The 463,958-nt window shown below is 37.9% G+C and overlaps 6 protein-coding genes, 1 non-coding gene and 2 pseudogenes across 44 annotated transcripts; 3 read left to right on the plus strand and 6 right to left on the minus strand.

Annotated features, from left to right (window-relative positions):
* Positions 1 to 21,721: 21,721 nt before the first annotated feature.
* LOC134473067 (ral guanine nucleotide dissociation stimulator-like) lies at positions 21,722 to 23,976 on the plus strand. The gene is made up of 4 exons (XM_063236441.1): positions 21,722 to 22,210; positions 22,379 to 22,572; positions 23,129 to 23,176; positions 23,670 to 23,976. Exons 1-4 carry the CDS (start codon positions 22,049 to 22,051, stop codon positions 23,839 to 23,841), a joined length of 576 nt encoding a protein of 191 aa, XP_063092511.1. The 5' UTR covers positions 21,722 to 22,048; the 3' UTR covers positions 23,842 to 23,976.
* A 24,289-nt stretch (positions 23,977 to 48,265) lies between these two features.
* LOC100722476 (sodium/glucose cotransporter 4) lies at positions 48,266 to 83,713 on the minus strand. Of its 4 annotated transcripts, XR_010043173.1 has the most exons (13): positions 82,439 to 83,713; positions 82,035 to 82,199; positions 81,511 to 81,616; positions 80,600 to 80,680; positions 80,096 to 80,301; positions 79,749 to 79,884; positions 79,173 to 79,280; positions 76,780 to 76,930; positions 74,997 to 75,165; positions 73,312 to 73,527; positions 70,520 to 70,697; positions 52,014 to 52,216; positions 48,266 to 48,540 (listed from the first exon to the last, which is right to left on the minus strand). XR_010043173.1 is itself a non-coding variant. In XM_013144298.3 (12 exons), the coding sequence occupies exons 1-12, from the start codon at positions 82,526 to 82,528 to the stop codon at positions 52,098 to 52,100; spliced, it is 1,725 nt and encodes a 574-aa protein (XP_012999752.2). In that variant the 5' UTR covers positions 82,529 to 83,713; the 3' UTR covers positions 51,297 to 52,097. The 4 variants fall into 4 exon arrangements, 3 of the variants coding, with proteins under 3 accessions (XP_012999752.2, XP_063092512.1, XP_004999224.1); XM_013144298.3 differs by lacking the exon at positions 48,266 to 48,540 and having other exon boundaries at positions 51,297 to 52,216; XM_063236442.1 differs by lacking the exons at positions 48,266 to 48,540; positions 52,014 to 52,216 and adding an exon at positions 63,676 to 64,416.
* Positions 83,714 to 105,353: 21,640 nt separating this feature from the next.
* LOC134472843 (ral guanine nucleotide dissociation stimulator-like) lies at positions 105,354 to 106,160 on the plus strand. The gene is made up of 2 exons (XM_063235219.1): positions 105,354 to 105,623; positions 105,815 to 106,160. Exons 1-2 carry the CDS (start codon positions 105,477 to 105,479, stop codon positions 106,133 to 106,135), a joined length of 468 nt encoding a protein of 155 aa, XP_063091289.1. The 5' UTR covers positions 105,354 to 105,476; the 3' UTR covers positions 106,136 to 106,160.
* Positions 106,161 to 139,341: 33,181 nt separating this feature from the next.
* On the plus strand, positions 139,342 to 379,317 carry LOC100722197 (sodium/glucose cotransporter 4). Of its 31 annotated transcripts, none has more exons than XR_010043175.1 (23): positions 139,343 to 139,817; positions 183,539 to 206,642; positions 207,644 to 207,731; positions 208,971 to 209,117; positions 210,675 to 210,772; positions 217,628 to 217,834; positions 219,686 to 219,757; positions 222,933 to 223,037; positions 223,301 to 223,465; positions 223,884 to 223,989; positions 224,832 to 224,912; positions 225,211 to 225,416; positions 225,628 to 225,763; positions 226,232 to 226,339; positions 228,584 to 228,734; positions 230,350 to 230,518; positions 232,003 to 232,218; positions 234,831 to 235,008; positions 253,276 to 253,478; positions 256,967 to 257,083; positions 343,985 to 344,122; positions 371,676 to 371,872; positions 379,184 to 379,317. XR_010043175.1 is itself a non-coding variant. In XM_063236449.1 (20 exons), exons 7-20 carry the CDS (start codon positions 217,718 to 217,720, stop codon positions 238,775 to 238,777), a joined length of 2,019 nt encoding a protein of 672 aa, XP_063092519.1. In that variant the 5' UTR covers positions 139,342 to 139,817; positions 183,539 to 206,642; positions 207,644 to 207,731; positions 208,971 to 209,117; positions 209,409 to 209,835; positions 210,672 to 210,772; positions 217,628 to 217,717; the 3' UTR covers positions 238,778 to 239,859. The 31 variants fall into 31 exon arrangements, 24 of the variants coding, with proteins under 24 accessions (XP_063092519.1, XP_063092518.1, XP_063092517.1 ...); XR_010043180.1 differs by having other exon boundaries at positions 253,276 to 253,466; XR_010043178.1 differs by lacking the exons at positions 371,676 to 371,872; positions 379,184 to 379,317 and adding exons at positions 351,804 to 352,097; positions 352,915 to 354,956.
* LOC134473069 (RNA transcription, translation and transport factor protein-like) lies at positions 169,105 to 169,830 on the minus strand (annotated as a pseudogene).
* On the minus strand, positions 281,066 to 283,438 carry LOC134473070 (ral guanine nucleotide dissociation stimulator-like). The gene is made up of 3 exons (XM_063236472.1): positions 282,935 to 283,438; positions 282,331 to 282,378; positions 281,066 to 281,837 (listed from the first exon to the last, which is right to left on the minus strand). Exons 1-3 carry the CDS (start codon positions 283,063 to 283,065, stop codon positions 281,666 to 281,668), a joined length of 351 nt encoding a protein of 116 aa, XP_063092542.1. The 5' UTR covers positions 283,066 to 283,438; the 3' UTR covers positions 281,066 to 281,665.
* On the minus strand, positions 286,602 to 436,316 carry Spata6 (spermatogenesis associated 6). 5 transcript variants are annotated; one of them, XM_063236471.1, is made up of 14 exons: positions 436,052 to 436,101; positions 403,814 to 403,951; positions 402,544 to 402,592; positions 400,597 to 400,621; positions 389,188 to 389,229; positions 387,917 to 388,041; positions 383,770 to 383,850; positions 379,135 to 379,428; positions 371,641 to 371,728; positions 364,809 to 364,849; positions 350,010 to 350,197; positions 345,502 to 345,601; positions 310,100 to 310,191; positions 286,602 to 298,032 (listed from the first exon to the last, which is right to left on the minus strand). In XM_063236471.1, exons 3-14 carry the CDS (start codon positions 402,562 to 402,564, stop codon positions 297,852 to 297,854), a joined length of 1,278 nt encoding a protein of 425 aa, XP_063092541.1. In that variant the 5' UTR covers positions 402,565 to 402,592; positions 403,814 to 403,951; positions 436,052 to 436,101; the 3' UTR covers positions 286,602 to 297,851. The 5 variants fall into 5 exon arrangements, with proteins under 5 accessions (XP_063092541.1, XP_063092540.1, XP_063092538.1 ...); XM_063236470.1 differs by lacking the exon at positions 400,597 to 400,621 and having other exon boundaries at positions 345,550 to 345,601; positions 350,010 to 350,194; positions 436,052 to 436,316; XM_063236468.1 differs by lacking the exon at positions 400,597 to 400,621 and having other exon boundaries at positions 350,010 to 350,194; positions 436,052 to 436,316.
* Positions 305,251 to 306,130, minus strand: LOC100722758 (heterogeneous nuclear ribonucleoprotein D-like; annotated as a pseudogene).
* LOC111754901 (U6 spliceosomal RNA) lies at positions 377,758 to 377,864 on the minus strand. Its single transcript, XR_002789571.1, has one exon. It is a non-coding gene; the product is annotated as a U6 spliceosomal RNA (small nuclear RNA).
* Positions 436,317 to 463,958: the final 27,642 nt, after the last annotated feature.

Raw genomic sequence — 463,958 nt, forward strand, 5'->3', positions numbered from 1 at the left:
TGTTAAACCCCAAATAAATGCTTCCTTATGTGATTGTTTTTCTGCATGAGGTACTACATAGCTCTGTCAAGATGTAATTTTAAACAAGCAATAATTAAGGTGCAGTTTATTTTGTAGGGAGTTTGGGTCTGTGGGGAGAAATCGGATTGATTGTCCTGTTCCCCATTTTCATGTGTGTGTACTGTGCTGTAAGGCTTCAGTTGTCTTAGCGCAGGCTTCGGCTACACCTTTGAATAATGTTTTTAACCCCAGATACTTTATTTCAAAATGTAAGTCATGGTGTTTTGATTAGGGAAAGCTTTCTAGTAGACCATGTGTCCTGGAGATGTAGGTCAGTAGCAGAGCACTTGGTTAACCAAGGCTTGGGGTTCTAGCCCCAGTACTTGCCCCAAAGAGCAAGAACTTGATAAGTTTTGTTCCTCTCCGTGGCAAGTGTTGTGTGATTTGCTAGTTATTGTGGCCTTGGAGTTATTTGGTGGTCTGTTAGAATAATAGACCATCATAATGAATCTTTGGTTCTAGTTTTGGCCCTGACCTCAGCCATGACCTCTAGGCCCCCAGTTCTGGTGCCTTTTCCTCCTTTTTGTTGCTCTGTTGCTGCCAATTTACCTCTTTGGCTTGTGCAACTCTGATTTCACACCTCCCAGAACCAGTGTGATGGTGTCTGCATTCTAACAATTTCTTAACTAGCTCTTCATCTGTGTATCTATAAAACAAAATCTCCTTTCATTTGTTTTTGTATCCCTGGGAAGTTCAGTAGTTTCAATCTCTCCAAAGCCCCAAAAATATGCTTCAATTTGTTCTTCAGAAATATCTGGCTCCCCAATACCTTTTTAGAGGGTTCTTTCCCAATCTTTGACCCTTTTGAGGTCTATCAATTTGCCATCCAGTTTGTGTTTAGTTCCAAAACCTTATCAGTGGGTAATCATAACACTATGACTTTATCCTCTTGATTTTAAGAGACTGAGGTACACTAAAACTGGTAAGATGTAGGGTTTAAGAGTAGTTAAAATGGATTTTTATCAGAAGTGTGACATTTTCAAAGTTCAGTCGGGAGACAAAGATTTGAGGTAGCGGCAGAATGATTGTCTTTATTGATGTGTCACAACCAACATCACTGAATAAAATGCTTTCTGTTTGGGCATTCTTAGGAAGCTGTTTTAGAATTGTGTGGCATGAGTTTAGAGAAGTCATGCTAATCGATCTTACTTTTAGTGTAGTGAGTGCATGAGCTGACTATGCATTTTCGTGTTCAGCCTTAGGAAGGGACAGTGAGGATGATGGTACTCACCTGTTAGGTTCGTTAATGTGACTTCAGTTGCCATTTCAGGGTACCTTTCTGATGCACTGAAAGCAAAGTTTTACATGTAGATTTTAAAAGACTTTCTGGAGTAAATAGAAAACAGTTTTTTATCCAACACAGTTGAATTTAGGGAAGTTTGTTTCCATGGTTCCATGTTAGCTGCCAGGGTCTGGCATACATGTTCACATTATAGTAGTTGACTTCACACTTAAACAGTACAAGTTTTTAGTACCAATACCTGCCCCCCCCCCTCCAATTTGATGCCTACAACTTTGTTCCAATGATATTTGTACTAATGGGGCTATCAGGTTCAGTGTGTTGGCTTTGTTTTGCTGTAGCGTGGTACTAGTATTGGCTGTTTCAACAGATTGTTTATTTTTGCAACATGGAATCCTAAGGACTGGAAGGGAGATTATTTCAAGTTGTCTTGTCAGTCAGTGTAGTGTCTAGAATAGTGAAATCTATAAGTTCAAATTTATGGTTAGGTTACAAGTTGACACTGAGATTGTACTTTTCCCTGAGTAAAATGAATAAAAGCTTTTTAAACAAAATACAAACTCAATTTTAAAAATTTAGTAAGAATTTTGGCTTTATGACATTCTGTTAGAATACAGTATGTACATATGGCCTTAATAAAATATTATTAGATGGCTGGACTACTGATCAGATAGTGATATGGAAGAAATCATTAGCAGCAATGCAAGTTAGTGTTGGAGCTACAGCAAGTATTCCACAAATCCACTGTGCTCAAGCTTGTAGTTATCTAAGCTTTACATAAGGAATAAAAATACAGTCATTGTTTAATTTAACTGGATTAAGGATGAGAATACTTGGAAGTATTTTTTTCTTAGCTGGAATGATGGAAGAGAATTCAAAAAAAGAAAAAAATGTTCTATAAAGGTTGTTCTATACAGACATGATAACAGTGCGTTTTCACTAGTAACACCAAAAGGATGACTTTTTAAATTTTTTTAAATTTTAAAACACAAAACAAAACAGAAAAGAACAATGAAAGCAACACAGGACTTCACAACAAGACAACAAGAAATCAACAGGGGCTACCATAGGATGGCTTAAAATATCCCTTGAATATTTTGATTATATGTTTAAAGATTACTTGTCCTCTATACTCAGATATACACTAAAAGCAGCATTTGAGATTAAAGAAATGTTAGAATAATTAATTCAGACTCTTTCTTTTCTAGTGGAAGCCTCTTCTGTATCCTCTTTTGTAGCCTCCTCACTGTCACCAGGATAAAATTCTCTGTTTGGCTCTTAATCTTACTCATTGTTACCTCTACAAATGTACTTGGTATTTTATGATATTTTAGACTGCTCTGTACCTTGATTTTGGTACAATGTGATCCCTGGAATAATTCATATCTTTAACTGGTGAAAATCTTCTCATTCTTTAGGACTAAGCTCATTATTTTTTCTGAGATACTTTGACCTCAATGCAGATTATTAAACATTTTCTCTGAGATATAGCTGTATAATTTAACTTGTAGTATTTGTCTCCCAGTTATAACTATTTCATTATCTATCTCATGCCTCGTATTAAGTATGAACTCCTCACAACCATAGATTTTATTTATTTTGGAATGCCCATCTAAGATCTCTGACATAATAGCAGTGGCACAAAAGGTGGCTGAATTTTAAAACTGGACTCCTTAAGGGTGATCAGTTGCATTACTAGGACCCTAGGACTTTTCTTAGGTAAATACTCTGTGACTGCAACATTTAACATTTCTAGGTAAGGAACCAACAGTCAACCTGGGAGGCAAGCACCTGCGCAAAATAAATGATGAAAGTTACTGGACCTTATTTGATGTCAGAAGCTCATTTCTCCACATTTTCACTCAGTAATGGAAAATAAGTAATCTATAAATAATGAAATTTCAGTGAATCCACATAAATAGATGTTATACTGTTTATAGTTCTAACTAGTAATAAAAAGAATTAACAGCTTGTATTTTTTCTATAAGCTTTTTTTATCTTTAAGAAGACTAAGTCTCTAAGTGTCTTCCAGAGTGTGATTCCTAGACCCGCAGCTTTAGCATCACCAAGATACTTATCTAATTCTTGAACCACACCCCAACACAGACTCAGACATACTAAATTAACAACTCTCAGAATTAAGCCTAACACTTTTAATTATTTTAAAAGATTCTTGTAATGCATGCTAAAGTTTTGGAACAAATGCTATAACATCAATACTCTTTACTGGTCTCTAATGACATTTTTATGGTATCTTTAACATACCTTTCATGTTTTATTGGACCATAATTATGGCTTCTCCTTTTCATCTATTCGGAACTCCAAGATTTTGAATATTTTCCTTCCAGCTATTCATCAGTCCATCCATTCATTCCATCCAGTATCTGTAGAGCATACACCATATGCTCAGTACTGTTCCACGTGCTTTGTCCAACAAGATTTTTCCGGGATAGAAACCATTATTCACTATTACAAGTTCATTTCTTGTTGTACAAAATGCCTTTGATTGTATTGACTTTTAACCAAAAGTTGAAAGTATAGAATATATGTGTGTGTGTGTGTGTGTGTGTGTGTATATATATATATATATATGTATTTATATATATATATATCATCAACTTTAAAGTGTATAAATAGCAAATGACCAATATTTTATTATTTTATGAACTTTTTATCCTTCTTACTGTTCAGACCTTTTCCCCATATATATCACCTTATATTTATTTCATCTGATAACTATTTATTGAAATCTGGGTTATTGTCTGTATATAGAATACTATTTGCTTGGTCTTTGTTTATCAAGTTCCTTGACAAATTTTGCCATCTCTAAGAATACTAACCAACATACTATGTATTTTTACCATTTGAGCTCTTTATAGACTCTTATCAGGGTGATGATTAGTCTTAAGCTGCTTTCTGAATTTTATTTATTGCAAGCCACTGAGGTGATACTTTATGACAGCTTTGAGACTTATATTTTGTACTGGAACCAAGGCAGTCGCAAATCTATGTCTGATAACAACATAGTACTTTATTACAGATAATTGAAAGCTTGGTTTATAAATTTAGAAATACACATCATGATGTTAAAACTTGGTATACCTCCTATTACTTACCTGTCAGAGAGTTGGGTAGCGATATGTGTTAAAGTTCAGACTTCATTTGTATAAGTTTATTGTCTTAGAATCATTCTGTAAACTAAACAAAATGTGTTTGGAGTATATTACTACCCAGTAGGCAGTAAAGTTGGTGGTAGTGAACAATGACAAAAGGACAGTTATGAGATTTGTGAAATAGTAATTAGCACATGATTTACTGAAAATCAAAAATAAGGTAAATAAATAAATCCAGCAAATAAACAAAATTCAACATATAGGAAATTAGTATGAAAGGACAGAAGCATCTGTAGGATTTAGACTGACAGATGTATTTGCAGATGCCTGAGCTACTTGCAGAATATTTCTGCTAACATGTTTATGTATGTGGTTCCTCTAAGATGTTAATGTCAAAAAAAAAGTGTTTAAAGTTAACAGCAGGAATTAGACTTGGAGAGAAATTTTATGAAAAATTAATTATGTTCAAATTGACTACATTTTTATGCAGATACATGCTGACTATATCAAAGCAGTAGCATTGAGATTTGACCAAGGCCGTATGAAAAATTTAAACATACTGGTATTATTATGAAATGTTTTAATTGCTACTTGTAAACTGAGTAAGTAAGATGTGGATAATGATAGTCATGTCTTTTTTTTCTTTTTTTCTTTTTCCTTTTTATCGGTACCGGGGATCGAACTCACGACTGCCTGCTTGCAAGGCAGGCGCTTATGCTGCTGAGCTAAATCCCCAGCCCCCGATAATCATGTCTTAAAACACTTTTAATAACCTAGAATGTATATCATTTCAAAATTACCCAGTGTTAAAAAAGTGATTTCAAATATAAAATTTGTCAAGATGTCATAAATATTGATAGAAAACACAAGGTAGAACCATTTTAGCAAAGTCATTAGGAAGCAGATCTTTGCTATGGTAAATAGAGGTACATTTTTCAAACTTTTCATTATAAACATATCAATACTAGCAGGAGGATTGTTTAAGGTTTGTATATCCTAAATGATAATAATAATAAAGTGAATACCTAACTACTTACTGTCATGCTTAAAAATAAAAAATATCCAACTCTTTTTAAGCCATATATACTGATTCTTATCTTTCCACTGATGCTACTGTGATTTTTCTGTTACCTTTTTAAATTTTTCTTTGTAGTTATACTGTACTTGTATCCATCCTTAGGCAATAGATTATGTAGTTGTCCTTCTTTTAAGCTTTATATACATGTAATTATAACTATGTAATGTTCACAAATTGCTTTTTCTACTCCATTGGCTTTTCAGATAAAACATGTAGCTCCATGTCATTAACTTTTCCTCCTGTAATGTACATGTATATTTACATTGTTTGCAATTCCTAGCTATTACAGTGTTATTTTATGAATAAGTCTGTATATACATGATGTTACACATGTGTAAGGATTTTGCTGGGAATGGGTCTAAATTTCATAGTCACCCTTACTGAGCACCAGACTGTCCAAAGTGATATATGCTACATCCTCACTGACATTGTCAGGCTCTGAGGATGTTCACATAGGCACTCTGTGGCTTTTTATGTAGCCATTTTTATTGTGTGCATGTATCAGATTCATATCAATCCAAGTAAATTATCTTCATAGATACATAGCTCTAAGAGTTCGTATTTTACAGCTGATAATAGAAGTAATGTCATAGGATTGATAAGCAGGGAAAATACATTACTTACATGAAGTAAGATTCTTCTAAGTATATGTCACACTTAGTCACAAGAATATAGACTTATGTGTCACAAATTTCTAGCAGACTTGAGAGATTTAATTTGTAACAAGGCTTCATTTACTGAAATAGGTATATATTTTAAAATGTAGTAAAAAAATATATGTATAGATTAGGGCCAGGGATTTAGCTAGTGGCTCAAGCACTTGCCTGGTAAGTACAAGGTCAGGAGTGCAGTTCCCTGGTACAAAACATACAGTTTTTTTATTTAAAAAAAAAGTTTTTATAAAAAATAAGTTCAATCTGTGAAGAAATGAACAATTTATCTCTAGAAAAATGATATATTAGGCCCAGAAATTAATGTTAATGATAGTAAAATTATAACTTGGATATGTTCAAAAATGTGTTATCAATCCTTCAGAAAGTGTTGCCTTTACTTTTTTTATTACCATTATACCTAGCCTAGTCCTGATCTATGTCATTAAATACATATTTGTTGTGCTTTATTTTATTTCTAAATTTTCAAATCTATAGTGGATCTCTATCCAAATTCCAGCTGTTCTATGTCATTTCATTTTTCCTAAATGGTACATATTCAGCCTCATTTTCTATCCCACAGTGCAGACAAAAAGAGCATAGTATAATAGAAAAGGCTTTAGGTCCACAGATAGATAAGATTCCCTTTCCCATTCTGTCACTAATTCAGTAGTCAAAAGTCATTTAACTTCACTGTGTCTTAATTTTCACATCTACCCACTTCAAAGGTTGGTTGACTAAATAAGTGTATTGATTAACTAAATAAATGTAAAGTGCCTAATTCAGTGCCTTATATTTAATAACCTATGTTTCAGATAAGTTCTGTACTATGCACTGTACACATTTTCTATTTAATTTTGAAAACAATCTTACAAGAATATAATTGAGGAAGCTGCAATTCCAGACAATTAAACATATTACCCAACATTCTGCGGCTGAAAAAGGGTTCAGTTCGAGGTATACTGAAGTTAGAGGCTATGTGTTCTCATGCTGGCCAGAGCAGACCATTTGTGCCCGTTTTCACCATGTTGTACATGTCTCTGTTCTCTGAATTTCATTTTAGCTCCAACTCAGAATTTCCATTTTATCATTCTATAATTGATTCACATCATAGTTCTACTTTCCCTAACAGAAGGCACAAACTGGTTATATTGTATTTCTCAGAGCTCTAACAGAGACTCGAAGACCCATAAAGTACTAAATAAATACGTGATTTAGGTAGTGCTACTTGTAATTTATTTTCACCATTGCTTTAAACTTTTCGTGTCCTTTTTTATAGCTCATATCAGCGGCCACATGGCAACCTCCATTTGGATGATGGTGAATACTGGTCCAACAGGGCGTCCTCCTATAAAGGAAAATCCCACCGACCCATCTTTGAGAACAGCATGGACAAGATGTATAGGAACTTATACAAAAAGGCCTGTGGCTCTGTTTCGCACACACAGGAAACCTTCTGAGACTATCCACGATAAACTATGAGTGTCCATGTCACCCTCTCAATGAAAATGTTTGATGTGATCAATGTCTGCACTCCTTTTTTAAAAATAAGTGGTTCTTTAAGTAGTAAGACTTGAATCATTTCTTACTGCAAAATGATAAATTATTATTATTATGTCTTTATTACAGAAGAATGTGCTGTGTTTCAAATATCAAAGCTCCACAGTACAATCACAACTTCTGATCTGTGACAAGGGTGTCCCCTCACATGTATCTCACACCGCCATCTACAAACTAAAGAACAGATTCTCTAGAAAAGCTCTCCTGTTTTAATTACTTTGTAATTATCTTTTCAACTGCTTGACTGATTATCTTATGTGGATAAGGTATAATTAATATTAATTCCCTTTTCTTGATAATAAGAAAAAAAATCTATTGAGAAATGAATTTCCTAGGAGTTTAAACCATTTTAATTGTGTTTTCTAGTTTTCTGTCCCTCAGAAAAGGCTATTTGTATTTCTTAGCTCATAATAAATAGCTTTCTTATTAAATGTTTCACTTTGAATATAATGCAGGCATTCACTCCTCTGGAAGAACTGCTTCAGTTACCTAAATACATAACTGTTAACTAGAAATAACTGTTAACTGTGAATCCAAAATGTGAATGCCTTTTTCTTTTTTTAGAATTCTTTGTATGATTTTCTTCTATGGCCATGCCTTTTTGTACTATACAATGAAAATATTTTTTGTTAGTAAGTGTATAGAAATTGCAAAAAGAAAAAAAAAGGGAATTACATTATAATTTAACCTTTTTGACATTATCATAGGTATCATAATGCCCAAGAAAGTCGAAACCTCACTTTGAATAACATAATACAGTGGAGTGCTTTTTAGTAGGCATTTCAAAATCTGTTGGTAGTTTGACAAAATTAGTTTTTTCTTCCTCTGAAGACAGTGATACTTAAGGTCTAAAGAAATCAGTTACCATGTTTACCAGAGGATGAGAAGAGAAAACCAGAAATAAATGTAGTTTGCTTTTAAGATTGAAGAGCTGACTACAAGATAGTATTTTATTGGTTGATTCTACAGTTATAAGTTAGAAAGAAAACAATTGACTTGCACTTCATTTAAATTGAAATTAAAATGTAAAATTGGTTACATTGTTGGGAAAAATATATTTGTTATCCAATGATAGACCATGTAAATATCGTATTAAGAATGTTTTTTGAGTTGTCGGTAGGATGACAGCAATGAAAAGGGATGCTACAAATGTGGGCAGCCAGGGAGAGTCTGGCGTGTTAGGGCGAAGTATAATACAGCACGTTAGAGGCTTTAAGAAATCATGGTGTCAACCTATGCTGGTATCCAATAAAGAGTCTGGCACATAATTGATAGCCACCACTCTTTGTTCTCCCAGCTGCCCGTTTCTTCAACTCAGAATGCCGTTCTCAGGTACATGTGGACACTGACTGTCAAAATGCAGGACCGTATGACCACTGAGTTATCCTCTGGCTGAGGTTATGATATTCTGCACAGTATGCTTGTAAAGGTTATTACTGAGCATAGTAAGCATATTCTCAATGAAAATTAATGTGTTTTTCTGTGGGAAAAAATTTTTAAAAGTCCTCCATTTAAAAGTTGCCACTGATGAAACAAGTGACTATGTTCATCCCAGAAAATATTCTATTACAAAAAGTCTCCTAAGTAATTAAGCACCGCAAAAATTACTTGTTGTATGTATATCTGCTATTACCTATGGAAACAGCCATGAAAAGTAAGACAGAGAGAGAGAGAGAGAGAGAGAGAGAGAGAGAGAGAGAGAGAGAGAGAGAGAGAGAGAGAGCGCTTTGTAAACTAATACTGTGAAAGACATCTTTTTCTATAAATTAAATTTCGCATCCTTGTGAAGGATGGGGCAGATTCCCAGGTATCTGGCATCTCTGCTGTGTGTGTGATCATCTTCCCTTTTTAGGGGAAGGATTGATCGTTATTGTTCAGTCACTTTGAATTCTTATGTTGTATCGTTTTGAAAGAGTAAACCTTTAAGTACTAATGATTGTATTTTCTCATCCATAGAAGCAATTGTTTATTCTCTTATATATTTTTTTCTATATTTGTCATAGGCCTGATAATAACCATTGGACTTTGTAAGAAAGATAGTTCTTTTTCATCTTTCAATATATTTTTCTTTATATAAACAAACAGAAATTTTAGTAAAGGAAAATGTTAAATTTAACAAAGAAATAAGGGTGTTATTCCTTATTTACATAAGGTTACATAAGGAAGATCAGTCCTTCTGTAACCTTATGTCCCTTATTCCTCTTGAAATTTACTTTTTTCACATAAAAGGAGATAAAGGGGATAATTTGAAATGATATTTTAACATTCCATCATTTTTACAATTGTGTAATTAATGCAGATGATCAAGCAATCTTGGGTAAATAATTGTGATCTGATTTCAGAGATTAAGTTCCTGATTAAGGATTAGGTGCATGGGCTGGGGATTTGGCTCAGTGGCACAAGCGCCTACCTTGCAAGTGCGCAGTCATGAGTTCAATCCCTGGTACCGATAAAAAAAAAAAAAAAAAGAATTAGGTGCAGATGGAGAATTTTCATCATTTATTTACTAACAATAGCTGTATTGAGATAGAATTAATTTTATTAAAGTATATAATTAACTGGTTTTTGCTGTATTCTGTGTTTTATAACCATAACCACTAAATAATTACAGAATATTTATCACCCTAAATAAATTCTGAACCTAATAGCAATCAGTTCCCATTTTCTATTCCCTCAGCTCCTGGAAAGTACTAAACTACTTTCTTCTCTATTCTGGACATTTCATGTAAATGGAATCATATGTGACCAGCCATGTCTGTCTGCTTTCATTTAGCATAATTGGTATTTCAGGATTTGTCTACCTTGTAATGTACTAAATGCCTTTTTTAAATTACTAAATAACCATTTTATGAACATACTACATCTTGTTTGTCCAATCAGTTTATAGACATTTGAGTTGTTTGTTTCTACTTTGGGGGCTTTATTAAATGTTGATAAGAAGTTTCATGTATTTTTGTGTAGAAATAACAGTTCTATTTCTTGTGAGCACTCACCTAGGAGTTGAATTGTTGTGTTATGTGAACACAAGTGCCACGGTCCATGGTGGCCTACTCTTCTGAGGACCATGTCAGTCTTTGCCACTGAGGACCTCAGAATCTCCAAGTTCTGTCATAGATCTCACATGAATTTTGCTATAGGTGGTCCCACCTTCATAGATCTGAGGTGCCTGACTGGAGCTACCTCAGCTAGTGCCACTGTGGCACCAGTTTCTAGTATAATTGGTAAAAGCATGCTTGACACAGACACTGACCCAGTGTCCATTTCCAGATTTAGCCATCTCCTGGCCTATAAAAATGTTTCATGGCTACATGCATGCATACAGCTGCTCAGGCAGCTGCTATAGTGTATGCGAGTACTGCTTTATTATTGAATGTGCGTGTGCACCACGCTCTTACACTGCACATAAGCCTATTGCTGACTGTTTGCATACTGCTATATGCACCTCTGCACACATGCTTGCTCCCTGCCACTTCTCATCATCACATGGGCCAATTGGCCTCGGCTGTTACCACTGCAAGTGCACTCACCATCCTCCATGCCTTGCGTATGTTCCCAGATACCTCTGCCTCCACTGTTGGCCACCACGTGAGCTCATGTCACCAGCCCTGCCCTTACCTACTCATAAGGACTCATCACTGGACCCAGAGGCCCCCCCCCCGCCCATGACCATCAATCCTCATAGATGTTACAGAACCTCCACATCATTGGCTGCCGAGGTCCACACAGTTACCAATGTTGTGGACTCCACATGCCTAAATTCTGCTGTGCAACTGCTCTTCTCTTTCTGATGTGGAGCTGTGGGATGCCCCCCTTCATTTGGCTAGCTAGATACAGTGCCACTTCATGCTTCTGCCTTTCCTGGCAGTGAAGATCTTTTTTTACCAGAGATAAGTCTGGTAAGTGTGCTTCACCAAATGTATAGATACCAGTGCAAGGATACAATGAATAAGAATATCAGGGAAACAGGGTATCATCAAAAAAAAAAAAAAAACCAGTAAAGTTGCAGTGATTTACTCCAAAGAAATGGAATGAACCATTTCTCAATTCAGAATACTACTATAAAGAAACTTTATATACTACAAGAAACTTAGTGAGATACAAGACTATACAAAGAATGTAACAAAATGAGTAAAATAAGTTCAACAAAGAATAAAAAATTCTTGAGCTGAAAAATAGGAACTGAAGAACAGCAGAGAGCTTCAGTATAATGAAAGAATCAGTGTACTCAAAGATGGGTCCTTTGAAATTTTCTAATTGTAGGGGGAAAGGAATAGAAAATATTGAAGCAGTTATACAGGATTTCTGGGAGTTGCAGAAAGAAGATACAGAGGAGCAGAATGCTTATTTAAACAAATAACTGAAAACTTTCCAAATTTGTGATGTATACATCTAAACCCAAGATACAATCCAAATCCAAGAGAAAATCCAAACCTGATTGAACATGAAGCCTACACTAAGACACATCATGACTGAACTGCCAAAAGTGAAAGACATCGCATTTTGACATCAGTGAGAAATGCAGCTTGTCACATACAGGGAAACCAGACCACCTGGATTTCTCAGCAGAAGCCTGGGAGCCCAGGAAGTGCAACCAAAGTACTAAAAGAATCGACAGCTCTTTTAATAATACACTATCTTACAAAGCTACTCTTTAAAATGGAGAGAAGAATAAGTGGTTTTCTGAAATAAAAGAGTTGTTCATATCAATACACTACCCTGTGTAAGGGAGTTCTTCAAATGTAATAACAAACATATAGTATAAGTAGTAACATAGCATGTGAAAGTGTATCTCACAGATGAAGGTACAGAGTCAAATTTAGTATAATTAATATTGCGGTGGTAGTTTGTAAGTTACCTGTAACACTAACATAAAAGTTAGACAAAAATGTTAGGGCTGTGCCCACAAAAACTCAATAATAGATTCCTATACAAAATAATACATTCTGACCCAGGAAAATGATGTACGGGCATGTACAAGGAGATAAGACTTTCAGGTTTTTGTATATAATTGAAATTTAATTATTAGTAAAAATAGATGGCTTTAACTACTAAAAAATTCAAACAAGCCTCATGGTAACCATAGGGGAATTTGAGGCAGACGGAAAGTTAAAGGGTCTCAGTGAGGTTTCTGGCAAATAAAGTGTTACACCTCTGGTAGAGAGGGTCACCTCAGGTAGAGCTGATAAAGCCTGGCTTATTTCATGCCAAAGTTCAGTACTCTCTTTCATCCACGTCCAGTTAAACACAAAAAGGAACAAAGCCGGGAGGGGACATTATTATAAAAGAACAGTAGGTAAAATATACACTAACACCTCGACACACACACACACACATATATATATATATATATATATATATAAATACATATTTTCTTACATTAAGACACTAAAACATATGAGTTTCTTTATTAACTTGGTTTTTGTTTGTGTGTGTGTGTGTGTTTTTGTACCTGGGGATCAAACTCCTGACCACACTTGCAAGGCAGGCACCTATTATTACTTTGTTCTTGAATGTCAGGCTTTGCTGTTAACCTACAACATAAGCCACTAGACAGGACAAAGGGGCCACATACATGTAGAAATGTACATAGTTTGTGCAGCATGGCTGCACAGAGGAGCTACATTGGGGTTACTCAGACAAAATCAACTAAAAATACAGGTAACTGGATGAAAGAGTGGGATATACACCCTGATGCCAAAATTAGTCTGAAACAAGAGATTTGCAGATCAAACAAAACATAGGCGTAGGCCTTTACAGTGAGGCAGCCCACAGTGCTGCCACAGGCAAGGCCCCTCGCCTCTTCTCCCTTCTGCCACAGGACATTGTGACATTGCAGCCTGGGAACAGCTGTCACCTGAATATTCAGGAGTGAGTGACCAGGAGTCTGCTCTTTCTCCAGTGGACTGATAGTTGCTTTTTGTTTTGTTTTCCTTAATTTGTTGTGCATCTTGGCAGCTAACTGGAATCTCTAGCAACAGTAAGGTCAGGGACCACAGTGGCTGCCGCAAAGGGAATGAGTAGAACAGCACGATCTTTCTTGCCCTGTTCCAGCAATGTGAGAGAGGGGGATGTGGGATTTAAACAACCTTAAGCCATGGCGGGCAATGAGTGGGAAGTCAGCACTCCCCCAACCCTGCTCCCTCCTATTTTGGGAGCAGTGAGTTGGCCAACAACACTCCCTATGCCCTGCTCCCAGCTGCATGACAAGAGAGACTTGGCAGCAAGATGGAGCAGGAGGACACAATTGTGTGACACTGGGAGCAACCTCAGCCTGTGTTTGAGCCCCAGCAGCTGAGAGAGAGCTTCAGAGATAAACAAGGAGAGCTGCAAAGCTGAGCTGCAGAGGGATGCACAGAAAGTTGCTTATTTTTTTTCTACATTTTCTTTAAAAAAAATTTATAATATAGCAACTTGCTTTTTGTTTGTTACTTGCTAATCAAGATTTAAAAGTCTCATGTGATTGGCCAACTCTTAAACCTTACTGCAAGGGATGATAAATACAGTGTTATTATTGCAATTGTTTGCCATTGTGCTGGGCACCTTATAGTCCAGTGGAATTGTAATCTCATCTATGATACATAAATTTCTTAGTTCCTAAGTGAGCCTTAAAAATTATTTTCTTGCTAGATGTTTTACCTTTTCTCATTCACTATGAGATGAACAATTATCTTCTGGCATTCAAATTATCCCACTCTTATCTAGAAGCTTGTTAATTTAAGTAATAATCACTATAAATTACTGTAGTATAAATTACATAGAGTATAAATTACATAGTATAAATTACTATGTGACTAAGCAAATTAGTGAAACAGTCTTTTATGAAAAAAACAAATCATGGTATGGTACAGTTCACTACATTTAAATTGGGCTAAATCATAAGTGAACTACATTAGAATGTTTTCTAATTTGTATGGTATTTGATTGTTTACAGGTTTGAGGAGAATGAAAATATATTTATTTTACTTCCTATCCCAACTTGTATAGTTCTAAAACTTTATGCACCAAGAGAATTAAATTAATCTTTACAAAGGGCTACTATCAGTATTTGGTGATTTACATACATTGATTTTCCCAGCATGTCTATGAGCTACAGTAGGTATATGTAGTGCGATTGAAAGATACTGTGAATGTTTACATTTTAAAAAATGTATTATGGTAAAAGACACCTTGTCTTTAATCCTCCTACCTGAACAAACATCCCAGCACCCTTGCCACTTTCTGAAATTGCTCTGAGAGTCCTTTTGTGTGACGGTTGTTAGTTGCCTTTTTTTTTTTTTTTTTTTTTCTTTTTCCTTTTTATCGGTACCAGGGATCAAACTCACAACTGCCTGCTTGCAAGGCAGGCCATTATGCCGCTGAGCTAAATCCCCAGCTCCTTAGTTGTCTATTGTAGCTGCCTCTAAACTGATTCAAAATGTTTACCTTTCATCATTTTGACAATATAGAAGAGCTGGAGGTTGAGCAGTGCTAGATCTAGTGAATAACATGGATGAGGACACACTGTGATGTTTTTAGAATCTACCTTGCTACTGAATGACAGTGTCTGCATTAACTGTATAGTATTTTTTAATCACATCTCATAAAGATAGGAGAGAAGACTTTCAGAACTGCTTCAGGAAACAGCAAGAAAGATGAAATTAGTGTATTTGAAATCAGGGATACAATTTTGAGGGGGGTTAGTGGAAATGTATCTCATACTAAGTTTAAATTTAAATATTCACAGTATATTTTGATCATTCTGGATAAGTAGTCTGGTTTTACTATTACTTTTTTTTTTTTTTTTTTCTTTTTTGGTACCAGGGACTGAACTCAAGACCTTGTACTTGCCAGGCAGGTATTTATGACGCTGAGCTAAACCTCCCCACCTCCTGCCCTTTTTAAATTATTAAAGAGAATAAAACCCAGGAAAATAAAACAATAAAAGCAATCAAAACAAACCAGTGTAAGTGATACAGGATTTCCAAACCTTACAAAATCAACAATAGTTACCATAATGCCTCTTCCTGTCTTCAAAACAGCTGCAGATACCTTCGGACATAGTAAAAATCAAACAGAACAGAATAGAAACAATAAAAACAAAATAATAAATGCAAAAAAAGGACTTCAAAACAATCAACATAATATATATTGCTATCCTTTAAATAGCTGCTCCTGCCATCAGATTTAACATAAAGAGAATAAGCCTAAAACAAACAGCAATGAAAATGATGTGGTTTCCAGGTAAGGGTCACTTCCTGGTGAAGCCTGGTTCTCTCTCTTTCTGCATTTTGCAAATGGCAGACTCGGGGAGAGAGACTTGGGTCTGGTTGTCCTGACTCTGGCAGTGGCCCATGCATGGCTCTGGTTTCCAGGCGGGGATCACCTCCTGGTGAGGCCTGGTTCTTGCTCCCCACAGTCCACAAATCAATAATCTATTTTATAGACTAGGACACTGATGACCAAACCACTGTGACTGGTCAGTGAAAAAACATCTAACTGGTAACGCTTGGAATTGATTCTAAACCCATCTGCCTCTCAACTAAATAAGTGGTTAAAAATCTCACTTTGTTACAACTTATGTATTCAAATGATGTAGCTAGTAGTACGTCTTCAGAAAAACCTCAGTGAATTAAAATGAAAAATGAACTAACATTAATTCATTAAAATTCAGAACAAATTTCCAACCCCTAAATATTAAAAATGAACAAAGCCAAGAATGGACAACTATATGAAATAAATGTCTTGAAGATTTATTGTAACTGACCCAAGATTTCATGGAAATAGTACCAAAAAAGGACAGTGTACTTCCCGATGCAGTAAAAATTTAAACAAATTTACCTTTTTGAGTTTATGATATAGTTCAGAAAGATGAAAGAAATCTTTAAGAAAAGACAATGTCCTGGAACATACGTAGTAAAATAGAATTGTTAGAGGCTTCATGAAACTAATTCCTCATTAATTTGTTGGAGCTTTTATTAAGTAGAATAGTGGTATATGGAAACAAAGGTTTTGAAAATGTTTGTGCTCCTGTTGTTTTTCACCTAGTACCTATGTGTACTTCTATTACCAGATAACCTAGTTTATTTTCTTATTGCTGAGACAAAATACATCACCCCCCAAGTTAAGGGAAGAGTATATAGAGGTTTCTGTTCCCACACGGTAGAGGGGCCAGAGTTCATGGCAGTGAAAGACAGCAAAAGCAAGCGGGGGACGAGGATGAGAGGGAGACAAGCCTCTTTCTGTCCCTTGTATTGTATACAAGCTACCTGCCTTATGACAGGTGTAGCACTCACGTAATCCCAGCTTTGGACTGTGAATCAATCACAAACTCTAGAAACCTGCCTCCATGACTGCATGAGGCTTTGGGAGCGGGGACATCTAGGCACAAACCATAACATCAGAGGTGAACTGCAATGTTGCATAGCAGAAAAACCACTTCCAACGTTTCTGACCTTCCCTTTTGTCTTCCTATGAAATAAGACAATAACATTAATCTGCCGTCTTCAGCAAAATATTATGATTAGATGGGAGAACATGTGGGTATTCTCCGACAAATACTAGACACTATCAGGATAACTTGCTTTCATGAGTGATCCAGGGAAAGGAAGTTGTAGTTTGTGAAGAGCTCCAATTGGCCTAAGAGCAATATGTTGTATACACTCCAGATTTCCTCCCCTGAGTTTGTCACCTCTGTGTTATCAACCTTTATAAATAGGTTTCTCCCTAATAAAATGGAAGATATTTTCATAAAGTTGTTGTGATTATTTAAAACCCATGGAGACAGTGTTATGATTAAATTAGTTAACAATTAAGTATTTAAAACAATACCCAAAACATGGTAAAAACTATAAATGATATTTATCATTGTTTTTGTATTTTGCTGACAATCTATTGAACTCATAAGATATTTACTTTCTGAAACAGTATAGCTTATTTTTCTCTTACTAATATAGTTTTTTAAAAGTTTATTAGTACATATTTGCAATTCATAGAGTTTAAAATCATCGTGAGGAGTGATTCCATATACATATTACAGCTTTTTTTCTCTTACGTTTATTAATTCTGTTTTTAATAAAAAGTGCTGTTGTAAGGTAATCTACTACTTAACAAAGACATGTTAAATATACTTTGAATTTTCCTAAAGGATAGAAAATTTTATGCTGTATTATTCCCTTTTATAGCTAAGCAGTGGTTGTCATATTGTTCCTAAACTGTGTTGTGCAATGAATGTGTTTTTGGCATAGAGGCTGCAAAATCTGGAGAAGTTTTTATTGATAATCCTAAGCAAAACAGTCAAAATTATTTCAGGTCCCCTGCAAGACAGAGGAAAATTGTTTTTTGGTGATTGCAACATTTTTTTCATATGCACGAAAAAAGGTAGACCGTTGTCACTGTGTGCACTCAAAAGCATTGTCATTACACTTTCATCTACTAGATGGAGAAATATTATCATTTGTTATTTCCATAAAACCGATGGGTTTTAAATAAATTTCTCCTACCTTGCATGAATTTATATAGATAAGCGTCACCATTTCTTATACATCAAAGTTTTATTTTTAAAAAGTTCTTATGAATTTAGAATGATTATTGTTTTTACAGCTATTTTTCTAGATAAATATTTCAATTTTAATTGGATTTTCAAATGTTATTTTCTGATTTTATAAAGCAATACTGCATAAAATATACAAGATTTAGAAAAGTAAATATATAAAAGTAAGAGTGCTGAGATACATAGTGATATATTTTTATGCTCTACTACAAAATTAGGTTTTATTTTATGAAGTATGTATCCTATGATTTAAATGTACATATCATTTCATTTTTCTAAAATAGAACATAAATGCACTTCCTGATTAGAATTGACTACATAAAGTCATCTAACCACTTCTCCATTGTTAAATATTTAGTTGGTTTCCTAACTGTGCATGCCTATGAAATATTTAAACTGGAGAAAAACATGTCTGCACCACTGGTAAGTTGCATCATCTAGTCTGCAATGTACACACAGAAAATAGACGACAAAAGAGTGGCTCTCCCTTCCCTGTTTGTTTGTCCCAGAGCCCTCCTTTGTTTATACGCAGTTCAGCCTTAATGCCATTTTCAGAAGCTTTATTTGCCTCACTTTTTTGGGTTTGAATAAAACTTAAATATAAAATCCATCTGTGAAGCATATTGTACATTCACATGGAAGGCTAAAAACTTATTTTTAATTAAAACTTTATTCGGCACTCATGGTTCACTTGGTCCTGCTTTTATTATGAAACACTTCAGTCATCATCCTAAACACATATGTCTTGAACATTTCAAGATGCTCCTTGTTGTTCGTGCAGAGCTAGTTTCTTCGGGCTGTCAGCTCACTCACGGCCATATGCTCCAACTGTTCATTTTGCTTTCCTTTCTGGCATTTATAGAACCGACATCTTGTATAGAATGCAAGTCAGTTTTATTTCTTCCCTTTTATGAAGCTTGTCAGGAGGTAGAATCTCAAACTGGGAACACTGAATACTACACTGGCAGGTTAGTCATGCATGATTATGAAGGATGTGCCATCCTTAAATTCTTAATGTGTGTAAAGTGTGACAATAAACATATAGGTGACAGCTGAATTCTTACTACAATGAAGATAATACTGGTGGTATTGGAAGCGACATGTATGTACAAATTGCAACCTTATAATATTGATTATTAAACCAAATGCAAATTCTAGGTGGGAGATGGGGAAAGGAAGCACAAAAACCAGATCTGCCCTTTATTTTCAACTGCGCAGCATCTTGTTCTTACCTGAAAGTCTTTTTTATCCATACCATGCAACTGAACGTTGAGACTGTCATATCTCAAGGTAGGTACAGTCAGAGATGAACCAGTTTATACACTGATGTTTATATTAATTCTGAATTGGCAAAAGGAACAATAGCTAATGGCATGAAAAGTTTATTTTGCCTTTAACGAAAATTACCAGTCAAAATAGAATATGTATCTACTATAATGTAAAGTTCCCAATATCTGAATTTTTCACAGTTCTAGTTATACTTTGTTCTTTTAATTGTATTGACTAGAATACCTTCTAAATTTGACATATATTTCCTAATTGCCTTGAACATACTGAGTTTATTTTGCTCTTCAGCTTTAGTAAATTACAATTAAAAATAAAAATTGTACATGTGTAAGGTATACAGTGTGATGTTTTAATACTTGTGTACCTGGGAGGATTCTGGCTTAATAATATAAAGATCAGTTATTGTATCATTGAGGCAATGGGAGAATTTAGGTCTGCAATCACTGCCGCCTCCATGCTAGTACGTGTTAGTTTGATTGTTTTATTGCATTTTGGCTTTTTCTGGCTGACAATTGGCACATATTACTTCAGAATTTCTTTTTCCTCTTCAAATTTTGTAGTTATGTCACATGGTACACATGTAGCAAATTACCAATCTGATACAATATGATTTATGTATTTTTCTATCTTACATCAGCATAGGAGGTACAGTGTGATACAGTAAAGCCATGGATTTGGTCAAATCCATCTTATTTGAGTTCGACATGAGTTAGCTATAAAGTGCTGAATTAGACTGTGACTCTGTTTTGTCATCTGCAAAGGAAAATATAATGCTTAACTCCAGGACAGCTGTGTTGCACCACTGTGGTCATATTGTATGCTGAGGCCGTTTCATGTGGATTGGGAGAAGTAAACCTATATGCACTGTGCATATGTAAAATACAAATAATCCACAATACACACACTCCCACACCATGTAGTCCAGTGGCTGGCACATAGTAAGTGCCCAGGGAATATTGGTTACTATTAATCAATTAGCTATAATTATAAAGATTGTATTTATTCAAAATTCACTTTAATTATAAAAGTTTAGGCACCTTTATCCTTGGTAAGCAATACATGCTTCTGAGATTATTTTGAATAGAACAGGATATAGTTTAATTTACATGGCTTCAAAATTTGTGTAGGAAGTTTATAAAAACACAACTAAAGAAGAATAAAACAATTTAAAATCACCTTAAGACAATACTAAATAAAAAACTACTAAATAAAATACTACTAAATAAAAAACTTTTCCCCAATCTTGGGTCTCTCCTGTTGTAAAGAATATCCAAATATATTTATTTTCATTAATAGAATCTCTTTTGTGACCATACAGTGATTCCACTAGACATATATTCCAGCAACTTTATGACCCTGACTCTAACTCTAAATCCTTACCCTTAACCCTAACCACACTCTAATCCTTATTCTATCCTTGATCCTCACCGTACTTCTGATGTTCATCCTAATCCCTAGACCTACCACTCACACTCATACTAAAACTAAACCCGAAACATATCTGCAAATCATAACACTATAATTTATTCATAATCCCAAAAACTTAACACCAAACTCATCACCAACACTGACTTAACTCACACATGAACCCCAAGTGCAACCTTAACCCTAACCCCTATCTTAACCCAAAAGCCTAACCTAAAATAACCCTAATATTCTAACCTAACCCTAACCACGAACAACAAAGGTAACCTAAACCTGAATCCTGAACACTATGATGCTCTTAAAGCCTAACACTAACCCTAACCTTAATCCTCATTCTAACTCTTGAACTAACTCTAAACCCAACACTCACTCTTACCCTATCCCAAAACTCACCTGAATCCTTAAAATAACCCTGCCACTTACATCCTCAGCATCTGTCCCTAAAAACCTAACATTACATTTTCTCACACTCCAATAAAATTTTCTACACAACGTGCTTAGTGATGAAAATAATATGTGACATGACCACTAACCAAAACACTAGCACTAAAATTAGCAGGGAACAAAACCTAATACATCTAGCCCCAAGACTCACACATGATAAAGGACCCTAACTCTGAACTTAACATAAAAAATGTCAACCTAACCAGGTGCTAGTTTCCTAAACCAACCTGATGTGATAACCATTCAATCCTAATTCAAGGACATGCCCTGATGCTCACTCTAAAGCTAACCAGAGCCCTAGAATTCACACTGGCCCTCAGCTGACTTCACCCAAAACGAATTTTAATCTATGGGCTGAGCCCCACAGCCGCTTCTTTAATACGAAGAAGGAGGGCCTGGTACTTCATGAGCTGTCTCTACCCAGGAGAAGATGGGGTCTACACAAAGACAATAGTGCAAGATACGTTGGGTTTGGGTGTTTCCCGTTTTGCAACTAGTAGGTTGGGAAGGGTCATCCATCAGTTGCAGGGGACATGGGAGAAGCAGGTAGGGGAGGGGAACACGAGGAAGTGACCTCACTTCCTTGACAACACGCCTAACAGAACCTAGAACTCTCGAGGCTGGTTCATTACAGTTACTGGTAGAGAGAGAACAGTCAGGACGATGTTTTCTTGCTGTTTCCCAAAACGCCTAGGCTCAGGCCACAAGAGTTGGTGGAAAGAGGGTCTTATTCGAAGGCTGAGAGGCTCAGGCAGTCGTCAGCCCCAGAGCCTGGAGCACACCGACCCCAGAACTCCCAAGATGATACAGGAGAGCACCCAACAGGTCAGAGTTAGCCGGGAGAGCCCAGAACCCTGCTTGCCCCTGTGGTGTGTGGGGCAGTGTGCGTGAGTGGGTGTGAAACCAGGGGACGCGTTTGGCAGCTGATCCACTTAGGGGCTGAGCTCTTTAGAGCGGCTAGTGTTTCCAAAGCCATTCTCGCTGCCACCTCAGGCCTCAAAGAAGTCCAGCCCAAAGCTGGAGGATGCTGGCAAGGTGGGGAGCATGGAGCCAGACATGCTGAAGAAGCTGGTGGACAACCTGGTGCCCGCCCATCTGCGCGGGTACCCATTCTTTGTGCCTGCCTTCCTGGCCATCTACAGGAGGTTCGCCACCCCGCGGCAGGTGCTGGATCTGCTGTTCCTCAGGTGTGCCGCACCTCCAAGTCAGGGGACCCTGGACCCTTGGGAGGCTCTTGGGGATGAACCCCCTGAACCGTTCTGTACCCTAATAATCACTGGGGAAAATAGTTTGTTCAGAGGACTTCCATTCACGTGTTGTATTCAGGACCAAATAGGCTGATGCCCCAGAATGCATGACCAAGGTCTGGCTCTGGTTAGGGGGTGGAGCCCAGGGCTGTGGGGCTTCCCCAATCTGCCCCTTGAAGGAACTGTCTAGCTGGAGCCTCATTTTTCTAGGTTTCTGCCTAGAGGAATCCAGATCAGAGACCCCTAGGGGAGTCATGGCAGTACTGTCTTGAGATGGGGGCACAGCTGGCTGGGCTCACCCACAGCACAGATGTCTACAAGCACCTACTGTGTGCAGAACCTTTCCTGAGGCTTCCCTGTCATTCAGGGAGCAATGCCTACCAAACTCTCAACTTTCCCAGCCTCTTTTGCCATCCCACAATCACATGGTCCCCTAGACGTCTTGGGAGGGAAGGACAATGAGTCCTCAAAGGTCACGTTCTCCTGGTTCTTCCAGGTACCCCTCCTTCCTTCCGAACTCTGAAGAGGACCAGCAGAACAAGAGGTAAAAGGCCATTGGGCTAAGAGGGAGGGAAGAATCCTCTCTCCAAAGTGGGATGCATCGGAGGAACTGGGCTGTGGGAAAAACCAGGGTCACTCACTGTCCATTGATTTCCACTAGAGGGCCTGGATCAGAGGCTGGGCCTTGAGGAGGAGGGAGACAGCTGTGCTTGGGCTCTTGTGCATGAGGGCCTCAGGGGTGGGCAAGGAGCAGGTTCCAGTGAGGATGCACCTGTACACAGTCTGTTCCTAGCAAGGAGAACCCATGCCATCCCTGAGCAGCGAAGGTCATGCTGGTGCCATGCTGGGTGGAGGCTGCCCAGGAGGTGCGGGACACAGATCACTCACACCTGGTCCCTACACCTCTGCCCTCTGTGCCCAGCTGCTGGCTGGCAGGGTGTGCTCTGCTGAGCAGGGCTCCCCTCAGGCTGCATGACAGAGAGCCTAGGGCAGTGGGAGAAGTCAGGCCTTTGACTCTCCTGCCCCCCTCCTCCTAGGGCTCTGAGCTCCATCCTGGAGACTTGGCTGCTCCACTACCCAGGAGACTTTTGCCAGTGCCCAGACACGGCCAACCTCAAGCAGCTCGTGGCCTATGCACTCCTGAATCTTACAGACTCGGACATCATCCAGCATTTGTGCACACTCTCGACCCAATTCAGAGTCCGCTAAGAGAGATCTCATCTCAGATGTGAGTAGGAGGCTGGGGTTAGTGACTGTGGGTGGTGGGAATGCAGGAAAGGTCATGCTGGTACCACTAGGAGGGGTTTCCAGAGGCTGCTGCTGGCCAGGAGCAAAGCAAGAGAATGGGACCACCAATGGAGCTGGACAAGATATGGGACGGCGTCTTGCTGTCTGGGTCAGTGCCTGGGGCTTCTCTGGCAGGAAATGGCCTATATGCCTTGGGAAAGGCACAAAGAAGAGCGATTCAGGAATTTTCTGTCCTGTCCCTCTCCTGCCACTGCTAGAGCCACAACTGTTTCCACAGCAGCGCCCACTGGAAGGGACCAGGATTGGAGCTAAGGGGGGATGGGGTGAACAGAGCTGGACAGGCAGAAACTGGCCAGCCTGACCTGAATCTCCCTCTCTCTCCTCTCTTATGGCTGATCATCGGTCTGCAGGACAATTCAGACCACCTCACCTTGCAGGACTCCAATTGCACATCTCCTTGCCTCACCTGGAAATGTTGCCTTTTGGATTTTTTCTGGTTTCATGTATCTGTAGTTATTTTCTGTAAACATTAATAAAATTTTATTGTAACATAAAATAGAACTGTCCCTCTATTTTAAATGCACATCTAGTAGAGCTAAGTCCTCACACTGTGCTGTGCTCCCAGAGGCTCTCTGCAGCAGCAGTCCCTGGCAGCTGAGCCCCGAGGTGAGGACTCACAGCACCTGCTGGAGGAAGGGACTGAGGAACTCCCGGGATTATGAGGACTCTTGAGTGCTGAAAGGGGCAAGAAGACAGGCAGGGCCCTGCCCACATGGCACAGGACTTGCTCTGCACTGGGCAAGCAGCACCCTGCCTCCCTGCAGAGCCCTCTCTCTTGAGTGTCATCTTCCTGGCCTGTGGGGGGGACAGCAGTGCCCTCCCTTGCTCCGATGATGACACAGCAAAGGCCCTGGCATGTGGCGCTCCCAGAGGCCCCGAGGCCCAGTTGGGCCCACTCCAAGTGTGCAGTGCACACAGACAGACTGGAGGGGTTTAAGAAAGACCATGTTCAGGAGGGATTTGATTCTACAGAAGAGGTGCAGAGCCTCGGCTGTGCTCTGAGATGACCACAGAGCCCATCCACCTGCAGAAGCTGGCTTGTACCTGGCAGAGGGGGTCTGAGGGAACTTCATTGAGAAGTCTGCAGGGAGGGCCCAGGAGAAATACCACAGAAGTGACCACTTACTCAACACCCTGCCGCCACCATGCCAGGGCTCAAAACTAAAACTTTGCCCAGTTACCTGAGGACCTGGGCAACATCCCACCTCACTGAGACAGCAGGGACCTAGGGTAGTGCCGCACCAGGTCACAGGACAGGTGTGACCACACCATTCCCTGGGTGCATTGAGCCACTGCCCTCGCTGTGCAGCAGCACCCTGTGTTTCCTGAGCCCGGCCAGGGGACCTCTGAGTCACAGGCACAGAAGCGGTGCAGGAAAAGAGACACTGTTTCCAAGGATAATCCAGAAGAAATACTGGACTTCATCAGCTCCTAGTACACCTAAAACTCCTGACCCCTAGCAGGGCAGTGCCTACGTGGCACCTCTTCATGGGGCGTTACGGGAGCAGCTGCCTGTTGACTGCTGATGCTGAGGTCGCTTTTGCTAAAAGCTCTGTCCTTTCCCTGTGCCTACTGGACCTTGATGGGTAACTGAAATGGATGGAATTCCTAGTCTTTCTTCTGATTGTGTTTTGCTTGCTCTCCACCCTCGGGTCAGTGCATGCTCATCTGCATCACTTACATGTTTAGTCCATCATGGAAAGTCAGGAGACCTGACCCCACTCTTTCCTGCTCTCTGTGCTGTGGTTGCATCCTCTGCCCACTCGCCTCCATTTGAATCCAGCTCAGGGCCAGCTGCCACTACCTCTGAGGGAGTCTGACTTTCTGCAAGATGCATTTGCAGGCAGGAAGCCAGAAGCTGTGTGGGAGAGGGGATCCAGCACCTCTAGGCACAGCCTCTTCTGTAAGCAAGGGCTCATCCTGAGCTCAGTGTGGGGCCTGAGATGTGCCTTCTTGTCTTTGTTACTGTAGCCTCTTCTCAGCTGCATGTCTTGCTTTGTACTGTTTTGCTGTTGTTGTTTTGGGGTGTTGGTTGTTGGTTTGTTTAGAATTCATTTTGTTTAACTCTACTCAAAAATAGAATTAAATGTCAAAATTCACTGTACAGTTGTTTTCATGAATTAGTCTCCAATTATACCAGGTAATTCTTCATCTCTTTCTCTTTTTTCCTAAGTAGGTATATTTCTTCTTTCAGTTTCAGATTTCACTGCAGTGCTTTGCAATAACTTTCTTAGTTTCTTGCTTTACTTTTTTGGCTGAGCTCTATTGGAGCTACAGTTGATTTTCATGTTACTCCCTAAGCTAGGAAAGCATAGCATTTGAATCCAGCAGCAAAGCGTGCTGCTCACATGAGCAATGCATTGGCGTGGGGCCTTTTTGGGGTCAGACTTCTGAGTTTGAGGACCAGTTTGCTTCCATTGTGATAGCACCTGAGCAAATCCTGTCACCTCTGGGTCCTTTTCTTCATTAGTATGGTATTTAACATCTTTGAGTGGTGTGGATAACCAAATGAGAAAACGGATGTGGAAATGCTCTTTCATAAAATAAATGTGAGGGTTTCTTAAAATTACCGATGTTATTAGTCTTCCTACACTTCTCATTCTAGTCAAATTCATGCTTCCTGACACAGCTTCCTGTTTTGTGATTTATTCCTTTAAGAAGGAAGTATTTCAGTAAACAGTGAGCTCATCATCTGGGGACAAATGATGGCTTTGAGGTATTTCAAGTTCTTTGGTTGGAAATGGTGGAAATGAACAAGTGTGGCCAACAAGAGACAAGAGTGCTCAGTGGTACCTGCAGTCCCTGTGGCCCAGGAGGTCATCAGCCCCCAGCTTGGGGGATGGGCAAGCATAGGGCTCATCATCCTGCTCTCCAGGGAGACCTAATCAGAGGGGCTCTGTAATGAACTGAGGAGGAACTGAGGCAATGCACTAGCATAGGCAGCTCTGGGATTCTCTTCATCATATACAAGTGACTCTAAAACCTATGCACAGCCAACACTGAGTGATGGTCCAAAGCTTTCATATTCTATTGGGAGACAATATACAAAAGTGTTAGGAGGAATTATTTTCCCCTTTAACTGAAAGTTATAGTTTTAATATAGGATCACAGTATAAAGTGTGACATTTCAACTTTTTGAGATTGGATTTTGAAATATGAAATTAAACTCTTCTGCAATTTAAGTCTCTATAATTTATATTTATATATAATCTTTCAGTTTTCCCCATTTTCATCCTGGAGAAAAAGAGAAATTACTGTCTTTTTACTTATGGCCTGAAGTCTAGAGAGACACTCATTCTAGGTTAATGGCAAACTGACCCTGCTCTGGCCTGTCCCCAGCAGCTCCCACTCCTCTGATGGATGTGAACTCTCACACCCAGAGGCAGAGCTGTAAGTCTCATGTGTTAAATTGAGTGCTTCTGTTCTCCAAGATGAACTGAAAATCACTTTAAAAAATATGTCTCTGTGGTATTTTTAAGAGCAGTATTTGTTTTTAAATACCATCCATTCACAGTCTAAAGCAGCTCCTTAATTTTATTATTGCTCATGGCAAATGACTTGAGTGAAGTGTACACTTTTAAGTAAGTGTACTCAAGGACACGAGAAAACTGAAATTGTTCTATGTACTTTTAAATGAAGTTTCCAATAATCCCTACGAGAATAATTATTGGGTGGGTTAGTAGATGTCCAACTCTAGTCATCATCAGTTGAATTAACCTTATAGAGAAGGTAGAGTCAGAATGTCAGAATCACCAGTTATTGGGTGAACTCCACTTGGAAAAATCTCAGGATGAGAATTTATTCCTCCAGACATCTCAAGTCACTAATCAAACATGTCAAGTAGGGCCAGAAATTTAGCTTATCAGCAAAGTACCTGCCTGGTAAGTGCAAGGTCCTGAGTTTAATTCCTGGTAAAAAAAAAACAAAAAACAAAAAACACCTTAGTTTACATTGAGGCCAGTGACAGTCTATGGGGGAACCTAATTTCCCACAGGTAACTTGAAAGACTTCCTTAACTTTGCCTGTGGCTGAGACACAATACGTCCAACATAAGGGGGGGGGAATTCAATTTGGTCATGTTTAAGGAGATTCAGTCCGGGGTCAGTTGGTTCCAGAGAGGAGCATCATGGCCACAGGCAAAATGGAGCAAAAAATTTGTTAGTTCATGGTAGTGAACCAGTAAAACAAGAAAACAGTGCCAGAGAGAGCAGGGAACATGGTGAATAGATAACAGCAGCTACAGTGGCTCTCTGAGATAGCCAGCTTACATTCCAGGAATGGTGTGGTGTGGGTAGTCCTAAGCAGGGGGAGATATACCCTGCTGATCCAGGAATGAACTAAGCTGAGAGAAACCAATTGGAAATGAAATCCCAGTGCTACAACTGGAACAGCTAAAGTCTCAATGATGCCACTGGAAATTTTTCCTCTGGAACCTGTGTTTTGAATTCCCTGCCCCTGCTGCATCTGAATAGGCAGAGCAGGGATAGAGATGCCAGAGCTCTGAGTACGGGAATTGGTGAACTGAATTGAGAGCAGATATGGTGGGGAGCCCTGCATCAACCTGCGGTGAGTGAGAGGACCCTTCCATAGACAAAGAGGCTCCAACATATGACATTCTGGGACCAGGCATACTAGCTGGAACAGGGCACTGCAGTGACTTCAGTCACATATTCCCCTCCCAAGTGGGATTGGTGGGGAGCGCTTGACCTGGGTGATGCATGGACTAAGACCCAGTAGGCTAGCCCAAACCTGGTTCCTGCAACTCGCAGTGCACCCTAATGGAGTGAAGCCTCCAGCAGTTTGACTGACCTGGAGAGGCAGGCCCAGCATAGGCTGCTCTGGTCTGTGTCTCACTAGTACACTGCAGTGGGCGCGAACACCTAGTCAGCATAATTCAAACAAACTGTAACTGACAAAGAAAGAAATTGGGCCTCCTATATACTCCTGTATGGAGGGAACAAAAATTATAAGAAGAGGAGGCAATAAGAAAGGGTCCTCGGTCCCCAATCCTGAGAACACTGATCCAGGAAAGGTAAAAGCAAAGGAGAATGAGGACAGAAAACATGCAATATCAAGCATGGCACCAATAGACATAAAGCAATATCTCTGGGATCTCATAGATGAGTTAAAAAGTGAAATATTTAACCAAGTAAAGCAAGACATAAGTAGAATAGTTAAAGAAATGCTAAGCACCTCCCAAGAAAAAGCAGAAGGTGGGATGGAAGAACAGAAAAAAAAAAGGGGAGAGTTGTATGATGGAGAAAATAGAGAAAACATAGAAGCATGAAGCAGGTTCAAAGAGATTACCAGGAAACTAAAAACTCTATTGAAACCTGGCATAACAGCTTGAAAGAAACTAAGGATAGATTATCTGAACTGGAGGACAGATTTGTAATGTGGGAGCATGAAAGGAAAAACTTCTTAAAAATAACAAGGAAGCAAGCAGTGACAATACAAAGGCTAGAAGATGATAAGAGGATCTACAACTTAAGGATTAAGAATGTAAAGGAAGAAGCAGGGATAGAAACAAATGAACTGCAAAGGCTATTCACAGAAATAAAGAGAACTTCCCAAATATAGGAAAAGGTAAAGATGCTCTGATGTGTGAGGCATACAGAACCTCAATACCTACAATCCAAACAGAGCTACACCCAGGCATATAATAATCAAAATTCCAGAAATCCAATATAAGAACAGAATATTAAAAGCTGTCAGAGACAAGAAACAGATCACTTACAAGGGAACACCCATCAGAATTACAGCAGACTTCTCGGCACAAATCATCAAATCACGAAGAGCATGGGGGAAAATAATTCAAGCTTTGAAAGACAATAATCTCCAGTCAATATTGATATATCCTGCACAACAGTCCCTATAAATTAATGGAGAACCAAAGTGCTTCCAGGATAAAGAGAAACTAGGGGAATTGGCAACCAGCAACTCAACTCTACAGAGAATACTGCAAGACATTCTAAAACAGATAAGTACCAAGATTCCAGAAACAGTGGCAGAGAGGCCATATTTAATGGAGCAGAAAGCAAAATGAAGAAGACAAACTGACAACTAATGACAGAAAAAGAACTCAACAGAAATGAGGCAGAGAAGGTTGGATATAATTTATAATATAGATAGCCTAGATACACTAAATTAGGGGAAAACAGAGAGAATTGCAGGCAGAGTGGATCAAGAGATAGGGTCCACCGAAGGCTCTTTATCGGAAGTACAATTAGCCTGAAGGTTATATGGACCAAAATAAAATATGAGAAAATGGAACTTGATGTAATAGGGAATCAGAGCATAATAGGGGTAACTAGACCAATAGGTATGGATAGGTTGAACAGACAGGTCTTAATAAATGAAGAAATATAACTAGAAATCCAGCCCAGGAGTGAGAAAGTTCAGAAACACTTAGGTAAATAGCAGGTTACCACCCCCCCCCCAGTACAAAACCATGAGTGTTGGGGATACCCAGAAATACATAGTTTATTTTGGGGGAGTAAAGGGGAAACATAGTCATCAAAAAAAAAAACCAAGAGAAGATATAGCTAATAGTGTATCAGAAATTAAAACCCCTATTACTTGCACCACTCTGCTTGGTTGGAACTTGTTTCATCCTAGTTTGTATACAAGCACTGGATCTGAGGGGCACAGACAGCTGTCCATAGCACAGTGGATATGTTTAATTCCTTATTAACTCAATCAGGTCCATGTATGACTTATACTGTTGTATCATGACTGAACTTAGTTAACTCTGACTTGTTTGATTGCTGCTTATTATTGACAGATTTTATTCAAAACTGTAAGGTTGATGGTAACAAGTTGAGGAATATAGACAACTACACTGAAAATGACAGTGATTCACTATGATACCCATTCTGATTTGATTAATACCTGTTTTTGTAGCTCTGCACTATCCACAAAGTTGTATTTCTGTTAATTGTGTTATGTAATGATGTTCAATTATACTTTATCTGATGATACAGCCAATTCTGTTCATGATAACAAGAAACAGCACAGTGACCATGGTAGAAATCCTTACACAGCAGATTTAAATGTCTTTTTAGTTTTATAGGTCTATAGGCAAAAGTTTAGCTCTGGCCTGCTTTGTTCTGTTTCTCCCTCTAATATAGAAAGGATAGAAATACATGTTAAGACTCATGCTTATGTAAAACCTATAAACAGTTTATGAGAACTGATCTGATGATACATGAGGAAATGAACAAATATTTGAAGGAAAGAAAGTAGCACTGCAGTACCCAGTGCTGATTCCAGAGTGTAATGATGGAAATCCAACAATATTATTAATCTTTGTTCAGAAGGATTTTAACCTAATAAGTTGTATTACGTCTCAACATAAATGAAGATATGGATAAATGCCTACATGTCTAAGAATATAGGATTGATAGCCATAATACTTAGTTTTTGTTGGATAGTTGAACAAGAACTGTTTGCAGTCTCCCTGGGTGAAATCCCATTTATATGTTCCACTTGTGTACCTTGAACAACTATTTAAAAGGGGACAATATGTATACATCAGTTAGTGATTTATTACTGTCTCTTTCTTTTCTGTGAAAGTATGTTCTATTTCTGTTGTCTATTTTGTTTGGTCATTCTTTAAATTAAAAAAAAAAAAGAAAACAGTGCCAGGGAGGAGGAGGTAAAGGATCCCATGGTTATGCCTCCCTGAAATACCCAGAAGTGTGCTCTAGCAGTATCCAGCATGAATGTTAAAGCCAATCACATTCACACCCCACCTTAACTGCTACATGCACTTTCAGGTGTTCCTTTTCTGCTGAAGTTTGTTTTATGGATAAATAACTCATCAGGAGAAATCATATGTGTAAGATATCCAGTTTGAGGACAAGAAAACTGTAGACCTTTTCATGGAACATTCCAATAAGTGAATAAAGATAATATAGAAGTTTATGGGGGAATTCTGGGAGTCACAGAAAGAAAAAGATGTAGCCCGACCACACCTGTCAGTCTAATCTTCTTAAAGACTATTTTGGTTTACTTTGAAAAGTCAGACAATGGCGCTGACACTGTAGCTAAGTGACAGACCACTTCTAAGTGTGCACAGTGCTGATTCACTGTCCAGCATGGCAGGAAAAAAAAAACAATTATTTGAAGCAAGGAAGCCCTACCCACACCAAGTGTTGACTGTAGTATCTATTAATTTAGACAAAATCTACTTGTCAGGGGATAAAGTTCCCTTAGATTTTCTTAAATCAATTAATGGCTTTGGTTTTTAATTATAAATTTGAATAGCTTTTCATTCCAAACTGTAGACCTAGTGGTCCTATGGGTCAAGGAAATCAAAAAGTTTCCTACACAGAAAGTGACTAAAGACATCAGAAACAGAAAGCAAAAGTGGATTGGTCATCAGTTAATTTTCTTCCTGTTGTGAAAGCAGAGGAGATTTCCATGTGCCAGTGTGGGCTGTTTGGAGACTTGGCTTTCTTTCTCTTCTGATTTCATGGAAAATCATATATACCATTTAGTGCTGCCTAGAAATATAGAGCTTTATCATGAGTGAGTGACTTTGATTTGTTCTGTGGGCCTGGAGTCCAACTAACTGGGCAGCAGACTCAGTCTACACCAATATCATTCTATAAATTTTATTTCATAGAACTCCGAACTCTACATTTAGTCTTCAAAACAAGGCCATAGCACTTAATATAGTTTAGAAGGTGTCCAGTTTGGGCCACCTCGCTATTTGGCAAGACCCTAACTGAACATATGAAAAAGCACTTAGGATCTTGCTCAATGTAAGGAACTGGGTGCAATCCTCAGTTCTTGGCTGGAATGGAGGGAAATTTAACTGTTTGCGTTTGTTATACTACATAAGTCTTGATAATAGCTGTACTGATTCCTTTCTGCAGGCTAGCTTTTATTATCATGTTAATATAATTGAAAATTCTCCTGTGCTGGTCATATGCTGCATAATCATAGACTATGTGACTGTTAAGGAAGCTGGTGCTCCTAGTTTCTGGGCTAGGGTTGGTCCCTACATCCAGGCATCTGGACTGCAGTATTGAGGCATGCCACAGAGGCCAGCACATTGGAGCCATTAGCAGACACGTCCTCTCTTGTTTTGTTCATAACATGCGACTTCACAGAGAAAGATGAATAGGAAAATGTCCAGGAGAGCAGTGAAAACTACAGAATAAGGTATAAAATCTACAGAATAAGGTATAAAATCATATAGAATGCCAAACAGTCATAACCAACATAAATCCATACCCAGATATATATTGATTAAGATCCCAGACATAGAGCATAAAAACAGTTACTAAAAACTTTTAGAGAAATGGCACAACTCACCTATCAAGGAAAGGCTATTCGAATTACAGCAGACTTCTCAGCACAAACCTTCAGGTTAAGATGAACTTGGAGTGAAGTATTTCTAGCCCTAAAACAAAACAACTTTCAACCCAAACTGATGTACCCAGAAAAACTATATTTCAAATTTAATAGAGAAACAAGATTCTTCCATAACAAAGAACAACTGAAGGAATGTATATCTACCAAACCAACCATAGAAAGAATATTGAAAGACATATAGAGATAAAATAAATAAGTAATAAAACAATACCTACAATGCAATGAAAATGAAGACACAATATACTTTAACATATGGGATGCAATGAAAGCGGTCCTAAAAGGAAGATATATAGCAATAAATAGTCACATCTAGAAAACGGAATGAGCAGAGATAATCTCCTAATGCTACATCTCAAGGTCCTAGAAAAGGAAGAGCAAGTCAAACCCAAAGCTCAGAGAAGAGAGGAAATTGTAAAGATTAGAGCAAAAATTAATGAAATTGAAAGCAAATATACAAAGAATGAATCAAAGAGCTGGTTTATTGAGATGATAAAATTGATTAACTCTAGCCAACCTTATAAAGAAAAAGAAAAAACTCAAATCCATGTAATAAAGAATGAATAGAGAAAAATTACTGTAGATCCACATGGAAGTTGAAAAGATCATGAACACCTACTTTGAAAATCTCTACTCACGTAGTGTGAAAAACACAATGGAAATGGACAGGTTTATAGAAACATATGAACTGCAAAGCTCAATCAAGAATGTATAACAATTTTCAATAACCCAATATCAGCTACTGAAATGTAAAACGTGATTGAAAACTTGCCAACAAAGAAAAGTCCAGGTCCTGATGGATTCAAGGCTGAATGCTATAAGAAATTTAGAGAAAATTTAATGTCAACACTCTTTAAACTCTTCAATGAAATTGAAAGAAAAGAAGTCCTCCCTGAATCATTCTAAGAGGCACATATTATCCTGATACCAAAGCCAGAGAAAGACCCAACCAAAGGAAGAAAGATAGACCAATCTAACTAATGAATACTGATGCAAAGATTCTCAATAATATACTGGCAAATTTAATGCAGCAAATCATCAAGAAGATAATACACCATGACCAAGGGATTTATTCCAGGAATACAGGGAAGGTTCAACATACACAAATCAATAAATGTAATACACCACATTAACACAGCCAAAAACAAAAATCACACGAACAGCTCAATAGATGCAGAAAAAGCTTTTGATAAAGCCCAACACTTGTTCATGATAGAAACCCTACATAAACTCAGAATAGATGGTATGTACCTCAATCTCATAAAGGCCATTTATGGCAATCAAACAGCTAACATTATACTAAATGGACAAAAACTGAAAGGCTTCACTCAAAAATCAGGAACAAGACAAGGATGTCCCCTATCACCACTCTTATTCAACATAGTTCTAGAAGTACAAGCCAGAACAGTCAGACAAGATGGAGAAATAAAAGGAATAAAAATAGGAAAAGGAGAAATTGAATTATCATTATTTGCAAATGACATGATACTCTACATAGGACACCCAAAAAACTCCATTAAAAGACTACTAGAGAAAATAAACAAATTCAGAAGAATAGGCAGATACAAAATCAACACTCAAAAATCAATAGCATCCTTGTACACAAACAAAAAACTCACTGAGAGAGAATTTATGGAAATATCTCTTTTCACAGTAGCATGTAAAGAAAATCCAATACTTAAGAATCAACGTAACCAAGAATGTAAAATATCTATATGCTGAAAATTACACTACTCTAAAAAAGGAGACTGAAGAGGATATTAGAAAATGAAAGGATGTTTCTTACTCTTAGCTAGAAAGAAACAACATTGTGAAAATGGCTATACTTCCAAAACTGTTATACAGATTCAATGCAACCCCAAGCAAAATGCCATCAATATACCTTGCAGATCTAGAAAAAATATTCTTAAAATTCATATGGGAAACTAGAATAGGAAAGACACAAGAAACCTAGAATAGCAAAGGCAATTCTGGGCAACAAAGGCAAGACAGGAGGCATATCAATTCCTGACTTGAAACTATACTACAAAGCCACAGTAATAAAATCAGCATGATACTAGCAAAGAAATAGACCTCAGGATCAATGGAACAGATTACAAGATGAAAACACTACTACGAAGACACTCAGCCACCTTACATGTGACAAACAGGCTAAACATATTCACAGGCTATTAAAGATAGTCTCTTTAATAAATGGTGTTGGAAAGACTGGCTTTCCACATGCCAAAGACTGAAAATAGACCCATGCCTATCACCATACACTAAAGAAAAGTCCAGATGGATCAAGGATCTTAATATTAAAGCAGAAACACTAACTCTACTGGAAGACAAGGTAGGTAAAAATCTTGGAGACATGTGGGTAGGGACAGAATTCATGAATAAAGCACAAATTGCACAGGAAATACTTCAAAGAATCAACAACTGGGATCTCATATTACTAAAAAGTTTTTGCACTTCAAAAGAAGTCACCAACCAAGTGAAAAGGAAGCCCACAAAATGGGAAAGTTTTTAGCCAGAACCCCTCAGATGAAGAGCTAATATCCAGAATATATAACAAACTGAAAATCATCAAGCCCCCAAGTTCAAAGGCCCTCTCCCAAATTGGGCATCTGAGATGAACACACATTTCTCAGATGAAGTTATACAAATGGCAAATGAATATCTTTAACAATGTTCACCATCACTGATCATTCAAGAAATGAAAATTAAACCAGCATTGAGATTTCATGTCATCCCAGAAACAATGGCTGCCATCAAGAAAACAGCTGATAACAAATGTTGGTGAAGAGGTGGGGTAAAAGGAACACTGCTCCACTGCTGACGGGAGTGCAGACTAGTGCAACCCTGTGAAAAGCAGTATGGAGATTCCTCAAAAAACTAGAAGTGGAAGTTCCATTCAATCCAATACTTCCTTACTGGGCATTTTCCCAGAAAAATTAAAATAGGTCCTATCACAGAGATATATGTGCACTTACACGTATACCAGCACAATTTGTGGTAGCTAAATCTTGGGAGCAACCAAAATGCCCATCAACTGCAGAGTAGATGAAAAAAACGTGGTATTGTTACACAGTGGAATACTATTTAGCTATAAATGGTGATCTTGAGGTCTTTATAGGTAAATGGAGGTAACTTGAAAATAATCTCAGTGAAATAAATAGAATCACATTAGTAAACATAACATTGTCTCTTTAATGTAAAAAGTAATAAAAACTGATAAAAATGGGATTCAAAAAGTATAATAGATGCCATGAGAGTGAAAGGGAAGAAAAGAGTTCTAAAGAGTTTAATGATATGTACACCATGTAAGACAGATGGCCGTATTACTGCATTTCTGTTGGAATACTGAACAAAATGATTTGCACTGTCAGTGTTTCAATGTCTAGCTAGTATTGGTGCATTTATTTTATGACTTTGGCAGCTATTTTTTAAGATGACAATGAATAATGTATCACCAACATTTCTATGATGTTAATCTTTTTGTATTTGGTGTTATTCAACCCTTCTTTTCTGTTTTTCTATTTTCTTTAATTTTCTTTTTTTCTTTGAAAAAAGAGAACAATATGCAATATAACAATCATTGTTAAATTTCTTTCATTCTGTTTTGAAAACCTATATTGGTATTGTTTTGAGTTTACTGTTGTTTATTCTTTTGCTTTTTGTTTTTCTTTTCTGACTTTCTTCTTTTCAACATAAAATAGAAATAAACATAAAATAAACATAAACATAAAATAGAAAAATAAAAGTATTACTCTAAGATTTAAAAAGTAGTATAATTCATAATAACTGTACCTTGGAGGTGGCCTGTATTTCCATCAACAAATATATGTGTAAAGACAATGTGGTATTTTCCGTAGTGGAGTACTACAGTGCCATAAAGATAGCCTGGCATCATCTGTTAGAAAATGGATGCTCTTCGAGATCATAGTGTTAAGTGAAATAAACCAGACATACAAGCTGAAATATTGCATTGTTTCTCTTATATGAGAAACCCAAATAATAAAAAGCAAAATAAAAACAGAAAACAGGAGGTAGGGATGTAGACTGCTCTGAAATGGGACGGGGTTGAAGAGATAAAGAAAGGGGAAAGGAAGAAAAAGGGTCATAAGACCAAATTAAGATGTGTTACTCACATGCAGCTCTCTACATAAGGAATGCAAACATTATTGCAAGCATGTAGTAATAAAATAACTTGTAAATGAAAAACAAAACAGCAAAATATGTGAGGCACTTTGTCATATATACGAAGCTGCCATTCCTCAAAATGCAAATGATCCTACTGTAGGAGGCTTCTCGTACCACTCCAATAATGACTTCACATAGACATAGAGCATAAAAACAGTTACTACAAACTTTTAGAGAAATGACACAACTTACCTATAAAGGAAAGGCTATTCGAATTACAGCAGATTTCTCAGCACAAACCTTCAGATTAAGATGAACTTGGAGTGAAGTATTTCTAGCCCTAAAAGAAAACAACTTTCAACCCAAACTGATGTACCAAAGAAAAACTATATTTCAAATTTAATAGAGAAACAAGATTCCTCCATAAAAAAGAACAACTGAAGAATTGCATGTCTACCAAACCAGTCCTAGAAAGAGTATTCAAAGACATTTAGAAAGAGATAAAAATGACTACAATCTCCAGAATAACAGAAGAAAAAAAACCACCAGGCTGGACAACAAAGTAAACAAGGTAGGAAAGTGGGAAACTAACAACAGGAACATAACATGGCAAAGTCAATCCAATACATATTACTTATATCCATAAATGTAAATGGGCTCCATTCAATTGTCAAAAGAAGCAGGCTGACGGAATGGATTAAGAAACAGGTCCCCACAATAAGATGTGGACAAGAAACACATCTGATCCAAAAAGAAGCTCGTAGACTAAAAGTCAAAGGATGGAAAACAGTATTCCATGCAACAGGAACCCAAAAAAGGCAGGGGTATCTATTCTGTTTGCATACAAAGTGAAATGCAGACCTCAAATTATTAAAAGAAATAAAATAGGCCACTACATACTTGTAAGTGGAAAACTAAAAGAGAAGAACTAACAATTATAAATATATATGCACCAAATACAGGAGCACCCAACTATATACGACAAACACTAATGGACATGCAAAAACAAACACTCAAGAACACAATTGCAATAGGAGACCTTAACACCCCACTGTCACAAAGAGATAGATCAACCAGACAAAAGTCAACAAAGAAATAACAGAACAGAACCACACCTGTGAATGAATGGACTTAGTGGTTGTTTACAAAGTGTTCCACACAATCACATCAGAATGAACATTCTTGTCAGCTGCACATGGGACATTCCCCAAAACAGACTATATTTTTAACTCATAAAACATTCCTAAGTAAATGCAAAGGGAATGACATTTTTCCATGCATAATATCTGATCATAGTGCACTAAAATGGGAAATCAATGACAAAAAACTGTAAAAACTGCCTAAATACATGGAAATGAAATAAGAACCTTCTGAGCAACCAGTGGTTTACAATAAAATTAAAGCAGAAATAAAAAAATACTTACAATAAAATAAAAATGCAGAGACAAAGTACTGTAACCTATGGGATGCAATGAAACGGTCCTATGAGGAAAATATACAGAAATAAACATTCACATCAAGAAAATGGAATGAGCACAGATAATCTCTTAATGCTACATCTCAAGTTCCTAGAAAAGGAAGATCAAGTCAAACCCAAAGCTCAGAGAAGAGAGGAAATTGTAAAGATTAGAGCAAAATTTAATGAAGTTGAAACTAAAAATATAAAGAATTAATGAATCAAAAAGCTGATTTATTGAGATGATAAACAAAATTGATTAACTCTAGCCAACCTTAGAAAGATAAAGAAAAACTCAAATCCATGTAATAAAGAATGAATAGAGGAAACTTACTACAGAGCCCATGGAAGTTGAAAAGATCATGAACACCTACTTTGAAAAATCTCTATTCACATAGTGTGAAAAACAAAGAGGAAATGGACAGATTTCTACAAACATATGAACTACCAAAGCTCAATCAAGAATATATAACAATTTTCAATAAAACAATATCAGATGCTCAAATCTAACACGTGATTGAAAACATGCCAACAAAGAAAAGCCCAGGTCCTGATGGATGCAAGGCTGAATCCTATAAGAAATTTAGAGAAAATTTAATGTCAACACTCCTTAAACTCTTCAATGAAATTGAAAGAAAAGCAGTCCTCTCTGAATCATTCTTGGATGCAAGTATTACCCTGAGAGCAAAGAAAAGAAAGATCCAACCAAAAAGGAGAGAGATACATCAGTCTCACTAATGAATACAGATACAAAGATTTTCAATAAAATACTGGCAAATTGAATGCAGCAAATCATGAAGAAAACAATACACCATGACCAAGGGATTTATTCCAGGAATGTAGGGAAGGTTCAATATACACAAATCAAAAAAATGTAATACACCACATTAGCAGAGCCAAAAACAAAAATCATGTAAACAGCTCAATAGATACAGAAAAAGCTTTTGATAAAGCCCAACACCTGTTCATGATAGAAACCCTACAGAAACTCAGAATAGATGGTATGTACTTCAATCTTATGAAAGTCATTTATAACAATCAAACAGCTAACATTATACGAAATGGACAAAAACTGAAAGCCTTCACTCGAAAATCAGGAACAAGACAAGGATGTCCACTATCACCACTGCTATTCAACATAGTTCTAGAAATACTAGCCAGAGCAATCAGACAAAAGGGAGAAATAAAAGCAATAAAAATAGGAAAAGGGGAAATTGAATTATTTTTATTTGCATATGACATGATACTCTACATAGGAGACCCAAAAAACTCCATTAAAAGACTACTAGAGAAAATAAACAAATTCAGCAGAATAGGCAGATACAAAATCAACACCCAAAAACCAATAGCATCCTTGTACACAAACAAAAATCTCACTGAGAGAGAATTTATGGAAATATCTCTTTTCACAGTAGCATGTAAAGAAAGTCGAATACTTAACAATCAACGTAACCAATAATGTAAAATATTTATATGCTGAAAATTACACTACTCTAAAAGAGGATATTAGAAAATGAAAGGATATGCCTTTCTCTTGGTTAGGAAGAACCAACATTGTGAACATGGCCATACCTCCAAAACTGTTATACAGATTCAATGCAACCCCAAGCAAAATGCCATCCATATACCTTGCAGATCTAGAAAAAAACATTCTAAAATTTCATACGGAAACCGAGAATAGGAAAGAAACAAGAAACTTAGAATAGCAAAGGCAATTTTTGGCAACAAAGGCAAGACAGGAGGCATATCAATTCCTGACTTGAAACTATACTACATAGCCAAAGTAATAAAATCAGCGTTGCACTGGCAAAGAAATAGACCTCAGGATCAATGGAACAGATGAGAAGATGCAAACACTACTACAAAGACGGTCAGCCACCTTATATGTGACAAACAGGCTAAACATATTCACTGGGAAATAGATAGCCTCTTTAATAAATGGTGTTGGAAAATTGGCTTTCCACATGCCAAAGACTGAAAATAGACCCATGCCTATCACCATACACTAAACAAAAGTCAAAATGGATCAAGGATCTTAATATTAAAGCAGAAACACTAACTCTACTGGAAGACAAAGGAGGTAAAAATCTTGGAGACATAAGGCTAGGGACACAATTCATGAGTATAGCACAAATTGCACAGGAAATTTCTCAAAAAATCAACAACTGGGATCTCATATTACTAAAAAGTTTTTGCACTTCAAAAGAAGTCACCAACAAAGTGAAAGGAAGCCCACAGAATGGGAAAGTTTTTATCCAGAACCCCTCATATGAAGAGCTAATATACAGAACATATAAAGAATTGAAAATCATCAAGCCCACAAATTCAAGCCCTCTCCCAAAATGGGCATCTGAGATGAACACACATTTCTCAGATGGAGTTATACAAATGGCAAATAAATATCTTAACAAATGTTCACTATCATTGGTCATTCAAGAAATGCAAATTAAATCAGAATTGAGATTTCGTGTCACCCCGGCAACAACGACTGCCATCAAGTAATCAGTTAATAACAAATGGTGTGAAGATGTGGGGTAAAAGGAACACTTCTCCACTGTTGCTGGGAGTGCAGACTAGTGGAACCCTGTGAAAATCAGTGTAGAGATTCCTCAAAAAACTAGAATTGGAAGTTCCCTTCAATCCAACTATTTCCCTACTGGGCATTTTCCCAGAAAAATTGAATATGTCCTATCACAGAGATATATGTGCACTTACATGTATAGCAGCATAATTGGTGATAGCTAAATCTTGGAAACAACCAAAATGCTCATCAACTGCAGAGCAGATGAAAAATGTGGTATTGTTACACAATGGAAAACTATTTAGCTATAAATGGTGATCTTGAGGTCTTTATAGGTAAGTGGAGGCAACTTGAAAATAATCTCAGTGAAATAAATAGAATCACATTAGTAAATGTAATATTGTCTCTTTAGTGTAAAAAATAATAAAAACTGATAAAAATGGGATTCAAAAAGTACAATAGATATTGTGAGAGTGAAAGGGAAGAAAAGTGTTCTAAAGAGTTTAACGATATTTCACCATGTAAGATAGATGACCGTATTACTGAATTTCTGTTGAAATACTGAACAGAATGATTTGCACTGTCAATGGTTGAATGTCTAGCTAATATTTATGCTTTGATTTTATGACTTTGGCAGCTATTTTTTAAAATGACACTGAATAATGTATCACCAACATTTCTATGATGTTAATTTTTTTAAATTTGGTGTTATTTAACCCTTCTTTTCTGTTTTTCTATTTTCTTTAAGTTTCTTTTCTTTCTTTGAAAAAAGAGAACAATATGCAATATAACAACCATTGTCAAATTTCTTTCATTCTAATTTGAAAACCTGTATTGCTATTGTTTTGAGTTTGCTGTTGTTATTTTGTCTTTTGCTTTTTTCCTTCTTTTCTGAATTTCTTCTTTTCAACATAAAAGAGAAATAAACATAAACATAAAATAAAAAAATAAAAGCATTATTTTAAGATTTAAACGTAGCGTAATTCATAATACCTGTATCTTGCAGGTGGCCTATATTTCCATCAACAAATGAATTGGTAAAGACAATGTGGTATTTTCCACAGTGGAGTACTACTGTGCCATAAAGATAACCTGGCATCATCTGTTAGAAAATGGATGCTCTTCGAGATCATAGTGTTAAGTGGAATAAACCAGACATACAAGCTGAAATATTGCATTGTTTCGCTTATATGAGGAACCCAAAAAATAAAAAGCAAAATAAACACAGAAAACTGGAAGTAGGCAGGCAAACTACTCTGAAATGGGACGGGGTTAAAGACATAAAGAAAGGGGAAAAAGGGTGATAAAACCACATTAAAATGTGTTACTCATACGCAGCTCTCTACATAAGAATGCAAATATTATGTACTGCGAGCATGTACTAATAAAATAGAAACTTGTAAATGAAAAATAAAACAGGGAAATCTCTGAGGCACTCTGTCTTATGTGAAGCTGCCATTCCTCAAAATACAGATGACCCTGCAGGAGGCTTCTCTTACCCTCCAGTAATGACTTCACAGCAGTCCTGTGGGCTTGCAAACCGGTTTTCACTCAGTGATCATGCTTTTTTCAATACCTAAAAAGAAAGCTCACATCTTCCTTGTGATGACAAATGTGTAAATAATCAGAGTTAGGGAAAACTAAGATGCACAACCAGAGATTAGAGCAGTTGAAAATACTTTGTTCTAGGTTTTTCCCCTAATGGAATGGGTTCTGACACACCCATTCTTAATGAAAGCAGAGGGGATAATTTTGTCCTGTTGTTTGTGGTACCAGAACTGAACTAAGGACTTCACAGTGAGCCATATCCTTGGCTTCTTGTATTATTTTTATTTTGGAATAGGGTATCCTTAAGGTGCCTAAACTGGATCAAATTTGTGGTTTTCCTCCTATATCTTCCCATATTATCAGTATTGCTGATATAACATGAGATATCATGCTCAGCTTGCCAGAGTACTTTTAAAATGAAGAAACATGTGGAGAATATTAATGGAGACAGCTCTTTCCTTACCAAATTTTGGCACATTATATTCTTAGACTTTTTCTAGGAAGTCAGGGGAAATTTCCACTGTCATCACTTGATTTTCAATGTAATTGTATGATAATAGAGACCACTAGAAAGTAGATCTGAGCATGATTGATGATCAATCAATTTACTTTCTATGTTTACTTGTGAGTCTGTCCCAGGCCTAAGCCCCTTGTCTGGAGGTGGACGGTGGATTCACAGGAAGCAAACCTCTGTGAGTCACTTGTCCCAGCTGAGGCTCCAATCCCAAATAACTGGACAGAGACTGTAGTTTCCAGCATCTCACCCCGCCCTGCCATGAATGCTAACCTGGAGTTAAGATAGTTCTCCTCATTAGCATATTTTACTATTTGGAGAAGTCTTTAAACTGACTCTGATGGTCCTGCTCAGCTGCCCGAACTTTCCTCAGTATTTCCTTCCTTTGTTGGAAAACCAAATAAATATGGAGCACCTCAATAAGTTCTTTGCCTCAATCCCCAGAGAATCTCAAATTTGGCTGGAAGGTTTTAATCGTCGCAGAACCCTAAAATCATACCACTGGTCTCTTTTAATTAATTCATCATCATTTTCTTTTGGAAGTTGTGGGCCTGATCTTCAATAGCAGAACAACTTGCATTGCCTAAAAGTAGAGCATGTGTTTACATGCTGACTCTAGTAATTTGAGATGTATGAAGCTAACAGTAGGCCAAGAAAGGATCTATAAGGAAATGCCACCTCATACTTTACGGATTAAAGCATAATATCTTTGAAACCAAATGTTTTCAACAAAGAACTTCATTTCATTAGAATTATACTATCTTTTAAATAACCCAACTATAGAAATCACTTACTCAAATAGTTTTAACTGATCTATAAAAAGGTAGAAGAAAAACTATATATAATGAAAACCCATAGCAAGAGTTTCTGGTTTGCATGAGCGACATAAGTACAAATTAAAACGATTTAGTCTCAACCGTAAGATAATACCATCCTTGACAACTGATATAGGAATTAAATGAAAGTCATTTCATCTACAGAAAAAAAATGTATACAATGCATTGCTATAGCGTTCTGGTGATACCCTGTGTCAACTTGAGAAGTTTCAAAGTATGAGACTTAGCAGGGAGCCAGGACCTTATTTTGTAAATATTCTCTTTTGGTGCAAGAGGAGGGCACAGAGATTTTGTGAGTGCTGCATCTGTGCTGGGGGCAGGGGTGGCCTGCATACAATATATGGGAGGAAAACAAGCTCATCTCCCCCTCTTTTGCTCTGGCTGCTTTTGTGGCAGCTCCCTTGAAGTGTGCCCTGTGCCATGCTATCTTACCCTGGAGCCAGCTGATTATGGACTGAAACCACCATAATGAGACAAATAAACCTCTTCTTCCTTCTTTTTGGGTGTCTGGTATTTTGTTCCAGCAATGAAACGAAAGTAACCAAGACATACAGGCAGTAATTTTCTAGAAATTATCCCAAATGCATAGGAAATGAAAGCAAAAATTGACAGAGGGGATTGCATCACACTAAAAGGCTTCTGTACAGTATGTAAAGTAGGGGCAAAAAGGTAAACTTCAGAATAAAAAATATTTTCTGACTTCTTTTGACAGAGAATTAATGTCCAGAATATATAAGCAATTAAAAAAGTAATAAAAATCAAAATAAACCCAATTAAAAATGATCAAATTACCTAAGTAGATGATTCTCAAAGGAAGATATACAAATGGCCAATAAACATACACAAACGCGTGATACGATTAGCCAGAAGGAAAACTGAAATAAAAATGAAAACTAAATATGATTTCACAATAGCTAGAATGGCTTTTGTTATTTTTAAAAAGTCAATGATGATAAATTTGTGGAGAAAATAGAACTCTTACATATTGTTACTTTGAAAATAATTCACACAGCTATTATGGTGCACAGGCTGGAGGTTCTTCAAAAAGACTAAAAGTAAACTTACTATATAAATTAGCTTTCCCATTATTTAGTATAAATTCAAAGGAAATAAAATCAGCGTACAAAAGTTATACCTGCACACCAGTGTTTATCATGACACTATTAACAATAGATAATATGTAGAACCTGTCTAGCGGCCTGTGGATAAATGGGCAGATAATGAAAATGTGGTATTTATCTAGAGTAGAATATTATTAATCCATTAAGATGAAATAGAACTAACTCATAGAATGATGAGGGAAATCAGCCAGACTCAGGAAACAACTACCACATGTAGTCCTTCGGAGATGAGAACTAAACTGTTTATTGGAATACACAGTGATTATTATGGGTTGGGAAGTATGTAAAATTAACTGCGGGAAGTGTGTGGAGAAACTGAAAGTCTTGTATGATGTTAGTGAGAATGTGAAAAGGGGTGGCTGCTATGGAAAATAATATAGCGACTCATTTTTAAAATATTTACTTATAATCAAGAAATTCCTCGGATGGATCTATAGTAAATTAACCGACTGGAGGGGCTCAATGAGATATGTGTAGACTCGTTCACAGCAACATTATTGATAGTTACAAAAACATGGAAAGAACCCTACATTCATTAATGAATGATTGAATGAATAAGCAAAATACCATCTACATATGATATAGTATTATTTAACACTTAGAAGAAAATTTTGTCAAATGCAACAACATAGATGAACATGAAGAATATTGTATTAAGTGAAATCAGTCAGTTACAGAAGAATGACATATGAAATACAGGAAATTAGCATAGTCAAATACACACAACAAGGATATAGAGTGGTGATTACCAGAGCCTAAAATGAAGGAGGAAGGGGGTCTTGTTTGCAACATGGGCAAAACATGATGCCATAGCATTCCAAGTAGTGCAAAATAACCAACTATTCCCAGTAGTATTTATGTCGTGTCTCTGCTATCATCACTGTCATTCATTCCACTTTTATACATTAAAAATGAAAAAGAATAAACACAGTAACACAGAATTTCAAAACAAAATAACAGAGAACACTGCCTAATATATTGTGTGTTGTTGTCTTCAAAATAGTTGTTCAGATTACAAAATATAGGCATGAAAAAATGATAAAACAATTGAACAATGAATCATTTCACTTTTAGGTAATCTACTATTGTGGAATGCGTTGTTTTTATTTTTTTAACAAACTGTTATCTATTATCAACTAAGAAAAAATGAAATTTTGTTTTACATGATTTTCTGAGTACTTATTTGTCTCTCCAATGATCTGATCTGTGTCCTTTACCCTCTCTAATGGACTTCTAACGATTTTGAGGATGAGTCTAATGAAATTATTACGCTTTTTTGTATAAACTGTCTTTATTTTTCTTTAACATCTGATGGACAGTTTTACAGAATTCCATTTCTTTGGTTCTTTTCTGTCAATACTTAATTGATTACTTTCTTCTTGCTTGTATGGGTCCTAAAAATTTGGATATACAGCAATTTTGTGTCTATACATCCATATAGATGAGCTGAGTTGCTTCCCTCTGGCTTCCAGAATTTTAAATTCAGAGCTGAAGATGCAGCTCTGTGCAGGGCACTTCCTAGCATGCTGGAGGTCTTGGGTTCAGCCCACAGTGCCATATACTAACAAGTGTCATCACTTGTAGGTTGCATACTTAGGTACAGTGCTTTTGTTTGTTCTGATCTGTTTCCTTTGGGAATTTATCCTGCTTAGTGTTTGCAGATCCTATGTGTGATGTTTGACATTAATTTAGGGAAAGTCATAGTTATTATTGCCTTGAGTGTCTTTCTTCTTCTTCTGATACACACATTGCCATTGTCTCAGTTCTTGGACTGTCTTTTCACAATTTTTGGTCTTTATTCCCTTTACTTTAGTTTCAGAATTTTCTATTGGTTAAAAGACCAAGGCTCAAGTATTTTTTCCTGAGCTAGGTCTATCTAGTCTACTAATGAAATTGTCAAAGGTTTTATGACACAGTACTTCTGATCTATAACATTTCTTTTCTATTTTTCTTAGAATTTCTGTCTTCTTACATCATCTGTTTTTACATATTATGCACTTTATGATATTCCTTAGCACATGAATTATTAGTTACTTTAAAATTCTTGATCTATAAGTTCAATATCTGAGTCTGCTATGTCTCTTCAATCTATGGTGTCTGTGCTTTAGCAAGTGTTGAAAGGTTTTGAAAGCCAAACATGACTACTGGGTAAAGGGAAATCTGAAAAGGAAGTGATGTGGTGATAAAATGTGTTGGAACGAGAAGCACCCTGTGATTTTCTCAGTAAGTTTTAGTATTTTAGGGAGCCTGTGCTCTTGGGTAGTGAAATTCATGAGTGCTTCTCAATGTTTTCCACCTTGTGGGTGGTTGCTGATGCGTAGCGAGGGGCAGGAAGATCTTTTCCTTCCCCAGGTGAGTTAACTTCAATAGGTAAGAGAAAATTGTAATTGATTAATTCTGGTAAACTTGTTTCCCTTGAAGTCAGGGCTTATTTTAAAAGACATATATCAAAATGGTTATTTTTCCTTCTCTTTACTGAAAGTACAAAGAAATTGTTCTCCAGTTATTAATTTTAAGAACCTGATAGAAATTATGGAAATGTATAAAAAAGAAAGCCCCTTTTGCTATGCTGGATTTCTCTGGAAACTTTAATGCAGGTTGGTGTACACTGAACTTCCAGTAATTCACTAACACACTAGTAAAAATTAAAGTAGTCAGAAAGTAAAATACAGGGAAGACTTTAGAACTTGTTTTATGAGACTTGGCTAATCTTAAGCTAAAACTACACAAATACATTGAAAGTAAATAAGAATCAGTCTGGTAACCCACATGAAGATAGATGGGAAAAGTATAAGCTAAATATTAATAAATTAAATCCAGCACAATATAGAATGATGCTATATTATGAATAAATGAATTTGATTAAATTCCACATTGGAAAATCAATACATGTAAATATTCTAACATAAAAACTGATTATAAGTTCAATTGATACAAAAAAAATTCAATAAATTCAATATTATTTCAGGATGAAGTCTCACCATGAACTAGTGTAGCCATTACACAGCTACGTTCGCGTAGGCAGGTTGCTCCTGCTGTTCCTCAGGGGAACCTTGGGGCGTCCCCCAAGACTAGAAACCGAAGGAATCCTCCTTAATCTAATAGAGACATTAAGAGAAAAAATTACTATGCATGCTTTTAAATTTAAGTTTATTGGTACAATTTAAATTAATGCAATGACAACATTCATTACAGCGAATGTTATCTGTATATGATGTATCTTGATTCTTCTTAAATTTTGAACTGGGACAAATTGAAAGCTTATTTCCTATGTTGGAATTCCAGCCTCCAGAAATAAATTTCTATTCTTTAGAAATTACCTAGTCTGTGGGATTTGTTGTAGTTGTACAAAATAGTCTTAGACACCAGAAAAGTTTAGCTCTCAAAAAAGTATACTAAAATTTACATATGAATTCATGACTATACTAGCCAGAACAAATCTAGAAAATCAGAAATCCTTATTATAAAGCTATGATTAGAAAGACTTATTATAAACCTGTAATAATCAAAATAACATGGAATTGGCAAAAGGTAGACAGATAGATATGTAAATGAACCAGAATGAATAGACAGAAGATGACCTCAGTATGACAATGTTTTGCCCAAGTGTAGTAAAAATATCCAAGTTAAAAATAATAGTCTTTTGAAAAGTAATACTAGAAAAATTAAATATTCATATACAAAAAGTAGAATACAAATTTTGTGATTTAAAAACTATCAAAATGAATAATTGTATGCAGATGTATATGTGTAAAATTTTTAAGAGAAAATATAAAAAGAAAACTTACTGATTAGGCAAAAAGGTCTTAGACATGACACTTAAAGAACAATCCATAAAATTTTTTAAAGTAACAAATTGGACTTTAATAAAAAGGAAACCTGTTATACAAAAGAGATCATGTAAAGAAAGAAAAGATTCAAATTCTAGAAAATGTTTATGTATTAATATTCCAAAAAAGGATTTTCAAAACTCCTTAAATCAAGAATAAAAAGAAATACAAGGAAAAAGAAGAAAGAAAAAAGAAACTCAAAATGTACTTTCACAGAATCATCATTAAAGAGGATATATGGGTGCCAAATAAGCATGTGAAAGATATCCAAAATTATTGTGGAAATTAAGATCTGTATTCATATGAAAAAACTGGGACACACGTCAACAAATTGGAGAACTTAAAGTAGGCAGGTGATTGGAAAAATGAAAACTACCAAAACAGACTCTATAGGAATCACACGAAAGCCTACATTAGTAGAAACTGCAGTAATAATCAGAAACTTGCCCTGAAAAATACACTGGCAATTTTCACTAAACATCTAAAGAAGGATTAACACCAGTTTGGTACACAATCTTTCCAAAATCGGAAAGAGAGGAAACATTTATAGCAGATTCCATGAGAGCAATAGTGCCCTTATGCCATCAGGACAAGGATGTCATGACAAAAGTACCAAACACAGATCAGTATCTCTTATGAAAACGCATCAAGATCAGTTATGAACACAGATATATTTTGGATGTAATTTGTCCCCATCAAAACTCATGTTGAAATTTGATTCCTACATAACAATATGGAAAGGTGGTGGGAATTTAAAGAAATGATTTGCCATGCAGTCTCTGTGCTCATGAGCAGGTAAATGTCTTTCCATTCACAATCTTTTTTAAATAATTTAGTAACAGATTTTGAAGAAGTGTTAGATCTCATGGAAATACATTATTTACCACAAGAGTGAGTTTTTCTGGGTAATGCAAGATTACTCTGAACATTTGGCTCTCTTCTGGCCACTTTTGAACACATTCCTACTATGTGATGCCATTTACCAAGAGGCCCTGACCATAGCTGAACAGGTATCAGTCACACACTCTTAGACTTCCAGAACCGTGAGTTAAGAGCTTTTCCTTTTTTGTTTCTTAAACTTCTGTATTTTGTTTTGCTTTTTTTCTTAATAGGGCACTCAGCCTCAGATTCTTTTTATATTTTAAAGAGATTAAGACAAAAGAGGACAGAACAAACAGATCAGAACAATGTAAGCAACACAGTAGTTCACGACAAGACAATCCAATATTAACAGTAGCTATCATAATGTCTCTTTGAAATAATTGAGCATACCTTCACATACAATAGTATCAAACATAAAAAACTAGTGTAAAACCACTAAAGATAATGAAAGTATTACAGGGCATTCAAAACCAAATAACAGAAATGAACAATGGCTAATATATTATCTCCTTTTCCATAAAAAATTTTGTTTATACTACTACAAATATTAAAATCCAATAAGAAGATATTTTGTTATATCAGCACAGAATAGACTTAAAAAAACACGAAAACTCTCAAAATGCTAGCAAGCAGATCTAATAACAAATAAAAATATAGTGAGTATTTAAGTTCCAAATAAGTAACAAAAATTGTAAAACTATTAGACCTATATTACAAATAACGTATTTACAGTAATACGGTATTCAAGCTGGGCCTGAAGACTTGTGCGTACAATGTCAGCTCCCTGGGAGGCTGAGGCAGAAGGTAAGAAGTTTGAACCCAGCTTGGGCAATTTAGTTACTTCTCCAGACCCTGCCTCAAAATTGAAGCAAAACAAAATCTGAAAAGGGCAGGAGATGTAGCTCAAAGAAAAAGCCTTAGGTTTAGTCCTTGGTAATTAAATAAAATTCATGATGTATTTGAAATTCAAGTTTAACTGAATATTCTAAATTTAACCTGATAACTCTACCACAATGTCAGAGACATGTATAAGTTGATGCACGGGGTCAATTCATCACCTAACAAAACCACAACAATACCACCATGTTCAGATGATGAGTATCTTAATAAAAGTACAAAAAATTTGCACCAGGATAGTCATAGTAACTTTATTTATAAAAGGCAATAATCAGAATAACCCAGGAACCAAAGAAGTCAATAAGCAAGTTGTGACTTTCTACAAAATATAATATACATAATAATAAAAACCAAATTTATACACAACCTGTATGAAGATAAAAGAATTATACTGAGTTAAAAGAGTCAGATAAAAATTATTCTTTCAATATGATTTCATGGATGTAAAATTCTAGAAAATGCAAATAATCTTTATGAAAGCAAATAAGTGGTTGCCTGGGCATAGGAGAAAGGAGAAGAAAGAACACTTGCAAATATACATGAAGATTCATTGTGGAGGCATTGGTACCTTTGTTAGGGACTGCTGTGATAATTTCATGGGTGTACGCATACATAAAAAACAAATTATTCCTCTTAAATATAATACAGTCAACTGTACATCAATAAATTATTTTAGAAATGCTACTTTTAAAAATACAATTTTAAAATATTGGTAACAATATTTTAATTAATAGTTATACTGACTACCTGTGTCATCAGGACTTCAAGTGTGGATAACTAGAAACACCTGCCATGGTGACCATCAAGATTAAAACACTGTTACTACTGTAATTTTCCTCTGATTTCTCTACTATTCTATGTGAAAACTTTACTAAGACATTATGGAGTCAAAGCCAAAGGAATCCTTAAATCAAGGTTTAAGGAGAAGGTAAAAGCCTTGCACTGAATTGTTATATACAGACCTGATCACTCACTTGCACTCTGGAATCCATAGAGACATTCCTTCAGGCCTTTCAAATGGTGGCCTCACTGCCGGCAAGCAGTGCTCACACAGCAGTGCACAGTAGCACCTCCCTGCAGTCAAGGAGGAGACACTCTGCTCCCCGGAACCTCCACCTGCTGCCTGTCAGTGGAGCTTCTTCTCTTGCTGATTCTAAACCACCATCTGTGCAGAAAGAAAACAGCAATTTTACACACTATGAATCTCATTTACTCAAGTATATTTGCAGCTTATAAAATCCAAGGAGACTCTGTTGCTGCTATGTTCCGTGCTGTGCAATGATATGGGAAATAAATAAATGACAAATCACCAGGCAGGCTTTCGTCAGGGTAGTTATTTATCACATATTTATTTTCCCCGTCTTTCTTTGACATCACGATGACTGTGGGAAAGACTTGGGGAGTTTGTTTTCTAACTGATAGCTATAGTCCTGAAAATTAGCCCTGTGAATATCATTAAGAGTTTTCTCCTTTTTTTTTTTCACAGAAATATTATTTAGTTTTCTTTTTTCACAGAATTACTGAATATCATCTTTTCTATATTCCTGATTAAATTCCACTTTCTTCTTCTTAAAGTTAAACTACATTCATTTTCAACGAGAGAAGAACATTTGGAAAATAATTTCCAAGTATTTAAATTAGATAAACAGTGAAATTTTAAAAAATGAGAACCTGTCAAGACTTAGGCAGTGTTGTAGTCAGAGGTTGGAAGGACAAAAATTACTTACAGGAAACACAATTTGTAGTATTATTCGTAATAGTCACACAAGTAGTCAAATAGAAAGTGCAAGAAAACTTTCCACATCTCTAAAGACTTAAAAAATCCAGCTGAGGACCTGGTCCCACAGCAATAACCTGCGTGAGTTCAGCTGAAGACCTAGAGCCCGAAAATGACTCATGCAAGTCTGTTTCACAGATCTGCACTGGGAAGGAAAAGGCCAGCAGTGGAAGCTTAGAAAGTCTATGGCAGCGGGCTGAAGGATCCCTGCCAGTAGGTGGAGCGTTCTGCAGTGGAGCCAAGAAGTGATGTTCACAGTAAGGACCAGGGCTCTCCCAAAAACTATGGCAGCCACCCCCCCATAGTGAAGATGGGGTCGGGAGCTCCTCTGACCATGAGAACAGCTGAGTACATATCAGGAAGCCAGCGTGACAGACTGCTCCTAAGATTAAGCAGCACACATCTTCCCCTCTGGGGCCAGGAAGCAATGTTCAAAGTAAGGCCCAGAGCTCCACCAACATGAACTGCAGCCATTCTCAGGGACAAGTCCAGACCTCCTCTGATGATGGTAGCCAAAGTCACGTCAGGGGAGCCATCATGACAAGCTTCTCCAGCAGGACTTATGGTTCTAAACAACAACAACAGCAACACTTTGGAAAACCCGTGGTGCTAATCTTTCTCTTCAGGTCTCGTTTTTGTGCTGACAACAGTCCTCAAGTGGGCCATCCACTCTTAGCACCTTCCTGATTCAGTTCAGCTGCTGTTTAAGCTGACCACTATTTACCAATCCACTACAGGCTGCTGCTGCTAAAAAGTTATGTGTCCCTACAAATCCTCTAATGATAGAATTCTAAAAATGGATATAAACCATGAGTAACAGAGAATACAGTTCTGAAGTGGAAGGTAAAATTTATCAGCTGAGAATTACTGGGACATGGACAAGCCCGACTCATGATATCCCTTTGCAAGCTGTACTTAGCAAGATGTGGCTCAACTGTGTCACGCTTGATGGGGACATGGCTTTCCCAGCACCCAAGCTGTTTTTCAACACCCAGATTGTTCCCAGCAAAACCACAACCTACCACCAATGCTACCATCAAATATCCAGGACAGAATGCTGTAAAGCAGAGATAAGGTAGAGCACACAATCTTTCCAGTGCCAGCACATCTGATAACATCCATATATTTGCATCAGAAACTCTGAGAAGATTCACCACTGATGCACAAGAGGCTTTAAGAATCTGACCACTGATAGTTGCTCAGACATCCTCATACCACATCCCTGTCCAGACACCCTTCAACAATAGCTAAACTTGTGTCCTTACCTACCCTACAAACCCTCCTCTTCTCTTTGTTCCCCAAAAATGGGCTTTCTGTGCTCTGTCTTTCTGTACCAAGATATATTGAATCTTGTGCCTTACTCCCTTCAAAGAGCCTGTTTCTGGGTTACAGTTTGGCCTGTTACTGTTTGTTACAGTTTGGTTCATTTTGGCCATTCATTGTATTCTATAGACAGAAGCCCAGTGCTTCTATAGTATTCTAGGTGTTTAGGGAATCAAAGGTCAGAAACATGTATGTAACTCTGTTTCAGAGTCACCATGTTAGTCTTAACCTGTTTTTCTAATGAACCAGTTCAGACTACAAAGGCCAATATCTCTCTGCAAAGCTACGTGAGGTCACTCTGATTTGTTTCTTAGAAAATACTGACACTTGAGGATCAGTGCATTTTTTTTCCCTTTTGTAAGTTACTTCTTAGCAGAAGAGTAAAAGATATTTGGGACAGTTCTTTATTTGCAGTAAGAAAAGAGAGTTATTTGCTCTAAAGTCTCAAGATGCTACCCACTCTCCAGGTAGGATTATTAAGGCCAGCTGACAGGGTCCTGGCATGTGGCACAATGCAATTAGTGGTCTAACTTAGCTTGGACTAGAGTAATTCATTTCACAGAGACCAAAGTTGCTATTCTTTTCTTTTTCAAAAAATGTATTATTTTAAAGAGAATATTAAAAAAGCAAACAGAACAGAGCAAATGAGAACAGAACAATGCAATCAACACAGAACTTCACAACAAGACAACTGGACATCAACAATAGCTAGCATAATGTCTCTTTTCTTGGAAATACTTGAGCATATCTTCACTCACATTAATACCAAACATAACAAAATAATATAAAACCATTTGAGAGAGTGAAAGCACAGAACTTCAAAGCCAAATAACAGAAAATTAACAATGGCTATATAACATCTTATTTTCTGTAAAAAATTGTCTATACCATCACATTTAATAAAATGAAATAAAACACAACAGGATAGAAGCAATCAAAACAAGAACAAAAGCACGGTAGGACTTCAAAACAAGATGATAGTAAATCATCAATGGCTATCATAATGTCTGTTTTCTTCAAATTAGCTGTTTATAACACCACACATAATAAAATAAAAAAGCAGAATAAAACCAATCAAACCAATGGATTAAAACACTATAAGACATCAAAGCAATATAATAGGAAACCATGATTCCATAATATATCCCATTACATTAAAAATTGCTGGTCCTACCATGTGACAGGATAAAATCTAACAAAACAAGACAGAACAAAGCCATGTTGAAAGTATATTGAAGGTCTTCTTGCCGGCAAATGCACAGATCTTCCAAAGCATGGAATTGGGACTGGTTAGTGATAGATTTTTTGTTTCAGATTCATACATCTACCATTACCAAAATTTGTGTGATGACGTCCCACAAAGGGACAGCAAATTAGGTTTAAAAAAAAGCTTCTCATGTGCAAGAGGTGATTGACTAAAAATGTTGTACTATGTCAAAATGAAAACTTAAGTGTATTACAAAGTGTCATCATGATTGTGATACTGCAAGATTATTTATGACTTTTGATTTTTAAATTTCTGTGTAAAATATGTGACTGCTATCTGTTAATATTCTGTAACAATTTAAATACTAGGGCATCCATAATTGATAGAAAACAGTAGTTCTATTTTGTATGATATTAACCTCACTGAACCTATTACAATGTTATATCACCATCTTCTCTTCTGCATGTTCAACAACTGAGGGTTGAAGGCCAAAACTTGAGAAGGATACATGGGCTAAGAAGATAGCCAATATTTTGGCTTGAGCCCTTGGATATCAGTGAGGTCCCTCTGCTGGGACATCTCAATGAGACTCTGGTCTTCAAGGAGTTTGAGGCCCCACAGGGGAAAGTGATCAATGGTGTATACTGTGCCTACGGAGAGACACCAGGAGAGAAGAATCTCCTAAGCTGTCATAGAAACAACTTGCTCAAGCAACGGACATGATTCCTCAGAAAACTGACACTTATAGAAGTACTAAGAGGTGCTGTACATGGTATTAAGGCAATTCTGGCCTTGACAAATAGCAAGAAAATAATTTTAATGAATACATATCTCACTTTGACTTGCTTTTAAACATCCCTTGGATAAGTGTCACCATAAAGAAAAAACAGTTCAGCAGAGTCCTCCAAACACAGTTCCTCCAACTTCTAGTGAACACATACTGACGGCAACTACAAAAGCAGAAAAGGGGAGATGTCAGGAGTAGCTGGGCTAGTGATAGTTCATACATGTGGAGCTGAGAGCACAAAGCACCCAAAGAATGCCCTGAAGACATGGAGTCTACCAGGCAAAAAGGTATTTCAGTCCCGAGAACATGGGGCATGAGAGGCAAGCTAGTTAAGCAAAGGGGTGCCTCAGGACAAATACATGCATAAACGCATCGCAATGGTTGAGCAGTTCCTTGTCTCCTATCCAAAGAGAGGGCTCCACCTGACTTTAGCTTTCTATACATTGTCTCTTATATTTATTTCTCCATCCTTTCACATCCTTGCCCCCAGAACATTGAGAGCTGTGCAGAATGTGACATTGGCATCATTTTTGATGGACAAATCATAATCATAAAAGCAGAGAAACGGGGAAGAAATGTGGAGAGGTTAAGCAGGATACTCAGGTCACCCTGCAAAATGGGAAGCTAGGACGCAGTTGAGGCACAGGGTCCTAAATACCACAATTATTATTCCCCTAGAATCTGAATTATCTCAGACAGCAAAGTCCTGGAGTCGAATCTGGCACACAGCAACCATTTAAAAGTCTTGGAGTCACATGGCCACATTCACTCATTTTGGTGCTGAGCACAGCAGCATAAGGAAAATGGAGAAAGGAGACAATGCCTAGCAGGGATCTGGCCTAGTTCCTCAAACTCCCAAAAAAGTCTACTGTGCAGGCTTAAATAAATGACATAAGTGGTATGATTTTAGGGCTCCAGGAGGAGCAAAGCCCTCTGCAGTGCTTGAGACTCTGCTGGCTAAGACAAGGAATGTCTCTGGACAGGCATATTTAATTAGTACCTAATGAAGGAGTTTAGAGTGAAAACCCAGGAAACTGAACAGAACTTGGGAGTGGTTTAAGGACGTTACCAAATAATAAATTTTGTTTAAATTAAGATAACTATTTTATGAGAAGCTCCCCATGTTGCATTTCAGTACAGGAGTGAAATGCCTGCAGCTACAGTCTTTAGTGAATTGGAGGTGGAGCCAGGTGTCCTCAGCTGTGACCTTATCTTACCCTTTGAAGCATCTCTTTGATCTCAGATTGGGCAGGCCATGTGGCAGCCCTGCATGCCTGTTCAATTTTCACTTTCAACTGCTCCCAAAACAAAATACCAACTCACCTTGGTGCCATGAAACAAAGGGACTTGGCACATATCTACAGTGTTTTACCCAAAAGTAGAATACACATTTTTCTCAGAAGCACAATGAACTTTCTGGTATAAACATCTATGACCATAAAACATAGTAAAATCAACACAAATAAATTGCAAAAACACCCTGAATGTTAATGGATCACACCTGAATAAAACCAGAAGTTAACAACAAAGTTAACCACAGATATGATGCAAGTATATGAAGATTAATCGATACACTCTTGAACAATCAAGCAGTCCAAGAAAATGCCAGGGAAAAACCTTTAAAATTCCCACAGTCAAATGACAATGGGAGCACAACTTTCCAAGCTTAAGGGACACAATGAAAACCACTGAAAGAGGGAATTTCATGACTGTTAAAGCTCACACTGAATAAATAAATCATCTGAAATAGATAACATAGGATTTACCGTCCTAAAAACACAAGCACCCTCCAAATTCAACACTAGTAGAAGAAGGAAATTACAAATCTTAAAATGAATATCAATAAAAATGAAACTAAATAAGGATTTTACCAGGAAATCATGTAAAAACCTAATGTAATCTCAATATCAAATATTGTAATCCTTTTCCAGTCTTCCTCTCAATCTAAAAAGTTATATTTGTAATCCTATTCAGACATTGGCATTTTGGCAAGTTAATTCAATCAACCACTTCCAATGCAACCCACAGCTAGAGTGATGACACCAACACATATGCAAAGATAAGGGCAGTCAAGGGGTCCTAAATCCAACTCAATGTGGATGTGCAAAGGCCTTGATGCAAGGCCTCTCCCAGAACTTATTATCTTGTGAAGAAGGGGTAGACAAAACAAATCTTTGCAATATGCAAGGTGATAAGCAGAAAGACCAGTCTGTATAACTTAATGGGGACAGCATATGAATGAATTCAGGAGGCTGGTGCTTCTGTTTCTGATAAATAAACATTTATACCCCGGAGACACATAATCTCTTACTTTGAGGCTCCCACCCAGTTGACATTCCTGGAACTGAGTGGCTCTGCCATCCTGCTGTGCTCAGATCTTTTACAGAGAGCACTATTTTAGAAAACAGGACACTGTCAAGCAGACTTCAAAGATTACTTATCAGTTCAGCTGTCCTTATTTGCACTGCTGAAAGGCAACTGAAGAGTGAAGGCAATACCATAGCCGGCTCTGTACATAACAGTATATGGAAATAAGACTTGATTTAACTAATATTGTTGTGATTGTTCGGTACGCAAGGTGGTGAATCCATGTAGTCTTCTACAAGAACCAGTGTCAAACTTTTTCCAGGTTTTTTTTTTTTGTCTTTTTTCCTTTTTTATCTGTACTGGGGATCGAACTCATGACTGTCTGCTTACAAGGCAGGCGCTTATTCCATGGAGCTAAATCCCCAGCCCCTCAAAGTTTTTTTTTTTTTAATTGTAAAGAAAGTACACTGCCAAATTCACTACTATATCTAGGATTACCTGATATGCTAATCGATATGCTAATCTTAATCCTTATACTAACCAATTAATATAATCTTAAACTTAAATTTAAAGGTAAAGTTTGACCTTGTCCCTCTAGCATAAAGCTAACCCTGATCATTATTCTAAACTTAACCTTAAACCTAAACATTGAAGCAGACTCAAAACACTAATTCTAACAAAACCCCAACTGTAATGTTAACTCTAAGCATATCTCAAAAGAAAAAGCTAATCATTAATCTAACCTTACAATTAACCCTGAATCTAACTCTAAATCCTTACCCTAAATCATAAATACAATCTAATCCTCATCCTAACCTTGATCCTCATCATAATCCTTATGCTCACTTTAATCCTTAGACCTGCCACACTCATGCAAAACCTAAACCCCAAACATATTTGCAAACTCTAACCCCCAAAATTTGCTCCTAATCCCAAAACTTAACACTAACCCCAATCTCAAAACCAACACTGACTGAAATTACACACAAATTCCAAGGACAGGCTCAAACCTAACACTTACCCTAACCTGAAGCCCAACCGAAAATAGACTCTAACTCTAATACTCTAACCTAACCTTAACCCTAACTACTAACAACAATGGTAACCTAAACCTGAATCCTGAACACTATGATGATGCTCTTAAAGCCTAACACTAACCCTAATCCTAATCATCATTCTAACTCTTGAACTAACTCTAAACCCAACACTCACTCTTACCCTATCACCAAAACTCACCTGAATCCTTAAAATAACCCTGCCACTTACATCCTCAGCACCTGTCCCTAAAAATCCTAACATTACATTTCCTCATACTCCAATAAAATTTTCTTCACAATGTGCTTGGTGATTAAAAAATATATGACATGGCCACTAACAAAAACACTAGCAGTAAAATTAGCAGGGAACAAAACCTAATATATCTAGCCCTATGAATCACACATGACACAGGATCCTAACTCTGAACTATACATAATAGATGTCAACCTAACCAGGTGCTAGTTTCCTACACCAACCTGATGTGATAGGTGTTCAACCCTACTTCAAGGACATGCCTTGATCCTCACTCTGCACCTTACCAGAGACCTAAACATCACACTGGCCTTTAGCTGAAACCTTCACCAGAAAAGAATTCTAATCAGTGGCCTGAGCACCACAGCCCCTTCTTCACTACAAAGAAGGAGGGCCTGGTTCTTTAAGAGCTGTCTCTACCCAAGAGAAGCCAGGGTCTACACAAGGATAATAGTGCAGGATGTGTTGAGTTTGAGTGTTTCCAGTTTGGCAACTAGCAGGTTGGGAAGGGTCATCCATCTTTTGTAGGGGACATGGGAGAAGCAGGTAGGGGAGGGGAACACTAGGAAGTGACCTCACTTCTTTGACAATGCGCCTAACAGAACCTAGAACTCTCAAGGCTGGATGCCTACAGTTACTGGTAGAGAGACTCAACAACCAGGAGGATGTTTTCTTGCTGTTTCCCAAAACGCGAAGGCTCAGGCCACAAGAGTTGGTGGAAACAGGGTCTTATTCGAAGGCTGAAAGGCTCAGGCAGTCGTCAGCCCCAGAGCCTGGAGCACCCCGACCCCAGAACCCCCAACATGACACAGGAGAGTCCCCAACAGGTCAGAGTCAGCTGGGTGAGCCCAGAACCCTGCCTGCCTCCTTGGTGTGTGGGGCAGTGTGCGTGAGTGGGTGTGAAACGCCTTTGGCAGCTGATCCACATGGGGGCTGAGCTCTTTAGAGCTGGCTAGTGTTTCCAAGCCTGAACACTCCATTCTCACTGTCACCTCAGGACTCAAAGAAGTCCAGCCCAAAGCTGGAGGATGCTGGCAAGGTGGGGAGCATGGAGCCAGACATGCTGAAGAAGCTGGTGAACAACTTGGTGCCCGCCCATCTGCGCGGGGACACCTTCTTCGTGCCTGCCTTCCTGGCCATCTACAGGAGATTCGCCACCCCGCAGCAGGTGCTAGATCTGCTGTTCCTCAGGTGTGCTCCACCTCCAAGTCATGGGGCCCTGGACCATTGGGAAGCTCTTGGGGATGGACCCCCTGAAACGTTTTGCACCCTAATATTCCCTGAGGATAATGCTTTACTCAGAGGACTCCTGTTCACATGGTTTATTCAACCAAATAGGTGGGGCCCCAGAACAGTAAACCTAGGTCCGGCTCTGGGTAAGAGATGGGGTCCTGGATCTGTAAGGTATCCCCAATCCGCCCCTTGAAGGAACTGTCTAGATGGAACTTGATTTTCCTAGGTTCCTGCCTAGAGGAACACAGAGCGGGGACCTTTAAGCGGGTCTCAGCACCCAGGTGCAGTCTTGAGATGTGGGCACAACTGGCTGGATCACCCACAGCACAGATGTCTACACAGCACCTACTGTGTACGGGTAGCTTTCCTGAGGTTTCTCTGTCATTCAGGGAGCAGCGCAGAGGGACCTCTCAGGCTTCCCAGCCTCTTTTGCCATCACACAGTCTCATACTCCCCTAGACCTCCTGGGAGGCCAGGACAGTGAGTGTTCAAAGGTCACACTCTGCTGTCTCTTCTAGGTACCCCTCCTTCCTCCCGGACTCTGAGGAGGACGAGCAGAATAAGAGGTGAGAGGCCATTGGGCTAAGAGGGATGGAAGAATCCTGTCCCCAAAGTGGGTTGCAGAGGAACTGGGGTGTGGGCGAGCTGAGAAAAACCAGGGTCCCTCAGTGTTCATTGATTCCCACTAGAGGGCTTGGATCTGAGGCTGGGCCTCCAGGTGCTGCAAAACAGACATCTGTGCTTAGGGTTCTGTGCATGAAGGAGGCCCTCAGGGTTGGTCTGGGGACAGAGTAGGTCTTTGTGAGGATGCATCTGTGTGCACAGCAGGTCCCTGTGAGGATACACCTTCATGCAGTCCATTCTCAACCCAGAGAAACCTCGGCATGCAGGATGGAGGCTGCCTAGGAGTTGTGGGACACAGAAGACTCACATGTGGTCCCTACACCTCTTCCCTCTATGCCCAGCTTCTGGCTGGCAGGGTGGGCTATGGCGAACAGTGCTCCCATCAGGCTCTATGACAGGGGCCTAGGACAGGGGAGAGGCCAGGCTCTTGACACTCCTGCCCACCTGCCCTAGGGCTCTGAGTTCCATCCTGGAGACCTGGCTTCTCCAGTACCCAGAAGACTTTTGCCAGTGCCCAGACATGGCCAGCCTCAAGCAGCTCATGGACTATGCCCTACTGAACCTTCCAGATTCAGACATCATCCTGCAAGTGGGCAGACTTAGGCCTAACTTAGAGTTTGCTAAGAGGGATCCCTTCCAGAGGTGAGTAGGAGGCTGGGGTTAGTGACTGTGGGTGGTGAGAGTGCAGCAAAGTCATGCTGGTTCCATCAGGAGGAGTTTCCAGAGGCTGCTACTGGCCAGGGGCAAAGGAAGAGGATGGGACCACCGATGGGGCTGGACAAGGGTTGGGACGGGGTCTTGCTTTGGGTCAGTGCCTGGGGCTTCTCTGGCAGGAAGTGGGCCGCTGTACCTTGGGAAAGGCACAAACAAGAGTGGTCTCCCAGGAATTTTCTGTCCTGTCGCTCTCCTGCCACTTCTAGGGCCACAACTGTTTCCACAGAGGCGCCCATTGGAAGGGACCGGGAGTGGAGCTATGGGGGATGGTGTGAGCAGAGCCGGACAGGCAGAAACTGGCCAGCCTGACCTGACTCTCCCTCTCTCTCCCCTCTAGTGGCTGATCCCAACCAGGGATCAGGACAATTGCAGGACAATTTAGACCACCTCACCTTGCAGGACTTCAATGGCAAGTCTCCCTCCCTCCCCTGGAAATGTTGCCTTTTGTTTTTTTTTTCCTGGTTTCATTTATCTGTAGTTATTTTCTGTTAAACATTAATAAAATTTTATTGTAACATAAAATAGAACTGTCCCTCTATTTTAAGTGAACATCTAGTGGAGCTAAGTCCTCACACTGTGCTGTGCTCCCAGAGGCTCTCTCCAGCAGCAGCCCAGAACCCCTGGCAGAGCCCCTGGTCCCGTGGGGAGGACTCTACATACCTGCTGGAGGAAGGGACTGAGGAAGTGCCCAGGTGATGGGGACTCTTGAGTGCTGACCGGCAGGGCCCTGTCCACCTGGCACAAGACTGGCTTTGCACTGGGAAGGCAGCACCCTGCATCCCTGCAGAGCCCCTCTCTCTTGAGGGCCGTTTTCCTGGCCTGTGACATAGTCAGCAGTGCCCTTCCTTGCCTGGATGATAACACAGCAAAGGTCCTGGCATGTGGAGCTCCTTAAGCCCTGAGGCCCAGCTGGGCCCACTCCCAGTGTGCAGTGCACACAGGCAAACTGGAGGAGGAAAGAAAGCACATGTTCAGGAGGGATTTGGTTCTACAGAAGAGGTGCAGAGCCTCAGCTGTGCTCTTAGATGACCACAGAGCCCTTCCACATGTGGAAGCTGGCTTGTAGCTGGAAGAGGGCGTCTGTGGAACTTCATTGAGAAGTGTGCAGTGAGGGTCCAGGAGGAAACCCACCGAAGTGTTTTACTGGACACCCTGCCATGACCATGGCAGGGCTCACCACTAAAACTTTGCCCAGTTACCTGTGGACCTGGGAAAGATCCCACCTCACTGAGACAGGGGGACCTAGGGAGGAGCAGCAGCAGGACCCAGGACAGGTGTGACCACACCATTCCCTGGGTGCATTGAGCCACTTCTCTCCCTGTGCAGCAGCACCCTGTGTTTCCCCAGCCTGGCCAGGGGACCTCTGAGTCACAGGCACAGAAGCAGTGCAGGAAATGAGACACTGTTTCCAAGGACAATCTAGAAGAACACTGGGCTTCACCAGCTCCTAGTACACCTAAAACTCCCGACCTCCAGCAGGGCAGTGCCTACGTGGCACCTCTTACTGGCCTATTACAGTAGCAAATGCCTGTGGACTCCTGTTGCTGTGGTCGCTTTTGCTAAGAGCTCTGTCCTTTCCCTGTGCCTCCTGGACCATGATGGGTGACTGAAATAGAAGGAATTCCTCCTGTTTCTTCTGATTGTGTTTTCCTTTCTCTCCACCCTCAGGTCAGTGTACCCTCATCTGCATCACTTACAGGTTTAGTCCATCTTGGAAAGTCTGGAGACCTGACCCCACTCTTTCCTGCTCTCTGTGCTGTGGTTGCATCCTCTGCCCACTCACCTCCATTTGAATCCAGCTCAGGGCCAGCTGCCACTACCTCTGAGGGAGTCTGACTGTTTGCAAGATGCATTTGCAGGCAGGAAGCCAGGAGCTGTGTGGGAGAAGGGATCCAGCACCTCTAGGCACAGCCTCTTCTGCAAGCATGGCCTCATCCTCAGCTCAGTGTGGGGCCTGAGATGTTCCTTCTGGTCCTTGTCACTGTCCCATGAGAGGCTTTCCCAGTGGCTTTTTCTCAGCTACATGTCTTGCTTTGTACTGTTTTGCTGTTGTTTTTCTGGGGTGTTGGTTGTTTGTTGGTTTAGAATTCATTTTGTTTAACTCTGTTCAAAAATAGAATAAATGTCAAAATTTAATGTGCACTTCTTTTTCATGAATTAGTCTCCAATTACACCAGGTAATTCTTCATCTCTTTCTCCTTTTTCCTTAAGTAGGTGTATTTCTTCCTTCAGTTTCAGTCTTCACTGCAATGCTTTGCAATCATTTCCTTAGTTTCTTGCTTTACTTTGTTGGCTGAGCTCTATTGGAGCTATCGTTGACTTTCATGTTACTCCCTAAGCTGGGAAAGCAAAGCATTTGAATCCAGCAGCAAAGCGTGCTGCTCACATGAGCAATGCAGTGGGGTGGGGCTGCATGGGGTCAGAGGTCTGAGTTTGAGGACCAGTTGGGCTCCAATGTGACAGCATCTGAGCAAATCCTTTCACCTCTGGGTTCTTTTCTTCATTAGTATGGTATTTAACATCTTTGAGTGGTGTGGAAAACCAAATGAGAAAACGGATGTGGAAATTCTCTTTCATAAGATAAATGTGAGGGTTTCTTAAAATTACCCATGATATTAGTCTTCCTACACTTCTCCGAGGCAAATTCATGTTTCCTGAGGCAGCTTCCTGTTTTGTGACTTATTCCTTTAAGAAGGAAACAGTTTAGTAAAGAGTGAGCTCATAATCTGGGGTCAAATGATTCCTTTGAGTTATTTTCAAGTTCCTTGGTTGGAAACGGTGGACATGGGCAAGTGTGGCCAATAAGAGGGAAGAGTGCTCAGTGGTGCCTGCAGTCCCTGTGGCCCAGTGGGGTGAGGCTGCATGGGGTCAGAGGTCTGAGCTTGGGCGATGGGGAAGCATAGGGCTCATCAGCCTGCTCCCCAGGGAGACCTCATCAGAGCGGCTCTGCAATGAACCAAGAGGAATGGAGGGAACGCACTAGCATAGGCGGCTCTGGGGTTCTCTTCATCAGATACATGTGACTTTAAAACATATGCGCAGCCCACACTGAGTGATGGTCCAAAGCTTTCATATTCTATTAGGAGAAAATGAACAAAAGGCTTATAGGAACCCCCCGCCCCACTGCCTGCGCCTTTAACTGAGCAAGCCCACTGAGCTCAAGGAATGGAGAACCATTTCCATCTGGGTCTGCCAGAGGGCCCGGGCTGTAGTGACAGCTTAGACACTTGACACTCAGATATTTCTTCTCCACCTTCCAGTGACTCCTGAGCAGGTCTAGGTCTGCCCTGCCAGCCACAGTGCAAAACACAAAAGGACACTGAACAATTTATTCATTCAACAAACATTTATTGGTATATATTATTTTGGGAAACATAGTCAAGTTGGACATAGTAGTTGGTGCCTGTTCCTTGGAGTACACCATCTAGGGGGAGAAAACACAGCTGCTGGTATGACCAGTACCTTGTAGAAGCTGTTCCATGGGGCTATGCGAACAAGAGTGGGACCCTAACCCAGTTTGGGGCACTGGACAGCTTCCTGGCTGGGCACCTTCCTGTCCAATACTTAGATGGGTTTCAGTGTATTCCAGGGTGGCAGAGGTTTGGGTGACAAAAGGAGTGGCAAAGCACCCCACGCTGTGGCTCTGAAGCTGTCCTTGTTGACCCTGCAGGGTTGACCTTCAAGGCTTTGAGTCCTCTTCCTTTCCACAGTTATGGCTCTCAACTGGACTGTTAGATTCCTCATGGAGACTTGACACAGGTTTGGGTTTGAAGGTAGGAAGAAGCAACGTTTAAATAGTGCCCATCAGAGTGCCTTGTCCAAGAGCTGCCTGCTCTAAATGCCACCTGCCATCACCCTGCAGTGCCACCCTTGACCCTCATTCTTTTTGGTCTAACAGCTCTGACAGAGCCACCGATGGAAATGTAAGTCTGTCCTTGGTAGATTCATGCTATAGATTACCTGGGGCTGAAAATTAGAGAAAGAGAGGTTAGGGGAGGTGGAGGAGAAAGGTGCACTTGGAGTTTCACAAATTTTTTTCCTGTTATCTTTCTTGTATCCTCCATTTTTCTAACCTCAAGTCACATGTACAGTAAAGATTCCTGAATAAACTCAGGAAGAGGGTTGAAGCTCTTTACGAGGTAAGAACGTAAGGCAGTGTAGTGGTATAGGATCCCGAGTTGGGAGGCCCAGAATGAGCGCTGCTCTGTGGCCTTGCGCAGACCCAGAATTCTCTCTGGGCCTTGTATTCTCCACTTGTGGAACATGTCAGATTAACGCTCCATGGATCTCTGCCATGCTCAGCCTCCATGGTCTCCAGTTCAGGGCAGGGTAGGAAGAGAGCCTGTCTCTGCACCCGACTGGGCTTGCGCTGTGTTTAGCTGGTTTTGGCTGAAGCTGAGTCTGTGGAGTCATGCAAAATAGCCCCAGAGAAAGATGTTGATGGCCAGCAGGAGGATGGCATTGATGTTGCAGATGCTTCTCCAGAGTGGTTCTTCCTTGATGCTGGTCAGCTTCTGTTCCAGAGATGCCTTTTCTGCTGGGCTCAGGACCTGTGCTGGGGTTCCAGAGAGCCCACAGAGCCAACCCCACAGCAGCTTTCCCCAGGACCTGCGGGAGACTGGGGATACAGAGCCAGAAACAAAAGAGGAGCAGGAGGGGAGAGGTGAGGAGAGAGTGAGGAAAGGGAAGAGGTGAGAGAGCGGGAAGGAAATGGTGAAAAAACCAAGGGGGGAGTGTGAAGGGCCTTTTGCACAAACCACAGGTCCAGCTGAGCTCTGGCCTTGGCCGCAGCATAGTAATGGTTACCACACAGGAGCATGTCATTGTGGCATGGAGCAGGGCAGGGTGTTGGGGAGAGAGGGTAGTGTAATTCACCACAATTCAGAGATTAAGTCCAGAATGACAATGGAGGGGAGGAGCATTGTCTCTTTCAGGAGGCAGGGGACCTTCAAGCCACACAGACCAGACCTTTGCCCTGCTGTGGGGCTGGGCACTGTGCCAGAGGTCAGAAACGTGGCTCCAGGGCCAGCTCTGACCTCAGCAGACTGTGTGCCCATCTGTAAGTCTCACCAGTCCTCTGAGCAACATGTTCTTTCTCCCTCAAATGCTTCAGTGACATATGCCTGTTCTCAGGGCTGTTCCGAGCACCAAAGGAGAGTGGAGATTTGATAGCATTTTACCAGCTTTCAGTGCGGGAGCAGAGAGGGAGGCACTGGTGAATGTAGTGTCACAGAGAGGAAAGCTCCCCAGTGTGCAGAGCGCCACCGCAAGGCTACAGGCAGCACTGCTCCTAACACTAAGTTTAAAAGAAGCAGTAAAGGAAGCAAGTCTTTTTAAGGACTTTAAAGTTAGACAGTGTATTAAGCATAAAATGAATGGAAAGTGCCTTCCATGGAGATGGAAAGCAATGGCCAAGAGTGAGGATTTGATCTGAATAGCATTGAAATATGGAACTTGGTGAGTTCAGTGCAGCCTCACAATTTCAGACACGCAGGAAGCCTGGGTACCCTCAGGCTGAACTTCGTCCTCTGCGAGGACTGTCCAGCACCAAGGTCCAGAATGGCTCACAAAAGAGGGGAGAGCTGTTTCAGGTGACTTGGCTGCAGAGCTCCCCTGAGATCTCTATCAAGTGATGTCTGCGCTGAGAACTATCATTTTAAAGCCAATCCAAACCTCCTCCCTAGATTCTCACAGTGGTCCTCTGAGGTGCAATGAGCCCACATCACCAAGTAGGTATAAATCAGCGTGCAACAACTCAATAAATGTGCACCTATCTAGGACCGAGGAGATATATATATATATATATATATATATATATATATATATATATCTTTCAGATCTATTTATTGTCCTTTAAATTTTTTAAGACTCGAAATTAGACTGCATGACCTATATCAACCTGCAGGCCTCCAGAGGAGTGGATATGGGTCTTCCAGGTTCTCGATGCTCACTTCGTTCCAGGGCGGGAAGGACTTCTCCCACAGCAGGTAGGCTTGCCCTCTGCAATGGGGATTGTGATAGAAGGACATGGAGCGTGGAATTCTTTCTTGAGGCTTTATGGTTGACTCAGTGCTAAAGGGTCAGCCTCCCCCCGGAGCATATTCATGCTTGGGTTGCAAGAAAAGAAACTTTTCAGAACTGTTCCAGCCTCAAAAGTCAACCCTACCCAGGAGGGTAGCTGATGATGACTCTGTCACATTCTGCTGCTCGCAACTGGGTCACCCGCAGAGATCCCTCCCAAGAACAACCCTTTAAAACCCTTTCCCCAAGCCAAACAGTGGCTGTCGTGGTCCACAAGGCAGCCCACTCCCACCCAGTAAAGCTTCTTTCTTGTGGCAGGATGTCTGGTCAGGCTTGGCATGGGTTCTGGTCCTCCAGGTGCCTCCTTTTCCTTCCCTGGGTGCCTCTACCCACAGGGAGCATTCATCCTTCCCTGCTCCTCTAGGAATGGCTCTGGCCTGCAGTGCGGGTAGCAGAGAAGAGGGCTGGTGCTCTGAGTCTTTGTGAGTCAGTCTAGCTCTGGCTTCCAGGGGGGCAGTACAGTTGCTACCTCTTCTTGGTCTCCAGGAGACATGTTGAAGTCATTCTTCCCTCTCCGGTTAGCTGCTTTCCTGTACTAAGTTCAGGCTCACAGGCTTCTTTTCCCATTCCACAAGCTTTGACGTGGCCAGAGCTGGGTCTTTGCAGTGATGGCAGGAAGTAGTTTTGAGCCCCCTCTACACACACACACCTGGCGCATGGGCCATGAAGCTTGTCAAAGAGACAAGGGCTACATTTTGCAGAGGAAAATAGGCCTTAACTACTTGGTGCCCTGTTAAGACTGGGAGCGGGGGTGAGCCAGTCACGGGTGTGCTTTCCGAAGTCAGTCCAAGTGTGTTTTGATCAGACAAATTTGTAAGAATTCACACTTGCTATCTACAGCTTTTTATAGTGGACTATGGACTTAACTGTTGCAGCGTGAGCAAGAAGCTTTGAGCTTTAGGTCCTGATGAGGTTTTGGAGTTTGGGACATCATTAATGCCAGGCTTATCGCTGTCTAGAGTAAGGGCCTCCAAGAATAGTGGTAACCCCTTAGGCCTTGGGGACAGCACAGGTCCCAGAAACTAGCAAAAGCACAAGGACAGAGTGGTAGAGTGTTGCCAACCATGCAAGTCCAGCAAAGATGCTTCCATAACTCTGTCTGTCCACCTAACCCACTGGAATTATGGGAAGTTTGGTGCTCCAAAGACTGGGAGAGAGAATAGACAGCTCACCCAGTATGATGGGAGAAAGTAGCTGTCCAGAGAACCCCAACTCCAACCAGACACTGGGACACTATCTAACTGAAGCAGGAAAGAAATGTAGAATTTAAATTTCCTTGAATTTCTAACTTATAAGGCCAAGATAAATTGATTTTGGACTTAAACCTGTAAACTCTATGTTACTTTTTGGATTTAAAAATTTTCCTTAGGAACACTATAATTGAAAAATCTCTATTATGCTCTCCTATCTTTAGAATGCCTTAATATTGTTATTTAATCTCCCTACAGGAAGATTACAACTGAGTAGTGTCCAAAAGACATCCAACAGTATAGTAATTTAGTTAATGTGCTATCTTAAGGCATTTCAGAATCTTTGGGAGACTATTTATACGGCCATCAGCATTTCAAGGAGACACACAGAGAAGTGGGGGTTGCACTGGGCAACTTCAGGAGGGCACACTTGGCTGTGCTCTTCCCATGGGGACAGCTATGCTCCTTGAGATGACAGGCAGGAATGTTAAGCCCAATGAGAAAGAAACAAGTCAGTAGGGGTGGGGACGAGGTTGTTTCTGTATCATGTTGACATTTTCTTCTGTGTGAAGGGAACTCCACAGGCACACGGCTTGTCTCAGCCCCACCCATCCTCACGGGAGGCTGGCTGTGTTCTTGTCAGATCTGTGGGTGACTAGATGGGCATCTCTGTCTAACATTAGTTGATGTGAAATGAACCTTCCCACTGACATGTTGTTATTGGTAGTGAGGGCAATATTTTGGCTCCCGTCTGCCATACTCAGCTGTCTTAATTTGCAAACATTTCAATAGTCGTGTGGAAAAATATTTGGGGGGCTGTCTCAGAGACCTCCATCTCCAATGACCCCTGAGAGGGACTGTGGGACACCCAGGACATGGTGACCACCCCTACTGTTCCTCTGTGGCACACTCTCCCCAGAAACCCCTCAGCCTACCTCCGGGCTGCTCTGGGCCCTGGCTGCAGTTCCCTGGGGCGACTCTTCCTGAGAGGCTCTCCTGGACCAGCCTCTCAGACCTCCCTGGCACACTCTCCCTCTCGCTCTGGCTCTCGCAGGCCTCCTTCTCCAGCTCAGAGGTGGGGCAGTTTCGTGTCCACCAGGTCAAGGGAGTGAGCTAGAGAGAGAGAGAAAATACCATCTGGAAGCAGTGCATTTGGAGAAAGTCCTGCTGTGGAGGAAGGCCCGATGCATGGGAGGCTTCAGAGCCACAGCAAAGTGTATGAAGAATCAGGCTGGGGTCAGAGGCCAGGAGTCATATCTTAGATGGTGGGTGTCCCTTTCTTCAAATAAGAGTGCTTCTCAAGTACCCACTCTCCACTGGCTGAATACAGACCTGGGCTCTGCTCTCATGAAGCTCATGGACAGAGAGGAACAAGGCGGGACAGGAAGGCAGGCACTGGACCACAACAGGCTTTGCAGGTCAGGTAGAGAACTGACACTTAGAGAACCCCACACTCCTTCCAGGTAGAGAAACCTCAGACCTTAGATCAATAGGAGGATTCGTAAAGTCTAGGTAAAGTTTTGAAGATCTCTCTAGGCAGAGGGTAGGGATCCAGGCTGGAGATTCTGGGAAAGGTGAAGTGAGGAAGATTGCATGAGGAAATGGGTGGGAGGAGCAGTCTTAAGGGATCCTAGGGAGGTAAAATCTGCAGCACGAGGTGATTGATTGAATGAGCTGGGGGTTGAGGGGAAGAGACCTCTCAGGCTGCTCTTGAGTTCCAGCCATGGATGACCAGAGGATAGCAGGGTCCCTCCCAGGGACAGAAGGCTCAGCATAGAAGAAGATTCTGGTGCTTATCAAAAAGGCTGAGAGAAGAGAAAGGGAACATCTACACACATAACTACAAGGTGACGATGAGGGGGTGTATCAGCTTCAAGTGGAGACATCCAGTGAAGAGAAACAAATCTGTGTCCCTCAGGTTGCCCTTTCCTCTCTTTATGTCTGCCCTGCAGACAAAGCACACAAATTCTCCAGCCGATGTGAGTGGCACTGGAGTCAGCCGTGAGCACCTGGGCCCTGAAACATCTCTCTTCCCCAGAGGCCAGGAGTGGGCTCTTCCCCTGGCTAGGCCTTTGTAACAATCATCTCCGCCCCGTCCCAACTTCCAACTTGCAATTGTGTCCAGAGAGGCCAGGGCCAGGCATGCCTCTCTGTGAGAGCCTGGGCAGCTTCTTTACTTGTGCACATCTCTCCATAAACCCTGCTTTCTTCTCACACTGTGAGTCAGTAGCATCACACAGACCTTGACTTCATGTCACTAAGAGACAGATGGATGTGGAGTTTGAATCTTGGGAGAGGGATTTGGGCTGGAGATAGAGAACTGAGTGTTGCTTTATACAGAAAGTTGTTGAATTGGCAGCCCCAGGGCATTGAGAGCGAGAAGGGTTATATGCAGATACGGGCTCCTAAGAAAAAATGACGTTTAAGGGGGCAGAAAGAAAAGCCTGCGAAGTCAGAAGAGTGATCAGAAGTGTAGGAAAAGGCAAACAGGAGGAAAATGCATCTTAGAAGTGACTAGAAGCGAGGTCTTCCGGTACAACAGGCAGTGGGGAAGGCAGAGGAAGAGACATGACCACTGATTTTTTACCAACCCAAAGTTGTAAGTGACCTCAATGAGGACAATTTCAGTGGCCTTCTGGGGACAACACCAGAGCACAGTGGGTTGCAAAGTAGACAAGTGGTGGGAATGGAGGCCGCACTTCACCGAGGTTACAGTTGATGGGAGAAGAAGGTGGCAGTCACCAGAGGACAGGATCAAGGAGAAACCTCAGTGTGCAGCATGACAAGGCAGACGTGGAGACCTTGAGGTCTCAGCAGCAGGAGATCACGTTTGAAGGCAGTGCCTGCAGGCGTGCAAACTTCAAGGTTTGGAAATTCACTTACTGAAGTCTTAGTCCCTAGTACCCCAGGACACAACCGCAGTCAGAGATAGAAACCCTATAAACATAATTAAGATAAATGGGGGGATATGGATGGACGCTAATCCGTCATCACTGGTGTCCTTAAAAAAGAGTTTAGGTCTCAGGCAGACACAGCAAAGATCATGTGAAGACACAAAAGGGACTCCTGGACACACCGGGCCTCCTGACGCTTTGGGCTCAGGTTTTCAGCCTCCAGAGTTCAGAGATGCTTAAGCCACAGTTTATGGTCCTCACTTGTGGATGCCCTAGGAAACTAACTCAAACTCTGGGTTGGGGGAAGGAACTTCCTAAGACTGGTTTCAACATTCTAAGATGGGTACATCTGTCAGCTCAAGGCAGGCAAGATAGAACTCTTGATCCAGCACACTCTGTTTCTCCTCTGTGTATTTGGTTCTTGACCATTAAATAAACCTCTACTTTTCCCTTTCATGGGCCCCAGGTGAAGACCACCTCTCTCCTGAGTTTGGCCCCTCCCCTTGAGCCTGGTACCCCTGCACCTTCCCTGTGCATATTAATGTTGGGTGCTGGAGTCTGTTCCTCCCTGCCCCAGGACAATTGCTGACAGGAACCATCTGTCTTTGTAAGCCTATCACAGTGCCTGGTACACAGTGTGTACCTCTGAGTAATTTTTAAATTGAATGAGTGTCTTTTCACTTGGAAATTCACATTCCAAAGAGCCCCAGCTCCCAAGGATGTCTATGTGGCAGCAGGAGACACCATCGTTCATGAGGGTAAAGGCCAGTGGTGGATTTGCAGACCCTGAGCGCGTAGGGTGGATGGGTGCTCATCATGAGAGCACCACTTGCCTTTTCCTCAGGGATGGGTGTCGTACAGAGGCTGATGATGACAATGACGATTGCAGTGAGCCCACAGAGAAGCAGGGCAAAGTACAGATAGTGGAAGTCCTTCAGCACGGCTGGCCTCCGGTCCACCTCACCACAAGCTGGGGCTGGGTAAGAGAACTCGAGGATCATGCGCAGAAGGCCCACTCCCAGGCCAAACATGAGGCCCCAAAAGGCTCCCTACGGAGAGAGGGTGACATGGGTAGGGGTGAGATTGGAGGGAGGGGACACCAGGAAGCTAAAACCTGCTCTCCCCAAAGCTCCCTCCACTGACTGATTACAGTGTTGGCCAAGTCCTTCTTGGTGAGTTTCCTGGCAATACTGAGGCTTTGTCTTAACTGAAAACACCAACAAAGCAGGGCGTTAAAAAGGCTATCAGCTTCAGAGGTGGCCTAGAACGTGAATCTGGCTCCTTTCTAAATGGCTCTGAGCCAATGGCTTGGCCTTACTAGGTCGGAAATTTCTTGCGTGCAAGCAAAAAGAAGTTCATCAGTACTACGTGATAGATGTACCATATTCAAATAGAATGGACTGTTTTTGTGATAAGAGTACCTGGATCCCCTTCAAAGCTGTTTGTTAAGTCAGAATTTGGATTTATCATAACAAAGAAAATCTCTGGCACTTCACATTTATTATAGTTGCATTTGTCTCTACACTACCCTTCCCTAATAGGTATAGATGACCTGTATTTTGAAAATGAGCTATTAATTCTGACTTCAACAGTCTAAAATGAGCAGAACCATGCAGGAGAAACTGGGCCCTGCAAACAGGAGACACCTCACATACTCAGATTAGATTCTGCAAACATGACACGTCACCTACCCAGGCTGTCCAGGGGGAATCTCTAAGATCCCCTCCGCAATGACCTTGACATCGGTCTTGCGAATTTTCACATCAGTCCAGAGACTACTTTGATGTCCCAAGGTACAGCCAGCAGATTGAGTTAGTCTATCCTGAGAAATAAGAAAGTCTCTGGTCTTCTAGCTTCCTCTAAGGCTTCTGTCAGTTTCAGGGCAGTTGTGTGAATGGTGCGTGTGGGGCCAACCCCTGTGAGAGTTCACACTTGGTCATCAGCATCCTCCTTCTGTTTTTTGGTTGTTGTTGTTGTTGTTGTTGTGTTTGGTGTGGGTATCGAACAACATTCTCACTCTATTATTTGATTTATATATAGACCACTACAGAGTCAGAGGCCTCTGGTCTGTCCTGCACTTTCACATGAATGCTCCTCTTGTGTGGAGCACTCTCCTCCTGCCATTAGCCCTGCAGGTCTCAGCTCAGATGCCATTTCCTCCAGGAAGCCTTCCCTGACCTCACTCCAGGAAACTCGTAAGTTAGAATTTGTGCATTTCAATCTCCCAGTAGCCGTTTTGCTTTATCATTATTGGTTACTTAATCATCTCTCGATTCTGAGGGCCCAGCCATGACAGACCTATGTGAATGTTGTAAACCACTGTACCCCCCGAGTGGCCATAATCCCATTGCTCAGTGTTTTCTGTGTGAGTGAATGAATCCAGGCCTGACTCTAGGGTCAGGAGGATGGAATCCTAGAGCGGGCTGTGGATTTGCTCCCACAGATGGAGACCAGGTGAGGGACAGAGCAGGACTCCAGAACCTTAGCTGGGGGCAAGAGATGGAAAGGCTTCACTCACAGGCTCTGTGACTCTCCTGCAGAAGATGGCCAGCAGGAAGAGGGCAGTGACGGGCGGTGCCAGGTAGCTAGTGACAGACTGGATGTAGTCGAAGAGCTGCCCGCTGCTGGAGCTCTGGATGATGGGGATCCAGAGGATGCTGACGACCACCAGGAACACCACAAACACCCTGCAGGAGAGCACAGGTGCCAGGGGGTTGTGGCGTGGCACACGGCACAGGGTGTCCTGAAGGTGATGCGTGGGAACCAGAAGGGACAAGAGAGGCCTCTGGGTCACAAGCAAGAAAGTCATAATCCCAAATACTATGGTGCAGGCGCAGAAGTTCCGACTGTCAACACTCCAGAAATCAGAATTTCTGAATGTGAGACAGTCAGAATTCTACAGACTTAGACTTGTTATGTGCGTACCGGACTCTTGGCGATCATGCCGTCCACCCTAACCCACAGCTTCACTGCACTCGACCTAGGAAAAGGCCTTCAGCCTTGCTTGGGGATGTATTTCCTCCTCTGACCTCCAGGCTGTTGAAGGACACAGTCCCTTTATGGTCCCAGTCCTGGGACTTCTCCCTTCCCCAGGCTCCTTCAGCTCAGACCTTTCCTACCTTCTCGCTCGATCCACTTAAACTGATCCTTACTCGGCCTTAAATCACCAAAGGGCGCTGGAGGTGTGAATTTGGAGACGCACAATTTGTTTTGAAACATTTTTTTTCTCGGACGTGCTGGATGCAATAATACATATTGCCAGGAGATGGCGCCCGAATCGCATTGATTGCTGATACACGTGCCTAAATCTCTGCACACTTGTCCTCACTTCTTTTCCCCTATTTTTCCTCTCTCAGGCTCCAAGAAAGCAGCAATTACCCATGTGTCTCAACTTCCTCTTGTCCTACTCTAAGATCTCAGGGGCTCGCTGCTCGTGGCTAGGGCTGGGCTGCAGAGATGAACAGGCAGCAGAAGGCACCAGATGATAGGAATGGCAAATGCAGAGGCAGGGAGACTCCAAGAGCAAACTGACTGAGCTCAGTTCCTACCCGTCAAAACAAGAGTGCATAGCCTTAGTTAGAGGCCTGAGTAGGGAGCCTTAAACTATGAGGCAGAGATCCTACAAAGACCTTTGTAGCTCTACACAGACTCTAAATTCCCAGCCTATGGAGAATAAGACAAATTAACTGCTCAGTTATGATTTTAAAAGAGTAACTAATACCTACAAGGTACAGTTCAAGTTTTATCATGCAACATTCAAGGCTCTGCATCATTTGGAGACAACTTCGCTGTGACCATCTCCCTTGAGGCAGGTGCCGTGCTAATGCTGTGTAACATGCCCATTTCTGTCCTGCTCATCAGGATATGAACCTCCCCCGGTTCTCCTGGTTCCTAGCACAAGGATGTGGCCCGAGGTGTGTATCTGGAGTGAGCCTGAGGGATTGGATTAAACACCGCCATTATCCTGGGGTGGCAGGAAGAGTTGACCCAAAAGGCCCCGGGGTGAGTTCCTTTCCTCCGACTCACACTCTTCACCTCTCACTTCTCAAGTGCTCTGTCATCTCTCAATCACCCCACTGATGCAGTGCAAGGGAGAGTGCAAAGCCGGGCAAGAGTGCCTTCTCCCTGTTATTCTGCAGGGGAGGAGTGTTCTGGAGGCAGAGCGCGGCTGAGGTCATGCAGTGCCCTGGGTGCTGCTTCAGGCCCAACCCCAGCCCCTCTCCTGGGCAACCCAGGGCGGGCAGAGGGGAAAGCAGAGGGGAGCCCCCGCCCCCGGGAGATGCAAGGCCTGGCGCACACACCTGCCCACCACCATCAGCTCCTGCTCTGTGGCCCTCCTGCGGAAACGCTGCCACACGTCGATGGCGAACAGGGTGCTGCTGCTGTTGAAGATGGAGGTGAGGGAGCTCATGAGGGCCGCCATGATCACTGCGATCATCAGGCCCCGCAGACCTGGCAAGAGACGACGTGTGTTATGGTTGATACGTTGTGCCAACTTGAGAAGCTTAGAAGGGTCTTTATTTTGTAAACATCCTCATCGTGTGCAAGAGGAGGACAAGGAAATTCTGTGACTCACAGTGCTACACCTGCCCTGGGTGGGGTGCCCTGCGTAGAACATGAGGAAGGAAAACAGTCTTTGTCTTCCTCCTGTCTTCTCTTGCTGCTTTGCTGTCTAGTGCCACCCTGAAGTGCTGCCCCTGTGCCTTGCCACCCTGCCTTGGGGCCAGCTGGTTACAGACTCTTAATATCCACCAGCTGTGAGCTAAATAAACTTTGCCTTCCCTAATTTTGGGTGTCAGGTATTTTGTCCCCGCAATGAGAGCAAAGTAAGCAACACAAGGTATGAGAGACAGCAGGTCTTAAAGACCAGCTCCGCCTGGGCGGGGCTGCTGCTGCAGAGCCAGGACTTTGGGCTGGGCTGGTGGGGAAACGGTTCCTTTCTAGTACAGACAAGGAATCAGGAGCCTGTAAAGCTCCTGGCCAGTTTCTGGCCGTGTTTTGCCTCTCCCTTGCCTTGTGGCCTTGGACAGCTCACAGCCCTGCCAGGCCTCAGTGTCCTCATCTGCACCATGAGTGTAGGATACTGAGTGATCTGTGAGGGTTCCTGCAGTTCTGAAAACGAAGTCTGTCTTCACAGCAAGTGACCATCAGCGGAGTCTTGGAGCTGAGGAGGGAGGCCATGCAAGTGCCTTTTAAAAATTTTTCTTCTTTTGTATTCTCTTTCTCCGCCCCACCCCCACTCCGATCTATCTCTCTCATACTGGGAATCAAACTCAGGACCTTGTGCTTGCCAGACAAGCGTGGTGCTACTGAATTATATCCCTGGCCCTTGTGTCTCTTTCTCATTTTTCAGGGTTTTGTTCCACCGCTTTGCAATGTCCGGCTAAAGTCCTACAAGGAAGCAGAAGCTTGGGGCTATTTCCTGGCTGTGCAATAACCCGCTAGGTGGATGATCTTTGGATGCATTTCATGCATGTTCTGGGCCTGCTTTTCACCTGGACAGATGCCTTCCTGCCCCGGTCCCGCTTCAGCCTCTTTACCCCAAAGTCCATGTATCTAACCACATCCTGAGTGTCACGCTGGAAGCCTCACAGCTATCTTGGACTCAGGTTCTAGACACAAGTGCTCACCTTCCTATGGCCTTCTGCCTCCCTCTCGGTTACTAAAGCCTCCCGGCTCCCAGCAGAACCCTGGACCCTAGGCCCCTTCCTTGGCTCTCCCCTCTCCCCATCCTTCTTCGGTCTCACTTCTGAGACTGGTCTGTCTAGCTTGGCCTCCCACCATCTCCACTGTATCTTTGATTTACTTCTCATTTTACCATAAGGAGGGAATGGGCCCACTCATCTGTTGCCTTTCATCTCCTGAATCTTAATAGTGTTGTAAACCTGCCTTCTAAGGTGGAGGCCCAGGAGCCTGCTTTGACTCGTCTGCCCCCTGAAATACAGTAAACCCAATCCTGCTAACAGCTTCACACACATCTTTAAATACCTTGTCTCCATCTCTAAGGTCAATCCCTTGGTGAAACCACCAGTGCCACGCCCCTGGCCACCTGCAGACATCTCCCTGATGCACCCCTGTCCTGCCAGAGCCTGTACCTTTGCTGAGTCCTCCATCAGAGTGGTTCTTCTGAAGCACAAATCCACCGTCTTGCTCTGGCCTCCACCCTCAGTGCCCTCTACTGTCCCCAGAGAGAAGAATCCATTGCAGAACAAGGCTGGGCATCTTCATTGCTCCTTGCCACTGCATTCACACTGGGCTCCTCTCATTCGGCTGTCACTCCTGGGTGTTGGCACTCACAACACCTCCTGCTTAGAACATGTTCTAGGCCCTCTGGCTCTGTGTGAAATGCTCTTTGGGCTTCTGCTCTGCTTTTTTCCTGTGCTGTGCCCTTACTTCCAAGTTACCTTTCACTGTAAGGTACCTTACTGAGCACAGGCACCTTAGACACTGCGTGAAGTCTGAGGGCTTGGATCTGCCTCTTCCCTCCACGTCTTCAACACCAGGCAAAAACAGACACCTTACAAAGGCTTGGGAAAGTGTGATTGTGTGTGTGTGTGTGTGTGTGTGTGTGTGTGTGTGTGTGTAACATGCAGGGTACAGAAACTCTTCCCTCTTCCCTTCCATCCGTAGCACAATTCCTCATCAGAGGGGTCCAGGTGGGAGTAGACAGTGGAGTGTGCAAGATGGGACTCACCTATGGGCATGAGAGCCATGACCAGCTTGGGATAGGCGATGTTGGAACATCCCACGCGGGCCCCACACACTCTTTGGCAGACATCAGGATCCACACAGCCCACCTCATCTGCAGAAGACAGCGCAGTAGTTGGAGCTGTGATCCTGCCCCTCTCAGGATGGCCCAATATTTGCTTTCTGACACTACAGGAAATTTTTCACCGGAAATGCTGACCTTGTCTAAAAGGTCAATGGGCAAGTAGTTTGGCTCTTTGGTGAATTTCTTGTCTGTGATGCATACTGCTCTGCAACATGGGATAGATTCTTTTGAGTTTTATGACATACATTGATAAAAGTAAATATTCTTGGAAGGGGTCAAGAATGCCTTGCTTTCTTTTAAGAGGAAGGAGGATTTTGAAATAACATTGAATTTACTCTGTTGAAATACTTATTTAATGGCCTTTAAGTTCTAAATGCTTGGAATGAGATCTTCATAGAAAAAGCTTGCTTCCCTGGTCCACCCTGCCCAGGAACACCTTCTCTGGAAACCCCTCCCAAGTCCTGACTCCCCAGGCCCAGACAGAAGGCTCAGTTTCACCTGGGTACAGGGCCCTGCTGATCATGCCAGGCATGACGATGAAGAACATGGGGAGGATTTTCAGGTAGCCCCCCAGCACTGAGCCTCCCTTGGCATGGGACAGATTCTTGGCAGACAGAGACCTCTGCACAATGACCTGGAATGGCAGAAGCAATGGAGTGATGTTGATCCAGGTCCAGGGAAGGAGCTCAGCTCAGCCACAGGTGAGCCCTGACCTTGGTCTCTGACTGTCCCCCTACTCCAGTCTCAAAATTAAGCTCACATTTTATGCATCCAAATGCCTACTTTGTCTGCAGGAAGCCACCCCACTTCCTGGTGGGCCAGGCCACGTCTGTTGGTCACCGTACCTGATCTGTGCACCAACACCAGGTAGCCAGTACTGTGAGCCCAAAAATGAGCCCTGGCCAGGGAATGTCCCCGCTCACGGGGTCACGAAGCATGTGGAAGGCATCTGGCCGTGGGAGGTGACAAGTGGTGTTGGGGACTGTGACATTAGGAAGGGCCTGGCTGTAGAGCTGCTGCAGGCCTGGGTACCAGCCTACCTGCTGAAAGCCTGTGGGAAGAGATGCAGTGAGAGAACATCCCTGGGACCCACCCAGCCTGTGTGCCCAGCCCCACGTGGGGCTCTAGGTTGGAGCCCACTTGAAGATTGGGGATAGGAAGGGAGATGGGGCTCAGGCTCAAGACTTTTGGTTTGAAGTAGGGAGAATTCTGCCTTTTGGGAGCCGTGACTTGGAGACAGGGCGTGACTCTATGATCAGGAAAGTTCCAGGTAAGCCATTGAGGTGCCAAAAATAAATCAGAGGAAGAATTTAAAGCTGATGGTGAGTGAATTTAGGTCTCTTTCTTACCTAGAAACATGAGGACTAGGGCTCCCCCTACCATGATCACTGTCTGCAGAGCATCTGTGTAGATCATGGCCGTGAGGCCCCCTAGTGATCCAAAGAGAGGGCACATCAGTCAGCACCAACATCGGTCCTGCTCTGTGTCTGGTTACACTGAGCAGGCCAGGGAAGACACAGTGGCTTCTTAGCAGTGGCTCTGGTCACCTGCATTTCTCTATATCTAGCACTTCCAAGCACCCCACTCAGAAGGACAGAGCCTGGCCACACTTCAGTGTGTTCATGTGGCTCTTCCTGTCTCTGGCAGTATCTTGCCACAGCCATCATGCCATGGCTTTTGGTTTCTGTCATCAGTGACCCAAATCCTGTCCTTTGCTTATGCTGTTAGCTCAACCAGGGATGCTTGATTCTTTCTCCTCCCAACTGGTGTCTATCCAAATGCCCCCAGCTTTCAAGGCTAACATAGTCCTAAGTAAGTCTGTTTGTCCCATGCTGGTGACCCAAGGTGCCCGTCCTGTGTGACACCTTTTGGAGGAAACAGTGTGGGCCTGTCTGCATTTGCTGGGGCAGCTCACCATAACTCTGGCCCAGACAACAGCTTCCTAATCTCTCCGTGGGGCAGGTGGTCTTTTCTAGTGCCTCTTCACATCTCTCCTGGTCTCAGTCTGGTATGGATTCCCCATTTCTGCCCCTTTCCTCTCCCTTTTCCTATACCACTGTGTCCCACAGTTTGTTCCCTGGTTTTTTGATTTCCTGTATCATTGCCTTGGCCCCAGTTGACTGTCTTTCTCTTCTCTATCTCTCTCTCAGGACAGATCTTCTCTGTCCCACTCAGGTTGTCCATCTTTCAATCTTTCTCTCTGTCTACCAGTCAGAAGCTTCCCTCTCTAGCTTTTTCTGATGTTCAGGTTCGGCCCTACCTGTGATGGTGTAGATAGCTGTCACCACGAGCAGGATCCCTGTGGAGAGGTAGAGGTTCCAGCCCAAAGCCATCTGGATGAAGAGGGCTCCAGAGAAGATGTCAGTCTGCAAGCAGACCGGACCCATTAAGCTCTTTTAACTAACACTGAGTGAATAGTTGCTGATGAAGAACCAACTAATATAAAGATAAATGAGCATGAACTCTAGATTGTGATCTTTGTTTTTTTAAGAAGAGCTGTCATGCACTTAAAACATTTATCGTTCTTCTCTGATTGTCCCAGTGCCAAAGGGAGCACACAATGAAAGTGAGTGGATGTAGCCTCCTCTTCTTTTATCCTTCCTTCTCTCTCCAGCCATCCATCTACCCCTCTTCCTCCCTTCCACCTTTCCTTTATCATCCTTTCCTCCCTCCCTTCCATCTTCCCATTCACCCATCCATCCAAACTGTGAATGTGAGCTGCCTGTCAGCCTCAAGCCCGTGGCAATACACAGAGACAAGCAGACCCCTTGGAGTGATACCCACCGATATCTTGGTGAAGATGTAGAGGATGAGAGACAGGACAGACATATACACCTGGATCCTTTCACCCCCAAATCGCTTCTTGAGGTACTGTGGCGTAGTGACCACACCAGCTGCAATGTACACAGGGACAAAGATCCAACCAAGGGCCACAAGCAGGAAGGTTGCCTGAGAAAATAAGAAGAAGGTAATGAGATTTCGGACAACGTCAGAGAGAAGCCTCCTACAGCTATTGAGTACTGTGCGAGATCCTTCAGTAGGAAAGGGAGGGACCCATCCACCTCCTCCAGCTCTTGTTTTCCTCATCTGTGTGATGAGTTCCCATTCACCAGGCAGCCTCCCAAATTCCTCTAAGGATTATCCCAACACTAAGGTTGGGGAGGGAGCAGCCATGAGAGTTTCCTTACATTCCACTCAAAGCCACCCACAGCGAGGCCCCCAGCAGCCCCTGTGCCAGCCAGGCCGATGAACAAGCCACTGCCCACATTGCTGGACATCAGAGATGCTCCAATCTGCAAGGCACAAGTAGGATCAAAGGTCAGAGGTCAAGGTTAATCTCAATTGATCTGGGGTCAGGACCACTAGCATGGGAGACGGCATGGAGTTGACATTTATTTGACACTGCACCGAGCACTTTATATGCCCTAATGCATTTAACCTCCACAAATGGCCAGAAGGAGGAGCCTTCCAAATTTATACAGGAAAGAACTGATGTTAGGACAAATGAAGCCACAGACTCCAGTCCACCGAGTGAAGAAGTGGCAAAGTGAGCACAGGGCCAGCAGGGGGAATCAACCTCAGACCCTCCAGGCAGAAGACCCTCCAGGCAGAAGAAGAAGAAGGAGGTGGGCAGGCAGCTTTCATAGGGCAGATTCCATGGCAAGACTGGGCAGAGGAGGGACCCAGAGGCTGAGCACATGTCAGGCCGGCCTCTGAGTTGCCTATTCTTCTTCAGAGGGGAGGCCAAGTCATGTAAGGTTAAAGAAGGGAAGATAATGGTAATTATGGTGACAAGGATCACAGCAGACAGCACTTACACAGCATTGCCAAGCACTGGACATACAAGCTCAGTTAATCCTCATAACAACCCGATAAAGGCAGGTACTGTCATTGCTGTGTTAGGTTGTGAGAAGCCACAGGTCATTGGAGGTGACCCTTGGAGAGAATCCTCTTTTCTTCTTACTCCCTAGCCATGGGATGAGGGGGAAGGTGGAAAGAAATATTCCTTTTTTCACAAGTTAATCATCTTAGGTATTTGTAGCCGTAGCAGAAAACTATCACAGTTTTCCACATATTACTTCTGAGCAAACCGAGGCCTTGATAAGAAACTTTTCCACGTGACCAAGTGAAGATTAAAGTCTTGGCTGTCTGGCTCCCATAACCACTGTGCAAAGCCCCTGCTAAGAAGTTACTCCATGTTGGTGCTTATTATTAGATGGAATCCAGCACTGAGAGGGAGGAGGGGGCAGAGGTGGGGCTCTGAGGCTGGGGAGGCTTTGGGGCAGGCCTGGGTGCTCAGCTTTGTACCGTGTGTCTCCTCGGTAGAATCATTTCCTCTCACACAGCCTCACCTTCAGCATCTAAGAACCTGGGTGCATTCTTTCCCAGTGTGCATTCTTCCAGGGTGTAGGGAGGGGCTGGCTGTAAGAAGTCTGAAGGCTGAGGCATTCAGACCAGAAGTGGCAGAGCATGCAAAGGTGTGGAAGCGAGGGACCCTACCTTGCTGAGTCCCTTGTGCTGCTCACACACACACACGTGCACACACATTCCTGAAGGCAGAATTGGGCAGACAGGTGCTCAGTAGCTCCCCAGAGGTAGCCTGGTTCAAAAAAGACCAACTGTGCTGTGAATTGGACCAGTTACTCCCTGCCCCAGGGAATTTCTCCTCTATGAAATGAGTTTCCCCTGGCCTCCAAGGGCATCAGAGGTAAGCCAGGAAAGTTCAAGCACTATGACTTCCTCTTAGGGAGGGAGGATGGGGTGGAGGCTCAGAGAGGGTTCCTGACCTGCCCAAGGCTCAGGAATCAGGGTCCAGTCTGCCCTGCAGCAGTCTGAAGGTGCTGGCAAGTCAGGAGAGCACAGGTGATGATAACAGCACTTATTGTCTGCCACCTCCATGCCATGACCTCTAGTACCACCTTGGCCCCCAGTTCCGGTGCCTTTTCCTCCTTTTTTGTTGCTCTGTTGCTGCCAATTTACCTCTTTGGCTTGTGCAACTCTGATTTCACACCTCCCAGAACCAGTGTGATGGTGTCTGCATTCTAACAATTTCTTAACTAGCTCTTCATCTGTGTATGTGATAAAACGAAATCTCCTTTCATTTGTTTTTGTATCCCTGGGAAGTTCAGTAGTTTCAATCTCTCCAAAGCCCCCAAAATATGCTTTAATTTGTTCTTCAGAAATATCTGGCTCCCCAATACCTTTTTAGAGGGTTCTTTCCCAATCTTTGACCCTTTTGAGGTCTATCAATTTGCCATCCAGTTTGTGTTTAGTTCCAAAACCTTGTCAGTGGTAGCAGCATCTTTGAAAACTATTAAATCCTCTTGATCTTCCACTGACTGGATCTGTTTTAATTGTGCAGCCTATAACTTCCCCAAATAGAGACAAATATTCAGTCAGATCTTTCTTGCTTGTATCTCTGCACAAGCCTCCAATAAACATTTTCCTGTCATTATGCTGGTTCGTGCTCACATTGATACTGGACCCCTCAGCAAACTCCTCTGTATTGCTACATCATTCATGTTCTCCATGGTGGCAGAGTCGTCGGCAGGGGCAGGTGGACACACGGTCCAGGTTGTGGAGATGCTGGCAGCAGCAGTGTTGTATGGAGCTCGATTTAAAATGGTGGCAGGAAAGCTAAAATTTATATTTACTGTTTTTCATGCCCTATTTAAAAAGTTAAATTAGTTTAAAAAGAATTGCTAGTCATGGAAGAACTCTGGTTGTTAACTAGTATTCTTTGAAGGGGGTTCAAGTTGGTATAGACATGTCCTGGTACTCTTCGGGTAACATGCATTCATATTAAGATTGTTCTAATCACTAAGATTGCGTTTTTATTTTAAAAGATGAATACTACCCTTTTCTAGTAATCAGAAACTTTCCTAGACTCCTAAACTAGAATGTTATAATACCATGAAAAGCTACTTAAGTATATAGCAACTCAAAGATTTATATCAAAAAAGTTTCTAGAAAAAAGTTTTAAAAAGAAATACTAAATATTAATATTAAATATTAATAAAAGTGTTTCTATGATATGTGAATTACCAGAGTTGAATGAATTCAAGTTAGAATTAAGCAATATTTTTTCACTTAAAAATTTACTAAAGAGATTTAAAGTTTACATATTAGCTTTTTTCATTCTATTGGTTAATAGTAAGGGCATCTTTTTGTCTATTTATTACATCTTGACAGATTCATCAAATTGATCATTTAGTGACTAATGGTGAGGAGATGGAAACTACAGTCAATTCTGTATTACTTAAAATGTGAAGCCAAAAGTTGTATTTTTCAGATGGAGATTTTTGTGATTTCAAAATCTGAACACTCTATTGGTATATTCCTATTACTCATATCCTGAAAAATACGCAAAGCAAATGGAAAACAGTTTTTGTCAGTAATTAGTTATACAAAATAAAGTTACTAAAATTTTAGCTTAATAGTTGTGAAAGATCAGACTGTAGTCTAAACACAAATTTTAAATTATTTTCATTCTTCTTTGTCTCTTTTTGTAGCCAGCTCTCAATTGTATGAAATTCCCCTTGTCTTTAAAATCAGGATTAATGCTCAAATAGGATACTGATGACAGAAATGTGTAACAATGTAGGGATTTTAAACATTCTCAAAACAAAAGAAATTTGAACTATATATAGAAAATACTAAAAAATTCCCAGGGTCACAGAAATTGGTAGAGTTGTCATAAAAAGTCTAAAATATTTTAGAAAACAACCAATTGAAAGTGACAAAGAAATCTATAGGAATAGTATATTTTTTCCACATGCCATCTCCTAACATCCAAAGTACTAAAGCTGAAAAGTCATGTAACTTGTTGATAAAATACTTCCTTCCATGAGTTTCATACACAAGGGTGATATAGGACACGAGGGAAGTTAACATGAATAGGATGATATTTAGAAGATGAAATAACAAATGCTGTATTTTCTTATTCTGCATTTTCTGCAGAAAGACATTTAAAATCTGCTATAATCAGTGGCAAATCAATATGGGGTATAGCAGCCTGTGAGATCACATTTAGCCCTAAGCATAATTTTTTTTTTGTCTTTTTCTTTTTTAGCGGTACCAGCGATTGAACTCACAACTGCCTGCTTGCAAGGCAGGCACTTATGCCACTGAGCTAAATCCCCAGCCCCGCCCTAAGCATAATTTTTTACTGAGAAAAATATAAGAGAAATAATTTATATTATCTATTTGATGAGTTTTTGCTATTATACTTTCCTTTATTACTTTGAAAATGGTTCCCTTTAATTCTCTAAACATAGCCCGTTGAAAGTCTGCTGAACCCAACACCTGGCCTTCCCTGAGATAGTTTCCAAAGATTTAGTTTTCATGTATATGAATCATTCTGTTGTATTTTTTAAATACCTCAATTTTTTTTGAAAATTAGATATTTTGGGTAAAACAAAGCATCTCTATTCTGATCTGCCTATCAGGTGTATCATTATTATTACTCTTAGTTTAAGTCTTGCCTGGCCTGATGCTGTGGACTATGGTTCCCTTACATTGTGCTATTGCTGGCATCCCTTGTTTCTTTTTTTATCTATCTATCTATCTATCTATCTATCTATCTATCCATCTATATTTATTTATTTATTTACTTTGAGGCAGGGTCTCTTTTTGCACTTCAGGCTAGAGCTTACTTTGTAGCCCAGGCTTACTTTGTCTCGAATTTGCAAGGAACTGCCTGCCTCAGCCTCCTGAGTGCTGGGATTACAGGCAAGCACCACCACGCTAAGCTTCCCTTGCTCTTTAAAAAAAAAAAAAACTTTCTAGTTTTAGGCCTGGTTTAGCATGGCTTAGTGGCCAGAAAATGACTAGTCAGAGTTAGCCAGGAAGGTTTCTATCTTCTGTCAATGGGTCTATGCATGGCTTAAGGAATCAAAGTTTATCCAGTTTATAAGTCTTCCTATATTTCATTGACTGCCTTCATAGAGCTTCACGTTGAGACATAAATTAGTGCTTGACAGGAATCTCTCTAGAAACATACACAGAGCCTTACACAAACACATAATCTTCTGGAAAGCCAGGGATAAGTGGAAGTTTATCAAGGCCAACTTTGGTTATTTTGTCCCTGGATCTTTATTACTTATAACATGACTTAGGAATAAAACTAAACTAACACTGCAATCACAATTGCTGTACTAGCTCTGGAACTAGTATGAAAAACATTCTTAGGAAACATTTGAAAGGACTGAACACTCCATCCAAGTGTTGATATAAGAGTGGCAAGAATTATAAAGTCATCTCAAAAACATACAAGCAGAACTTTTCTATTTCCTTAACTCCTTCAACTGAAAGTTCTGAGGGACTGATAGTTACTGACATCACTTGGTGATCTATAATAAGAATTAATATTGAGGTTTTGGCAGACTTTTAAGTCAAGATTAGTGTCTGTAAAAATGTGGTCCTTATATTACCTGTACTGAAATTATCCATAACATTTGCTAAAATGCATTTTTTCCAATTTCATCCATATATAGAAATCAGAACATATAGGCACAAGAGGTCAAAATATAAATTTTTAAGAAGCAGCTCAAAGAATTTGTATTTAAAAATTTGAAAATTGGACTCATTCCTGTATCAACCCTACCCTTACTTCTCTACAAATCAAAAGTAGTTATATGGACTGAGCACCTGAAATTGGGACAGTGATTCATATGACAAATTAAGGAACAGCATTTTAAGAATAACAAAGAATTAAAAAAGCTTCATTGAAGGTAACTTCTTTGAACTTGTATTTCCTCTGTGGATTCTTTCTCCTTCAAATTACTCTGTAATTCACAATTTACCTTAATCAAAGACCTAGTTTGTCTCTTCCTTGGGAGGCAGTAATTTTGGGAAAGGCAGTGACATTCATACTTATATTCTGAATATGGGGAAAAAGAAGATATCCTCATACATTCCCAGCTAATCCAACATAGCTTACCATGGTAAAGGCAGAGATTTGTATATAAAACCCAAGTTAGAAGTAAAATATATTACATTACTTGGAGTTCTTATATTTGTTCTGGAATCTCAGGAAGATAAAGGCCACACAGTAATCAGTAGTATAACGTTCAAAGATTCGGAGAAGTTTTGACTCCATATGCTCACAACTTACATTTTTTAACTCTACAATCTAGTGACACAGAGCATGCAAGTCTTCATGGAATTTGCTAGTGTAAACTTGCAAAAACATCACTACCAACATTTCTGAAATTTTAGGCTGGAAGAACAGAATTTGCTTTTATGTCATTTATAGAAAGGTTTACTCACTGTGTAAAATTATGAAAACCAATTTTAAATTAGAATAAATGCAAAGTGAAACATGGATTTGCAGGGTTACCAAATGAAATCTTAAACCAGATGAAAAGCACTGCTTCATAATGCAACCATTAAAAATTATTAAATATCTTTTTTGGTTCAAGATTTCCCACAAAATCAGCAGATTAATAGACAGGTTATTTGTATACAGCAGTTCTAAGAAAAAGCTCAATGTCCTGCATCAGCTAAGCTCATACCTGTACTCAGGGTCACTGTCATAGGCACAGTCTCTGTACAAAAGACTTCTTTTCAGCTCTAGTTCTTCGTCTTTCTCTGTGTCTCTCTCATCCTGAGAAATTTAAAAGATTTTCATTAGCTCATTTGTTCACAGTTTTCAACAATATAATGCTTATGTTTCTTTGGGAAATACTCTTCTTCTGCATTTTACAATATTAATCAAATGCTTATATATCTTTAAAGAAAAGAAACAAGAGAATTTCTTATCTTTTTGTCTAGAATGATATAGCTTTACCAAAGACTAGGCATACAGCCTATATTTTTTGAAATAACAAATGAATGGAAATGGATGTGTCAAGATATGTAAATTAACAACATCTTACAAGTTGTTACATGAACTCCTAAAAGACTGTACTTATTTGTGGGCATAAGTATACTTGCATCTACATAGAAAACTATATAGATCCAAATATAGATCTATGACTTATAAAGCCAAAATGCAACAACAAGCCAGAAAAGGCAAAAATAAAAGTTAACTGCATGCAAATTAATAGCTATTCCCTTTAAGGGACAACCTGTTCTTAATTTCTAACAGACACATAAAAGTCGTAACATTTTTTTAATTTTCTGAGATAGGGTCTCTTTATTTAGCCCAGGATGAACTTGAGTTAAGTGATCCTCCTGCCTCAGCCTCCTGAGTGCTGGGGCTACAGGTATGCACTCAGCCAGCTTAAACAGGACATAAGAAACAGGATTCTGAGACACACATTTGTAAGCTGTATCATTTACAGTAAGTTCATATGCATGGTAATTTTATATGATACAACAAAAAATATCTTTCCCAACTAGTCAATCAATACTTTTAGTTCCTTAGTCACACAAGAACAGAAATGAAGGGAACTAATAACAAAAGGAACTAGTAAAACCAAGTAAAGATTAGTACTAATAAGGAGCTCACTTATATAAAAACAGCTGAAAATAGATAATAAAGAAAAATGATTTTTAAAATGTGCTGATGACTTACTACTATGAAAAGGGAATTTACACTGCAAAACTATGAGCAATAAAAAGGACAAGTTTAAAAATCACAGAAAATGTCCGTACAAATTTAGAATTTTGACAGCTCTAAGTTTATTATAAAGTACTTCCCTTTATTTCTATTATTGCTTTTTTCTCTCTCCAGTTTTTGATCTATGATTAACATAAGTAAAGCAACTTTCTCTTATTTAGTACTTGAATGGTATTTATTTGTCTTTTTTATTTTTGAAACTTTCCTTTAGAATTTTATATTGCCTCGCATAAATTTGGAGCTGCATATTTTTATCCTAAGAAGTAAAAAAAAAGTGGAGTATTTTCTCTACTGATAGCACAGAAAATGTAGAGGGCTACAATGAAAGTGTGGTAAAGGAAAGAACTAAATGGAATAGTTTACTTAAGAGGGAACTAGAACACAGCCACTAAAACTACTCACAGAGAGCCTGATACCCATTCAAAATTAGGGATCTTAGGGAGGGAAATTCTTCCCCTCTCCCCTAATAAAAAGCTTCTTGTCATGCTCTCCCTGTTCACCAGCTGCCACTGGGGACACTTACTTTTGGCAGGCAGCCAGCATGGGCTGGGAGAAGCAGCAAGACATGCCTCTGCATACCCACGAGTATGGGGAAGTCGCAGCATAACCATGCAGGTCTGGAGAAGCCTGCCTCACACTACTGCCTCCCCGGGAACCTGGGTTCAGGGAAACCCAGGTGCCTGGCCCATTGCCCTGTACCATGAGGGGCAGCCAATGCTGGAAGCACCTGGGAACCTACAACTGGGTCATCCAGAGGAACCCAGGAAAATGTCAAGGCAAAGGAGCAAAATGCAGTCTCAGATCTCCAACGTACAGACCATGTCCAGGAGGCACAGAAGAAATTGGAAGTTGCATACCTGAGATTTCTGAAATGATACTGAACTCAAGAAATGACTTCATGAGGCTATAAAAGAAACTAGATCAGAAATACTATCTCAGGTAAAAGAAAAAACAACAATCATAATAAAATATTGTTGAGCATATGTAAAAAGGATACAGATTTAAAAAGGGCATAGAACAATGACAGAAACCTTGAATGAACAATATAGAAAAGAATCAGAATGCATGAAACAGATTCAAAGAGATATCCAGGAAACTAAAAACTCCATTGAAAACTGGCAAACTGCTTGAACAAAACTGAAGATAGACTTTCAGACCATGTAGACAGAATTGCAGCTAGCAATCATGAAAGGAAAGACTTCTTAAAAATAACAAGGAACCAGGAAATAGTAATTCAATAGTTGGAGAATGATGCAAAGAAAAATAATTTAACATTGATAGCTATCAGCAAAGAAGCAGTCAAGAGAAATGACATGAGAATATTTACAGAAATAATAGCAGAAAACTTTCCAGGTATGGGAAAAGTGAGGCATAGAGAACTCCAGCTAGCCATAAGCAAAATAAATCTACACCCACACATATAATAATCAAGATCCCAAAAATTCAGCTCAAGAACAGAACATCAGAAGTTGTTAGAGAAAAGAAACAGATCACCTAGAAAGAAAAACCCAACAGAATCATGGCAGACTTCTCAACAAAAACCATTAAGTCAAGAAGAGGCTGGAGTGAAATATTTCTTTCTTTCTTTCTTTCTTTTTTTTTTTTTTTTTTTTTTTTTTTTTGGTACCAGGGATTGAACTCAGGACCTTGTGCTTGCCAGGCAGGCACTTACACCACTGAACTAAATCCCTAGCTGGAGTAAAATATTTCAAGTCGTGAAAGAAAACAACTTGAAGATTGATATACCCTGAATAACTATCTTTCAAAATTAATGGAGAAGACACTTCCATGACAATGAACTGAAGGAATTAATAACCATAAACTAACTCTGCAAAGAATACTTAAGGATATTTTAGAGAGAGATAAAGATGATCACAGTTCCATGAACAGCAGCAGAGGGGAATCGCTGAGCAGGCCAGGCAATTGAATGCAGGGGAAAAGTAGGGGGGCCAATGACAGGAGAAGAGCATGGCAGAGATGAGCCGATGCATGCACAGCTAGAGAAAAGAAACAGATCACCTAGAAAGAAAAACCCAGGAGAATCATGGCAGACTTCTCAACAAAAACCATTAAGTCATAGTAATATAGATGGACTCAATTCACCAAAAAAAGAAATAACAGGCAGAGTGGATAAACAAAAAAGATACATCAATGTGCTTGCATACAAGAAACACATTTAACTTGAATATAGATGGACTCAATTCACCAAAAAAAGAAATACAGGCAGAGTGGATAAACAAAAAAGATACATCAATGTGCTTGCATACAAGAAACACATTTAACTTGAAAGGAAATTCATAGACTGAAAATAAGAGAGAAAACAATGCTCTATGTGACCAGGAACCAGAAAAAAGCTGGGGTAGCTTGCCCATCAACTGCAGAATGGATAAAAAAGATATGGTACAATAGAGAGCTACTGAGTTATAAAGAATAATAACCTCGGGGCTCCTGTAGGTAAACGGATGCAACTTGAGATCATGTACATGAATGAAATGGTTTGACTTACCGGGGTAAACATCATATTATCTCCCTGATATAAAAAATTGACCTAGAGGGATCCAAAATGTACACTAGATATTATGAAAGTGAAAGGAGAGAAAACAGCTAAAAAGGGCAGGGAGTAGCCATTGCTAATTTCCTATTATCTTGTTTTGGAGTCCTGTATTGTTTTCAGTGTTTTGTTTTGTTGTTTTATTCTGCTTTGTTTTGTTTGATTCTGTTACATCTGATGGTATGGACTACTATTTTGAAGATAAACAAGATATATTATGGTACTCGTTGTTGATTTCCTATTATCTTGTTTTGAAGTCCTATATTGTTTTCATTGTTTGGTTTTACTGTTTTATTTTGTTTGATTATATTATGTATGATGGTATGCGCAGCTATTTTAAAGATAACAAGATATATTATGGTAGCCATTGATGATTTCCTAGTATCTTAAAGGCCTGTATCACTTTTATTATTTGTTTTGATAGATTTTATTCTTTTTTATTTTGTTTGAATTTATTCTCTTAAAAGAAAAAAGTTGCTTGTGAGTCCTTGTCATAATTTTTTAAAAAGATCAAGTTGAATAATGGCAAACACGCAACAAATACACTTTTTTATAAGCTATTAACTGTATGCTGGTATCACTTTCTTGTTTCATTGCATGTCTCACAATTTTCTGTTGAAATCTGGAGATTTTATAGTATGACATGGTATATCTTGAAATCAGGTATTTTTTAAAAATGTTTTTTGATTCTTTAAAATTTTATTTATCAATTATTTTCATGGTGCCTATACTTCTTTTATTTTTTTAAATTTTATTTAAAGAAAGACTAAACAAAACAGAAAAAGAGTAGAAATAATACATACTTTCAAAGAAAAAATAAACAGTAAGAAATCACTAGGTGATGATTACATTTTGTCCTCTTACAAATAGTTGTACAAGTCACAAAAGTCAAGCATACAAAGTGGGGATTCAAACTGCGAGACTGCAAACAATGTTGTTCAACTATCCAACAAAAACTTAGTAATATAGTTATCAATCCTATACACTTAAACATACATGCAGTTATCCAAACCTTCATTTATGGTAAGATTAAATAAACTAAAGCAGACTAAAATTACTCTGAACAAAGAATAACAGTGTCGCTGGATTTCACATCATGACACTGCAGAATCAGCACTAGGTACTGTAATGTCTCTTTTTCTTCAAAGTAGTTTTTCATTGCAGCAAGAGTTGTAAGATCAGTTCTCGTAAACTGTTTATAGGTTCTACTTATGCATGAGTCTCAACATATATTTCTATCTTTTCTACATTAGAGGGAGAAACAAAACAAAGCAAGACAAAACAAAACATATTCCTATAAACACATGAAATGAAAGTCATATAAAACCACTGTTCAAGGAGTTCTACAATGGTTACTGTGCTGTCTCTTGTTATCTTCAATGGAATTGCCTATATCATCAGACATATAGTATAATTGAATATAGCAGTACATAACAATATTAATAAAAAAATTTTGGAGGTAGCGTAAAGCTTCAAAAACAGGTAATAATCAAACCAGAATGCATATTGTAGTGAATCTTGTCTTCTTCAGTGTAGTTGCCTATACTCTCAGACTTGATACTATCAATCATAATAGTTTTGAATAAAATATGTCGATACCAAACGGCAATCAAACAAACCAGATTTAACTAAGATCAGTCATGGTAAAACAGAATAAGTTATACAGGGCCTCAGATTAAGTTAAAAGGAAATTAAGGATGATTACTGCACTATACCCTGTTATTTTTGGGAAAGCTGTGCCGTCAGATCTAGTGCAAGTAGACAAACTGGGACAGAATAAATCTATCTAAGCAGAGAAGTGTAAGTAATGTGAGTTTTAAATCCTGGTATACTATTAACAATATCCTCTGCCTTCTTTTTTAAAGACGATAGCTCCCCCAGGGAATACTGTGCATTTTTGGGTCTCACTACCTCCCTTGGTTTTTAGATTGGGGGGGGGCAACCTGCTATTTCAGGTATTTTTGTTGTTGTTAATCTTGTTTTATCCATTGTTGAACATAGTGTATTAAAGTCTCCAATTATGTTTAATTGTCTACTTTTACCTCTCTTTTGCTCCTTATTTGGGGGCAAACTCTAAGTACATAAATATACATAATAGTTATATATTGCTCTTAGTATGACCCTTCTGTCATCATGTCCTTGTCTATAGTAATGAAAGTGTGTCTTGAAGTATCTTTTGTTGATAGTTGTTTATCCACTCTAGATTTCTTATGTTGTTTTACTAGTGTGTCTTTTTGTTTCATTTTACTTTCAATTTATCTGTGCTTGTGACTCTAAAGTTTATTTCTTGTAGACAATCTACAGTTTAATCATTTTAAAATTTATTCTCCCAAACTCTGAGGCAAGCACAACAGCAAAACTAAAGATGTAAAAGGATTTCTAGGAACGCTACAGAAAATGGCAAAAACAATGGGTATGTGAGTTCAAAGAAAGGGGTGTATTTTGAGGGAGATTAATGGCAATGTGTCTTTTACTGTAATCATGTTTTTAAAAAAATTAAATATTTGGATCATATCTCATAAATGAATTACTCTTTGGAGTCCCTTCACTTTCTTACAGTGTAGATATCCAACTGGTGGATTTTCTGATTTTGTCTATCTGAGAATGTTAACTTCTCTTCCATTTTTGAAAGACAGTTTTACTGGTTATTTGTGGTTAATGATGGGTTTTTTTTTTTGATACTTTGAATGTGTTATCCCAGTGTCTTCTGGATTTCATAGCTTCTAGAGAGAAATCAGTCTTAAATCTCTCTTTTTTTTTTTTTGGAACTGGGGTTGGAACTCATGACCTCATGCTTGTCAGGCAGGCGCTTATGCCACTGAGCTAAACTCCTGGCCCTTAGTCTTAAATCTTAATGAGGACATAAGAACCAGAATAAATGATAAGTCCCTTGTTTTAAAGATTTCTTTTTATCACTGGCTTTTGACTTATGATTTCCAGTATTTTCCTGGGTATGGGTTTTGGGTTTTTCCTACTTAAAGTTTGTGGAGTTGCATGATCAACTGAGTTTTTCAAATTTGGGAAGTTTGTGACTGGTATTGCTCTGAACATTCTGTCTTTATTTTGCTTCTCTCTTTCTTGAACTGTTACTATAGGTATGTTGGCATCTTAGTGGCAGTCCACAAATTCCTAAGTATCTGTTCTTTATGTGTATTATTATTTTTTCTTTCTATTCCTCATACTGGCTTATCTCAATTATTTGTCTCTGGTTCACTGATTTTATTTTCTGACTGTTCAAATGTGCTAATGGATCTTCTAATTTTCTACTTCTGGTGCTTTTCATTTCAGAAAACTTTAACTTCTGGATTTACAATTTTCAATTCTAGAATTTCTATTTTCTTCTCGTTTATAATTTCTATTTTTAATTCACATTTGTAATTGCTGAAGACAGTTTTTTGAATTTTTATTTTTATTAGTACGTTTGCAGTACATAATGATTACATTCTTTGTGGGTAGTTGGTACATGTACTAACACACCTGAGACATGACTCATACTTTACTTCTTTGGCCATGGTTTCCGTTAGCCCTTGAAATATATTTGATATACGACTTACAGTCTGTAGTGAGTCCAATATCTAGCTTCTATGGAGCCAAAGAGACAGTTTCTATCAATAACTTTTTAAAATCTCTATTGTTGTTGTTTATAGTTCTCTGTATAGTGATTTTAGGGTTAATTCTGCAAAGTCTGTATTCTTTTCTGTTTTCCAAGTGGTCAGGTAATAACTGGACACATATTCCCATAAACCCTTAGAATTGTTGAGCCCCCCAGTGCTTCCTAAATAGTCTGTGTATATGGTAGAATACACTTCCAATACTCAATCTGACCCCCTCCTGTTACTGTTCCCAATCCTGAGCTGACCCCCCCCCAGTGCTAACCCGCCCCCTGATGCAGTCCCCCCATGGTGCTGACCCCCCCCATTCTGTTCCCCCTCCTCGTGCTGACCACCCTCCTGCTTCTCAGCTTCCTGTTACTGCATTGTGCAGGGCCTTACGTTGGCCAGAAAGGAAAGTGCAGGATCTTCATGCACAAAACCCTGGGATATATGCACAGTTCTGTATCTATGTATGGTCTTCTAAAATCCCAGGAATAAATGAAGGAGCTTTTCAAAGCACCTATACAAACCACTGTCTATAATTATTTTCAACAAATGTCTCCATTTGTTGGAGACAACAAACATTTTGTACTGGGGAAGTTCTGACTCATCAAAAAAAGATAACAGTATGTGGGTTCTTCTAGGTAACCTCCAGACAGGTCAAATAATGGCAATTCTCTGACAATGATCTTTGAAGAAACTTCAACTTCACTCTGCCTTCTATAATAGGATGAAGTGACACAACATGGACAAGCCTTTAAAACACCATGCTATATATATAAAAATCTACTCACAAAGACCACGGATATGTTACATTTTTATGCCATGTTTGAACAAACATCTATAGAAATTACATTCGTGGTTGCCTAGGAAGATAAATGGGGTTGGGAGTAGAATGACACTTGATATTTCAGATGTCTTCTACAGTTATAAAAATGATTTGAAGTTAGATGTGCTGCTGATTAATTTAAGTATATTAATCACTGAAATGCATTAAATGAATAAATATCTCAATATGAATTTCTAAGGCTTTTGAATGGAATGGCTTTACTAGTTTTTATTATCTCAAGTGGATACACATTGTGCTTGGCTATGGCAATCTAGAATATTTCACAGATGAAGGGAAAGGTTTAAATAATACACTAAAATTTGAACAGTGTTTTCTATAAGTAGAGATAAGATCTAAATAATATAATTAATAAATGTTATATACTAGGATTTATACAAATGCTGTACCATATAATGACAGAAAATCTATTAATTATAAATATGTACAACAGAATTATTCAACATTATTTTCTGGGTGTTAAGAACATGTTAATAAATCTCAAATAATTTGAACTATTTGCAAAGACCTTTCAATTAGCTGAAAAAACCAGCTGAAAAAAGCTAGCTGTAAATAAACAAAAGATAAGAGAATACTCAATTAGATAGAAATTAAGTAATATATTTCTAAGTTACCAAGAAGGTCATGAAGACACCACAATGGAAATCAGAAAATATTTAAAAGTAAGTTGTAATAAATATATAACATAGAACTACGAGATATACCTAAGTTTAACAGTACTTATAGGGAAAATTATATTGTAAAATGTATGGATTACAATAAAAGGCTATTTTAAAAGCCTAGAGAAAAACAATGCAAATTTATCAGCGCAAGTTAATTTAATAGAAAAAGACTTACCCTAAGTAAATAAAAATATGTGGTAGTTTTCAGAGAAGATAGATAAAACTAACAAACTCTTAGCTAAAATATGGGATAAAGGAGGCAAAATTTAAGTTACCATGATCAGAATTTTAAACGTGCATATTTAATATTATATAGCTGTTTAAAGGAATATAAAGATCTTTTAAAACTCTGTCATTCAGTTTGATATTAACAAAACAGTAAAATTCAACTGAACAAAATGATGTAAGATTAAAAATCTAAATAGCAGATATTATAGAAATTAAATTCATTACTAAAAACTAACCTATAAGGATGGACTTGTTCGAAATCTAAGGAATAAGTAATCTCATACAGACCCCCTTCAAAACAGCTGAAATATTGCTCAATTCATTTTTATGAGGTCAACCAAACCCAAGCAGAATATTGCAAGAAGAAATCTGCAGACAAATCATTATCATAAATATACATTTAAAGAATCTGAGGCAAACTGTTAGTCTATTTAAGTCAACACCATATTTAATTTCAAGGGATTTTATTACTAGGATGCAAGCATGGGCTAACATTTAAAAATCAAGCAATTCACTTCTTTTTGAAAAGAGACAGATGATCATTTCAATATATGTAATACAGCAATACTCTACATGTATAGTAAAATAATAAAAAACTCTTAGTAACAAACACAAAGATCTTCTAGAATTTGACAAAGATAATCCAAAAATGTCTCTAGCTAGCACCATACTTAGTGATGAATTATAAAAAGCTTTGCTCCACTTCTCAGCTATAAAGGAGGCTCACACTGAGATATTTATAAATAAATGGGTGCAGGTTGAGACCATACTCATAAGTGAAATAAATCAAACTCACTTGAATAAATACCAAATAGTTTCCCTAGTACAAGAAATGATACAAATACATAAAAGTATGTGGTAATCATGATTCCCCATTTTATGGTTTTGAAGCCTTATAAAGTTTTCTCTCATTAATTGGAATGGTTTTATTCTGGGCTGTTTGATATTATTGTCTGTGATGATATGAACAGCTATTTTGAAGAAAACAAGACATCAAAATAGTGCTGATTTAATATCTTGTTTTGAAGTCCCATCAAACTATTCTTCTTCTGTTTCCATTACTTTTATCATGTTGTATCTTATTGGATTTTATTATATGTGATAGTACAAACAAAATTTTTTTATAGGCAAAGAGAGAATATAGAAACCATTGTTCATTTTCTGTTAGCTGGCTCTAAATACCTTGTAATATTTTCATTCTCTTGAATGGTTTCACACTGTCTTGATATGTTTGATGCGATAGGACATGAAGTTATACTCAAATATTTCAAGGAAAGAGACACTATGGCAACTTCTATTAAGTCAGGTTATCTTGTAAAACACTAAATTGTTCTGTTCTGACCTATATTGTTATGTTGTTATGTCTTCTTTTATCTCAATCTCTCCCTTTTTTAAAACTTTATTTATTTTATTATTATTATTTTTAATTAAGGGAAAAATTTTTAAAAAATTAGCAGGATATATTATAGTACTTTTTTGATTTCCTATTAACTCGATTTGAAGCCCACTATTGCTCTCACCATCTTGTTTTGACTAATTTTACTCTATTCTGTTCTGTTTGATATTATCAATTTTGAGGGTATAGGCAACTACTTTGAACGCAATTAGATTCACTATGATGCCCATTCTGGTTTGACTATTATCTTCTTTTGAAATGCAGTAATATCTTTAATGTTTAGGTTTTATTGGTTTTGTTTTGTACTGTTTTGTTCAATTTTATTATACCTAATGATACAGGCAATTCTTTTTAAGGTAGCAAGAGGCATTATGGTAACCATTGTTGATTATCTTGTATTCTGTTTTTACATCATGTACTATGTCCATCCTTTGTTTCGACTGATTGCTTTGTTTTGTCACATTTGGTTTTATTCTCTTCCAAAAAAAAGTAATAAGAACTTTGGAAGTAATAAAACCAAAATGTGTAAATGTTATTGTAAAAAAGAGAGAAAAAGAAAGTGCTTTAAAGGACACAACTGCAAGTGTGTTTAGGTGCGTAAGATAGATGACCATATTACTAAGGTCTCTGGGTGTGAGCCCTCACGTGGGATAGTAGGGTATCATCCTTTTGTTCTGTCTTTGTTTCCCACCAGTATTAGGTGATCAGCTCATTTGACCACATGCTCCCTTTCACTGAGTGCTGGCTCACCACAGGCCCAAGATCAAGGGCCAAGAAACCATGAGTTGAAAGTTCTACAACCTGTGAACAAAAATATGCCTTCCTCTTTTTAAGTGATTACTTCAGGTATTGGACCACAGTGATAGAAAGCAAAACCAACAAGTGACATAAGGTATACAGAGAACAAGTCGAATCAGTAGTCTGAAATCCCTGGAAAGACAGAAACAAATAAGTGTAAGAGGTAATAATTAAACCTTTTTTAAAACTGAAGATAAAACTAAAAATTTAAGAAACAGCAAAAATGGTAGACAGAAACAAAGAAAAGTTATAATTAAGTGTGCTAATTTAAACTGCTCAAAACGAAGGATGAAATCTTGCAGTGACTAGATAACCTTGCATTATCTGAGTGGGCCAATATAAATATATGGGCTCTCTCTCTCTCTCTCTTTTTTTTTTTTCGTCTTTTTTTTTTTTTAATCGGTACCGGGAATCGAACTCACGACCACACACTTGCAAGGCAAGCAGGTGCTTATGCCGCTGAGCTAAATCCCCAGCCCCTAATACATGGGCTCTTTAAAAGCAGAGAAATTTTCAGCCCAAGGATGACTGGACCATGAGTAAGGGAGATGCAGAGCTACTGCCTTCATAAATGGAAAAAGGGATAAGAAGATCACAACCCTACTGACAATGCTAATTTTGGCGCAGTGAGGCCTGTGCCAGACTGTAAATCTACAGAAACATAAGGTTACCAATCTGGGCTGATAAATTTATTATCATATATATAGCAGCAGTGGAAAACAAATATATAGAGGCTCAAATAAAAAATTATTTGGGGACTACATGGAATAATTCATGGCAGACCAATGCTTCTGCTGAAACTTAGAAAATTCTTAAAAATAAATTATACTTTTAGGTATATTATAAAGGTACAGAAACAATGAAGGTTAGAGATACTAAAATTTCAGAGGAGAGAATGTCTAAATTCAACACAGGCTCTCCCCTTCCCTTTTCCCTTAAAGCATGTGAAAATTCTGAGCAAGGGTCATTACTGAACAAGTGTTATTTTGGGGACACAGAGATACCAGTACAGCCTTTTGATGGTTCTAAGGGTAGAATAACAAAACTTAAATTTTGTGAGGCCTTAGACACAAAGCCAGTTCTGGAATCATTACATTTCTTCACTTATGAAGCTGCTTGGGACTGCATGACATAAATCCAACCCACAAACATATTAAAAGTGGAGGACATCTTCCTACCTCATAGTACTTAACATCTAACGTGTCTACTGGAGCACAATGCCTTTGAAAAGACAAGAAATAAAGCTCTACATAATGACACTCAATGTAGAGACACTTGACAATTTGAATTAGCCTGGCTAAAAAAACCACTTCTGTGCACAGAGGCAAGAACTGATTTCTTAAAATGGAGAAAGGTTTCTTCTGAATTATAAAAGGTTAGAGAGGTAAAAATGAAGACTGTAAGAGCCTCAAATATATACAAGTATCTTGTCAAAATATTTGTCAAGTCCTGAAGGGAGGCTAGGTCTAGGGCTAACAGACAAATTTAAAAACATGCCATACAATCATATGGCACTTAAAAGACCAACATTCATCACAAAGACTTTGGAACAACGCAAGTGAGCTGAAGGTCCTGAAGAGGAGTACTGGACTGACATTTAACCTTTTGCAAATAACAAACCTGCTGAGGATACATTTATCTCTCTATCCATGCATCCATCTATCTATACGTCTATCTATCTATCATCTATCTATTTATCTATTTTTGTATAAGGGATTGAACAGAGGGCCTTCACTCTGAGCTATATACTCAGTCATTTACTCATCTATCTATCTATCTACCTATTTTTGAGGCAAGATCTTGCTAAGTTGCTAGATTTCCCAGGACGGGTTCAGAACTGAGATCCTCTTGCCTCAGCTTCCCAGAGTGCTGGGATTACTGGCATTCACTACCACACACAGAGAGTAACTAAAACCTGATCTCTGTCATAGAAATTGTACTGGTGAACAAGGAACCTGCAGAAATTTGATTAATTATGCACAGCTAGTATTTAAAAAAAAGACTAGTGAGGACTCAAATATGATGAAATAGTGTGTTGCTTAATAATGGGATACAGTCAGAAATGTGGGATTTTGTTATAGTAGCACAAAATAGTCTAAGACAAAGAAAAGTTTAGCTCTCAAGAAAGTATTCTAAAATTTATATGTGAATGCAAGACTACACTAACAAGAACAAATTTAGAAAATCAGAAACATTCAGAGGATTCATAGAACTCAACTCAGTTTCAAGACTTATTGTAAAGGTATGAGAATCAAAATAATATGGAATTGGCAAAAGGTAGACAGATATGTAAATGGACCAGAATGAGTACACAGAAACTGACCTCCGTAAGTCGATGGCTTACCTTTGTGTATTAAAAACATCCAAGGTAAAAAGAATTGCCTTTTGAAAATGTAATACTGGAAAAATTTAACATTCATATACAAAAAGGAGAAGAATACAAACTTGGTGATATAAAAAGTATCAAAATGAATAATTAACTGTAAATGTATATCTGTAAAAATTTAACAAAGAAGTATAAAAGAAAACATGCACAAATAGTGGTTAGGTAAAAAGGTCTTAGACATGACACTTAAAGAACTATCCATAATTTTTTAAAAAAATAGTAAGTTGGACTTTAATAAAATTAAAAACCTGTTATATTGAAGAGACCATGAAAAGAAATAAAAAACTCAAATTTCTAGAAAATCTTTATGTATTAAAATTCCAAAAAAGGATTTTCAAAACTCCTTAATTCAAGAATAAAAAAAAAATACAAGAAAAAAATAGAAAGAAAAAAGAAAGTCAAAAAATACTTGAATAGAATCCTCATTAAAGAGGATATGTGGGTGCCAAATAAGCATGTGAAAGATATCCAAAATCATTGTGCAAATTAAGGCCTGTGTTCATATGAAAAAACTGGGGCATAAGTCAGCAGATTAGAGAATTTAAACAAAGTAGGCAGATTCTTGGAAAAATGCAAACTACCAAAACTCACTCAAGAAGAACCACAAAGTCTGAGTAGATCTACATTAATAGAAACTGCGTTAATAGTCAGAAACTTGTCCTGAAGAATGCACTGGAAATTTTCATTAAACATGTAAAGAAGGATTAAAATCAGTGTTTTACACAATCTCCCCAGAATAGGAAAGAGAGGAACCATTTCTTAGTGTATTCCATGAGAACAGTAGTACTCTTATGCTATTAGGACAGGAGTGTCATGACAAAGAAAACAAACACGGATCAATATCTCTTATGAACACAAATGTTTTTTGGATGTGATTTGTCGCCATCAAAACTCATGTTGAAATTTGATTCTTATACACCAATATGGAAAGGTGGTGGGAATTTAAAGAAATGATTTGCCATGCGATCTCTATGCTGAAGAACAGATTAATGTCTCTCCATTCATGATCTTTTCTAAATCCTTTCTAAATCTCAGATTGAGCAGGCCATGTGGCAGCCCTGCAGGTGTGTTCAGTTTTCAGTTTCAATAGCTCCCAACAAAATGCCAACTCACCCTGGTGCCGTGAAACACAAGGACTTAACACATATCTACAGTGTTTTACCAAAAGGTATAATACACATTTTTCTCAGAAGTGCATGAAAGTTTCTGGTATAAACATCTTTGACCATAAAACACAGTGAAATCAACACAAATAAACTGAAAAAAACACCCTGCATGTTAATGGATCACACTTGTATAAAAGCAGAATTTAACAACACAGTTAACCACAAATATGAAGCAATATATGAAGATTAAATGATGCACTCTTGAATAATCAAGTAGTCCAAGAAAATGTCAAGGAAAAAACTTGAAAATTCCCACAATCAAATGACAATGGGAACACAACATTCCAAGCTTAAGGGACACAAGGAATACCACTGAAAAAGAGAATTTCATAACTGTTAAGGTTCACACTGAATAAACAGATAAACCAAATAGATAACATACAATTTAAGGCCCTGAACACAAGCACCCTCCTAATTCAACACTAGTAAAAGAAGGAAATTAGAAATCTTAAAATGAATATCAATAAAAATGAGATTAAATAAGGATTTTACCAGTAAATCATGTAAGAACCTAATGTAATCCCAATATCAAATATTGTAATCCAAGTATTGTAATCCTTTTCCCAGGCTTCCTCTCAATCTAAAAAGTTATATTTGTAATCCTATTCAGACACTGGCATCCTGGCAAGTTAGTTCAATCAACCACTTCCAATGCAAACCACAGCAAGAGTGATGACACCAACACATATGCAAAGATAAGGGCAGTCAAAGGGTCCTAAATCCAACTCAAGTGAGGATTTGGAAAGGCCTTGATTCAAGGCCTCTCCCAGAATGTATTATCTTATGAGGAATGGTAGATTAAAAAAACACCTTTGCAATATGCAAGATGATAGGCAGAAAGATCAGTCTGAATAACTTAATGGGGATAGCATATGAATGAATTAAGGAGGCTGGTGGTTCAGTTTCTGATACATAAACATTTATACCCCCGGGACCCATAGTCTCTTACTTTGAGGCTAGCACCCAATTGACATTCCTGGAACTGAGTGGCTCTGCCATCCTGTAGTGCTCAGATCTTTTATAGAGAGCACTATGTGAGAGAGCAGGACACTGTGAGACAGACTTCAAAGATTACACATCAGTTCAGCTGTCCTTATTTGCACTGCTGAAAGGCAATTGAAGAACGAAGGCAATACCATTGCCAGCTCTGTACATAGCTGTATGTGGAAATAAGACTTGATTTAACTAATGTTGTGACTGTTCGGTGCTCAAGGTGGTGCATCCATGTAGACTTCTACAAGATCCAATGTCAAACTTTTTCCAAGTTATTTTTTAATTGGAAAGACAGGACACTGTCAAATTCACTATGATAGCTAGAATTACCTGATATGCTAATCTTGACACTTATACTGACCAATAAATCTAATCCTAAACTTAAATCTAAAGCTAAAGTTTGACTTTGTCCCTAAAGCATAAAGCTAAACCTCATCATTATTCTTAACTTAACCTGAAACCTAAACTAACACTAACTCTAACAAACCCAACTGTAATATTAACTCTAAGCATATGGGGAAAGAAAACCACTAAACTAATTATTAAACTAACCTTACAATTAACCCTGAATCTAACTCTAAATCCTTACCCTAAATCCGAAATACAATCTAAACCTCATCCTAACCTTAGTCCTCATCATAACCCTTATGCTCCCTTTAATCCCTAGACCTACCACTCACACTCATGCTAAACCTAAACCTCAAACACATTTGCAATCTCTTACCCTAAAATTTACTCCTAATCCCAACACTTAACACTAACCCCAATCTCAACACCAACACTGATTGAAATTATACACAAATCCCAAGGACAACCTCAACCCTAAATCTTGCCCTAACCTGAAGCCGGATCTAAAATAGACTCAAACCCTAGCAGGTTGGGAAGGGTCATCCAGCATTTGAGGGGACATGGGAGAGGCAGGTAGGGGAGGGGAACATGAGGAAGTGACCTCACTTCCTTGACAACGCTTGCCTAACAGAACCTAGAACTCTCAAGGCTGGTTGGCTACATTTACTGGTAGAGAGACTCAACAACCAGGAGGATGTTTTCTTGCTGTTTCCCAAAACGCGAAGGCTCAGGCCACAAGAGTTGGTGGAGAGAGGGTGTTATTCAAAGGCTGAGAGGCTCAGGCAGTCGTCAGGCCCAGAGCCTGGAGCACACTGACCCAAGAACCCCCAAGATGACACAGGTGAGCCCCCAACAGGTCAGAGTCAGCCGGGAGAGCCCAGAACCCTGCCTGCCCCTGTGGTGTGTGGGGCAGCATGCGAGAGTGAGTGTGAAACCAGGGGACGCGTTTGGCAGCTGATAGCCTGGGGGCTGAGCTCTTTAGAGCTGCTAGGGTATCCAAGCTTGAACTCTCCCTTCGCACTGCCACCTCAGGACCCAAGGAAGTCCAGCCCAAAGCTGGAGGATGCTGGCAAGGTGGGGAGCATGGAGCCAGACATGCTGAAGAAGCTGGTGTTCAACCTGGTGCTTGCCCATCAGCGCGGGGACCCCTTCTTCGTGCCTGCCTTCCTGGCCATCTACAGGAGGTTCGCCACCACGCGGCAGGTGCTGGATCTGCTGTTCCTCAGGTGTGCCCCACCTCCAAGTCAGGGGGCCCGGGGAACCTTGGGAGCTCTTGGGGATGAACCCCCTGAAACGTTTTGCACCCTAATATTCCTGAGAAAAATGCTTTACTCAGAGGACTCCTGTTCATAAGGCGCATCCAAGACCAAATAGGCAGGACCCCAGAACAGTAAACCTAGGTCGGGCTCTGGGTAGGAGATGGGGTCCTGGAGCTGTAGGGTTTCCCCAATCCACCCCTTGAAGGAACTGTTTAGATGGAACTTCCATTTTCCTTTGTTCCTGCCTAGAGGAACACAGAGCGGGGACCTTTAAGGGAGTCCCAGGACCCAGGTGCCCTCTTGATATGTGGGCACAACTGGCTAGGCTCACCCACAGCACAGATGTCTACACAGCACCTACTGTGTATGGGCACCTTTCCTGAGGCTTCTCTGTCGTTCGGGGAGCAGCACAGAGGGACCTCTCTGGCTTCCCAGCCTCTTTTGCCATCACACAGTCTTATGCTCCCCTAGACCTCCTGGGAGGCCAGGACAATGAGTGCTCAAAGGTCACACCCTCCTGGCTCTTCTAGGTACAACTTCTTCCTCCCAGGCTCTGAGCAGGACCAGCAGAACAAGAGGTGAGAGGCCATTGGCCTAAGAGGGATGGAAGAATCCTGTCTCCAAAGTGGGGTGCAGAGGAACTGGGGTGTGGGCGGGCTGAGAAAAACCGGGGTCCCTCAATGTTCACTGATTCCCATCAGAGGGCTTGGATCTGAGGCTGGGCCTCCAGGTGGAGAAAAACAGACAGTTATGCTTAGGGTTTTGTGCATGAAGGAGGCCCCCGTGTTTGGTCTGGGCACAGAGCAGGTCTTCATGAGGATGCATCTGTGTGCAGAGCAGGTCCCTGTGAGGATACACCTTCATGCAGCCCATTCTCAACCCAGAGAACCCTCGGCATGCAGGATGGAGGCTGCCCAGGAGGTGTGGGGCACAGAAGACTCACACATGTTCTCTACACCTCTGCCCTCTATGCCCAGCTTCTGGCTGGCAGGGTGGGCTCTGGCGAGCAGTGCTCCCATCAGGCTCCATGACAGGGGCCTAGGGCAGGAGAGAGACCAGTCCCCTGACTCTCCTGCCCTCCTACTCCTAGTGCTCTGAGGTCCATCCTGGAGACCTGGCTTCTCCAGTACCCAGAAGACTTTTGCCAGCACCCAGACATGGACAACCTCAAGCAGCTCGTGGACTATGCACTCCTGAACCTTCCAGACTCAGACATCATCCTGCAAGTGTGCAGACTTTAGACCCAATTTAGAGTCCACTAAGAGGGATCCCTTTCCAGAGGTGAGTAGGAGGCTGGGGTTAGTGACTGTGGGTGGTGGTGGGAGTGCAGCAAAAGTCATGGTGGTGCCACCAGGAGGAATTTCCAGAGGCTGCTGCTGGCCAGGAGCAAAGGAAGAGGATGGGACCACCGATGGGGCTGGACAAGGGTTGGGACGGGGTCTTGCTGTGGGGTCAGTGCCTGGGCCTTCTCTGGCAGGAAGTGGGCTGCTGTGCCTTGGGAAAGGCACCAAGAAGGGCGGTCTCCCAGGAATTTTCTTTCCTGTTGCTCTCCTGCCACCTCTAGGGCCACAACTGTTTCCACAGCAGCAACCATTGAAAGGAGCAGGAGTGGAGCTCTGGGTGGATGGGTGAACAGAGCTGGACAGGCAGAAACTGGCCAGCCTGACCTGACTCTCCCTCTCTCTCCCCTCTAGTGGCTGATCATCGGACTGCAGGACAATTTAGACAACCTCACCTTGCAGGACTTCAACTGCACGTCTGCCTCCCTCCCTTGGAAATGTTGCCTTTTTTTTTTTTTCCTGGTTTCATTTATCTGTAGTTGTCCGGCGCCGCTTCCATCCCGCGGAATATAGCACACGAACACTTAGCCTCTGCAAGCACCTTTATTGACTGGGCAACAACCTCAATACACGTCCGTCCGTGACGGCTTCTTCCATGTTGTGCCTTTATTGACTGGGCAGCAACCTCAATACATGTCCGTCCTCGACGGCTTCTTCCGTGTTGTGCATCGGGCACTTCCTATACTTGGGCTTATATAGCTAATGTTATCCAATCATGGGATTACACGTGGGGACAGGCGATTGGGCGGCAACAAGGAAGCAATCAATCATTACCATATATGGCGGGGACAGTAAGGCGAGCAAGAACCAGGAAGCAGGATGTGTGTGCCATCTTGGGCACACGATGGGCGGGGGAGCAGCGAGGCGGTAGGCGGGTGCCATCTTATGAATATGCTCTCATGAATAACATGGCTGGCTCCCAACATCTCCCCCTTTCTTATTTACAAGGAAGGACAGCGAGACTTTCCATGTGACTACAGAGGTCTGTACCCCGCTGTGCATGGCTCTGAGGTCATCCCCCGGCACAGGTTGGCCACCCCCGCGTCGGAAGGGACCTCCAAGCCTCATCCTTTTGCGCAGAGCTAGGGTAATTCGGATGAAACCTAGATGCATACAGACATATAGCCTGACATCTCTCTTCAAAAACCCCAAGAGTAGAATGTCATGCAGTACCATTTGGTCTCGCACCTTGGTACCTCTCGCTGTCTTAATGGAACGGGGCCTGTCTTAGGTTGAGCAAGGTGGGGTACCTTGATCTTACCCGTCTTCGGCTCGCCCATTCAGCATCCTTATAACTGATGCTCTGCAACATGAAGGAGATATGTAGCCGCCCGACCACTAGATGGGCCAGCCTCCGCCTGCTGCATAGCCGCCATGGCTGTAAATCTGACTTGTTGTTGAGTCTGCATCAAACGATCAAGCAAGCATTTAACAACCACTAATCCAACCAGGATAGCAACAGCAATAAAAATCCAGGTAGTCAAATTGGGCCAGGAGAACCAAGAGGTGACATGATTCCACAAACCCAAGAGGACATCCCCTAGGGTGGACAGGTCAAATCTGACCGGGTGCAATTGAATTTTGTCCATCTCATCCAGTCCTTGGTTAACAATTAGGGACAGGTTGTGAAATTTTGGCAAATAAGTGTCCTGCAGCCATTTAGTCATGGTCTTTGTAGTTTCAGTCAGGTTGGTGCGAACAGGGGTGACGCAGACCCAGAAAGGCAGCCACCTCTGATCACAGAGTTGAGTGGCGACCTGCCACAACGCATCAATCTCCTGTCCGATGAGCTGGATCTCTTCTTGTAGCCTAAGTATAGCCTGGCTGTTAAGCTCAATCTGTTGCCTTTGAGCCTTGATGGTCTCTCGTGTGGCGTTGCTCAGCCGATTGACTGCATCCATGGTCAGCGCGAGCTGCTCGGAGGTCCATGCCTGCAAAACAGCCTGTCCCACTGCAGGGACAAACAAAGAAGAGACCACCCCCGCTGCCTGCCACAACCAATCTTTTGTCCCTCTTTTAGTTCTGGTTGGTAAGGAAGAGAGCGAGATCTGCTGTGAGACCGATCCAACCCAGCCCTGGGCTTGCACGGGAATCCAAAGATCTTTTCTATTGGTAGGGGCCACTGCGTCACCCAAACCGGGGTATCCGATTTCCATGTCAGTTTTACAGGGGTGGGCGCGAGAGGCATTACAGCGGCCCCTAAGAAAAACCCAGTCCTTTCCTGTGCCTTTTAGTGACGGCGGGCACAGGAGAGGTATTTCCTTGCAATTTGATGCCCAAGCCTTTGCCAGGGGTATAGCCCATCCATTTCATCATGTTTTGAGACACCTCAGAACATCCCGTATGTAGGGTGATGTCCATTTGGACTAGAATATCTCTGCCCCAAAGGGTTACTGGGAGGTTAAGGACATAGGGTTGAAAAGACCCACCATGTCCCTCCTCATCCTGCCAGGGAAGGGACTGCGCACTCATACTGGGTGAATGCACAAATCCCAATCCCTGAAGGGTCTGTTCTGCCACATTGAGGGGCCAGGAGGCCGGCCAATCTTTATGAGAGATGATGGAACGGTCAGCGCCGGTATCTAATAACCCTTTAATTTTCTTACCATTGACCGAGAGGAGCAACATAGGCCGTTCCTGCAAGGTCATATGGAGGCCAATAAAATTTTTGCCCGTGGACCCGAAACCCTGGGCACCCCGAGACTGTTGCTTAGCTGGATATTGACCATGCAAGCTGGGCAGAATAAGTAACTGGGCTATCCTATCCCCTTTGTTTATAATCAGTGTTCCTTGTAATGACTGAGCCATAATCTTAACCTTGCCCATATAATCAGAATCGATGACACCTGGCACAACTGTAAGGCCACGAAGGGCCACTGAAGAGCGCCCTAAAAGCAGGCCAACAGTATTCGGTGGCAATGGCCCCTTAAATGAAGTTTCTATCAATTGGACTCCCATTTCAGGTGTTCCTGCTGACCCTGGGGTAGCCCTGACTAGCTGTTTACTCCCGGAAAGGGGCTGCTGGGGGAAAGGGGGCCCGCCTTGTAGGAGGGCCCCTCTGGCCATTTTTTTTGGCTGTGAGTCTTTACGGCCAGTCAGAGAATTGCCCTCCTTATCAAAAACGGCATATGAGGCAAGGCCCCTACGCAGGACGTACCACAAGCGACCATGAAATGAGCGGCGTCCGGAGGAGGGAAGTGTGGCAGGGAAGGGAGGGGGCGGCCCCCAGTCTCCAGGTGCGCTCATTTCCTGGGGTGGCTCCCAGGGAGGGGCAGACGGGGTTGGTCTCGTCCCGCTTGGGGTATGTACTTCCTGTATATCATTCTCCACTCTCTCGTGCTCTTCCTCTAAGCTCTCCATTCAGCCCTTTAAAACTGCAGCACCATTTGCTTATCTATCCTAATCCCTCGTGCCCCAAGCAACATCCGCAATGATAGGGCGAGGGGGCCACAATTAACATGGCCCATTTCAGCAAATATAGAAAGCCCCAAGGCGCTATAGCCAGCAGAGGCCTGCCCTTCTTTTTCGGACAATGTCGATCCCCTCAAGGGGTCGACCAGTAGGTCCCTTAAAGTGAGTCCACCAAGGGCCGGGTTGAGCCTCCGCTCACCCGCAGGTACGTACCGTCACTCAACGCAGTCACAAGGAGCCGCAGAAGGCACGGGAGAGGTTTCGAGTCCCTGTACGGGCCACCAGCTGTCCGGCGCCGCTTCCGTCCCGTGGAGTGTAGCACACGAACACTTAGCCTCTGCAAGCACCTTTATTGACTGGGCAACAACCTCAATACACGTCCGTCCGTGACGGCTTCTTCCATGTTGTGCCTTTATTGACTGGGCAGCAACCTCAATACATGTCCGTCCTCGACGGCTTCTTCCGTGTTGTGCATCGGGCACTTCCTATACTTGGGCTTATATAGCTAATGTTATCCAATCATGGGATTACACGTGGGGACAGGCGATTGGGCGGCAACAAGGAAGCAATCAATCATTACCATATATGGCGGGGACAGTAAGGCGAGCAAGAACCAGGAAGCAGGATGTGTGTGCCATCTTGGGCACACGATGGGCGGGGGAGCAGCGAGGCGGTAGGCGGGTGCCATCTTATGAATATGCTCTCATGAATAACATGGCCGGCTCCCAACATGTAGTTATTTTCTGTTAAACATTAATAAAATTTTATGGACTGTCCCTCTATTTATAATAGGACTGTCCCTCTATTTAAATGCACATCTAGTGGAGCTAAGTCCTCACACTGTGCCGTGCTCCCAGAGGCTCTCTCCAGCAGCAGCCCAGAACCCCTGGCACAGCCCCTGGTCTGTGGGGAGGACTCACCACACCTGCTGAAGGAAGGGACTGAGGAAGTCCCCAGGTGATGGGGACTCTTGAGTGCTGACCGGCAGGGCCCTGTCCACCTGGCACAGGACTGGCTCTGCACTGGGCAAGCAGCATACTGCATTCTTGCAGAGGCCCTCTCCTTGAGTGTCATTTTCCTGGCCTGTGACATACACAGCAGTACTCTCCCTTGCCTGAATGATGACACAGCAAAGGCCTGGCATGTTGAGCTCCTTAACGCCCTGAGGCCCAGCTGGGCCCACTCCCAGTGTGCAGTACACACAGGCAAACTGGAGGAGGAAAGAAAGCACATGTTTAGAAGGGATTTGATTGTACAGAAGAGGTGTAGAGCCTCGGCTGTGTTCTGAGTTGACCATGGAGCCCCTCCACATGTGGAAGCAGGCTTGTAGCTGGCAGAGGGGGTCTGTGGAACTTCGTTGAGAGGTGTGCAGGGAGGGTCCAGGAGTAAACCCACCGATGTGACCACTTACGCGACACCCTGGCAACACAATGCTGAGGCTCACCACTAAAACTTTGCCCAGTTACCTGAAGACCTGGGCAAGATCCCACCTCACTGAGACAGGGGGACCTAGGGAGGAGGAGCAGCAGGACACAGGACAGGTGTGATCACACCATTCCCTGGGTGCATTGAGCCAATTGTCTCCCTGTGCAGCAGCACCCTGTGTTTCCCCAGCCCGGCCAGGGGACCTCTGAGTCACAGGCACAGAAGTGGTGCAGGAAATGAGACACTGTTTCCAAGGACAATCTAGAAGAACACTGGGCTTCACCAGCTCCTAGTACACCTAAAACTCCCAACCTCTAGCAGGGCAGTGCCTACGTGGAAGCTCTTACTGGGGTGTTACGGGAGCAGCTGCCTGTGGACTGCTGTTGCTGAGGTCGCTTTTGCTAAGAGCCCTGTCCTTTCCCTGTGCCTCCTGAACCTTGATGGGTGACTGAAATGGAAGGAATTTCTCCTGTTTCTTTTGATTGTGTTTTGCTTGCTCTCCACACTTGGGTCAGTGCATGCTCATCTGCATCACTTACATGTTTAGTCCATCATGGAAAGTCAGGAGACCTAACTGCACTCTTTCCTGCTCTCTGTGCTGTGGTTGCATCCTCTGCCCACTTGCCTCCATTTGAATCCAGCTCAGGGCCAGCTGCCACTACCTCTGAGGGAGTCTGACTTTCTGCAAGATGCATTTGCAGGCAGGAAGCCAGAAGCTGTGTGGGAGAGGGGATCCAGCACCTCTAGGCACAGCCTCTTCTGCAAGCACGGGCTCATCCTGAGCTCAGTGTGGGGCCTGAGATGTGCCTTCTTGTCTTTGTTACTGTAGCCTCTTCTCAGCTGCATGTCTTGCTTTGTACTGTTTGCTGTTGTTGTTCTGGGGTGTTGGTTGTTTGTTGGTTTAGAATTCATTTTGTGTATCTCTACTCAAAAATGGAGTTAAGTATCAAAATTCAGTGTAAACTTGTTTTCATGAATTAGTCTCAAATTATACCAGGTAATTCTTCATCTCTTTCTCCTTTTTCCTTAAGTAGGTGTATTTCTTAAGTCTCTATAATTTATATTTATATATAATCTTTAAAGTTTTTCCCATTTTCTTCCTGGAGAGGAGGAGAAATTACTGTCTTCTTACTAATGGCCTGAAGTCTAGAGAGACACTCATTCTAGGTTAAAGGCAAACTGACCCTGCTTTGGCCTGTCCCAGGCAGCTCCCACTCCTCTGATGGATGTGAACTCTCACACCCAGAGGCAGAGCTGTAAGTCTCATGTGTTAAATTGAGTGCTTCTGTTCTCCAAGATGAACTGCAAATCACTTTAAAAAATATGTCTTTGTGGTATTTTTAAGAGCAGTATTTGTTTTTAAATACCATCCATTCACAGTCTAAAGCAGCTCCTTAATTTTATTATTGCTCATGGCAAATGACTTGAGTGAAGTGTACACTTTTAAGAAATGCTAAGAGCACTCAAGGACACTAGAAAACTGAAATTGTTCTATTTAATTTTAAATGATGTTTCCAATAATCCCTAAGGGGAGAAGGATTATTGGGTGGGTTAGTAGATGACCAACTCTAGACATCATCAATTGAATAAACCTGGTAGAGAAGGCAAGTCAGGATGTCAGAATCACCAGTTGTTGGGTAAAAATCTCAAGATGAGAATTTATTTCTCCAGACATCTCAAGTCACTAATCAAACATGTCAACTAGGGCCAGGAATTTAGCTTATCAGCAAAATACCTGCCTGGTAAGTGCAAGGTCCCGAGTTTAATTCCTGGTAAAAACAAAACAAAACAAAACAAAACAAAACAAAACAAAACAAAGCAAAAGAAAAACTTTATTTTACATTGAAGACAGTGACAGTGGATGGGGGAAACCTAATTGCCCACAGGTAACTTGACACACTCCCTTAGGTTTGCCTATGGCTGAGACACAGTGCTTCATCCTTCCAACATAAGGGAGGGGGATTCAATGTGGTCATGTTAAGGAGATTCAGTCCGTGGTCAGTTGGTTCCAGAGAGGAACATTATGACCACAGGCAAAATGGAACACAAAACCTTATTAGTTCATGGTAGTGAACAAGTAATACAAGAAAACACTGCCAGGGAGGAGGAGTTAAAGGATCCCACGATTATACCTCCATGATATACCCAGAAGTGTGCTCTACCAGTATCCAGCATGAATGTCAAAGCCAATCACATTCACAGCCCACCTTAACTGCTACATGCACTTTCAGGTGTTCCTTCTCCACTGAAGTTTGCTTTATGGATAAACAACTCATCAGGAGAAATCATATGTGTAAGATACCCAGTTTGAGGACAAGAACACTGTTGACCTTTTCATCGAACATTCCAATGAATGGCTGAAGATACTATAGAGGTTTATGGGGGAATTCTGGGAATCACAGAAGGAAAAAGTTGTAGTCTGCCCACACCTGAGAGTCTGATCTTCTTAAAGACTATTGTGGTTTACTTTGAGAAGTCAGTCAATGGTGCTGGCACTGTAGCTATGTGACAGACCACTTTCACTGTGTACAGTCCTGATTCACTGTCCAGCATGGCAGGAAAATAACAGTTAATTCAGGTGAGGAAGCCCTACACACACCAAGTGTTGACTGAATTATCTACTAATTTAGACAAAATCTACTTTCAGGGGATAAAGTTCCCTTAGATTTTCTTAAATGAATTGATGGGCTTTGGTTTTTAATTGTAAATCTGAATAGCATTTCATTCTGTAATGTAGACCCAGTGGTCCTTTGAGTCAAGGATATCAGAAAGTTTCCTACACGGAAATTGGCTAAAGACATCAGAAAGAGAAAGCAAGGTGGATTGGTCATCAGTTATTTTTCTTACTGTTGTTAAAGCAGAGGAGATGTCCATGTGCCGGTGTGAGTTGTTGGAGACTTGGCTGTCTTTTTCTTCTGATTTCATGGAAAATCATATATACCATTTAGTGCTGGCTAGAAATATAGAGCTTTATCATGGGTGAGTGACTTTGATTTGTTCTGTGGGCCTGGAGTCCAACTAACTGGGCAGCAGGCTCAGACCACACCAGTATCATTCTACAAATTTTATTTCACAGAACACCAAACTCTACTGTTTAGTCTTCAAAACATGGCCATAGCACTTAATATGGTTTAGGAGGTGTCCAGTTTGGGCCACCTCGCTGTTTGGCAAGACGCTCACTGAACATATGAAAAAGCGATTGAGATGTACCTCAATGTAAGGGACTGGGTTCAGTCCTCAGTACTTGGTTTGAATGGAGGGAAAGTTATCTGTTTGTGTTTGTTATATTACATAAATCTTGATAATAGCCCTACCCATTTCTTTCTGCAGGCTAGCATTTATTATCATGTTAATATAATTGAAAATTCTCCTGTGCTGGTCCTCTGATTCATAATCGCAGACTACGTGACTGTTAAGGAAGTTGGTGCTCCAGGTTTCTGGGCTAGGGTTGGACCCTACATCTGGGCATCTGGACTGCCGTATTGAGGCATGCTGAACCAACATACATCTATCCCCAGGTGTATAATGATTAAGATCCTAGACATAGAGCATAAAAACAGTTACTAAAAACTTTTAGAGAAATGACACAACTCACCTATCAAGGAAAGGGTATTCGAATTAAAGCAGACTTCTCAGCACAAACCATCAGGTTAAGATGAACTTGGAGTGAAGCATTTCTAGCCCCAAAAGAAAACAACAGTCAACCCAAACTGATATACCCAGAAAAAACTATATTTCAAATTTAATAGAGAAACAAGATACTTCCATAACAAAAAACTACTGAAGAAAATCATATCTACCAAGGAAACAGTATAAAGAGTATTGAAAAACATATTGAAAGAGATAAAAATGACCACAATCTCCAGAACAACAACAGAAACAAACCACCAGGCTGGACAAGAAATTAAACAAGGTAGGAAAGTGGGAAACCAACAACAGGAACATCACATGGCAAAGTCAAGCCAATACATATCAATGATATCCATAAATGTAAACGGGCTCAATTCAATGTTAAAAGAAGCAGGTTCACAGAATAGATTAAGAAACAGGCTCCCCCAATTCTATGTGCACAAGAAACACATCTGACCGAAAAAGAAGATCATAGACTAAAGTCAAAGGATGGAAAACAGTATTCCATGCAACAGGAACCCAAAATAGGCAGGGGTATCTATTGTGTTTGCATACAAAGTGAACTCCAAACCTAAAATTATTAAAAGAGATAAAGAAGGCCATGACATACCTGTGAGTAGAAAACTACACAAAAAGAGCTTTTATAAATAAATATGCACCAAACAGGAGGACCCAAGTACATAAGGCAAACACTAGTGGACAGGTAAAACCAAACACACAGGAAAACAATTATAATAGGAGACCTTAACACCCCACTGTCACAAGGAGATAGATCAACCAGACAAAACTCAGCCAAGAAACAACAGAACAGAATCACACCTGTGAATGAATGGACTTGGTGGATTTTAAGTAGTGTTCCACCCAACCACATCAGAATATTCTCAGCTGCACATGGGACAGTCTCCAAAAAGATTATATTTTAACTCATAAAACATTTCTAAGTAAATTCAAAGGGAATGAAATTATTCCATGCATAATATCTGATCATAGTGCACTAAAATGGGAAATTAATGACGAAATCTGCAAAAGCTGCATAAATACAAGCTGAAATATTGCATTGTTTCGCTTATATGAGGAACCCAAAAATAAAAAGCAAAATAAACACAGAAAACTGGAAGTAGGCAGGTAAACTACTCTGAAATGGGACCGGGTTGAAGACATAAAGAAAGGGGAAGAAAGGTGATAAAACCACATTAAGATGTGTTGCTCACATGCAGCACTCTACATAAGAAATGCAAACATTATGTAGTGCAAGCATGTACTAATAAAATAGAAACTTGTAAATGAAAAATAAAACAGGGAAATCTCTGAGGCACTCTGTCATATATACGAAGCTGCCATTCCTCAAAATACAGATGACCCTGCAGGAGGCTTCTCTTACCCTCCAATAATGACTTCACAGCAGTCCTGTGGGCTTGCAAACCAGTTTTTACTTAGTGATCATGCTTTTTTTAATACCTAAAGAGAAAGCTCACGTCTTCCTGTTGATGACAAATGTGTAAATAATCAGTGTTAGGGAAAACTAAGACCCACAACAAGAGATTAGAGCAGGTGAAAATGCTTTGTTCTAGATTTTCCCCTAATGGAATAGGTTGTGACTCACCCATTCTTAATGAAAGCAGAGGGGATATTATTGTTTTGTTGTTTGTGGTACCAGAACTGAAGTACAGGACTTCACACTGAGCCATATCCCTGGCTTCGTTTACTATTATTGTTTTGGAATAGGGTCTCCGTAAGCTGCCCAAACTGGGTCAAATTTGTGGTTCTCCTGCTTTATCTTCCCATATTATTAGTATTCCTGATATAACATGAGATATCACGTTCATCTTGACAGGGTATTTTTAAAACGAAAAAGCATGTGGATAGTATTAATGTAGACAGCTCTTTCCTTACCAAATTTTGGCACATTATATTCTTAGACGTTTTCTAGGAAGTCAGGGGAAATTTCCATTGTCATCACTTGATTTGCAATATAATTGCAGGATAATAGAGACCACTAGAAAGCATCTCTGAGCAGGATTGAAAATCAATCAATGTACTTTCTATGTTTACTTGTGAGTCTGTCCCAGGCCTAAGCCCCTTGTCTGGAGGTGGGCGGTGGATTCACAGGAAGCGAACCTCTGTGAGTCACTTGTCCCAGCTGAGGCTCCAATCCCAAATAACTAGATAGAGACTGTAGTTTCCAGCATCTCACCCCGCCCTGCCATGAATGCTAACCTGGAGTTAAGATAGTTCTCTTTATTAGCATAATTTACTATTTGGAGAAGTCTTTGAACTGACTCTGATGGTCCTGCTCAGCTGCCCGAACTTTCCTCAGTATTTCCTTTCTTTGTCTGAAATCCAAATAAATATGGAGCACCTAAATAAGTTCTTTGTCTCAATCCCCAGAGAATCTCAAATTCTGCTGGAAGGTTTTAATCCCAGAACCCTAAACTATACCACCGGTCTCTTTTAATTAAACCTTCATCGTCCTTTTCTTTGGGAGGTTGTGGGTCTGATCTTCAATAGTAGACCAACTTGCATTGTTCTTCTCCATAACATTTCCTCAAATTAGAGCATGTGTTTAAATGCTGACACTATTAATTTGAGATGTATGAAGCTAACAGTAGGCCAAGAAAGGATCTATAAGGAAATGCCACTTCATACTTTACAGGGTAAAGCATAATCTCTTTGAAAGCAAATGTTTTGAACAAAGAACCTCATTTCATTAGAATTATACTATCTTTTAAATAACCCAACTATAGAAATCACTTACTCAAATAGTTTTAACTGATCTACAAAAAGATAGAAGAAAAACTATATTTAATGAAAACCCATAGCAAGAGTTTCTGGTTTGCATGAGAGACATAAGTACAAGTTAACAGGATTTAGTCTCAAGTGTAAGACAATGTCGTCCTTGACAACTGATATAGGAAGTAAATAAAAGTCATTTCATGTAGAGAAAACAATGTATACAATGCCTTACTATAGCATTCTGGTGATACCCTGGGTCAACTTGAGAAGTTTAAAAGTATGAGACTTAGCAGGGAGCCAGGACCTTATTTTGTAAATATTCTCTTTTGATGCAAGAGGAGGGCACAGAGATTTTGTGAGTGCTGCATCTGTGCTGGGGGGCAGGGGTGGCCTGCATACAATATATGGGAGGAAAAGAGGCTCATCTCCCCCTCTTTTGCTCTGGCTGCTTTTGCAGGCAGCTCCCTTGAAGTGTGCCCTGTGCAATGCTATCTTACCCTGGAGCCAGCTGATTATGGACAGAAACCACCATAGTGAGACAAATAAACCACTTCTTCCTTCTTTTTGGATGTCTGGTATTTTGTTCCAGCAATGAAACGAAAGTAACCAAGACATACAGGCAATAATTTTCTAGAAAGAACCCCAAATGCTTAGGAAAATAAAGCAAAAATTGACAGATGGGATTGCATCACACTAAAAAGCTTCTGTACAGTATGTAAAATAGGGGCAAAAAGATAAAGCGCAGAAGAAAACATATTTTCTGATTTCTTCTGACAGAGAATTAATGCCCCATGCTTATAAGGAATTAAAGAAACGTAACAAAAATCAAAATAAACCCAATTAAAAATGATCAAATTACCTAAGTAGATATTTCTGAAAAGAAGATATACAAACGGTCAATAAACATACACAATTGCGTGATACCATTAGCCAGAAGGAAAACTGAAATAAAATTTAAAGCTAAATATGATTTCACAATAAGTAGAATGGTTTTTGTTATTTTTAAAAAGTCAATGATGATAAAGTTGTGGTGAAAACAGAACTCTTACACATTGTTACTTTGAAAATAATTCACACAGCTATTATGGTGCACAGGCTGAAGGACCTTCAAAAAGACTAACAGTAAACTTACCATATAATCTAGCTTTCCCATTACTTAGTATAAATTCTAGGGAAATAAAATCAGCGTACAAAAGTTATACCTGCACACCAGTGTTTATCATGACACTATTAACAATAGATAGTATATAGAATCAGTCTAGCGGCCTTATGGATAAATGGACAGATAATGAAAATGTGGTATTTATCTAAAGTAGAGTATTATTAATCCATTAAGATGCAATAGAACTAAATCATAGTGTGTTGAGGGAAATCAGCCAGATTGAGGAAAATTACTACCTCATGTAGTCCTTCGTAGATGAGAACTAAACTGTTTATTTGAATACACAGTGATTATTATGGGTTGGGAAGTATGTAAAAGTAATAACGGGAGGGAGGATTTTCTCAGGGAATTATGTATGTGTTGAAATACCATACTAAGCCTTCCTAATGTGTGAAGTCAAGCATTTAAAAATATTATTCTAAAAGTGGTGTCATTGTAATATTTATAACTTCACGTTTTCCAATGTAGTTCAAAAGTCTAATATATTTAATGGAACTATTGATATTTTGGGGCATACAACATATATTGATGAGATATTGTAATGTCAGCAGCTGAGCAGGGGGAGGAAAAAGCAAAGAAGAAGCAGTTTTTAAAAAATATATTACTGATGTTAAGTTGGTATAAAATCAGAATGGTGTTTTAACTTTAAAATGGTAATTGTAATTCCCATAGTAACCACAGGCAAAATATCTATGCCTAGATACACAAAGGTAAGAGAGAAAGGCTTTCCAATATTTTATTTTATTTTTTAATTTTATTTTAAAGAGAAGAAAACTAAACAAAATGAAACAGAACTATGCAGATCAGAAGAAAGCTGTGTAAGTAACAGATTGTGAAGCAGGTCCCTGGCTATCATACTGTCTCTTGTTTTCTTCCAAATAGTTCTCCATATCTTCACACACAGCAAATGCATACAAAACAAAATACTATTAAACTGATCAGAACTGAATGAATAAAGCATTGTAGGCCCTCAAAACCAGACAATAGGGGCTGGGAATTTAGCTCAGTGGCATAAGCACCTGCTTTGCAAGTACTCAGTCGTGATTTTGATTCCAGGTACAAGAAAACAAAAACAAAAACACACACACACACAAAAAAAAAACAAAAACAAAAAACAAAACAAAAAAACAGACAATAGGGAAATCAATAATGGCCGCCATAATGTCTCGCGTTCTCTTCAACATAACAGTCCTTCCTTCATGTGTGTTGAAATTAAGCAATACCAAGCAGACTAAAATCACTCTGAACAAAGAATAATAGTATTGCTGGATTTCACAGCACGATGCTAGGGAATCAGCACTGGATACCGCAGTGTCTCTTTTTCTTCAAAATAGCTGTTCATTTCATCATGCACTATATAATTGATTCTCATAAACTGTTTAGGAAAAGTTCTGCAGGTATAAGTCTCTACATGTTTATCTATCTTTTTGTATTAGAGGGAAACAAAAAACAAAACAAATTTCTAGAAAATCAAAAACAAAAAAGACAAATAAATAACAAAGCAAAGAGCCCAAAACGCTGACATTATAGGCCTTCCAAACAAGGTGGTATGTGCATATCTAGAGTTGTTATGCTACATAATGATCTTCCAAAGTTTACTCAGATCATACAGCAATGTGCACAATGTTTCCAATCCTCTGAATGTTAACTTTTTGTTCCAAAAACTTACAGAATTTGTGGAACTATCATTTTTGCTACCCTATGTGTGTTTATATAATTTTAGATAGTTTTCTTTTCCCTTCCTTGTTCTTTTTGAAATTGGAATTGCATTAAATTGAATTGAAATTGCATTAAATCTGTCTAACAATTTTGGGAGAATGGCCATTTTCACAATTTTTGTTCTTCTTATCCATGACTAAAGGATGTCTTTCCATGTTCTGAGGTCCTTTTGATTTTTCAGGATATAATTATTTTCTCTGAATAGGTCGTTTGCTTCTTTTGTTAGATTAATTCCTAAGTATTTCATTTTTCTGATGTTATTATGTAGGGTGTGGCTTCTGTTATTTCTCTCTCTGTGATTTTGTTCTTAATTTCTAGTTTCATGGCACTATGATCTGATAACATGCAGAGGAATGTTATTTGATTTTTGAGTGCTGACTTTGTATCTAGATACATTACTGAATTTATTTATTATACCTAGGAGTCTTTCAATGGAGTATGAGGGTTTTCTATGTAGACTATCACATCACCTACAAATAATGATAATTTAAATTCTTCTTTTCCTCTCCTTAATTTTATTTCTCTGTAATGTCTAATTGCTCTGGCTAATATTTCCAAAACTATATTCAATAGGAGTGGTGATAATGGACATCCTTGTCTTGTTCCAGATTTTAGGGTAAAGGCATTCAGTTTTTGGCAATTTAATATGATATAATTTAATGTAATAATTTAATATGATGTTGGTTTTTCATAGATGGCTTTTATCATATTGAGGTAAATACCACTTATTCCAATTTTTCTGTAAGGCTCTCAATATGAACAAGTGTTAGACCTCATTAAAAGCTTTTTCTGCATCTATAGAAATGATCATGTGATTCTTATTTTTGGATTGTATATATTGATATGAATATGTTGAAACATCCCTGTATTCCTGAGATGAATCCCACGTGGTCATGGTGTATAATCTTCTTGATGATTTGCTGCGTTCTGTTTGCCAATATTTTATTGAGAATTTTTGCGTCTACGTTCATTGGGGAGATTGGCCTGTAGTTCTCCTTTTTTGGTTTTGGTTCTTAGGTTTTGGTATTAATGTTTGCTTCCAAGAATGAGTTAGGGAGAATTGCTTCCCTTTCGATTTCATTGAAGAGTGTGAAGAGTGTTGGCATTAAATCTTCTTTGAATTTCTTATAAAATTCTGCAGTGAATCTGTCTGGACCAGTGCTTTCCTCTATTGATAAGGATTTAATTACATTTTCAATTTTGTTAATTGGAATTGGGATATTTAGCAGTTTTATGTCTTCTTGATCCAGCTTTGGTTGCTCATATGTTTCTAGAAATCTGTCTGTTGTAGTCAGGAGTTGTACAGAGAGAACAATTAGGTTCAGGACACGGAGTTTATAATATTTTTATAATGGTCACCGGGAGTTAACACAGGAAAATGCAGGAAATCTATACACCTCACCAAAGACATAGATTATTTAGTCAAGAGCCTAAACCCCACAGCACATGTCCCACATGAGTCCAGATAAAAACCCAGACCTCAGTACAATGCCTCTCACAAGTCCAACTGGAGGCCCAAATCCCACAAGAAGGACTCATGCCAGTCTCTTTTATGGATCCTTGTGGGGAAGACACAAGGGTCAGCGGTGGAAGCCAGAAAGTCTATGCCAGCAGGATGAAGGAGCTGTGGTGATGGGATGAGGGTTCTATGCTGGAATCGAGAAGTCACACTGACAACAAAGACCGGAGCTATCCTGAAAGGCACCACAGCCATCTTCAGCGACACGGAGGCATCAGCTCCTCCTCCGACAAGCTCAATGGGGTACATGTCAGGAAGCAGCGTGACGAGGTGCTGGAGCGTGCTGGAGACCAAGCAGCACATGTCTTCCCCTCCAGAACCAGGAAGCAATGCTCCATGTGAGGACCAAACCTTCTCCAGGAGATCCAACAGCACAGACAGCAACTCGTAGGAGAACCCACAATGCCACCTGAAAGCCTCAACCTTCCCCACCTCCCTTCTTCTCCACCTATTTATCCTGGTAACTTTCTTCAGGTGGAGCATCTTCGCTCAATGCCATGCTGATGTAATCCAGCTGGTGTTAATTTGACCACCAGTTCTTAATCCATAACACTGTCCATTTCTTCTGTGTTATCAATGGTATGAGATTAGATGTTTCTGAAATAGCTATTGATGATCTTCTCTATCTCTATTCCCATAATTTCAACCTTTTCATTGTTTATTGCATGAATTTGAGTTTTCCTTTCCTTTTTTTGGTAAGTTTGGCTAGGGGCTTATCAATTTTATTTATTCTTTCAAAGAACCACCTGCCAGATTTATTGATTCTTTGTATTGTTTTCTGAGTCTCTATTGCATTGGTTTCTTCTCTGAGCTTTATAATTTCCTCCCTTGTTTTGTCTTTGGGCTAGGCTTCCTCATCTTTCTCTAGATGTTTGAGGTGTATCATCAGGTTGTTTATTTGTATTTGTTCTGTTTTCCTGATGTGGGAACTCAGTGCAATAGATTTTCCTCTGAGGATTGCTTCCATTGAATCTCACAGATTCTCGTAATTGTATTTGTATTTTTGTTTGCTTGTAGATATTAATTTTTCTATAATTTCCTCGATAACCCACTGATTGCTCAGGAGTGTGTCATTTATTTTCCATGTGTTTGTGTGGTTATTAATTTCTAGTTTCATGGCACTATGATCTGAAAATATGCATGGGAAAATTTCAACTCTTTTGCATTTACTTAAGCATGTTCTGTGGCCTATTATATGTATTTATCTTTTATATATTTTATAGAATGTTCCATGTATTGCTGAGAAGAATGTATATTTTGATATTGTTGGGTGGAACACTCATTTGTTCACAGCTGTGATTCAGTTGTGTTATTTCTTTGCTGATTTTCTGACTACTTGATCTGTCCCTTTGTGTCAATGGTATGTTAAGGTCTCCTGTTTTAATTGTGTTATTACTTATTTAATTTTTCATTTCTGTTAATACTAGTTTTGTATAGCTGGGAACTCCCAAATTTGGTACATATATTTAAGACTATCATCTCTTCCTCTTGAGGTTTTCCCCTAACAGTATGCAGTGACATTTTTTTCTCTCTTTGGATCATTCTGGGTTTGAAGTTCATACTGTCTGCAAACAAAATAGCTACCCCTGCTTGTTTGGGGGGATTCTGTTACATAAAATATAGCTTTCTATCCTTTGACTTTCAGTCTCTGAGTTTCCCTTTGGTTTAGATGGGTTTTTTGGTAGACAGCATATGTTTGGATGTTGTTTCTTGATTAATTCTTCCAGTCTGTTTCTTTTAATTGGTGACTTGAGGCCATTTACATTAATGATTATAACTGATATGTATTGGTTTATTTTTTATGTTATCTTACTGCTGTTGATTCTTTGCCTTTTTACTCTGTTTAATTGTTTGCTTGCTTAGTGGTTTTTCCCCTATGTCTATCTAGAGTGTCTTTCACTGTTTTTGGGTATCATAAGTGAGAGAATAGTAACTAGACAAGCATACAAAGACAAAAATTTGAATCGAATTTGGCAATAATTTCTTTCATATAATACCAAAGGCATGTATAACAAAAGGTAATATGGTCAAATTGGACTTTTCTTAAAATTTTCATATATGAAAACACATAACCAATGAAATAATAAGGCAACCCATAGAATGGAAAAATAAACATATAAATCGTGTGTCTGATAAGGTATTGATATTTAGAATATAGGGAGGATTCCTAAAACTCAACAAAAAACAATTCTATTTAAAAATAGGCTAAAGTCAAGAATAAACATTTCTCCAAACAAAATATACAAATGTCCAATGGCACACATACCCACAGAGTTTTAAAGTTGCTAATCATTATTAAAATACAACTCAAAACTATAAGACTTACCATTTTATACCTGTCATTTAACTTCTATTTGGATGGTGAATACACAGAAAATAAAACAACTGTGGGAAGTGTGTGGAGAAACTGAAAGTCTTGTATGATGTTACTGAGAATGTAAATAGGGTGGCTGCTATGGAAAATGATACAGTGACTCCTTTAAAAATTTAAAATATTAACTTATAATCCAGAAATTCCTCTCATGGATCTATAGTCAATTAACTGATTGGAGGGGCTCAATGAGATATGTGTACACTCATTCATAGCAACATCATTGACAGTTACAAAAACATGGAAACAACCCTACGTTCATTAATGAATGAAGGAATGAATAAGCAAAATCTACATATAATATATATTATATATCTACATATAATATAGTATTACTTAACACTTAAAAAGCAGAAAATTTTATCAAATGCAACAACATAGATGAACAGGAAGAATACTATATTAAGTGAAATCAGTCAGATACAGAATGACATATGAAATACAGGAAATTAGCATAGTGAAATATACACAACAAGGAAATAGAGTGGTGATTACCAGAGCCTAAAAGGAAGGAGGAAGGGGGACTTGCTTTGCCACATGGGCAAAAAATAGCGCCATAGCACTTCCAGGTACTGCACAATAACCAGCCATTCCCAGCAGTATTCATTTCGTGTCTCTGCTATCATCACTGCCATGCATTTCACCTTTATACATTAAAAATTAAAAAGAATAAAAATAATGACACAGAATTTCAAAACAAAATTTCAAAATAGAGAACACTGCCTAATATATTGTGTATTGTTATCTTCAAAATAGTTGTTCAGATTACAAGATATAGGCATAAAAAATGATCAAACAATTGAACAATGAATCATTTCACTTTTAGGTAATCTGCTATTGTGGAATGCATTATTTTTATTTTTTTGAACAAACTGTTAACTATTAGATCAACTAGGAAAAATGAAATTTTGTTTTACTTGATTTTCTGCGTACTTATTTGTCTCTCCAATGATCTGATCTGTGTCCTTTCCCCTCTCTAATGCACTTCTAATGATTTTGAGGATGAGTCTAATGAAATTATTACCCTTTTTTTGTATAAACTATCCTTATTTCTCCTTAACATCTAATGGACAGTTTTTTTACCTGATAACTCTACCACAATGTCAAACATGTATAAGTTAATGCACAGGGTAAATTCATCACCTAACAGCACCAAAACAATACCACCATGTTCAGACGAGGAATATCTTAATAAAAGTACAAAAAACTGGCACCTGGATAGTCATAGTAACTTTATTTATAAAAGAAAATAATCAGAATGCCTCAGGCACCAATGAAGTGAATAAGCAAGTTGTGAGTTTCTATAAAATATAATGTACATAGTAATAACAAAGAAATTTATACATATGTATGAAGATCAAAGATTTATACTGAGTTAAAAGAGTCAGGTAAAAATTATACTTTCAATATGATTTCATGGTGTAAAATGCTAGAAAATGCAAATAATCTTTATGAAAGCAAATAAGTGGTTGCTGGGCATAGGAGAAAGGAGAAGAAAGAGCACTTGCAAAAATACATGAAAATTCTTTGGGGAGGCATTGGTACCTATGTTAGGGACTGATGTGATAATTTCAAGGGTGTATGCATACATAAAAAATTATTCTTCTTAAATATAATACAGTCAACTATTTATCAATAAATTATTTTAGAAATGCTACTTTTAAACATACAATTTTAAAATATTGGTAACAACATTTTAATTAATATTTATACTGACTACGTCATCAGGACTTCAAGTGTGGATAACTTGAGACATCAGCCATGGTGACAATCAAGATTAAAACACTGTTACTACTGTAATTTTCCTCTGACTTTTCTACTATTCTGTGTGAAAATGTTACCAAGACATTATGGAGTCAAAGCCAAAGGAATCCTTAAATTGAGGGTTAAGAAGAAGGAAACAGCCGTGCACTCAACTGTTATATACAGACCTGATCACTCACTTGCCCTCTGGAATCCATAGAAACATTCCTTCAGGCCTTTCAAATGGTGGCCTCACTGCTGGCAGGTGTTCAGCAGTGCTCACACAGCAGTGGACAGTAGCACCTCCCTGCGGTCAAGAAGGAGACACTCTGCTCCCCGGAACCTCCACCTGCTGCCTGTCAGTGGAACGTCTTCTCTTGCTGATTCTCTGCACAAAGAAAACAGCAATTTTACACACTATGAATCTCATTTACTCAAGTATATTTGCAGCTTATAACATCCAAGAAGTCTCTGTTGCTGCTATGTTCCGTGGCCTGCAATGATATGGGAAATAAATAAATGACAAATCACCATGCAGGCTTCTGTCAGTGTAGTTATTTATCATATATTTATTTTCCCCCTGTCTTTCTTTGACATCATGATGATTGTGGGAAAGACTTGGGGAATTTGTTTTTTAACTGAGAGCTATATGTCCTGAAAATTAGCCCTGTCAATATCATTAAGAGTTTTCTCCTTTTTTTCAAAAAAATCTTATTTAGTTTTCTTTTTTTCACAGACTTACTGAATATCATCTTTTCTGTATCCCTAATTCAGTTCTGCTTTCTTCTTGAAAGTTAAACTACATTCATTTTCAACAAGAGATAAGAACAAGCATTTGGAAAATAATTTCCAAGTATTTAAATTAGCTAAACAATGAAATTTTTAAAAATGAGAACCTGTCAAGGCTTAGGCAGTGTTGTACTCAGAGGTTGGAAGGAGAAAAATTACTAAAAGGAAACATAATTTACAGTATTATTTGTAATGGTCACTCAAGGAGTCAAATAAAAAGAAAGTGCAAGAAAACTTTCCACACCTTTAAGGACCTAAAAATCCAGCTGACGACCTGGTCCCACGGCAGTAACCTGCGTGAATTCAGCTGAAGACCTAGAGCCCCGAAAATGACTCATGCAAGTCTGTTTCACAGATCTGCACTGGGAAGGAAAAGGCCAGCAGTGAAGCTTAGAAAGTCTATGGCAGCGGGGTGAAGGATCCCTGCCAGTAGGTGGAGCGTTCTGCAGTGGAGCCAAGAAGTGATGTTCACAATAAGGACCAGGGCTCTCCCAAAAACTATGGCAGCCACCCTCAGTGAGGATGGGGTCGGCAGCTCCTCTGACCATGAGAACAGCTGAGTACATATCAGGAAGCCAGCGTGACAGACTGCTCCTAAGATTAAGCAGCACACATCTTCCCCTCTGGGGCCAGGAAGCAATGTTCAAAGTAAGGCCCAGAGCTCCACCAACATGAACTGCAGTCATTGTCAGGGACAATTCCAGACCTCCTCTGATGATGGTAGCCAAATGCATATCAGGGGAGCCAGCATGACAAGCTTCTCCAGCAGGACTTATGGTTCTAAACAACAACAGCAACACTTAGGAAAACCCTTGGTGCTCCTCTTTCTCTTCAGGTCTCGTTTTTGTGCTGTCAACAGTCCTCAAGTGGGCCATCCACTCTTAGCACCTTCCTGATTCAGTTCAGCTGCGGTTTAAGCTGACCACCAATCCTTACAGGCAACCTCTGCTAAAAAGTTATGTGTTCCTAGACAATATCTAATGATAGGATTCTAAAAATGGACATAAACTATGAGTAACCGAGAATACAGTTCTGAAATGGAAGGTAAAATTTATCAGCTGAGAATTACTGGGACATGTACAAGCCCCTGACTCATGATATCTCATGTCAAGCTGTACTTGGCAAGATGTGGCTAGACTGTATCACACTGGACTGGGACATGGCTTTTCCAGCACCCAAACTGTTTTTGAGCACCTAGATTTTTCCCAGCAAAACCACAAACTAGCACCACTGCTGCCATCAGATCTCCAGGACAGAATACTGGAAAGAAGAGATAAGGTAGAGCACACAATCTTTCCAGTGCCAGCACATCTGATAACATTCATACACTGGCGCCAGAAACTCTGAGAAGGTTCACCACTGATGCTCGAGAGGCTCTAAGAATCTGACCACTGATCTTTTCTTAGACCTCCTCATATGACATCATGTCCAGACCCCCTTAAACAATGGCTAAACTTGTGTCCTTACCTACCCTCCAAACCCTCCTCTTTTCTTTGTTCCCCCGAAGATGGTCTTTCTGTGCTCTGTCTACCTTTAACAAGATATATTAAATCTTGTGCCTTACTCCCTTCAAAGAGCCTGTCTCTGAGTGACATTGTTACAGTCTGCGTTCATTTTGGCCATTCATTGTATTCTATAGAAAGAAGCCGGGTGCTGCTACAGTATTCTAGGTGTTTGAGGAATCAAAGATAAGAGACATGTATGTAACTCTGTTTCATAATAAACATATTAGTCTTAACCTGTATTTCTCATGAGCCAGTTCAGACTACAAAGCCAAATATCTCTCTGCAAAGCTATGTGAGGTCACTCTGATTTGTTTCTTAGAAAATCCTGACACTTGAGGATCAGTGCATTTTTTTATCCTTTTGTAAGTCACTTCTTAGCAGAACAGTAAAAGATATTTGGGACAGTTCTTTATTTGCAGTAAGAAAAGAGAGTTACTTGCTCTAAGGTCTCACGTTCCTACCCACTCTCCAGGTAGGATTATTAAATCCAACTGACAGGGTTCTGGCATCTGGCAGGATTGAATTAGTGGGCCAACTTATGCTTGGACTAGAGTAGTTCATTTCACAGAGATCCAAAGTTGCTATTCTTCTCTTTTTCAAAAAATGTATTATTTTAAAGAGAATATTAAAAAAGCAAACAGAACAAAGCAAATTAGAACAGAACAATGCAATCAACACAGCACTTCACAACAAGACAACCGGACATCAACAATAGCTACCATAATGTCTCTTTTTTTGGAAATAGTTGAGCATACCTGTACTCACATTAATATCAAACATAAAAAATAATATAAAACCATTTGAGAGAGTGAAAGCACAGAACTTCAAAGCCAAATAACAGAAAATCAACAATGGCTATATAACATCTTATTTTTCGCAAAAAAATTGTCTACACCATCACATATAATAAAATGAAATAAAACACAACAGAATAGAAGCAATCAAAACAGAAGAACAAAACACAATAGGACTTCAAAACAAGATGATAGTAAATCATCAATGGCTATCATAATGTCTGTTTTCTTCAGATTAGCTGTTTAATCCATCACACATAATAAAAATAAAAAAACAGAATAAAACCAATCAAACAAATGGATTAAAACACTATAAGACATCAAAGCAATATAATAGGAAACCATGATTCCATTATATATCCCATTACATTAAAAATTGCTGGCCCTACCATCTGACAGGGTAAAATCTAACAAAGCAAGACAGAACAAACCATGTTGAAATTATATTGAAGGTCTTCTTGCCTGCAGATGTGCAGATCTTCCAAAGCATGGAATAGGGCCTGGATTTTTGTTTCAGATTCATAAATCTACCATTAACAAAATTTGTGTGGTGACATCCCACTAAAGACAGCAAATTAGGTAAAAAAAAAATCTTCTCATGTGCAAGAGGTGATTGGCTAAAAATGTTGTACTACATCACGATGAAAACTTAAGTGTATTACAAAGTGTCATCATGATTGTCATGCTACAATATTATTTATGGCTTTTGATTTTTAAATTTCTGTATAAAATATGTGACTGTTACTTGTTAATATTCTGTAACAATTTAAATACTAGGACATCCATGGTTGATAGAAAATAGTAGTTCAGGGGCTGGGGATTTAGCTCAGCGGTATAAGCGCCTGCCTTGCAAGCAGACAGTCGCGAGTTCGATCCCCGGTACCGGTAAAAACAAAAAAGACAAAAAAAAAAAAAAAAAAAAAAAAAGAAAATAGTAGTTCTATTTTGTATGATATTAACCTCACTGCACCTATGACAACGTTATGTGATGATCTTCTCTTATGCATGTTCAACAACTGAGGGTTGAAGGCCAAAGCATTAGAACGATACATGGGCTAAGAGGATAGCCAATATTTTGGCTTTAGCCCTTGAAGGTCAATGACGACACAGGGTATAAGACAATCTCTGCTGGGACATCTTATAGCTCAATAGACTCTGGTCTTCTGACCAAGGACTATGAGGCACCACAGAGGAGAGGATCAGTGGTGTATACTGTGTCTATGGAGACACACCAGGAGAGAAAAATGTCCTAAGCTGTCATAGAAACAACTTGGTCAAGCAAAGGCCATGATTCATCCAGAAAACTGACACTTATACAAGTACTCAGAGGTGCTGTACATGGTTTTCAGGCAATTCTGGCCTTGACAGATAGCAAGAAAATAATTTTAATGAATACATATCTCACTTTGACTTGCTTTTAAACATCCATTGGAAAAGTGTCACCATAAGGAAAAAACAGTTCAGCAGAGTCCTCCAAACACAGTTCCTCCAACTTCTAATGAACACCTACTGATTGCAACTACAAAAGCAGAAAAGGGGAGATGTCAGGAGTGGCTGGGCTAGTGATAGTTCATACATGTGGAGCTGAGAGCACAAAGCACCCAAAGAATGCCCTGAAGACATGGAGTCTACCAAGCAAAAAGGTATTTCAGTCCCAAGAACATGGGGCATGAGAGGCAAGCTAGTTAAGCAAAGGTGTACCACAGGAGAAATACATGCATAAAAGCATTGCAGTGGTTGAGCAGTTCCTTGCCTCCTATCCACAGAGAGGGCTACACCTGACTTTAGCTTTCTATATATTAACTCTCATCTTTATTTCTCCATCCTTTCACATCTTTCCCCCCTAGAACTTTGAGATCTGTGCAGAATGTGATATTGGCATCATTTTTTACAGACAAATCATAATCATAAAAGCAGAGAAAAGGGGAAGAAATGTGGAGAGGTTAAGCAGGTTACTCAGGTCACCCTGCAAAATGGGAAGCTAGGATGCAGTTGCAGTACAGGATCCTAAATACTATAATTACTGCTCCCCGAGAATCTGAATTATCTCAGGCATAAAGGTCCTAGAGTGGAATCTGGTGCACAGCAACCATTTATAAAGTCTTTGAGTCACATGGCCACATTCACTCATTTTGGTGCTGAGTACAGGGGTGTAAGAAAAATGGAGAACAGGAGACAATGCCTAGCAGGGATCTGGCCTAGATCTCCAAACTCCCAAATGAATCTACTGTGCAGGCTTAAGTAATTGAGATAAGTGGTGTGGTTTTAGGGCTCCAGGAGGATCACAGCCCTCTGCAGTGTTTGAGACTCTGCTGGCTAAGACAAGGAATGTCTCTGGGCAGGCATACTAAATTAGTACCTAATGAAGGAGTTAGAGTGACAATCCAGGAAACTGAACAGACCTTGGGAGTGGTTCAAGGACTTTGCCAAGTAACAAATTACGTTTAAATTAAGAGAACTATCTTATGAGAAGCTCCCCATGTTGCATTTCAGTACAGGAGTGAAATGCCTGCAGCTGCAGTCTTTAGTTAATTGGAGGTGGAGCCAGGTGTCCTCAGGTGTGACCTTTTCTTGTCCTTTGAGGAAACTCTTTGATCTCAGACTGGGCGGGCCATGCCACATCCCTGCATCTGTGTTCAATTTTCAGTTTCAATGGCTCCCAACAAAATGCCAACTCACCCTGGTGTCATCAAACAAAGGGATTTAACACATATCTACAATGTTTTACCCAAAGATAGAATACACATTTTTCTCAGAAGCACATGGAACTTTCTGGCATAAACATCTTAGGCCATAAAACATAGTGAAATCAACATAAACAAACTGAAAAACCACCCTGCATGTTAATGGATCATACTAGAATAAAACCAGAAATTAACAACAAAGTTAACCACAGAAGTGATGCAAATATGTGATGATTAAATGATGCACTCATGAACAATCAAGTAGTCCCAGAAAATGTCAAGGAAAAACTTTTTAAAGTCCTACAATCAAATGACAATGGGAGCTCAATATTCCAAGCCTAAGGGACACAATGAAAACCACCCGAAGAGGGAATTTCATAACTGTTAAGGCTCACACTGGATAAATAGGTAATCCCAAATAGATAATATACATATATTTGTAATCCTTTTGAGACATCATTGCAATCCTGGCAAGTTATTCAATCTACCACTTCCAATGCAACTCACAACAACAGTGATAATACCAACAGTTATGCAAAGATAAGGGCAGCCAAGGAGTCCTAAGTCCAATTCAAGTGAGGATGTGCAAAGGCCTTGATGCAAGGCCTCTTCCAGAATTTATTATCTTGTGAAGAAGGGGTAGGTAAAAAAACATCTTTGCAATATGCAAGGTGATAAGCAGAAAGACCAGTCTCTATAACTTAATGGGGATAGCATATGAATGCATTCAGGAGCTGTTTCTTCAGTTTCTGATAAGTAATCTTTTGCACCCATAACTTCTTACTTTGAGGCTCACACCCAGTTGACATTCCTGGAACTGAGTGGCTCTGCCATCCTGCTGTGCTCAGATCTTTTACAGAGAGCACTATGTGAGAAAGCAGGACACTGTCAGACAGACTTCAAAGATTATATATCAGTTTAGCTATCCTTATTTGCACTGCTGAAATCAATTGAAAAGAGAAGAAAATACCATAGCGAGCTCTGTACATCGCAGTATAAAGAAATAAGACTTGATTAACTAATACTGTTGTGATTGTTTGATGCACAAGGAGGGGCATCAACGTAGTCTACGAGATCCAATGTCAAACTTTTTCCAAGTTTTTTTTTAAAGTGAAAAGAAAGGATGCTGATAAATTCATACTACAGTTAGGATTACCTGATATGCTAATCTTAACCCTTATACTATCCAATAAATCTAATCTTAAACTTAAATCTAAAGCTAAAGTTTGACCTTGTCCCTAAAGCTAACCTTGATCATTATTCTAACCTTTAACTTTAAACCTAGACCTTGAAGTGGACCCCAAACACTAACTCCCAACAAAAATCCCAACTCTATTAACTCTAAGCATATCTCCAGAGAAAAAGCTAACCATTCACTTTAACCATAAAATTAACCCTGGATCTAACTCTAAATCCTTACCCTAAACCCTAACTACAATATAATCTTCTTCCTATCCTTCATCCTTGTCATAAGCCTTATGCTCACTTTAATCCTTAGACCTGCCACTCACACTCATGCAAAACCTAAACCCCAAACATATCTGCAAACCTTAGCACAAAATCCTAATACCAAAACTTAATACTAACCCCAATCTCAACACCAACATTGGCCCAAGTCACAAACAAATCCGAAGGACAACCTCAAACCTAACACCTGAAGCCCAACCTAAAATAGACTCTAACCCTAATGCTCAAACCTAACATCAACCCTAACCAAAAACAACAATGGTAACCTAAACTTGAATCCCGAACACTATGATGATGCTCTTAAAGCCTAACACTAACCCTAACCTTAATCATCATTCTAACTCTTGAAGTAACTCTAAACGCAACACTCACTCTTATCCTATTACCAAAACTCACCTGAATCCTCAAAATAACCCTGCCACTTATATCCTCAGCATCTGTCCCTAAAAATCCTAACATTACATTTGCTCACAGTCCAATAAAATTTTCTTCACCATGTGTTTAGTGACGAAAATAATATATGACATGGCCACTAACCAAAACACCAGCACTAAAATTAGAACGGAACAAATTCTAATACATCTAGCCCTAAGACTCACACATGACACAGGACTCTAACCCTGAACTTAACATAAAAGATGTCAACCTAACCAGGAGCTAGTTTCCTAAACCAACCTGATGTGATAACCATTCAATCCTACTTCAAGGACATGCCCTCGTGATCACTCTACACCTAACCAGAGCCCCAGACATCACACTGGCCCTCAGCAGAAACTTTCACCCTATGCTTCACCCAAAATGAATTCTGCGGCCTGAGCCCCTCAACTTTAATACGAAGAAGATTCTGGTTCTTCATGAGTTTTCTCTGCCCAAGAGAAACTGGGGTCTACACAAGGATAATAGTGCAGGATGTGTTTGTTTTGATGTTGCTGCTTTTGCAACTAGCAGATTGGGAAGGGTCATCTAGCAGTTGGAGGGGACATGGGAGAAGCAGGTAGGAGAGGGGAACCCCAGGAAGTGGCCTCCCTTCCTTGAAATGGCGCCTAATAGAATCTAGAACCCTCGAGGCTGGTTGGCTACAGTTACTGGTAGAGGGACTCAACAGTCAGCAGGAAGTTTTCTTGCTGTTTCCAAAAGTCCTAGGCTCGGGCTGCAAGAGTTGGTGGAAAGAGGGTCTTATTTGAAAGCTGAAAGGCTCACGTAGTCATTAGCCCCAGAGCCTGGAGCACACCGTGCCCAGAACCCCCATGGTGACACAGGACAGCCCACAACAGGTTAGAGTCAGCCTGGAGAGCCCAGAGCCCTGCCTGCCTGGGTGGTGTGTGGGGGAGTGTGCGTGAGGGGGTGTGTGAGAAACCAGTGGATGCCCTTAGCAGCTGATCTGCTTGGGTGCTGAGCTCTTGAGAGCTGGCTAGTGTTACCAAGGTTAAACTCTCCCTTCTCGCTCTCACCTCATGGCCCAAGAAGTCCAGCCCAAAGCTGGAGGATGCTGGCAAGGTGGGAAGCCTGGAGCCAGACATGCTGAAGAAGCTGGTGGACAACCTGGTGCCCGCCCATCAGCGCGGGGACCCCTTCTTCGTGCCTGCCTTCCTGGCCATCTACAGGACGCTCGCCCCCCCGCGGCAGGTGCTGGATCTGCTGTTGCTCAGGTGTGCCCCACCTCCAAGTCAGGGGGCCCCGGGACCCTTTGAGGGCTCTTGGAGATGTCCTGAACTGTTCTCACCCCTGGTATTCCTTGAGGAAAATGGTTTGTTCAGAGGATTCCTGCTCACATGATGTATTCAGGACCAAATAGGCTGAGGCTCCCAGTACCTGGCCTTGATCTGGCTCTGGGTAGGGGGTGGGGCCCCGGGGCTGTAGGGTTTCCCCAGTCTGCCTCTTGAAGGAACTGTCTAGCTGGATCCTCTTTTTCCTCAGTTTCTACCTATGGAAATCCAGAGGGGGGAACCATAGGGGAAACCTGGCCCTCTGGTTGCTTCTTGAGATGTGGCGCACTCACTACACACAGGTGTATACAGCACCTACCTTTCCTGAGGCTTCTCTGTCCCTCAGGGAGCAGCGCAGAGGGACCTCTCAGGCTTCCCTGCCTCATTTGCCATCCCACAGTCACATGGTCCTCTAGACCTCCTGGGACGCCAGGACAGTGAGTGCTCAAAGGTCACACCCTTCTGCTCTTCTAGGTACCACTCCTTCCTCCCGGACTCTGAGGAGGACCAGCAGAACAAGAGGTGAGAGGGCTTGGGCTAAGAGGGAGGAAGGAGTTACCATAGTGTCTCTTTCCTTGAAATATTTGAGTATAACTTCGTATGCTATAGCATCAAACATATCAAGACATTGTGAAACCATTCACGATGATGGAAGTATTACAGGGTATTTAGAGCCAGCTAACGGAAAATGAACAATGGTTTCTATATTATCTCTTTGCCTATAAAAATTTTGTTTATACTATCACATATAATAAAATCCAATAAGATACCACGTGATAAAAGCAATGAAGACAGAAGAACAACAATTTGATGGGACTTCAAAACAAGATGATATTAAATCAGCACTAGTTATTATGGTGTCTTGTTTTCTTCAAAATAGCTGTTCATATCATCACATACAGTAATATCAAACAGCCCAGAATAGAACCATTCCAATTAATGAGTGAAAACTTTATAAGCCTTCAAAACCACATAATGAGGAATCATGATTACCACATACTTTTATGTATTTGTATCGTTTCTTACACTAGGGAAACTATTCGATATTCATACATGTGAGCTTGATTTATTTCACTACTATTAAGTCAGGTTATCTTGTGGCGAAACACTATGTTGCTTAAATTGTTCTGTTCTGACCAGTATCTGTTCTGACCTCTTTTATCTCAATCTCCCCACCTTTTTAAAATTTGTTTTATTATTATTATTATTATTATTTGTCTTTTTCCTTTTTATCGGTATCGGGAATCAAACTCACAACTGCCTGCTTGCAAGACAGGCTCTTATGCCGCTGAGCTAAATCTCCAGCCCCTATTATTATTTTTTTAATTAAGGAAAAAAATTTTTAAAAAATAGTAGGATATATTATAGTAACTTTTTTGATTTCCTATTAACTCGATTTGAAGCTCCATATTGCTCTCATCGTCTGGTTTTGACTAATTTTACTCTATTCTTTTCTGTTTGATACTACCAATTTTGAGGGTATAGGCAATTACTTTGAAGGCAATAAGATTCACTATGATTCCCATTCTGGTTTGACTGTTATCTTCTTTTGAAGTTCAGTAATATCTCCAATGTTTAGATTTTATTGGTTTTGTTCTATACTGTTTTGTTCAATTTTATTATACCTGATGATATAGGCAATTCTTTTTAAGGTAGCAAGGGGCATTATGGTAACCATTGTTGATTACCTTGTATTCTGTTTTTACATCACATACTATGTCCATCCTTTGTTTTGATTGACTCTGCTTTGTTTTGTCACATTTGGTTTTATTCTCTTCCAAAAAAAAGTAATAAGAACCATTATCACATAAACATTATAGGCCATTTTTGTTTAAGACACACAGAATAAATGTATATACATGTTTTGTGTATATGTATGTGTGCTGGAGATTTCACCAAGGGCTGCATAAGTGCTTGGCAAGTGCTCTATTACTGAGTAAATCTAGCCTACTTCTTACATAGCGCAACTGAATATTTTATTAAGATTTTCTTAGGCCTCAATTCTCTGCGGTGATTTCATTAGTTCCTCTTTTAGCTCTCATGAATGAAATCAGCAATCTTACTTTACAGGAAAGAATGTAAATGCCTTATTACAGTCCAGACTGGTTTTCTTTTTCTTTGGTATCAGGAATTGAACTCAGGATCTCACGATTGCCAGGCAGGCGCTGTGTCGCTGAAGTATTATCCACCCCCCTCCACCACCGGTCTCAGACCATTATTTTCTTAAGTCAGGGTTCAACATATTTTGATGTTACTCTTCCTCTATCATGTACAGTAATTATAAAAGATTCTTATTGTTTGCAATTTTTTGACAGTTTTTGGTGGAGGCTGTCAATTTCTGACCCTAAGTTGAAACTTTCAGTAACTGACAAGTATATTAATTCATAAAGGTTTTTAAAATAAACTCGTTTTCCCCAATTATAAGATATAAAGTTTCTCCACTTGTTCATTTATTATTGACTTATTTATAGTGATATGGACTGAACCCAGGGATTTTCCACTTGACTGTTATCTCCAGTCCTCTTCACTGTTACTATTTTTTTAAAATTTTGAGAGTATTGGTAAGTTCTCCAGGCGGGAACTGAATTTCTGATCCTCCTGCTTCAGTCTCCCAGAATACTGGGATTACACAGGTGTGAGCCATCCGTCAGGCAAGCATTTAACTGAACGCTGAGCAACAACCCCAGCTTTTCCTCTACCAATTTTTTTTTTTTTTTAAAGTGTTGAGACAGTTTTACCAAATTGCCCAGACTGGGCTCCAATTTGGTATCCTCCTGCCTCCGCCCCCCTAACTAGCTGGGTTACCCGCTTTGAGGTTCAGATTTTCATCTTTGTTTCTCTTGTGGACTGAGGGAGTCTGGTACCTGTTACTGAGTCTGAGGACGATTCAGATGAAAGAGCTTTGGGATTAGGTGTGATAATGTGTAAGCGTAAATGTTGAGACTACGTATAGAGTTGTATTTCGGTGAAACTTACATTTGCGGAGTACTGTTTGAGAAGGGTAAGAGTGTACGAGTGCGTTGAGCAGGTTTGAGAGCCACGTGAAAGGTAGGAAGGGATCCAGCCTCCCGCTAGGGGAGGCAGCCTCTGTTTCCACACGAACCGGAATAACCTGTTGCGAGACCTCAAACTCCTGCGGTTACAGGTCGGCGTCCCAGCCGCGCGCACAGGAATCCGCCGGCGGTAGTCGCGCGCCCAGCCCTTGACAGGAGGGCAATCACGTGGCAGCCGGAAAGCGCAGCTTTGCGACCTCGATGACAGGCAAAATGTGCGACAGCCCTGGCGCTGGCCAACCAGGGGCGGAGGCAGCAGCTAGGGAGGAAGCGGAGGAGGCGGAGGCGGCCGCGGGGTTCGCCCGTCTGCTCGTTCACCGGCTTTCCCCGCCCCTGCCGCTCTCGCTGCCGCTGAAAGGAGCTGGGGGCGCGCTGTCGCAACCTGCCCTCGGCTTGGCTGGCGGCAGTTGAGACCCGACCTGCCTGTACATCAGCCTTCCTGTCCGGGCGGCGCGGCGTGGGCTCGCGGGCGCCTGAAGGTTACCGAGTGCATGACTGCCTAGCGCCTCTCGCGCTGTCCCGCCCGCCGGGTCGTCCGCCCGCCAGTCCGCCGGCTTCCCCGCAAGCTCCTCGGCACCCGGCGGCGGCGGCGGCCGCCACGGCGACAACGGCCGCAGGAGGCGCCGTCTCCCGCCCAGGTGCACGTTTAGCTCCCGGCGCCTCGGAACTCGGCCGCCGCCATGGCGTCCAACATGGACCGCGAGATCATCCTGGCGGATTTTCAGGTGAATTTTCTGGCCTTGTACCCCTCCCACCTCTAACCTCGTGAGTTCCTATGTCAGAAGGGTGGCCTCTTCCAAGCGTTTGTTTGAATACTACGATGATGTGTAGTTTAGGCATTGATACATGTCCGTGTGTGTGATTTATGAGCATGTAATTCATGTGTTACGTTGGTTATATAGATGTGTTACAAGTTGAATGAGAATTTTTAATAGAGAGCGTTAAGATTTTTGGATTACTTGTGTGAATGTGTTTTCTCTATTATATGGGGAATGTGTACAATTTGGGAATAGTAAGTGTGGGGCCATTTAAGTATGGTGTGTTTTGAATTGTTCTCTGAGGAGACCTGGTGTATGGAGTATGTATGTGTTGTTATGGATGTGGTATGTATATTGTGTTAAGAGGAAAGTAAAAAGAATGATGAGGAAGAGATGGTGGGTACCCCGGGCATGGTGGTTCTTTTCAAGGAAGAGTAAGCATTTGACGCTTTGCCTTACTGGAATCTTTGGAGGGTAAGAAGATCAGAAAGAGGCAGATACTGTATATTCCAGTGGAGCTCTATAGTGAACTCACATACTATCCAATTCATATTTGCAGATTTCCCTACCCTGCAGACTTGAATGGGTTGACTGGTGGCCTTCCTCTAGGAATATTTTAAAGGATAAGTAAAAGTTATTCCCTTATGAACTCAGTTGTTACAATGGCATGTAAGTATTTTAGGGAGGCCCTTTGAAATTAGAGCTGTATGTACCAGGAAGAGTTGGAGTTAGAAGTGATATCCTACTAACATTACCTTTGCCTTTTGATGTAGAACATATTTTAGTGAGGTATTTTTAAGCATTTTAGCATTAATTTAGAGTCCACTGTCAAGTATAGGGAGACTTCCCTTTCTTGAATCTTGTCATTATTGCACATGGTCTAACAGTACTGTAGGTAGTATATTTGTTTACTGAGTTTTTCTTCTTGTTTTTACAACTTGATGGTCACTTGCAGAATTTGCTCTTTTTGTTAACTCTGTGATATCTGATGGATCTGATACACTTGGAATGTCTGTTTATCTATATTTTAGTTTGTTGAACATAGGAGGGTTCTTAAAAGTTGACTCCCAAGTTGTACATTTAGGAATGACTTAAGATCTTTGCCTGTCTAAATCTTTAAGCATCTTTTTTATTTTTATAAAATGTATGTTAAAGTATAATTTCTTAAGTCAGGCATGGTGGCACACACCTGTAATTCCAGCACTCTGGAGGTTGAGGCTGGAGGATATCCTTCGGTTCATGGCCATCCTGGGTTCCATCGTGAGTTCACTGTGTTGGGAGACCTGGTTCCCTGCCCCCAATATATACGGTCAGTACCAATTTTATTACACTAGATTTAAGTTGTTACTGAAACTTAATGTTTAAGAGTCTGTTTTATGAAGTAGTGGGTCTTAGGCATGGTATTTTCATACATTGTATTAGGCCCTACCCCCATTCTCCAGTGCAATCTTTTATCTAATGTAGAATACATCTTGTAAAAAAAAGACTTTGTATTTCCTTTTTTTTTTTTTTTTTTCTGTCCTTTTGAGACAGGGTCTTGCTATGTGGTTCAGGCTGGCCTTGGGTTCACTTTGTATCCTAGGCTGGTCTCGAACATGCAAGGATATCCTTGCCTCAGCCTCTTGCGTTCTGGGATTATAGGAATGCACTCCCACTCCTGGCTAAGACTTTGTATTTCTAGGTGTAGTTTTATCCTGTTATTAAAATTATATTCTGATGGGCAAGACTTTTGGACAACAGCTGTAAGTAGAGTTAACCTCATTAGTTGATTTAGTTAAAATTAATGTTGTAACTTTGTTTTAATTTCACCAAACTTTTTTCCTTAATAACTTGTAGCTGCTTTCTAACTTATTATTTGTGACAGTCATTAAAACAGAATATTTAGTATTCTTCATTCAGAGGTAGGGTTAATGTTTTCCTGATAAGTACCAGGAATTTTTATTTGGAAACCAAAGTAATTATTTGAATCATTTCAATATACATTTTAATTAAGTTTACTGAAGATTGAACCCAGATTGAACCCAGGATTGAGCACTACATCGCCAGTCCTTTTAATTTTTTTATTAGTTTTTACTTTTCTGTTTTACTTTTTAATACTTTTTAAAATTGTTACTGTGATCAAACTCATGACCTTGTGCTTACCAAGCAAGTGCTTGAACTGCTGAGCTAAATCCCTGACTTTTATTTTTCTTTATTAAGTTTATCATTGTTTGTTTGTTTATTTATTTACTTAATTTTTGGTCTTTTTTGTTTGACAACGGTCTTGCTGTGCAGTTCAGGCTGGCTTTCAGCTCACCCTAACCCAAAGTCACCTTGAACTCACAGTAATCCTCTTGCTTCAGTCTCCAAAATTCTGGTATTATAGGTGTGTGCTACCATACCTGGCAATTTTTTATTTTGAGAGAGTCTTGCTAAACTGCTAAATTGACTGGGCTGTGCTAGAACTTGTGCTTTTTCTATCTTATTATCTCAGAGTGTTGGGAACATAGGTGTGTGCCAGTATGCTTGACTACATGTATAAATTCTAATAAAATTTTTCTTTTACTTGAATGACATTAGGGTGGTCTTTTAGGCCAGTGACAATGTTGTCCACAATTGCTTATAAATGGAAAATAAAAACTAATGGCATTTGCTCTAAATAGTTGCTTACTAATTGGTGAGAGTTGATTTTATATTGTTAACTAGGTAAGAAAGTATTGATGAATAAAAGTTATTTAGAAAACTGTACATATTTTAAGCACATTAACTTTGTTGTTTAGGAACCTGTAATTGTCTTTTTTCGTTTTTATTGGTACCAGGGATTGAACTCATGACTGCCTGCTTGCAAGGCAGGCACTTACGCCGCTGAGCTAAATCCCCAGCTCCAAACCTGTAATTGTCTTACAAATGAAGGTACCAGATCAGTTTATTTTCATAGTCTTAGTTTAAAATCGATTATTATTTTTTCATATTCTCTGATTTTTAGGATTCACTAAGCATTTATCTAGTTTAAGGGAAATGAGAAATTTATTTTAAAGATAATACCACAAGCTTTGTCATGAACATTCTTGGATGGCACTGGTTTCTTCTACAACTGGACAAATAATTTCCTCACACTGATGTGGATATAACATTATATTTGTTATTTATTTATATATTTGTTTACTAAAATTATATTTTCTTATATGATTGTGGGAATCAGTGACAGTTTTGAGAACTCAGTGTGTCTTTGTAAAAGGACATAATTTTAGACTTTGAGATTTAAAGGTAAATGTCAGATTTTGTTCATTGCTACATAATAGACCCTAGTAATATAATGTTTAAGTATGGAAAAGCTTTTAAGAAAGGATTTTGAATTCTTTTGAGTTTATATCTATTTTACCTCAACAAATACGACTTCCGTTGAAATCAGTGGAAAAGTCATGAGTGGATTGAAGATTGTAGCTCATACTTAATGAGATAGAATTGGGATTGTAGGTAGATGAACTTGCTTTGTAGGGACTACAAAACTATTCTGTTCCAAATTGTCCTCATTTAAAAAACTTATTTATGGTAGAATACACAGACTTAAACATTTGCCATTTAAAGGTACAGTTCAGTGGCATTGATTACCTTCATACTACTGTGCAACCATCACTGCATTCTATCTTATGAAACTGTAGCTGTATTTGTTAAACAATGACTCCTAATCCTCCTTTTCTGTGACCCATGGCAACCACCAGTTTTTGTCTTTATGATTTTGATTGTTCTAGGTGTCTCGTATAAGTAGAATCATGCAGTATTTCTGCTTTTGTGATGACTTACTTCACTTAGTGTAAGGTCACCATTCATGTTGTAATGTGTCAGAATTTTATTTTATTTTTTTTTATAGCCAAATACTGTCCTTTTGTTTGTATATATCAGATTTTGTGTATTGATTCATCTTTGATTAACATCTAGGCTGTTTACATCTTTTGGTTATTGTGAATGATGCTGTTGTAAACATTGTTGTACCAATATGTTTGAGTCCTTGCTTTGCATTTCTTTGGGAGTATAGCCTTTTTTTTTTTTTTTTTTTGTCTTTTTCATTTTTATCGGTACCAGGGATTGAACTCACGACTGCCTGCTTACAAGGCAGGCGCTTATGCCGCCGAGCTAAATCCCCAGCCCGCTTTGGGAGTATAGCCAGAAGTAAAATTGCTGGATCACACAGTGATCTTACTTGTAGATTTTTGAGGAACTGTCCTACATTTTTCTCTTTCTTTTTTTTTTTTTTTGGTACTGGGAATTGAACTCAGGACCTTGTGCTTGCTAGGTGGGTATTGTATGGTTGAGACATATCCCCAGCCCCACTTTTCTATAGTGGCTGCACCACCAAAATTTTGAGTAGAGACAGTGTCAATGTGACAAGAGATGCATTCCAAATTTTGTTCTTTTGGTAATTGTAGAATTCTTTTTTTTTTTTTTTTTTTTTTTTTTTTTTGGTACCAGAGATTGAAATCATCTCACACTTAACAGGCAAGAGCTTGAACCCCTGAGCTAAATCCCTGGCCCAGTAATTGTAGAATTTTTTAACAGCCTCTTTCCTCTTCACAAAAAATAGTTGATCAAACATACTTTCAAGATCTATTTGGTTTGCTTACAGATATAAAAATAGGTATCCAAAACAACTGCAGTTTCTGTCAAATAATCTTGGTAATATTAATTACCTCATACTTTGTTTGGGTGGACCAAAAAAAAAAAAAAAAAAAAAAACTAAAACAAAATAATCCCCTCCAAAAAGAGTTTCCATCCACACTCCTTTAACCTTTAAAAAGAATTTCATTATCAGTATGTGTTTGCTGCATTTAATTTTACATTCAACTTAATGGGTAGGTGCATGTACTTAACATATATTAATTCTTTTTATTCCCTTTCTTTCCCCTTGCTGTCACTTTCTCCATCTGAATCCCCTTTTCCATTTACAAAAGATGTATCTCCCTGTTTCTGGTTGCCTATTAATAAACTATTAAACTTCATTCTATATGCCAGAACCTTATTTTCCCAACAAACTACAATCCTAGTTTGTAGTTTGTTGTAAATTATTTTACTTTGAATTTCTCATATAAGAGAAGTTATATGATGTTGAAGCTTGTTTGATTTATTTCACTTAACATTGTAGTCTTAAAGTACATATATTTTTCTACTGACTAATTTATCTTTATGGCACAGTAATACTCCATCATGTTTAAATACTAAATTTTCTTTAACCCTTCATTTGTTGATCTATAGGGCACTTCTAAGATTTAGGTTAAGAAATGTGGTATTATAAGCATAGGTATGCGTGTATCACTGTAGTATGATGTCTTTAATTCTTTTGGGAAAATACCAAGAAGGGGAATAGCTAGATTGAATGGAGTTTTTAGTTGAGGAATCTCCAGTGTAATTTTCAGAATGGCTGAATTAGTTTACATTTCCACCAACAATGTAGAAGTGCTCCAAAACCAGCCTCACCAGTGGGTGTTTTTTTTTTTTTTTTGATGATAACCATTCTTTCCTGGTGTAAGATTGGATGTTAGTGTTTTAATTTGCATTTTGCTGATGGCCAAAGATGTTGAGCATTTTTTTCAGGTATCTTTTGGCTATTTTTACACTTCTGAAAAATGTGTATTCATTTTAGTTGTCCAGTTTTTGAGTGGGTCATTTATTTTGGTGGACATGATCTGTTTTGAGTTCTGTATAGATTCAAGATATTGGATCCCTTTCGTCTTTTGATTGTTGTCATGTTAATTTCCTTTTTCTCTAAGAAAATTTTGTAAAAATTTTCTTTGGGAACAAAAAAGGTGATGTTAATTGTTTAGTCTCACAGATTGGTCTCTTTATGTTTAATTGCTTTTGTTTCTCTATTGCTAATAATACAGAAGGAGATCCTAGCTGTACTCAAGTGTTCACTGGTAATACTTTATTTCAGACTTTCTTAGAAACAAAACATTACCTACTTAATTAAAAAGTATTTTTTCTGAATTTAATTTCAGTTGTCATAGATCAGTTGCTTAATTTGTTGTTGAGTTTTTCATATATATATATATATATATATTTTTTAATTTTTGCAGTGCTGGACATTGAACTTCTGGCCTTGTACATATTAGGCAAGTGATAATACCACTGAGTTACACCCCCAGCCTTGGCATTGATGTTGATGTTACTTTTATTTATTTATTTATTTATTCTTACCATACAGTTGTGCCTTTGTTTTTCTTTTTGGTCTTTCTAGCTAGTAATACTTTTGGTGTTTATATTGCAATATGAATTTCCTGATACTGTATTGTTACTATGGACTTTTAAGATTTCATATGCTTCTGAGCTCTTGTGAAACAGTTTTCCATGGCTTTATTGGTAAATCACTTTTAAGTAGTTTTTGTCCTTTTGTGACATTTTCTCCTTCTAAATGAAAGTTTTGAATTGTTCTTTATTACTTTGATACAAAGAGTTATCTTCTAGAAAGAGGATGCTAGAGTGAGAACACAGAAATGGTGTCAGTGCCATTGTCTGTGATGATGTGGATTAGGAATCACACTAAGAATTCATGGAACGTATTTCATTGTGAGAGCTTACCTTGGTTAGGAGATTGAATATGTTGTCCTATGTTTGAATTATTGAATCGTTGTTATTTACTCCTTTTTTTTCTTTGTTTTTCATTTTCTTTATTAGAGGAACTAGTCCTGTTATTTAAATATTAGGATTGTAGTTTGTTGGGAAAATAAGGTTCTGGCATGTAGAATGAAGTTTAATAGTTTATTAATTATTAGTTTATTTAATAGTGATTAAGGGTATGACTGGTTTTAGACTACTGGAATTTATATCACAGTTCTGCCACTTATGTGATTTTTGTTTTAAATTTTAAAATAAAAAAAAAACCTTGATGATACAGAATTTCAAAACAATAGATTAATAATATTATTATTATTGTGTATTTTTATCTTCAAAGTAGTTGCTCAGATCACTTATGTGATTTTTGACTAATCTTAAACCTGTATGCCTCAGTTTCTTTATAGAAAAAATGAGTCAACACGTGGAAAGTGATTAGAACTGGTGTCTGATAAAGTGTTCAGCAAATTCTAGATGTTGTTTTCATTTTTGATATTTTAAAATATGTCTTTTTTTTCCAAGAGAACTTCTGACATCACCTATTTAAGCTTGTTATTTTTCCATTGTAGAAATTGGAAATGAGTTGTTCAAACTTATGGGTTGGTTTGGAACAAGATTTTGACGAGGAACACTTTAGCGCAAGTATTTCATAGCTAATTTTTCAAGTAGCTTTGTATTCTGAAGGACAGTGGACCTGCCATTCATAAATTTCTCCAGGTGAAGAAGCTTATGTATAAAATAAATTAATAAGAAGGATGTGGTGTGTGTCTGTTGTTCCAGCTACTTGGGAGGCTGGAGTAGGAGTATTGATCACTTGAGTCCATAAATTTGAGACACATCCCTGGTAAACAGTTACACTCTTTCTAATAAATGAATGGTTAGGTAGTTAGATTGTTCCTGGCATGCAGTAGACATACAGGAAGGAAGGAAGGAAGGAAGGAAGGAAGGAAGGAAGGAAGGAAGGAGAAGGGAAGGGAAGGGAAGGGAAGGGAAGGGAAGGGAAGGGAAGGGAAGGGACGAAGGAAGGAGGGAAGGAAGGAAGGGAGGGAGGGAAGGAAAGAAAGAAGAAAGGAAGGAAAGAAAGAAAGAAAGAAAGAAAGAAAGAAAGAGAAAGCTGGTATTTTGATCATTCCTAGGCTACCACTTAGTGCCCTATTGCTTTGTTCATAGATAGTTGAAATCCTTGAAACAAACACAACAGTCTGTTTGCTGAGCTAGGTTGGGTTGATGCCTATTGTTTGCTTGACTGTTTTTATGGTCTTTGTACATCAGGGATTAGCAGACTGTGTTTTGCAAATTTTCTACATGTTTTAGTAAATAAAAATTTATTGGAATATAGTTACATACAGTTTTTTACCTATTGCCTGTGTTAGCGTTCTTGTTTCTGTGAGGAAGGTAGGCAGTTGAGAACAGATTTTTTATTGCTTATAAACCTGAAATATTTAATATCTTGAGTCTTTATTATAAAAGCTCCCCCGCTCCCCCACAGAACTTTTTCCCCCTAGATTTTAGTGAATTCAAAGTTAAAACATTTGAAGGATTTGTAGGGGGTAGTTGTTAGGACACTGCACTTTAGGTATACTAGCTATAGCTTTAGTGGTTTGTTTTGACTATGGTTCTCTGAGTAAGACTTCAGGCTTTATTTGCTTCAGCTACTGAAACTGTAGAAAACAGATTTGCCTGAGTTTTGTCTAGATTAAAAGGGACTAGAGCAGATCAAATATAGTTTAGCTACTTACACGTTAGTACTGGGGTTAAGAACATTAACTTAATTTTAATTCAGGTAATTGACTTAGGGTAAGAGTGTACAAATTACTGTAGTCTGATGGTCATACCATCACCTGTTTGGTGTAAAATCATGTTGGAGCACAGTCACTCATGTTTATTTATGTGTTGTCTCCGATCACTTTTATCCCTAATTGAGTAGTTAATGGCATGCCTGCAAAGCCTAAAATATTTGCCATGTGTCTCCCCCCCCCATCCATTTGATTTCAAGCAAAGAAGCAAAAAAGGAGGAGGAGGAGAAGGATAAGAAACTGAAACAAAATTTCAAAGTACGTCAATCAGGGGCAATAATAATGGTATACACATTGATTGCACATTGTCATCCTCAAATCATTCACCCAGAGCACAAGATATTTCCTTACAGTTGTCCAAACAATACCAGCACAAATATTTCTCTTTATTGAATTCAGAGAAATCAGTAGTATAACTGTCTTAATATTTTTTATATACATATATACATACACATATACATATATTAATTTTAGCTTCTCATATTAGTGAGACAATATGATGTTTACATGATGTGTATCTTATTTATTTCATTAATGAGTATGATCTCAAGTTGAAAAGTCTCCAGTTTATCCTCCTTTATGGCTGAGTAGTAGTACTCCATTGTATAAAAAATACCACATCTTTTTTAGCCATTCCTTAGTTGATGGGCATTTAGGTTGTTTCCAAGATCTTTGCCATGCATATTTATTTATTTGTCTTTTTGAGACAGGGTCTTGCTATACAGTTCAGGCTGGCCTTGAGCTCACTTTGTAGCCCAGGCTGGTCTTGAACTTGCAGCAATCCTCCTGTCTCAGCCTTCCTAGTGCTGAGATTATAGGAGTGTGCCACCATGCCTGGCTGCCATGTGTTTTTTAAAATTTTATTTTATTTTACCAAGAATTGAACTTGGGATCTTGCTCTTGCCAGACAGGTGCTTGTGCTGCTGAATCCCCAGCCCCATTTGCCATGTGTTTTTATATAGGAAGGTTTGCTGATCTAGATCAGTGGTGAGTTTTGTCCCCAAGGGATATTATGCAATGTCTAGAGACATTTTTGGCTGTTACAGCTGGAAAGTGCTGTTGGTATTTAGTGCCTTGAGGCTAAGGATGCTACTAAACATTGTAAAATGCACAAGATGTACCCCTACTTGAAGAATTATCTGGTCCTAAATTTTGATAGTGTTGAAAAATCTTGATTTAAGTCGATAATTCTCAAACTTTACCTTGCATCAGGGTAACTGGGGGCTTGTTAAACTATAGATTGCTGGACTTCAAATCCCAAAGTTTCTGATTCAAAGGATCTGGGATCAGATCTGCAGATTTGGATTTTACCAAATTCCCAGGTTATATTGATATTGCTAATTTTAATGATTGTGCTTGAGAACCACTGATATAGATAATTTTTGGAATTCCATTCATTCCTGTTATTTTTTGATTTTTGTGATCTTAAATACAATTCCATTTTTGTGACTTAGGAAAATGGAATATTTTAGTGTATCCTTGATAGTTAGGCTGTTTCATGAGTCCATGTCTTTGGACTTTTACTTTTTGTGTCTTTGGAAAATTTCTATTCATCTTTCAAAGCCTACTATCTCCCATTAGCTTATAATATTCATACCCTGTGCCCAGTTACATTGAATAGTTTCTTTCTCTGTATCTTGTGCGTGTTTCTCTTTTGAGTCATGTTAGATAGTCATCAGTTTACATGGTTTTCCTGCTCTGCCAGCTCTTCATGTGAACAACTGCCTGGTCTTCACTCTGTGTTCCTGCAGCTATCAGAGGAACTCAGTACTCTTCAGTATAGGCTGTTTGTCTAGGTTGTTTTGGTACAAACAGGGTAGAATTATAAATTTTTATCTATTTTTATACATTTTCTATTTGTCAACATGATTTTGAATAATAAAATCTGTCACTGAAAGAATAAAAACTCCAGTCTCTTACTCTAGAATTGAGGACTATAGCTTCAGCATTACCTGTATGTAGAAAAGTCCTAAACACCTTTCTGGTTTAGCTATTCTAGAGAGGCTCAGTTACGTAATATGGCAAGACAACAGGCTTGAGGCCAAGAACCTTGTAAAATTTGAATACAGTTACTAGATTGTGTGTCATTCTCTCTTGATAATGGTTTAACTTTTTCCTTTTGTGTGTGTGTGTGTGTGTGTGTGTGTGTGTATTGCTGGATTTTTAATCTACAGCATTATGCATGTGAGATGGAAACACTCACCCGTTGAACTGTATCCCCAGACCTGAAACTGTTTTTTTCCCCCTCTTTTTGAGACAGGGTTTTGCCGTACAGTTCAGGCTGGGCTGGCCTTGAACTTGTCACACCCTCCTGCCTCAGCCTCCTGAGTGCTGGGATTACAGGGATGTACCAACATGCTAGCTTCAAACTGTTTTATAAGGCAGAAATGTAAATTTCAAATCAAAATTGTTCACCATGTTAATCACTAGTCATTCAGTTTAAAGTCATTCTGACAGATAATTTCAAAAAGCAGTCCCTCTTTTATATTTATTTATTATAAAAGAGTAGAATAATTATACCCTCTTTTATATTTATTTGTGGTTATAGAGGAATTGTTGGTATTGGAAGAATGAGATATTATCATGTGGTAAAGGAAGGGGGGAAAGTTTCCAGGTGATGTGTATCTTACTTAATAGCTTTAGACTTAGGTTTGAGTCACTTTTAAAATTTTTTTCTTTTTTCTTTGCAGTTCATCCTGATTCCCAGGATACTTTAATGCTTAGCTATAATAGAAGAGTATTAGTGAGAAGAAAGCTTTTTATTTTGTGCCCTGCTGATTCTCTGACCTGTTTTTCTCTAGAAGAAAATAGTGGTTAAGCTTGTTTTTTGAAGCCAATTTTAGGTGTATTCTTTGACATCTGGTTAAAGTGAGGTGGAGACACGATTAAGCAGTCATATTTCAAGTTCAGTGGGGGAGGAATAATAACATTAATTTCTTTCTTGGGTTGATTTTTATGTGGTAGATACTGTGTGAGGTGCTTGATATTTAATTTACACAGTGCCCCTGTATTGGGTGGGATATAGTATTCAGTTCTTTATGATTTCTGTATATCTTTCTTGAGATAGTATCTGTGTCTGGAGTGAAGGGTAGGCATCCTTTCCACTGTAAGATTTGGATTCTCCACACTCTTGAGTTCCTTTTCTGCAGTGCAGTTCACTGCATGTACAAGTGTCTGTTGACCCACTTTGTGGCATCCTTTGGGAAATCAGGTTGTAGAAGCAATACAAGAAAATGCTGATATTTAGAATACTGGTAATTGCTGTGAATCATTGTTTCTAACCTGGGAGTCAGTGTCTTCTGCCAGCACCTGTGACACAGGCAGACTAAATTGTTAGCTTTCAAATAAGGTAAATCTCACATCCTTCTTGGTTTTTAAGGGGTTTGGCACCAAGGATCAAACGCTGAGACATGGACTTTTGGAGGAAAGATAAGAGTCTCATAGCATGATTAATAGAATTTGGGGAAGCCTGTGGGAATTGGTAGAAACATGTTGACCAAATTATTAAATGATTTTCTTCTTTATTGCCTGGTAATGAGGTGATAGTGGGAAGGTAGTTATAGACAGAATTCCAGGAACCAGGTTCAAAGATAGTTGCCTGAATTTTCTTTTGGTTATTGCTAAGTCTTTTGAATAGATGAGGTTTTTTTAAAACCTCAACCTCAGATTCTCCCCAGTGTAGCAACTGAGATGGTCCTGGGTAAGACAACTGTTACAAATATGTGTAATACCTATACTTTTGAATGAAAGAAGTTTGCAATTTCTGTGGACCGAAAGGAAACATATTAGAACTTTTGTTTGTCTAAGAGATGAGTGCATAATTTTTTATGTTACAGCCTTCTTTGGAAGAAACTTTGTTCCCTATTTCACTGTCAGAAGCAAAGCGTTTGACTCAGTTTAGGGTTTTCACTTCACAGAAAGTTTCCCTGAAACCTAGGCTTGATTCATTGATGGTGCAGCTGAGTTGAAAGCTCACTGTGCCTGTTCAGCTTCTGGGTATATTCAGCCTCTGCATCAGCTCTGCAGACCAACTGGTAATAGATGTGATTGCTTTATTCTTGAAGCAGAACTCAAGGCTGTTAAGGTTTGGGCAGTGTTCTTGGTGAAACTTGTTATATTTCTACAGATAGGTATAGTAATAAGGCTACGATAAGCACTCAGGTGTGTTTGGCTGCAAAATAGGGTCTTTGATCTTTTCTAATTATGTATCTCAAATGGGAATGATAGGCAGTACTCAAAGTTACACAGTAAACCAGGGATGGTGATACAAACCTGTAGCCCTGGCTACTTGGAAAGCTGAGACATGAGGCTTACTTGAGCCCAGAAATTCGAGACGAGGCTGGATAATACAGCAAGACCTGATCTCACAAACAGACTTACCATACAGATGTGAATGTCTTCTCGCAACACTGATTTTTATTAGCATAATTGAAAAAAGTACATAGTTTCTTAAAATAATTATTATGAAGCATACATAAAATTTACATGAATTTTAAATAGAAAATGAGATTTCTAAAGGATTGTAAAATAGATGTGGTTTGTTTCTCTTTGGGTCATCTATATTCTTCTAATGGTGCAACATGTTTTCTTTCTTGTAATAATTACAGTAGTGGGAAAATTTATTATTTTTTATTAAAATAAATTTTTTTTTTTGTCTTTTTGATTCAGGTTTCACAGTGCCCTTCAGGCTGGCCTTGAACTTGCTTTTTAGCCAGGCTGGCTTTGAACTCACAGTGATTCTCTTTTTTGCCTCAGCTTCCTGAGTACTGGGATTACAGGCGTGTGCCACCATGCCAGGCAGGAAAATTTAAAAAGCGCTGCAGTTTATTGTGTTGTCCTTTATACAGTAAATCAACAGGGGTTAAAGATGAGGGGAGAGGAATGGTGAAAAAAGAATTAAGATATATTACGTATAGGTACAAACTCACTGTGATGAATGTGATCATGATGTATGGCAAATATGTACTAACAAAAAATACATAAATAAAGAAACAAAACTGAATCCAGGTTTTTTTTTTTAATGCTGTTTTTGTAGCTTTTTGGAATGGAAAAAGAACAATAAAGCTTTTCTGATGTTCCTGGGTTTTCTGATGAAGTTAATAGTGGAGTCAGAGGAAAATAATCAAATAAGCAAGCAAACAAGCAAGCAGGGGTTTGTTGACAGCTTATCTTAAAGTGGTAGCTACTGAGAAGTCTTAGTACTTCAACATTTGATGACTTTCTTACTGTATTTTGTGTCATTTTACATTTATCAGTAACTAGTTGTGGTAGTATAAATACGTTTTAATGCTAAGGATTTGCCCCTTGTTTTTCTGTCAGTTTTGGGTATATTCTCCTTGACCCTTGTCTGTCATCAATGATAAGCTCTTTGGGTTGCCACTTGGAAACTCAAGATTGGCAGATTAAAGAACTCTCTTTAAACTTCTGAACTACAGGAGAACAAAACATAGCTGATGCTGGATCATCTGGATCACTCATGTAGATATCTACAATAGGGTCTATTGTTTGATGAAGCCCACTAGAATATCAAACATTGGATGAGCTTACCTTGCCATTGTTGTCTGTGTTCATCATTGCATCAGATGTGACAGAACATTAACCACCATGAGCTGCACACAAAGTAAAAGACTGTTTCTGGCACACAGAATACCATTACATTCCGGTTTGTGACTCATGCCAAAAGTTTTCCCCTGTGTCATGTGATAAGAGAAACCAATGCATGGGGGGCCCTGCCTGCTCCTAGCAGAATGAATGTACTGGACCTTAAACATTTTTGGAGCTGTCATTGATCTCTCATTGCTGTTGACACTTTTCTTTAGCTCTGGCCATACCATTCTGGTTTTAGAAACTAATATGTGTTATGCTTTTGATTTTCTGGACCATTTGAGGTCTGGCTGTCATGTATATTAATTTAAAAAACTGCTCAACAGTGAGCTGTAGTCAAAGTATTTGATGAATTGTCCATGTTTCCTACCATCCACAGGCATGGATGAACATTGAATATTGGGACAGCTGGTCTCAAAAGATTTGAGATTTTACATCCTTCATATCCTGGTTCACACGCCTTAGTCTCTTTGCTCACTCAGTGTAACTGTCCTCAGAAAGAGTTTACCTTATCTTGATCAATTTCTCAGTAATGATCAGGACAGAATGGACAAGAAGATCATACATCCTGATTTTGAAAATTTCAGATTTCTCCCTATTTCTGGGGTATGTGTTTCTGTTTTGTCATATTTGCTGTCACTGGAACTTTTTTCCCCTTTTCCCTTTTTTCCCTCCTGCCTTTAGTTTTCTTTTAGTTTAAATTCAGGACCTTGTGTAAGCAGATCCTCTAGTACTGAGTTGTTGCCCTCCACCCTGAACATTTTAGTTTGCTAATTAAATTGCCAAAATCCTTAGCTATAGTCCTGGAACAAAGATTTCTGGAAAGCAATCTGTTTTTCTAAACAAGATAGCAAATGGTAACTTGTAAAGAATTAACTTTTGTACTAAAATAAACATAAGTGAAGCTGAGTATTATTTTAAGAAAGCGGTACTCCCATCATTTTTCTTTTTAACTAATTTAACAAAAGCAGAAACCAGCAAAGGTATAAGCAAAGACATATTAATATGTTACATTAAACAAAGAGAAAAAGGAACATTTTATATCTTTATTTATTGATAATGATATGATTTTAGCATGACTTCATTTTTATTCTATCTTATCCTAATAGAACAGACTATTATAATGTTGTGATATAATAATAATAATATAGTATGTTATTACACTGAGAATGCTCAGTTCATTTGCTTTAAGAACGGGAGTACTGGGGCTGGGGATTTAGCTCAGCAGCATAAGCACCTGCCTTGTAAGCAGGCGGTTGTGAGTTCGATCCCCGGTACTGGAAAAAAAAAAAAGAAAAAGAAAAAAAAAAAAAGAAAAAAGAAAAAAAAGAACGGAAGTACTACATAAGTTATTGGTCTGCATACTTATATATGTTTGGAGAATAGATAAAGTTAAAATGTAAATTGTATATGTTCACAAAATGGAAGTGTATGCTCATGATGAAAAATTCTTAGATCGTAAATCCTATCTACGATCTTGGAGATAAAAATATTAGTATGCCAAAAAACACTCACTTGCATTCTTGGTGTGTCTTTTAGAAGGATTTTTGTTTCTTTTCTTTTTTAACCCATGCAGTGTATGTGTGTGTGTAGTGTGTGTGTCTAGTAGAACTTTGGAATTTCTAGAGTTCAGATCCTGAAGTTAGTTTGAATATAGTTATCTTTTGATGAATGTCACTGGAGCCATACGTAACTGACCCTAGGATTCATTTCCATATGCGTTATTACTGAGCTCCTTCACCTTGTCTGGCCAGGAACACCTTGCTGTTGCCATTTGTTGCCCAACAATGGTACGAAATTATAGAGTTATGGCTGTTAGCTGTTACCACTTGCTATAGCAGTTCCAGTTAGGGTGTTCTGAGCTTGGCCCACAAAGTGTTTACTGAAATACCTCTCGTAGGTTGGCATTGTGTTAGGATAAAAGAGATGGGTATATTGCAGATTGGGTGGTACTAGTGACAGTCCTTAAATAAAAAAAGAATGTCTTTGATTCTTACCACTTTAAATCAGTATGTATGCTACTAATGTTGTTCAGTTCTTAGTTGTTCAGTAAGTATTTGAATGACTTCACATGTATTATTATATGAGTTTGGGAAAAATATGAAAATTACATGTTAGGCTACACTTTTTTCACTCATTTGACAAAAACTGATTGTCAGCTCTGAGTCATTCTATACAGTCATATCTTCATATTTGCTTGGAATTTGTTCCAGTTCCCAGTGGATACCAAAATCTAAGAATGCTCAATTCCCTTATAAAAAGTTGTATAGTATTTTCATATAAATCTATCTTCCTGTAGGCCTAAATCATCTGTATTGTATTTATAATACTTAATATAATACAAATGCAATTTAAGTAGTAGTTATACCAGTTATGGGTACATTCTATACATGTTTAGTAAAGATGCAACTTTTTTGGAATATTTTCAATCATTGGTTGAAAATGTGAATACAAAATGTGAATGCACCCATGAATGTGAGTGGGGGCACCCTGATGTATCTCTTCTCATAAGTTAAAGTCAGTGTTCTTAAAATTCTTACAATAAGTATAGAGTAGCGAAAGAGGAATGTATAACCTAGTTCCGATGTATAAGATGGACACACTCATATAATAACTCTTTAAACTAATAATATTGGGTATGTTAAAGGAACGAATATTATTTGATGTTTAGTGTCTGGTAGAGCCATGCTTATGTTGTGGGAAAAGTCACAGGCTAAAGTCCCATCTCATCTTTTCTTGTATCCAGCTTTGGCTTGAACATTTTTTGTGGTTGGGAGATCACTAGTTTATAAAGCAGCTAATAAAGTTAATTGAAGTTTACCATTTTGTAACTTACTCTTTTACTCTAGATCTAAACAGAAGTTCTTTTCTATCACGTGAAGGCAACTGAAGTATCATTAGCATTTACTATTTGAGCCCTAATTTTTCCAGTTTTATCCACCATTGCTATCATGTGGTTACTTTTTCTCTGTGTGTATATGTATGTATATTTTAAACTGCAAAGAGACTGTAAACTATGTGAGGTATGATAGAAAAATAATGTTGAAAGATTGAGTTAAAAACACTATACAATAAAAGACATATTGTAATTAATTCCCATCAAAATACTGTTTTGCTTCAAACACAGTTATTCTTGCCACTTTTTGAAGCAATTCTAGAAATGTTCTTTTGTAAGTATCTTTAGTTGCGCTATTATGACTGCCTTGATGCCTTAAATTCCTTTTATGATCATGTCGCCTATAGGGAAGAACCAGAAATCTCATGGTGTCAGATCCCTGAAAAAGATATATAAGGACATTCCGTTATGTTTTTTATAAGTTTGCCTTCCTATTATATGATACTTGGCAGCAATGCTGAACTGTTTATTTATTTATTTAGTGGCCTTTTTTTTTTGGTCTTTGTTGAGATGAGGTGTCACTGTGCTGTTCAGGCTTGCCTTGAATTCACAGTGATCCTCCTACCTCAGTCTCCTGGGTGCTGGAGTTACAGGGGTGCTTGACCATGCCATTCCCAGCTTTTAACTGTTTTTGATCACACATTGTGAAGACATGAAACAGGCCTTCCAGAACTGCTTTTTTAAAGTGGCAGGAATGGTGGGAAAAGTATGTTTAAAGTGAGAGGGAATATTTTGAAGGGGATTAATGATAATCTGTCTTTTACTGTAATAATTAAAATTTAAATAGTCACTATATTTTGATTATTCTTTTGTATTTAGTAGGCTTGTTGGTATTAGTACCAACAATACTAACTCTGTCAGGGTTTAGACAGGCTAGGAGCAGTTTCTCAAAGGAGGCCGATTACTTATTTGTCATTTGAGTCAATGGTTCTTACTACCTGACTCATATTGGTCACAGTTCTAAGACTGGCATACTTATATGTCATTGTGCACCTAAAAGCTGGACCTTGGGAGTGAAAACAGTATTCCCAGAGTTTCAAGTATAGTAGGATGAACTTTCCCCCAGTTTTGCACATTGTATTACTATTAGTATGATTACAGTTTTGACACAAATGATGATTTAACTGATAACGATAATGATTTAAATCTCTTGATAATGATTTAAAATCTCCTGAAAGTAAGACATGAGATCAGTCCCCTTTCTGTTGCTTGCAACACAGTACCACAGATTTGGTAGGTTTTAAAGAAAAATAACGTATTTTGGCTCATGGCCCTGGAGGCCCAATATGGAGGGACCTCATCTGACAATGTCTTTCTTATTGATAGACTCCTGAGATGTTCATTTGTGTGTGTCTTTTGGTCTCTTTCTTTTCTTTTTTTGTACTGGAGATCAAACTCATGACCTTGTACCTGCCAGGCAAGCACCTGTGCCGCTTAACTAAACTCCGGCCCTCCTGTCTATTCTTTTTATTTTTTATTTTTTATTTTATTTTTTTTCCTCCTGTCTATTCTTATAAAGCCCCTCTTATTTAATCATAGAGCCTCCCTCCTGATGAACTTTATTGAATAACTTCAGATCTAAACACTATAGTTGGGGGCTGGGGATTTAGCTCAGCGGCATAAGTACCTGCCTTGCTAGCAGGCGGTCGTGAGTTCGATCCCCGGTACCGATAAAAATGAAAAAAGACAAAAAAAAAAAAATAAAAATAAACACTATAGTTGGATTTAGATTTTCACATTAATGACCTCGTAAACAGGATGAAACGCCATAACCTCATAATGGGGATGACTTTTGGAAGGAACAGACCATATTCAAATCATAGCAGCATAATATCCTCATTTTAAATGTAATCATTTGAAAAAAAATAAATTTAATCATTTGAACCTCTTTGGTTCAGTGAACTTTATTTTGCTTTCATCCTCTGCCTGCCCTTCAATCATCTCTAAGAATTTCCTTCTTTAGTTTTTCTGTTTCCTTTGGCTTCTGCATCTCTTTATCCAAAGTCCCTCTTCTCAGCTTGTTTCCAGTTTAAAAGCTTTGCAGTCTATTCCTAGTGTAAAAATACTATCCAGTGATCCTGTTCTAGTCTGGGTGAAACCATATTTCTCACTTTTCCTCATGGTTCTTTTAAGTGTTACTGCCCTTTTCCTTTTTACTCTATTCTGTCTCATGATTTCTGGATATTTGTTCTTTCTTTGCTTTTAACTAACTGTTACATGTTCTTGATTACTCATGCACTAATCTCATTCCTGTTTCCTTGAGTCCATATTCAACTGTTTTATTTAGACAGAGTTTGAGTTTATTGACATGGCTAACAAAAACCTTTGTGATTTGGCATTATATAGCCTACACTTTTCCCAATACCTTGTGCTGTAGTAATATTTTGATACTTGTAGTTTTCTTGAATTTATGTCATTTTGTGTCTCCTTGCTTTTATCAGTTCTCCCATTTGCCAGCCTCTTGGTCTATATAGACTGTATCTTTTGTGAAGTCTTCCCTTCCTATTTGCCTCATTTTTACATATATGTCTCTATCATTATAGCTGTCACATTACTTTGTGAATATTGTTTTGCTTTAGTTACTAACACTTGTGAGTCCTTACAGTGAGAAACTGTCTTTTTAAAGTTTTGGTACTCCTCATGCCTAACATGCTTCTAGGCACGGTATGTTCTTATTGAATATTAACTAGTTAATTGAGCTCAAATTAGGAGCAAGTTACTTCTTTGAAATAAGGAAAAGATATGACTTGGTTTTTTGAATCCTGATTTTGTCATTAAAATGTAGTTACTTTAGTTTTGTGTCATTTGTGTATGTAAATGAGCATCAGTTTGTTAATATTTTTTCGGTACCCTGAGATTTCAGACTGTATCATGTTTACCTCTGTATTGCCAGTACCTAGTTTACTCCTTAGCAAAGGTCACACTGTCAGTGCTTATTGTTCTGAAGCAAATTAAATTAAAATTAGGTGAAAATTGCAAAACAATTTTTTCCATTGCTTTGCTGAAATCTTAAGTTTTTGAAATATATTTTTTTTCCTGACAGGCTAGCCAAGTTGTTTATCAAAAAAGTCTTGGCAGAATTTATTCATAGTGAATTCATTGTGACTTCTAATGATCACACACTTTCCTTTTTAGGAAGGATTTATTTATAAGGTAACATTTATATGTGATTTTTTTTTCCTGAAATTTTGAGACAACCTGATAGTAGCAAGTAAGAGATTTCTTTTAATTTTTCTGTATTTTCCCCTCTGTTTTTAAATTCTTCCAGCATTTATTCTGTTAAGAAAATATCCTCAAAGATTCCCTGTTGGAGTGCAAAGTTTTTAAGTAAATTTGTAGTTAGTTGTTTTTAGTAATAAATTTACAGATTCAAGAAGCTTAATGAACACCAAATAGGTTTAGTACCAAGAAAATCACACTTACACACATCATAGTCAAACTGCTAAAACCCAGTGAAAGGGAACATTTTGTGAAGGGAACAGTCAGTAGCCACCATGATAGCTAAGTTTTCATTAGAAATTAGACTCCAGAAAACAAAATATTTGTTAGTTATTGAAAGAAACAATGGCTTAACTAGAATTTTATATTCAAAATTCAAAAGTGAATATATTCAAAAATAAAAGGGAACGTAAAGACATTTTTGCACAGTTACATCTGAGATAATTTGTTGCTTACAGATTTACATTTAATCAAAATGCAGAAGGAAGGTCTTTAGGTTGTAGACAAATGATACTAGATGGAAACATGGATCTGTGGAAGAAATGAGCACTGGGAATGGGATTTATGTGGATAAATATAAAACTATATTTACGGAAATAAAATATATATGACAATAATAGCAAAAAGAGAAGAAGTAAATGAAGTTCTTTTGTAACTTCAGTTTATATAAGGTTCTTACATTCTGTGGGATGTGGTAATATTAGCACAACGTAGACAGGTAAGTTGTAGATACTTTTTGTAATCCTGAACAACTGCTTATAAATAGAAATATAGGTTAAAAAAACAGTGGAAGACTTAAAATGGCTTACTAAAGCCATGCTTAAGCCTAAGGAATGCAGATAAGAAGAAATAATAGAAAAAACTCCATTTGGTCAGGTTTAAAACAAAAGCAAAATGATAGACCTAAACTCAGCTATGTCAATGATTACATTTGATGTAAGTATGCTAAATAATAGAAAAGTAGAGATGAAAATGAAGGACTAATCTTCACTGTTTATAAGAGAAACATGAGGGCCAGAGATTTAGCTCAGTAGACTAAGCAACCTACCTGGTAAGTGCAAGGTCATAAGTTCGATCCTTGTTACCAAAAAAATAGAAACATGAAATACTAAGACTCAGTTAGTTTGGAAATGAAAGGAAAAAGATACCATGTAGATCCTAATCATAATAAAATTGTTACTTGTTTTGTTTTGCTATACTTGTTTTTGTTTGTTTGTTTGTTTGTCTTTTTCTTTTTTATCGGTACCAGGGATTGAACTCACGACTGCGTGCTTGCAAGGCAGGCGCTTATGCTGCTGAGCTAAACCCTCAGCCCCAGTTTTGCTATACTTGTGATTGAAACAACACACAATGAGCTTCTTCACTCTAGCCCTTCTAAATGTTTAAAATTTTGGCAACAAGGTCTTAAGTCGCCCAGGTTAGGCTTGAATTTTCAGTTCTGCCCCATCCTCCAGAGTGCTGGGATTATATTCATTTGCCACTATGCCTGGCTTGGTGTAATAAATCAGTATCAAAACAAATAGGCTTCAAAATAAGGTGTATTACTAGAAATAAAATTTTTTATTTTTGTGTTTTGTAAGCCTGAGCATGTCATGTGGCCTTTTGTCTTTTCTTGTGTAAAATGGAGTTAATATTTGAGCTATTATTATGATTGGCACTTTACTTATATTATTATTAGTCGCTCAACAGCCTTATGCCTGTTATTATTATGATTATTACCTTTGTATGAGTAAGAAACTGAGGTTCGGAGAGCTTAATAATATCTCTAAAGTTACTGGGCTAGTTAAATGGCTAGATTTGTATTTGAAAACAGTTGAACTTTGATAACAACTTGACTTTTTATAAAACTACATCTTGTTTCCTGCCAATATGCCTTCCCTTGATACTGTACTCAGCTAATTGGAAGAACTCTCCTGAGGTTAACTATTTACTTCATTATGGCCTTTTTGAAGTAAAAAAAAATCCTTGTTTAGCTCATGAAAATAGCTGTATTCAAATGTCATTATGAGATGTGATTGAGAGTTTTCAGTGTTGCCAGTGATTTTACAGCTCACTAGTACATTTTAAAGAGACCCAGGAGAAACAGCCAGACATATCCCTATATGCCCATTGCTATCAGGTTTGCCCCCTGCAGGGAGCCAGCTCAGCTAGGGAGAAGCAGTCAGATCCACCTTTGTGCACCTGCCACTGGTCTGGATGCTTGCTTCCCTCAGGTAATCAGCACAGGCACGGGGAAACAGCTAGACCTGCCCATGTACCTATGCTGCCATTGGGAAGCTTACTTCCCTCAGATGACCAGAGTGGGAAGGAAGAAATAGCCAGATATGTCTGTGTGCCCTCATGCCACCGTTGGAGATGCTTGTTTCCTGCAGGCAGTCAGTGTGGGCTGGGAGAATCACACAAGCATGCCCCTGTGTATTTGCAACCAGGGGAAGTCCTGATGTAGCCATGCAGGCTGGGAAAAGCCGCAGCCCTGGCACCACCCACCCATGGCTATCAGGAAAGCCTCGGTGTAGCTGCATGAAGCAGGGGTCAAAACAAATGAAGTGAAAAAGCTATTTGCAGAAGCAAAAGCAGAAAACTTCCCAAATATGGGGAAAGGATCTGGCATACAGATAAGTGAGGCACATATTAACTCCAGTTTGCCATAACCAAAATAAATTGACACTCAGACATATATTAATCAAGTTCCCAGAAATTCATCTCAGGAACAGAATATTAAAAGCTGTTAGAGAAAAGAAACAGGTCACTTAAATAGGAAAACCCATCACAACCAAGGCAGACTTCTAACACAAACCATCAAGTCAAGAGGAGCTTGGAGTGAAGCATTTCAAATCCTGAAAGAAAACAGCTTACCATCCAGATTGATGTAGCTTACAAAACTATCTTTCAAAATTGATGGAAAAATAAGATACTTCCATGATAAAGAACAACAGAAGGAATTCATGACCACCAAACCAGCCCTACAAAAAATACTGAGGGACCTTCTAGAGAGAGATAAAGATGATCACGGTTCCAGGAACAGCAGCAGAAGGGTTCGCCAAACAGGGCAGACCGCTGAACAAAGGGAATCATGGAGGGCCAACAAGAGGATATAGCATGGCAGAAACAAGCCAATGCATGCTGACTGTAACCATTAACGTAGATGGACTCAATTCAAAACTAAAAAAAACCCAGCAAGAGTGGATCAAGAAACAAGATCCAACAATAGGCTGTATACAAGAAACAGATTAACTTAAACAGATTAATTTAAACACATTTGAGGAAATTCATAGACTGAAAGTCAAAGGAGAGAAAATAATGTTCCATGCAACAGGAAACCAGAAAACAGCAGGGGTAATTTGCCAATCAGTCTTAGAATGGATAAGAAAGATGTGGTATTTTCATACAATGGAAAGCTACTCATCTACAGAGAATAATCTTGAGGCTCTTATAGGTAATGGATGCAACTTGAAACCATGCTTATGGGTGAAATGATTCGGACTCATGGGTGAACATTGTGTTATCTTCTGGTGTAAAAAACTGAAAGAGTTAATGGAATCCAAAATGTACAATAGATTTTATGAAATTTTTAGGGAGCAGACATGTAAAAAGGGAAGGTAGTAATCACTGTTAATTTCCTATCATTTTGTTTTGAATTCCTGTATTGTTTTTATAGTTTTGTTAGCTTTGGTTTTATTCTGTCTTGTTCTCTTTGATTTTACTGTGTCTGATGGCATGGGCAGCTGTTTTGAAGATAATGGGATGTATTATGGTAGCTATTGTTAATTTCATCTAATCTGTTTTTGAAGTGCTGTAATGTTTTCATTGTTTTGTTTTGATTGTATTTTGTTTGATTTTATTTTGTCCAATGGTATGGACAGCTTCTTTTTTTTTCTTTTTTGTGGTACTGGGGATCGAACTCATAGCCTTGTGCTTGCCAGGCAGGCGCTTACACCACTGAGCTAAATCTCCAGCCCTGGACCGCTGTTTTGAAGAAAACAAGAGACATGGTAGCCATTGTTGATTTCCTGTTATCTTGTTTTGAAGTCTTACATCCCTTTCATTATTCTGTTCTGATTAGCTTTATTCAGTTTGTTTTGTTTGGTTTTAGTCTCTTTAAAATAAAAAGTTTTATGCTTTAAATAAAAAGGTTAAATTAAATGTTTAATGTCATTATTAATAAAAAAATAAACTTCTCCTGAAATGTTGTCATTAACTACACCCCCAAATTTCCATGGCCAATTGTTAATCTGCTAGTATTTTGGTTAAACTAAAAAAAAAGTGGTTTAGATCATTGTAGTCCACTTTGAGAAAAGAAAATACAGTCTACCGTGATTCTTTATGTAATAAATTGCCTATGACATGTTATTTGTCCTTTACATTGTTAGACTGTAAATTACTTATTTTTTTATTCTTTACATCTTATTTGTATTGTCGGTTGGGCTGAATACTTAGAGATGATAGCATGATAATTTATAGTAGTATTATAAAAAAGTATATATGTTTTGTGTTTTATTATGTTTCCTGTGTGATTCTACAAGTGTGATTACCTGAAGTGCTATGAAACCTGTATTTCTAGACCCTAGCATTTGTGTGGTACATGATAGACACTCAATAAACACTTTTAGTAGATTTGTTACTAGTTTTTAAGTTACTATTCAAGTCTTGTGTGAAAATTTAAGTATGTAATAAATTTCTGATATGTTAAATGTGTGCTCCCTCTTGTGGATAGAAAGAAGAATGTGAGCTCTTAAAATGAATTTATCTAGATCTTTGTTATCAAAAGATGTCCAATGTACAATGTGTAAAAATTTAAAATTTTATTTTTTGGAGAATATTAATAAAATTTAATCAATAAATGTTTTGGTTTATATACTCATAAAACATAATAATTGTTGTTAGGATATCTTTTTAAAAATATCTGTATAACATTTATATACTAGTATGTACCAAATTATGATGTTTCGGTCAATAATTGACTGCAGATATAATGGTGCTGATATAAACTAATAGTAGCACTGGAAAATTACTCTTTACCAGTGATGCTGTGGCTGTTGTAACATTATAGTGCAAACTATACTCCTTGTTTGTGTTGATGCTGGTGTAAATAAACCTACTGTGTTACTAGTAGTATAAAAAGATAGCACATACAATTATGTGTGGTACATAATACTTGATAATATAATAGACAACAATGTTATGAGTTTATGTATTTGCTGTACTATACTTTTTACTATTTTAGAACAGCTTCTACTTTTACAGCAATGTTTACAATAGTATGCCTTGTAAACATTGTCAATAACTTCAGACATCTTGTAATGATAGGATGTGTTAATTGCATCCAGGGCACATTGACACATGCCATCTAGGTTTAAGTACATTCGTTGGTGTTGTACAATAGCTTATTTCTCAGAATGTATCCCTGTTAAGAAGGTACAACTCCTCTTACATAAAAATTTAATCCTTGTTTGAATCATCTGTCTCTTCTATTTTTCTTCATGAAATAACTTTTCAAATTCTAAAACTATGAAATATTTATTGTTGGATAGGCTGTGAGAGTATTGTTCAGTGTTTGATTTTCCAATAATGGTGGGAAGCATTCCTTGTTTTGATAAAAGGAACACTGACTTGATCATTTTCATAGCCTTTACAGTTTGGAAGTCAGAATACCTAATAAGATTTTTAAAAAATGCAAAATGCTTTTAGCTGGTATGCATGCTTGTAAGCCCAACACTAGGTGGCTAAGGAAGGAGGATTAAGTGCTAGCCTGGGAAACACAGTGTGAGAAAGGAATGAGGTAACTCAGTGCAGAAACCTAGGGATCAGTCTTCAGCACCCAACAACAAGAGCAACAATGATGACTAAATCAAAATAACCCCCTCAAACCCATAATACTTTTATTTGCAACTATTAAAATGAGCTGGAGGTATATGTGGCTCATATACCAGGTGCTTCCCTTCCATGTGTGAGGCCCTAGCTTGGGTCCTTGGCACCTCCAAAGGGGGGAAAAAAATCAAATATTAATACTACTCATAATAAAAGCAGCTATACTTTGGGAATACTTTGATATGGAGGATAAATGTTTTGAACAAGGTGGACAAGAGTCATGAAGACCAGACAAATTTTATGTATATATTATATATTATATATACATATATATAATTATATATATAAATTATATGTATGACATTTTCTGCATTTTTTTAAAAAGGAAAAGCTTCTAGAAGTAACACATAATTCTTTCTGTGCTAGAGATCAAGCCGCAGGGCTTTTGCACTAAGCTACATTTTTAGCCCTTTTAAATGTTTTTGTTATTTTGAAGAAAAGTCCTGCCAATTTCTTAAGTTACCCTGACTAGGTAGAACTTGTGATCCTCCTGACTTTCCTAGGGTGCGTAGGTTACATGAGTGTGCCATCATGCTTGGCTCATACTTAATGAAGTTGAAAGACAGAGTCTGCCAAAAAAATACAGAGTCTGAAAAGTGTATATACCCTTTAGCAAAGGAAATAAGTACATGATTTTTCAACAAATGGTGTTACTTTTATATGGGGAACCCCAGAGTATGTTGTATATTGCAGAAAATGCACAATACTGTTGGCTCTTAAAGAAGAAATTGAAAATTCATGTGCAGCAATCTCAGTGACCCAGGGTACCCAAGCAGCAGTTCGTCATACTAATAAATATCTAGAAGCTATTGGTCATGACTTTGAACACCTCTTATAAATGTAGAGGCCAAAAGTAACTTATATTAATCTCATGATGACTCAATAAATTTAGTAGTAAAATATTTATACAAATGTTGCTGAGCTAGTGATCATTCACAAATGTTCACAAGTGTGGAACTGAAAGCAGAGTGCCTAAAAAATGCCTCAAGGACATAGAGCACTAAAGAACGCCCTGAGGGCGTAGAGTGCTGGAGATGAACAGGTGTACCTGTCCCCTTAAGGAGCAAGTTAAGCAAAGGGGCATCATATGACAAATGTATAAATAAATGCATTGCGGTGGTTGAGCAGTCTTCTTGTTCCATTTGGGGAAGGGCTCCACTTGACCCCAGCTTTCTGTGTCTATTTTCTTCATCTTCTCCTCTGTGGGTCTCCCTACCTTCCAACCTGGAGAGCTCTTGCAACCATGGTGAACAAGTTTTCTTTTCCTGAAGTGTATACATTTTTTGGGTGAACTATGTATATGGAAGAAATTTATCATGTCTTCAAAAAATTAAACATGGGATTGCCATATGATCTGGCAATTTCACTTCTTGTTATATACCCAAATTAATGAAAAGCAAGGATTTAAACAGATATTTAGATTCTTGATGGTCTTTCTATATATACCTGTTACTTTCCTAGATACCTTCATTTTCTCCAGTTATTAGAAATTGACTTTCTTTTGGAGAATATTTTAAAATAGAACCACTGTTTTGACCATTTTAGAAAAATTGTACTGTATGAGCCAAAGATAGGTAATATGCAATAGAAGTACACTATCACATAGATGTTGGAGTGTACTTATTTACTGGATTGGTAACTTATTTTTGAAAATCAGCCTGTGTGCATGTTCCAGATTCTTACCTCAGAAAAACCAAAGTTTATCTGTCATTAACCAAGTAAACAAAAACCCAAAACTTTTGAGTGTATACTATTCAGAGAACAAAGAACACAAATCCTGAGTATAATTTGATGAACTGGTACAAAATGAACACATGTAATTAACACTCAGGTTAAAAAAATCATATATATATATAACATATATATATATATATATTATATATATATATATATATATATAATATATATATATATATAAAATAAAGGGAACAGAGATTAGTAGGTAGACACAAAAAGAAGAGTATATGAAGACACAGGGAGAAAATGACCATTTCTACACCAATGAAAGAAGCCTCTGAAGAAAGGCCCTCTGCTGACACCTTGATGTTGGATTTGTAGCTTCCTCAATTCTGAAAAATACATTGGTATTGTGAAAGCCAAGAGCAAGAACAAAGAAAAAAGAAAATGAAATAAGCAAATCCAGCTGCCTTTCCTTCTAGTCAGTATCTGAGATCATCCAGAATAATCCAATGTTTTTGACTACTTCTTTTACTCTTAATAAGTGGCTTCTTTCTGTGTTGCCCCAGCTAACCTAAGCTTCTTCAGTGTTCCTTATACTTTAGCGTCCTCATTAGCTGGACTATAGGTTCATGCCTATATTGTGTCTAGCTTCCATTATTTTGATTTCTGTCATCTCTCTGCATTCGTTTTACCGGTTTTAAAAATTTACAAGCCTAAAACTATATATTGGGCTTTTTATTGTGATAAAATAACATTCATTGTTTCACCATTTTAAGAATATGAAGTAGTATTGAAAAATGCAAGTTTATGTTTTAAAAATTTGTTATAAAAAAAGACGCGTTGCCATTAATCCTTCTCAGAATATTCCCCCTCACATCCAACAGGCTTAACCTGTTTTTCTTGTCACTTTCTGAAGTTCTAAAAGTCTTCTACTGTGAGTGTCTTTAGTTGCTTTGTGATCTCCTAAATTGATTCAAAAATGTCTGCCTTCCATGGTGATTTTGATGTTAGTGCTGATCCAATGAATAAGGTGGATAAGTATACTGTTACAATTTTACAAGCCAGCTTTTCCATTGAATGCTTGATTTGATTTGCAAAACTGGGTTGGGAGTTTTTATGTCTTCGTGTATGAGCAAAATTGCCATGAATTTGCAAGAATTCTTGGTTAGTCTTCTGCCCTTATGCAGTGGAGTGAGCCAGGAGATAGTGACAGTGTATGTGAGATGCAGTAGTACTTGGTGTGGACCTAGATTTTTTGTTTGTTTGTTTGTTTGTTTTTTGAGACAAGCTCTGGCTACTCAGTTCGACTGGTCTTAAATTCTCTATGTAGCCAACACTGGCGTTGAATTTGCAGTGATCTTGTCCTGCTTCAGCCTCCCGAGCTGAGATTACAACTATGTGCCACTATGCCTGGCTTTGTACCAGGATTTTTTTTCACTTTCTTAAACTTTATTAAAGAAAAAAAGTAACTGTGGTGGTATATTTCTAGAACATAGTCAGTGTTCTTAGAGTCCACCCTCCAAAGTGAGATTTGATTGCCAAATACATGCCAGAAGTGTATAGTTCCCAACTATACATATAGGTAAGAGGCTGAAGTCTAAAGTGTTCATCTTCCAACTTTCCCCAGTCTGTAGTCTGTCTTTGGATTAGCAGTAATTGCCTGCACAGCTACTATGGCTTCATTAATTTTTGTCTGTAGCTCTCTGATTTCTTCTATATGCAGCAATCGCAGAATTTGAGCAGCTTTATTATGAACTGCATCTACTGTGTCAAAACCAAGAATTTGTTTGTTTGAAGCAACAAGGAAACTCTATTTTGATTTGTTTTACCAACTGCATACTGTGTTAGGCCTCCTGAACCAAAATGTGAACTGCCTTAAGCATTACCATCCAATTACCATGGTAATTACCTGAAGGAAGTTAGCCAAAGCCATTATGCCAACCTTAAAACTGATTGTGTATAGCCAAATTGATCAGTGGTTCTGCATTTTAAGTTGCATTTCAGTATTTTTTGCATTGTCAGGTGATAAGTCCTTGTATTTTTCAACATTATCTCTATATTCAAGTCTAACAGCTAAGCCAAGCAGCCAGTCAATTGCTTCTTGTGGATCCTGAATCTTGAAAGGACAGTCAATGTTTCTGAGATACTTTTCAAAAAACTTAGGCCAGTCACTGCTGGGGATGTTTCTTAAATTATGTCTGTCTTAAATGTGGGAGTGTCTAAATTTCTGTTCTTTAAGTCAAACAATAAAATTTCTAAATTCTGTTTTATCTTTGCAGTTGAAGCCAGCAGGGTTGTGATAGTTGAGAGTCATCAGCTTGTGTTGGAACATGGTCCCTGCTTCTCCCTCGCATTCCCCAGGCCGCCCCTGGGAGAGGAGAAGCTAGGGTGAGCCTGTACCTGGACTTTTTTGAGGGCAATAATTCTAGCTTTTTCTTGTCTGCCTGCCAAATTTTGCATAAATTTTGAGTGGCCATTACTATCCTGAAACTATGTAGGGAAAGAATTTTTAGAAATGTAGTTTTAGCTTAACTATGTTGTTCTAGTATGAAATCTGGATATCTTATTTGGCTATTCTTATTTTGTTTCCTTTTGATGTAACAATTCCAGTATATGTAGTTTACTTAATACAGTCTATTGAGAATTATATAGTACCATTTCATATATATTCTAAGGACTGATCAGGATGCATACTTTTATTTCCTCCTAAATTTAGTTTTACTCTTGTGATATATTTTACTTCTATGTATGTTGTAACATCATAATTTATTGCTATTTTGTTGTGAGGTTAAATATCTTTTAAATAATAAAAAAATCAAGAAAAGTTATATTTAGTATTCCTGGCACTTTTCATTTGTTGTATAGATTAGGTTTACATCTGGTAACATTTTTCTTTAGTGGAAAAATTGTACTGTTTGTTGCATCCAGATATCCAGATCTTTTGGTGAGAGATTCTGTTAGCTTTTGTTTTTCTATTCTGCTTTCTCATTATTTGTATGTTTACTTTTTGTTAAGGAGTTACAGGCAGTGCTGAGTAACTGCTGGGCATGTTAAAAGATTTTGGTAGAGAATAAAGAATGTAAAGAATTATAGGGGAATTAAATCCTTGCCATTTTATAGTTTTTTAACAAAAATTTTATTTAAAGAAAGACTAAACAAAACAGAAAACAGGTAGAAATAGTACATACTTTGAAAGAAAAAAATAAACAGTAAGAAATCACTAGTTAATGATTACATATTTTCCTCTTACAAATAGTTATTCAAGATACAAAAGTGGAGCATATAAAGTGGGGATTCAAACAGCGAAACTGCAACCAGTTCTGGTCAACTATTCAGCAAAAACTTAGTAATATGATTATCAATATGATTATCAATCCTATACACTTAAACATATATACAGTTGTCCATATCTTCATTTATGTTGAGATTGAACAAACTCTTGCAGGCTAAAATCACTCTTAACAAAGAGTAATACTATTGCTGGGTTTCACATTATGACACTCCAGGATCAGCACTGGGTACTTTAGTGTCTCTTTTTCTTCATAGTATTTGTTCATTTCATCATCTTCAGTGTAGTTGCCTATACTCTCAGACTTTATACTATCAATAGTATCAGTTTTGAATAAAATTTGTCGATACCAAACAAACCAGATTTCACTAAGATCAGTCATGATAAAACAGTATAAGTCATACAGGGCTCCAGATTAAGTTAATAGGAAATGAAAGATGATTACTGTGCTATATCCTGATGTTTTTGGGATAGCTGTTTGTGTCCTTAATACTAATGCAAGTAGACAAACTGGGACAGAATAAAATCTATCTAAGCAGAGTGATGTGAGTAATATGGGTTTTAATTCTTGATACACTATTAAGATGTTGATCTTCTGCCGTCTTTTTTAAGACTATCCCTCCCCTTTCACTCTCCCAGGGAATATTGTGCATTTTTGGGTTTTACCAAGACCCTCGGTTTTAGATTGGGGGGCAACCTGCTATTTACTTAAGTGCTTCTGAACCTTCTCCCTCCTGGACTTCATCACTAATTGTATTCCTTTACCTATTAAAACCTGTTTTTCCCACCTATCCACAAATACTGTCTAGTTGCCCCTATTACTCTGGTTCCCTGTCACATAAAGCATTGTTTTCTCATATTTGATTTTCTGTCCATGTACCCTTTTTTTTTTTTTTTTTTTGCCGGGGATTGAACTCAGGACCTCGTGCTTGCCAGGCAAGTGCTTATGCCGCTGAGCTAAATCGCTGGCCCTATGTACCTTTTTTCATATTAATTATATTTCCTATAAAGAGCATCTCAGTGGACCCTACCTCCTGATCAACTCTACGTGTGATTCTCTTTTCTTTAAATTTAGTGTGTCAAGGCCATCTATATTAGAGATTATAACCAACCTTCTCTGCCTCTTTTTTTTGCCATTGTCTGCTTGGCTTCATTCTGCTTTCTGCTCCATTCTTTGAGGCCTCTCTACCACTGTTCCTGGAATCTTGGTACTTTTTTCTTTCTCTCTATAATGCCCTGCAGTATTCTCTGTAGAGTTGGATTGGTGATTGCAAATTTCCTCAAATCCTCCTTGTCTTGGAAGGATCTTGTTTCTTCATTACTTTCTAGAGACAGTTTTTCAGGGTGTATCAATCTGGGCTGGAGGTTATTTTCTTTCAGGGCTTGTAATATTTCACTCCAGGCTCTTCTTGACTTGATGGTTTGTGTTGAGAAGTTATTATTCTGATGGACCTTCCTTTATAGGTAATCTGTTTCTTGTATTTAACAGCTTTTAATATTCTGTTCTTACATTGAATTTCTGGGATCTTGATTATTATATGCCTGGGTATAGCTCTGTTTTGGTTGTAGGTGGCTGGAGTTCTGTATGCCTCATACATCTGAATATTATTTTCTTTTCCTATGTTTGAGAAGTTTTCCTTAATTATTTCTATGAATAGCCTTTGTAGTTCCTTTGTTTGTACCCCTGCTTCTTCATTCACATTTTTTATTCTCAAGTTATAGATCCTCTTGTTGTCTTCTAGCCTTTGTATTGTTACTGCTTGTTTTCTGGTTATTTTTAGAAAGTTTTTCGTTTCATAATCCCACATTGCAAACCAGTTTGTATAATCTGTCCTTAGTTTCTTTCAAGCAGTGTTGCCAGCTTTCAATGGAGCTTTTAATTTCCCGGTAATCTCTTTGAGTCTGCTTCATGTACTCTATATTTTCTTTATATATTTTTTAAAAATTTTATTTAAGGAGAAAAAGAAAAACAACAGAAAAAGGGTATAACTTATACAGAATTTCAGTAAAAATAAACAGTAGGAAATCACTAGTTAATAGATTACATATTGTTATCTTAGCAATAGTTGTTCAAGTTACAAAATTAAAGCTTATAAAGTGGACTTTCAAACAGTGAGACTGCAAACAGTTTTGTTCAGTGATCCAACAAAACTCAGTAATGTGGTCATCTATCTTATACACTTAAATATACATGAAATTATATCTTTTAGAGCACTTTCTTTTCCTTTCTTTTGTACAATGACAATTTCACATTTTGGGTTTTATTACTCCCACAGTTCTTATTACTTTTTGTTGAAGAGAGCAAAACCAAATGTGACGTGATAGAACAGAGTCAGTCAAATCAAAAGGATGGACATAATAGATAATGTAAAAACAAAATACTAGGTGATCAACAATGGTTACCATTCTGCCTCTTGCCATCTTAAAAAGAATTGCCTATATCATCAGTTATAATAAAATTGAACAAAACAATAAAGAATAAAACCAAAACATTAGAGACATTACAGGACTTTAAAAGAAGATAATAGTCAACCAGAATGGGCGTCATAATGAATCTTATTGTCTTCACAGTTGTTGCCTATACTTTCGAACTTGGTACTATCAAGCAAGGCAGAATAGGGGAAAACCAGTCAGAACCATATGGTGAGAGCAATACAGGGTTTCAGGTTTTTTAATAGGAAATCAAAGTGGGTTACTATATCTTGCTATTTTTTATTTTTCCCTTAATTAAAAAGATAAAAATAAAAAAGTAAATAATAAAAAAAGGAGATTGAGATAAAAGAGGACATGATAACAAAACAGCGCAGGTCAAAACATAACCATTTAAGCAAAATAGTGTTTCACCACCAGATATCGCGACGTAAAAGTAATTACCACAGTGTCTCTTTCCTTGAAATCTTTGAGTATAACGTCATATACTGTCGCATCAAACATATCAAGACAATGTAAAACTATTCAAGAGAATGACAATATTACAGGGTATTTAGAACCAGCTAACAGAAAATGAACAATGGTTTCTGTTATAATCTCCTTGTCTATAAAAGTTTTTGCTTATATTATCACATATAATAAAATCCAATAAGATACAACCTGTTAAGAATGATGGAGACAGAAGAATGAAAGCTTGATGGAACTTCAAAGCAAGATGATATTAAGTCAGCTATTATGATGTCTTATTTTCTCCAAAATAGCTGTTCCTACCATCCAATCTTCTCTGCTCATTTCTGTTGAGCTCTTTTTCTGTTGTTTATTGTCAGTTTGTCTTCTTCATTTCTCTTTCTGCTCCATTCATTGTGGCCTCTCTGCCACTATTTCTGGAATCTTGGTATTTTCCTTTTTTAGAATATCCTGCAGTATTCTCTATAGAATTGAATTGGTGGTTGCAAATTCTCCTAGTTCCTCTTTATCCTGGAAGCACCTTGTTTTTCCATCAATTTCTGGGGACAGTTGTGCAGGATATATCAATCTTGGCTGGAGGTTATTATCTTTCAAAGCTTGAATTATTTCCCCCCACGCTCTTCGTGGTTTGATGGTTTGTGCCGAGAAGTCTGCTGTAATTCTGATGGGTGTTCCCTTGTAAGTGATCTGTTTCTTATGTCTGACGGCTTTTAATATTCTGTTCTTATATTGGATTTCTGGAATTTTGATTATTGCCTGGGTGTAGCATATGCCTGGGTGTAGCTCTGTTTGGGTTGTAGGTGGCTGGGGTCCTGTATGCCTCATACATCTGAGTATCTTTAACTTTTGCTAAATTAGGGAAATTCTCTTGTATTATTTCTGTGAATAGCTTTTGTAGTCCATTTGTTTGTGTCCCTACTTCTTCTTTTATGTTCTTAATTCTTAAGTTATAGATCCTCTTATCATCTTGTAGCCTTTGTATTATTGCTGTTTGTTTTCTTGTTATTTATTTATTTATTTATTTATTTGTCTTTTTCGTTTTTATCGGTACCAGGGATTGAACCCATGACTGTCTGCTTGTAAGGCAGGCGCTTATGCTGCTGAGCTAAATCCCCAGCCCCATTTATTTATTTTTTGTCTTTTTCCTTTTTATCAGTACCGGGGATCGAACCCATGACTGCCTGCTTGCAAGGCAGGCACTTATGCCACTGAACTAAATCCCAGCCCCTGTTTTCTTGTTATTTTTAAGAAGTTTTTATTTCATGCTCTGACATTACAAATCTGCCCTCCAATTCAGATAATCTATCCCTAGTTTCTTTCAAGCTGTTATGCCAGCTTTCAATAGAGTTTTTAGTTTCCTGGTAATCTCTTTGAACCTGCTTCACGTATTCTATGTTTTCTCTATTTTCTCCATCAAACAATTCTCCCCTTTTTTCCTGTTCTTCCATTCCATCATCTTTTTTTTTTTTTTGGGTGGTGCTTAGCATTTCTCTAACTATTCTGCTCATATCTTGCTTTACTTCATTAAATACTTCACTTTTGAACTCTTCTATGAGGCTCCGAAGATATCGCTTTATGTCTATTGGTGCCGTGTTGATATTGCATATTTTCTGTCCTCCTTTGCATTTACCTTTCCTATCGGTGTTCTCAGGATTGGGGACTGAGGACTATTCTTGTTGCTCCCTCTTCTCATACTTTTTGTTCCTTCCATACAAGCATATATAGGAGGCCCAGTCTTTTTCTTTGTCAGTTACAGTTTGTTTGAATCCGCCAACTAGGTGTTCCCACCTACTGCAGTGCACTAGGGAGACACAGACCTGGACAGCCTCTGCTGGGCGCCCTCTCCAGGTCAACCTACTGAAGGCTTCATTGCTAGGGTGCACCAGCAGGTGCTGGGACCTGGTTTGGGTTAGCCTACTGGGTCTTAGTCAGTGGCGTCACCCAGACCAAGTGCCCCGCACCAATTCCTCTTGAGAGGGGAATATGCGACTAAAGACACTGCAGCATCCTGTTCTGGCTAGTCTGCCCAGTCCCAGCATGTCTTTTGCGGGAGCTTTCTACTCTATGGAAGGGTCCCCGTTCTGCTCACTCACCGCAGGTCAGTACAGCGCTCCCTGCCAGTCCGCTCTCAACTCCGTTTGTGGATTCCCACTCTCAAAGAGCTTTTGCGCGTCTCTCTCCCTGCCATGCCAATTTGTACGCAGCAGCAGCAGCAGGAAATTCAAATCTTGGCTTTCAGTGGCTCAGGTTCCAGCTTTCATGCTGAGATTTTATCTGTTCCTGTTATAGCACTGCGATTGCATTTCCAGTTGGTTTCTCTCAGCTTAGTTCGTTCCTGGGTCTGCAGGGTATATCTCCCCTTGATTAGGACTCCTCGCATGGCACCATTCCTGGATTCTAAGCGGGGTATGTCAGAGAGCCACCATAGCTGCTGTTTTCTATCCGCCATGTTCTCCCAGAAGTCTATTCTTTCTTTATATTCTTCATCAAATGGTTCTCTCGTTTGTTCGTGTTTTTCCATTCTTCTGTCTGTGGTGAGAGGTGTCTTCTTGAGAGGTGCTTAGCATTTCTTTTATTAATCTATTTATATCTTGCTTTACTTGGTTAAATATTTTACTTTTGAACTCATCTAAGAGGCTCCAGAGATACCTCTTTATGTCCACTGATGATGTGCCTGATATTGCATGTTTGCTGTCCTCAGTCTCCTTTGTATTTACCTTTCCTTGATCGATGTTCTCATGGTTGGAGCCTGGGGACTTTTTCTTGTTGCTTTCTCTTCCCATATTTTTTGTTTCTTCCAGTAGGCCCTAGTTTCTTTCTTTGTTGGTTAGAATTCTGAAGCCTGCTGGCTCCGTGATCCTGCCCACAGCAGTGTGCTATTGAGGTGCAAACAGGCACATGTATGCTTGCCCCTCCCCTTCAGGTCAGTCAACCTACTGAGGCTTTCACTGTATTATTGTGCGCTGCCTCACCTCCAGGACAGTCAACCTGGTGAGGCCTTCACTGCGTTAGTGTGCGCTGCCAAGTGTAGGGAACTGGTTTGGGATGGCTTATTGGGTCTCAGCCAGGGGCATGACCCAGGCCAAGCTCACCCTACCAATCCCGTTTGGGAAGGGAGCAACTGACTGAAGTCACTGCTGCCCCTTTTCCTTGCCAGTCCTGCCCGGTCCCAGAATGTTGTCTGTTTGAGCCCTTTTTCTGTGGAATGGTTTTATTCCCGTCACTCACCGCAGGTTGATGCGGGTTCCCTGCCAGCTCAGCTGGTCCTTGCTGACCCCCAACCTCAGTGTGGCTGCGTTTCCAGTGAGTCAACATAGTTGGGTTTTGGGCAACTCAGTAAGTTGTGGCTGCGCAAGTTCGGGTGCTGCAGCGGGAGCACTGAGCCTTAAGCTGTTCCAACAGTAGCACTAGGACTGTTTTGATTGGTTCTTCTCACCTTAGTTTCTTCTTGGATGAGAGGATTCATCTCCCTCTGTTCTGGACTCCCCACCCTGTGTTAGTTTGAATTCTAAGTTGACTATCTCTGGGAACCTTTGTAACCTGTTGTTATCTGTCTGCCATCTTTACCCTCTCCCATTTTATAGTTTTATTTTGCCTCCTCCCCCTCTTTTTGTTCATTAAAAAGTTCATTTAGTTTGCGCTTTATTTTTTTTTTTTTGCGGTTATCAAGAATTGAGTGCAGGCACGGCTGCACGCGGGTGCTGCACTGCTGAACTTTATCCTTGTCTTCCCCCTCCTCACCCCTGCCTGCTTTTTTTCTCCCAGTACTGGAAATCAAACTCATTTTCTTGCATTTGCCAGTCAGATGTTTATAACTCTGAGCTAAATCCTTGGCCCTCTCCCTGGCCCTTTTTAGTTTGCTTTTGATAAACAAAAATATAATTTTTTTGGTTGTGGGGATCAAACTTATAACCTCACACTTGCCAGGATGTGCTTGTGCTACTGAGCTAAATTCCCAGCCTCACCCCCCAATTTTTTTGTTTAAGTGAAATTCCCATTTAGGTGAAATGCATTCATTGGAAGTGGTTTGATGTTATAATTGTATATGTCCTGTAATCGTCACCTTAATAATGACAATAGAATGTTTCCATCTTTCCAGAAAGATTCCCTTGTGCTATTGCATTTGGTCTCCATGCCTCATAGGAAACCACCGTTTTCATTTCTTTTTAAAATTTTTTTATTTTATTTTAAGAAGAATAAAACAAAACAGAAGAAAGCAAATCAGAACAGAACAATGCAAGCAACACAGGACTTTCATAACAAGACAACAGGAAATTAACAGTTGCTACCATAATGTCTCTTATTTTCTTCAAAATAGTTGTCCAGACCATCATACACAATACAGTCTAACAAAACAAAATAGTATAAAACCAATAAATGAAAGCATTATGGGACTTAAAAACAATGACTACCATTTTCTTCAAGATAGCTGTCCATACCCTCATGCACAGTGAAATCAAATAATAGAAAAACAGACTAAAACCAATCAGAACAAAAGAATGAAAGCATTACAGGACGTCAAAACCAGATAACAGGAAATGAACAATGTTTACTCTAGTGTCTCATTTTCTTCAAAACAGCTGTTCATGCCATCATACATAATAAAATCCAACAAAACAATAAAACCAATTAAAAGAATGAAAGCATTATAGGACTTCAAAACAAGATAATAGAAAACCAACTATGATTACCATAATACACCCCATTATATTCAAAATAGCTTGTGGATACCATCAAAGTAAAATTAACAGATACCATCAAAGTAAAATCTAACAAAACAAGACAGAACAGAATTGGGGCTGGGGATTTAGCTCAGCGGCATAAGCACCTGCCTTGCAAGCAGGCGGTCATGAGTTCGATCCCTGGTACCGGTAAAAAGGAAAAAGACAAAAAAAAAAAAAAGACAGAACAGAATGAAACCTAACAAAATTGTGAAAACATTACAAGAGTTCAAGACAAGACAATAAGAAATTAACATTGGTCACCACCTTCTCCTTTTAGGTGTTTCCTCCTTTATCAGTTTTATAGTATCTATTGTATTTTTGAATCCCACTAACGCCTTCTGTTTTTTATGCTAGTGTTCACATTGCATGAGTTCAAATTGTTTCACCCATGAACATGACCTCCAGTTACATCCACTTACCTATAAAAACATTGAGATTATTCTACTTTCCAATGGATAGCTTTCCACTGTATGAAAATACCACATCTTTCTTACCCATTCTGTGATTGATGGGCAAATTACCCCTGCTGTTTTCTGGTTTCCTGTTGCATGGAACATTATTTTCTCTCCTTTGACTTTCAGTCTATGAATTTCCTCAAATGTGTTTAAATTAATCTGTTTAAGTTAATCTGTTTCTTGTATACAACCTGGTGTTGGATCTTGTTTCTTGATCCACTCTTGCTGTGTTTTTTTTTAATTTTGAATTGAGTCCATCTACGTTAATGGTTACAGTCAGCATGCATTGGCTTGTCTCTGCCATGCTGTCTTCCTGTTGCTGGTCCTCCACTTTTCCCCTTCATTCAATTGCCTGTATTGTTTGGCAATCCTCCTCTGCTGCTGTTCTTGGAACCATGGTCATCTTTATCTCTCTCTAGAATATTCTTTAGAACTCTATGTAGGGTTGGTTTGGTAATCATGAATTCCTTCAGTTGTTCTTTATCATGCAAGTATCTTATTTTTCCATCAGTTTTGAAAGGTAGTTTTTCTGGGTAGATCAATCTGGCTTCGAAGTTGTTTTCTTTTAGGGTTTGAAACACTTCACTCCATACTCTTCTTGACTTGTTGGTTTGTGTTGAGAAGTCTGCTGTGATTCTAATTGGCTTTCCTTTACAGGGGATCTGTCTCTTTTCTCTAACAGCTTTTAATGTTCTGTTCTTGTGCTGAATTTCTGGAATCTTGATTATTAGATGTCTGGGTGTAGATTGACTTTGGTTATGGCTAGTTGGAGTCCTATATACCTCACTTACCTGAATGCCAGATTCATTTCCCATGTTTGGGAAGTTTTCTTCTATTACTCCTGTGAATATCCTTTTAATTTCATTTATGTTGACTCCTGCTACTTCACCGATGCCTATCACACATAAATTATGCTTCCTTGCATCATCTTGCAGCCATTGAGTTGTTATTTCCTTATTCTGTGTTATTTTTAAGAGATCTTTCTTTTCATGATCACTAGCTGCAATCCTATCTTCAAGGTTTGAAAGTCTGTCTTTAGTCTCTTTCAAGCAGTTTTGCCAGCTTTCAATTGACTTCTTAATTTCCTGGATCTCTCTTTGAATCTGTTGCATGCATTGTAATTCGTTTCTACATTCATTCAAGGTTTCCATCATTTTCCTATGCTCCTCTTTTTTGGTCTATGTCTTGTTTAGACCTGCTGAACAATTCTTTCAGTATGTTTGTGATTTCTTCTTTTACCTGAGACATTATTTCTGATTTGACTGCTTTTACAATCTCGTGAAGTTGTTTCCTTTCTTCAGTTGGTATCCTCTCAGAGATTTCAGGTGTGTGACTTCCATTTTCTTCCATGATTGTCTCTCCCAGACTTACTGTGTGTGGGCTAGAGGTCTGAGTTTGCCTTTTGCTCCTTCGTTTTGACATTCTCCTGGGTTCCTCCCAACAAGCTGGTTGTGGAGCCCTCAGCACTTCCCACGTTGGCTGCCCCTAGACAGTGTAGGGAGATGAGACAGGCACCTGGGTTTCTCTAATTCCAGATTTACAGGGAGGTAGCAGGGCATGAAGCAGGCTTCTCCAGAGCTCTGCAGCTACTGTGGCGCTTCCCTGATGATCAGGGGTGCATGGAGGTGGGTCTACTTCTCTCAGCCTGTGTTTCTACACTGGAACTCCCAAAATGGTGGCAGACACACAGGGGTGTGTTTGTCTGATTCTTCTAGTGGCTGCCTGAGGGAACCAAGGGCTTCCAATGGTGGCCTATGTGTGCACACGGCTTACCTGGCTGTATATCCTTGCTTCTACTAGCTGCCTGCAAGAAGGAGCCTTCCAGTGGCAGCTCCCTGAAGGTGAAGGTGGATCTGTTGGCTGCCTTCAGGCTGCCTTTTGGCGGCAGCACATAGCAGACAGAAATGGATCTATCAGTCTCCCGCAGCCTGCACTGGGCACACAGAAGAAAGAGCCTCCTGGTAGTGGTACTGGGCAGGCAGAAGCAGATCTTCTGGCTCTCTCTGCGCATGCTGGGTGCGTGGAATAAAGGGCTTCCAGTGGCGGAGCCTGGCAGGCAGATGCAGGTCTTCTTGCTCTCCCTGCCCGTGCTGGGCACACAGAGGAAAGGGCTTCACTATTCTTTTCATCCATATAAAGGTTAATATTGCTTAGTGGTTTTCAGATATATAAACCTGCTAGAATTTTTATTGAAGACAATTGACATACTGAAACTTCTGAGTCATAATTGTGAATATTGCTCAATTTCTTTAGATCATTTTTAATTTACCTAATTACACAAATAATAACTACTTGTTAAACAATTAGGAGTTTTCCTTCCTGAGAATCACATAATAAAACTTGTCTGAGATGAAGTGTTTGAAAAGCTTAATCTAAAATGTAGAATTGTATGCAAAAATTGTGCACATATACTTAGAATTAAATACCGATGGTCAAGTAAGAAAAATAAGATTTAGCTGGATGAATTTTAAACTGCAATGTGAAGCAAAAATATCGGAGAAGATGAACCTAGAGCCCTCTGCACATGCTGCTTTGGCCTAGGTTTCATTTGCCTTAAGGCTTAGGTATTGATTCCCTCAAAAGAGGAACTCGCCAGTGATTTAAACAGTCAGTTCCAGTAAAACATGGTGTGTATTAGAAAAAGTTGAGAATGAGCAGGATCCTGTGTGAAGGTGAAAAAGTTTCCAGACTGATGCTGGCCTATGAGGGCAGGGGAAATACTCTTAGGAGAAGGAGTTCAGCAGATAGGACACCAGCTAGGAAAAGCCAAACCCAGACAGAGTTAGGATGATCCAGTGAAGTACAGGATAAGATGAATCCTGGGGCTGGGACCTAACAAAAAGCTAGGCCGCAGATGGGGAAAAATGGCCAAGGTCAGCGCTTCGGTGGCCTGATGAACTAGGGTCCTGCATTAAACTAGCGAAATCTACCTGTGCAGGAATGTGGTAATGACAAGATGATACACAGCTAGAACTACCAACCATTTATTCATATCCCCTGATGAGTACCTTTGTTCTGTTTGTGTTGCTCATTTTAGAAAAGTTATGATTAATGATTTTTGCAAAAGTATGTTTGCTACATACCCCAAGTTTGTATAAGCTCACTTCTAGTCAAAATTTCCTGCTAAACTTGGCCCAGAGTGGTTTAAGATGTCATTTTTATATAGAAAAACACTTAGCCAAAATATCCCCTTGGCAACTTTCTTGGATACCCTCATGGTACTGGCAACCTTCTGCTTTTGCTCTCCAATAAATGCTTTTGCTCATTTCTATCTTGATTATCTACCTTGTAATATTTTTCTGGGTTGAGAGAGAAACCCACCAGCTGGATGATAACACAATGGAGTTACAAGAAGTTAGGATGCCCCCTTAAGAGTTGTCCTGCCTGAGACAAGAGTGCCAGGACTTTATACAACCCCAAGAAATGATCACTGGGATAAAATTTCCTTGTATCTGAAAAGGATGCACGAATTTTGATGAAGTGGCTTGGCCTGCCTGAGGAAAATTCCCATGAAGGTAGTCAGCTGGGAAAATGTAACTATAAGTGCTCCCAGCAATATGGGGAACAGGTGTTTCTGTCCTGGAAGGAATATCAGGTTGGCTTATCAAAGCAATATATATCACCCAATGCACATTCATTGTATAATGAGTTTACCTAGTCTGCCTTTCCTAGTTACACCACAGCTCATTTAAAGATTTCAGGTAATCCTTACAATCTCCCTTGTTTTGTCATTTTAGAAAAACATTTATGTCAGTCAGTATAGCTCAGCTCATAACAGATAACATTTCCTCTGAAATGTCTAAGGCCTTATTGTATTGCCATGACCAGGTCAGACTAGGAGTCCCCAGGCTGGCTGTGTGGTATTCCTAAAACTGAGATAAAGAATCTAACCTATTTTTTGTAGAGTAAGTTTATATGCTCACTGACTCCCATTGTAGAAAATGAAGTTTTCAGGTCATGTCAGTAAAACAGATGGCAAAGGTTTATTCGGAAGGGATTTTAGTATGTATTCAAGAGTGGAGTATAAGGACTCAGGGAAATGAGCCCCACTGTTTGGAGCTGAGAATATTTAAATATTTTTTTTTTTTGTTTTGAAACAAGGTCTCACTACGTAGGTCAGGCCTGTCCTTGAACTCACTATGTATCCTAAACTGACCTTGAACTCACAATGATCCTCCTGCCTTAGCTTCTTGAGTTCTGGGATTACAGGTGTGCACCACCATATATGATTATTTATATATTTTGGAGGATGGAAGTCGTGGAAGACTTGGTCTTCGTCTGGTGGGTGAGCTGCGGGATGGCTATTAGATAATCTTTGTGTGTTTTGGGTGTGTTCTAATTTACAGGTGATAAGGTCAGTCTGTGGCCTTGGTTTTGTGGAATGACCCACTTGCAGTAAAATAATGGTCCACTCATATTGAAAATCCTAATTTGTAGATGAAAAATTAGTTTACTCATAGGTAAAAGACCGTTTGCAAGTTAAAAGGGAATGATTAAATTCACTTTTGAGTGAAAGGGAATTTCCCAGGCTTACTTTGTTCTGGGAGAAAGAAAAAAAAATAATCATGAATAAACTGGGTTTATGTCCTGAAATCACAGCTTTCATTTTTAAAATTACGATTTTCCTTTCTCTTTTTTATGCTTACTTTTTTTTCTTCTATCCTATCTCACTAGCCATATTACATTTGTCATCTGACACCAAGATTTGGCCAAGGAAATGCAAATGCAAGATTCTGTGATCATGGAAAGGTATGTATCTCCAGTTTGCAACAGTTGTATACGTTTTTGAAAATGCCCTAGATTGTACTGTTATTGGATTCTGGGATGCTCCTTCCAAAGATGCTAAGATGCTTTCTAAGGTCTTGCTATCCTGAACAAAGGATTGGTAAAGACAAGCAAAAAGACAGCAAGGTTTTACATTTGTTAAAAGTATTAAAGACAGAAAAAGAAATGTGGTCTGTTGAGTCAGTGTGGGTCAATTAGCAGTAAGAAAAGAAATATGCTCTACTGAGTAAGAGTGAGCCATTAAGGAAGCTTACTGTGGCCAAGAGCTTAATGGCAGCCATATTTTGTATCTCTCACTCTTCATGTTGATGTCAGATCTAGGCTGTTCTGTCAAAAACCTACTTGGTCTCTCTTGAGAAGAACTGAAGGTAGCACTTGCTGACTGATCTCATGTGCTGGGCTCTGAGGACTGCTTTTCTGAGTATACGCCCTGGAGCTGCCTGATTCACTGGTCATACCTACTTGTTCAGCAGGTTTGCCATGCCCTTATCTCCTGTTTCACTTTCCCCCTGAGAGATATTAACTCCCATAATTCTTTTTTTTTCTTTCTTTTTTTTTTTTTTTTCCGGTACCGGGGACAGAACTCACGACCACCTGCTTGCAAGGCAGGTGCTTATGCCACTGAGCTAAATCCCCAGCCCCACTACCATAATTCTTTATAGGTTGCTGAGGGCATGGCAGCCTCTGTCCTCATATAGCTACTTCTAACTGAAAGGGGTTATGGATCCTGTTTATGGGGGATTGTGCTTTCTCCAACAACTTTGGGATCCTGGGATGCTGCAGCTCACCAGCAAGGTCGAGAAAAAACCGTCAGAAGACAATAAGAAAGGAATTAGTGTCTATATGTGGAGAAGTGTTGAAATGCCTGTTTAATGGGAGAAAGCTTGGTGAATTTGTCAGGGGAGTCATGGGTTACTGTCTGAATCACCATCTGAAGCCTTGAATAGGTCAACTCTACTAGTGGGTTGAGGATGCAGAGTCCAAACTTGATGTGGAGCATGTCAGAATATTTCCCAATCTGTCTAAGAAGGTGAATTATGACAGATCTGGCAATTGGAGACATTAAGTTTTATTTTTAATTTTTTGGAGTAGATAGCATGATGAAAAAAGCAGATAAATTATCAAGAGCCTGAGAACAGTAGCGTTAGCAAGGTTGCCCATAAAAACAAGAGCCTCAATACAGTGCTAAGCTGATTACTTATCTGCACCCAGAATAGTACTAGAGTCTTGCCTTTTGAAGAGAAGCCTCAGATGTTCCAAAGATTCACAGGAGTAGCTGTCTTTTAACAAAGGAAATGGTCTGAGATTTTCAGGATTATTGTAAATACATAGTAGGCAAGCTTTGACAACAGATTATATGGTCCCTGCTAGTCCAAGTCCTGTGAAAATCTGAGCAACCATTTCCCATGCTTCATAAATGGAAAGAACTGTGAAGGATTTTTACAACCTTCTGCTGTGTCCCTTAAGGAAAGACCAATTAAATGGTTTTCAGGAACTGACAATAAGGCTTGGGTTTTGAGGGGCTATAAGGCTGCTTTTCTTATCTATCAGAAGAATTAAAATTTCCAGAGGAGACATCACACATGTCTCTTTGGTGTTCTTTGCAATGAATAACAGCAACCTGCTTGGGAAGAGAAGTTGCCTCCAATTTTACTAGTAAATTTCTCCTAGTAAGATAGTAGGATCTAGTAGGAAAATTAAAGACTCTTGGTTATACATTTGACCTTCAAGTTGGCATGTCAAAGGAAGAGTAAAGAAGCCCTGACTATGGTTTCTCTCAACCCCAATTATGGCTTTAGATGTGGAGGAGAGATTTCTAGAGAAGGAAGGTAAAACAGTACTAAGAATGTATTTAATAGTGTATCAGTAAAATGATCATAAAATTGATTTTTTAAGTAATTGATGGAGTATCAAGAGAAGTTCCATTGTTTTAACTGAATTTCCAAGTATGTAAATTATACACTAAGTAATTTTAAGTGCTCAGTTGTTGAAATGACCAGTAAGATTAAGGTTTAGTGACAAAACAACTTTAATACAAAGGAAAAATATAGTAACAGCAAAAAGAGAATATACAAGAAGAATTTAGAGTTCTTAGAAGCCAGTGCTTTGATCTATCAACCACTGGTTAGACATAAGATATGCACTGTCCCTAGGTCTCAAAGAACCATCAGTCTGTATGTGAAAAACTTCAGTTCCAGAAAACTCCAAATCTGCTCGTAGTAGAGTTCTTATATTGAATTGGACGCTTAAGTGTTCTAGCTATGCAGCCAGAGTTCATCTTCAAACTCCCCCATCCCTAGTTTCCACTGAAGTCAGGTTAAAACAATAAAATACATCACTAAGAAATGCAAGTAATAACATTGTTCTGAAACAACAAGTAAACTTACAATTTTAGAAAGTCAGTTTCTTAATATATTCTTTTTTTTGGCACTGAGAATTGAACTCAGGACCAGGTGAACGCTTGCCAGGTGAACACTGTGCCACTGAGCTACATCCCTGGCAAAGTTAATAGATTCTCTAATCCTGAGCAAGTGTAAACAACTCTGGAGATAAGCAGGGTCAATCTAAATCAGATGAGATTAATCTAATACTAAAAACAAATATATTCTGTTTATCATCTGTACACCCTCCAGAAGATAAGCGTAAGTTACCCAAGATATAGACAACTTTCTACCTACTAGTAGTTTAATATGAGAAACCCAAATATTAGATATCCTTGCAATTATGGTGAAGTAGCAAAGGACATATCATCAATAGAAAATTAGAAAATATGCATGGGACACATTTTTTTCTTTTTGGATTTTTAGAGAATGGACATAAGAAAATCAGCGAGGTGAGCTCTGATTTCCTCAGCTTTGTGCCTGGAGACAAATTGTTTATTATGGCCAATCAAATAAAGAATAGGACTAAATCTCAATCGAACTGAATTGAGAAGACCTAGTAGATTCAGAGAGATAAAGGCGCAGGAAAATTCAAGGCTAAATCCTTGAAACAAGGGAGTTATTAAGAAAAAGAATTCCAGAAATATTCAAACAAAGATCCTTGAAAATTTTACTACTAAATTGTGCTTGGATATAATGACACTGCAAAACTGGGCAAAGAATTGCCAATGAGTCATATGACCAAAACTTGACAGAACTCATACAAAGCAGAGAAATACTCAAACATGAACCAGTCAGAGTGTAGAATTCTTGGTGATTTCACAAAAAATTCAGTGGTGCCCTTAGAAAGGCATACCATAAGACTGGGCTTGATCTATTATTTCAAGGTTACATAAATGACATATCAAAGCTTGAAAACAAGATGCTGTTGCAATAAAATCAACTTCAGGTAACAGCAGACAATCAAAATTAAGCCTAATCATCTATATTTTGTCAATATTCTGACATAAATTCAGATATCCAACAACATAATAACTCAACTTTCAGTATCTAATAAAAAGTGTTACCTGTGGCAAGGAAGAAAACCAGGAGAAAAATCAATAACCAGAATGAGATGCAGAAATCACAGAGATGCGAAAATTAGCATAAATAATTTATGGAGACAAGCATAGAAAGAAATGAAACATGCACAAAAGAACTAAAAAGTGCATCTCAAATGCTCATTTGAGTGGATGAGGAAGCTGTAGATGTAGCTACTATCGAAGGTAAAGTTAGCCAACCTGAAGAAACAGGAATAAAATCTTCCTAAAACTAAACGCAAAGAAAAAAAGGTGAAACAGAAATTAAATGACTTAAAAAAAGTGATCAATTAATTTAATATATAATTTGAATCCCAGAATGAGAGGAAGAATTTCAAAAATAAAATATTGGAGAAATATTTCCATATTTGATGAAAACTATAAAACCAGAGCACCATGAAATAGAATGAACTTCAGGAAACACACACACACACACACACACACACACACACACACCCTCCCATATATATATGAACCTCATCATGGCATATCACAATAAAATATGGAAAAAAGTGGTAATATAAAAATTCTGAGAAATGAAAGCAAAATTTCAAAAAGATATTTGTATACCCATGCTGATGACCATAATATTCCTAGTAGCTAATAAGTGAAAACAACCTGCACATCCATCAACATATTAAACAAACAAAATGCAGTATATGAATACAGTAAACATTATCAGCCTTTAAAAGGCAGGAAATTCTGATATATGCTACAAACATGAATGAAACTTGAAGATGTTGTGCTAAAGGCAATAAGCCAGTTACACAAAAGCAAATACTGTATACTTCCATGTATGTGAAATTCAGTAGTAAAATTCTTACAAACTCTTAGAGACGTAAACCAGAATGGTGGTTGCCCAGAATGGCAGAAGGAAGAAATGGGGAATTATTGCTTCATGGGAAAATGATTCAGATTTGCAAAATGAAAAGTTATTGAGCTGGTTGGTGGTGATGTTTGCAAACAACTGTAATATACTTTAAATACATTATCACTGAGCTTTACACTTAAAAACAATAAAGAAGTAAATGTCATAGTATATGTGTTTAATGACAAAAAAGACAAGATTCTTTAGTATTGCTTATTTTAATGTGTGAATAAGATGTCAGTGTTAGTCAGTATTAGTGTGGCACAAATATACTTTATTTTTAAAGTATTTTATATTTCAATTGAATAAATCTTTATGAGAAGGACTTTAACAACAAACAAACGTTGCTTTCTGATGAAATGCAATGCTCCCATTCTATTTATCTTTTCATCGTGTGTTCCCCCTGCTCTGAGATAATCATATAATTAACTTTATTAGTCTTTTTTATCCTATAGATTCTAGTATTTGACAAATATGCAATGTGATACATACAGAAGTTTATGGTAAACCTGTTTATAACTATTCCATGCTTTCTATAAGCTAAGCATAGCAACAAACAACAAATGCATAGCATTTTCTGTTTGCTATAAATCACATCCAAAGTCATAATGGAAAAAATAGAATCTGGATTCAGATCCAAGATCCACGTCACTCTCAGTTCTGTGCTTTTTACACAGGACTCACCTCCTCAGACAGGGTCACTTCTGTGAATTCCTTCCTTGTTTTTCAACAAACCACGTATTTTTCTCCATGTCATATATGCCTTTGTATCTTTTGTACCTCAAAAATCAGTAAGATAAATGTCTGAATACACCATTCACCACACATTTTCTTACTTTGAATGTGTAGTATGTGCACAGTAGTTTCTTTGAAATAACGATCTCACACTTTATTTAGCAAGGGAAAAAAATCATTGTTCATTTTAATGAGCTAATCCAGCACCTAAAAAAACACAACCTACTAACAGGTTATAAATCTACATTTGCAAAAACTACTGGCACAAAATGTAGAAAGGATTGTTCTCTGTGTACAGTATTAACAAGCAAACTCGAGAATAAATCCAAGGTTTTAAAATAAGAGAGAGTGTAGAGGGTTTATAATATGATCATCAGTTGTCTGAATTCTATCATGTGGTCAAAACAAATTATTTAATCTTTGAATTTGTTTCCTTATCTTTGTAGCGGAGATGCAGATTACAACCTGATAGCCAAATACATATGGGCATACAAGTACAGATTCTCAGGTTCTTTTCCAGATGATGAAACTGGAATCTCCCAAAGTGATAATGAAGGAAATTCAAATCTTTTCTAAGGAAATTGGGTTCCTCTAGGACAATAAATGAAAAATAACAATTCCAAGTAACACAAGAAATACAGAAAAATGACTGCACAAACTATCACCCACACACTCTAATTAGAGGTTAATAATCAATTGCAAGTGTTCTTTCTCCAAAGCCATTGACAGTGCTTCCTCATGGTGCCATGTTCATTTCCTTACTTCTATTAGTGCATTTCTTCTTGCTCGTCCACCCTGCAAAAGAATTTAAGCAAATCTATGCTTCCTTACACATTTATATTAACATCAAAAGTTTTAAATGAGTTAAAATAATTGGAATATGTACAATCTACTAGTGTAAAACTTATAGAAAATTTTTGTGGGCCTGGCTAAATCCACTACTAAGTACACAATTTGCCAGTACCAGAGACCAATGCTAAGCCACCAATATGAAACTTGCTTCCAGAGTGATCAGCCATCTGATAGCAGACTGATTACAATGAAAGTATTCCATTGTGAAAGGGGTAGTATTTTATCTTTACTGAAAGTCAATTTCTCTGGATAAATTGCCTTTCAATTTCAGTTGCATTTCTTCTATTCAATGCTTCTACCCAAGCTACTATTTATGCACTTACAAAATGAATTGTCCACTGATTTGATATTCTATACAGCATTGATTCTGATGAAGAAAATCACTTCATAGTTAAAGAAGTGCAGTAGTGGGCTCATATTTATAGAATTTACTGATTGCATGCTCCCTACCATCCTGAACTAGTTGTTCGACAGAATCATGGGATGGCCTTTGGAACACTCAGTTGTACTTCCAACTAAGTGATCTATGTTTCAGAGCTCTTTCAGAGGTTGTAGGTGCCCTGAACCAGTGAACAATCCTCCAACATATGGTACTTTCCCAATACTAACCAAGAGGTGGAAATACCAATGGTGCTTACTGTGTGTGAGTGTCCTAGAGACACACTTTAAAAATGTTTCTTGTTCCCATGCCTTTATGCTTTGCTAACCTGGAGATCCTGAGAGCAGAGAAAGACCACTTCCACCAGAAGGCACAATAATGATTCCATTGGACTGGAAGTTCAGATTTCTACCCATTCACTTTGGGTTTTTCAGGGCTCCAGCTCAACAGGCTAAGAAGAGCATTATGTTGTTTTCTGGGTCACTGATTTGGACTACTAAGGGAACATTGGACTGCTCTCCTACAGTGAGATAAAAATGAGTATATCTGGAACACAGGCGGTTAATTAGGGTATTTCATAGTTTTACAGTGCCCTATGATTAATCTACTTAGCGAACTACAACAATCCAATAGGAGAGTTGGTTGGGAAAGTGGAGTTCTACAAACATCAGTCATCTAGCGGGAGTCTGCAAAGGTGAAAAAGTATAGGATCCTTGGCAGCAAAAGTTGTAGAGTGTTCATGGTGGCAGTGATGGCTTCTGCTTTCCTCTACAGCTGGAGTCATGGTCACTGGGAACTATGGTGGTACTTGCCACATAGCTGATAACGATAGCTACTGCTATTTAATGTTTCAGAGACCTCAGCTGCCCATTTCCCTACTTACGTGGGTGTGGTAAAACCAATACAGTTCATTCAAACACTTTCTACTCATTCAGTCATCTTGGAGATTTTGCACCATTGATGTCCTGAAGGTTAACCCTATTCCTGATTCTCTCCCAGTGCCATTTTTATTCATGGATAACTGGCTGTCCTACTCTGCTGTCTGGGTGACATCATTTAGTGACACTTTCAAATACTTGACACTAACAATTATCTGGACACATGGGTTAAGTTATTGTATAACAGGCAGATGTTAATCTGATGGCTATACAATAAATATTCTCTTGGTGCAAACTTTATTTGGAGCCAAATATGTGATTTGTCACAACAATACTGGTCTAGTTTTCTTATTCTTGAGACAGATAAACAGTGTGTGTGTGTGTGTGTGTGTGTGTGTGTGTGTGTGTGTGTATGAAGGAGACTGTTATTAAGATTTTAAAAATAAAAATAAACCAAAGGGTTATGTGGTTGGTGAAAAATAATTTGATTTTTAAAGTGATATTTGGAAATCAAATAATTTCTGATTAATAGTATCAGAAAATTATGCTGGAAGAAATTTTTCTGTGCACAATAATCTTGGCCTAGAATTCAGAAATGTAAATATTTTTATACATTTATATGTGACCTTGTATACGTGTTTTTACTTCTTGTGATAAAGTAAACAATTTTTCTTAGAATACATTATTGGTACATATTAATTGGATTTTTATGCATAAATGCATCTTGACTGACACTGATTTAAATACATCTAAATATATTTTGGGTTTTATTTTAAAACACTGGTAATACATCTATTTTTAAATCACTCCTATTGGAAAAGTATACTTTTGTCTTCAAGGATTTATAATATTATCAATATTATTTTTATTTCAGTTTATATTGAATGAGACAAAGTGACATATATTTATTCTATTTTTATAATAGAAAATTTCTACTTTGAGTAACCTAATGCATGTGGTAGACAAAAAATATTTAAACAAAATTAACACCATATGCTTATGCCTTTTAAAATTCTTGGAGGTAAGGTTGAAGATTTGAAAGGCAACATTAACATGGAAAACAGGGAAATCACAGTTAACATTGCCTGACAGTTATATCACAGGGGAGAAAGTATCTCTTTCCATGTCAACTTCAGCTCAAATGATGAGATAGTTCACCCCATCCTATAGGTGATTCACAATTTAAAATCAGAGACCACCCCTAAGTCATGTTATCTCTTGAATTATATTGCCAGTTGTGGGGGAGGGAGAGGATAGCTCTTTCTGTGACATGTGGGCCTTTTCCAAGCCTCCTGGAAGTACTCTACATAAATCAAGGATTAGGTAACCAGACAGGAGGATGTGGAAGAATGCCACACTGGCTCTTTGAATTGTAAGGCTATTCTTATCTACTGTTGCTCTGAATTCCATTTTTTTCCCAGTCAAATGTACAACCTGTAACTCCCAGCAAACATAGGGTCAGAGGAACCCAGGTGCCTATTCCATTCCTCTACACAATGGAGGGGCTGCCAAAGTGGGAGGTGCTTGAGGCCTCACAACCAGCTTGTTGGGAAAAACTCAGGAGAATTTCAAGACAAAGGAGAAAAAGGCAATCTCAGATCTCCGGCTCATACAAGTCTGGGAGATACAGTCATGGAAGAAAATGGAAATCATACACCTGAAATCTCCAATAGGATAACAACCGAAGTAGAGAAACAATTTCATGAGACTGTAAAAGTAATCAAATCAGAAATACTATCTCAGGTAAAAGAAGAAATCACAAACATAATGAAAGAATTGCTCACCATATCTAAAGAAGACATAGATTTAAAAAAAAAAAAAAAAAGACGAGTGCTGGGCATGGTAGCTTACTCCTGTAATTCCAGCACTCGAGAGGTTGAGGCAGGAGGATTATTGTGAGTTTAAGACCAGCTGAGGCTACAAAGTGCACTCAAGGCCAGCCGGAACTGTATAGAGAGACACTGTCTCAAAAAGACAAAAAAAAAAAAAAAAAAAAAAAAAAAAAAGACAAAAAAAAGAGGAGCATAGGAAAATGATGGAAATCTTGAATGACCAATGTAGAAAGGAATTGCAATGCATGAAACAGATCCAAAGAGAGATCCAGGAAATTAAAAAGTCAATCAAAAGCTGGCAAAACCAATGGAAAGAGACTGAAGATAAACTTTCAAACCTTAAAGACAGGATTGCAGCTAGTGATCATGAAAGGAAAGATCTTTTAAAAATAACAAGGAACCAGGATAACAATTCAGTGGCTGCAAGACAACACAAAGAAACATAATTTAAGAGTGATAGTTAAGTGAAGATGCAAGGGTCAATACAAGTGAAATAAAAAGGCTATTTACAGAAGTAATAGCAGAAAACTTCCCAAACATGGGAAAAGGATCTAGTATATGGATAAACATAGAACCCCAATTAGCCATAACCAGTGTAAATCTACACCCAGACATATAATAATCAAGATCCCAGAAATTTAGTACAAGAACAGAATATTAAAAGCTATTAGAGAAAAGAAACGGATCATCTACAAAGGAAAGGATAAGAATCATGGCAGACTTGTCAACATAAACCATCAAATCAAGAAGAGTTGGGACTGAACTATTTCAAATCCTGAAACCAAACAACTTTCAACCCAGATTGATGTACCCTGAAAATTATCTTTCAAAATTGATGTAAAAATAAGATACTTTCATGACAAAGAACAACTAAAGGAGTTCACGACCACCAAACCAACCCTACAGAGAGTGCTAAAGGGTATTCTAGAGAGAGATAAAGATGACCATGGCTCCAGGAACAGCAGCAAAAGAAGACCACCAAACAGGACAAGCAATTGAATGAAGGGACAAAGTGGAAGGCCAACAGGAGGAGGATAGTATGCCAGAGATAAACCAATAACTGTTGCTTGTAACCACTGATTTAGATGGCCTCAGGTCAGCAATAAAAAGAAACTCAGGGAGAGTGGATAAAGAAACAATATCCATCAATATGCTGTATACAAGAAACACATCTAACTGGAAAGGAAATTAAGAGACTGAAAATCAAAAGAGAGAAAACAATTGTTCTGTATGACAGGAGAACAGGAAAAAAAGCAAGAGTAACTTGCCCATTAATCACAGAATAAATAAGAAAGATATAGTATTTTCATACAATGGAAAGCTACCCAGCTATAAAGTAGAATAATCTTGAGGCTCTTGTAGGTAAATAGATGCAACTGGAGATCATGTTCATGGGCAAAACAATTTGAACTCACATGGGTGAGCACTACCATAAAAAACAGGAGTTAGTGGAATCCAAAAAGCACAATAGATATAATAAAAGTGATGAGGGAGAAAACGTCTATGAAGGAAAGCTGGTAATCACTGTTAATTTCTTGTGGTCTTGTCTTGAACTCTTGTATTGTTTTCACAATTTTGTTAGGTTTGGTTTTATTCTATCTTGTTTTGTTAGATTTTACTGTGTCTAAAGGTATAGGCAGCTATTTTGAACATAATAGGATATATTATGGTAATCATGGTTGGTTTCCTATCATAAGTCCTATATTGTCTTTATTAATTTGTTTAATTGGTTTTATTCCACTTTGTTTTGATTTTATTATGTGTGATGGTATGAACACCTATGTTGAAGAAAATGAAAGACATTATGGTAGCCACTGTTGATGTCTTGTTATCTTGTTGTAAAGTCCTATGTTGCTTGCATAGTTCTGTGCTTATTTGCTTTGTTTTATCTTATTTTGTTTCGCTTTCTCTAAAATAAAAAAAAGTAAGCAATTATGGGGCTTTCCTTTTTCAGACAAAGAAGGTTAACTAGTTTTAGATCAATGAGCAAGGATATGTGAAGTACAAAATAGGAATATTTCTGAAAAGACAAGTAGTTGTTTGCTTGTTCTGGTCAATAGAAGAATTTGCATTACAATAAAACATCTGATGTAGTACAGATACTATAACTAGATTAAGTTTAATATTTTGATATTGCCATTATAGCTCTCAGACAAGGTAACTTGTAGTTTCTGAATCTAATGAAGGAATGAAATAATAAGCCTTAAAGAGCACCATGCAAATCAATCAGCACTCCTCCGCCATGTCCAGATCATTTATAAACAAAAATGTTTTGTGAATTTAGAAGCCTGGAAAAATATTTTATTAGATATTTCATTAGTTTTTATGTAAACATGTGTATTTCTTTTAAGTTGAAAAGTATACAATTTCAGAAGATGCTTATATTTTCATATTGTGCTTACTGTATAATTAAACCAGAAATAAAAACTCTTTTTATTATTATTTGTTTTAGTTCTAAGTTTGGTAGACAAAAATGCTCAAATCGTTTCTGACTGAATTACAATTTGGAGGATTTTAAACAAATTCATACTCCTTGTGGTTTTGTAAAGGATTAAACACTTATGTTACTGAATAATCATTTTAAGAAATCCAAAAACACATCAGGTATAAAAAGTATCAGTCATGTTACTCTGGATCTGAGGAAAGCAGAAGTAAGACCAATTAAAGAGGCAAAGACAAATTTCCACAAAATGTCCACAAACATAAAAACAATAACAAATGGTTATTTTAAAACAAATTACCATAATTTTAAAAAGCTTTTAAATATGATTTATGATGATGTTCAAATATAGAATTAACAATAAATCAATGACAGAAAAAGTCAGAACCTACTAACCTGGTCATAAAATAATCTAGTCTTTCTAAATTAAAAGGGATAAAATATTATTTTATTTCTTTGGTACTTATTAATGCATCAATGCAATAAATGATGTATTAAAATATCTTATATTTAGGCATATGAAATATATAGATACAGAAAAATTTTAATTATAGTTTAAAGAATAAGCAATATACTAAATGAGTATCTAGTCACAAATGTATTACTAAACATATTTATAAAATAATTGCATATATGCCTAGTTTTGTTTAGCATCTAAATAAAATTAATTGGTTTTAATTGACAGCTAAACTGGGCATATTTATCATGTACAACATGATGTTTTGGAAAATGGTTAAATTTTGCTAATCAACAAATGCAGTAGTTCACTAATTATCACTTTTGTAGTGAGAAAAATTATCTACTGCCTACATTTTTCAATAATAGAGCGTAATTAACTGTAGTTATTAGGTTGTAAACTTCATATGTTTAACTTGTTCCTATCTAGGTTGAGTTGTTAATTAACAACTTCCTTAATAATAATACAATATCTATATTATATTATAGAAAATATCTATTACCTTATATAAATATTTATATTTTTCTGTATTTTTACCAACTATTGTTGACTATTTACATTAATGTTTGTATCTAAGGAAAACAGGCCCATTTTTTCACTAGGTATAAAACATATTTTTCTTGTGAATCTACAAGTGTTATAAAATAAAAGTTTATGAAATAATCAACCTTCTAGTTATAAAAAGAACAAACTATTAGTAAAAATTACACATGAATAAGCCTCACATTTTTCTAATTGCAAGAAGCCAGTTGTATTATCTGATTTTACTTGCATAAACATGTAGAAAAGGTAAAATCTATACGTGTATGGACTCTATTTGTGTAAATGTGTAGAAAAGGTAAAATCCATAAAAGCAAGTAGGTTTGTTGTTACTTAGGGCTGAGAGTGAAATTAACTTCAAACAAGTGCAATATGACTTTTTGGGTGATAAAATGCTATAAAATTGTGTGATAGTTATTGCTGTACACATCTGTAAATGCATGAAAATAATTGAAATGTACATTTACATAAGTGCTTTTTATGATGTGAAACTTACATGTGAATAAAGAAGAATCAAAACTTCCCCAAGGTAGTGAGATGTAAAAATAATGATAATGTAATTGACAACTGCCATTATAACTTTTCTGAAAAAAAACAAATGCCAGAAAAGACACATCAAATGGCAAATAGCTTGCCAAAAATCAGAACAAATTCTAATCATGAAAAGACATCAAATACTAAATCTAATAATGATAGGACATCAGATAAACCATTTTGAAAGAAATTCTATAATAAAGCAACCTATGCTTATGAAACAGGTATGTGAAAAAGACAAAGGTTAAGGAACTATTTTAGATTAAAACAAATTTAAAAGCTGACAATAAGATGCAACATGTAGCTGGTCTTGGTGGCACATGTCTGTAAGCCCAGCATTCAGGAGCCTGAGGCAGAAGGATTGCCACAACTTTAAGGCCAGCCTGGGCTACATAGTGAGTTCCAGACAGTCTGCTACATAGCAAATCCCTGTCTCAAAGAAAACAAAAAGGACATTACTGGGAGAAAAAAATATCCCCAAAACATGAGATTGTGTTATGTACATGTACTGCTTCTCAATGATAAATGTAATCATTATGTACTATAAATAAGTACTAACAAAAAATAAGAATTAAAAACTCAAGAAAAAGACATTAATGAGATACTTGGCAAAATTGAAATGCAAACCATACTATTACAGTACTGTACCAGTGTTTCAATTCCTAAATGTATTACTTCACTGTGTTTATATATGGTGTCATTTAAAAATTTTTTACAGTAATGTATTTAAGGTAAGGGAAAGCCTTGTCTGAAATTTAATCTCAAAGGGATCTTTGAGCCTTTGATTTTTCATGTTTTTCAAAGACCTTCAATGTTTCTTTACTACAAAAAAGGAGAGACATGTTCACTGTAATTGAACATTATGTGATCTGTACATGCACTGAAACATCACATAGTGACTCACCACAAATGTATATATATGTGTGTGTGTGTGTCCATTACACACCAATGGACAGAATAGGGTGCACAGAAGTACACCCATTTATTCAAGCACTTGGTTCTAAACAAAGGAGCTAAAAATATAGAGAACTGAAAAAACAATAGCCTTTTAATCAAATGGTGCTGAGAAAAATGGATATGTACTTGTAGAAGATTGAAACTAGATCTTAATCTCTGACCACATAAAAATCAATTCAAAATGGATTATGACTTGAGTTTAAGACCTAAGACGTTGAAGCTACCTCATGAAAATAGAGAGGAAACACTTGAAGAGGAATACACACACACAGGCAAAACTTCCTGACTAAGACTCCATCAGACAGCAAATAATGGAAAGAATTCACAAATGAGACTAATCAAATTTCTGCACACCAAGAGAAACAGTTAGCATAGTAACGAGTTAGCCTGCATAACAGAAAAACATCTTTGCCTACTAAGTTTCTTATAGAGCGTCAACATCTAAAATGCATAAATCATTTTTTATACAATCAAGTAGCCCGCGTCAACAAATAGGCAAAAAACAAAACAAAAAAAAAACAAAAAAAAAAACAAAAAACAAATGATGCTCAAAAGAAGTACATACGGCCATTATGTATATGAAAATATGTTCAACATCTTTAGCCATTAGGGAAATGCAAATCAAAACACATTGAAATTCCATCTCACCACAGTAAAAATGACTATCGACAAAAATACATAAAACAATAAATGCTGGCAAGGATCCAGGGGGAAAGGAACATTTCTATACTGTTGAAGGGGAATGTGAATTAGTACAACCACTACTGAAATCAGTATGGAGTTTCCTCAGAATCTAAAATACAGTCACGGTTTGTTCCACTCTTTAGTATGCATCTGAAGGAATTAAACTCAGCATATTATGGGTATATCTGAATATTCATGCTTATGGTGGCATAATTCACATTAAGATATGGATACGTATCTGTCAACCAGTGAACAGATTTGTTATTTGCAGGAAAGTGGATGGATCTAGAGATCACTGTGTTGAGCTAAGCCAGATTCAGAAAGACAACTATTATATGTTCTCATTAGTATATGAAATATAAAAAGATGAAATGAAAGTAGAAGGGAGACTATTATTAGACAAGAGGAAGGGGAATAGAAAAGAGAAGTGTAAAAGAGGGTATAGGAAAGATAGTTTTGATCAAAATATATTGAAACCCAATATTTCATAAAATTAATAAATAGTAATTATAAAAGGAAAACACTAATAAAGCAAAAACATTCAAAACCAAGATAGTTTCAATGATGAATATTGTTAAATACTTAACAAATTATTTCAAATCTATACAATCTCTTCTAGTATGTGGAAAAGAGTTCTTTATAACTTATTTTATCACACAAAGTTTACAGTGATATTAAAATCATACAGACATTAAAAACTACAGGTTAATCTGACACATGAACATAGATCCAAAAATTCTTATCCAAATATTAGTCAACCTACTCCAACTTCATTTAAGAATACTACTTCATAGCCAGGTAGTATCCATGCCAGGAATCCCTCCATTCCTAAACCCCACTATTGGATTCATTATTTGTAATCCACCATTGAGTCAAAGAAAAAAAATTATATTATCTCAGGGAACACAGAGAAAACCTTTAAAAAACTAAAAATCAATTAATGATTAAAAAAACAAAAATGCTCTCAAGAATTAGGAATTTAAAGGAACTTTTTCAATCTGCTAGAAGACACCTAGAAAAATGTACAAATAGCATCATTTTATTAATGGGAAAAGACCGAATACTTTCTAAGATCAGGAAAAGTGTAAAAATATCCTTTCTTACAATTTCTATTCAACATCATACTGCAATCCCTTGCAAGTGAAATATGGCTAAAAAAAGTGTGTAAAGTAAGCAAGTTTTAAAAAATTGAATAGTTTTTATGTATAGATGAAATGATTATTTACATACAAAGTCCAGTTAGTATTTTCATGATTTAGTTGGTAATTTCATTATGTACGCAAAATAAAAACAAACAGAAATATCCAAAATTAATGGCCTACTGCTTGAGAAATCAGAAACAAGGACTCATCTCATACTCAATCTGTATACCTTTTAGAAAAATATTTTAGGCTCTATTCTTTTCCAAAAATTAACAAAATAAAAAGTGTTTTTATCCCTCAACAGAAACAATACCTTCTTCAAAAATTAATAAAAATCAACTTCTCAAAAACTAGCTTATTTGCAAAAATTATACCAAAGCTCAAGCTGGACACTTCAAGTGTGCTAATTAATCTAATCCTAGAAGCTATGTTCCATTTAACAAATGCTAATATTCCATTTAACAAATCAGAAATCAATTAGCTCAATGTTAATCATCTAAAACCAATTAAAGGTTAATCAACTAGCCAAGACTCTAGCTGACAATGTCAGAGCCAAGATATGACACCAAGAATGTGACTCTAGGGTCCAAGTGATTAAGCACCAAACCAAACATCCCCCAGGTCCCTCCTAAGCACCTCACTCTGCATCTTCGGCTGTCTATAAACCTGCTGCACTAAGCTCCCAGCAATCCTGGAGGTACTAGACTCACCGCCTTCTCCACCTCTTAACTCACACTCCTGTTCCATTCCCAGGACAAATAAAGGAAGAAAGAGCAGCTTAGACAGTTTCTCAGTTAGAAAAACGTAAATCAAGGCTTAGAATATAAGTAGATCACTAATTTCCCTGTAATTTCACTGGAGCAATTAGGAAAGAATAAAACTCTGAAGATCTATATCATTTGTGGCCTTTAATCATTTCCTTTTATGACTGAGCAACGATATCTATTGTATGACCACGCAACATTTGATTTATCTTCTCCTTTAATTTTGACTCCTCTTTTTCTCTGAGTATGGAATTCTGGCTTCTTTTTAAAATTTTTATTTTATTTTAAAGATAATGTTTTGGCTCACTTAGGTTACAGTGAAAAGTCTGCGTCCATTTTGATCTTTCTCATCTATATATAATGTATTTTCTTGATTTTACTCTCAGCCCCATAAAGTTATAGGAATCTTACAAAAGTCCACTGTTCTCAGTTCTATCTTTGAAACGTCCTGTGACTACATAAGTAATTTATGGAAAAATTATCTACCCCTGTAAACCACAAATAGTTATAGACTTGCTTGGTTTTGATAAACAAATCCAGATATTTCAAACAATGATATCAAGAATTACAGCCTCACTGTTTGATATTTACTAGTGAGGCATAAGCCAAAACTCTACATTAACATCTGACAAAATGGAGTTTGTTTTAATATTGGCTGATATTGTTACATATACAAACTGTAGTATCACCTCCCAAGGAAAATGAATACTCACATTACAGTATATTTCCATCCAGGACTGTGTGTGTGCTAAACATGAATCATACAAAAACTTTAACATTCACAAGAGTAGCCTAGAATGAATGCTTGCTCAGACTCCTGCTACTTGGCCACATGTCAGCTTCTGATTCACTGAATCTAGATAGAGACATGAATTTGCAATTCATATTTCTTTCTCTTTCTTCCTCTCTTTTTCTTTCTTTCTCTTATTTTTCTTTCCTCTTTTGAGACAGTCTCACTAATTTGCTCACTCTGACTTTCAACTTGCCATCCTCCTGTCTCTAGTTGTAATTATAGGTTTTCAAGCATGAGCCACTATTTTCAGTTTATTCTTCTTTTTTTAAACACTCCTTGTAATAAAGCTTTGATTTTCACTGTGAGTCGTCCAAATACAATTTAGTAGACTTAATGTATTTCCAATGTATTTGTGTTCCATAACTTATTTTTAAATTTCCATGCCATTGACTTTCTAAAAGGAGCAAAAACAGTTTCCTTTTTTTTAAGTTGAGTTCCAGAAATAATTGGGAAAATTAATAAAAAACCAAAATGTTACACTTATTAAAGGAAAAATTCTGATATTGAACAGTATACCTAACATCTACAGGCAAGGGGGCTTCTGAACAGTGAATCTGAAAATAAGGCAAATCTACCTCCCTGGGGTCTGAATGGCCGTATAAACAAATTGAGATACTTTCTTGGAGTCGAACTGGTGAGGAGTAGTTCAGGCAACAGTAAGATTTAGATTTCTTAGCCCCCAGTCCTCATGCTCTGCATTGTAATTAGATGGAAAAGAGATTTGCAGGGATAAGGCCATGGTTTAAAGTTACATGAGGCAAGGATAGGCTACCTAAAAGATGCAGGTCTGGATTTGATTACTTGGAGGTGAAGGCACTTGAGGAGCACCAGGTGAATTCCCCACCACATGCCATGCCTGTATTAGTGCTGATGGGCTCTTCCTTGCCTGTGCACCACACTTCCAGCTCCTCACTGCTATGAGAAATGTGGGAGACAGATTGACTAAGTCATCTTCAGAAAACCAACCTCACAGAATGAATGGCATGAGGAGTGCTCATTTTTTAATTAAAAAACTAAAGTTTTCTAGAACTATGAACTGTCCAACCCAGAAGGTATGAGAAGTGTGTGGACATTTAGATTTAAATCCTAAGTTAAATTAAAATGTATTACATTTAAAATTGTGGTTTTCAATCACAGCAGCCACATTTCAAGTCTTCAGCAGCGACAAGTGCTACCGTTTTGCACACCAGAAATACAGAACATTTACATTACTGCGTTGTGTTTTACTAGAAAATGGTAATCTGATTGCTAAATACAGTAATATACTATTCAAGGCCAACTCGGTCTTCTAACTGTCCAATCAATGCCGATCTGATACAGAACTTGGTATTCTATCCAGAAAAGCCACCAAATGTTTTAATCTTCGTCACATCACTGAAGGTTAACAGCATGGAAACAATGAAATCTGCTACATGGTTGTACCTTGTGTTTAATTCCTGATATTTCCCATTCCAAAGAGAACAATCCCTGCAGACCTACACTCCTACAGAAATCTGTAGAGGAGGGAATGTTGTCAATTTACACAATCAAACGTCTTAAATGACATGAGCTTTCTGAGTCACTCCCTTTTTGTATCAAACACACATATTTCTTTGTGTTGTGAACTCCTCCTACTCATGGAAAATCACGAGATGATGCTCCTAGGGTATTTTATATTCTAACTATAACATATAGCTGAGGCACGTGAGCTGCTGTGCCCAAATATCATGAAAACTCCAGCCTCCATTATTATTTTCATTAGATTAGATTAGGGAAGAGATATTTGGAAGGGTGAAATTAAAGAAGAAATAAAACAATACCTACAATTCAATGAAAATGCAGACACAACATACCATATCCTGTGGGATGTAATGAAAGCAGCCCTAAGAGGAAAATATATAGCAATAAATTGTCACATTAAGAAAATGGAATGAGCACAAATAAACAACCTAACTGTACATCTCAAGCTTCTAGAAAAGGAAGAGCAAGTCAAACACAAAGCTCATAGAAGAGAAGAAATTATAAAGATCAGAGCAGAAATTAATGCAATTGAAAATAAAAAAGTACAAAGAATTAATGCATAAAAGAACTAGTTTTTGAGAGAATAAACAAAATCGATAAATTTCTAGCCAAACTTATCAAGAAAAAGAAAGAAAAATTCAAATTCATGCAATAAGAAATGAAAAGGAAGAAGTTACTACAGGTCCCATGAAAATTCAAAAGATCATGAATTCATACTTCAAAAATCTTTACTCACATTGGGTGGAAAGTGCAGAGAAAATAGATTTCTAGAAACATATGAACTACTAAAGCTCAATCAAGATGATATAACAATTTTGAATAACTCAGTATCAGCTATTGAAATTAAAAATGTGATTAAAAACTTACCAACAAAAAAAGTCCAGATCCTGATGGATACACAGCTGAATTCTACAAGAAATTTAGAGAAGATTTAATGCCCATAGTCCTCAAACTCTTCATTGGAATTTAAAGTGAAGCAAATCCTTCCTAACTCATTCCTGGAGGCAAGTATCAAGCTGATACCAAAACCAGAGAGAGACCCAGCCAAAAAGGAGAACTATGGGCCAATCTCACTAGTGAACATTGATGCAAAGACTGGCAAATAGAATGCAGCAAATCATCAAGACAACCAAGTAGGATTTATTCCAGGAATGCAGGGATGATTTAACATACAAAAATCAAAAAAATGTATCACACCACATCAACAGAGCCAAAAATAAAAATCACATGGTCATCTCAATAGATGCAGAAAAAGCTTTTGATAAAGTTGAACGTCTGTTCATGGTAAAAAAAAAAAAAAAAAAAAAAAAAAAAAAAAAAAAAAAAACCTACAGAAACTCGGAATAGATGGTACCTACCTCAATCTCATAAAAGCCATTTATGACAAACCAACAGTCAACATTATACTAAATGGATAAAAACTGAAACCTTCACTCTAAAATCAGGAACAAGACAAGGATGTCCACTATCACCACTGCTATTCAACATAGTTCTAGAAATACGAGCCAGAGCAATCAGACAAGAGGGAGAAATAAAAGGAATAAAAATAGGAAAAGAAGTTAAATTATCATTATTTACAGATGGCATGTTACTCTACATAGAAGACAAAAAAAACTCCCTTAAAAGACTACTAGAGAGGGCTGGGGATTTAGCTCAGCGGCATAAGCACCTGCCTCGTAAGCAGGCAGTCGTGAGTTCGATCCCTGGTACTGGTAAAAATGAAAAAGAAAAAAAAGAAAAAAAAAAAAAAAAAAGAAGAAGAAGACTACTAGAGATAATAAGCAAATTCAGCAGCATAGCTGGATACAAGTCAACACTCAAATATCAGTAGCATTCTTGTACACAAACAAAAAACTTACTAAAAGAGAAATTATGGAAATATTACCTTTCACAGTAGCATCTAAAAAAATCAGATACTTAGGAATAAACCTATCCAAGCATATAAAAGATCTATATGCTGAAAATTATACTACTCTAAAAAAGGAGATTGAAGAGGATATTAGAAAATGGAAGGATATTCCTTACCCTTGGCTAAGAAAAATTAACATTTTGAAAATGGCCATACTCCCAAAACTGTTATACAGATTTAATGCAATCCCAATCAAAATACCATTAACATACCATACACATCTAGAGAAAATATTCCTAAAATTCATTTGGAAACAGAAGAAACCTAGAATAGCAAAGGCAATTCTGGGTAACAAAGGCAAGGTAAGAGGCATCTCAATTCCTGACCTGGAACTATACTACAAAGCCACAGTGATAAAATCAGCATGGTACGGGCAAAGAAATAGACATGAAGATCAATGGAACAGATTATAAGATGCAAACACAACTAAAAAGACACTCAGCCACCTGATATTGACAAAGGGGCTAGCCATGTTCACTGGAAGAGGGATAGCCTCTTTAATAAATTATGTTGGAAAAATGACTTTCCACATGTTGAAGACTAAAACTATACCTATGCCTATTACCATGCATTAAACTAAAGTCAAAATGGATCAAAGACCTAAATTTTAAAATACAAACACTAAATCTACTGGAAGACATGGTAGGTAGAAATCTTGGAGACATAGGGGTAGGCAGAGAATTCATGAACAGAATGCTAGCCACACGGGAAATGCTTCAAAGAATCAACAACTGGGATCTCATATTACTAAAAAATGTTTGCAGTTCAAAAGAAATCACCAACAAAGTGAAAAGAAAATCCACAGAATGGGAAAGAATTTTAGCTGACAATCCCTCAGACAAAGGACTTATATCCAGAACATAGAAAGAATTGAAAAACATCAAGCCCCCCCAAAAATATTCAAAGACCCTCTCCAAAAATTGACATCTGAGATGAACATATAGTTCTCATATGAAGATATACAAGTGGCAAATAAATACATGAAGAAATGCTCACCATCACTGGTCATTCAAGAAATGCAAATTAAAACAACACTGAGATTTCATCTTGCCCCAGAAAGAATGGCTGCCATGAAGAAATCAAATGTTAACAAATGTTGGCAAGGATGTGGGGAAAAAGGAACACTGATCCATGTTGGTGGGAGTATAGAATGGTGCAGCCACTTTGGAAATCAGCATGGCGATTCCTCAGCAAACTAGGAGTGGGGAAGTCCCATTCAATACAGCTATTCACTTCCTGAGTATTTTCCAAGAAAAACGGAAATGGTCATATCACAGTGATATATATGCACCCATTTTCATAGCAGCACAATTTGTAATAGGTAAATCTTGGAAACAACCAAAATGCCCAATAACCACAGACTGGATGAAAAAGATGTGGTATTTTTATACAATCAAATATTACTCAGCAATAAAAATGGATGATCTTGAGGCAACTTGCGACTATCCTCATAAGTGAAATAAGCAAGACTCACACTAGTAAGCATCACATTGTCTCACTAATATAAAAAAATAATAAAAACAGAGTAATAAGATCCAAAATATATAATTGATATTGCAAAAATGAAAGGGAAGGAAAGTGCTCTAAAAGATATCTCTGTATGTATAAGTGTGTAAGATAAATGAACATATGACTAAATTTTTGTTGGATCATTAAACAGAATGGTTTACACCATCAATGTTTGTGTGTCTATCTACTTTTTCTGCTTTGCTTTTGCATCTTGAACAACCATTTCTAATGTGACAATATGTAACATATCAACTAGAGAGTTCTTAGTGTTAATTTTTTTTGAATTCTGTATTATCTTACCTTTTCTTCTATTTTGTTTTTTTCTTTCTTTAAATAAGTAAAAAATAAATAAAATAAAAAGAATCATGACTCATCTTCCATGTAAAGATAGATAAAGCTTTCGGATTCTAACATCTATAATATTAATAATGCTATAATACTGCATCAAATATAAAAATTGAACTCAGTTCAAATTCTTCAGCCTCATATCCTGTCCAAAACTAATCCTGCATATCCTGAAAGGCTGTCCTCTGGGCTCAGAAAGCCACCCATGTTGTTTAGAAGTCTCACTTTTTACTGCCTTATGTTTATAGAGGCTGTTTAAGAATCGGTCACTTCCCCAGTCAGTCCATGAGAGCCCTGAGATATTAAGTCTCCTTTCTTCCTGAGTCCTTCTTGCACACACAATGAGTGTATACTGAATGCATATTGAGGGGATGATGAAGAAGGAGCCCTCGTCTCCCATCTCCAAGGAACTCAGGTACAGTACACTGAGGGAGAAAGCACACTGACCCTGTAGCTGGGGGTCCTGAGTGTTGGTCTTGGTCCTGCCATACACTCACCTTGAGGCCTGGGAAACTTGTTGACTTCTCATAGCCTCATACCCCCTTCTGATACCCCCTTTCCTTCCAGTGGAAAGTAGGAAAATGACAGGGTTTGTGGGTAAAGGCAGTGAGAGAATGTTCACTGTTCAAAATGGCCTATGGCTGGAACTCCTAGTATGCCTCCATATACTTTCCTCTTTTTATATGAATTCAAAGACTAGAGCTTATTGACAAGACACAGATCATTTTCCATCTGTCTTAGGTACTTTGCTGTCATTGAGAAAAACACCCAAAACCCACATTTTAAGGAGAAGTTTATTTTGGATTACAGTTTCAGTGAATTTAGTCCATGGTCTTCTGGCTCTAAGGTTGAAACAGCATGGCAGACCCACATTGTGGGAGCAAGTTGTTTGTGGCCTCACTGCCAGGATGTGCAGAGAGAAAGAGCTGGGTTGAGAATACACCCTACCACATGATGCCCACCTCTTTCAAAAAGTCCCAACCTCAAAATATGAGATGTTTGGGGGAAGATTTTAGATCTAAATCATAATACCATCATCCTAATCCTATACGGCTAGATACTGCCACGTGACTCAATCTTGACCAACAAGGTATTAGTGAAAATTTTACGTGGAGCTTTCAGGAATTATTCACTGGAATTTAGAAACAATGACTGTAGTTTAGATAACCATGTTAAACAAGAATATGTATGACAGTAGAGCAGTAAGATTAAAGGAGCAAAGTTCTTTTAAAAATTATAAGCTGAGTAATTTTTATCTCTATCTAATATGACTTTCAATACTCTTTCTAGGGTTGGTTTGGTGGACATAAATTTCTTCAGGTGTTCTTTGTCATGGAAGTATCTTGTTTCTCCTTTGAATTGGAAAGAAGGTTTTTCTGGGTATATCAATCTGGGTTGAAAGTTGTTTTCTTTCAGGGTTTGGAATACTTCACTCCAAGTTCATCTTAACTTGAGAGTTTGGGCTGAAAAGTCTGCCATGAATCTAATGGATTTTCCTTGATAGGTGAGTTGTGTCTTTACTCTAACAGCTTTTAGTATTCTGTTCTTATGTTGTATGCCTGAAATTTTAATTATTATATGTCTGGGTGTAGATTTACGTTGTTAGTGTGTAAAATAAACATATTACTAAGTTTTTGTTGGATCATTGAACAGAATGGTTTGTACTCTCGTTGTTTGAATGTTCAATTTCTATGCTTTAATTTTGTGACTTGAACAACTATTTTTCTTCTTTTTTTCTTTTTGAACCATGGATTGAACTCACAACCTTGCATTTGCCAGACAGGCACTTATACCACTGAGCTAAATCCTTGGCCCTAATGAACAGTTCTTTCTAAGATGACAGTATGTAATTTATCAACAAGTGATTTCTTAGCATTAATTTTTTGAAATTCTATATTATTTCTATCCTTTTTTCTATTTTGATTTCTTTTTTCTCTTTAAATAAAAAACTTACAAGCTACTGCACAAGTCTTGCTTTGTCCAGGTTCAGACTTACATGAAAAAATCTTTCACATCTAAACTACTTTATTAATGAAATCAATTTAGGACCTTATATAGTGGGCCCGTGACTTAAAAACTTAATTTATTCATTAAAGCTGATTGTAACTCAAGTTGGTTGTACGTCAAGGTTAATTTTTGCATAAGAAATGATGGAAATACCCATAATGCATTTTGTACCACCCAAAGTACACCTTAACTCACTTTTTCACAATAAAAATAGTAGTATGATGTACATAGTTTATCAGAAACACCAATAATTGTCCTAGTATATTCACAAAAAAGTTATAAAATATGCCTAGCCTACCAGAAACAACAATTGCATAATGTACTCACTGTTCAAGTTGACATTTTTGGCTGTAGGAAGGGAGGATGAAATGGAAGGTGGTTACTGTTCGGAAGGAGAGTTACCTTCCATAAGAACACCTGAAATCTGGCTCTCTGCTGTTCTTTCTCTTCTTGGGAGAGTCTGTAGCCTACTAGGACCTTCTTCTGCTTCACTAGATCTCAACATTTTCAAAACTAAAAACTGGTTTAAGATTGTTTGTTTCTGTCTTTCCTTTAACACTGTTCTATAGTATGACATGGAATTGTCACTAAACAAGTTAGTGCAATGATTGGCTTTTTCTCTGTCTGGGTGGATCTTCTCTATAAAATGTTTATAGCTCTGTCCATGTTTTCAGGATTTTCTTTATTTCTAAAGAGCATTGTGGCACTGACTGTTGATATTCCCCTTCCTCTTCAGAAAGCTCCTTGGCATTCATTCTCTGTTGCTGTTTCTGAAGTTCCTCTGCAGATAATTCTGACTATTCCTCCATTAGTTCCTCACAATCACCAGTGTCTACCTGCAAGCCTACCAACTCTGAAATAATGACAATGTCTTCAACCACAGGTCAGTTGAAGGCTCAGGCTCCCCTACAAAGCCTTCAAAGTCTCTCTCCTCTATAGTTTTGAGCAGATCCAGTGTCCTTAGATATTGGCTCAGGATTTCACAATTAACTACACACAGGGAAGTGTGCTGTAACATTCCTTCCAGAACTCTTTAAGAATTGAATCAGATTGAATCAGCATCCATGAGCTCCACATTTCAAGGTCATTCTCCAGTCAAAATCTTGGGTTCCTCTGAATCCCCTTGGCAAACTCCTTGTGTAAGGAACTTACATGTTATTTATTTCTTTCCTAGCAAGGACCAAGTGCTCTTTAGAAGGCTCTTCAGAACCTTTAGAGGAAACCATTTTCTGAAGAAAACTATTTTCTGAAGTACTGGTGAAGAAATACTACCATATACACTCAGATCTAATCACCTGCCAAACCTATTTGAGGCCTTTCTGGACATTGGAATTTGTCCTGATCACATGGCTTTGCTACTGCATTGTGAGCATGGCTCAGGATCATGTGGACATATGTAGCATGTCTCCCACACATGACAGCAAGGAGAAAATGCAGTAGGAGCTGCTATGAAGGGGTAGATGCAACTGATGTCTCAAGATGGCCCTATCATGTAGATCATGCTGTACCCACTACAGAGAAGCCAGGCTCTCCGACCTTTAGAGGAAACCATTTTCCACTTTACACACCAGGTGAATGTGGAGGTTGTTGTGAATTCAGGGGTGAGTTCATGAAATTGAACCTTTGCTCCTCTTCCAGCTGGTTCCCCACTTCCTGTATGAGTCTTGGGACCTGGATACTAGAAGGAGTCTTCTGGATAATTTAATCTATGGTGCCTTAGAGCTCTGAAGTTACTAGAAACAACTTCAGACATCCCACTTCACAGATGAAGAAACAGAGCTCACAATGACATAGAGACTTACCCAAGGTCACATAGGTGCCAGTGGGCAAAGTTCAGTCTTTCCCCCTTTTCTAAGCTCCAAACTTCCTAAACTCCCATGTTTCTACAAACATCTAGCACCTCCTTCTCTTTTTGTGTGTAACAGGCTTCATTTTACCTCCCCCAGCTTTACTAAAGTATAATAAACAAATAAAAATAATTTATATTTAAGTTGTAATAACTTGATACAAGCCCCATGCATTTAAAAATGATGGCCTCAATCAAATTGATCTACACATCTATTATTTCTAGTTACCATCTGTGTGTGTGGTAAGAATATTTAGAATCTAATTTCTTAGAAACTTCAAGTATACAGTGTGGCATCATTAAGCACACTTGCCATGCTGGTTCACCTTGTAGCAGAAAGTCTGGGCACACATCCCTGAGAAACCTGTTTGCCCAGCTGTGTGAAGCAAAGCTGAAGCCCTTTTCGCTTTGAGCTGTGTCTCCCTTCCTACTTATCCCTGGGAGCTTGGGGAACTCTGAGCCCAGAGAAGGCTCTTCTTCACTGCCGTCCCTCTGAAACCAAGTGAACTGGAGTGAGATTTCAGGGCGTGCCCTGCCACCTCCCCAGGGCAGGGCCAGTGCTCACCCACAACCTTGCCCGAACTGTCTCAGCAGCTGCTAGAGGCCAGGCCACAGTGACGCCACATCTCTGCAGCCCAGGACCCAGAGGCTGAGAAACCGGACTCCAGGAGGCTTGAGGCTGTGCTGGGCAGGTAAGAGGCAAATGAGTTTTTAGTGACTAGATTATATAACTCTGTTCCATTTTTTTGTCCTCTTTTCACAATCCCTGGTTCTCTGACATCATGTTGCTGATTTTTCTTCTATATAATACTGCTTTTCTCTGGGAATTAAACATCTAACTCATCTCCCAGGTGTCATCTGGACACAGGAGCACTCCAAATGCTTGGCCTCCTGGTGACTGGGGAAGGTCACCAAGAGGAAGACAGTGGGTGCCCATCTTGGCCATCATAGATGGTGTGTTTTCCCCTGCAGGATTTGGCCTTGCTTCTTTCTCTGTCATTAACTATGCTCTGCAAGTGGCTGAGGAGAATCACAGGGTACTGCATTTGAGTTTGAACTGAATCAAACACAAGCATGTACAACATCAGCAGAATCTCTAGATCCTGAGATCTGCAGGCTGGAGCAGAGCATGGTCCAGGCAGGAAAGGAAGGATGAGGACTAGGGTATCAGTAAGGAGAGAGACAAAAATCTCTAAATCTGGAAGGGGAGCCCATGCTCAGGGTGCTCCTGTCCCCAGTCCAGCCCCTTTGCCTCTGATTAGAGATTCCACAAGGATCAACACAGAGCTGATTCCTCTCCCACCACCAGGAAGTGGGGTAGAGTAACTTTCACAGTCAGACAAAAATCCAAATTAAAAACCCAAGCAAGCCACAGAGACTAGCCAATAAATCATCCTCACCTAAAAATGGGAATAATGAGGCCAAGTTGCATTGTTCATGTGTCAGCTGAGATCATATCTATGCTTCCGCCTACATAGTTGTAAACATCAGTCTCCTTGGCCTTCATTGTTCTGGAGAAGGAAGTTGCCAGCTCTGCTGAGTGTGATTTTTCAGAAAAGACTTGTAAATAGTCAGGATGAGGCCAGCAGTAGGTACACAGAGCCTGCCCAGAATTTTGCTTGGAGCCAGCAGTCAGAGGAACGCCTAGGCAGCAGCAGAAAAGTGACTTCTCTTCCATATGAAAGTCGATTCTGTAGTGTGATGGAGGATACCAGGGCTGAGGACCACTTTGAACAGTCACCATCAGATGGTTGCCTTGTACACAGCATTGATGCTTCCATCCCTGGGCAAAAGGTGCCCAGATGACCTATCCTGGTGGCAACATTAGTCCCTTGTGGTGGGGCCAAACAAGGCTACTTCTTGCTCACGGCTCCATGCAGGGAATGGGCAGGTATAGCGCTATGCATTGAGTAAGGGAAAGACTACCAAAGGAGCAAGGAGCACCCCAAAGAGGAAGACACTTATGTCAGCATGCTTGTGTCACAGTAAAACCAGCCAGAACCGATCCCCGCCACCTCCTCCCTCACTCTGTGCCATGTCTGCCTCAATGGTTGCACCAGGCACTTCATCCACATCCATACCCCATGCTGCCCAGGGATCTCACCTCCATTCCCTGACCTTGTCCCAATCACTGGGGATGTGAGTACCAACAGATAAGCAGAAAGCAGTGTGCAGGGCTTATATCTAAAACAGAAACCCCAAATCTTATTCACAGATAAGTGGGGAGCAGTCTGAAGTTGAGAATGTTTTGGGTTGGGAACTGGGGAGAGCCTCTGAGCATGGAGGATGGTAGAGGAAGCAACACACACAAAGACTCGATGGGGAAGGTGTGCATGGAGCCTCTGGGAGCATCGCTTTACGGAGCTTAGTGGGAATAAAGCACAGGAAGTGTCCTGACCCAAGCTCTAGGTTGCCTGGGAGAAGTGAGCCTCCATGGGAGAAGCCTGCAAAGGAAGAAGGTGCCTACAGGACACTGGTCCTGTGGACCAGCTGACAGAGACAGCTGGAGAGCTTGAGATAGAGAGGCATTTGTTCTCTGGGTGCCAGAGAATGGGCAAAGGGGAGAGAGCAGAACAAATTGCACGGCGAGGGTGGGAAGCGGGGAGATGTGAGCTGACATTTTGGGTAGTGACCTTGAGGACAGCAGGCTTGTAGGAGCTCCACTTTTAAGAATTTTCAATGAGGGTGAAGAAAAAAGCCTAAGGGAGATCTAGGCTGCAGATGCCAGAAAGAGAGATCTGGTTGTGCATGTACAGAGACCTGTTCATGGAATGAACCAGGCTCAAGGAGGGACCCTTAAAGCAATTTTCTTAAACAGTTTGTTCAATGGACTGTACTTCCTTTATCCCTCAAATTCAGGGAGTTCTCTAAATAACCTTATGACATAGAAATTGTACTCTCACACTGAGTCTGAAAACACAGCTTCCATTCAGCTATGATTTAGAAATGATAAAGTCAAGTGCCTTAGATGACCCAACACTTCAATCTGCACTCAAAGCCAAGACGTCTTTCTGCAGGGGCTGTGCCCAGCAAGAGCTGGCAGCCTCAGAGCCGCTGCTTTGGTGAAGAGGTCATTGTCAATGTTTCTCCCTCTTCTCTCCCACTCGGTCAGCCATAGGCTCTTTCTGGGTCTCAAGACGGAGTCGGACTCTGGTCCATGGTGGGAAACTCTCCACAGTTCCCGCCAAATTTCCTGGAGCAGGTAGCTCCACATCCTTCCACTTCTTATTGAGAAAACGACAAATACGTTTTCAAGGGAATATTTTGCATCCAGTTCTTAGTATTTGCTTTACAGATCCTCCTCTCATTTAGCTGTAATTTTGCATAATTTTCCTACATATTTTATTGTAGTAAAATTTATATAACATAACATTTACTGTTTTTACCAATACAGTTCCATGGAATTAAAATATTAATTATATTGTGCAACAATCACAATCATCTGCCTCCGTAACTCTCTTTATCTTCCCGAACTGAAACTATTAAACGTATTAATTCTTCTTCCCTCGCCCTTGGCAACCACTATTTTCTTTCTGTCTGTATGACTCTGATTACTCCAGGTAACTCATGTAAGTAGAGTCATACAGTATTTGTCATTTTGTGACCATAGTTAGCAGAAACTCTTCAGATCCACTCATGTCATAGCATATATTAGAATCATTTCCCTTTTTAAAGCTGAATAATATTCCTTTGTAAGTATACATTTTGTTTATTCATTCATTAATAAACACTTAAATTTCTTCCAATTTTTGGCTATTATAAATAGTGCTACTGTAAATATGAGAGTACAAATATCTCTTTAAGACTGTGCTTTCACTTTTGTGGGAGTATATACCCATATACCCACCAGTGGATCAGTTAGTCAAAGTAACCCTGTTTTTAATTTTTTTGAGGAACTTCCATATTGTTTTCTATAAGGACTTCACCATTTTATATTCCTACCAGTGTTGCATAAGTGTTGCAATCTCCACACTCCCTAGCTACAGGAATATTTTAGTTAAAAAATAATCAATCCATTGGGTGTCACATGGTATTCCATTTGTGGTTTCAATTCTTACTCCCCTAATTAGTGAAGTCATGTGCTCGCTGGCTATTCATGCAACTGCTTGGGAAACTCGTCTATTCAAGTCCTTTTCTCATTTTACAATAACTTTTTTTTTTGCTTGAGTTGTTTATCAGAAATCTTTATATACTCTAGATTGTAATCCCCTATTAGATACATGATTTGGAAATATATTCTCTAGATTAGCTTTCCTTCCCATTGACAGTGTTCTCTGATGCACAGAGGGCTTTAATTTTGATGAAGTCCAATTTATCTTTTTCTTTCCTTTGTGGCTGTGTTTTTGGTGTCTTCATTGCTAAATCTAGTACCATGAAGATTTTCATCTGTGTTTTCTTCTGAGTTTTACTCTTCCGCTTAGGTCTTCTATCCATTTTGAACTATTTTTTGTATACAGTTGGGAAGACAGGTGTAACTTCTTTCTTTTCTGAGTGTATCTACAGTTTTCCTCGCAACATTTTCTGGAAAGATTGTCCTTTCCCCCCTGAACCATCTCAACACTTGTCAAAAACCACTTCCCATATATGTAAGGGTTCATTTCTGGGTTCTGTATTCTATTCCTTTGATTTTTAAGGCTACAGAGTATTGATCACTGCAGCTTGGTGTTAAATTTTGCAATCAGAAAATGTGAATCTTTCACCTTTGTTTTTCTTAGTTGACGTATTATATATGGTGACTTGAAGGGGACTTTATAAGTTTAGTATACTTCTGTAATTTTCTTTTTTTAAGAGCAGAGAACATTTATTGGGGGAAAGAAAACTATATTTTGAGGGGGAAAGAAAGCTTCTGTCTGTCTGCCCGATATTTTTCTAAATATTTAAAAAACCACTCCTCTCTTTATGAAGCATTCCCAGTAACCTCACCAGGACTTTGCTGCCCCTTCCTCTGAACTCTTCAGCTAAAAAGGAAAAGAAGCGTGTGTGTTGATTGACTTCGTGCTGGATGTAATTGTCCTATGTGACTGTGTGTCTTGCCCACATAGTTGTGAATTATTACACATGTATTCCTGTCTCAGTGCCTGGAAAACGGTCAGTTAAGCAAAAATGACAACCCTGTTAGTTCTCTGAGGTGATTGAGATCTGGCCAAGTGATGCCTAGGTTTTGAATATCAGCAACTGCCTAACGTGCTCAGCTATCTTGAATGAGACCCTTCATGCCTGAATTACATAATCTGTGCTTTCCAAACAGAAAATGTATACTGATTATAGCCATGTTTCCTTTGTGACTCTGTGTATGAAATCTTTGCTTCTATTCAAGAATGCCCTAGGCTGAGTTGATCTGTCCTATGTTAAAGGTCTGTTTGTCCCAATTAGGCCATCTTTGGCTTATTTTTCTACTCTCCTTAGTTTTAATGACACCCTACACCATCAGCCCATCAGCTGTGATCTTGCCTGTCTGTCTCTTCTGGTTAATTTATTTTCTAAATTGTAAATTGGGGTTCACATAACAAGGCTCTGGACAAGTAAAAGTAAACAAGTCATGTGTAGGGTCCTATGGGCTCACTGAAGGGTCAGAGGTCTGGGCTTTAAAATATCCACCATGGCTGTTTCAAAGCCTTTGTGCTCCCTCTGACACGCAGCACTGAGTTGCTAAGTCCTCTGGTGAGCTGACACAGGAATTTTAGATGCACTGCAAGAGTGTCTGCCATGTGCCCAAATCAGCTGGTTTAGGATTAAGCCAAAGGTGCAGGGCTTGGGTCTCAGCGTCAGGTATGTGAGAGAGAGAGCGGTTGGGAAACAGGACACGTAGACAGTAGAACCCTTAGCACCCAGAGTCCTTCCTGAGGAAGAAGTGCAGGACTCTCCTGGGTGTAGTCCTCCACCCCACTCTGAAAGAATAATCCTGGGACCCCTAGTTGTGGCATTTTTAGTGGCCTGAGCTCAGAGCAGTCTTTCTCTTCTCCATGAGTGACATCAAAGGAGCTGCCATACATTTCACCCTCAGGGACTGTAAAACTGACCATCTCAGGCTCTTGATCACCCACATCTTCTGATGTGACTAACACTGGCCCTGCTGCCTCTGCCCCTATCATTTATCTGATGAACTCTTATTCTCCTTTAAATATGTGTGAGGGATGCTATCTTTGCAGACTACTTCACTGTCCTTTGGCATCTGCATCCAATGCTAATGAGTGGAACATCTTTCTGAGTCCTGTTCCAGCTGGGGACTATCCTGAACTTCCTTTCAGATGAGTGCCCTACTTCCTGGGGCATGGCATGTCCTGAGCTTATGTTCAGGGCTAAGAGAAGAGGGAAGAGGAGGTACAGGACCACACCATTCACTTCCCGTAATCTAATAAGAGAAGAGAAAATTATCTGCTCCTGCAGTGGACTTCTCACAGTATGCTGTTGATGGAGGTACAGGGTCAGTGGGACCCCTTCATTCCTCTAGCACAGGCCTTGGCCTACGTGGGTAGAGGTGCTTGCAGAGTGACCATCAGACAACTGAATCCTTCCAAAGGCAGCAGTGTCAGAAGGACCATGTGAAGAAGCTTGCCTTGTGCCAGGTGGCTGCGCTCCTCGGCTAGATGGTGTTAGTGTTAATTTCTCTGTGTTAACCTCAAGAGCGTGCAGTAACTCAGGGTTTTCAAAGATCTCAGAGGCCCCCATAACCTCACTGGTGCTGTGAATCAAGGAGATGTTGATGAGGAGCCTGGGCTTAAAGATATTCAGCAGGTTGTCCAAGGCCATCTGCATTTTGTTGTGGGATGCAGTTGGGAGTAGAAGTCAAGCTGCCTACAGAGAGCTTCTTCTCTCACAGAAGAAGATCTTCCCTTGGCCCATGGAACTCTGCCCTTTCCCTGAAGGCCTCCTAAATCCACCCACTTCATCTGTCACAGAATAGGAGAGGAAGTGTGGACCAGGCATCAGAAGAGGTGAACTGTGGCCTTGCCTTGTGATATGCAGGCCTGCCTCTTCCTTGGAATAAACATCTGTGTCTTTCTGGGCCTTACTTTTCTCCACTGTAAGAAGGGAACGTGGCACCTGGAGGGTCGGGATGGTGGGAGTGTACATGGTGGTGGCTGCTCAGCAAAGGCACTGGTGCCCTCTTCCCCTCTCTTCCTTTGTCTCCTTCTCACTGAGCAAAGAAAAATTGCATTGAACAGATGATTAAGAAACCTGAACTCCAGCCCAGCTTTACCTGTACTTCCTTGTATCTCAGTTTCACTTGCATACAGCAGGAGTTTGAACACTATGATATCTGAAATCCTTCACAACTCTTGGATTCCAGCATTCTTCTGCCTTCCTCTTTCTTTTTTCCTCTTGCCCCAGTACTTTCGAGGGGGGAAGGAGAACTGTTAAGTGTGTGCGTGCATGGTGTGTATATGAACATGTGTGTGAGTACGCTTGTGTGTGTGAGAGAATCCTGTCACTGGTTGGGTGGTGGTGAGGAGAAAATGGGCAGGACATTACCGTGAGTTAGCAGAGCTCTGAGCTCTGAGCTCCCTCAAAGGCTCAAGGTGCTTGGGGCTGTTTAATCATTAAAGGAAAGGAATGAAGCCAGGAGAACCTCAAAGTCCAGCCTGCTAGGAACCGACACCAATAGATGAGCAAGGAGTCCTGAAGCTTCAGTGAACATGATGAAGACAGAGGCGGTTCTGCACGCAGCCCTGAGCTCTGAAAGTAGCCTGCACACCTATGACATCGTGGCTGTGGTCATCTACTTTGTCTTCGTCATCGCTGTGGGGATCTGGGTGAGTGGGGCCTGAGGCCAGGGCTGCAGAGCCGGGAAAGCAGAAGCACCTCTCATCTCTAGCCAAAGGCAAAGATGGGAAAGCAAGAGCAGACCATGTAACTAAAGGATCTGAGAGAGGGGAAAAAACCCTTCAGAAATCTCCCCACTACGCCCCTGCTTCTTTCCATAGATGAGCAGGCTGAGGGCCAAAGAAGGCTGTGGCTTGTCTGAGGTCACAAAGCAAACCAGAGGCAGATCAGGCCCAGAGACTCCAGCCCTGCCTCCCTGTGTGTGTGCGTCTGCTGCTGCCTTTGGCCTCAGCCATCATTGGCCACCCTGAACCCATTCCTGCCTTTTTCCTCAGCTCAAGATCTGCAACTTGAGAAAAAAAAAAACAACCTTGACCAGTCTTCTTTGGGTCACGATCAAGGAGCTAAGAGTCTGCATTCTTAGGGAAGGAAGGGTGCCAGACACATTCCAAGGTCCCACAGCTCTCCACTGATCACAGGAACCAGGGAGCTGTGGGCAGGGCCCAGGAAGCTGAGCTCAGGTCCCAAGTCCAACTGTCAAAGTCTCCTCTCTGAGTCTCAGTTTTCTCTTACGGACATGAAGAATAGGCTGAAGCCTCAGGAAGGGCAGGAAATGTGTGAACACGCACCTGGAGCCTGGCATGGAGGTGGCAGACAATAAGGGCTGTTATCATCACCTGTGCTCTCCTGACCTGCCAGCACCTTCAGACTGCTGCAGGGCAGACTGGACCGTGATTCCTGAGCCTTGGGCAGGTCAGGAACCCTCCCTGAGCCACCACCCCATCCTCCCTCCCTAAGAGGAAGTCATAGTGCCTGCCTTCCAACATTCCTGAAGGCAGAATTGGGCAGACAGGTGCTCAGTAGCTCCCCAGAGGCAGCCTGGGTCAAAAAAGACCAACTGTGCTGTGAATTGGACCAGTTACTCCCTGCCCCAGGGAATTTCTCCTCTGCGAAATGAATTTCCCTGGCCTCCAAGGGCATCAGAGGTAAGCCAGGAAAGTTCAAGCACAAGCTTAACAAACATCAGGCCCTACAAGAGTTAGCACTCCCTAATTACTTTCTCCTTTACTTCCCTGGAACTCAAGGATTTCTCCTATCTCAGAGCCAGGCAGGGACCTATTGCCCTCCCTACCAGTATAACTTCTGAGAGTTCCCCTTTCGCTGATCAGGGCCAGCCCTGATCCATGTACTGAGAAATCTCTTGTGTTCCTCAAATCTTTCATTTTTGAGAGCACAAACCTAAGAAGCCAAGTATTGACCACCTACTGCTATTTCCAGGGTCCTGGAGAGAGCTCAGTAGTGTGCCTGATAAGAAACCAGGCTAAGTAAAGATCCTAAGCAGCTCCACCAATCCTGCCTAGAGCCCATAGAGCCATCCTCCAAATCAAACTGGTCAGAACAGCCACTGTCTGCAGTGTAGGAACCCAGCCAGGAGGAGGAGAAAGGCCAGCTCAGGAGAGGGAGCCACTATGCACCTGAAGCCCAGATAGCACACGAGCCTCTGAGAGCCAGTACAGCGGAGGAAAGGATAAGGACATGCTAGCAGCCAGCTGGTACCCTTGCACAGCACTCGCCATTCACAAAGACTCTGGCCATCCTTACCTCCTTTGCTCTTCACCTCAGCCCTCAGGGACTGCTGAGAATCGCAAAGATGAAGTAACTCTCCCACTCCCGAGGACCTATAATTTAAAAATGGTGAAGTAGTCAGGCTGCTCCGTCCTGCCTGGGTTGTTAGTCTCTGTGTTCCCATAGTGCCTGCACCCAGGGACAGAAAATCTGGGGTGAGGGCAGAGACTGGAGAAAACCTTGAGAAGTGTTTATGTTTACCATTTCCTTTCCAGGCATCAATCCGTGCAAACCGAGGGACCATTGGTGGTTATTTCCTGGCAGGCAGGTCCATGAGTTGGTGGCCGGTGAGTGCCCTCACACATCCCCCAACCCACATCCCCCTGTCATCTTCTCTTGCCTGAGCCAAGGTACCAGCCTCCCATTGGGGTTCCCAATTTTAGACTCCTCTGTCACCCTAATCTACCCCACACTCCAAGTGGCCTTAATAACACAGTTTGACAAGCCCCACTAGAACCTTCTGAGTGTGGGTCCTAGGCTTTTTCTAGACCCACAGAAATAAAGCTAGAGTGTCCCTACCCTAGAGTAGCTCAGAGCTGAGTGGACAGACGGACTCATGAGCAACATGATTAAAGCTGGGCTAGACAAAACCCTCAGGGTCTCTTGAGAGCTTCAAGGTTGCCCCTGCACTGGGCAGTAGGCTGCATTTTTGCGGGGTAAGCTCCTTGGGAAGGAGCCATTGAATAAATAGTCAAGTGAGGAGATTGAGGAGCACAGTCCCTGACTCCACATGAAACTAATCCCTCAAGTGTTCCCCCTGTTCTAGCCCATCAGACCACCCCACATTTCTACTGGTCCTTGAAACTCAATAGGATGGAAGGAGATGAGCCCTGTTTGGAAAACTAGTAGTGGACTCATCAGTTCTGGTGGGAAATGAAGCTGTGTGCACACTCAGGCTGTGTGCACACCCAGGCCTGCCAGCCTCACATTCACTCATACACACTCAGGCACCCATACACATTCCTATAGGCCCACATACACACACACTTGCACACTTACACACTTTCCCACTCACACACTCGCACAATCGCACCCTCACACACACTCCCATGCAGTCTTACACATTTTCTCACACTCATTCTCGCATGTCCTCTTACAGTCACAGTCAACCTCGTGCTTCTTACTCTCATGCTCACACACTCATAGTCACGACCCCGCTCTCACACACTCCCTCCAGCACATACTCTAGAGAACTAAACCCATGGAAACAGCTCTGCTTAGCCAGGGACTCCCAAAGGGCAGTCCTGGAACCCACGTAGACACCAAGTACGAAGCTCATCAGGACAGGCTGTTCTGTCCGGCTCAGAAGAAAGCCTAGGCCCTGCTGCCCAAGCTCCAGCCTGCAGAGGGCAGAGTGTTGGCCCATGTGGGCCTGAAGAAAGCCAGGCTTCCAGCAGGAGCTGTCTCAGCAGGGCTCCCAGGGACCCATGAGCCCCACACAGTAAGTGCAGTGTGCTGCTGCCACCCTTGGGGGACCAGTTGTGAACTGTGCCTCCGACACCTGAAGCTTAATCTAACCTGAGCCAGGTTGGGTGCAGTTCCAACCCCAGATGCCTGAAATAATTAACTCCATGCTCAGTTCAGCACTACTGCAGCAGCGTGCCCAGGGGTCTTTCTTGCCTGTGCTGACGCTGTGCCCCTGCAGAGTGGCCCAGCAAGGCTGTCAGCAGAAGAATAGCAGCCATCCCTGCTCAGAGAGGCCTGCGTGCTCCTCTTCTTCTTACCTTCCACATCTCCTGGATTAGGAGCGGGGCGTCCCGGGGAGGGTGAGATGGGCATGCCTCTTTCCTAGGAGAACCTTCTCTCCCGCAGCAGGGACCATGCACTCTCTCTTCTGGCCCAAGGCTCCAGTCCATCCCTACCATCACCGTCGGGCCACCAGAGAGTGAGAGTATAAATGCATGCAAATGTCTGCATGTGTGTGTAAGAGAATATGTGTAAGTATATGTAGGTATGTGCATGCGAATGTATGTATGTGAGTGTGCACATGTGTAAGCATATGTACCTATATGGAATGTGTGTGAATGCAAGTTAGGTGTATAAGTGCATATGTGAGAGCAAGTATACATGAGTGTATGTGTATACATGTGGGTTTTCCTGTGTGAGTACATGTGCATGTGTGAACATGTGTATGTGAGTGTGCAGATGCAAGCAAGGGAGTGCATGTGAGTGTATATGTGTGAATGTGTGTGCGTGCGTGTGCACATATGTGTGTGTGCACGTGTGTGTGTGAGCAGCACAAGGGACTCAGCAAGGTAAGGTCCCTCGCTTCCACACCTTTGCATGCCCTGCCACTTCCCGTCTGAATGCCTCAGCCTTCAGACTTCTTACAGCCAGCCCCTCCCTACACCCTGGAAGAATGCACACTGGGAAAGAATGCACCCAGGTTCTTAGATGCTGAAGGTGAGGCTGTGTGAGAGGAAATGATTCTACCGAGGAGACACACGGTACAAAGCTGAGCACCCAGGCCTGCCCCAAGGCCTCCCCAGCCTCAGAGCCCCACCTCTGCCCCCTCCTCCCTCTCAGTGCTGGATTCCATCTAATAATAAGCACCAACATGGAGTAACTTCTTACCAGGGGCTTTGCACAGTGGTTATGGGAGCCAGACAGCCAAGACTTTAATCTTCACTTGGTCACTTGGAAAAGTTTCTTATCAAGGCCTCGGTTTGCTCAGAAGTAATATGTGGAAAACTGTGATAGTTTTCTGCTATGGCTACAAATACCTAAGATGATTAACTTGTGAAAAAAGGAATATTTCTTTCCACCTTTCCCCTCATCCCATGGCTAGGGAGTAAGAAGAAAAGAGGATTCTCTCCAAGGGTCACCTCCAATGATCTGTGGCTTCTCACCACCTAACACAGCAATGACAGTACCTGCCTTTATCGGGTTGTTATGAGGATTAACTGAGCTTATATGTCCAGTGCTGGGCAATACTGTGTAAGTGCTGTCTGCTGTGATCCTTGTCACCATAATTACCATTATCTTCCCTTCTTTAACCTTACATGACTTGGCCTCCCCTCTGAAGAAGAATAGGCAACTCAGAGGCCGGCCTGACATGTGCTCAGCCTCTGGGTCCCTCCTCTGCCCAGTCTTGCCATGGAATCTGCCCTATGAAAGCTGCCTGCCCACCTCCTTCTTCTTCTTCTGCCTGGAGGGTCTTCTGCCTGGAGGGTCTGAGGTTGATTCCCCCTGCTGGCCCTGTGCTCACTTTGCCACTTCTTCACTCGGTGGACTGGAGTCTGTGGCTTCATTTGTCCTAACATCAGTTCTTTCCTGTATAAATTTGGAAGGCTCCTCCTTCTGGCCATTTGTGGAGGTTAAATGCATTAGGGCATATAAAGTGCTCGGTGCAGTGTCAAATAAATGTCAACTCCATGCCGTCTCCCATGCTAGTGGTCCTGACCCCAGATCAATTGAGATTAACCTTGACCTCTGACCTTTGATCCTACTTGTGCCTTGCAGATTGGAGCATCTCTGATGTCCAGCAATGTGGGCAGTGGCTTGTTCATCGGCCTGGCTGGCACAGGGGCTGCTGGGGGCCTCGCTGTGGGTGGCTTTGAGTGGAATGTAAGGAAACTCTCATGGCTGCTCCAGGACAATGGGGGTCAGAGCTCACCCCCTCCCCAACCTTAGTGTTGAGATAATCCTTAGAGGAATTTGGGAGGCTTCCTGGTGAATGGTAACTCATCACACAGATGAGGAAAACAAGAGTGGGTGGGTCCTGGGTCCCTCCCTTTCCTACTGAAGGATCTCGCACAGTACTCAATAGCTGTAGGAGGCTTCTCTCTGACATTGTCTGAAATCTCATTACCTTCTTCTTATTTTCTCAGGCAACCTTCCTGCTTGTGGCCCTTGGTTGGATCTTTGTCCCTGTGTACATTGCAGCTGGTGTGGTCACTACGCCACAGTACCTCAAGAAGCGATTTGGGGGTGAAAGGATCCAGGTGTATATGTCTGTCCTGTCTCTCATCCTCTACATCTTCACCAAGATATCGGTGGGTATCACTCCAAGGGGTCTGCTTGTCTCTGTGTATTGCCACGGGCTTGAGGCTGACAGGCAGCTCACATTCACAGTTTGGATGGATGGGTGAATGGGAAGATGGAAGGGAGGGAGGAAAGGATGATAAAGGAAAGGTGGAAGGGAGGAAGAGGGGTAGATGGATGGCTGGAGAGAGAAGGAAGGATAAAAGAAGAGGAGGCTACATCCACTCACTTTCATTGTGTGCTCCCTTTGGCACTGGGACAATCAGAGAAGAACGATAAATGTTTTAAGTGCATGACAGCTCTTCTTAAAAAAACAAAGATCACAATCTAGAGTTCATGCTCATTTATCTTTATATTAGTTGGTTCTTCATCAGCAACTATTCACTCAGTGTTAGTTAAAAGAGCTTAATGGGTCCGGTCTGCTTGCAGACTGACATCTTCTCTGGAGCCCTCTTCATCCAGATGGCTTTGGGCTGGAACCTCTACCTCTCCACAGGGATCCTGCTCGTGGTGACAGCTATCTACACCATCACAGGTAGGGCCGAACCTGAACATCAGAAAAAGCTAGAGAGGGAAGCTTCTGACTGGTAGACAGAGAGAAAGATTGAAAGATGGACAACCTGAGTGGGACAGAGAAGATCTGTCCTGAGAGAGAGATAGAGAAGAGAAAGACAGTCAACTGGGGCCAAGGCAATGATACAGGAAATCAAAAAACCAGGGAACAAACTGTGGGACACAGTGGTACAGGAAAAGGGAGAGGAAAGGGGCAGAAATGGGGAATCCATACCAGACTGAGACCAGGAGAGATGTGAAGAGGCACTAGAAAAGACCACCTGCCCCACGGAGAGATTAGGAAGCTGTTGTCTGGGCCAGAGTTATGGTGAGCTGCCCCAGCAAATGCAGACAGGCCCACACTGTTTCCTCCAAAAGGTGTCACACAGGACGGGCACCTTGGGTCACCAGCATGGGACAAACAGACTTACTTAGGACTATGTTAGCCTTGAAAGCTGGGGGCATTTGGATAGACACCAGTTGGGAGGAGAAAGAATCAAGCATCCCTGGTTGAGCTAACAGCATAAGCAAAGGACAGGATTTGGGTCACTGATGACAGAAACCAAAAGCCATGGCATGATGGCTGTGGCAAGATACTGCCAGAGACAGGAAGAGCCACATGAACACACTGAAGTGTGGCCAGGCTCTGTCCTTCTGAGTGGGGTGCTTGGAAGTGCTAGATATAGAGAAATGCAGGTGACCAGAGCCACTGCTAAGAAGCCACTGTGTCTTCCCTGGCCTGCTCAGTGTAACCAGACACAGGTGGGCACCCAGAGCAGGACCGATGTTGGTGCTGATTGATGTGCCCTCTCTTTGGATCACCAGGGGGCCTCACGGCCGTGATCTACACAGATGCTCTGCAGACAGTGATCATGGTAGGGGGAGCCCTGGTCCTCATGTTTCTAGGTAAGGAAGAGACCTAAAGTCACTCACCATCAGCTTTAAATTCTTCCTCTGATTTATTTTTGGCACCTCAATGGCTTACCTGGAACTTTCCTGATCATAGAGTCACGCCCTGTCTCCAAGTCAGGGCTCCCAAAAGGCAGAATTCTCCCTACTTCAAACCAAAAGTCTTGAGCCTGAACCCCATCTCCCTTCCTATCCCCAATCTTCAGGTGGGCTCCAACCTAGAGCCCCACGTGGGGCTGGGCACACAGGCTGGGTGGGTCCCAGGGATGTTCTCTCACTGCATCTCTTCCCACAGGCTTTCAGAAGGTAGGCTGGTACCCAGGCCTGCAGCAGCTCTACAGCCAGGCCCTTCCTAATGTCACAGTCCCCAACACCACTTGTCACCTCCCACGGCCAGATGCCTTCCACATGCTTCGTGACCCCGTGAGCGGGGACATTCCCTGGCCAGGGATCATTTTTGGGCTCACAGTACTGGCTACCTGGTGTTGGTGCACAGATCAGGTACGGTGACCAACAGACGTGGCCTGGCCCACCAGGAAGTGGGGTGGCTTCCTGCAGACAAAGTAGGCCTTTGGATGCATAAAAAGTGAGCTTAATTTTGAGACTGGAGTAGGGGGACAGTCAGAGACCAAGGTCAGGGCTCACCAGTGGCTGAGCTGAGCTCCTTCCCTGGACCTGGATCAACATCACTCCATTGCTTCTGCCATTCCAGGTCATTGTGCAGAGGTCTCTGTCTGCCAAGAATCTGTCCCATGCCAAAGGAGGCTCAGTGCTGGGGGGCTACCTGAAAATCCTCCCCATGTTCTTCATCGTCATGCCTGGCATGATCAGCAGGGCCCTGTACCCAGGTGAGAGTGAGCCTTCTCTCTGGGCCTGGGGAGTCAGGACTTGGGAGGGGTTTCCAGAGAAGGTGTTCCTGGGCAGGGTGGACCAGGGAAGCAAGCTTTTTCTATGAAGATCTCATTCCAAGCATTTAGAACTTAAAAGCCATTAAATAAGTATTTCAACAGAGTAAATTCAATGTTATTTCAAAATCTTCCTTCCTCTTAAAAAAAAGCAAGGCATTCTTGACCCCTTCCAAGAATATTTACTTTTATCAATGTATGTCATAAAACTCAAAGGAATTTATCCCATGTTGCAGAGCAGTATGCATCACAGACAAGAAATTCACCAAAGAGCCAAACTACTTGCCCATTGACCTTTTAGACAAGGTCAGAATTTCCGGTGAAAATTTTCCTGTAGTGCCAGAAAGCAAATATTGGGCCATCCTGAGAGGGACAGGATCATAACTCCAACTACTGCGCTGTCTTCTGCAGATGAGGTGGGCTGTGTGGATCCTGATGTCTGCCAAAGAGTGTGTGGGGCCCGCGTGGGATGTTCCAACATCGCCTATCCCAAGCTGGTCATGGCTCTCATGCCCATAGGTGAGTCCCATCTTGCACACTCCACTGTCTACTCCCACCTGGACCCCTCTGATGAGGAATTGTGCTACGGATGGAAGGGAAGAGGGAAGAGTTTCTGTACCCTGCATGTTACACACACACACACACAATCACACTTTCCCAAGCCTTTGTAAGGTGTCTGTTTTTGCCTGGTGTTGAAGATGTGGAGGGAAGAGGCAGGTCCAAGCCCTCAGACTTCACACAGTGTCTAAGGTACCTGTGCTCAGTAAGGTACCTTACAGTGAAAGGTAACTTGGAAGTAAGGGCACAGCACAGGAAAAAAGCAGAGCAGAGGCACAAAGAGCATTTCACACAGAGCCAGAGGGCATAGAACATGTTCTAAGCAGGAGGCATTGTGAGTGCCAACACCCAGGAGTGACAGCCGAATGAGAGGAACCCAGTGTAAACGCAGTGGCAAGGAGCAATGAAGATGACCTTCCTGAGAGGGTGCCACGGCCCAGCCTTGTTCTGCAATGGATTCTTCTCTCTGGGGACAGTAGAGGGCACTGAGGGTGGAGGCCAGAGCAAGACGGTGGATTTGTGCTTCAGAAGAACCACTCTGATGGAGGACTTAGCAAGGGTACAGGCTCTGGCAGGACAGGGGTACATCAGGGAGATGTCTGCAGGTGGACAGGGGCGTGGCACTGGTGGTTTCACCAAGGGATTGACCTTAGAGATGGAGACAGGGTATTTAAAGATGTGTGTGAAGCTGTTAGCAGGATTGGGATTACTGTATTTCAGGGGGCAGACGAGTCAAAGCAGGCTCCCGGGCCTCCACCTTAGAAGGCAGGTTTACAACACTATTAAGATTGAGGAGATGAAAGGCAACAGATGAGTGGGCCCATTCCCTCCTTATGGTAAAATGAGAAGTAAATCAAGGACACAGTGGAGATGGTGGGAGGCCAAGCTAGACAGACCAGTCTCTGAAGTGAGACCGAAGAAGGATGGGGAGAGAGGAGAGCCAAGGAAGGGGCCTAGGGTCCAGGGTTCTGCTGGGAGCCGGGAGGCTTTAGTAACCGAGAGGGAGGCAGAAGGCCATAGGAAGGTGAGCACTTGTGTCTAGAACCTGAATCCAAGATCGCTGTGAAGCTTCCAGCGTGACACTCAGGATGTGGTTAGATACATGGACTTTGTGGTAAAGAGGCTGAAGCGGGACCGGGGCAGGAAGGCATCTGTCCAGGTGAAAAGCAGGCCCAGAACATGCATGAAATGCATCCAAAGATCATCCATGTAGCGGGTTATTTGTACAGCCAGGAAACAGCCCCAAGCTTCTGCTTCCTTGTAGGACTTTAGCCGGACATTGCAAAGCGGTGGAACAAAACCCTGAAAAATGAGAAAGAGACACAAGGACCAGGGATATAACTCAGTGGCACCACGCTTGTCTAGCAAGCACAAGGTCCTGAGTTTCATTCCCAGTATGAGAGAGATAGATTGGGGTGGGGGTGGGGCGGAGAAAGAGAATACAAAAGAAGAAAAATTTTTAAAAGGCACTAGCCACAGCCTCCCTCCTCAGCTCCAAGACTCCGCTGATGGTCACTTGCTGTGAAGACAGACTTCGTTTTCAAAACTGCAGGAACCCTCACAGATCACTCAGTATCCTACACTCATGGTGCAGATGAGGACACTGAGGCCCTGGCAGGGCTGTGAGCTGTCCAAGGCCACAAGGCAAGGGAGAGGCAAAACACGGCCAGAAACTGGCCAGGAGCTTTACAGGCTCCTGATTCCTTGTCTGTACTAGAAAGGAACCATTTCCCCACCAGCCCAGCCCAAAGTCCTGGCTCTGCAGCAGCAGCCCCGCCCAGGCGGAGCTGGTCTTTAAGACCTGCTGTCTCTCATATCTTGTGTTGCTTACTTTGCTCTCATTGCGGGGACAAAATACCTGACACCCAAAATTGGGGAAGGAAAAGTTTATTTAGCTCACAGTTGGTGGATTTTAAGAGTCTGTAACCAGCTGGCTCCAAGGCAGGGTGGCAAGGCACAGGGGCAGCACTTCAGGGTGGCACTAGACAGCAAAGCAGCAAGAGAAGACAGGAGGAAGACAAAGACTGTGTTCCTTCCTCATATTCTACGCAGGGCACCCCACCCAGGGCAGGTGTAGCACTGTGAGTCACAGAATTTCCTTGTCCTCCTCTTGCACACGATGAGGATGTTTACAAAATAAAGACCCTTCTAAGCTTCTCAAGTTGGCACAACGCATCAACCATAACACACCTCATCTCTTCCCAGGTCTGCGGGGCCTGATGATCGCGGTGATCATGGCGGCCCTCATGAGCTCCTTCACCTCCATCTTCAACAGCAGCAGCACCCTGTTCGCCATCGACGTGTGGCAGCGTTTCCGCAGGAGGGCCACAGAGCAGGAGCTGATGGTGGTGGGCAGGTGTGTGCGCCAGGCCTTGCATCTCCCGGTGGCGGGGGCTCCCCTCTGCTTTCCCCTCTGCCCGCCCTGGGTTGCCCAGGAGAGGGGCTGGGGTTGGGCCTGAAGCAGCACCCAGGGCACTGCATGACCTCAGCCGCGCTCTGCCTCCAGAACACTCCTCCCCTGCAGAATAACAGGGAGAAGGCACTCTTGCCCGGCTTTGCACTCTGCCTTGCACTGCATCAGTGGGGTGATTGAGAGATGACAGAGCACTTGAGAAGTGAGAGGTGGAGAATGTGAGTCAGAGGAAAGAAACTCACCCTGGGGCCTTTTGGGTCAACTCTTCCTGCCACCCCAGGATAATGGCGGTGTTTAATCCAATCACTCAGGCTCACTCCAGATACACACCTCGGGCCACATCCTTGTGCTAGGAACCAGGAGAACCGGGGGAGGTTCATATTCTGATGAGCAGGGCAGAAATGGGCATGTTACACAGCATTAGCACGGCACCTGCCTCAAGAGAGATGGTCACAGCGAAGTTGTCTCCAAATGATGCAGAGCCTTGAATGTTGCATGATAAAACTTGAACTGTACCTTGTAGGTATTAGTTACTCTTTTAAAATCATAACTGAGCAGTTAATTTGTCTTGTTCTCCATAGGCTGGGAATTTAGAGTCTGTGTAGAGCTACGAAGGTCTTTGTAGGATCTCTGCCTCATAGTTTAAGGCTCCCTACTCAGGCCTCTAACTAAGGCTATGCACTCTTGTTTTGACAGGTAGGAACTGAGGTCAGTCAGTTTGCTCTTGGAGTCTCCCTGCCTCTGCATTTGCCATTCCTATCATCTGGTGCCTTCTGCTGCCTGTTAATCTCTGCAGCCCAGCCCTAGCCACGAGCAGCGAGCCCCTGAGATCTTAGAGTAGGACAAGAGGAAGTTGAGACACGTGGGTAATTGCTGCTTTCTTGGAGCCTGAGAGAGGAAAAATAGGGGAAAAGAAGTGAGGACAAGTGTGCATAGATTTAGGCACGTGTATCAGCAATCAATGGGATTCGGTCGCCATCTCCTGGCAACATGTATTATTGCATCCAGCACGTCCAAGAAAAAAAAAATGTTTCAAAACAAATTGTGCATCTCCAAATTCACACCTCCAGAGCCCTTTGGTGATTTAAGCCCGAGTAAGGATCAGTTTAAGTGGATCGAGCGAGAAGGTAGGAAAGGTCTGAGCTGAAGGAGCCTGGGGAAGGGAGAAGTCCCAGGACTGGGACCATAAAGGGGCTGTGTCCTTCAACAGCCTGGAGGTCAGAGGAGGAAATATATCCCCAAGCAAGGCTGAAGGCCTTTCCCTAGGTCGGGTGCAGTGAAGCTGTGGGTTAGGGTGGACGGCATGATCGCCAAGAGTCCGGTATGCACATAACAAGTCTAAGTCTGTAGAATTCTGACTGTCTCACATTCAGAAATTCTGATTTCTGGAGTGTTGACAGTCGGAACTTCTGCGCCTGCACCATAGTATTTGGGATTATGACTTTCTTGCTTGTGACCCAGAGGCCTCTCTTGTCCCTTCTGGTTCCCACGCATCACCTTCAGGAGACCCTGTGCCGTGTGCCACGCCACACCCCCCAGCACCTGTGCTCTCCTGCAGGGTGTTTGTGGTGTTCCTGGTGGTCGTCAGCATCCTCTGGATCCCCATCATCCAGAGCTCCAGCAGCGGGCAGCTCTTCGACTACATCCAGTCTGTCACTAGCTACCTGGCACCGCCCGTCACTGCCCTCTTCCTGCTGGCCATCTTCTGCAGGAGAGTCACAGAGCCTGTGAGTGAAGCCTTTCCATCTCTTGCCCCCAGCTAAGGTTCTGGAGTCCTGCTCTGTCCCTCACCTGGTCTCCATCTGTGGGAGCAAATCCACAGCCCGCTCTAGGATTCCATCCTCCTGACCCTAGAGTCAGGCCTGGATTCATTCACTCACACAGAAAACACTGAGCAATGGGATTATGGCCACTCGGGGGGTACAGTGGTTTACAACATTCACATAGGTCTGTCATGGCTGGGCCCTCAGAATCGAGAGATGATTAAGTAACCAATAACGATAAAGCAAAAGGGCTACTGAGAGATTGAAATGCACAAATTCTAACTTATGAGTTTCCTGGAGTGAGGTCAGGGAAGGCTTCCTGGAGGAAATGGCATCTGAGCTGAGACCTGCAGGGCTAATGGGAGGAGGAGATTGTTCCACACAAGAGGAGCATTCATGTGAAAGTGCAGGACAGACCAGAGGTCTCTGACTCTGTAGTGGTCTATATATAAATCAAATAATAGAATGAGAATGTTGTTTGACACCCACACCAAACACAACAACAACAACACCAAAAAAAAAAAAAAAAACCAGAATGAGCTGATGATGAAGTGTGAACTCTCACAGGGGTTGGCCCCACATGCACCATTCACACAACTGCCCTGAAACTGACAGAAGCCTTGGAGGAAGCTAGAAGACCAGAGGCTTTCTTGTTTCTCAGGATAGACTAGGGAAGACAGCCCCAATCTGCTGGCTGTACCTTGGGACATCAAAGTAGTCTCTGGACTGATGTGAAAATTCGCAAGACCGATGTCAAGGTCATTGCGGAGGGGATCTTAGAGATTCCCCCTGGACAGCCTGGGTAGGTGACGTGTCATGTTTGCAGAATCTAATCTGAGTATGTGAGGTGTCTCCTGTTTGCAGGGCCCAGTTTCTCCTGCATGGTTCTGCTCATTTTAGACTGTTGAAGTCAGAATTAATAGCTCATTTTCAAAATACAGGTCATCTATACCTATTAGGGAAGGGTAGTGTAGAGACAATGCAATTATAATAAATGTGAAGTGCCAGAGATTTTCTTTGTTATGATAAATCCAAATTCTGACTTAACATAACAAACAGCTTTGAAGGGGATCCAGGTACTCTTATCACAAAAACAGTCCATTCTATTTGAATATGGTACATCTATCACGTAGTACTGATGAACTTCTTTTTGCTCGCACGCAAGAAATTTCCGACCTAGTAAGGCCAAGCCATTGGCTCAGAGCCATTTAGAAAGGAGCCAGATTCACGTTCTAGGCCACCTCTGAAGCTGATAGCCTTTTTAACGCCCTGCTTTGTTGGTGTTTTCAGTTAAGACAAAGCCTCAGTATTGCCAGGAAACTCACCAAGAAGGACTTGGCCAACACTGTAATCAGTCAGTGGAGGGAGCTTTGGGGAGAGCAGGTTTTAGCTTCCTGGTGTCCCCTCCCTCCAATCTCACCCCTACCCATGTCACCCTCTCTCCGTAGGGAGCCTTTTGGGGCCTCATGTTTGGCCTGGGAGTGGGCCTTCTGCGCATGATCCTCGAGTTCTCTTACCCAGCCCCAGCTTGTGGTGAGGTGGACCGGAGGCCAGCCGTGCTGAAGGACTTCCACTATCTGTACTTTGCCCTGCTTCTCTGTGGGCTCACTGCAATCGTCATTGTCATCATCAGCCTCTGTACGACACCCATCCCTGAGGAAAAGGCAAGTGGTGCTCTCATGATGAGCACGCATCCACCCTACGCGCTCAGGGTCTGCAAATCCACCACTGGCCTTTACCCTCATGAACAATGGTGTCTCCTGCTGCCACATAGACATCCTTGGGAGCTGGGGCTCTTTGGAATGTGAATTTCCAAGTGAAAAGACACTCATTCAATTTAAAAATTACTCAGAGGTACACACTGTGTACCAGGCACTGTGATAGGCTTACAAAGACAGATGGTTCCTGTCAGCAATTGTCCTGGGGCAGGGAGGAACAGACTCCAGCACCCAACATTAATATGCACAGGGAAGGTGCAGGGGTACCAGGCTCAAGGGGAGGGGCCAAACTCAGGAGAGAGGTGGTCTTCACCTGGGGCCCATGAAAGGGAAAAGTAGAGGTTTATTTAATGGTCAAGAACCAAATACACAGAGGAGAAACAGAGTGTGCTGGATCAAGAGTTCTATCTTGCCTGCCTTGAGCTGACAGATGTACCCATCTTAGAATGTTGAAACCCAGTCTTAGGAAGTTCCTTCCCCCAACCCAGAGTCTGAGTTAGTTTCCTAGGGCTTCCATAAATGAGGACCATAAACTGTGGCTTAAGCATCTCTCAACTCTGGAGGCTGAAAACCTGAGCCCAAAGCGTCAGGAGGCCCGGTGTGTCCAGGAGTCCCTTTGTGTCTTCACATGATCTTTGCTGTGTCTGCCTGAGACCTAAACTCTTTTTTAAGGACACCAGTGATGACGGATTAGCGTCCATCCATATCCCCCCATTTATCTTAATTATGTTTATAGGGTTTCTATCTCTGACTGCGGTTGTGTCCTGGGGTACTAGGGACTAAGACTTCAGTACGTGAATTTCCAAACCTTGAGGTTTGCACGCCTGCAGGCACTGCCTTCAAACGTGATCTCCTGCTGCTGAGACCTCAAGGTCTCCACGTCTGCCTTGTCATGCTTCACACTGAGGTTTCTCCTTGATCCTGTCCTCTGGTGACTGCCACCTCCTTCTTCTCCCATCAACTGTAACCTCGGTGAAGAGCGGCCTCCATTCCCACCACTTGTCTATTTTGCAACCCGCTGTGCTCTGGTGTTGTTCCCAGAAGCCCACTGAAATTGTCCTCATTGAGGTCACTTACAACTTTGGGTTGGTAAAAAATCAGTGGTCATGTCTCTTCCTCTGCCTTCCCCACTGCCTGTTGTACCGGAAGACCTCGCTTCTAGTCACTTCTAAGATGCATTTTCCTCCTGTTTGCCTTTTCCTACTCTTCTGCTCACTCTTCTGACTTCGCAGGCTTTTCTTTCTGCCCCCTTAAACGTCATTTTTTCTTAGGAGCCCGTATCTGCATATAACCCTTCTGGCTCTCAATGCCTGGGGCTGCCAATTCAACAACTTTCTGTATAAAGCAACTCTCAGTTCTCTATCTCCAGCCCAAATCCCTCTCCCAAGATTCAAACTCCACATCCATCTGTCTCTTAGTGACATGAAGTCAAGGTCTGTGTGATGCTACTGACTCACAGTGTGAGAAGAAAGTAGGGTTTATGGAGAGATGTGCACAAGTAAAGAAGCTGCCCAGGCTCTCACAGAGAGGCATGCCTGGCCCTGGCCTCTCTGGACACAATTGCAAGTTGGAAGTTGGGACGGGGCGGAGATGATTGTTACAAAGGCCTAGCCAGGGGAAGAGCCCACTCCTGGCCTCTGGGGAAGAGAGATGTTTCAGGGCCCAGGTGCTCATGGCTGACTCCAGTGCCACTCACATCGGCTGGAGAATTTGTGTGCTTTGTCTGCAGGGCAGACATAAAGAGAGGAAAGGGCAACCTGAGGGACACAGATTTGTTTCTCTTCACTGGATGTCTCCACTTGAAGCTGATACACCCCCTCATCGTCACCTTGTAGTTATGTGTGTAGATGTTCCCTTTCTCTTCTCTCAGCCTTTTTGATAAGCACCAGAATCTTCTTCTATGCTGAGCCTTCTGTCCCTGGGAGGGACCCTGCTATCCTCTGGTCATCCATGGCTGGAACTCAAGAGCAGCCAGAGAGGCCCCCCCCAACCCCCAGCTCATTCAATCAATCACCTCGTGCTGCAGATTTTACCTCCCTAGGATCCCTTAAGACTGCTCCTCCCACCCATTTCCTCATGCAATCTTTCTCACTTCACCTTTCCCAGAATCTCCAGCCTGGATCCCTACCCTCTGCCTAGAGAGATCTTCAAAACTTTACCTAGACTTTACAAATCCTCCTATTGATCTAAGGTCTGAGGTTTCTCTACCTGGAAGGAGTGTGGGGTTCTCTAAGTGTCAGTTCTCTACCTGACCTGCAAAGCCTGTTGTGGTCCAGTGCCTGCCTTCCTGTCCCGCCTTGTTCCTCTCTGTCCATGAGCTTCATGAGAGCAGGGCCCAGGTCTGTATTCAGCCAGTGGAGAGTGGGTACTTGAGAAGCACTCTTATTTGAAGAAAGGGACACCCACCATCTAAGATATGACTCCTGGCCTCTGACCCCAGCCTGATTCTTCATACACTTTGCTGTGGCTCTGAAGCCTCCCATGCATCGGGCCTTCCTCCACAGCAGGACTTTCTCCAAATGCACTGCTTCCAGATGGTATTTTCTCTCTCTCTCTAGCTCACTCCCTTGACCTGGTGGACACGAAACTGCCCCACCTCTGAGCTGGAGAAGGGGGCCTGCGAGAGCCAGAGCGAGAGGGAGAGTGTGCCAGGGAGGTCTGAGAGACTGGTCCAGGAAAGCCTCTCAGGAAGAGTCGCCCCAGGGAACTGCAGCCAGGGCCCAGAGCAGCCCGGAGGTAGGCTGAGGGGTTTCTGGGGAGAGTGTGCCACAGAGGAGCAGTAGGGGTGGTCACCATGTCCTGGGTGTCCCACAGTCCCTCTCAGGGGTCATTGGAGATGGAGGTCTCTGAGACAGCCCCCCAAATATTTTTCCACATGACTATTGAAATGTTTGCAAATTAAGACAGCTGAGTATGGCAGACAGGAGCCAAACTATTGCCCTCACTACCAATAACATGTCAGTGGGAAGGTTCATTGCATATCAACTAATGTTAGACAGAGGTGCCCATCTAGTCACCCACAGATCGGACAAGAGCATAGCCAGCCTCCCGTGAGGATGGGTGGGGCTGAGACAATCCGTGTGCCTGTGGAGTTCCCTTCACACAGAAGAAAAGGTCAACATGATACAGAAACACCCTTGTCCCCACCCCTACTGACTTGTTTCTTTCTCATTGGGCTTAACATTCCTGCCTGTCATCTCAAGGAGCATAGCTGCCCTCATGGGAAGAGCACAGCCAAGTGTGCCCTCCTGAAGTTGCCCAGTGCAACCCCACTTCTCTGTGTGTCTCCTTGAAATGCTGATGGCCGTATAAACAGTCTCCCAAAGATTCTGAAATGCGTTATGGTAGCACATTAACTAAATTACTATACTGTTGGATGTCTTTTGGACACTACTCAGTTGTAATCTTCCTGTAGGGAGATTAAATAACAATATTAAGGCATTCTAAAGATAGAAGAGCATAATAGAGATTTTTCAATTATAGTGTTCCCAAGGAAAATTTTTAAATCCAAAAAGTAACATACAGTTTACAGGTTTAAGTCCAAAATCAATTTATCTTGGCCTTATAAATTAGAAATTCAAGGAAATTTAAATTCTACATTTCTTTCCTGCTTCAGTTAGATAGTGTCCCAGTGCCTGGTTGGAGTTGGGGTTCTCTGGACAGCTACTTTCTCCCATCAGACTGGGTGAGCTGTCTATTCTCTCTCCCAGTCTTTGGAGCACCAAACTTCCATAATTCCAGTGGGTTAGGTGGACAGACAGAATTATCGAAGCATCTTTGCTGGACTTGCATGGTTGGCAACACTCTGCCACTCTGTCCTTGTGCTTTTGCTAGTTTCTGGGACCTGTGCTGTCCCCAAGGCCCAAGGGGTTACCACTATTCTTGGAGGCCCTTACTCTAGACAGCGATAAGCGTAGCATTAATGATGTCCCAAACTCCAAAACCTCATCAGGACCTAAAGCTCAAAGCTTCTTGCTCACGCTGCAACAGTTAAGTCCGTAGTCCACTATAAAAAGCTGTAGATAGCAAGTGTGAATTCTTACAAATTTGTCTGATCAAAACACACTTGGACTGACTTCGGAAAGCACACCCGTGACTGGCTCACCCCCGCTCCCAGTCTTAACAGGGCACCAAGTAGTTAAGGCCTATTTTCCTCTGCAAAATGTAGCCCTTGTCTCTTTGACAAGCTTCATGGCGCATGCGCCAGGTGTGTTTGTGTGTAGAGGGGGCTCAAAACTACTTCCTGCCATCACTGCAAAGACCCAGCTCTGGCCACGTCAAAGCTTGTGGAATGGGAAAAGAAGCCTGTGAGCCTGAACTTAGTACAGGAAAAGCAGCTAACAGGAGAAGGAAGAATGACTTCAACATGTCTCCTGGAGACAAAGAAGAGGTAACAACTGTACTGCCCCCCTGGAAGCCAGAGCTAGACTGACTCACAAAGACTCAGAGGACCAGCCCTCTTCTCTGCTACCCGCACTGCAGGCCAGAGCCATTCCTAGAGGAGCAGGGAAGGATGAATGCTCCCTGTGGGTAGATGCACCCAGGGAAGGAAAAGGAGGCACCTGGAGGACCAGAACCCACGCCAAGCCTGACCAGACATCCTGCCACAAGAAAGAAGCTTTATTGGGTGGGAGTGGGCTGCCTTGTGGACCACAACAGCCACTGTTTGGCTTGGGGAAAGGGTTTTAAAGGGTTGTTCTTGGGAGGGGTCTCTGTGGGTGACCCAGTTGTGAGCAGCAGAATGTGACACAGTCATCATCAGCTACCCTCCTGGGTAGGGTTGACTTTTGAGGCTGGAACAGTTCTGGAAAGTTTCTTTTCTTGCAACCCAAGCATGAATATGCTCCGGGGGGAGGCCGACCCTTTAGCACTGAGTCAACCATAAAGCCTCAAGAAAGAATTCCATGCTCCATGTCCTTCTATCACAATCCCCAGTGCAGAGGGCAAGCCTACCTGCTGTGGGAGAAGTCCTTCCCGCCCTGGAATGAAGTGAGCATCGAGAACCTGGAAGACCCATATCCACTCCTCTGGAGGCCTGCAGGTTGATATAGGTCATGCAGTCTAATTTCGAGTCTTAAAAAATTTAAAGGACAATAAATAGATCTGAAAGATATATATATATATATATCTCCTCGGTCCTAGATAGGTGCACATTTATTGAGTTGTTGCACACTGATTTATACCTACTTGGTGATGTGGGCTCATTGCACCTCAGAGGACCACTGTGAGAATCTAGGGAGGAGGTTTGGATTGGCTTTAAAATGATAATTCTCAGTGCAGACATCACTTGATAGAGATCTCACGGGAGCTCTGCAGCCAAGTCACCTGAAACAGCTCTCCCCTCTTTTGTGAGCCATTCTGGACCTTGGTGCTGGACAGTCCTCGCAGAGGAGGAAGTTCAGCCTGAGGGTACCCAGGCTTCCTGCGTGTCTGAAATTGTGAGGCTGCACTGAACTCACCAAGTTCCATATTTCAGTGCTATTCAGATCAAATCCTCACTCTTGGCCATTGCTTTCCATCTCCATGGAAGGCACTTTCCATTAATTTTATGCTTAATACACTGTCTAACTTTAAAGTCCTTAAAAAGACTTGCTTCCTTTACTGCTTCTTTTAAACTTAGTGTTAGGAGCAGTGCTGCCTGTAGCCTTGCTGTGGCGCTCTGCACACTGGGGAGCTTTCCTCTCTGTGACACTACATTCACCAGTTCCTCCCTCTCTGCTCCTGCACTGAAAGCTGGTAAAATGCTATCAAATCTCCACTCTCCTTTGGTGCTCGGAACAGCCCTGAGAACAGGCATATGTCACTGAAGCATTTGAGGGAGAAAGAACATGTTGCTCAGAGGACTGGTGAGACTTACAGATGGGCACACAGTCTGCTGAGGTCAGAGCTGGCCCTGGAGCCAAGTTTCTGACCTCTGGCACAGTGCCCAGCCCCACAGCAGGGCAAAGGTCTGGTCTGTCTGGCTTGAAGGTCCCCTGCCTCCTGAAAGAGACAATGCTCCTCCCCTCCATTGTCATTCTGGACTTAATCTCTGAATTGTGGTGAATTACACTACCCTCTCTCCCCAACACCCTGTCCCGCTCCATGCCACAATGACGTGCTCCTGTGTGGTAACCATTACTATGCTGCGGCCAAGGCCAGAGCTCAGCTGGACCTGTGGTTTGTGCAAAAGGCCCTTCACACTCCCCCCTTGGTTTTTTCACCATTTCCTTCCCGCTCTCTCACCTCTTCCCTTTCCTCACTCTCTCCTCACCTCTCCCCTCCTGCTCCTCTTGTTTCTGGCTCTGTATCCCCAGTCTGCCGCAGGTCCTGGGGAAAGCTGCTGTGGGGTTGGCTCTGTGGGCTCTCTGGAACCCCAGCACAGGTCCTGAGCCCAGCAGAAAAGGCATCTCTGGAACAGAAGCTGACCAGCATCAAGGAAGAACCACTCTGGAGAAGCATCTGCAACATCAATGCCATCCTCCTGCTGGCCATCAACATCTTTCTCTGGGGCTATTTTGCATGACTCCACAGACTCAGCTTCAGCCAAAACCAGCTAAACACAGCGCAAGCCCAGTCGGGTGCAGAGACAGGCTCTCTTCCTACCCTGCCCTGAACTGGAGACCATGGAGGCTGAGCATGGCAGAGATCCATGGAGCGTTAATCTGACATGTTCCACAAGTGGAGAATACAAGGCCCAGAGAGAATTCTGGGTCTGCGCAAGGCCACAGAGCAGCGCTCATTCTGGGCCTCCCAACTCGGGATCCTATACCACTACACTGCCTTACGTTCTTACCTCGTAAAGAGCTTCAACCCTCTTCCTGAGTTTATTCAGGAATCTTTACTGTACATGTGACTTGAGGTTAGAAAAATGGAGGATACAAGAAAGATAACAGGAAAAAAATTTGTGAAACTCCAAGTGCACCTTTCTCCTCCACCTCCCCTAACCTCTCTTTCTCTAATTTTCAGCCCCAGGTAATCTATAGCATGAATCTACCAAGGACAGACTTACATTTCCATCGGTGGCTCTGTCAGAGCTGTTAGACCAAAAAGAATGAGGGTCAAGGGTGGTACTGCAGGGTGATGGCAGGTGGCATTTAGAGCAGGCAGCTCTTGGACAAGGCACTCTGATGGGCACTATTTAAACGTTGCTTCTTCCTACCTTCAAACCCAAACCTGTGTCAAGTCTCCATGAGGAATCTAACAGTCCAGTTGAGAGCCATAACTGTGGAAAGGAAGAGGACTCAAAGCCTTGAAGGTCAACCCTGCAGGGTCAACAAGGACAGCTTCAGAGCCACAGCATGGGGTGCTTTGCCACTCCTTTTGCCACCCAAACCTCTGCCACCATGGAATACACTGAAACCCATCTAAGTATTGGACAGGAAGGTGCCCAGCCAGGAAGCTGTCCAGTGTCCCAAACTGGGTTAGGGTCCCACTCTTGTTTGCATAGCCCCATGGAACAGCTTCTACAAGGTACTGGTCATACCAGCAGTTGTGTTTTCTCCCCCTAGATGGTGTACTCCAAGGAACAGGCACCAACTACTATGTCCAACTTGACTATGTTTCCCAAAATAATATATACCAATAAATGTTTGTTGAATGAATAAATTGTTCAGTGTCCTTTTGTGTTTTGCACTGTGGCTGGCAGGGAAGACCTAGACCTGCTCAGGAGTCACTGGAAGGTGGAGAAGAAAAATCTGAGTGTCAAATGTCTAGGCTGTCACTACAGCCCGGGCCCTCTGGCAGACCCAGATGGAAATGGTTCTCCATTCCTTGAGCTCAGTGGGCTTGCTCAGTTAAAGGCGCAGGCAGTGGGGCGGGGGGGATTCCTATAACCCTTTTGTTCATTTTCTCCTAATAGAATATGAAAGCTTTGGACCATCACTCCGTGTGGGCTGCGCATAGGTTTTTGAGTCACATGTATCTGATGAAGAGAACCCCAGAGCCGCCTATGCTAGTGCGTTCCCTCCATTCCTCTTGGTTCATTGCAGAGCCGCTCTGATGAGGTCTCCCTGGGGAGCAGGCGGATGAGCCCTATGCTTCCCCATCGCCCACGCTCAGACCTCTGACCCCATGCAGCCTCACCCCACTGGGCCACAGGGACTGCAGGCACCACTGAGCACTCTTCCCTCTTATTGGCCACACTTGCCCATGTCCACCGTTTCCAACCAAGGAACTTGAAAATAACTCAAAGGAATCATTTGACCCCAGATTATGAGCTCACTCTTTACTAAACTGTTTCCTTCTTGAAGGAATAAGTCACAAAACAGGAAGCTGCCTCAGGAAACATGAATTTGCCTAGGAGAAGTGTAGGAAGACTAATATCATGGGTAATTTTAAGAAACCCTCACATTTATCTTATGAAAGAGCATTTCCATATCCGTTTTCTCATTTGGTTTTCCAAACCATTCAAAGATGTTAAATCCTCTACTAATGAAGAAAAGAACCCAGAGGTGAAAGGATTTGCTCAGATGCTGTCACATTGGAGCCCAACTGGTCCTCAGACTCAGACCTCTGACCCCATGCAGCCCCACCCCACTGCATTGCTCATGTGAGCAGCATGCTTTGCTGCTGGATTCAAATGCTCTGCTTTCCCAGCTTAGGGAGTAACATGAAAGTCAACGATAGCTCCAATAGAGCTCAGCCAACAAAGTAAAGCAAGAAACTAAGGAAATGATTGCAAAGCATTGCAGTGAAGACTGAAACTGAAGGAAGAAATACACCTACTTAAGGAAAAAGGAGAAAGAGATGAAGAATTACCTGGTGTAATTGGAGACTAATTCATGAAAAAGAAGTGCACATTAAATTTTGACATTTATTCTATTTTTGAACAGAGTTAAACAAAATGAATTCTAAACCAACAAACAACCAACACCCCAGAAAAACAACAGCAAAACAGTACAAAGCAAGACATGTAGCTGAGAAAAAGCCACTGGGAAAGCCTCTCATGGGACAGTGACAAGGACCAGAAGGAACATCTCAGGCCCCACACTGAGCTGAGGATGAGGCCATGCTTGCAGAAGAGGCTGTGCCTAGAGGTGCTGGATCCCTTCTCCCACACAGCTCCTGGCTTCCTGCCTGCAAATGCATCTTGCAAACAGTCAGACTCCCTCAGAGGTAGTGGCAGCTGGCCCTGAGCTGGATTCAAATGGAGGTGAGTAGGCAGAGGATGCAACCACAGCACAGAGAGCAGGAAAGAGTGGGGTCAGGTCTCCAGACTTTCCAAGATGGAATAAACATGTAAGTGATGCAGATGAGGGTACACTGACCTGAGGGTGGAGAGAAAGGAAAACACAATCAAAAGAAACAGGAGGAATTCCTTCTATTTCAGTCACCCATCATGGTCCAGGAGGCACAGGGAAAGGACAGAGCTCTTAGCAAAAGCGACCACAGCAACAGGAGTCCACAGGCATTTGCTACTGTAATACGCCAGTAAGAGCTTCCAGGTAGGCACTGCCCTGCTAGAGGTCGGGAGTTTTAGGTGTACTAGGAGCTGGTGAAGCCCAGTGTTCTTCTAGATTGTCCTTGGAAACAGTGTCTCATTTCCTGCACTGCTTCTGTGCCTGTGACTCAGAGGTCCCCTGGCCGGGCTGGGGAAACAAACAGGGAGAGAAGTGGCTCAATGCACCCAGGGAATGGTGTGGTCACACCTGTCCTGGGTCCTGCTGCTGCTCCTCCCTAGGTCCCCCTGTCTCAGTGAGGTGGGATCTTTCCCAGGTCCACAGGTAACTGGGCAAAGTTTTAGTGGTGAGCCCTGCCATGGTCATGGCAGGGTGTCCAGTAAAACACTTCGGTGGGTTTCCTCCTGGACCCTCACTGCACACTTCTCAATGAAGTTCCACAGACGCCCTCTTCCAGCTACAAGCCAGCTTCCACATGTGGAAGGGCTCTGTGGTCATCTAAGAGCACAGCTGAGGCTCTGCATCTCTTCTGTAGAACCAAATCCCTCCTGAACATGTGCTTTCTTTCCTCCTCCAGTTTGCCTGTGTGCACTGCACACTGGGAGTTGGCCCAGCTGGGCCTCAGGGCTTAAGGAGCTCCACATGCCAGGACCTTTGCTGTGTTATCATCCAGGCAAGGAAGGGCACTGCTGACTATGTCACAGGCCAGGAAAACGGCCCTCAAGAGAGAGGGGCTCTGCAGGGATGCAGGGTGCTGCCTTCCCAGTGCAAAGCCAGTCTTGTGCCAGGTAGACAGGGCCCTGGCGGTCAGCACTCAAGAGTCCCCATCACCTGGGGACTTCCTCAGTCCCTTACTCCAGCAGGTGTGTAGAGTCCTCCCCACAGGACCAGGGGCTGTGCCAGGGGTTCTGGGCTGCTGCTGGAGAGAGCCTCTGGGAGCACAGCACAGTGTGAGGACTTAGCTCCACTAGATGTTCACTTAAAATAGAGGGACAGTCCTATTTTATGTTACAATAAAATTTTATTAATGTTTAACAGAAAATAACTACAGATAAATGAAACCAGGAAAAAAATCAAAAGGCAACATTTCCAGGGGAGGGAGGGAGACTTGCAATTGAAGTCCTGCAAGGTGAGGTGGTCTAAATTGTCCTGCAATTGTCCTGATCCCTGGTTGGGATCAGCCACTAGAGGGGAGAGAGAGGGAGAGTCAGGTCAGGCTGGCCAGTTTCTGCCTGTCCAGCTCTGCTCACACCATCCCCCATAGCTCCACTCCTGGTCCCTTCCAATGGGCGCCTCTGTGGAAACAGTTGTGGCCCTAGAAGTGGCAGGAGAGCGACAGGACAGAAAATTCCTGGGAGACCACCCTTGTTTGTGCCTTTCCCAAGGCACAGCAGCCCACTTCCTGCCAGAGAAGCCCCAGGCACTGACCCAAAGCAAGACCCCGTCCCAACCCTTGTCCAGCCCCATCGGTGGTCCCATCCTCTTCCTTTGCCCCTGGCCAGTAGTAGCCTCTGCAAACTCCTCCTGATGGAACCAGCATGACTTTGCTGCACTCTTACCACCCACAGTCACTAACCCCAGCCTCCTACTCACCTCTGGAAGGGATCCCTCTTAGCAAACTCTAAATTAGGCCTAAGTCTGCCCACTTGCAGGATGATGTCTGAATCTGGAAGGTTCAGTAGGGCATAGTCCATGAGCTGCTTGAGGCTGGCCATGTCTGGGCACTGGCAAAAGTCTTCTGGGTACTGGAGAAGCCAGGTCTCCAGGATGGAACTCAGAGCCCTAGGGCAGGTGGGCAGGAGTGTCAAGAGCCTGGCCTCTCCCCTGTCCTAGGCCCCTGTCATAGAGCCTGATGGGAGCACTGTTCGCCATAGCCCACCCTGCCAGCCAGAAGCTGGGCATAGAGGGAAGAGGTGTAGGGACCACATGTGAGTCTTCTGTGTCCCACAACTCCTAGGCAGCCTCCATCCTGCATGCCGAGGTTTCTCTGGGTTGAGAATGGACTGCATGAAGGTGTATCCTCACAGGGACCTGCTGTGCACACAGATGCATCCTCACAAAGACCTACTCTGTCCCCAGACCAACCCTGAGGGCCTCCTTCATGCACAGAACCCTAAGCACAGATGTCTGTTTTGCAGCACCTGGAGGCTCAGCCTCAGATCCAAGCCCTCTAGTGGGAATCAATGAACACTGAGGGACCCTGGTTTTTCTCAGCTCGCCCACACCCCAGTTCCTCTGCAACCCACTTTGGGGACAGGATTCTTCCATCCCTCTTAGCCCAATGGCCTCTCACCTCTTGTTCTGCTCGTCCTCCTCAGAGTCCGGGAGGAAGGAGGGGTACCTAGAAGAGACAGCAGAGTGTGACCTTTGAACACTCACTGTCCTGGCCTCCCAGGAGGTCTAGGGGAGTATGAGACTGTGTGATGGCAAAAGAGGCTGGGAAACCTGAGAGGTCCCTCTGCGCTGCTCCCTGAATGACAGAGAAACCTCAGGAAAGCTACCCGTACACAGTAGGTGCTGTGTAGACATCTGTGCTGTGGGTGATCCAGCCAGTTGTGCCCACATCTCAAGACTGCACCTGGGTGCTGAGACCCGCTTAAAGGTCCCCGCTCTGTGTTCCTCTAGGCAGGAACCTAGGAAAATCAAGTTCCATCTAGACAGTTCCTTCAAGGGGCGGATTGGGGATACCTTACAGATCCAGGACCCCATCTCTTACCCAGAGCCGGACCTAGGTTTACTGTTCTGGGGCCCCACCTATTTGGTTGAATAAACCATGTGAACAGGAGTCCTCTGAGTAAAGCATTATCCTCAGGGAATATTAGGGTGCAAAACGTTTCAGGGGGTTCATCCCCAAGAGCTTCCCAATGGTCCAGGGCCCCATGACTTGGAGGTGGAGCACACCTGAGGAACAGCAGATCTAGCACCTGCTGCAGGGTGGCGAATCTCCTGTAGATGGCCAGGAAGGCAGGCACGAAGAAGGTGTCCCCGCGCAGATGGGCGGGCACCAAGTTGTTCACCAGCTTCTTCAGCATGTCTGGCTCCATGCTCCCCACCTTGCCAGCATCCTCCAGCTTTGGGCTGGACTTCTTTGAGTCCTGAGGTGACAGTGAGAATGGAGTGTTCAGGCTTGGAAACACTAGCCAGCTCTAAAGAGCTCAGCCCCCATGTGGATCAGCTGCCAAAGGCGTCCCCTGGTTTCACACCCACTCACGCACACTGCCCCACACACCAAGGAGGCAGGCAGGGTTCTGGGCTCACCCAGCTGACTCTGACCTGTTGGGGACTCTCCTGTGTCATGTTGGGGGTTCTGGGGTCGGGGTGCTCCAGGCTCTGGGGCTGACGACTGCCTGAGCCTTTCAGCCTTCGAATAAGACCTTGTTTCCACCAACTCTTGTGGCCTGAGCCTTCGCGTTTTGGGAAACAGCAAGAAAACATCCTCTTGGTTGTTGAGTCTCTCTACCAGTAACTGTAGGCATCCAGCCTTGAGAGTTCTAGGTTCTGTTAGGCGCATTGTCAAAGAAGTGAGGTCACTTCCTAGTGTTCCCCTCCCCTACCTGCTCCTCCCATGTCCCCTACAAAAGATGGATGACCCTTCCCAACCTGCTAGTTGCCAAACTGGAAACACTCAAACTCAACACATCCTGCACTATTATCCTTGTGTAGACCCTGGCTTCTCTTGGGTAGAGACAGCTCTTAAAGAACCAGGCCCTCCTTCTTTGTAGTGAAGAAGGGGCTGTGGTGCTCAGGCCACTGATTAGAATTCTTTTCTGGTGAAGGTTTCAGCTAAAGGCCAGTGTGATGTTTAGGTCTCTGGTAAGGTGCAGAGTGAGGATCAAGGCATGTCCTTGATGTAGGGTTGAACACCTATCACATCAGGTTGGTGTAGGAAACTAGCACCTGGTTAGGTTGACATCTATTATGTATAGTTCAGAGTTAGGATCCTGTGTCATGTGTGATTCATAGGGCTAGATATATTAGGTTTTGTTCCCTGCTAATTTTACTGCTAGTGTTTTTGTTAGTGGCCATGTCATATATTTTTTAATCACCAAGCACATTGTGAAGAAAATTTTATTGGAGTATGAGGAAATGTAATGTTAGGATTTTTAGGGACAGGTGCTGAGGATGTAAGTGGCAGGGTTATTTTAAGGATTCAGGTGAGTTTTGGTGATAGGGTAAGAGTGAGTGTTGGGTTTAGAGTTAGTTCAAGAGTTAGAATGATGATTAAGGTTAGGGTTAGTGTTAGGCTTTAAGAGCATCATCATAGTGTTCAGGATTCAGGTTTAGGTTACCATTGTTGTTAGTAGTTAGGGTTAAGGTTAGGTTAGAGTATTAGAGTCTATTTTCGGTTGGGCTTCAGGTTAGGGTAAGTGTTAGGTTTGAGCCTGTCCTTGGAATTTGTGTGTAATTTCAGTCAGTGTTGGTTTTGAGATTGGGGTTAGTGTTAAGTTTTGGGATTAGGAGCAAATTTTGGGGTTAGAGTTTGCAAATATGTTTGGGGTTTAGGTTTTGCATGAGTGTGGCAGGTCTAAGGATTAAAGTGAGCATAAGGATTATGATGAGGATCAAGGTTAGGATGAGGATTAGATTGTATTTATGATTTAGGGTAAGGATTTAGAGTTAGATTCAGGGTTAATTGTAAGGTTAGAGTTAATGGTTAGCTTTTTCTTTTGAGATATGCTTAGAGTTAACATTACAGTTGGGGTTTTGTTAGAATTAGTGTTTTGAGTCTGCTTCAATGTTTAGGTTTAAGGTTAAGTTTAGAATAATGATCAGGGTTAGCTTTATGCTAGAGGGACAAGGTCAAACTTTACCTTTAAATTTAAGTTTAAGATTATATTAATTGGTTAGTATAAGGATTAAGATTAGCATATCGATTAGCATATCAGGTAGTCCTAGGTATAGTAGTGAATTTGGCAGTGTACTTTCTTTACAATTAAAAAAAAAAAAAACTTGGAGGGGCTGGGGATTTAGCTCCATGGAATAAGCGCCTGCCTTGTAAGCAGACAGTCATGAGTTCGATCCCCAGTACAGATAAAAAAGGAAAAAAGACAAAAAAAAAAAAAAAACCTGGAAAAAGTTTGACACTGGTTCTTGTAGAAGACTACATGGATTCACCACCTTGCGTACCGAACAGTCACAACAATATTAGTTAAATCAAGTCTTATTTCCATATACTGCTATGTACAGAGCCGGCTATGGTATTGCCTTCACTCTTCAGTTGCCTTTCAGCAGTGCAAATAAGGACAGCTGAACTGATAAGTAATCTTTGAAGTCTGTCCTTCAGTGTCCTGTTTTCTAAAATAGTGCTCTCTGTAAAAGATCTGAGCACAGCAGGATGGCAGAGCCACTCAGTTCCAGGAATGTCAACTGGGTGGGAGCCTCAAAGTAAGAGATTATGTGTCTCCGGGGTATAAATGTTTATTTATCAGAAACAGAAGCACCAGCCTCCTGAATTCATTCATATGCTGTCCCCATTAAGTTATACAGACTGGTCTTTCTGCTTATCACCTTGCATATTGCAAAGATTTGTTTTGTCTACCCCTTCTTCACAAGATAATAAGTTCTGGGAGAGGCCTTGCATCAAGGCCTTTGCACATCCACATTGAGTTGGATTTAGGACCCCTTGACTGCCCTTATCTTTGCATATGTGTTGGTGTCATCACTCTAGCTGTGGGTTGCATTGGAAGTGGTTGATTGAATTAACTTGCCAAAATGCCAATGTCTGAATAGGATTACAAATATAACTTTTTAGATTGAGAGGAAGACTGGAAAAGGATTACAATATTTGATATTGAGATTACATTAGGTTTTTACATGATTTCCTGGTAAAATCCTTATTTAGTTTCACTTTTATTGATATTCATTTTAAGATTTGTAATTTCCTTCTTCTACTAGTGTTGAATTTGGAGGGTGCTTGTGTTTTTAGGACGGTAAATCCTATGTTATCTATTTCAGATGATTTATTTATTCAGTGTGAGCTTTAACAGTCATGAAATTCCCTCTTTCAGTGGTTTTCATTGTGTCCCTTAAGCTTGGAAAGTTGTGCTCCCATTGTCATTTGACTGTGGGAATTTTAAAGGTTTTTCCCTGGCATTTTCTTGGACTGCTTGATTGTTCAAGAGTGTATCGATTAATCTTCATATACTTGCATCATATCTGTGGTTAACTTTGTTGTTAACTTCTGGTTTTATTCAGGTGTGATCCATTAACATTCAGGGTGTTTTTGCAATTTATTTGTGTTGATTTTACTATGTTTTATGGTCATAGATGTTTATACCAGAAAGTTCATTGTGCTTCTGAGAAAAATGTGTATTCTACTTTTGGGTAAAACACTGTAGATATGTGCCAAGTCCCTTTGTTTCATGGCACCAAGGTGAGTTGGTATTTTGTTTTGGGAGCAGTTGAAAGTGAAAATTGAACAGGCATGCAGGGCTGCCACATGGCCTGCCCAATCTGAGATCAAAGAGATGCTTCAAAGGGTAAGATAAGGTCACAGCTGAGGACACCTGGCTCCACCTCCAATTCACTAAAGACTGTAGCTGCAGGCATTTCACTCCTGTACTGAAATGCAACATGGGGAGCTTCTCATAAAATAGTTATCTTAATTTAAACAAAATTTATTATTTGGTAACGTCCTTAAACCACTCCCAAGTTCTGTTCAGTTTCCTGGGTTTTCACTCTAAACTCCTTCATTAGGTACTAATTAAATATGCCTGCCCAGAGACATTCCTTGTCTTAGCCAGCAGAGTCTCAAGCACTGCAGAGGGCTTTGCTCCTCCTGGAGCCCTAAAATCATACCACTTATGTCATTTATTTAAGCCTGCACAGTAGACTTTTTTGGGAGTTTGAGGAACTAGGCCAGATCCCTGCTAGGCATTGTCTCCTTTCTCCATTTTCCTTATGCTGCTGTGCTCAGCACCAAAATGAGTGAATGTGGCCATGTGACTCCAAGACTTTTAAATGGTTGCTGTGTGCCAGATTCGACTCCAGGACTTTGCTGTCTGAGATAATTCAGATTCTGGGGGAATAATAATTGTGGTATTTAGGACCCTGTGCCTCAACTGCGTCCTAGCTTCCCATTTTGCAGGGTGACCTGAGTAACCTGCTTAACCTCTCCACATTTCTTCCCCGTTTCTCTGCTTTTATGATTATGATTTGTCCATCAAAAATGATGCCAATGTCACATTCTGCACAGCTCTCAATGTTCTGGGGGCAAGGATGTGAAAGGATGGAGAAATAAATATAAGAGACAATGTATAGAAAGCTAAAGTCAGGTGGAGCCCTCTCTTTGGATAGGAGACAAGGAACTGCTCAACCATTGCGATGCTTTTATGCATGTATTTCTCCTGAGGCACCCCTTTGCTTAATTAGCTTGCCTCTCATGCCCCATGTTCTTGGGACTGAAATACCTTTTTGCTTGGTAGATTCCATGTCTTCAGGGCATTCTTTGGGTGCTTTGTGCTCTCAGCTCCACATGTATGAACTATCACTAGCCCAGCCACTCCTGACATCTCCCCTTTTCTGCTTTTATAGTTGCCGTCAGTATGTGTTCACTAGAAGTTGGAGGAACTGTGTTTGGAGGACTCTGCTGAACTGTTTTTTCTTTATGGTGACACTTTTCCAAGGGATGTTTAAAAGCAAGTCAAAGTGAGATATGTATTCATTAAAATTATTTTCTTGCTATCTGTCAAGGCCAGAATTGCCTGAAAACCATGTACAGCACCTCTTAGTACTTCTATAAGTGTCAGTTTTCTGAGGAATCATGTCCGTTGCTTGAGCAAGTTGTTTCTATGACAGCTTAGGAGATTCTTCTCTCATGGTGTCTCTCCATAGGCACAGTATACACCATTGATCACTTTCACCTGTGCGGCCTCAAACTCCTTGAAGACCAGAGTCTCATTGAGATGTCCCAGCAGAGGGACCTCACTGATATCCAAGGGCTCAAGCCAAAATATTGGCTATCCTCTTAGCCCATGTATCCTTCTCAAGTTTTGGCCTTCAACCCTCAGTTATTGAACATGCAGAAGAGAAGATCGTGATATAACGTTGTAATAGGTTCAGTGAGGTTAATATACAAAATAGAACTACTGTTTTCTATCAACTATGGATGTCCTAGTATTTAAATTGTTACAGAATATTAACAGATAGCAGTCACATATTTTACACAGAAATTTAAAAATCAAAAGTCATAAATAATCTTGCAGTATCACAATCATGATGACACTTTGTAATACACTTAAGTTTTCATTTTGACATAGTACAACATTTTTAGTCAATCACCTCTTGCACATGAGAAGCTTTTTTTTTTAACCTAATTTGCTGTACCTTTGTGGGACGTCATCACACAAATTTTGGTAACGGTAGATGTATGAATCTGAAACAAAAAATCTATCACTAACCCGTCCCAATTCCATGCTTTGGAAGATCTGTGCATTTGCTGGCAAGAAGACCTTCAATATACTTTCAACATGGCTTTGTTCTGTCTTGTTTTGTTAGATTTTATCCTGTCACATGGTAGGACCAGCAATTTTTAATGTAATGGGATATATTATGGAATCATGGTTTCCTATTGTATTGCTTTGATGTCTTATAGTGTTTTAATCCATTGGTTTGATTGGTTTTATTCTGCTTTTTTATTTTATTATGTGTGGTGGTATAAACAGCTAATTTGAAGAAAACAGACATTCTGATAGCTATTGATGATTTACTATCATCTTGTTTTGAAGTCCTACCATGCTTTTGTTCTTCTGTTTTGATTGCTTCTATCCTGTTGTGTTTTATTTCATTTTATTAAATGTGATGGTATAGACAATTTTTTACAGAAAATAAGATGTTATATAGCCATTGTTAATTTTCTGTTATTTGGCTTTGAAGTTCTGTGCTTTCACTCTCTCAAATGGTTTTATATTATTTTGCTGTGTTTGGTATTAATGTGAGTGAAGATATGCTCAAGTATTTCCAAGAAAACAGACATTATGCTAGCTATTGTTGATGTCCAGTTGTCTTGTTGTGAAGTGCTGTGTTGATTGCATTGTTCTGTTCTCATTTGCTCTGTTCCGTTTGCTTTTTTTATATTCTCTTTAAAATAATACATTTTTTTAAAAAGAAAAGAATAGCAACTTTGGTCTCTGTGAAATGAATTACTCTAGTCCAAGCTAAGTTAGACCACTAATTGCATTGTGCCACATGCCAGGACCCTGTCAGCTGGCCTTAATAATCCTACCTGGAGAGTGGGTAGCATCTTGAGACTTTAGAGCAAATAACTCTCTTTTCTTACTGCAAATAAAGAACTGTCCCAAATATCTTTTACTCTTCTGCTAAGAAGTAACTTACAAAAGGGAAAAAAAATGCACTGATCCTCAAGTGTCAGTATTTTCTAAGAAACAAATCAGAGTGACCTCACGTAGCTTTGCAGAGAGATATTGGGCTTTGTAGTCTGAACTGGTTCATGAGAAAAACAGGTTAAGACTAACATGGTGACTCTGAAACAGAGTTACATACATGTTTCTGACCTTTGATTCCCTAAACACCTAGAATACTATAGAAGCACTGGGCTTCTGTCTATAGAATACAATGAATGGCCAAAATGAACCAAACTGTAACAAACAGTAACAGGCCAAACTGTAACCCAGAAACAGGCTCTTTGAAGGGAGTAAGGCACAAGATTCAATATATCTTGGTACAGAAAGACAGAGCACAGAAAGCCCATTTTTGGGGAACAAAGAGAAGAGGAGGGTTTGTAGGGTAGGTAAGGACACAAGTTTAGCTATTGTTGAAGGGTGTCTGGACAGGGATGTGGTATGAGGAGGTCTGAGCAACTATCAGTGGTCAGATTCTTAAAGCCTCTTGTGCATCAGTGGTGAATCTTCTCAGAGTTTCTGATGCAAATATATGGATGTTATCAGATGTGCTGGCACTGGAAAGATTGTGTGCTCTACCTTATCTCTGCTTTACAGCATTCTGTCCTGGATTTCTGAAGGCAGCAGTGCTGCTAGGTTGTGGTTTTGCTGGGAACAATCTGGGTGTTGAAAAACAGCTTGGGTGCTGGGAAAGCCATGTCCCCATCAAGCGTGACACAGTCGAGCCACTTCTTGCTAAGTACAGCTTGCCAAGGGATATCATGAGTCGGGCTTGTCCATGTCCCAGTAATTCTCAGCTGATAAATTTTACCTTCCACTTCAGAACTGTATTCTCTGTTACTCATGGTTTATATCCATTTTTAGAATTCTATCATTAGAGGATTTGTAGGGACACATAACTTTTTAGCAGCAGCAGCCTGTAGTGGATTGGTAAATAGTGGTCAGCTTAAAACAGCAGCTGAACTGAATCAGGAAGGTGCTAAGAGTGGATGGCCCACTTGAGGACTGTTGTCAGCACAAAAACGAGACCTGAAGAGAAAGAGTAGCACCACGGGTTTTCCAAAGTGTTGCTGTTGTTGTTGTTTAGAACCATAAGTCCTGCTGGAGAAGCTTGTCATGATGGCTCCCCTGACGTGACTTTGGCTACCATCATCAGAGGAGGTCTGGACTTGTCCCTGAGAATGGCTGCAGTTCATGTTGGTGGAGCTCTGGGCCTTACTTTGAACATTGCTTCCTGGCCCCAGAGGGGAAGATGTGTGCTGCTTAATCTTAGGAGCAGTCTGTCACGCTGGCTTCCTGATATGTACTCAGCTGTTCTCATGGTCAGAGGAGCTCCCGACCCCATCGTCACTGAGGGTGGCTGCCATAGTTTTTGGGAGAGCCCTGGTCCTTACTGTGAACATCACTTCTTGGCTCCACTGCAGAACGCTCCACCTACTGGCAGGGATCCTTCAGCCCGCTGCCATAGACTTTCTAAGCTTCCACTGCTGGCCTTTTCCTTCCCAGTGCAGATCTGTGAAACAGACTTGCATGAGTCATTTTCGGGCTCTAGGTCTTCAGCTGAACTCACGCAGGTTATTGCTGTGGGACCAGGTCCTCAGCTGGATTTTTTAAGTCCTTAGAGATGTGGAAAGTTTTCTTGCACTTTCTATTTGACTACTTGTGTGACTATTACGAATAATACTACAAATTGTGTTTCCTGTAAGTAATTTTTGTCCTTCCAACCTCTGACTACAACACTGCCTAAGTCTTGACAGGTTCTCATTTTTTAAAATTTCACTGTTTATCTAATTTAAATACTTGGAAATTATTTTCCAAATGTTCTTCTCTCGTTGAAAATGAATGTAGTTTAACTTTAAGAAGAAGAAAGTGGAATTTAATCAGGAATATAGAAAAGATGATATTCAGTAATTCTGTGAAAAAAGAAAACTAAATAATATTTCTGTGAAAAAAAAAAAAGGAGAAAACTCTTAATGATATTCACAGGGCTAATTTTCAGGACTATAGCTATCAGTTAGAAAACAAACTCCCCAAGTCTTTCCCACAGTCATCATGATGTCAAAGAAAGACGGGGAAAATAAATATGTGATAAATAACTACACCAACGGAAGCCTGCCTGGTGATTTGTCATTTATTTATTTCCCATATCATTGCACAGCACGGAACATAGCAGCAACAGAGTCTCCTTGGATTTTATAAGCTGCAAATATACTTGAGTAAATGAGATTCATAGTGTGTAAAATTGCTGTTTTCTTTCTGCACAGATGCTGGTTTAGAATCAGCAAGAGAAGAAGCTCCACTGACAGGCAGCAGGTGGAGGTTCCGGGGAGCAGAGTGTCTCCTCCTTGACTGCAGGGAGGTGCTACTGTGCACTGCTGTGTGAGCACTGCTTGCCGGCAGTGAGGCCACCATTTGAAAGGCCTGAAGGAATGTTTCTATGGATTCCAGAGTGCAAGTGAGTGATCAGGTCTGTATATAACAATTCAGTGCAAGGCTTTTACCTTCTCCTTAAACCTTGATTTAAGGATTCCTTTGGCTTTGACTCCATAATGTCTTAGTAAAGTTTTCACATAGAATAGTAGAGAAATCAGAGGAAAATTACAGTAGTAACAGTGTTTTAATCTTGATGGTCACCATGGCAGGTGTTTCAAGTTATCCACACTTGAAGTCCTGATGACACAGGTAGTCAGTATAACTATTAATTAAAATATTGTTACCAATATTTTAAAATTGTATTTTTAAAAGTAGCATTTCTAAAATAATTTATTGATGTACAGTTGACTGTATTATATTTAAGAGGAATAATTTGTTTTTTATGTATGCGTACACCCATGAAATTATCACAGCAGTCCCTAACAAAGGTACCAATGCCTCCACAATGAATCTTCATGTATATTTGCAAGTGCTCTTTCTTCTCCTTTCTCCTATGCCCAGGCAACCACTTAATTGCTTTCATAAAGATTATTTGCATTTTCTAGAATTTTACATCCATGAAATCATATTGAAAGAATAATTTTTATCTGACTCTTTTAACTCAGTATAATTCTTTTATCTTCATACAGGTTGTGTATAAATTTGGTTTTTATTATGATGTATATTATATTTTGTAGAAAGTCACAACTTGCTTATTGACTTCTTTGGTTCCTGGGTTATTCTGATTATTGCCTTTTATAAATAAAGTTACTATGACTATCCTGGTGCAAATTTTTTGTACTTTTATTAAGATACTCATCATCTGAACATGGTGGTATTTTTGTGGTTTTGTTAGGTGATGAATTGACCCCGTGCATCAACTTATACATGTCTCTGACATTGTGGTAGAGTTATCAGGTTAAATTTAGAATATTAAGTTAAACTTGAATTTCAAATACATCATGAATTTTATTTAATTACCAAGGACTAAACCTAAGGCTTTTTCTTTGAGCTACATCTCCTGCCCTTTTCAGATTTTGTTTTACTTCAATTTTGAGGCAGGGTCTGGAGAAGTAACTAAATTGCCCAAGCTGGGTTCAAACTTCTTACCTTCTGCCTCAGCCTCCCAGGGAGCTGACATTGTACGCACAAGTCTTCAGGCCCAGCTTGAATACCGTATTACTGTAAATACGTTATTTGTAATATAGGTCTAATAGTTTTACAATTTTTGTTACTTATTTGGAACTTAAATACTCACTATATTTTTATTTGTTATTAGATCTGCTTGCTAGCATTTTGAGAGTTTTCGTGTTTTTTTTTAGTCTATTCTGTGCTGATATAACAAAATATCTTCTTATTGGATTTTAATATTTGTAGTAGTATAAACAAAATTTTTTATGGAAAAGGAGATAATATATTAGCCATTGTTCATTTCTGTTATTTGGTTTTGAATGCCCTGTAATACTTTCATTATCTTTAATGGTTTTACACTAGTTTTTTATGTTTGATACTATTGTATGTGAAGGTATGCTCAATTATTTCAAAGAAAGAGACATTATGATAGCTACTGTTAATATTGGATTGTCTTGTCGTGAACTACTGTGTTGCTTACATTGTTCTGATCTGTTTGTTCTGTCCTCTTTTGTCTTAATCTCTTTAAAATATAAAAAGAATCTGAGGCTGAGTGCCCTATTAAGAAAAAAAGCAAAACAAAATACAGAAGTTTAAGAAACAAAAAAGGAAAAGCTCTTAACTCACGGTTCTGGAAGTCTAAGAGTGTGTGACTGATACCTGTTCAGCTATGGTCAGGGCCTCTTGGTAAATGGCATCACATAGTAGGAATGTGTTCAAAAGTGGCCAGAAGAGAGCCAAATGTTCAGAGTAATCTTGCATTACCCAGAAAAACTCACTCTTGTGGTAAATAATGTATTTCCATGAGACCTAACACTTCTTCAAAATCTGTTACTAAATTATTTAAAAAAGATTGTGAATGGAAAGACATTTACCTGCTCATGAGCACAGAGACTGCATGGCAAATCATTTCTTTAAATTCCCACCACCTTTCCATATTGTTATGTAGGAATCAAATTTCAACATGAGTTTTGATGGGGACAAATTACATCCAAAATATATCTGTGTTCATAACTGATCTTGATGCGTTTTCATAAGAGATACTGATCTGTGTTTGGTATTTTTGTCATGACATCCTTGTCCTGATGGCATAAGGGCACTATTGCTCTCATGGAATCTGCTATAAATGTTTCCTCTCTTTCCGATTTTGGAAAGATTGTGTACCAAACTGGTGTTAATCCTTCTTTAGATGTTTAGTGAAAATTGCCAGTGTATTTTTCAGGGCAAGTTTCTGATTATTACTGCAGTTTCTACTAATGTAGGCTTTCGTGTGATTCCTATAGAGTCTGTTTTGGTAGTTTTCATTTTTCCAATCACCTGCCTACTTTAAGTTCTCCAATTTGTTGACGTGTGTCCCAGTTTTTTCATATGAATACAGATCTTAATTTCCACAATAATTTTGGATATCTTTCACATGCTTATTTGGCACCCATATATCCTCTTTAATGATGATTCTGTGAAAGTACATTTTGAGTTTCTTTTTTCTTTCTTCTTTTTCCTTGTATTTCTTTTTATTCTTGATTTAAGGAGTTTTGAAAATCCTTTTTTGGAATATTAATACATAAACATTTTCTAGAATTTGAATCTTTTCTTTCTTTACATGATCTCTTTTGTATAACAGGTTTCCTTTTTATTAAAGTCCAATTTGTTACTTTAAAAAATTTTATGGATTGTTCTTTAAGTGTCATGTCTAAGACCTTTTTGCCTAATCAGTAAGTTTTCTTTTTATATTTTCTCTTAAAAGTTTTACACATATACGTCTGCATACAATTATTCATTTTGATAGTTTTTAAATCACAAAATTTGTATTCTACTTTTTGTATATGAATATTTAATTTTTCTAGTATTACTTTTCAAAAGACTATTATTTTTAACTTGGATATTTTTACTACACTTGGGCAAAACATTGTCATACTGAGGTCATCTTCTGTCTATTCATTCTGGTTCATTTACATATCTATCTGTCTACCTTTTGCCAATTCCATGTTATTTTGATTATTATAGGTTTATAATAAGTCTTTCTAATCATAGCTTTATAATAAGGATTTCTGATTTTCTAGATTTGTCCTGGCTAGTATAGTCATGAATTCATATGTAAATTTTAGTATACTTTTTTGAGAGCTAAACTTTTCTGGTGTCTAAGACTATTTTGTACAACTACAACAAATCCCACAGACTAGGTAATTTCTAAAGAATAGAAATTTATTTCTGGAGGCTGGAATTCCAACATAGGAAATAAGCTTTCAATTTGTCCCAGTTCAAAATATAAGAAGAATCAAGATACATCATATACAGATAACATTCGCTGTAATGAATGTTGTCATTGCATTAATTTAAATTGTACCAATAAACTTAAATTTAAAAGCATGCATAGTAATTTTTTCTCTTAATGTCTCTTAATGTCTCTATTAGATTAAGGAGGATTCCTTCGGTTTCTAGTCTTGGGGGACGCCCCAAGGTTCCCCTGAGGAACAGCAGGAGCAACCTGCCTACGCGAACGTAGCTGTGTAATGGCTACACTAGTTCATGGTGAGACTTCATCCTGAAATAATATTGAATTTATTGAATTTTTTTTGTATCAATTGAACTTATAATCAGTTTTTATGTTAGAATATTTACATGTATTGATTTTCCAATGTGGAATTTAATCAAATTCATTTATTCATAATATAGCATCATTCTATATTGTGCTGGATTTAATTTATTAATATTTAGCTTATACTTTTCCCATCTATCTTCATGTGGGTTACCAGACTGATTCTTATTTACTTTCAATGTATTTGTGTAGTTTTAGCATTAAGATTAGCCAAGTCTCATAAAACAAGTTCTAAAGTCTTCCCTGTATTTTACTTTCTGACTACTTTAATTTTTACTAGTGTGTTAGTGAATTACTGGAAGTTCAGTGTACACCAACCTGCGTTAAAGTTTCCAGAGAAATCCAGCATAGCAAAAGGGGCTTTCTTTTTTATACATTTCCATAATTTCTATCAGGTTCTTAAAATTAATAACTGGAGAAAAATTTCTTTGTACTTTCAGTAAAGAGAAGGAAAAATAACCATTTTGATATATGTCTTTTAAAATAAGCCCTGACTTCAAGGGAAACAAGTTTACCAGAATTAATCAATTACAATTTTCTCTTACCTATTGAAGTTAACTCACCTGGGGAAGGAAAAGATCTTCCTGCCCCTCGCTACTCATCAGCAACCACCCACAAGGTGGAAAACATTGAGAAGCACTCATGAATTTCACTACCCAAGAGCACAGGCTCCCTAAAATACTAAAACTTACTGAGAAAATCACAGGGTGCTTCTCGTTCCAACACATTTTATCACCACATCACTTCCTTTTCAGATTTCCCTTTACCCAGTAGTCATGTTTGGCTTTCAAAACCTTTCAACACTTGCTAAAGCACAGACACCATAGATTGAAGAGACATAGCAGACTCAGATATTGAACTTATAGATCAAGAATTTTAAAGTAACTAATAATTCATGTGCTAAGAAATATCATAAAGTGCATAATATGTAAAAACAGATGATGTAAGAAGACAGAAATTCTAAGAAAAATAGAAAAGAAATGTTATAGATCAGAAGTACTGTGTCATAAAACCTTTGACAATTTCATTAGTAGACTAGATAGACCTAGCTCAGGAAAAAATACTTGAGCCTTGGTCTTTTAACCAATAGAAAATTCTGAAACTAAAGTAAAGGGAATAAAGACCAAAAATTTTGAAAAGACAGTCCAAGAACTGAGACAATGGCAATGTGTGTATCAGAAGAAGAAGAAAAAAACACTCAAGGCAATAATAACTATGACTTTCCCTAAATTAATGTCAAACATCACACATAGGATCTGCAAACACTAAGCAGGATAAATTCCCAAAGAAAACAGATCAGAACAAACAAAAGCACTGTACCTAAGTATGCAACCTACAAGTGATGACACTTGTTAGTATATGGCACTGTGGGCTGAACCCAAGACCTCCAGCATGCTAGGAAGTGCCCTGCACAGAGCTGCATCTTCAGCTCTGAATTTAAAATTCTGGAAGCCAGAGGGAAGAAACTCAGCTCATCTATATGGATGTATAGACACAAAATTGCTGTATATCCAAATTTTTAGGACCCATACAAGCAAGAAGAAAGTAATCAATTAAGTATTGACAGAAAAGAACCAAAGAAATGGAATTCTGTAAAACTGTCCATCAGATGTTAAAGAAAAATAAAGACAGTTTATACAAAAAAGCGTAATAATTTCATTAGACTCATCCTCAAAATCGTTAGAAGTCCATTAGAGAGGGTAAAGGACACAGATCAGATCATTGGAGAGACAAATAAGTACTCAGAAAATCATGTAAAACAAAATTTCATTTTTTCTTAGTTGATAATAGATAACAGTTTGTTAAAAAAATAAAAACAACGCATTCCACAATAGTAGATTACCTAAAAGTGAAATGATTCATTGTTCAATTGTTTTATCATTTTTTCATGCCTACATTTTGTAATCTGAACAACTATTTTGAAGATAACAACACACAATATATTAGGCAGTGTTCTCTGTTATTTTGTTTTGAAATTCTGTGTTACTGTTTTTATTCTTTTTCATTTTTAATGTATAAAAGTGGAATGAATGACAGTGATGATAGCAGAGACACGACATAAATACTACTGGGAATAGTTGGTTATTTTGCACTACTTGGAATGCTATGGCATCATGTTTTGCCCATGTTGCAAACAAGACCCCCTTCCTCCTTCATTTTAGGCTCTGGTAATCACCACTCTATATCCTTGTTGTGTGTATTTGACTATGCTAATTTCCTGTATTTCATATGTCATTCTTCTGTAACTGACTGATTTCACTTAATACAATATTCTTCGTTTTCATCTATGTTGTTGCATTTGACAAAATTTTCTTCTAAGTGTTAAATAATACTATATCATATGTAGATGGTATTTTGCTTATTCATTCAATCATTCATTAATGAATGTAGGGTTCTTTCCATGTTTTTGTAACTGTCAATAATGTTGCTGTGAACGAGTCTACACATATCTCATTGAGCCCCTCCAGTCGGTTAATTTACTATAGATCCATCCGAGGAATTTCTTGATTATAAGTAAATATTTTAAAAATGAGTCGCTATATTATTTTCCATAGCAGCCACCCCTTTTCACATTCTCACTAACATCATACAAGACTTTCAGTTTCTCCACACACTTCCCGCAGTTAATTTTACATACTTCCCAACCCATAATAATCACTGTGTATTCAAATAAACAGTTTAGTTCTCATCTACGAAGGACTACATGTGGTAGTTGTTTCCTGAGTCTGGCTGATTTCCCTCATCATTCTATGATTTAGTTCTATTTCATCTTAATGGATTAATAATATTCTACTCTAGATAAATACCACATTTTCATTATCTGCCCATTTATCCACAGGCCGCTAGACAGGTTCTACATACTATCTATTGTTAATAGTGTCATGATAAACACTGGTGTGCAGGTATAACTTTTGTACGCTGATTTTATTTCCTTTGAATTTATACTAAATAATGGGAAAGCTAATTTATATAGTAAGTTTACTTTTAGTCTTTTTGAAGAACCTCCAGCCTGTGCACCATAATAGCTGTGTGAATTATTTTCAAAGTAACAATGTGTAAGAGTTCTATTTTCTCCACAAATTTATCATTGACTTTTTAAAAATAACAAAAACCATTCTAGCTATTGTGAAATCATATTTAGTTTTCATTTTTATTTCAGTTTTCCTTATGGCTAATCGTATCACGCGTTTGTGTATGTTTATTGGCCATTTGTATATCTTCCTTTGAGAATCATCTACTTAGGTAATTTGATCATTTTTAATTGGGTTTATTTTGATTTTTATTACTTTTTTTAATTGCTTATATATTCTGAGCATTAATTCTCTGTCAAAAGAAGTCAGAAAATATTTTTTATTCTGAAGTTTACCTTTTTGCCCTTACTTTACATACTGTACAGAAGCCTTTTACTGTGATGCAATCCCATCTGTCAATTTTTGCTTTCATTTCCTATGTATTTGGGATAATTTCTAGAAAATCATTGCCTGTATGTCTTGGTTACTTTCCTCTCATTGCTGGAACAAAATACCAGACACCCAAAAAAGAAGGAAGAAGAGGTTTATTTGTCTCACTATGGTGGTTTCAGTCCATAATCAGCTGGATCCAAGATATGATAGCATGGCACAGGGGCACACTGCAAGGAAGCTGCCACAAAAGCAGCCAGAGCAAAAGAGGGGGAGATGAGCTTCTTTTCCTCCCATATATTGTATGCAGGCCACCCCTGCCCCCAGCACAGATGCAGCACTCACAAAATCTCTGTGCCCTCCTCTTGCACCAAAAGAGAATATTTATAAAATAAAGACCCTGCTCCCTGCTAAGTCTCTTATACTTTTAAACTTCTCAAGTTGACACAGGGTATCACCAGAACACTATAGCAAGGCATTGTATACATTTTTTTCTGTAGATGAAATGACTTTCATTTACTTCCTATATCAGTTGTCAAGGATGGTATTATCTTACACTTGAGACTAAATCGTTTTAATTTGTACTTATGTCTCTCATGCAAACCAGAAACTCTTGCTATGGGTTTTCATTATATATAGTTTTTCTTCTATCTTTTTATAGATGAGTTAAAACTATTTGAGTAAGTGATTTCTATAGTTGGGTTATTTAAAAGATAGTATAATTCTAATGAAATGAGGTTCTTTGTTGAAAACATTTGGTTACGAAGAGATTATGCTTTACTCCGTAAAGTATGAAGTGGCATTTCCTTATAGATCCTTTCTTGGCGAACTGTTAGCTTCATACATCTCAAATTACTAGTATCAGCATTTAAACACATGCTCTACTTTAGGATATTTTATGTAGAAGAACAATGCAAGTTGGTCTACTATTGAAGATCAGGCCCACAACTTCCCAAAGAAAATGATGAAGGTTTAATTAAAAGAGACCAGGGATATGATTTTAGGGTTCTGCGACGATTAAAACCTTCCAGCAGAATTGGATACTCTCTGGGGATAGAGACAAAGAACTTATTGAGGTGCTCCATATTTATTTGGATTTCAGACAAAGGAAGGAAATACTGAGGAGAGTTTGGGCAGCTGAGCAGGACCATCAGAGTCAGTTCAAAGACTTCTCCAAATAGTAAATTATGCTAATGAGGAGAACTATCTTAACTCCAGGTTAGCATTCATGGCAGGGCAGGGGTGAGATGCTGGAAACTGCAGTCTCTATGTAGTTATTTGGGATTGGAGCCTCAGCTGGGACAAGTGACTCACAGAGGTTCGCTTCCTATGAATCCACCGCCCACCTCCAGACAAGGGGCTTAAGCCTGGGACAGACTCACAAGTAAACATAGAAAGCAAATTGATTGATCATCAATCCTGCTCAGATCTACCTTCTTGTGGTCCCTATTATCCTACAATTACATTGAAAATCAAGTGATGACAATGGAAATTTCCCCTGACTTCCTAGAAAAAGTCTAAGAATATAATGTGACAAAATTTGGTAAGGAAAGAGCTGTCTCCATTAATATTCTACACATGTTTCTTCATTTTAAAAATACCCTGGCAAGCTGAGCATGGTATCTCATGTTATGTCAGCAATCCTGATAATATGGGAAGATACAGGAGGAGAACCACAAATTTGATCCAGTTTAGGCAACTTAGGGAGACCCTATTCCAAAATAAAAATAATACAAGAAGCCACGGATATGGCTCACTGTGAAGTCCTTAGTTCAGTTCTGGTACCACAAACAACAGGACAAAATTATCCCCTCTGCTTTCATTAAGAATGGGTGTGTCAGAACCCATTCCATTAGGGAAAAAATCTTGAACAAAGTATTGTCAACTGCTCTAATCTCTGGTTGTGCATCTTAGTTTTCCCTAACACTGATTATTTACACATTTGTCATCACAAGGAAGATGTGAGCTTTCTCTTTAGGTATTGAAAAAAGCATGATCACTGAGTGAAAACCAGTTTGCAAGCCCACAGGACTGCTGTGAACTCATTACTGGAGGGTAAGAGAAGCCTCCTGCAGGGTCATCTGTATTTTGAGGAATGGCAGCTTCACATATATGACAGAGTGCCTCAGAGATTTCCCTGTTTTATTTTTCATTTACAAGTTTCTATTTTATTAGTACATGCTCACAGTACATAATGTTTGCATTCCTTATGTAGAGCGCTGCATGTGAGTAACACATCGTAATGTGGTTTTATCACCCTTCTTCCCCTTTCTTTATGTCTTCAACCCCGTCCCATTTCAGAGTAGTTTACCTGCCTACTTCCAGTTTTCTGTGTTTATTTTGCTTTTTATTTTTTGGGTTCCTCATATAAGCGAAACAATGCAGTATTTCAGCTTGTATGTCTGGTTTATTTCACTTAACACTATGATCTCGAAGAGCATCCATTTTCTAACAGATGATGCCAGGTTATCTTTATGGCACAGTAGTACTCCACTGTGGAAAATACCACATTGTCTTTACCCATTCACTTGTTGATGGAAATATAGGCCACCTGCAAGATACAGGTATTATGAATTACGCTATGTTTAAATCTTAGAATAATGCTTTTATTTTTCTATTTTATGTTTATGTTTATTTCTCTTTTATGTTGAAAAGAAGAAATTCAGAAAAGAAGGAAAAAAGCAAAAGACATAACAACAACAGCAAACTCAAAACAATAGCAATACAGGTTTTCAAATTAGAATGAAAGAAATTTGACAATGGTTGTTATATTGCATATTGTTCTCTTTTTTTCAAAGAAAGAAAAGAAATTTAGAGAAAATAGAAAAACAGAAAAGAAGGGTTGAATAACACCAAATTAAAAAAATTAACATCATAGAAATGTTGGTGATACATTATTCAGTGTCATCTTAAAAAATAGCTGCCAAGGACACAAAATCAAAGCATAAATATTAGCTAGACATTCAAACATTGACAGTGCAAATCATTCTGTTCAGTATTTCAACAGAAATTCAGTAATACGGTCATCTATCTTACATGGTGAAATATCGTTAAACTCTTTAGAACACTTTTCTTCCCTTTCACTCTCACAATATCTATTGTACTTTTTGAATACCATTTTTATCAGTTTTTATTATTTTTTACACTAAAGACACAATATTACATTTACTAATGTGATTCTATTTATTTCACTGAGATTATTTTCAAGTTGCCTCCACTTACCTATAAAGACCTCAAGATCACCATTTATAGCTAAATAGTTTTCCATTGTGTAACAATACCACATTTTTCATCTGCTCTGCAGTTGATGAGCATTTTGGTTGTTTCCAAGATTTAGCTATCACCAATTATGCTGCTATACATGTAAGTGCACATATATCTCTGTGATAGGACATATTCAATTTTTCTGGGAAAATGCCCAGTAGGGAAATAGTTGGATTGAAGGGAACTTCCAATTCTAGTTTTTTGAGGAATCTCTACACTGATTTTCACAGGGTTCCACTAGTGTGCACTCCCAGCAACAGTGGAGAAGTGTTCCTTTTACCCCACATCTTCACACCATTTGTTATTAACTGATTACTTGATGGCAGTCGTTGTTGCCGGGGTGACACGAAATCTCAATTCTGATTTAATTTGCATTTCTTGAATGACCAATGATAGTGAACATTTGTTAAGATGTTTATTTGCCATTTGTATAACTCCATCTGAGAAATGTGTGTTCATCTCAGATGCCCATTTTGGGAGAGGGCTTAAATTTGGGGGCTTGATGATTTTCAATTCTTTATATGTTCTGGATATTAGCTCTTCATCTGAGGGGTTCTGGCTAAAAACTTTCCCATTCTGTGGACTTCCTTTCACTTTGTTGGTGACTTGTTTTGAAGTGCAAAAACTTTTTAGTAATATGAGATCCCAGTTGTTGATTTTTTGAGGAATTTCCTGTGCAATTTGTGCTTTACTCATGAATTGTGTCCCTAGCCTTATGTCTCCAAGATTTTTACCTCCTTTGTCTTCCACTAGAGTTAGTGTTTCTGCTTTAATATTAAGATCCTTGATCCATTTTGACTTTTGTTTAGTGTATGGTGATAGGCATGGGTCTATTTTCAGTCTTTGGCATGTGGAAAGCCAATTTTCCAACACCATTTATTAAAGAGGCTATTTCCCAGTGAATATGTTTAGCCTGTTTGTCACATATAAGGCGGCTGACCGTCTTTGTAGTAGTGTTTGCATCTTCTCATCTGTTCCATTGATCCTGAGGTCTATTTCTTTGCCAGTACAACGCTGATTTTATTACTTTGGCTATGTAGTATAGTTTCAAGTCAGGAATTGATATGCCTCCTGTCTTGCCTTTGTTGCCAAAAATTGCCTTTGCTATTCTAGGTTTCTTGTTTCTTTCCTATTCTCGGTTTCCGTATGAAATTTTAGAATGTTTTTTTCTCGATCTGCAAGGTATATGGATGGCATTTTGCTTGGGGTTGCATTGAATCTGTATAACAGTTTTGGACGTATGGCCATGTTCACAATGTTGGTTCTTCCTAACCAAGAGAAAGACATATCCTTTCATTTTCTAATATCCTCTTTTAGAGTAATGTAATTTTCAGCATATAAATATTTTACATTATTGGTTACGTTGATTGTTAAGTATTCGACATTCTTTACATGCTACTGTGAAAAGAGATATTTCCATAAATTCTCTCTCAGTGAGATTTTTGTTTGTGTACAAGGATGCTATTGGTTTTTGGGTGTTGATTTTGTATCTGCCTATTCTGCTGAATTTGTTTATTTTCTCTAGTAGTCTTTTAATGGAGTTTTTTGGGTGTCCTATGTAGAGTATCATGTCATATGCAAATAAAAATAATTCAATTTCTCCTTTTCCTATTTTTATTCCTTTTATTTTTCCCTTTTGTCTAATTGCTCTGGCTAGTATTTCTAGAACTATGTTGAATAGGAGTGGTGATAGTGGACATCCTTGTCTTGCTCCTGATTTTCAAGTGAAGGGTTTCAGTTTTTGTCCATTTAGTATAATGTTAGCTGTTTGATTGTTATAAATGACTTTCATGAGATTGAAGTAAATACCATCTATTCCGAGTTTCTGTAGGGTTTCTATCATGAACAGGTGTTGGACTTTATCAAAAGCTTTTTCTGCATCTATTGAGCTGTTTACGTGATTTTTTTTGGGCTCTGTTGATGTGGTGTATTACATTTTTTGATTTGTGTATATTGAACCTTCCCTACATTCCTGGAATAAATCCCTTGGTCATGGTGTATTATCTTCTTCATGATTTGCTGCATTCAATTTGCCAGTATTTTATTGAGAATCTTTGCATCAGTATTCATTAGTGAGATTGGTGTATCTCTCTCCTTTTTGGTTGGATCGTCCTTTGCTTTGCTCTCAGGGTAATACTTGCATCCAAGAATGATTCAGAGAGGACTGCTTTTCTTTCAATTTCATTGAAGAGTTTAAGGAGTGTTGACATTAAATTTTCTCTAAATTTCTTATAGGATTCAGCCTTGCATCCATCAGGACCTGGGCTTTTCTTTGTTGGCATGTTTTCAATCACGTGTTAGATTTGAGTATCTGATATTGTTTTATTGAAAATTGTTATATATTCTTGATTGAGCTTTGGTAGTTCATATGTTTGTAGAAATCTGTCCATTTTCTCTTTGTTTTTCACACTATGTGAATAGAGATTTTCAAAGTAGGTGTTCATGATCTTTTCAACTTCCATGGGCTCTGTAGTAAGTTTCCTCTATTCATTCTTTATTACATGGATTTGAGTTTTTCTTTATCTTTCTAAGGTTGGCTAGAGTTAATCAATTTTGTTTATCATCTCAATAAATCAGCTTTTTGATTCATTAATTCTTTATATATTTAGTTTCAACTTCATTAAATTTTGCTCTAATCTTTACAATTTCCTCTCTTCTCTGAGCTTTGGGTTTGACTTGCTCTTCCTTTTCTAGGAACTTGAGATGTAGCATTAAGAGATTATCTGTGCTCATTCCATTTTCTTGATGTGAATATTTATTTCTGTATATTTTCCTCATAGGACCGTTTCATTGCATCCCATAGGTTACAGTACTTTGTCTCTGCATTTTCATTTTATTGTATTTTTTTATTTCTGTTTTAATTTTATTGTAACCCACTGGTTGCTCAGAAGGTTCTTATTTCATTTCCATGTATTTAGGCAGTTTTTACAGTTTTTTGTCATTGATTTCCCATTTTAGTGCACTATGATCAGATATTATGCATGGAAAAATGTCATTCCCTTTGCATTTACTTAGGAATGTTTTATGAGTTAAAAATATAGTCTGTTTTGGGGAATGTCCCATGTGTAGCTGACAAGAATGTTCATTCTGATGTGATTGTGTGGAACACTTTGTAAACAACCACTAAGTCCATTCATTCACAGGTGTGGTTCTGTTCTGTTATTTCTTTGTTGACTTTTGTCTGGTTGATCTATCTCTTTGTGACAGTGGGGTGTTAAGTTCTCCTATTGCAATTGTGTTCTTGAGTGTTTGTTTTTGCATGTCCATTAGTGTTTGTCGTATATAGTTGGGTGCTCCTGTATTTGGTGCATATATATTTATAATTGTTAGTTCTTCTCTTTTAGTTTTCCACTTACAAGTATGTAGTGGCCTATTTTATTTCTTTTAATAATTTGAGGTCTGCATTTCACTTTGTATGCAAACAGAATAGATACCCCTGCCTTTTTTGGGTTCCTGTTGCATGGAATACTGTTTTCCATCCTTTGACTTTTAGTCTACGAGCTTCTTTTTGGATCAGATGTGTTTCTTGTCCACATCTTATTGTGGGGACCTGTTTCTTAATCCATTCCGTCAGCCTGCTTCTTTTGACAATTGAATGGAGCCCCTTTACATTTATGGATATAATTAATATGTACTGGCTTGACTTTGCCATGTTATGTTCCTCTTACTGGTTTCCCCATTTCCTACCTTGTTTAATTTCTTGTCCAGCCTGGTGGTTTGTTTCTTTTGTTATTCTGGAGATTGTAGTCATTTTTATTTCTTTCTAAATGTCTTTGAATACTCTTTCTAGGACTGGTTTGGTAGACATGCAATTCTTCAGTTGTTCTTTTTTATGGAAGAATCTTGTTTCTCTATTAAATTTGAAATATAGTTTTTCTTTGGTACATCAGTTTGGGTTGAAAGTTGTTTTCTTTTAGGGCTAGAAATACTTCAAGTTCATCTTAATCTGAAGGTTTGTGCTGAGAAATCTGCTGTAATTCGAATAGCCTTTCCTTTATAGGTAAGTTGTGTCATTTCTCTAAAAGTTTGTAGTAACTGTTTTTATGCTCTATGTCTATGTGAAGTCATTATTGGAGTGGTACAAGAAGCCTCCTACAGTAGGATCATTTGCATTTTGAGGAATGGCAGCTTCGTATATATGACAAAGTGCCTCACATATTTTGCTGTTTTGTTTTTCATTTACAAGTTATTTTATTACTACATGCTTGCAATAATGTTTGCATTCCTTATGTAGAGAGCTGCATGTGAGTAACACATCTTAATTTGGTCTTATGACCCTTTTTCTTCCTTTCCCCTTTCTTTATCTCTTCAACCCCGTCCCATTTCAGAGCAGTCTACATCCCTACCTCCTGTTTTCTGTTTTTATTTTGCTTTTTATTATTTGGGTTTCTCATATAATAGAAACAATGCAATATTTCAGCTTGTATGTCTGGTTTATTTCACTTAACACTATGATCTCAAAGAGCATCCATTTTCTAACAGATGACGCCAGGCTATCTTTATGGCACTGTAGTACTCCACTGCGGAAAATACCACATTGTCTTTACCCATATATTTGTTGATAGAAATATAGGCCACCTCCAAGGTACAGTTATTATGAATTATGCTACTTTTTAAATCTTAGAGTAATACTTTTATTTTTCTATTTTATGTTTATGTTTATTTTATGTTTATTTCTATTTTATGTTGAAAAGAAGAAAGTCAGAAAAGAAAAACAAAAAGCAAAAGAATAAACAACAGTAAACTCAAAACAATGCCAATATAGGTTTTCAAAACAGAATGAAAGAAATTTAACAATGATTGTTATATTGCATATTGTTCTCTTTTTTCAAAGAAAAAAAGAAAATTAAAGAAAATAGAAAAACAGAAAAGAAGGGTTGAATAACACCAAATACAAAAAGATTAACATCATAGAAATATTGGTGATACATTATTTATTGTCATCTTAAAAAATAGCTGCCAAAGTCATAAAATAAATGCACCAATACTAGCTAGACAATGAAACACTGACAGTGCAAATCATTCTGTTCAGTATTCCAACAGAAATGCAGTAATACGGCCATCTGTCTTACATGGTGTACATATCATTAAACTCTTTAGAACTCTTTTCTTCCCTTTCACTCTCATGGCATCTATTATACTTTTTGAATCCCATTTTTATCAGTTTTTATTACTTTTTACATTAAAGAGACAATGTTATGTTTACTAATGTGATTCTATTTATTTCACTGAGATTATTTTCAAGTTGCCTCCATTTACCTATAAAGACCTCAAGATCACCATTTATAGCTAAATAGTATTCCACTGTGTAACAATACCACGTTTTTTTCATCTACTCTGCAGTTGATGGGCATTTTGGTTGCTCCCAAGATTTAGCTACCACAAATTGTGCTGGTATACGTGTAAGTGCACATATATCTCTGTGATAGGACCTATTTTAATTTTTCTGGGAAAATGCCCAGTAAGGAAGTATTGGATTGAATGGAACTTCCACTTCTAGTTTTTTGAGGAATCTCCATACTGCTTTTCACAGGGTTGCACTAGTCTGCACTCCCGTCAGCAGTGGAGCAGTGTTCCTTTTACCCCACCTCTTCACCAACATTTGTTATCAGCTGTTTTCTTGATGGCAGCCATTGTTTCTGGGATGACATGAAATCTCAATGCTGGTTTAATTTTCATTTCTTGAATGATCAGTGATGGTGAACATTGTTAAAGATATTCATTTGCCATTTGTATAACTTCATCTGAGAAATGTGTGTTCATCTCAGATGCCCAATTTGGGAGAGGGCCTTTGAACTTGGGGGCTTGATGATTTTCAGTTTGTTATATATTCTGGATATTAGCTCTTCATCTGAGGGGTTCTGGCTAAAAACTTTCCCATTTTGTGGGCTTCCTTTTCACTTGGTTGGTGACTTCTTTTGAAGTGCAAAAACTTTTTAGTAATATGAGATCCCAGTTGTTGATTCTTTGAAGTATTTCCTGTGCAATTTGTGCTTTATTCATGAATTCTGTCCCTACCCACATGTCTCCAAGATTTTTACCTACCTTGTCTTCCAGTAGAGTTAGTGTTTCTGCTTTAATATTAAGATCCTTGATCCATCTGGACTTTTCTTTAGTGTATGGTGATAGGCATGGGTCTATTTTCAGTCTTTGGCATGTGGAAAGCCAGTCTTTCCAACACCATTTATTAAAGAGACTATCTTTAATAGCCTGTGAATATGTTTAGCCTGTTTGTCACATGTAAGGTGGCTGAGTGTCTTCGTAGTAGTGTTTTCATCTTGTAATCTGTTCCATTGATCCTGAGGTCTATTTCTTTGCTAGTATCATGCTGATTTTATTACTGTGGCTTTGTAGTATAGTTTCAAGTCAGGAATTGATATGCCTCCTGTCTTGCCTTTGTTGCCCAGAATTGCCTTTGCTATTCTAGGTTTCTTGTGTCTTTCCTATTCTAGTTTCCCATATGAATTTTAAGAATATTTTTTCTAGATCTGCAAGGTATATTGATGGCATTTTGCTTGGGGTTGCATTGAATCTGTATAACAGTTTTGGAAGTATAGCCATTTTCACAATGTTGTTTCTTTCTAGCTAAGAGTAAGAAACATCCTTTCATTTTCTAATATCCTCTTCAGTCTCCTTTTTTAGAGTAGTGTAATTTTCAGCATATAGATATTTTACATTCTTGGTTACGTTGATTCTTAAGTATTGGATTTTCTTTACATGCTACTGTGAAAAGAGATATTTCCATAAATTCTCTCTCAGTGAGTTTTTTGTTTGTGTACAAGGATGCTATTGATTTTTGAGTGTTGATTTTGTATCTGCCTATTCTTCTGAATTTGTTTATTTTCTCTAGTAGTCTTTTAATGGAGTTTTTTGGGTGTCCTATGTAGAGTATCATGTCATTTGCAAATAATGATAATTCAATTTCTCCTTTTCCTATTTTTATTCCTTTTATTTCTCCATCTTGTCTGACTGTTCTGGCTTGTACTTCTAGAACTATGTTGAATAAGAGTGGTGATAGGGGACATCCTTGTCTTGTTCCTGATTTTTGAGTGAAGCCTTTCAGTTTTTGTCCATTTAGTATAATGTTAGCTGTTTGATTGCCATAAATGGCCTTTATGAGATTGAGGTACATACCATCTATTCTGAGTTTATGTAGGGTTTCTATCATGAACAAGTGTTGGGCTTTATCAAAAGCTTTTTCTGCATCTATTGAGCTGTTCGTGTGATTTTTGTTTTTGGCTGTGTTAATGTGGTGTATTACATTTATTGATTTGTGTATGTTGAACCTTCCCTGTATTCCTGGAATAAATCCCTTGGTCATGGTGTATTATCTTCTTGATGATTTGCTGCATTAAATTTGCCAGTATATTATTGAGAATCTTTGCATCAGTATTCATTAGTTAGATTGGTCTATCTTTCTTCCTTTGGTTGGGTCTTTCTCTGGCTTTGGTATCAGGATAATATGTGCCTCTTAGAATGATTCAGGGAGGACTTCTTTTCTTTCAATTTCATTGAAGAGTTTAAAGAGTGTTGACATTAAATTTTCTCTAAATTTCTTATAGCATTCAGCCTTGAATCCATCAGGACCTGGACTTTTCTTTGTTGGCAAGTTTTCAATCACGTTTTACATTTCAGTAGCTGATATTGGGTTATTGAAAATTGTTATACATTCTTGATTGAGCTTTGCAGTTCATATGTTTCTATAAACCTGTCCATTTCCATTGTGTTTTTCACACTACGTGAGTAGAGATTTTCAAAGTAGGTGTTCATGATCTTTTCAACTTCCATGTGGATCTACAGTAATTTTTCTCTATTCATTCTTTATTACATGGATTTGAGTTTTTTCTTTTTCTTTATAAGGTTGGCTAGAGTTAATCAATTTTATCATCTCAATAAACCAGCTCTTTGATTCATTCTTTGTATATTTGCTTTCAATTTCATTAATTTTTGCTCTAATCTTTACAATTTCCTCTCTTCTCTGAGCTTTGGGTTTGACTTGCTCTTCCTTTTCTAGGACCTTGAGATGTAGCATTAGGAGATTATCTCTGCTCATTCCGTTTTCTAGATGTGACTATTTATTGCTATATATCTTCCTTTTAGGACCGCTTTCATTGCATCCCATATGTTAAAGTATATTGTGTCTTCATTTTCATTGCATTGTAGGTATTGTTTTATTACTTATTTATTTTATCTCTTTCTATATGTCTTTCAATATTCTTTCTATGGTTGGTTTGGTAGATATACATTCCTTCAGTTGTTCTTTGTTATGGAAGAATCTTGTTTCTCTATTAAATTTGAAATATAGTTTTTCTGGGTACATCAGTTTGGGTTGAAAGTTGTTTTGTTTTAGGGCTAGAAATACTTCACTCCAAGTTCATCTTAACCTGAAGGTTTGTGCTGAGAAGTCTGCTGTAATTCGAATAGCCTTTCCTTGATAGGTGAGTTGTGCCATTTCTCTAAAAGTTTTTAGTAACTGTTTTTATGCTCTATGTCTGGGATCTTAATCAATATATATCTGGGTATGGATTTATGTTGGTTATGACTGTTTGGCATTCTATATGATTTTATACCTTATTCTGTAGATTTTATACCTTATTCTGTAGTTTTCACTGCTCTCCTGGACATTTTCCTATTCATCTTTCTCTGTGAAGTCGCATGTTGTGAACAAAACAAGAGAGGACGTGTCTGCTAATGGCTCCAATGTGCTGGCCTCTGTGGCATGCCTCAATACTGCAGTCCAGATGCCTGGATGTAGGGACCAACCCTAGCCCAGAAACTAGGAGCACCAGCTTCCTTAACAGTCACATAGTCTATGATTATGCAGCATATGACCAGCACAGGAGAATTTTCAATTATATTAACATGATAATAAAAGCTAGCCTGCAGAAAGGAATCAGTACAGCTATTATCAAGACTTATGTAGTATAACAAACGCAAACAGTTAAATTTCCCTCCATTCCAGCCAAGAACTGAGGATTGCACCCAGTTCCTTACATTGAGCAAGATCCTAAGTGCTTTTTCATATGTTCAGTTAGGGTCTTGCCAAATAGCGAGGTGGCCCAAACTGGACACCTTCTAAACTATATTAAGTGCTATGGCCTTGTTTTGAAGACTAAATGTAGAGTTCGGAGTTCTGTGAAATAAAATTTATAGAATGATATTGGTGTAGACTGAGTCTGCTGCCCAGTTAGTTGGACTCCAGGCCCACAGAACAAATCAAAGTCACTCACTCATGATAAAGCTCTATATTTCTAGGCAGCACTAAATGGTATATATGATTTTCCATGAAATCAGAAGAGAAAGAAAGCCAAGTCTCCAAACAGCCCACACTGGCACATGGAAATCTCCTCTGCTTTCACAACAGGAAGAAAATTAACTGATGACCAATCCACTTTTGCTTTCTGTTTCTGATGTCTTTAGTCACTTTCTGTGTAGGAAACTTTCTGATTTCCTTGACCCATAGGACCACTAGGTCTACAGTTTGGAATGAAAAGCTATTCAAATTTATAATTAAAAACCAAAGCCATTAATTGATTTAAGAAAATCTAAGGGAACTTTATCCCCTGACAAGTAGATTTTGTCTAAATTAATAGATACTACAGTCAACACTTGGTGTGGGTAGGGCTTCCTTGCTTCAAATAATTGTTTTTTTTTTTCCTGCCATGCTGGACAGTGAATCAGCACTGTGCACACTTAGAAGTGGTCTGTCACTTAGCTACAGTGTCAGCGCCATTGTCTGACTTTTCAAAGTAAACCAAAATAGTCTTTAAGAAGATTAGACTGACAGGTGTGGTCGGGCTACATCTTTTTCTTTCTGTGACTCCCAGAATTCCCCCATAAACTTCTATATTATCTTTATTCACTTATTGGAATGTTCCATGAAAAGGTCTACAGTTTTCTTGTCCTCAAACTGGATATCTTACACATATGATTTCTCCTGATGAGTTATTTATCCATAAAACAAACTTCAGCAGAAAAGGAACACCTGAAAGTGCATGTAGCAGTTAAGGTGGGGTGTGAATGTGATTGGCTTTAACATTCATGCTGGATACTGCTAGAGCACACTTCTGGGTATTTCAGGGAGGCATAACCATGGGATCCTTTACCTCCTCCTCCCTGGCACTGTTTTCTTTTTTTTTTTTTATTTAAAGAATGACCAAACAAAATAGACAACAGAAATAGAACATACTTTCACAGAAAAGAAAGAGACAGTAATAAATCACTAACTGATGTATACATATTGTCCCCTTTTAAATAGTTGTTCAAGGTACACAAGTGGAACATATAAATGGGATTTCACCCAGGGAGACTGCAAACAGTTCTTGTTCAACTATCCAACAAAAACTAAGTATTATGGCTATCAATCCTATATTCTTAGACATGTAGGCATTTATCCATATCTTCATTTATGTTGAGACGTAATACAACTTATTAGGTTAAAATCCTTCTGAACAAAGATTAATAATATTGTTGGATTTCCATCATTACACTCTGGAATCAGCACTGGGTACTGCAGTGCTACTTTCTTTCCTTCAAATATTTGTTCATTTCCTCATGTATCATCAGATCAGTTCTCATAAACTGTTTATAGGTTTTACATAAGCATGAGTCTTAACATGTATTTCTATCCTTTCTATATTAGAGGGAGAAACAGAACAAAGCAGGCCAGAGCTAAACTTTTGCCTATAGACCTATAAAACTAAAAAGACATTTAAATCTGCTGTGTAAGGATTTCTACCATGGTCACTGTGCTGTTTCTTGTTATCATGAGCAGAATTGGCTGTATCATCAGATAAAGTATAATTGAACATCATTACATAACACAATTAACAGAAATACAACTTTGTGGATAGTGCAGAGCTACAAAAACAGGTATTAATCAAATCAGAATGGGTATCATAGTGAATCACTGTCATTTTCAGTATAGTTGTCTATACTCCTCAACTTGTTACCATCAACCTTACAGTTTTGAATAAAATCTGTCAATAATAAGCAGCAATCAAACGAGTCAGAGTTAACTAAGTTCAGTCATGATACAACAGTATAAGTCATACATGGACCTGATTGAGTTAATAAGGAATTAAACATATCCACTGTGCTATGGAAAGCTGTCTGTGCCCCTCAGATCCAGTGCTTGTATACAAACTAGGATGAAACAAGTTCCAACCAAGCAGAGTGGTGCAAGTAATAGGGGTTTTAATTTCTGATACACTATTAGCTATATCTTCTGTTGGTTTTTTTGATGACTATTTTTCCCCTTTACTCCCCCAAAATAAACTATGTATTTCTGGGTATCCCCAACACTCATGGTTTTGTACTGGGGGGGGTGGTAACCTGCTATTTACCTAAGTGTTTCTGAACTTTCTCACTCCTGGGCTGGATTTCTAGTTATATTTCTTCATTTATTAAGACCTGTCTGTTCAACCTATCCATACATATTGGTCTAGTTACCCCTATTATGCTCTGATTCCCTATTACATCAAGTTCCATTTTCTCATATTTTATTTTGGTCCATATAACCTTCAGGCTAATTGTACTTCCGATAAAGAGCCTTCGGTGGACCCTATCTCTTGATCCACTCTGCCTGCAATTCTCTCTGTTTTCCCCTAATTTAGTGTATCTAGGCTATCTATATTATAAATTATATCCAACCTTCTCTGCCTCATTTCTGTTGAGTTCTTTTTCTGTCATTAGTTGTCAGTTTGTCTTCATTTTGCTTTCTGCTCCATTAAATATGGCCTCTCTGCCACTGTTTCTGGAATCTTGGTACTTATCTGTTTTAGAATGTCTTGCAGTATTCTCTGTAGAGTTGAGTTGCTGGTTGCCAATTCCCCTAGTTTCTCTTTATCCTGGAAGCACTTTGGTTCTCCATTAATTTATAGGGACTGTTGTGCAGGATATATCAATATTGACTGGAGATTATTGTCTTTCAAAGCTTGAATTATTTTCCCCCATGCTCTTCGTGATTTGATGATTTGTGCCGAGAAGTCTGCTGTAATTCTGATGGGTGTTCCCTTGTAAGTGATCTGTTTCTTGTCTCTGACAGCTTTTAATATTCTGTTCTTATATTGGATTTCTGGAATTTTGATTATTATATGCCTGGGTGTAGCTCTGTTTGGATTGTAGGTATTGAGGTTCTGTATGCCTCACACATCAGAGCATCTTTACCTTTTCCTATATTTGGGAAGTTCTCTTTATTTCTGTGAATAGCCTTTGCAGTTCATTTGTTTCTATCCCTGCTTCTTCCTTTACATTCTTAATCCTTAAGTTGTAGATCCTCTTATCATCTTCTAGCCTTTGTATTGTCACTGCTTGCTTCCTTGTTATTTTTAAGAAGTTTTTCCTTTCTTGCTCCCACATTACAAATCTGTCCTCCAGTTCAGATAATCTATCCTTAGTTTCTTTCAAGCTGTTATGCCAGGTTTCCATAGAGTTTTTAGTTTCCTGGTAATCTCTTTGAACCTGCTTCATGCTTCTATGTTTTCTCTATTTTCTCCATCATACAACTCTCCCCTTTTTTTTTTCTGTTCTTCCATCCCACCTTCTGCTTTTTCTTGGGAGGTGCTTAGCATTTCTTTAACTATTCTACTTATGTCTTGCTTTACTTGGTTAAATATTTCACTTTTTAACTCATCTATGAGATCCCAGAGATATTGCTTTATGTCTATTGGTGCCATGCTTGATATTGCATGTTTTCTGTCCTCATTCTCCTTTGCTTTTACCTTTCCTGGATCAGTGTTCTCAGGATTGGGGACCAAGGACCCTTTCTTATTGCCTCCTCTTCTTATAATTTTTGTTCCCTCCATACAGGAGTATATAGGAGGCCCAATTTCTTTCTTTGTCAGTTACAGTTTGTTTGAATTATGCTGACTAGGTGTTCGCGCCCACTGCAGTGTACTAGTGAGACACAGACCAGAGCAGCCTATGCTGGGCCTGCCTCTCCAGGTCAGTCAAACTGCTGGAGGCTTCACTCCATTAGGGTGCACTGCGAGGTGCAGGAACCAGGTTTGGGCTAGCCTACTGGGTCTTAGTCCATGCATCACCCAGGTCAAGCACTCCCCACCAATCCCACTTGGGAGGGGAATATGTGACTGAAGTCACTGCAGTGCCCTGTTCCAGCTAGTATGCCTGGTCCCAGAATGTCATATGTTGGAGCCTCTTTGTCTATGGAAGGGTCCTCTCACTCACCGCAGGTTGATGCAGGGCTCCCCACCATATCTGCTCTCAATTCAGTTCACCAATTCCCGTACTCAGAGCTCTGGCATCTCTATCCCTGCTCTGCCTATTCAGATGCAGCAGGGGCAGGGAATTCAAAACACAGGTTCCAGAGGAAAAATTTCCAGTGGCATCATTGAGACTTTAGCTGTTCCAGTCGTAGCACTGGGATTTCATTTCCAATTGGTTTCTCTCAGCTTAGTTCGTTCCTGGATCAGCAGGGTATATCTCCCCCTGCTTAGGACTACCCACACCACACCATTCCTGGAATGTAAGCTGGCTATCTCAGAGAGCCACTGTAGCTGCTGTTATCTATTCACCATGTTCCCTGCTCTCTCTGGCACTGTTTTCTTGTTTTAGTGGTTCACTACCATGAACTAACAAATTTTTTGCTCCATTTTGCCTGTGGCCATGATGCTCCTCTCTGGAACCAACTGACCCCGGACTGAATCTCCTTAAACATGACCAAATTGAATCCCCACCCCCTTATGTTGGACGTATTGTGTCTCAGCCACAGGCAAAGTTAAGGAAGTCTTTCAAGTTACCTGTGGGAAATTAGGTTCCCCCATAGACTGTCACTGGCCTCAATGTAAACTAAGGTGTTTTTTGTTTTTTGTTTTTTTTACCAGGAATTAAACTCAGGACCTTGCACTTACCAGGCAGGTACTTTGCTGATAAGCTAAATTTCTGGCCCTACTTGACATGTTTGATTAGTGACTTGAGATGTCTGGAGAAATAAATTCTCATCCTGAGATTTTTCCAAGTGGAGTTCACCCAATAACTGGTGATTCTGACATTCTGACTCTACCTTCTCTATAAGGTTAATTCAATTGATGATGACTAGAGTTGGACATCTACTAACCCACCCAATAATTATTCTCGTAGGGATTATTGGAAACTTCATTTAAAAGTACATAGAACAATTTCAGTTTTCTAGTGTCCTTGAGTACACTTACTCAAAAGTGTACACTTCACTCAAGTCATTTGCCATGAGCAATAATAAAATTAAGGAGCTGCTTTAGACTGTGAATGGATGGTATTTAAAAACAAATACTGCTCTTAAAAATACCACAAAGACATATTTTTTAAAGTGATTTTCAGTTCATCTTGGAGAACAGAAGCACTCAATTTAACACATGAGACTTACAGCTCTGCCTCTGGGTGTGAGAGTTCACATCCATCAGAGGAGTGGGAGCTGCTGGGGACAGGCCAGAGCAGGGTCAGTTTGCCATTAACCTAGAATGAGTGTCTCTCTAGACTTCAGGCCATAAGTAAAAAGACAGTAATTTCTCTTTTTCTCCAGGATGAAAATGGGGAAAACTGAAAGATTATATATAAATATAAATTATAGAGACTTAAATTGCAGAAGAGTTTAATTTCATATTTCAAAATCCAATCTCAAAAAGTTGAAATGTCACACTTTATACTGTGATCTTATATTAAAACTATAACTTTCAGTTAAAGGGGAAAATAATTCCTCCTAACACTTTTGTATATTGTCTCCCAATAGAATATGAAAGCTTTGGACCATCACTCAGTGTTGGCTGTGCATAGGTTTTAGAGTCACTTGTATATGATGAAGAGAATCCCAGAGCTGCCTATGCTAGTGCATTGCCTCAGTTCCTCCTCAGTTCATTACAGAGCCCCTCTGATTAGGTCTCCCTGGAGAGCAGGATGATGAGCCCTATGCTTGCCCATCCCCCAAGCTGGGGGCTGATGACCTCCTGGGCCACAGGGACTGCAGGTACCACTGAGCACTCTTGTCTCTTGTTGGCCACACTTGTTCATTTCCACCATTTCCAACCAAAGAACTTGAAATACCTCAAAGCCATCATTTGTCTCCAGATGATGAGCTCACTGTTTACTGAAATACTTCCTTCTTAAAGGAATAAATCACAAAACAGGAAGCTGTGTCAGGAAGCATGAATTTGACTAGAATGAGAAGTGTAGGAAGACTAATAACATCGGTAATTTTAAGAAACCCTCACATTTATTTTATGAAAGAGCATTTCCACATCCGTTTTCTCATTTGGTTATCCACACCACTCAAAGATGTTAAATACCATACTAATGAAGAAAAGGACCCAGAGGTGACAGGATTTGCTCAGGTGCTATCACAATGGAAGCAAATTGGTCCTCAAACTCAGAAGTCTGACCCCAAAAAGGCCCCACGCCAATGCATTGCTCATGTGAGCAGCACGCTTTGCTGCTGGATTCAAATGCTATGCTTTCCTAGCTTAGGGAGTAACATGAAAATCAACTGTAGCTCCAATAGAGCTCAGCCAAAAAAGTAAAGCAAGAAACTAAGAAAGTTATTGCAAAGCACTGCAGTGAAATCTGAAACTGAAAGAAGAAATATACCTACTTAGGAAAAAAGAGAAAGAGATGAAGAATTACCTGGTATAATTGGAGACTAATTCATGAAAACAACTGTACAGTGAATTTTGACATTTAATTCTATTTTTGAGTAGAGTTAAACAAAATGAATTCTAAACAAACCAACAACCAACACCCCAAAACAACAACAGCAAAACAGTACAAAGCAAGACATGCAGCTGAGAAGAGGCTACAGTAACAAAGACAAGAAGGCACATCTCAGGCCCCACACTGAGCTCAGGATGAGCCCTTGCTTACAGAAGAGGCTGTGCCTAGAGGTGCTGGATCCCCTCTCCCACACAGCTTCTGGCTTCCTGCCTGCAAATGCATCTTGCAGAAAGTCAGCCTCCCTCAGAGGTAGTGGCAGCTGGCCCTGAGCTGGATTCAAATGGAGGTGAGTGGGCAGAGGATGCAACCACAGCACAGAGAGCAGGAAAGAGTGCAGTTAGGTCTCCTGACTTTCCATGATGGACTAAACATGTAAGTGATGCAGATGAGCATGCACTGACCCGAGGGTGGAGAGCAAGCAAAACACAATCAAAAGAAAGACTAGGAATTCCATCCATTTCAGTTACCCATCAAGGTCCAGTAGGCACAGGGAAAGGACAGAGCTTTTAACAAAAGCCACCTCAGCATCAGCAGTCAACAGGCAGCTGCTCCCGTAACGCCCCATGAAGAGGTGCCACGTAGGCACTGCCCTGCTAGGGGTCAGGAGTTTTAGGTGTACTAGGAGCTGATGAAGTCCAGTATTTCTTCTGGATTATCCTTGGAAACAGTGTCTCTTTTCCTGCACCGCTTCTGTGCCTGTGACTCAGAGGTCCCCTGGCCGGGCTCAGGAAACACAGGGTGCTGCTGCACAGCGAGGGCAGTGGCTCAATGCACCCAGGGAATAGTGTGGTCACACCTGTCCTGTGACCTGGTGCGGCACCACCCTAGGTCCCTGCTGTCTTAGTGAGGTGGGATGTTGCCCAGGTCCTCAGGTAACTGGGCAAAGTTTTAGTTTTGAGCCCTGGCATGGTAGTGGCAGGGTGTTGAGTAAGTGGTCACTTCTGTGGTATTTCTCCTGGGCCCTCCCTGCAGACTTCTCAATGAAGTTCCCTCAGACCCCCTCTGCCGGTACAAGCCAGCTTCTGCAGGTGGATGGGCTCTGTGGTCATCTCAGAGCACAGCCGAGGCTCTGCACCTCTTCTGTAGAACCAAATCCCTCCTGAACATGGTCTTTCTTAAACCCCTCCAGTCTGTCTGTGTGCACTGCACACTTGGAGTGGGCCCAACTGGGCCTCGGGGCCTCTGGGAGCGCCACATGCCAGGGCCTTTGCTGTGTCATCATCGGAGCAAGGGAGGGCACTGCTGTCCCCCCCACAGGCCAGGAAGATGACACTCAAGAGAGAGGGCTCTGCAGGGAGGCAGGGTGCTGCTTGCCCAGTGCAGAGCAAGTCCTGTGCCATGTGGGCAGGGCCCTGCCTGTCTTCTTGCCCCTTTCAGCACTCAAGAGTCCTCATAATCCCGGGAGTTCCTCAGTCCCTTCCTCCAGCAGGTGCTGTGAGTCCTCACCTCGGGGCTCAGCTGCCAGGGACTGCTGCTGCAGAGAGCCTCTGGGAGCACAGCACAGTGTGAGGACTTAGCTCTACTAGATGTGCATTTAAAATAGAGGGACAGTTCTATTTTATGTTACAATAAAATTTTATTAATGTTTACAGAAAATAACTACAGATACATGAAACCAGAAAAAATCCAAAAGGCAACATTTCCAGGTGAGGCAAGGAGATGTGCAATTGGAGTCCTGCAAGGTGAGGTGGTCTGAATTGTCCTGCAGACCGATGATCAGCCATAAGAGAGGAGAGAGAGGGAGATTCAGGTCAGGCTGGCCAGTTTCTGCCTGTCCAGCTCTGTTCACCCCATCCCCCCTTAGCTCCAATCCTGGTCCCTTCCAGTGGGCGCTGCTGTGGAAACAGTTGTGGCTCTAGCAGTGGCAGGAGAGGGACAGGACAGAAAATTCCTGAATCGCTCTTCTTTGTGCCTTTCCCAAGGCATATAGGCCACTTCCTGCCAGAGAAGCCCCAGGCACTGACCCAGACAGCAAGACGCCGTCCCATATCTTGTCCAGCTCCATTGGTGGTCCCATTCTCTTGCTTTGCTCCTGGCCAGCAGCAGCCTCTGGAAACCCCTCCTAGTGGTACCAGCATGACCTTTCCTGCATTCCCACCACCCACAGTCACTAACCCCAGCCTCCTACTCACATCTGAGATGAGATCTCTCTTAGCGGACTCTGAATTGAGCCGAGAGTGTGCACAAATGCCGGATGATGTCCGAGTCTGTAAGATTCAGGAGTGCATAGGCCACGAGCTGCTTGAGGTTGGCCGTGTCTGGGCACTGGCAAAAGTCTCCTGGGTAGTGGAGCAGCCAAGTCTCCAGGATGGAGCTCAGAGCCCTAGGAGCAGGGGGGCAGGAGAGTCAAAGGCCTGACTTCTCCCACTGCCCTAGGCTCTCTGTCATGCAGCCTGAGGGGAGCCCTGCTCAGCAGAGCACACCCTGCCAGCCAGCAGCTGGGCACAGAGGGCAGAGGTGTAGGGACCAGGTGTGAGTGATCTGTGTCCCGCACCTCCTGGGCAGCCTCCACCCAGCATGGCACCAGCATGACCTTCGCTGCTCAGGGATGGCATGGGTTCTCCTTGCTAGGAACAGACTGTGTACAGGTGCATCCTCACTGGAACCTGCTCCTTGCCCACCCCTGAGGCCCTCATGCACAAGAGCCCAAGCACAGCTGTCTCCCTCCTCCTCAAGGCCCAGCCTCTGATCCAGGCCCTCTAGTGGAAATCAATGGACAGTGAGTGACCCTGGTTTTTCCCACAGCCCAGTTCCTCCGATGCATCCCACTTTGGAGAGAGGATTCTTCCCTCCCTCTTAGCCCAATGGCCTTTTACCTCTTGTTCTGCTGGTCCTCTTCAGAGTTCGGAAGGAAGGAGGGGTACCTGGAAGAACCAGGAGAACGTGACCTTTGAGGACTCATTGTCCTTCCCTCCCAAGACGTCTAGGGGACCATGTGATTGTGGGATGGCAAAAGAGGCTGGGAAAGTTGAGAGTTTGGTAGGCATTGCTCCCTGAATGACAGGGAAGCCTCAGGAAAGGTTCTGCACACAGTAGGTGCTTGTAGACATCTGTGCTGTGGGTGAGCCCAGCCAGCTGTGCCCCCATCTCAAGACAGTACTGCCATGACTCCCCTAGGGGTCTCTGATCTGGATTCCTCTAGGCAGAAACCTAGAAAAATGAGGCTCCAGCTAGACAGTTCCTTCAAGGGGCAGATTGGGGAAGCCCCACAGCCCTGGGCTCCACCCCCTAACCAGAGCCAGACCTTGGTCATGCATTCTGGGGCATCAGCCTATTTGGTCCTGAATACAACACGTGAATGGAAGTCCTCTGAACAAACTATTTTCCCCAGTGATTATTAGGGTACAGAACGGTTCAGGGGGTTCATCCCCAAGAGCCTCCCAAGGGTCCAGGGTCCCCTGACTTGGAGGTGGGGCACACCTGAGGAACAGCAGATCCAGCACCTGCCGCGGGGTGGCGAACCTCCTGTAGATGGCCAGGAAGGCAGGCACAAAGAATGGGTACCCGTGCAGATGGGCGGGCACCAGGTTGTCCACCAGCTTCTTCAGCATGTCTGGCTCCAGGCTCCTCACCTTGCCAGCATCCTCCAGCTTTGGGCTGGACTTCTTTGAGGCCTGAGGTGGCAGCGAGAATGGCTTTGGAAACACTAGCCGCTCTAAAGAGCTCAGCCCCCAAGTGGATCAGCTGCCAAACGCGTCCCCTGGTTTCACACCCACTCACGCACACTGCCCCACACACCACAGGGGCAAGCAGGGTTCTGGGCTCTCCCGGCTAACTCTGACCTGTTGGGTGCTCTCCTGTATCATCTTGGGAGTTCTGGGGTCGGTGTGCTCCAGGCTCTGGGGCTGACGACTGCCTGAGCCTCTCAGCCTTCGAATAAGACCCTCTTTCCACCAACTCTTGTGGCCTGAGCCTAGGCGTTTTGGGAAACAGCAAGAAAACATCGTCCTGACTGTTCTCTCTCTACCAGTAACTGTAATGAACCAGCCTCGAGAGTTCTAGGTTCTGTTAGGCGCGTTGTCAAGGAAGTGAGGTCACTTCCTCGTGTTCCCCTCCCCTACCTGCTTCTCCCATGTCCCCTGCAACTGATGGATGACCCTTCCCAACCTGCTAGTTGCAAAACGGGAAACACCCAAACCCAACGTATCTTGCACTATTGTCTTTGTGTAGACCCCATCTTCTCCTGGGTAGAGACAGCTCATGAAGTACCAGGCCCTCCTTCTTCGTATTAAAGAAGCGGCTGTGGGGCTCAGCCCATAGATTAAAATTCGTTTTGGGTGAAGGTTTCAGCTGAGGGCCAGTGTGAATTCTAGGGCTCTGGTTAGCTTTAGAGTGAGCATCAGGGCATGTCCTTGAATTAGGATTGAATGGTTATCACATCAGGTTGGTTTAGGAAACTAGCACCTGGTTAGGTTGACATTTTTTATGTTAAGTTCAGAGTTAGGGTCCTTTATCATGTGTGAGTCTTGGGGCTAGATGTATTAGGTTTTGTTCCCTGCTAATTTTAGTGCTAGTGTTTTGGTTAGTGGTCATGTCACATATTATTTTCATCACTAAGCACGTTGTGTAGAAAATTTTATTGGAGTGTGAGAAAATGTAATGTTAGGTTTTTAGGGACAGATGCTGAGGATGTAAGTGGCAGGGTTATTTTAAGGATTCAGGTGAGTTTTGGGATAGGGTAAGAGTGAGTGTTGGGTTTAGAGTTAGTTCAAGAGTTAGAATGAGGATTAAGGTTAGGGTTAGTGTTAGGCTTTAAGAGCATCATAGTGTTCAGGATTCAGGTTTAGGTTACCTTTGTTGTTCGTGGTTAGGGTTAGGTTAGAATATTAGGGTTATTTTAGGTTAGGCTTTTGGGTTAAGATAGGGGTTAGGGTTAAGGTTGCACTTGGGGTTCATGTGTGAGTTAAGTCAGTGTTGGTGATGAGTTTGGTGTTAAGTTTTTGGGATTATGAATAAATTATAGTGTTATGATTTGCAGATATGTTTCGGGTTTAGTTTTAGTATGAGTGTGAGTGGTAGGTCTAGGGATTAGGATGAACATCAGAAGTACGGTGAGGATCAAGGATAGAATAAGGATTAGAGTGTGGTTAGGGTTAAGGGTAAGGATTTAGAGTTAGAGTCAGGGTCATAAAGTTGCTGGAATATATGTCTAGTGGAATCACTGTATGGTCACAAAAGAGATTCTATTAATGAAAATAAATATATTTGGATATTCTTTACAACAGGAGAGACCCAAGATTGGGGAAAAGTTTTTTATTTAGTAGTATTTTATTTAGTAGTTTTTTATTTAGTATTGTCTTAAGGTGATTTTAAATTGTTTTATTCTTCTTTAGTTGTGTTTTTATAAACTTCCTACACAAATTTTGAAGCCATGTAAATTAAACTATATCCTGTTCTATTCAAAATAATCTCAGAAGCATGTATTGCTTACCAAGGATAAAGGTGCCTAAACTTTTATAATTAAAGTGAATTTTGAATAAATACAATCTTTATAATTATAGCTAATTGATTAATAGTAACCAATATTCCCTGGGCACTTACTATGTGCCAGCCACTGGACTACATGGTGTGGGAGTGTGTGTATTGTGGATTATTTGTATTTTACATATGCACAGTGCATATAGGTTTACTTCTCCCAATCCACATGAAACGGCCTCAGCATACAATATGACCACAGTGGTGCAACACAGCTGTCCTGGAGTTAAGCATTATATTTTCCTTTGCAGATGACAAAACAGAGTCACAGTCTAATTCAGCACTTTATAGCTAACTCATGTCGAACTCAAATAAGATGGATTTGACCAAATCCATGGCTTTACTGTATCACACTGTACCTCCTATGCTGATGTAAGATAGAAAAATACATAAATCATATTGTATCAGATTGGTAATTTGCTACATGTGTACCATGTGACATAACTACAAAATTTGAAGAGGAAAAAGAAATTCTGAAGTAATATGTGCCAATTGTCAGCCAGAAAAAGCCAAAATGCAATAAAACAATCAAACTAACACGTACTAGCATGGAGGCGGCAGTGATTGCAGACCTAAATTCTCCCATTGCCTCAATGATACAATAACTGATCTTTATATTATTAAGCCAGAATCCTCCCAGGTACACAAGTATTAAAACATCACACTGTATACCTTACACATGTACAATTTTTATTTTTAATTGTAATTTACTAAAGCTGAAGAGCAAAATAAACTCAGTATGTTCAAGGCAATTAGGAAATATATGTCAAATTTAGAAGGTATTCTAGTCAATACAATTAAAAGAACAAAGTATAACTAGAACTGTGAAAAATTCAGATATTGGGAACTTTACATTATAGTAGATACATATTCTATTTTGACTGGTAATTTTCGTTAAAGGCAAAATAAACTTTTCATGCCATTAGCTATTGTTCCTTTTGCCAATTCAGAATTAATATAAACATCAGTGTATAAACTGGTTCATCTCTGACTGTACCTACCTTGAGATATGACAGTCTCAACGTTCAGTTGCATGGTATGGATAAAAAAGACTTTCAGGTAAGAACAATATGCTGCGCAGTTGAAAATAAAGGGCAGATCTGGTTTTTGTGCTTCCTTTCCCCATCTCCCACCTAGAATTTGCATTTGGTTTAATAATCAATATTATAAGGTTGCAATTTGTACATACATGTCGCTTCCAATACCACCAGTATTATCTTCATTGTAGTAAGAATTCAGCTGTCACCTATATGTTTATTGTCACACTTTACACACATTAAGAATTTAAGGATGGCACATCCTTCATAATCATGCATGACTAACCTGCCAGTGTAGTATTCAGTGTTCCCAGTTTGAGATTCTACCTCCTGACAAGCTTCATAAAAGGGAAGAAATAAAACTGACTTGCATTCTATACAAGATGTCGGTTCTATAAATGCCAGAAAGGAAAGCAAAATGAACAGTTGGAGCATATGGCCGTGAGTGAGCTGACAGCCCGAAGAAACTAGCTCTGCACGAACAACAAGGAGCATCTTGAAATGTTCAAGACATATGTGTTTAGGATGATGACTGAAGTGTTTCATAATAAAAGCAGGACCAAGTGAACCATGAGTGCCGAATAAAGTTTTAATTAAAAATAAGTTTTTAGCCTTCCATGTGAATGTACAATATGCTTCACAGATGGATTTTATATTTAAGTTTTATTCAAACCCAAAAAAGTGAGGCAAATAAAGCTTCTGAAAATGGCATTAAGGCTGAACTGCGTATAAACAAAGGAGGGCTCTGGGACAAACAAACAGGGAAGGGAGAGCCACTCTTTTGTCGTCTATTTTCTGTGTGTACATTGCAGACTAGATGATGCAACTTACCAGTGGTGCAGACATGTTTTTCTCCAGTTTAAATATTTCATAGGCATGCACAGTTAGGAAACCAACTAAATATTTAACAATGGAGAAGTGGTTAGATGACTTTATGTAGTCAATTCTAATCAGGAAGTGCATTTATGTTCTATTTTAGAAAAATGAAATGATATGTACATTTAAATCATAGGATACATACTTCATAAAATAAAACCTAATTTTGTAGTAGAGCATAAAAATATATCACTATGTATCTCAGCACTCTTACTTTTATATATTTACTTTTCTAAATCTTGTATATTTTATGCAGTATTGCTTTTTAAAATCAGAAAATAACATTTGAAAATCCAATTAAAATTGAAATATTTATCTAGAAAAATAGCTGTAAAAACAATAATCATTCTAAATTCATAAGAACTTTTTAAAAATAAAACTTTGATGTATAAGAAATGGTGACGCTTATCTATATAAATTCATGCAAGGTAGGAGAAATTTATTTAAAACCCATCGGTTTTATGGAAATAACAAATGATAATATTTCTCCATCTAGTAGATGAAAGTGTAATGACAATGCTTTTGAGTGCACACAGTGACAACGGTCTACCTTTTTTCGTGCATATGAAAAAAATGTTGCAATCACCAAAAAACAATTTTCCTCTGTCTTGCAGGGGACCTGAAATAATTTTGACTGTTTTGCTTAGGATTATCAATAAAAACTTCTCCAGATTTTGCAGCCTCTATGCCAAAAACACATTCATTGCACAACACAGTTTAGGAACAATATGACAACCACTGCTTAGCTATAAAAGGGAATAATACAGCATAAAATTTTCTATCCTTTAGGAAAATTCAAAGTATATTTAACATGTCTTTGTTAAGTAGTAGATTACCTTACAACAGCACTTTTTATTAAAAACAGAATTAATAAACGTAAGAGAAAAAAAGCTGTAATATGTATATGGAATCACTCCTCACGATGATTTTAAACTCTATGAATTGCAAATATGTACTAATAAACTTTTAAAAAACTATATTAGTAAGAGAAAAATAAGCTATACTGTTTCAGAAAGTAAATATCTTATGAGTTCAATAGATTGTCTGCAAAATACAAAAACAATGATAAATATCATTTATAGTTTTTACCATGTTTTGGGTATTGTTTTAAATACTTAATTGTTAACTAATTTAATCATAACACTGTCTCCATGGGTTTTAAATAATCACAACAACTTTATGAAAATATCTTCCATTTTATTAGGGAGAAACCTATTTATAAAGGTTGATAACACAGAGGTGACAAACTCAGGGGAGGAAATCTGGAGTGTATACAACATATTGCTCTTAGGCCAATTGGAGCTCTTCACAAACTACAACTTCCTTTCCCTGGATCACTCATGAAAGCAAGTTATCCTGATAGTGTCTAGTATTTGTCGGAGAATACCCACATGTTCTCCCATCTAATCATAATATTTTGCTGAAGACGGCAGATTAATGTTATTGTCTTATTTCATTGGAAGACAAAAGGGAAGGTCAGAAACGTTGGAAGTGGTTTTTCTGCTATGCAACATTGCAGTTCACCTCTGATGTTATGGTTTGTGCCTAGATGTCCCCGCTCCCAAAGCCTCATGCAGTCATGGAGGCAGGTTTCTAGAGTTTGTGATTGATTCATGGTCCAAAGCTGGGATTACGTGAGTGCTACACCTGTCATAAGGCAGGTAGCTTGTATACAATACAAGGGACAGAAAGAGGCTTGTCTCCCTCTCATTCTCGTCCCCCGCTTGCTTTTGCTGTCTTTCACTGCCATGAACTCTGGCCCCTCTACCGTGTGGGAACAGAAACCTCTATATACTCTTCCCTTAACTTGGGGGGTGATGTATTTTGTCTCAGCCATAAGAAAATAAACTAGGTTATCTAGTAATAGAAATACACATAGGTACTAGGTGAAAAACAACAGGAGCACAAACATTTTCAAAACCTTTGTTTTCATATACCACTATTCTACTTAATAAAAGCTCCAACAAATTAATGAGGAATTAGTTTCATGAAGCCTCTAACAATTCTATTTTACTACGTATGTTCCAGGACATTGTCTTTTCTTAAAGATTTCTTTCATCTTTCTGAACTATATCATAAACTCAAAAAGGTAAATTTGTTTAAATTTTTACTGCATCGGGAAGTACACTGTCCTTTTTTGGTACTATTTCCATGAAATCTTGGGTCAGTTACAATAAATCTTCAAGACATTTATTTCATATAGTTGTCCATTCTTGGCTTTGTTCATTTTTAATATTTAGGGGTTGGAAATTTGTTCTGAATTTTAATGAATTAATGTTAGTTCATTTTTCATTTTAATTCACTGAGGTTTTTCTGAAGATGTACTACTAGCTACATCATTTGAATACATAAGTTGTAACAAAGTGAGATTTTTAACCACTTATTTAGTTGAGAGGCAGATGGGTTTAGAATCAATTCCAAGCGTTACCAGTTAGATGTTTTTTCACTGACCAGTCACAGTGGTTTGGTCATCAGTGTCCTAGTCTATAAAATAGATTATTGATTTGTGGACTGTGGGGAGCAAGAACCAGGCCTCACCAGGAGGTGATCCCAGCCTGGAAACCAGAGCCATGCATGGGCCACTGCCAGAGTCAGGACAACCAGACCCAAGTCTCTCTCCCCGAGTCTGCCATTTGCAAAATGCAGAAAGAGAGAGAACCAGGCTTCACCAGGAAGTGACCCTTACCTGGAAACCACATCATTTTCATTGCTGTTTGTTTTAGGCTTATTCTCTTTATGTTAAATCTGATGGCAGGAGCAGCTATTTAAAGGATAGCAATATATATTATGTTGATTGTTTTGAAGTCCTTTTTTTGCATTTATTATTTTGTTTTTATTGTTTCTATTCTGTTCTGTTTGATTTTTACTATGTCCGAAGGTATCTGCAGCTGTTTTAAAGACAGGAAGAGGCATTATCGTAACTATTGTTGATTTTGTAAGGTTTGGAAATCCTGTATCACTTACACTGGTTTGTTTTGATTGCTTTTATTGTTTTATTTTCCTGGGTTTTATTCTCTTTAATAATTTAAAAAGGGCAGGAGGTGGGGAGGTTTAGCTCAGCGTCATAAATACCTGCCTGGCAAGTACAAGGTCTTGAGTTCAGTCCCTGGTACCAAAAAAGAAAAAAAAAAAAAAAGTAATAGTAAAACCAGACTACTTATCCAGAATGATCAAAATATACTGTGAATATTTAAATTTAAACTTAGTATGAGATACATTTCCACTAACCCCCCTCAAAATTGTATCCCTGATTTCAAATACACTAATTTCATCATTCTTGCTGTTTCCTGAAGCAGTTCTGAAAGTCTTCTCCCCTATCTTTATGAGATGTGATTAAAAAATACTATACAGTTAATGCAGACACTGTCATTCAGTAGCAAGGTAGATTCTAAAAACATCACAGTGTGTCATCATCCATGTTATTCACTAGATCTAGCACTGCTCAACCTCCAGCTCTTCTATATTGTCAAAATGATGAAAGGTAAACATTTTGAATCAGTTTAGAGGCAGCTACAATAGACAACTAAGGAGCTGGGGATTTAGCTCAGAGGCATAATGGCCTGCCTTGCAAGCAGGCAGTTGTGAGTTTGATCCCTGGTACCGATAAAAAGGAAAAAGAAAAAAAAAGGCAACTAACAACCGTCACACAAAAGGACTCTCAGAGCAATTTCAGAAAGTGGCAAGGGTGCTGGGATGTTTGTTCAGGTAAGAGGATTAATGACAAGGTGTCTTTTACCATAATACATTTTTTAAAATGTAAACATTCACAGTATCTTTCAATCGCACTACATATACCTACTATAGCTCATAGACATGCTGGGAAAATCAATGTATGTAAATCACCAAATACTGATAGTAGCCCTTTGTAAAGATTAATTTAATTCTCTTGGTGCATAAAGTTTTAGAACTATACAAGTTGGGATAGGAAGTAAAATAAATATATTTTCATTCTCCTCAAACCTGTAAACAATCAAATACCATACAAATTAGAAAACATTCTAATGTAGTTCACTTGTGATTTAGCCCAATTTAAATGTAGTGAACTGTACCATACCATGATTTGTTTTTTTCATAAAAGACTGTTTCACTAATTTGCTTAGTCACATAGTAATTTATACTATGTAATTTATACTCTATGTAATTTATACTACAGTAATTTATAGTGATTATTACTTAAATTAACAAGCTTCTAGATAAGAGTGGGATAATTTGAATGCCAGAAGATAATTGTTCATCTCATAGTGAATGAGAAAAGGTAAAACATCTAGCAAGAAAATAATTTTTAAGGCTCACTTAGGAACTAAGAAATTTATGTATCATAGATGAGATTACAATTCCACTGGACTATAAGGTGCCCAGCACAATGGCAAACAATTGCAATAATAACACTGTATTTATCATCCCTTGCAGTAAGGTTTAAGAGTTGGCCAATCACATGAGACTTTTAAATCTTGATTAGCAAGTAACAAACAAAAAGCAAGTTGCTATATTATAAATTTTTTTTTTTAAAGAAAATGTAGAAAAAAAATAAGCAACTTTCTGTGCGTCCCTCTGCAGCTCAGCTTTGCAGCTCTCCTTGTTTATCTCTGAAGCTCTCTCTCAGCTGCTGGGGCTCAAACACAGGCTGAGGTTGTTCCCAGTGTCACACAATTGTGTCCTCCTGCTCCATCTTGCTGCCAAGTCTCTCTTGTCATGCAGCTGGGAGCAGGGCATAGGGAGTGTTGTTGGCCAACTCACTGCTCCCAAAATAGGAGGGAGCAGGGTTGGGGGAGTGCTGACTTCCCACTCATTGCCCCGCCATGGCTTAAGGTTGTTTAAATCCCACATCCTCCTCTCTCACATTGCTGGAACAGGGCAAGAAAGATCGTGCTGTTCTACTCATTCCCTTTGTGGCAGCCACTGTGGTCCCTGACTTTACTGTTGCTAGAGATTCCAGTTAGCTGCCGAGATGCACAACAAATTAAGGAAAACAAAACAAAAAGCAACTATCAGCCCACTGGAGAAAGAGCAGACTCCTGGTCACTCACTCCTGAATATACAGGTGATATCTGTTCCCAGGCTGCAATATCAGTGTCCTGTTAGCAGAAGGCAGAATAGGCGAGGGGCCTTGCCTGTGGCAGCACTGTGGGCTGCCTCACTGTAAAGGCCTACGCCTATGTTTTGTTTGATCTGCAAATCTCTTGTTTCAGACTAATTTTGGCATCAGGGTGTATATCCCACTCTTTCATCCAGTTACCTGTATTTTTAATTGATTTTGTCTGAGTAACCCCAATGTAGCTCCTCTGTGCAGCCATGCTGCACAAACTATGTACATTTCTACATGTATGTGGCCCCTTTGTCCTGTCTAGTGTTTATCTTGTAGGTTAACAGCAGAGCCTGACATTCAAGAACAAGGTAATAATAGGTGCCTGCCTTGCAAGTGTGATCAGGAGTTTGATCCCCAGGTACAAAAACACACACGCACACAAAAAACAAAAACCAAGTTAATAAAGAAACTCATATGTTTTAGTGTCTTAATGTAAGAAAATATGTATTTATATATATATATGTGTGTGTGTCGAGGTGTTAGTGTATATTTTACCTACTGTTCTTTTATAATAATGTCCCCTCCCGGCTTTGTTCCTTTTTGTGTTTAACTGGACGTGGATGAAAGAGAGTACTGAACTTTGGCATGAAATAAGCCAGGCCTTATCAGCTCTACCTGAGGTGACCCTCTCTACCAGAGGTGTAACACTTTATTTGCCAGAAACCTCACTGAGACCCTTTAACTTTCCGTCTGCCTCAAATTCCCCTATGGTTACCATGAGGCTTGTTTGAATTTTTTAGTAGTTAAAGCCATCTATTTTTACTAATAATTAAATTTCAATTATATACAAAAACCTGAAAGTCTTATCTCCTTGTACATTCCCGTACATCATTTTCCTGGGTCAGAATGTATTATTTTGTATAGGAATCTATTAGTGAGTTTTTGTGGGTACAGCCCTAACATTTTTGTCTAACTTTTATGTTAGTGTTACAGGTAACTTACAAACTACCACCGCAATATTAATTATACTAAATTTGACTCTGTACCTTCATCTGTGAGATATACTTTCACATGCTATGTTATTACTTATAGTATATGTTTGTTATTACATTTGAAGAACTCCCTTACACAGGGTAGTGTATTGGTATGAACAACTCTTTTATTTCAGAAAACCACTTATTCTTCTCTCCATTTTAAAGAGTAGCTTTGTAAGATAGCGTATTATTAAAAGAGCTGTCGATTCTTTTAGTACTTTGGTTGCACTTCCTGGGCTCCCAGGCTTCTGCTGAGAAATCCAGATAGTCTGGTTTACCTGTATGTGACAAGCTGCATTTCTCACTGATGTCAAAATGCTATGTCTTTCACTTTTGGCAGTTCAGTCATGATGTGTCTTAGTGTAGGCTTCATGTTCAATCAGGTTTGGATTTTCTCTGTATCTTGGGAAGTACATCTTGGGTTTAGATGTATACATCACAAATTTGGAAAGTTTTCAGTTATTTATTTAAATAAGCATTCTGCTCCTCTGTATCTTCTTTCTGCAACTCCCACAATGCATATATTTCCCAGAAATCCTGTATAACTGCTTCAATATTTTCTATTCCTTTCCCCCTACAATTAGAAAATTTCAAAGGACCTATCTTTGAGTACACTGATTCTTTCATTATACTGAAGCTCTCTGCTGTTCTTCAGTTCCTATTTTTCAGCTCAAGAATTTTTTCTTTGTTGAGCTTATTTTACTCATTTTGTTACATTCTTTGTTTAGTCTTGTATCTCACTAAGTTTCTTGTAGTATATAAAGTTTCTTTATAGTAGTATTCTGAATTGAGAAATGGTTCATTCCATTTCTTTGGAGTAAATCACTGCAACTTTACTTTTTTTTTGATGATACCCTGGTTTCCCGATATTCTTATTCATTGTATCCTTGCACTGGTATCTATACATTTGGTGAAGCAGACTTACCAGACTTATCTCTGGTAAAAAATGATCTTCACTGCCAGGAAAGGCAGAAGCATGAAGTGGCACTGTATCTAGCTAGCCAAATGAAGGGGGGCATCCCACAGCTCCACATCAGAAAGAGAAGAGCAGTTTCACAGCAGAATTTAGGCATGTGGAGTCCACAACATTGGTAACTGTGTGGACCTCGGCAGCCAATGATGTGGAGGTTCTGTAACATCTATGAGGATTGATGGTCATGGGCGGGGGGGGGCCTCTGGGTCCAGTGATGAGTCCTTATGAGTAGGTAAGGGCAGGGCTGGTGACATGAGCTCACGTGGTGGCCAACAGTGGAGGCAGAGGTATCTGTGAACATACGCAAGGCATGGAGGATGGTGAGTGCACTTGCAGTGGTAACAGCCGAGGCCAATGGGCCCATGTGATGATAAGTAGTGGCAGGGAGCACGCATGTGTGCAGAGGTGCATATAGCAGTATACAAACAGCCAGCAATAGGCTTATGTGCAGTGTGAGAGCGTGGTGCACACGCACATTCAATGATGAAGCAGTACTCACACACACTATAGCAGCTGCCTGAGCAGCTGTATGCATGCATGTAGCCATGAAACATTTTTATAGGCCAGGAGATGGCTAAATCTGGAAATGGACACTGGGTCAGTGTCTGTGTCAAGCATGCTTTTACCAATTATACTAGAAACTGGTGCCACAGTGGCACTAGTTGAAGTAGCTCCAGTCAGGCACCTCAGATCTATGAAGGTGGGACCACCTATAGCAAAATTCATGTGAGATCTGTGACAGAACTTGGAGATTCTGAGGTCCTCAGTGGCAAAGACTGACATGGTCCTCAGAAGAGTAGGCCACCATGGACCGTGGCACTTGTGTTCACATAACACAACAATTCAACTCCTAGGTGAGTGCTCACAAGAAATAGAACTGTTATTTCTACACAAAAATACATGAAACTTCTGATCAACATTTAATAAAGCCCCCAAAGTAGAAACAAACAACTCAAATGTCTATAAACTGATTGGACAAACAAGATGTAGTATGTTCATAAAATGGTTATTTAGTAATTTAAAAAAGGCATTTAGTACATTACAAGGTAGACAAATCCCGAAATATCAATTATGCTAAATGAAAGCAGACAGACATGGCTGGTCACATATGATTCCATTTACATGAAATGTCCAGAATAGAGAAGAAAGTAGTTTAGTACTTTCCAGGAGCTGAGGGAATAGAAAATGGGAACTGATTGCTATTAGGTTCAGAATTTATTTAGGGTGATAAATATTCTGTAATTATTTAGTGGTTATGGTTATAAAACACAGAATACAGCAAAAATCAGTTAATTATATATTTTAATAAAATTAATTCTATCTCAATACAGCTATTGTTAGTAAATAAATGATGAAAATTCTCCATCTGCACCTAATTCTTTTTTTTTTTTTTTTAATCGGTACCAGGGATTGAACTCATGACTGCGCACTTGCAAGGTAGGCGCTTGTGCCGCTGAGCCAAATCCCCAGCCCACGCACCTAATTCTTAATCAGGAGCTTAATCTCTGAAATCAGATCACAATTATTTACCCAAGATTGCTTGATCATCTGCATTAATTACACAATTGTAAAAATGTTGGAATGTTAAAATATCATTTCAAATTATCCCCTTTATCTTCTTTTATGTGAAAAAAGTAAATTTCAAGAGGAATAAGGGACATAAGGTTACAGAAGGACTGATCTTCCTTATGTAACCTTATGTAAATAAGGAATAACACCCTTATTTCTTTGTTAAATTTAACATTTTCCTTTACTAAAATTTCTGTTTGTTTATATAAAGAAAAATATATTGAAAGATGAAAAAGAACTATCTTTCTTACAAAGTCCAATGGTTATTATCAGGCCTATGACAAATATAGAAAAAAATATATAAGAGAATAAACAATTGCTTCTATGAATGAGAAAATACAATCATTAGTACTTAAAGGTTTACTCTTTCAAAACGATACAACATAAGAATTCAAAGTGACTGAACAATAACAATCAATCCTTCCCCTATTAGGGAAGATGATCACACACACAGCAGAGATGCCAGATACCTGGGAATCTGCCCCATCCTTCACAAGGATGCTAAATTTAACTTATAGAAAAAGATGTCTTTCACAGTATTAGTTTACAAAGCGCTCTCTCTCTCTCTCTTTGTCTTACTTTTCATGGCTGTTTCCATAGGTAATAGCAGATATACATACAACAAGTAATTTCTGTGGTGCTTAATTACTTAGGAGACTTTTTGTAATAGAATATTTTCTGGGATGAACATAGTCACTTGTTTCATCAGTGGCAACTTTTAAATGGAGGACTTTTAAAAATTTTTTCCCACAGAAAAACACATTAATTTTCATTGAGAATATGCTTACTATGCTCAATAATAACCTTTACAAGCTTACTGTGCAGAATATCATCACATAACCCTCAGCCAGAGGGTAACTCAGTGGCCATACGGTCCTGCATTTTGACAGTCAGGGTCCACATGTACCTGAGAACGGCATTCTGAGTTGAAGAAATGGGCAGCTGGGAGAACAAAGAGTGGTGGCTATCAATTATGTGCCAGACTCTTTATTGGATACCAGCATGGGTTGACACCATGATTTCTTAAAGCCTCTAACGTGCTGTATTATACTTCGCCCTAACACGCCAGACTCTCCCTGGCTGCCCACATTTATGGCATCCCTTTTCATTGCTGTCATCCTACCAACAACTCAAAAAACATTCTTAATACGATATTTACATGGTCTATCATTGGATAACAAATATATTTTTCCCAACAATGTAACCAATTTTACATTTTAATTTCAATTTAAATGAAGTGCAAGTCAATTGTTTTCTTTCTAACTTATAACTGTAGAATCAACCAATAAAATACTATCTTGTAGTCAGCTCTTCAATCTTAAAAGCAAACTACATTTATTTCTGGTTTTCTCTTCTCACCCTCTGGTAAACATGGTAACTGATTTCTTTAGACCTTAAGTATCACTGTCTTCAGAGGAACAAAAAACTAATTTTGTCATACTACCAACAGATTTTCAAATGCCTACTAAAAAGCACTCCACTGTATTATGTTATTCAAAGTGAGGTTTCGACTTTCTTGGGCATTATGATACCTATGATAATGTCAAAAAGGTTAAATTATAATGTAATGCCCTTTTTTTTTCTTTTTTCAATTTCTATACACTTACTAACAAAAGCTATTTTCATTGTATAGTACAAAAAGGCATGGCCATAAAAGAAAATCATACAAAGAATTCTAAAAAAAGAAAAAGGCATTCACATTTTGGATTCACAGTTAACAGTTAACAGTTATTTCTAGTTAACAGTTATGTATTTAGGTAACTGAAGCAGTTCTTCCTGAGGAGTGAATGCCTGCATTATATTCAAAGTGAAACATTTAATAAGAAAGCTATTTATTATGAGCTAAGAAATACAAATAGCCTTTTCTGAGGGACAGAAAACTAGAAAACACAATTAAAATGGTTTAAACTCCTAGGAAATTCATTTCTCAATAGATTTTTTCCTGATTATCAAGAAAAGGGAATTAATATTAATTATACCTTATCCACATAAGATAATCAGTCAAGCAGTTGAAAAGATAATTACAAAGTAATTAAAACAGGAGAGCTTTTCTAGAGAATCTGTTCTTTAGTTTGTAGATGGCGGTGTGAGATACATGTGAGGGGACACCCTTGTCACAGATCAGAAGTTGTGATTGTACTGTGGAGCTTTGATATTTGAAACACAGCACATTCTTCTGTAATAAAGACATAATAATAATAATTCATCATTTTGCAGTAAGAAATGATTCAAGTCTCACTACTTAAAGAACCACTTATTTTTAAAAAAGGAGTGCAGATATTGATCACATCAAACATTTTCATTGAGAGGGTGACATGGACACTCATAGAGTTTATCGTGGATAGTCTCAGAAGGTTTCCTGTGTGTGCGAAACAGAGCCACAGGCCTTTTTGTATAAGTTCCTATACATCTTGTCCATGCTGTTCTCAAAGATGGGTCGGTGGGATTTTCCTTTATAGGAGGACGCCCTGTTGGACCAGTATTCACCATCATCCAAATGGAGGTTGCCATGTGGCCGCTGATATGAGCTATAAAAAAGGACACGAAAAGTTTAAAGCAATGGTGAAAATAAATTACAAGTAGCACTACCTAAATCACATATTTATTTAGTACTTTATGGGTCTTCGAGTCTCTGTTAGAGCTCTGAGAAATACAATATAACCAGTTTGTGCCTTCTGTTAGGGAAAGTAGAACTATGATGTGAATCAATTATAGAATGATAAAATGGAAATTCTGAGTTGGAGCTAAAATGAAATTCAGAGAACAGAGACATGTACAACATGGTGAAAACGGGCACAAATGGTCTGCTCTGGCCAGCATGAGAACACATAGCCTCTAACTTCAGTATACCTGGAACTGAACCCTTTTTCAGCCGCAGAATGTTGGGCAATATGTTTAATTGTCTGGAATTGCAGCTTCCTCAATTATATTCTTGTAAGATTGTTTTCAAAATTAAATAGAAAATGTGTACAGTGCATAGTACAGAACTTATCTGAAACATAGGTTATTAAATATAAGGCACTGAATTAGGCACTTTACATTTATTTAGTTAATCAATACACTTATTTAGTCAACCAACCTTTGAAGTGGGTAGATGTGAAAATTAAGACACAGTGAAGTTAAATGACTTGCTTTTGACTACTGAATTAGTGACAGAATGGGAAAGGGAATCTTATCTGTCTGTGGACCTAAAGCCTTTTCTATTATACTATGCTCTTTTTGTCTGCACTGTGGGATAGAAAATGAGGCTGAATATGTACCATTTAGGAAAAATGAAATGACATAGAACAGCTGGAATTTGGATAGAGATGCACTATAGATTTGAAAATTTAGAAATAAAATAAAGCACAACAAGCATGTATTTAATGACATAGATCAGGACTAGGCTAGGTATAATGGTAATAAAAAAAGTAAAGGCAACACTTTCTGAAGGATTGATAACACATTTTTGAACATATCCAAGTTATAATTTTACTATCATTAACATTAATTTCTGGGCCTAATATATCATTTTTCTAGAGATAAATGTTGATTTCTTCACAGATTGAACTTATTTTTTATAAACACTTTTTTTTAAATAAAAAAACTGTATGTTTTGTACCAGGGAACTGCACTCCTGACCTTGTACTTACCAGGCAAGTGCTTGAGCCACTAGCTAAATCCCTGGCCCTAATCTATACATATATTTTTTTACTACATTTTAAAATATATACCTATTTCAGTAAATGAAGCCTTGTTACAAATTAGATCTCTCAAGTCTGCTAGAAATTTGTGACACATAAGTCTATATTCCTGTGACTAAGTGTGACATATACTTAGAAGAATCTTACTTCATGTAAGTAATATATTTTCCCTGCTTATCAATCCTATGACATTACTTCTATTATCAGCTGTAAAATATGAACTCTTAGAGCTATGTATCTATGAAGATAATTTACTTGGATTGATATGAATCTGATACATGCACACAATAAAAATGGCTACATAAAAAGCCACAGAGTGCCTATGTGAACATCCTCAGAGCCTGACAATGTCAGTGAGGATGCAGCATATATCACTTTGGACAGTCTGGTGCTCAGTAAGGGTGACTATGTAATTTAGCCCCATTCCCAGCAAAATCCTTACACATGTGTAACATCATGTATATACAGACATGTTCATAAAATAACACTGTAATAGCTAGGAATTGCAAACAATGTAAATACACATGTACATTCCAGGAGGAAAAGTTAATGGCGTGGAGCTACATGTTTTATCTGAAAAGCCAATGGAGTAGAAAAAGCAATTTGTGAACATTACATAGTTATAATTACATGTATATAAAGCTTAGAAGAAGGACAACTACATAATCTATTGCCTAAGGATGGATACAAGTACAGTATAACTACAAAGAAAAATTTAAAAAGGTAACAGAAAAGTCACAGTAGCATCGGTGGAAAGATAAGAATCAGTATACATGGCTTAAAAAGAATTGGATATTTTTTATTTTTAAGCATGACAGTAAGTAGTTAGGTATTCACTTTATTATTATTATCATTTAGGATGTACAAACCTTAAACAATCCTCCTGCTAGTATTGATATGTTTATAATAAAAAGTTTGAAAAATGTACCTCTATTTACCATAGCAAAGATCTGCCTCCTAATGACTTTGCTAAAATGGTTCTACCTTGTGTTTTCTATCAATATTTATGACATCTTGACAAATTTTATGTTTGAAATCACTTCTTTAACCCTGGGTAATTTTGAAATGATATAGATTCTAGGTTATTAAAAGTGTTTTAAGACATGATTATCGGGGGCTGGGGATTTAGCTCAGTGGCATAAGCGCCTGCCTTGCAAGCAGGCAGTCCTGAGTTCAATCCCCGGTACCGATAAAAAGGAAAAAGACAAAAAAAAAAAAAAAAAAAAAAAAGACATGATTATCATTATCCACATCTTACTTACTCAGTTTACAAGTAGCAATTAAAACATTTCATAATAATACCAGTATGTTTAAATTTTTCATACAGCCTTGGTCAAATCTCAATGCTACTGCTTTGATATAGTCAGCATGTATCTTCCATTAACTTTGCATAAAAATGTAGCCAATTTGAACATAATTAATTTTTCATAAAATTTCTCTCCAAGTCTAATTCCTGCTGTTACTTTAAACACTTTTTTTTGACATTAACATCTTAGAGGAACCACATACATAAACATGTTAGCAGAAATATTCTGCAAGTAGCTCAGGCATCTGCAAATACATCTGTCAGTCTAAATCCTACAGATGCTTCTGTCCTTTCATACTAATTTCCTATATGTTGAATTTTGTTTATTTGCTGGATTTATTTATTACCTTATTTTTGATCTTCATGTGCTAATTACTATTTCACAAATCTCATAACTGTCCTTTTGTCATTGTTCACTACCACCAACTTTACTGCCTACTGGGTAGTAATATACTCCAAACACATTTTGTTTAGTTTACAGAATGATTCTAAGACAATAAACTTATACAAATGAAGTCTGAACTTTAACACATATCGCTACCCAACTCTCTGACAGGTAAGTAATAGGAGGTCTACCAAGTATTAACATCATGATGTGTATTTCTAAATTTATAAACCAAGCTTTTAATTATCTGTAATAAAGTACTATGTTGTTATCAGACATAGATTTGCAACTGCCTTGGTTCCAGTACAAAATATAAGTCTCAAAGCTGTCATAAAGTATCACCTCAGTGGCTTGCAATAAATAAAATTCAGAAAGCAGCTTACGACTAATCATCACCCTGATAAGAGTCTATAAAGAGCTCAAATGGTAAAAATACATAGTATGTTGGTTAGTATTCTTAGAGATGGCAAAATTTGTCAAGGAACTTGATAAACAAAGACCAAGCAAATAGTATTCTATATACAGACAATAACCCAGATTTCAATAAATAGTTATCAGATGAAATAAATATAAAGTGATATATATGGGGAAAAAGTCTGAACAGTAAGAAGGATAAAAAGTTCATAAAATAATAAAATATTGGTCATTTGCTATTTATACACTTTAAAGTTGATGACATATATATATGTATATGTATATAAATACATATACATATACATATATATATATATACACATATAGTCTATACTTTCAACTTTTGGTTACAAGTCAATACAATCAAAGGCATTTTGTACAACAAGAAATGAACTTGTAATAATGAATAATGGTTTCTATCCCAGAAAAATCTTGTTGGACAAAGCACGTAGAACAGTACTGAGCATATGGTGTATGCTCTACAGATACTGGATGGAATGAATGGATGGACTGATGAATAGCTGGAAGGAAAATATTCAAAATCTTGGAGTTCAGAATAGATGAAAAGGAGAAGCCATAATTATGGTCCAATAAAACATGAAAGGTATGTTAAAGATACCATAAAAATGTCATTAGAGACCAGTAAAGAGTATTGATGTTATAGCATTTGTTCCAAAACTTTAGCATGCATTACAAGAATCTTTTAAAATAATTAAAAGTGTTAGGCTTAATTCTGAGAGTTGTTAATTTAGTATGTCTGAGTCTGTGTTGGGGTGCGGTTCAAGAATTAGATAAGTATCTTGGTGATGCTAAAGCTGCGGGTCTAGGAATCACACTCTGGAAGACACTTAGAGACTTAGCCTTCTTAAAGATAAAAAAAGCTTATAGAAAAAATACAAGCTGTTAATTCTTTTTATTACTAGCTAGAACTATAAACAGTATAACATCTATTTATGTGGATTCACTGAAATTTCATTATTTATAGATTACTTATTTTTCATTCCTGAGTGAAAATGTGGAGAAATGAGCTTCTGACATCAAATAAGGTTCAGTAACTTGCATCATTTATTTTGCGCAGGTGCTTGCCTCCCAGGTTGACTGTTGGTTCCTTACCTAGAAATGTTAAATGTTGCAGTCACAGAGTATTTACCTAAGAAAAGTCCTAGGGTCCTAGTAATGCAACTGATCACCCTTAAGGAGCCCAGTTTTAAAATTCAGCCACCTTTTGTGCCACTGCTATTATGTCAGAGATCTTAGATGGGCATTCCAAAATAAATAAAATCTATGGTTGTGAGGAGTTCATACTTAATACGAGGCATGAGATAGATAATGAAATAGTTATAACTGGGAGATAAATACTACAAGTTAAATTATACAGCTATATCTCAGAGAAAATGTTTAATAATCTGCATTGAGGTCAAAGTATCTCAGAAAAAATAATGAGCTTAGTCCTAAAGAATGAGAAGATTTTCACCAGTTAAAGATATGAATTATTCCAGGGATCACATTGTACCAAAATCAAGGTACAGAGCAGTCTAAAATATCATAAAATACCAAGTACATTTGTAGAGGTAACAATGAGTAAGATTAAGAGCCAAACAGAGAATTTTATCCTGGTGACAGTGAGGAGGCTACAAAAGAGGATACAGAAGAGGCTTCCACTAGAAAAGAAAGAGTCTGAATTAATTATTCTAACATTTCTTTAATCTCAAATGCTGCTTTTAGTGTATATCTGAGTATAGAGGACAAGTAATCTTTAAACATATAATCAAAATATTCAAGGGATATTTTAAGCCATCCTATGGTAGCCACTGTTGATTTCTTGTTGTCTTGTTGTGAAGTCCTGTGTTGCTTTCATTGTTCTTTTCTGTTTTGTTTTGTGTTTTAAAATTTAAAAAAATTTAAAAAGTCATCCTTTTGGTGTTACTAGTGAAAACGCACTGTTATCATGTCTGTATAGAACAACCTTTATAGAACATTTTTTTCTTTTTTTGAATTCTCTTCCATCATTCCAGCTAAGAAAAAAATACTTCCAAGTATTCTCATCCTTAATCCAGTTAAATTAAACAATGAATGTATTTTTATTCCTTATGTAAAGCTTAGATAACTACAAGCTTGAGCACAGTGGATTTGTGGAATACTTCTTGTAGCTCCAACACTAACTTGCATTGCTGCTAATGATTTCTTCCATATCACTATCTGATCAGTAGTCCAGCCATCTAATCATATTTTATTAAGGCCATATGTACATACTGTATTCTAACAGAATGTCATAAAGCCAAAATTCTTACTAAATTTTTAAAATTGAGTTTGTATTTTGTTTAAAAAGCTTTTATTCATTTTACTCAGGGAAAAGTACAATCTCAGTGTCAACTTGTAACCTAACCATAAATTTGAACTTATAGATTTCACTATTCTAGACACTACACTGACTGACAAGACAACTTGAAATAATCTCCCTTCCAGTCCCTAGGATTCCATGTTGCAAAAATAAACAATCTGTTGAAACAGCCAATATTAGTACCACGCTACAGCAAAACAAAGCCAACACACTGAACCTGATAGCCCCATTAGTACAAATATCATTGGAACAAAGTTGTAGGCATCAAATTGGGGGGAGGGGCAGGTATTGGTACTAAAAACTTGTACTGTTTAAGTGTGAAGTCAACTTCTATAATGTGAACATGTATGCCAGACCCTGGCAGCTAACATGGAACCATGGAAACAAACTTCCCTAAATTCAACTGTGTTGGATAAAGAACTGTTTTCTATTTACTCCAGAAAGTCTTTTAAAATCTACATGTAAAACTTTCCCTTCAGTGCATCAGAAAGGTACCCTGAAATGGCAACTGAAGTCACATTAACGAACCTAACAGGTGAGTACCATCATCCTCACTGTCCCTTCCTAAGGCTGAACACGAAAATGCATAGTCAGCTCATGCACTCACTACACTAAAAGTAAGATGGATTAGCATGATTTCTCTAAACTCATGCCACACAATTCTAAAACAGCTTCCTAAGAATGCCCAAACAGAAAGCATTTTATTCAGTGATGTTGGTTGTGACATATCAATAAAGACAATTAATCATTCTGCCGCTACCTCAAATCTTTGTCTCCCGACTGAACTTTGAAAATGTCACACTTCTGATAAAAATCCATTTTAACTACTCTTAAACCATACATCTTACCAATTTTAGTGTACCTCAGTCTCTTAAAATCAAAAGGATAAAGTCATAGTGTTATGATTACCCAAGGCTTATTCTAACAGACCACCAAATAACTCCAAGGTCACAATAACTAGCAAATCACACAACACTTGCCACGGAGAGGAACAAAACTATCAAGTTCTTGCTCTTTGGGGCAAGTACTGGGGCTAGAACCCCAGGCCTTGGTTAACCAAGTGCTCTACTACTGACCTACATCTCCAGTACACATGGTCTACTAGAAAGCTTTCCCTAATCACAACACCATGACTTACATTTTGAAATGAAGTATCTGGGGTTAAAAACATTATTCAAAGGTGTAGCCGAAGCCTGTACTAAGAGAACTGAAGCCTTACAGTACAGTACACACACATGAAAATGGGGAACAGGACAATCAATCCTATTTCTCTCCACAGACCCAAACTCCCTACAAAATAAACTGCACCTTAGTTATTGCTTGTTTAAAATTACATCTTGACAGAGCTATGTAGTACCTCATGCAGAAAAACAATCACATAAGGAAGCATTTATTTGGGGCTTAACATGAGAAATCATACAAATAAAATTTGTGTAAACACAAATCATAACACATAGCAAAGGACAAAGTAAAAACGAAGAAAACTAAGTGGTGGCTATATACAGTTGGATGCAGAAAGTCTTTTATAAAACAATCATTAGAACAACAGAAGACCAATCTTCAATGTCGTCCTGGAAGATTTCTTAGCATCTCCTGTTTTCTCCGATGCCTTGCTCTTTAGTATGGCTGCTAATTATTTGGGTGATTGCCACCCCTTGAGATGCCTTGCTCTGTTGTAAGTGCTCTGTTGACCACTGTGGTCTGCATATCCCTGTCCATAGTTCCCACAGTTAAACCCAGTCTAATCATACCTGCTATAGCCACTATGGTTTTGATCACCACCAAAGGCACTACTGTAATTTCCATATCCCTGATCATAATGATTACTAAATCTTTGGTTCTAGTTTTGGCCCTGACCTCAGCCATGACCTCTAGGCCCCCAGTTCCGGTCCCTTTTCCTCCTTTTTGTTGCTCTGTTGCTGCCAATTTACCTCTTTGGCTTGTGCAACTCTGATTTCACACCTCGCAGAACCAGTTTGAAGGTATCTGCATTCTAACAATTTCTTGACTAGCTCTTCATCTGTGTATGTGATAAAACGAAATCTCCTTTCATTTGTTTTTGTATCCATGGGAAGTTCAGTAGTTTCGATCTCTCCAAAGCCCCCAAAATATGCTTTAATTTGTTCTTCAGAAATATCTGGCTCCCCAATACCTTTTTAGAGGGTTCTTTCCCAATCTTTGACCCTTTTGCGGTCTATCAATTTGCCATACAGTTTGTGTTTAGTTCCAAAACCTTATCAGTGGTAGCAGCATCTTTGAAAACTATTAAATCCTCTTGATCTTCCACTGACTGGATCTGTTTTAATTGTGCAGCCTATAACTTCCCCAAATCGAGACAGATATTCAGTCAGATCTTTCTTGCTTGTATCTCTGCACAAGCCTCCAATAAACATTTTCCTGTCATTATGCTGGTTCGTGCTCACATTGATACTGGACCCCTCAGCAAACTCCTCTGTATTGCTCCATCATTCATGTTCTCCATGGTGGCAGAGTCGTCGGCAGGGGCAGGTGGACGTACGGTCCAGGTTGTGGAGATGCTGGCAGCAGCAGTGTTGTATGGAGCTCGATTTAAAATGGTGGAAGGAAAGCTAAAATTTATATTTACTGTTTTTCATGCCCTATTTAAAAAGTTAAATTAGTTTAAAAAGAATTGCTAGTCATGGAAGAACTCTGGTTGTTAAGTAGTATTTTTTGAAGGGGGTTCAAGTTGGTATAGACATGTCCTGGTACTCTTCGGGTAACATGCATTCATATTAAGATTGTTCTAATCACTAAGATTGCATTTTTATTTTAAAAGATGAATACTACCCTTTTCTAATAATCAGAAACTTTCCTAGACTCCTAAACTAGAATGTTATAATACCATGAAAAGCTACTTAAGTATATAGCAACTCAAAGATTTATATCAAAAAACTTTCTAGAAAAAAGTTTTAAAAAGAAATACTAAATATTAATATTAAATATTTAATAAGAGTGTTTCTATGATATGTGAATTACCAGAGTTGAATGAATGCAAGTTAGAATTAAGCAATATTTTTTCACTTAAAAATTTACTAAAGAGATTTAAAGTTTACATATTAGCTTTTTTCATTCTATTGGTTAATAGTAAGGGCATCTTTTTGGCTATTTATTACATCTTGACAGATTCATCAAATTGATCATTTAGTGACTAATGGTGAAGAGATGGAAACTACAGTCAATTCTGTATTACTTAAAATGTGAAGCCAAAAGTTATATTTTCAGATGGAGATTGTTGTGATTTCAAAATTTAAACACTCTATTGGTATATGCCTATTACTCATATCCTGAAAAATACGCAAAGCAAATGGAAAACAGTTTTTGTCAGTAATTAGTTATACAAAATAAAGTTACTAAAATTTTAGCTTAATAGTTGTGAAAGATCAGATTGTAGTCTAAACACAAATTTTAAATTATTTTCATTCTTCTTTGTCTCTTTTTATAGCCAGCTCTCAATTGTATGAAATGCCCCTTGTCTTTAAAATCAGGATTAATGCTCAAATATGATACTGATGACAGAAATGTGTAACAATGTAGGGATTTTAAACATTCTCAAAACAAAAGAAATTTGAACTATATATAGAAAATACTAAAAAATTCCCGGGGTCACAGAAATTGGTAGAGTTGTCATAAAAAGTCTAAAATATTTTAGAAAACAACCAATTGAAAGTGACAAAGAAATCTATAGGAATAGTATATTTTTTCCACATGCCATCTCCTAACATCCAAAGTACTAAAGCTGAAAAGTCATGTAACTTGTTGATAAAATACTTCCTTCCATGAGTTTCATACACAAGGGTGATATAGGACACGAGGGAAGTTAACATGAATAGGATGATATTTAGAAGACGAAATAACAAATGCTGTATTTTCTTATTCTGCATTTTCTGCAGAAAGACATTTAAAATCTGCTATAATCAGTGGCAAATCAATATGGCGTATAGCAGCCTGTGAGATCACATTTAGCCCTAAGCATAAATTTTTTTTTTTTGTCTTTTTCTTTTTTAGCGGTACCAGCGATCGAACTCACAACTGCCTGCTTGCAAGGCAGGCACTTATGCCACTGAGCTAAATCCCCAGCCCCGCCCTAAGCATAATTTTTTACTGAGAAAAATATAAGAGAAATAATTTATATTATCTATTTGATGAGTTTTTGCTATTATACTTTCCTTTATTACTTTGAAAATGGTTCCCTTTAATTCTCTAAACATAGCCCGTTGAAAGTCTGCTGAACCCAACACCTGGCCTTCCCTGAGATAGTTTCCAGAGATTTAGTTTTCATGTATATGAATCATTCTGTTGTATTTTTTAAATACCTCAATTTTTTTTGAAAATTAGATATTTTGGGTAAAACAAAGCATCTCTATTCTGATCTGCCTATCAGGTGTATCATTATTATTACTCTTAGTTTAAGTCTTGCCTGGCCTGATGCTGTGGACTATGGTTCCCTTACATTGTGCTGTTGCTGGCATCCCTTGTTTCTTTTTTTATCTACCTATCTATCTATCTATCTATCTATCCATCTATATTTATTTATTTATTTACTTTGAGGCAGGGTCTCTTTTTGCACTTCAGGCTAGAGCTTACTTTGTAGCCCAGGCTTACTTTGTCTCAAATTTGCAAGGAACTGCCTGCCTCAGCCTCCTGAGTGCTGGGATTACAGGCAAGCACCACCACGCTAAGCTTCCCTTGCTCTTTAAAAAAAAAAAAAAACTTTCTAGTTTTAAGCCTGGTTTATCATGGCTTAGTGGCCAGAAAATGACTAGTCAGAGTTAGCCAGGAAGGTTTCTATCTTCTGTCAATGGGTCTATGCATGGCTTAAGGAATCAAAGTTTATCCAGTTTATAAGTCTTCCTATATTTCATTGACTGCCTTCATAGAGCTTCATGTTGAGACATAAATTAGTGCTTGACAGGAATCTCTCTAGAAACATACACAGAGCCTTATACAAACACATAATCTTCTGGAAAGCCAGGGATAAGTGGAAGTTTATCAAGGCCAACTTTGGTTATTTTGTCCCTGGATCTTTATTACTTATAACATGACTTAGGAATAAAACTAAACTAACACTGCAATCACAATTGCTGCACTAGCTCTGGAACTAGTATGAAAAACATTCTTAGGAAACATTTGAAAGGACTGAACACTCCATCCAAGTGTTGATATAAGAGTGGCAAGAATTATAAAGTCATCTCAAAAACATACAAGCAGAACTTTTCTATTTCCTTAACTCCTTCAACTGAAAGTTCTGAGGGACTGATAGTTACTGACATCACTTGGTGATCTATAATAAGAATTAATATTGAGGTTTTGGCAGACTTTTAAGTCAAGATTAGTGTCTCTAAAAATGTGGTCCTTATATTACCTGTACTGAAATTATCCATAACATTTGCTAAAATGCATTTTTTCCGATTTCATCCATATATAGAAATCAGAACATATAGGCACAAGAGGTCAAAATATAAATTTTTAAGAAGCAGCTCAAAGAATTTGTATTCAAAAATTTGAAAATTGGACTCATTCCTGTATCAACCCTACCCTTACTTCTCTACAAATCAAAAGTAGTTATATGGACTGAGCACCTGAAATTGGGACAGTGATTCATATGACAAATTAAGGAACAGCATTTTAAGAAGAACAAAGAATTAAAAAAACTTCATTGAAGGTAACTTCTTTGAACTTGTATTTCCTCTGTGGATTCTTTCTCCTTCAAATTACTCTGTAATTCACAATTTACCTTAATCAAAGACCTAGTTTGTCTCTTCCTTGGGAGGCAGTAATTTTGGGAAAGGCAGTGACATTCATACTTATATTCTGAATATGGGGAAAAAGAAAATATCCTCATACATTCCCAGCTAATCCAACATAGCTTACCATGGTAAAGGCAGAGATTTGTATATAAAACCCAAGTTAGAAGTAAAATATATTACATTACTTGGAGTTCTTATATTTGTTCTGGAATCTCAGGAAGATAAAGGCCACACAGTAATCAGTAGTATAACGTTCAAAGATTCGGAGAAGTTTTGACTCCATATGCTCACAACTTACATTTTTTAACTCTACAATCTAGTGACACAGAGCATGCAAGTCTTCATGGAATTTGCTAGTGTAAACTTGCAAAAACATCACTACCAACATTTCTGAAATTTTAGGCTGGAAGAACAGAATTTGCTTTTATGTCATTTATAGAAAGGTTTACTCACTGTGTAAAATTATGAAAACCAATTTTAAATTAGAATAAATGCAAAGTGAAACATGGATTTGCAGGGTTACCAAATGAAATCTTAAACCAGATGAAAAGCACTGCTTCATAATGCAACCATTAAAAATTATTAAATATCTTTTTTGGTTCAAGATTTCCCACAAAATCAGCAGATTAATAGACAGGTTATTTGTATACAGCAGTTCTAAGAAAAAGCTCAATGTCCTGCATCAGCTAAGCTCATACCTGTACTCAGGGTCACTGTCATAGGCACAGTCTCTGTACAAAAGACTTCTTTTCAGCTCTAGTTCTTCGTCTTTCTCTGTGTCTCTCTCATCCTGAAAAATTTAAAAGATTTTCATTAACTCATTTGTTCACAGTTTTCAACAATAAAACGCTTATGTTTCTTTGGGAAATACCTCTTCTTCTGCATTTTACAATATTAATCAAATGCTTATATATCTTTAAAGAAAAGAAACAGAAGAGAATTTCTTATCTTTTTGTCTAGAATGATATAGCTTTACCAAACACTAGGCATATAGCCTATATTTTTTGAACTAACAAATGAATGGAAATGGATGTGTCAAGATATGTAAATTAACAACATCTTACAAGTTGTTACATGAACTCCTAAAAGACTGTACTTATTTGTGGGCATAAGTATACTTGCATCTACATAGAAAACTATATAGATCCAAATATAGATCTATGACTTATAAAGCCAAAATGCAACAACAAGCCAGAAAAGGCAAAAATAAAAGTTAACTGCATGCAAATTAATAGCTATTCCCTTTAAGGGACAACCTGTTCTTAATTTCTAACAGACACATAAAAGTCATAACATTTTTTTGATTTTCTGAGATAGGGTCTCTTTATTTAGCCCAGGATGAACTTGAGTAAGTGATTCTCCTGCCTCAGCCTCCTGAGTGCTGGGGCTACAGGTATGCACTCAGCCAGCTTAAACAGGACATAAGAAACAGGATTCTGAGACACACATTTGTAAGCTGTATCATTTACAGTAAGTTCATGTGCATGGTAATTTTATATGATACAACAAAAAATATCTTTCCCAACTAGTTAGCCAATACTTTTAGTTCCTTAGTCACACAAGAACAGAAATGAAGGGAACTAATAACAAAAGGAACTAGTAAAACCAAGTAAAGATTAGTACTAATAAGGAGCTCACTTATATAAAAACAGCTGAAAATAGATAATAAAGAAAAATGATTTTTAAAATGTGCTGATGACTTACTACTATGAAAAGGGAATTTACACTGCAAAACTATTAGCAATAAAAAGGACAAGTTTAAAAATCACAGAAAATGTCCGTACAAATTTAGAATTTTGACAGCTCTAAGTTTTATTATTATAAAGTACTTCCCTTTATTTCTATTATTGCTTTTTTCTCTCTCCAGTTTTTGATCTATGATTAACATAAGTAAAGCAACTTTCTCTTATTTAGTACTTGAATGGTATTTGTATTTTTTATTTTTGAAACTTTCCTTTAGAATTTTATATTGCCTTGCATAAATTTGGAGCTGCATATTTTTATCCTAAGAAGTCAAAAAAAGTGGAGTATTTTCTCTACTGATAGCACAGAACATGTAAAGGGCTACAATGAAAGTGTGGTAAAGGAAAGAACTAAATGGAATAGTTTACTTAAGAGGGAACTAGAACACAGCCACTAAAACTACTCACAGAGAGCACTGATACCCATTCAAGATTAGGGATCTTAGGAAGGGAAATTCTTCCCCTCTCCCCTAATAAAAAGCCTGCCTCACACTACTGCCTCTCCGGGAACCTGGGTTCAGGGAAACCCAGGTGCCTGGCCCATTGCCCTGTACCATGAGGGGCAGCCAATGCTGGAAGCACCTGGGAACCCACAACTGGGTCATCCAGAGGAACCCAGGAAAATGTCAAGACAAAGGAGCAAAATGCAGTCTCAGATCTCCAACGTACAGACCATGTCCAGGAGGCACAGAAGAAATTGGAAGTTGCACACCTGAGATTTCTGAAATGATACTGAACTCAAGAAATGACTTCATGAGGCTATAAAAGAAACTAGATCAGAAATACTATCTCAGGTAAAAGAAAAAACAACAATCATAATAAAATATTGCTGAGCATATGTAAAGAGGATACAGATTTAAAAAGAGCATAGAACAATGACAGAAACCTTGAATGAACAATATAGAAAAGAATCAGAATACCTGAAACAGATTCAAAGAGATCCAGGAAACTAAAAACTCCATTGAAAACTGGCAAACTGCTTGAACAAAACTGAAGATAGACTTTCAGACCATGTAGACAGAATTGCGGCTAGCAATCATGAAAGGAAAGACCTCTTAAAAATAACAAGGAACCAGGAAATAGTAATTCAACAGTTGGAGAACGATGCAGAGAAAAATAATTTAACATTGATAGCTATCAGCAAAGAAGCAGTCAAGAGAAATGACATGAGACTATTTACAGAAATAATAGCAGAAAACTCTCCAGGTATGGCAAACAGACCTGATATGCAGATAAGTTAGGCATAGAGAACTCCAGCTAACCATATGCAAAATAAATCTACACCCACACATATAATAATCAAGATCCCAGAAATTCAGCTCAAGAACAGCACATCAGAAGCTGTTAGAGAAAAGAAACAGATCACCTAGAAAGAAAAACGCAACAGATTCATGGCAGACTTCTCAACAAAAACTATTAAGCCAAGAAGAGGCTGGAGTGAAATATTTCTTTCTTTCTTTCTTCTTTCTTTCTTTCTTTCTTTTTTTTTTTTTTTCTTTTTTTTTGGTACCAGGGATTGAACTCAGGACCTTGTGCTTGCCAGGCAGGCGCTTACACCACTGAACTAAATCCCTAGCTGGAGTGAAATATTTCAAGTCCTGAAAGAAGACAACTTGAAGATTGATGTACCCTGAATAACTACATCTTTCAAAATTAATGGAGAAGTAAGACACTTCATGACAACGAACTGAAGGAATTCATAACCATAAACTAACCCTGCAAAGAATACTTAAGGATATTCTAGAGAGAGATAAAGATGATCACAGTTCCATGAACAGCAGCAGAGGGGAATCGCTGAGCAGGCCAGGCAACTGAATGCAGGGAAAAGTAGGGGGGCCAATGACAGGAGAATAGCATGGCAGAGATGAGCCGATGCATGCCTGTCTTAACCAGTAATATAGATGGACTCAATTCACCAAAAAAAGAAATAACAGGCAGAGTGGATAAACAAAAAAGATACATCAATATGCTTGCATACAAGAAACACATTTAACTTGAATATAGATGGACTCAATTCACCAAAAAAAGAAATAACAGGCAGAGTGGATAAACAAAAAAGATACATCAATGTGCTTGCATACAAGAAACACATTTAACTTGAAAGGAAATTCATGGACTGAAAATAAGAGAGAAAATGATGCTCTATGTGACCAGGAACCAGAAAAAAGCTGGGGTAGCTTGCCCATCAACTACAGAATGGATAAAAAAGATATGGTACAATAGAGAGCTACTGAGTTATAAAGAATAATAACCTCGGGGCTCCTGTAGGTAAACGGATGCAACTTGAGATCATGTGCATGAATGAAATGGTTTGACTCACCGGGGTAAACATCGTATTATCTCCCTGATATAAAAAATTGACCTAGCTTTGCACAGAATCTGGCCTGGAGAGGGGAGAGAGAAAATGGCGGCGTGCTAGGGGATCGAGCGAAGAATCTCTCCAGAGAATTCAAACTCAAAGCTAAAAAAAAAAAAAAAAAAAAAGACAGCATGGAGAGGACCAGACAAATCCATAGCGATTCTTATCAACCAAGACAGTACAGCTGGAGGATTTAAAGTCGTGCTGAGACCGGAGGCTGCAAATCCCGTGCCCTTAAATCAACGAACAGACTCGTGGACCCAACACGAAAAGCTGAGTTGCTTTTGGGGACTGCGGAAACTGAGACCCAGATCGAGACTCCAGGCGGCAGCCAGTTCTGCACTGCTACACCAGAGCAGATGTACAGAGCTCTGGCGTTTCGAATCTAAACGGTGCACAGAAATCTGACCAGTCAGCGCTGAGCCGCGAGGTGGGGAAAAGTGGACGGCTTGGTGTGTGGCGGTCCCGGAGCGGGGACTTGCACCTTGATGAGTATAGAAAACCCCGCGGCGGCTGGGTTTGGCCAGAGAACAGCTGGCCCGCCACCACGGGGAAATCAATAACACAGAATCTGGTGCAGACATATTAGCCTGGCGGCAGAAATCGCAGCTTGGTGACATCACCAGGACCCCCTGTAGGGAGGGCTGGTGGGAGACATCTTGAGTCCTGGCAGAGTCTGATTGCTTGCTGGCTTCAGCTCCGCAAGGAGAACTTAGTGGGAGCCATCTTGGTTTTGGGCAGATCTGCTTTTCTAGAGCTCCTATCACAGAGAGGTTTGGAAGAGAAGGGCTGGGACCTGGGCAGAATCCTGTGCCATTACCCAGCTGCTTCTGATTCAGGGAGAACTGGCAGGAGCTGTTGGGGCTAGATCAGGCCTCTGCTTGGGGCCCAATGGGCGGATGCAGAATGGTCACAACTCAGTGACAACCAGAAAGTACAGCCTAATTTATGAACTAACTGACACAGAGGCTAGAGACTAGACTGTACCGCCCCTGCATCCCAGCCTACCCCAGATAACAGCAAATTGGGGAGGACAGCAAAAACTCAAGCCGGCACGCTTCTGAAAGGCCCTAAGCAATTCAGAGAGGGCCAGAGAACTCCAGGACAGTCTGAAAGAAACCAGAAACATGACAAGAGATAAAAATTAAAAAAAATCTCCAGCTGTTCAACAGGAGAAATTAAACCCAAGAGAACTAAACACTGAAGAGAACAAGCACAGTAACCATCCATTGCTCGACTCAGCATCAGCCGAAATTAAAAAGTATTTACATGATCTCATAGAGGAATTTAAAGATGTACTCCTGATCCAAGTGAGGCAAGATATAAAGAGATTAATTAAAGAAATGACAAGCCCTGCCCAAGAGAACACAGATGGAAGAACTGAGGAAATCAGAAAAGAAAGAGAAGCATCTGAAGAATTTAAGCATAACTTAGAATACATGAAACAGATCCAAAGAGAAAATCAGGAAATTAAAAACTCCATTGAATATTGGCAAAATGCCTTGACAGAAACTAAAGACAACCTTCTGAAACTTGAAGAGAGATTTAGGGCTTATGAACGTGAAAGAAAAAGCCTCTTAAAAATAACAAGGAACCAGAAAGAAGCAATTCTAAAACTGGAAGATGATAAAAAGATGCATAACCTAAGAATAAAGAATGTGAGTGAGGAAGCAGGAACATCCAAAAATGAAATACAAAAAATATTCACAGAGATATTAAAGCAAAATTTCCCATGTATAGCAAAAAGAAATGATATCCAGATAAAAGAAGCATACAGAACGCCAGCTACCTACAACCAAAACAGATCTACGCCTAGGCATATAATAATCGAGATCCCAGAAATCCACCAAAAAAACAGAATATTAAAAGTAGCCAGAGAAAAGATGCAGGTTACCTATAACGGGAAATCTATCAAAATAACGGCAGACTTATCAACACAAACTCTTAAGTCAAGAAGGGAGTGGGGAGAAATATTCCAAGTCTTGAAGGAAAAAAATATGCAACCTAAGCTCATATATCCATCAAAACTCTCTCTAAAAATTAATGAAGAAATAAGATACTTTCAAGACAAGGAGGAACTGTGGGAGTTCGTGGCCACCAATCCAACCCTACAGAGAGCGCTGAAGGACATTACAGAGAAAGAGAGGAAGAAATATCAGGATTACAGCTACAGTGGCAGAGAGGCCTCAGTGTACGGGGCAGACCATGGAATGAGGGAATAAGGTGGACAAATTATAGCAGAAAAGTGGAGTAGCAGACATGAGGCAGAGACGGTAAGCTAGTCTTTGGTAGAGACAGCTCTGAAACTATATTTAAAAAAAAAAAAAAAAGCAGAGGTCATTGCTAATGGTGTATAACGATTTAAAAGACACAGTAGTCCTAGTGCCATATTTAGATTGAATTAAATTTGTTCTGGTCTGTCCACTCATATCAGATTTGAAGACACAGACCTCTAGAACCAAAAATAGCAGGTTATACCATGGTAACCATCCTTACTTTCCTATTGACTTAAGCTGAAACCCTGTATTACTTACATTGTCTTACTATGACTGTTCTTAATTGTATCTGAATCATAAGACTATTGGTTGGCCTTGACTGATCCTATTTGAAATCCGTATGCGTGTTAGAATCAACCCTAAAAGTAGAGGAAACTACTCTGAGCATGACAGGATGTAAAGGATATCCATACTGGTATGAATCAGTAACAGCTCTCAAATACTACAATGCAGTCAAAGATAAGTTTTTATAAAAATAGGTGATAGTATATTTAACTATGATAAGCCAGTGTTGTCGACAAATCTATTGAAAATAACAAGAGAAAACATAGTAGCTACGGAAGATCATTTATATTATAGTTTTGTAAGTCTTATCCATTGCATGTTTATCTAGGAAATTGTTTCGCTGTCTTGTTATGAATTGGTTTTCCCTATAATACAGAGAGGATAGGAACAAATACTCTGAGGAAGAGACCTGAAAAACCCGAGGCTTATTTTGTAGCATTATAATATAAATTCTAGCAATCTATTGCTTGCTGATTAAAATGACTCTGGACTGGTTTCTTCAGCTCAACTTCAGCATATGCAGAGATGGGGACGGCTATCACAAAGAGAATGAGAGATGCGATGGTAGTTGGAAATGTCTTCCCTAATTTGGAACTTGAGGACCTAAAAAGACTCCATCATCCTGTAATGATTTGATTAGTTCTATAATATGCAATAAGTATAGAAAGTGGGTGAAGTTAGGGACAACTATCTGTAAGAAGCTAGAGACAGTTAGATAAGGTAGATCTCCAGTGGACTTGCTTTGAAATCTGTATTTCTTTAAATAGTTTTTTATTTTTTTTTTAAATGTTCTGTTCTGTTTTGATATGGTTAACCTTATCCTCTTAGAGATGTAAAACAAATAGGTGGGACTGATAATCATATTACGGAGCTTTTGTTCGGCCATAGAGCAGAATGGTTTGTAGGGTCACTTTTTTGAATGTCATTCTAAATACTTTAATTCTATAACCTAAACAGCCATTTCGAAGAAGACAATTTGTAACTTATCAACTGGCAATTTATTACCTTTTGTTTGTCTGTAATTTAGTATTATTTTTCTACCCTTTTATTCTTTAATCTCCATGTATTTTTTTTTTCGTTTCCTTTTTTTTAAATAAAAAAAAAAAAAAATTGACCTAGAGGGATCCAAAATGTACACTAGATATTATGAAAGTGAAAGGAGAGAAAACAGCTAAAAAAGGCAGGGAGTAGCCATTGCTAATTTCCTATTATCTTGTTTTGGAGTCCTGTATTGTTTTCAGTGTTTTGTTTTGTTGTTTTATTCTGCTTTGTTTTGTTTGATTCTGTTACATCTGATGGTATGGACTACTATTTTGAAGATAAACAAGATATATTATGGTACTCGTTGTTGATTTCCTATTATCTTGTTTTGAAGTCTTATATTGTTTTCATTGTTTGGTTTTACTCTGTTTTATTTTGTTTGATTATATTATGTATGATGGTATGTGCAGCTATTTTAAAGATAACAAGATATATTATGGTAGCCATTGATGATTTCCTAGTATCTTAAAGGCCTGTATCACTTTTATTATTTGTTTTGATAGATTTTATTCTTTTTTATTTTGTTTGAATTTATTCTTAAAAGAAAAAAGTTGCTTGTGAGTCCTTGTCATATAATTTTTTTAAAAGATCAAGTTGAATAATGGCAAACAGGCAACAAATACACTTTTTTATAAACTATTAACTGTACGTCAGTATCACTTTCTTGTTTCATTGCATGTCTCACAATTTTCTGTTGAAATCTGGAGATTTTATAGTATGACATGGTATATCTTGAAATCAAGTATTTTTAAAAAATTTTTTTTGATTCTTTAAAATTTTATTTATCAATTATTTTCATGGTGCCTATACTTCTTTTATTTTTTAAAATTTTATTTAAAGAAAGACTAAACAAAACAGAAAAAGAGTAGAAATAATACATACTTTCAAAGAAAAAATAAACAGTAAGAAATCACTAGGTGATGATTACAAATAGCTGTTTAAGTCACAAAAGTCAAGCATACAAAGTGGGGATTCAAACTGCGAGACTGCAAACAGTTTTGTTCAACTATCCAACAAAAACTTAGTAATATAGTTATCAATCCTATACACTTAAACATACATGCAGTTATCCAAACCTTCATTTATGGTAAGATTAAACAAACTAAAGCAGACTAAAATTACTCTGAACAAAGAATAACAGTATTGCTGGATTTCACATCATGACACTACAGAATCAGCACTAGGTACTGTAATGTCTCTTTTTCTTCAAAGTAGTTTTTCATTGCAGCAAGCGTTGTAAGATCAGTTCTCGTAAACTGTTTATAGGTTCTACGTATGCATGAGTCTCAACATATATTTCTATCTTTTCTATATTAGAGGGAGAAACAAAACAAAGCAAGACAAAACAAAACATATTCCTATAAACACATGAAATGAAAGTCATATAAAACCACTGTTCAAGGAGTTCTACAATGGTTACTGTGCTGTCTCTTGTTATCTTCAATGGAATTGCCTATATCATCAGACATATAGTATAATTGAATATAGCAGTACATAACAATATTAATAAAAAAATTTTGGAGGTAGCGTAAAGCTTCAAAAACAGGTAATAATCAAACCAGAATGCGTATTGTAGTGAATCTTGTCTTCTTCAGTGTAGTTGCCTATACTCTCAGACTTGATACTATCAATCATATAGTTTTGAATAAAATCTGTCGATACCAAACGGCAATCAAACATACCAGATTTAACTAAGATCAGTCACGGTAAAACAGAATAAGTTATACAGGGCCCCAGATTAAGTTAATAGGAAATTAAGGATGATTACTGCACTATACCCTGTTATTTTTGGGAAAGCTGTGCCCTCAGATCTAGTGCAAGTAGACAAACTGGGACAGAATAAATCTATCTAAGCAGAGAAGTGTAAGTAATGTGAGTTTTAAATCCTGGTATACTATTAACAATATCCTCTGCCTTCTTTCTTAAAGATGATAGCTCCCCCAGGGTGTACTGTGCATTTTTGGGTCTCACTACCTCCCTCGGTTTTTAGATTGGGGGGGGGGCAACCTGCTATTTCAGGTATTTTTGTTGTTGTTGTTAATCTTGTTTTATCCGTTGTTGAACATAGTGTATTAAAGTCTCCAATTATTATGTTTAATTGTCTACTTTTACCTCTCTTTTGCTCCTTATTTGGGGGCAAACTCTAAGTACATAAATATATATATAATAGTTATATATTGCTCTTAGTATGACCCTCCTGTCATCATGTCCTTGTCTATAGTAATGAAAGTGTGTCTTGAAGTATCTTTTGTTGATAGTTGTTTATCCACTCTAGATTTCTTATGTTGTTTTACTAGTGTGTCTTTTTGTTTCCTTTTACTTTCAATTTATCTGTGCTTGTGACTCTAAAGTTTATTTCTTGTAGACAATCTACAGTTTAATCATTTTAAAATTTATTCTCCCAAACTCTGAGGCAAGCACAACAGCAAAACTAAAGATGTAAAAGGATTTCTAGGAATGCTACAGAAAATGGCAAAAACAATGGGTATGTGAGTTCAAAGAAAGGGGTGTATTTTGAGGGAGATTAATGGCAATGTGTCTTTTACTGTAATCATGTTTTTTAAAAAATTAAATATTTGGATCATATCTCATAAATGAATTACTCTTTGGAGTCCCTTCACTTTCTTACAGTGTAGATATCCAACTGGTGGATTTTCTGATTTTGTCTATCTGAGAATGTTAACTTCTCTTCCATTTTTGAAAGACAGTTTTACTGGTTATTTGTGGTTAATGATGGTTATTTTTTTTTGATACTTTGAATGTGTTATCCCAGTGTCTTCTGGATTTCATAGCTTCTAGAGAGAAATCAGTCTGAAATCTCTCTCTTTTTTTTTTTTTTTTTTTTTTGGAACTGGGGTTGGAACTCATGACCTCATGCTTGTCAGGCAGGCGCTTATGCCACTGAGCTAAACTCCTGGCCCTTAGTCTTAAATCTTAATGAGGACATAAGAACCAGAATAAATGATAAGTCCCTTGTTTTAAAGATTTCTTTTTATCACTGGCTTTTGACTTATGATTTCCAGTATTTTCCTGGGTATGGGTTTTGGGTTTTTCCTACTTGAAGTTTGTGGAGTTGCATGATCAACCGAGTTTTTCAAATTTGGGAAGTTTGTGACTGGTATTGCTCTGAACATTCTGTCTTTATTTTGCTTCTCTCTTTCTTGAACTGTTACTATAGGTATGTTGGCATCTTAGTGGCAGTCCACAAATTCCTAAGCATCTGTTCTTTATGTGTATTATTATTTTTTCTTTCTATTCCTCATACTGGCTTATCTCAATTATTTGTCTCTGGTTCACTGATTTTATTTTCTGACTGTTCAAATGTGCTAATGGATCTTCTAATTTTCTACTTCTGGTGCTTTTCATTTCAGAAAACTTTAACTTCTGGATTTACAATTTTCAATTCTAGAATTTCTATTTTCTTCTCGTTTATAATTTCTATTTTTAATTCACATTTGTAATTGCTGAAGACAGTTTTTTGAATTTTTATTTTTATTAGTACGTTTGCAGTACATAATGATTACATTCTTTGTGGGTAGTTGGTACATGTACTAACACACCTGAGACATGACTCATACTTTACTTCTTTGGCCATGGTTTCCGTTAGCCCTTGAAATATATTTGATATACGACTTACAGTCTGTAGTGAGTCCAATATCTAGCTTCTATGGAGCCAAAGAGACAGTTTCTATCAATAACTTTTTAAAATCTCTATTGTTGTTGTTTATAGTTCTCTGTATAGTGATTTTAGGGTTAATTCTGCAAAGTCTGTATTCTTTTCTGTTTTCCAAGTGGTCAGGTAATAACTGGACACATATTCCCATAAACCCTTAGAATTGTTGAGCCCCCCAGTGCTTCCTAAATAGTCTGTGTATATGGTAGAATACACTTCCAATACTCAATCTGAACCCCTCCTGTTACTGTCCCCAATCCTAAACTGACCCCCCCCAGTGCTAACCCACCCCCTGGTGCAGTCCCCCCATGGTGCTGACCCCCCCCATTCTGTCCCCCCTCCTCGTGCTGACCACCCTCCTGCTTCTCAGCTTCCTGTTACTGCATTGTGCAGGGCCTTACGTTGGCCAGAAAGGAAAGTGCAGGATCTTCATGCACAAAACCCTGGGATATATGCACAGTTCTGTATCTATGTATGGTCTTCTAAAATCCCAGGAATAAATGAAGGAGCTTTTCAAAGCACCTATACAAACCACTGTCTATAATTATTTTCAACAAATGTCTCCATTTGTTGGAGACAACAAACATTTTGTACTGGGGAAGTTCTGACTCATCAAAAAAAGATAACAGTATGTGGGTTCTTCTAGGTAACCTCCAGACAGGTCAAATAATGGCAATTCTCTGGCAATGATCTTTGAAGAAACTCCAACTTCATTCTGCCTTCTATAATGGGATAAAGTGACACAACATGGACAAGCCTTTAAAACACCATGCTATATATGTAAAAATCTACTCACAAAGACCACGGATATGTTACATTTTTATGCCATGTTTAAACAAACATTTATAGAAATTACATTCGTGGTTGCCTAGGAAGATAAATGGGGTTGGGAGTAGAATGACACTTTATATTTCAGATGTCTTCTACAGTTATAAAAATGATTTGAAGTTAGATGTGCTGCTGATTAATTTAAGTATATTAATCACTGAAATGCATTAAATGAATAAATATCTCAATATGAATTTCTAAGGCTTTTGAATGGAATGGCTTTATTAGTTTTTATTATCTCAAGTGGATACACATTGTGCTTGGCTATGGCAATCTAGAATATTTCACAGATGAAGGGAAAGGTTTAAATAATACACTAAAATTTGAACAGTGTTTTCTATAAGTAGAGATAAGATCTAAATAATATAATTAATAAATGTTATATACTAGGATTTATACAAATGCTGTACCATATAATGACAGAAAATCTATTAATTATAAATATGTACAACAGAATTATTCAACATTATTTTCTGGGTGTTAAGAACATGTTAATAAATCTCAAATAATTTGAGCTATTTGCAAAGACCTTTCAATTAGCTGAAAAAACCAGCTGAAAAAAGCTAGCTGTAAATAAACAAAAGATAAGAGAATACTCAATTAGATAGAAATTAAGTAATATATTTCTAAGTTACCAAGAAGGTAATGAAGACACCACAATGGAAATCAGAAAATATTTAAAAGTAAGTTGTAATAAATATATAACATAGAACTACGAGATATACCTAAGTTTAACAGTACTTATAGGGAAAATTATATTGTAAAATGTATGGATTACAATAAAAGGCTATTTTAAAAGCCTAGAGAAAAACAATGCAAATTTATCAGCGCAAGTTAATTTAATAGAAAAAGACTTACCCTAAGTAAATAAAAATATGTGGTAGTTTTCAGAGAAGACAGATAAAACTAACAAACTCTTAGCTAAAATATGGGATAAAGGAGGCAAAATTTAAGTTACCATGATCAGAATTTTAAACGTGCATATTTAATATTATATAGCTGTTTAAAGGAATATAAAGACCTTTTAAAACTCTGTCATTCAGTTTGATATTAACAAAACAGTAAAATTCAACTGAACAAAATGATGTAAGATTAAAAATCTAAATAGCAGATATTATAGAAATTAAATTCATTACTAAAAACTAACCTATAAGGATGGACTTGTTCAAAATCTAAGGAATAAGTAATCTCATACAGACCCCCTTCAAAACAGCTGAAATATTTCTCAGTTCATTTTTATGAGGTCAACCAAACCCAAGCAGAATATTGCAAGAAGAAATCTGCAGACAAATCATTATCATAAATATACATTTAAAGAATCTGAGGCAAACTGTTAGTCTATTTAAGTCAACACCATATTTAATTTCAAGGGATTTTATTACTAGGATGCAAGCATGGGCTAACATTTAAAAATCAAGCAATTCACTTCTTTTTGAAAAGAGACAGATGATCATTTCAATATATGTAATACAGCAATACTCTACATGTATAGTAAAATAATAAAAAAACTCTTAGTAACAACACAAAGATCTTCTAGAATTTGACAAAGATAATTCAAAAATGTCTCTAGCTAGCACCATACTTAGTGATGAATTATAAAAAGCTTTGCTCCACTTCTCAGCTATAAAGGAGGCTCACACTGAGATATTTATAAATAAATGGGTGCAGGTTGAGACCATACTCATAAGTGAAATAAATCAAACTCACTTGAATAAATACCAAATAGTTTCCCTAGTACAAGAAATGATACAAATACATAAAAGTATGTGGTAATCATGATTCCCCATTTTATGGCTTTGAAGCCTTATAAAGTTTTCTCTCATTAATTGGAATGGTTTTATTCTGGGCTGTTTGATATTATTGTCTGTGATGATATGAACAGCTATTTTGAAGAAAACAAGACATCAAAATAGTGCTGATTTAATATCATCTTGTTTTGAAGTCCCATCAAACTATTCTTCTTCTGTTTCCATTACTTTTATCATGTTGTATCTTATTGGATTTTATTATATGTGATAGTACAAACAAAATTTTTTTATAGGCAAAGAGAGAATATAGAAATCATTGTTCATTTTCTGTTAGTTGGCTCTAAATACCTTGTAATATTTTCATTCTCCTGAATGGTTTCACACTGTCTTGATATGTTTGATGCGATAGGACATGAAGTTATACTCAAATATTTCAAGGAAAGAGACACTATGGCAACTTCTATTAAGTCAGGTTATCTTGTAAAACACTAAATTGTTCTGTTCTGACCTATATTGTTATGTTGTTATGTCTTCTTTTATCTCAATCTCTCCCTTTTTTAAAACTTTATTTATTTTATTATTATTATTTTTAATTAAGGGAAAAATTTTTTAAAAATTAGCAGGATATATTATAGTACTTTCTTGATTTCCTATTAACTCGATTTGAAGCCCACTATTGCTCTCACCATCTTGTTTTGACTAATTTTACTCTATTCTGTTCTGTTTGATATTATCAATTTTGAGGGTATAGGCAACTACTTTGAACGCAATTAGATTCACTATGATGCCCATTCTGGTTTGACTATTATTTTCTTTTGAAATGCAGTAATATCTCTAATGTTTAGGTTTTATTGGTTTTGTTTTGTACTGTTTTGTTCAATTTTATTATACCTAATGATACAGGCAATTCTTTTTAAGGTAGCAAGAGGCATTATGGTAACCATTGTTGATTATCTTGTATTCTGTTTTTACATCATGTACTATGTCCATCCTTTGTTTCGACTGATTGCTTTGTTTTGTTACATTTGGTTTTATTCTCTTCCAAAAAAAGTAATAAGAACTTTGGAAGTAATAAAACCAAAATGTGTAAATGTTATTGTAAAAAAGAGAGAAAAAGAAAGTGCTTTAAAGGACACAACTGCAAGTGTGTTTAGGTGTGTAAGATAGATGACCATATTACTAAGGTCTCTGGGTGTGAGCCCTCACGTGGGATAGTAGGGTATCATCCTTTTGTTCTGTCTTTGTTTCCCACCAGTATTAGGTGATCAGCTCATTTGACCACATGCTCCCTTTCACTGAGTGCTGGCTCACCACAGGCCCAAGATCAAGGGCCAAGAAACCATGAGTTGAAAGTTCTACAACCTGTGAACAAAAATATGCCTTCCTCTTTTTAAGTGATTACTTCAGGTATTGGACCACAGTGATAGAAAGCAAACCAACAAGTGACATAAGGTATACAGAGAACAAGTCGAATCAGTAGTCTGAAATCCCTGGAAAGACAGAAACAAATAAGTGTAAGAGATAATAATTAAACCTTTTTAAAAACTGAAGATAAAACTAAAAATTTAAGAAACAGCAAAAATGGTAGACAGAAATAAAGAAAAGTTATAATTAAGTGTGCTAATTTAAACTGCTCAAAATGAAGGATGAAATCTTGCAGTGACTAGATAACCTTGCATTATCTGAGTGGACCAATATAAATATATGGGCTCTCTTTTTTTTTTTTTATCGGTACCGGGAATCGAACTCATGATCACACACTTGCAAGGCAAGCAGGTGCTTATGCCGCTGAGCTAAATCCCCAGCCCCTAATACATGGGCTCTTTAAAAGCAGAGAAATTTTCAGCCCAAGGATGACTGGACCATGAGTAAGGGAGATGCAGAGCTACTGCCTTCATAAATGGAAAAAGGGATAAGAAGATCACAACCCTACTGACAATGCTAATTTTGGTGCAGTGAGGCCTGTGCCAGACTGTAGATCTACAGAAACGTAAGGTTACCAATTTGGGCTGATAAATTTATTATCATATATATAGCAGCAGTGGAAAACAAATATATAGAGGCTCAAATAAAAAATTATTTGGGGACTACATGGAATAATTCATGGCAGACCAATGCTTCTGCTGAAACTTAGAAAATTCTTAAAAATAAATTATTCTTTTAAGTATATTATAAAGGTACAGAAACAATGAAGTTTAGAGATACTAAAATTTCAGAGGAGACAATGTCTAAATTCAACACAGGCTCTCCCCTTCCCTTTTCCCTTAAAGCATGTGAAGACTCTGAGCAAGGGTCATTACTGAACAAGTGTTATTTTGGGGACACAGAGATACCAGTACAGGCTTTTGATGGTTCTAAGGGTAGAATAACAAAACTTAAATTTTATGAGGCCTTAGACACAAAGCCAGTTCTGGAATCATTACATTTCTTCACTTATGAAGCTGCTTGGGACTGCATGACATAAATCCAACCCACAAACATATGAAAAGCAGAGGACATCTTCCGACCTCATAGTACTTAACATCTAAAGTGTCTACTGGAGCACAATGCCTTTGAAAAGACAAGAAATAAAGCTCTACATAACGACACTCAATGTAGAGACACTTGACAATTTGAATTAGCCTGGCTAAAAAAACCATTTCTGTGCACAGAGGCAAGAACTGATTTCTTAAAATGGAGAAAGGTTTCTTCTGAATTATAAAAGGTTAGAGAGGTAAAAATGAAGACTGTAAGAGCCTCAAATATATACAAGTATCTTGTCAAAATATTTGTTAAGTCCTGAAGGGAGGCTAGGTCTAGGGCTAACAGACAAATTTAAAAACATGCCATACAATCATATGGCACTTAAAAGACCAACATTCATCACAAAGACTTTGGAACAAAGCAAATGAACTGAAGGTCCTGAAGAGGAGTACTGGACTGACATTTAACCTTTTGCAAATAACAAACCTGCTGAGGATACATTTATCTCTCTATCCATGCATCCATCTATCTATACGTCTATCTATCTATCATCTATCTATTTATCTATTTTGTATAAGGGATTGAACAGAGGGCCTTCACTCTGAGCTATATACTCAGTCATTTACTCTATCTATCTATCCATCTATCTATCTATCTATCTATCTATCTATCTATCTATCTATCTACCTATTTTTGAGGCAAGATCTTGCTAAGTTGCTAAATTTCCCAGGACGGGTTCATAACTGAGATCCTCTTGCCTTAGCTTCCCAGAGTGCTGGGATTACTGGCATTCACTACCACACACAGAGAGTAACTAAAATCTGGTCTCTGTCATAGAAATTGTACTGGTGAACAAGGAACCTGCAGAAATTTGATTAATTATGCACAGCTAGTATTTAAAAAAAAGACTAGTGAGGACTCAAATACGATGAAATAGTGTGTTGCTTAATAATGGGATACATTCTGAGAAATGTGTTCTTAGGCAGTTTCATCACTGTGAGAACACTATATAGTATATTTCCACTATGACTTCACTAGGCAATATAATTCTATGGGACCACCATTATACAAAGCTATCTGTTACTCTGTCACTGACTGAAATATTATGTAGTAGATATCAGTATGTGGCTAAGTTCTGAAGCTTCTTACTATAGAGATGTAAAGAAATAAGCCTAAAGTCTCTGACAAACCAATCAGAAATTGCCTTGGTTTCTTGGTACTGAGAAAATAAGTTTGGAATTTTAACTGAGCGTGAATATCCTAAAAGGAGCACTGAAGATTTATCAGGAATTTGATTGAGGGCAGACTGAGATTTATCAAGCATCACTCTAGCTTAAATCCAAGTTAGTCCTTTTTGGATCAAAATTAGACCTTAATGCTACTCATCTAGTAGAGAAAAAAGAAAACACTCATCACATGAAAAACTGAAAGCACTCTAAACATAATGTCTACAAATTAATCTAGAAAATAAATGGTGCACAAAAATTAAGGACAATAAGACTGATAAGCAAAAGTAAAAAAGACAAAAAGGTAGCTCAGACATAATGTAAATATTGCAGTTAGGAACTAAACACTAAATTATGATTATTATATCATCAAGAAAATTGAAGAAAAGGTGAACAAAATAGATACACAATTTAAAATTTGCAAAAAATGGCATCCCTAAAATGAATAAAAGAGGCACTTTAGATCAAAAAAATATAATCATTGAGATAAAGAACTTAATACAGTAGTACCTTGGTTTACAAACTTAATTTTTTCTATGGATTTGGAGAAGACGGCAACATTTGTGTTTCTGTGGGGAAAAATGCCTGCAGCCATATTTGTCACCTGACGCAGTTTGTAAACAAAAACAAAATTTTGCCCACACTTCTATTTGCGAATCAAATTTTTTACAAACAAAAGTTTTAGGAGCCAAGGTACCATTGTATATGGGTTTAATGAGGCTGGACTTAGTAGAAGACAAAAGTAGTTGAATAAAGACTCCAGTAAATGGCCACAATAAAAGAATCAGAATAAGTACAGGAAATGGTGCAAGAAACTTGTAAGACACAAAAGATCTAGCAAATGCAACTGAACACCTAAAAATAAAGAATGATTGAATATTTAGAAGGAATATTTAAAGATACAGCAGAACACTATTTACTAAACTAACAGGTCATAACATTAGGGGTTCAAGAGACTCTGTATACACTGAGCTAGGATAATACTTAAAATCACATCCTAAAGTAAAAAGACATAAGAATATCTTTAAAAATAATCCAGAGACAAGAAATTACAGGTTGAGTATCCCTAATCCAAAGTCCAAAATATGAAACTTTTTGAATGTAAGCATGTCAGGAATAAAAAATTATCAAGCTTGACCTGTGTAATGAGTTGCAGTCAAAATATGGTTTCACATACACACATTAGTTTTGTATTAAAAAGTCATTATGTAAATTAGTTTCAGGCTATGTTTATAAGGTTTATATGAGTAAGTGCTTATTTAGGTTTAAATAAGTGTTCATGTTTAGGTTTAGACCTCCTGCCAAGACATCTAATTCTGTATTCCAAATAGTCCAAAATCTAAAAATGCCTGAAATCTGAAACAGTTCTATCCCAAGCATTTTGGGTAAGGAACAGTCAAAGAAAGAAGAAAAAAGACTAACAGACATCTCGACTAAATAATGAAACATCTATGATAATGGAGCAGCATCTCTAAAATACGGGAAGAAACACAACAGCCAACATAACGCACCTATAATTTGTGAGGAAAGATTTCCTCCATAAATTTAGTAGATAGTTGAGAAAAACAAAAATGAAAAAAATGTCAACATTATGCTAAAAAGCAATAAAGGGAAATCTCCAAGATAAAATAAAAATTATCCAAATGAAACATAATGTAACAACAAAAGCATCAAAAACATACACAGCAAATACAAGTGATATTACTATATAAAAACAATAGTACTGATGTCCTGGAGATCTGATTATATGTAGAATTTAGATGTGAGAATTTTAGAGGGAAAACTGGTACATAAGTGGAGCATGTATTTTGATACTCTAGCCATAACCAGTGATAAAGAATCTTACTCTGTAAAAAAAAAAAATCTTATTCTATAAGATAGGATGTGATAGTTTGTGTCTAGATGTCCTCTCAAAGCCTCATGCGATCATAGGGTTTTTTTTTTTTAGAAGTGATTAAATCTACAGTGTATGATTGATTCATGGTGCAGTGCTGGGATTAAGGATGAATGATGATGGCTTAGTCCTTTGGTTGGACTGGCACTGCCCAAATCCTTATAAACTGGCCACAAAGGGGCTTGTCTCCTCCCTTTCTTGTTGCTTTTGCTGTCTTCTGCCACCATGAACAGGTGCCCCTCTGCCATGTGTCACCCTGCCTTGGAGCCAGCCAATTATGGACTGAAACTTCTACAAACTGTAAGACAAAAAAACCTTTTCTCTTTTGAGTGTTGTATACTTTGTTGCAGCAATGAGAAAAATAAAACAGAGGATAATATGCAATTTACTTTTGAGAATAACTACTAAGGAAAGAGTAAACTAATAAATATGCACCTTACAAGTTAAAGGAAGATTAAAGGTAAAAATATTTTATTGTCAAACAGGTATGAGGGAAGATGAAAAATGAATGTAAACAGATTTGTCAGATGGAAAAAATAACCAGTAATATCAAATCACATAAAACTCCCATATATTAAATAAACAATGGTATACAAAAGAAATCAAAGAATAAATAAGAGTCTTTAGAACTAAATGACAATGCCACAACAGCATATGAGAACTTATAATACATGATAAACACAGTCCAAAAAAAGGAAGTTTATAGCTATGAATGCCCATACTGCTAAAAGAGAGCAAGCCCAAATAAATAACCTAATGATACACCTTAAGGTCTTATACAAAAAAGAACAATGCAAACCCAAAGCTAGGAAAAGGAAGAAAATTATAAAGATCAGAGAAAAAATTAATAAAATTGAGATCAACAAAACAGTACAAAGAAACAATGAGTCAAAGGAATTGTTCCTTAAAAAGAATAAATGAAATAGATAAACCCTTAGAAATCTAAACAAAACAAATAAAAGAGGGAAAAGATCTTAATTAATGCAAGTGGAAACAAAAACACTGACATTACACCACCAAAATCATAAAGATTATTAATACCTATTGTACAAATCAACATGTCAGTGATTGAAGAATACACCAGAAATGCATAGATTCCTAGATACGTATGAATTGACATACCAAAAGTGAACCAATAAGATTTTTTAAAAAAAATTTGAATAATCTAGTAACAGGCAATGAAATTGAATAAGTAACTTAAGAAAAAGAACTGTACCAACTATGAAAAGTGCAAGTGCAGCACAGATGCTTCATATCAGTACAAACGGCCAATAAAAACATGAAAAAATACTCAATAACATCACTCATCATTGGAGAAATGCAAATTAAAATAATACTGAGATTCTCTCTTATCCCAGAAAGAAGAGCCATCATCAAGAAATCAAATAACAACAAACACTGTTGAGGCTAAAGGGGGAAAGGAACCCTACTACATACTTGGCACAAATGTGAATTAGTACAACTACTATGAAATCAGTATGGAGACTGTTCAAAAGTTAAAACTGGAAATTCCATTCAATCCCATTTTTCTTTTCTAGGTATTATCCCATAAGAGTTAAAGACATCATACTATAGTGATACGTGCATATCTATGTTTATAGCATCACAGTTCATAATAGCTAAGACTTGGAAGCAGCCTATATGGATAACGCAACTACAATTCCAACTATTTAGCAGTAAAAATGAAATACATGCATATGACAAACACCATCATCAGAGAAACAAATTAGATATAAAAGAATTTTACCTGATTTTGAATGTTAAATCACATAAAACTAACCTATATTTTGTTATATTTTATAATTATGGGAAGTCTAATGATAGACAAGAGGTCTTAGAGGCATTAACATAACAACTTTGACCTAAATGCTGTTCACATATAGGTTTCCTTTGTGAACATTCACTTCGCTGTATTATTTAGGATTAAAGTATATTATATTGAGACAAAAATACAAACTAACTAGAATAACAATACCAAAAGAAAATCATGAAGACTGTATTTATAAAAACTGAAGAGCCAAAATGATCTTATGAATCCTCAAATAGGAGGAGATGGGGACAACCTTGGTAGATACAAAACAAGAAAACAATAGAGCATCTGACACCTGGTAAGTCTGAAACAAATATAAAAACAAAATAAGCTCAGTGGGTGAATCCAAGGGCAACCACTGTAAGCAAGAAAGTCCTTCTCACTGTGAGGACAAAGGTTTGCACCAAATTCTGACAGGGATGGAGCTGCCTGGGAAACATTAATTCACAAAACTAACACACTGAAATTGCTTTTCAAAAAGTTTTACACTGAGTATAAACCACCTTGGAACAGAATCCAAACTGAACAGGGAACTAAATAAATGGAAAGAAAAATTATATATAAATGGGAAGTGAATGAAAGCCAGGAAATAGACATTAAAGCTACATATTTTGGAACAACTGATAAAAACCCAAAGAGTTGTGATTTTAACAATCAATCTAAATTTTTGTCTAAATGTTTAGAAAACAACAAATCCATAAAGATCATCATAAGTAGGTTAGATTTTATAAATTATAAGAGGAATAAAAGGCCAAAGAAGCAACAAAATAACAGTCTCAAAGAAAGCATATCAGACAAGATATAGGCACAAAATACTTCTCTAAGAATAAATGACCTAAGAGAGAACATGATAGGAACTTGTGTTTTATCATGTAGCCCGGTGATGGTGAACCTTTTAGAGACCAAGTGCTCTAACTGTAACCCAAAACCCATTTACTTATCACCAAGTATCAACACTGTAATTAAACCTAAGACTGAGGTTTTAGTTTAGAAAAAACAAATCATACATTAACATTGTCTTAAAAGACAAAGACAATAACTGAGCTTTCAATGATGCAAACAGCTTTTATCTGAAAGGTAAAACTCTGCATTGGCATGTTTTTGTTTGCTTAGTGTATCTTAGAAATGCAATTGAAATGTGGCATAGAGGGTGGAGAGAAATCAGATATAATATGCTGGCCAACAGAAGACATGGTATGACTCTTGAAATAAAAATGAATTTGATTAATCTCTAGATCCCACTCCCAATTTAAAGGAAATATTGCAGACGATGTAATACATTTATATCATAGAAATGATACCAGCAAAATCTTATGGGAAACTCCACAGTACAAAAGATCCATTTTTTTCAACTAATGAAAATGTAGGAGAGAAATACAGTTGTAAAGTAAGGGATGGACTATCAGAAACTTAAAGGGTATATTTTATTATTAAAAAATCAAATAGAAATGCTCACTTGGGGGTAATACTATTAAAAAGTAAGAAAGTAATTTCCATTAAAATTAGGATACTAAATTACTCTTAGAGGTAAAGGTGGATTGGGATTTCAAGGGCTACATGAAGGACTACGGGGATAGCTATTTAGATTTATACCCTGATGGAGTGGTGGTTAAATAATATTTCCCTTAGGAAACATCATCCAGCAGTATGTATGTCATACACTTTTCTGTGTTTAAATGACATGTTGATTTTAAAGTTTAAAATGATATGTTCAAAGGAGAAAGAGTAAAACCAAGCATCAACTTCATTATGAAAAAGAGAGAAAATAAAATAATCGCCAACTTAGAATTCCATAAGCAAGAAAGAAATCTTCCAAAATCAAAAGAAATTTTCAGACCAAGAAAACAAGTAAACCTGGGCACATTCATCTCTGGGAGATTTATACTAAAGAAAACACTAAAAAGTTTTATGATTATATAAGTCCCTACATATAGAGGGGGATTGGAGATATAAGGATACATGAAAAGTCGTAATACAGTAAAATGCAGTTGCATGTAAATTAATATTGCCTATACAAAACATAACAATTTATGGTGCTGCTTAAAATGTATAAAAACCACCTTAGTGTAATAAGATAAATAAAATTAACATGTTCATTTATATTAAATCTTAATTAGAACATATTTTAATATTTAAAGTAAAACTGGAATTTTACTATTTTAATATTTAAAGCAAAAACTGAACAGCATATTATCATGAACTAATATGGCAGAAAAAGAAAATAATATAGTTCATGTGAAAGAAAATAGAAGGGGCAACAAATTTAAAGCATGCAGTATAAACAGAAATAGTAGATTTACTCCTAAACATATCAATAAGTGTATTAAATATGAGCAGACCAAATACTATAATAAAACATAGTAATTGCCTTGTAGTATAAAAAACTCAAGTATTAAAAATTTCCTTTAAATATACACAGAAAAGTTAAAGTATAAGGATAAAAGATATTTGTTATAAAACACTTCAAAGGTATTTTAGTTATAATAGGAATAAAGTAGAACCAAAAAAACCCCACTAGAAATAAAGATACTTAATGATGATAAAATTCACATTTATATACTTTCTACTTAGCTCCAAAACATACAAGGGCAAAATTTTGGAACAAAGTAATTAAACTGCAGAAATCTTAATAGGGTATTTTAAAACACTATTTTGTTTCTTAAAGGTCAAACACAAAAAACATGAGTAAAGATAAAGAAAAACCAAAGTATCTGTTGTAGTCAGGGATTGCGAGGAGAACAATTACAATCAAGACACGGAAATGATATTATTTTATGATGGTCACCCAGAGTTAAACATAAGAAAGTGTAAGAAATCTGTCCACAACACTAGACTCAGACTATTCAGCCAAGGGCCTGGATCCCACAGCAATGTCCTGCATGAGGCAGATGAAGACCTAGAGCCCATAACAGTGCCTCTCACGAGTCCAACTGGAGGTCTAGCGCCCATGAAAAGGACTCACGCCAGTCTATTTTACAATCTGTGTTGGGAAGACCCAAAGGTCAGTGGTGGAAGCTAGAAAGTATGCCTGCGGGTGAAGGAGCTGTAAGTAGGTTGAGCGTTTTACACTGGAGCCAAGAAGTCACACACATAATATGAAATAGAACTGCCCTAAAAAGTACCACAGCCATCCTCAGAGACACAGAGGTCCTGGGCTCCTCCGACAATGACAACAGTAGAGTACATGCCAGGAAGCCAGTGTAACAAGTTTTTCCTGGGATTAAAAAGCACACATCTTTCCCTACAGAGCCAGGAAGCAATGCTTGATGTAAGGACCAGAGTTTCCCCAAAGTGAACCACAGCCACTTTCACCAACAAGGTCCTGAGCTCCTCTGATGATAATGGTTGAACTCATATTGGAGAAGCTAGTCATAAGTTCTTCTAGAACCAATGGCTCAAAACAGCAACACTTAAAGAAATTCACAAGGCCTCACTCGTCTTCTCTACCTCTCCATGTATGCTGGCAACTTTCCTCAGGTGGGCCATCTACACTCAGCACCATGCTGATTTAATTTAGCTGGTGTTAAGTTGGCCACCAGTTTTTAATCCATAACACTACATTAATATATACATTAATACATTAATAAAACTGACCTAGATGCTAAGTACTTATCAAAGTTCTCATGAAAGCAAAAATAAGTAGGCCATAAATGAAGTCTCAACAAATTTCAGAAGACTGAAAAGTCAAAGTGTATATTCCAAAGCTAAACTATGAAGAAACAAAGTAAAAGAAGAGGAGGGGGAGGAGGAGGAAGAGAAGAAGATCACTCTTCTCCCTAAGATTTAAGAAATCTGGCGATATACTTTCATGTATATACTTTCACGTACTCTAAGGGTAAAAGGAAAACCTAAAATTGAAATGGCAAAATATTTTTAACCAAATGTTTTTAACAAAACTAACATTAAAATTTGTGGGATATAGCCAATGGCCTTCTTAGAAGGAAATCCAGAACTATAAATAAATGCATATATTAGAAGAAAGCCTAAAAGTTAATGCTATAAGTAACTACCAAAAGTTTGTAAAATAAAAATGGCAAATTAATCAACAAAGAAAGAAATTATATGGAGCAAAATTTAATATTGTAGAAGAAAAACACAGGAAACAGAGCTAATATACCCACAAGTTGTTTTCTCTTAAATAAATTTCATAAATCCCTGATGAGACTGACATCTCTGATGCTTACCAAAAAAATTCTGTTTTACTATTCTGAAACGTAAAGAATAATGTTAATTAAACATTTTTTATGTGCCATTCGAAGCAAGTTACATGCATTAACCATATAAATACTTATAAGAAACCTGTATAAGGAAACAGATAACTTGGGCAAGGAGTGGTTGCAGAACCTGGAAAAAAACAGTACTTATTGTAGTATATAACATACAATAGCAATTCAATGAATGTCAGCTAAATGTACTAACCAACCTCAAGATAGTAAAGCCTAAAATATAGCATGTCCCTCGCAAATCATGTAGTCTTTCTCATTTATTCTTGTATTATCTTGGTAAATCTCACTCCCAATTCTTATTCTTTCATCAAGCCAACTGACTACATAATGTTATCAAATAAATTTTGTTAAAGAAAAACATTAATGATACACCTTAGACATCTCAGTAGTTCTCTACTTTGCAGAGAGGATATCAGCTGTTGTATGTTCTTTGCTTTGAACCACAAAATGTTGTATGTTTTTAAACTGAATTACTTGACAACAAAACTAGACAGCTGTGTATGGCAGTGCATACTCCCTGTAAGCCCAGCACTCTGGAGGCTGTGGGAGGAGGACTGCCACAAGTTCAAGGCCAGCGTACAACCTGTCTCAAAACAAAACAAAAAACATATAAAAACTGGTACTTTTAAAATTAACTGCAAGATCTGGCACCACTGTACCTGTTTTACAAAACAATTAATTAGAGCTAGTAGCTTATTCCTCTGCAGTTACATATTTTCTCCACTGGCCTCAGTATATAACTACTATCTGAACTCTTCAGTACTTTTGACTTCATGACTACTAGATTCTAGAATAAAGTCTAAACTTCTGACTTGGGTCTTCCATGATCTGGACCAACGAAAACTTTGCTTTAACTGAATGAGTTCTATGTAAAGAAATATGCATTTCTAGGCAGAGTAGGCCAATAATAATTGAGTCACATGAACTCTCTTCATTCTGGTAAAAGGTAACAGAGCCTGACATTTAGATGTGATTGTAAAAGGAACTTTGTTGAAATCATTTGCTTTTATAATACTTTCATTTTCTTAAATAAATGTATAAATCAAAATGTTTGGTGTTTGCTCCTTGTTTTTTCTTGAGTTTTACTTTCAGAAGAAACTATTAATTTCCATTATCTTGTTCAAAATGGGTTCTTTTCATTTTTAAATGACATTCTCACTTCTGACACAATATGTTTTACTATCCCCTATAGTAATCAGATATTTAATTATACGTAAAAGTCTTCTAGGACTTTTCCACTGTACTATAAGAGGTTGATATTTAAAAAGGTAAAACAAAAAAAGGCGATACCCAAAGTATGTACACATATGAGATACTTTTATCTATGAAGTCTTCAAAGCTGACCTTGTTCAAGGGGTAAAGTGCCTATTAGTGCTTTCTTTTTTGTTTCTAAACATCTACATTTCCATGGATCTCATGTTTATGCTTACGTTTAGATGTATCACCAGACTTAGAAAAGTGGCTACACTTTTTGTTTATCTCTGAACAAGTTAATGGTTAAGATACATATATAGAGGTGGGGATGTACCTCTATGGTAGAGTGCTTTCTTGACATGCACAAGGCCCTGAGTTTGATTCTCAGTACCACAAAAAAAAAAAAAAAAAAAATCTAAGAATATAAAATAATTTAAATACTAGCTACAGTCATCTAAAGTTTTTACATGACTTAGCAGCTTAAGTTCTTTGAACCTCAATCTCATCTTTAAAATACTATTTGCTTCTTAATAGTGCTTATTTGATAAGATTATTGGAAGGACTACATACTCAAGGTTTATCATATAGGAAACATTAATAGTTATTATTCTTATGAATCAATTTCAGTGTTTCGTTAGAAGACAAATGACAGCTGAGGATTTAGTTCAGTGATTTGTCTGGTAAGCCCAAGGTCATGAGGTCAATCCCTAGTCCAAAAAAAAAAAAAGGAAGAAAAGACAAATGACAGTACCTGCTTATGTTTTTTCATATACTTAAATACTTTTGTATGCCTGTATGAGTTTCTATTCACTATTTTTTATATTTGGTTACATAAATTACTTATGGCAAGAAAATTTGATTTTGTGAAATATCTCTAATGTGTTACTCTGTGCAAGGTAAAGAGCATGCAGATACTAGGTAAAAATTCTCAATAAATAATATTTGAATAAGTAAATACAGAAAAATATGACTAATTTTAAGAGCTTGTTCTTAGGTTGCTCTTGGAAGAAACTGAGACTACAATTCAGTATAAGCCAAGTTGAGCAACATTATTATTCTCCGTGTATGGGAAGGAGCCCAAAGAAATAACCTATTGCATCTCAAGGCTCTAAAAAGACAAGAACAATCCAAAATCCAAAGATACTACAAGGAAAGAAACCATAAAGATCAGAGCAGAAATAATGAGATTAAAAAGCTAACAATACAAATAAATAATGAATTGAGGAGCTGGTTCTTTGAAAGAATAAAACAGACAAACTTTTAGTCAATCTCATTTTTAAAAGGCGTATCACCCAAATTGAGCATTATTAGTAACTGCTTCAAACCCTGTCTCTAAAAAATTGTGGAATATAGATGAATAGGTTCATAGATAAATATACATTATAAAAGCTGAATCAAGATGACACAAAAACTCTGAAAAATCCAGGAATAAGCAGTGAAATTGAGGCAATAAAAACCACCAATCAGGGAAAGCCCCTCACGGATTCAACTCTAAATTCTAACAAACAAACAAACAAAAAGTCTTCAGGGAGGATCTAACACTGATACTCCTCAACCTCTTTAATGAAATCAAAAGGAAAGGAACCTTGTCAAACTCATTCCTGGACACTAGCATTACTTTGATTTTTAAAACCAGATAAGGACTCAACAAAAAGAGAACTGTAGGCTGATTTCTTTAATAAACTTTAAATTTAAGATTCTTAATAATACACTAGCAAAGAGAATGCAACAAATAATTTAAGAAATCATATATCATAACCAAGTAGGCTTTATCCCAGGAATGCTAGGATGGTTCAACATATGCAAATCAATAAATGTAATATAGCACATAAATAAAAGCAAGGATAACAATCACATGATCATCTTGATAGTGTAGAAAAAGCCTCTGATGAAATTCCACATTGATTTATGAAAAAAATCTGAAAATATAGAAGGACCTTATCTCTATGTGATAAAAGTCATTTATGACAAACCTATTCCCATCATATAAAATGGGGGAAAATTGAAGGCTTTCCTTCAGAAATCAAAAACAAGACAAGAATGTCCACCATCACAACTTGTACAATATAATACTCAAAGTTTAGCCAGTGAAGTCAGGCAAGATAACAAAATAAAAAAGGAAATATATATGAAAGTAGGAAACAAAATTATTCTTATTCTCAGATAACACAATTCTTTCTATAGAAAACTTTAAAAACTCCAGAACTAAGGAACAAATTCAGAAAGGTAGCATCAAAGGAAATCAACAAACGAAAATCAGTGATGTTTCTATACAGCCATAATAAAACCTCTGAGAAAGAATTAAGAAAGCAGTCCCATTCATAGTAGCATCAAGAAAATTAAATACTCAGGAGTTAATCTACAAAGTAGGTGAAAGAACTCTATTAAAAAAAAACTATAGTATTGTGAAAAAGGAGATTAAAGAAGACATCACAAAATGAAAAGATTTCCCTATTCTTGGATAGGCAGAACCAATATTATAAAAAAGGCTATACTTCCATTTGGACAGACTCAATGCCATCTCAATCAATATACTATACTTCTAATTAGATGGATTTAATGGAATCTCAATCAATATGCCATACTTTCATTTAGATAGATTTAATGCAATCTGAATCAAGACACCAAAGACATTCCTCAGAGAACTAGAAAAAACAAAACCCACCCTAAAAATTTACATGGAGCCAGAAGAGAGTCAGTATTCCAAAAGCAATTCAGGACAACAAGAGCAAAGCAAGAGACACTATAATTCCGGATTTGAAATTGTATTAATAAGAGAAAGACATATGGATCAACAATAGAGGATATAAGGACAACCTAGCCACACTTGACCATCTGATGTTTTGAGAGAGGGGTTAAAAGTATATGTTGGAAGAAAGCATCTTTAAAAAAAAAAAAAGATGCTGCAAAAATGGTTATATACGTACAGAAGACTCAATCTAGACCCATGTCTCTCGACATGTACTAAGCTAAAATCAAAATGGATCAAGAATCTAATTATTAAAACATAAACACAATCTTATAAAACATAAAACAGGTAAAACTCTTAAAGACAGTCAAAAGCAAGGGCTATCTGAACAATATTCCAATGGCACAAGAAATAACATAACAAATCAACATATGGTATTATACTGCATTAGAAATCTTCCAAACAGAAAAGAAAACAACTAACAGAGTTGAGAGACAATATTTTTGCCACCTAGACCTTGAATAGAGAACCAATATCTGAATATATAAAGAAGTCAAAAAATTTGATACTCCAAAATAAAATACTCTAATCCAAAAATGGCAACTGAAATGAACACACACTTTTTCAAAAGAAGTAAAAATGGTAATAACATATAAAAATATGTTTGAAACCTCTAGCCATTAGATAAATGCAAATTAAAACAACACTGAGATTTCATCTTACTCCAGAAAGAATGACTATCATTAAGAACTCAAAAAATGACAAATACTGGCCTTGGCAAGGTTGTGGGGAAAAGAATCCATTTACAAATTGGTGAGAATGAAAACTCATACAATCTTTATAGAAATCAATATTCCTCAAAAAACTGTACATAGAAATTCAAGTCAGCTATATCTCCTTTAGGTATCTTATGGAATCAAAGACACCATATGACAAGAGTACATGCACATTCATGTTTATAGGAGCACAAGTCATAAAACATAAATCTTGGAAGCAACCTATGTATATGTCCATCAACAGATGAATGAATAAAGAAGAGCTGGTACTTATACACAAAGGAGCACTAATCTGGTATAAGTAAGGATAGATTTGAGTCATTTACAGGAAAATGAATATATCTTGAGACCATAACGGTAAGTGAAATAAATGAGACCCGCAAGCTTCAATATGCATGGTTAGTGTTAGTATAACCCAAAGTATAAGTAAGTTAAATAGCAATATGAAATACAGATAATAGAAAACAGAAAGGCAGATTTTTACAAATGGAAGGGGACAAAGATATGGAGGGAGATGTGACGAAGAGATGGAATATGGGATATGAAATAATTATGTATTTATGTACAGGTCCAACTCTCTGCATGTATGGTAAACATATATAAATAAATCAAAAATTTAAAAATTTAAAAACTCACTAAATTTCAGAATTCTAAGGAAAAAAAGATATTGTTATTGGGCTGTCACTGTAAAACTGGGAATATGTGTCTGTACTAATCTGTATATATGTATATCTACATTTAAGAAACAATCTGTATATATATACATATTTAAAGCAAACACAAATTTAAAATATTATCTTATATTCCAATCTAATTTTTTTTTTTGTACTAAGAATTGAACTCAGGACCTCATGCTTGCCAGGTAGGTGCTGTGCCCCTGAGCTACATCCCTAGCACCAATCTAATATTACAGAGCTAATCTTAGCCTTTAACATTCTTCCTTCTAATTTCCATTTCTGATAATGAGCAATCTGTTTGTTTCAGTTCTGACATACATGAAATGTAACTTCAGAATTGCTAGTTCATATATCTGAATAAAACAGATTTATCATCTAAAGGAAGGACAATCAGCCTATAGATTCCAAAAACAATGTGGTCTTCACCCTGCTTTGGAATGGCCTAAGAGTTAAGAATATTTGTTATATTTTTAAATATATGGGAGAAAAAAGGAAAAGATTACATGAAATGCATATGAAAATTACATAAAATTCATATTTTAGTGTATGTAAATTTTATTGGAAGTAATTCCAATGTTTTTACATATTATTTTGTTAAAACTACAAAATAGGAGCCCAACGGTCTAAAAATATCACAAATATCTACTATCTAGCTCTTTACAGAAGAAGCTTGCTAAACCTAAACTACAATATATTTGTTATATAGTTCTGTCTTTAGTCTTACTGCGTCTAATAAAACATCATATTCTAAAATTATTCAATAAGTTAAAGATATATATATTAGATTTTGAATATCATTAAATTTATTGTAACCTTCATTAATTCTTTGGGTTCCATATGATGCTTGAGGTTTACATTTCTTATAAGGCTGGTTTCTTCTACAGTAAACTCCAACTTTTACTTTTTTTTTTTTTTTTTTGTCTTTTTTGTTTTTATTGGTACCGGGGATTGAACTCACGACTGCCTGCTTGCAAGGCAGGCGCTTATGCTGCTGAGCTAAATCCCCAGCCCCTACTATTTTAATATTATATAAATAACATCATTGTACAACTTTAGGAACCTAGATCTTTCATTTATCAACTTTATTTTGACATTCATCTTCCTGTGTCAATTAAAAGCTCATTCTTTTATTTATAAAAGTAATTTAACTGTATATTTTATAGATGCTCAAAAGAAGATCTATTTCTACTTTACTGAGAATATCATGAATACAATAAAATTTTATTGGATGCCTTTTCATGATCTATTGAAACTATATAGAGAAGAAATAGCTTTTTCTTATTTAATCTGTTAACAGAATGAAACTACTTTGCATTTTTGGAAGAAGTCCCTTCAGTTATAATACATTTTTAATTTTTATATAATACTGTGTTTGGTTTTATAGTGAATTTTCAATGATTTCTGTGTATATGTTCATGATATATACTTGCTTATAAATAATCATTTGGTTTTAGCATCCATATACACATTGCCCAAAGAAAATGACTTAGGAAGTTCTTCTGTTTTCAGGAATGTCCAAGATTGATAATGTTTTACTTTAAATTTTGGGACAATTCATCAGAGAAACCATCTGGGCTTAGAGCTTGCTTGCTTGCTTGCTTGCTTTTTCTTTCTCTCTTTTCTTTCCTTCCTTGCTTCCTTCTTTCCTTCCTTCCTTCCTCCCTTCCTTCACTTCCTTTCTTTTTTGAAGATTCTAACTATAAAATCAATTTCTTAAATATATATACAATATTTACATTATCTTTTCTTAAGTTTATAATGTAGTTTATGTCTCTGAAGGAGTTGGTCCATTTCAAATGGTTTTAATAAACAGAAACATGGACAATAGGACTAGCACACTAGAAAAACATTTTAAAAATATCCAAATATGCAAGAAAACAAGATTGAAACACATAAATAAATATAAGTGTAAGATACATATGAGACATAATCTAAAGATCTCACATATAATTTGAAGTTCCCAAATGAGGGCAAACACATACTGGTACAAAAGCAAATCTGAAAGAAACAATTGCTTAAGGTTTTCTGAAACAGATGAAAGACATTAAGTTCTGCAAACTTCAAATGGAGAACTAATTCAAGATAAACCACACCTAACAGTATCATATTAAAACTACTAAGCATAAGGAGAATAAATTTTAAAGGCAATAATGTGGGGCTACATTTCTTAAAAAGAATTAATTAACTTTTTAACAGACACCAAAGAAGCCAGGAGAGAATGGAGGTTTCTTTAAAATACCAATGAACATAACTACCAATCTAGAATTCTATATCCAATAAAAACATTCTTCATAAAGAAAAGCAAAACAAAACCAGAATTCATATCCAGAAACTGATAAGAAGTGAGGCAGTAAAATGACTTTCTCCAGGAAAACAAAAAATGATCAGATTCCAGAAGAAAACAGAATTACAGGGAAGAATCAAGAAAAGGGTAAATATCAAATATCAATAACCAACAATGTCACTGTATGAACAAAGATAACTTCTTGTGTGTTTTATACAGGCAGAAATAAAATGAAAAAATATGCAAAAAAGTAGATTAAAAAGTATAAAATCTTTTCATGCCCCAATATCTTCAGAGTAGTAGTCAAAAATATAATTTGTCATATGCATATTGAGCTTGATAGAGAACAATAATACAGTGGTTAAAAAATGATTAAGCTAAAGAAAAGGAAAATGAATTATTTAAACTGTGCTTAAGCTAAAGGGAAACCACAAAAGTACTGGATTTTAATTCTTGAAAAAGGAACTTGGGCTGTGGACATAAAGCTCAGTGACAACAGCACCTGCCTGAAAAGTGCAAGGCCCTGAGTTGGATTCCCGGAACAAACAAACAAAGCCTCATGTACTACCAACCAGATATACACTTTAAATACAATGATACAAAGCAAAAAGAAAAAATAGAAAAATGTATACTCTGCATATTTTTAGCCAAAAGAAAACTCTCTAGCTGTCCTAATACCAGACATACTGTGAAAAAGAAATATTTCTACAGATGAAGAAGGACATTTCATGGTAAAAAGTTCAAAATATGGCCTATAATTATAGGTGTCCAGTGAGATAACTTCAAAATATATCACATGAAGATAAAAGGAGAAAAAACAAAACCTTTCAGTTCTGTAATCATACTTGAACCTTTGTTGAAACTTGATAACTAGCTATTACTATACAGAAAAATAATTCCCAAAGACATCACATACTTAAATGTAAAACAAAAAACCCTTCAGAAAAAAACACAGAAGTCTAGAAATAGACAAAAATTATAAAATGCTCACCAAAATGAAAATAATGAATATAAAAGGGATGTGTTCATCAGAACTCAGAATAGTGCTCATGGAAAGCTATTGGAAAAGGAATGAAAAGGCAGGTGGGCGGGCAGGAAGAGATACACCCCCAGAGGTCTCATGGGCTCCCTGCTGGGCCTGTCGGAAGGTGACTGAATCAGGAGGGGACACAGCTGCTTGCCGTGAGGAGGTGGGGCCTGTTCAGAAGAGGCAGTTCTCTGGGACATAACCTGGAAGGATGCATCTCCTGTCCAGGATCTTCCCTTCTCCTTCTGCTTCCTGGCATCATGACTGAAGCAACTTTTGTTCTTTTATGCCCTTCCGCCATGGCCTAAGAAAATGGACTGAAACTTTGGAACTGTGAAGCTAAATAAGCTTGTCCTCCTCTTTAGGTGGTGGATGTGAAGTATTTTGACCCAGCATAAGAAAGTGACTAATACAACAAAGCACATAACTGGAAAAGAAACCAGCACACCTAAGAACTTCCACAGAAACCTAACCAAAGAGCCTATTCCCTCCTCCCACCCCAGGTAATACTGACTGTACTTCATGACTCCACTACTGGCCATTTTTTTTACCCGGAAAAAGCTCTTTCCTTGACTTCTCCGGTATAATATCCCATCCTAGAATTCTCCTACTCCTCTAATGCAGTTTTCTATCACTTGTCCCTCTTCTTATCAGTGATTATTTAGGTCCCCTTTGTCCTCACATGGTTATCCTCCACTGTTCACACTCCCTTAAGAGTCTGAGGTCTTAAGCAGCTCTCTGTCCACTTGTAAGTGATGCTTCCCAAGCAGTTCCATTGTGAAGATCACACATGCATCTCTAGCTGCCTGCCCTGTACTCATGCTTCTTCTCATTTACAAGATAGAAGCTACTAGCTTCTTCACAAAAATGAGCTCTGGTTCCTAGCTTTCCAAGTTTTGTTATTCATTTCTTCCTATTAAAACCAGCCTTCTATTCTACCTACATTTACAAGTTTTAAAGTCCCATAAATGGCTCAAGGGATTGCTCATCTGCGCCTCTTCCTCTGCATCACCACGCAATGAGACCGACAGCTTCCGGAGTGAATTCTTACTGGCCATATCTAACAACTCAAAACAGTCTGCTAATCGAAACCACGTAATTCATGTGTTACAATTCTGTTCAAAACTGTCAGTACCCCTCTTCTTAAAAAAAATATATGTTATATTTCAAGTTTAATTTTAAAAGTAGTTTGCCTACGGAAATTTGAAATTAAAAAAAACGAGTCCTAGGTTCACATAATTCAGTTATATCCCCAGAACTAAGTTTAGTGATCAATATGACATTGATGAAAAAAGTTTTTAAACTATTAAATGAAAAAATAAATCAAATACAAAAAAGAATATATTGTTCCTTATTTCCCAGTAGTCACACCAGTAAATGTTTTTTACGTTATTTTAGAAAATGTTCTATAATTGATGTTCTCTAATATTAAACCTGGTAATTTTGACCTGCTCTTTTACTCTTTTGAGTATTTAATTAATATATAAGTCAACTGGGAAATTTCTTCAAAATATCTCACTCTCTTCCCCATTTTATCATTTTGAATCAAATCAACTTGTAGCAAATAGAATTATTTATATTAAATTGCAAGAGTTTCCATATTTTGAAGACTGAAATAATCATAGTGAAATTACGATTTACTGGATCTTTAAAAGATAATTATCTAACACTGTTTATATTTCAGATGGTCAATGGCAACATTTTACATGATTTAGGACAAGCAGGAAAAGAGGTGTATTCTTTATAGCAAAACACTGACTCCCTTTAAGTAGAGGATTCTATTTTCTTCCCAGTGACTAAATATTGCAAGTTTTAAATATCTCAAGTGGTTTTCCTGCCCTATTAGTAAAAACTCTTCAAGAGAAAAATTTTGGAAACTAACATATAAATGTCTTGGATGAGCCTGATGTGATTTCAAGACATTTTTTACCCGGTCATGAATCTCCTCACAGTTTGAAGGTGAACACCAATCAGAATGGAATCTGTGGGCAAAAAAAACCAAAAGTAACTTGTAGACAGAAGGCAAGAAACACAAATTTTTCCAAATTGCCAAATATAAAAAGTCATTTTCATCCCTAAATAATAAACTAAATCTAAAATAACATTTTTCTTCCATTGATCAAAGATAAGGGAAGGACATAAAGTTAAGTACTGACTCTCAGCTACGGTATTAAGTTACTACATGCTCAACAAATAGTTTTAATAATTAAGTGGACATGCGTTTGGGACTTGTATATATACCTATATGCTGATCATTCAAATGATTTCCATATGCAACTATTTATCCCTGATCATGACACAGATTTTCATACTGGCATAATTCCATGTATAATATGTTTAACATTTGTTTTTACTGTCTAACAATTTGATGAAACTCTCTTAAACTATATGGAAAAAATACCTTTACCCATATTTTTAAAATTATTAATTTTATAAAGTGGAATAAAATGTATATAATATTAGAGTCTAATCATGTTCTTATACTTTTAGAATACAGGTGACAACATCTGTCTATAGTCTGTTATTAGAGAACTATGTATGAAAAAAAAGAAAAATTTAAATGTAGCTAAGAAAATTATAATTTTATTATAATCTGAAAGTTGGAATTAAAGACCTCACAGTAGAAATAAAGCATCCAGTTTTCTTTATTTTGTCCTTTCTAAGTTCAAAACTGGTATTACTATAATTTATGCTATTTTACACAAGTAATAATGAAAATTTTCAGATTACACAACTACAATGCATTGATGCAAAGTGTTATTAATAATTCCTTTAGAAAGAAGTAGATAAAATGCTAAAACTACATAATCTTTTCTTTTTCTCTGAATTTGTTCTCACAAATTTACAATGCTAATTTGTTAAACACTGTATAAATTATTCAGCAGAATAAGTGGTTTATATAATCTAAAGAACATAATAAACAAAGGAAAATCAGTTGTATCTAAAACTTAATCTCCTACATGTGCCAAAATAGGTTACACTGTGTCCATACAAAGGCGGGAAGGTCTGTTATTTGCAATGTATGCAGCACACCTTGGAAATCTAAGGTCCAGCCATGCAGCTCCAATAAATCCCTTCAGTGATACCATTAGGGGATTCACTAGTCTGTGTGTGATACAAGTAATGTTTACTTACCAATCTTTAACTCCTTTTACAAGAATCATAACTTTCAGCATAATTCAAAAGAGCATCAGCCCTTGTTAATTACATATGGTAATATTTTTAAGCCTAACAGTCACACTCATAAAGTCTAATATAAATTTTAAATCATAATATGTATTACAATTTATGATTCAAGAAAAAAAGTACTCTTAAATACAACCAAAATTAAAACTCTTTTATTGGTTTGGTACTTAAGAGTTTTTCTTTTGTTTTGTTAGTTTGTTGAGAAAAAGTATTGTTATATAATCCAAGTTGGACCTCAACTCATTACGTAGCCCAGACTGGCCCCAAACCCACAACAACCCTACTGCCTCAGCCTCCTGAGTGCTGGGATACAGGCATGCACCACCACACCGGGCAGTATTTTTTAAACTGACTCAAAGCGAAAAGCACCTTTACTATAATAAAAACTTAATTTGTTAGCTAGGCATGGTGGTGCACACCTGTAATCCTAGTACTTGGAGGCTGAGGCAGGAGGATCACTGTGCATTTGAAGCCAACCTGACTCAGTCCTAAAAAAATTAATCTGTATAAAGCTACTGATAAAATTTTTTAAAAATTTAGTGATGATTTAATGGCATCTTGTTTTGAAGTCCCACCAAGCTTTTGTCCTTCTGTCTCCATTGGTTTTATCATGTTGTATCTTACTGGATTTTATTATATATGATAGTATAAACATAATATTTTATGGACAAGGAGACAATATAGTAACCTTTATTCATTTTGTTAGTTGATTCTAAATACCCTGTAATACTTATATTCTCTTGAATGGTTTTACATTGTCTTTTTATGACACTATAGTATATGAAGGTATACTCAATTATTTCAAGGAAAGAGACACTATGGTAGCTACTGTTATGTCAGACTGTCTTGCAGTGAAACACTATGTTGCTTAAACTGTTCTGTTCTGACTGTTTTGTTATGTCCTCTTTTATCTTAATCTTTTTTTTGTAATTTAAAAAAAAAATTTTTTTAAATCTGTTTTTTCATGGATATGATCTGGAAGTTAGTACTTTACTGTACCCTTAGAAAATATTTTACTTGGATAAAATTACATCAGTTTAAATTGTTTACTGAACTCAGTGGGTTGTATAAACACTCTGCAAGTATACTCTGCAGTGATCTAAAAATACTAGATCAGAGAATGTCTTATATTTAAAGATGAGGTACTCAGTGTTAAAAAGAGTAAGATATTTATTTATACTTCTAGTAATGTTTTGACATTTTATTTTCATTTATAGGATAAATTATATTTTAGAAAATATACTCAAAATAGGGTGCTTCTATCTTAGGGAAACTAAACAACGTTAGCATGCCTGTTATTTAGAGAACACAATAAAATTTTAACTAATTTAGGTGATCTTATATTACCACTATACTCCTTTATCTGAAAAATAACCTTTCAAGTGATAGGCAAAATAGATAACTTTTAATATAAAATCAATCATTTCATTTTAGCAAAAAACTTAGATATTTCATATCCAGCAAGAAAATAAGATGTAAAAGCTGTTATCAACTGTATTAACTCTGCACTGAAATATAAGGAAATAGATAGCTAACTTTATCCTTAATGCAGAATTTCTGAATATCGCCTCAATGAAGAATTTTTCAGCCAGGAAAGAATAGGAGTCAAAAGCTAGAACAAAATTGTGCACATGGATAAAGTAACAAAGCTATAACACCGACAATGTACTACAGTAGTAGACTCACAATCAGAGAGTTATATAGGTGAAAAAGTAGAAATTAAAACAACATTTATTAAAGCATACAAGAAATATAGGTTAAAAAGATTTCTTGAAAAGCTACAGGTGTGACAAGCTAATCAACAAAACCCAAGGGTCTATAACTCTAAAAGTAGGTAAACAGAAAGTGGCACCCATGCAGATCTGAACATTTAAACAGCTGTGTAAATTAAGGAAATTTCTCTCCTCTTAGGACACAAGTTACCATACTTTAACAGAAAAACCTTTCCAAGACCTCCTCTTGAATTTTTAATGTGTTTATGTGTGTATACCTGTGTGAGCCTACATGTGTGCACACCAGTGCCGGTGAGTCAGTAATCCCCTTAGTCATGCATGATTGTAATGGACCAGAAGCAAAGTTAATAAAAATTCTGTATCTCAGTATACACTTCATATGTATCCATTTTGAAAGCTTGCAAAGCTAATGAGGAAATAAATTTCTCAAATGATACTAAGTACCGTAACAAGGTGTTTAGTGTAGAAGCCAAACTACTCTAGTTTGAGTCATCAGTTTTGGGCTAAACATTTAGTATACTTTTCACAGTTAACTGAATCTTTGTTAATTATGTCTCATTGCCCTCAGATGCTATAGGATTTTGCGTCTACTTTGGTATGTTTTAACATCTGCTAAGACAGACTACTTCCAAGTTGTATTTCAGGTTCTTAAATTTCTCTAATCTTTAAATAACTAAAATTAATTCTAATTTATAACCAAACATTGATTTTTATATTAACATCTGTGGCAGAGACGAGGAATTTCCTTTGATTTTTTAATATATGAATAGAAATTATTTCTTTCATATAAAAATTATACCAAAAAACTGATCATCACAACATTATTAAACAGAAGGACGTAATTTTTACATAATTAAGATTCTCCTGGAAGAGTCAGGCAAACATTATTTGAGAAAAAAATGGGCATCACTATAGAAATGCACAAATCACTATTACTAGCTGGAAAATATAATCTAGTGCAATGCTAGTAAACCTATGGCACATGTGTTATTTGTTTTTCTTCTAAGACAAAAGAGGTTATGTGTGAGTTGTATTTTCTGAACTAAAACCTCAGTATTCAGGTTTAACTGCTCATTGGCCTTTTGAGGTAAGTGAGTTAGTTTTGATTTAGAGCTTGCATGCTTGTCTCCAAAAGGTTTGCCATTATGGATTTCTTTACTTAAGATACGTCTATATTCAATATCCACTAAAACTGTCACATACTATAATTCTCACTTTTACTAACTACATTAATTAGTTATGTTTAAAGAAAGGCATATTAACGTATCTGGTTAATAAAACTCATTTCTTGTGCACGGGGCTAGGAAGAACTGTGTGGTATGTAATATATTCCAAACAAAAACAATCTAAGCTTTAAAACTGAACTACACCGTACTTTTATAAAATAATCCCACTTCACATGCATAAGAGCTGCCTTCCATTTTTAAAGGTAATAAAAGACTGGTTTTTAGAGACAGAGACCACACATTACCTTTCCCTGAGCGAAGCTCTGTTTAACACAGGGCTCTGAGAATGCTTCGGCAAAGTCGAGGGTGCTGAGTGGACGAGTAGGGTCCTTGCTGAGTGCTGGGGCTTGCTACATGACCTTGGGCTCAAGTACTCTTCACACCTTTCCAAAGAGTCATCAAAGTCTCTTCCATGGGGTGTTCTGATGACCTGCTTAAAAAGAGAATCACATCTCCATTCATATATATAAAACATAATTTGCATCAGCATAATACATAGTAATATTGTTTGTAGTAACATTATACATACATGCACACCTGACACATACAAACATACAAGTAAAAAAACAAGTACATGCCATAGTTACATAAACTTGAAAAGGGAGTAGTTATTCTTACCACTGTAAGTTTACTTATTAAGTACACCTGAATTTATTAATTTTATTTACAAATTTTATTGATTTAAAAGCCTCTGAGTAAGTATGAGATTGTTATAGGAGTTCATATAAAATAAAGTACACACATAAACTAAGTGATAGCCTAGTTTAGCTCTCAAGTCAAACAGAACTTAATTGAAATTCTAATCTAGAATTCATTTACTATTTCATTTTTTTAGGGAAAAACCAAGTAACAAATAAGGAGAGATAAATGAATAAAGTCCTGCTCTTGTGGAATTTATAGTCCTGTAAAATTTATAACTAGTAAGGGTAAACAGATTTAAAACATACATACATACGCACCAAGGTAAATGAGAAGAATATAAAGAATGTCAAATATATATATGTACACACACACACACACACACACACACACACACACACACACATACACACACAGTTTTACTTTATAGTCCCAGGCTGCCCTTGCACTGTGTACTGTGTAGGCCATGCTGGTCATGAACTCAAGGCAATTGAGTTCAGCATTCCTAAATGCTGGGATTATAGGCATATGCCACAATGCCTAGCTAGAATCAAGATATATTATGCACAGGAACAAATTACCTGTGATGAATGTGAGATTATATATACAATAAAATCAATTTTAAAAATAAAGGTTTCTGTTCTGAATAAAGAAAAATATACTCTTTATCTTTCTCTTCTTTGTCTCCCTGGCTGCTATGTCAAGGGTGGTCTATACAGGAATGAAGGGCAGAAGCAGGGAGATCAGATAGAAAATTATTATAACAAATCCTGGAAAAGGATGCTGGCTTGAACCAGAATGATAACATCCAAGATGAAAGGTGACCAAACTCAGAGTGCATTTGAAAGTCAGAGCTAACAGGCTGTGCTAATGAGACTGGATGTCAACGATGATACCATAATTTTTGGCCTAATCAGCTGGAAGGATTTTTGTGAATTAGATATATCTACCCTTCCAACTAGAAAAGTTGAAAAGTTAAGATATTAGGAGAGTCATTTGGGACATATGACTCTAGGAGAGTCTAAATGGTATTTTAAGATAAGACAGTAAGTGATATCAACAAAGAAATGAGTAAACAGGAGGGAGAAAATAGAATGGGGGGAATTAAGAGGATAGGAAGATGAGAAGGAAACATCAGACTGAGGAGTGGCTGGGAATACAGGAGAAAATCAGAGAATGTGAGCCTTTGGAAGTCAGTACAAAATGTATTTCAAGGCAAAGAGAAAAATAATGGGGTCGAATGCTTCCACTGTGGTTTAAATACTGTCTGTCCCCTCAGAAAAGCATGTCGAAAACTGATTCTCAACAAAACAGTGTTGGTTGGTGGGGCTGTCAAGTAGTGATTGGATCTTATAAGATGATTAATGCCGTTCTCAAGGGAGTGAATTTTATTCTTTCAGGAATGACTTAGTTACCAGAAAAGCAGGTTACACAAAGCTGTATCATCCCATGCTTGCTCCTCTGCACACCGTTTGGCCTTCTGCCTAAACACCATGTTATGATGAAGTACAAGGCCCTCCCATGTGGCCACCTGACCTTGTACTTCCAGCCTCCAGAACGGAGCCAAGACAAACATCTCTTCTTTATAAATCACCCAGTCACAGGTATTGTTATAGCAGTGGAAAACAGAGTATGACAACTGCTGACAGTTCAAGTTAGGAAAGACTGAATATGGACTTTGGATATTAGCAATGGTGAGTAATAACATCAGCATGAATAACTTTGACAGAATGATAAAAGTTAAATTCTGAAGTTGAACTGAAGAGAGAATGAAAAGAGAGGAACTGGATTCATTTAACAAATATGTGATTATCAGTCACTGTTGTAAGTGTTGGAATTACAATAGTAATCAAAGCAATGTGCCTAACAGATCATCATGTAGCAGTGCTATTTATTAAATGTGATCTTTAGGAAAACTTTAATCCTTCTCATACTCATTTCCCTAACATGTAAAACAGGCTTAATAGCAGCCTAATTTATTTAAAGGATCTTTTATAACATCTAGTATAAATTACACAATAAATTTAATATTAAAACACAAGTCCTATGCAGCTTTTTGCTTCACCATTACCACAATTTTCACTGCTTTTCAGAATTATACCACTATGTGATGAGTCAGTAAGCAGCTGAGAGAATCAAGTTTTCATCCCAGAACCAAAGAGTACATAGTTCATATGACTCAATTTCAACCCCAAATAAATTACCAGCAAAAGGATGGTCTAGACTGGTTTAATAAAAGTTTTTGCAGTGTTAAGTATTCACTGAAAGGAAGCAAATCCACAGTGAGTATCAAGACCAAGAAGCAGACAGCCTATCAGTGGTCAACAGTGTAAGTGAATGTGCTGAGAATTAATGGGAAGGGGTTGAGGCACTGGGCTTTCCCTAGTTATCTCCAACATTAGCCCTCAGACTACAGAAAGAGATTTTCTCCTCATTAATTCCAACTCCAATTTAGTCATGTTGGCCAGTACAACACTTCATTTTTCATTAACCCTTTCTTTTTTTCTGAAGAAAGAAAGTCAATAGAACAAGCAGAATTACAATCAAGGGCAGCAAAGAGGAAGGAGGAGAATGACCATCTCAACAGGGAGAAAGGAAAAGGCAAGATGAACGATGCTGAGGACCACACGCCCATCTCCATGGGAAAGTAACAGAGCATATCACAGAGGTGCTCAATAATATTCAACATTTATTAAGGATCTTCTATGTGTAAAGAACTGAAGAAGATAGAGAATAACATCAGAAAATATAAGCAACATCAAGCTACAATCCAGAATGGAAGACATAAAAAACAAGTAATGGTAAAACAATCAAAATAAATTAGAATTAGGGCCGGGATTTAGCTGAGTGGCACAAGCACCTGCCTGGAAAGTGCAAGGTCATGAGTTCGATCCCCAGTACCAAACAAACAAACAAACAATAAATAAAATAAAATAAAATTAAGTGGATATATAAGTAAGTATATAATGAGAACAAAGCCAGAAATGTATTCTTTTCATAAAATTAGACTATGTGTTTGTTTTGGAAAGTGTAATATCAAAATGGAAGGCTAGGTTATATACTTTAATAGTGGCATAGACCTTTGATAAGAAACCTTACCTTTAGAAGAGCTTTTCCGTAGCTTACGCGTTTCCCCTTAAGTTTATTATTTTTCCAAAAACCAAACAGAATATTATCTCTGCCTCATTACAAAAAAGTATATTTTCTGGATAACCGCTTATGAGTCCAAATAACTAAGTTCAAATCTCTGCTAGTGACAGGACCTAGAGCAAGTTATTTGCCTTATTTAAGCTTTGGCTTCCTTATGAATATACTAGAAAAATAATCTTACAGAATTAACCAAAATTTAAAGGGATAAAATTACTGAAGACATCTAACAGAAGGTTTACCTCAAGACACTAATATATATTTCCTGTTTATAGCATTTATATTTCAGCATAAAGAGGCCTTTTTTTACCCTTTTAAAAAGTTCTTTGAATTTATTTTCTATGATTTTACAAATACAATACTTTCAATATTATAATGCTTCAATTGTATCCAGGTTTTAAAATCTATTTTTAAGTTTATTTTAAGTTGTTACAGATGAAAACATTTTACAAACAGTTACAAAAGTTAATAAACCAAACTATGATTAATAGCATACCTTTCAAATCTGTGATTTGGTTATATCACTTTTAAGATTCCTGAAATGGTGCTTAAACAATAAACTAATGTATTAAATCATATTCATGACTATGAAATTTTTATACTTATAAGAACATGAAAGTAAAATTAATGAAGCCAAGAGTTAATTACTAAGTGTATGTGAAATAAGAAATTCACATATCCTAGCAACAGAGATACAGCTCAGTGCCACCAGTGCCTGCCTGGAAAGTGTGAAGTTGTGAGTTGGATCTCCAGTACCAAAACAAATAAATAAATAGAGAAATTCACTTATCCAACACATATGTACTGAAAGCCTACTTCATGTCTGGAACTATACACTGTAATCTAAAAGTTCTCCTTTGTTTCAGGGCAGGAAAATTAAGAAACAAGTATTAATTTAAACAGAACTAGCTGAGTAGTAGTTGCTAAAGTTTGTAGGAAGTAAGTTCAGTGTACATACAATATACAGTATGTCAAGAAGATACTATAATTTTGAAAGAAAGAGAAATAGATATAGATAACTAAGATCAGTTTCTAACTTCACTGATACCATTGCTTGGTGAATCTTTATATATCAGGCGAATGAGCAAGTACTATCTTATTTGATTTAAAAATCCACACATTCAGTATCTGGTTTGGTTCAAGGAAGTTGTATTTTGTACCAGAGCATAATTTAAAAGAAATTCTAAAAAAATAAAAATGATAAGAAAATGATTTCTAAATATATCAGTTATAGGGGGCGAAAGCCATCTTCTATTAAGCTACTGTTCAGTACAGACACAGAATCAGAGACGGAGACAGAGACAGAGACAGAGACAGAGACAAAGACATATCACACAAATGACTTTAAATCTGCACATCAACCTTACAAGGTAGGTATACTTCACACAAGAGGAAAATGAAGCAAAGCCACATGGCTGTTAAGCAGTGGAGTGCCAGGCCACTGACATTAAGAGGGATCCATGGCAGAAGCAAAAGGAAAACTCTCATAGTCCAAGCTTCACAGGATTTACACAAGGAAAGTCCTGATAATCTGATTCACCAGTAATCCTACACATAAGCAAAGGAACAAACTGATGAATTACTTGCAAGAAAGAAATCATCTCAACTAATGTTATAATGTGATCATAACAATGCTATCAAACTACTCAAGAAAGTAGAAGGAAAGTTATATGCTGCCTTCATCTGTAGTCATAAATAGGGAAGAATTCAAATAAAATACTAATAATTTAAATCCAATCATGATGGATTTTATTTTATTTTATTTTATTTTATTTTATTTTATTTTATTGTTGTGCTGGGGATCAAACTCACAACCTTGCACTTGCCAGGCAGGTGCTTATGCCATTGAACTCTTTTTAGTAATCTTTTCACTATTTGATCAGATGCAAAAACCTTAATGCTAGAGGGTAATCTGTCTTAGTAACAATTCTAACATGAATCTGTCTTTGCCACATTTTGCTATGAGTCTGTAAGAAAAATTCCCCGGAAAGTGAACAGACATAAACCACTAAACCCTCCTTGAGCCCAAGGACTGATATGTTCAGCTGTAGGTTTTCTTGTTTTTGTTATATATCATCACGCTAGCTCTTTACAGTAAAAAAATTGGCCTTCAGTCACTTTTCAAAATGTCATAAAACTGCCTCAGCTTTTTTTTCTTGTTTTCTGCCTCCAGATCTTTATTCTGAAAGTACAGATCTGTTAGGTCTTGAATTTGAGACAATTATTTGGAAACTCTAAGGTACAAGGTACACACACATACACACACACACAGAGTGTACTCCCTCAAAAAATGTATACATCAGGAAAAGATATTAAATTTATTGAGACATCATGAAATAACACAAGTTACCTTTGGCCATTAACTTTCAGAGATTTATTATTAATATGACAAACTATTGAAGTGTATATGCTTTTTTTGGGCAGACTGTATATATATATGACCAATACTGCTGGACTTTTATGGGCTTGTTTCAGTTAGATTTATGCCTTCTTAAAATTAAAATCAAATTTCTTATACATATTTATGCTTTTATATGTACATAATTTAAATTCATATTTCATATACTTACATTATAGCTTTAGTTTTCAAAAAGAAAAAATTTTACCAAGGATATATTAGAACTACAGTGGCCACTTGGGAGAATTTTTAACATAAACAAATGTTCATTTGAAAGGTGTCTTAGAATGAAAAGGAGAAAAATCCCACATTTTTCTAATTACAATGACAAAAGTTTTTAGTGATCTGAGGAACTCTTGAAGATCATTATGCAAAATAACAACCCTAGTTATGCTCATACCATCTTGTTTTGAAGGCCTTTGTCAAGTGTTCTGGGTTCTTTGCTATTGTTTATATGTCTTTTTCATTTCGTATTTTTCTAGGAATTTGTTTTGTTTTATTTTGTTTTTCCCTCTAATACAGAAAGGATAGGTATACATGTAGTGACTCACACATATGTAGAACTTTTAAAAAGTTTATGAGAATCGATTATATAATGCACGATGAAATGAACAGCTATTTTGAAGAAAAGAGACACTAAGGTACTCAGTGCTGATTCCCTAGCATCAAGCTGTGAAATCCAGCAATACTATTATTCTTTGTTCAAGGTGATATTAGCCTGTTTTTTTTTTTTTTTTTTTTTTTTTTTTAATTTCAACATACATGAAGGTATGGTCAGCTATTTTGAAGAGAATGAGAGACATTATGGCAGCCATTAATGTCTTCCCTATTGTCTGGTCCTGAACACCTAAAATGCCTTCATCACCCTGTTCTGATGAGTTTTATACTGTTTAGTTTTATATGAATTCATTGTGTGTGAACATATGGACAACTATTTGGAATAAAACAAGAGATAATATGATAGGCAGTGAAGATCTCCAGTTGTCTTGCTTTGAAATCTGTGTCTCTTCATTGTTATCTTATGATCTGTTTTGTTCTGCTTAATTTTACATTGTTTAAAAATAAAATTTTTTTAAAAATTTAAAAATTCAGAGTCCTAATTATTTTTCTTAAAAGTCATCCTGACCAAAGGAAAAAAAAATTTTTTTGTCTTTTTCCTTTTTATCAGTACCAGGAATTGAACTCACGATTGCCTGCTTGCAAGGCAGGCGCTTATGCCGCTGAGCTATATCCCCAGCCCCCAACCAAAGAAAATTTTTTTTAAAAATTAAGATTTAAAATTTTTGACACTTTCACATTTTAACTCAAAATAATCAGCATTTATTTTATAATTTCTTATTCCCACCCCATGCTTTCCTTTACTGAGGACCTTGTTCTTTCTGCCTATTTTCCTTCCCTTCTAACTAGCCAGCAACAAAAGTCATTTCTTAACGTTAAATCTTCCTTAGAACTCACAAATACTAGATGGTTGATTTTTTAATGTCTGATATATCTCTCAGCTAAACGCCATGTCAGATTCTACATTGACTAGTGTAGAATCAGGAATTTGTGGAAGATGTTAGAATTTTGTAAACTTTAAATTAGTCCTTACACATATTTTCCTATATCCATAAATGCTGTCATTAAATGAGCTATAAAAATAACAAAATTCTAGGACTTGTTCTTAAGACCGCACAGCTAAACTTCTTTCACTGCAGCCTGCCTGGGTTTTCCTGATATTTCTGTCTAACTCCTAGGGGAAAAAAGTCTAGAAATATTTTATTGAGATCTTGATTTTAAAATTATTCTAGATAAAGGAAAACAAATCTTTACAATATCAAGGCCTTTTCCTCATTTGTCAAGCCTCCTTTTCATCAATTTTATTATCTAACATCTCAGCTGCTATCAATTTCCTTTACCATCACCCAACCCCAGCTCTTATCATGCCTTACTTTGCTTATTCATGTCTTCTAATTTGTCTACTAGTACTTGCTCTTTTCCCAGGCCAGTTTATTTTCCATGCTGTCATCTATAGTGATACTTTCAAAGCATCTGAAACTGTGAATTTAATAATGTCACCTTGGTGTTTAAAATAATTTCATTTGCTCTAAACTTAATTTCCAAAATTTGAAACATAAAGAGTTGACCTCTCCCTATTTATCTGGCTTCAATTTATTAGATGCACCTACTTATGCTTTTACTTCATAGAATACTGTTCTTTTAGCTACTAAGTCTTAGATAAATGCTCTTCTGCACATGCCCTTCCTCCGTATTTTACATAAATTCCCACTCCTCTTCAGAGCTAAGGATGCTCAAATTGCATTTTTCATTCTCATTGACCAAGTCAAATCTGTAGTATGGTTATACTTAAGATCTCAAAGATCCAGGTGTCAAAATCTTGTTCCCCAGTGTAGGGCTATTAGGACATAGTGGAAACTAAGATGTGGGCCCTAATGGGAGATCTGTAGGTCACTAGAAGGATGCTCTCAAGGGGGAAGTGGAACCCACGGTGTCCTTTCCTCCTTCTCTTTTGTCCCTTATCTCATAATACAAATGGATTTTTTCGCTAACACATGCTTATAAAATATGTGCTGCCTGGCCACAGGCCCTGACCAATAGAGCTAATGAATCATAGACTGAAATCTATAAAACCATAAGCCAAAATTAACCTTTTCTCTTTTTTAGTTGACTGTTTCAAGTTATTTGTATAGTAATAGAAAGCTACCCGCGAATATTATCAAAGCACTATATGTCTTATATTTACCACAGTTCCAGTTCTATCAGAAATTCGTTACTATCTCTCAAACTACCACCACCTAATAGCCATAAAAGCAGAGATGATTTCTAGTTTAAATTTTATGCCTAGCGTAATAGTTTTAGTCCAAGTATTTTTTAAGAGAAGAGAAATTGAGATTGGAGAGGGACCGCCAGTTGTCTACCACCACACACCTTTCCCTTTTTCAAAGTCAAACTGTTGCTAAGAGGGAATGTGAGTATTTCTTAGCAATGCAGTTTAGGGACAACATTAAGGCTCAGGTTTTTAATAAAGAGATAAGCATTCCACATGTTCTTCATTCTCTACCATAAGAGGACAACAAGGCCACAAGACTTTCATTGTATACAAAAAATAGCACACAGATTAAAATCATCTTTGATTTAATTATGTGATCAAAGATTAAATTTCTATTATATTTAGCTTCTGAAGTTTGAAGGTTTGCCTGAATAGCAAATAGCATCACCCTGACCAGTTCAAAAACTGGTATCTTTAAGTACTAACGTTATCAAAAATCTAAATACGCAGTGGCATACCAGTTAGGGTCAGGCAGCAAGAGAACATTCATTTTGGAATAGAAAACACTGAATCCACATAAAACAATGACAAAACAGTTAAAACTGTGGCCTGTAGTATCTTGGAAAACAGATCTGTTTTCAAGCTTTGACTCTAAGGAAAAATGGGAAGAAAGAAATATCACTGTAGGTTGGCTTTTACTTAGTTTTATATTTAGCAAGGTCATCGGCTCATACAGCATCAACTGAGTCTCACTTAACTGGTACTGGGATGAAGAAAATGTGATACATAAATGTAAGGGAATTCTATTTGGTCTTAAAAATAAATGAAATCCTGTTATTTGCAACAACATGCATGAATCTGAAAGTCATGATGCAGAGTGAAATATGCCAGGTACATAAGGACAAATATTGCATGATTTCACTTACATGTAGAATCTAAAACAGTCAAACTCATAAAAGCAAAGTAGAACACTGGTTGCCAAAGAGTAGAAAAGGGATGCAGAAATGCAGAAGGAATTGGTCAAAGATTACAAAGATTCTATTAGGGAGAAAAATTTTGGAGATCCATTAGAAAATATGATGACCATGGTTAATAATGACTAAAAGAATAAATCTGAAATGTTCTACATGCAAAAAATGAGATGCTAGATTTAATCACTTCTCAATATATGCATCAAAATATCAAATTGTACAGTTATATAGAATTATTATTTGTCAATTATATTTTCATAACAAAATTAATCTTTTGGTGATAAGAGGAAATGATAAGCTTAGGAAGAAACTAATTTAAGAACAGAAATAAAAGGATATAGAAAATTTCTAGTGATTGAGGGGCTCTTAGGCCAGAAAAAATGAAAGCCAACTGCTTTTGAGCCCCAACCTTAAAGCCAACAGCTTTAATGTTAAAAGATGAAATAAAATTTTGAGCAAAAACACCCATTAAGACTTTTTAATTAAACAGAGGTATTAAATCGTAAAACAAAGATCTGACTAAAGGTGTTGTTTCCAGTCTAACCTGGCTCAGATTGCCTCCAGGTATATGCCAGCGGAATATACAGACTGAGAAGTATATTAAGGAACCAAAAAGTTACTAGAAATCAGCTGTGTAATAATATCTCACATGCATTTAAAATTTTTGCCTAATGACGGCTTTTCAATTTCACAGAATGGCTTGCTTTCTCTTTTAAAGAGATGTAAGGACTTTTCAGTTCTGAAAATTCTCATAAAATTCATTTCTGCCAAGCATTTCAGTAGTAACAGATAAAATAACATGTATTTGAGACTCCAACAGTGGAAAAGAAGGTCTAAAAAGAGATAGCAGAGATAGAGGTAGACCTAAGTGGAATGATTTTGATTTTTTAAAAGGATCTTTATAGAACCTGCTTTCTGCCATTTAAAATTGGGGAAAAATTTCTGTTCAATTTATACACTGCATCTAACCCAGTAATATAATCAATACCAAAAAAATCCTTTAATATAGGAATCCACCATACAAATACAAATGTATGTCCTCATTTTTATGGCCGAAAGAAATAGTCAGTAAAAGTTAGATAGCTAAGAAGAAATTAATCTGAAATGAAATACACTGAAAATGTCATATGTACTTACAAAATTTTATACATATTTTGAAAAAAAATCAATGTACAGTATTAAGGATTAATGAGGTCAAAAGGGTGGGGCCTTAATTTTATAAAGCTAATATTTTTGTAAGAACAGACCCACAGAACTCAGTGTGTCTACCATCTGAGGACACAGAGAAAAGCTAGGAAGAGAAGGCTTATCAGAACTGTAAAGATCCTGGCATTCCCAACCTCCAGAACTGTTAAGAAAATTTCTGTTGACCCATTAATGATTTCCAATTATCTTGTTTTGAAGCCTTGTATTGCTTTACTTGTTTTCTTTTAATTGATTTTATTGTTTTCTTTGATTTTACTATGTCTGATAGTATAAGTAGCTACTTTGAAGATAAGACGTGTTATGGAATATGCACTATTGTATTCCTATTATCTTGTTTTGAAGTCCTGTATTGCTTTCATAGTTTTGTTCTGATTTGTTTTATTTTGTTCTGATTTGATTTTATTGTACCTGATGGTATAGGAAGTTATTTTGAAGATAGCAAGAGGCATCATGGTAGCCATTGTTGGTTTCCTTTTATCTTGTTTTGAAGTCTTGGATCACATTCATTGTTTAGTTTTGATTGTCTCTGTTCTGTTTTATTTTGGTTTTTATTTTCTTCAAAATAAAAAAAAAAAAGAAAATTTCTGTTGACTTAGCCACCCACTCTAGAGTCTTTGTTATAGGACCCTAAACTGAGTAGAACAGATATAATGTTAACTGGATTTAATTGAATTCACAGTATTTTAATAGCAAGCATTATATATATATATATTTTTTTAATTTTTTTTAAATTTTTGGTCTTTTTCATTGTTATCGGTACCAGGGATCGAACTCACGACTGCCTGCTTGCAAGGCATGCACTTATGCCTAAATCCCCAGCATTATATATTTCTTTTCTCCACATATTGAACTGAAATACATTAAAAATGTTATATGTTTTTACAAAACTTTATACATATTTTGAAAAAAATCAGTGTATAGTATTCTCTCAAATCTAGTCTAAGATATAAAAGGTAACATAATGAATATTTGAATATACAAATACTCAAGCATGACTAGTTTAGAAAACATTAAATGTTTGTACTTGGTTATATACATAAGTTTGGAATTAAAAATCTAAGAAGTTCAGACATGCAGGAAGCCAGGAAACAGAGTTATATCGCCTTATGGTATAACATTTTTTACAAAACACAGTATTTTTACACACTTATATAATATATAGTATATATAAAAACAATGAAAGATGCATTGTTTTATGTAGACTTAACCTTTAGGTTCTAATAATTATCTATGTTTCTCACCTCCATAATACTTGGTAAGACAGTTGAAAGCCACGTATCACATGAGACAACTCTTCACTGTTTGGAATTGTCTTGCTCTTTACAGAAAATCTATCCTTTCAGCAACTACCCCTAAATAAATGATGTCTTTGGCAATGTCTAGAATGCCACTTATAGGACAAGGCAATCTCTACTGAGACTTGGTGTATTAAATGAATCAATTATATACAAGACATATGGAACTACACATGGGAGAAAATAAGTAATCTAGGTAACAGTGGAACAGAAAAGAATGAGCTAAAGACTGGAAATATCTGAGTAGGGCCGGGAATTTAGCTCAGCGGCACAAGTGCCTGCCTGGCAAGTGTGAGGTCATGAGTTTGTGAGTTCAATCCTAGGTACAAAAAAAAAAAAAAAAAGAAGTATCTATGAGGATAGCTGATTATTATGTGTTTGGGATAAAGGATGTTGAGTTTTGCTAAAAGAACAGATAAAAACTGATAAACTAGAAGTTAAAAAAGGAAAACCAGTCAAGATAGAAAGTAAAAATGCTAAGGAGCCATTATCCTTCAATATATATTCTCCTACCAAACTAGATGCACCCAGTAGTTTTTCTTTTCTCCTAAGACACTATTCTATTCCAAATTATAAGATTTCATGTTGTTTTCCTTTCAAGAAAATCCTGTCTCTCTTGTTTCCAGAGAACTCAGGAAAAGTCTCACTTTTCCACAAAATTTTTAGTAAGTACTCCTAACTTGATGGTGAAAAAGAGCCTTATAGAATTCCCAAGGTATTTGACTATCTGAATATGCACTGACCAAATACTGTGTGCCGGTAAGAAAATAAATCTTTGTTCTTTCAATTCTGAAAATACTCTGCTATGAAAATCTACCTTTTGTATACAAAAGCAACCTGTGATCTTACCCACTAGGCACCGTCTTCTAAGGAAAGTTCTGAAAGTAAAGAATTCCAAGGTAGAAGTAGAAGAGAATTAAAGATGAAGTATATAGTTCTTGGCACCATACATTTGGAAAGAAGGACATTTTATATCTACCTTCAAATGAACCCACTTATAGTTGGACTATAGCTACCTTAGAGAAAAATATTAATGTTCCATAAACTTCATCCATTTCTCTTTATATTTGGTTTACTTCTGTTTCTTAACAATCCACTCCTATAATGCACAATTTTAGGAACACACACTATATATGAAGGTAAGAGCAATTATTAATTAGCAAAATTAGTAAGGTCCTTGCCATTCCAGACCTGACAGATTAGCTAGAAAAAAAACTTTAAACAAATGTATGAATACATATTTAGTTATAAGCTGTAGTATATTATTTGAAGGAAATAGGTTTGATCATTGAGCAATATTTTTTATTTTGCTATTAGTGCTTCCACACACAGACACACACCACTCACACACATCTATGTGTTTGTGCATATATTATGACTGAATAAATTTTACATAGTAGAGTGTGACTGGACTTGGTGACTTATGCCAGGCCTGAACTCCTCTAGGGGTAGCCTTAAACAAAGCATAAAGCTACGTGAACACTATACAAGAACAACCTTTTTAATTTGTGTTGTATTTCTAGTCTAGACCAGTGGTATTCAGATGCAAATCCTTGGATAGGTGGAAAAGAGCTGTGTAAGAATCACTGAGACACTTGTTAGAAAATTCTTATCTCCTTTGTCAATAATTTCACGTTAGTAAGCCTGAAATGAATTGTTAAAAAGCTCTACCTCAATAATTTAGACACTGAGATTTGGGCCCTCATCATACAGCTTCTTGACTCATTAACTGTTTCAGATTTCTTTATCACAGTAAAAGCACAGCACATGTATGTGTATTCCATACCAGGAAGTATAAACAAAATTTTCAGGTAAATAAACACAAGTATTAAAAGGAAAGCTATATTTTTGTATTGTTTTGTTTTCTTAAGTATAGTGAAACTAGTAAGAAGTTTTCACTTAGGGAAAGAAAAAACATAGTGAGGAAACACTTCTCACAATGAGGACATGGCTTTAGAGTGTGGTAATCAGATAATTTAATGTGGTTGCCAAATAATTTTAGATGATACACAAGATTATTCCACATGACTCATGGACATATACTAATATTGCACCACAGGAAAAAACAGCATTACTTTTTCAACTCTCCATCCATCAGAAGTCCTCAGTTACCTAGAGTATGTGTCTCACACCTACCATTTGTCTCATGAAAAATAGAGAGCATGCCTGCCAGCACAAATCAGGATCCAGCCAGATTTTAGTAATGCATTTTTAAGGCAATTACCCAAATAAAGGATTTCATAAATAGGCAAATTATACTTTTTTATCTTATAATAATGAGATGAATAAAATGAAAGTGAATTTAAACAAAATAGTATAAATTAATGCAGATATGGCAAAAGTTATGGCAGTGTGTGAGTAAACTGAAATTTGGAGGTATTATTTTGGGAGCCATTATTAGAAGTAACAACCAATTTCTCTTTCTCACACACACATATTCAATAATCAATAAATCTAATTAATAATCCAAAATTCATAAAATATTTGGCCTACTATATCACTTGGCATAGTTGCCAAAATAGTGGGGCAATTATTGTATTGTGCATTTTTAACAGATGAATTTTAAGCTATTTTCTGAAACCTAGAATAATTATCATTGCATAATTTATTCTACATACCTTATAATCCTTAGACCGGCAGCAGCCAAGATGAGAATGATCTGAAAAAGGTTGTGCAAAAGAATTACAGTATAAATGTCATACCAAAAGGGACAAAATTTGGTTTTATCTATGATTTTTGCTACTGTTTCTATAATTATAATTCATGTGGCAGACTTTAGAAATACTTTAAAACCCTTCAACAATGTTACAAAAACAATCAGCCAACAAATTAAAATTGGCATCCATTCTTCAGTAATAAAATGATTTCCCAAATGCTATATTCACTAAAATAGGAGGTATCAATACAGTCGGGAATAATTTTTACTTGAAAAACTAACTTGGGTAAGTTTTTGCTGATAAATTAGTCTCTGATGATACATTTGAATTTTTAGATTTAATAGATAGTGTGAAACAACATGTGCTCTTATTCTTGGAATTCATGCTAGAATCTCCAGTGCAGGACCAGCTTCAAAGGATGGTAGCATCATACAGTGTACAAAAACTGTTGACAAATAGACCTGCACTGTATGTTTAAGGCCCACCCGCTGGCCATATGACCTTGGAACTGAACTTGCAAGTCAGGATTCCTAATCTTTCTGATGTACCACTCTTACAGTTTTAAAGAGCATGTTAAACTAAGTAAATGTTGACTATTATAAAATTAAATAAAACTAAAGGCACTAAAGTAAGTGTTTGCTGTTATTGCTAAAACATAAATTAGTATCACAAATATTAAATTCTGCCTCAAAAGATGTTTAATTTCCAATTCTGTCACTAGACATATTTTTCAAATTGCTAAACAATTAATTTGAATTTTATTTCTTAATTTTAGAATATAAAAACAATGCTTACCCTATCTTAGAGAGCCAAGTGAGTACTTAAATTATATGACATGTAAAAGGCTCTGGCACAGTATCTGTCACATAGTGGATTTTAAATACAATTCTAAAATACCTTCCTACAATGATAACTACTAAGTATATGTGCAGATTTAAGGTTTTATTAATTAGTCACCTTTTAATAAGCAATTTTTAAGTATTATAATCCTTAATATTTATAGCAAAAAATCAGAATCATAATTTACAACCTTCCTTCTTCATTTACATATTCTGATCAAAATACTATAAGATTATGTGTTTTACTTTCCCAAACAGTCTTATCCAGAAAAAAATATATATATTAAAAGAAACTTAGGATAGCCAGTGTTCAGCAAAGAACTTTCACTTTTTTTATGGCCCTAGATGTTGGTTTTCTATATGTTCTGAGTCATCTGAAAAGTCAGCTGAAATATCAGTGTTTTCACATGAGCCAACTTCCCCAATTAATGTAGGAAAGAGTCAAATTTACTTCTATTGCTTTTTGAAATTAAAAATAAAATAACTCTGGTCCACTGTTCTTCTTGACAAATCTAATGTAGTAAAACTAAAATTAAAACAAAGGCATTAATGTAGCCAAAGAAATAAAAAATAATGAGCATATACTGAGCCTAAGTCTCCAAAAATGCTAACTTTGAAAGTTAAGATAATTCTAGAAGTGGCATATATTCTCTGGAAGCTAGAGTCACATTAAATTTTTCAATGTGTTAAAGCACTGGTGTGTATTCTGCACTTTACAAACTACGTATAAATGTAAGTTAACTTGAACATGTTTATAATTTTATTTTGTTTTTACAAATTAAGCTATTATTTCTATCTGAGGTTTCCCAATATTCACATTTAATCACTCTCATCAACAATGAGGAACTAATCAAACTGAAATGCAGGAGACAATGGAAATAACAGTCATGTCCCATAGCCATGAAGTGGTTATAATCTACTTTGGTTAAGTTATATAAAGTTGAGTAAAACAGTATAAAGGAACAGGATATAGTCAGTATGGTACAATTAGTTATATAAAAAGTGGTATTACAGGGCAGTCCCTCAAAGTTGCAGGCAATCAGAAGAGGTTTATAAACATGGAATAACTTGAACTGGAAACAATAAATGGGTCCCCTTTAAGAAAAGGTTCAAGAAAAAGGAAGAGTTAACCAGATCTTGCGTGTATGATCTTGGACAACTTCAAAGCTCGGCTGTCCATATCCATAAAATGGAAATAATAAACTACACTTCATGAGGATGTTGTAATTATCAAAATGATACAAGGAACTTACCTAGAATAGGAGCTAGCATAAAAAACATTCGTAAATGTTAGCTGTTATTTCACTCAAAAATCTCATGAAATAGAATGTTATGGACTAAATATTGGAGTCTCTGTTCCAAGATTTGTATTTAATAACCTCTGAAGATAGAATTAAGAAGAAGTCATAAAAGTGGGCCCTTAGGATGGGACAATGCCTTTATGAGAAGAGGTCATGTGAATACAATGCAACATGGTAGACACCTACAAATCAAGAGAAGAAACGTCTTAATAAAACCTGCTTTCCCAAGACCTTGATCTAAAGGCTACCACAAGGCAGGTACCTTATTTACCATGGACTAGAAGAGTAGTAATCACCAAAGAAAATACTGAAGTGGCTTCTAAGTACATGAATATACATTTGATGTCATTAGACGTTAGGAAAATGCAAATTAAAATCTTAAGATGGGACTATACATCCACCACTGGTATGATTTTAAGAAATGACAAAAATGTCAAGTACATGATGAACTTGGCACACTCACATAGTGCTGATGGAAGCATAAAATGGTTCAGTCACTTTGGAAAATAGTAGGCAATTTCTTTAAAACTTAAAAATAAATTCATTGTAAGAATGGATTCCATTCCTAGGTATCTGTCCAAGGAAAATCAAATATATCTGTGCAGAGACTACAATACAAATGTTCACAATAACTTTCTTAATAGTAGCAAAAAGGAGAAATTAATCCAGGGGCTGAAAAGGGGAACACAGCTGACTGTCAGTGAGTACACAGAAGACATGGGGTGATGGAAATGTTCTAAAACTGGATTTGGTGATTTAACAACAATTCAAATTTATTCAAAATCATTTAATTGTACATTTAAAAACAAATCACACTTAAATAAAGCTATTAAATATTGAATGAAAAAATAAATAAACCAAATAAAGAAATATGCCTACAAATGATGAATTTAGCTGGTACTCCTCTTCAGGGAATCCAGAAAGAAACACATTTAAATAAAATCTGAGACAAATGAGATATTTTGCTAGTAAGTATGCATATGAAGATTACATGGTATTTTGTTCAGATAGTATGAAAATATTAATATTGAGCACTATCTATTCAAAATATGACATTGAAATTTCAAACATTTCTTCTAATTTTATTTTACAAATGTAACTATCAAACAAAGAATCAGTGTAAGCTTGTAAAAATTGCAACCTTATACAAATAAAAATCAGAAAAACATCTTCATATGAAGAGAATAAGAAGTATTTTCTCAAAGAGAGGAGTCGGGAGTCTTACATCTTTGTTGAATTCCTAAGTAAACAGATCAAGATAATACCATTGATTTTCTTCAAATACAAATAAAGGAAGACTAAAGTGCCCAAACTCTCGAATTACAAGGGATACTGTGTTTCTTCAAAAGGACTACATAAATTTTAACCAGAATTAAGCGCTATGACAATTCCAAATAGAGACAATGTACTTTATTAAACATAGAGAAAATATTAGAACTTGAAAGGAGAAAGAAAGAACTTGGAGTTAGAAGACCTAGCATGGTCATTTTGTAGCTCTCCATATGTACCTTAACCTCTCTAAGTCTTTGTCATTTTCCTCAATTAAATTCAGTTAAACCTATTGAGACACAATTCTTATGAAGGGTCAATGCTGGTGAAAGCACCATCCCATGACAACTTACAAATCATTAGGCAACACAATTTGGCAAGAAAATGTTCAATAAGAATATCTATTAGTATAAGACTACAAATGAAAATTCACTGTTTAAAAGACCTGACCTTCAAAAATTCCCATATATATGCTGGGTAGAAGCACCTGCCTAGCAAGCACAAGGCCGTGAGTTTGATCTCTGGCACAGAAAAAAAAAAAAAATTCCCATATATGTAAATAATAATAAAAACCTGACACAGAAACTATTCCCACTGTCAGTATTCAAAATAATTGGGGCATTAAAAGAAAAGAAGTAAAATTCTTTATAGTAAAAAGTAAACTAATAAACGTTCAAAGAGAAATAGAGTTTTAAAAGCTTACTATTTGGCAAACCTCACAGTAATAAATTGTTTCAGGCAATTATCATTCATATATGCTAAAGAAGTCAAAATTAAAGGTGTAATAGGACATTACATATCTTAGAAGTATCTCCCCATACATACAAATGGTAGAAATAGTACTTTAATGCTGTAGAAATGTAACCAAATCACTTTCATCAAGTGAGAAAACTTTGTATTACCAGTAACAAAGTAAGACCATGTACTTTCTGACTTGCACTGAGAATAAGACAAAGATTCTGTTCTACTCTGGGAAAAAAAGTCAATAAGTCTAATCACAAGGAAAAAAAATCAAACAAAACAAATTTGGGGCAGTATACAAAATTGGCCTGTGCTATTTAAAATTAAACTGTCATTAAAAAGAAAGAAACTTTAAGAAATTGATCCATACTACAGAAAAGTAAAAAGTGACAAATGAACACTGTCATGGGGTTTCTTTTGATAGAAAGGAACAGTTAGGGCAACTAGCAAAATCTGATTTAGGGTTATAATCTATTATGATTTAGGTGTATAATCAGAATATAATCAATATGATTATATCATGTCAATTTTACTTCTTTTGGTAATTATATCACAAAAGATAGAATCTGTATTAGTCTGCTTAAGCCATCATAATAAAATATCACAGACTTGGTGGCTCTGAACAATACAAATTTCCACAGTTCAGGAACTGCAAGTAGGAAATCAGTGTGTCAATATGGTTGGCTCCTGGAGGAATCATTTTTCCCAGTTTGTAGATGGCTGTCTTCTAGCTGAGTCCACACAGTAGGGTGGGGGTTCCTCTAGTCCTTTGTTACAAAGACATGATCCCACCATGAGGGATACGCCTTCATCTAAGCCTAATCAGCTTCCAAAGGCCTGAGATCTCTAAATAAAATATCACATGAGGTGTTAAAGCTTCAACATACAAATTTAATACAGGATGAAGTCCTCGTCAAAAAAGTTTATATAAAGATATATGTGCTGGCAGAGAGCTGATAAAAGGGAAAGAGAATGTTGATCCCAAATGAAAAGTATATGGGGAATGCTTTGTACTACTGTCCAATTTTCTTTAAGTGTGAAATGATACAAAAATAGAAAGCTAAAAAATAAACCAATCCAGTGATCTTTCTGATCTATCTCTACACATGCAGACTTTCAGTTAGTAGTTATTGAAACTGTAACAATTCCGATGGGGAATACATAATACTCAAGCAAAATCAAATGCTTACCTGTTAAAGAAGCTTTCTGAAGAAATGTCTATATTGAAGTTACTTTCCATTCGCTTGTAAACACAGCTCATTTTCTGTATTTATAAATTTCTTCTAATAGTATAAAATCTGCTTCTAATTTTATATAATCTACTGCTATTGGTGTAAAATACTATTGATTACTTCACCTCAGTGCTACATAATAAACTGTATTTTTAGAAAAAATGTTTCATTTATTCATTTTAAAAGAGGCTATGAACTGGAAAAAACAAGAGCTCACTACAAGTAATGATTCTATTTTTCTTTCACTCTATCTCAGTTTTCTTCCTCTGTGATTTTCTCAGTGCATAGTAAACTAACTTGACAGGATACTAGTCAGTATTTGCTATACTTGGCACAGTCTCCAAATATTAATGTTCACCTGTCTTTTACTATTTAAACTTTTTTATAGAACTTAAGAATTTTATCTAACCATTAGGACTGAGGCTAAACATAGAAATTTCTTATAAATTAAATGTAAAGAACATTATCTTTTAAGACACCTAAGTAATAAATAGTTATATTGACAGCCAACATTTACTAAGCGCTTATGTGCTAATTCATTCTACATAGCAATATTTCCCTTGTTATCTTCATTCTTTAAAAAACTAATTATTAAAGCAGTTAATATTACCTTTTCAAAGATGCCAAGTTTATAGATAAATGGCAGAGCAAATATTCAAATAGTATTCAAATATATCTAAATAGATGTCCCAGCCAGTAGTCCCATCCTTTTCGGTACCAGGGACCAGTTTTGTAAGAGACAGTTTTTCCTGGAGTGAGCAGGTTATATGGCAGGGAGTGAGGGATGATTCCAAGGAGCAGGCAACCTAGATCCCGAAGGCTGGAAGTTCACGGTATAGTTTATCTCCTATGAGAATCTTATACCTCACACTGATCTGATAGCCACTGGAGTTCAGGCGGCCACGCAAGCACTAGGTGTGGCTAGTATGCAGATGAGCTCCACTGCCCCTCACCCTGCTGTGACAGATTCTGGGTACATAGCCCTGGATTGGGGAGCCCTGCTTAAACCCACAACTCCAAACTTCTTTTTCACACAATTTACCCAAATTCATTTTACAAACTAACATACATTATGGTAAAAAAAAAAAAAAAGCGTTTCCCAGACAAATAAGCTTAGAAAATCTGAGAATAAAATTAGTCAAATGATGTTTTATTGGAAGATATCAGAATCTTAACCTGCTGAAAAGTATTAAGAATCTCAAAGAAGGATATGATTATAGGCAATATATACATTCTATGACTTTTAGGGGGTATCTATAAGTGTACCCACACATTGTTTAAAAAAAAAAAAACAGTATCATGTCATCAAGTAGCTCAGCAAAGATTCTGTTTCCATTAATTGATGCCAAGTTAAAAGACTCAACTATAATCCAGGCAACTAACCAATGAAGAAAGACAATATCAAACTTACCATTGTGCACCCTGGCCCACCCATCTCTTTCACAGTCTCTGCCGGAAGGTGCAAACAAAGTATCAGTCCTGGGACTCGGGGGATCAACCTAGAAGAAGCAGAATTCTCAATGTAAAAAGAGCCTAAGTGGTCCCTGTCTTTCAAACTTGTGACACCAAAAAAGTAAATCAAGGGCATGTATCACGTAACGAGTTAATATGATATGACCTGTATGCACCAGCCATGTTTCCAGGTAAGAGTTGTTTTCCTAGTTATATTTAAACAAAATTGAAATTAAATTCCAGAAATAAATAAATATATTTATTTATATTAGTGGTACTGGGAATTGAACCCAGGGTCTTTGCCATGAGCTGGATCTCAGTGACAAGAAAAAGCTATCAAACATTTTAAAAGCAGTTATTTTCCCAATGTTTTTATATCTAACCCCACAGTACTGATTTATTTTTATATAGCAGTATTCTTAAAAAATATTACTATCCCTTCACAACAGGATATAAAATAGCCTTTTTAAAAATTGTTAAAATTTTGTTAGTACATGTTTGCAGTTCACGCAGTTTACAGTTCTTTGGGGGATTGGTCACATGTACATATTGCCGCTTGTTTCTCCTTTTTTTTTTTTTAATCTTCTCTTTCCATCCCCCTCTTTTCCTTCCTCCTCCAATTCCCTTGTCCCACTTTTAATTCTTCCTGATGTTATTAATCATATCTCATGTTATGGTATGTAATACTCACAGTAATTGAGGTTATTAGGTTCCTGTCCATTGCATAGCGTTTTTCTGGTTATTTCCCCTTTCTTCTCCTCTCTGCTTGCCCCTGTTCCCTCAGGCCACTTCCCTATTTTATTAAGAGATCTTTCCCTTTGTGTTCTTATAGCTGTCCTTTATTATTCTCTTTGTACTTTGCCTCAAACAAGAGCTACTGTAAAGTATATAAACTTGTGTGTATGGTTTATTTCACTCAATATTTTATTTTCCAGGTATATCTATTTTCCTGACAAGAGTTCAAATTTTGTCATTCTTTATAACCAAGTAGTAGTCCATTTTATCTCCTGTGTTAACGGGTATTCACACTGCTTCCAAGATGTAACTATTATGTATTGTGCTGCTATAATCACTGGTATACATATATTGCTGCAGTATGATGTCACAAGCCTCTCAATATCTAGAAGGGAGATAGTTGAGTCTAATTACAGTTCTTTAAGAAATCTTTATACTGATTTTCATAATGGTTGTACTACATTCTCACCACACCAAGGGGGTTCCTCTATCTCCACAGCCACCCCAGCATGTTGTTTGATTTATTAATGATTGACATTCTTTCCAGAGTAAGGTGGAATCTTAGCATTGTTTTAATTTGTACTTCAGTAATGTCCAGAGATGTTAAAGATTTTTTCCACATACTTGTTGATCATCTGCACTTCTCTATGAAGTGTTTGTTCAATTCTCTTGTTCATTTCTTGACTGGGTCTTTAAATTTAGGTGGCTTAATGTTTTTTATTTCTTTGTTTTAAATATTTTAGATATTAATCCTCTTTGTGAGAAGTAGCTGGCAAAAGTATTTTCTCACTCTGTAGGTTGTTTCTTCACTCTTTTTCTTTTGTGGCTTTTTAGTCTGATACAACCACATTGGTTCATTCTTGTTATTTCTTGTGAAATTGAGGAGCTATTTAGAAAATCCTTTCCTACACTTATGTCTTTAAGTGCTTTACCATTTTATCTTCCAGTAGGTTTAATGTTCGTTGATCTATCTTGCTTATAATTTAGTATATGGTGAGAGACAGGAGTCCAGTTTTCCATCTTGTGCAAAGAAATAACAAATTTTTCTATCACCACTTGTTGAATAGGTTATTTTGCCTGCAACAAACGTTTTTGTTCCCCTTGTCAAAGATCAAATAGTTGAAAGTGTCTGTTGAAGTTTCTGTATCATTAAATCTGTTCCACTGACCCACACGTTTTTGTTTCAGTATTAGATCATTTTTATCACTACTTTGTTGTAGAATAGCTTGAAGTCAGATATTACAAGGCCTCCTCCTTTGCTCTTATTGCCCAAAATTGCTTTTGCTGTTCTGGGTCTCTTCTGGCTACATATGAATTTTAGGATTGGTTTCCCTAGATCTGTAAAGTATGTGATTGTATTTGGACTGGGATAGCATTGAAATTGTATAAAATTTTGGGAGAATGACTATTTTGACAATACTGGTTCTGCCTGTCCAGGAGCAGGGAACATCTTTCCACTTTCTCTTTCACACTATTACAGTTTTCTTTGTAGACGTCTTTACCTCCTTGTTAATTCCTAATTTACTTTTCTTGAAATTATTGTGGACAGTATTATTTTTATAATTTCCTTTTCACCCAGTTCATTATTAGTATACACAAAATGCTAATTTTTTTCTATGCGTTGATCTTGTATCCTGTTACATTGCTGACGCCTGTTATTAATTCTTAAGAGTTTTTTGATGAAGTTCTTTAAGTCTTCTATATTGAGCATCATGTCATCTGCAAATAATGCTAATTTGAGTTCTTTATGTATTGCTTTTCTTTTTTTCTCTTGCTTAACTGCTCTGGCTGTTTCAAATATGGTGTTGAACAGAAGAGGTAATAGTAACATCCTTTTCTTTTTTCTGATTTTAGGGGAAAAGTTTTTAATTTTTCCCCATTTATTATGACACTGGCTATTGGTTTGTCATGAACAGCTTTTATCATATTCATGTATGGTCCTTTTGTCATACCTGTTTTCTTCAGGGCTTGAAAGGGTGCTAGATTTGTCAAAAAGCCTTTTCTGCATCTACTGATATGATCATATGGTTTTTGACCTGGCTCCTATTTATGTCATGTATTACATTTTATAGTCGTACCTCAGTTCACAAACCAATTCTCTCCACAATTCTGATCACAAACCAAATTGGAGGAAAACCAAATACAATTTTCACGTAAGGTCAACATTGAATTTGATTTGGTTCTTGTCCAACTTGGTTTGGGGCCAGAACAATGGAAAGAATCAAATTTGTGAACCAAGGCACTACTCTATTGTCTTACATATGTTGAAACATCCTTAAATCTCTGGTAAGAAACCTACTTGATCTTCACAATGTATTACACTCTATTTGCTAATATCGTGCTGAGGATTTTTACATTTATGTTCATTAAGGAGACCAGCCCATAGTGTTCTTTTTAAATTGAGTCTTTATCCATTTTGGGGATCAGAATAATACTGGATTCCACTGATGCATTTGGAAGCATTCATCTCTTTGAATTTCTTTCAAGAGATTAAAGAGTATTGGTGATATAATATTCTTAGACTCTATAGATTTCAGCAGTGGATCCATCAGGTCCTGGGGTAGATTCATTATTATGCTGTCAATTTCATTGCTTACTATTGGACTGCTAAGTGTATTTATTTATGCCTTCTTGAGTTAGTTTTGGTAGTTTGTTGTGTGTAGGAATCTTTCCATTTCTTCAAAATTTGCTAATTTATTAGAATACAAGTATTTGTTGTAGTTACTAACTTCTGAGTTTTGATAGTGTCTGTTTAATTTCATATTTTTCATTTCTAATTGCATTAATGTTTTTTTTTCTCTTTCTCTTGGTAATTCTAGCAAAGTACTTACAGATTTTATTTATTCTTTCAAAGACCAGTTTTTCAATTCATTATTTTTATGCTTGTTTACTGTTTTTTGTTTCAGTTTCCCTGATATCCACTCTCAACTTCATAATTTCTTTCCTTAATTCAGTTTGGGGCTAGTTTGTTGTTTCTCAAGCATATTAAGATTTCTCAGGACATTATTTACAATGGTACCTCGGTTCAGGTACTTAAATTCCTTCCAAGATTCTGGTTGCAAACCAAATTGGATGACAACCAAATTAAATTCAATGGTTAGGTTCACTGTTCACCTTAGGGAGAAATTTGACTCAGTTCTTGTGCAATTTAGTTTGCAACCAGAATCATGGAAAGACTTAAGTTCATGAATGGAAGTACTACTGTATTTGGGCTTACTGTTTTCCTAATGTGATCACTGACTGCAATGAATTTTCCTCCAACAAGTGCTTTTATAATATGCCAAAGGCTTTGATCTACTGTCATTTTCATTAATTTCCAGAAAATTTTAAATTTCTTCTTTGATTTCTTCTGTGATCCACTGGTTGTTTAGGAATATGTTGTTAATTTTCCAAGAGGTTTTTGCCTTTTCCAAAATTTCTTCTGTTGTGGATTTCTACATTTGTTGCACAATGGTCTGATAATAAGCATGGGGTAATTTCAATTCTTTTACAGTTACTTAACCTGGTTTTGTGGACTACTATGTAATATATTTTGGAAAAGGTACCATTGTGCTGCTGAGAAGAATGTATACTCTGTTGTAGAAGGTGGAATCCTCTGTATACATCTATTAAATCCCTATGTTTAAGGGTGTGGTTCAGTTCTGATATTTTTAAATATTCTTTATTGGTTTTTTGTTTAGTTGATCTATTTCTTGCAAAATTGAGGTGTTAAAATTTCTTAATATAATTGTGATAGCATTTATACAATCTTTTAATTTCAGTATTTTTGTTTTATAAAGATATGTGACCCTGTGTTTGATGCATATATTTTATCAATGCTATCTCCTTCTTAACTTAAATGATTTTGTTCGTCTCTTCTAATCTGTTTCAGCTTGAAGATTATCATGTCTGATATTAGAATTGCTACCCCTGCAAACTGATGTGAATCCTGTTTTTGGAGTCCCATTACATGAAATACTATTTTCCATCCTTTAGTTTTTAGTCTATGCATACTGTCTTTTCTTTTACTGCTAACACAAAATACCTGGCACTCAAAATTAGAGGAGGAAAGGTTTATTTGGCTTACAGTTTGTGGAGGTTTTCAGTCTATAATCAGCTGGCTCCAAGACAGAGTAGCTCTAGGCCGAGGGGCAACAGTTTTTGGCAGAATACAGCAAACGCAACAAGCAGAGAAGGGGAAAAGAGATAAGTCTCTTTCTGTCCCTTATATTACAGACAGGCTACCCACTCTAGGATGGGTATAGCAATTACACATTTAATCCCAGCATCAGACCATGAATCAATCACAAACTCTAGATTTAGCCACTTCTAAAAAGCAGCCCATACCCATGACTACATGAGGATTTGGGGGGACATCTAGACACAAAACATAACATATTTTCTTGGACTAGATAAGTTTCTCAAAGGCAAGACTGTTGGATTCTGCTTTTTGACCCAGTTTGCTAATCTGTGTCTTTCAACTGAAGAGCTGAGGCTGATAACATAGAGAGGTATTACTGAAACGTGTTCATTATTTACAGTCATGGTCTTCTTTATCTGTTGGTGAAACCTTTGTGTTCCTTTTTCTAATGCTTTTTGTTACTGTTTATCCACTGGCCTCACTAGTTCCCTGTGATTTTAGCTGTGCCCATTTTGTCATATCTGTCGAGAACATTTTTAAGTATTTTGGCAAGAGTTGACTTAGTACCCATATGTCTTTTGAGCTTGTCCTTTTCATGGAAATACATTATTTCTCTATCTATTTTGAAAGATAGCTTTGCTGGATAAGTAAATCTGGGCTGGAAGTTATTTGCCCTGAGAGCTTGAATATTTTACTCCAAGCTCTTCTGGCCTATAGAATTTTTGTTGAGAATCAGCTGTCATCCTAACTGGTTTATCTTTATGTGCAATTTTTTGTTTTCTTCTGGCTGCTTTTAAAATTCTGGTTAAAGTTTTGTTTTGTTTTTTGCTGGATATCTGGTAATTTAATAAAGGATATGCCTTCGTAAGCTTCTTTTTTCATTATACTTGTTTGGTTTTCTACTTGTATTTTAAACTCTTACACTTAAGAAATATTCTTCTATGATTTCTGAAATATGTTAGTAAATCCATCTGTGCTTCTTTTTCTCTAACTCCAATGAGCCTTACATTAGTAAGGCTTCTAGTAACTGATAGATAATCTCTTTTGTTCTTATTTTCTTTGTTGGCTTCTTTGAGCTCTTTGTATTAATTCACTATTTTGTTCTCTGTACCAGACATTCTGTCTTTATGTTAGTTGTTTTGGCAATTTATAAATTCTATACATTTTAAAAATTTCTGTTTGACATCTTTTTTGAGGATTAAATATCCTTGTTTAATCTGAAAAAACATGGAATATTTCCCAAATTTACTTAACATGTTTGCATAGGAGTCACGCTAATCTTTTCTGTGTCGTTACAATTTTAGTGTGTATGCTGCCGAAGTGAGCACCTTTTTTTTTTCAATTTAACTTGTAACTATAGGCAGATAATCTGAAAGGAAAACATTATCTAAATACTGTTCAAGCAACAAAAAAAGTAACCAGAATTGATAATCAAATTCAATAGAAATAAAACAAAGGCAACCATAATAATATCAGTAAAATACTATCACTTAAATATATCCATTGCACTATAAATTTTTTATAATAGTGATCTACTATTTTAGTTTAAAAAGTAAAGGTTTCATAATCAAAATATAAAAACAGAAGAAAATGTTTAAATTATATTTAATTTTTTAAAACAATTGTGATTAATTTTCTATGCAATGCAAAGAAAACTCTAAACTTTGAGATAGCGTATATTCAAAAAGTCTACAATTACACACCAAAGGGATAAGTAAACCATTTTAGAATTTCAGAAAAAAATAGTCATTCCAATTAATTTTATATACATCAATAATTTTATGCATATCAAAATTATCTTGCTTTTATAGTTACTTACATCTGGAGGTTTAGAATTTTATATATTAATGTATTATATATTAAATATTTTCATTATTTTGAAAGCCTTTGGTAAAGAGTTCTTTTAAGGTAAAAATTCAAAACCTTAGAAAACTGAAGATTCTGATATCACTTTTTAAAAAATATTTTGATCACAGATCCTTAAAGTTTAGCCAAATTCTATTTGAGTATCAGAAGGGACTCAAGCCTTTAAACTTCAACCATATCAAAAGTAGGTTTCAGTACAAGAACATTAGAATTATGCTACCTGGAAGTCAGCTGTCTTTCCTTCCAAAGGCCTTCCCATACATTGCTATCAATGATTTCCTTCAAAGATGCTTTATATGAGGCTTTCCAAAGGGACATAATTTCAAAGAAAACTTACTTTCCATTACAATAGTTTAAAAGGACAGAGTAAGTGGGGGTCTTTCTTTCCATAAATAACATTTAGTTCTCTTCTAAAATCCCACTCTGCATATTAGTGTTAACATCAATTACAGCCAAACTGAATTTGTAGATTTATTATGTGGTCTACCGTATAAGAAGAAGAAAAATGGGTACACAGAGGATTTAACTCTGTTCTCATAATGTAGCTTGATCTCTGTCAGGTTTAAAGAATGAAAAAAGTAAATTCTTTTAGTGTATCCCATTTCATATTACTGGGAAAAAATTCAAGTAGGAAAATTAATAATATAAAATAAATTAAATGAGGTTTCAGAATAATATTTTAGTGGCAGAAAATATTTGATCAGTTTCAAATATAAGTTTGAGAATACATACATGTCTAATTACAAATGGCGGTTTATCTGTTTCTTTTTTGAATTCATAGGGTCCTAGATTTAAATGGGCCAGCCGCCGCCTGGTGTCTTCCGACAGTTCACACATCCGTCTTTTTGTATACGGAGATGGAGAGTGTGATTTTGAAGAAATTGTGGGCTGTTCGTAGTTCTTTGCATTTACGCAATATTTACTTCTCTCAGGTGACTTGGTTTTTTTCTTTTGTGATCTTGATGTTCTGTTTTGTGGTCTGCCATGTGATTTTTCAACTGGAGCTGAATGGTAGGTAAATTTATCCTAAACATAAAAAATAGTAATTGATTTAGCCAGAGGACATATTTTCTAAAGTTTTACCAGTACCAAAAAAAAAAAAAAAAAACCTTTAAAAAGTAATTTAACCAACACATACAAAGTCTATCAAAGACAACCAGATCAGTCATTCCTATCTGTGCAGATCCTGGGGGAGCAAAAGGAGTCAAATTCATATTATTCTATATAACTCTGCATAGCAGCTAATAAGTTACATTGTATCAAACTTCCTTAATTCTAACAAAGACTATGAAGATTAAGGTGCATTATTTAAGTATTTTAAAAACCTAAGAAATAAACTCAGAAAAGAATTTTTTGGTATGCAGAAAAATTAATGCAAACTTTGGTTATCATTTATATTGAAACATTTAAATAACTGACTATATAATTTAAGAGAACCATACTTAGTAACATATGTGTAATTGGTTGATTATGAAATATTTATGGAGAAAACTATAAAAATAGGTTTCATGTATTGTGTTATAATCATAAATAACACACACAACACAAAAATCTGAAAAGCTTTATATTTATTTTAATGAAATATATTACTTGGGTTGCATAAGGTGAATAGAATATTATGGTTCTTTCCAAGCTATAATTTAATAATTCAATGAAAGTTAACCATACAACTCTAATTCTGGTACTAGATTTTTTATAAGGATAACAATGTAAAAAGATGCTATAAAATTTAATAACTGAGACTATGTCTACTGGTAAAACTGGTTAGCAGTATGAATTTATTTTTTAGCCTGTGGTACTGGAGCTTGAACACAAGGACCACTGCACTACATCCTCAGCCACTTTTTAAAATTTTTATTTTATTAGTATATATTTGCAATACATGAAGTACCTGCATTCATCTTAACAGGTACATGTACACAGCGCCTCTTGATTCTTATTTATTTCTTTCCCTCTATTTTCACTGTCATTGTTAATTACTGTTATTTTTAAGTTCACTTTACAATATATGTTTATATTCAGTGTGGGTATTTGGTACATGTATATGACACATCTTAAACCTTTTTATTCCCTACCCCTCAGCCCTTAGACTCGTGTACACTTTCCAGTGTGCAAAAATCTAGAAAGTATCTCACTAAAGTGCCCTGGCTGGCCTTGAACTAGTGATTGTTCTGCTTCAACATCCAAAGCAGACATGTGCCACCACACCTGGCCAGTCTAAAATTCTGATACTAAAAACAAAAGAAACAGAAAACTTGAGCTGGAAGAGGGGGCACATTCTCATAGTTCCAGCTACTCAGCAGACTGAGAGCTAAGTGGATCCCCTGATAGCAGGTGTTTGAAGTCAGCCTGAGCAACACAGTGAGACCTGATTTCAAAAAGTTTTAAAGAATTTTTGATAGCTCCAATTTTGTTACTAGGATACGACTTTGTTCAAATAGACTCTACCTTATAAATGCCTTAATAGATACAAGTAATGTAAGATTTCTTCATGTACTGCCTAGAATTATAAAGAGCTTTTTTAGTTAGAATAAAAGGATAATTGAGAATCATTGAATGTTTCCTAACTTTAATCACTTTTAAAAACCTTTGATCCTATTTCTAATTTCCCAGTCTCCTTTCTATTTACTAACAGTATCTAAGTAAATAAAGTACAAATGTGAACAGAAGGGAGAGAGTAAAAAAAAAAAAGTTTTATGATGGAAATACACAGGAAAGAAAATGTATTTTTCTAATACAAAAATGACTATTATCTTCTTTTGAAGTCCTGTAATGTCTCCAATGTTTAGATTTTATTGGTCTTATTCTGTACTGTTTTGTTCAATTTTATTATACCTAATGATACAGGCAATTATTTTTAAGGTAGCAAGAGGCATTATGGTAACCATTGTTGATTACCTTGTATTCTGTTTTTACATCATGTGCTATGATCCATCCTTTGTTTTGACTGACTGCTTTGTTTTGTCATATTTGGTTTTATTCTCTTCCAAAAAAAAAAAAAAAGTAGTAAGAACTATGGGAGTAATAAAACCCAAAATGTGTAAATGTTGTTGTAAAAAAGAGAGGAAAAAAAGTGCTCTAAAGGATACAACTGCAAGCGTGTTTAGGTGTGTTAAGATAGATCACCATATTACTAAGTTTTTGTTGGATCACTGAACACAACTGTTTGCAGTCTCATTGTCTGAATGTCCACTTTGTATACTTTAATCCTGTAACTTGAACAACTATTTCTAAGATGACAATATGTAATCTATTAACTAGTGATTTCTTACTGTTTTTTTTGAAATTCTGTATTACTTGTTCCCTTATACGGTTTTGTTTTTTTTTTCCTTTAAATAAAAAAATAAAATAAAATAAAAAATAGATTAAAATGTTAACTATGTTATGTACTGCAAATGCACACCAACACAAAATAAAATTAAAATGTCTTGGAAAAAGTCATAAAATTCATTAATTATGTTATATGCTACATAAGTTTACATTCTTCAATCTTTATAGCAACTATATGTGGAATTTGAGCCAAGATGTTTCTAAAGTGCATTTTCTACATTCTTTTTCTTTCCCTTCCCTATCATTTCTCTATCCTTTTTCCTTCCTTTCATTCTTCCTCTCTTCTTTATTCCTTCCATTTTCTTCCCTCTTTCTATCCTCCTCTTCCTTTCTTTTTGGGATAGGATCAAAAACCAGGATCATACATGCTAGGCAAGCACTCCACCAGAACTACATCTGTTGTACTAAAGCATATTTTCTAACACCAAAGCTTATCCTGTCACATTTACCTTTATAAAGACAAAATGACAAAAATTGAAATTGAAAGTCAAAAAAAGAGTCTTGCCAAAAATTCACAGTACAAATGTCAGTTCATATGTGCAAGGAAACACTAATGGGTAGCTTTCCATTTAAAAGGGTTGTTCCATTGTGTTGTGTACTTAGAATGTATGTATTTTTTAATATGGATGCTATCTTCCAGACAAAAAGCTTAAAAAGGAGGCTTTTTAACCCATCACATTAAGCATGGAGAGAAAAATTGTGAGTCCAGGAAAAAAACCTTCTAACAATTCACATATGTGCATAGTATGCATTTCTTTTTTTTTTTTTTTTTTTTTTTTAATTTTTATTTAAGGAGAAAAGAAAAGAAAAAAAAACAGTGAAGGGTACAAGTTATACAGATTTACAGAAGAAAAAAATGCGCAGTAGGAAATCACTAGTTAATAGATTACATATTGCCATCTTAGAAATGCATTTCAAAACCAAGCCAGTAAAATATCTCTGTGTTTGGAAAGCACAGATTATCAGATCTCTAACATCTGTGTTTCAACTTACATTTAAAACATAACTACAGTGTAATTCAAAACTGCTGCCTTGCTAAGCAAAGTAAGAATATTCCACTTAATAATTGTATAACCAAAGTCAAGTGTGGTGGTGGCCACCTGCAGTCCTAGCTACTTAGGAGGTTAAAGTAGGATGCTGGCTTCTGCCCATGAGTTCAAGACCAGCTTGGGCAACCTAAAGAGACATTACACCTCAAAATAATAATAATCGTTCCTATATAAATTATCTGTCTTAACTCACAGTTATAATCTCCAGCAAATTTAATTAAAAATTGGTAATTATGTAAATTAAGATCCTACTGCTTCCATGACAGGTCCAGCTGTGCCCTGTTTAAGGTCCCTGGGCTTTACACATTACTGCCTCTTCATCACAATAGGTCATTATTACCCAGTCACAATGCAATTGCACATGAATGATATTATTAAACAGCTTATGGACAAAGTATAATAAACATCACAAACCACTACATGATTCAGTAAAGGTAACCAGATTGGAACATTAAAGTTAAGCATCTTATATTATTAAAGGCTGCTTTCACAAACATAAAGGTATTTAGGGTGAAATGCCCAAGCTTCCTCTGACCTGACAGTTCCTCAGGACATGAAGTAAACAATCAGAGACACTTAGGCAATCACACTCCTGAAACACCAATATCTGAGACAAGTTCCGTCATATTTTCTAAGCAATATCCTTTGACATTTGTGTATTAAACTCTTAACTTCTACATGATGTATAGAAGCTTCCAGTTCAGTTTTCTATGGACTTCTTTATCCCAATATTTTTCTGTTAGGCTTCTTTACATTAACAAAAATAAAAATAAAAAACAGCATGGCACCATTTAAAAATATTAATATTCAATTTGTCATTTATTAAGATGCAATCAGACTTAAATACCTTTAATAGTTGCTTTTAACTAAAGACTGATCAAAACAGTGATAAGAATTACAGTCTAAATAAAGGGATAAAGCTTCACAAATGGTCATAAATATGGAAAAATAAATCAAATTATTAAATACATTAAATAAATGATTTAACCTGAGCACGGCACTTCCTTGAACTTATCAGACATTCAGTAATCACTGAAGTTGTAGAAAATTCCAGCTTTGGAGCAATTCCCTGGGAGGGAAAAAGAGGGCACTATCATTAATGAACAGAATGTGATGTAACGCAACAAAAACTTGTCAAGGTTCGGTGCTGCACCTGTTAGTTCGCATTTCTTACTAAAGACAAAGGAAATCCAGTAAGCTAAACATTAGCTAGAAAATGGTTCACTAATAAAGACTTAGGACTGATTATTGGTAGAGTTAAGTTTTTTAAAATTATATTCAAATGTTTCTCCTTCAAATTATTTCAAAATCTTAAGGTTTTGAAACTATGATATATTATGGTCATAAATATATGAATATACTTAATGGATTACAGTTATTTTACAACTGAATGTGTACTTCGCCATATAATCAAGAAATACCTTAATTAGCTTGATACAGCCATTTCACAATGTAGATACCATAATTATGTACAATGTCTATGTGTCAATGAAAATTTTTAAGAGGAAATATTTTGGATAGCGATGTGTTAAAAAACATAACTCCTGGACATACAGTTTTACAGATGTGCACTACCACAATTGGCTTGTGTATGTAGTTTTTAAAACAGCAGGTCAAAAAATATCTTCTAGCATTTTTCCTGTCATGAAGGAAGGAATCTGGTTTCTATTTTTAGCAATACTGTAATCATCAGTTTGAATATAGTTTTGAGACAAGTCAAACCAGTTCAAAGGGACAGTCACAAAGTACCTGAGAAAATATTTAAAAGCACGTATGTTAAGCATACGCCAAAAAGTAAATAGGTAATCAACAGCCCAAAAGAATCTTTAAGTCTAGCTAGAGAAACATTGGAAATTTCTTGATTAAGATTTACTCCTATTACTGCTCAGAAATACTCATGGTTCTTGGTTTAACATTTAAGACACTTCTTTCATTTTCTGAATCATAATTCCTTTGAAACAGAAAGTAGACTGGAGCTATATAGGGTTCTGAGCTTATGTTCATATTTTTCATTTTATAAAGTCTCTCATCATTTCAGATCAAACTGATCATGCTTCTATGAATATACAGTGATGCTCTTAAATTTTTCTGGCTATCATGTGAATTTTATTGGAATTTGCTCGATTGTCTAACAGTTCTGTTCTAAGATTGTTGGCAAACATGGTCCTCATGCATTTTAGAAAACTTATGTTTGATTAAATGATTTTGTAAGGCAGTATGTTAGATCTCTCCAAGGTTCTAATGAAAGATTTACAGTCATGCTTTCAGTTTCACATCAGACAACTTCATGGAAGGCCTGGAATAATGTTATGCAAGGGTCATTTTTACTGTTAGCACTGTGTCAGTGAGAAAGCTAAAAACCATCAGAATAGTAAGTTCCAACTTTTTATAACAACCTTTTCTTTTGCTATTTTCTACCCTCCCGTACTGAGCTATAAGTAGCAAAAACTAAACCAGGTGACCCCTCTAACATCAGAAAGCCTTTCTGGGCAGTCTGTTTCACTGGCTTTCCTTCCTATCTTCCACTTTCTTGCGGGTGACTATGCTGCTAAATTTTCTGGCATGACGTACCAATGATTCCATATTTAGTTTTCAAAAACAGTTACCTCACTGTCCTGCCAATCGTTATCTGATAGCTTCTGTGGGGACCTTCAAGCTTTCACAAATACTCTCAGGTAGTATTTTATCACATCAGTACCTGGACTTATACTCAATACTGTAACTCTCCCATATACTGCTGATCACATAGAAGTATGGATCACAAAGTCCTTCCAGCTCTGGTCCTCCCCATAGAACTGTTTAAGTGTTTCCACACAGAACAGATCAGCATGAGTGATCTACGAGTGAAGAATACTGCAAAGCTTGTAATGACCTGGTCTAGACTACCACTGTCCCACATTATATATGTTGGTCACTAGATACAGTGACTGAACAGAAGTATCCTTTGAATGAAGGCATATCAAAAATTTGCTGTACAGTCATGTACCCCTTAAAAATGGTAATATTCACTGAGAAGGAGGTGATTTGTTTTGAAATCCTTTATTACTTACACCGATTTGTTTTGATTGGTTTTATTTTCCTTGATTCTATTCACTTTAAAATAAAATTTTAAAAAATTTTTAAAAAGAAATAGGTGATTTTTGTGATTGTGGGAACGTCAGAGAGTACTTATACATGACTTATTACACATCTAATTCTATGGCATAGTCATCTCTGCATCTGCAGTCCTTCATTAACTGGATAGCATTATGGACTGTATGACTGTATTTTATCATACTTTCCCATATATTGCTGGCCACACAGGAAGTACCAAATAGTCTTTATTTTTACTGACTTTTTAAAGTCCAGCTGTATTGTTACAGGTTCTCCAGAGAAATAGAACCAACAGGGTCATATATACAAACGAGTTTATCTTAAGAAATTACTTCACACTACTATGGGAGATGGCAAGTAGAACATTTAAGGACAGAAGGCAAGTGGGGAAGTCTGGGAAAAGTTGAAGTGCATCTAGAATATGAAATTTGTAGAACAGGCGGACAGAGTTAATCCTCAGGTAAAATTTCTGTTATGGTCTGTAACTCCTTAGTTGGTCTTGTCCTACCCATCAGGCAAATAAATATCAGGGCAGCATCAATTTTATCCATTTTTATTTTTCTTTTGTAAACAAGAAAGACTTTCAAATTCTTCACACTGTAATTATTGGAAGTGCTAATTTTTTTTGTTTTTTGCCTGAGAAATACATCTTCCAAATATATGTAACAATAATTCACATAAAGTAATGAAAGATGAATCCCTATTCATTTTTCAAGCATTTGAGTTTATACTGTCGTCTTGGTTTAATGTTGGATTTTAAATTACTATTAAGAGAACATAAATTTAAAGTATGATTATTTCTTCATTGTGGGTTTCAGTACAGTTCTTGAAATATTCTTTAACACATTTATAATATAGAAGCTAACTAATGGATACTGAAAATATCCCTAAGGACAACTACATTGATAGATTTGCTCAATAAAGCTGTTATTTCCTTGAATAGAGCAAAACTGCTTAATTCACTATATTGACTCATATATCACTCCACTTTCCTTGCTCATACACCTAGAATTTTATAAAATCAGCTTTAAAATATTTGTCCAAATAATTTCTACCTAAACAACTTTTAACTTTCCTCCTTTGAATGGCAACAGTTTCTATCAGTTTCCCTAAATGGGAGACTTTTAAGAATAAAAATATTTTAAAATCATCTAACAAAACTTGGAAAAAGCTGTAGGAGACAACAAGAGAGTAAACTATTACTTAATGTTAAGGTGTAAGAATATATACTTCCCTTCCTTAAACATTTTACAGTTAATCTCACCAAACTCCTAGTAAAACACATTTCAATTATTTCAGTTTTTCACTATTATAGACAATGATAAAAAGGAACACAAGAGGGCTCTTAGTGCACCAATGAGAATATAGTTAAGATAAAAATCTGGAAGATCACATGTTATGAGAATCTTTGTCTTCACCAAATAATTCTGAATTCTGATTTGTTCCAATACACAAAAGCAGCATATAACAGTTTCCATCTTTTTCCACTTTTGATTTCAGATTTATTAAAATTTTCCAACCTTGGCTGGTCTGATGGCGTGGGTTATCAGAACTTATTAACATTAGTTAATAAGTTGGTATACCACCCCCCTCACTGCTAAATTTGACTGGCTTTTTAAAAATTTTTTTTCTAACCTTATAACTATAAAAATAAAAATTGCATAGGTTGTCTTAATGTGGATTTCCCTAAATGCTATCAGGACAGAGTACTTTTCAAATGTGTGTTGGTCATTCCGTAGAAGCAGTACTAGACAGAGACAGATGGCACAGGGATGAGCGGGGAAGAGACAAGGAGAAGAGAGATCTGAAGACTAAAAAGCACTATAATACATGTTAATTTTGGATGATACATGCCTAAATTTTGTTCAATTATTTTCATTAAATTTCAGTATACTTACAATTGTACAATTTAAAAACTATGTTTTAAGTGAAAATTACAAATTGAATTATTAGTTCCTTACATTTAAGATATTGAGGATATGTGATGCTTTTTGATAATGATCCTACATCAAAAGCCAATTTAGAAAATAGTAAGTACTTACTCGTAAGCCAGAAATCCTTCTCATGGTAACCTGACGGTTTGAATCATGGTGTCCGGAAATTTGATTTGGACCCGGGAACATGAAATCTCGTGTGTTTTCCTCATATGTAGACAATGTTTCACCCACTACAAGAAAGATACCCTATGATTCAAATTATAACAAAATAGTCTATTTAGAAAAAAAAAATCAGCACATATAATATATATACTGCCTGATGTCTTATTGAATACCTGCTTACGAGCATGTTTATCTTTTACAAAAGGAATACTGAAATAACTGTGTATTAAATATTTTAACATATTTCCATTTTCAGAAATATATATTAGTAGTTTCTTGTTTCCTGCTGGCCACCCCTGCCTTTTGAAAGAATGAGAATCTTGTAAACTAAATGAATAATTATTTAGTTTAAAAAGTGTCCACTTAAATATGTCATAATGGTATGATTTATTCATCTAAATTTTAGTTATTATCTCTGCAATTTTTCTAGATAGCATTTTTTCTGCCATTATAAGATATAAAATTATGTGTTAAAATTGATGTATTTATAAAATCTGTGGCCACCTGAATTAGGTATACATGTAATATTTGAACATTTCAAGCTGGTTGTGGTGGCGCACACCTGTAATCCAGCATGCAGGACGCTAAGATAGGAATATTGCTGTTTGAGGCCAGCCTGTGCTACACAGTAAGCTGAAGGCCAGCCTGAACTGCATGGCAAGACTCTTATCTCAAAACAAAAACAGAAACAAAAACAAAAAGTTCACAGTAGCATTTAGAAAAATACAGTGTTAGTTTACAAAAAATAAGGATTTAAAATAAATTTCTTCTGCAATAACAGAAATCAATATAGGAAAACTAAACTCTATATTTAATAACCTAGGTGCTCTTGGAGTCTGTAACATCATCTATAAAAGAAAAGTTCTACTCTCCATTAATAATAGTCAACACATGAAAATGAAATAATTTCTTTATCAATAAAAATATACAGCTTTAGAAAAATCTCAAAAAGTTAAAAATCAATTTTCAACTCACAACATATCCTCAAATGATAACATGTTATTTCCACTGTTACACATCAAGCACCATTATCCCAATCTTTCCTTATCTATTATTTTGTTCTACTACAACTTTATACATAATATACTAATGGTAAAAACATAGATCAACATTGTTCTTAAATTGGAGAGAGGGAGAAAAGGTGAGGCTTCAGAAAAATATTTCATTGAAATGAATTCCCATATCAATCACTTTACCAGTTTTTAATACAGTACCTGGTGGAACTAGTTGTATCAATTCAAACATTGCTGTGTCATCTGAGAGTTTAAAGAAAAAAAATTTCTTAAGTAAATAAATTTATAATAAAAATAAGTTAAACTAAAAGCCAAAATAATCATTAAACTTAAGAATATGTATGCTTTTATCTAAGTAGACTATGTTAATTTTATAAATATAAATTATGTTCATTAGAGTGGTAAGTACAGTTAGGCCTATTATTGAAGTCCTTATACTTTTCACATGTGAAATATTTTATAAGAAATTTATAAAAATAAGAAAAATATATTATGTCTTTTTATCCATGAAATACACATAATTGCTTCTTTCTTTTAAATTCTACCATTTTCCACCAATGAAAGTCTCACTCATTCAATCTTTTACCTATACATTTAACCTATGAAGAAAGACTACATACCCCCTTTAAGTCATAACTTTGGACTGTAATGCAAAAAAAAAAGGTTAGGCGGGGCCTTTTATCTTAAGAACCTTGAATTCTACTAGGAATATTTTATTAAATGAATATTAAACAAATATTACCTAAAACATGAATATATAATTACAAACTACAAGTATAAAGAGGACATTGTAGATAGTGCTGTGAGATAATGTACCAATAAGACCTAATCCAGTTAGGCAGTCAGGATTTCTCTGAGAAAGCGCTTCTTAGTACCTGATGTACCGCATGAGTAAGTATTATAAACTGGGAGTCAGGGGGCTAAACAATTAGTTTCCCAAGCAGAAGGGCAAGCATATGCAAAGAATTTTAATACTATAGAGCAAAGTAATCTGAAAGATTGGGCAGTTCAAAAAATAAACCTCCTGTTATAATCAACTGCAAAAAGTAGACAACTTTAAAAAGTCTGCTTGAAAGCATGGGAGACCTAACAAAGCACTTTTAAAAAAAAGTGTACGTCTGAGACATTGTGTAAAAATAAAATTCGGAGATAGTGCCTGCCATTTGAGGCTGATTTTCCCTGCTGGTCTCACAATTTTGATAAAAGCAGCTAAGAGGTAAAAAGATAAGAAAAAGCTTTTGATCCATTCATAAAGTAGAGGAACAAAAACTGGAAAGATCTAGAAATAAGGAGCAATGGCCCAATTAATTGGTTGGATTGTAAAAGCACAGAAGAGAGACCTAATGTAAAGAATAAACCAAAAATAGATAGCCATCTTAGAATTAACAACCAAATTTGACAAATCCCAAATCCTGTTAGAATTAAGATAACCCCACAAATTGCTAATGTCCTCTACTAATCTACTGAAACAATTGTCAATTTTATCTAAAAAATAACTTTTTTTTTTGGTATCAGGGATCAAACTCACAACTGCACTTGGCGGCAGGCACTGAGCTAAAATCCCCAGCCCTTTTAGAATAACTTTAAGATAAAATTATTTTTAAAAAGTTTAGAGCCTAATATTCAAACATAAGTAAAAGGACATATAAGGAAATAGTCAGATTAAAATCCAAGATAAATGATGGGAAATTAAAGCAAAAAAACAGAAGATCTAGAAAATGGGAACTCAAAAATCTGCTTAATTTGACTTGCAGTTTGTAGTTTGGCACGTAAGGAAATTATATATCTTCATCTTACAAAGTAAAAGGCTAAATTAATCAAAGGAAAAGGAATATTTAGAACAACAGTATTATGGAATATACCTAAATGTTAATACCAGAGATCCACGAGGATAATAGGACACTACCCAAGATAAATGTTCAAAAGACCTACAAAGTTTAGAAGTTCAAAAATAAAAGAAAAACCCAAACCTACAAAAAAGCAAGCAAACCTACAAAAACACCAAATCTATAAAAAAGCAAGCATAAAAATTACATCTGACTTCTCAGAAACCATGCAAAAAACAGAGCAAAATATTTTAAAAATGGAAAGAAAACAAAATCAACCTAGAACGTTGTATCCTACAAAATTAGCTTTCAACACTGAAAAAGACATTCGCAAACAACAAAAAAAGAAAATTGAGGAAATTTGTTGCCAACAGACTTGCCTTTCAAGAAATATTGAAAGAAGTTTTTCAGAGGAAAATTATATACATCAGAAACTTGAATCTATAAAGAGTGAATAAGTGATGATAAAATGAAAATTCTTATTACTCTCTAACTGATCTAACAGATAACAGTTTCTCCAACTAGTAACAGCCACAGTGTATGCATTATGTATGTTTGTATGGGTTTATATACACATGAACTGAATAATAACAATAATCTAAAATATAGAAGGAAGTAGAATTATTTTAAAGATACTTATACTGTCCATGAAACTATGTAGCATTATTTGAAAGTGTATTTACGTTATTTGTAAATATATATATATATATTCTAAACTCAATGGCAACCATTAAAATAATAAAAAAAAATTGAAAAGGAACAAAAAACATACCTGGAATGCTAAGAAAGAAAGTTGAATCACATATAATGCTAAATTAAAACCACAAAGGCAGAAAAGAGAAACAAAACAGGAACAAAAACCATGAAAAAACAATAATAGACAGTAGATATTAATCAACTAGATGACAATGGTTAAATGTACTAGTTAAAAGAAATTGTGAGTGGATCAAAACAGAAGATCCAATTATGCACTATCTAAATAAATGCTAAATAAAATATAAGTAGGTAAAGATAAATTATACAATAATCTATTACCAAAAATGCTCTAATGAAGAATTTATGAAGACATTTTTCATAAAAAATAGGTGAAGAAGTTCAGAGATAAAACTGGAGAAAAACCAAAAAGCTACAATGTAGCAAAAAGTGAAGTGAATGATGCCTATGCAATAATAAATACGTGGTTTAACTACATGTTAAATTGGAAAACTGACATTATCTCCCTGTGTTAATTCCCAAACCCAGCAGCAGTTCTACTTCTACATGTACCCCCAACAACAGTGCATGCGCATGAGCAGTAATTATACACAGCAATATTATTCATGACAACAAAAAGCAGAAGTAACTTAATCATCCCTCAATAAGTTAAACATGCAACCCTCAATGCCCAAAAATAATACAATAAAATCAAGCATAGTCAAAAAATGAAATACTATACAGCATAAAGATGAATAAATACAGTTACAACAGATAAATTTCTAATCAAACGTATGTAAAAACAAAACAAAAGAGCACACGGTATGATTCAATTTATTTATTTTTAAAGTAGGCAAAATAAACTACAAAATAAGTCATTCAGATGAAAATTCTTTTGTTGAACAGGGAAGAAACAGAGGTTGGGAGGCAGTTAAAGGGTAGCTTTCTGGAGTTCTACAATATTCTGTTTTTTAAGCTAAGTTGTAGTTGCACAAGTGTCCACAGTGCGATTTCAATGAGTTACAGACATACTTGAGTTTTGAGAAACTTTCTATGCACATGTTAAGTTTGTATATCAAAAACTTGAAAAATTATTAATGTATGCTTACAGAGACAATAGGTTAAACATATCTATTAATCCGTAGTACCTTCTGAACTTTCACTAATGTAATAATAAAAAAGACTAAACACACACCAATTTATAACAAAATCAGAGTGAAACAATTTGAAAAGTGGTAACTGAGACAACAGGAGAAAGAGTACGCTCATAAATGGAAGCTTAGAAACAATTCACTTTGTAATGAGTAATCCTGTAGACTTATTAATATGGTGTGCTAGTTATGTATGGAAATAACAAACCAGTGGGCTACAATCCAGCAGAACACACAAACCCCTAGATTCTTCCTCACTTTACACTGTCAGAAAACTGTCTTTCTCAATGTCAAGGCAAATGACTAGAAATTTATTCTCTAAAGAAACATTGAGAAAAAAGAAGTTACTGGAATGAAAAGAATATGCATGGGTTATAAAACCACATAGATGAAAAGTTAGGACTACATACTCAGATTTTACTATAGCTTTGTCCTTTATAGGATTGTAAAACCAAAGACTGTCAAGCTTATAGCCTCTGGGAGCAAGATATAAATTATTTTCCTACTGAATATGACCAGCCCAAAAGAAAAAAAATTAAAGGATGATGACATTCTAATTTCCCAATAAAATGGTCACTCTACATTTAAAGTTCACATTGACAACCTCCACCCAAGAAGAATCCTTAAGACTTTGTGATTTCCAGCAGCAGGTACCTCTGGCACATAACTTCCCAAAGCATTTTTGTTCTCCATTCTTTAATATGAACACATCACCAACAATTTGAAGTACATTCTTATATGAAAGAAACAAAAGCACAAAACAGAAAAATACGAGCACAGACGAGAGCTAAAAGTGTCTCTGAATAATCCCCTGATAAAAGTACATACAATAAAATTATATAGAAATAGCCAAAACCTACAGATAAATATTTATGGTGAACCCTTTCCCATCCTCATCGTGATCCAGGGAGGTTTATAGTTATAATCCAATGGAGAAGTTATTGGAATTCTAGTGAAATAATTCCAATCTACCACTTCCAGTGCAACCCAGAGTGAGAATGAAGACCCCAAGACATATATACAGTTGTGGGGAGCCAAGGAGTCCTAAGTACAGCCAAAATGGCATTCACTGGAACAAAGGCCACGACTTAAGAGCCCAATCCAGGTTTCATTAATTCTCCATGAGGGGAGAGGCTTGGGGATGAGTGACAGAGTGGCGGGAAGTACATGACTGCCATGGCTACTGTCAGCTGCGCTAGATAGGAGATTTAAGATTACCTGTGCAATAAACAGAGGGCAAAAAATAAAGACAGCAATCTGCATTTAATAATTTGGAGTCAGTGCTTCAGTTCTGATGTGCAAACGAGGAGACAATATATCCCTACAAAGCCTAAAATAAGCCAGATAGAGACAAACCAGTAATAGTTACAAGATTTGTAGGGTTAATAGCATCTGTATAGAAGGAAAAAGATAAAAGTACAGGGCTTTTGAAAGGACCAGAAAATGATGTAGCTTGAATCTTAAACATCCTGCAATGACCATAAAAGAACTGTGCCCTGGGAGAGTGTTGGAATGGAATCTCTAAGAGGTGGGCCTCGTGTGAGGTCTTCGGGTTACTGGAGATGTGACCTTAAAAGGGACTGTGGGCCTGCACCTCTTCCTTTTTGTCTTCCTTTCACTTCCTGGCCATGAAATGAGTGGTTCTGTTCCACCACACACAGCTATTATAAGAGGCTGTCTCATGGCAAGTCCAAAAGCAAAAAGACTAACATTTTTCTTGGACTAGAACCTCAAACCTATGAGCCAAAATAAACTTCTTTGCTTTATTAGGCAATTATGACAAGTATTTGTGATAGTGATAAAAACTTTATGCATACAGAAAAGAATCCCTCAATAGTATGTATTCACTGGGAAACATAACAACCAATTTGAGAAAAACAGATAGATTGCCCATTACAATATCTGGTAACCCTTAAGGACTACAAAAACTGGTCAGGCATAATGGTATATATTTGTAATCCCAGTTACTTGAGAGGCTGAGATAAGAGGATTGTAAATTTGAAGCCAACCTGAGCATCTAAACTATAACCAGACTCAAAAAAAAAAAAAAAAAAAAAAAAAAAAAAAAAAAGCAGGACTAGAGCTCCATGTTAGGGCACTCCTACATTCAATCCCCACTACCACCAGAAACAGCTAGTGAACCTGAGCATCCATGGTTCTAGTGCAGAAACTAGGATAAACTGCAGTAAACAGAATAAAAATTACAAATAAAAAGTGAATTAGAAAAAAATGCTTTACAGAGTCAATATAATCCCTATTACATTAGTCAGTTTTTCATCACTGTGATTGAAATATCTAACATAAATAGCTTCAAGGACGAAATGCTTCAGAAGTTGTGGTCCACAGCTAGCTGCTTTCAAAAGTGGAAAGGCAGGGCAGAGGAAAGCTGCGTAACTCACAGCAGCCAAGAAGCAGAGAAACAGGAGCCAGAGAAGAAGGGGCTGAGGACAAGAAAACCCTTCCCGGCTACACTCCCAGGAAGCTACTTCCTTTCAATCGGGCCACCTCCTAAGGGCATCTTCCAACGATCAACCTCTGAATACATGAGTCTTTGGAGGACACTTTTGATCCAAATCGTAACACCTCTCAAATTTCAGAAATCAAAGAGAAATGTAAACAATACTATAGAACCTCAAAAAACCCCAAATAGCTAAAACTATATTTAAAACAAACAAATGAAGACAATTCACACTTGCTCACTTCAAAACTTACTGCAAAGCTACCAGAATGCAAACAGTGCAAGTCTAACATAAAGAATGATATGGTGGTCGAGTGATGTTTGACTTGATCAAAAGGAGATTGACACTATTTAATAAGGAAAAGACAGTCTTCAAAAAATAGTAGTAAAAGAACTGGATGCTCACATACAAATAAACATACTATTTACCAAAACTAATATAAAATGAATCAGACAAGCATAAAACCAAAAACAATAAAATTCATAGACAAAAATATAGCAAAAACACCTCACAATACTGGATTTGGCAATGAATTCTCAGATAGTACATGAAATGTATCAGTTACCAAAGAAAAAATTGGACAAATTATAGAGTTTATTATCAACAAAGAAAAAAAAGGGAGAATGGGATACAATATTTGTAAACCACACACTGGAAGAGAAATATCCAGAATATATAAAAATCTCCTGGAACTCAACAATAAAAAGCAAACTATCCAGTCAAAAATGATCATAGAACTTGAATAGACATTTCTCCAAAGAAAATAAGCAAAAAGATGCTCAACATCATTAATCTCCAGGAAAATGCAAATCAAAATTAAAATATGATACTACTTCACACCCATTGGAATGGCTACTAACATCTTCCAAAGATGAAAAAGAAAATTTTAAAAGAAAAGAACAGAAAATGGCAAGTGAAGAAGCAAAGAAATCAGAAACTTTGTGCAGTTAATGGGAATATAAAATGGTAAAGCTGCTAGGGAAAAACATTAGGCCAATACCTCAAAAAAATTAAAATAGAATTTTTAAATATTCTGAAAATTCTCATATATTCCAGTAATTCTACATCTAGAATATACACCAAAGAACTGAAAGTTTCGAAATTATTTGTATATCCCTATTTAGAGCAGCATTATTCACAATAGCTACAAGATGGCACCAACTCAAGTGAATCAGTGAGCAAAAATGATGTATACATAGAGCAAAATACTGTTTACCTTTAAAAAGGAAGGAAATTGTAACACGCTACAATATGAATCTAAACCTTGAGGATATTCTGCTATGTGAAATAATCCAGTCAAGAGGACAAATACCATGTGATTCCACTTACAAAAGACACTTCGCATAGTTGGACATAGAGACAGAAAGTAAATTGCAACAAATATTTAAAGATAAAACTATCAATTTTACATAAACTTACAGGAAATAGACAAACAGAGGCCATTTTTCAATTTGTTCTGTGAGGTCACTAATGCCTGGCTAACAAAGAAAGAATATAAAATTATAAAACTACAAGGCAATGTTCATCATAAATACAATCATCACCAACATATTAGCAAACTCCAGGAAAATATAAAAATATAAAAAAGGTTATACACCGTAATCAACTGGGATTTATTCCAGAAGTTGAAGGTCAGTTTAACACTGGAAAATCCATTAATAAACAATATTAATAAAATAAAAGGGAAAAATGCATGGTCATCTTGACACAGAAAAGACATCTGAGAAAACTTACACCAACTGATGATAAAAACACAATTAGCCAAAGAAAGATCTTTTCATCTTCTATTAGGTATAAAGGATCTTCTGATGAAGGGTATCTACAACAAAACGAAAGCTAACATCTTTTGTGGAACACCAATTACTTTCCCCCTAACATCACAACAATGCAAGAATATTTGCTTTCACTACTAGTGACCATTGTGCTACAGGCTTTATGCTGGTGATTGCAAATCTTTGAGAGCTTTCAGTGAATACAAACAGCCCACTGCAACATGTGTGCCATAGGTTCGCCAACACCTTCTGTAATGCTGTGAAATTACAGTAAAAAATTAAAGGTATAGAGGCTGGAAATTGAAAAGGAAAACTGCCATTTTTAGGCTACATTACAGTCAGCAAGACAGTACTTCTGACTAGGATAGACACAGGTGAATGGAACAGACTAGAGAGACCAGAAGTAAAGCCCTCACATGTTACAGTGAATTATTTTTCAGTAGACATAAAGATAACTCAGTGAGGAGAATGACAGTTTTTTCAACAAATGATACTAGGACAAATGAATACTCAACTACAGACAAATAAAAAAGAACCAGACTCTTATCTCATACCATATAAAAAAATTAACTCAAAATTATATCAAAGTTCTAAAACTATGAGATAAAACTATAAAATTTCTAGATGATAGGAAAATATTCCACAGATTAGACCAATGACAACAAGCTTTTCAGAGCTGTCAAAGATACACAATCAGCTGTGGCACCCATCCAGTAGGCTAGCCATCAACTGGCTTAGACAAATATTTCATAGATGTCACACCAAAAGTATAAACATAAGAGAAAAAAATTTAAATTACATTTCTTAATTTTTATTCTTCAAAAGACACCATTAAAAGAATTAAAAGATCAAAAATTGAGAGAAATATTTACAAATTAGGATATTCAGGATATTAAAAAAAAATACAAAGAAGACCCAATTCAAAATGGTTTATATAAACATTTCACAAGAAAAGAGACATGAATGCCTAAGTGCATAGAAAAATGATCAAAATCATTAGTTATTATTGAAATGTAAATTAAAATATAATGATACTTCTACACATCCACCTAAATTGCTATATTCCAACAGACTAACAATTTCAAGTCTTGGGATGATGCGAAGAAACAGAGACCTTCATGCACTGCAGACAGAAATGTAAAATGTTGCAGTAACTTTTTAAAATATATACAGTAACTTTTAAAAGTATGCTGACAGTTTCTTATAAATATAAACATACATATTACCATAAAATCCAGCACATGGTCACATATTCATATCAACATTATTCATAATAGCCAAAAACCATTCACAGTGCAAATATCTAATAAATGATCACCAGGGGGTAACAAGTTCCACACAATAGAATTCTGCTTAGCAATAAAAAGAAATGAATTACTGAAGGATGTAATAATATATATTATTCTCAATATCATTATTCTAAATGTAAGAATACAGAAATAAAAGACTTTATATAGCATTTATTCAAAATTTCCAAGAGTCAAAAACCTACAGAGATAAAACATATATCAGTTGTAGCTGGGGTGGACATATGAATAGACTATAAATACGCATCAGGAACTTTTTAGGATGAAAATATTCTAAATTGTTATTGATGAGGCTCATGGCCGTGTAATTTTCTCAAAATCATTTAACTACAGTTATGATGGGTAAATTTTATGGCATGTAAATTATAACTCTTTAGTGAGCAGCTTTAGTGCTCTTAAACTAAACAAGATAAAAGGAGGAGGTAGGGAAGCACTTGTCCAGTCTATTCTGCATTTTAGGGGAACCAAATTGCCAAGAAAAATATATTTTCCAAAAAAGTTCTATCTAATAAATACAAAAGAGTGACAATATTATAAAAATAATAATTTTATGACCACTAATGAAAAGATGTATCTCAGTGAATGCTACAGCTATTAAGGAAGGGCTGATAAGGAATTTATAATCAAGGAATCAGGTTAATGCCACCTGGAGACAGACAATCTTAGCATCTCCAAAGACAATCAGACATTTTGTGCTTCTTGATATGATGCAGTAAGTATACAGCACCAACTATCAAGAGTTCTCACTAAATAACAAAATGACTCAATTTAATCAAAATTCTAGGTTTAATTACCAGTTTACGTCACACAAGTGATAAGCAAACCAAAACTTTAAGGAAGTAATCAGTCAAATTGTTGATTTTTTCACAAAGTCTTAGAATTAAAAACCAAAAAAAGTTTTTTGCACTTCAAATGAAATCACCAAGAGTAAAATGAAAACCCACAGAATGGGAAAGAATTTTAGCCAGCCATCCCTCAGACAAAGAACTTAGATCTAGGACATAAAAAGAATTAAAAAACATCAGGTCCCTCAAATTCAAAAACCCTCTCCAAAAAAGGATATCTGAGATGAACACATATTTTGCAGATGAAGAAATACAAATGGCAAATAAATACATGAAGGCATGTCCAACATCACTGGTCATTTGAGAAATGCAAATTAAAACAACATTGAGATTCCATTTCATCCCAGAAAGAATGGCTGCATCAAGAAGTCAACAAAAAACAAATGTTGGCGGGGCTGTGGGGAAAAAGGAACTCTTCTCCACTGTTGGTGAGAGTGTAGACTGGTGCAGCTACTGTGGAAATCAGTATGGAGAGTCCTCAAAAAACTGTAATTAAGGAATTTCCATTCAATCCAGCTATTCCCCTTGTGGGTATTTTTCCAGCAAATTGAAAAGGTCATATCACAGTAATATATGTGCACCCACATTTACAGCAGTACAATTTATAACAGCTAAATCTTGGAAACCAAAAAAAATGCCCATCAACCACAGAATGGATGAAAACAGTGGAATAGTACTCAGCCATAAAAAGGATAATCTTGGGGCTTATATAGGTAAATGGAGGCACCTTGAGATAATGCTCATAAGTGAAATAAATCAGACTCACATTTGTAAATATCATTGTCTCTCTACTGTAAAAGATAATAAAAATTAAAAAATGAAACAGTAATAAGATATAAAACAACAGACACTAATAATGAAAGAAAAAGAAAGTATTCAAAAGGAAAGAACTGGGATAGGGAAAAGAATAAATGGAGGAAAAGAAAAGATTATATGCATGTACGTATACACATGTGACTATGTATGTATATGCACACAAGATAGATAACTAAACCACTAATCTTTGTTAGTTCATCAAAAAGAACAGTTTGTGCTGTCATGGTTTGATCATTTTTTATGCCTGGATCTTGTAACCTGAACGATTTCTATTATAACAATATGCAATATATTAACTAGTGTCAATTTCTTTATTTTTGAAATTCTGTATTATTTCTATCTTTTTTACATTTTGCTTTTATAAAATAAAAAAATATTTAAAACACAAGAAAATGGAGGATGGTATAATAGAAAAAAAGAGACTAAAGTGATAAATAACTAAATATATAGGCCTCACCTTTGACTGGATCCTTTGCTTGGTTTTGGTTTTTTTGTTGTTGTTTTGTTTTGTTTGTAATTGGAGCATGTTAACTACACTGAGTGTGTGGTTTATACTGTGACATAGTCAAACATGCATATAACATACTTTGATCCTATCTACTCCAATTCCCCTCTCATCCTACCACTGAGCCTCTTCTCTAATAGTCTGCTTCCACTCTCATAGTGCCTTTTTTATTTTAGATTTCACATACGGGAGAAAATACAATACTTGTCTTCCTGAATCTGCCTTATTTCACTTACCATGATGGTCTTCAGTTCCTTGATCCTTGAAATTAATTGTAAAAAGATATTTTTCAGACAACTGGAGAACTCTGAGTAATAACAGTAATAACTAAGTATTTGATTTTATTAAGGAATTAATAATTTTGTTACCTGTGAAACAAAAGTAGCAGTTATCATAGTTATGAAAATCCTACGTCTTAAAGATATTGACAGTGAAATGACATAATGTATAAAATTTTCCCAAAAATTTTTAAAGGCCAAGTGAACATATAATGAGATGAACAAAATGTAAGAATTTATTGAAGCTAGGTGACAGCTATATAGGCTTTATTATTTCAATTCTTCCAATTTTAATGACTGTTATTTTAGATATCAGAATAAATTAGGGAACAAAGAAAGATTGTTAAACAGCAAAAGAAAAAAGAACTGAAAGTTCAAAGCAAGTCTGGGGACAAGAACTGAAGTATAAGTTATCAGAGGATAAGTAATACACGAAGCGAAGTACGTAGTATTTTTTAAGCAGATAGCAAAAGTAAAGGAAAAAGTGATCCACTGAAGGTCTATGTCACAGGTAGCTAGCATGTCTGAGAACCTGGGTTGATCCTTAGCATAAAAGAAATGGTGAAAATGATGAATTTCAGAAGAATATGCAAAAGTGCAACTGTGGATGAGTATAGAGACCCAAAAGAGAAATTGAAATAGAATATCAAAGAAGAAAACTTCCAATGAATAGCCACTAAGTATTCTTATAGCCCTAAAATTGCAAAGCAAATAGGAAGAAAAGCATTATTTTTAACAGAAGAATCTCAAAATGAATCAACTTACTATTATTTTTCTAAGATATGTAATTTTTCAGATAATGAACAGAATGTCTAGGAACTCTGAAACTCTGCACCCACTGCACCGAAGTATCACGTAGCTAATCATCCACAGTAGAAAATACACGTACTTAGAACATCTCTAAAATAAGAAGACACACATGCCAAGTTTTCCTAGAGAGGTCCCTAAACCGTAATTCCATGAAGATACACAATTTCCTCCCTATACTCAGATCCTCGCACGCTGCCAGGTTCCCTTTTTTTTCTGTATTTCTACAGTTCCAGTGGAGTGAACAGTGGGGTTAGTGTGAAGGGGACAGCTGCTGATGAAGATGGCCACTGCTGTTTCCCTTCTGGACCACAGTTATACATTAGACCAATCCTGTGACCTTTATTATAAAGACGAATCCCCAACTTTCCAAGAATAAATTTTTACATAGCTGTTCTCACAAGTAGTTGTACTGTTTTCTATTCCTAGTACTCTACTTTGAATAGTGTACTTGAATCCATGACTTGAATAATAATAATTTAACACAATGAATGTAATAAAAAATGCAAAGGCACATACATTTTAACTACCATCATTCTGATCTTTTATTGTTCACCTCCTTGATTTGCATTTCACTGAGCTTAAAGATGTTTACTGCACAAGGTTCTACCCAACAATAAAGCTCTATCCATGTATTGCAAATAATTCATTCCACTTTGACTAATAAAAAGTTCAGACAATTCTTCCTTTCTTTTCCATAGAAAACAAAATATAAAGAGGAGTAAGTCTTAGCCATTGTGTAGCAAATAAATTTATTAATTATAGGCATATTCTTAAATCTAAAGAAGTGTAGCTCAAGATTTTTGAAAATAAATCGACCTTTTTAAGATTTTCTTTAATCCAAGAGGAGTAAAGAATGTACTGATATAAATTCTAAAATATCTTAGGATCAAAAATTTAAAAGTTACTTATCCTAATATTATCTGGACATTATCTGACACCTATATCTTGCACTCTGATTAATTACTATGAAGATAACAATGTAAAATGTATTAATTATTGTTACACTCCCATTAGCCTGATTTGAAACTATTTTATCTCTATTCCTCTTCTCTTTAAAATAATAATGAAAAAAAAGAAAAGAAATTAAAAACTTACATTCCAGTTGTGCAACCACATCTCCAGGATCTACTGCTTCAGGGAACACCTACAGTATGAGCAGATAGGGTAAATCAGGATGGGGAAGATAGGGATACACAAGCCAATTTTTGTCTTTTCCCTCTTCATTACAAAATACCACTTCTTTCCCAACTACAAAAACCTTTGACATCAGTGAGAACTTTCAATTCCTTTGTGTTAGCCATGATTACTACGAGTTTATAAATAAATGTTATAGCTGGCTCTGCCTCCCTCTCAAACTTCATCTGCTAGCACTCTTCCCTCTGTTATCAAGATCGTATCAGCTTTCTTGATGTTCCTCCAGCTTATTTTCAACAAAAGTCTTTATGTTGGCTAAGAATGGCTTTCCTTTAGACCAACGATGATGAACCTTTTAGAGACGAACTGTCAAACTGTAACCCCAAATCCACTTAATTATGGCAAAGCACCAACACTGAAATTAAACTTAAATAATGAGGCTTTAGTTTAGAAAAAATAACACAATTAACTTTTTTTGTCTTAAAGAAAAACAACACAAATGCTATAGGTTCACCACCACTTCTTTAGACCTTTGAGTAACTGACATAATCTCATAAATTAGGCCCAGTTTCAATGTGTCTCTGACCACTCTTTATAACAGATAATCCCTTTTATCCCTTATTTTTTTCATGCATTCATTAATCTCCAAAGGGGGGGAATTTGCCTAGTTCACCACCTATCCTCAAGGCCCAGGACAGCCTTGGGAGAGCAGTTGCTGGGTTACTATTTATGCAGAGAAGTCTTCCTCCACACGGGAGAGAGGGAGGGGAAAGAAAGGGAAGAATGGAAAGAGAAGGAAAGAAGAAAGAGAAGGAAGAAGGAAAGGAAAAATACAACTGGTAATTACCAAAAGCAATAGCTTTAGGGAAAACAAAGAAAAGAGACTTAAAGAAATATGAGACAGTCATAAGCAAAACATTTCAAATTTTTACCTATCATGAATTTTGTCTTTTTGTGAAAATTAGTATTCAGAATTCAAAGGCAATAAGTATTACTACATAAAGCTCACTAAGACAATTTTTAAAATAGCTAATCCATCAAGGATAAAAACTCAACTGTTTTCTGATAACGTATTTTATATGCATTTTCAAACTTCTAGATTTAAGATGCAACTTTATGTTTTAATTAAATCAAAGTAGAGAACGATAATAATTTGTGTCACAGGGTTTCATTAAAATATGAGAATCAGTGTGACTTTGTTTTTCATACTTTATCTGATATTTGAACAGACCTTTTCAAACACCATTCTGGCATTGAAGACTAGTGGAAAAGTGGCTGGGACACATTGTGTCTTCTTATATTGGCCAAACACACAGATGCTAAGATAGATGTCCTCCTTGTCTTTCAGCACCACTCCTGGACAAGTTACCTAAAAGAAATTAAATAAATAGATATAATTGCTTTATATATTCTCTAAATTATCTTACTAAAATGACTTATCATATGTTACATAAAACAGTAATCTGATAACCTAATAAAAAAACTCAAAAATAAAAGATATTGTAGTTTAAAGAGTCAAATGAAATGCCTTTATAAGTTTCCATCCCTCTGAGAAATTTTCCATTTGGTTATTCGTGCCCCATATGAAACTCCAAACACTGGCTCTTGGAACAGACACAAATGGTTTAAACAGTCAGCCTAAGGCTCCCACTTTATAGTGAATGCTGACATAAAGTTATTCAATGTTATATAATCACAAAAGATTAACACTCAGCAAAAATAAAACAGTATAATAGAGGACAAAAAAATGCTGATAAAAGCACAAATCTGATCTTAGTTACCTGAAGTAGCAATCTATAAGTACCCTCATCAAAAGCAGTATGTTAACACTTCAAGGATTGTGAACCAGAAGACAGTGAATTGGGCTAAAGCCCAATGAAGTAATTCTAAATTTTAAATTATATTTAATTACTATTATAATTTTGAGATGATATTATTTTTTAGTTCTTAAACTTGGTCTTAAACTTGCTATGATCTTAAACTTGCTATGTAGCCCCAGATGGCCTCAAACCCACCACAATCCTCCAGCCTCAGCTCCCTGAGTGTTGTGATTATAGGCATGTACCACTGTGCCTGACTTCTCCTTATAATTACTTATGTAATACTGTAATACTTAAGTAATTATTAATATTATATAATACTTAAGTATTACTGAAAATACTTTCAGAAAATACAGAGTTTCTAAATAATACACAGTACAATTTCTCTCTCTGCCATATTCAGTTACTAACAATCAACTATATCCTTAACAGGATATTACAAGTTCCATAAGTTTTGAGTCCAATATAACAACATTACCAACAACTCAAAACCTAGTAGTATATCCAATGAGTATTTTTATTGTTCCTTGAACATACATACTACTCTCTTAACCCAAATTCTTCTATTATATATATAATACAATGTAGTACAATAAACTGTAGGGAGTAAAATCTCCTTATTTTATTCCACCTCTTCATTTACATCTAATTCTCACTGAAATTCACATTAATTGCTACCACTTACATGAAACTTCACTTACTATCATTATTTATTTCAATCTAATTCAAAAGTTTATTATAAACTTATACACAAATAAATATATCTTAAATTCCAACAATATTTTGTAGATTTCTTAAAGTTATTATCTACATACATTATAAGAAGGGGATATATCACACTCCTTTGAGGATAATTTCCCTAAAGACCAAAATTTTATTTTCCTCATCATATGCATCCAAAGAAATGGACTTTCAGTATTAAGAAGCTGCAAGATGATCTAGTTCAGCTTAAGATATTTTATATATGACAATAAAGTGTCAAAAAATGTGGATGATCTACAACGACTAACTGAAGGTCACAAACTAAGTCAGAAGATTAGGTTAATACAAAGAGGTTAGGGGTTTGTCAATACTAGCTACTATATTATTAATTTAAAAACTATATTGACTGCCATCTTAACATAGATTATTGCACTGAATACACATGACCAAACTTCATTGTCCCTTGTACCCAGGGGCTATGCTGGTTTTGTGCAGCTACACTGACTCTGCTTCCCCCTTACTCGACTTTTACTTTTGACCTAATATATGCTCAAGAGTTTCAGCAATTTTCATTATGTTGCCTTAATTTCTTATCCCACCCTACTAAAAACAGAACTGTCATCAATCCTTGGTAAATCTGTGCTGTTCAACACAATAGCTGCTAGTCCTACAGATGTGGCTAGTCCAGCTTGGGATGTACTACAAGCATAAAACACACACAGGGTTTTGAAGACTTAGTATAAACTACATGTAAGATATCTTAATAACCTATTAATTATACACTAAAAGGGTAATATTTTGAATGTTTTGATTAAATATATTATTAGATTAATCTACTATTGTTTCCTATTTAGCTAACAGAAAATTTAAAATTATAACCTCAGCTCAAGCTTGAGGCTCACATTATATTTCTATGGAACAGTACTTCTCAAATTGCCCTGAAGAGAACTGCTTAGTCTCTTTCCAATTTGGAGAATATGTAAGATTTTTTTTCTCATGTACAATATTGAAAATTCTACCTTTTTAAAAAGAACATCCAACAGTTTTCCAAAAGGGAACCATGAAAAGGAAGGCAAAATAAAATCATAAGCAACAAACAGAAAATAATAATTAACGCGGTTGTTCTACACCACATATTCTTAGAAATTCAAGAGAACATAAACAGTTTAGGACTATGCTTTTTTCCAGAAATGAGCTGTGAAAGCTGTAATCTCTCACCTGTGATTGATTTTGAAGTTCTGAGAAAGTTTAAAGTGAAGGTTAAAGCTAGGTTGTAAACTGTTGCCAATGTGTAGAAAGTATGCCCCAACATGCACATAGAGATCCTCAGTAAAAGCTAAAAGATTTACTGGTTCAAGCAATTTAAGAAAGTTAAGTCCAGGCCAGGGATTTAATTCAGTGGCACACGTGCCTGCCTGGCAAGCATAAGGTCATGAGTTCAACCCCCATTGCAAAAAAATCATTAGTAAACCATAAAGCCAACTGAGAAAAGATTTCACTCGATGGCAGATACGACAAATAATAAACTCATACAATTAAGTTTACTAATGCAGCTAAATAAATAAAAACTAACAATGACAATATCAGACAATAATAAACCTGAAATGTAAGAGGAGCTCACTTATAAAACTCTGTATCTCCTTTAAAATACTTAAGTTTTCAATACAAACTACAACATGCAAAAGAATAACAAACATGGTCCAAAAACAGAGAGAAAAAGAAAAAGCAATTATAGAATCTGTCCCTGAGAAAAACTATAAATACAGGGCTGGGGAATTAGCTCAGTGGTAGAATGCTTGCCTGGCAAGCCGGAAGCCCTGGGTTCAGTCCTTAGCACCAAAAACAAAAACAAAAAACCCACAGAAGTAAGGCTTATTAAATAATGACCTTAAGTATATCTACAAGTATGTTTAATGAATAGTGGAGATCTAGTCTAAGGAGTTTAATTTCACATGTCAATACTGTCTCAGAAGCAGAAGGTATCAATAATGAGACAGAAATTACATACAAAAAAAAAAAAACGGACAAACTCTTCAGTTGAAAAGTACCAAACTAAAATGAAAAATAAACTAGAGAAGAGCAGATATATGGCAACGGAAGGAATAAATGAAACCAAAACATATCAAGTATAATAATCTAGTAAGAAGAACAAAAAGGAAAAAAGGATTAAAACAAAATCAGTCTGGAAGGCTTGTCCAGCATACTGCACCTAGCTGGGAAGCATCACTGTGCTACTCACAGCCAGGTAAGGGCCCTCCCAGCAACTTAAAGCAAACAGGGCGCCTTGGTGCACCTGCTGAAGACCTGCCCAGCATACTCCACCTAGCTGGGGAGCCTAGGTATGCTGCAGGAGCTGGGGTAGGGCCCTGCCCGGCGATGCTAAGCAACTGAGGAGACTCTGTGTACTGTTTTGGGCATGCTGAACATTTCGTGACCTTACTCCACCCATCCAGGAACCTCCAAGAGCTGCTTGGGACCAGGTAAGGACTGTCTAATGACTCCTACTCAGCTGAGGAGACCCCTTCAGTACAGTCATCATCCACCCAGGAAACAACTGGGGCTTTGCATTCAGTTGCCCCAGGGAATACAGGAAAATGACAAAATGAAAGAGCAAAGTGAAATCTCAAACCTCCAACCAATCCTAAACAAGTTTGGAGACATGCATATAGAAGTGAGTGTAACTCACACACCTGAAATTTCTGAAATCATAGCAATTGAAGTAAAGAAACAACTCGATCAATCTGTAAAAGAAATCAGAAATAATCTCCCACATAAAACAAGAAATGATAAATGTAATGAAAGAAATGATGAACATATCTAATGAAGACATACTTTAAAAAATAGAGGAGTACTGGAAATGATGGAGCCTTGAATGAACAAGATAAGAAAAAATTACAATTCATGAAACAGACTCAAAGATATCCAAGAAATTAAAATTTCCATCGAAAGCTGACAAAAAGGCTTGAACAAATGTGAAGACAGACTTTCAGACCTCTAAGACAACATTGCAGTTAGTGAACAGAAAAAGAAAACTTCTGAAAATAATACGGAATCAGGAAATAACAATTCAACAGTTGCAAGACAATGCAAAGAAAAACGATCAATAAGATTGATCGTTGTCAATGAAAAGGTGATGGCACAAATGATACAAAAACACTATTTGCGGGGGCTGGGGATTTAGCTCAGTGGCATAAGCGCCTGTCTTGCAAGCAGGCAGTCGTGAGTTCGATCCCTGGTACCGATAAAAACGAAAAAGACAAAAAAAAAAAAAAAACACTATTTGCAGCAGTAATAGCAGAAAATTTCCTAAACATGCGAAAAGAAACAGACATGCAATTAAGTAAAGCATATAGAACTCTAATTAGCCATAACCAAAATAAATCTAACCCAAAATATCATAATCAACATCCCAGAAATTCATCGTAAGAAAAGAATATTAAAAGCTATTGCAGAAAAGAAACAAATCACCTATAAAGGAAAGCCCATCAAACTCATAGCAGACTTCTCAACACAATCAAGTCAAGAAGAGCATGGAGTGAAGATTTATAAATCCTAACAGAAAACAGCTTCCAACCCAGATTGAAGTACCTGTAAACTTATCCTTCAAAATTAATGGAGAAATAAGATACTTACACCAACCAAACCAACCATACAAAGAGTACTGAAAGATATTCTAGATAGACATAAAAAGAGTACGATTTCAAGAACACAAACAAAAAACACCTTTCAGGCAAGGCAAACAATTAAACAGAAGAGAAAGATAAAGAACCAACAGCAGAAAGATAACATGACAAAATTAAGCCAATATAAATCGGTTATAACTTAATGTAAATGGCTGTAATTTACCAATTAAAAGAAATAGACTGGCAAAATGGATCTAGAAACAACATCCAACCATATGCTATATACAAGAAACCCATCTAACCTAAAAGGGAATTCATAGACTGAAATTCAAAGGATGGAAAACAACACTTCATGCAATAAGAACCCAAAACAACTCATGGGTAGCTATTCTGTATACATACAATGTGAACTTCAAACCAAGAATGATCAAAAGAGATAAAGAAGGGCACTATGTACTACTTAGGAAAAAACTTCAAGAGGACTATCTAACAATCTTAAATATATACACACTAAATTTGGGAGCACCCAGCTATATAAAACAAATATTAATAGACATTAAAAATCAAATAAGTAATAACAAATTATAATAGGGGACCTTAATACCCTATTGACACAGATAGATCAACTGGACACAAAACCAGCAAAGAGGTAACAAAACTGAATCAAACTTGTGAACAAATGGACTTAGAAGATATAAAGAGAGTATTCCACCTAACAACATCAGAATACACATTCTTCTCAGATTTGCAGATGACATTCTCTAAAATAGACCATATACTAGCCCATAGAACATGTTTAAGTATATGCAAAAGAATCAAAACTATCCCATGCATATTATCTGATTATAGTGCCATGAAACTGGAAATTAATGACAAAAAAACTGCAAAAACCCCACAAACACATGGAAATTAAATAATACACTTTTGAATAATCAGTGAGTTACAAAAGAAATTAAAGAATACATTAAACAATATCTACAAGCAAATGAAAATGCAAATACTACTTACCAGAACCTGTGGGATGCAATGCAAGCAGTCCTCAGAAGAAAATTTATTGCAGTGAATTTCCACATCAGGAAAACAGAATGACCATAAATAACCTAATGCTACACCACAAACATCTAGAAAAAGAAGAGCAGGTCAAGCCCAAAGCCAAAAGAAGGGAGGAAATTATAAAGATCAGAGCAGAAATTAACATAATTGAGACTAAGAAAACAACATACAGAATTAACAAATCAAAGAGTTAGTTCTTTGAAGGAATAAATAAAATTGATAAGCCCCTGGCCAAGCTTATTTTTAAAACAGGAAAAAAAAATGTCTCAAATCCACGCAATTAAGGAATGAAAAGGGTGAAATCACTACAGACCCTGTGGGGGAAAAAAATCATCAGTACCTACTTTGAAAACTTTTACTCTCATAGGTGCCATAACACAGAAGACATGGGCAGATTCCTAGAATCATGTGAATTACAAAAGCTGAATCAAGAAGATCAAAAACTACTAAATAACTCAATTTCCATTTATGAAATTGAAAATGTAATTAGAACCTTACCAACAAAGAAAAGTCAAGATCCTGATGGATGCACTGCTGCATTCTACAAGAAGGAAGACTTAAATTAATGTCAACACTCCTCAAACTCTTCAATGAAATTGAAAGGGAAGCAATTCTCCCTAACTCATTCCTGGAAGCAAATATTGCCCTACTACCAAAACTAAAGAAGGACCCAACCAAAAAGAAAATTACAGGTCAATCTCCCTAATGAACATAGATGCAAAAATCCTCAATAAAATACTGACTTAACAGAATGAGCAAATCATCAAGGAGACTATACACCACTAGCAAGTGGAATTCATCCAAGGAATGCAGAGATGGGTCAACATATGCAAATCAATAAATGTAATACATCACATCAGTACAGCCAAAGACAAGAATCACATGAGCATCTCAAATGATGCAGAGAGCTTTTATAAAATCTGACACTCATTCATGATAAAAACTGTACAGAAAATCAAAACAGACGGTCTTTACCTCAATCTGATAAAAGCCATCTATGACAAACCAATAGCGAGCATTATACTAAATGGTCAAAAACTGAAAGCTTTGACTCTAACATATGGTTATCCACTATCACCACTCCTATTCAATATAGTTCTGGAAACATTAGCCAGAGCAATTAGCCAAGAGACAAAAATAAAAGGAATAAGGACAGCGAAGGAAGAAGCTAAATTATCATTATTTGAAGATGACATGATTCTCTACATAGAAGACCCCCAAAACTCCACTGAAAGACTTCTAGATCTAATAACTGAATTGAGTAATGTAGCTGGATACAAAGTCAACACTCAAAAGTCAGTAGCATTCCTATACACACACAAGAAATTCATTGAGAAAGAAAATAGGGAATCCACACTCTTCACAATAGTACCCCCCAAAAATAAAATACTACTGTCCAGTGAAAAATTACAGTACTATGAAAAAAGAAATTGAAGAGGATCTCAGAAAATGGAAAGACATTCTTATTCATAGGAAAGAAAAACAAACACTGTAAAAATGGTCATTCTCCTAAAATTGTTATACATATTTAATCAAGTTGTTTCACATATCCAATCAAAATATCATTAATATACCTCAAAGATCTTGAGAAATTGTTCCTAAAATTCATCGGAACCAGAAGAGACCTAGAATTACAAAGGCAATTTGGGGCAACAAAGGCAGGGCAGGAGGCTAACAATCTCTGACTTAAAGTTATACTACAAAGCTACTGTGATAAAATCAACATAGTATTGTAACAGAAACAGACTTGAAGATCAATAGAATAGATAAGATATAGCCACAACTCGAAATACCTTATCTTTGACAAAGGTGCCAAAATATTCACTGGAAGAAAGATAGCCTTCCTAATAAATGGTGCTGGAAAAACTGGCTTTCCAAAAGCTGAAAATTACAATTTATCCCATGCCTAACACCATGTACTAAAGTCAAAATGGAGCAAAGATCTAAATATTAAAACAGAAACACCAAAAATAAAGTAGGAAGATAAAGTAGATAGAAATCTTGAAGACACAGGGGTAGGGAGAGAGTTCATGAACAAAAATCAAACCACGTGGGAAGTACTTCCCAGGATCAACAAATGGGATCTCATCTTATTAAACAATTTTTGCATGTTAAAAGAAATTTCCAACAGAGTGAAAAGAAAATCCACAAACAGAAAAATATCTTAGTCAACTGTCCCTCAGACAAAGAACTGCTATCGAGAACATACAAAGAATTAAAAAGAAACCTCAGGCCACCAAAATTCAAAGACTCAGTACAAAAATGGGCATCTGAGATAAACATGCACTTCTCAGATGAAGAAATATAAATGGCAAATAAATATACAAAAAAAACGTTCAGCATTATTGGTCACTAGAGAAATGCAAATTAAAACCACACTGAGATTCCATCTCTCTCCAGAAAGAACGGCATCATTAGCTTTACATAAGATAGCTAAGATGATTATACTACTAATTCTATTAGTTTTTAGAACAGAATACTTAATACTCGTGCAATTAGATCAATTTTCCATATATCTCATAACCTAAGCAACTCTTTTGAAGATAACTATACAAAATAACAACTATTGTTAAATTCCTATCATCTTGTTTTGAAAGCCTATATTATTACTGCTTTGGGGTTTTTGTTGTTTGTTTGTCTCTTTTTTTTTCTTTTTTTTTTGGTCCTAGGGATCAAACTCATGGCCTTGTGTTTGCCATGCAGGCACTTATACCACTGAGCTAAATCCCTGACCCTTTTTCTTGTCTTTTTTGTTTGTTTATTTTTGTTTTTTTTCCCCTCTTTAAAATTAAAAAAAAAAAAAAAAGACAAAAATCAGTCTAACCAGTGAGACATCATCAAACACAGCAAAACAACTACAATGTGAGCCTCAGATGGAGAGAAGAAAGGGTCAGAAAAAAAAAAATATTTCAAAAAATAATGGAGAACCAGACAGGGTGGCATACGTCAGTAATCTAAGCACTTGTGAGGCTGAGACAGGAGGATTGATATGAGTTTGAGGCCAGCCTGACTACTTAGTGAGTTCCAAGTCAGTCTGAACTACATAGCAAGACACTACCTCAACCGCCTTCAATAAGAAATAATGGATGAAAACTTCTGAAATTTAAATAAAAGCAATCAATATATCAAATAAGTTCAAGATACTCTAAGTTACAAATAACATAGTCAAATTTGTAGTAAAAGAAATTCAAAGAAGTTCTCAGGGAGAGAGAATTCTGAAAGTAAAAGAGAAAAGAGGTCTGTCAGGTACTAGTAATCCTCGCCAAGACTGAACACGGAACCAGAAAGAAGTGAGATAACTCATCTGAACAAAGAAAGCTTTCAAACAGTAATTCAATACCCAGAATTTTTTCTTCAAAAAGGAAGCAAAATTAAAAGCTTGTCAGATAAACAAAACCTAAAGGCTAAGGGTGTGGTTTTAGGTACAGAGCCACCTCAACAGGCAGAAACCGTGTTCCATACTCAGCATTGAAAAAGAGAGAGAGAGAGAGAGAGAGAGAGAGAGAGAGAGAGAGAGAGAGAGATAATTAGCTTAACTTCACCATACTGCTAAAGAAAATCATTCAGGTTGATATGAAAAGATACTAGACATAAAAAATAAGTATCACCAGTAAATGATTATATTAGGTTGAATATAAAAAGTTTTTATTTCTATCTTACATTAAAAAATAACAAAAGGCAACAAGTATAAAACCATGATGATGGGATTTTAGGTATAAAGATTTATTTATATGAGAATAATACTATAAAAAGGGGATAAGAATAAAATAGAAGCAAAGCTTTTCTGCACTACTAAAATTAAATTTATATTAATTGATAGTAATTATTAAAGCTAAATATTAATTATAAACTTCAGGACAACCACTAAAAAAAACTTCAAAACTGCAAGAAAAGAAACAAAATAGTACAACAGAAAAGAAAAGCTGTAATGGAGGAATACTGAACAAAACAGACTGAAGACATATAGAAAACAAATAGCAAAATGACACACTCCTTATGTATGATTATACCTGTATTTTCTTTCAACTCTGTTCCTCTACAGAACCCCAACTAAAATAGATGTTGAACCCAGAGTGGTGATGCACGTCTGTAATCCCAGCACTCGGGAGGCTGAGGCAGGAGGATAGCAGCAAGTTCGAGGCCAGCCTGGGCTACGTAGTGAGGCTAAGCCAGCCTGAACTACATAGTGAGACCCTGTCTCAAAAAACAAAAACAAACCAAAATTGATTTTCGTAGTGAAAAACAATAATAAGGATGAATTTCTCTAATCAATTAGTGATTCCTAAAGTTGGCTCTTAAATTTGAGACCTAAAGTTGCCACGATCTCTCCTTCTGATTTTTTAGAGAATACAAATAGCCCATGGTATGAACTGTTGAAAATGATAAAGAATGTAGACCCACCTGATTATCCTAATTCACTACTTATGAAATGTGAGGAATTTAGTGTCTCTACTCTTAGTATTTCTTAACATGTTTGAAAGACATGGACTGCTAGATCTTAGCATTGCCGGACAAAAGTAATAAAGGAAATAAGGAGCCCAAAAATTTAACTTCCCAGCCCTGGACACACACAAACAATCTAAAAGCTTCTAAATATGTCCAGAAGCAAGATCTTTTCTTCTTTATCCATAGAGCTTGAATTGCCAAAAGCCAAACACAATCTCTCATAATGTGATTAACTGAATTACAGTGCAAGTGTAACATTCAGACGCAGAGGGAATTTGTATTAATAGGATGCTGATTGGAAAGTATAAGATTCTACAAACTGGGATGGAAATGTTTGGGATCAACCTGATGAGGTTGGGGATACTGAACTCCTAAATTCTATTAGATTATTTTACCACAGGAAAAGGCATCCCACAGTGGCAGAGAAACCCCATCTACCCCCAACCTGGCCCCCAACTTGGCCTTTTCACTTCTGCCTGAGAAAAGAATAAAGACTTTCCTTGATGGCGTTACCAAGCAAAATACCACCAACATTCCTCAGGACTGACTCTTACACCCACTTTTGTTCCTAGACCTATAACCAAGCTCAGATCTCAAAAGGTTCCTGAAGAGCAAGACCCTTGAGGAGGTAGACTACACTCTAAAAGAACTTATAACTTCTATACTTTTATAAGTAAAAGTCGGGGGAATAAGTACTGGAATTTATTTTAAGGGTGTAGAGTAATATGGGGAGTAATATAAACCCAAATTTCTTGATATGGGCCTCTTAAAGGACAGATTCTAGATTTAATGTCATAGATTGTGGAGTTTTAATAAAATTATTTTAGTTAGTTGGCTGAAATATGGCCCAAAAGATGGCCCACTGTGAGTAAGCTGGTGATACCTAATATTCCTTGGTTTACTGCTGGTATAAGGTAAAGACTCAGGGAAATGGAAATACTGGAATGGACTAGTCAGGTAAAACCAATTTCTCTACACTGGGAAGGTCCAGAAAATGTATCCTTCATGACTACCTTAAAAAATAAGATTGTGAGCAGAGCACCAGTATCAGTGAAAAGTTTTCATTGCTCTTCTCTGTATGTCAGAGCTTACGGTGGGGACTGCAGTCACCTGATTGAGGAACTTAAATGTCATGGGTATAGTTGGATCTCAGAGTTGCAGGAGCAAAATAAAATGGCAACACTAAATCACAAAAGGCAAGGTGAGTGTAATTACTATAACAGACAACAGAGGCAAAGCAATGATCAGAAGTGAGATAGGAAGCCTACTAAATTTTTATAAAATGAACTATCTGAAATCACGGTAACAGAACCACAGTCCCTAATAATTCCAAACGAGCCTGCAAACTGAAAGCTTGTAAAATGAAGGAGAGGCTAGGTTCTCTGGGGGAAAGATACTGGTGTACTACCAAAATGTTATTCTATCAATATTTTTCCCATCCTTCCCTAGACGGACTTATAGCCTTTTACTAAGGTAATCATACATGAGGGAAAAGAAATGATCAGAGATTAAGGAGCCTACTGGACACTGGTTCTGAACTAATGCTGACTCCAGGAGACCCAGAACATCATTATGGTCCTCTTAAGCCTTGAGGTCCATGGAAATCATGTGATCAATTAAGTATTAGCCAAAGTGCAACTCATAGTGGGTTCACTAGGTCTCCAAATCTATCCTGTGGTTATTTCCTGTTATGGATTAGATCAAGACATCCAACAGTTCATGTGTCGTAAGGTGGGGCTTTTGGAAGATGATCTGGAGATACTGTAGCTGATTTGGTGTTGGGAGGTGAGGCTGGCTGGAGATGGCTATACTGGAGATAAGACCTAGAAGGGTTTACTGTATTCTTATCACTAACTCCTCCCTGCTTTCTCTGCTTCTTGGCCACCATGACACGAGCAGCTTTCCTCTGAGAGATCTTTCCACCACATGGTTTCTGCCTTGAAGCCAACAGACCATGAAGTGAAAACATGGGCTAAAATAAACTTCTCATCCTTTACGTTGTGGGTACAGACAGAGCGTCTTTGATGAAGAAAGTAACTAAGGTATTTCTTCAGTTGCAGAGAACACAATTGGTATAGACAGACTTAGTACTTGACACAATCCGCAAATGGTGCCTTCATATTAGAGTGAGGGCTACTGCGGTGGAAAAGGCCAAATTGAGCCCATAGGAATTGCCTCTATTTGACAAAATAGTAAATCAAAATTAATGGGAATTGTTGAGTCCTGAGCCCTTGGCAGGAGGACGCAGCGCAGCATGGAGTGGAGCCAAGATGGAGAACTGCATTGATTCTGGGGGAGTGCTGGGGATTGGGTCCTGTGGCTGTTGTCACTGGCTGGAGGACATCTTGAAGTTGGGCAGAGCCCGGGGCCGCGGCGGTGTCAGTCAGCCACCCCTGGTACAGAGAGGACTGGTGGGATCTGCTGGGGCTGAGCTATGCCTCTGCTTGGGACCCAGTAGCCAGGGACAAAACTGTCATGACTCTGTGACATCCACAAGGTACAGCCTAACTTGCTGAAGGAACTTGCGGGTCAACTGGCTCAGAGGCTCAAGGCTAGCCTGCACCGTCCCTGCATCCCTGCATGTACCTCAGATAACAGCAAACTGGGGAGGGCAGCAAAACCCCAGTCAGCATGCTTCAGAAAGGCCCTAAGCAATACAGAGGGCCAGAGACCCCCAAGACACACTTGTCTGAAAGAAACCTCAAACATGACAAGAGATAGAAATAAAAAAAAAAAAAACCTTCAGCTGCTGACCCTAGGAAAATAAACCCAGGAGAGGTAAATACAGAAGAGAACCAGTGCAGTAATCATGCAATATTAGACACATTATCAGTGGACATAAAGAAATACCGTCGTGGCCTCATAGATGAATTTGAAACTGTACTTGTGATCCAAGTGAGGCAAGATATAAAAAGATTAATTAAAGAAATGATAAGCCCCTCCCAAGAGAACACAGACAGAACAACAGAGGAACTCAGAAAAGGAAGAGAAACCTTTAATGCAGAATATAAACAAAACCTAGAATACATGAAGCAGATCCAAAGAGATTACCAGGAAACTAAAAACTCCATTGAAACCTGGCAAAATGCAGACAGAAACTAAAGTTAGCCTTTCGAGACTTGAAGAGAGATTTATGATGTGTGATTGTGAAAGAAAAGCTCTTAAAAATAACAAGGAAACAGGCAATAACAATACAAAGGCTAGAAGACAACAAGAGGATTTATAACTTAAGAACAAAAAATGTGAGTGAAGAAGCAGGAGTAACCACAGATGAACTACAAAGACTATTCACAGATACAATTAAGGAAAACTTCCCAAGAATAGGAAAAAGAAATGATATATAGCTAAATGAGGCATACAGAACTCCAGCCACCTACAACCAAAACAGATCTACAACCAGACATACAAAAATCAAGATTCCAGAAATCCACCACAAGAACAGAATATTAAAAGCAGCCAGAGAAAAGAAGCAGATTACCTCCAAAGGAAAAATTATCAAAATAACAACAGACTTATCAACACAAACTCTCAAATTGAGAAGAGCCTGGGGGGAAATAGTCCAAACCCTGAAAGAAAATAACCTCCAGCCAAGACTGATGTAACCGGAAAATTTTCTCTCTCAAAATTAATGAGAAACAAGATATTTCCAAGACAAGGAGGAACTGTGGGAGTTCATGGCCACCAATCCAACCCTACAGAAAATACTGAAGGACATTCCAGAGAGAGAGAGGAAAAAATACCAGGATTCCAGCAACAGTGACAGAGAGGCCTCAGTAAATGGGGCAGACAGTGGAATGAAGGAGTAAGGTGGACAAATAATGACAGAAGAATAAAATAGCAGAAATGAAGCAGATACAGTAAGCTATAATCTTTAATACAGATATCCCTGATATACTGACAAAAAAGAAACAGGCAGAATAGATTAGGAGGCAGGATCCATCAAGATGCTCTGAATAGGAAATACACTCGACCTGAAAGAGGGTTAATAAACTGAGAGTCAAAGATGAGAAAACAATGCTATATGTGACAGGAAACCAGAGAGAAATAGGGACAACTCGTCCAGCAGCCACAGATAGATTGGAAAGCTATGGCACTTTTGGGCAGTGTAGAACTACACAGCTGGAAGGAAGGAAAAACCTTGTGACTTTAGTAAATAAAGGAGTACAGCTCAAGATCAAGCTCAGGAATAAAAAGTGTTCTGAGTGCTCAGCAACACTCAGATAGATAACAGGTTGGCCCCCTAATCTAAAAACTAAAGGAGCTAGTGGGACCCAAAATATACAAAGTACCCTGAGAAAGGGAAAGGGCAGGAATTGTCTAAAAAAAGGAAGGCAGAAGACATTGTTAATAATGTATCCAGATTTAAAAGTCACAGTAGTCTTATCGCTGTTTAGTTTGATTGTATTTTGTTTCAGTCTGTCTACTCATATTAGATTTTAGGGCACAGATAACCCCAAAATAGCAGGTTACACCATGCTAACTATCCTTAATTTCCTATTAACTTAAACTGAAATCTTGTATTACTTACATTGTCTTACTAAGACTGATCTTATTTGAAGCTGGTTTGTTAGACCACTGTTCTGCCTTGACTGATTTTATTTGAATTTGGCACGCTTGATAGTATCAGATAACAACATGTAAAAGATATCCATTCCGGATTAATTAACTGCTTTCAAGTTCTACAATGTCTTCAAAGTTGTGTTTTTATAAAAATAGCTATGTAATGCTATGCTTAACTATATAATGCCTGATGATGTGGACAATTCTATTGAAAATAACAAGAGAAAGCATAGTAACTATATAGATAACCTAATATTGTGGTCTTATATGTCTTTGTCATTTCATGTTTTTCTAGGAATTTGTTTTGTTGTCTTAATCTGTTTTTCCTATAATACAGAAAGGATAGATATACATGTAGAGATTCACACATGGGAAGAATTTCTAAACTATTTACGGGAACAGATTATATAATACATGATATAATGAACAGATACTCTGACGAAGAAGAGACACTAAGAAACTCAATGCTAATTCTGTAGCATTATGATATAAAATGTAGTAATACTATCATTCACTGTTCAAAGTGATATTAGTCTTGTCTCTTATGCTCAATTTCAGCATACGTAAAGATAAAGACAGCTACTACGAAGAGAATGAGAGACATTACGGCAGTCATTATTGACTTCCCCAAAATCAGGTCTTGAAGACCTAAAAAGCCTTCATCATCCTGTAATGATGTAGTTCTATAATGTTCAGTATGTATTCAATGTGTGTGCAAATGGGGACAACTATTTGGAAGAAAACTAGAGACAATAAGACAGTGAAGATCTCCAGTGGACTTGCTTTGAAATCTGTGTTTCTTTAAATTGTTTCCTTATGAACTGTTTTGTTCTGTTTTGTTATGTTTAATCTTACCAGCTATAAGAGAAAAAACAACTGTGTAGGACTAATAACCATATTACTAAGTTTTTGTTGGATCATTGAGTAGAACTGTTTGCAGCGTCATTATTTGAATGTCACTTTGTATGCTTTAATTTTGTAACTTGAACAACTATTTCTAAGATGACACTATGTAACTTATCAAGTAGTGATTTCTTACTGTTTATTTTTCTGAAGTTCTATATTATTTCTACTGTTTTTTTGTTTTTTCTCTTTAAATAAAAAAAAGAAAAAAATAGTAAATCGAAAGTATCCCTGAAGACAATGCAGAGATAAATGCCATCAAAGACATGAAAGATGCAGTTTCTACTACATCTCCATTTAACTCTATTTGGCCTATGTAGAAGATACATGGATCTTGGAGAATGAAGGTGGATTAAAATAAACTTAATCAAATGGTGACTCCAATTGTTGCAGCTGTAATAGATGTGGTTTCCTTGCTTGAGCACATTAACTCCTGATAGCTGCAATATAGTTAATGACTTGGCAAATACCTTTTTCTCCTTAACTCACCGGAAGCAATTTGCTTTCAGCTGCCAAGGTCAGCAAAACACCCTCACTGTCTTCCCTCAGGGGTATGTCCTACCTTCAGCCCTATGCCACAGTTTATTTCACAGGAATCTTGACCACCTTTTTCTTCCATGAGGTGTCCCCACTGGTCCATGACATATCATATATGACATTATTCAGATCAGGCCAAGTACACACAAGGTATTAACCACTCTGGCCTTGTTGATAATGAATTTTTAAATCAGAGGATGGGAAATAAATGCAATTAAAATTCAAGGGCCCTCTACGTCAGTAAAATTTCCAAAAACCAACAGTATGGGACATGCAGAGATATCTCTTCTAAGGTAAAAGACGAGTTGTTCCATCTGGCCGCTTCAATAACTGAAAAAATAAGACACAAAACCAATGGGTCTATTTGGAATCTGACAGCAACACATTACTTCCTTTGGTGTGTTATTCTGGCCCCTTTGCTAAGTGACTTGGAAAGATAGCTTTGAGTACATCCAGAACAAGAGAAGCCTCTGCCACAGGTCTAGACTACTATTCAGTCTGCTTTGCCCCTTAGGCCATACGATCCAGCAGATCCAATAGTACCGGAGGCCTCAGCAGCAGAATAAGAGGTTGTCTGGAGTTGCTGGCAGGCTCTAACAAGTCAATCACAGCAAAGCCCTTGAAGTTTTACAGCAAAGCCCAGCATCATCCCCCTTCAACTATCCTTCCTTTGAAAATAGTTCCTAGCCTCCTACTGAGTTTTAGTGAAAAGTGAACACTGGACCTTAGGATACTAGGTTACCATGAAACCTGAGCTTCCCATCATTAACTAGGTACTATCTGACTTACCAAGTCATTGATGCACCAGTCCATCATCATATGGAAGTGCTATATATGTGATCAAGCCCACCAAGGTGATAAAGATGCAAGTATTATCAAGAACTAGCCACATGCCCATGGCTTACTCCTGCTACACTGCCTTCTGTCTCCTGACACACATTTATGGCCTCAGGGCAAGTATGAATTCAAAGGAAAAGAATTTAAGGCCTAATCTACAGAAGGTTCTACATAACATGCAGCACAACTGAAAAGTGAACGGTTGCAGCACTAGCCCCCCTTCCCGGGACACCCCTTAAGAGCAGTAGCAATGAGAAACGTTCACAGTGCATAGAACTTGGGGCAGTGCAACTGTTTATACATTTTGCTTGGAAGAAAAAATGACAATATATGTGAGTATACGCTATTCATAAGCTATAGCTAAGGTCTGGCTGGATGATTAGGGACTTGGAAGGAATATAATTGGAAAATTGATGATAAAGACATTCGAGGAAGAGGTATGTGACTATATCTCTTCATATGGATGATGTAAAGATGTTTGTGCTCCACATAAAAGCTTACCAAAAAGATAACCTCATGAGAACTTTAGTAATCAAGTGAATAGGAAACTAATTCTGTGGGCAGCAGTCAACCTCGTTCCTGGGCCATCCTGTCACTGCCCACTGCTGTAAATGAAGTGGTCATACAGTGGCAGGGATGCAGTCATGGACGTTATACATGACTTCAAGAGTTTCTTCAGCTCTGGAAAATCCTTGGTTTTAATATCTTTGAATATTGTTTCTTCTGGTCTCTCTTACCTTTTCTCCTGACAGTGCTATTAGATACATGTTGGAAATAGAACATTTCCGATTAAAACTTTGACTAAGACATAACAAAATTAAATGTGTGTTTAATTTTCCAGTCTCAAAGTAAATGAAGCAAAAAAAAAATTGTAACTAAATTTAAAAATTCCCATCAGTAACTGCTTTCAAAAGCAGCCCAATAATCATTAAAGCATTAAAGATGTTGTTATGGTTGATACATGGTGTCAATTTGAGAAGTTTGGAAGTTTAACTAAGAGACTCAGCAAAGAGCTAAGATCTTTACTTTGTAAACATCCTGAGCCTGTGCAAGAGGAGAGCATGGAGATAGTGGGAGCACTATATCCACCCAAGGGACATACCTGATTACAGTATAAGGGAGGACAGGAGGCTTGCTCCTCCCCCTTTTTACTCTGTTGCTTTGCTGTCCTATGCTGCCTTGAAGTGCTCCCCCTGTGCCACGACACTCTGCCTCTGAGCCAACTGATTATGGACTGAAACCTCCACAAACTGAGCTAAGTAAATGTTTCCTTAATTTTGGGTGTGCATTATTTTGTCCCAGCAATGTGGGAAAAGTAACTAAGACAGATGTAAAAGATGGAAACAGCTGGGTATGGTGGCACAACTCCTATAATCCCAGCACTTAGGAAGCTGAGGCAGGAGAATCATTTGCAAGTTTGAGACCAGCCTGGGCTACAAAGTGAGCCCAAGGTCAGCTTGAACTGCACAGCAAGAGCCCGTCTCAAAACAAACAAACAACCAAAGATGTAAACAACAACATTTAGTAATTTTTCCTAATATTTAAAGTTTAACAGCAGAAAGATACATGTACTATTTCCAAATGTTTATGAAAACATTCACTAAGGTAGGATGATATTGTGGGCCATGAAATGAATCTCAATAAACACAAAAGGAATAAAATCATGTAAATTATACTATCCAATCACAATTGAATTAAAGCAAAAATTAGTAATAGGAAAGGAAATGGAAAAATACACTTAACTATTTGGAAATTAAACAAAGTCTGAAATCAATCATGAGTCAAAGAAAAAATGGTAGGACAAATTAGAATATACTTTCAACAACATGAAAATTAAATACATATCACTATAATGGGATATAATTAGGTCACTTCTAAAAGGTGTACACATCATGATCAAAAATTATAGTGTAGCTTTTTAAAAAAAATTTACAGTAAAGGACACATTGTACTAATCTTCCTCAAAATACATGCTCAAATTTGACTAAGACTTCAGACACGTACATCCCATAAATCCTGACACTTAGTTACACTATTGTAGCCTCAATGACCTGAGTCAATTCAAAATATTTGCCTTCCATGGTCAATCTGACTTTAGGGAATCGCCAGAAGTCACATGATGCTAGTTCCTATGACTACGGTATATAGGGACACATCACATTGTCTGCACAAGCTTGCCATTCCATTGGGAGGCATCTGGCAGCAGCATTTATCATTCCAGATCTGCTTCAGAAAGTGGAAAGAACACTGGGATGTAACAAAGTGAGGAGCAATAGGGAATATTTTTAAGAGAAGTAATGGCAATGTGTCTTTAACTGTAATTTTTTTATTTAAATAAACACCACATTGCTTGATTGCAGCACTGAATCTTAGAAATTCCCTTCAATTATTTTTTCTGCAAGAAGCTACTTAACAAAGTGCCTTATTCATGATAAAAGCTCTCAGAAATCTAAGAACTGAAAAAAATGTCTTTAACTGATAAAGTATAATTCTAACACAGCCTATAATTTCAAACACACTTATGATTGAAAGATTGAATGCCTCACCACTAATATTAGCAAAAAGTTAAGGATGTCCACTTTCAATACTTCTGTGTCACAATCTACTCAAGTTCTAGGTAGTACAAAATGACAAGAGAAAGATATACTGAAATGAAGAAAAAGCACATGGAATTGGAAAGGCAAAAAGTAAAGCAGTATATTCAGACAGCATAACTGTTCCCTACTACGAATATGTTACTTAAAATTATAAAAGCTACTAAAATCACAGGACGCAAGATAAATGAACAAAATAAATTTTATTTCTACACACTAGCAACAACACTTAAATAATTTTTAAAATTCTATTAATAGCATCAAAACATGAACTACTTGTATATAAAATACATGGTTAATAAATACTACAAATATCAATAAAATATAAAGACCTAAATAACAGAAATATATATCAGATTAATGAAATAAAAAGTTTCAATGTTGTTAAGATATCAACCCTACAAAAATTGAACTATAATCTCAATTCATCAAGGCACTAAGTAAACTAACAAAACTGATATTGGATAAATTCACTTGAAATAAAAATATAGTAACTTACAATTTTAGAAGCAATATTTAGATCCTTCACCTAGTAAGAGACATGAAAAATAAAAACACCACAAAGATGAAAAAATATGAAATCACAAAAATAAAAATGAAAAGAGAAGCACTTAGCTGGCAAAGGCAAGCTTCTGAGTTCAATTCCTGGTACAAAAAAAAAAAAAGAAGAAGAAGAAAAAAGAAAAGAAAAAGGAATTGATAGACAGCTTAAGAGACTAAATTATCTTGAAAAATGTCAAGAAAAATAAAACTTTAAAATTAATAAATAAAAGAATTTAATAGTGAAGAAGTCTCTAAGATCAAGATAAAAGCAAAAGTGATACATATATGCACATGTAAGAATTTAAGAAACATGGAAAAAAGATAAAATTTCCAACATATATCTAATGGCACTGTCAGGAGAAAAGGTAAAAGAGACTAGAAGAAACAATATTCAAAGATATTAAAACCAAGGATTTTCCAGAGCTGAAGAAATTCTTGAAGTCTCAGATGGGAAATATACACCCAGTACAGAAAAAAATAATAATAATAAATCTACAACTCTGTACATTATAGTGTACTTAAATACATCAAAGATAAAGTGAAAATACATACTCATAGCAAAGAGTCTAATGTTTCTATTAAAATGGTAGATCATATAAGCAAAAATCTAACGTAATATAAAATATTTGAGTAGACAAGCTTGATATGTTAAAACATAATAAATGAGATTATATATTATTTTAAGTAAATAACATTTGTAACTATTGGATAAGTATAAGGACACAAAGAAAATAAAAATAATCAGGATAATTCACATCTTGCTCATAACTGTGATGGTTAATTTTACATACCAATTTGAGTTAAGGGATACCTGATAAAACATTATTGCCAGGTATGTCTGTGAGAGTGTTTCCTTAAGAGGTTACTATATAGCTCATCAGACTGAGTAAAGATCTGCCCTTACCAATGTAGTGAGGCATTATTTAATCTGTTAGCATCAGGATAGAACAAAAATGAAGAAGGGCAACCTTACTCACTCTTTTTGAGTTAGGACATTCAATTTACACTCTTGTACAACAGAAGTGCAAGGTTTCTGGCTTTCACAATCTGAGGCTTAAACTGGCTCAGATTGTCTAACTTTTGGACTCAGATTAAATTACAGTACCAACTTCTTTGGTCCCCCAGATTAGTATGTACTATGAGACTATCCAGCCTCCATAATTAAGTGTGCCAATTTCCACAATAAATGTTCCTATGTACCTATCTATCCTATTGGCTCTGTTTTTCGAGATCTTTATACATTACCCCAATGCAATTAATTAAATTAACCAAAATGCCAAATTAAAAGATAGTACATATACATGTGTGTGTGTTTGTACATGGGAGATAAAGTAGGAAGGCATTTATACATAAATTCTAAGCATTTGGATATTAAACTCTTAAAAATAGTCTTAAGTTATAGCAGAATTCCCAATAAAAAGTATAAACTATATACAAGCAATAATTTTACATCAATATTATCAAAACTTGGGGCTTAAGCTTAGTGACATAAGCGCCTGCCTGGCAAGTATGAGGTCATGAGTTCAATCCCCAGTATCAAAACAAACAAACCAACAAAAAAAAAAAAAAAATCAAAACTTTTGAGACGATAATTAGAACTTGGAAGTAATCAAGTAATTTAATACAGATATTACAATGAGAAAAAATACTGAGGGGTAATAAATATAAAACACAGAATAGTGTGATTTGCCAAAAGGAAAAGAAAGCTGAGATTTTAGGAAGAGATATACAGGGGGCTTCTTTTTATATATGTTTTGTTTTTTAAGCTGGTGGGCAGGTATATAAGCATCCACTATACTACTCATAATTTTTATAATGTTTTTATGTCTGAAATATTTCAAAATAAATGTTTTAACAGTAAGTAAATAAAACAGTACACAACTCAAAAAAAAAAAAAAAAAAAAAAAAAACAAAACTAAAATCATACCTATGAACACAAACAAAAACTCCTAAATAAAAAACTGACCAGTTAGCAGGCCATGGTGGCGCACCCCGGTAATCCCAGCACTTGGGAGGCTGAAATTCAAGGACAGCCTGACCTACAAAGTGAGCTCAAGGCTAGACTGAACTGTATAGTAAGACCTTGTCTCAAAAAGACAAAAAACAACAACAAAAACTGGCCAAATTCAGCAAAAGAGGGTAATAATTATATATTCTGACTTAAAAAACAATTAGGAAAAGAATCAAAAGAGTTCAGCATCAAAAAAATGTGTCTTTGGGATACTCTGCTAACTGAATAAATGGCAGCCATATAATAATACTAATATTAGGATAAAGTATACATAAAATTGTTAGAATTTAAAATAAATGATTCATTATCAGCAATTTCTTAAGATTTGCTGTAATTTTACTGGGGGAACTTAAGAAGCATAACTTGAAATCAGAAAAAAATATAAAAATGCATATCATTATCTCTATTATTTTACAGAAGATTTGGCCAAAAACATAAATAAGGATGGAGAGGGCAAAAATTGCACAGGAGAACCCAAATAAATCTTACCTGAAAAAAAAAATATTTTCCACATAAAAATCCAAGTAACTATTAGAACTAATATGCATGTCAGCAATGCAACTGAAGACAAAATTAAAATACAAAATGTGCAAAAATGCAAACAAAAGTTTTCATGGGAGCAAAATTTTGTAATATTCCTAAACTGGAAACAATGAAAATGTCCATCAATAATAGAAAGGATAAATAAAAGATGGTACATTTATGTAAGACAGTTAAAATTATTCTTGTCTCACAAAATCCTGTGAATAAATTTTTACAAAATTAGACATAAAAGAGTTTATGCTGGAAAGAAATATAGACAGATACATACATACATACATACATACAGAATGAGCTAGATTTCAAAAGTTCAGATTGCATTATTATTGAAGAAAGAGGAGGAAGCAATCAGCTCAATGAGGTATGGTGCTGATAATAGTCTAATTATTGGTTACTATACACTTAAGATTTGTGTAATTCCTGAATATATGTTACAGCCTACGAAAACATTAATTTAAAAAAAATCAACAGTATGTGATTTGCCAATTAAAAGAAAAGCTTAAAAATATATTCTTTACCAGCAACAGAAATTTAACAACAAAAAACACTACTAAAGAGACCAAAAGGTGAAAATATAAGCTTCACTGGCAGTTACATTATATATAAACAACTAAAGCTTAATATCCAATATATATTTAAGTAAAAAATTTCCTATACTCTTCAAGGACAGAAGGATATGAACTGGTTAGTCACAGAAAATGAAACTAGGAAATTACACAGCCAATCCAAACAAAACCTAGAACCAGGAAAAGCTAGAAAAGGAACAGAAGGGTTCTCCCCTACAGCCTTCAGAGGCAGAGAGTTGCACTGCATTATTTACTTTGTAATTCTGGCTTCCAGACATGTAAAAGAAAAAAAGTTTGCTGTTTCAAACCACCAAATTGGTAGTAATTTTTCACAGAATCAAGAAATCTAATAAGATATCCTAAAGCTCAATAGTTTCTTTGCTAAACCTACCTCCAAAAAGAAATGGGTTTGTTACAGTTTAGACCTAAAATGCTTCCCCAAATGATCCTGTTTTCAGAGGTGGAGCTTTTGGACTGTGACCGGATCATCAAGGCTCTTCATCAGTGGATTAATCCAATGAAGAGACCACAGCTTGATAGCATTCCTTGAAAGTAATGGAAAGGAAGCGGGGCCTAGCTCAAGGCATGGGGGTCATGGTAGCATGAACTTGGGGACTAAAACTTATCCCTGGTCCCTCCCTCTATGGCTCTTTCCCTTTCTCTCTGCATCCCAGCTATCATGAGGTGAGAAACTCCAGTGTCTCATCTTTCTGTAGTGATGTTTCTGCCTCACAGGCCTAAAAGAAAGAGTTGTCCAAATGTTGGGGCACAATTATATGATTAGTAAAGGCACAGTTATGGAATAACAATTTATAGTTATAGTCATGCTACAGCAAGTTAAAATCAAATAGTAGCCTATGGCTATGGTCCTGCTGCCTTCACATAAACACCCTGCTGGATTCAGTCAGCCTTGACTGTCTGGATCCAGCTGCTTTTCTTCTGATAATGCACTGGGCCAATTTGACTATTCTCAGCTTATGTTTCCCTTAAGAAAATATAATACTTCTAACTGGCTTCCAGGATTTTGGTTGGGGTGAAGTAACCCAGTCAAAGACATTTTTTAACTCTACTTGCTCCACTTGAATCCCTGCCCTTGTCCCCAGGATGTTCCTATGTTTGATAAATACATTATGTCATGATAAATAATATTATTTGCTTTTAAGCAAATATATTGAGAATTAGTTTTCCTGATAATACACAACTTAATTCAATCCATGTAACCAATCATAATCACTGTACTTCCTGCTTGTAAACTGTATTTAAACTGAACCCAAAATTGCCTCAGTGCTATTTAGACTTGGTTCCACTGGCCTACTGGCATTAAAATCAATAAACAAGTTGCCGTCTAGATTTCTCCATGCAAAGAATCTTCCATTTGGTTTCCATTGGCTTCTCTGTAATATAATCATGGACAGAAACCTTGGTGAAACAACATAAATCTCTTTGTTTTTAAAAAGTTGACTTTCTCAGGTATTTTGTCACCATGACAGTAAGCTACTAGTTTCTAGTCTAAAAGATTCAAAACCTCAGCCATTTGCAGGTTGGGGGAGACAGAACAAGGCCACACCAGCAAGCAAGCCCAGTTTGAGAAGCAGCACCATGCATGGGCCACCACTGAACTGGGAACAGTAGGAACAGCCAGATTCCAGCCCCTTCTGGCACACTGGCTGGCAAACAAGAAATACCAATCTCCCTCTACCCCCATAAGCAACCAGCTGACCTGGAAAAACACAGGCTGTGATGATAGCTATCAAGGTAAAATGCAATTAGATGCCTGTAGTGCTTTGGTGTTTCACTAACATTGCAGGGCTAGGGCCAATGGTCTGATACAGATTCAGAGGATAATGGTACCCAGTGTAGCATCTATGGGGGATCTCCTTCTGATTCCCTATGGTCTTGATTTGAAATCCTATATTGTTTCCATCTTTGTGTTGTGTTTTATTCTCTTTTTGTTTTGTTTGATTATGTTAAATCTGACGGCAGGCACAGCTATCTCAAAGATAACAAAATATATTATGGTAGCAATTCTGGATTTACTATTGTCTTGTTTAAAGTCCTTTATTACATTCATTGCTTAGATTTTATGGTTTCTATTCTATTCTGTTCTGTTTGATTTTTACTATGTCCAAAGTTATCTGCAGCTATTTTGAAGACACCAAAAGGCATTATGGTCACTGTTGTTGATTTCCTAATGTTTTGAGGTTCTGTATCTCTTACACTGGTTTGTTTTGATTGGTTTTATTATTTTATCATCTTTAAAATAAAATAGAAAAAAGAAAAAAAGATTCAAAACCTCTCTTTTACAACATATATTTTGCAAGTTACCTACACACATAAATAAAAAATAAATCAATTTCCCAACCAAAAAGAAAAAAAGGAATTTATAATGAAATATATATTTCTACATGTAAGTGCTTGGGCAGGACTAAGATGGAAAACACATTTGCACCTATATAGAACCTATGTAAAATTGCGCGTTTCAAATGTGGGATGACACGTATCACATATGGGTAACACAAGCAGTGCTGTCACTTGTGTTGGGATTTTTCCAAAAGGTAAACTCTTAGTAGAGTCCCAAATAAAACCAAATACATTCTTTCTTCGACTTGTATGGCAATTTCTGAAAATTTCATTGTATTTTAAAACCTTTTCCCAAAAAGACTTGTTTTTACACAAAAAACAGGGTTGTATTATTATTAAATATCATTATTGTTCTCTAAAAATAACTGTAAACAAGTTTCTTGTCTCCATATAGCAGCCCCCCTATAGTTGCACTTTCTATAGTTTCAGACAACCAGTTCAAAAATATTAAAAGAAAAAATCTAGAAATAAACAATTCATGAAATTTGAATTACATTCCACACCATCACGTCTCCAGCTGGGAATATGATTCAATCCTTTGCCAGAGAATCCATGCTGTGTGTATTATCCACCCTAGTCACTTGGTTAACAGATTGACCAATAAGCTGTAGCAGTGCTTATGTTTAAGAAACTACCATTTTACTTAACAGTGTCCCAAAGTTCAAGAGTAATGATCCTGGTAATTCAAATACGCCAAAGAGAAGCCACAAAGTACTTCCTTTAAGTAAAAACATGAAAGCTCTTGACTTACAAGAAAAAAATCTTATATGCTGAGGTTGCTAAACCATATGGTAAGAATGAGTCTTCCAGGGCTCAGAAGGTATTTTCTACTGATAAAGGGGTACTACCATACTCAGTGGCAAATCACATCAAAAAAATGACCTCATACAATTAATTTCAATAGAACCAGCCCAAATCGCCATGACAAAGGTAACCCAGTAAATGTAAATGCTCCTTAGAACACTGTACCCATCCATACCAAAAGATCTATACAAATATATTCACTGGAAAATTATAAAATAAAAAGGCAGAAACTACTGGTATTTAAAAATCATATGGGAACAAAATTTAAGTAACTGCCATATAAATATTCAGCATTACATAATAATTAAGGGAATGAACTTGAATCAACAAGGGCAAATCTCAAAAACAGACGCAGAAACAGGCTGTAGAAAGGTAAATATAGCATAGAACTAATTGTGTAAAAAATTTAAATAAACAAATCAATAGGATAAGTGACATATAAACATACATAGATATGCAGTAAAGTCATAAAAACTCTAATGAAAACATATACTCCAACTTTAGGATATTGGTTACCTTAAAAATAAGAGAGGGAAAAATAAGGTCAGTAAGAAGTACAAAGGATGCTCTACCTATATTTGCAACATTTTATTTCCCAAAAACAATAAGCAAATGTGAAATATATCATTTGCCAAATGGGGGGCATACAGATTTAGTAATTATTTTCTATAAGGATGAAATATTTTATAACAGAATTTATATTCTGTATAAACTTATCACCAATGTTAGCATGACTAAGGCTGAGATACTACACCAGGGTAACTGGATAAGAATCATGAAGATAATCAAGAGTTAAGATGAACAGTGACTGAAAAGGAACCAGCTCAGTTTTCCCCAATGCTATCGTCAATGAGTTAGGTAAATGAAGGTAAGTGAATACAGAGAAGAAAAACTACAAATTATACACAATTAACCCTAAACTTAACTATTAGGGGAAAAACAATTGGCCACTTTCATTGTATAAGCATAGATGGGCCTTACTCCAATTTTTCCTTCTTTTTTTCCCCAAATAATCTCATGAAGATTTAAATACAATGCTAAATGATAAAAAAGTAGAGAGATGAAGCAGCAAAGATACTTTTTATCAAAGACATTTCAAATATTAAAAGTTAAAAAAAATGAAAAGTATCACTGTGGGAAATTGCAATTCTTTGATGCACTTTCGGAAGAATTCCGAAGGATGGAAAACTCCACGCATTCCTCCCAGCAGTGTATTTTCTCTGTAGTTCTGCTGTTCTGTTATGTTGCAGTTCTGTTGAATAACATAAAACGCTGTGTGATACATCCACACCATTTATATTGCTATGAATTTGCTCTCATAGAGCCACCATATTACATGTATGAGATCAGCACTAGTAATGTAGCAAAAAGTAAAACATGTAAGAGAGTAGGACAGGATGCCACTTACAACAGAGAGCAGAGACAAAGCATTTAAATTCCAATGTATGAAAGTTGGGGAAAATTAAATTTTATCACAACAGTAAAAAAATCAGGCAATAACACAATGTATGTATTCTATATCTACACCTGGTCTCTCTAAAAATTAATATCTGCCTATAAAAAGATTCCTAGAAGAATGAATATGCATGAATCTTTATGTATAACAATCATGCTGCAGAAACTCAAATTAACAAGCAAACAATGAATTGCAACAAACTAAAAGGCTTTTGCACAACAGATAAAGAAGTCAACAGCAAGGAAACACCCTACAGAATGGAAAAATTTTCAAACCATGTATCTGATGAGTTAATACCAAAATGTATATAAATAAAAAGAACTCAACAGCAAGAAAACAACCAAATAAAAAAAATTATTTTCAAGTGGACAAAGGACCTGGATAAAAATAGGTATAGGAAAAAGTTACCCCCATATCTAATTAGCAGGCAAATGCAAATCAAAACTATAATAAAATATCACCTCAAATACATTAGAATGGCTATTATCAAAAAAAAGATGGTAGTGGTACCTCAGTTGACAAAGTGAATTTGTTCTACAGTTTTAGAAAAGATGATCACCTTTGTGTCTGCGTGGGAAAATGACTGCGGGTGTATTTATCACCCAATGCAGAGTTGGAAAATGAAAACAAAATTTTGCCAAATGCTTCTGTTGCACACCAAATTGTTTGCAAACAAAAGCATTCATGAACACAGGCATCACTGTATTATTAGATGAAGGTGAAGAGGAAGGAATCCTTGTACTAAAACCACTATGATCTTATAATCCTACTTCTGGGAATATAGCCAAATGAAAGGAAGTCAGTATGTGGAAAAAATCTCTATGTTCCCAAGTTCACTGCAACATTATTTCCAAAAGTTAAGATGTGGATTCAACCTCTATCCCTAAATGAATGAACTGATTTTTTAAATGTAATATGCTGTACATTTGGGGGCTGCTACATCACACACCCATACAAAATACTAAAATATTTTTATTTGCAACAATGTGCATGATCTTGGAGGACATTTATGTTAAGGACATGAGCCAGACACAAAAGACAAATTCTTCAAGATCTCCTACGTAGGGCCCAAAAAAGTCAAGCTCAAAACAGCATAGACTAGGATACTCATTGCCAGGGGCTAGAGAGAGGGGTGAGGACTGTGGACATGTTTGTTGAAGGCCACCACATTTCAATAAGGATGAATATGATCTAGACATGCAATAAATAGCAAAGAGGTTACAGATCACAATAAAGCATTGTATCCTAGAAAATCACTGAGATAAACCTTAAATGTTCTCACCACAAAAGAAAAATATGCGACATAAAAGTATATGTGGATTACCTTGATTTAATCATTACACACTGTATAAACATCATTTTGTGTACTGTGAATATATTTATTTGTCAATAAAATTTTAAAAGGCAATGATGGGTAAACATTTTGTGGTAGGCACATGTAAGATAATACTACCCCACAATTTAAAGGAAGGAATAAACCAGGGAAATACACAACAACATGTCAACCATAAAAACATGCTGAGTAAAAGAATCTGGATATAAAACATTACAGATAATACAAAGTGTAAGTACCAGTAAACTAACCAACAGCAAGAGAAATCAGAAAATTATTTCCCTCTGCATAAGGCTTGAAAAGGGTACAAGAGAATTTTGTAGAGTGATGGAAATATTCTAAATTTTGATCTCAGTTATGATGACAGGCATGCATGAATTTATCAAAATCCAATGGGGGGACAATAATGGGAATTAAAAAATAGAATTTATATTAAAATGGACTCCAAAAACCTAAAACTCAAATAATCAAATGCACCAGGTAAACACTGATTAGATCTTTTTTAAAAAATTATCTATAAGCCATTCTGTTACAATTGGGAAAACCGGAATTGTACCAGATATTAAGAAATGATCACAATTTTTAAGATGTGATAATGGTACTTTGCAATGAAGAATAATTTTACAAGATGCATGTTGAAATAGGAATAGAGTCAATAATTCAGTTTCAGATGTTCAATAAAAAAGTTTTATATATAAGCAAACATACAGACACAGGGTCATAGGATACAAATATTCCCTAATTGATTCTTCCAGCTGCTCTGTTTGAAAATTTTCATTTAAAATACCAGAAAGAAGATTTCAAGAGGATATATTAAATAAAGAAAAAAAAATACAGAACAGTTTACAAAACAAACTTTCTGTTGTGCAAAAAAGAATAAAAGTAAAAAAGTGATGTATGAAAGCAGTCTGTGTGTGCATCTGACTATATTACAACCAATGAAAATGGTTACCTGGAATAGATGAGGTTAGTGAGAAATAGGTTAGAAGAGATGTAGATTGAAAGTAAAACTTTTGTTTGTTTTTTGTTTTTTGGTACCAGGGATGGAACTCATGACCTCCTGCTTGCCAGGGAGGCGCTTATGCATAAGCCTTGAAAGTAAAACTTCTGAGTATATAATTGTATATGATTTTGATCCTTGCCCATGAAAATGAAAAAAATAAAAGGAAAGGAAAAATCAAAATTGAAAAGATATTAGAAGTATCTCTGGTCATGATTCCTCTTCAGTTAAAGTCAAATTAATCAAGATGTTCAGCTTGTACAGTTACTAATGGTAAGGTTTCTTCCTGAGTATCAGAGACATTTAAAAGGAATTTAAAAATTCAGCAGAAAACTTAATATCTTGTTGCAGATCTGCCCCCAAAATAGATGTAAAGTTCAGCTATGGAATTGCTGGCCAAAATTTCTGCAGACCTAAACAGAAACCAACAGTTGCAGAAGCTTTCTTCTGTATCTTCACTCAAACAGCGCATCCCGCCCCCCCCCCCCCCTTTTAAGAAGCTTCCCTTCGTTAAGACCTAAAACAGTTTTGTGACTTCCCTGTATGTTTGGGTTTGGTGTTGCAGCAGTTCCACTGAAAGTGAGGAAGGCTAGCAAGCAAAGAGTGGGATGCTATAAGCTGGGTTAAATAGTGAAGCTTTGCCTGCAAGCTGCACAGGAAGGAAAGGCAGAGGGCTCAGTGGGGCAGCACAAAGAAGAGTAATCAGTACTTCAGCACACTCTTGAGCCTTCTGAGAACAGAGGAGTTACAGAGGAAGGGGATAGAAGCACGAGTTCTGGTTCCAAACTGTTTATAGTTCTGTCTGTACCTGCAGGACTAATCTGGGGTGCAAAACGGATCTGGAGAGGGTTTTGCTCTACAAGAAGTAAGCCAGAATTTTTATCTGAAGAGGAAACTAAGAGGATTCTCTAAAGAATGCAGGGGAAGCAATTCAAAGCCCCTTGGAAAGGATCTTCAGCAATCACCCAGCCCAGATAGTTTTCTCAGAGCTTGGAGAGCTCTCAGTTGGACCCGGATTTCCACAGCAGCTGGGCCAAGAGCCCTCTTAAACAAGTCTGGAGAGTGGGTGGTTTTGGCAGTTTGGAAAACGAAGAAATAAGGTATTTCCTTAGAAACACTGAGGAGGCCTTTCTGAGAATGACAAGAAAGGTGAGAAGGATTCTCTTTTTTTAGTCCGGAGGACTGGGGACTACAAGTGACTGAAGTGATTTCCGGAGAAGTCAGGTTTCTTCCAGGAAGCCCTGGGAAGAAATGAAAAGGTACCTCGTACTAGGATACATTTCCACAGCTGGGGGTGAAGACTGGATTACTGCCAACCTCTTCACTAACGGGAATCTTGGAATCTGGTCAGAAAGGGCGTGTTTGGAGCCGCGGAGCGACAATCCACAGTCACGACCTGCACTGGAACTGGGGCTAACTACCTAAGACAACAGGGGAGGGGAAGAGGAATTTGAAGAGAACACCATCGCCCCAATACAAGAAAGTCGGAGGCCGGAAAAGTACTCGGATGTGGCTTGGAAATAACTTGAAAGCATCAAAACTAGAAGTTGAGATGCAGCTAGGAGAGCCGAGGTAGTCAGGCCTTTGCGCCGTCGGAGTGGGAAGGCGCTCAAAAAGTGGCGGCCGACGAGGTGCCCTGGAGGCAGGATTCCTCAGGCAGGGGCCGGAGGACGAAGGAAGTCTGAAGGAATACGGGGTTCACGGGGTGGGGGGGTGACCGAAGGGAAGCGTGCGAGTCTGTTTTCCCGGGTCGGGGGTGGGGGGACCGATCGATACTCACAGAGCGGATCTCCAGCGCCAGGGCGCATTGCAGCGCCTTCACCTTCGGCATCCGCGCGAGGTGGGGCGCCGGGGAGGGACCCCGGCCTCCGGCCCGAAAGAGGCAGGGAAACGCGGGGCGGGGCGGGGACGGGGAGATGGCGAGGTGGCGGCGGTGGCAGCTGTGGCCCCCAGGCCGGGGCCCGCGGTCCAGCCTGGGTCCCGCCGGAGCAGTAGCTGAACTCAGGGCGCTGACTCGTTGTCATGGCAGCCAGTAGGGGCGGGGCCGGAAGAGAGGCCTGGCGGGCAAGCGGCGGAGCTGCGCGTAAGGGCCTGCGGCAGAGGGCGGGGCTCAGCGTTCGCAGGCGGGGCAGGGGGCGGGGCTCACAAGGGGAGGGGCGATGGGCGAGCCGCTTATGACGTCACTATGTGAGCCCAAAGCCCGAGGAAAGAGAACAGCTGTACAGTGAGAGGGGAATCAGGACTTTGGAGCTCTGAGTTCCAATGTGGCGGTGCCACCTTGGGCTAGTGCCCTTCCTCTGTGACCTCAGTTTCTTCAGGTGCATAATATGAATAATTATTATGATTGAATTTCACGGTAAAGATTACATAACCAGCGTGAAGAAGCTAAGGATTAGAGATTTATCCAAGGCAGAAGAAGACAGGAATTCGAGAGCTCTTGAGGAAAACCCCAGTTGCCCGTATAAGAAGAATAGCTTGAATCATCACCATGTTCTTAGTTCTGTGATTTCTCTGTTAGTGCAATTCCCCTACCCCAGGGTTCCTGTGTGATTCACCCAATGCATATTGCTTAAATTGGACAGTCAATGAGGGACCAACCACAAATTCAGTTGGGAAGGGTCTAGCCATCAAAGATAAAAAGAACCAGAGAGATTACCCAATCCAATCTTGTTAAAATCACTTATTGCAAAGTACCTCATGTACACAGAAGTGTATCAAACGCACGTATCTTAATAAAGAACGCCTGGGCAACTAGCGCCAGTTACAAAACAGAACATTGCAGCGCCTTGGAAATGGCCTATGTTGTGTTGTCTTTTTATTCTGAAAATAGCAACTATGTTGACTTTTTTTTTTTAAACAAGACTCCCTTTGCTTTCAAATATGCATTTCCAAACAAGACATTTTTAATTTGTCTTTTTGTTGATGTTATTTACATGAAATTAAAACCATATACATTCTGTGACTTGCTTCTCTCACTTGTTTGATTCACCCAGTGTTGATGCAGTATAGTTGAAGTTTATCCCTCTACTGGGCAATATTCCAGTTGTTGGCTGGTGGGAGTAGGGGGAGGGCAAGGAAGATTTTCACGGGTGACATCCCCAAGTTAAAGAACATTTGTGTGCAAGACAGCAGCAGCAAGAGCAGGTAGCATGGAGCAGAGCAAAGCACAAGAATAAAGGAGCATAAGAACAACCTGTCTTTATTGTATAATTCTTATACAAGCTGTTATCGCATATTCTTACATAGTGCCATAACCAGTGCATGCATTTACCTGGGCTAAATCATGGTTAAATAACTGTATCTCACTGTGCACTTGAGCTAGACCGCAGAGTCACGTCCTCAGGTATCCTTAGAGACCCCTGAGTTTTGAAACAGTCTGAGTAGTTCCCCACACCAGTACAGAATGTACAGTATAGTGATTTGTTCATCCTTCCTATTAATGATGATCATTTTTACTGTTTCGATCTTAGCAATGAACACTATTGTTATGAACATTCTAGTCTATATCTTAATGCATGTGGGAGAGTAGGAGCAGATTGACTACTGTGGAACATGTGTTAAGTTATGGAGTAGGACTATTCTCAGTTTGACCACATAATTCCAAGTTGCTATGCAGGGTGTCACACAATCTACACTCTCACCACCTATATTTAAAGATTACAGTGGCCCCACATTCTTCCAAACCCTATCATCAAGCTTTCTTATGTTCTATAAGATGTAAAATATTATCTCACTGATGATTTTTTAGATTATTGACAAGTTTGAGCACATGTTTTTATATACTTACAAATTTTCTACTATCTGTCCTGTATATTATTCGCTGATATCCTTTCCCTTGTTTTCTACTGCAATTTTTATCCTTGCAGGAGTTCTGTGTATTCTAGTTAGTAATTTATAAGTTAATTCAGTGGAAGTTCTCTGTTTTTTGTGGTACTGTGAATTGAATCCAGAGCCTTTACACTGAGTCCTCTTTTTCATTTTTTTATCGAGAGAGAGTCTCATTAAGTTGTTAAATTGCCCACCTTGGTCTCAAACTTTATTCTCCTGCCTCTCAGAATGCTGATTATAGGCATAAGCCACCACATCCAGATAACTGATTCAGTTGTTGACATTGCGGATATCTTTTTCTGATTTCATCTGTGTATAAATTTTATCCAAGGTGTACTTACTTAATTAATAGAAATAACCTAACTTCGGTGTAAATGGATCAAGCCATTTATACCTCATACTTTTGTTTGTGCTTCTGACATTTTAAGCCTCCCTAACCCTAGGTAAACATTATATTTCTTTTATTTTTTCTATAAATATGGTTTTGCCTTTCAAATGTTGATGCTGAATCCCTCAGTATATAATCTTTGTATATGATGTTAAATACTCCCAAATCCAGTTTTGTCCTCCTCTTTTCCAATTCAACTTCTCATCACAATATCCGGTACACACATTTTAAAGGAAGGAAGGTTCATTTTGGTTCACAGCTTCAGAAATTTCAATCCACAATGTGGTGGGAGGGCCTGCCATGCAGGAAGTCTGCTTGCATCATGGTGGCCACAAAGCAAAGAAAGAAAGAAGAAATAAAGGGAGAAGATACACCTTTCCAAGTTACACCCCAATAAGCCACTTCTAACTAGGCCCCACTGCCTACCATAATACAGGGGTAGCCATCTCTGAGAGTATGAGAGTCCTGAGGGACAATACAGGTCCCATTCACAACACTCTTCTAGAAAAAATACTTGAAATTCCCATCCCCAGAGTAAACATTCTATGCATCTCCTCATTGATTTGAGATGTCACCTTCATCATATATTCAATAGTCAAAGTTTTCTGTTCTGTTTCATTGCTCTTTTTGTGAAGTTTTGCAACAGTGTCACACTGCTTTGTTAGTATGGTTTTTTAGTGTCTTGTTTGGCAAGTTTCCTCATTGATGACATAGCTTTAGTTATTTGTGAGCCTTTGCTTTGTTTTAAATTTTAGAGTACTTTTATCAATTTCTCAGACTAAAACTACCCAGTTCAAAGTATCATCCAATGCAGGGGCACAAAGTATGGTTCTATTTATCAGATCATGTTTTATGTCCTTCACTAGAGTTTTAAATTTTCTCCATAGAAACTTATTTAATTACTAAGTATTTGTTATGGCTTGTATCTAGATGTCCCACAAAAGCCTCATGTACTCATAGATGGGACTTTTCAGAGGTGACTGGATCTAGATTGTGAGATGCTAAGATTAAGGATGTGATGCTGGGATTAATTCACGGTGCAATGCTAGGATTAAATGTGCCCCACCTTGGGTATGAGTGCTACCTGCCCTAAGGTGGGTAGTCTAGATATGATGTAAGGGACAGAAAGAGGGCTCTTGTAGTTGCTTTCTGCTTTACTTCTTCACTAATTTGCAGCCTTCTGCCCACCATGAAATGTTTCTCCTCTGTGAAGTCCCTTTGCCATGCCATACTGCCTTGGAGCCGGGCAACTGCAAACTCTACAAACTGTCAGTTCTTCCTTTAACTTTGAGGTTTCAGGTATTTTGTCTTAACAACAAGAAAAATAACAAAGACAATATTTAACTGTAGTTCTTTTGCTTTATGCTATTAACATCAATTCCTTAATTTCTCCATGTACTTACTAATTTGTTATTTCAACTGTACAGATATTTTGTTTTTATAAGTTGACCTGGTAAATCTGTTAAACTCTTCATGCTTGGTGCAGTTTGTCTGCTTGATTATTGCTGCTGATATCCTCATGGAGATTATAACTCCTGTACTATCTTCCTATAACAAATCATCCCAAACTCAGTGGCTTCACATAACACAGCTTTATTATCTTACAGCTCTGTAGGTCAGAAGTCTGACACAGTTCTGGCTGGGCTGTAGAAACCAAATGATCAGTTCCTTTATGAACGCTCTAGGAAGAAATCAATTTCCTTGTCTTTTTCAGCTTCTGGAACCTACAAGCATTCCTTAGATCATGGTCTCCCATCTCTGTTTTCAAAGTCAAAAACTACAAGTCAAGTCTATCACTGAATCATTCTGACCTTCATCCTTCCCTTTCAAGGACTTTGGTTGCATTGAGCCTATCTGTATTAACAGGATACTGTCCTTATCTAAGATCATCTGATTAGCAACACTAATTCCATCTAGAACCCTATTCTCCCTTTGCCATGTAAGTTGTCATATAATTACATGTAGGACTGGGACATCCTTGGGACATTACTAAAAATTCATGAGTTAGTAATGTTGTTGAAAGAGGGGGAAAATTATTGATCAGCTTTGGATGACTTTAAGAACCGAGTCATTCTAGTTCTCCATAAATAAATAGAATTGAGCATTTTTTAGTGTATTTTTCAATGTTCTTTGACTTTTTAATTTTTTATTAGTAAATGTTTGTGATACATAATAAATGCATCCATCATGAAGGAAATATATAGATGTATACAACATCTTGCTCCTTCTTTTTGGTATTTCTTCTCCTTCCTGTCTCCCCATCCTTAGATCCTTTTTCCAACTCCACAGTGTGTGTTTCCTGTCATCTATCTTAACCTTTCCTATCCTATAATCTAAATTTTTTTTATTTCAGATTTCTCATGTAAGAGATACCATGCAATATATAACCTTCTGCATCTAATCTGCTTTACTTAGTGTTGTGGACTCGAAGTACATCCATTTACTACAAATGACTCAAATTTTTCTCTCTGTATGGTTGTTTGGACTATAACCCAGGATAAGCAAAGAGTTTTTACAGAAAAATTTCTTTATAACAAATAACAATGAAGAATTACAATATTCATGGCTGCTAAAATTATTATAAAGAAGTTGTTTGGGAATGTTATACTGTAAATCAGCTTAACAACATTTAAATATACTGATTTTAATATCACAGAGAAAGACAGGCAAAATCTCCCTTATGAAGCGACATTATGAGTACACAATACTACATTTTATGAAAAAAAAAAAAGAGAACAAGAATCTGACTAACTATCCAGCAAAATGCTGGGTGATCGTAGGGAATCATCTTGTGAGATTCCATGACCTCAAGGATCATAGACTTGAGCTACCTATTGTCTATGTCTGAAATAGTTGCCTGTTACAGCTCTATTTTAATGTAAAAGATCTAATCAGCTACTAGTTATTCTATCATGAGTGGGTATGAAAGTACTAACTCTGCTGTTTTAATATTAAATATATTTAGCCTTAGTACATATTAATACATGGTTTGTTTATAAAGATTGAAAGAGTAGCATGCCACATGGATGGTGCTGAAGTTACTGTTAAGTCTTTTCTTAACAATACTTTATGTTATCCAAAGTACTAAGAACTCATAGTGTTGAACATAACAACTTTTTAAAACTAAGTGTCTGGTTTGGGAAAATCTAAAGTAGGGACATCATAAAGTTTGACTGAAGTGAGAGGGGTTTTTTTGGAAGGGGGTAAGAAAAGTATCAAATTATAAAATATCATTAAGAACTTTCTTCCTGACTGAAGTATGTATTAAGTATCTCTTCGCTGTGCTCCCTTAACATCCCCTTTTATAGATTTTGGATCCCTCCAAATATCTAAGGGAAAAAGATTTTGCTGTTAATTTTTTAAAAATATTTGTATTATTTAACTTTACAGATATGAAGACAGATACTTTGAGATCAAGTACTTGGTCTTTTCCCAAGATTGTAGGTGCCTAGTGGACAATAATTACATCTTAGCTTATTTTTTTAATTAAATAGAGAGTTTAATAGACACAGGTGCTCAGTTATGCGTTAGATTGAACTGCAGACCCCACTTTCCAGGAATTCTATACCTATGCACCCCTTTCCTCTGGCAGAACTCTCCAGTGGAGAAAGTTCAGTCCTTCCAAATAGGCCAGCTTGAGACTAATACTAGTTTATCACTTGCCAGTATTGTAAGCAGGGAGTTTTTTAACTCTTAAGCCTCCTGACATTTGTCCTAAGTACAGGAAAAACTGTACTTAGCCCATAAGGGCTTGATAGAGACTCCATGGTACCAGGCTTGTGTTCCTTTCCTTTATATTCTCAGTCCAGCAGTGACTAAGATGAATGTCTTTTTGAGATTCTACCAGGTTTGAGTTGTTTTGATTCCACCTATTTTTTTTCTTCGTAACTATTTGAACTGATCAAAGCAGTGTGACACACACACACACACACACACACACACAAAAAAAAAAAAAACTCAATGAATAGAGCTGGGGATTTAGCTCAGTGGTTCAAGCAATTATCTGGTAAAGTGCAAAGTCATGAGTTGGATCCCTGTGCCAAAAACAAAACAAAAAATAAACAAATAACGGAAAACAAAAACACAACTACCTCATTCTAAATCCCTGGTTGTATATGATTTGCATTCTGTGTTATGATTGGTTTGAAGGTGTTTCTTCTGCTATAGCATTCATGGATCAGCCTCACACAAAAATTCACCTGACAGTTTCTGAGCTAATGTATAAAATTTTGGGTGAAAATTTGCCTGTCCAGCAGTATTGGGAATGACACCAGTATAATTAACGGTACCTCAGGAAGATTTAGCGCAGGTAGCAGGTGAAACACTGTTACAGTACTGGCTGTGCATTCCTCTCATTTTATCCTCTATGAACTTTTATGGGAAGTAAATCCAGTGAAAAATGTGAGCTCTTAATCTTTCCCAGAAATCCTGCCTCATTTGATGAATACTTGTAGGGAATGAACTACAGCATTTTTTCTTTCATAAGTCTAATTTGCTTTTATGAAATAAGTGCAATAACTCAAACTGTCTGGCCACGTGATCAGAAGTTCAAAGGCATTTTTAAAGGTCTACATTATCTTTCATTCATGTTCAGATCGCCACAGGAGAATTCACTGCTAGTAAAACCAGTGCCTTTCTTAGTAGTAAGACTGCTAACATTAATAACACCCATAGTAATTATTCATTGCCGTTCATATATCAGGCAGTGTACATGGTATCTCAGGTACATAACTGCGTATTTCATACAACTCAAAATGTACTTGTTTCCCTTTTGAACAAATAAGAAAACAAGGCTAGGATAAATTAACCTGCCAGAGGATAAAATAGTAACTGGAATAGCAGGAATTTAAAATGAAATATATTCCACTTTAAAGACACCTTTTTTGAGGGAGAAAAAAAAAGGGTGCTCTAAAGGATACAACAGCAAGTGTGTTTAGGGGTGTTAAATAGCTGACCATATTAATGTTTTTGGTTGGATCATTGAACACAACTGTTTGCAGTCTCTCTGTTTGAATGTCTACTTTGTATGCTTTGATACTGTGACTTGAGCAACTATCTCTAAGATGATAATGTGTAATCTATTAACTAGTGATTTCTTACTGTATTTTTGTAGTTCTATATTACTTGTACCCTTATACCGCTTTGTTTTGTTTTTTCTCTTTTTTCTTTTAAATAAAATTTAAAAAAAATAAAGACACCTCTTTTTACTATTAAATGATCCCTCTCAACATTATGCGTCATTTTAATATTATCAGTAAAAAACAAACTGATTCATTTAAGATTCAATATCGTCAAGTAGTCATGATGACAAAAGTAATTGCTATATTATGACTGACTAGATGTTGTATATGTTATGATGATCTTGCTTTTGACTAGAAATCTGTTTTTGAAAGCATGTTCTATAATCCAAGTTGATGGCTCTTCTATATCTCAAAACAGAACTACTTTTAACTGCAGTGTTAACTAAATTTCTTTATTATCTAGTATGGAATATTTAAAAGAAATGACTTCAAATTTCTGTGATAGTTTTTAATGAAAAGATAAATCAGAAATAACACAACAGCAAAAAGGTTCTTGTAAAGAACTATATGAATTGCACTCCTTGTGGAAATCAATATGGAGATTCCTCTAAAAGTTAGGATTGAAAGTTCCAGTCAATCCAGCTATTCTCTTCCTGGGTATTTTCCCAGAAAAATTGAAAAAGTCATGTCACAGTGATATGTGCACACCCATGTTTGTAGCAGCAGTTTGTAATAGCTAAATCTTGGAATCAATCAAAATGCCCATCAACTGCAGAGTGGATGCAAAAGATGTGGTATTTTTATATAATGGAATATTACTCGGCTATAAAAAAGGATGATATTTAGGCCTTTATAGGCCTAAAAGTTCCTATAGGTAAATGGAGGCAACTTGAGACTTCCTCATAAGTGAAATAAATATGACCCACATTTGTAAATATCACACTGTGTGTAGAAAATAATAGCATAAAAATAATTAAAAAACTGAAAGAGTAATAAGATCCAAAATATACATTATAAATTGTGAACATGAAAGACAGTGAAAGTTCTCTAAAGGCTATAACTGCATGTATGTTTAACTGTGTATGATAGATGACCATATTAATAAATTTGCATTAGATCTTTGAACAGAATTGTTTGTCCTGTGAATATTTGAGTATCTGTCTACCTTTGATCCTTTGATTTTGTAACTTGAACAACTATTTCTAAGAGGACAATATGTAACTCATTAACTAGTAATTTCTTAGTGTTAATATTTTTCTTTGAAGCTGTATACTACGTCTATCCATTTTTCTGTTTTGTCTTGTGGTTTTTCTTTCTATTTTTCTTTAAATAAAAAAAGGAAAAAAAGTAAATTGCATTCCTTGGAAATGTGTTTTGGCTTAAATGTATGATACAACTGTGAATTTTTGTTTCATTAATGTTGCATCTCTGAGTAAAATAATGTTAGTATAATCAATAATAGTTAGATTGCCATTCATTCCTATAGCTGTGTTTAAGAAAGTACCAAGCCAATGAGCAATCATTTTGCAAGTTCTTATATAATATTTTTAGGAAGAATAGACTTATACTAAGCCTGCTTGCTTTTGGAAAACAAAAGGTTAGGGGTACGAAGTTACTTGTTTAGGACGGTCTGCTGGACTTTGGCATTACTTCCAACCTGGTGAAGGGTCTCCTGAGTCTCACCCAATTGTATACTACAAAAAAGATAAGGACTCAGCAAAATTGTGCAATGATCCCCAGGAGGCTGTTAACACTGCATCTACTGTAAGTCACATCCATCCTAGGGAAGAGTTTCAAATGTTGTAATAGGAGACCCCTCTTTAAGATGGGTTGATTTTATTTCCCTTGAAAGCTGTGGAAAATAAAAGCCTCTGTTTACAAAAATCCCCTTGCTGCGTGGCCATGAAGGAGACAGACACAGAGGGCACAAGAGTGGGCAGCAGAGTTCCGTGTCATGGAAGCCAACAAAGGAAAGAGTTTCAGGAAGGAAGTGATGACCATCGGTGCTCCATGCTATTATGAGTTTGGTAAGTACTGAAAATTCCTAACAGACTTGGAAATTGGCCACTGGTGACCTTCAGCAGATGAATTTCAGTTAACAGATGAATCTAAAGGAATGCTGAATAAAACACAGAGATCACAAATTCAGAAGAAAGAGAGCTCATAGATGGCTGTTAAAAAGGGCATAATCCAAAAGGGAGAGAGATAGAGACAGAATAAGTGACACTGCATATGGTTATCAACTAAACAAAAAGAGAGAGTAGAGAGTTAGAGAGAGGCTGCAACCAAGAACCACAAAGGGAATTACTGAAGCTATATTTTGGAAGACTCGGGAGAGTCTGTGGTGATGGGCACGTGCAGAGAGATTGACTTGAAGCAGGACTAGCACATCTTTGGAGCCTTGAAGGAGGAAGGAGCCATACATATCAGAGAAGAAAACGAGTCCTTTGAAATGAAGATGCAGATAACACAGAAAGTTTTAGAGAACATGTTTTATAGCATGTAACAATTTTAATGCTAATGTGTCTCTCATCTCTCCCATGTTCCTTTGCCAAATGTTTCTTGAATCCATGACATCAAGCACAATAGATACATAAAAGAACAAAGTCTTTGTCCTCCAGAAAATGCCTCCACTCTGGTCGGGATGGCCTGGCTCCTCGCCTGGCCTACCGTCTCCATCCAACCACCAAGGCTATGATCAGCAGCACGATTAGGGTAGAATTAGACAGATCTCCCTTTTCTCACAGCCCTTGAGGTCCTATTTCTTTTAAGTCTTTCTTTGTGTACTTGATTTTATTTTGTCAGTGCTGCACAAGAAAACGTAACTCACTGGGAGAACTGGGGAAGAGAAAAAGGAGATAGCATATATCAGGTGGAAAAGAAATAAATTGCTATTTTAAAACACATGCCCTAATTCCTTTGGGGGAAAAGCTATTTGTTTGTGAGAATAATTTTAGGATTTTCCCACAGATATAAGCAGGGAAAAAAACAGGAGAACTTTTAGGCATGGTATTGCACACACGTAATCCCAGCTATTTGGGAGGCTAAGGCAGGAATATGGCACATTTGAGGCCAATCCACCAACTTAGAGAGATACTCTCTCAAAAATTAATATAGAAAGGACTGAAATTGTAGCTCAGAGAACTTCAGGTTACATCCTCAGCACCACACACACACACACACACACACCAAGACAGCCTAGTGTAGTAAAAAGAGGGTACCAGCGCTTTGCACAGGGTAGCGGGACGGGTTCTGAAGCTGGTATATGGGAAGAAGGGAAGTCTGAGAACGCCTCACAGGGGAGGGAAAAATGGGGGATGGAAATAGTGTAAGAGCAAGCAAAAGACACTGTGCTCCCCAAACAGTCATCCCTGAATAGAAAAGAAAAAAAGGCGGTGAGTTGAAAAACTAAGGTAAGATGAAGGCTCTCCTTGGTGGAAGTACGCCATATAGTCGTCAGTTCACACATCAGGCTGGCCCAGCAGCCTGTGAGACTCGGACACCAATGGACAGATCACGAGTATTCCATTCCCACTGGTGGTGCCCAAGTAGGAAGGTCTCCAGGTTTTTGGAGCCTGAAGTTTATATAATTTGGAAAGCCCCCTTCTGAAAAAGAATACAAAATATATTAATGAAAAATTACATTAAAGGTGCATATATATTCATAATGAAGGAATAAACCACAAATTAAACTCTAAAAAAGTCTCTAAATCCAGAAAACTTCTATTCTACTTTTATTAACTGCCTGATATCCTTCTATATTACCTTTCCCCTATATTGCTATATTCATTCTTTGATCACTTCTTCATTTGACAAAAATTTCTGTAAGATCATTTTCTTTTGAGGGAAGAGAAAGATAATCTAGTCTTTCTTCAAGGATAATTGTTCAGAGTTTGGTTTTTCTTTTATAGAATTTGGATTTATTTTAGCTTCACAACTTGTCTTAGTCACTTTCTCATGGCTGAGACAAAATACCTGACATTTACAACCTACAGGAGGGGAAGTTTATTTTGACTCCATAGTTAAGTCCACAGCCAGTCAATTCCAAGGCTGAACAGTGAGACAGAGGAGCATAGGGGAAAACAGCTGCTCATGTTATGGCGGCCAGAAAACAGACAGAAATGAAGAGCTGGGGAAGGAGAGACATCCTTTCAGGTCACATCTGCAGTGAACCTCCTCTTCCTACCTCCTAACAGTCAGCTAGGTCAGCCCCATCATTCTAGCACCTTCCAAAAGTCCAACTTAAGAATGCATCAGGTATTTTTAAAAATTAATTAGTATCAGGCATTGAACTCACGACCTCGTGTTTGCCAGGCAGGTGCTTCCTTTATGACTCACTATAAGATATTAGGACATTTCACACTTCCTTGTGCAGTATCAGTTCTTCATATTCTGAATTTCCAGCACTCCCTAAGCAGTTTATCATGATACATTTGCTGGAGAGCACCCTCCCACCTTTCGGTCACAAACACTGGCCACGTCGATGCAGTGGACAGCAGCAGCATTAGTGGAAGCCATCGCTACACTTGAGAGGGCTGCCAAGGATCCAGTTAGACATGGCAAGTGACTGCGAATCACACTAAGTGCAAACTTTGGTTCAACTTTCCTGTACTTGGATTCCAAAATTGCACATGGTCAGTCCGTTGTCACTGTATGTGAAGGCAAGTGAGGTGGTAGGGGAGGTCGGAGTGGAAACAGAAAAGGGTCTTAGAAGATTGTCAGCACAATACCTTCCTCTCATCACTTGCAGAGACACATTATCAAGCGAACACTTGATAGGGAAGGGGCTTGTGCAAGTGAGGAGGGCTGGAACTCCTGGATTTACAAGCAGCCTGTCAGTCTGTCATATAGAGGCTACAGTCATGCAGCAGGAACTTGAATGCTACCAGAATGACTAAATATGAAAGTGCGGTTAGGGTGTTAGAAGAGAAGTGAGCTGACCATATAAAGAAGTCGCCTGATGCTGCTGGAAGTTGGTGCAGCATCGTCAGTGCCCAGTCTGACCTCAGTCAGGGGATTTGCTCTGCTTGTCACTGGGGCTTCAGGCCTCTCAAATAAACTGTCCGTGCTCCCCACTCCTTTCACCCCTGGCTTTTCTAGACATACAAAGGACTACATTCTCATCCCTATGGTGGGAAGTTTGCCAATCACCAAGCCTCCCTCTGCACCTCTTTGATTTACAACATATAAAGGGCATGAAGAGATGCATTCAGAGGCTGCCTTTTAAACCTGAACTTACCCTCATGTGAGTCCCAACTGAAGTAACTGCTGAGCACAGCTGGGAGGATGGCAGAATTTGCCCTGGACAACATTTGATACTTTGCCAATAAACTGTAAAGAGGAAAAGAAAGTACCTTTCTACTTTGCAGTCATAGGGCACCTTTGGAACGCACTACCCAAAGCAAATTGTGACCCTCCTCCGTCACATTGTAGTATTCCAGCTTTGCTGGTGAGTGAGAGAATATTTACCGAAACTTAAATTACTCTCACTCAAGTCCCCATTCAGAAGGCTGGGACTTTGGAGCCTGTCCCAGATCCTGGCTTCCTCCCCTAGTGTTGGTGGTTAAGGATGTGTTCAGGAACCAGGAAACCATCTGGTCATGGGTAACACAGTCACTCTCCACTGCATTTCTTTGCGGTTTTGTCTATCAGTTGGTACTACATTGCATCAAGAGATTAGGAACATGTACCTCCAATGTCGGCTTTTACAATTATTTCTGAATCTGTACCTAGATTTCTTGACGTTCCTTAAGCAAGGAGCTTTGAAGGGAGAGTCTCCCCAGGTAGTGACAACATCTGCCTCAGCCAGAGTTCAGAGGGTCTAACACCCTACTGAAAAAGCTATTTTAAAAGTTTACCAAGCCTGGCACAGTGGCACACACCTGTAATCCCAGCAAGATTCACCATGAGGAATTGTCCAGATCTCATCCCTTCTCCTATTCTTAGAAGTGAAAAGTGTATTCGTAAATGTCTGAGTTTGTAGCCTAACTTCATTTCGTGTAAAAACTCAATCTTTTTTGCATGATGTCACTATACAGCAGCAATTCACTTTCCTTTGAAATGAAAAGAAGACCATATTTGGAACTCTACCAAGAGTTGTATGATAATTTAGTAAAGCATGTTTCTTGCATGTTAAAGGTAATAGTTGAGCCACCAAATCTACAGTCCTGATTGAGTCAGTTTGCATTTGCAACTCTCACATCCTGTGAATTATAGGAAGAAATGAAAGCATGTACTAGTACTTCATTAGGTCTTTTTATGCAAAGCAATTAGAAATGGCAGTGTATATTATTCTATCATATTACTCCATTTTTTCTCCTTTAGAATATAACATACACATGTTTAAAAAAGTTAAGTGTGTGTGCAAGTTATATTTTCTGTGAATTACACATAGAAAAGAAAGTGGTACAGTAAAAAAGCAGGGCTGAAGTTTACTGCTCTAAACTTACCAGTGAAATACCAGGAAGAACAAGAGTAGAAATTCCAGATACCCCTACTGGTGAGGCAGCGGCCCCATCTTGCAGGCCTCCTTGGCAATGAACTGTGCAGACCAATTCGACAGTTTGCGTTCAGATGTTAGAAATTATCTTTAAAAGGCCATCAGTAACTCTAATAACTTCCAGAGGACAAATTGTCAATGCACCTAAGGGTTTTTTTCCCTAAGGGAAAAACAGAAACCATAACAACAAAACAGTAGGTGAGATAGATTGGAGGAGTTCACTTTTTGGAGCTGTGATTTAGGAGTGAGGGGAAGTGTAGTGGGAGACTAACCGTTCTCGTTCTCATTTAGATTGTAATGGGCTGGTTCTGAGTGTGAAAGAGAAAGCCGGGACCAGTGGCTGTATACTTGAAATAAAACTTTTAGAATATATTAGAGTACAGGTTGCTCCCTTTGTTCAATTAAGCAATCAAGCACTCCCTTGTCTTCTATCCATCCAAACAAGTCCACTGGGCTTTCTGAACCAAGTGAAGAGCAGACTGAGACGTTTCACTCCTGCTGTTACACCTGCTCCCACATGGTGGCAGTGTGGGCCACTATCTAACAGCAAGCAGGCCTGCTGCGGAGTGCCCAAGGAATGTCAAGGCTGTTGGAAGAAGTCAGGTTCAAAAGCCTCGACCATTTGGCCCTAAAGCTCTCGGTGCTTGGCACTTGCTCTTGGCGTATTTTCCAGGAAGGAGCTCACTGGAAGACGCACAGCCACCTCTCAATGCACAAGCCAAGCCCCATTTGCCCTGGGATGCTGTGCCCAGCACTTCACACAGCCACATCTCCGTCCTGGCCTTCTTCCCTAATGTTTAACCTGGTGTTCAGCAGTTTTTCCTCTTTGACTCTCAAAATTCAGTCTCATTCTTCTTATTTCTCAGGCCGTTTGCCCATCCTTCTGCACACCTTAGCTCATTTCTATTTCTTCCTATTCTGATATAGAGCTGCCAGGTTCTTTTACTATGTAATTGTGTTAATAACTATACGTCCAGGAAAACAAAATCACTAACTGGTACCTACTATAATTGTTTTAAGGGGTGGGACATGTTGTTTCTAATCTAAGAAAGAATTTCAAAAACCCAGCTCTGTAATGTCTGCTTCAAGAGGTAGTGAGCGCCAGGTTTCTAGAAATACTGAAGGTAGACTGAACACCCCTTCTCACCGACTTCCACCAGGGCGTGCCATCACGCAGATGTAGCTCAGGGAGGAGGACCAGGCTTGCCCAGGTTAGCAGTCAAACCCACCAGTCCTCCAAAAGTTCCTATGATCACAGTTTCCCCTTCTTTTGTTGAAACTAATGAGTCACAATTGGGATAATGTTTATCTGTGACTCCAAAACCATTATGTTTAATGAGGTACTAAGTCTTTATAATTAGGCCCAGAAGGAAATGAGGACATGGCCCTTAAGAGCAAAAATTATTTCAGTTATTTATGGTAATAAAAAATTGAAAATAGGGATTCTTCCTCAGAATGTGACTATTTATTCTTTTACATATTGCCTAACAGGCAATTACCCTATTAAGGCAGCGTTTTGTTGCTAAGACATTAATTGAAATGTAAATTAAATGTAAATCAGCTAATTAAATTGATATGTAATGAACTTGTCAGGCAGGCTTCTCAGATCAGATGCATTTCACTAATAAACAAGCACTTCAGCCAGTCCAACACACAACTGGGGCATAGGGAGCCTGAGCTGTCCCCGCCCACCGTCTCCCCAAGAAGGGAGGGCTTTCTAGTCAGAACTTCAGGGAGACGGGAAGATTTGGAAACATGATTTCCGACAACACTTATCTGGACTTCATTTTTTTTTTTTTTCAGATATGTTATTTCAGATGTAAAAGCCTGAAAATTCAACTCAAACTGGGCCGTGTAGAAGAAACATCCAGAAGTAGCATGAGCTTTGCAGGGACTCCTTCAGGGGTGCGTTTCCATTGCTTGCATGTTCCCCCCCACACCTTGGCTGTGTGCTCCTCCCTGGGTTGCCTTAGTTTTTAGATTGGGAGCTAATGGACTCATCACTTACACACTCATCATGCCAGGGGAACAGAGGAGCTGCCCTGGTCACCAAGGGTGAATGCTGAGAGGCTTGGTTGGGTCCCACCAGGCACTTTGTAGCTGTGTGCAACTGATATGGCTAAGGGTTTGTTCAGAATAATATGGTTACCAAATAGCTCCTTCCTTACCTAATGGCTGGTTGCTCTTCAAATATCTCTCCCTTACCTGGGCCTCTTAGACATTTTCCCCAGAACCCTGCAGACAACTTTATTCCTTGGCAAGGAAAGGATTCATGCCTGGTGTAAGTGACATAGGGGAATGAAACTCCCAATCTACTAGATGTCCCAATAGGAATTTGTGTTCTCTAAAATCAAAGAATAAATTTTAGGAACAGTGCAGGTTAAGAGCAGAATATATTTATTGAGAGAAAGATAGCTTCTGTCTGAGAGACAAAAGGGGTCCTGAGTGGGTTGCCAAAGATTATCTTTTTCAGGGACTTTTATAGAGCAAAGTCACGAGGTGAGACGGGTCCAAGATTGGGAAAACATGGTTAACTCACAAGGTGAGCATAAGGTGGGACAGAACTGTGTTCAATCAATAAGATTAATTGCTCAGGTAAATTGGTTACATCAGGCACAAATGGGGAGGCACGTCACGTAGCAAGTGGGCATGCTTAAAGAGCAAGGACTCTTCCTGTAGCCGGGTGGGATGGTGACTCCTGGCTTCCTCCAGGTGATAGAGAACTATTTATAATATCAATCGTTAGAATGTGAGTGTATTTGCTTGATCTTCTGTCATGAGATCTAGCCCATAGCAGGAGGTATCTGTTTCCTCCAAGGTCACAAGACATTTGGTCCTCTGTCCAAGCTTCCTCAAGGGCCTCCCTCTGTCTGCTGCCTATAAATATTTTTAGCCACCTCAGCTGCCAGTAACATGAGAAGGAGCCTCAAATCCTTCCTGATGAAGGGACTTAGGATAGATTATATAGGTCATTAATGTATTAGATATAAAGAACCAAAGCAAAGGCTTTAGGAATAATTACAAAGTGTTTGGTCTGAGAGAAATATTTGGTTTGAACAACTGGGTGGATAGATGGTAATACCTTCTGCCTGACAGGAAATACTGAGAGGAAATGTGCTGCAGAGATAAAGGTATGTGGAAATCATGTTTAAGTAGAGATAGTTGGTAACAATTTGTCAGCTTGAATCTCAGTTTCTAAGAAGCTGTTAGGCTGGAGATAAAGATATGAAATTATTGGCACATTATGGATTTTAAAGTTGCATCTTGGGGCTAAAGAACATCTAGCTGATTGGAGACACTGTGATGGCATCACAGAACTTGGGCCTGGAAGCCAGACTGAAATGAGTTGAATCTTCGATCTTCACATACTAGCAATGTAGCTGAAGCACACCAGCCTTGTAGGTAGATCACTCTGTGTTTCTCCAGCTTCTTATCTGTAATAAGAGAACTGTAGTCTCTTCATTTTGGAGGCACAAGGGAGATTAAGAACACGTAGCCAGATATAGTGGCCCACACCTGTAATCCCAGCACTCCGGGAGGCTAAGGCAGAAGGATCACTAAATAGGCAGCCTTGGCAACTTAGTGATATAGGGAGGCACTGTCTCAAAGTAAAAAAGACAGCCGGGCATGGTGGCACACTCCTATAATCTCAGCACTCTGCAGGCTGAGGCAAGCAGATCGTTGCAAGTTCGAGACTAGCCTGGGCTACGAAAGTGAGCCAGAGGCCAGCCTAAACCGCATAATGAGACCCTGTGTCAAAAAGACCAATAAATAAATACAAACAGTACAGAGCTAGAGATGTAGGTCAGTGTGAAGGCTCTGGTTTCAATCATCAGCACTCAAATAAACAAACAAAAAGCAATGTCTGTAGATTCTCAGTTGAGTAGCAGTAGACACTGGAGAGGTTGGCACCATCAGTCACCTGGTTACAGCTTTTTGAATTGTAGCTGGAGTATCTAGGAAAAAACATGCTCATTTTATAAACCCAAATCTTTGCGATATTAATTCACGTTTCACACTATCAAGAAATAAAACCTGGATAGGGCTTTATACAGACATGGCCTAGCATGGGGCAGGATCTAGAGATCTTGCTTTCAGGAGCTGCCCCTTAGAAATTGTTCTGTGCGACCACTTCACATTTGTTTTCTGGTGATTCATAAAATTTTAAAACATCTTCTGTCTAAGAGAACACAGGAGTGCTTTTAGAGAACAAATGTGGGTTTGCAGACATACAGACCAGGATTCAGAGCTCTGTCCTGACTCTACCCTTCTGTGTAAACTTAAGTTGGGCGGAAGGCCTGGGGCGAGCGACCCGCAATGTCTCCTTTAAGATCCGCATTTTTAATAAATATGTCAATTGGTATCTTTGTCACTTTTACTTTAACACAGTTCATCAGGAGCTTAGCATTGAGGAGCCCTTGAATCTGAAACTTACAGAGCAATTAAGCTCCATTCCTTGGGGAATCCAGACCCAGACTGTCAGTGCATAGAGATGAGCAATTGTGTGATTTCTTTTTCTCTTACAGAAAAAAGAAGGGCTCCAAAGTCCACCAGGGACTTAGACTGTATTTCAATGAGCCATGTGTATATTGCATAGTATGTAATTAATCTAGAAAACTACTCATCTCATACACTTAGAAAACCAAGCCATCTTCTATTAATTTCTTTCAATTAGCTATTACCTGGGAAGCACCCAACGTCTGCCTGCTGTGATTCCTACCCACATGATGGAACAGTCAGTAGTGCTAAGAGATGAGATAGCCTTCCTAGTAAGCAGAAGTTCTGGTCCGTCCATTCTCTCACTTCTTGTCAGGGCTTCAAGTCAGAAATGGCAGACTGCATTATCCCCATCAGCCCCTGCAGCTCTGATGGATGAGTGACTCACCCAAGACCACAGGAAAGTTTCTTCTCACTGCGGAGCCAGGTCACCAAGGGAATGGGCTCGGGAGTCAGACAGACCTTGTTCAGATCTCAGCTCTGATGCTGACTAGCTAGCTGGGTGGGTGTCGGGGTCCTTCTGAGTACTTACTTTGTTCTCAGCACTGCGGGGAATTCTGTCCACTTTCTGACCACAGCATGTGCACTTATATGACACTGAGCCTGTTTTGCCCCCTCATCTTCCACCTGTCTCCTGCACCAGAGTAGTCAGAAGTGACAGGAAATTAACACCCCTTTTGATGACCTCAACCAAAAGTGAGATTGGGAAAAATAACCGGGTCCTTCATCCCTATCCCAGTCATCTTGTGGGTTAATTTGGAGATCTGAATTCTAAATTTGTTCCCAGAGTTCCTTTGAAGGATTAAGAGAAAAAAAGTCTTGATTTGATTTCAACTACAATAAAAAATAAAGATACCTAAACATAAAAAACACACAAATCTCAAACACTTTGTTTTTATTTTTCTTTTATTCTGACCAAATACACCAATTAATGAAAAGAAAACCAGCTTTTGTGCAGCCTCAGAGTTGATAGTAAGGAGGGCAGGGTTGTGCAAAGGCTGAGGAGTGTCTAAATCTGAGATACTTTGAGTCCCAGCTTCTGTGCCTCCTGGTCCTCTGGCTTCTCCCCCTTTGTCCCCCTCTGAGATTATTTTCCTGAACAATTTAAGTTCAGTTTTTTTGGGGGGGTCTGTTTATGCTGCTGACTCCAGGCTTGAATGCCACTGGGGCCATATATCCATCTACTCACCCTCCATCTACCCTGCCCATCCACCCTTCCATCTATCTTTTCATTCAGCAAATAGTAACATGATACTTAACTTTGCAGGCACTGTGCTAGATTCTTGGGTCCCAAATTGGCTCAAACACTGTCTTCACAAAACTTCTCAGCCCCGGGATAACAAAGACAAGGCATTTGTGCTCATCAGCCTGTCCCCACGTGTAGCAGAAATTTGTGTTACCTGCCCCCGTTCCTTCAACCTGCCTGATTTTAGTGCAGTGTGCAGACTGTTCCATGCACCTGGCCAGGATCCTTTGTCAGGAGAATCTTGACTCCCTCAGTGGTCACCCTTGCAGAAGAATAATAGGGAAGTGAAGGAAAATGGATGCCCAAGGAGGCAGCCCTTGCCCCTGAAGAGTGTTTTTACAACATTGGAAAGATGCTAGAGGGATGGAGCCCCTTATGCCTTATTGTAATTAGCTCACTGATGCACACATTTTCTCCATTTTTCTGCCCGTTTTTATTGTCTGCCTGTCTTTTCTGCTTCCTGGTGTCACCTGGAAGATAAAGTACTTGCCCTCAGTTCCTTGTCACTGTCTTTGCTTTTGGAAAAAACAAAACTACCATGGGAGGTGTTACTATTAATGGTTGTATCAATATGATTGATGATTTAATGAGAAGGAAGAGGGCACTGTTATCGGTAGACAAATGAACATTTGCTATTGATGAAGAAAGATTCTGTTACCTCATTATATATTTGTAATGAGGAACCCTAACTTCCCAATGTGTGCCAGTGTGTTGGTTTGACTGACCGTGGTAAAAATACTAAGCAATACTAAGCAATATGGGTGTGATTAGGAGCAATAGCTACCTTCCATGAGACATCTCATCTGCTGGAGACTTCATTCATATCATCTCATTTACTCTTCACAACCTTCCTATTACCCAGACACACTTAGTTCCATTTTATAAGTGAGGAAACTAGTCCATAGAAATGTCTCAAAGTCATATGATATCAGGACTGTTATCTGCATCTGCCAGACACCAGAATCCACATTCTTGTGCTCACATGTATAGGTGAGTCTATTATGACACCCACTCAGGGCTCAGTTCTCCAATTGAATTATATACATTCCTGAAATCTAGGTGTGCCTCATTATGGGAAGCCTAGGGCAGCCATAGTTGGTCTGTGTTGTGACGGAACAGTAAATAATGCACCAGTCTTTTACTCACTATTATCCAACACTGAAGATAAAATGTTGCTCTGTTATTCTGATTGGCAGCTCCTGTGTGCTCCTGTTACATGGTGATGTTAATTAGGTCCACTGTACTGTGCTTTTTGCACGCAAGGTTCACCAAGTCGCCTGCTGATCTCATCTCTCTTGAGGTCTCTGGCTCAGCATTGGTTCTGAGCATGGAGAGAATCTTTGGGAAGCAAAAATTACCCCTGCAATTGCTGTGCTGAGGATGAAGTTCTAGGAAAACTGAAACTTAGAGGAAATTTTTTAAAAAAATTATATAAATGCTAGAAACTGACTGGAATTCAATTCCAAACTTTTTTCTTTCTAGTTTCAGATTTTAAAATTTGATCTTATTTTATTTTTCAGTGCTGGAAATATAACTCAGGGCCTCTCACATCCTTACCACTTAGTTGCAATCTCAGTCCTTAGCCTGGCCCCTTCTGATAGATTATTTTTAGGCTCTGAGGTCTTCACTTCTCTCCCCCTCCCTGCCTCCCCTGCTGTGTAGCTGTGGAATGAATGCATGCAAAAGGCCTGCTCCCAGGGGAAGTCAGGTAAAGTCTGTCCTTCTTCCTACTACATCCATTTCCCTGAAGTTCCTTAAAGTAATCCTGTGATTTAGGAATAGGAACCACCCTTCATTCCCTTCTATGTGTGAGGAAATTGAGGTTCAAAAAGGGGAGATCGCAGCAGCTGAATCAGGCTTACTAGGTTAGGGCTCTTGAAAAAAAAAAAAAACTCACATGACCTCCTAAGGATTTATAAATAACTGAATAAAAGAAGAAATGAATACACAGTACTAAAGATTAAGGCATACATGATGAACAAGGCTTAGTGTTTCAATTCCTACCCTGTGTATTTGCTTTTCAAATAAGTCAAAAGTCTGTCTTTTTTCCTTTTTATCGGTACCAGGGATCGAACTCGCGACTGCCTGCCTTTGGCAGGTGCTTATACTGCTGAGCTAAATCCCCAGCCCCAACTCAAAAGTCTTAAGAAGCTGCTCTGTGGGTCAGAGCAATGAAACATTTGGTTCACTAACATTCATGCTCCAGTTTTGACCACCAGTTAGCCCTCTGCCTAGTTTGGATCAGGCTCTCGGTGAGTGCTTCTGAAATGGAGCAGAAGTGAACATTTTGGAACCGTTGGATTTCAGCTCTCAGGGAGCATTCGGGGGAGGCTTTGGGGGGATTAGAAAGAGCAGCAGCCTCCTTCTTCCTATACCAGCAGCTGTTTTCCAACTTTCAGTCAAAGCTGGCCTGAAGAAGGAGCAAGAGAGAGACACAGATAGAAACACAGGACTGAAAGACAGAAGAGAAACCTAAGCATGAGATCACCCAGGGGTACAAGCAGAAACGGGACCCTTGTTGAGCTCCCCACCCCAGGCGACCAGGCCCGCCAGGATCAGCTTTCAGTAATATCTCCAAGGAGGAGAAAGGAGAAGAGATGGCTCTGACATTGTGCTGGGCACAGTCCCAGGGAGGCTGGGGCAGAAGAGGTGATCCATTAATATGGATGATATGTCAAGAAAGTAGACAGAATTTCAAATAGAAACTTAACCCGGGACCTCTGACTATGAGTTGATGTAAAAATGTGCTGAGAATCAATAATGATCTGTCATCTAATACTCAGTAATGCACATACATACACATCACACTGTGCAAACTCATGCATTTTCACACACAAATTTAAAGAAGTTACTCATAAAAGATGCACATATAATTCAAATATACTAGTATTCATGCATTCACATGCTCAAATCTTCCACAGTTGAGTTTATCTCTTTCACTCGTCCTGGTGTCTCTTTCCTCTTTTCTTCTCTCATTGATGCCCTCAGCTTTAACTTGAGTTTCCTATATGAGCCTGTATGCTATTTGCTCACTTTCCCTAGATATTTGAGGCATTACTTTCATTTGTGGATTCCTGGAAGGAAAGAAAATGTCACAGAAATGCTCTGTTCAGGAATCTTGTCCTCATATGTACCACCATCAGCAGCCACAGTAGCTGTAAATTCTCAGTGGATGACTGCTCTCTTTTTTATCTTATTCTGGGCCTTGAGTCCTCAGAAACAAATGAGACTAGTCTTTAGGCTGTTTGTTTGTTTCTTTCTTTGCTTTCCTCTTCTCTAATCATCTCAATCCTCCAAAACACCAAACCGATACATAAGAAAAGTGAAATAATACAGCCATTGCTTAGTGCCAAATGAAATCTTAGAAGCCCAGAAGAACAGATAACTAGGAGGACCCTGAGCATCAAGAAGGACTTCTAGAGGAGGATCTCGAAGGATCAGCAGCCGGGAGAATGTAGCAAATACACATATTTAGCAAATTGTGTTGCACTAATTCACAACAAAACACTCCAGGTTAAAAGCAAAGTACAGACCAAGCAGGGACCTTTGTGAGGTCTTGGAAGAAGCAGAGAAAATATTTTTCCACATACTCTAATTTCTCATCAATGCTCTCATTTGCATGCCTCATAGTACTCTGGTTGATGATTATGTCCCATAGTGGGTAAGAGGTTTATTTAACTGCCAGGTGGTATCAGGGCTGGGAAGAGAGAACCCAGTTACCTACAGTCCACATCTTTAACTCTGTTTGAGCTTACAATGTGAATCTTGGGAGTTACAGGTAAAGAGTGGCTTTGAGTAGAGGAAAAGGAAGTGTTTGGGATAGGAGTGGGTCTGTTTTGTAAGTCATGAGTAGGAGGAGGGCAGAGTGCTAACGGGAGGGGCTGGGCCTCCTCCCGTTTACTCATCTCAGACTCCAGGCACAACGTCTCTCTAGTTGCCACTACTGAGCGTAGCACCACCTCTGCCTGTTATGACAGTTCTTTCACAGCACTCTTTTCAAAGGAAGAAACTCCGACATGGAGGACGTGCGGGTACACCGATCTGCAAAGGAGAATGCCTGGAGCCAGGCTCAGGGGAACAAGGCAAAATGAGGTCATGTATGGGAACAAAAATGAACCAGTGAGCTCCCCGAGGCAGTGGCTTTTTATAACTGGCATTAAATATTTATTGTACCGTCAGTCTTGGGACTGTACACAAAAAGGTGGAGGAGAAAATGGAGAGAATGCGAGCGTGAGAGTCTGATGACAGCCAGGTGCTTTCTGCTTACAGATTGTGTGACTGCAGACAGATTATTTAGCCTCTCAGCACTTCCGTTTCCTTAGCAGGAAATAGAGAATAATGTCTGTATTTAATAGATGGTTGGTGAGGATTATAGGAGGTCAGATATGAGGAAGCAACCAGTGCAACTAGGCTTGCAATTAGAGCAGAGCAGCAAGAGCAGGTGGATCAGCAGCATCGGTGAGGGGGCGTCAGATTAGCTCTCCTAGTGTTGACGTAGGAGAAACACAACTCTCAACCTGTATGTGTCAGATGTGTCGAGTTCAAGCCCCCTGAAATTGAAGAATGAATTCCAAAAGACAAGGGAGGTTAAGAATAGGAAAGATAGCTCCTGAGAGACAGGGGGGTCCTGAAAGTGGGTTGCCACTGAGGCCCTTGGTCAGGGATAATTTACACAGCAAGGTCACAGTGTAGGTACAATTGCGTCAAACTACGACCAGCCTATTGGATTACTAAGATAGTCACTCAGCTAATATTGATCCAACAAGGAAGTGAGTCACATAGCAGGGATAGATGGAAAGAACAAAGACATTTTAGGGATGGGATGGGTCTGGATGCTCTGGTCACCCACCTGGGTAAATGATGCCTATCTGGACTTTAGTGGACCAGGTGATAACCATCATAGTACAATCTCAAATTATTGTTTATCCTTCAGGGAGGCATGTAGGCCTGGTCATTGCATCTTTAACAGATGCACCTCCAAACACAGTTTTGTTGTGCTTTCGTTTTTGCACTGACTCTCTTGAGGGTCTGTCCTTGTATGACTTTCTGTTAATTTTTCTCTAACTCAGCTGCCTATAACAGTAGGAACAGTAGCAATTGTATTAGATTAGCAGCATTACATTAGCAGCAGCAGTAGTAACGGTAGGACCAACATTATTAACACTAGCAGTAGCAGAAGCAGCAGAAGCAGTAGTAGGTTAGCAGTAGTAGTGGTAGCAACAGCAGTGACAGCGGTACTAATATTCTTAGGAGTAGTAGCCACAGAAGCAAGAAGAAGAGGAGGAGTAATCGGGGGCTGGGTTTAGCAGTAGTAATAGTATCTGCCACAGTATAGTAGCAGAATTATCACTAGCAATAGTAGCAGCGGTAGAAATAATAACCACAATGGTGGATATTGTTACTGTTATAGGAAAAATGATCTAATTGCCTGGGGCCTTGAAAAAGAAACTGACCTTTGGAGGATTAAGTGAAAACACCTACTCCATCTTTCCTCCGAGGCTGCTGCTCTAGAAGTTATCCCAAGCTTCTGTCTTTCACACTGTTGGAATTTAATCCCGTAGATAAGGCAACCAGGGAAGAAGTCTCAGCAATGGAATATGTCAGAGAGGTCAGTGCTTTAAGAAGATAAAGCTGCAATTATGATCCAGGTAGAAAAATGAGATTAGGATGGAATTTTGGATCTGAGATTCATTTATTTTTTCTTCTTCTGTTCTGCTATGTTTAACTGAGGACTTTTGATCTGTGCTATCAAGATATGAAGAAATAAAGACAGTAAAATCAAATGTACCATAACAGAACAGAGTCAGTCAAATCAAAAGGATGGACATAATAGATAATGTAAAACAAAATACTAGGTGATCAACAGTGGTTACCATACTGCCTCTTGTTATCTTAAAAAGAATTGCCTATACCATCAGTTATAATAAAATTGAACAAAACAGCAAAGAATAAAACCAAAACATTGGAGACATTACAGGACTTTACAAGAAGATAATAGTCAACCAGGATGGGCGTCATAATGAATCTTATTATCTTCACAGTTTTGCCTGTACTTTCAAACTTGGTACTATCAAGCAAAGCAGAATAGAGGAAAATCAGTCAAAGCAAGATGGTGAGGGCTATACAGGGTTTCAAATCAAGTTAACAGGAAATCAAAGTGGGTTACTATAATGTATCCTGCTATTTTTTTATTTTTCCCTTAATTAAAAAGATAAAAATAAAAGTAAATAATTTTTTAAAAAAGGAGATTGAGATAAAAGAGGGCATAACAACAAACCAGTGCAGGTCAAAGCATAACCAGTTAAACAAAATAGTGTTTCACCACAAGATATCCTGACATAAAATTAGTTACCATAGTGTCTCTTTCCTTGAAATCTTTGAGTATAACTTCGTATACTGTAGCACCAAACATATCAAGAAAATGTAAAACCATTCAAGAGGATGACAGTATTATAGGGTATTTAGAACCAACTATCAGAAAATGAACAATGGTTTCTGTATAACCTCCTTGTCTGTAAAAGTTTTTGCTTATATTATCACATATAATAAAATCCAATAAGATACAACCTGTTAAGACTGATGGAGACAGAAGAATTCAAAAAAGTAATAAGAACTGTGGGAGTAATAAAACCCAAAATATGTAATTGTCATTGTACAAAAGAAAGGAAAAGAAAGTGCTCTAAAGAATATAACTGCATGTATATTTAAGTGTAGGAGGTAGATAACCATATTACTGAGTTTTGTTGGATCATTGAACAGAACTGTTTGCAGTTTCCCTGTTTGAAAGTCCACTTTATATGCTTTAATTTTGTAACTTGAACAACTATTTCTAAGATAACAATATGTAATCTATTAACTAGTGATTTCCTACTGTTTGTTTTCTGAAATTCTGTATAACTTGTACACTTTTTCTTTTTCTCCTTAAATAAAAAAGAGAGAAGGAGAGAGAAAAAAAAAAAGATATGGAGATGTTCTCGAGTGAAATGATAGTAGAGGGAACCGACAATCACCCGAATAAAACAATGATTAGCAGGTTGCTAAACAAGGTGCTGGGGCATACAAAAGAAAAGAAGCAATTAATTACAACCATTACGACTGGGAACGATGTCATGTAGTTGGGATGAGCTAAGTCTTGAACAATGAGAAAGATTTTCTTTATTTAAGAGGAGTTAGGGTGGTGAATGGAGATGAGAGCGACTAAAGCATAATCAAGTGAGACTTGGAAATTGAACCCAAGTGGGGCCCAAAAGACACAATGTAGATGATATCTTGGCTCCCTGCTCAAGCAATTGCTTTAAAGAGGTGCCATAAACATAGAGTCATGGGTAGAGATTCTGGAAGCTTCCAAGAGATGCTGGGTTAGCAGAGAGTATGTGAAGGTACAGAAGTCCAGCAGTCTGTGTAGATGACTGGAAGAGGATGGTGGGGGGGAACACAGGGCAGGCCAAAGAAGGCAAGGAAACAGTCATCCTGCCCATAGGTGTTATTGTCCTATTTCAGAGGTGGGAAAAGTAAATGATGTTTGTTGATAACCTTGTACTCTGTTCTACACCATGTGCTATGTCTATCCTTGGTTTTGATTGACAGCTTTGTTTTGCCATATTTGACTGTATTCTCTCCCCCCCCAAAAAAGTAATAAGCACTAAGGAGTAATAAAATCCAAAATGTGTAAATTTTGTTGTAAAAAAGAGAGAGAAAAAAAAGAAAAAAAGAAAAAAGAAAAAGAGCTCTAACGGATATAACAGCAAGTGTGTTTAGGGGTGTTAAATAGCTGACTATATCAATGTTTTTGGATCATTGAACACAGCTGTTTGCAGTCTCCCTGTTTGAATGTCCACCTTGTATTCTTTGATACTGTGATTTGAGCAACTATTTTCAAGATGATAATATGTAATCTACTAACAGGTGATTTCTTACTGTTATGTTTTTTTTTTTTTGTAGTTCTGTATTACGTGTACCCTTACACCGCTTTGTTTTGTTTTGTGTTTTTCTCTTTTTCCTCTTAAATAAAAAAAAAAAGAAAAGTAAATGATGCTTTAAATAATTCTCAAGGCAGTTAGCAAGTGGCGAGACTAAGATTAACACTCAAGTCTGTCTGATTCTAAAGTTACTCCATCATAATGCTTGGAGTCAGACACAGAGACAGAAGCAACTGGCCCTTGTTTCCTTGCTTGTGGGAAAGGTAGAGAAGTGAGTAAAGGCAGTGGC

This window comes from Cavia porcellus, unplaced genomic scaffold (genome assembly GCF_034190915.1).
Source record: "Cavia porcellus strain 051 isolate PalLab524CR breed Dunkin Hartley unplaced genomic scaffold, mCavPor4.1 scaffold_25, whole genome shotgun sequence".
In the NCBI taxonomy this organism is placed as follows: domain Eukaryota; kingdom Metazoa; phylum Chordata; class Mammalia; order Rodentia; family Caviidae; genus Cavia; species Cavia porcellus.

Excerpts from the sequence above, each read along its gene's own strand:
- LOC134473067 (XM_063236441.1), top strand. The coding sequence starts at position 22,049 with ATGTTTTCTTGCTGTTTCCCAAAACGCCTAGGCTCAGGCCACAAGAGT. Across the intron at positions 22,211-22,378 it reads TACAGGAGAGCACCCAACAG|GCCTCAAAGAAGTCCAGCCC; the intron begins GTCAGAGTTAGC and ends CTGCCACCTCAG. Across the intron at positions 23,177-23,669 it reads GAGGACCAGCAGAACAAGAG|GGCTCTGAGCTCCATCCTGG; the intron begins GTAAAAGGCCAT and ends CCCTCCTCCTAG.
- LOC100722476 (XM_004999167.3), bottom strand. The coding sequence starts at position 82,528 with ATGTCCAGCAATGTGGGCAGTGGCTTGTTCATCGGCCTGGCTGGCACA. Across the intron at positions 81,617-82,034 it reads ACATCTTCACCAAGATATCG|ACTGACATCTTCTCTGGAGC; the intron begins GTGGGTATCACT and ends GTCTGCTTGCAG. Across the intron at positions 76,931-79,172 it reads CATGGCTCTCATGCCCATAG|GTCTGCGGGGCCTGATGATC; the intron begins GTGAGTCCCATC and ends GTCTCTTGCCAG.
- LOC134472843 (XM_063235219.1), top strand. The coding sequence starts at position 105,477 with ATGTTTTCTTGCTGTTTCCCAAAACGCGAAGGCTCAGGCCACAAGAGT. Across the intron at positions 105,624-105,814 it reads GAACCCCCAAGATGACACAG|GACCCAAGGAAGTCCAGCCC; the intron begins GTGAGCCCCCAA and ends CTGCCACCTCAG.
- LOC100722197 (XM_063236449.1), top strand. The coding sequence starts at position 217,718 with ATGATGAAGACAGAGGCGGTTCTGCACGCAGCCCTGAGCTCTGAAAGT. Across the intron at positions 224,913-225,210 it reads CCTGGTCCTCATGTTTCTAG|GCTTTCAGAAGGTAGGCTGG; the intron begins GTAAGGAAGAGA and ends CTCTTCCCACAG. Across the intron at positions 225,417-225,627 it reads GGTGTTGGTGCACAGATCAG|GTCATTGTGCAGAGGTCTCT; the intron begins GTACGGTGACCA and ends CTGCCATTCCAG.
- LOC134473070 (XM_063236472.1), bottom strand. The coding sequence starts at position 283,065 with ATGCTGAAGAAGCTGGTGGACAACCTGGTGCCCGCCCATCTGCACGGG. Across the intron at positions 282,379-282,934 it reads CTGGATCTGCTGTTCCTCAG|GTACCCCTCCTTCCTTCCGA; the intron begins GTGTGCCCCACC and ends TGGTTCTTCCAG. Across the intron at positions 281,838-282,330 it reads GAGGACCAGCAGAACAAGAG|GGCTCTGAGCTCCATCCTGG; the intron begins GTAAAAGGCCAT and ends CCCTGCTCCTAG.
- Spata6 (XM_063236467.1), bottom strand. The coding sequence starts at position 436,102 with ATGCCGAAGGTGAAGGCGCTGCAATGCGCCCTGGCGCTGGAGATCCGC. Across the intron at positions 403,952-436,051 it reads TGGCGCTGGAGATCCGCTCT|GTAACTTGTCCAGGAGTGGT; the intron begins GTGAGTATCGAT and ends AATTTCTTTTAG. Across the intron at positions 364,850-371,640 it reads GTGGGCCAGGGTGCACAATG|ATCATTCTCATCTTGGCTGC; the intron begins GTAAGTTTGATA and ends AACCTTTTTCAG.